The 547,339-nt window shown below is 43.3% G+C and overlaps 23 protein-coding genes and 1 long non-coding RNA gene across 35 annotated transcripts; 8 read left to right on the top strand and 16 right to left on the bottom strand.

The window, feature by feature from the left end:
- Window positions 1-43,308: 43,308 nt before the first annotated feature.
- org (oogenesis-related gene) lies at window positions 43,309-45,589 on the bottom strand. The gene is made up of 7 exons (XM_079221329.1): window positions 45,456-45,589; window positions 45,279-45,356; window positions 44,968-45,187; window positions 44,260-44,423; window positions 43,887-43,961; window positions 43,541-43,687; window positions 43,309-43,446 (listed from the first exon to the last, which is right to left on the bottom strand). The coding sequence occupies exons 1-7, from the start codon at window positions 45,510-45,512 to the stop codon at window positions 43,429-43,431; spliced, it is 759 nt and encodes a 252-aa protein (XP_079077455.1). The 5' UTR covers window positions 45,513-45,589; the 3' UTR covers window positions 43,309-43,428.
- A 5,139-nt stretch (window positions 45,590-50,728) lies between these two features.
- Window positions 50,729-53,455, top strand: LOC306738889 (inactive tyrosine-protein kinase PEAK1; the record flags this gene model as incomplete). The annotated part of the gene is made up of 4 exons (XM_079220817.1): window positions 50,729-50,793; window positions 51,036-51,169; window positions 51,492-52,042; window positions 52,406-53,455. 4 exons carry the CDS (start codon window positions 50,729-50,731, stop codon window positions 53,453-53,455), a joined length of 1,800 nt encoding a protein of 599 aa, XP_079076943.1.
- Window positions 53,456-54,266: 811 nt separating this feature from the next.
- oaz1a (ornithine decarboxylase antizyme 1a) lies at window positions 54,267-59,907 on the bottom strand. Its single transcript, XM_079220467.1, is given in 6 exon segments — window positions 54,267-54,912; window positions 55,735-55,820; window positions 56,168-56,343; window positions 56,838-56,924; window positions 56,926-56,992; window positions 59,751-59,907. Coding segments are annotated over 6 exon segments (666 nt in total). The 5' UTR covers window positions 59,870-59,907; the 3' UTR covers window positions 54,267-54,781.
- An 878-nt stretch (window positions 59,908-60,785) lies between these two features.
- Window positions 60,786-63,329, top strand: LOC306739157. The gene is made up of 5 exons (XR_013771028.1): window positions 60,786-60,912; window positions 61,139-61,222; window positions 61,295-61,429; window positions 61,617-61,687; window positions 62,706-63,329. It is a non-coding gene; the product is annotated as an uncharacterized lncRNA (long non-coding RNA).
- A 242-nt stretch (window positions 63,330-63,571) lies between these two features.
- amh (anti-Mullerian hormone) lies at window positions 63,572-66,326 on the bottom strand (the record flags this gene model as incomplete). Its single annotated transcript, XM_079220816.1, has 7 exons — window positions 63,572-63,978; window positions 64,603-65,012; window positions 65,113-65,215; window positions 65,284-65,395; window positions 65,490-65,659; window positions 65,741-65,983; window positions 66,206-66,326. The coding sequence occupies 7 exons, from the start codon at window positions 66,324-66,326 to the stop codon at window positions 63,572-63,574; spliced, it is 1,566 nt and encodes a 521-aa protein (XP_079076942.1).
- Window positions 66,327-72,937: 6,611 nt separating this feature from the next.
- Window positions 72,938-91,105, bottom strand: dot1l (DOT1-like histone H3K79 methyltransferase; the record flags this gene model as incomplete). Its single annotated transcript, XM_079220702.1, has 28 exons — window positions 72,938-73,584; window positions 74,850-75,566; window positions 75,651-75,724; window positions 76,031-76,236; window positions 76,368-76,993; window positions 77,137-77,179; window positions 77,841-77,990; window positions 78,111-78,201; window positions 78,340-78,779; window positions 79,064-79,189; window positions 79,396-79,533; window positions 80,102-80,203; window positions 80,368-80,459; window positions 80,737-80,850; window positions 80,958-81,180; window positions 81,768-81,863; window positions 81,946-81,987; window positions 82,956-83,062; window positions 83,152-83,220; window positions 83,704-83,783; window positions 84,126-84,181; window positions 84,278-84,340; window positions 84,479-84,573; window positions 85,610-85,838; window positions 86,213-86,276; window positions 86,519-86,593; window positions 86,687-86,730; window positions 91,025-91,105. The coding sequence occupies 28 exons, from the start codon at window positions 91,103-91,105 to the stop codon at window positions 72,938-72,940; spliced, it is 4,890 nt and encodes a 1,629-aa protein (XP_079076828.1).
- Window positions 91,106-97,675: 6,570 nt separating this feature from the next.
- Window positions 97,676-129,162, bottom strand: ell (elongation factor RNA polymerase II). Its single transcript, XM_079220708.1, has 12 exons — window positions 129,019-129,162; window positions 117,267-117,311; window positions 109,479-109,600; window positions 108,089-108,252; window positions 106,488-106,738; window positions 106,231-106,355; window positions 103,349-103,430; window positions 100,322-100,925; window positions 99,928-99,994; window positions 99,239-99,410; window positions 99,080-99,124; window positions 97,676-98,989 (listed from the first exon to the last, which is right to left on the bottom strand). The coding sequence occupies exons 1-12, from the start codon at window positions 129,151-129,153 to the stop codon at window positions 98,885-98,887; spliced, it is 1,917 nt and encodes a 638-aa protein (XP_079076834.1). The 5' UTR covers window positions 129,154-129,162; the 3' UTR covers window positions 97,676-98,884.
- A 796-nt stretch (window positions 129,163-129,958) lies between these two features.
- On the bottom strand, window positions 129,959-136,399 carry fkbp8 (FKBP prolyl isomerase 8; the record flags this gene model as incomplete). The annotated part of the gene is made up of 8 exons (XM_079220721.1): window positions 129,959-131,554; window positions 131,828-131,977; window positions 134,389-134,466; window positions 134,546-134,718; window positions 135,043-135,263; window positions 135,525-135,613; window positions 135,774-135,943; window positions 136,141-136,399. 8 exons carry the CDS (start codon window positions 136,397-136,399, stop codon window positions 131,468-131,470), a joined length of 1,227 nt encoding a protein of 408 aa, XP_079076847.1. The 3' UTR covers window positions 129,959-131,467.
- A 2,195-nt stretch (window positions 136,400-138,594) lies between these two features.
- ssbp4 (single stranded DNA binding protein 4) lies at window positions 138,595-226,344 on the bottom strand (the record flags this gene model as incomplete). 11 transcript variants are annotated; one of them, XM_079220624.1, is made up of 18 exons in its annotated part: window positions 226,216-226,344; window positions 216,220-216,292; window positions 212,018-212,079; window positions 204,333-204,417; window positions 163,627-163,716; window positions 151,491-151,574; window positions 148,805-148,931; window positions 148,586-148,653; window positions 147,349-147,413; window positions 146,565-146,610; window positions 146,427-146,462; window positions 146,235-146,289; window positions 144,756-144,826; window positions 143,575-143,653; window positions 143,113-143,141; window positions 142,899-143,000; window positions 141,463-141,484; window positions 138,595-141,266 (listed from the first exon to the last, which is right to left on the bottom strand). In XM_079220624.1, the coding sequence occupies exons 1-18, from the start codon at window positions 226,269-226,271 to the stop codon at window positions 141,205-141,207; spliced, it is 1,212 nt and encodes a 403-aa protein (XP_079076750.1). In that variant the 5' UTR covers window positions 226,272-226,344. The 11 variants fall into 11 exon arrangements, with proteins under 11 accessions (XP_079076750.1, XP_079076747.1, XP_079076751.1 ...); XM_079220621.1 differs by lacking the exon at window positions 141,463-141,484; XM_079220625.1 differs by lacking the exons at window positions 138,595-141,266; window positions 151,491-151,574 and having other exon boundaries at window positions 141,455-141,484.
- A 49,682-nt stretch (window positions 226,345-276,026) lies between these two features.
- tmem59l (transmembrane protein 59-like) lies at window positions 276,027-286,347 on the bottom strand (the record flags this gene model as incomplete). The annotated part of the gene is made up of 8 exons (XM_079221235.1): window positions 276,027-276,185; window positions 276,803-276,920; window positions 277,610-277,721; window positions 277,849-277,954; window positions 283,516-283,668; window positions 283,825-283,919; window positions 284,840-284,945; window positions 286,183-286,347. 8 exons carry the CDS (start codon window positions 286,345-286,347, stop codon window positions 276,027-276,029), a joined length of 1,014 nt encoding a protein of 337 aa, XP_079077361.1.
- Window positions 286,348-287,881: 1,534 nt separating this feature from the next.
- crlf1b (cytokine receptor-like factor 1b) lies at window positions 287,882-298,379 on the top strand (the record flags this gene model as incomplete). Its single annotated transcript, XM_079220815.1, has 8 exons — window positions 287,882-287,939; window positions 290,388-290,666; window positions 291,279-291,408; window positions 291,629-291,801; window positions 295,524-295,681; window positions 296,257-296,425; window positions 297,905-298,090; window positions 298,327-298,379. The coding sequence occupies 8 exons, from the start codon at window positions 287,882-287,884 to the stop codon at window positions 298,377-298,379; spliced, it is 1,206 nt and encodes a 401-aa protein (XP_079076941.1).
- Window positions 298,380-300,470: 2,091 nt separating this feature from the next.
- On the bottom strand, window positions 300,471-304,200 carry rex1bd (required for excision 1-B domain containing). Its single transcript, XM_079221238.1, has 5 exons — window positions 304,069-304,200; window positions 303,102-303,184; window positions 302,729-302,933; window positions 301,087-301,175; window positions 300,471-300,876 (listed from the first exon to the last, which is right to left on the bottom strand). Exons 1-5 carry the CDS (start codon window positions 304,069-304,071, stop codon window positions 300,804-300,806), a joined length of 453 nt encoding a protein of 150 aa, XP_079077364.1. The 5' UTR covers window positions 304,072-304,200; the 3' UTR covers window positions 300,471-300,803.
- A 2,474-nt stretch (window positions 304,201-306,674) lies between these two features.
- fam78bb (family with sequence similarity 78 member Bb) lies at window positions 306,675-309,405 on the top strand (the record flags this gene model as incomplete). The annotated part of the gene is made up of 2 exons (XM_079221236.1): window positions 306,675-307,051; window positions 308,883-309,405. 2 exons carry the CDS (start codon window positions 306,675-306,677, stop codon window positions 309,403-309,405), a joined length of 900 nt encoding a protein of 299 aa, XP_079077362.1.
- Window positions 309,406-314,291: 4,886 nt separating this feature from the next.
- slc35a3a (solute carrier family 35 member A3a) lies at window positions 314,292-320,415 on the bottom strand (the record flags this gene model as incomplete). Its single annotated transcript, XM_079221233.1, has 7 exons — window positions 314,292-314,382; window positions 314,484-314,617; window positions 315,042-315,160; window positions 316,439-316,613; window positions 318,953-319,075; window positions 319,226-319,380; window positions 320,226-320,415. 7 exons carry the CDS (start codon window positions 320,413-320,415, stop codon window positions 314,292-314,294), a joined length of 987 nt encoding a protein of 328 aa, XP_079077359.1.
- Window positions 320,416-322,037: 1,622 nt separating this feature from the next.
- On the bottom strand, window positions 322,038-366,674 carry notch2 (notch receptor 2; the record flags this gene model as incomplete). Its single annotated transcript, XM_079221228.1, has 35 exons — window positions 322,038-325,638; window positions 325,867-325,964; window positions 326,372-326,519; window positions 326,680-327,002; window positions 327,093-327,246; window positions 327,387-327,474; window positions 327,853-328,060; window positions 328,167-328,309; window positions 328,418-328,753; window positions 328,858-329,387; window positions 330,451-330,563; window positions 330,733-330,984; window positions 331,110-331,242; window positions 331,321-331,505; window positions 331,656-331,809; window positions 332,443-332,644; window positions 332,857-333,085; window positions 333,401-333,553; window positions 333,701-333,817; window positions 333,934-334,047; window positions 334,166-334,311; window positions 334,473-334,665; window positions 334,850-334,960; window positions 336,054-336,287; window positions 336,468-336,581; window positions 336,712-336,825; window positions 337,342-337,527; window positions 337,619-337,774; window positions 338,616-338,849; window positions 339,521-339,643; window positions 340,105-340,238; window positions 340,332-340,539; window positions 340,779-341,053; window positions 354,116-354,197; window positions 366,602-366,674. The coding sequence occupies 35 exons, from the start codon at window positions 366,672-366,674 to the stop codon at window positions 324,169-324,171; spliced, it is 7,533 nt and encodes a 2,510-aa protein (XP_079077354.1). The 3' UTR covers window positions 322,038-324,168.
- Window positions 366,675-379,714: 13,040 nt separating this feature from the next.
- Window positions 379,715-384,513, bottom strand: sec22bb (SEC22 homolog B, vesicle trafficking protein b). Its single transcript, XM_079221237.1, has 5 exons — window positions 384,389-384,513; window positions 382,724-382,833; window positions 382,424-382,584; window positions 381,725-381,871; window positions 379,715-381,564 (listed from the first exon to the last, which is right to left on the bottom strand). Exons 1-5 carry the CDS (start codon window positions 384,461-384,463, stop codon window positions 381,410-381,412), a joined length of 648 nt encoding a protein of 215 aa, XP_079077363.1. The 5' UTR covers window positions 384,464-384,513; the 3' UTR covers window positions 379,715-381,409.
- A 2,981-nt stretch (window positions 384,514-387,494) lies between these two features.
- npl (N-acetylneuraminate pyruvate lyase (dihydrodipicolinate synthase)) lies at window positions 387,495-392,562 on the bottom strand. The gene is made up of 12 exons (XM_079221234.1): window positions 392,470-392,562; window positions 392,050-392,135; window positions 391,771-391,844; window positions 390,677-390,764; window positions 390,510-390,567; window positions 389,743-389,818; window positions 389,451-389,543; window positions 389,154-389,299; window positions 389,015-389,061; window positions 388,843-388,927; window positions 388,701-388,740; window positions 387,495-388,581 (listed from the first exon to the last, which is right to left on the bottom strand). Exons 2-12 carry the CDS (start codon window positions 392,118-392,120, stop codon window positions 388,436-388,438), a joined length of 924 nt encoding a protein of 307 aa, XP_079077360.1. The 5' UTR covers window positions 392,121-392,135; window positions 392,470-392,562; the 3' UTR covers window positions 387,495-388,435.
- Window positions 392,563-394,572: 2,010 nt separating this feature from the next.
- edem3 (ER degradation enhancer, mannosidase alpha-like 3) lies at window positions 394,573-405,229 on the top strand. The gene is made up of 21 exons (XM_079221229.1): window positions 394,573-394,677; window positions 394,779-394,824; window positions 395,045-395,145; window positions 395,365-395,404; window positions 395,947-396,059; window positions 396,282-396,435; window positions 397,092-397,226; window positions 398,053-398,158; window positions 398,398-398,495; window positions 398,741-398,866; window positions 398,959-399,042; window positions 399,298-399,381; window positions 399,662-399,786; window positions 400,252-400,423; window positions 400,510-400,652; window positions 400,756-400,900; window positions 401,332-401,523; window positions 401,771-401,936; window positions 402,293-402,478; window positions 402,894-402,941; window positions 403,879-405,229. The coding sequence occupies exons 1-21, from the start codon at window positions 394,589-394,591 to the stop codon at window positions 404,283-404,285; spliced, it is 2,760 nt and encodes a 919-aa protein (XP_079077355.1). The 5' UTR covers window positions 394,573-394,588; the 3' UTR covers window positions 404,286-405,229.
- A 980-nt stretch (window positions 405,230-406,209) lies between these two features.
- On the top strand, window positions 406,210-432,439 carry LOC306739264 (uncharacterized protein C1orf21 homolog). Its single transcript, XM_079221239.1, has 6 exons — window positions 406,210-406,251; window positions 418,408-418,538; window positions 425,900-425,985; window positions 428,502-428,569; window positions 429,335-429,395; window positions 430,898-432,439. The coding sequence occupies exons 2-6, from the start codon at window positions 418,448-418,450 to the stop codon at window positions 430,943-430,945; spliced, it is 354 nt and encodes a 117-aa protein (XP_079077365.1). The 5' UTR covers window positions 406,210-406,251; window positions 418,408-418,447; the 3' UTR covers window positions 430,946-432,439.
- Window positions 432,440-439,919: 7,480 nt separating this feature from the next.
- On the top strand, window positions 439,920-462,788 carry colgalt2b (collagen beta(1-O)galactosyltransferase 2b; the record flags this gene model as incomplete). Its single annotated transcript, XM_079221232.1, has 12 exons — window positions 439,920-440,017; window positions 452,697-452,807; window positions 452,931-453,048; window positions 453,857-453,991; window positions 454,093-454,297; window positions 455,485-455,604; window positions 455,929-456,002; window positions 456,288-456,394; window positions 456,779-456,911; window positions 457,129-457,256; window positions 458,055-458,261; window positions 461,519-462,788. The coding sequence occupies 12 exons, from the start codon at window positions 439,920-439,922 to the stop codon at window positions 461,790-461,792; spliced, it is 1,710 nt and encodes a 569-aa protein (XP_079077358.1). The 3' UTR covers window positions 461,793-462,788.
- A 7,631-nt stretch (window positions 462,789-470,419) lies between these two features.
- Window positions 470,420-491,883, top strand: rgl1 (ral guanine nucleotide dissociation stimulator-like 1). The gene is made up of 18 exons (XM_079221231.1): window positions 470,420-470,593; window positions 482,503-482,613; window positions 484,348-484,556; window positions 484,673-484,741; window positions 484,877-485,067; window positions 485,155-485,279; window positions 485,379-485,594; window positions 485,678-485,781; window positions 485,905-485,989; window positions 486,577-486,666; window positions 486,933-487,019; window positions 487,271-487,303; window positions 487,410-487,531; window positions 487,894-487,983; window positions 488,108-488,291; window positions 489,043-489,294; window positions 489,388-489,502; window positions 489,904-491,883. The coding sequence occupies exons 1-18, from the start codon at window positions 470,435-470,437 to the stop codon at window positions 490,089-490,091; spliced, it is 2,430 nt and encodes an 809-aa protein (XP_079077357.1). The 5' UTR covers window positions 470,420-470,434; the 3' UTR covers window positions 490,092-491,883.
- Window positions 491,884-497,423: 5,540 nt separating this feature from the next.
- On the bottom strand, window positions 497,424-503,965 carry abhd17ab (abhydrolase domain containing 17A, depalmitoylase b; the record flags this gene model as incomplete). Of its 2 annotated transcripts, XM_079220586.1 has the most annotated exons (5): window positions 497,424-497,649; window positions 500,883-501,062; window positions 501,843-502,037; window positions 503,550-503,692; window positions 503,834-503,965. In XM_079220586.1, the coding sequence occupies 5 exons, from the start codon at window positions 503,963-503,965 to the stop codon at window positions 497,424-497,426; spliced, it is 876 nt and encodes a 291-aa protein (XP_079076712.1). The 2 variants fall into 2 exon arrangements, with proteins under 2 accessions (XP_079076712.1, XP_079076711.1); XM_079220585.1 differs by having other exon boundaries at window positions 503,550-503,965.
- A 4,561-nt stretch (window positions 503,966-508,526) lies between these two features.
- LOC306738991 (AN1-type zinc finger protein 5) lies at window positions 508,527-515,339 on the bottom strand. The gene is made up of 6 exons (XM_079220928.1): window positions 515,240-515,339; window positions 513,815-514,014; window positions 513,341-513,452; window positions 511,610-511,737; window positions 510,717-510,824; window positions 508,527-510,023 (listed from the first exon to the last, which is right to left on the bottom strand). The coding sequence occupies exons 2-6, from the start codon at window positions 513,972-513,974 to the stop codon at window positions 509,875-509,877; spliced, it is 657 nt and encodes a 218-aa protein (XP_079077054.1). The 5' UTR covers window positions 513,975-514,014; window positions 515,240-515,339; the 3' UTR covers window positions 508,527-509,874.
- Window positions 515,340-515,464: 125 nt separating this feature from the next.
- On the bottom strand, window positions 515,465-523,471 carry plin3 (perilipin 3). Its single transcript, XM_079221419.1, has 8 exons — window positions 523,360-523,471; window positions 521,040-521,129; window positions 520,634-520,829; window positions 520,206-520,288; window positions 519,404-519,635; window positions 517,191-517,534; window positions 516,553-516,771; window positions 515,465-516,147 (listed from the first exon to the last, which is right to left on the bottom strand). Exons 2-8 carry the CDS (start codon window positions 521,106-521,108, stop codon window positions 516,013-516,015), a joined length of 1,278 nt encoding a protein of 425 aa, XP_079077545.1. The 5' UTR covers window positions 521,109-521,129; window positions 523,360-523,471; the 3' UTR covers window positions 515,465-516,012.
- Window positions 523,472-547,339: the final 23,868 nt, after the last annotated feature.

The following is a 547,339-nucleotide window of genomic DNA, read 5'->3' as shown; positions in this document are numbered from 1 at the left end:
TGGCAGTAACTGATAAATTCAGGGGCCATTTGACGATGAGATTTGTGTCCTTGAAGGCACGGTCATCAAATGCTGAATGTAATGACTCGGAAATTACAGCTATTACTTTGTGACTCCCCTAACTTTAGAGTAAATGGCTGTTTGTCAACTCCCCTGCCTTGACTGCTACAGTACGCATGGCATCTGTTCAACCTATTACTGTATATGCTGTTGTTTCCATTATGCTGCCTGGTGAAACAAAGAAGCAATTTCACACAGAAGAATAATGTTGTTTTCCCCTCCTTCCCAATTAGTTCAGACACAGACCCAAATAATGACAATTCATCGTCTGGCATCAATATTTATGGCAAAATAAACTGCGTACTTGCAGCACAGTTATCCCATATAAAAAGCAAGTCAGAAGGAATAAATCATGAAGCAATTTTCAGTCTGAAACCAAATTAAAGTGTGTGTGTGAGTGATTTTCCATCCAAGCGTGTCAAAGGTTAATAAGAGTCATTTTCTGAAGGTTAAATGACCAGCTACGGCTTTAGCAGCCAACTTTAAGTCCTATTAAAAAAAAAAAACAGAGTCCTGAATGACCTCATTTGTCTTGTAAATGCACAACTACAGCTGTTTATCGGTATCACAGGGGCACTTTGCAGTCTTCACTTAGATGTATGGGCACCAAGAGGTGGAGGTGAGTGTGATCAGTATCTCTGCTGGCATCCATTTCCTGCCTGCCTGGCCAGTCTGCTGTGTCACCAGCCATCACTTCAGCCCAGGCCTCTTTCTCTGCCAACTGGCTCGACTCCCCGTCACTCTCGCACCCCCTGCCACATCCAGGGAGGCAGAGACTGGACATATTCGGCCTGAATCACACATCGCACGCTTTTATTCCTTCACGCGTCGCTCCGACACACACTTGCAGATTTCACGTGTTCCAATTTACACATGACAACGGATGAATGCACAGAGATACAGAAACAGACAGACAGGCATGCAAATTCAAATAAACAAACACTGTGTGTGTTTAGACACACACACACACACACACACACACACACACACACACACACACACACACACACACACACACATTGTCCTCAATCTGCAGAGGAATGTGTGTGAGTTGAAAAATGAAAGGTTAGTGTCTTGGGGACATTGACCTTTCAAAAAAAAAAATCCTTTTGTTGACTATCATCTCTGGATGGAGAGCAGCTAACGATCCAGGTATACCAGAGGGGGAGATAAGAGTATTGCACATCACGTACACTGTAAAAGATGTAAACTCACATTTTATATTTTGACTCCAAACTCTTTCCTTGTCCCTTTTCAGCCCCTCAAGGTTGAGAGACTTGTGGCAGCATCATAAGCCTAAATCTGCTGGAGCCTGCTCTAATCCTTCTTGAAGCCCCAGGCTCTCTGTGTCCTTCTCATTGGCTTCATTAAAAAGATCCCCGTCTGCTACCCTTTCACTGCCTGCTGCCTGCGCCTCGACCAGGCCAATTACAACCCGGTTATCTGGAGTCAACGAGTATCTGAGAGGGGGGCACACATGCACTGCTCCTTTCCTCTTCCTTCCAGAGTGGAAGTGAGAAATGTTATCCACGCACAGGAGGAGTCAAACGCAGGGGCAGCAACCGGAGCGCTCTTTGTGTAACTATATACAGCGCATTGAGCATCCATAGAGATTCATTTCTCAAACTTTTTACGTGACTGGCGGGGTTAGAGTTTCAGGCGGCAATCTAATACTGCCCTTGAGGTCCCTTGAGAAAGAAGTTTGACGAGCGCGGCGAGCCGGCGAGGCAGCAGGGGCAGCGGTGTGCAAATTGAAAGTAATCCTTAGGCCTGGCCGGTGGTGCTGCTGCTGGATTCGCATCTATTCATAATTCATCACTCGACAGCAGTGAGGTGGGCAAAGTTCTGTCCGTGTAATAAACCAAGAAGAGATGTCTTTGAAAGGCACTGATAGAATGAGGCAGATCAGCCTCTGCTGGAGGTCCCAGGTGAGAACAGCACTTGTTAAAAGCAGCGAGACAGAGAGCGGATAGCTGGAGGTCTGCGTATTTCACATCATATTAGATTCTACAGCTGTCCATCCACACGGTTCAAGAGATTAGCTGACTGAGCTACTGTCAGTCCAACAGGAACTGTCAAAATCATAATGAGACAACGTCCAGGCCTGGCTAGCCAAGACTTTTTAGAACTGAGTTTCCACATTTCCTCCAGTTGGAGGCATTTAAGCTTTTACCCGTATGGCCACAAAGGATTTAAAATACTCAGTCCTCGAAGCGAGTGCATTCACCAAACCACGTGGTAGAAACTGGGACAACTACTGAAGCTTGAACCTGAAAAATACATTTCTGGGCCATTTAAGAGAAATAAAAATACAGTCGTGTATACAACACTGACATATCATCACCATTGAAGTTAATACAGCAAACTTATTAGCAGCCAGTTGCCCATTTAGACATCCAGCAGACACCAAGCAACATTATCGTTCATTTGGAGTTGAATTTATTTCCACTTGACGAAAGTAAGGCCAATATTCACTCTCATTTTAGCTCTCCACCAATTCCTGAGGAAAGTATTTGCCACTGCAAATGTTAAGCTATGTTCACCAGCTGGTCTCTGATGATGTCCGAAGAAAGAGATTGTATTTCTATATGAATTAACGAAAAGGTAGGTTCAAGTGGATGAAAGAAAATCTTAATGTGTGTAATACAAACTAGCGCCTCCTGTGTCATTTACATTAATTTACATTTACAACTGTTGTTTGGCTTTGAGTAAATAGCATTATTAGCCTACAGTGTGTTTTTAGGGTGTTTAGATACAATGGTGTGAAGGTTAACCTAAACAGTAAGTTGTAGGCCAGAAAAACAAAAATCAATGAGCTAAAAGAAGCTAAAATGCTCCATCAAGCTCAGAGTCGGGCATGTTCAAAATTCAAAGAATCAAACCAATTCACTCATCGTATTTCAAGGCACATCTGAAGTCAGAGCATAACGCGCTCACATGAAGTCCTTCCAGATCTATACTGACAGTTTTGGAGGACAGCTACAGACTTCTGAGACGACTTGTGTCGGCAGACCAGATGACGGATCACACTCACTCAGCTCGACTGCAACAGACAACGTTATGAAAGTTAAAACAACTTAATGAAAGATGGTAAAACTTCACACACAAAGGAAAAGTGCGTGAAAAGCCTCTGCAGACTCTTTTCACCTTCAGCGCACATGTTCGCGAGCAGCCGTCCCAAGTTCACTGAAATGCTGAAACACGCACAGCTTGTCTAGTGACAACACATCCTGTCCACCGTGGAGGTGCCTTTCTTTGTCCAGGGATGTTGGCCATAGTTATGACATCAGAGTGACTTGAAGGTGACCGGGAAACAGTGGAGGTGAAGAAGATTTAAAAGGAATATTTTGTCAAGGGCTGGTAGATTCAAAGTATGGAACCAAATGCCAGCGAACGGTGAAAGTCATTTATTTTTCAAACAAAAAGGAGATCCTGAAGAACGACGCTTCCATAAAATACGGGATCAAACACAGAGATGTACACAGACGAACGGACACTTGGGCAGGAGACAAACAGGGTTTAAATACACTGGGAAGGTGCAGGTGATTAGACACAGGAGGAAACAATCAGGGACAAGGCAGACAATCACAGGGACAGGAAGTGACGGGAACAGAGGACACAAGAGACTAAGAACTTCAAAATAAAGCAAGAAACCAGATACAAAAACCCAACACCGTGACATATTTTGATTTTTTTGGAAATACACTAACTTGCTTTGTTGCTTGGCTGAGAAGATTGAGACCACTCTTATGTCTGTGCAAATAAGACGTTTCATTCAGCAGCCTTTAGCAGGTTAGCTTCGCTCAAAGACTACTAACAATTAGGTTAGGTCTGTCTGAAAAAGATAACTTTAAAGCTTCCTAATTAACATGGTAGATCTTGTTTGTTTAATGCATTAGAAAATGAAGATACAAAATTACACATTGTGTTTTTTAAGTAAATGTATGTGCTGGGCTATTTCTTGGCTGGGACCAGTAACTTCCTGGACTTATTACTCAAAATGTTTAATTATTCTATCTATATTTAAGAACCGAGATAGTGAGAAACACTGTCTTTCAGGGCAGTCTTAAAACAAGTGCAGGAATATGATAGAAAAGAGTCGGTTGAGGGCGTGAGCGGATGGCCGTGGTCAGAGTCGGGCCGGCAGACATGTTACCTCATGTGAAACAAAGCATCAAAGCCCATCAGGAGCAGAAATGTAAAGCCGTCTTTTTCTGTGCCTTTCCCACTGTAACATGATGCTAGCCGGCATTCCTGACCTCTCCTTCGCCCCTCTCGTTTTCATCAGTCCTCACTGACTCTGAGCAGCACGGGCTCATCATATTCACTGAAAAGCAAGGAACCGTAATGCCAGTGTGTGTCTTGTCACCTCGTGTAGTTCGTCTCATTAAATCCCCTCTGCATCTGAAAAGGAGATGAGTCTCTCCTGTCTGTTCTCCATTTCTATAATGAACACAAACTAAAGAAATTAAAGTTATGTAAAATAAATACAGACGTCAAACTGCTTTTACAACAACAGGAAGATTACATTGTATTTATTGTTCGTAATGTCTAGATTCCAGTCTTAACTCGGTGTTTCCTAAAATATCGTCAAACATTGAAATTGGATTCTTAATTTTTCATCAAAAAGCATCTATGATCAACATCTTGTGAGTCTGCATCAAGGTGAAAAAAGCAATATGTTCCCGGCCGATAACTATCCATGTCTGACACACAGCCAGGGGATTACAGCCTAATGACATGCTGATGAAATGTGCTGGGCCATCCAGCTCCGTCTATGTCAGATTCTGTTGTCCATATTTCAGCTCAGCCTGCTTGTATGGCCTACTTCACTGTCCCACCCTCTAATCCGGTTGCCGTTGGGAACTGCCAAACTGCCCGGTCCGCTAACCGTCTCTCCTCCACTCTGCTTTAATCTCGCCGCAGCCGAGGCCTTGGACGGCTGACTGAAAGTTACAAATCTGACCACGTGTGAGAAAAAAAAGAGGAAAAACTGAAGTGATATCTCTTTCTTTTATAATAATAAGCAAATAATCAAATCTTGCAATACATACTCGTGTGTATGGTCATGTTTTTCCGTCTGATAATGGGAGAACAGCGATACCGGGGGATTCTGGCGTAATTATCCAAGAGTATTAATTATGGAAAGAATTCTGAAGCAATTACAGGATCTCAAGCAACAACGCGGGCACTGCATCTGCTCTCACGGCACAGGCAGAGAACACAGAAAGAGTCTCGTGGCGCATCACAGCAGCTAATTGTTGATTCATCTTCAAACATCAATATCACATTCAGCGCTCTTCACAGGAATGGCTGCTCTAAATCTGCGGGGATAATCATTAATTTGTTAAATGACAAATGTATCCGCTAGTCCCCATTTTCCTTTTTTTTGTGGCGGGGGATATCTGCTTATAGCTATGAGCTGAAGTAGAAGACGTAGTCCTGTATCTGTGCCACGTCTTCTGAGAGATTAGCTCATACAACAACAAGCTTGTTGTCAAAGAGTCTGAAGAGAGGAAGAGGTGGCAGAGAGGAAGAGGAAGAGGTGGCAGAGAAGAGCCCGCATGAAGGTGCTGACCATAAAAAAGAAACGAGACCAAAGAGAAGTCGGACGCCTTCAAACATTTCTTAGACACAAGAAAGCAGGCGGATATGCAGAATGAAATTGAAAATGGGAGCGAAGGAAGAACAGAGAGATTCTTTTTAACAGCGTGACAGATGAAAACAGAGAAAGATGTGAGATGATTTAGGGAAGGTGAAGAGGGATTATACATCCTGACAGAGCCATGGAAGGAGGAGAACCTTAGAAATGGATTTGTCAAAAGTGAGGCACTTCAGAGGAACATAGACTGTAACCGTCTGTGTGTGTGTGTGTGTGTGTGTGTGTGTGTGTGTGTGTGTGTGTGTTGTCAGATGGGTGGTTGACAGCCGCACTCTCTTATCTCTCTGGAGTAAACCTCAACTCACAAGAGATTTCATCAACGAGTGAGCTGCTGCTGCTGCTGCTGTCCGTGCTACGACTCTGACTAATAGGAGCGCCTAAAAAGGGGACAGGAAAGAAAATCACGAATATGCACTCATAAATGCTGCTAAATGCTAAATTTGACATTACAGCTGAGGCTCAGCAGAGTTAAAAGTGAACCTTGGCAAATGATGCAGGGTGTCGACTTCTTTGATGAAGGCTTCGTGAGAGAAAACAGAAGGAAGGTGGCGGAAGGAGGTGCAAGAGCAGATTGAGGATCAAGAGAGGGAGGAGAGAGTGAGTCAGCTGCTCTCCCTAAAGGACTCCAGGGGAAAGCGAGGGATGAAGAGGCACCAAAGAGGAGGGGTGTTGATGCTGCCTCTGCTCTTCACACAGAACCTCAAATTCTCTGAAATAAAAAGAGAAACCACGACCTTAAATAACTCTTCAGGGGGAAATTTACGCCCAAAGCAAACTGCAAATGTCCACGAAACCAGAGTAAGGGATGAGCAATCTGTGTCCTTAGAGGGGGGACCGCTGTACCACGCCATCTCACCAAGTCTGAGGCAGATTACGACATCGTGGCTATCTGGCATGCGAAGGGGCCTCTTTAACGTCTCTAGGTACAGCTATGGGCACCGAGTAATTGGGCCCAGCCTGCACATTAAACATAGATCTGTTCTGACACCACACAGGCACTCGGCATTGGATGTACTGGGATGAAACAGCATGCTGGATGGAGTCAGAAACACACACTGCACCGCACCGAAAAAGGAAAAAAGAGAAAGGCCTCGTGCATCCAAACAGACACAACCGCAGCTATATCCTGACATACAAATTATTCACAGCCTCTTTTGGAACTGTTTACTCTGATGCGCAACGCAGCCTTCCAGACAGTGGAGAGATCCATTGACAGTGGTTCTGATGAGAAGTTTCAGTGGAGACAAAAGGGAGAGGCAGTGGGAGGGCACAAAGAGAATTCTTTGAAAGAAAGCTATGGGTGCACACTGCGGGACGGAGGGAAAGGAGAGCAGGCAGAGTTGTCTTTGGCAGAGACGAGGTAGGTTCTGACGGCGCACTGCAGGCCCACTGTCATGCAGGCAGGATGATGATCAATGTTTTTCCTCCGAAAAAATAAAAACGATTAATAATTCATCCCTAACCAATGACGATAGGCATGTTAGCCCCATGCAACACCATCCCACTGCGTCGCTACTGGCTCCCATGAGACATTCCTAACCCTGATGTCCGGGAGAAGCTTGTTTTCTTCACATCCGAGAGATCGGAAAGTAGACCAGTCAAACTGAGGGAATGTGACAGGAGAGCATTGAAAAGACACGGACGAATTTATGCACGTGAAGAAAAAAGAAGAGGTATTCATAGACACATACTGAAGATCCGCAGATGGTGATCTATGCAGACAAGGATAACCCTATACATGTCGGAAACAGTATGCAGCCCGCCTCCACAAAAAAAAAAATGGGCCAAGCACGCAGAGTGTGCACACAGTTATTTCACGAGCAGAGCGTATAGCCTCTATAATGCCCCGAACAACAGAATAAAACCTGGCCACAGCTGGGAGTCAGTTCAAAGAAAAGATCCTCAGCAGAGCAGACTAATCTGACGAAACACCTCCGACAGGCAAACCAAATCCATATGTTTCTGCGGAGAGAGAGAGAGAGAGAGAGGAAGAGTGCGAGGGAGGAAGAGGTCGGTTAACCACAATCTCATCACACCCATCTGTCACAGTTGTTCATGGACACGCATACAGCTGCAGACTTATTAGTTCAAATGATGGAGAAACAAAGCAAGGGAGAGATTTTCTTCCAGGCTTTGACATCCTTTTCAAAAGAGAAGCTGGAACAAGGCGTTTGTCTTCAAATATGTTTCCTGTCTCTAGGCTTGCAGGAAGAGACTGACTCACTTCTCACTTGGCGCATGACAGAGATGTGCTCACAAGTCTTTTTTTTGCAAGTCCAAGACAAGTCTCATGTCTCTTACAGTTGGGATGAGTGTTCTATTATCTGCTGCAGCATAGCTGCATTCAAGGAATTCAAAGCATGTGCTGTAGCTATGACCATACAGTATCAGCATTGATTAGATGTTTGGTATACTGTCACTTTAAAGAGGCTATTGAGATGCAATATGAAAAACCAACACAATAAAAACTGGGATTTGCCCTTAAAATGTATATAATATGGAAACAAGAAAATATTGCCAACAGTATTCGGCATGCAATTATAACAACCGTAATCTATTTTTCAATACTATTTAAGAGAACAACCGTATTGTATACCTATACTGGGTCTCCAACTAATGACAGCTCAAAAATACACTGTAATTTAACAAATCCCTTGAACCTTTTAAACCCACTCTCAAACTCTGGTGCATGAACAATAAAATGCATCATGATTTTAGTCCTGCAATATCAAACCAAGCATATGCCATCTGCTTTCCTTCATTAGTTTGTCATCTTATCATCCGAATGCTCTTTTCAAAGGGGACTGGTATTGATGAGGCACGCTCTCTAATTGAAATCATTACAGGCATCACCTTTCATTTTAATCAGTATCCACAACCGCCATGTTCAACATTTGCACAAAATATCCAGAGTGAAAACACTTTTGTTTCTCGTCAAACTAAAAGGTCACTTGAGAAGAGCAACGTCGCTCAAATTAACATCCCAATAATGAGCTAACGTGTCACACCTTCCGTCAGCCGGCAGATGGTCTGAACGCCTTCGAGCTACAAGCTCTGAGGCGCTAATGAACACAGGAAGTACAACAGTACATTTCTAACCTCAGCGGGACCTCTAACGTCATTAAAATGTATATTAAGGGGGAATCAAATGTAACCCCTAAACATTTTAAATTATGATGCAAATTATCTCTTGCATGCAGTTAGCGAGTAGCCGTTAGCTCGCAGTAGTTAGTAAGCTACATGTCAGCTGGTGTTGCATGTGTGACTAATACAAGAAATAGTGCAGAACATAACCCGTGAAACAGCAACATTTCTTTCTCACACTTTGTTTCTTTGCAAGTCTTGAACAAACAGGATACAATGTGTTTATTTGTGCACCGTAGAGGTGCTGGTGGGCGGATTGTCTTACTTTTGGACAGAGCCAGGCAATCTGTTTTCCCATTTCCAGTCTTTGTGCTAAGCTAAGCTAACCAGCTGCTAGCTGTAGCCACATATTTACCATATGATGTGGTGTTGAGCTTCTCATCCAACTCTCCTCCAGATCACAAATCATCGTATTTCACAAAGTGGTGAACTACTCACAGATTGTGGATAGGTCATTGACTTCGACCGACATGTGGAGAGGTTTACATCGGAGCTCTTAACTCTCCAGTTCCATGCCTCCAAGTGAACAAACACCCATGCAAGCTTGCAAAGGAACAAAGAACCAAAGAGCAGCACATCAAGCTACAAACAGAGGGAGCAGATCAAGGGAAGTCAAACGGAAAGAGCCGTCTGACTGAGCAGTTCCTCAGTCATCCCTCAGTTCTACGAGTCTCCACTTCAGGAAAATGACTTGATCAACTGATTATCTGATTTAAGTTCAGCGGCTAAAAAGAAGATAAAAGTCGGCTCTAGTTCTGGCGGTGTGATCCAACGAGCAGAGAGATAGAGGAGCATTGGGGGCTATGGGCTGATATGAAGATGCAAAGAGGCATGGCTCTTTAATCTTCATTCATACCAACGGCTCACTGGCATATTCAAAACAGGTTGACTGGGTTTAAAGACCAATTTCTTGATGAAGAAGCGAGAGGGAAGGAGACAATACTTGAGAGAGATCCATAAGTAACAAACATAAAGGTTATTTTTGCACAAGCAATCACACTCATCTTGATTTAAATGCTGCATCATCATCATCATCATCATTATCCCCACAAACGTCCGACTGAATGCTGACTAACACAATGCTAGCTGTTGAGGACGACAGGACACATTAGAGGAATGATTAATTAATCATGTGCTTAATACCCTTGCACAGTGTGAAGTGCATCTGACCACAACACGCAAAGTTCACATTTAAGTCAGAGTCATTAGGAGGTTTCGGGACAGAGGAGACTTTCTGAAAAAAGAAAATGATACTTTTGATCAACCAAGCAAAGCAAATTTAAATTGGGATAGGCGTGTCAATATGTGTGTGTGTGTGTGTGTGTGTGTGTGTGTGTGTGTGTGTGTGTGTGTGTGTGTGTGTGTGAGAGAGAGAGTGTGCAGCTGCAGGCATCCGGATTTAAATCATATTTCCAATCACAAGATGTTTTTTTTTTGTCCAAATGAGACATTTCATGATTGAGGAAAAAAAGAAAAATGAACCACGGTGAACGTGTGTGTGCCGTAGCTCAGACATTACCACAAAACAAAATTAATCCAATCTTGTAATTACATAATTGAAGAGAGCTGATTAAAGAGCCACCTCGTTTGCGGGGTCCATGGAGAGATGGAATGAAAGATGTGTGTAACCTCAAAGAGCCATGTCTGCTGCAAATGTGGTTAATAGAAGCTGGAAGGAAGCAAAGAGAGTATAAAATCTCTGGAATCCGTCACTTGGTTTATATTAAGTAGAACATTCTTTTAGTGATTGAAAGTTCTTCTAAATTGACGCTTTCATCCACAAGTGATATTCTTTTTGAAATTATGGACTATATTTTTGACAAATTCCAAATTTAGTTAATGGTGCGAGAGTTACGGGTGAAATAAATGTTTTTAAAGAAACATCTTAATAAGCTCAGCCGCTGTCGCAATCTGGGCAGCTGTTCATTTGAAGCAGCGAAACATTTTTCAGACTTGTCTGGAGAAGGAGACAAACAGCTCGAAGGATTTAGTTTAGATAAAAACAACCTTTCAATGTGTATTTTGAAGCGAGGTAAGGTTATATCTAATTGCATCATACTATATTGATTCAATGATGCAGCTGCAATGCTTTCGACTGAGGACAACTTCGTTAAGGCTCAAGTGTTGTTGTGGTAAAGGTTAGTGAAGATAATGATGGCCGCTGCAGGGGACGCATAAGCTAATGGGGCTGCATGTAAAAAATAAATACAAATATATATACACTGCAGTACGAACGCCCTTTCCTCTGGTTATCTGCCTCCTCTAGCTTGCAGAGAAAGGTTAGTGTTGGGGATCGTTGTGACAAGGCAGGAACTCTCCCTGTAGGTTTACAGAGTCTGTTGAGTCATGAACATCTTTTTTATGAACTGAATTTTAATGTTATTTTTGAGGACCGTTTCTACATTAGAGAAGGCATATGCTGTGAAACAATTATTTTTTATTCATTTAAAATTGCTCTTTAAATTAGCACTTTAATGATAGTCACATAATATGTATTTGGAACGATGAATCCGTCTAGCATAAAGTATTAATACAAATAAAAACAAATATTTTAAATCTCAGTATTCTTTAACTGTCACCTTGGCCTATTTATATAATGTGTACATATTTCATATTAGGTGTAGTTCATCTTACTCATTTATGTTGTGTGTTTTAAATATATAATTCACATTGTAAAATATGGAGCGTGAAGAATTAAATCATAAGTTCCTTTCCAGCACTTTAAGTATTATCGTTATTTAAGTGAAACATTGAAGAAACTTCATGTCCCCGGTCTCGGTTATTTAGTTCCAACCTTCTGTTTTATTGGGGACAGTTATGAGTGTAACAATAACCAAGGTGCTCTTCCCATTTCTCAGTTTGTGAATCCTTGATTCCTTTCCTCGTCTTCTCTCTCCTTCTCAGTCCCTCCCACCTAAGATGTGAAAGGAACAGACAAGGAAGAGATACAGGGAGAGAGGAGTCCAAGACAACAGACATTAAACAAGATGAGACAGCCGAGCCTCAGAGCAGTCATTTTAAAGCAACGTCAATTAAATATGGCACAGCTGCAGCATCTCTTCACTGTCACACCTCTTTTAGATGTCACCGGCCTCCTCTCCGGGAGATGCATTTTAGGAATTGAGTCACCCTGAGATCAATTTCCTGGTCACAGGAAAGGCAGGAGGCAGGAGAGAGGAGACGAGGAGGCGCAAAACAGAGAAATGAAACGAGCCGATGTGCAACAGTAGAGTCGTCGTGGGTGTTGATTGAAGGAGATTATTCATGAGAAACAGCAACACACTTCAGTCAATCGACTTTGATGTGTCGGCGCTAACAAAGCGACGCAGTGTGTAATCGCTGGACTGGAAAGAACGGTACCTTCCTGAAGAGGGCACCGGCCAGAGCCTTGAACTCCATTGTCTCCAGCTCTCAGTCTAGATAGTGGATCCATACTGGAGAATATTGTTTTACGGATGGACGGTGGCAGCTCTTCACGCTGCCAGTCGCAATAGAAACACATAAAATGAAATGAGCCAAAGAGAGCGACAAGTATATATAAACTGCCCAAATACCCACTTCATCCCATAGCTCAGTGTTGAAGATGCTCTGCGTTACATGACTTAAAATATCCGCTCACTCACACCAAAGCCTGTAATTAGGGATCTTTCAGCCGGCTTAAGTGTGAATGAATATAACAAGGATTTTCTCTGTTGCTTCACATTGTTAAGAAAATCCTGAGGAGTCCTGAGGAGTATTGTGCAAACAAAATGACTCAATGTAGGAAGCAAAAGATGTAGCGTAGTAACCACTGCCTACCTACACTCATGGGACTCCTTGGCTTCCCTTTTAGTACTTATGTAACGCCACGGTCATCCCATCACACATCCTTTCATCCAGAGATCTTCAGAAAACATCAAATATGCAGCATCCAAGGATCAAAAACTCCTGTTTCTCACCCCTCTGCTTCCTCTCTGTATCGCGGCTGCAGTCCTCCTGAGCCGGTCCAGTAAAGTCACACGGGACCCATCATCGGCTTAAATGAACCAATTTAGTTTAGATAAGACTTCTATGAAACGTCGTGGAAGAGTGAACTGAGGAAGAAGCGTTCAGAGGAAGAGCTCGGATGAGTGCTTGTGCTGGATGATACTGTCGCACTATTGCGGCGCGTGTAATCTGCCATACAATCTATAAATAGGTTCTGCAACCAGAAATGTATGTCAAATTGAATATTTTTGAATTATCGACATGCATTTTCTGAGGGGGCACTGGCATGAATTGCATTATCTTCAAAAACACATTAAGAGGAAGACAAACGACCTCCTCAACACTCGAGTGCTTGTATTAGTCTGCTGCATTGTACCGGGTTGACGTATTGCTTTGGCTTTGATCCTGTTGGTTTAAAAAAAACAATAAAGCTCTGTCGTTACTCGAGGCTCCGTTAGTGTCATTTGAATAAATGACACTAATGGAGCCTACATCCCTCACATGTCGAGAGCGTGATTGTGAATACATTCTTACATTAGGCCCTGCTTAAAATGTTGCTGACAGTGATTCTAATTCAGCGAATTTCTCATGAGCGTCACCCACAGCCGTGGTTCTGGAGATGGGGAAACAAACAAATCCACACTATTTTAGCCAATCAGCAACAGTTCATGCTCGTGCAAAAATAAAAAATTAAATCTAAATTATTTTCCAGAATTGCTGACTGGAAAAACCTACTTCAATCGAATTTCACTAAGTAATCCTAAACAGCTGATTGTAATGTCACGCTGCTAATCGTTCTCTGAGGCAGTGACTGCCAATGAGGGATTCTTATACCACAGAGTTTCCTTCTCCATTTGCCAAGGGTTACGTGGCGGGAGTGGAGAGTAGGTCAACTAATTTGATTTCATAGAAACGATGATGGGATTTAAAAAGCATACATCCATATTTTGAGTCAGCTATAAACATCTGGACACCACATGCGGCAGTTCAGAGTACGAGAAAGTACAAGTTAGCAAGCGAGCAGAGAAACGGTGAGCTGAAAGTAATGGATAAATGGTTGAAATAGCTAAAAGTACGGTATAAAAGTGGTCGTAATACAAGCTTTAATTAACGCAAACATTTACAGTTTCATTTGATAAAAAATATATTGTAACATCGCCTTCATACTTCAATACAATCTCCCTCCATGAACACATTTCTCACATAACGTGTCGGTACAAGAGGCTTTTCTGACAACAACAAAAAAGGTTGAACGTCCACTGCTCAGGTCAGCCCGCCTCCATCGTCACAAAATGCCAAAAGAAGCAATCATGTTTGGAAATAAAATACTTGTAAGGCCCAAATATTCACTAAGCTCTGCATTGAGGTTACAGCCTCATCTGAACGTTCATAATGGCATTACTGCCGTCCGTGGGTGGGAGGACGGCCGGCGTACGCATCCATGATCGCTCCAGCTGGACGTCCCAACCAGGACAGCTGACATGCTAGCGTGCCCGCAGACTCTCGCTCCTCTCCCTCCATCCTCTTCCTCCATCCTGTCCTCCCTCGGTGCGCCGCTCCGCCCTTTCCATAAGAGCATCAATGCCCTTGTACTGCTGACAGCGGCTGCATCTCCGCTTTACTGCCCTCATAAACACTCAGAGAGTTGAAAACAAGAAGGCTCGGCATTGGCAGTGTTGAGCTGAGGTAATGTCACTATTGAGCACGGCTGACAGCTTTATGTGCAGCAGAAAGCATCGAAATGAGAAGGTAAGTGTAGAAGTAGTAATGGACACGACTAACACGCCTGATTGAACAACGCACTCCGAGGGCCACACAGACCCATCAGCAGGCATTTCATTACTGACACATAAAGTGGCATCTCGGGAGCCATTAAGTGCTCTTGTACAATTGCGTTGACTTCAATGCTGGTTTTCTCTTGTTAATTGTTGGACGGAAGCAGCTACTGTGGCTCTCGACGAGCAGCTGGGAATCCATGAGACGACCACGACACAAGCTCAAGCTTAATCAAAATCTCACGAGGCACAAATGAAAAATGAACTTCATTCATCTATTATTTCATACAACATACATGGAGAGGCAAGTGACACGAGTAAAATCTCTGAGAGGGCTGCACGATTAATCAAATATTAAACGCGAACACTGTTTTGGTTTCCCACAGTTAAATGAACATGGTAAACTGCAATATTGATTTTTAAAATGTGCGCTCAGCTCATAGAAAACTCTGCTGCATCAAGAGCCACCATGGGGCGATCGAGATGTTTCGGCTGCCTAGGAAACACTTTGCAGCTGCAGTCCAGCGTAACAGAGAAATACAAACTGTGTATGCAATGTTTGTTTTATTTAAACGTCAACGTGCAATACAAACATTTTGTCCCTAAAATAAATGAATAATCATGATAAAAAAATTATCTGGATTTTCATTTTGGCAATAATCATGCCATGCCCCATGTAGTGATACAAACTGAAAGTACTGCCTGCACCTCATGACATGAAAATCAGGGTAAAAACACCCATTAAATGGTAAATGGACCCGTACTTGTATAGCGCTTTTCTAGTCTTCCGACCACTCAAAGCTCTCTAACACTACATGACATCATTCACCCATTCACCCACTGATCAGAGGAGCTACCACGCAAGGTGCCACATCAGATTATCAACCATTCATACACCGTAGGCGCAGCTACGGGAGCAATTTTAGGGTTAGGTGTCTTGCTCAAGGACACATCGACATGGGCTAGCGGAGCCGGGGATCGAACCGCCGATCCTCTGATTGAAGGACGACCCTGCTCAACACTGAGCCACAGTCGCCCCCCCCCCCATTAAAGGGTTCCCTGGTAGTTGAAGGGTTTAAGTTGTTGACCAAGAATTGTGATGACCCCCGGGGTCAAATCCTGCCAGGGACCTTTGTTGCATGTCGCTCCTCGTTAATCTCTCCTCTAATCTCCTGTCACTTCCCTCCTGTCAACTTTATCACACTGCACCCAAAAGCAATGAAATGTGGCCGTCATAAAATGCAAAGCAATTGGATTTCTATTTTTGAATTGTTTTGAAAACAGAAAGACAGTTACGCAATCTCAATTATAATTTACACATACATGTTTTTGTAATGTATGTCGGCTAATGTGTGCAAGAATTGTGCCGGGACAGCGTTGAACCGTAGTGCTCGACAAACAAGGAACGAGATTAAAGCAAAAGCTTATTCAGACAGTCCTCATAAAAACACAGAGAACTGAACAGAGCCACGACAGAGACGGAGCGCGCTGAGCAAACACAGGCAGAGAGGCTTAGATGTGTCAGGACGACGACGGGCACAGAGCCTCTCACACGGAGATGACTGCAGGGATCGATCAAAAGCTGCCTCCCCCGTTTCTGCCCCGCGTTCAGATCATTATAACCTAATTTGGAGCTGGGAACCAAAAGCACGCGCACAGGGTGGCTGTGCCTGCACGGACGCAAAACATCTCTAGGATGACAATAGAAAAGCACGGGGCGGCGTGAGGTAATGAGAACTGATGTCCATTCGAGTTAGAGAGCAAATTGATCAGGCGGGACTGCACCATGACAGTGTGAGAAGAGTCTGAAGGGAAGGGGGGGGGCAGTGGCAGGACGAGAGAGGACCACAACAAATGAACCCCATGTTCATGATCTCTTTACGCTCAGATCTCTTGGGCTGTGTCAAAGTGTCTGACGGCACATCAAGTGGACCACCAGATGATTGTGTGTGTGTGTGTGTGTGTGTGAAGTTTGCTCACCCAGGACTAGAACTTGCACCGCACTCCTTCCACATCTGCCAGCCTGGAGGTGCTCTGATCACTGCTGGCCGTCTGCTCTGACTGGGTCTATGCTGGATAATGTTTCTCCTCCAGGCACTGTGCTTCCTCCTCTTCCTCCTCCTCCTCCTCCTCCTCCTCCTCCTCTTCCAGCAACAGCAGTTGCAGCTACAGCAGCTGGACTGGACTGCATTCACTCACCTTCCCTCCTCTCGGCACTGCTGCTGAATTATCTACCGCCTCCCAAATGAAGTCTCTGGCTCCCCTCTTCTTTTGTGCTAGAAAGAAGCTCCTCTCACAGCGGGATCCCAGCGTTGTGTCTCGGAGAAGCGTTGAAGGCTGCCACCGGCAGCGGCAGGCAGCTCGGACTGACGGTGCTCTCGTTATTGGATTGCATGTGTATGAGTGTCCTGGCATTTGTGTGTGTGGGATGTGGAGCGCAGTGTGTGTCAGTGTGTGTGTGTGTGTTTGAAAGAGGACCCGACTGCTGTGCTGTTCATAGGGGCTCATCTGCGCTGTTGCTCTCTCTCTCTCTCTCTCTCTCTCTTTCTCTCTCTCTCTCTCTCTCGTACTCGGGCTGTTTTGTGCTGCATTCAAATCCTGTCGGGGGAAAACGGAAGATGAGTTTCCTACTTAAAAATTCAGCTCACTTAAGCTTTCAGGTGGCGGGTATACAATACTCTACAGAGGCTGTATGGGAGTGGGACAAAATGGATTTCATGAGATATTATAAAATAAATATATAGAAATGTATAATGTGGTAAAAGTGCAATTTTATTTATACAGAATTATTATCATTAAACATTATTTTTCTGTTTCTAATGTATTTGTATTTTTTTACATTTTGATTTATTTTGCTCACTTTTAATTTAGTGACATTAATTCTCGCCTCCTCACTCTCAACTGATCAGATAACAACGTTTTGGAAATGGATAACAGGAACTGAAAAAGTGGTTTATCAAGTTCACTTTTACCTGATTACTGATTAATTCTCATTTGACCATCATAGTGTTACACTGGCAAATAAAGATGAAGGCACAAAGATCTATAAAACGTTAACCCAAAGAGCAAAGATTAACGATTCTGTCCGATCACGCTGTGATTTTACTTGACTCACTCTCACACACAACTCAACTCTCAACGGTGTATTTAAAGCTGTAGTCATTGATTTTCACCACCTGTGAGCAGCAAAACAAGTCATTAACACAAAGACATGTTAACATCTCATAAAGTTGATGTGGTGAATGTTTGCAAACTGTTGCATTATATAACAGACACAGAGATACCATTAGTTGTGTTTCAGGGGAATCCGTTTGGTCTCGATATTCCTGAGGGAAATATCTGGCTATTTAACTGCTAAAGGCCCCATTGTTTTCCCCCCGCCAGCTAGTCACTAACAATGTCTGTCAAGTAACTAACAGTTGGTTTCTAGATTTGTTTCCCACTGAAGACAGTTGCCTGCAGTGGTGAGAGAGAACCAAAATAGTAAAGGTGTGGGCCCGTAAAAGCAAAAACAATGAGCAGAGCTGAAGGATATGTTGAACCAACTTTCTCCTCAACCTGCCTGGTCCACTTTAGTTTCTTATACTCCCCAAAATGTCTTTACGCAACAATCAGATAGAGATGTCTCGACATAGGGACTTGATGATGTATCATTCATTTAGGAGAGGTTTTTTAATCTACCTATGCGCATGGGGAGCAATTCAAACCACCAACTCTCCAGCAAACCACCGACACACTACCAGCTGAGCAGCAGCTGCTCTTGTACAGTGAAACTGGAGAGAGGCTGGTGGGGAGCTGAGCCAGCTGGTTGAAACCGTTATAGGCCACTGACGGGGATTGTATTTCATTTCATGGCGAGTGTATAGGAAGAAGCTTTCCCTGTATGTTACTGAAGCCAAAACTATTTGTAACGCCATTAAACATCCACTTTTATATCCAAAACAAATCATATTTCAATACAACCTCCTCCCATGAACGCATTTCTCACATAACGAGTGGTATCAGTACAAGAGGCTTGAAAACCAACCGCTCCAGGGTAACCAGGTCAGCCAGCTTCTATCGACACAAAATGTCAAAGGAAGCAATCATGTTTGGAAATAAAATACTTGTAAGGCCAAATATTCACTAAGCTCTGCATTGAGGTTACAGCCTCATCTGAACATTCATAATGGCATTACTGCCGTCCGTGGGTCCATGATCGCTCCAGCTGGACGTCCCAACCAGGACAGATGACATGCTAGCGTGCCTGCAGGTATTTGACAGCCAGGGGCTCTCGCTCCTCTCACTAAGCTTTCATAGGCAAAGAAGAAAAAAACTATATTGATGTGTTTTATCGAGCACATTAAATACACCACAGTCAATATGATCACATTACTATATCAAGCAGGTATGAAATAAACAAGGTGTAGAGAAATGTACAGTTTTCCCCACATCCTTCTTAACTTAAGTGATAGGAATCCCTTCAATAGAAAGGCTCTTTAGTGGACTCAGATGGTGACAAGGATGGGGAGTCTCACACTTCCTTCAGGCACCCTCACACATCTTTTACATTCCACTGCTGCTTTTTTAAGAGAGCATAAATCGGAGCCCGAGGCAGTGCAGGAGTGTCATATCCAGGTGAAAATGGAGGCTGTGCCATGTTTCATCCTATCTGCAGTCTGCGTTGCTGTGCTCAAAAGACACAATGGAGCATATGTGGTCTCTGAACGCTACAGTGGCACTCACCAAGTGAAAAAGAAAAGAAAAAATGGAGAAAATACACGTTAGAGTACAGGATCTGAATGTCGCTATTGCATTTCTACGTGCAAACTGCTGTGCTGCAATAGCTCGTTGTACAACAACCTTCATGAATGTCACACACACACACACCCCTCTCCCTGAACCATTTCCAGGTTACGGCTTTGCTGGGAGGTGGAGGATACTCTGTTGCTTTGCTGAGAAGCTCTGTAGCAGCTTTACAATAATACCACAGCACAGTAATCATCACAGCCTCCCTCCATGCTTCATACTGGAGGGAAGTAGTGAAACCAAGTCCACTCTGGGTTCCAGGGGCTCCTCTGGCTTCATATTTTTCAAGGATGTCTGCAGAAGTATTGAGGGCATGGGTTTTGATAAATACGTTATACATAAAACATAAAGGCAACGCACCTGCCTAGTGTGCAGGTTGAAAAGGCTGTACATCAACTCGAGGGCTCCATAGTCATTTGTCAAATGGAAAGTACTGCTTACCCCTGCGTTCTCTGTGTGGGTGTGAGGGGCCGAGTTAACACACACAAAAACGTCATCATCAGTCATAGTCCTGCGATTCAACTACTGTGGTGCTCAGGCAGTGACCAAAGTGCATGCAAGTAGGCTTACGTAAGCACTGTCAGTGAGTACAGTTGTGTAGTAACGCCATGTACTTTGTGAGATTTACTATGTTTAGTTCACAGCATTTCAGAGGGAAAAATTGGGAAGGACCCCAAATAAAATAATCTGCACACTGTTGTATCTTTTGTATTAATTTGATCAATAATGTTTAAATTATCATTTGGTAAAATGTGTATAGTCAAATCTACTTGGTCAGGTATATTCATATATCAATATATTACTATATTTTAGATTTTGCTGGATCTTCTTATTTGGTGCTGAAGTCTGCTGTGTGTGAAGACAAGACAAATGAAAGGATGGGAATATGAAATGTCAGCTTGGCAGAAATACTGTGTCAATAAAATGGATATTTCTGGATCCACGGCAGTTTGTAGTGTTTGAAAAATATCTTCCCTGAACATTCATCTTGCAGTGTTTTCAACTGGTGCAGCAGCAGCGACGACAGTAAATCACAATTACAAAAGGCATCAACGAAAGTGAGTCATTAAGTTGAATACTAATCAGCAGTGTGTGTGTGTGTGTGTGTGTCAGCAGACATTTAACATCACAAATGTACAACAACACTTTAACACTATCCACATAATCTAAATAGAAAAGAAAAAAAATTATGAGCTCCACAAAACAGTTATTTACTAAAACATTACTACTCTAAACTTAAGACATCTAACCACAGCACTTTGAGCAAAGGCCATTAGCAAAGATTTACCAAACCTCTGCATGTTTTATATCTCGCCCACTCATACAGACAAAACAACAAGCTAATGGCTTTGGGCAAATTAAAGCAGTTTTGACCATTAACGCACACCCGTTCACTCAAAACAAAAACACAAAACACGGAGGTAGAGGCGCAGATTTGAGTGAATGGATGACAAAGAGATGCACTGCAGTGGGATGTGGTACACGCCTACTTTACATTTCCTCAAAAGTAAGTCTGACAGAAAAGAGTGAGTGGGTGAGTGTGGGAGAGTTTGAGAGTATTTGGCTGAGGAACAGCAGCATATTAATAAATGAAACGCCACACTCTCTTGTAAAGTAATTGTGATCCTATGGATTTTTGGCTTAATTTGTAAATCGTAGAAAACATCAAGATATGCGAGTGTTTAGTCTTTTTGGCTTGTCACATTTTAAAGTAAAGTCATATCTGCTCACAACCAACTGTGACAGGTTTCATATACTTATGAGGTGCAAGCAGTTCAAGCAAAGAATCCTGTTCGCTTCTCAAATTGTTTCATTTGAGCAGCTTTTACAAGTCTGAAGATTTCTTGTTTATTTCACAACAAACAAAGCCAAGACGACCCCGTAAGGTTGTACAATGACAACACAAACATGCACATCTTCATTAGGGATGCAACAATCCAACTCCCTAATACCTGGGTACTGATCCGATACCAGTGTTTAATTAATAATGAATTTGGAAATATTTGGTGTTCTTTTTTAATATTTTTTTTGCAATGCATCCGACAAAGTTTAATCGCCCGTCTTTTTGATCGCTTCATCATTGTGCATCATGCAACCGATGTGCGATGATTCTGGAGGAGCTTGATTAAGTTGGTTGTGTTGTGTGTGTCTACTACAAGAGTCTCACCCTCCAGTCATATCCAATTTATGCATTTCCAAGACCGTTTAGGGACCCCAGAATGCAAAAATATTCAAATACACCATTTAAGAAGAGGCAAATATAACACATTAATATTGCATGCAAAAAACTTCTTTCTTTTTTTACCCCAACTGCATTGTATTATCATAAAGTGGGCATGTTTGTAAAGTGGAGACTTGTGGGTGCTCATAAAAACTCATTTTCATTCAGATAAAGTATATTGAGGTGAGAGGTCACGGTAAACCTCCAAAAATCGGCATGCCAATTTTCCCTGTGCAAAATCACTCAGGTTTCAGGAGTCATGTTCTCACTAACAACGCACAACATACATTACAAAATACATTGGATATCATGGATAGTAGTTGGGCTGCAGCACATTGCAATAAATCAACAATAATGTTTATCTTACACTTGTCAAGGTGCTAGAACACAACAAACTAGAAAAAATACAGATACAGGAACCCATCTCTATTATAATACATAAGATGGTAAATGTGTGTGCCTGAGGCATCTCATTGTTGAGCATCCATGTGTGTCATACCTGCTTTGCATGCTCACCAATGTGTGTTCAGAAGTGTGTCCTGCAGCCTTACACTGGGTGCCGTGCTGGGCCCCATCTGGCCTTTAGCTGCTGCTGGACTGGCCAGACCTCTGCAGCGGTGAACCACTGAGGAGAAGCGCAATCACACAATTTTCAGAAGCATGTGTGTGTGTGTGTGTGTGTGTGTGTGTGTGTGTGTGTGTGTGTGTGTGTGTGTGTGTGTGTGTGTGAAAGAGAGAGAGTGAGAGTAGGCATGCAAGCACAGTGTTAAATCTTCACTGCAGCCGTGAAAAAGGCTGCGTGAGTAATCATCGCTGCTCAGCTCGTTTCCCTGCTTCGGCCTCCCTGCGGCTGAGGCGAGCTCAGAGGTGGCGTATGGACTTCACTAGTGGTGCAGACAGATTTAGGCAGCAAGGTGCATTCATCCCACCACGAGCCTGAACATGAACTGTTGGACGCAAACACACGCAGAAAGCAGGCACAGAAAGGTGGTGTGGTGAGCTGCGGATTTCTCCTCTGTGCTGTCTGCGGTGGGATTAGGAGGACATGCGTCGTGAGGACAGATATTAAGAGACAATGCATTACACAGGATTCATCTGGATACCAAAACCGAAGCCAAAACCAAAACCAAATGAGACATGAAGGACATTTTACATACAAGCTAGAAACATGAGGCAATCAAGTATGGTGGCGACAAACAAATGTTTCATTAAGGTCTCTGCTAAATGTCATTTTTATGTCATGTAGTTCCAGACAGTGACTCAATGTCCTGATCATCGCAATTTCTCCCTAAATAAATGTCTCTCTTTGTAGGATATGTGTGTGAAGAGGTTTGTCTTTTTTTTTCCTTTGACCTTTCTTCTTCATATGATGTGTTGATTTGAAGCAAGGATGTTCATGCCGTAGCCAGGCAGAGGCAGGATGAGTAATATGCCGGTGTTCCAGTGTTTGCGTGACATATTATTGTGTGTGTGTGTGTGTGTGTGTGTGTGTGTGTGTGTGTGTGTGTGTGTGTGTGTGTGTGTGTGTGTGTGTGTGTGTGTGTGTGTGTGTGTGTGTGTGTGTGTGTGTGTGTGTGTGTGTGTGTGTGTGTGTGTAGGCTGGACGGTCCCACACCCGCCGGCTCGGACAAAGGTTGGTGAGTCACCAGAGCTCCGCCGAAGCAGGAAGAAAAACAAAGTGATATAGAGAAGAAGGCAAGGGACTGGATTAGTGGTGACTTACAGGAGAGGAGAGGAAAGGATGGAGGGATGGAGGTCTACAGGAAGCCCAAAGGGAGAGGAGAAATGTGTGAGCAGGGAGTTGGAGAAGGAAAGACGGGACGTCTGCTTGCCGCCTGAGGACTAGACTGTGGGGAGTGAAGGAAGGATGATGTGAATAAAGAGAGGAAGAGAGCAAAAGGGGAGGCTGGCGGCACCCACTGGGACTCTGAGGAAAGCAGCAAGGAGGAAGAGAGGAGACAGCTCGTAGGAACTCTGGAGACTAAAGACACACACAATGTATTTGGGATGTGGGCAGGAGAACATATTTGCTAGAGTAAATACAGAGACCGTGTGTGTGTGCGGACAATTACACACTTTCTTTTCTTACAACAGTGTTTACATAAACAGGAACCAAAGACTGCAGTGGGCCTTGAGCAGCTTCTGACCTCTTCCATTATGTCAGGCTGCTTTGCAAATCAGCACAGCCAGAACTAGAAAGGTACGCCGCTTAACTGTTCCCACTGGGAATAAGCATGATGCTGATTAAACGGACTCCTTACTTTCTGGAACATCCTCCTAAAGGCACCCTGTGGCGTTTAGACTTTACATGAAAAGTAGTAAATAAACAGTCGGTGGTTGTAATTTACACGGACGTGAAGGAAGATCGGAGGTCAAGGTAAAAAATCTAAACACACAAAAACAGGTTTTGCAAATGTTTCATTCAGTAGTAAAACATGGTGTAAACACTTGTGTTGGATAGCGTGTTTGGCTAATAGCTAACAGGACTACCATTACACACACTGCTGTACGTTGCTGCCACGAAGCCGCCGCTCAGCTGTATAAAGTGTGATATACGACAAATTGGACTCCATTGCTTTTCTAATGTTACATACTGGATAGTTTGAGTTTGAATGAATACAACCTGTGCTGTAAAGCGGATTCAAACTGACTTCATTCAGGCACACAACACAGCTGTGGTCGGTGGCGGTGCAGACACAGCTGGCGGAGAACTGCTTTCTAGTGAGTGCACCTTTCTAGCCGGTCGCTGAAATCATTCTTCATGCCCACAGCGGCCCTGAAGCGATACTTCCTGGTAGTCGCATGATGGTGTAAAGGACAAAACACTGGCAAATGTGAGCCTGCTGAAGCCTCATATTAGCTTCAGCTGAAGTTTAAGGAATTTAAATTTTTTTATTCGACTTTCAAATGTATTTACATTGGTTAGAATAACTGCTACAGTCAAGTCTGCAGGATAGAAACATTAAAATGTTCAATTCCTCAAGAATTAAATCTGAACTGCCCACACTTTCTTTCTTTTTTTTTTTTAACACACACACACACACACACACACACACACACACACACAAACCAAGCTGCATGTTTCTGGGTCAATATCCGTCGTGTTACAGTGAGAGGTTGGCGCTGCACTTGAGACGGCCCCTAGCCTTTAGTGTTGAGGGTCAATGCCTCCCAAAAGGGATGTGGAATATCTCTCCAGCTCTGCACACATCACTGCGTCACATGAATAACCCCAGCAGCTTCCTGCCACTGTCGGGGACACACACACACGGGGCATTCAAACACCCACAGCAACAACCGGGCGAGGAACCAAGAGCGACACGAGGACATATATGTGACAGACCTCTGATTACACACAGACGTACAAATGGTAGTTCATTTTTTCCCGCATAGGTGCATAAGTCTGTGCAGCTGACGGTGGCGGAGCTCGACAGATCCAGAGCCATGCAGGGAGCCTCAATGAAATGTTAAATAATTGATTGTTGCCTGGCAATGAGAAAGTAGCAGGTGTGAATGCTGTTCGTAGTATATGACTGGCTCACGCAGCGTAGATTAATTCATTATTCAAGTCAAGGCTTCGGGACTTAACCAAACCCTGAAGATGAGAGTAAATTCCCCTGCTCGGTTAGCTAATTAAATCCTAGCAATTATTTATAACACAGATGTAGTTAAGTTAAATACATATTTAATTTTAAACCAAGTGTATAGTGATGGGTATATATATGCAATATATGGCAAGGGAAAGCTATACTGGGGAGTGTTAGAGAAAAGAGGAGCTGAAAATGTGTCATCACACTGAGGAAAGACCAAAAACATAAAAGGGACACAAAACATGGCCGCAACCCAAGAATAATACACAACAGCTGAGATTATCGGTCGGATAAAGCTTTTAGCCCCTAACGAGCTGAGGCAGCGAGCGAAGGCGCAGGTTAGAAATCAGTCACGGATTTGTGCCTCGATGAAGCTGAGGCTGGCAGAAAGGAAGTGAGCGGAGGGAGGAGGAAGAGGAGGAAGCAACATATAGTAAGCTGCAGGAAAGTGAAGATGACGGAAGCAACAGAACAAACAGCCCGAGTAAAGAGCAAAGCAATTTATATTTAATTACACAATGTCACGTCAAAAACTATTCATCCAGTGCTCTGACTGGCAGCTCCAGGTCATCATCATCCTTGTCTCTCTCCTTCTCTCTCGCACACAAAAAACAAGTCTGAGCAGACTGCTGCAGCATTTACGAGTTTTAAAAATGGCTCAGCTATGAAAGATCTTCCATCTGCAGAGGAATCTGTATTGCACTGACTTCATACACACCCTACCGACAATGCACAGCTGGATGTTTATTTCCACACTACATGACATCGTGGAACACGTCAAATCAAAAAGGCGCATTATTTTTTTGGGGAGCTTTTGGAGCCGTAAAGCTCGTTTGTATGGAGAGAAGATGCCATGTTGTTTATTCGCAGGGGAAAAGACAACAAAATGCATATTAGGTCACGGTGGAGTTGCCTTTAATTGTTCCTTTCTATATTTGACGTGCACGTTTGCATTGCCAGGATGACACAATGGTTATTTTGCCCGCGGCAACGCAGGCCTGTGTCATTATCAAAGCAACAAGCTTGACATTCTGCTTCATGGGACTGCAGTTTGTGTTTCTCGCTGCCGACAGGGATTGAATTATAACATTTTGTTGGCAAAAGAAAAAAAACGTTAACATTAATGGAAAAATCACGTGTTAGTTACTTTTTTTAAATAACGTGAAATTGAAATGCTTGGCCTCTGCCAACACATTCATCACAGCACTATTGGCCCCATCTGCTCTCACTGATACGCATGACGTACAGACCTTCCACTGAGATTTACAGTTAAATACAAACTATTCCCACTGGACAAACACACCAACACACACTAAAATCTGGCTTTGGTCTTTAGTGAGAAAGGTTACAAATGGCATTCATTTTGGAAACAAATTGGTATCCGTCACAGGTATTTATTGGCTCCAGCTCAACAAGGATTTGGGCCGTTTTTTTTATTTTTCAGTTTTTATTACACTGAACAAAATCCACAGAAGAACATCCTGGATGACAGAAATAGAAACAATTCAAGAAATAAAACAGCTAGAAATAGAATGTGTGTGTGTGTGTGTGTGTGTGTGTGTGTGTGTGTGTGTGTGTGTGTGTGTGTGTGTGTGTGTGTGTGTGTGTGTGTGTGTGTTTTACAATCTTTGATCCTAACTTTTCAGACCTGCTGAGAACACAAACCATCTCTTTACTTGTCAGCAGTCGACTTTCCCTGGTGTAGTTCACGGTTCCCTGCTTTAGTCCGGAGATAAAGAGTCACTTTTTCCACTGAGTCTGAGTGCCACTGGCCTGGTAATGGAGGGTCACATATCAACCAGCTCCTTGAGATTCCAACTGAATTCCCTCCATCCTTTAGAGCTGGTGGACGTGTGTTGTGCTCTACACATGGAAAGCCAATCGCTCTTCTACAGTTCAATGTTCAATTTCACACGTATTGAATTTCTTTCGTTTTGTTTCTGTAAACTTCTGTACAGTTTGGAAACGATCTATGAAAGTGTTTGCATGCACCTGTCAAGCAAGTACAGATCCCCAGTTTCAACATTTTTTTTAAAGATTTTCCCTCTAGGAGTGTACATAGCTATTAATCCTTTTTCTCTCCACTTCATAAATGTATCATCTATCTCTCCAGGTCTAAACCTGGGAGATTGGGAAGGCCAAATCAGAAGTTTACTATCTCCTTCAAATTTTTATTTCTTGACCATTTCAATCCATATTTTCAGTGATTCTTCTCAAATGGAATTTCCCTCTTTTTGGTCTGTACACTTTACCGCCCAGCCTGGCGTGAGGTTGACCCAGATTTAGCTCAATGCGTTTCCATCCAGCAGCGTGATACTGCAGGGACTCACCATAAGACAATGTAGCTCATTTGGGCAGCAAATTGTATTCTCTGAGATCTGGCCGTGCTCGGCTCCCATTCTTTGTCAATTAGGAGTCTTAAATCCCACCCCGGGCCTCGCTACCGCCCAGATAAACCGGGATATCCGTTTATCTGTAGACGGAGCCTCTGGGTTTCTAACCGGTAGTGATAAGAGGTATAGCAACCGTGGCAGTATATTAATTTTCAATAATCCGATTCTTGAACTAAAGTCCAATACTATTGTTGATCATTTTGTATGTCTTTCTGTAACCTATTGTTTATTATATTGCAGCTTGTTCCATATATTTTGTTCAATTCCTGAGTAGCACACCCAAGTATTTTATTGATTTTGCTTCCCACACCTTCCTTGTATGTAGTTCAGGGGTACCTGTGTTTTTGAGATGTTCAATTTATAACCCGACATCAGACCGAAGTCATCCATAATCGTTCATGTTTTGGAAGTGTTGAGTTTGGATTTTGGAGATAGATACTAATCTCCGTCCTCCCGGAGCTTATTGCCACGAGGTGGGCTCTGAATTTTGGAGATTTTTGTCTATGTCGTCATTCAAGATGTTCTCCATTTGTTTTTTTTAAGTTATTTCATCCGGTTTGTCAAGCCTTTGTCCTCATCTTTCGGTTGTTGTTTCTCTAGTTCTCTCAATGTTTTCTCAAATTCATCATAATTTGCCCTTTTTATCAAGTAGGCCGTTCTTTTAGATTAGTCTCCCTCTCACTATTGTTTTGCAGTGTCCCATACGATTGTTGGGTCGACTTCTGTTATTTTGTATATATTCTCAATTTCTTTCTGAATCTCCTTTACAACAGTCTCATCGTTTGAAATACTGACATTTAGTCTCCATAAAGTACTCTTTGGTCTAGAAGTATATAGTTAAATAAAATGCATTGTGGTCTGATACATCTTCTGTTCCTATGGGGCGCTCCTTCGCCCTGTGTCAGTCTATAGTGTTCATTAGGAAATAGGTGGAGTGCACCTGAGGAGTAGCTGTAAAGTATTTTTCTAGTGTTTGGCATTTCCCCCAAAGATCGTACATACCCAACTCTTTAACAAATTGAGGTCTTTTGACCTATGGGAAAATATTTTTCTCATAATGCAGAAGGCGCTGGTTAAAGGAGAAATGTGTGTCAAAATACATACACATATATTTAACGTTCTATTTGTGTTCTATTCTCAATTGTAATAATCATAATAATAATGAGCAATAACTACATGCAAGCACACGCATACAGACGGGGAGTCCGGCAGTCCATTTAGGAACATCCCATGTTCCCCTTTGTTGGCCGGCCTGTGTGGCACTGGGGCAGCTAATGAGCAATGTGAAGTCCAGCCAAGCGCTCGGTCTGCTGCCCACAACATCGTGGCAGAGCAAGTCTGGGCTCAGAGCCAACACTCAAAGTGCCTGGCTGTCACGGCCACGCTGTGTGTAGACACGTGTGACATTTGTGTGTAAGTTTAAGCTTGGATGTGTGTGTTTAAGCTGGAGTGGAGTGGAAGAGGGAGGGAGATATCGATTACTTTTCAGCTCCTTTCGGGATTTAGATGTTGGTGCCCTTTAAGGTGTGTGTGTGTGTGTGTGTGTGTGTGTGTGTGTGTGTGTGTGTGTGTGTGTGTGTGTGCATGTGTGTGTTCAGACAGAGCCATCTGTTCCAGTCTATATATTTAATGTATTATCCACTCTTACTGTCAGCACTGGAGTCTACTAGTTGAATTATGTGTAATTGTGCCAGAAGAACTAAATGAATTACATTTGAAAGTGGTTGAACTGAGAGAGTAAATGTGCAGATTTTAGCCAACTCTTTTTCAAGGACTCTTGAAAATCTGTATGCGCCTCTTCCTGCAGGCCGTTCTCTGATTAATTTACATCGCTGAAGTACAAACAAGAAGACAGAGGGTTCAGACAAACTAGATTTACTCGCCAGGCAGGAGCCTTTGCTCCCATTTTATCAGACGGTAATGACAGAACTGTCTGCAGCTGTCACCCAGAGAAACACACTCGCCTTGATTAATCCACCTCTTCTTCTTCTTCTCCCAATCTGTCTTTTTTTTTCTTCAGTTTTAACAAATAGACTGTCCAATAGAGAGAGAGAGAGAGAGGGGGAGAGAGGCTGGAGGACTCACAGAAAAAGAAAGAAAACAATGTCAGGGTCAGCTATTGATGAATCCCTGAAGGAAACACGCTAGCCTGGACTGCAGCGAGATGGGGAGGAAAAGAGATATCAGGAGGGAGAGACAGGGAGAGAAACAAGAAAGGGGGAGGGCTCACTTCCCCGTGTAAGGCTGGTCGACTCTAAATGTGAGCGTGGCCGAGGAACAGTGTGGAAAATGTGATCACAGTTTCAATTTGAAGCTGTCAGGAGTAAATAAAGAGTGTGTGGCTGGAAGGCGCAGAGGGCAGGATTACAGAGCCGCGCTCGGCTGCAACTCATTTCAACCTTTACTACAAAAACACCCAAAGAGTGAGAGACTTTACATTGCTTAATGCCAGCAGGAGGAAGGATAAGCCAACACAAATATATGGATCCGTTGTATAGAATTCTTAATGCATCATGGTGAAAACTCACAAGCTAAATGTGGATTATCACGCGTCCTTTCACTGCTTGTGAATCTGTGTTTCCTCTTTTAGAGAATCAGCTGCAGATGTGATGTCACTCTCTGCAACCTCTTAGCCAAGACAAAAATAACTTCAACTCGGATGTAAAATATGCAGCCTGTGGAACGTGTCAGAGGGGATTATGGGAGCTTGGTTGTAGTAATATTGAGCAGTAAGTTAGAGTTCATCAGAGTGCTTAGTGAGAGAGAAAAAAAAGGGAAAGTTGGAGAGAAAAGCTGAATTTTTGTCATAACTTTAGTCTTTCCTCTCAGCATTTTTGTGGCTCACACGCAAATCAGTGAGGTTAAGCGTGATATATAAATGCACATACAAAAGCAGACATGAACACACGCCGCTGGAGGCAACAATTGCTCATAAAGACTCCCCTGAGCTTTCTATCCCATCTATTTAAGCTTATTGAGAACAGGAAGTTGCATCAAAATAAAAGCTAGCAGAAATGTTGTCCCCAAATCATATTGCAGTACACCAACATCCACAGAGCATACTATCTTCAGCCTCTGGCCTTATTTGCTCCACATGTGCAACAACTTTTTATTTGCTGTTGGTTTGGAAACATTTAACTGAGATCTATACCCAGAGAACAATGAACTGCAGGCTGTAAAAACATCATAGGCTGTGCAAAAACATGCATTACAGCAGAAATATCTCCCTGCTCCACTTCATCTGGGGCCTTGATTGCACTTCTGGTACCTTTATTAAATGATAAGTGGTTTACATGTTTGAGGTTTGAGGTCTGTGTGTGTGTGTGTGTTTGTGTGTGTGTGTGCGGTGCCCATATTTAATGTGGCATCAGATCAGTGAGTTCACACAATAGCCTCCCACACCGTATGCAGATCGAGGCAGAGCAGGGGATAGTGGGTGGATTAGAAAGCTCTGGGGTTATGTTTCTCTTTGCTGTGGTTTCCAGCCGGTTTTAAAACAGCTCAGACAAGAAGAATCCAAATCACGGCACGTGATACAAGCGAATGAACCATGGAGAATACAATAAAAACCAATTAGATGAACTCAAAAGAAGATATTTTCCATGCTCTGGCTTTGCCGAAGTGAATTAAAAATGTTATCAGCAAGTGTACATTTCAGAAATTGGATTTCTTAAATTACTTTAAGAGAGCGGAGAGATCATGTTCTCCCTTTGGCCTCTGATGTTCTGCTCATAACTTACACAAAGTGCCGTTGCGGCGGATTTTGTTATATATGCGCAGCATGTCTTCTGCAATAGGAAAAGTATCCATAAACACACAATGGGCATTTCTCATTTGCACAACACACACACACACGTTACAGCAACTGCAGGGTGAAAATATCTGTGACGGGTGGATTTTTCTTGCTGACCACTGCTCTGTTTTGCTTTAGGCTTGTTAGCGCTCAGGCCAGGAGAGCAGATTAGGATGGGTGGCCGGTAGAGTTAAGCCGAGCACTGCAATGCTCACGCACACATTGCTACGAATGTCAGGAAGCGAGGGGGAGTGTACAGAGATTACAGGGTGGAAAAAGATGCAAAGTCCACCCCTGTGAATCAAAAGTTATGCAATCACTGAAGGTGTAATAGACGGCATCACAGCAGGGTGCTGCGATAAATTAAACATGGCTTGATGAGTCAATTGCAGAATATTTCCAGCTACTATCAAATCCACACAAAAGGCTACTCTTGGCCCCTGAGTACACATCACAGAGATAAGAAAAAAGACAAAAGACCACAAAAAAGGTGTTCCGATTGTACTCCCACTATCTCTGCCACCACTCTGTTCTCATCTCCTGCTTATTTTTAGACCTGTCAAGTGGCCTCTGCTTTGGTGCCTCCAGGTATCAGGAGTGCTCCGTGCCCGGCAGTTCATCAGTACTGCTCACATGCCCCTGGCTATACTCTCCTGTTTTTTATGTTACGTAAGTGGACTGGAGCCAAGTAGCAAATCTAGTTGCCAGGTTCTGTTCCTGCTACTAATGGTACAAAGCTACTCCGACACCACTCTCCATCACTGCATCTCTCTCTCTAAGAGCCAGATTTTCAAAGCGCAGTCAAAGCCTTGACAAGTCTCTGCTCACTCTGGATGCTTTCGTCTTTTTGTGTGTCGTGCCTCACTTCAAATTCAAACGCTGAGACGCTCTCCTAAAGCTCCATCAGTGTGGGTGCACAGGCAATGAAGAGGCCAAACAGGCTGTGGCCCTCCATGGCCTTTCACAGTCAAATCATTCACACAGCTGAAAAACCTTTTGAAGGATCGGAGGTAGAAACTCACCCTCGCCAATAACCAGCAGGCAAACAGCCAAGGTGAGGAGAGCTGAAAGTCTATTAAACGATGGGGTCTCCAGACGGTATAGTTTCCAAAGAAATATGTCACACACAAAAAAGTCATTGATGTGGAAATGTTATTTTCCGAGGCCGACGGCCCTTTGAGATGCCTCAACCTTGAAGTACTGTTGAGTCTATGAGGTGTCCATGGTTTAATTTCCTGTTGGCTCCAAAACCACCGATATCATCAACACGCACACGAGCCTGAGGAGGTCTGAGGGACACATTAATATACCTCTTAAATCGATAACTCACAGGTGCACACACCGGTACCTTTATGTCTCATTCACAATCCATTAGACTCAAAAACCAAGGTGCTCTTTTTTTTGTCCTGATCCCTGATACAAATTTTCAATATTATTTCAAGAAAATCTGCATAAGAAAGCTTCTTTCCATCCAATATCTGTATGCGAATATTAGGAATTGATTTATCGAGATAAGCAGTAGGTGGCGCCAACTCCAGTCTGAAAACATGATACAATTGCAGAAGAGGACGCAACAAGATGACGTAATTAAACAGGCTTCAATCCAACCTCAAACAGTAAAAAAAGTAAGCTGCATATACTACTTCTTCCTCATAACATCGCACCTTGAACTTTGACCTTCTTACTTGTATATCTGTTGCACACAAGCATTGTGGGTCATAATAACCAGAAAAGCATGCTAGCTTGCATCCTGCAAAACGCAACAGGATGTAGTAGACTAGAGCATCCCTGGTGTTCCTGCATTTGACATACTTCATCTTTTTCTGGCATACTATATATGATGTTAGTATTAGAACACACAGACAATGAAGAAATCTTGCTGGAAAAATATGACATTCCTGTTTGTTTCATGTACTGATGTGAGGCAGGTTACATCAGATCAGTTTGAAGCGATGCAGAGACGGTTTGAATCTCATTTTTCTTCATCGGAGCACAAGCTTGAGTAGACGTGGAAAACATGCACTTCATGTACATCATTATTTATTCGCGAAATCTGTTTCTACTGCACTGTCTTGCATTTTGCTTACTTATCCGTCCTCAAACTTTTCAACCTCCGCCAAGTGTTAAAAAACTTGAAAATGAAAACAGGCAGATGGGCTATTGTTTGCTCTGCAGCCACGAGGGAAATTCATAATCGAAATGAGCTGAATCACTGATAGGAAGTCTTCAAACAAGTTATCAGCACTGCTGCAGCCAGAGAGCAAACCTTTTCCTTCAGTGTGTGTGTGTGTGTGTGTGTGTGTGTGTGTGTGTGTGTGTGTGTGTGTGTGTGTGCGTGTGTGCGTGTGTGCATGCATGGGTGTATGCGTTTGTGCATGCGTGCATGGGTGTGTGTGTTCGTGCATGTGGGGATACATGCAGACACTGAACAAGGACTGCAGTTATTCTGTCAGAAAAGATGACACATCCCATTAGTGCCAGTGGGCGCATCAAAGATGCAGGTTTAGGATTTGACTTCCTTGCTGTGTGCGTGTGCGCGTGTGCGTGTGTATATGCATGTGCGTGCGTGTATGTGTGCGTGCATGTGTGTGCGTGTCTCCCTGTGACTAAGGGGAAGCTTAACATTCTCTGCATGTTATCACTACTGTCACTCAGCTGTGCTTGGCACACTCTCAAAAACATAATGGCAAACAAAATGACAGCAGACAGTGAACCACAGAGAACAACATACCGAAACCCCGGTGTCTGGGAGATGCAGAGCTACGAAAAATGTGTAATTTCTGCAAGATACATCATGTTATCTAACCGCAAAATAAATACTGTTTTCATAAGCCAGAAAATCCGTAGCTCCAGTAAAATCCTCTGCAGTGCCCCCCCCCCCTTAACCCCCCCAACTCCCACAGCAGTCTTCACCATCACAGCCCTCCATCCTTTTATTCATCTGTCCCAGATTTTGTAAGAGAAATGTTGCACAAGAAACAACAAAAAGAGATGGGTTAATTGGACAGCTGGTAATTGGAGCGCTTTAGTCTCTTTGCTGCCACAAACATTCATCAGTGGGAACAGGCAAGTGGGGGATTGAGGAGAATCTCAATGGCTTAAAAGCACTGGTCTGATGTAAAATCAGTAAAGAAGTGTGGGCTTTAAAAATTAAAAAAAAAAAAAAAATCAAAGAACCAACTGGACTTTTCAGCGCCAAACAAAGTATGTTATTCCACTGTTGTCTCAGGATCCCGTAATGTATGTTGATTAAGTAAATATATTTACAAGCTTCAAAAAAGCTATTTCTTTTTTGTTCCCCAATATAATATTTAATTATTCTTTTGATTAAAGCTGCTTAGCAGTCAATCACTGCATGCTTTTGTGTGTTTGGCTTTCCCAACAGTATGCAGGATTTGCTTTCTCCAATGCTGGGCAGTAACTCGGTATTTACTCGGTAAGTACTGTGCAGAGCTAAACCCGTGTAGCCGGTTGAGTTGGACCTCAATTTTAACTATTTTATATTATATTTAAAAAACTACAAAATCCAAAAGATTACATTTTGTTGACATATTAGAGTCAAAGGTTTTTACAGATGACATTTTAGATATGTTTTCATCATTCCAGAGAGACTGTCAACAACCATAAAATAACATTCCGGCCATGTTTTTAGAACGTTATACAAATCAGAATATGAATTATATATGAACAAACCTCTCTGTAATCACCTTCAGAATATAGATAGAAATTAAACTGGAATGTTTTGTGTATTTAAGTGCTACTGGAGATTTGTCGCTCAGAGTATGAGAAACAACTCATTTTGACAAAAAGATTTTGATAAGATATTAAAAAGCCTTAATTTTTTTTAAGAGACTACAGGTAAATATGGTAATACATTTTAACTAATAGATGTCCCTATAAAACTTCCCCAGTTGATTAACATTATAATAAAATTTAATTGAATTTAGGAGAAATCTAAAGACACTAATAGACAAAATGTATGAAAATAAACACCAAGATATGTATTTTGGATGTTGTGTTCTGGAAGCAAAATAGCCAAAAATATCTAAATTGGCCATAGCATGAAGAGACAGACCATAGTTATAGACGACAGTATTTTAATAACAGTCCGCTGACACTTTGGTTCCTGTAGTTACTGACCATATTACCATTAGCAGCTATCTTAATGTTAGCTTCATGTTCGGGGTTCACGCTCTCATAACTCTGAACAAAATCAGCGGATACCTGAATACAGGATCACTAGTGCCAGCTAAAGTACACACAATAAAATAAATTAACCAACATAGGACTTAGCTTACGTACCTGTAGTCGCCTTTGTCCTCTTTTAGTAGTGACTAACCGCCGTGCGCTAAGCTAACCCTCTCACATCGACCTCACTCCCGTTTAATCAATGGAAAAGGACGACGGTGTGTTTACTGCAAACTGTTACTCATAACACTACTTGTCACTGTATAAATAATTACCCCCAAACACTGATAATTAGTGGTTAGCTGCTTCACAAATCAAGGCCCTGCACAGGTGCGTTCAATTAATTTGACTGATGAGTCGGCTGTAAATTGGGTGGAGCTACGTCACCAAACTTTGTACTGATTAGAAAAATGATAAAAGGTTTCTCCCCCCAAAAAGGAAATAAACAGACGCATACGGGAGAAGCACGCGCTGTCCTGAGGAAAGGCTTCATTAGGCGACACAAGTGGAAACACCTGTGTGGATGGACACTGGATGTGCAGGAATGGTAAATTAACCTGTGCTTGTCATACACTGATGGGAGGAGCCAAATGCCCATCAGGACTAACTAACATTCACTCACATTAACGCAATGTTGTGGTTAAGTGTCTTGCCCAAGGACACATCGGCTAGCAAAAGTGGGGGTCGAACCGCCGATCCTTTGATTGAAGGCCGACCCTGCACACCACTGAGCCACAGTCGCCCAGGACTTACATGCAAAATAAACTTTATAGAATATGATGTATTTATCTCCACAAGCTGCAACATTACAATGCTATTTTAATGGTGGATGTTGTATTTTTACACTTACTACATTATTATCATTATTAATATAATATCTGTATTGTACAGATTTTTCATAATTTAAAAATTTAACTCAAGGTGTACTGAGTCACCTGTTGCTATTACTTCAAGGCTTTCCATTCCCAGTTCACATCACAACATAATCTGCCGTGCTAGTAAATAATAATAAAAAAAGGTATTTTAGTTTCCTGCATTTGTACATCTTTTTCTGAAAAGCAGTACATTTTAATGGCCGCACGTCACAGATCTTTATTTTACGTTGGTGATCAGCCTCATAAATGTAACGAAAAAAGCGACAGTTCTGTGGACCCCGTGCGTGAACAGGTGCCCTGTTGGTCGGGTCAGAGGGAGCAGCTGCCTCTCCAGGGTCACTTGAGGAATATAAAGCCGCCAATGTGGTTGACCGAGAGGGATCCCAGTCGCACTGCAGACACCGTGTAGCCTGGAGCCATTACACATGTGGGCCTGAGAGCGTCACCTCGATGCACTGACCCCAAAACAACTGGGAAAGCATTGCAAGTTACTTTGCGAAACGAGTTGGTGAAGTGATTGTTTGGGATGAAAAGCCTGCGGCGGGTTCGACATTTAGAGGCGATGAAGCACGTACGCAGGCACGACCTCCGTTGCAGTCGAAGACAACACGAGGTGGAAAGTGTCAAAGTGTCTTTACTCAAGAGCTGCAGACTGTCAGCACAGTTCTGAGGGGCTGACAGGTTGTTTTTTTCCAGATTGAAAGATTTTTATACTTTTCGAGCTTTGACTTTGAGACTGTCACTTTTACTTGTGACATGTTCTGCATTCTTATACTTTTAGGTGCTTCATGGTACAGTTTAAGGCATATTTAGAGTAATTATATTATATATATATATATATATATATATATATATATAAAAATATATATATATAAAAAGAAACACTTCATAACAAAAGAAAGCAATTTCTATCGAGAAAGATGGTAATAACGTAACGTCATGAAACAAAGCTCTGCCATCTGAAATTGTTCAATAGAAATATTAAGTATTTCACTTTACATTTGCGGGATGTGGCAGACGGTCTCACCCAAAGCAGCTTATGCTGCTCAGTATTCATGATTAAGACAGCAACAGATCAAATGAACAGGAGTCATTTTTCTCGTTTGATTTCAGTGAAAGCTTCTTCAGAAGTTTAACGTGTGTGCTGGACTAATAAGCTTCAAGTCATGCTCTCGTGAAAATTGCCATTTCAATTTCTTCAAAGTAAAATCTGGTACCAAAAATGTTTAATATCCGTCCATTATAGAAGAACAATTCTCCACTCTGCTAATAAGAAGTATTGATCATGTTGTCGCTCCTGTCCGATATAGTCTGTTTAAACCTGAACTCACAGCATGTCTGCATTTGAAAACATTCAAATCTAAACGCCCAGAAGAATGAACCTGATAATCAGATTTAACATCAACTGGTGCAATATAATTTTTTTTAAATAAAATGCTTTATTCTGTCTGTGTGTGTGTGTATATATATATATATATATATATATATATATATATATATATATATATATATATATATATATATATATATATATATATAACTGCTATTGTAGATTCTTTACTGTTTTCTTACTGTTTATTGATATTGCTTGTTTTTTATTTACCGGTACTATGTGTCACTTGCTGCTGTAATCCTTCAATTTCCCCACTGTCAGACTAATAAAGGATTATCTTATTTTATGTTAGTTCCAGTGGAGGAGGAACAATGAGTATGCAGATGCTTTATGTAAATATAAATACTAATACTCTAATATGAAAATACCTAATTACGTTGAAAAGTCCCGCATTGGAAATGTTACTGTGAAATTATATAAGAGTAATCAGGAAAATGCACTTAAAAATGATTAAAAGTATTCAATGCCCCCTGCAACTGTTATACTATTACATATTATAAATTAGGTTGTAATGAATCGTTTCCGAATGAGTAAGAAGTTCTCATAACTCAAGTGACACCTTTACAGTGCTTGTTTTGAACAAACCTCAACATGATTAAAGATAAGTTACAATTATTAAAATAATAGCAAATCCTCCCATTGGTTTAGCTGGAACCATGAAATGTCATGAAAAATCATTAAATGATTTACAAAATAGTTACAAATAAATGTTGTATCAATCGGCTATCAAGTTATTGTTTCAGCTGCACTGTTGGGAATTTGAATTTCTAACAAAACACAATTTATTTTAAGCTCTTTGTATGTTTTTGATGCAAAAGAAATGTCAAATTTAAATGTAAACAGTAAAATATACAACATGTTGTGTCGTAGAAGTATGAAGTCGCGTGAAAAGAAAACTCCAATTTGCACTGCGAACAGTACTCAGTTATAATCCAATCAATCTTCCTTACCACCACCAGAGGGCAGCAATGTGCCAGAATGTTTAATAAGGCCATGAAAGGGTTCAGGCTATAGGATATGAAAACAATGCAATCAGAACACACCAAAAGAAGGAACTTTAACGTGTACGACCTTGTGTTGAGACCGACATGCTTGACATTTGACCCCTCCAACCACTCATTTCTCTATTTTGTGCCTCCTGCTCTCCTCCTGCCTGTGACCCAGAAATCACCCTCATGAAGGGCGTCTCAATTCCTAAAATGCGTCTCGAGGAGCGAGGAGTCTTGCCAGCGGAGCTGTGAGGGAGGATGCACAGGTGTGTCCTTTGCGGAAGTCTTTCCGGCCCCCACAATGTCGAAAAGAGGCGGGACACATTACATGGAGTGAATTGAATTCAAAGTAACTGAATATACGTTGTCATGAACACTTTCATGGTCTGATGACAGAGATTATAAAATAATGCTGGGCAGATGATGCAGCAGTCATATTTAATTGGCTTTGCTTTAAAACAGCGGCTCCAAAGGCACAAAGGTCTCATTTTGTTAAATGCCCGTTGCCTCGACGCCTCGACGCCTCGACGCCTCGATTCCTCTCTCCTCGAGTCGCTTCCTCGCCATCCTCCGCTTGCATAGGCCAGGAGAGGAGACGAGAAAAGGAATCGAGGAGGACGCACAAACTGAGAAAAGAGAAAAGCGCCACGTCTGCCACATTCAGAGCGGCTCGTTGCGAACACACAGTGTCAGAATTCCTCCAGCTGGTGTGAACAAATTGAAGAGACAGAAAAAAAAAAGAAGAAAAAAAGGTTCATAGAAATCAGAAGCGCTGCGGCTCCTGATTGTGAATAAAGATTTACCAGCGACGCCGCAGAATATCCGCGTCTCAGAATCAGCATCATAAATGTGTGAATGGATTTGCTCCCCGGCATCAGCGGGAGCTGACTTTCTCACACTCACACACACACACACACCGAGAGCGCTGCACAGTCTTCTGTGAGTCGCCGACCTTCGCACAGACAAGGACAAACACAACCGCAGATAGCAGCAAAGCCTTTAAATCCGACTGGATTGATCAAGCAGCGCGGTGAGACGTAAAATACACTCATCCAGATGAGAAGCTGAGGTGATGATGCCGGGTAGCTCAGAGGGGACTTTGGGGATAAGCCGCCCTGTGATAGTTCAGGGCATCAGATTATCATATGGAACTATTTAAAGGGCTAAAACAAACAATAAGGAAACAAAGAGAAGAAGAAAAAAAAAATCACTGCCGTGTCGCAATATCTCTAAATCAAATTTACTCGATTCTGTCTCGTTCTGAATACCCGCCGTGCTTTTTGAGAGACAGCGCCCCGAGGTAGCAGTCGCTCATTCGCCAACATCGATTACACAAGATCTGACTTCCACGCCCGCTTCCTTTACTCTTTTACTTTTTTTTCGACAGGCCTCACTGTCCTCTGCATCAAAGTGTGTGACTAACTGAGGGCTCCCATCTGTCCGCTTCACTTTTCACGCCTCTTTTCCTGCTCTATACCTCTCTGAAGATGATGGATGCTCTTGAAATCTACGGGGACAGCTGGTCGTTATGCTGGAGGTAAAGCGAAACGCGCTGCGTGACTGTCGAGAGGGGCGCAGAGGGGAATAAAATGTGAGGCGGGGAGGGGGCTTTTTTTGTTGGCTGACGATTACAGAGGAGCATTGAAATGCAGCAGATAATAGCCTGCGGGTCAGACTGGTGGCCTGGGGAGCAGCCAACACCTGCTGCCATTCATTCAAGGTGACAATAAGCCGATGTCAAGTCCGACTTGTGGTTCTGCAGCGTGTCCAGTCTCTGTGTGCGTGCCTCAGAGTGGTTTTATAACCAGCTGTGCTGCATAGAGTTGCTTACATGGATCAGGTAAAATGTAATTTACAACAACAACAAAAAAAGGCGGTGACATAACATGAAAGCACCTGCTGCCTGCAGCATAACCCACCCAGCATCTGAACTGATCACCTCAACAAATCACTCTGCATGCAGCCAACCTCCACCACCATTCACCGCGCGAGGCAGGCGGCGGCCTTTGCTCTGCAGCACACTTGGGACCGTGCATGGAATTTACCGGCACTTTCCCAGACACCTTGCGTGTTGGAAAAGGCAAAGACGCAGCCTTTCTGGGTTTAAAAGCGGTCTCCAGCTGGCAACAAACACCAGAGATGGAGGTCGATGCTCTCCATCGCTGCCTCCGCTGAGCAGCCTACCCTTCAAACGCTCAGACAGCCATGAGAGCCCCCCAGAGACCGTCAGTTCCTGTTCTGTATCCAGCTCTCACAGCTGCCCTTCCCACGAACACACACACACACACACATTTAATTCATACCAAAGGGCGCTCTGCTGCTTCAGTAAGGTGGCGGCTGCCTTTGCACAGGGCGTCAGGAGGTGAAAAACATCTGAGGGTGGGGAAAGAAAAAAGGAAAGACTCAAAGTTCACTGTCAAAACAACTTCCAAGAGTTTTCAGGAATTAATTGAACGGAAAGGCCGCTGGGTCTCGGCGTCAACAACTGAATCACTTCCCCGGATCTGCTCTTTTGAGCAACACGCCGTCCAGAGCGGCGCAGTTTGATGAAGCTCATGATGTCGAATGTGTGTTGATACTCAGAGGTGTTGACTTTCCCGTTATTGGTAAATGTTACCATCATTTTTGACACTTTTCCCTTTGTAGCTTGCTTAGCTGTGGTTGTAACACACATCTCTCAAGCTCAAACTAAACTATTAAATATGCACATGAGGCATTATCTATTGCTCACATTTGGTGAACTTACACAACTGACACAAAATAGACAAAGTATTAGTCTGAAAGAACACACATTATGGAAGCAAATTTTCCCAATATCTCAAAATTGATCAACACATTAGATTTTGCCTATGGTGTCAGCTGATACTTTTGTCTATTGTATGTGTCCTAGAAACAGGTTTTCATATTGCACTGCTCATACTGTGGGTGGTATTTTACATGCCGATCATTTTCAAACTACTGAAAAGATAATGGTCAAAATTAGAGGAAAAAAATATATATATTCCCTTATTGCCCAATATGGGTCTGAATCCTTCATTCTTTCCTCAATCTTTTTCCCGTCTCCAAACTAAGAGAACCCCTGGGGATGTCATCGGGGTTATCAGAGTGAAGCACTTTTTAGTACTTACATATTTATGAAATCAGTGATGTTTAACTTCCTTGATGACAGTAACAGCTCAGTGTGATGCTTCATCCTCAAGTGTACGATTTGCATCCAAACGGAGGAACAGATTGAACCAAGAGACCAACATTGGCTCATCTCTAACCACAATCTGTTCTGCTCCATCCACCGTGTGGCAGAGCGGGAGCTGATTGCTGGACGAGGACAAGTGTGCTCAAGAGGTTCACGGGGCTCTTCACAGTAATCAGCCACCCACTCCCGTAAACACAGATCAGAGACACTGTGTGTGCCAGGTGGACAGACGAGATGAGACTGGGCAGCATAAAATGACTCCACATCCTCTGATGCCAGTCAGGAGAACCACATGGCGGCTCAGCCCTCACCTGCAGCAGAGCCAGTGGGAGGGCGAGCGCGATGATTACACTCATTTCCTGCTTGGATGAACTCTGATCAAACAACTGGAAGTCAAAAATAGCCCAGGTGCGTCTAATGTGGGTTAATGTAGAAACGTCTCTTTCCACAATCACTCCTAAAAGATATCTACAGTCAGGAATGAAATGCAAGAGAGTGGTCTTCAAACCGCAACATACACAGATTTAATGCAATGTTGCCCTCTGGGGCCATAGTACACACAATTGCAGTAAATCACGGCATGCTGAGGTTTTGTTGGGACGTCAAACTAAGAACTGTTACTGTAATGAGATCAGTCTTTGAGGTTTTAAGGATTTGTGTACATTAAAAGCATTTCTCTTCAGATGAGTTAACACTAAAGTCTGTGACACTTTTAATGTACACTGTTCTTGTAAACATTGGTTTCACCGCCCACATGCAGGCTTAGTCAAGTATCAAAGTTTCAGAAACACTTGTAATCTTTAGCTTTCTGTAGATTACGTGCACCAATAATGTCAGCCATTTGTGTTCTTTAGTCAAATATACAGGGGTGGAATTTAAGTCTGCAGCTTACCAAAAACCTGAGATTTGAGGGTTACATTTAGTTTGAGGCAATGTGCACTACATGAGCCATGTTTAGGGTCATTTTTAGATACTTTGGCAGTTATCACCAGCACAGTTGCAATCTGCCTTACAAAGGAAGCATATTGGACACCAAACAAAGGCAACAAATCACATGAGAGCATTTGTCAATGTACCATATACTTTTAATCACAGGTTGGTTTCAAACTGCAAAACACATTTTAGAGCACCTTAAAGCCAGGCATCAAGAAAAGCAATTTCCAAAATGAACACAGGTTTTAAAATTGTGACGAGCTTCTATAGCACCAGCTGCATTTCAACAAACTTTACAAAATACTGATTATATTAACATTTATTCTTCACTCGTCTGCTTAGTTGTGGAATAGAAAAATAGTTACTGCCATCTAGTGGGCGGTTACAGCAAAGGACACATTTTATTGAACATATAAACATACAAACACATTGTTCAATGACACATTAAACCGCAGGGCAAGATAATTAAGACACCTCAATACCCTAGAAAACAAAAAAACCAAGTCAGTCACCACATCAATCATCGTCATTATTTAAACAGAAGTGCTCTTTTAAACCATGTGCCTCTGGATCTTACCGCGTTCACGTCTTCAATGACGATGCTTTTCCCCTCGATGTCCATGTTGCTGTCGGTAGGGTTGAGCAAGGCGCAATCCTCACAGTGGCCTCCCACGTCACACTGCCCTACCGCCTCAGTCTCAGTCTCCGTCTCCGTCGTACTGGACTGAGAGATGGTCAGCATTAGGAGCGAGACGGCGTCATTTATAAGGTTTCATGCAAAGGCTTTTGGATTAAAGTAGTATATTGCGAGTCAGTATTTTAAGTGTACATATGCAATAGAAACTGCAAGTTAGTCAATCACAATCCTCTCCATTATTCAAACAGGGGTTATCTTTAAAACCATGGGCCTCTGTGGAGCTTACCGTGTTCACCTCCAACTCGCTGTCGGTGTTGTTTTGCGAGCAGTACTCTTCACTCTCGGTCTCGACGGTAGTGGGCTGAGAGATGGTCAGCATTAGGAGAACGACGATGTGCGTTATAAGGTTTTATTCAAAGGCTTTTGGATTACAGTAGTATATTGCAAGTGGTCAGTATTTTTAAGTGTGTACGTATTAACTAGATACTGAACACGTGGGTATGTATGGAAGAGAAACCCAGATGTGCCACTCATTTCCCCTTTAGATTAGAGATGCGGGGAAAAAAAATAAATAAAAGAGCGTCCTTGTACATTTAAAAAGAAAGTTATTTTTAGCGTGAGAGCGGCGCAAACAAATACGGCTCAACCCGAGCACTTACCTCGAAGTCGGGATCTTCCTCAGAGCCTTCGTCAGCAAGCTCCTGATTGAGGAATGCCTCCACCCAGGTCTGAGTCTCCTCTTCGTCATCCTCCTCCTCATCCAACTCATCCTGCTTTCTCTTGCTGCCCTTTCCACAAGGTTTAGTAGGAGAGACTCTGATTTCTGTTGGGGAAACAAACCCATTTTTTTGAAAAACATTACAATCATGCTTTTGTACAAAAATATTGCTATGGTCCATACTTATGAAAAGGTCAAGTAGTAATTCATACCTTTCCTGAAGAAGAAAAGTTATGCAGTTTTTTTAAAATACATTTTAGTGTTCAAGTTGGCAAACTTACAAGTTGTTTTTTGGCCCTGATTGATAGGAGTGACCTACATTTTATTCCATGGAAGAAATAAAGTTTTGTTTGCTGCACTTCAGAATACACAGATCTTTTTTTGTAGTATGCAGAGCCTAAATGTTTTTAGTACTAGATATAAATTGTGGATGAGCACCCCTTGGCGTAGGTATTGAGCCAAAGTTCAACTTTCCCTTCACCTGAAAACATAGATCATCCTCACCTAGACTGGTCTAAGGAGATCTTCAGGTATGCATAGTAAACATCGATGGTCCTTCTTAGATTTTAGACTCATTTAAAAAAGTAGCCACTGATTATTTCCAAAATTCTGAAAAGTGTTACCAAGACAAAATCCTAGAGGGCCATACCTGGTGAGACAGAGCACCCGATGCTGCTGGACACCGGGTAGCCCAGGGAGCTCTGCACCCAGCGGGGCAGCACGGACAGCAGGATGCGGGTGGCCCGGTGCAGGCGCTTGCGGCCGGAGAGGTTCTGGCGCGCGGGGCTGCAGACCGCCGGGCTGACGAGGACCCGCTGCTGAGGCTGCCGGAAGCCCAGCACCCACCAAAACCCGCGGAATGTGCGCATCTGTGAGTGAGAGACACGTCAGGCTGGATGTAAAGCAAACAGGTTATATGCAAAATAAAAACTAAAACATTAAGCTAGCTGCTGCTCGTACCACGAGGCCGAAGGGCCAGAAGAGGCCGCGCAGCATGACACGAAACACACCGTCTCTCTTCACAACGACGGCGGCGTCCTGCAGAGGAGGAGACGACGCAGGTGAAGACTACCAGAACCACCGTTAACCGTTTACGTTACGTGCCTTTGTGTTGCTGCAGAAAACCATCGGTCTTACCTCGGTATTTTCTGGCTGCTCCAGCTCCACGATGTCTTGACGGATTTCAGAAGTCATCCTGCTGCGGGTCAAAGCCTCGTGAACCGGCCGGCCTGGGGTGAGGAAGGTGGGGTGAGGAAGGTGAGGCGAGGGACTACAACAGTGCGCGCGCGTGTGTGTGTGTGTGTGCGGGTTTTGGAGGGTGATATGTACCCTGACGTCGCTACGGTTTAGCCAACCAGGAGGGACAGACGCACCTGGTGCAATCAGAGCGGACCAATTAACAAATCCCGCCAATTAACCTGCTGAAGCCCGCGAGATGGTGGTCACGTGACCCGTTTTTGACGCCAGAAGGTCAAATACAATCATATCAGAAACTTTTTAAGTGCAAACCACTGCTGATGCTGTGAGGCTACAGATCTCCCACCTTAGCAATACATGCACACTGCAGTTCAACTGCTTTAAAATCAATCAAGGCGTTGCAACATTACTGACCAGTAACGTTTAACAGGCCACAGTAAACACTGTTCAACTTAAATATGTCTTGAGGATTTGAGAGCTGAATCTTTGAAACCTCAAAATGAACATGTATGTGTGAAAACAAAAAGTGCAACTTGATGGAACATTTCAATATATATATATATATATATATATATATATATATATATATATATATATATATATATATATATATATATATATATATATATATATAAAGATGCTAAATTGAATATGAAATGATCTAGTGGTTTACATATTTGACAGGTTGGTGAGCAGAAAACAATACATATTTGGTATAGCCTAAAAAGCAATTGGTTGCAGACTATATATTTATTGCAGATTTATACACAGTGATGAGTGTCCTGCTGCACATCTTTTTTTGTTTTATGGTAAAATAATAATCTACTATTAAATACTATATTGGATATCTTCGGACTGTTAGTCAGACAAAACAAAAGACGATTGTGTGATTGGCTTTTTTCACAGTTATCTGACATTTTTTAGACCACACAATTCAAAGACTTAAAATAATCAGCAGCTTCATCACTAATGAAAATATACTTAGCAACATCCCTGGCGTTCTGAGAGGCCGGGAGACGCTGCGCCTCTGTCTGTCTGCTCCTTAGCATATGAAGAGGTTTAAGAGCAGCCCATCATTATGCTTCCATACTTGACAAGCTCCCTAATTGGTAACCATTTCCGGCTCTGGCTTTCGTCACATTTACGCATTTGTTGATGCATTTGCACCAAAATGCGCGGAGTGGAGCTGTATAAAAACAGCCTGTCGTCCGTCCTCTTGCTAGTCTACAACCCAGCCTGTGTGCCACAGACAGTGAAGGACATTCAGTGATGGCCAAGGACGCAGTCACACGGACGTTCAGCATTGGATCTATTTGCAGTGGAGCCGAAGCCTCTGATGATCTCTCCACAGCAAGGAGACACAGCAGCGCAGGAGTCCGTGCCCTCCTGTGGGCGACCAGCAGCGCGAGGTCCTTCGGGTGCTCTCTAGGATCGGACTTCCAGACGAGCCGGGAGAGCCTTTATCCAAATATCCTGACACCTGAAAGCATCCCACAGTTCACTATACCAACTCTGTCTGTGCAGAGCAGCTCAAGATCATTGGACAAGGAGACAGAAGAGGATGCAGATTCAGAAGCAGGCTTAGGGAGTTCTGGGACTGAGCCGGAGTCGTCTCTATCTCCTTCCTCCACCTCATCCTCAGGCTTCAGTGTGGTTGCGTCAGACCGCAGGGCCGAGCGGAGCGTCTCAGACCCCTTCACCCGGAGGAGAGCTCCTCTTCAGAGGGAGGTGTCCTATCCCTGCTCCTACGCCGAGGCCCAGCACTGCCTGGACCCTGCCAGCAAAGCCGCCCTCTCCCTGCCACACCTGGCCAAAGTCACGACCCCGTACGGCTTCATCACCTTGAGCCAGAGCCCGCAGATGGCGAGCGAGGGGGCACTCCTCTACCAAGCCGGGCTGCGGCGCTTAAACAAGGACGAGGACACCGCATGCTGTCTGAAAGACAAGAGGAGGGTGCCTCAAGACTTCACGGACTCACAGAATAAAGAAACATCAGTAAAGGGAGAGGTGAAAGCTTCTCCTACCTCCTGCATCAGCGCTACAGTTTCATCACCTCCTCCCATGCCCAAAAAACCAGATGGCAAGCACAAACATCGCTTCTACCAGGTCATAAGGAAACACTTCACCTCCCGCCATTAGGATCGAAATCTGCTTTAATACAACTTAAATTGTGCATTTATTAATGTAAAACATGCAAATTGCCATCAATGTCCTTTTGTCTTGTCAGTAGACAGAAATGTCAGATCAAGCAATGAAAAAAGTTTAAAAAAATAAAATAAACCAACATAAACAGGCCGCTGCAATATTGTGTTTATTATCTTTGAGTTTTTCTCGGTCCCATTTTAATTCAAAGTTCCCGTTTCGTGACAAGCTGTTCATTTTTTGGCAAAGAAGTCAAACTGCTGAGGAGCATGGAAGGTTACCTTTACAATAACGGCCAGAAAGTGAATATTTATAGTGGTTATTAAGGTTAATTAATTCCCCCAACGCTTTCAGGATCTTAAATGTCACTCACTTTCAAGCTGTCTGTATTTAGCCCCCGGTTGAAAACGTCTGTACGGCTTCCACTGTTTGCCAGAAGGGCAGACTCGCATGAATGTGAGTCCAATTTGTCCCCGAGGCTGAGAAACCAAGGCGTTCTTACTCCTTAGCATATGAAGAGCTTCGGTGGAGAGGCACTTAATGACGGTGGACTAATGCATCCTCGCAGCCCGCGTCTTCAACACTCCCACACACTGCAATGTAGTGGGTAAATATCATTGTGATGCAGAGTGCTTCTGCTCAAAGTGGATGAAAATACAACAACGAGTCCCTGAACACAAGAATAGATGGTCTCAGTTGATCTGCAATTATAATCACTCGCCGTGTTGTTTGTTTATGTGTGTGTAGGTCATTTTACATGAATGCTTCAAGCCAAATAAGGGTTTCCGCTTTCTTTTTATTCGCTGACACAGTGGTTCCCAACCTTTTTCTTTAAGGGACCACTTTTCTCTCATTGAGTAAACTGACATATTTTATGGATATTTCATGTTATATTCAATGCATAACAATAACGGTGCAGAACAACTGATAAATTGTCCAATTACAGTAACAGTGTGTATATGATTTATGGGGTTTTATTAGCAGAAATGTATTTTTCTGAGCGTATAAAAGCCTGAAACTGAGAATCGTTGTGTTTTTGTTAATGAGCCATTCATATCTACATAAGGAGCTCGTCCTCTTCACAGAGTCCACTGTGAAAGGGAAGGATGAGCTGCGGGGTTTTTAGTGTAGTGCAATCTGCAACTTCACCACCAGATGCCGCCAAGTCCTCCACATTGCTCCTTTAACTCAAATAGTCAACACAAGACGTTTGTGCAAAACGAAAGATTTAGTGTGAATATTGCATCAAGGATGAGTTCTCCTGTTATTTTTGGGGAACTTTTAACAAAAGTATCCCACCCCCGCAGCCTGAAACTGGGGATTGCTGAACTAACAGCTCAGACTCTTAAAAGCATTCTTTAAAAAGAGATACAGATGATGTTAAAAAAAATGATGTTTGTAATTTTGGAACACACAGCAACATGCAGTGTCAGTTTAAATCCTTAAAAAAAATCCTAAAGCAAGTAGCTTCTCTCTCACGCACCATACTTAATTTCACTGCTTCTCAGTGTTATTCTACTGCAGTGACTCTTAGCCAAAGGTATAAATGGGCTGAAGAAATTACAAATGACTGAAAATCATAACTTTCACAATGGTAGGATTTATGACAACAAATATATGTATGATGACTAATTGATGCACTGCATATAGATAATAACCTTGTATGGCACCTTTTAGGCTTCTTCATATTGTGAATGCAGTTTGTATGTTCTCCTGTAAAATAGATATACAATGAGCCTCTGATTCATAACCACTCGCAGATGTTTTTTATTTTTATTTTTTTTGCCTTATTAGGCTGTTTTAGATTTGGTAGTGCACTTGGGTTCTCTTCACAACACAACAACACTTTACAAAGAGACGGTGAGTCATAGGATGGGAGTACTTCAGCAGCTTCCAGTCCTTCAGCAGCTTCCCCTCAAGAGTAGACTCCGGGTAGCACAACAGCACAAATAAGGACTGAAATAAGGAATATCATAATATTATGTTACACGCGTTTGTTGGAGTTTTCTTTGTATCACTGACTTTGCAGCCTATCCAAAATGGGTCACTTATCTTCCGTTGTGGTCTCATGTGTCGCTGTCACGCTATGAGACTTGATTTCTTTGATGATTATGAATTCAAGATGCTTCATAGGCTGTATTTACACATATATGATATTTGTGTTGTTTATTTCTAATTGCCGTGCTGCAAAATTAAAGATCATAATGTTGATGATAATCTCTTCTAAATTGCAGTTGGAGTCTAATCATTCAATTACTTAGATGGGTATCAATCACCCAAGTCATTGATTATTCAAACTTTTTGGCATCAAAACAATTCTCATCAGCAATACTGACCTCTGACCTCTCTGCAAAAGAGCTATATGGGCAGAGATCGATGAAGCGTTTGTCATGATTGCAAAGCAAGTTATTATGTATTTGTCCACAATCCCCTCCAGTTGCGCAAGATCTAGACACGTTAAATCGTCTCGGTCGTTATCTGCTGGAATATTTAACCTTTCTTTTCAAGTCGGTGAAAGCAAACACTCATGCGAGCCCCGAGGAAAGGCCATTGCATGTGTGAAGACTCAAACTGCATCATCCAAAAGAGAGAAGTTCATGCTGAGGCTACACGTGGCGAATGTAGATCAACTGAGAAAAGAAGGAAACCAGAGTGCAAATTGAAGGGGCTTCGCTGTGTAACTGCTCTTCCCCGTTCTGTCAAGTTGAGGTTAGCTCAGAGAGCAGCTCGTGCCCTCAGAACAGACACCGCTTTTCCGGTACCAACCTCAAAGCTCAGACTGAAAGCAATTGGCGCAAAACATAACGAGGGCAGAAAAAAGCCACCTTGAAACTACACACACACACACACACACACAAGAGAGAGAGAGACGCAGAGAGAAAAAGCGGCTGAGGGAGTAACTGAGACAAAAAGGAAGTCTTTTGGAGAGGCACTGCGGTAGCCACCTGTGAGCTCCAGACACACACACACACACATGCACACACACACACACACACTGCGTTCAGTGACAGCAGTTAGCTGTGAGAGAGGTGGAGGATACAGGTTAGGTGTTGAATCTTTGTCGATTCCTGATGGCGTCCGGTCCTGGCAGCAGAGGGGAGGAACGGCCGCCGGCGCTGCCCGTCAAACAGCACAGGTAAGACCACCGAACTGTCACCTAGAGATCTGATGGAAAGTTTAAGATTATTCTGCAATTTCTCTGATTGGAATATTAATCCATCATCACATAAAACTGTATACAAATTTACAAAAATCCTACATAATTGGAATAAAAGTAGATTTAATGTGAATATAATCTATTGTTTAATGTCAAGAATCCTGCAGTGCATGCACTTTGATGTTTTTTTTGTTATTTTGAGCGTCTTTCCTGTCCTCCAGACTCTCCAGTGTGGAGTTGGACTGTGTGATGCTCAGCCCTGCCGGACTCCAGCATGAAAACTACACGTGCGACGACGTCTTCCCTGAACCCACAGACTGCCATGCAGACCAGTGCCCCATCCACCAGCGCTACGGTGGGCTCACAGGGGGACACGGAGAGGTTATGTAAAGGGGAACAGTCAAATGTCATGTCACCTCACGGTATCGTTTACTGTTGCCCGATTCTGGAACCACGAGTGCCGTATGCAGCTCGGTGGGAGCGGTTTCTTACTGTAATGTGTGATTCAGCCTTCTCAGTTCGTCTTTCTCTTGAGAACTGAAAGAGAGGAAGTGACCATCTGAAACGCTTACTTTCAGAAACACGCATGTTGTGGATTGCAGAATCCCCAAAACTGTTGCACGCTCTTTCCTTATTCCTTGAATCTGACCTAAATCTCTCCCCCTGTGTTTGCTCAGATCCCTCCCGACACCAGGTGAGATTTTTCTCCGACGGCACCCCGCCGCCCGTTCCAAAGAAGAGGTTAGCTCGCGCCCTCTCCCTCCCCGGCAGCAAAGCGCCTCAACCCTCCCCCCTGTCTCCAGTGCAAAGACACCTTCTAAACTTTGACAACCCCCTGTACATGCTGGCACCCATACCCGACACCTATTTCCACGAGGAGCCAGAAGAGTTCCAACCAGTCAGTGGGAGCCCTGTCCCCTCACTGCCCTTCTCCCAGCTGTCCTTTGACACCCCGGACGAACACCTGTCCTACCTCTTCGGCGGATTTGACGAGCAGAGAGTTGTTTCTCAGGCGATCCAGCATCGACATCTTCTCTTTCTGAGAAGCACGGCACAGAGCGTGGAGGCTGCGATCCTGCTGCAGGGAAAGGCCACGGAGAGGGACGCCGCCTCATACCAGCCTCAGGATTTCCTGCTGTGCGAGGACAGCGAGCCAAAGCAGATCGGAGACAGGGTTTACTACAACCTGCACAGCCCCAAGCTCCCAGGGAGGACGCTTGGCTTAAGGGTAACGCAGAAGCTCCTTTAATCCCTCCACCTGGTATACAGTGTGTTCTGCGTGATAATGCATGAGGTTAACATGTGCTGCTGTGGGGCGCTAGTCACTTGCAGCCCCTTGCAGGCAACACAAAGTGGTCTGTGCACATTGCACACAATGCAAACTTGATCTTTATCCAGATTGGCAACCGTCATACTGACTTGCGGTACCAGAAACACTTCCTCTAAACTGTCATCAGGTGTCACAACTGCAACAGGAAGGCCCAAATAGTAATCTTGTTTTTTCACATTTACCATTAAACACTGTTGCAAGGCAAGTGTCTTAATTAAGACTTTAATTGTGTACTTTACTTTTTTCTGCCTTTCTGTGCAGGTACACAAACAGCCTGATGGAGCTTCCTCAGCTCACACCAAACGCCAGCCTCCGCATGTCAATGTGCAAGAAGTTATGGCTCATTTCCAGGGAAGCAGCACCCTGAGGAGTGACTCCAGCATTTTGCAAACTCAAGATCCCTCTCGCCGCTTTAAGTCAGACAGCACCGCTGCTAAACCACACGGTGGAGGTCATGTGAGCATTAATCTGACCTCGGTTCAGTCCTTCCTCCAGAAGGGGCTCTCTGTGAGCGTCGAGAGAGACCTGCCCCGCGCCACTCTGGAGGACTTCGTCCAGGACAGCGATCGAGATTGTCTGGATTACGACAGACGGGTGTGTGCTCTGTTGCTGCAGATATTAACGGGCTCGCAACATCTGTACGACGTCGGCGCCACTGCAGCTGAGCTCAGACCTCGGGGGATCTTTTTAGTGTGGCCCGAAGAGGGAGAAAACCAGCTCTTTGAATATGAAGCGAAGAGAGGGCACAAGACCGGCAGACGGAGAGAGGAAGTGGAGTGGGGAAAGAAAAAAGGAAAGATCCAGACGTCATGGAGGACGCACGGTTCCCCCCGCGTGGTGTTAACCCCGCTATCGTCTGTACCTCACCCCCTCACCTACATCAAATCCCAGGTAGGAGCCTTGATTCAATACTGCCTCCGCTCACAAGAGACCCCGACATCTCTGGACTCGGGGCCAAACCTGTCCTCGCACCGAACGGGGCTTCTTTATCTAGCCTCTCGGCTGCAGAGCGAGAGCGGCGGCCCCCAGATGGCCGACATGGTGGCAACGCTTCAGGTGCTCCTCTGGGGGCCACGGGTCCCGCTCTTCAATCACAGCGGCTCTGCGGCCACCGCCGTACACAACTGGCTGACGGTGAAGCGAGCCCTGCTGGTGATGAGGTTGGCAGAGAGAGGGCTGATCCAGGATCAGTCTGCTCTGGATTGGGAGGACTGCACGTGCCTGCAGTACCTGTCGTTCATGGACCCGGAGGCAGTCGTGAGCACGACCAGTCAGCTGTGGCTCACTCTGAATATGGACAGTACATGTTGAAATTAAAAGTTGCAGTCCCAACACAGGAAGTTGTAAACTATCTCCGTCATATGTAGAAATATACACGAAGAATGTGAATTTGATTTATTTCCATTCTTCCTTTCTTTTCTATAAATAGGGCATCATACTGCTCCTCAATGAAAAATGTATCCAACAATTTTCTCAGCTTTTTACGTTAAGTGATGGAATTGTACATGAACAAACCATTATTGTATTTGGTTTTTCTCTACTATTTATATAATTTTGCAAAAGTTTTCTGCATTGTATAATTTTCCTGAATAAATCATGAAGATGAATACAGTATGTAAAAAAGGAAGTCAGTTTGGTTATACGCTTAAAAAAAATGCATGTCATTACAATTTCCCTCACTAGGAGGCACTATTGTACAAGGAAAGGACCCAGCTCACAACAGGACCCTATGAATTCTCCCAAGGTCATTACTCACCTCGTTTGCTTCATCTGCATCTACCAATTAAAACTCATACACATCTCTTTGTCATGGAGGATGCATCATAATCACTGAGGCCAAGGCGTGAACTCTTTTTATATAACCGGCTTTTCGGTGCCCAGTTTCACAAGCTAAACATTGTGAATGTATCAGACGGCCTGGTTATTTTTACCCTCTGGTATTCACAGGGAAACGACCACTTCCCTGTACAGACGTGTAAACACCATGAAGGCAGCCTGCTGTGCGACAGCAGGCGACTTCCCGTGTGGCCCTTTGAACAAGGTGTGGACTCCTTTAGGCACGATCAGATAACACATCGGCCCAGTTTAATGTCTGGATGATTACACAACACCACAGACACCATTCACTTAGGTGCACTTTTATTTAGTAGTTACTACATGCAGATTTCTATCAAGTGAATCATAGCAACAAATGAAAGTCATGCACACATTTAAAAGAAAAAAAAAACAGGAGGATCAACTGATACTATGAAAACATATCGACTTACAAGAGTAAGACGAATTCAAATTTATCATAAATATTACAGCGTGGAAATGATCGTCGTGGTGTTTCATGGGAGGGAGAATAGGAGGTCAGCACTACACATCATGAAGAGTAATACAGTGGCGAGGACACAATGCCTGATATTAAGTGGGCGCTTGCTCTATATTCCTGGTAGATTAACATCTTACCCTAGTGCAAATATCATTGAAACACAGCACATGTAGCTAAAGGTAGAACCAACAAAAGGGGGAGACCTCAACCATACGGCACTTGGATAATATATTCATTTCTCAAAACAAAAACAAAAAAAATCATAAAGCTTTGCGCGGGTATGGATTGAAAGGAGAGCCACTTTTGTCACTGCTCAGCGTCATTTAATCGTCATCGGAGGAGTCTCGCTCGATGCTGTAAGCCATGAAGAAAGCGTCGGGGCGGGAGGGGACGAGGGGATGACCCGGTCTCACAATCTCAAAGCCCAGGAAACTGAATGTACGCAGCAGGGATGCTGAGGGGAGACAAGATGAGGACCTGTGTCAATCTTTATTAAATACGCCTTTATTTTTGTATTCCCCGTGGCACTCCTGTCCAAGCAAAGCCCCTTCCTGAACATTAAACAGTAGTAGTGAGAGAGAGAGAAACTGTTCATGTAGTAGAGCATTAAAAGTGTTATGGTCAGTGATTAAATGCTACAACTCCTCCAGAACCAAGTCGTCTAGCTCTCCACTTGCTGCTCCTCCAAAAGGTTTCTCTTTATTATTTATGAAAGGAACAGATTTTTTTAAATTTAAATGCATGAAAAAGCTCAGTAATAAAATTGTCAAATGCCGTTTTGGTGTTTTTTTGTGTGTGTTGATTTACTCAGAAAACGTTTATTTCCCATTATATAAATACAAATAAATTCATGAAAACAGAAATGAGAAAAATAAAGGGAAATAACAATCTATATCTAAAATCTTAGATTAGATTCTAGCTGGTTGCCATTTTCTAACTCTGGTTTCTTGTGTTCCCAATGTTACATCATATAGTCGTCCTTCCTCAGTTCATGCCAGCACGTTGGTGCCCATTTTATCTGCCCCACACTAGTTGCCACTTTATGTTCATGCTCAGGTTTAGCTCCTGAAATAGCCCAAATGAAGCAGAACAAGGACAGCGAGTCCCAAGAAACTATTTCCTAAACCTGTGTTAGAAAACTGGTGACAAACTAAAATAGCACGAGCCAGTTTTTTTAATACCCGTAAATGGTTCAATTTTAAAATTGCCGGTGCTATAACAGAGTTTGTATATTAACGGTGGAACAGTTCAAGAAAGCAGGCCCAAAAAGTCTCACCTCTATCGTCACGGCTCTTGTGAAAACAGATGAACACGTGACCGACCTGCAGCTGCTCTTCTGCAAACTCCAGCAGAAGGGCAAAACTGGGGAGAAACACAGCAAACAAAACATGTTAATGATTTATAGGAGGCTTTGTTACTGAATGTCAGAGGAAAATAATTATTCATGATATATATAAACACTGGTTATATGGTCAATCAGGGTCACACACTTCCATGTAAACAAATATTAGGGATTTCACATTTACATAAAGGTTTTATTTTCTACCACACAAATCTAGAAAACACAAAAGGCGGTTCTTTCTTTGGCAATTTGACAAAATCTTTGAATTAATTTGTTTGAGGAACTAAATATTTACCGTTTGCTGCGTTTCAATGATTAAAAAAAGATGAATCAAACTTTAACTGTTTGACCGTTTCTGCCTACTGACCTGTCTTTGCTGCCCTCGGGCAAAGATCCAGGAGGGATTTCGACGTAAAGGTTCCCTCCTTTCAGCGCCGCCCTCCAGACGCAGTGCTTGCCGTCAGAGCGCCGGGGCTCAAAGAGCAAGAAGCGCACTCTGCCGTTGGCGGGCGGCGGCTCCTCAAGAACCAGCAGATGAGTATCCTGGAGGACAGAGTGGACAAGTGGGACAAGGGACACTCATTCATTTCAGAAGTCATCTTGAATAATCTTCTAGTGGCAGCAAAGACTAAACGAAAATCGGTTATAACCGACGGCTGTAAAATTAGACTTTGTGTACCCAGTAGCATTTTGGCTGGGACATCCTGCTCCTTATCGAACAAGTTTTTAATCAGCAGTATTGTTGCGTATGACTAGTAGAATGTGCCAATTTGTCACACTGGCCATTAGGATGGAAATTAGACATCTACCCTCAGAGTCACAATCAGATATTACAAATAGACGGCTTGCAATTCTCTGCAGACTTACTACATAAAAATGTATCAGTAGTTTTACTGAGGTCCAAGAGTGATAAAAGAGCAGTATTGCAAACAACGTTCTTTGTGTTTCACTCTCCCAGTCGATAAACCTGTCGTTTCTCCCACTCAGAGAAAAGGACACACTGCTGTAAAAACCCGTAAAAAGGTGGTTCTACTTACAGAATAGAATAGCTTAGCTGAAAGATTGCGATCCCGCTGGTCATTCCCTCGCCCACCTGGGATCTTCAGGGGTGGGTGAGGGGCATCAGGAGCACCACAGAGGCCCCGGACACGGGTTACTGCAACAGGGAGAACACCTCCTGGGACTGGAGATACTAGAGTAGGAAACGAACACACACACAGAAGGAGCCATTATGAGACGAGTGTCCACGGGAGGTTCTGCTGCCAAACACAAACCTAGCCCCAGATATAAATGGAGAGCTCAGCACATGCTACACTATTGAGTGACTCATCTCTGAAATTATAGTAAAACAGTTGCTAACAATGTGTGAGTCTTGAGAAACAAAAGTACGAGGCCGGTGGGAATAGATTAATCAATAACTGTCCTCATTTTAGGCGCAGAGTCGTGATGAAAATTAACTTATTTTGTCCACCTGCCACTGGCTCACACATTTCTATGAGGTATTGACTTGTGGACATTAAATTAACAAGACGGGAAGCAGGAGCGGTTTAGGTCACAAGTGATCGATGATGTCCCATTAAAATGTTACGACGTCAACGTACAAATATTCACTACAACCCCAGTAATGTTTTCATCTCACAAAGTCCCGATCCCGCCGCTGTACCCCGGTGGAGACATGTCACTGTTCACCTAAGAACAGTGACGCTGAACTCCCTAAAAACAGATTGGAGTGCCTTGCTGTTTCTGTGAGGTAACTTTAAGCTTGTCACATGACTCTCAGAGGAAGGCTGCCAGAGGATCAGCTTCTGTTTGTCTAACTATTAGCCTGCTTCAGGGTACCGCTGCACTAACCGCGTCCCAATATCAGGAACACAACCCCTTGAAAGCATCGCAAACGCCCTCAGACACTCACAGATGCCCTCTTACGCAAATGCCACCGCTGCTCTACATGTGGAGCAGATGTGTGAAAAAACAAACAGGAACCATTGTCCCTCCCATAACTCTGGCTAACCAGGTCAATGTGCAAGGCCCCAACCTATCGCAAGGCATAGCACACAAACTCTCCCTAAATCCCCATTATCGGATTATGTAAAACCGCCAATTATCATCTTTACATAACACCGGCAATGCCCCCTTTTTCCTCCTGCATCAAAAAACAGACACGCAGCACAAAGCTCTAGATCAACGTCTCCCTTCAGCGAACTGCCGTCTCTGAGGATCCCCGCGCTTCCATTAGAAAGCGCCACACAGTCACGTCCCCGGTTATCTTGGCAAAGACGGACGCTCTGGTAACATGAGCAGCGAGTCTCGCAAGCTGCTTGCACAAGAGCACCTTTGTCATGCGTGAATATCATGTAAAAGACCACTCATTTCAGGGGGGGTATCATTACATTATGCAAATGTATGGTTTGCGTCAGACAGAATGCTGTTTTATCACCCTCATCTGGAAGAAGACAAACCGGATCAGTAGCTGTGAGTGACAGTTAAAAATGTAATCTGTAATCTATGCCTTAAAAAGAGAGAAAACTATTTAATTATCATGACATTTTACAACATATCACGATCATCATCGGGGTGTAAGAAACACCATCTATGCCGTTGTTGCCGTAAATGCTCGGTCTGAAGATAAGTATATCTATTGAATAAGAAGGCGCTTCTGTGTACAATATGTCATCACTTGACTCAAAATTACCCCCCACCCCTCCCCTCCTGCTTTGCAGTGCAGTGGAAATTTCCTATGAGTCCTTCACGACGCTATAGAGCTTCAAAAACAACCTCGACAAGAATCTGATTAGGACCAGAATGAGGGGGGAAAACACCCCTCACAAGTAGTTTAAAATCCTGACATTTATCCCAGGCGTCAAACCCCAACGGTGTTTTTACAGGTTTTAATTTCCAGTCCAATCACTCACGTTACATTTAAGCACCCGGAATCCACCCACCGGTTATTTATACAATAATACATAGGTTTGAGAACACGATGGTTATTTGAAAATATGTATTTATTTTAACCATTTCGACTGTGAACCCAATTAGTTCATCGAGCGTAAAACATTTTTCGTCGAATCATATCGATAAACGCGAGTGTCACGGTCAGGCGAAATTGAAAAAAAACAAGCCATGAAGCCTCAAATGATCAGCTAACAGTTACGTCGGTTAGCAACAAGCTAACGTTACATAACCTTAAATCAACACGTCCAATGTACTGTGAAGTATGAACAGACCAGCGTCAGATACATGATGCAATACGATCACAATATCCGTGTTGTTATTGTCATCGGTTGTTTTCACTGCAACGCCAAAAACATGAAAACACACGTGATGATATAACGCTAGTTAGACGTGAGCTAACGCAGCTAGCGACTCGCCGATACATCATATTAAAGTTAAGCTAACGCGCTCATGATCACCCAAAAATAATATATATTTGAATGTATTATTATCTATACATACAGTTATTATACCACTTAACGTAAGGTATGTTTAAATATAAGAGAGGCTGGACAAAATACCAACGTCCGAGTCTAATCTAATGTTAGCTAGCTAGCGTTTAACGTTAGCTAGCTGTTAGCTCATTTTTGATGCGTTTCACAGTGTTAGCTTAGCTTAGCTTATCTTAGCCGTCAACAGCTCTGCCGATTATTATTTTGCCTCTTTGCTGAATACCAACGGTAAGAAACGTTAAACGTTAAATGCTCACCGGGGAACAGTTTTTGTAATTTAGGGGGAATTTTGTCATGACGTTAAATTAAAGAGGCGTCAAAATCCCCAAAACGCGATTGACGGCGTATTTTGAAGCCTGTCGCCTGGAACCTATCGAGATGTGATGTAAACAAGAAACACGGAGCTGCTCCTGGAAGTATACACACGTCTCCCAGCTAGGCCGCGGGTTTTTAAATGCAGCTTAGCTCGTGAGCTAGTTTAGCTTATAACTGTCCACAGCAACATACCTTTCACGTTCGGGTTTATTACTGGATTGCTCAATAACAGGCATCTCGGATAAATTTCTCTCTTTTTCTCTAACAAAACAATGACTATTCAAAATCGTCTGTAGGTTAGATTTAACCATCCGGCCAGCGTCAACACCAGCGACTCGCTCTGTCCTCTCCCCTCGTCTTATGCCGGAGTCAGAGAGCTGGCAGGCTGCAGTATTTCAGGGGGGCGTGTCCTGACCGCAATGACGTAGCACTGTGAAACTGTGACGCGCTGAGACATGTTATTAACTATCTGTCTCTAAATATTTAATTGAATGGTGAGAATGGACTACTTTAGATCACTGTAGGACGAGATAACAATGTAAAAAAATACATTCTTAAATAAACTATTCAAAGTAGCTAACATAAAAGTGCCAAATGGCAAATGTTTTTTTAATTACTCCTTATTATGACTGAAGCATTACTCGTCATTCTAACGACATACACTGTTTTTATTGTCATGCACTAATCCCCATGCCGAAATCCTTGTAATGACAATAAATCGTTTTGGATTCTGATATTGAGCCCTAGGTGTAAAATACTAAAAGAAACAACCACCTTATGCAATACATGAAGATGGGGAATGATGGCATAAAGCACCTAAGCTCGGACTAAAAGGGTATCTCTGGGGTCAGCAGGGACCTCAGCTTGGTAGAATATCTACGGCCTCCAAATCTCTCTCAACATGGCGACAACTGAGCCAGCGGCTCGCAGCTAACAGTGCAAACAACCGCAACAGTGCCAACGGAGCTAACAGTGTTTTAACAGGGCAACATTTATAATAAAAAAATATATATATATATATTTTATTATTTTTTTATAATTCTTTATTAATCCCAACCTATTTCATCACATCAGGCATACTTCTTGTTTTGTTATCAAGGGAATACAGGCTATATAGCTGGTTGTACTTGCAACCTACAGCCTCACTGCTGGTCAGGATCAACAGTCTCAGTCCACACCCTGAGTGTCATTTTCCTTTTTTTTTCTCCACCTACTCTCATCTGTGCCTGTCAATCAAGGAGCAAAGGAGCATGGTTCAGGGTGCTGGGTGTGGAAGACACCGTCTCTGGTGAAATCACCATCAAAACAATCACATTTACTTCAATGGTGAGACAGGACAGAAGATTCAAATTAGGTAAGTGTCATTTTTTTCACATGTTCATTTCAAACTAAACTCTTGTATACATATTTATCCTTTGCAACGAGCTGCAGGTGACTATTTTAAGCCGCCCTATGTTTGACTATGAGGACCGTCTGAAAGACCGTGCACATAGCAACACGGGCACAAACATTGTAAAGACATAGACTTTCAGTTGTTTTTGTACTTGACTTTAAACTTAATTTCTCATCTTAACTCACAGCCTAATTACGGATCCAGCTTTGGATTTAAACCTCCACCTACAGAACTTCCGGAGCGACAGTTGGAACATCTGAACCCATCACAAGTAAGCATTATGTCAGCAAACCGACTCAATTCTATGGCAACTAGCATCTGACTCGTTGGTGTCTGTCCACAGTGTCGTACGAGCGCATTCTGTCCATCGAAAGTCTGAGTGATGTTCCAAATCCATGGAAAGGATTCTCCATGAACCGCTGCTTAGTGCTGGCACTGGTCGTCATTATTGTGACCTCAGGGGTCAGCGAAGTGCATGGTGAGTACCTCAATCATGTCACGCAAAGTTTTATTCAGTTTGTACAACACGTATGTAGATACTGTACTGCTGCTGCTTTGGTGTATTATTATATTCTTCTTCTTATTATTATTATATATGTCAACACGACATCAGATTCTGTGTCATCCGAAACTCCTTCTCCTCTTTTGTTTTCTTTGTTTTCTAGATGCAATGGACTCTTTTGTTGAGGACACAGGGTCTTTCTTTGGAAGTCTGCAGGATGGTTCGATGTTTCAGGTATTGTCTATCTCTGTAACACAGATCAAGGGTTAATTGAATTTGTTTATGTTTTTGTGGCATTCTGCGGTTTAATTTCCGTGGTACAGATCAGCGGAGGCCTTTGTTTACGTTGAGTTTGAAGGTACTTTACACTGAATGGTGAGATTATTAGATTTTAATCACAGCAAGTGAACAGAATCAGTCGTCGCTAACATCTAACAGCTAATATATTGTGTTGCAAATCCATTTTCTCATTCTAAGGTCATAGGGGGTTTGGAGATTTTTTTTTTTTTTTATATATATATGGAAATAAAGACACCCTTAGGCATCCATTTGTTAGGCTGAGAGTTTAGTGCAGTGACATGCGTTCCACTTTCCTTTATTTGTTATTTTACTTCTTTTTTTTAATTACCTTCTGTGCCTTCAAATAATAGCATTCTGGGTTATGCAAGATTAACGCTCGGCTAATTAGTTAAATACATTAACAATGCACGCACCAACATGTGTGCAGAGCTGGTACTTGATCCTCTATGGACTAAATCTGGATGATCAACAGGGACCAGTCACTAGACAGGTGCGCTGAAAGATGACAGGTGTTACAGATGTTTTTTGTCTCAGAGGAAGCTGTTTTCAAAAGGCACCGAGTCTCTATAGCGCCTTTGATTACAGATATTTAAAAAAACAACCACAATGCTTTGCAAGTATGATTTAATTTCATTGCATCATTTTACAAGCTCACAACTGATTATGATAATGCAACTTCTTTCTGACAGTGAAGTAACTCCAGAATCCATCTCTCTGCTGTTTGGTTGATTGTTAGACTTGAACTAATTCAAGAATTAGAAACAGAACTATACAATTATATAGAATAATCACTATATTTAAGGGTAGATTACCCTTTAAATACAACAGAATACTGGCAGACGTCAATCTTATCCATGAAGTGACTGTTTAGTAAAATATATTTAAATCTTTTCTGTTTTCATGTCGTTGTATAATATGAGTGTTTGAACTGTTTCCTGCTGTCCGTCTCCAGATTTCCATATGGGATAATTTCATGTGGTGGTGGGGATCCGAAGAAGTCGGAGTGATAAGAAGAAGAAAAAAGCCGATTGGCAGCAGAGCAATCCTGAAGCCCAAACCTAAAGTATGATTTGTACTTACATGTCATCAACTGTCACATAACAACAGGTTACTGAATAAAGAGCACAAACAGTCTTTTATGTACTTTCCATTTAATAATATAAAAATACAGAATGTTACATTTATTAATCCATATTTGTTTGTTTTGTAGAGAATGACATTTAATGTGTCAGGCAGGGCGTTATTTAGAAATGTTTATCACATTAAATACATATCTTGAATCATTTAATCAAATCTACCTTTTAGTATCACTTATTCCGAAATGTCACTTACCGCCACATTGTATCACAATCTTATATTTTCATCAGATGTCACAAAGTTCTTAAAAATATTTGAACAATAATGATATAATGTAATCTTAATCAAAGCACAAAAAGTGCTTTTTATTGCTTTTTATTTAAAAAAATATGACAGAGATTGGTGATAATACTCATATTTGAATAAACTTGAGCTTTTGTGTGAGAATACTGCAAATAATACATAGTATACACACACACACACACACACACACACACATATATATTATATATATATATATATATATATATATATATATATATATATATATATATATATATATATATATATATATATATATATATATGTATGTATTTGGCCTAAAGAGACCTCTGTGAATTAACAGGTGTACCAGTGTATTAATACTGTGGGAATAAATATATGCCAGTAACAATTGCATGACACAAGATTCAGTGTTATATGTCAAACATCACTTGATTCCACTCCCAGTAGTACAGCGTTTTAGCGGCATCCACACTCCCTGGCCACCACATCTGGTTTGATGGAGAGGAAGGTCCCGTGTTCGTTCAAGTCCACCACCTCCAGGGCCTCGTAGGCCACGGGCACGCAGCACGGCGCCCGCTCGTCCACGTTCTCGCCCTCGATGTGGAAGTTGAGCAGGACGGCGTGGTTGTTGCCGTTGCTCATGGGGAAAGCACAAGAGCCGTGGCAGTTGTTGATGTTGACCGTGTTTGGGAGGCCGAGGCGCTTTTCAAGGGACACGGTGAGGCTCTTCAGCCCGCATATGTTGGCCCTCACTGGGTTTTTGGGACCCGCTCTGGTGGCCCGCAGTCCTCTCTGCACCTCGTAGGCTCGAGCAACCGTCTGCAGGGCCTTCAGCAGAATAAATGCACGGTACTGGCTCTCTCCTGTTCTAGAGGTAACAGAAGCAGCAGTTAAAAAAAGGAATGCAGGAGCTTGATATATATAGTTTTTTTTATGTCAGATGGGCTAATTTATAATAATAATTTATAAACGTGATTATACTGTGATTCCCGAGCAGAGGCCTCTTCTGCAGGGTGTGTGTGTGTGTGTGTGTGTGTGTGTGTGTGTGTGTGTGTGTGTGTGTGTGTGTGTGTGTGTGTGTGTGTGGAGTAGCTTAATTTATCTTGATATTGAAAATGTGACTTTTTTACAGAAAATGAACAAAATAAGTTGTAGTTTGTGTTTTATCTGATACTTTACATACGTTTAATCTGAAGTGTTATCAGTTATTGTGTCCATCCTCAATTACTGAAAACCCCACAGTTCAGCTATTGTCATAATCGTCATGGAGCCCTCAAAAATCAAACCAGCAAGTCACTGGTTGCTTGTTCATCCAAATCTTGGCTTTCTAGACCTTTTTGCAAACTTAAACCGATCTAAACAAACCAATTGCATGATAAAATATATATCCACTTATATAAATCATTAACGGTTTAATAAAATCTACTTTAAAGCAGTTCAAGGTAACACACACACTTTAGGAGACTGTTTTCTTTTGGACACATCACCTGCTGCCGGTTTCTTCAACGGAAGCGCACTGAGGTCCTTGAGCCTCCCCAGCCTCTCCGTGACCCTCTGGCCCACTTGCTCCTCTCGTATGACCGTCGTAATCTTCCCCACGGTCTCCTCCAACCTCTGCTTGAGCTCCTCCAGCAGCGCAGGAGGAAAGGCCAATTCTCCGCGGTGCACCTGAAACACGGAGCTCCAGCTTCTGAAGGAGAAGACGGTGATGGAGGAGGAGTTGATCAGTCCCGCCAGCAGGGCGTCGCTGGAGGATAAGTCCAGCGTCAGGGGAGGCAGAGACTGCAAGGAATCCAGCAGGAGCGGAGAGAACCCGCGGTGGTCCTGAGGCAGGACGTCACCCAGGAACCGCTTCAGCTCACAGAGGAAGGAGGTCTGTGAAGAGGCCAGGGATGAACTATGATGATAGAGGAGGAGAATATTAAAAAAAAGAGTTGCTGAGCACCGCTCTGACAGGAGTCTGGTAACATTGCAATAGGGAACATAAAAGCCATAACAACCTTGTATCAGTTCCTCTCTCCCCAGAGAAAAGCAGAAGCGGAACCATGCTGATGGTAGTTCCTGATTTTCCACCAATAAGGACGTCTTTGAGGCTTTGGCCTGCAAAGGGAGGAAAATGTGAGGAGGTTGCTCATGAAACCAGAAATCATACCGTTCTCGTATCTTACTCATATCGGGGGATTTCGTCTCAACAGAAATCCTCCATTTCTGGTGAACGTTGCCCTCTGTTGCTTTCCCCGTCAGCAGTATGTACCGCGTTTCTCCCGAGACGCACACAGTCTAGAAAAGAGACGAAAAACAATATCTGTGACCAAATCATATGCAACAGATTCAGGAACTTCAGGACAGATTTCCCTTCATGCATCATCTTTACCTGTGCGTGAGGATGCAGTGACTGACTGGTGAAAGTGATGTCCAGGAGTCCTCCAGCGGGGGGGCTTTCAAACACCAGGAGCAGCGCAGGGCTCCGCTTGAGCAAAGGAGACGGCGGGAGGTCAAAGGTCAACATGAGCGTTCCTCTCTGGTCTTCCTCTGCCAAGAGCACTGATGGAGAAAACAATACATCACTTTTTTTTATAAAAGCATCCAAACGAGATATTTACTGCGATCAGAGAGCGCTCATACCTCCAGTTGGGTGCATCGCCTCCAATCCGTCTCTCTGGTTTCTGCTCGCTTCCTTCGCGAGCTCTAACAAGACTGAGCCCGACGAGCTGTCGGACGCAGTGCAGATCCCAAACTGAGGCAAACCGCCGTTTGTGAGTTCGCCGTCGCTCCCGACAGCGTCACGCAACACCGCGAAAATGTCATCCACAAAGCACGCAGCATTTTGAGGGCCATGGTGAGAGACTGTGGAGGCTGATGAGGTATCTGTTGATGAGAAGGTGTGCTATGCATTAAAAAAAACAAGGAAAAAAAAAAAATTGCAGTATGCATTGAAAAACAGATTAAAGCTAGAAGCAGGAACCACACGCAAACAATCCAAAACACACAAAGAATAAACAAACAGCACCAACACCTAAAATGAAGGCATGGCACAGATTCGCATGAATATTAATGCACAAACTTTCAGAGGTTTTAATGTTGTCTGACCTGTCACTGTGGGGTCGTGGGCCGGGATCAGACGCTGTCCATGTGAGGCCAGCAGGGCCCCACAGAGCCTGGTGCAGCAGAGCATCAACGCTCCACAGCAGAAGAAATCCAAACACAACATCCTTCACGGTCTGCGCGTGTGCCTGTGTGGTCAGACCTTTCTCAGTCGCTTGTTTTGAATGGGTCAAGCTCATGAGGAAGGGAGTTATATCCTCCCACCTTCCCTTCTCCCTAACTGGGGGAACACGCCGCCAGAGTAGGAATATCAGGTGTCCTTGATGAAACTGGAAGCTATTTGAGTTGTTTGCTGCACAGAAATGTGCTTTTTTTTCACCTCAAGATTACAGGTTTAAGTCAGATAACGCAATAATAATAACGAGAATGAAAGGCAAATAAAACCTCCCTGTCTGTGGGCTAAGACTAATGGAGGTGATGAGGACACATATTGAGGGAGGATAGAGTAAACTTCTTGTAACTTTCTCATGAACAGCTCACTGTCGAAAGCAAAAGAGATAAGGTGTTTTTAATCGTTCATGGTTGCATGTAGAAAGGACGCGGATGAGCTACAATGCTATCGTTCAAAAAGAACAACTGAGCTTCTGAATGAAAAAATAACAGACTGTATAGAAGAATAAAAAACTAAATATGATATATTGTCTTTGCACTAAAATTAAAACACACATTAAGTGCATAATTAAAACTATACAAGAGTGTATTACAGAAAACATAGTTTAATTAAGGTCTGCTTTGTTGCAAGTTATGAGAAGATTAGGAAGTACTTTATTTGACAGTTAGCTTAGCTTAGCACTGGAAACGGCAGATGGCCGACCGACAACACAGGGAGAAGAAACAAACAGCAAAACACACATGACATATTGCTATTGTCAAAAATAATTTTCTGTCTTCTATTTTACATAATTATTATGGTAATGCATGCAGCTTTCTCTTAATAATCTTTTGCAAACTTAAACCACTTTCTACGGTGTGATGGCGCGTAGAGGTTTCTGAAATTGTCTTGTTGTCACTGTGAGGACTTTAGAAAGTAACTGTGCCCTGCCAAGAAATAGTGCGGCTCATGGTCAACTCGGCGTTGAACCACAACATATTCAAACATTTTTATTTTTTGTTTAAATAAATAAGAAATAACATTGTAATTAGTGAGCTTTAGAGGTACTGGCAGGCTGATTGTGTTACGTTTGGCCTGAGCCAAGCTAGCTGTTTCTAAGGTTAGCAACCTCTTAGCTAAGCTAACAGGTTGCTAACTCTAGCTTGATTTATAACAGTCATAAGAAAGCAAATATGCACATTTCTCCAAAAATATGGAACTACGAAGTGATGCAGGAGTGATTCCTAAAATTCTGAAATGATAGCATTTTTGCACTTCCTGTTCCCTTGTCTTGAAGTCAACGGGTTTTAAAACAGTTCAGCTCAATGCCTAAAGTAAATTCTGTAGTTTAATGCACGCTTAAGAAATCATAATATTTAATTATATGATATAAAATACGTCAGTAAACACCACTCATGTAATTTTAAGTGTTTGTGTCTCTAAAAAACAAGAAGCAACATGAGAAAGTCACCACAAAGTTTATTTTTCTGGAATAATCCAAAATTCAATGGAAAGGTCCCGTTGGCTTTTCGACTAAGCACAAAGGTTGCGACGCCAACTTCCGGCCTACAAAAAAACATCACCAACATTCCTGCAGTTTTCTATTCTCTTATCCTCCCTGCGGTGAGCCGTGCAGCATTTGTGAATGCGACGAAAGGAGCTGAATGAAACGACATCTCTCGGCACAGGTCATCCTAATGAATGTGTATAATGTATTTGCTCTCAGGGGAGGACCAGAGAACAAAGTCCGGCTCCCAGAGAGGAACGTAGACATGAGATCTGCTTCCCTTCAAAGAGCCGTCACTCCCATCGCCGCTCTCGCAGCTGCGCGCTTGTTTTGCAGACGGTCAAGGTCTGTGCCGTTTAGTAGCAGCGTATCCCGTTATCTATGAAGTACTTGTGGAACATTTCTTGGCAGGTATCACTTCCTCCTTGGGACAATGTGAGGTTAGAAGTCTGTACTGTGGGAATCAGAGCTCGCACTGAAAAGCAGTTTAATAAAAATGTAGGAAAGAACTTTGGAGGTTTCATCCGACATACTGTCGGGCCACAAATGCAGCAGTACTTACATTCAAAATAAAAAATAACTGTGTGGCAGATATAACATATCTATATGGTGGGAATATATTAAAACTCATTATGATGTTCATAATGAGAGATGCTGTATTCTCACTTCCTCTGCATTGCAGATATTCAATTATACATTGTTTGTGTGTGTGTGTGTGTGTGTGTGTGTGTAAAAGCAATCTGGTAAAAAAAAGAAAGAAAGAAATGGATCAGACAAATACCACTACACACAAGAAAGTTAATTCAAATATTATATGAAACATTTTTTATTAATAATCATAAAATACAGGAAAAACAAAAACAAAACAGGAATTCCATTTGTTTCATTTTAACATCTTAGGATAAAAGCACCAACACCGAACAGTAACAAGTCATGAAAAACCCCAGGGCTTTTTGGAAAGTACGTTTGCCATTATTGCACCTCAAACCTGCCCTGGCTTCACCGATCAGAGATCCCTGTACTCACACTGTAGGTCACGTGTGTCCTGTGTGTTTAAACCCCCCACGGCCCCCGAATAAAGGGGAGAATCCCAACAAAAGCACCTTCTCGGAGACACAAATCTAGACAGAGGCATTTGTGAGATGAGGAAGATGCTGAAAGTCGTAGCCATTTCACAGCTTCCGGAGGTCAGACAGACTCGTAAAGCTTCATAAAGCTGGATTTCACTGGAGACGCTGGATGTATGTGACAGTTGAGAATGAATCTGTGGAGACCTGACTTTTGAATTTCACCTCGAAATACACTTACTGAGGGGTTGTCCTAGGTCCTGAGTTGGGTTAGAAAGGGACTTAATCTCGCGCCACAAGATGGTGAATAAGTCTGTGTGACGAGCAGTAGTTTTTAAGAAAATTGTTTACATAATTTCAAGCCATCTGGGAAGTTCCTGAGTGAAGACCTTTGGCAGGATTCAGAGTAAACTACCTCGACTGCAACGCTCTCGCAGATAATCAATAATATACCAGGAAGGAGAACTGCATAGAAGCTTGCATTCAAATCATGCTCTTATACCAAAGGGCTTGAATAACAGCACCTCATCCCTTTGACTGATTATGTATATATAAGTAGCTATAAAACTGGTTTAAAATCTGTAATGCTGACAATTTTGTCCATTCCCAATGATTATTCTCACTTGCACATACACCACGCCGCCCCTCCAGACAAGACAAATTTCCGTAGGTTAAACCAGACCGTCAAAAAGCCGCCGGGCAAGCTCGCGTTGCAGATTATCAAACCATAAAACCACGCAGCACCACAGGAGAAGAGTAGTATTTATCAATAGCTGCAATTTCCTTGTTTTAAGTGAAGGAGAGCACCATGCTGTCTGTCTGACTAGTAGTATTAAAAACGGACAGGAATCTGAAGACACCATTAAAAGCATAACATGTAACTGCAATTGTATCAAACACCAAGAATAAGAAAATCAAAACAGCATCAACAATAATTACAAAAGACCTCTCAGTGCTGGTAACAAACGGACTACGGTCTCTAATTGTGTTCTAAAATGACTTTCTGGTGAGAAACACATGTGTGAGTGCACAGGACAGGAGTTTACAATAAAGCTTTGATTATTAGTCTAATCTTCCCTTAGATATGCACCGGCAAGTGAAAAAAACTAAACAAATTAAAAAAAAAAAAGCACTGGCACGCACAAACGGAGCTGAAGTGTTTTCCCACTATCAGAGAAAAAAACAAACAAAAAAAAGGAAGCTTGGCGGCTCTCACTCCCAACAAAGTGATGCACACAAAACACCTTCAACACGAGTTTCACATCAGTTTGTCTCTGCAATGACACAGTGTGCTCACATTACAAGGTAGGGCCTTGTCAGCAAGACGTCTGAAGACAGTGTGTGTGTTTTTATGCACCAGTATAGATTTTGTTTGTAAGAAATGACTTTCCATTGTTTGGAAAAAAAGAAGCACCATTTTTTTTTTCCTGCAGAATCTTTTTTGACAAGAGAGAAAAGAAAGAAAGATGTGGAAGTGTCAGATGAAAGAGAGTCTGGTTGTGTTCGAGCCACAGCACCGTTGTTTTGTATGTTAAGAGTCACGTGTTGTTCGGCGCCATCTGTTAAGGTCCTGTGTCGGCATTGCTTCGCTCTCCTTGGCTTCAAGCCTCCTGTTTAACAGGCGGAGAGCAAGATCACAAGGCCAGCGCCAAAACACCTCCATTCTTTTATATATATTTATATACTTATATATAGACTGTGTATATATATATATACTTATTTATATACCTTTCTGTTTATGGTGGAGAGACATACAAGGAAAAACAAAAACGTATGTACAAAAACAGTGTGTGTTGTTCACTAAAAGATAAGCAGCTGGCTTCTGAGATCAAAGCTGATGACGGCGGCGTGAGGAACATGAACAGAGCTCCTCATACCTGTGACCTCAGACCGAGCAGACTTATGGAAAGGTGGCGTCTACAGTTGTATACTCAGCATTTAAAAGAACCAGGTAATAGCATATTAAATATGAGAAAAGGAAACGCCAACGAGATGGCGTTACAATTGTCCCTGTGTACAGCACCATGTATTGGATTTGATGTTTTCACCATAGAATAAATAAGATCAGGTAAAGTCCTAATTTAGCACCATTGTTTTCAGACTGAGTGACGTGCACCCACTATTGCGTCCTACAATGTCCACACATTTCAGGATAAGAAAAAAAAAAGAAAAAAAAGGCAAATGAAGAGACAGACAGCATAAATATAATAATCTAAATTATACACAACTATACAGTCGGAGAATGAATCACATTCACAGTACAAACATTGTTTACAAAATAAAAATGACAATCAAAAAAATAAAAAAGCAAACAAATAGGTGTGAAGAGAGTCCAGTAGTTTGTTGTGGTTTGTTGTTTTCTCAGTGTGAGGATTTGCATTTGTGTCTACGTTTTATGTCCTTAACGTTTGATAGCAGAGATAAATACGAATAGGTTTAGCTTAAGAAGTTAAAAATTCCTGCTTATGCTTAAGTTCCTGCTTAAGTATTTTGGCTACGTTCCCTCATTTGCCAAATTGACTGAAGGAAATGGAAATAAAGAAAGTGACTGATAATGTCTAAATAGCACCATCTCATTTAATTCATTTTATCTTTGTTTGTTTTCAAATGAAAATGTACTCGGCATCGTCGGCACATGTTGAAATGTTGCTAATTCATCACAACGGCTGACATCAAAACGCTATTGTGTTCAGCCTACAAACGTACACGGACTTACATATCAAGTTCATTTAGAGAATTGAAATTTGATTACCGTCAGAAAAATACAAAAAAATATCCTTTTAGAAGTAAACTAAGAAACCTTCACTGATATGTTCAATATTTCCATGTGAACGTCGTTAGTTTTGCTCAAGTTAGGAGCAAAGAAAGGAAATATGAGTTTTGTGTGCCGAAAGGGCATTTTTAAGATTATTTTTTTACCACTTTGATTTAAAGGAAAGAGCCTTACAATTAAGTAACCCACATTTGTGATTTTGTTAAAGATGAAAATATTGTAAATCACCAACATAAGCAGAGCTTAACGTGTGTCAACAAACCAGCCTGGCACATCTGCTGCTACACGAGTAACTGTATCTGACTATCCAGTGTGACGTTAGACCAAAAGTTCCTCATCTTGTTTCACACTCTTATGTCGCAACAAATATTGAATTTCACCGAAGAAAGAAAACAGAGACACGAGAGCTTTGCTGGCCGAAAGGCCAAACTGCATGACATCTGAGCAAAGTTCAATGAACTGATCCGAGTGTGCAAAGACATGCACGCATAATATCAAGTGAAACTTTGGAGGGAACGTGATGGGATTCATATCACAAAGGCGGACTATGTGCTTCAATCTGTTCTTAAATGTTACATTAAATCATTCAAACAGATTGTTTCGATAGCGACGAGGACAAAAAAAAAGACATTATCTTACTATTGAGCACCTTTAATTTAAAGCAGACATCAGTTCATTCAGTGCTGAGCAGCAGCAAGTACTGATTTCCTTATTGTAAAAATGTTTTAACACCCGACACATAAACGTGACCAGTACCTATGAATTCTGCTCAAGGCGACTATAGTGGTCGTTAGTGTGTGTGTGTGTGTGTGTTGTATCTCAGAGATCCCAGTACAGAAGCCGGTCTTGGAGGCGGTTGGGTAGTGCAGACGTTTTGAAGCACCAGTGAGTGAGGAGAGTGCCTTAGTCCACACCTGGACATTTGCATAGTTTATTTCATTTTTGAGGTAGTTTTCAACAATTACCTGAAACGTCAAAGAAGAAGAAAAAACAGATGTTGATGAGAGTCTCTCTTGTGTTTCTATGGATTCTATACGGCAACAAACAAAAACAGTAACAAGTTCTGTCCCTTTGATAATTATTACCCAGCTTTTTAATACTTTAGATCTAAAAACCCAGGAATTGACTTACCTTGTTCAATCAGAACAACAGCCCATTTGGAGCACAGGAAATACAGGTATCCTGTCTCTCTCACTCCCTACTAGTCTCTCCCTCTTTCCACCTTCTGATTGCCCTTCGCCCTTCCCCTCTCCATCCTCCCCTCCCCTTCCCCCAAACCCTATCTAGGTCTGGAGCCAGGGAACTGGGAGGTCGTGTAGGTGCCATGCGTGCCCTGAGTCCTCCACATGCTCCCACCACCACCTGAGCTGCTGGCATGTGGTGGCGGGGGCAGCCGAGGGGAGTAGTGCCCTGCGTATGGACAGGACGGGGAGGAGGTTGACAGAGGGGAAGAGGAGGAGAGGGAAGCGGTAGCGGCGGCAGCAGCAGAGACAGAAGCAGAGGAGACAGAGGTGGAGGAGGCGATGGAGAGCGAGAGGGATGACTGAGCTCTCTGGTGGTGGAGAGAGGAGTGGGACAGACGGGACGAATGGAGGGAGTCTGATCGAGAGGACGGCTGGGCGTCAGAGTGCGTGGGTGCTGAGGAGGAGCTGCTGTGCAGTGGGGGAGGGGGCGGCAGGGTGAGCGTGGGTGGAGAGGGGCTGTGCAGGACTGACTGGGTGCGGCTGTGCTGGGACAGGGAGACGGGGAGAGGCGAGGACGTGGAGGCCAGGCGCGTGGAAGTTGGCTGGGGGGTGCTGTGCTGCTGGGTTTGGGAGGAGGTAGAGGAGGAGGAGAGACCGAGCAGAGAGCTGAGGCCTCCAGAGGTGGGCAGTGCCACCCCAAACTGATGGGAGGGCACGGTGGGAACCACGTGGTGAAATATACCTGCAAATCATATAGCAGAAATGGAGGGAGGAGGGTGGGGGAGAGAGTGGAGACAGAGGAGGGGGAAGCAGATAAAAGTGCCAAAGAGAGTGAGAAGGAGGGGGGACAAAGAGAGAAGCGAGGACTGAGCCAGGTTGTGCATAGCGCCAAGCGAGTCTGAGACAAGCACACAGAAAGCAAACAGAGTCAGTCCACTGTGACTGGAACTAAAACAAACGAGTCGGCCAATTTAGGATTGCATTATTATTATATATATTTTTTTGCTTACAAGTGAAATGACTCTGACATACGACTCCGACAGATACACCCACAGAAAATGACAATATAGTAACGTAATAGTTATGTGAAACATTTCAGTAATTCATGGTCAATCAGTTCCCATTGGTTCAGATTTTTCAATTTCTTTTGAAACATTTTTGTTAAGCATTCATTGTTAAAAACATTTTCCAAGGGTGTTTCCAACTGCAGCACTCAAACAGCCCATCCACGTCAAAGCGAGGCAGCAGTCAGTCAGTCGGGCTGCACAATTACTCAAATATTAGTCGCCATCACAATGTTGGCATCTCACAATTAAATGAACATGATCGACTGTGATATTGAGGTTTTATAACGCACGCTCCGCTTCAGAAGTTGAGCGCTTGCTCGACCAACGGACAGCCACCAGGGGGTGATCGAGGAGTTTTGGCTTCCTTTTGAGCGGCAGCCTCAGAAAAACTAAATGTTGCAGCTTCAGTTCAGAGTAGAAGACAAATACTTTATAATTTACTCCGTCTGCTGTCTGTTGCATTAAAAAAATAAAAGCACTGAATTCATGTGAAGAAAACCCTTATTTTAAGTCTTATTAAGATTCTTTAATTAGCAGAAATGTTGCCTTGCACAACATGAAAGTAAAATCAGTGCTCTTCTAATCGAATTATGGGTAAAAATATTTGGTAGAATTTAATTTAAAGTGAAAGCATTGCGCCATTTATTTAAATCTGAACGTGCAATCAAATATTTTTGTCAATTCATAATTGTGATAAATAATCGTGATCTATTTTGGCCATAATTGTGCAGCTCCATCAGTCAGTCAGTCAAACTGTCAGTGAGGCAGACGTAGCAGCGTTGGACCTCCACTCACCTGGCTCTATTAGCAGGCCCACTCCCTTGGACTCATTCTATTCTTCATCACGATGACTCCAGACTAAGACTATGACCTCAAAATTGACTGCTCAGCGATCCCAAGGAAAAGCTTTACACGATCAGTTTGTCGCTACGATGCTCACCTCCAGCCGCTCCCCCGGTCAGCCCAGCACTGGAGAAGCTTCCCAGGGCTGAGTGTCCGTTGACGAGCCTCGGGGTCCCACTCACCGTGGATCCGCCCGTCTGGGCCCCGAACAAGGACTGTAAGACCGAGGCCCCTCCGAGTGGGAACTGCGACCCCAGGTACTGCCCCACGGAGGATCCTGTGGTGGAGGAAACTGCTACAGGACCGCCCCCCACTTTCCCACTCAGAATGCCGCCACCACTGCTGGCAGCAGCAGATATAAAGAGGTTCTGACTGGCCATGCCGCTGCTCGTCTTCATCTCCCAGTCGCGAGGGGCCTTCTGTTTCTGGAGGGCCTGGCGCTGGTCTGAGCCACTGCCTCCCTGGGCGCCGCCGCAACCACCACCACCACTGCACCCAGCACCGCCGCTGCACCCAACCCGAGGCCCTGCATCCTGACTGAGGAAGGGGTTGGGGTTCGTGTAGCTGGATGACTCTCCGTCACTTCCTTTCCTCCCCTGCTGATGCTGCTGTTTGTGGTCAGAATCTGAGTCAGTTCCCCGGCAGGACCCCCCCATGCCAAAGGGGGAGCCGCCCTGTCTCAGGTCAGAGTTGGGTTGCTTGGGGTCGGAAATGGGTGAAAAGGTGGATTTCCACTTGCAGTTAGAGGACAAGGAGGACGAAGAGGAGGTCTCACTGCCTGTGCTGTTTCCACTACTGCTACCAGACTTCCTGACTAGTGGAAGAGAGAAGACAGACGGCTTGGCATCAAGTCGCAGAAGTACAAGTTTTTATTAAAAGTGACATTTTCTTTTCTTACCTCTCTCACCATCCCCATGTCTACCAGGTCCATCTCTGCTCTCCAAGGATATAGTGGCAATTTTTCTTTCAATTCTAAAACAAATAACAAAACAGTCACAAAATGAGATAGAGCCCCTTTACCATCTGCAACAGAGCTGATCAAAAGGCATGAGGTCATATTTGTATCACTGGCTTCAGATTAAAAGTAGAAAGGGAGGAAAACATTGGCAATGGTCAACTGGTTACTAAGCAACAACCTCAAAGACTTCATAAAAATGGAAAACACAGCCTGCAGCGGGAGTGGAGACGAATACAGTAATCTTGCAAGAACAGGCAGTTCAGCACGTACATTGTTGTTATTCTCATCTTCTAGTAATAATATTATAATGACTATATTACCGTGAACTGGAGCTGTCGGCAGGGTATCCCGAGTCCTCGTCGTCAGAGCTCGGGGCGGAGGAGTAACGACCCGTGCCGTTGAGCTCCAGGGGACGCTCTCTCTTCAAGATGGGAGGCTGGTCCAGGTCGGGCCCAATGGGGCTTCGGCTTGATTGTTCTGGGGAGGAGATGGCAGAGATCTCCAGAGGCTGGTTGATGTTGCTCACCTGTTGACGGGCAAATGACAACTAATATTGGCAAATATAAAAACAGGTCTTGAATTCATTGCCTTCATCCTCAGAGAAATCATTGTGGACAGACTAAAGACCGGCAGGACTTCATTAACACATGTTCTCACCATGGAGCTAATGTTGAGTGGCGACCCTGAGGAGGGGTTGTTGGAGACCAGCCCGGGGAACGACCTCCTCTTTGGGGATCCGCTGGCTCCGACGGCCGCGGTGGAGCTGCGTTTCCTTCTCCCCCGCTTGCGGCCCTCCTGAGAGCCGAGGCCGTGAGAGGAGTGCGATGACGACGTGTGTGTGGGTGTGTGAGTGTGCTGCGTGTGCTGCGTGCCGGGGGACTGATGGTGGTGGTTTCCATGGCTACTGTGGTATCCCTGCTTGTTGCCAGTGTGATGGTGGAGGCGCGCTCCTCCGGCCATGCTGCCTCCGCTGCCTGACGAAGAGGAAGACGAGGAGGACGAGGAGGAGGAAGAGAAGAAGATTCTCCTCCGCAGTTCATTGTCCTGGGGCTCCGTGTCGGACTCTCCTCCTTGGCGATCCTGTCCGTCTTCTGGAAGAATCCTAGGGGGCCCATCTGCATACTGAAGCACCCCACCAGTGCCGGGAGGAGGGCTCTGGATGGGACCTCCTCTGCCCATCGGTCCGGTCAAAGTGTTGGGGTGCGGTGGAGGTGATGAAGAAGCACCATTGTGGTCCTCAGGATGGGGACCTCCATTCATCATCCCTGAGCTGGATGAATATCCTAAACAGAGGGAGTTAAGCAGCACAGGAAGAGTATAAAAACACAAAATATAGAATGCACTTTATTAGCAATAAATAAGCAACTGATCACATTTGGTTTTATAATAACAGTGAGAATAATGTGTGACCAAAGATAATTCTTACCATTGGTCTGACCTGACTGAGATACAGGACTCGGAGTACTTCTCTGAAATTATGAATGCAGACCAGGGTTATTGTTATTATTAGCAATGAACAATTTGTCATAAACTGAGACCAAATATAATTATAGTGTGGTTCAAAACTATTACAAATAAAATAAGAATGAACTTAAATATATTTCAGTTATATTTTTTGAGCTATGATACATCAAACCCAATGAAGGAAACAGCATGAATTTCCTTCAACTCTCGGGGCATTGAACCACAGAAATAGAAAGCATCGTCATTCCAGGAGACGGTACAATGCTGCAATAGTTTCATATTATGGTCATTACTATGCAGTTCCCCTACGTCCAACCCCCTCCTAAAAATAACTAAAACTACGGTAAAAAAAAAATAGAAAAACAGCTAAAACTAAATTAGAATGCATTAAAACTAATTGAAAATGCCATAATAATATAATATTGACGCAGACAGTATATCAAAATGTGAAATCCAAAGAAACAATATAAAAAAATCTCAAATTTGATCAATTTAAACCTGCGGTTAACCAGGTGAAACGACTTGACCCAACATATTTGTAACCTGTTTATCTTACTGCCAACACGTCATCAATAGAATTCGTCACAAGTTAACTCTTCATTTATTACATCGGCACTAATGTACAAGTACTTCCTGACGATGCCTACGTCACAGCGCTGTACTCACCAGTCTCTCAGCGCGGCTGGGCAGCACCACGCTCGCCAGAGGGATGCTGACTGGTAGTTTACTTGGATGGACTGTGCTCAGGGGGATACTTATTGGAAGGCTTGTAATGCTGTTGTCACCCTGAATAGATGGGCTCCTCTCCTTACCAGCCTATATGTTAGAGCAAAGTGAACACTATTGTTAACAGTGAGACAGCTGCAAGGAAGGTAGAAAACATGCACACATATCATTAGTGCAAGTGCACAGACGGCGAAGAATGACAACATTTACCCTCTCGAAACCTTTATTCTGGACATCAGATGGATGAGGAGAGGGGCAGTTCAGTTTGGCTCCAAGCGGGGAGTTAACAAATACAAATTCCCTAAAAGAAACAAAAACAGAAAATGGCAAATGTAGCTTCAACTAGTTTGCTGTCCATTGCCTTGGGAAGAAACTTGGGAGGCCGTGATAATAAAAAGGATCACCATGAAAAAAGTGTGCGCTTTTAGTATCAACCGACCTGTGTGTGGTCATCCCCGGACCTCTCAAGTGACCAGAGGCATTTGGGTCCTGGTTCAGGTGCCTCCGCAAGGCGATCTTAGCGGGGGAGAAACGTGTGTAATCCGGAAGAGCGTAGGAGGAGATTTGCTGCCTCTGCCGTGCGTCGGGGATGGCGGGTACGATCTCATGGTCTGGAGAGATGGGTAGGTAGCGAGAAAGGAGCTCCCCCTTGGCGTTGGCCCGGTCGAAACAGTGTGAGCTCGTGCCATTGATGGACAGCTCCTGGCTGACACCGTTGAAGGCTGGGGCCAAGGACAGGCCGAGCTTAGAGGGGTCCATGTCGGTGGAAGCGCGCGACTCCAGGCTCTTTCTGTACGGGGAGCCGTCACAGGGGCTGTAGGATTTGAGCTGAAGCAGCTCCTGCTGCCTTTGACTTTTCTCCAGCTCCACAATACTGATCTACAAACACACACCAGGGGGAGCCATTACACTAGAAAACAGACCTACGACAACTTGGACATGTTTAGGAAAATGTTTGTGACAGGGATTCAGCAACTCTTTCTGAAAGCTACATTTTTATTCAGTTTACGGGGCTAATTCTTTTGACAGTCTCTCGAAGGAATGAAAGAAGGGGCCAGACAACACACAGCAAGTAAGGAGTAAACAAGAGGTGGAGAGAGAGAGAGAGATAGATACAAGCATTTGGTATTGAATCCCAAAAATTGAGGAGGTGGACTGTGTACCTGCAGCTCCAAACAGTGTCTCTGCTTCTCAGAGATTTGTCTGCGCAGCGCCTGCTTCTCCTTCAACAAACTCTCCAGACACAAAGAGCCCCAATCCAGCTTCAGCTCCTCGCATCGAGACTTGAGCTGGAAAACAACAAACAAGCACACCTGCCGTTATTCACTCAATAGGAGAATGCTCAAGCGACAGTGAAATATCAATTTATATTGTCTTGACTACAGCTGAACTGGGACTTCAACAAACATTCCACAAATGCATAGCAGCAGGAATGGTGACTCGCTGGGGATGATGCCGTAGTAACAGGTTACAACAACAAGCCCTGAGGTCTCACCAGTAGCAGGCTGTGGTCTCTCAGCAAGGCCATGTCTCTCTCCAGCTGCTTGGTCTGCTCTTTCAGCTGACGATTGTGGGCAGATATCTCCTTCTGGGCTTGCAGCAGGTCTTCCACAGTCAAGGCCTTCACTCCCAGCTGATCCACACAGACACACAGCGCTTTACATCAGCTACGAATACATAATGCCTAAACAAGAATTTAACATAAATGAAAAACCTCTCTTCGCTATTCTCCAATGGTCGAAGTTCTCACCCAGTTACAGTGATGTACATTAGTAGGTTTTAGCATGTATTCTTCCCAAACGGTCTCAGTATGTCAGGAATATTGTCTTTTTCGGTAAATGCAATATTTTGCAACAGACTTGAAGTTTCAACCAGAGCAGCTTTGGGTTAAGAAACTAAAACCCTGAAAGAAAACTCCATCTTTCACATTCCAGTTGTGTTTCTCTGACTGTTTGAATCATGCTAATCTGGAAATGGGATATACATGGACAAGGGATTTAATCATCCATCAAATATCCGTATTTAAGCACCAATATTAAAACACATGCTGTGCTTTGGATTTATGTTTAACCTTATTAATTATTTTAAAATAACTTCATAAGGACGGATGAGAGTCCAGAAGCAACGATGGAAAACAATATAACAATGTTCTTGTGTCCGTACAGCTGTGTAATGGAGAGAAATTAAGAATCCGTTCTTACCTCATCTAGTTTGGTCTGAAAGAGACCTTTGATCTTGTCCTTGTGGATCTGACAAACAGAGTGGAGCTGCTCCGCCTGTCCTGACAGGTCACTGTGTTTTTGCTAGAGACAGAAAGCAAATATTACAGGTAAGGATTTGGGCAAAATTGCAAAAACATTAAGAGTTTTTTGGGGGGTTGTTTTAGGTAGAGGCCACTGAATGTGTAGTAGCAGGGAAATGGCCACCATAGCAAATCAATAATGTCTGCAATGGCATTACTCATTACCTTCTCCTGTTCTAAAAGCTGCTGCAGGTTGGATCGGTACTGAGGAGTCTTCATGTGGGTCATGAACTGGAGGTATTGAACTTTGATGTTATCTGTATAAGAGGGTTAGGGACACAGAGGGAACAAGAGAGCAAAAACACAGGATATACTTTTATTAGTTAGGTTGTCTCAGACACCAAACCCATTCACATGCAGGCTAATATTACATCTGAACAGGCTTCAAGTCTCTCCTTCTGACCTCTCATTTGTAAATTCTGCTCCCCTCACTGTTGCATTAACTTTTCATAGGGATCAAAATGTCTGGTGTAATACGAAAGACTACTTTAAACAAGACAGATAAAACATGTGTCCGGGTCTTCATCGGCTCACCCAGCAGTTGTTGCAGACCAGGAGGAGTCGGGCTCAGAAGCAGTTGACTTGAGGGATAGTGCTGGACCTTGGGAGGTAGCTGGTAGAAGGGGCTCTGAGGCGGTCGGTATGCATCTGGACACACAAGAAGTATATTCACGTAAGCCATACAGTGTAGCTGTAAAGAGGGCGTTTAGTCATTTCTGTAATATGAGGCGTCATCTGTGTGTACGCTCTCTGACCCTGAGGGGGCGCCGCAGAAAGGGTCTTGGCATGCAGCAGATCCAACGCGCTCTGATTCTTCTTGTTTTTCTTCTCAGCAGCCGGGGGGGCGGCTTTCTTGGGACGACCACGTTTCTTGTTCAACTTGCGAGCTTTGGGCAGGAGTCGGGCTCGTCGAGGTTTAGCAGAGGCCTTGACCACCGCCACCAAGCTAGGACGCTCGTCCTCACCGCAGGAGTCCTGCTGTAATACACATGGACATATTCATACAAAGAGCACGGAGAGCTACAGCTGCACGTTGATAGATGTGTATATAAACCAAGAAAAAAACATTTCAGGGTCAAAATGGCAAACAATATAGAAAAAGGTCATGCACTTCAGGGGTCGAAAAACCACATGGATGCAATTCTGAGCTTTAAAGTCACCGGTTCATGTAACTGTACAGAAAACATGTGTGGGGCTGCCAACTCTCACTCATTAACAATGAAACGCAATCGATACTATACACACACACTCTTGCACCACACTTCCATTTTCTCGCATTGAAAAACGTTGAAAGGACACTGATGTGCTGTGGTAAGCACGTCGTTTCAGGTCGGTCAATATCATCTCTTTCAGGATGACTAGAAGATATTTTTCTGTACAGTTCGAGAAAATCTAAAGGGAAGGTCAGCTGAAATTACGTGACGACATTTTCTTCGGCCACAGTGCACAAAAAGTTTAAAAATGGTGCAATAAAAATAAAAATGGAGTTGTGCATTCAAGTTCATTCATATTTAACACCCATCTAACTGGTTATATAACATAACGTAAATCTGTTCATGTCTTACCTTGTTTTGTTCTTTCGGTTTGGTTGGCGTGGTGCTATTGCTTTTGCTATCCTTCGTATCCTTCTGCTGACGTCGCCGAGCGACCTCTTGCTCCTCCTGATAGAAGATGGACACATTTAATTGTTTGATACAGAAAATGACTCTAGTCAATACACCGAGGAAGAAGAACATCACTTACCCTGAGTTTAGGATTTTTGAGACTAGCAAAATAGTTTTCAAGCTGAAAAACAAGACAAGAAAAATGTAATAATTAGATCATTGTTTTTTATAAGTGCTAACATTCTGTCTGTTTGTTGTTTACATGAACATTGGCTGTAAAACCTATTCAGAAATATCGTTGTGAAGATGTTTTCTAAATCCCTGTACAGTCTGGACTGCGTACATAAAATGTGGTATGTGCGTCATTAAAGGTTATGTCTCTCGTTACATCTAAACATATACTTGTTACTCTTTTAAAGCAAACAAATAAATATATATATTTTTTTTTTTGAGTTGTAGACATGCTCATTTTTATTCCTTTTCTACCAAGTTTTGGGATTATTGAAATAATAACACAGGCTACTGACAAGTCAATTGCTGCAGACACAAAACCTCCATGCACGAGGTCCGCTGGCTGTTGGTCGCAGCGCTTGCAGTTTGTGTAACTTTCAACAGAAGCTTTCGACCAGTCGCCCTTTGACATCGGCAGTTCTTTGAGGTTGATTTGCCTTTACTTAACCATAAAAACCAATCCTCCAAATTAATGGGAGAAAAACGACAAAAACAAATCCATATTGGGACATTTATGCTATGAACAGCCACACTTTCATCAAGTGGCAACACAGATCAAGATCGTCACTTGCACTTTCTCGGCAGTCTGCCGTCTCCCACTGGGACTCCCGCTGATAACAAGGGTTTGCGTTAACTAGTTGCCAGATTGACACACACATCAGTGTTATCTCATGCCCCTGATGTACCCTCTGTGTTCTGTCCTCACTCAGACGGCTTACTTCTGGGACTTACTACTCATTCAGACAATACCAGCTGTTGTTATGACAGTCCTTCTCTGGAGTTTAGTTTCCTCTTTGTCTCTCATGTATAATGTGTTTGTGCTGCTTCAGGAGTCATGTAGTGTTGTATTGGTTTGTCAAGGTCTCCTCTAATAAACAATATAAACTCTGCCCTCCTCAAAACATCTTCAGTACTTACTATAGTGCGGTCTATGGTATGCAGGTAGTAGGAAACTGGCTTTCCAGTCCAGGACACGGAGCCCCTCAGTGGAGAAAGCTCCACCACGCGCATTATTGTGCCAATATCTGAAGAAGTCACGGCACTGCATGTCAGATACACGTCAAAGGAAGCATGAGATGTTGAAATTTGCTTTTCCACTAATTGTGGTACTTACCACTTAAGTTTCGACTGTTTATTCTAAAATTTAATGGCGCAAAAGGTTTGGAAGATACAATTTTTCCACCTGTGGAAATAGAAAACAAAACCAAGTCAATAAATACATTTTCTTCAGATTAACTATAGTGGACACAGTAGCTCCTATGACAAGCAACATAAAGCAAACCTATGATGAAAAACACTTCCAAATCACTTCCCCCAATTAGAGCCAGTAATGCATAGAAACATTCAGCATACCTTCAGCCAGTTATTTAAATCACCAATAAATACATTCCCATTGAAAAAGTTGTGAGAAAATAGACCACTAGCATCTGGTATTAAAAGCCTTATTTGTCAACTTCTGATCAGATTGCTCCTGAGGCCCATTAAACATATCAATTTGTTGTGGCTCATCAACCATCTGCTCTGCCATACAACTCATTTAGTGACATTTAAAAAGATAAATGAACACAGAGCGCACTGTGGAGGTTAAATCACTCCTGGAATGAGAATCCCATATTTCTATCTCATTGTCACGAAACAATTTCGAGGTTCGCCGAAGAATACTAACCTTCCTTCATGTTAGCAAAGCGCTCCTTCAGCTGGTGATCTACCTCTGGACCAAAGGCAAAGTTATTCACAAAAATAATACTGCAAGACAGATGGAGAAAGAACATTTTTAGATCTACAGTTGGAAGTAAATACAAGATATATATTTTTGGCAAAGTTCCGCAGACACAATTATTGAAGAATTGCTCGCTATCCTCTAAACCTTTTTTTAAATATAGGAGCTCTGCTTAGGATTCAATATTTGGATACCTAGTCATCTGTAAATATGTTTCATAATGGTAGCTTTTATTACAGGACTGAACCTTTCTATTACAATGGCTTCTATTTTGCCTTTTGCCTATAAATTCAGCATATAAGTGGTCTCGTTGGAAAATGGAAATCGCTTCTCTCAGACAGTCACGGTGACCCGGCTTGGTATAACACCTTGTGTTAGCGATCCTTTCCTTCCATTCTTCAGACAAAAAGTCACCTCTCTCTAGCTGAAAGAAACAAAGCATGCCGGGTTAAAAACTCTGAATAACCGCAGAACAATATTTAAAAGTTCTTTAAAGGATGTATTATGATAGTCAACTTACTGTGTACTCCCCATGTTTCTTCCCATACCATTTCATCCACTTTTTAAACTCATTATCCATGCTCTGAGAGAGAGAGAGAGAGAGAGAGAGAGAATGTGAATATTAACATCCAAACCAAAATGCTGCTGTGGTGTGTTGCTACAGGGTAATGATAAGATGAAATGTGAAATATCCCTCTGGTCCTGCGATTTATGTAGTTACCTCTGCATAGGTAGCTGGAATGTCAGCTTTCTCTACACCGTAGTAGTGTTTACAGGTGGTTGCTGCTGCAACCTGCAGCACTACCTGCCCCACTCCTGCAAAGAAGAAGACAATGGGTTGAATCTTGCACCAAACAGACAAAGACACCCGGGCTGGCCAAGAGCCACCTGGTTTATAGCTTCAACGGTTACTTGGGTGTTTTTCAACCTGGACCCTATTTTGTGACCAAGTGACAAAGTATTGAGCGAGAACGCTGCTGCCACTAAACGCTGCAGCCATGTAATCACATTGCGCAATTCCTCACAGTCAAACCAGGTGCACCTAAAAGTGCTCTTTTTGGCTACTGACCGGTTCAGATTGGTATTATAAGTGTCTGACAACATCATGGAAAGGACCCTACAGAGAAATACAACATTTTGTCACCTTTTGTTTGATTCGGTCTGTTTTTTTATGTCTCTTGATTTAAAATCTTCATAATCTTAATAATATTTAGCCATGACATTGAAAATCCTTTTGCCAACACGAAGCTAAGCTTCCTGTACTCCAACATATCTGACAACACTGGCAATCCCCTTTCCAACTCTCACTCACTTTTCCGCCACTGTCTTCCGGCAACAACTCCCATGACACAACAGATAGACCGGATCAAAAACTAGTTATTTCTCTTTAGAGTCCTTAACTTAACTTTTGCCACAACATTATCATGACAGTCTGAGCCTGTCAGTGGCAAAACCAAGGACTTTTAGTGGAGGTTGTTTGGCATTTGGCAGCAAGGAGTTTTCCCAAGAGATTACATTGCCGCCCGTTCATTGTCAGCCGCCTGCAGCTTTCTCGTTAAACACTCGACCAATTTCAAAAACGTAGACACGAAAACACCGGAAAGCAGGGTTCAGGTTCAAAAACAAAACAAAACTCTTGAATTGATGATAACCATTTGTTCTTTCACCGCACTGGCATCCTGATTTACTCCTACAACTTCATTGTACTTTATGTTTTTTCATTGTAAAATAAAGAAGATTATTTGTTGTTGTATCAAAAAACGTTCCCACGACATAAGAAAACTGTCAATCTATGAATAACATATTTAATCTGGGGATACACTACTACGTCCCAAAATAGCAGCACACTAACCACTGCCAAGGTCAACGAAAGTGTCATCTTCCATCATTTCCATCTCGCCGATGATCTGAGCAACAAGGTCGAAAGAGGTCTCCCCGTACACCTCGGGGGAGAAGGGCTCATAGTTGTTCAGCTTCTCCGGGTCGGTAACTGAGTGGTTGTACACCTGCTGTAGGATGTGTCTCAGCAGCCCGTTGGAAGGACGCTTGTTCAGCTTCATGGGCTGGGTCGTCCCTTTCCACTATAGGGCGGGGATTATATTTTTATTCACACAAAAACTCTCAAAGTACAGCATAGAGGCTTTCCCCACATCAGTGTGCAGATATTATCCAGCGGTGCTTGCCTTTCAAAGAAAAGGACAAAACAACACAATAATTATGTTGTTGTATAATGTGTTTCTGGAAAACTAAATTATAATTTCTGAAGGAAATATATGAATAATTATAATAATTTTGGGTCATGCGTGGCATTGATGGCGTAACACGATGATAGACTCACAGAACACTGATACAGTGTTGCTCACTTTTAGTGATTAATGATTCCGCATTCACTTCACCGACAGAGCACTAAAAACCCTCCACACACACACACACAGACACACACACACAGACTCACCAGCTGGTGGATGCTGTCGATGGCCCTGTTGTACTTATCACAAAGTCTCTGCATACTCTCGAAGCTAAGAGTAACAAGACACAAAATGAAAACAATCATTTAGTACAAGATGAAAGATAACACCCTTTTTTTTATTACTATTTTACTGTTGACTATTTTCAACATTGCATACATTTTCATCTTAATGTAACTGAGTAACTGTGTCTATTGTGACATAGATATTTACTGTGACTGACCCACCTCAAACAAATTAGAAAACAAAGACTTGTTAAATACAAACGGATTTTGACGTGACACTCAGCTCACCTCTTGGTGTCGTAGTCAATGAGTACGTAGTTTTCCATTGCCAGTTTGAGGTCTGGGATCTCTTCACACACCCACCTAGAGAAAGCGCACACATAACGTCACTAGATCATACACCCGACACAGGCGCTTACAGTCATTTGTGAGAGTTGAGGAGTAAATGCCACTTACCGAATGGTCTCGATGATTTCATGAGCAGCGTCATGGTGTTTATCCTGAAAACAGAAAGAAGTAACAAAATATAAATAGCTCTCAATGTGATGCAATAAATTCAACAGCACCAGAAACTATAGCTTCCAAAATGACCATAAAGTTTAATCATCACCTCTTAAAAACACTATAGCCTTCGTGACTGTCGGGTTTATTGCAGGACTGTTTTATTACACTGCATCGGGTTAAGCTCGGTGCACCCAATTAAACTGGCAACTGAGTTTCAAAAGCCCCAAACAGTCTTATAAATATAGAAAACGTCATAAACCAGGCAACACAATAATGAGTGGATAAAAAGTATACATTCATCAAAAACGCAGACACTCACTGAAATAACTCAATTCCAGCTTCATGTTAACATGTTGCAATGAACGCTAGAAATGTAATGTCCGATTCATCCTCTCAGGGCAGAAACATCTCACAGACACAACAGCCAAAGATACAACAGTGAGCACACGTCACTGAATGCTGTTTAGACTACTCAGGAACTCAATGTTTACAACACATACACTCTGTAATTTAGGTGCGATAATGTCATTCCTCCTAGTAGCCATTTCACTGCAGCGAGAACAGTTTTTGAAAGTTGACTTTACTGTATAAAATGACTTGTTTTGACCTCTAGGATAATCACAGCCTCATGAAACCACAAACTAAAGACCTTGGACATCAAGAGGATGCATGGCTTTCCCATGTATCGGTTGGTGAGGAATTTTCAGAACGGGATGTGCTCAACATCCAGTCGTAGAAAAATGCAATTCTTGCAGAAACCTGCAGATGCCAAAAGGTTTTGTTACAAAATCACAGCATGGATTTATCCATATCGTCTTAATGTGGTATTTGGAGAACCAAATCTGTGTAGCAAATGGTATCAACTAAACAATGCTGCAACAACTGATTACATAATCGAGCACGGGAAGCATAACGTTCTTCGCCCTTTTACACTTTCAACATCCGAGTAGGTGTCTACCATAACACAATGTGTATTACACATTTAGAACGAGAAAAACAGTGCCGAGCTAAACTAATAAATAACTAACTTAAATATCCCCTCCCCCTTGAGTCTAGAACAAAGCTTCATACAAATAAGATAAGATTGTAATGATATTGATCACATGCAGGGAGTCTATAGTTAGGGAGTGTGCTCAGCAGCTCTGTGGGAGTAATAGGACTCGAGTTACACCCAGAGCGCAGCCAGCCTGAGCCTGTTGCCTGAGCTGACCCACTGACCCACTTTCAGTCTCCGGCTCCAGCGCACTGCCAAGAAGAGCCTCTGGTGGGGGGAAAGAAAAGAGGGGAACGTGAGAGCGGAGGAGGAGAAATCAGAGGGTAAAAGGAAAGAAAGTGAAAGTGAGAAGAGCTAGAAAGTGGGGAAAGTGAGAAGGGGGGGGGGGCCGAGAGAGGTGGAAAAGCCCGGTATTTGTCAGCTGTTTGGAGGCCTGGCACAGCGACCACAGCGAACAGCCCACAGCTGGGAGCGCCTGGCTTCCCGCTCAATACTGCCCGCCATTACTACACAAACTTCCGCCAAAGCTCAAACATGCATGGCAACGCAGGAAATCCACTGCTATTTCTGCGGCTACGTCTATACGACCAAGCTAGCCGCCAGCTGTGCTGCTAATAAGCAGCATGGCCTACAAATCTTCTTCAGCAGATTCAACACTCTGTGTTCCACTAAATATAGAAGGTGTAAAAGTTGTGAGAGTATATGAAAGAGACTCTGTGAGTGAGCGACTGAGATGCTGAAGGGGGGAGGTCACCTGCTCACACAAAGACGGCACACAGCAACACCAGCAAAGGGCTGCTGCTAAAAATAAACACCGCCTGAAAGCTCGAGTCAGACAAAAAAAGAACAGGAGACCTCTCTCTCTCTCTCTGCTGTGGTTATACTGACGCATGCACGACTCCTCCTTTCCTCACCACCCCTTCAGTCAATCTCTCCTTACATCTGTGTGACCCATGGTGGGTGTAGGGGTTTTACGCTACGCGCCGCTCCACTACATGTACGTCAGCATCTTACGAGAACAAATGACACCCGCTTACACCCTTGTACAACTCTTACTCACCACGGAATACTAATTCTCTCAAACAAACACTGCATCAGCATTTAAAACAAGATACCTGTACAAGCTTTCCGTCTAATGATTCAGAGAGGATTTGTGAAAAACATGTGTACACTGGCGGATGACTACAAGCATACTGCTAATCAAGAGAAGCTGTCTCGACAAGAAATTGAAGCTTTGTAAATAATAGGTGAAGTTCACAGGTGAGAACCAAACAAAAGACGTTCAGCAGTATTTGAGCAGCAGCATGTCTTTTAAACGCTTTGTAGACCCGGTTAGTGCCAGATGGACAGAAGTGCTGTTCATATGGAAGCATTTACAGATGCACAGATGTGGGGATTTAGTGAGAGATGGGGAGACAGACAGGGAGAAACACAGAACGAATGAAAGTATTTTCATGCGCTTCATTCGGGTGGCTGGATTGGAGTAAAAGCATGCATTATATTGCAACGGCATTTACAACAGACACGTTGTGTGTATCACAACACACACAGCACTGTCTTCATGCTCTGTGGGTGAGATCAGCGATCTCAATGCGCTGGGGGAGTGGAGAATGAATCTTGATGGAGGGGGCTCTGTTGTTAACAGGAAGCAGTTTAAACGTGACTGGGGAAGAAGAGAAAGAAAAAAAACACACACTGGCATGTGTTTTTGTATTTTATTAATATAGCATTGCTGAAGAGAAGCAGTCTCTGCTTCCTCCCTCCCTGTAGTGTTGACCATATGGACATGAGAGGATGGGAGAAGAGAGAGGAAGTCTTTCCCCTTTGAAAACAGGAGTGCACCGCCACATGAATAGGCTCCATATTGCAGAACTCCACATGCCGGACTATCAGCTGTTTCTAATTCAATGGAGGACAGCTAGCCCCCCATATAAATAGATATTGTGCTGATCGAACACTTTATTCTACATTGCTAACATGCCTGCTCTTGTATTGAGGCAGCAAATTCAGCAGGGTGGAACGGTTAGTGTCATCAGATTGTGGCCTGGTGTAAAAGGGAGCGTCAACTGTCAGCCAAAGTAGAGAGGAGTGGCTGATAACATCAGCAAGTACCTCTGGCTCAGTGACTTGTCACCCATTCAGTACACAACTCAATGAACAACAAACCAACAAAGAGCTGGAACTGAAACAACCAGACTGCCGTGCTAAGTACAGCGTGGGTGGAGATGAGAAACACCGAAAGACCCCACTCAGACATTCTGAGAAATGCAGCTTTTTTTCCCTCACCCTTTTTCTGTCAGCACTGACTGTCTCGCCGCAATTACTATAAAGGAGAAACACAACTTAAAGTGAACTACACGTCACTTAAAAGATCATAGAACTTTCAAATAGCTTCCTTTTCCGTTTGTCTTCAATGAGTCAACGACAACCAGCCACTGATGTGCAGACAGCAGTGTATGTGGAAATACAGTATGTAAGAGAGAAGTAGTCTCGGGCTGGTACTGACTGAGCAGGAACTAAATGAATGTGAAGAACTCAAACAACCAAACACAACCATCTGGTCTCAACCACAGAAATGCCATTAGATTAAACAATAATAAACACACACACACACACACACACACACACACACACACACACACACACACACACACACACTAAAGGAATGCCATACGACACATTTCACATGCCTGCAGCATCGAGAAACACAGACTTCAGAGAGTTCACACAAACATCTTGTAGATAATCTAGATTATTTACGTTATACGTCCTTTATAATTGTTTGTTTGCAAAAAATGGCAACATTAGTTGCAGAGCAGAGAAAAAACGTGTATGACATACGAACGCTTTGCATGTGTCACAGTAAGAAGCGAGACTCTTTGGACAAATACAAACTAAGTTAGTGTGTTACTGACATCAGTTTAAGTCGCTCCAATTTCAAAACATCTTGTTACTGGCTGTCAACGTGCGTCCTGGTTGTACTTGTCGCTACTTGTAACGTTAACCTTTTTAATCCGCTCACGTGAACCGTAGTCTGCATGTTTATATTTTCTGGGTAAATCACTTTTGGTGGTTGCTGAAGTCGGGAAAAACAATCTAAAATGTCACCCGCAGTTTGCGGACACGCACGCGAGGTCTGTCACCCTCCCCGACCAGTACGACCTGATCCCCCGGACGAGCCATGGCTCCTTCAGCTAGCCCGTGTTAGCAACGAGCTAACGTTAGCTAACAAAGACACACAGCAAACAGACACAATATGTACATGTAGCCGGTGGATTTTGAGGTTTAACACTCACGTATACTGGTAACGGCCACGGGTAGCCAGCAGGTTCTGCTCCAACCGGCGATTTGAGCTTCAGCTCCAGCTTTTCTCCCATCCTACACTTCGCGGCGGCTCGGCTGAGGCGGCTCGCTAGTGACTGCTCTCTGTTAGCCAGCTGGTCGGTTAGCGGGCGAGCTACAACGTGAACATTTTTGTATGAAAACAAATACGTGGAAACGCGCGAAATAAAAAAGACGTCGACTCTCGCGCGGTAAACACCCACACGACGCGGTCGCGTGTGTAAATGTGTCCGTCTGGGTTTTGTGTTTAGAAGAAAAAAAGCCTGGTTATGTCCACTGGCAATAACACATCGTCTGTAACGCCGCCATCTTGCCCGGCATGAATAAATATGGCAGGGGGCCACTGGGAGCAGAGGGGACACAGACGTCACCGAGGGACCGCGATCCAGCGCGTGGGCCAACGACACGCAAGCACGAGCGAGCACCCGTCCCCGCGGCGCGTGACAGCATAGTTCACGTCACGACTTATTCCAGCTCACTCAATACAGAAGTAATTATGGAGATGTGGACAATAATACATATATTATAATTATATCTGATTTAAGCCATGATGAAATGGCTTAGCGTATTTTTTATATTCAAAGCAATTACTTAGACTAACCTGCCTGAAGTAAATATTAGATTTCAATGGACCCGCATTAACTTTTTATAACTAATTCAGGGATATTAATTAAGATTGTACATCATGAGACAAGCTACACCTACTGTTGACTTCCACTTTAATATAGCCACGTTTTCAATGACATGATCAGGGAACTGCAGACACATTTTTAGATAATTTAATTGTCATTTAATTAATAAATACATTATGTTATTGTTCTAAAAAATACAATATTAATTGTCAGAATCAACCTCCCTCTCTCTCTACCTCTACACCTGGGTCCTAGAACTAGGTCTTTATGAAATGCACATGGTTATTGATATTAATTACACTTATATGTGATGATTAAGAATGTCAGCTGTGAGAAAGGTAGATGAGCTGCAGTGTGGCCCACAGCTCCCTCCGTTAGCTTTACTCCCACTGCTCCGGTTTCAGATATTAATTAGGACTTCTTTAAATATAACAAAAAAAAGTTCTAAATACTGAACTCAGTTAGAAGCGCTTCTTCTTAAACTAGAAAATGCATTTGGTTTTAGAAAAAGTGTATGAAGGCTGGCAGCTGAAATAAATTGCAAAGCTGTGTTGAAAAAACTGGAGGCTGAAATGTAAAAGTGGAAGAGCTGGAAGTGGAACTGCATAAAGAAGCTCAGAGCCGAGATGCAGAAAAGCTGGAAGGTATAGTGAAATAATGCCAAAGCTGGAAGTTCAAACTGATTGCCATAGAATGCTGAAAGAATAATTATTGCTATTATCAGACATGAACTACATTACCATAAAATGCATTGCCCTGAAGAGCTGAGAGCTGGGATAGTATTGCATGAAAAGAAAGAGGCGGAACAGAATAGATCAATAATGAGCATATTCATATTTACATGAAATGATTATGAAAGGAAACAAAGAAAAAAACTTATATGTCAAAAGTTGTAAATTATTTGAATAAAGTCTGACAATGTATAAGTAGTCAATCAAAGTTAACAATAGTGAGAGTGCTGCTGAATCCACTTTCAGAAACACATTAACCTGTGTATCAGAGACAGGAGCTGACCTTTGATATCGACAAATAACACACACACACACACACACACACACACACACACACACACACACACACACACACACACACACACACACACACACACACACACACACAGAGAGAGAGATAACGAGTAGCGTGATGCTGGACCTGAATCTGGATCAAAGGACCTGGTGATCAAAGTCCTAAATGAGGACAACTCTCTCACTAGAGTTAAAAATAAAAACATTGCTGTTCAAAAGTCAATTTTAACAGAGTTTAAAAAGGCAAAAGTCTTCACATGAAATCAAAAATGATAAATGTTCCACATGGGCTGTGGAACACATGTTAAAACTAGTAAAGTAGTTTGTTAAGAGACAGGTTTATGCATCATAAAACATGTGTTGGTTGTTTGTTAGCCCGACTGAACTGATGGAAAAAACCAAATAGACAAAATTAAATAAACCAAAATCAAATTCTCACACAAGAAGTGAGTGCAGCTCTTTGGCTGTCAATCAGCAGACCTGGTTCTGTGTTCAAGTCCCTGCACCACGAGCACAGAACTCAAACTCAGAATGTTACAGACGGCAGAGTCACAAAATAAATGGGGAGTCCTGCTGTTGCATATAACACAAGTACTTTCTATTATACTGCATCAGCAGTGGGGGAAGAAGTACTCAGACCGTTTACTTAAGTTAATGTACAAATACATAATTCAATTCATTACACGTAGATGTCCTGCATTTAAAATCCAACTTGATTACATGTGCTATCAGCTTCATTTAAGTATCAGCAGTATAAGTACATCAATATCATTAGCTTCCTGGTAAAGTATCAGCAGTAAAAGTACTAAAGTATTACCAGTATCATGAAGTAAAGTATCAGCACTATAAGTACATCAATATTAGCTTTATGGTAAAGTATACGCAGTAAAAGTAATAAAGTATTATCAGAATCATGAAGTAAAGTATCAGCAGCAAAAGTACATAAGATACAAAATCAATGGTGAGTCCTGCTGTTGCACTGTCCACACATATAACACAAGTATCAGCAGTGGTGGAAGAAGTCCGACTCTTTACTTAAGTTCATATACAAATACATCATTTATTACAAGTGAAGGTCCTGCATTCAAAACCCTATTGATCACATGTGCTTATCAGCTTCATGTAGTTTAAGTATCAGCAGTAAAAGTATTATTAGCTTCATGCAGTTAAAGTATGAGCAGTAAAAGGTATTATCAGCTATATGCAGTTAAAGCATCAGCAGTAAAAGTACATACTTATTATCAGCTTCATGTAGTAGCAGTACATGTTGTGCAGTAAAAGGTGCGACTGAGATCTGATTATGCGACATGTTTCTTAATAATACATCAACGTTAGAGCAGCATGTTACTGTTGTAGCTGCTGGAGGTGGGACCAGTTTTAAATACTTTATATAGAGTTAGCTATACTTTAGGCAAGTGGTTCCCAAAATAGGGGTCGGGACCCCTCCAACGGGTCACCAGATAAATCTGAGGGGTCATGAGATGGTTAATGTGAGAGGAAAGAAGAAGAAACCAGGTACTGATACACACATTTGTTTTCAGTTTCCAGACTATTCTATCATGATTGTTTTTGTGCGTTTTTTTAAAAGTGATAAATAGTTTTCCTCCTTTGGAAATGATGAGAATTTTACAGGAGAAACGTCTCCTGTAAACTGAAACGTGACGAGGCAACCAGACCCATGCTTTCAAAGTGCCATAAAATAGACACTAAAGCCCTCAAATGTCTTCTATACTTGAGTAAATGAGCTCCGTTACTCTCCACCTTTGTGCGCTAGTTATCACTTTTAATATATTTTACATGTTGGAGAAATCACACCCCCACTCTATTTGCTCTTTGAACTGATCGTGTTTGTTTTTCATAGTGACCATAAATAACTAACCTTTAGTTTGGTCTCACATGTGCTCCATACAGGTTGCCAAGCTGCCCACAGATCAGATGCCAGGAGTCAGCAATGCTTTTCTCTCAGCACTTCAACCTACATGTATGATGCAAGTATTAGCTTATTTTTCTTTCCTTCTCATCTTTGGAAGCAGAGATGTGCCGGTCACAGAGAGAAATTAACCATTTTGCTTGAATCAATTAGGAAATGCTCTCACATCTGATACACATGCCAATTACCTCGCATAATTGACTGACCTTTATTTCAACCGTGGCCTACATTTCCCCCATTGAGGCCTGAACCCGCTCAGATTCTAAAACAGACCTAGACCCCTCTCTGCATTTCGGTGCAGGCGAATGGAGGGTGGCTCTAGGTCTCTCCATGCTGTGCGTATATGTACATGTATATGCTGCTGTATGTTAAGGAGCGATGGCAGCATGCCACAGTGAACTCTCTGACCTCCTCCACCCCCCACTAGCAGCTCCCTGCACAGCGCCGCTGAGGCCCACCTCGGGATGGGAGCCAGTAGCAGCAAAGCTCAGCTCAGACACAGCTCAGCTCGGCCAAGTGGAACACTGTCGCTGTGTAGATTTCTGGGATCTTTCACGGCGTGTCAGATTACAACGAGCCCCGTCCTCCCTGTTGCATTGCTGGAGCATCTTCTCTTGCCAATGCGAGGGCCTTTTAATTTGATTTTATTTTTAAATCCACATTTCAGTGCAAGGCACAGACTTGGCTGTAAATAACAGTCATGGGTTATAATAAGAGGATGACGATTAGACACACAGGCCCAAACACCCTGAATACTGACGTTGTGGTTGAACTAACCTTTTCCCCATCATCCCCTTTGCCGTCACACTGATTCCTGAGGGTGTCCCTGACCGTGTGCAGCACTTTAGCGCTCAGCAGAAACAATGCTAACTGGGGAGAACAGAGGGATCCAAATGTCTCTATTGAATTTGTTGCTTTTGTTGAACAAAAACAAGGCGTGCCAGCAGCGTGCGGCGGCTTTGGGAACAAACCGTGTGAAAGTGCTGCCATCTGCAGGACAACCTCTTCACCACAGGACTCAGGAGTTGGAGACGAATGTTAGTCCTATAAACATTTCAAAGAAGTACACGCCATCACATCAGTTTCTCATCTAGAATAGCTTAATGGAATATGCAGACTCCATTAATGTCTCAGTGATATATGCATGCTCTATGGGCTTTCCTAAATATTTTTTCTTTTGACTTGCCAGACTGTCAAGATGCAATCCTATAAAAATGGTTAAACACAAATCAAACTTCAACTGTATGTCACATTCATGGCATCACTCTCTATCTTCCATAATAATGTAAGTAGGGGCTTTCCAAATATCATGATGTCACTACACAGTTATTGAGGTCAAGAATCTTTAAAAGGATAAACTTTTGTTTTGGCAAATTATTACTTAAAATACGACGGGAGGTTGTGATTTAAGAGGTGCTAGATTATTTAAACAATATAATTTGTATTAACAATACCCAATCACCACCCCAAAAGTACTAATAAACACAAATCTGATAGTGTTCACCAACTAATATTCTAAAATCCAACTTCATTACAAAATCGGACGGCAACAACTGGCTCAGAATTTCCACAAATAAGGATTTCAAAGAATTTTATTGAAACAAAGATAAATTTCAGTCCCAGTCCCTCATGGTTTTCAAAAAGCGTGCTTTGGGTTTTAGCGCCAACATTTCATGACTCTTCTCCAAAGCCCTCTTTGCTTATACAGCAGCATGTATACTCAAGAGAAAAAAAGAAAAGAAAAACCTATACAACAGGTCATTTTGGCACAATCAACTCATACAACGGTAGTCCTGTGCTGGCATATCGTTTACTTTCAAACAGTTTGCTCTCCGTCGGAGCAAAGCGCGTTTGCTGATGAGCACATTCACAATGGATATTTGACCGCAATAGAAGTGTTATACAAGAATTATGTCAGAATGTTTCCAGAAAACAAGATACAGTGAGTGGAAAAAGGTTGCAGTACTGGGCGATGCCGATCCTGGTAACAAGAGGTTCACCTTCACAAACGTCGCGTCCCTCCAGACCTCAGCCTAGACCCAGCGAGTCCCGGATGCATTGGCCTCAATGTAGTGTTTGCATTAGGAGAGTTACATAGTCTGAAATCTGGCATTACGTTGACGACACTTGAGCCCAGTCATGCAAATCCCATCTGGAGCAAAAGGCGCCTCCTTCGGACGTCTCACAAGAAAACACTGGGAAAGATTCCACTGGGGGTGATAAATTATGACGAATGAAATGATAACAGGAAGAAGAGAATACTGTGACATGTTCCTTTGTCATTTGGTAGAGCGATTTTGTTTCATCCCACTCGGTAAGCACTTTGGTATACATGCTGGTCAGAGCCACGTCGAATTGATTACATACTAAATTCAGTTGGACTAGGCCTTTGCTTGGCTTTCGATATCCTTGGGCAGTTTTTTTTCTTCCTTTTCTTCAAGTAAAGGGTACAAAGACTGTTCATTGTAACACATTCATAAAGCATGCACTCTGATGGACAAAGAGAAAAGTGTCATTTGGACAAACCCCCCCCCCCCCCCCAGGTAACAGCAAGATCAGGAGAAAAAGTGCTGATTTTTCATATTCACATAAAAAGATCGTTATTAAGAAATGCGGTCGCTGACTAAACTCGCTCGTCCGTCAGGTTAAGTCACGACACAGCAGTTCCAATTAGTCTTCGGACACGCCAAGCGGATCGGTCTCGAAGCCAATCAAGGAAATGGATTCCAGGTCAACCTCGGTGAATATCTGACATCACATTTGAAAAAGGCAAAAACTGGTCGCGGGTGAGCGCCTTCCTCCTCCGAGAGGCCTCCGCCCCGGAAAGATGCTCAGGGATGGCTTCATCTTAACAGTCGTCTCGATGGACTACCACGCGGCTCGATGAGCAGACGAAACTCAAAAGTTGATCTCTTTTTTTCCTTTCTCTTTCTTTAAGGACGCTGCAAACACTATTTTAACTTAACTCGAAAATGGTGCCAATGATGGTAAATTAGGAGATCTGTGGAAGAAAACTAGTTGTTTTTTTTATTACTTTTTTTTTTTTTTTTTTTTTAAAGGATGAAAAGAAAAAGACAGATCCGCATCCCCCGTCTGCATCATCGTACAATTAGAGGATTTTCTGAAGCATGAAGAAGAGTAGCGCTGGCATTTTACTCTTCTGATAACTTTGAATTATTCGATTGCTACAAAAGCCATCAGGACCTAAAACTGGAAAGACAGCCAATTAAGAGCTAAATGTAGTTCTTCATTAAAACATTATGATGAACATTAGGACCAACTGCTGTAACGGCTCGTCACGACCGAGCGAGGAGGACCGTGCTTCAAGAAAAAAAATCTGACTGGAGACTTTCGCACATGTCCCCCTCTGTTAAGACATCTGCACAGGTTAGTTTTTGTTGTTTTCGGAAAAGAAAAGCTAAGCACACAAACCTGCATCTGACTGTGTGCATTTAGATGCATTGTCTTGATTTAATCAATACTAAATATCTGCATCTCTTTAAAAGAGAGACAGAATTAATGCCAACAGATTGACAATTAGATGGGAAAGGCAGCTTCTGAATAAAATACTGGCTGACATTCAAGATGTGAGGACAGAAAAGAAGAGAGACAGCTTTTAAGTACTGATATTGAGGAGTGTAAAACAGACTCATACCCCAGAATTAAGTGTCAAAAATAAATAAAATGAAAATAAAAACGTAGAAATAACTTCCAACGTCATAACCATTCGTTTCAGTATATGGGGGAAACTGATCATTATAAATTAGTTGCATTTGGCGTACAATCTGCAGTTTACATCTCCGTCTCAAACATCTAGTTTCAAAAGCAGGAAAGATTTTTTTGGATTATTTCCTAAGAAAGTGGGAAAGTTTCCATGTTTGACTCTTTTAGACTTCTGTGCACTACATAGCAGGGTGGACTGTTGAGAAAAATAAAGCCACGCAGAAGCTCTTTTCCTGGATGCATTGTTACTACACAGACGGCCCTGGCCCCTCTAGGCACAACCCCATCTTCCAAAAAGAAACGAAAAAAAGAAAGAAAAAGGAAAGAGAAAAATATTGTGTGTCCTGCTTAAGTCTTCATTAGAGCCTTTGGCCCCAATGAGGGGGAATACTCCTTTCATGGCATCTTTCATGTGAACATTATTTAGCACAGGCGGAATCCAGAGTTTTCCTTTATCTGCTTGGTTTCCAGAGACAACAGGGAAACAATGTCTAATAACTACTTTTAAAGTTGCTGTTGATCGTACTCGGCAATAAGTCTCTTTATATATGCCAGTTTGTTGTGTAGATATTCACAGCGGTTCTTCTCTTGGCTATAGTTTGGATTAGTCTGCAAGGGATATGAAAAACAGTCAGGAATCCGGTAATGTACTTTAATGCATACTTTAAGCCATCAATGTGTATAATAGATTAAACTTACCTTTTTTATTTTATGATACTCTTGAAGTATCTGATTGTGGATTGTCTATGTAGAGAAGGACACAGATAAAAAGATGATAAGGGATATGAACATAACTGATTGGGCATCTTTTCAGTGAGTCAAAATGTTTTTGGACAATTTGTGCTTTGAGGAATGTACCTTGTACTTGTCTGTGCCTTGAGGGAGCTGCTTGAGCTCATTGTCAAGCACGGTGAACTGCCGGGTGATGCCGTCTATCCGAGCATGGAGACCCCGGTACTCACTGTACTCGGCGTTGAAATCGTTTTTATACCTCTGACGCTGCTCCGGAGCGACGATCACCGTGTACTTCCTGCGAGGACAATGAGAGCAAATGTTATTAAAAATAAAAAAAATCGCAAAGAATACAGGAAAGTCACATCAGGCATCTTAAGTGAGAGGAACAATGCTATTAGGGGGAGACTTTATGAGGAAATACCGACACAAAATGATGAAATTAACCAATCCCAGGCGAAGGTCTGCCACGATATATTGTCCAAGAAATAATCGCAATCAACAATATTATTCTAATTTTAAGACCTTTTATGCCACTGATATGTTAATAAAATAGCATAATAATACAAGTACAAACCTCTAAAGAGCAATTCACGTTACATTTTTAAAGAATATTCAGATATTGGAATGTGAAATTACTTTTAAAATCCTAAATAAATAAAACCAATAAAAACCACACAACCGAAGCAATAAATGCCATATTCATATAACGTACGATAAGTCGCGGAGGTCATTATCCTCACAGCTCCACCCAGAGGTTTTAAAGTCTAAAACTGTGCCCCGTCTCAGTCTGGACATCTCCATCAAATACTCACAATAAATAGTCTGCCACCTCAGGTGACGACGTAGGAATACTGGTACTGTTGCACATCCCATTCAGATCTAAAACAAAGTCACACAGGGAGAGAAGGGCAGTTGGATTAATACACATGTGTGTATTTGAAGTTATTGAAGGCATAAACACTGAACAGCAGGAGTCTTCGTTTATTCACTGAGTCACATCACTCTGCCACAGTGATGACTCACTGGTGTCCCTCCACATGTAGAGAACTACTTTTATTCACAAATATCTCCCATCTGATGCAAGAGCTGTGAAACTGACTTTAGTAAAGAGGACATTTTTGTGCAGAAGAAAAGAGGTGCTGTGTGTGTGTGTGTGTGTGTGTGTGTGTGTGTGTGTGTGTGTGTGTGTGTGTGTGTGTCTCTCACCTGTGCTTTTGTGTGGAATACTGTTGCTTTTGAGGTTTCCTGGGCTCAGCTCACAGACTTGGTTCGGCTCAGGCACACGTTCCCCACGACTCTTCCTCTCCTTCTCTTGAGCCTTTTCCCTCACCCTCTCCTTGTCTTTGCTCTTATCCTTGTCTTTATGCTTTTTGGACTTCTTCCTGGACTTGTTGTTTAAAGACGGAGGACTCTTGTCCCGAGGAACGACCGGGCCCGTGTGTGCAGGAGACGATGTGCCGATGCTGGGCGCTGGGCCCGAGAACAGCGAGGGCTGTTGGCTGAGCCTCTCGGACGCGGCGGTTTCCTGAGAGTCGCAATCCCTCCCGTTGTGGCTGGAGTCGTTGCTGACATCCGACAGTGCTTCGAAAGGACGGGGGATGTCGAGCAGAGGAAGCTGCTGGGAGCTGGACGTCATGCCGCCGTCCGACATCGAAACCGCCACTCCTGCCTGAGCGCCACCTGCCTCCCCTCTCCCATTGGAGGAGCTGAGCTTGCCATTAACTGGGGCTGTTGCAGCCTTGCTGGCGAGATGTGATATCCTGGGCTTTTTGTTGGCGAGAGGGTCGATGAAGTCAGCAGCAGGTCGTTTCTGCAGGAAAAGAAAATTGCCGTTTTAGTAGCAGAACTCAAAATAGGATTCAATATGAATTAAAATAATCTCAGAGTGAGCGAGAGGGACAGTCCAGGTCAGGTCAGGGCAAACAAAAATGATCTGAGCCGTATGGGACAAGGGAATGTTCAGAAGACAGGATCTAGTACAAGCAGATGGATGGAGGAAGCAACACAGAAGAGTAGAAAAGAAAGAGCAGTAGAGAGATGTATTCTCAGGCGCACTAAGAATAGGATTTGACTGTGCAGTCTTTTCACAATACCAGGGATTAAATTACAGACCCAGCCCACACTTATGTCGTTGGGAGTGGCTGACCCAATCGCTGAGTGTTGGCTGTGCAAACAGGACTACTTTTAGATTCTGGAACAACAACGAAAACCAGTGAGGAGCTCCTTTCGGGCCTGCAAAGCTTTTCAGACAACTTCCACACTGTCGGTGCGTTTCTTACCCCCAAAAACTAAATGTGAAATTGCAGAAAAAAAAAAACTACACTGTAATGTTGTAGTGTAGACACTAAGGCTTTTACTAATACTCATGTATGTTTGCTTAGATGTTATGCCAAGTATCAGTATTTTCAGGAGGCCACATTTATGTGATCATTGAGAGCACGAGGAGCCGGAACAAAGTGGGACTGAGATCCATCGTCCCACTTCAGATAATGGCTGTAATTAAGGCCGGGACATATATTGTTACTATATCGATATTGTGATACGAGACAAGATATCGTCCTACATTTTGGATATCTAAATATTGTAATATTGCATACGTATTGTCTTTTCCTGGTTTTAAAAGGCTGCATTGCAGTGATGCAATTCACTGAACTTACCAGACTGTTATAGCTGATCTATTTCTTGCCATTATCCACTTAGTGTAGTCATTATATCTACATTACTGGGGATTATTTATCAACAATGTCATTGCTTACTTTGTGGAAGCACCAATAGTGGTTCCCATGATACTGTTGCTATATTGAGAGGGGCATTTATCTGAAATATTGTAAATATAGGGGCGGAAGAATATTACTCAATGCATTTTTTTTTTCTCCATCCAACGAAAAAGTGAAGACTGAGAGATTTAACTTTTGTTTCTATAAACCAGTGCGAATGGAAAACCTCTAAAGAAATGCCAGCCGGGATGGAAGTTATTTTTGCATTTATCCGTCGCTGTGTGGACATGGTCCCGCCCCGTCTGCCCTGCAGCACTCCCCGATTTATTCCTCACCCGTCTGAGGTTTACACACAGCTTTACCTGCTGGCCTGCTCTGTTTGTACACCAGTGAATCTAAAAAAGGAGAGCCTGGGGAACATTTGCTTGTGTGTTTGTGTACTGTGTTTACTGAGGGAGGGAGCGGACAGGAAGAGCCATACAGTAGGTGTCCGAGGTGAGAAGAACCTGAGAGGACGGAGCTATTAATATAAACGGAGCAGCTCCTCCTCCGTCTACCTAGTGGAAGTGTAAACAATGGTTAGACTCAGGAGTCTGGACTGACCTAAAATATTTGTAAAAAAAAAATAGGAGGACAAGAAATATGAAAAAGGTAATCATGCAACGAGGAGGGAGAAAAAGAGTTTTGATGAACTAAATGTACCATAGGGGCCATTTAGTTTAATAACAAGGCTAAGCAAACAATGTATATTTATCAAAAGCTTCATGGAAAACTCACAACAACCATTCGTCAGTAATACTGATCAACTGTAAAAAGTTTAGAAAAAAAATTACTGCAAAAGGGAATTCACTGAAAAGGCAGTGAGAGGAAACATAATTCAGTTTAGAGAAAGCCAGAGGATTTAGAAAAACCCTTTCTGGGAAATACCAGAAACCTCGAGACAGCAGGGACAACCCAGTTACACGGCTGTGGGTAAACTAGTGGAAGGGTAGAAGAAGTAAAAATACACATCTTTGTCCCCAATTCCCCCCCCCTTAACCATTTCTACTGGATCAGCAAAAAACTGAATCCGAACAAGCTCTGGTTAAAGATTAGCTACGCAGAGCAAACTTTCTAACTCCTTGATGTTACGTCAGTAGTGAGAGTCCAAACAATAACAATGTAGAAAGTAGTCAAACGAAGAAATACAGGCACCTTTAAAATCCCAATTATTTTTTTACTTTTCTGAAAACGTTGCACGCCGTCACGTGTATCTTTAACATTTTGCCTTCAAAAATAATAATAAAAAATTATATATATATATATATATATATATATATATATATATATATATATATATATATATATATATATATATATATATATATATATATATATATATATATATATATATATATATATAATCCAGCACTCCATAATACTGGGGAAGTCAGTGTACAAATGTGCGTTTGAGAGCTGAGTGGCAGCTTAGCGATAAGGAAGCGCGTGGGAAAGGTAGCAGGAACAGGAAGCTCACCTGAGATGGCGAGCTGCTGGCCGGCTCTTTGGGCGGGCTTTCCAGCGGAGGGGCAGAGCTGTTCTGGGCCTGGTTCTGTTTTCTAGGGGAGAGAGAGAGAGAGAACACATGCAAATGAGAACACAGAGGAGAAAAAAAAAGAAGAGAAGTTTCAAATCATTTCTACAGAATCTCTATTGTAATCTGCGTGCAAGCGCCACAGGAACACCACTTCATTTGTTCAACCGCCTGTTGAGGTGACACAGTAGGTCCATCTGCTGTAATGCAGCGATGTCAGAGGCTTCAACTAGATCGCATTGTTCTTCAAGCGCAAGTGATGCTTTCTGGTCCATCAAAAGGTTAAAGCCATCATGGATGCGTGTGCCCTGAAGAGCTTGAAAAGAGTCTAAACTACGTAGCTGTCATTTCTCCAAGTATAAGGGTATTAAAAAACAAGTTGCAAAAGTTGCCTTGTGTGGACGAGTGTGTAGCTATGACAACAGAGCAAATGAGGGCCTACTTGACAAAGCAGCACTTTACCATAACCACACACACCCCTCATGTCGAAAATCGGACAGGGTATAACATCAATTATTATAAAAGTCTGTTCACAAGTTTTATACCAGGTGCAATAATCCAATTGTGCCGTCTCCTCTCTTCTACTGAAGAATGTGTGTGAGCTCACTGCATGCTTATTTGATGCTTGAACAATTTTGGCAGCACGTTCAAGGCGAGTGAGAAAGTGACACGGCACTCTTCACTGACAGAAAGCGAGAGAGACAGAATATGGTACTGCAGCTCACTTTGTGTATGGCTGCTGTTGTTGGCCTATCAGACCATCTGCACACTAAAAAGTTGAGGTCACACTGCAGTACATCCCTGATCCTATGGATTGACGACTTTTTTCCCCCCACCTGCAACTCAATCCCTGACCTCTTCCACATGAGGCTCGAGTAACTCCGCACTGTTCACGCCTGCATTCAGAGCCAAGAATCATTTTAGGGCCAGGTGTGAAAAGACTGAACTCTAGATTAATCCATCACACAGCAAGTGACAAAACAAAACAGCTGTGCCAAAAAACAGCTCCCCCGCCATGATAAACAGTGTTGAACCAACTGATCCAGCCTTGTATTAAAACATAACACACAGTTAAGAATGAATTATTAAAACATGAAGTTCAGTACGCAGCACGTTTACCACTGCTACAAACATGACGATGTAATCTGCAATGCTAAAGAGCGAGTTGTGCATTTGGAGATGCTGCCGTCACAGCTGACGACAACAGAAGGGGGCAGTTGGGTACACAGAGTTTTGGCAATGCCCGGTCCTAGTTCAATCAGGGTGTGGGTGTGTGTGTGTGTGTTTGTGTGTGACGGGGACAGTCAGAGAGACCAGCAGGAGCTACGAGCGGGAGAGCAGGACAACCGATATGGCTGAACCTTGGACGGGTGCCACCTCACACACACACAGATCAGCATGTGCTGGAACACTGTTGCATCATGTGCGATCCAATCGGGTTGCTGGGCTTCTCCTGCGTGACTTACAGCATTAGCTCAAAACTCCGGAGGAGCCGCGGAAGGAAGGGAGGTATTAGGTGGGAGGCTATGGTTGTTAGTCAGCTGATAAAATAGAAGTGCAGCTAAAAGAGACACACACACAAATAAGGTGCACGTATGTGTGGATATGCATGCCGTTACATACAAAATACAACTGTGCACACAAAGATTACACCAATTGGCCAGAACATGTGTATTCCAAGTACAATATAATGCAATAAAACAATACTGTAAAGAGTACTTTGTGAATGTTTTTTTCACTTTTAATGGCACTGTGCCAGACATGTTGTAGTTTGTGTTGATATACTAATGTATTGTGAGGCTTTTTAGTTCCCTATATTTAAATGAGAATAAAAACACCAAAAGCACAATACAACACAAAACACAGCATACAGACATGTCAGCAGTCTTAACAAAAGCTGGACATGAATAGTCTTCTGGTGAAATAGTTATTGCATTGCACTAAAGTGTCGAGCTGCCTTTAGAGTTGTACCCCAGGTAAAACTAAGCTAATCAGGGAGACTAGGAGCTATTCTTGAGTCCATTACATAAACACAAATTGAGTACCGGAGCATTGCTTCCTGTCTATTTATAGCTAGCTGGGAGCTTGCTTTTCCTTAGTGTCCCAGATCCCGAGAAAACAAGTTTTTCCACAGGGAAGAAGGCCAGCAGCTCATGCCGTCAACAAAGACGGAAAGCACACAGAAAACTTCCTGGGGACACACACATCTGCCATTCCAACAAATATAAAGAGGTGTGTTTTACACAACCAGACTTTATGCATCACATAATTAATTGCAAATGCTCAGAATTAAATCCATGACAGCTTTAGGGAACGAGTTTGTACGCATACTTGACATTCCTCAATAGAAGGACGTTCCTCTACAAAGCTGGGCAGCGCTACAATCCTTAAATACCAGAGTCACCACCCTGTGGCTTCCTCCTCGTCACAGAGTCAACACAAACAAAACAAAACAAAACCTGCAGTCCACAACACCCAGGAATGTTACCTGAGAATCGTCTCGCCGGTTTCAGCAAAGGCAATGAAAGTATGTTGGATTTAGCAAAATTACACACACACACACACACAAGAAAAATATATTTTTTTTACTATAGAATAGCGTTTCAACAGTATCAGCTATTGCTGCTCATAAGATAAGGGATCTCTGGCCGCCGGTATGATTTTGCTGACGTGTCATCATTAGTAGTGAGCAAAAACAAAACAACTGGCCATTCAGAGGAGAGTAGACAGATACAAGCCAGAGTGATTTTTGGCTGCTGAGAATCATCGTCAGAATAGAGAGACATGTGGGTTTAAAGTGAGAGTGATCCACATAACTGACATACTTAAACAGGATTCTCTTGAGAAGCTGCTGGTCTCCTTCTGTGTAGCCTGGCCAGTCCTTCTGAATCTCCTTATACAAAATGTCCTTCAATGTGAAGGTGTTGTCTTTCCCATTCAGGTTCGCCACCTAGGGGATGAGAAAGAAGCATGGGTGAGTCTCCTTGCCTCTGCAGCTGCTGAGAGGCAACAAAGCAATATATGTGTGTGTGTGTGTGTGTGTGTGTGTGAGTGAGTGTGAGTGTGAGTGTGTGAGTGAGACCTGTTGCAGGTAGCTATCCAGGGAGTCCTTGTCTAATGGCAAGAGGCCATCTTTCTGCAACCTCAGGATCAGCTCAGGCTTCTTGTAAGGCTTGAGGGCCAGCAGGTGTGTGAGGCGCTCTCGGAGCGGCCTGTGCTGAGGCGTGCACTTCTTTATCGTACTGCTAGAGATGATGACGGGTCGAGACGTCCTCCGTAACGGGGCGACGTCGGAGAGGCCAGGTGCCGGTTTCCGGATCTGGACCTTCTTACCTGAGGTGGTTACAGAAGTGGAGAAAGAGTTAGAAAAGTCGGAGAAGGATTCGTCAAGTTGTGAACGATTATGTTTGCATGCACACTAAAATTCTGAAAAGAGACAATACTCCAAATTGTATATGGCTCATGTAAAGTGAAGAATTTTCTGATTAAAAACATGTAGGAATATTTGGTGCATGTAAACCTTGTCAGTGTCATCGCGTTACGACACAGAAACTTCCCATTTTGATAAAACAAAAATTCCATTTATCTTTCCAACTAGTTTTAAGGATCGTCATTCTAAAGAAAAAAGTAGTTTGTACATTTTACCACTGCTGAGAAGTTAAATCTCAGGAGGAATTAAATACTGAAATCCAGCACTAAAACAGTAAATGCTGATAGAATAGGGACAAATAAGAGCTTTTGGCTGGCAGCCAACGCTTGCTTGTTTTCTTAACAACAGAAAATAACTATTATCTCAGCAAGATATATATTTATTTCTGTCGACAGCTTCCATCTCAGTGACTGATAATGGCTGAGGGAACCTGCAGATGACTCATAAAAGATGTATCATGCACTCATCTTTAGCACCGTCACGTCCACCAGAACTCACCTTGCATTACAAACATCAGCCATCGTCACCTGCTCCCACTGAGACCTCTTTCAGGGGATTCAGACTCAATTTTGTGTTGCCTCCTACTGAGAACAAAACACTGTTTGGCTCCACAGCAGACATGGACTAGACATTCTTTGACTCACTGCTCAACAGTGAATAGGCTTACACTGGATTGCTTTCTTTGCAGGCAATGAAGCTGCACTACTGGGGTTTTCTACAGTAGCTGGAGCACAACGGAGAAGGTCAGAGACCAAAACAAGAAGTCAGAAAGTTAATGTATTCTGCCTGGGGAGGTTTTTTGCCTCCGTGTGTTTGAATTACATTCACGGAGTTAGCGAGAAAGAAGATCAGTGTGCATGTGGCACATTAGCCGTGTGGCCATTGAGGAAGCAACCACCATCAAATTCAATAAAGTCCTAGTTACAGATGAGGCATGCTGGCAGTGTGCTGGCCCTTTGCCATTCAGCCCCAGACCCAAACAACCTGTCTGGTGCAATGTGAACCCATTCACCAGCAGAGAAAGCACACAGGCCATTTTTCTGTTTGCAAGGCAGAGAAATTCTTCCCGTCACTTCATGCCCATTAACTCCCAACAACTTTATGGTGTTTTAATGGAAATTCCTCTTTTTCCAGCCGCCAAAAGCAGAGTTATCAAATATTGGTCTTGTGCAGAGTCCGTGACTGAGAAAATGTCTCGCTGACCGGAGCACGTTTGGTGGTCTGCATGTGTCCGTGCCATCATGTCTCCTCACCTACGTATCTCCCCCCAGGCTTGATGACGATGGCACTCCGACTGCGAGAGTCCTCCTCGACCTGAGCCATGTTTTCTCTGGCCTTCTGGTAGGAGTCGTCTGTGGCACACACTGTAATCTTGTCCTGGATCCCACCCAAACAATCCAGCTGAATGCTCCCGTCACTGCCAAAACAAAGAGGAGATGGTGAGAGAGGAAGAGTGAGATTGAACGTCCAGAAGCTTCAATGGAAAGAGAATGGAAAAGATGAGGGGAATCGCTACTTATTTAAAAAAAAAAAAAAGGTGCTCCGTGATTATTTGTACAGTTATTTGAGAGCGACATGAAATAAACCAGTGTCAAGTAATATTTTAGGGCATGCTACTTTAAAACACATATCTACCACTACAAGTTGATTCTCAATATTTGCAATAACCCTAATCCCTTCACTGTGCATTCCTGCCTCGGTGAGATCCCTGAAACACCTCGAGGGCACAACTATTATTTTTTCAATTTCCAGCCAACTGTGGGATCCCACAGTATACGACTCACTGCCGCATCAAATCCCATTCTTTCCCGACTTTCCGGCTCTCTTTGATTCCCCTCCACTTTGATGAGGATTTGGCAGAAAATGAGACGGTGCTGGCGCAGTCAGTGGAAGCTGAGCTCTGTCATTTGGGCTTTAGATTGGAACTCAAGGTTGATTAGGATCCAGTCAGAGATGTGGATGACCTCCACCTAACCCACTTGTTCAAAAATATTTTTGGAATAATGGGGTCAGAAACTTGGACAGTCAGAGAGGCAGAGGCTTCTTGTTGTTCCCTATTCTGTTTTTTTACTTCCTTCCTCTTCAACGCAGACATCTGGTCCTATTTGCTTGATTCAGGCAGCACATTTCGCTGCTGACGTTCGGCCAGAGAAAGTCAGCAGAACAAGTTTAATGGTTAGAAGGGGATGGGCAGGTTTTGTGTCATTGCATCTGCTATGACACAAAGAGACCGCACTAGTCTACAAATAAAAGAACACTCTAATTTACACTGGAAATAAATATAATTAAAAAAATTAAAATGCATGTTCTTTTTCTATTTTGAACAAACTTTTTATTTTGCAACTGTGCAGAAAGCGTGTTCAACAAAGGCGCCTTGTTAAGGATCACTGAGGAGCTTGGCGAGTCACCTCAGGTCAACTACGTTAAACAAAAAATGTGGACCTGGAAACACTCATTTCGCAACTCCAAAGACTGTTGATTATTTACACAAGAGCCCAAAGAAAATATTCAAATCAACCGCCACAATGTATAAATGTTGACATTACAGACATGGAATCTGTGTCTGTGCAAAAGAAGAATCAGTTGCACATTTGATGAAAGCGAGACGAGTGAAAGGGAGTGAGATTCAGTGTTTGCTTTCACCTGGTGATGTACTGCTGGATGCAGTCGAAGCTGCCCTGGGGGTTATCTCTGCCCACATTCGACAGGTAGAAAGTAAACGATTGCAGTTCACTGGAATTTTCTGGCCGTGGTATTGAAATTTTCTGTTGAAGACAAAAGATGAAAAAAAACATGATTATGAAATCCATCTTAACTACCTAGGGTCAGAGCAACACTTCAAATTTCCAACCTACTCTAAATTAAATACATTTTTTGAAAGAAACTCATTTTCCAGGACAACCCTTTAGTTCAAGAATAGTTACATTATTGCCGTACATGTTTCTCCAATCTTTTTTGGAGCTGTATATTATTAACATCAGTAAGACAAGCACCAAGAGAGGATGACTAACTGCACTCCACACCCTATTTGCAGACTTAAACTCATTTCTCTTTTTGATGTATTCAGTACTATAAACAAATGCCAGCTCTATTGCTTGAAAACCTGGCTCTGACTCGGCAAAGCTCTGAGTAAGCCTCAGGCATTTTCTTGCTGGCTTCAAAAAGACACTGAAAACCTCACGAAATGCAGCTGAAATCTGCTGCCTTATATTCCTCCAGCTTATTTCTGCTAGCAGAGTCTGTGCACTGCAGAGTGTTCCCAATTATGTTCCCAACGTGTGATCGGAGGAACCGCAGGTAAATTACAGTAACAGAGGAACTGCGATAGCTTTTTCCTGTAGCCTCTGGCCTTCACTACAGTTATGCACACCTTATTCTACCCCTAGTTCCTCCCACACTACAGGTGTTGCATTTAGCAGACTACAGAAGAAGTGGAGTTAGCCACAACCAAGTAACCTCCATAAACCTCTAATCAGACAGCTGCTGGGATGCGGATGCTGGCTTTTTGCCATGAGGCATCTTGGACGCTGAATACGGTTAACAGTGTAATGCAGTGAACAGAGGCATGTCAGCAATCCTCTGAGAGAGTAATGTAGAAGAGAGAACAGCGGGCGAGTCTACGCGATTTAAACCTCAAAATAGTTTGAACACCGATCATTAGCATTTGTATTCACAAGAGGATTAATTTGACAAGTCCTGAAGAGAAGCACGCCGGTTAAAAAGGTAGTTTAAGACCAACAGCACGGCCAGCAGAGGGTTGATTTTCTAAAAGAGGGCTCGCAGGTTGAATCCCTGCTCAGCTCCGTTTTCAGGAGGATGAATTAAAGCGGGTGTCACAGCCGAGGACGGCGCATCACACTGAGCCACGGTACCAAAAGACAGCCAAATTAGACGGTTTTAGATCCCCGGTACTGGTCCTCTGAAGCAACTCATAGCCACTGACCTAACCTAGATCACAGACTCGGCCGGTGACTCACTGGCTTCTTCTTCCGTGCAGCTGGGACTGACATGCGCTCAGACTGCAGGCAGCACAGCTCTGTTTACCATAGGTCCCAACACGTGTAAGGCTGCAGGTGACCTACTATAAATACATACAATGTCCTTTATTTGCCCTGCTGGAAAACCTGTGCTCTCAGTTGTCCATAATGCTTCACTCCAGTATAACATGACACATAAGAGCCTCTGCTGCAGTTTACCTCATGCAGATGAATTCATAAGAGATCAAATTTGAAAATACAACCGTTATAGTATTAGTTTGACTTTTCATTCTCATTATGACAATAAACACAGGATAGAGACGACACTTCACCATAAGGTTGTTGACTGGATGCTACAGAATGCTGGTCAGTACACATTGTCCACGGCAGAAGATGGATGAACTATTTTGGCAGAAGTAGAATAACGGCCTTGGGTGTCTGCTTCTGGCAACTATTCACATTGCAGTCGTCTGTCCAAAATGTCACCACTTCTTCATTTTGTCCTATTAGATATTTGTGTGACATTGAAGTCCCAGTGACCTTTGACCACCAAAATTGAATCAGTTCACCCTGAAGTGGATGTTTGGGCCAAATTTGAAGAAGTCCCTCAGGGCATTCCTCAGATATCACACAAACCTGAAAACATTGTGCCTCCAGTCATGGCCGTTATCAGAGCAGAGGGGTAAAAAAAAAAAAAACAAGAACGAAAAAGAAAAAATTAAATCCCTTCGCAAAGGATGGTCACACATGCCGACAGCTAGTGAGGAACTTCCGATTATATTACAAGAACAGGTTATCCAAATTTGTTTTTAAAAACATTTGAGGCAAAAACGAAACAAACTCATTTGGTGAATCGATTTAGATTAATTGTATATATTGACAACGGTTAGCTTAAAATAGTCACCATTCACAATAGTCTATTTAAAGTCTTTTTCTCCATTTTTCCCCATTTGTATTTTTCTCCGACACATCTCGTAGGCGATTGGCTTGGTTGTATGCTAAAAACCTTTTATCTAAAAAAGGACTTTCTAATATTTCAATGGAGTGAATGGAAAAAATTATCTGTTCAAAAAGTGTGCGCTACAGTGCCTGTTGTATGGGGGTGTGAGCAGCTACTGTATGCACGGTTTTAAATCGTGAAAAAAACACGTTGCAGGAAATCATGATGCGGCATACATATATTGTAATATGCCGTCGTGTTGAAAAACACCTACATTCACAGCGGACACTCGTGTTCTTCTAGAAACACAGAGGAGATGGGTTGAGTGTGTGAATCCAGAGATGATTAAGAGGGAGAGGAACTGACAGGAAGGCAAAGTACAGAGGAGTGACTCAGCTGACTCATATTGTAGAGGATGAAAGAGTGAGAATAGGATCCTCCACACCAAATGGCTCAGGTTCCGATTCAACAAACGGTTGAGTGTTAAAACCACGACGTGCATACGTGACAAAGTACAGCTTCTAAGGAAAACAGGTCATCAGGGGAAAGCTGACACTCCCTGGTTTATATTAAGTGAGGCGCTTTTCTCTCGTGCGTCTTTATTGTGCATCTATACTACACAACGGCCTCGCCGTGCACTTTGAGACCAAGCGATTTAAATGCAAGCCATGTGTGTCTATATATATATAAAAAAAAAAGGTATGTTCTTATGTCATGCACGCATACAAACCCTACTAACATGCTTTCATGAACCTAGCTACTTTCTCCTAAAAAAAAACAAAAACCTACATTAGAATCGGTTTAACTAAATTAAAAAGAGCCTCAAAAGCTTTAGCCTGCTGTTGCCACAAGACCTAGACAAAACAGAGCAACGGTAAACAAAGCAGCAGAGCACACTTTAAAGAGCACAGAGAGATTATTTCCAACAGTGGATGAACGGCAGGGACTGACACCCAAACACGCCATCTCTACAAGTAATAATCCCCTTTATGTAGCTTTTCTAAATGGTGGAAGTGGGTTTTAAACAGGTGTTCCAACCACCCCCTCCTTGTTCAGCCTGCAGCTAGCCTCATTTTCTCTTTCTGTATGGCATCTAGCAAACAAAGCCTCTTTTACGGTTGTGGGGGGGTAGATGAGAGGGCTGACCCCCCCCACGCACTTCGCCTCATCCAAGAGCAGAGAAGAGAGAGAAGGAGCAAAGAGACGGGGGGGGGAAAAAACTAATCAGACAGAGATAGAGGCCTGACACACAAAGACGACGTCAAAGATGATGACAAAGGCTGACTGTTCGAGTGCTTTGCACTTGGCGTCACCTCACGTCGCCCATTTTTTCTCTCTCCCTTCTGTTAAAAGCAGAACACACTGTAAGGACTGCAACGGCCAGCTGACTCTTGACACGCATGTGTGATCTGCGTCTGAAGGGCCAAACAGTTGGTCAGTTGGAGAGAAAACCTAACGAGCCTTCTATTTTTACACCACTGGAAAGCTGTTTACACAATATCATCGTATGTTCAGAAGAGGGCTGCAGCTCACAATCATTTTAGTAAGTGAGTATTTTAACAATTAGTCCAATAGTTGATTCATTGAGTAATCTTAATATCTGATTACTCAACGAATCAACTATTGGAATAATAGCAAAGTACTTGTGATTCTTTAAGGAGCAAAAGTAAAACGTACAAAAGAGAAAACAAGATTGATTGAAATACTAACTGCTTGTCCCCCCCCACCCCAGAAAAATCCCCACATTAATTGCTTAAATTGCATACAATAATATTAGTGCACAAATGAAACCCAGTTAGTGCACATCATGATAATGATATAAATGGACTTTGCTCAATACTCATTTAGCTCAATACTCATTTTACTCAATACTCATTTTACTCAATACTCATTTTACTCAATACTCAGTCCCTTCAGGCTGAGCCAAGAATATTAACTAATTAAGTAATTAGTCTGTGGTCTTTGGCTTGTGAAGGCGAAAAGATGAAGAAAAGTGAGATGAAAACCAAACTAAATGGGCAACACTAAACTGCTGGAGTGAAAAGCCGTTCAGAGAGCTCCCTCTCCCTCCGACGGACAATTAAACATGCTAAATAGTCAAACGGTGGTGGATAAGGGTCGACGAGAGTTAACGGTGCCGAATACGTCGCAGCCTATGATGCATATTTTAGCCACATTTATTCAACAATGGCAGGCACTCTGATTCTTGTTGTGGTTACGTGCGGTTTGTGCTTTTCTAACGTTCAGGAGAAAACACCAACAAAGCGAATCAAGGCTTCACCGACCATGTTGAGGCTTTTCTGTATCGCCACACCTGTTTTATGCAGCGCACGTATACGTTTCTTTGGCCACTTAAAATCTGAACCCAAGCCCGTCCTCTGTCAAACACCTTGCGTCTGTTTTTAGTCTTTAAATTCATTCTCTCTTTTTCTTTCTCTCAAGGATGAAAGAAACTTGTTATGTGTGAGGACACGTTGTCAAAGCTCAGAGAGAGCTGCACCAGATGAATGAATATGAGTGAATGAATATAGGAGTGCATCGTGACAGCCAGGCCATCTGCTCTGTAATTTAGCCATTTTCACACTTCTGACTGTATTCTGATCTCAACAGTAACAGATTCTCCTCCACAGTGAACCTGCTGCATTGGTAAAATATGCGCCTTACTTTACTTCTTCAGCCTAAAAGCCTCAGATAACACACATTGAGTCTAGCATCTGATTCTTGCAATTAACAAACATTACTTCACACGACGCATATGCTGCCTGTATTGCATGTTTACACATTTCAATGCCTGCTACAAGAGACGGAGACTGAAAATTTGATGCTTGGAAAAAATTATAATAAATATAATGGAAAGAGTCTGTCTCTGTGCAGGATTGCAGTGTTCTGCACTGATCGTTCCCAATTTTACACAAAATATTGACGGCAGGACCAACTGTATCACGACTCCTAAAGGATGCTTAAATATTGACTTTCTATTGTAAATGTATAACGCAGCTACAACAACGATATAATAGCGGACAGAGATTATTCAAGAAAACAATATGCAAACAAAACAATGAAAGTTGAACACATTTGCTGTTGCCTGAGGTCCATCTATGAGAGTTTGGAAAGCATTAGTGGATTCCCCCAAAGTAACACAACCAGCTTTAAAAATCAATGTTAACAACAAGCGTGTGTGTGTGGCACTGCAGCATTAACAGAATGAGGTGTTGGCAGATGTTGTGCTATAATGTGACTGCAGCTGTCTGAGCAGTTTTTGCTTGGTTGGGCTTTTGACATGAGTGTCAACTTTGAGAGTAAATTGCTGATGTACCTGTAGGTCACAATGCAAACAAGCCACTGTTCTAGTTAGCGTCTCCTGCATTTCCAACTGTATTCAATGTTGAATAAGGGAGAGCCAATATTATGGGCCCTGCTCCATGTTCTTGCTGCATCATTATTTAAAAAAAACAACGATATTTCATTAATGTTCAGCCAGTCTTACAAGAAGACTTGTTTTTGTACAACTTTTTTCTTTTCACAGTTTTGGCCATCATGTTTTTTTTTGAGTGATAACATTTTCCCAATGTCACTGAGATATGGAGGATGTGGCAACTCTAGCTTCACACGGAAGCACTTTGGGGGTAAACAACACACTGATCCGCCTCAGCAAATGGATAAATTTGCAGAAGTTTAGATGCTGACTGCCGTAGAAGGCAGCGGCTGGTTAATAATTAATCACACGTCTACCACAAGGACACACATTCAACCTGCTTTTGTCAATATGGTGCCAACCATTTCATATCACATCTGATGACCTACGCAAAGCGCAGAGTAGGCAGTGGGGATGAAAGTGAACCCGTAGGAAGGGAGGATTGAGAGAGATATTGAGACATTTAATAAAGACAGAGATGCCAGACATCCTATTAGAGGCATTGTGAGCATGTTGACAGTTATATCCAAAGCAGGCCCATTAGGATGTTTTGGACACATCTGGATAGCCGATTAAGTCTTTGGACACACAGCAAGTCACTAAGCCAAATGAACCTCCCCTTTAGATGTCAAACTGAACTGAACTTTTCAGCACAGAACTGCTCACAGACTGTCTCTGCATGTCGGATAAGGCAGGCTCACACATGCAAACGCTGCCTTTAGCTCATGCAGGAAGCAATCACTTGTGCTGAGAATGCTCACGAGCGTGAGGTTGTTGATTGTCTTCATGTGGAGGGTTATTTGCGCATATAGAGAGGTACTGGCACCTCAATGTGAGCTTTGTCATCATCATAAACATCCAGGTACCAGTTGCAGTAAGGAGGCACAGTTCCTTGCATTCTAGGACATAAAAACAATGTTTCATTGCTACTTGTTCTGTTCCCTCACTTAGCCTACTTTATGGGCTTACTGATTTGCCCCTATAGCAGCAAAGAGGCAAGGCAGGGAGCGACAACTTTAGCTTTGCGGTACACCAGCAACAACAACGTATAAGCAACAGACGGCAGCCTTTGATCACAACAAATAATCAAGAGATGATTTGAAAAGCATCAGCAGGAGTCTTCTGCTGTGTTTTTAGTCTGATATGGTTAAAAGTTTGTTTCTATCTGCAAATTGCTTTGCAAATACAGTCTGATCAAACAACCGCTGCATTTCCATTATGCCCCGTTAATTCCTATGGGAAGAGTCCACCTTGAATTTTCCCCAGAATTCTGCAACTCTACTCTACAGAGGTTTCAGAGAAACTAACAACTGAAGGTCAAGTTTCATAGTCTGTCAAAGACCCTACTACGGACAGAAATGTGAGTCTACTGACAACAAAAGGATTCTACAAAGGACACAAACAAACATGATCCTTCCTTCCTCTTTCAATACTACATCTGAGGCCAACACCACATATGAAGAAATACTGACAGAACAAGTGAGAAGTCATGAAGAACAAGGCAGTGAACGTGACATTTTAAGAGGTTTAGGAGTACTTTTCCTGCCATGCAAGAGATGTTAAGGGGCCCAGTTGGCAAGTGGCACTTAGGAGCCAAAGTAAAATAAACCAAATCTTGTGCTCAGTCACAAGGAGGCTGGGGAGCATTTGCCTGATCAGGTCTCAGTGTATTAAGGCCAAGCCATGTTGCACATGCCAAAAAGTACATCATTAAATTTCAGCACAGCTTTGCCAGCATCTTTCTTGCTAGTCTCCAAGGCCGACACAACAATACATAGCACGGAAGTGTCATGTTTTGGGGGGTGGACTTGCAGCTGACAGTGTTGGTTCTATCACATGACTTGTTTTTGGAAAGCGTGTGTCAGTTGGTGTTTGAGCCACAAAATGCTCTGTTGAATTTCTGTTAGGTCATGATGATTGTAAATTCATGTCTGGCTCTGGACACCTGGATTTTGAAATATTTGTTAGAAACCCACTCTGTTGATTCATCTGTCCAACTGTAATAAAACCCTAAGAAAAATATAACTTTGTATTATCTTTATTAACAAATTAAATTGTATGAATTGTATTGAAATAGACAGGGAGATAAATGTTCTTACCCCTTGGTTTCCATTAAATCTGATCAATGGTCGCGATGACAGGACCTATAAAAGACAAATAACAGCATTGTTAAATAAATGTCACAGAAAAGAAATCGTCATTTAAATGAAGCAAATTCCAGAAAAACATTTGAGGTTCCCATAATTAACTGCTAACAAAATGCGTTTCAGTATGAAAATGCAATAAGACATAAAAAAACAGAACTATAAATAATTGCTGGAAGCATTACAATAAGCATGCACCAAATGCTGCAACGTCAATCCATAATAGGTTATGAACTAACGATATGCGACATAAAACCAGTTTTAACACGAGTTGACTGGAAAAGAGATGTTAGCCACAAAGAAACCTTAATTTGAATAGCGTTCTCTATTCAAAGCTTTGATATTACAAATCGCAAGTTTATACGAGTTCAATTCACATCATGTAGTACGCGTGTACCACCAAGAACAATGCTAATATTTATCAAATCAAAAAAGGCACGCTCTGGTCCAGTACTTACCATCTATCCAAAGCTATGTTACTTATAACAGATACACATTATTACTGCGAGTATTTGGTAAGGTTTACCTTACCAAATAAGTAAGGTTACTACAGTACATTTTGAATATGACGACAGCTCTACCCACTAAATAGACCATTTCAATGTAGAAAAAAAAAAAAAAAAAGGCTTTGAGTTTGACTGAAAGCTGTAAAACAAAGAAAACATGAACTCCTTTTTATAATCTGGATAGGGACTTTGCACGATAAGACAGCATGCTCAATATAATAAATTACAATTGGCAGATTAATGACCTCCTGCAAGTTATGCCAGATGCAGGGAAAGAGGAAGGCCTGAGCAGGGTTTCCAGACACTGCTTTCAGTTGTATTCAGCGGTTTCAGTATCAGATCCACTGTCCCTAGGGGGGTTCCCTCTGCTGCCGGTTTATCATTTGATTTCTTTTAACTCCACATTTTAAGTTTCTAAGTAAATCAAAGACAGAATCTCCTTCATTCCTCTAAGATAGATCCTACAGATAGACGAGAAATACAGCAGAATACTTTTTATTTTTCAAAACCTGAAATGAAAATTGTTGCCACACTAATGTGCTGATGCTACCGAGACAAAGCAGCGACAGTGAGTGCCGAGTGCCAAGCGTACACACGCACACGCACACACACACACTCTCTCTTTGCAAAGTCAACCTAACCTGTATATTCAAGTGTTTGTGATGTCAAAAGCTATTTTTAGGGATGTCAAAGTAAATATCATTCATTTTCAGAAACAGTTCATGAAATGCTACAACAAAAGAGATAACTTGTTAAGTATGAGAGGACTGTGGAAAGTAATCATGATCAAAAAGAGGACGTTACTTTAATACATTCTATCAAATAAGCGCATTTAAAAAAGACTGACATTTTACAAAAGGGGATAAAATAGAGAAAAAATATTTTATAACACATCATAGAAAAATATTTAAAAACACATCATAGACGTAGACAATTCAGCAGTAATGACAGACGCATACAATTGTTAGACATTAAAAACAAACTTAAAAAAAAGGGGTATTTTAAGTGCTTTTTAAGTTAAGCAAGGGAGTGACTTTGACTTTTCTTCCTTGGTGCCGCTTTAGTCGGAACAAATGTGATCAAGTGAGCGAATTAAAAGTAAGAGCTAAAAGTTCAAGGGAGGTCACGCCTGTTAAGACATAACGTGCTTTGCATTTCCGCATGATCCTGACCCAGATATATGGATCACGCATGCCGAGCTTCCGTCCTCTGTGCTCCTCCACTTACAGCGAAACTTCTAAAATCAGTGCTTGGTGTCATTTACACTCAACTAACAGAAGCCCATGTGGTCAACATTAAAGTATGAGCTGTGTATACTCTTTAATGCCTGAAGTATTGCCACCTCTTTCCAGTATCGCCGTTTGTCGACAACCACATTTGAGCAAATTAACCGGTTTGTGTCAAGAGATGTGGAGAGGCTATGCAAACCATCACTAAGGCTGTTGCAAGATTAATAACATTTATGGCCTTACAGTTTAGCTGGAAATGCTGGATTCTGAGTAATGATTAAGCCAATCCAAAGTTGTATCATTTTTAATACCTTTAGAGACACACACATGAAAAGTTTCAATTTGTATTTTACGGCTATTACAACACTGTTCCGGCAGAAATCATTGAACTATGAGATGCCCCTTGCTATGGCATTTTACACAGAAATTCATGGTCCCCTGAGGATGACCCCCCCATCCCCGGCCTTTTCTCTAGCGCCACCACGAGGTTACCAACTATTGGATGGATTGCCATGACATTTGGTACGGAGAGTCTTGTTCCCCTCGGAATGAAGTGTAATCACTTTGGTGCTCCTTTACGTCACCTTGTGTACCAATTCATGACTAACGGCATTCCATCAGCCTCAGCTGTGCTTTGTGTTCAGTGCCAATTACTGTGGTAAATGTTAGCATGCCAACACTCCAAACTAAGGTGAACATGGTACAATTTATACCAGCTTGTTAGCATACTAATGGCAGCATGTAGCTAAAAACACTACAAGCTGCTTGGGTGGTTATAGCCTGTTACTCTGGTTATACAAAGACATTACTGACTAGCGTGATAATGGTTGACACCACAGTGTACTCTAAAATACAAATTAAACTCCCATAACCGTTCTTGGTCCAAACAAATATAATTAGACCCAGACAAAAGAAAAATAAAGCCACCATCTATTTATCTTACCAACATTATACTATAGTTTCACTGTTTCCTGAGCGCTGAACACTGAGCCTATCCAGGAACACCAGACCTTTCATGGAGCCACACTCTCTGTTCTACCCCTGCAATGTTTAGCACGGCACCAGTTTTAGCACTCCCACTCGCTGCCCTCCTCCGTCCCCCCTCCCCCGTCCCAGCACTGCTAACGTAGTGCTACCCTCAGCCTGTTCATTTGAATGGGCTGCTGACATGTCACTATTCTCTGGGACCTGAGCCCAGAATGTTCCACAGAGCTAACCTTAGGGACGGAGCACTGGCCCTGACCATGCATCGATGACAAGGCTGTGGTTGTTCCCACACGCTGCCAAGCAGCAGAACGGGGGATCAGCTGGACATGGCGTGGACTTGCAGCTAAGCAGCCTGTGATAAAACAGAACCGATGACAATGTTGCTCAAGTCTGTTTCCTACTCCATTTCCTTGCAGTATTAACACGGAAAATTACAGCAACATGGACCTCAACGTAACCTTTGTCTGCCTGGCTTTCACATTTCAGCTGCTGTAATCTACAACTTCTTCGTAGTCACAATTTCACATGAAAGGCACCTTTGTACACTTCATGGCCCAACATCAGCCACCAAAAATAATATTTACCATTACATCAATAACGCAGTCAAGGTCTGAGACTCGACATTTTCTTTATTTAGAAAAATTCACTGTTGACCTTGAAAACAAGAGTTGTTAACTTCCTCACATTTCTTCATCAGATGAAGTTGAATCTATTGAATTCACGCACTTTCCTCAGATTATTTTGCCATAAGTGTTAAAAATAAATTGTTAAAACAGTTGAGTAAGCAAGTAAAGACTGCATTGAGCTAGTCAACCTCCTTGGCCAACAGATGCAAGCATTTTACTATCAAAACTGGCTTATGTTAAGCAAGTGTATCAAGTTTTATGGGGTATAAGATTTGCCAGCTATGCTATAATCTCCCTGAAACCCTACAGAAACCAAGTCTGAGGCTCTCAACTGGCCTATTAACAATAAATTACAAGGCCACAAGGGTATTTGTACTAGCATGTTATGAATTCACTTCTTAAAAAGCAAAATATACAAGCTAGGAGTTTGTTTATTACAAGAACCAGGGTGTAATTCAGGCAAAATGACCAGCCTCTTATTAGAGACTTACATAGACCAAACTAACACTAATATTATCCCTCTCCCTCACACACAAAGTGTACTCTGTCTCTCAGGTTGCACTCCCAAAGGATTTCTTTGTTTTGTAGTAGATGCACACAGGAATAGCCATGTCTAAATCCCTGTGGGTATGGCTGTGGCACCCAAATTGTCAGGTGTTAAATTGCAACACTGTCACACTGATGAGACGCTCCACCTGTCTAGGATTTCAGATGTGAAAAGAGCACTTTGTGCCACGCACCCTGTGTGGCTGAAATGGTACTAGGTGTCCCTACTCTAAATACGCAGTGTTTATGTCCTGTGTGTAACTTCCTGTTTGTACAAACGTTACAAAAGTTCATAGTCTACTACAGCGGTCCCCAGCCACAGCCCGAGTTACCCTAAAAATGAAACTTAAAAATACGTTTCTACTCTGCCGGTGATCTGGATTGAAATCAAGTCAGAATATCCTGAGATCGCCAAAAAGCTTTGAAAACCTGCTTCCATTTCCAACATCCTCTCTTTGTGAAGCAGGTTTAAATCACGGAGTAGACAGGACGTTTAGGTTTGAGTTATAGACTAGACTGGACATTTTATTACGTCATATTTATCGCCTACACCGTGAAGGCCGGTCTGTGACAATATTGTCTTACATGAAACCGGTCCGTGGTGCAAAAAAGGTTGGGGACCGCTGGTCTACTCCATCAAAAAAAAAAAACACAACAACAACTGTTGAAGCTTTTAGTGTTCAGACTCCATCTCATCAATGCTGAGCTACCTTTGATCTGGTGCTCGATATACGAGCGCAGATTTCTTATGGCGTGCACCGTTTCTTTGTTGCAGGGATATGATCAGTACATGTAGAGTCTGACAAACTCACTATACACATACAGTGAACTATCTAAACTTTACATTTTGAAATTACATTTTTTATAAGCAAATAATTCAGTTCGGTTAAATTTACATTTATTTACATTACAGTTCGGTTACATTTGTGCTACACAACACCTGAGCATGCCTTTTACAGCATGCGTCATTGTTTCGTCCAAACTGCAACATGAGATCCATTATTTTCAGATTGATCCACCCCGGAGAGCTCAACGTAGAGTGAATATAGCATTATATTTTCACTTGGATGCATCACTGCTGAACTTCTCTTCTACCACGCGCTTCAACCCAGGGGGAAAAAAAAAAGAAAAAAGTTGGGTGTTGGGTACTGCGTCATTTAGCAGAAAGCTTAAGTGAGCATCACTTCCCCCGAACTTAAACAAAAAAAGAAGCTCCTTTCAGATCTTACTAGAAATTCTTTGAAAAGCTGACTTCTTCAAATAATTTGGGGCCTAACACAATTTAGGTGAAAGTGATGACTTGGCAGACATTCAAAGCAGACTTGAAAGGAGAGAAATCACAAAGCCAAGAGCAAGGGGAGTGGGGGGGGGGCAGCAATTTCACTAATCTTAAAATTATTATAATCTTGCACATGACTTAAACTCACTAGTGTATTATAGCCGATCAATGCAACCTTATGGGGCTCAAGTTTATACAAATTGATATACATTTATATCCAACTATCTAGATGACGGTGTCCGACATTAAGATAGATAGGCATCCAACACCAGTGAAGAGACACTTAACAGAATTACTGAGAAGGCAAGCGTTGCTGTTCTGATAAAAAAAAAAAAAAACGACAGACAAAAAAATTGCCTCTTGTCACCACCTGGAACCTGGATTATAGATTGTGGTGCAGGCTTGTTGTTAACTTGATGCTATGCTCCTCTGTTTCAACAATGCTGGGCTGAAAACGAAACATACAAGCAGACTGAAAGTCAACCATGGTGTTGTTTGGTCAAGAGATGCAGTGACTTGGAGTAGAAGAGCTGAGTAAGGAAAACATCCACTAGCCACTGGGCTAATTCATGCAGTGTTAAATGCAATGGGTATTCAGGAAGTGCCCCGTCTTAAATTACAGACCTGGGATGCACCGGCACCACTTTTAGCAGACCAAGTAGAAGTACTTGGATTTGAGAATCATAAATCATGTATTATTTTTAATCAGATGTTTTTAAAGCACTAATATATATATATATATATATATACACATACACATACATATATATATATACATACATACATACAGGACCAAGATAAATATAACAAAAAGCAGCCAATAACATGACTGAAGTTTTGATGGAATATGTTGTGTTAACAAAAAGGTACCATTTTACGTTTTCTGCGCCTCTCCCAGTGACCACAAGAAATAAATGTTCATAAATCAATGAAGTTGTTCGTTACAAATGATGATTACATCAAAAGGCCTGCTTCACATTTTAATGGACGCAAGTCTCCACGTCCATTAAATTGGAGTCTCATTTGTTGTTGTAAAATGAAAATCATAATTTAAAAAAATGCCTTGCTTATATAAAAATTGCTTCAAGTACATTGATTGTTATGGCAAAGAGCTGCATAAAAGCCAAGCACATTTGGACCATTTCATTACTGATGTTAGCACTGGCTTCAGGTGAAGACGGGCAATTAGGCTCCCCCAGTGAGTCAATGGTATCTCTGGCTCATTACCCGAGTACTGCTACCTGAATATTTTAGTGCTGCGGGACTTTGACTTCTTTGCAGCTTGCCTTGCTTCTATCAAATGTTCCTACTAAATTATGCAACTCCAGATGGTTATATACTGTATATCTGTTATTTATAGGCACAGGTTATGATGTCTCGTCTAGTCTTGACGTAACACATTTAGTTAGTGGAAGTGTCTGACAACACTAGCAAAAATAAACACTTGTACTCAGAGAGAGGCACGCAAAGAGATATTGCATTTTGAGGAGAGAAAGAGGAATCTCCTTACATAATTTTACAAATACAGAAGAGCCTGCATTGACTTCGCAGAGATTCCTTCAAGGTCTGGCCTAATTCAAATTTTCTGAATTGACGCAGCAACCACTCAAACATTAAGTCTGGGCATTTGCATGTTTTAGTTACTCCCTTACCGAGTGATAAAACCTCCTTAATAGGGATGAAGGCTATCTGCATAAACTTGTTATTCTAGTTTCAGTCAAAATGTTACACCAGTTTTCATAGTGCACCAACACTGCTCAAAAACCACAGGCACAGATGCATGTTTGTGAACCAAAGACCAAACACAGCACTGAATGATCTATTGGAAAAAAACACAGCAGGTCAGGGAGTCTGTTGTGAGCTCAGGTTGACATGGTCCCTTGTTTCAACCGTGCCACGGGACATACGAACACCATGACATTTAGAGTCATATTTGGCCTTCGTGGCAATGGTCATCTCTTGCAGTGTCCCGTGATTTGCTGAAACCGGGGAGTCAGCATTCCTTAAATAACCATAGCACTGGCACAAGCTGATCAGCGTCAGGCAACAAAATCCCCTCCCAGTCTCCATTACTTCCCATACCGTTCCCATAGGGGTCGAGGCAGGAGGCAGATTGCAGCCAAGCGCAAGAACAAAACTGACTTGGTGTAAACGGACCTCCATAGTGAAGCATATAGCCTGTCAACACAAGTACTTCACTGAGAATTGATTTTCCTCTGAACATTAAAAGTCTTGCATCTGACTTAAAAAAACAAAAACACAACAAACTTTCACAATACTGAGGATGTCCTCCATGTAAAGACTCAAACGACATGTTTCACATCACATAGACATGAAAACAAATTAGATTCCAGAGATAAATTGTCCATTGCATGGAATGTTAATTGTTACCTGTTCTACAACAGGTATCTATTGTCTGTCACCAGGCCATCAGGTTGTATTTAAAAAAAAAAAAAAAAAGATCGTCATTATTTTAATTGCAGTTCTTAAAATAAAAATCCAACAACAATTACATTAGCAATTGCCAACCACAAGATGGGTGGCACAATTGTGATGCATGTCCTGAAGAATGTAAAGTTTATGGTCGCTGATCCAACACCACAACACTTAACATGTTGTTTGCCAAAGTCACATCTTTAACCATTCACACGAGACTACTCATCTCTCATTAGTGTAATACTGCAGTGGCAACAAACAAGATTTATTGCCACTTTCTTGGACTGCCCATGAATGTTCATTTTAGATATGAATATTTTAGTTCAATGCTGAGGACTTTTAATTCTGTGGGATTCTAGTCAGAGAATTTATAAATACACAATAAAAGGTTATAAATATAAATAAAATTCGGAGTACTACTTAATCAAACCGTTTAAACACAGTCCTCCAATAAGAGAGTTCTCTGTAACAGCAGTCACACAGAGCCATAATTATAAATGTTTATCTCCAACATTCAGCTTGATGACGTTCAAGTAGCTTTACTCATTTCCTTGCTGACGTCACAGCCAGTAAAAAAATGAGTCTCAGGGCTGCCAGTCCCACAGCGGGAGCTCCAGTTCACTCCGTCCTCAGACAAACCAACAGAGGAACCAGCTGACTGTCACGTTTCATGCAGGAAGCCGTCAATACACTGAACTATTGCTTCTTCGTGACTGCTGTTGCACAACCTACCAACAGAAATACAATAAGAAATACTCACAGAATTTTGTAAGATTCTTAGTGGCATAACATTGACTACTGGTCAGTTTAACTGAATTAGCTGAGCCAGCATTTAGTATTTGCTAAGCTTAGCATTATGTTCTACTATGTAGAAGAATTTAGTGACTTTACAATGACACTGTTAAGAGTCTAACTGTTCCAGCTGTATATGCACTTGTTGCTAGCTAGGGTTTACGATTTATCAAAGTGATTTTGACGTATACAGGCCTGGATTTGAGCTCTCTTGTAAAGCAGAGTTGACACATTTTCCAGTAAAACGGCAACAAAATTGGGGTCATAAACATGACCAGCTTTGTCCAATTACATCATTGACTACATCACAACTTTTACATTGAAAGGTGTGCCATTATATCGCTCTCTTCCTCTTCCTTTATAGAGTTCCTAGCGCACCGCTGTTGGGTGCCAGAAGCCGGAGGCTCTCAGCTCCTCTAAAACATGCCCCGGACACACAGAGCGCAATATAAGCTCAAGTTTGGAGTGGTTAATATAAGAGCAACAAGCTAACTAAACTCTCCAAAGCACAGGAGTTACTCATCTAAGTTGGTCTGAACTCAGAAGGTAACAGAACATTGCATAAAGCTTGAATTTCTCCCATAGTCTATTTGTTTCTTTTTATTTGGCTGCGAGACACATTAACACAAGCAAATAAGAGGCCCAGAGCTTGTATTGATGTTAATCTGTCACGTCACAAACCTAATAGACATCTAGCCACATTTTTTCTGTGCAAATGCAAGACGATATCTTTTCACAATCTGAGTTTGTGCACATGTGGTCTGCGTTAGCTGAGCGGCTCAATATATTTGCATCGTAATGTTATTAATTGTTATCTTTGAATGTCAAAACGCTACTTTTAAATATGCGGCGCTCTGAACAGTCAGTGTGGCGGACTGAGGAGACTCTTGTTTGTATTGTAACAAGATGTAACACACATGCGGCACACCTGCGCATGAATGCCATGCGTCAGATGGATGGTTTGATTTATGCGCGTCATCTGCGATCTTGTGAAGATACTGTGACTGGGCTGCAACAAAAGCTGTCAACAGTCACACCAACAGCACTTATGTGCCTGTGTGGTCCTCTGTGTCTGATAAAAAAGAAAGTTTTTTTTCCTATATAACTGTCCGTTCCAAAGCATACAGCGACCTAAAATAGAACCTGTCCAAAGCGCCAGATTTGAGATCCCATCTCCCAAGAATACTGCTTTGAACCTTCGCCACAAACTAAGAGTCCACAGCAAAACACAAACATTGAATTACTCAATGGCCTAGGTTTGGACAAACTGCGAGTAAGGGTTTTAGCTGGTGATTAATACAGTGAGAAATAGTGAGTTGCAAGTCTGCAAGTCCATACAAGAGGCAATCGTCAATAAAGGTGCATCTAAACTGTGAAACATGATTCCAACTTGCCTCTTTCATCGTCCATGTATTAAACCAACTGCACCAATAAAAAAATAAAAACCTGGCAGACAGAATTAAATTCTCATAACTTGCATTACTAACATATTTTGAATAGATAATTGCAAGAGAATGTTCATTTAACATGCCTTTGTGGATGTGGAACAATAGTGCTACAAATCAGGGCAGCATTCTACTTCTCAAGGAATGCCCTGCCAATATCAACTCCATAGAGCCCACGATGCTTGAGACAATCACACATGTAGCGTCATGGCTCCTCATGGAAAATAGCAACTTATTCTGAATCACAAGCACTACGAATGAGAGGCGGGTGGTACACATTCACCTGACAGACCTTAAAGCGGATAGATAGTTTAACTGCTTTGCATAAGAAATATCCAGTTTGTGCAAAGATACTTTAAATCAGTGAAGAGGCCATCCTGAATAATCGGCAACCCAAGTTGGATGCAGCAGCACAAATATCCCTAGTAGGATGCTTCAGGTGTCAGACAAAAACAAACACAGTATTTTAGCTGATATTTCAAAAGCACAAAACAAATGGTTTTACTGCCAAAAAACAAACAAATCTACAATAACATGCAATCACCCAAATGTGAGAACGGACTACATCCCAAAAAGAACAAAAGCACCTTAAAATGTTACAGATTTAAAGTATTTTGCCTACTGTAGCTACATCTACAATATCTTAAGGAGTTGGGGGATCACCTGAATATCTTCTGTGTGTCACACATTAATCAACAACTAGTAGTCCCTCGATTACCTGTCACAAGTGTATTGTTCAGACTTAAAAAAAAAAGGATTCAGCTGCAGTCCTGCTGAGTACAGCCCCTGAGGCTGGAGATAAGGGCCCTATCCTCTTGGCCTGCTAGGTTTTCCCTGTCAAATATTTATAGAAGCTGAAACGTTAGATGGCCAACATCAGACGTATACCTCTCTACTCAAGAAGCCAAGCAAGCAGGCAGCAGCATAGCCATTTAAATATCACCAAACCTTGAAGTCAACCACTCATTTTTATTTAGTTTCTCAAACTACTATTGTCAAGAAAATGTGTCGAATCCACCGTTCAGTAACTTTGACGCACTTCTAAAAGCTGTCAAGTGAACGTGAGCCTTTAATGGCAGTGAGGGGGCCGGGGGAAGGAGATGGCCATTTTTCGCGTGAATACTGGGTACTTTTCCAAATTACTCACCATTTTGTCATTAGATACTCAACCGAGGCAACGCTAACTTTGAGTTAACAACCGGATAAAAAGAAACTCATTGAAAAACACACGGCATGTATTTAAATACATATAATATATATCCAGCGGTAACGTTAGCTGTTAACAGTATGTGTGGCCAGCTGCTAGGTTAGTTTAGCTAGCAAGCTTTGCCAGATTTTTTTTTTGACAGCTTAACAAACTTTCTGGAAACATCTGTTCACGCCGCAGAAGTGCTCGGTGTTTCCAGTCGAATTTCTTGTTGACATTCCGGTGAGGCAAGTTTTACAACGACACCCAGTTAAAGAAAATTAAAAAAAAATACAGAAAAAAAAAAAAATGTCACAATTACAACAATACAATGAAACAACAAACTGGGGGCTGAGGCTCAGGGTTGTACCGAGCAGCGAGCTTCAGAAATGACCGAGAAACGTTTCGGTGTTCAACAGTCGGTTCTCGGGTGTTAACTGTTCGGCTACTTTAACATCCAGCACCAGTCCGGGGGATTTTAAGAGCTAACCAGACACTTAAAGAGGCAAACTAGCCAGCCACGACCAGCCTGCCGAGGCTGTGTATCGCAGCATGAAGACAGCAGCAGCAGCAGACAGAGTGAGGAGGACTGACCTCACTCGGTCTGTCACACAGCCGCCCGGACAGACTTCAAACGTAAACCCAAATGTCACGGTATCGAAAACGGCCGTTTACCTTGCCGCTTTGGTAGCCCTCAAACGCTCGCAGTGCGCTGTCAGTGAGTTTGACGTGAAAGACGGAGACATTGCTGCCGTTGCTCACTCTTCCACAGGACAGTCCGTAGCACTGCTCCTCCTTCAGCGCCGCCATCTTGCTACCGTTCCCACCACGCGCACGGACGCACTCTGTCGTAAACCGAGAACTCCCGTTGCTTTTCAATGAATATTCAATGACCGGTCACAGATGATGAAGTCACTGAGCAGTAACGAGGCCCTATATAGTCACATGTGTAATATAACTAAACTACATTTATCTACATAGATATTATAATGCAATATTATAGACAACTACTGTTGTGTATTATTCTACTAATAATCGTCGACTTTTACTTCTAAATCGGATATAATAAAAACATGTGTTCATTGTGCTATTGTATTTTGTAATTATATGTTGTAGTTATTAGTGGGTGACAAAAAGATGCAACTTTTCATAGCATTTAAGATTGGGCATTGGCATCAGTTACGCGTAGGAAGTGGGAAACGATAGGTCATCCGATTGCGTCAGAGAAACGTCAGTGTCTTAAAAAAAAAACAACAGCTTTGGGAATATCCAGATTATTTAGGAATGTCCAGCTGTAAACACATATAATAGGTTGAAATGCAAAGACTGAATATTTGCTATATTGTCAAAAGGATTGTTTAATTTCTGTACAAATAGGACTGTGTTCATTTTTACTGGAAGCTGTATCTGTCTGGTACAGCCATTACATATATATCTGCAATTATAGTTCTCAATCCTCCAAAGGCATACATGCCACAGATCACACTGGAACCCAGAACTGGAAATCTCCATCTTTTTTTTCCCTTTCTTTAAAAATCACTGGATACCTTGTCACTAATACTACTCACCCTAAAAAACAAAAAGGATCAACAGAAACTGTGGCTTGATGACAGACACATTTTATTATGATAAATATAAAATTAACAAATACAGGGAATGCCGGGAACCTTCTCGACCACTTAATTTGCCACCAACTTCTTGCAATTTTTGGCTCTGTAGGACGATCTACTCTGAAGAGGCCACATATTCATTAAGTAGGTAAGACAACAATGACAGAACAGTGGAATAAACACAAAGAAAGCAACGTCATTTCTGGAAATACTTCACAGGCGAAACATGTAGGGGACCAACAAAAAAAAAAAAATCTAACCCATATACACACACACACACACACACACACACACACACACATTGTACTTGAAGTGTCAGCCTTCAACATTTGGTCTTAATCATCAAAAATTGAGGTATAATTGACTGGAATTGAATAATAAATATAAACTCTCCTCCATCGCCACAATATCTGAGAAACTACGTACCATTCTCTGTTCTCGTTTCAAATGTAATAAGTGCACCTCTTTTAACAATTTTTAATTTAACACATGTTGAAATGAAAGAACAGCCACTTCAGCTGCTGCTTAAATATATGTATACATAGTGACCAAGAATATATAAACCCCCAGCATTGATGTTGATTCATGTTATTATTTCTGCTTGTTGCTGTTGACAGTGTCAGATGGGGGCAAGGCAACAGTTTGTTGTATTTTAGTTAACTGCATTATTTTGTGAGGTGTTCATTATACGTTTGCTCCTCTACAAACATATACAACAATTAGGTGGTTACAATTTTAGGAAAACCTTTCAGAATAAAATATCACAACAAACTCCAGCCTCACTACGCACCATTGAACTGACTCCGCACACAATCGACTTCCACAACACAAGATTGGCATTACTGTGCAGGTGTCTGTATCCTTCTGTTCCTTTAGTGTACGAGTAGTCTTTAGAAAGAGTGTGAGCGCGAGCACACAAGCCAGATACTTTGCCAACCTGTGGACCTCAAATAATAGAGCATCTGCATTACACCAGTCAACATATATGAAACATCGTATCGTAATTATAACAAAGTGAAATCACATTCTCTTAGATATGAATGATTAATTAAGCTGCCCAATCTGACGCTTTAAAACTATCGCATAACAAAAAGGACCATATCACAAAAGCTTTTCTTAATAGGAAAATATACGTAAATAGCTCTTATCTGAATCTATTGTAAATTATTTTACATTTCGATGCTCAACTAAATTTCAGCTTTAACTCCCAGAGACGTATACAATGGCAGCAAAAAGGAAAACAGTGTCTGGCAACATGACGGATATGCATAAACCTACAACCAACCTATTTATAATGTTGGAGATACAGTGCCCATATGGAAATATTTATGTTAAAATATTTGTCAAATATAGTTCTCAAACATAGCAGAGAAAGGTGAGTGACAGTGACGAGGCAACAGACCGACCAATCCCCCTCCCCCCCCCTTCACCAAAAGTCAGAAGGCATTGTCAGATGTGCTTCTGTGTTGAGGCTCACATTACAGGGGTTTGGTCAAGCTCATCACAGGCGTGGTTCAATTTCTAGCAGCTATGACAACGGATAATGCTACACCTCCAATGGCTACCGCAGTGGCACCGAACAGCCATTTCCAGCTGAGGGCCTAGGGAAATAAAAGAAAAAAGGAGGCGTAGAGAAGAAGTGTTAGGTAGGTTGCAAAATATCACGACGCACATCTTAAAATATTGATTTATACCTGATACTCCTTGTTCATTATCACACAAAGGCTCCCTTGATGAATACATACATATATACATACATATATATATATATATATCACTTAAAATAAAAAAACTAATGTAAGTGCATGAGCATCATGTGATGATAAACAGAAATATTCAAACCCAAAACGGTTTTCTCAGGGAGTGACTCTCACCCATGTCGACTTGGCCCGGGGCTGCTTCTGAGAACCACCGCCGCCACTACTACTGCCGGGGTTACCCAGCATCTTCTTGTACATGGCCTGCTCGGCTCCTCTCTGCTCCGAGTTCTTCTTCACCAGCTTGGAGAGTTCTGCATGGATAGTCTATACAGAAGAGATAAGGCAAATTGGTGTTGAAGGCTCCAGTTTAAAAACACCCCCCCCCCTACACACACACACACACAAACACACACACACACACACACACAGACATGGCCTGTCGTTTATTCCACGTGTACACACAATTCCAGGATATGGGTTTAATTATTGTTCCAACATTGTTTCAGAACTGAGTCACTTCACTGCTGGTGAGTGACTCAGAAAATCAATGCAATCAGAAACAACTAAAATGTTTATGTTTTGTAAATGCGTTTCAGAGAAACTGATGGAACACAATTACAGTTTATAGCAAAGTTCACTTAAAAGGAATATTTGAGGAAAGTCTTCCCACAGTAGCTTTTAAAAGGCTAATTTAAAAAAGGGAGTCCGGTGCAGGGCTCACAGAAAGAGCTACATTGCATCGTGTGTAGCAACTCCACTTCACAGAGAACAATGAGAGCAAAAAACATTAAACACATACACACCCAACATTGTACTTCAAGTGCCATCCTTCAACATTTGGTCTTAATGATCAAGAAGTATGGTATCATTGACCGAATCATACAATGAACTCTCAGCATTATTCATAGCCTGCTTTAAACTATATTTCGATATGTCTGTCCTTGTTTTAAAAAGGTTGAAATTCAACAAATGTTGGTAAAGAAAGTACATCTACTTTAGCTGCTGCTTTAATGCATGCATTCACAAATGCCCCCCCCCCCCCCCCCCCCCATTATTGTGTTAGGCATTGATTCAATGATATGGTACTTTGTAAAGCTGCAGTTTGTTGTATCTTATTTAACTGTATTACTTTCTGGAGGTGTCTGCCTCAGTGCTCACTCCAAATTAAAACGCAGCAGGGCTGCATAACATCACTTGAAGCAAACTTCATGGAAAACCAGCGTCACCAATGTGTTCGTCAGCCCTAGGCTTGTCTTTCACTACCTGGCCTGTTTAAAAAACCGGATCAGAGGATATTAATGACAATCTGTCCTGACAATGTTTGTTCCTATAGAAGAGTAAGCAGATACATTTACAGCACATTGTTTGAGCAGTTGGCACCACTATTGTGCAAGCATCTACCCACTAAAATTACTAAAATGACACCGACTTGTCCCCAGGGCAAGGATTAAACAGGCTAAACAAACATGTAACATCCTGTCCCAACAGCATCCGAGGCCGTCTAAACTGGAACTGCCAAGCCTGTTTGTCGTGTCAAAAAGTAAATAAACCGCTGACAAATAAATCTCTTCACATCAATTTGACTGAGGGCGTGAACAGCAGAAAGCAGTGTAAAAAAATGCAGCCAACATGCCGGTCAAAGCTTGAAGAAGAGAGAGAGAAAGAGCGTCATCCTCTCACTCTATGAGGCCTGCTTCTGTTTAAGACCGCCTCATTGATTATAATGGGAGCGTTCTGGTATTGTCACTGAAGCACACCCACTGTTCTTGCTTTTAGAACATGAGGACATGAGGTTATTTAGGGAGTCTTTTCATTATTAAAGCACTAAGAGGGAAGTCAACGTTAACATTTAAACAGCTAATCTCTCTCCAGTGTAAAATTGTGCATTGACAGAGACATCATTGCAAACATACCCTAAGTTAACAGCTACAGTATGTATTGACACATAGGCAGCAAGGCCTGAAAGTGCATACAATTTACAGCATGCATGGTATTTATTTCAGATATAAAAAGATTCCTTTCTGCACAAAGGACGACCATTAAAACAGTGATTCATACTATATGTATGTACTATAGCAAAACGCTATAGTACATTATATTTAAACGTGCCGGAGGAAAAGCTCAAGCGGGGGCCAGGCCATGTGCTGTTTGACAGATTGGTGTAGGACTCAAGTGGGGGATTCTGGGCACAACTATCATGCTGCTGCAACTCACAGCGAATCCAAGAAGCCCACGCACTGAGCAGAGTTCTGTCAAATGGGGGCGACTGTGGCTCAGTGGTTAGCATGCCCGTCTTTCAATCAGAGGATCGGTGGTTCGAGCCCCGGCTCCGCTAGTCCATGTCCTTCTGTCCTCGAGCAAGACACTTAACCCCTAATTGCTCCCCGTTGTTGTGTCTACGGTGTAAAGAGCAAACATGTAAATCGCTTTGGATAAAAGTGTCAGCTAAATGAAATCTAAAAATGGCCTTGTGTAGCCAAGGAACCACATATACCCGACTGTACAAGTAGAAGAACAGTGGCTAGGTATTAGATATGGCTTGGGTGCAGGGCAATCCTATTTACAGCATCAACATGAAAACAGATCCTCTGAAATGATGAATCAGCAGTCCACCTGACCTTGCACTACAAATTAAGTGATTTTATAAATTACACAATGATGCCATCTACTGGTCATAAGAACAAACTGCAATTTATTCTTAAAAAAAAAAATGATGTGAAGAAACCAAAAAGTACCTTGTTGCTTGGTTCCAACTTCAGCGCTTTCCTCAAAGTTTGAATGGCGTCTGTATATTCACCTTGCAAGGCTAGTACCTTGAGTGAAAACACATATATGTTTAAGAAAACAATCCACCACAGACAAACAGAGAAAATCAAGAAAAAGAGTGTGTACCTTGCCCATGCGGAAAAGTGCTTTTATGTTGTCTGGCTGGTGTTCCAGTGCTGAGACACAAGATTTGAGTGCGGCGTCATAGTGGTCCAGTTTCAGCTGAGAAGCAGCCATGTTGTTTAAGCACTTCACTCTGACATCCATCAGATCTTTTTCCTCCTCAGTACTAATGTCAACTGCAAAAAAAAGAAACCAGAACATAAACAAAGACTTAAAACATAGTGAAGAGTATCATGTCCATCAGTGAATCATTAAAATGACTGAACATTATCCGAATGCATTCCCTGCCAATTATCCTCTAATTATTTCCGCATTCTTTTTTTACACATGTTGAGGAAAAGCCCCATCTTACTTTCGGGATAATCTAAAGACTCCCAAGGCTGCAAGATTCCTGAAAGGCAGTTTGTACCATCGTTAGTGCCTTCTTAATTTCCCTTTACCCTCTAAGCACAAAGCTGAGGGACAGAACCTCCCCCGACTCACAGGCTTCTGCACCTCACCTTTAGAACTAGACTCCGTTATTTGCAGAGCAATGCTGTACGAATTCACTGCAAAAGCGTAGTCCGCACGCTGATAATGAACATTGCCTCTCTCTCTCTTATGGCTGGCTAAGCAGATCTTTTCTGGAGGGGGCAGCAGCTCCAGGTCTGGAGCGTCAGTAGCTTTCAGCAGTTCCACTTCTAGAGATAGCTCAGAGTTGGGGGGAACCTCTGGCTCAAGACTGGAATTATGAAGAAACAGTCAAGTTCAGGAAGGAAATAAGAGATGAATCACTAGAGTGCACAAGTCCCAAAGAAAGAGTGAGTCACAGAAGGGTTCAGAACATCTAAGAACAGAGCTTGTAGAACAAGTAAGGTTATGCCGTTTCGTTCAAATTAAACAAAAAAGGAATTTACTTCAGCTTTAGTATGATTGTATTTTTGTTGACATAAAAACTGCAGTTTATAAAGCATTTCGCAGGTAGATTCAAGCGCGTCTCTACCTCCCCCGGACACCATATGAATATTTTGCATCGGCCTGGACCAGGGCCTTCTCTCCCATATCCATGAGTTGCACTGTTAGATCCAGAGCCTGAAAGGAAAAACAAAATCTCATGCAGTCAGATATGATATATACAAGCCAACACTAACTGCCGTCAACAGGATGAAGCAAATTATACGTAACCTGTTGCGATAATACAAAATCACTCTATTTTTCCTTCCGAAAAGTATGTCAAATTGTCAATCATTACCTGGATGACATCTCCGTCTCCGAGAGTGAAAGAGAGGTCAGACTGCTCCTCCACAAGTGTCCCGTCCTTCAGGTATGTTTTAAGATTAATCTGTACATTCTGTCCTTTCTGTGGCCGACTGTCCCTCCCTTCCCCGGCCTCCAGGACTTTTTTCTTCAGCTGGTCATTACCTGGAGACAAACAGTCACGTCAGATCCGGTCAGCTACAGTATTGATCACTGTCACTGTGGCGCAACCGCAGGTCAGAGGGAAACCACAACACCTTGGGCTCCGGCCATCAATATGAGCTCATGACGTACTAATACACCTTCTACGGAGATATATATTCTGCTACAATCTGACCGTGGAGCTTTTGTGTGTGACATACCTAATACATCCAGCCATTCCTCCACCGGCCCTGGAGGGTTTGAATCCGAGTCTTCATTTTTATTTTCAGACTCATCGGTGGTTCTCCCTTTCCCACCCCCGGCATCTTCCAGAGGAGGAGGGTCGTCGTCAATGTCTTCTTCATCTAAAACCTCAAAGTCCTCTCCGCTGTCCAGCAACGACGTCCGTCCACTCTTCTTCACTGACGGCGCACTGACATGGCCATCAGAGGAGTCCATGGTCTCTTCTTTATCAGTCATTCGTGGAATACTACGAGGAAGGAGGTTAACAATTAAAAAAAACTGGAGTACCAACAGAAATTCAATGTGAAAAGATTCAACCGCTGCTATATTTACATCAAGGAGCCAAGCTTGAAACTATTGTTTAACGCTAGCTAACGCTTACAATAAAACGAGTCCAACTGACATCCGAAATCACCCAGTAATGAGTCGCTCACTATTAAATCAACTCATATCCAACAAGGACACAGTTAAAAACCCACCCATTTACTGTTTCTCCACATTAATTATGCATTTTGATGGGCAGAAGACAAGCTAGCCACGCGTTTCCAGAAGTTTTTAACAACTTAGCCGAGGAAGTTGACGACAGCTAACGCTAACTGCCAGTTAGCTGTAATCTCGCTAGCTAGGTAGCATAGCTAGCTGATGCTGGTGGACATTAAGTGACTGCTTTTTTTATCTCGTCTTGCAACGAACCACTGCTCACGTCGACTTAAGTGAGAGCGTCATATGTGATAAACCCTTTTATCACAATAAACGACACCTTACCTTCGCGCGCTGTCTCTGCAGAGCCTTGTTTTGGTCCTGGGCAATCTCTCCGATACTTAACAACGATGAAGTCAGTTCGCTGCTGGGTGACGCGAGTACCGTGGGACCCGTATGTGCGGCTGAATACAACATGAAACTGACTTCGGTACAGTTCATCCCAACCAACTACTTCCTGTTAACCTTGAGCTCTTGTACTTCTATTGGAGCTTTTCATGCATATTAATGTTTAACCTCAAAGGCAAACCGAGGACTGCAGTTATAGTTTTTAATAACAAAAAATGTGTACTAATCTTATATCTAAAGCACATCATTCAAAATGTAGTGTGACTACATCTGCTGCAGATTCATGAGTGCTATTTATAATTCAGAAATAGTACAAACATATAGTTACTATTTTACAAGGTTATTTCTGATAAACCTATGTAAGTACAGGGGTGTCAAACATACGGCCCGCGGGCCGGATCCGGCCAGTCAGGGGGTCCAGTCCGGGCCTGGGATAATTGTTAAAATTGCAGAAAGAAAAAAAAGAAGAAAAAAAAGGGACTGCCATTATTAAAGATATTGCCCAACTGCGAGGGAATCTGCAGAGGAGAGCCAAGGCAGGTGGGCTGATGTCAGAATTGTTGGTCTTTATGTTTCTAGTTTATTGAAGAAATACCTTAACATAGGGTTTATCATCCAAAAACCTTCACCATAATTTAAACATAGAGACATATTTTCATTATGTATGCGTTATTATGCTATGATTTTACTGGTCCGGCCCACTTGAGATCAAAATGGGCAGCATGTGGCCCCTTAACTAAAATGAGTTTGACACCCCTGTATTAAGCCAAAGGATTTTAAGAAGCATTTCATTGCTATTATCCCATAATATCATTATTGTAGCTTCTGGAGTACTTCACAGTAGGCCTTAATAATTCTCTTGTTTCTTATTTAATTGTAGCCGTGATAAGCTGTGTGCAAATTCAAAACCATCAATCTTTTTGAGATGTGTGTGCACAGGTTAAAGTAAAAAAGGTGCATAGAGCAGTTCAAAGTTAAACCATGGGGAACCGTGATAACCACTAAGGTGCAGGAAGTCCTTTTAAGATATTATAAGTCATGTTTATTTAATGACTTTGATTTGAAAAGTAATTTGATTTCATCCTAGCTAATACAAATAAAATCTACCAAGATATTTACCTTTCCAAACTTTGACAAGGGTGTTTTCTTTAAATGATCAAAAATGTAAAAACAAATGTTTGTGATCTTTTCCTACACTAAATACAACTTCTCTTTTGTTGTATTGAATAACAGTTACAAACTAAATGAGAGCTCAGAGGAAGAGATTCAAACAGCAAGGAAAAATCAAATGACATTTATTATTGATGCATTGTTTCTTTTTTGATAAGCAAATTATCTGTTTTTCTTTCAGTCTAAAGAAACTTTACAATATAAAGAAACATACAAAGAACATCTTTATTACCTACACAAGACACCTAAGTCCCTAAGACAAGATTCTGAACTATCCTACCATGAAAATACAAAGCAAACCCAAGAGACAGACTGCTTCATATTGAATACTGCCGTGTCATCAGAAAGGACCATGAATGGTACAGGAGAATCATTTATATCCCCTTCCCTTGAACCCCCACCCCTCCCCGAGTCAACATAACCACCCCGCCCAACCAGAAACTCTTCCTAATGGTACAGTATTATACATCACAATAGAAGTACAGAGATGGCCAACGATCGATATACACAGAGGACTGAGAGAGGATCAGTGAGAGAGCTTCGATCTATACAACGCTATAACAGGAGCGAATAGCAAAGGACACAGTTACTTTTTGATCTAGTCTTAATTTAAAATGAGGTTCTCTTAAGTATTTTTACCTTTTTAAAAGTTTTCTTAAATTGATAAAAATCCTTCATATTAAAAACTGCAATAAGAGGTCACATGTTTTTTTTGTGTGAGAAGATGCCCTTTGGAAAAATGATTCAGATGATTATTCAAAGCCAATAGTAACATTTAACAGAAACATAAGGAGACGAGGGCAGAGTGAGGACGCCACAGCTTGTCTGCTTCTCTCTGTCCGGTCCTCTCTCTGTCCTATCCTCCCCACCATACAAGTCTTTAGCATACAGTCTGCATTTATTGTGTTACTGTATTCTATACATTTTTATGGAAATTTAGCCACATGAGCCAAATAGTCAGCGCATCCTTTCTCTATGAAAAAAACATGGACAGTTTTATTTATAATTTACTTTCAGCTGTATTCATTGGTAGTGACTGACATATCAAAACATGTCAATGATATCAAAATGCATTATACAGTATTTACAAAAAAGGAAATGAAAGAGAAGGGAGGGGGGACGTTTTGAGGGGTTAGGGGTGGGATGGGAGGAAAGAAGGGAGGTGTGTGTCACTACACATAGAGAGTGTTTCCCAGGCCGCCCATAGCCAAATCCTGGAGCGTTCCCCTGTTCTCTGGGTACAATCTGTTCACATTGATATCAGAAAATTGATGAGTACGTCACCATCACCCATAGAGGCTACAATGGTTGTTTAGTTATTGTCGGTTTGAACACAGCCATGACCTAAGTGCTGCAGTGTGATGCCGCGAGAGATAATGTATCCCTTTGAAAACCGTGACAGAGAGTTGATCAGGCCAAGAGCACAGAACATACAGAAAAAGAACAAAAAAATTAAATAGCGTAATATGTAACTATGCTTTTCTTTGTGTGCAGATTCTACGGGCTTCCATTTTCTCAGTTGAATACATTTCAAATAAAAAATAATCTGCTGAAAACAATCCACAAATAATGGAAATAACTCCATGACAAAAGTGTCCCATGATTGTTCCTCGTCTCTAGACCGATGTGGCTGCATGGTCGGTTAACCCCAGGGTGCATCACTCTGCTCCCACCGTCAGCGCTGCTACATCCTCCCAACACTCCGGATCCATTATCCTGCACGCATTGGGGCTCGCTGAGGGAACTGGTCGACTGGGAGCCAGTTATTTAGCCCGTCTTTGTCTGGGTTAAGAAGGTGGATCGTACATGATCTGTATGTTCACCCCAAACTCCAAGCAAGTGTGTCATAAGTGTCTCTGAGGTCCCACAATATCTCCCATTCCAAAAGAAAGGAGACATTGGCGAGAGACCAGAATGGACCCTGGGAGGAAAACAGTGCCACTTGGAGTCCACAGTGAGGTTATAAATCAAAACAAGGTGATGGAAGGGAAGACACCACAGACAACTTGTAAATAACAAATAATAAAACAACCACAATACAAGCTAAATATGTTGTATTTACAGACAAGACCAAATCCATAGAAGAGATGCTCTCTTGCTCTGCCTTTTACTGAATGAAAACTGGCACCTCAGAGCCATTGCCATGCAGCAGAACATAGTGAGAAGGGGTGCTGATTAAGACAAGATAGCTAGACATTGGATCATCGAGGTGCATCAGCAGACACTTTGTACCAGAAAAGGGCAGAGTTATGAAAATGCTGTGTGGATAGTTTTAGCCGAGATAGTAAACTATTAGATGAGACAGCCAATTACCCCGATCACTGATGCTTTGAACATTTATACGAACAGGGCTATAAACATAAAGATGGCAAAGACTCGAGCTACGAGCCCGGAAGAAGTTTTGAGGAGAGGTATGTGAAGTGAGAAAGACTGTGACAAAGAGAAAAAACAAGACAGACAAATAACCTAAAATCATGTAAACAGAAAATCATTGTGCATTTTTTCTTTTTTTTTTTGAGTGTGTGCTTATTCTGTCATTGTTGTTGCTGCTGCTGAGATAAAATGTGCCCTTTACAGGAAATCATAACTACATTAGTAGAATAATATCAATTATGAAAATTATAACAATAATATTACCATCAACAACATAAAAATACAAACATTTAATTCTTGCCCTAGAATAACATTATCAGTTCTTTTTTTAATTACTTTTTTGTACTTTTTTTTTGAATTTTTTTTTAAATCATTCCTGACACAGGAGTTTTTGAATGAGGGTATTCGGCCCCTGTCAGTCAACAACTGCGTGCCCTCATAAGTTATGATCAGTGTGATATGATGGAGTGGTGGTAGATGCAGCGCGGGCATCTTGTTTGGGCTTGAATGCCACCCACGAGGGCGGGGTTTTGGGTTTGGGAGAGACAGGCTTGGAGCAGTTTCGGGCTCTTACTGTCCGAGGGCCCGTGTCGAGGCCCGGCAGGCGGAGAAGAATCTGCGCAGAGACCCTTCCTGTTGCTTGGAGGCCTTTTCATGTTCTTAAACCCATTTTACAGGCGTTGGGATGAGGGCCCTTGAGGGGAGTCCTGCTTTCCAGGTGCATCCCCAGAGGCTGTGTGGCACAGCACACCGTCCACGAGGAGGAGGAAGAGGAGGAGGAAGGAAGGAAGGAGGAGAGGAGGGTAATGCAAGACGCACCGGGGTGGATGGGAGAGGGAGATTGGGATAAGGGGAGATGAAAAAGAAATAAAATAAAAGATAAAATAAAATAAAAAAAAAATAAAATAAAAAAAAAAAAAATCACACACTCATCGTCATGTTGGGTGAATACTGTAAAGAGAGAAAAAAAGAGAGGGAGGGGAGAAAAGATAAGCCAAATCTATATTAAACTTAATATGCTACCCAGTTCAAGATGAAAGCAATACAACTAACTAAACTAAATGCCATGTCCAGTTCCCCAGCCTCTTGCAGCGTTGCACATAACCATAAACCCTCTCTAGGTCAGTAAACCAGCAGCAAGCAAAGCAGAGTCCAGCCCAAGGAGAAGATGTTAGGGAATTTCAGAACACAGTGAAGATACCGGAGCAAAATGTCAGTCTCATTATCACGATATGACAATCTCTCCATGCAGCAGAGAAAGCATATGATGTGGTTCTTTCCCATGCTGGTGTTTGTGCATGCTGCGTTTGTGCGTGTGTGTGTGTGTGTGTGTGTGTGTGTGTGTGTGTGTGTGTGTGTGTGTGTATGTGTGTGTGTGTTGAGTAAAGCTGGGGAAATTGAGCACAACATAAAATAACCGATTCTCGGCTCCAGTTCACCACGAGGACTGGTTTGGAGGTCAAATTAGACCCAGGGGCCGGTTTCACAGCGATGTTTTAGACCGGACTGGAGTGTTAGGGAAGTCTTCATTTATTTTCTTTTCGATTAGTCTAATGCAAGTTTTGTTTGACAGTATCACCAACTGACCTACCCGGAGGCTAACTCAGAAATAAGACTCATGTCTCCATGGTAACAATTCCTGAGGTCTGATGTGCTGGTGAAGCATGGATGGAGCTCTGATACATGTCTGCACCGTGTTGGATAATTTCAGGATGAAGAACCATGAATTTAGAATAGAATATTAGGCATAAGGTAACAAAATTATATTTTTTTTAAGTAGAAATGTCAAGAATACAATTAAACTGTCAGTATATGCACTCTGGTAGTTTATTTAGTAGATTTATTCTCGTAAGTTTGACATTTATCCTCAACATTTCACCTTTCTCAAAATGCAACAGTTCGGCTTGAAATGCAAAATAAAAAAAATCCTCTAATATTTAATGCACGGCCCTAATAATAATTAGACAGCTTGTTGCATCAGCTGCATTTAGATGCCTCTCTGAAGTGTGACTGTTAGGTTGATCTAATCACATTTTTTTTGTGTCTATTTTTGTGAAACCAGCCCCAGGTCACCTTGGACAATTAAGCACACAGCATTTACATATCACAACCCTCGATTGAGTCTCAGGCCAGATGGAGCAATCACAATTGTATCAAATATATTCAGTTATGGCGACTGTCCCAATCAAAATGTGATCCTGCTGTTTGATCAGGTCACCGGTGGAGATTTGTGCAGGTATGACTGTAATCTATAACAAGTGATTTAAATATGCGATTCAATGACTTACTAAAAGTGAATAGGATTATATGAAGTCTTGCAATTTCTTCCCAGCTTAAGAGGTATGTTGTCTCCGCTTGTACTCACACTTTCACTTTGGAATGGGTTTAAAAAGTTGCCTGCCATCTCGCCGTCGTCGCGCGGAGTGCCGGGAGGATTGTTCATGCCTGCCATGTTGTTGGGAGAATTCTGCAACACAGAGGAACAGAAACAGGAAGAACACAGCACGCTTATAGACAGACAGAAAGCATGCTAATATACAGACAGATAGATAGATATACAGAGAGTCAGTCAGTCTTACCTTTGGCAACCCATCCATGTCACCAGAGCCTGTGATCAGAAATGGAAAAAGGAGAAAAGCGGAATCATGATGAGGTAACTGTCGAGTGACCCTCAGCGCTCCTGCTGCTAATTCAACACAAGTTCAGGATATCCATTGCAAGTAGAAACAACCTGCCCTCTCACAGGGAAGGGCCTTTAATTAAGCTATTTGTTTCAGACACAGATGAGCACCAACTCACTGGCTTCACTGATCACGTCTCATCCGTCTTCAGGATCAATTGGCCTTCTCACTGCCCCGCTAATCTGTTTTAGCTGAGATCAATACCAGGGGGAGGGGAGACACTTCCTCTACCAGCCACAAGAGGGCAGACTCTCACTTCTGAAGGCCTTTGTCCACAGAGAGTAACAGGTTTCACTGGATAGACTCAGGAGCTTACTTGTGCAAGCTGCATGCACTGAGCCTTGTGTTTGTTCTACTCACCTAGTGATCCGTTCATATGATGCTGCTCCATAGCACCCATCCCACCCATGGGCCCGTCAGGACCCGGTCCCATTGGGAACTAAAGAAACAAATGTACAAATGTCAGTTATCTTGCTCTTTCCCTGCTTAGGGAGCATGGCGGTGGAGTAGATTAGACAAATACATCTTGGGTGAAATTTATTAAAAGGGCCAGAAAGTAGCAATTACGGGGATCTATCGAGCTCAAAAGTGAATGCCCACTTCTTCAACAAGCGCTGGTTCCTGAAGTGAAATCCCCATTCATTTACTCCATTGACATTTCAGAAATGTCTTTTATTAAAAGTTTTAAGCATGGAACTATCCAACCAACTAGGAGATGAATCGTGACCCTGAAACATTTGATTCGCAGCGAAAAATAAAAAATGTAAAATTGAAAAGCAAAGGTACAAATGTTCATGATTACTTTAGGAGTAAAGGAACTACTCATCCTATGAACTATTACGTATCCTAAATGTTTTCCATGTAAAACAAGGAGAGATTCAGTAACCGGTTGGCTCATGTCTCGCCTCAAATGTTGTCGGAAACACACTTCAGTGAACTGTTTGTGAAATCTAAGAGAAAGTTTCCAAAGGAGCCGCCATGCTGGCCCGGTTTGAAGCCCGGGAGCCGGCCGTATGGGCAGCCTGTACGAGCACGGACCCTCACCAGCCGCCCGCGGGTGCTGTAAGTATTTCCATGGTAACAGCGAGCTCCACCAATCAGGGACATTGCTGTTACACTTTAGGATTGTGGGTAGTGTAGTTCATCTCCATGACGTTGCGAATAAAACATTGTTTTCTTCAAAGAAGGTTGATATCATACTATATATACTATACTATATATATATATATATATATATATATATATATAAATATATATTCTGCAGGAGAATGTACAGTCATTTCACAACATCATGGCTCAAGCTAAGTCTAACATGGAGGGTTACGCCATTATGTATAATTATTATGAAGGGGGTTTCACTTCCGAAACCTCACTGTTGAGCTCTATGAGCAGAAATGGAATGTAATATTCATAACTATGTTTTCATTAGTAAAGAATCACCTGAAATGAAGAATTGTTGTGTTTTTTCGCAATCTGCCACCACATCCTACACACTGTACTTTTAATCGTAGTTCAAAATCGATCAAGATGACAATACTTACATTGGGTCTATTTCCACCGGGGCCGATAGGGTTCATCATCGTGTAGATGTTTTCACTTGAGTTTGTCGAATCTATGAATAATAATAATGATACTTCAAATCAGGATACTGTAAAGCAGTTTCTTCCCCCAGAGAATCACAGACAAGTTATCGCCGTCGGTTCTTATATCCAAGAATTCCCCAAATAAGGTGGGTTTGGGGTACGGAATGGGGTAATAAATGGAAAATAATGAGCTCAGCGGCACAGAAACGGCTGGAGTGACACTGTCTTCCACTGCATTCGACAATGTTTCACTTTAATTCAGCCATTTGTACAATTCAGTCAGCTGGAGCCCAGACATGTTCTTATTCCTGCTGTACAGGACGAGGCCCACCAGTATGTTACTTCAAGTGCCAGTACATGATGTCAGTGAATCTGTCTGTCAATCAATCGACACACAAGAAACCCATTCCCTCGTATTCCTACATGCAGGAGATTAGAAGTCCTCATATATGAACACGTGGCATCAAGCGATACATGTTGTGTCGCTCCTGTGTGTCCTGAAAAGATTCAGGAGGATGAGGTGACCTTGATCTGACATTGCAGGCTGAAAGTTGTGAGTGGAAGGCTGAGGGAAAGCAGGGGGAAATAAATAAGAATATCAGGTTGAAAGACAGGGGAGGAGATGGATGTAGTGTGTGTGTGCAAAGTGGTGGAGAGATCTTGCCTGAATCTAGCTTGTGCTGTCGTGACTGGAGGAGGGGGGGGCACTGCTGAGTGGGAGGTGTGCATTTTTCGTGGGAGGTTTGTGCGTGCGCGCGCGTGTGTGTGTGTGTGTGCACGTACAGTCTTGGCGACTGCAGTGGAAATATGTTTCCCCTCCCGGTGTACGTGTGAGCAGGAGCATTTTGTGCAAAAAGGTTGCCCCGGCAACGTATCACAATAGAGGTACGTATATAAATAATAAATAGTGGACACAAAAAGAAGCTCTCCGCAGGCCAGCAGAAACAGGACATCCACGGGATATCAGCCCGCAGTGTTTTGTTCTCCGCTAACCCTCCACAGAGACGCGAGATTGATGGGTCAGAGCGGAGACGGATCGCTCGTTTGATTGCCGGCTGACACGCCGCTGCTGCCCTTTTGCACAGCTGTCTCCACAATGACGGAAAACATCTAACAACACGGGAATATTTCCCAGAATGCTCCTGAACTAGAAAGCACAGATGACAAGCGCGGTACCACACCACATCTTTTATCACGCATTGCATCATCACATATGTCAGTGGCATATTTGACCACTTTAACAATATTTTACACTGATAAAAATCCTTACTTAAAAAGACTCAAGTCTTTAAAGAGTGCTGTCACGGACTGTCTCTCCCAGAGAGAGATGTGAATCTCACAGAGAAAGGGTTTGATGTTTCTTCGACAGAGGCCGTGTGTTCAGTGAACGCCGGATGAAAGTAGAAACCAGAAGCGAAAGTGAAGTGTATAACTCACCTCCGGGGCTTGGCATGATGGGAGTTCCTGGTGGGCCGCCTCCCCCTGGAGGGCCCTGAGGGGCGAAGAAGAGCGAGCAAAAGAGAAATGAGTGCCGACTGAGTCTAGATGGCAGCATGCCTGCTAGATATCACGGCATGACAGGTAATTTATGGCCCGTGGTCGAACACGAGTCCGTGACGGGACACTTACCACATAGTTGCCTGGAGATGAAGATGAATAAGCTATCTGTGGAGAGAATAGACCCGAGGTGAAACAAAACACGAGACACAGTTATTGTAAACACACTCTGCGATGGAGGAGACGAAGATGTAAGAGAGCGTGACTCACTGAGTTGGAGTTGGGGTTCGGCCACGGCCCTCTTCCACCAGGACCCCTGGAGACGCAGACAGACAGACACATATTTAATAGATGATTTCTGGCTCGCAGCAAAGTTGCATGCATCATGCTATGTGGGATGGTTTTGTAGGTGCATCAATACAGCACATATTCCATAGTATGGTACAAAGCTCTGTAAGGCTAGGTTGCACCGACAAGGATTAAGTTCATCTCAGATTGGTCTCATCATAGTTTAGCAAAACTTGGTTTACGATCAGTAAATTCAGATTTTTAATTAACCCTCGTGTTGTCTTGGGGTCAAAATGACCCATCAACACACATACATATACACTCGTACACGGGTCATTTTGACCCCAAGACAACACAAGGGTTAAGCAGAGTTTCATTTCACAATAAAAAAATGAATCTCAGTTTTGTAAATCCAGGTTCCACAACATGTTGGTGATAGTAATTATCTTTTCTCACTTATATTATGATGAGATCCAGGAACAAATTAGTCAAAAATAGCAGAAACAAGAGTGAACGCCAAATGCTGCAGCAAGTTCTAGTTTGTCTTACCACACTCACTGGAATTGTACGTACACAATCTTTTCAAATTATATACATATTTTTTATTTTATATATATATTTTGCCACGTCCCCACATCCCCCACAGCAATTGACGTGGCGAAAAAACTGCTTGCAACAACGGTTAAAACTAAAACTAAAACTAAACCGTAATTTGGAGGCAGAATTCATTCAAACATTTACAAAACTTCTTTTCCAATCTACTAACATGTTCATGCCCGGCATCCCTGGCCCCATGGAGTTTGGAGGAGGCCTCATTCCTCCGCCGTAGTTCTGCACAAAGAAGAGCACACAGTCAGCGCGGCGTCTCACACCTGCTCCGTCTGAAGGTTTGAATCCTAATGAAGGTCAGCGACCATCGTGTCTCCCTCTAACTAGTCTTTAATTATGTGATGTGCGAAAGAGGACAGCTGTGCGTGAGGGTGTTTGTGTACGTCTGTACGTTGTGCGTCTCCTCCCCTCCCTGTGTGTTTGCGTGTATGTTTTCATGGCTGCCCAGCAGGCGAGTTTGGCTCGTACTACACGCGTCTAATTGTGTGTGTGTGCGTGTGCGTGTGTGTGAATGAGACATAGAGAGAGAGAGAAAGAGGACTAGATAGAGAGTGAGTAAGGGGGAAGGCCAGAGAGCAGCTCCACTCAGAGGAAGAGTTTTGTTCAGCAGACGATTACACTTGTCGAGCAGATGCCACACCAGCTGCTGGTGCGTTCACTGCCAAAGTCACCGAGCCAGGGTGGCACAGAGAGGGGCCGAGGGGCACGGGGAGAGAGGGAGAGAGAGAGAGAGAGAGAGAGAGAGAGTGTGTGTGTGTCTTTGTGTGAGGTGATGTTGGACCGGGAGGTGGCTGGGTTGCAGAATGAAGCAGCTGTTTGGTGACGGTAATTCAGAAGGACACTGTTGTTTAAGCATCTTCTGTTTTACACAGAATTACATTGGAAATTAAAGTGATGAAAGGTAAACCAAAGTTGGCGCCATTGTTGTTGTTTTTTGGTCAAAATGTGTCGGGGGGCTGCTCGCTCAGGGCAGTCTCCCTACGTGGGAGTGGGCAAGCAGGATTGAACACGTCGGACTGGCGTTGGCAGCGGGTGAGCTCTGGTTAGGGCCAAGCTAATCATCTGAGCGCTTTTGACATTTAAAACCGCAAAGTTACGAGGCTGGCAGAACTAAAGCATCTCTTCAGCAAAGAAGAATGGATTATCTGCATGCCGTTTATAGGCTGCTGGCTTGACATTATGGCCGTTTTTATGGTCGCCTTTTAATGAAGGGCAACCAAACATTGGGTTTGTTCAAAAAGCGACCAAATGTGTGTGCGTGGCAGCTGCAGAGTGGGTGTGCAGTGGGCTGCTGGTGGCGGTGAAGGACACCACCCACTGTCATGACTTTATTCACGCCATCCTTTGTGTTCTATTCTGCACGGTTGATGGAGTGATGTCTCTGGGAAAGCTACCTGTGGGCCCATGCCGCCCATGCCTCGCGGGGGATTCATCCTCATTGGGCCGCCCATGTTTGGATGTCCTGTGGGGAAACACAGAGTGCAGCTTGTTAGAACGGCAGCGCTGTTTGGATCAATAACAATTCCATAAATGAGGTTCTCATTCAGAAGCCAATATGAGATTACTCTGCAGAGCGCAGCCGCTCTGAAATAGCACCACGCGTTGGTCAATACCTTGAGGTCTGGTGGGGTCCAGGCTGTTTTGTAGGAGAGGCTGTGACCCGGGGATGCTCCCAGGAGGCTGATTTGGCATACGGAGGGCGGGCCTTGGGCCTCCTGGGTACCGTGGAGACATGAAGGGCTGCAGGAAGGACGCGAGAAGGACATTACAATTACTTTGTTTCAGGATGATCAGGAGAGGAATGCTTGTTAGAATTCTTGATAGACAGGCTTTGGAATATCACGGATAAGTTTGTCCGCGACCTTGTTTTACTCGAGTGCGATTCCAAGTGGAACAGCGCCATTTCATTGATTAGCAGGAAATCTAGCGTCTAATTTACAAAGACAGCAGCGAAAATCAATCGATTCAAGAACAGAAACAGTAATGTTCGGTTCATCGTGGAGAATTAATCAAGGTGCTGCTTTCCACAACCTCCAACAAGATCAAATGAATGCAGCCAAAGCAATTAAACAGACTTCTAACAACGTTGATGCAGATGAAACAATGCATGAATTACAAAATACACAAAACGCCACAGTGCACATGCCTCAGCGGGCCGTTGTCATTATCCGCTCAGCGAACGTCAAATTCAACTTTAAATTCAAGCTTAACAACGGCACATCCATAAATCTTGGTCTACGGGTCGTTTGGTTTTAAAGATGCCGTTAATTATTTTGTGTGTGTCTGTTTATCGTGCTGCTTTGAGATATTTTTTAAACTCAGGCTATATGACTCATCACTGCACACATGTGCATGATGGAGCATTGATATATCTTATTGCCATTATAGGCAGTTTACCTATAAACACAAGGTGATACATTTGTACTTCTACGAAATATTACCCTGATCTCGCTATAGCCAGTTTTAAACTAAAGTTATTAGAAGTGTAAACCACAAACAAACTGTGTCCGTATGTATTGTACTTTATCTGGGTCTATTTCACCTCTTTTGTGGTTTTATTAAAGGTATGAAATGACGTGGACTCAAGGTTGAACTTTGCCTTCTTGGCCGGATTTCCATCCCTAAAGAGGTTTTTATCTCAATAGATTTGATCAAGTTAAATAAGAGGTCAAGTTTAAGTAAGTTTTTAAGTGCAGATCTCGACAGACTACTAAAACCCCCAATATTACGATAACAATACATTTACAATCAGCCTTTATTAAACACAAACTCTCTGCGTATATCTGGGCAAATCTGTTCTTTCTCCATAAAGTGAGTTCCAAAGTTAACCTCCGATGACAGACAAACCTAAATAACACTCACACTCGTAGGCAGTGAAACGACGCACAAAAGACCCAGCGAACCTGAACATCTTGGAGGTGTTGCCTTTACATGTCAGCAGGGGGAGCTATTGTGTTGAAGAATAATGCTCTGGAGCAGCTGTGTGACATCCGCCAAGGAAGAGGGGCGTGTCATTAAGTTTTGGAAAGTAAGACCTCAGGTGGTAAAATCCATTAGGATAAAGGCAAAGCAGGACAGATAAGAGCGAGGGAGACAACGCGTGGGTCGGAAACCTGGACCGGAGGAACAGCGTAGGGCGAGGAGGAGGTGGAGCAGAAAAGAACATGACATAGTTGGTGGGGAGGATGAAGTCGTACGAGCAGAGGTGGAGGTGTTCTACATCCAAATGGTTTGTCTGTTTTGTGCAGCTGCACTTGTGCAGGACATTTTTCTCACCGTGTCCGTATCACCAAACACCAGAGCTGCAATAACGCGGCCGGGATTGTGTGATTCATAACAGAAAGTGAATCCACCATTCCACATAGATGCCTCAGCAGAGAGGGGACAAGAGCAGGCTGGCCGAGACACACACACACACACACACGCACGCACACACGCACACACACACAGCGCACAACTAGTGAATAATGTAACGCACCCCAGACAGATGGTTTTCAGAATTACCTATGAGAGGACGCTGCTGCAACTACAAATACCCACATCCAGTGAGCCATATGTCAGCGTCAGATGAGAAGAATTAATCCAACTATTTTGGTATCGAGGGGGAACACGCTGATTCGAATGCCGATTGGGTGAGAGTTGTGTGTTTTGGTCACGGAGCATGAGCAGAATAATGTTCATATTATCGTTTTCACACAGAGATAAGCACAGACAACACAGATACAACAGGAGACCGGCTCCCACTGGTAATTATGTGCCGCGTGTCTTGTGTGCCGTTGCATGTGCATGTGCATGCGTGTTCGGGGGCGAGCAGAGGACGAATTACATAAGCCCACTTAGCCCTTGAGGCGAGGACTGGCTTACTACTGTTTTCTTTTTAACCCTCTTCCCTCCTTCCTCCTCCTTCCCTTCCCGTCTACCTTTCCCCTCCTCTCCGCTCCGCCTTCGACCATGTTGTGGTGGGCGCTTGTGCACGAAGAGCTGCGCCGCGTCAGGCTGTTGCTGCAATATTAATGGTCTATTGATGGACTATGGGGTGGTGAGCGCCGGGGTGAGGGAGAGAGAAGGCCCTCCAGATGCACCTCCGCTCCTTACAGCGGGGCCAACACAGCTAAATTATTCATCCAACCCACCACCGTGGATGCTGCCTGTCCTGTCTGCCAGCACAACAAGCGACCCGTGTGCCGGTCTTTATGCCGATGTTGTTGTGTGAACGAGTGAGCGTGAGAGTGTGGGCTTCGACAACACGACACTACAACGCGGAGGATGAAGAGAAGAGGGTTAACGTTCACGCCTTACCTGTCCGTGAGGTCCCATCATGGGATTACTGGGGTTGTGTGGGGGGGGCTGCGAGTGAGGGGAGGGCTGAGACCCTGGAGGACCCTGGGGAAGAAAAGAATTCAACAAGACGTCAATAAATGGAAATGTCTTTGGTGATATTCAAACCTGCTTGGGACAAAAAAGATTATTTTGGAACAACCTTGCCCCGAGTCCCTCTTCGGGGCGAGCGCTGGAGTTATTCACTGAAAGGATAACGTGGTATAACGTTTAAAGGGTCGGTTCACACAAATTCCAAATGGACATATTTTCTAACTTTCCTCCAGTTTCACTTCGCCATGCAGATGAATATCTCAAAATCTCCGATTGGAAGTTATGAAATGCTCACGGCATCAAAACAAGACAAGACATACGCTCACTAAGTCAATAGCAATTTTCCCTTCACCAGTTTTCATAGCGAATATTTCTTCTGTAAAAAGTAGTCGAAGTAATTGGGGTGAATCGACCATCTGAAAAAAAAGTTAAAATTCATATAATTTCCCCACAGCTGATTATGTTATGCACAAGCATACAAAAAAGAACATACATTAATTATGATCTCCGTTCTCATGTGTTCAACATTTGAAACCTGCATTTAGAAATGTATGATTGAATCAAATGAAATTGAATGTGAAGGATTGGTTGTTGTTGTTGTTATGGGTGAAAATAGTGCTGCAAATCCCACTGAGAGTCAACGATGAACTGCTTTTTTCCGGTTTGGTTTTCTGATCTGTGCGATTGAATTCAGACTTCATCAAGCCAAACATATGAAACTATGAAACACAATACAAGCACTTTCATTAAGAAAAGATAGTGTCAGGCATGCCATGGTGGAGACACATACAGTACGTGTAGATACTTTCTCATGAATTGTTGAATCAAACTACGGCTAAAAGGCCAGTAAATATTTAACTTAAATTCATCAAATAACTAGAGACCCAACTCCAGTGGGACAATAATGCTGCTCAATACCACTAAACAAAACATACAGTACAATGGGAAAACGTGTTTCTGTTTGTCTCTGCCCCCTAGTGGTCAATATCACCCAGTGCAGCTTTAATTAAGTAATTAAAGTGGTGACAGTATGTCCAATTTAAGTATGTATAATAACACAACAACTATTATATCTGCTCTGCCACATCGACAAGGAATCACTGACATTTGGAGAGGATTGATTTTCATGGACAGGAATTGCTAGTTGCCAGGATGAGGTCAGATCAAACCCAGAGGTGGACTTTAGTCACAAAGGATAATTCTTGGTATTTTCCAAAAATGTCTTATTTTTGTATAATTTTTGCCATTATGATGCTGGATAGGCCGGTACGGTCCACTCCTCTGTACCATTATTCACAATTCAGTGCCGGTAAACACATAATGATTCACTTTAATTGGGAGATGGGAGATGAGATGAGAGGGCGTTTGTGCTGCACTCATGTGTCGGAATAATCTAAAAAAATAATTCTCAATTTGGAAAAATTCATGTAAATGAACCACTCAATCGTGTGGTTTAAGAAATACAATAACGCGTTTGTGTTGTTTCCGCATTAGCACCTAAAGCTCATGAACACATGGAGCGCATCTTCCCAACTAGGGAGATGTGACGATCCGAGGAGCACCTGAATGGTCCGCTCTCTCTGATTTTTCCTTCCGATTTTAGTTTTCTCACAAATTGCTTCTAATGATTCCAGTGCCAGTGTGCTTGTGGCCAGCACGGACCTGCAGGTTTCTAAACTGTGCAGTTAGCCGCCTGCTGGCAAACGGCAACGTCTGCTGCAGATGACTGTCTGATATCGAGCACTGTGGGGTTTTTGGCAGGCGGTCGTTTCTTGCAGAAATCTGTAAACAGTTATTATTTTCTTCTAATAAAAAAAAAGTTTGATCAACGTTCACAAATTACTCTGTGGCGCTTACGCCAATTCTTTTAAAATAGATTATTGGCTCTGATGTCAAGTGTTTCTCATTTCTTTCCACACCGTACGGGCGTTCAAAGGGATGCATGAAGGAGAACTATACGAAGCAATGAAGGCCGGGGTCTCTGCTTTCACCCCCGGCTTCATCCAGTTTGACAGCGGCGGTGCTGACCGACACGCAGTCAAGGGCCAAAGCGAGCTGGATTTTGGTGCACGCTTTCACTCAGCGGAGACGTGCCAAATATTTGAACCCAATCAAACAACATTATGGAAAATGTGTCCCAGGTTGAACATACTAATTCTCTCTCTTTGACTCTCTGGTATGTGAACGAACAGCAGTTTCAGTTTGCATTTTGAGAGTGAATGAACCGTTTCTCGTGTTAATCTACATCAACAACAACAACAAACACTGAGTTAAGTACATTCAAGTGAGTACAGTATCAGAGGTCTGAGTGACCTTGTTGCCTCTTCCTACAGTATCCTCATCTGACTCCAGCAGCAGCTGCTCCAACAGAGAACTGTTTCTACCTGAACATCAATACGGAGAAAGAGGACCACCCACCGCCAGACCAGGCTTATCTCCTAGTCTGCCAGAGCCTCCGTCAAGCACTCTGCTATCAGGTAACATTACAGGTAGGTGTGTGTGTGTGTGTGTGTGTGTGTGTGTGTGTGTGTGTGTGTGTGAGGGGTGCAACTGAGTGGTGATGAGTGCGAATATGAGATCTCGCCCCTTTTTTTTTTCCACAGGTGAAAGTAGAATCTCCTTCTTTCAGGTGCTGAGTGTGTGTTGGCTTGAATATGTGTGTGCATGTACAGTATATGTAGTGAGAGGCTGCTGAGGGCTGCTACTTCAACAGGTGTGTGTCAAACATCACAGTGAAAAGCTAAAGGATTAGGGGATTACCCATGTGCAATATAACCTGAGACACACACACACACACACACACACACACACACACATGCATGCACACACACGCACACAAACACACTCTCTGGTAGACATGTTTACATAATTTGGGTTTCATTTTTTTGAGCAAATATGCAGAAATAGTTGCATGTACACACAATAAGGCATCCTTTATTGATTTAACATTTCCGCTTTATGAATAAATATACTAGACTTGATTAATCCAGTAATTATTCTCTAAGTAATTGGTCACTTATAAAATGTCTACCAAAAAAATCCCGTACATATTTACACAGCATTGAAATCGCTCATTTTGCCTCAATGAAATTAAATTAAATAGTACATTTACAATGATATGAACGAAAAATAAAAGATAAAATACCTCATATTTGAGAGGCTGCAGCTAGAAAATGGTTGCTTTTATTCTGTTTTATTTATTACTTAAAGCCACTACCTGTACATTTTTAGCCATTTTTGGCCATAAAATCTTTTAAATTGCTGAAAAAAAGAGAGAAATTCTAGTCTTGAACAGTTAGTCATTTTTCACAATTACTGTCAATAATTTGTCGGCGGGATTTTCTGTTGACCAGCTTTGATTAATGCCCCACACGTAACTGTCTAGACTTGAGCCCCTTTTCGCCTGTTTGCAGCCTTTCCTAACGGATGCAGCTGCACAGATACCTACATCTCACCAGCCTCACACAAACACTTGCACACATACACACACACACACACACTCCCTTCAAGTCTCTCCTCCCCCACCTCACCCCCTCCCTTCTGTCGCTCCCTCGCTTTCCCACCCTGCCCACTGCGCCGCCCTCCCTGTGCGAGTGCACTGTTGGCATGGCTGGCATGGTGGAGTGCCGACAGAGCCGAGCACCAGGAACCTGTGGGAGCTGCTACAGTGGGAAAATAAACATGCCTGACTGACAGCTTGAAACAAGTGCGTTCCCACAGGCACATATACAATGCCGCGGCGCTGCCAGGCTCACCGTATAAGAGCTCCGGTTTTGGCAGGAGGGATGAGCTTGTACATACACGTGGAAAACAACACTGCTGATAAGCAGAAGCACTTATTCGTGGACTCACAACCCTTTCTAACGAGGCACAAGTGTTGAGCTCGGCGGCAGCAGGGCTCTCAGCACTCGTGTTGTCACAATACCAACATTGTGACTCCGATACCGTACCTTGCATAAATACCTCGGTACCGATACTGAAACGACGGCAAAAAACTAAAAATGCCAACAAATTTGCAGTATTCTGATGGCACCTGTACCTGAGGTAATGCGATTTATTTGATAGTTTACGTGATATTTGCAACCAGATATCACTTATTAAAGGTCCTCAATAAGTGGACGGGAGAGGCTTTGAAAACGGTATTTTCTTTGGGAATTTCTGTCAGAAGTAGATGAGGGAAAACCTGCAAAAATCAGGAAGACACCACAGAAGCTGTCGAAAGCGCTGTGTAGTGTTCGCGTTTTTTTGGGGGGTCGAGCGGTTTATGGCCTACTTTAATCGTCTTTTCAACTTCATTGGTTGACTCCATTCCTCTGGTTAGCGCTTGCTAAATCTGCAGTTCATTCTTTTGACTGCTGCAAAGTTAAAAACGTCCGCTCCCGGCGGATCCCGCTCCCAATGCGATCCTACTCACAGGAAATAGCCTGCAGCTCTTATTAAAAAAACTGTCATTCTTAAAGTAGCGGCACTGATAAAATTGGGTAACGTACCGTTTTTAACGGCGAGGTATCGTGATGCCTTTCTCGTGTACCATGGTAAACCATGTGACGCCACTCAAGACAGGTGCTTCCTATTATTTTGAGACGTGGCAGTTTACTTTTCTTCGCTGCATTGATTCAATTCATCTCGTTGTCGTGAGAACGGCTCATCTGAGGAGCGGTCACGTCTTCAATGGAGCCTCTTATTAACCGGCTACACAACAAGTAGCCGGTCAATAATCTATTCAACAATCTGGAAATGTTGATTTAGTTGTACATACAGTGTACTCTGGATGTGTTGGCACAGCCCTGACGTTTGTACCGGTGCCACTGTGGTTGTTCTGCCACTCCGTGTGTGTATGTTTTGGGTGGTTAACACCAGCTGTACTGGCTCGCTCTGTCTCTCAGCAGGTTCACACTGGGGCTAATGCAGCGCTAGCTCTGTCTGACCTCAGAGGTTATTGTTGTTGATGTGCCAGTCTGTGTGTGTGTGTGTGTGAAAGAGAGTGTGTGTATGTCTAACAAGACACCCCTGCGGGGTCTGGCTGCACTGATCCAGCTACAGCAGTCTGCTTCTCCTCCACACACACACACACACACACACACAACCTCGTTTTAGTCATTTAGGGGGACACTGGATTAACTTACATTCATTTTCCGGAGCCTTACCCCAACCGTAACCATTGGCACTACATGCCTAACCCCAACCTTTAGTGCAACCATAACCCAATCCTTTAACTACTTTAATCAAAAATCAAGTCTCAACCTTAAAATGCAATAGTTCATCTTGTGGGGAACAGCTTTTTGTCTTGAGTCCCCACAATGTGGCTGTGTGAACACATTCCCTGCTCTGTAGGTAATACACAATCTCTTCACGCACACACGCGCGCACGAACACACACACAAACACACACACACACACACACACACACACACACACACACACACACACAGCGATCCTCTTGTTCCTCTCTATAATGTGCCATAATGGAGCATAGCTCCTCTGGCTGGGCCTCCCTGGGCCTTCCTGCTATTACATCTGAATGGGCCAGCATATGGCCTTTATGGCCGTACTGTTCTCTCTACAGGTCCCCGCAGAGAGAGAGGGGGGAGAGCGAGGGAGAGAGAGAGAGAGAGAGAGAGAGAGAGAGAGAGAGAGAGAGAGAGAGAGTGCATTTCAACTGTCACAGAGGTGTACGCAGGGCGAGTTTGAAAAGTAGCTCGGCTGGCGTGTGTGCGCAGCGCGTGTGTGTGTGTGTGTGTGTTTGCATGGTGTTGTTTGTGTATACGTGTAAGAGAGGGGAAGAAGGAGGGGGACATGGGGAGCGTTAAATGAAGCAATTAATAAAATCATTTTCTACCCGGCTAAGGAGATAACAGCTTGGCACAGTACCACAAACCCATCAACACAACCCCCTCGCCTCCCCACCACTCATTTCAGCTTAAGGAAGACCCACACTGCTGCCCCTGATGGACCACTAACACACAGAGAGAGGGAGGGAGAGAGAGAAAGGCATGGAGGAGCAGCAGTCGCCTGAGTTTGCTTCTCTTGTTTACAACTGCCAACACTAGAGGGCAGTGTGTAACTTCCGTCAAACTACTGGACACACACACACACACACACACACACACACACACAAACACACACAAACAGGGAGCGAGAACACAAAGCAGCCTGCATCACTGAACACAACAAACAAAGCCGGGAGGAACAGCACCACACACACACACACACACACACGCACACACACATGCATGCACGCACGCACACACACGCTGAGTGCACACTCATTGTCATTCCTTGCTAACATTCCTGAGAGCGCGGCAGTGGCAGCAGTAGGTCTTCTGCTGGCTCCTCTATGGCGACACGTCAGCTCAGAGATGGGAACACGCCATCAGGGGTGTTTTCTCCCAGAGGACGGCCGTTTAAACATGTTAGGATGGCACCAAATGATTTATACACATCTGTGATACCCCTCTCCCTGGCCTGAGAGCAACCTTCTCGCACAGCCAAAGTTTCACCCAACACTCGTGGTTGCGTGTGCGTGAGGCATCGGCAACGTGCTGCCGATGGGGATGGAGCACGCACAGCAGGAGACAAAGGCTACATTGAAACCACTGTTTAACCGCAGTGACTGTTATCAAGCCGGTCTATAGCGGTCGCTACAGGCAGGCAGAGAGGAGCAATGCTGAGGATCGCCTCTCAATTTTTTAAGTGTGTTGTCATTCAAGGAGAATTGTCAGGTATCATTGTTGCCGCGGCGCTCTCAAGGATAAGCAGAGGCACTGTGAGGCAAAGATGGTTCCTCTCCTTTAGTTCAGGTTGAAGGGAAAAGTTTTGCCTGCGTGTTCTCGTCTCTTTCTGGATCGTCTATCCACAACGCCATTTGAGGCATGGCAGGAAAAATATATATATATATATATATATTTTTTTTACAAACAATCTGATGGCGTCATTTGTCCAGTGGTCAAAAGAAGTCAAACGCTTAAATTAGATTTTCATTTTGGGCAATATGTGCATTTTCAATAAAGACAACCTAATAACCTTCCTTTTTAATTTACCTGGAGCTCAATCGCCCAGGATCTACACCAACAGTCTACATTATCCACGGAAGTACAAAAAAAGACTCTGAACAAACACCGATATTTAAGATTTGACCCGTACAGATAATAAATACCACCTCGAACAACCATTCATTCATCAGCAATGGTTTTCATTCTCCCTTTCATATTTAAAAAAAATGACTTTTTCTTATTTGTATGCATTTTAGTCATACAAGTGTCCAGGATGAACCCTGAGATCAATCTTACCTTTGATAAATAAATGACTGAGAGCAGATGTCTCCCTAATTCGCCCTGTGCCTGCCATGTCTAAGCTTTGAACAGGTTCTCAGATTTGTCTTTGATAGCCGGGTTGCTTGTTGTTTAACGTGTAATCAAACCTAATCCTCTTGTTGTGCTTTTTGGTGTTCTCCCTGAAGTGCCACAATTACCTGCAGTAAAACACACTGCCCTTGACTTTGGATCTCTTTATTTTTTTTTGTTGGCAAGAGGAGCCTTCCCAGTTTAGTAGCAAGCGGCTGCCCCACCCTAACTGGTTTACAGACTTAATGGAGCGCATTAAGTTTCCGAGTACTTGACGTACGTCGCGTGGATCAGAGAATAAAAGCCAAAAAAAGAGGATTTTCTTGGCGCATTATTTGACAGGTGGACTACATCAATGTCTAAAAGAGCATTTTATCTAATTTAAATTTCCTTGGATGGAAGACTAACTCTTATTTATGCAGCTTTCTCCCAGATTTTGTCTCCTTATTATTTTATAATAAAATATCCATATGTATATATTTGTGCCTGTACAGTAAAACCTTTTCCTGATACGTTCTGTTTCTATCTACGAAGCAGCAGATGGGAGATGAATCCATCAACTGTCCACTATTGTCGTCAGCTGTCATTTCTGTGCTCACACATCTCTGAAGGCCAATAAAAAAGCATTTTTGAAAGACTTTCCTGACGTCTCAGTGTCCTCTCTTATTCTCCACTCTATTTCTCCTCCTCTCTGTCATTAACTCTGTCTCTCCTTGCAGCCCCCTCCCTCTATCTCCCCCTTTGCTTGTCCTCCCCAGAGGGCCATGATGCAGCAGCGATGGACTTTGGCTGAGAGGAGAGGAGGATTATACACCGAATGTATAGAGATGCTCACACCAAACACAGCATTTCTCTCCCGTTTCTCCTCCGTCCTTGGTCTTTCTACCTAAAGTATGTCTCTCTTCTTCTACCTTTTCTTTGTGTCTGCAGGACTCGATGCCCGGCTCGTCCTGTGAGCGACAGATTAGGGGAGCACACCCTCCTCCTGCACCCTCTGCCTCCATTTTCCTCCACTGTCCCTCCTTTGCCCCTCATCCCTCTCTCCCAGGACTGTGTTGGGGTCACCCATGTTAATTACAGAGCTAGTGCAACTGGGAAAAATGTAAGGCAACACAGAAACACACACACACACACACACACACACACACACACACACACACACACACACACACACACACACAGAGAGTGCATGTGAACAGTTCACACAGAACGGAGTTGGTGAGTAAGCATGTGTCACCGAAGCAGTGTGTGTGTGTGTGTGTGTGTGTGTGTGTTTGTGTGTGTGTGTGTGAGAGAGAGAGAGAGAATAATAGTTTCAAAGACAAGGGAAATGGAGAGAGTGAGGAAATGTCATGGAGAAGGATGCCAGGCGTACGAAGGAGAGAGGAGAGGGAGAAGGTGGCGGGAGGTAGCAGACCCGGAGATGAGAAATGACTAAAGCACGGAGAAAATTCAGCTTTAGCAGATACAATCCATTCACAAGCCCACATCAAAAACATAATAACCATTGTTGAGTCTTTTACAAAGGTGGAAAATCCCCACTGTCAAATGACTGACCTTACCTCCAGTGTAACTGAGAGCAGTGAGATGTGAGTAAAATCTCAACAATACGTGGGAGCGAACGATAAAAAAAAAGAGAGAATCTGCTTCCCCTTCATCTGAATGAATAAATGAACTGCAGAAAACTCAGTAGCCTGCATTTTCAGCGGAGACCGCAACCATTAGTTCACCAGGGAGTGAATGTCAGCTACCTAAGCAGTGTGTGTGGTGTTAGCTCTCGCTGAAGTTGAAAGGTACCATATGAACACGCTACAACGCATTGAAATATGCTGCAGTTCTGGCAACACCGTCTGCTTGATTTAGGGAAGTCGGATGTGAAGTTTGGGGATGTGCAGAAACCCTTTTGTCGATGGTTTAGTGTGTGTGCGTTATGCAGGTTTTTGTTTTCTTTACATTTGCCTGCTTTGCTGCTCAGATTAGCTGAGCTAAGCAAAGGGAAGAGAAGAGAGGAGAGTGAATCTTGCGGCGTTGGGAAGAAACCATCAACCGCCGTTCTTCTCCCTGTCTTCCCTCTGACTATCCTGTCTGTCTGTCTGTCTTTCCGTCTTTCTGTCTGTCCGCCATGCACACAGGGTCTATTTATGGAAAGCAATGTCACTCATGCAACACCATCGGATAGCTTTCTCCCTGGCCTGCTCGCTGCTCATACATCATTAACATTCTCTACGACCCCTGCAAACTCACACTCACACACACACACACACACACACACGCCTACACACTCACACACACAGGCTGCACAGCACACAACATGCTGCCAATCAACCAGCACCAGAAAGCGCAGGCATATGGCTAGTCCCACAGTGTATGTATTTACACATCAGGCGTACTAAACGTCCAATAGGAGCACATTTGTAAAACATGCTTAATCAGTAATAACATGAAAAGCATTATGGCATCCTGCACATGTTGTTGTCCCGACCCGAGCATGTTGACGTGCTTTATTGTTCAAAACACACATACTTTCTCATACTGTCGGTCTGAGTATACCTGTTTTCACCATCTCTCTTAAACGCTACATTTGAGCTGCTGTCTTTTTAAGACCCCCCACCCCCCAAAAAAAGCCCAGTCTGCTCTGAATGGTCATTGTTTTCCGGTCTTCCACATCTGAGTTGTCGCCATCTTCACAGCGTTATTGCTGCTGGGGACTCTGTGTCTGTCAACTACACAGCGTTTAGCAGCACTTATACCGGGGACTGTGTGTACAGTATCACAATCATATTCTTGTTCAAGATTAGGGGCGTAAATACAGACAGTGCCGGCAGTGCAGTAGCATTGGGGCCCATGGGGTTGAGGGGCCCGTAGACAGAGAGGGCCCTACGACATTGTGATGGGCAGAACATTGACCCTTTGGAGTGGGTCAGAATGCCACCATTAATGTGTGTGTTATTAAGAACTTAAATGGTGCCATTTGCTATATATCAATTTGAAAAGGCAAACGCATCTCAGTCATGGTTTTATTGTATTATTTCTAAATCATAGTGAGTAGCAATCTATAACAACATGATATGCTTAAACTATGAAAATCAGAAACACACTATAAAAATGGTTGTTTTTATGGTCATATATATGTATGCATTGAGGATTACTGGGTACTATGTGTTGATGTTGTCCAATATCAAGTCTTTATTTGATCATGTAGAGAAGTTGCGATATAGCCAGCAGGAAGTACTCAGGCCACAGCCGTGGTTTGAGCTTTTTGATGCTTTCACATTATTTATATAGCCTGCAGCGATTATTTATAATAATAATTAAAAAGAATTTGCTAATTGGGAAGGTGAAAAAGAATTTTCACCTTCGCCAATTCGGTTAATATCATTGTGGGTGCAGATATTTTAGATTTTGAAAGTGTAACTAGCTTAATGTGTTTTAAATAAGGCTTGCGTGTGTGCATGTTCGTGTGTGAGAGAGTAAGGAGAGAGTGATGGAACCAGAGAGAGAGAGAGAGAAACAGAGAGAGAAAACCAGAGAGACAGACAGACAGAGAGAGAAACAGAGACGGAGAGAGAGAAACAGAGGCAGAGAGAAACATATATATATATATATATATATATATATATATATATATATATATATATATATATACGTATATATATATATATAAAGAGAGAGAGAACGAGAGATAGAGAGAAACAGAGGGAGAGAGAAACATATGTATATATATATATACGTATATATATACATATATAAAGAGAGAGAGAAACAGAGCGAGAGAGAGAGAAATATATATATATAGAGAGAGAAACAGAGTGAGAGAGAGAGATACACATACATATATATACATATATAGAGAGAGAGAGAAAGAGAGAGAAACAGAGAGAGAGAGAGAAACACAGTGAGAGAGAGAGATGGAGAGAGAGAAACAGAGAGAGAGAGAGAAACAGAGAGAGAGAGAGATACATATACATATATATATATATATATATATATATATAGAGAGAGAGAGAGAGAGAGAGAGAAAGAGAGAGAAACACAGAGAGAGAGAGAAACAGAGAGATAGAGAGAGCGAAACAGAGTGAGAGAGAGATGGAGAGAGAGAAACAGAGCGAGAGAGAGATAGAAAGAGGGAAACAGAGCGAGATAGAGAGATGGAGAGAGAGAAACAGAGCGAGAGAGAGATAGAAAGAGGGAAACAGAGCGAGAGAGAGAGAGATGGAGAGAGAGAAACAGAGCGAGAGAGAGATAGCAAGAGAGAGAGATAGAGAGTGAGAAACAGAGAGAGAGTGACCTCGTCAGCCTCAGATAAAGCCTTCAGAGAACAGTGGTGACACAAGGAATTAGTGACACAAGTAGCACAAACCACAGATAATAGCCTCCTCTGCTCAACCCCCCAAAAAAAAAAATAAAGCATCTACTAGCACCAACACTTCATATTTGGGCAGATACAGCGAGCTCTTTGGGAGTCAGCTCCAGACAGAGCACCAGGAGTTAACAACCCGAGCATGGACATATGGGACGGAGGCAGAGAGACAGAGAAGGGAACACATCTGGACAGGGATTAAGACAGCTAAAGAGGCTAAAAAAGAAGGAGGAGACAGAAGGATTGGCTTAGCGGTGGCTACGGGAGGGGCGGCAGGGGGCTGTGGTGTGATGTTGTTGTGTGACGGGTGAAGGCGGGGGTGGGTGAGGGATGAAGTCAGTCAGAAAGTTCTTCTCCTTACTTGAAAGAAGCCCGGGGGCATGGGTCCTCCTGGCATGCCATCATTTGGTGGCATGTTGCCCATCACTGGACTGGGAGCGGCAGCCGCACTCTGAAAGACAAAATAAAAGAGACCACAGTTTACTCCCATGTGTTCATGTGTGACGGAGCAGTAAACAGCAATCAGGTGTTCAAATAAAACCACGTTCACCGAAAAATAACAGGAAGAGAGACACGCCGTGCAGAAATGATCTCTCCAGCCTGGATTACACTCCAATGTCTTGGACACAAATACTGATTAACTGATGGAGATATGATTATTTAGTCACAGTGATAAATTAAACTATATCTAGTCGAGATGCAGATGGTTTTAGGGGGAACATTAAGGCTTCAGAGGGCTTCCAGTGGAGTCACGCGCATCACGACTGCAACAGACAGCCAGACCAACAGATCCATTTCAAAGACCTGGGAGCGGTGTTAAGACTTATGTTTGTTTCTTTGTCCAACACAAAGCTGGTTTCAGGTTTGCTCCTATTTGCTATATTTCTTTTTTCTCCACTAGTCAATGTTCCACAATCCACATGGATCTGTTGGGCAACAGAAATTTGGAATTTATTTTGCAAATTGTACTCAAACTCTGAACAATAAAACTCCTGAATGTCACATTTTTACTACTTCAAAATAAAAGCCTCCCAGTCGGCATCTCCATATAGGACAGGAGCTCAAATGCTTCAATACAAGTAAGTCCCTGAGTAATTTGAGAAAGAAAGAAAGATGTGTTTTACTACACAACTCTTTTTGATAAAAAAAAAATGGGCCAAACATTGTTTCTTCATATATCTTTAGTTCAGGAAGTATCTGATTAAAGAATAAGTTACAAGAATAAAACTGACAAAACGTGTCAGAATTATTAGTGTTACAGGCACATTTGATTGGGTACAAAGTATTGAGGGTCATCACTCAGCCCACTCCCGTACTTTGTTAAATCCCTGTCAGTGTTTTGGTCCCACTTCATATTGATGAATAACTTGATGAAAAAAAATGTAAATCAGAACCATAATCTTGATTTACACAGAGCAGCCTTTCTTCCTGCACGCAACCCCAATTTATAATATGGCCTCCAAATACATTTCTGGCAATATTTCCTTCATTTTTTTTCCTTTCAATTATAATGATTTTCAACATCGGGGAGAAGACAGATGTGACGCTCGCTGCTCTGCTTTCCTTCTGAGGCAGCGAGGCAGCGAGGCTGACAGGCGGTGTTTGGTCATGACTGCTTTGTCAGAGCTCGACATTCACACATGGCCGGCGCGATGTGAGGAGGAAACGAAGGAGAAAAAAAAGTAACCCAAAGAATACATATTCAATCAGAATGTGGAGCCAATGCGCGTGTTACAGGAGGATCCAACACTGTGGAGGAATGTTAAGCTACAAACAGCCCTTCTTCCAACTGACACACAAAGGAAATACAACAGTATGTTCAAACATTTAACATTCCTCAAATTTACATTTCCCCTGAGTGTCTTATAGTAGGAATAAAGATGTAGCAGTAGCTTGACGATGTTGCACTCCTCAAAAAGGTCAAAACGCTAGACTTTGACACACCGGACTGCGGTTTTGATCTTGCCTCTTTCAACAGTCAGAACCACGACCACAGTCTTTCCAAACCTTATCCAAGTAGTGTTAGTTACCTAAACGTAACCATATGTTAACCATGGAGGGAGGTGGCAGATCAGAAAAACTCTTAAGACTCCTACGTCCAGATGGAGGACTTTGTACAGTCGCTAAGGAACCACAGAGGCCTTTAGAGTAATATCGCTTTTGGAAATTTTCATAAAATCTGTTAGCTACTGAACAATCATAGACTCTCCACAAAATGTACAAACACACACACACACACACACACACACACACACACACACACACACACACACACACTGCTCTCCTTCTGCCCCTCCCCCCACTGTAACGAGAGCTTCACTCACATCCAGAGCAAACAATCCCTCCATCCCTCGGCTGACCTGCACGGCCCAGACACTAACTAACAGGCCCCGGGCCATGAAGCCGGACACACACACACACACACACACACACACACACACACACACACACACACACACACACTGGTAAGAGGGTGTGGATCTGTGGGATTCAAACAAATCATAAGAGACTTCCAGAGTGTGGACCTGGACATATCCAAAGGAGTCAGATACCAGCAGAAAGACACAGAGAGAGACATTTGAACAGAAAGATCAGGCAAACAATAGAGAGAGAGAGAGAGAGAGAGAGAGAGAGAGAGAGAGAGAGAGAGAGAGAGAGAGAGAGAGAGAGAGAGAGAGAGAGATCTCAAAGGGTGATGAGAGGTCGGACAGTGAAGAACAGTCTGCTAAAGATGCTTCTATCGTCCTCTGAGGTCTCTCTGTGTGTGTGTGTGTGTGTGTGTGTGTGTGTGTGTGTGTGTGTGTGTGTGTGTGTGTGTGTGTGTGTGTGTGTGTGTGTGTGTGAACTGTACGAATTCCTCCCAGCCTCAGCAGTAGACACGCATGCAAGTCAAGAGTCTATCTATCTACAAAACCGGGAAAGCAAAGGAGCGTCCGGCTATCGAGCTAGCAATGCCCCCAGCAACACAAAGTTATTTACGATAATTCAACATTTCAGATGTAAAGTTCTCACACCCAACTAAAATACCGGCGCTTGGTCAGTGCCTCTTGGTGCATGAGAGGAACCAGGCTTAATACTAACTCCAATGTAAACCCATTAGATGGTCAGAGCCACTGACGTAGTACAAAGAGCGAGAGGTGAGATGGATCAAAAAACACAGGACTTTCACAAAGGAGAACGCTGTTCATGTCCCGTGGGAAAGACAATCAACGTTGAGGTTTTTTACCTTAGTTTCCGTACTTAACTACGTACTTATCTTACGTGATTGTAACCCATGATCTTTTCCTTAACCAAACCAAATTGTAAGAGAACCAAAAAACTAAGTAAACCTACGTTGGACATATATTTGAAAAGGGACTGTATGCGTGTAACGAGCGGAAGCTGTACATTTCCTGTGAACACGGAAGTTTATTTTGAAAAGAGACAATGCATGAAACAAGCGGGAACTGAAAGTGTCGCTAGAGGGACACGTAAAGCGGCATAGTTTGAAGCGTAGGACCACTGACTGGTATTAAACGTTTGGGAGTGAGTCAACCAGCTAGTAAAAAGAACAATTGAGTTGAGTTAACCTGAATCCAACCCAACTGACGTGGTGAATGCATCTTTTCCTCAAATTATATCTATCCAATTAGGGCAAAAGTGCAACAATAAATATCTTCGAAAGACTCTTCCAAGAAGACATTTTGACACTTTGTTCCTGCTGACTGAGACCCAACCCAGGACCAGAGTCGGGCTTCTACCAAATTATATTCCGTCTATTGGGGTCAGACCCCGTTGTATTGTTGCCATGTGGATCTGATCAAACCCATTATCAGTTATGATCACAATTATAATCACTGCAAAACACAAATGTGTTTTTTTTTGGTGTCAGGAAGAACAGCGTGAGCAATGAGCTGCAGGAGGAATAATTAAATGTATTGGTCTCCTTCTATAATGACCGCTGATTGGAAAGGTGGTGTCCTGGTTTTATTTGGGTCTTTTGGGTTGAGCGAGTTTTGGATCAAGACTAATTATCCTGCCGTGTCTTTGGACGGGGTCCGACTGTCTCTGGGTCCCTCTCGGCTAGATAATGTCCCAATATTTGTCCGAAAACCTCCGCGGCAGACGAAACAAATAATATGTGGCCTAAAACACTTCGGACCTCAAATGGGCCCTTTAAAGAGCGTAATTGTGAGCAGTTGCCGAACAATGGGACAGCAAAAGCAATAGGCTAAATGCTGTATATTACACACATGCAAACACACACACAGTTTAGCCAGGTGCGGCATATTGGAGAGCATTATCTGCTCAGGGATCAGCAGAGAAAGAGAAAAGAAAGATGCAAAAGCGAAAAGGAAGAGAGAAGGCCAGAGATGGCTGGATGAACAGCACAGCATCTCAGGGAGGAGAAAGAGTGAATGGAAGTGTTGCTCTGGTGTGTAGGTTTGTGTGTGGCGAGTGTGTGCGTGTGCGTGTGTGTGTGTGTGTGTGTGTGTGTGTGTGTGTGTGTGTGTGTGTGTGTGTGGCTGCCTCAACCAGCCAGCGAGGCTCCACAGTACTCAGGTGAAACGGCAGCAAAAGGCCCCCTTCTCCTAGTTGCCATGACAACCCCGACCTCAGCTCCTGCTCTCCAGTGCCCATTAAAACCCTCAGGCCGTCAATCATCAGCATGGCCAGGGAGCAGAGGGAGAGAGAGAGAGAGAGAGAGAGAGAGAGAGAGAGAGAGAGAGAGAGAGAGAGAGAGAGAGAGAGAAAGAGAGAGAAAAAGAAACAGAGATGGAGTTTAAAGCAGCCTGTGGCTTTTGATAGCAACCCTGTATCTCCCTCTTCTTCCTCTCTCTCTCTCTCTCTCTCTCTCTTACTCTCTCTCTCTCTCTTTGCACACAAACCAACCTGATACACAATATACCTGCACAGCGTTAACTCCTCACACATTCACACTCCTCTCTCTCTCTCTCCCCCCCTCTCCCTCTCTTACCTCCATAAAAACCATCTACTAAAATCCGAGCTGCCTTTTCAAGACATTATCTTCATTCATTTCAAAGAAATTTTCATACAAGCTTCATTCAGCGTCCCATTTTAACTAATGATCCTTCCTTGTTCGCCATGTAACGTCTTCAGTCTTGAAGATGTTACCCCCATACCCCCATACGCCCTCCTTCATATTGGAAAAAGAGTTTCGGGACCAATGTTTTCCAAATCTAAAGCTCTCTGTCCATTTTCTTCCAGGGTGTTCTCTGTTGTGAGGCTCGGATTCTACAACAGATTACTAATAGTTCCCTTCTTGATTGTTTAACACAATGGGTCGGACAGTTGCATGTGTTTGTGTATGCTAACTTAGCGGTGACGACAACTGTGCGTAGGAGGAGAGCTAGTTAGCTGTTAGCCGCCAGTGGGAGTCCTACGGCGTGTTTGGCTAACAGCTAATGGAACTAAACACACAGCGGGAATCTCAGTTAAACTGTTCAGAGGGAGCAGAAAAACAGTCGACATTAATTGTTACACAGGGAACTGCGATGCAGCTGCGAGGAGCCGGTGCAGACGGCTGCATCGACATGCAGAACGCGAAGATCATTTATAATCAAGGTCATCATCAGCCACACCTACGATTAGGACAAAGAATAGTTTACTACGTGACACGCACATTCATTTAAGGCCATGTTGGCTGATAAACAGCTGGTTTAAGGCTCTCAACATTGTGCTTTTTCATGTAATAAATAAAAAAAATGAAATAACAAGGGCCGCTTTTGACTGTTGAAAGTCTTGTGTATCTAGCTTACACTGTTGCATGTTGAATATGAGCTGAAAGCCTTGACTGCTCGCTCTGCAGATGTGATCTTGGCACATTTTGCATCCTAAACTGCCACCGAACATCGTAACATCTCATCAAATGACCAACATACATATTACCCAACAATCATCAGTGCAGACCTCAGGGCTCTCAAGTTTTTAAGACAGGTAAGAGTGACATATCCTCCTCCTCCTCCTCCTCCTCCTCCTCCTCCTCTTCCCCCGGCCGCGCCTCCGCCCATGCCGTATGCCCACAGACCAGCCCCCCTTCCCCCCCATATTATTATTAGCTTTATTTTCATTGGTTGCTGGATTACATTTCATCCAGATACAACAGATACGTTTTTCTGATTGGCTATTCGTGTAGCCCATTTCTTTTTTTTGATTGGCTGATGAGTGGCACCTCGCAGCAGAGCTCCAGGGGATTCGGGGGAGACGTGCTTGATTCCTCCATGGTGAGGGCAGCGCGACCAGGTCATGTTTGTGCGCTGCGGCACATTAAATAGCCTAGAGTTTTTTTTTCAGCGTGAGAAATACGATGTGTGGCGGGAGGGCGTGACTTAAGACCGAAATGTGTGATAGTCACGCTCAATGCGTGACACTTGAGAGCCCTGAGACCTGTATACGACAAAAACTAATTAGTCCTTTCATTGAATAGTTTTCAATAATTAATTTAGGTTTTTTATAATGTTTGGTCTTTCTGACTAAATTAAAACCAGGACATAGACATAGACTTTGCCTCGAGGCCGCCCCACGGGCCCTGCATTGCTTTGTCTGTATTTACATCCCTGAACTGTTGGTGGAGACATTTGAAAAGCATCTATGACTTTTTTTTCCTTCTGAGTGAATGACAAAATCAAAAAAAAAATCCTTCTGTAGTTATCATACGGCATGTATTTGATCATTTCCTCTTCACAGAAGGGGTCTGCTCTCCTTTCGCTCCTGGTTGTGATCCTCTCTAGCGCCCTGGCGGAGGCTAGCTTGGCTAGCTGGCTAGCTGGCTGGCTGCACGGCCCACAGACAGTGAGTGAGCGGCTCTATCTGTCCGGTGATCAGACCTCGGTTTCCAGGGGGTAATGGATCTGCTGTTATCTGGGTCCAGACAAGCAGGCCAACACACTGCTACCTGCTGGCCACAACAACACTGATACCGACCTGTTAGTGCGTGCGAGTGTGTGTGTGTGTGTCGGTGAAAATGTGTGTGCGCACAAGCCCGTGCTGCTTTCAGAAGTGTGTCAGTCTGACCTTCCTGGACTGCGACCCCCACACACACTCTATATATCTCAAACACATGGAGAAACATATAAAAATGCGCATACTGCCACCCTAAGACACACACATACACACACGCACACACACACACACACTTTGACCAGTTTACATTATTCACACAAGGGCTCTCTGTGTCTCTCTCATTTCTTCTGTTTATACCTGCTGCATTCTCTCTTTTTCACTCAGATTTTCTCTGTCTGCTCCTCAGCTCCACAAAAAAAAGTGAATGCAACTGAAAAAAAACCGGGTTCAAGCTGTTCACGTAATGGAGAAAGGGGCCGCATTTAAAACTGCCGCCTGTGCAGGCATAGACAGGGGTGTGCACGTTGGGATGCGCTCACGCATGAATGCACACTCCATTGTGTGTCCACACATGTATTTTATGTGACTTGCAGACTGATTTGCAGACAAACGGCTGGTTTCATCCGGAGCATCTCCTCCACCAAACCAGGACCTCCCTCTCCACACCGCTCCCAACTGTCATCGCCGTCACCCCCATTCGTCATTTGTCCTTCTGTCACAGCCCGCCTTCTCCTTTTCTACCCTCAGCATCAAGAGCTCCAATAACTCTGTCACTGAAGTCAACTCCATAAAGATTAGCGAAGAGGCAGGAGTGTGTAAGCAGGGCTGCCGGCCGACAGACGGGTCTAATCGATGGAAGATGGAGAGCTGCTGGGCTGCTATGCCAGGAATCCGACTCCTAACTCTGCCACCTGGAAATGCCGTCCACGGCAGGAGCCGTGCACACACACACACACACACACACACACACACACACACACACACACACACGCACACACAACAGGTATGCAGCTGAATGTGCTCACACACACAGCAACTATGCATGGGAGCATACTGGATATATTACACACACATACACACACACACACACACATTATGCCATCGCCTTCCCATAGCTGCGGCAGCTGTTATGTCAATCAGGTGAATTAATTACCGGTAAACAAATCTGCTTGGGATCCCCCAACAGAACACACACAAACATAAACAAACATACCCACACACACACACACACACACACACACACACACACACACACACACACACACACACACACACACACACACACACACACACACACATAACCCTCCTCCCAGCATTAGGGCCCCGGGAGCCTGGAGCTGCCTCCCAGCTACCCAGGCAGCGCTCGGAGCTGGAGGCCCAGAGGGAAGGCGCCGTGGCTGGGGGACGTCGCCTGGCTCTCCCTTCCGCTGCCCTGGAGCACCTGCCTTAACTCCCGCTGCTGCCTCTCAGGCTAACCAATCAACCTATGGCAATTCACACACACTATACCTGACAGGAAAGGCAACACACACGCTGGTGTGCAGCTGGCATAAACACACACGTTTGTGCACACAGACACCTGAAGAAAGAAAAAAAGGATCTGAGATGAAAAAGCTCCAGAATGTAGACACGCAGACAATTCTGCCTCCTGTAAACATGATATTGATGTGGTGACTCTCTGTGGGCTGGATGGCAGCTGACAGAATGAAGGGAGGGATCCATTCCACATGACAGACAAAACAACCCGAAATAAATAAATAAAACAATGAGAAAAAGAGGATTTTAAATAGAATAAAAAAAATGTTTCATAACGATTGAACATATTAGTTTTGGTCATCATTTCTATGACATTTTCGCGAACAGAGTTCATTGCTGAGATCTGTGAATATGATGGAGCAAGAAACAAGCAGACACACCGGATTTTAACAAACCTCCCGACAAACCAAACGTATTTTCAATACTGTGTTTTACAAACATCCATGACTGTTTTCAGACCAACTTTCACATGATCAGAGACAACCTCTCTGATCATGTGACCAATTATTTCAGCCTCGCTGGTCTTTGTGGCAACACAGCCTCCATGTTCCCAGAGCCCACTGGTGAGGCTGACCAAATACCTTAATATTGATATTGCAACACTGACCATAAGTGCTCTCACAAGATTTTGACACAATGATAATTTCATATGAATAATCGTCAGTTTGATGACTAAGTAGTTAAAGGGAAATAATAGAACAGCTAGAACAGCCTGGTAAGTTAAGAAAATTACACTTTACTGTAATGCAGCCTTTAAAACAAGGAGAAGACAACAATTATGCCATATTACGCTATCCATAAAAGATGGTATCTAGTCTCATATCAAGATATAATATTGATATTTTTCCTAACTCTACTGACTGACAACAACTATCATCATCATAATCAATATAAATGATGGATATAACTTCCAAAATAAGATTGCAAGTTGTCATAAACCTAAATTCTACTTAACTTATCTTGTACGTTTTCACAAAGTTATTCATATGCTTCTTTGATATATCATAGTGTTAAGCGCCAAGTAGCGCTGAAACAAGTAGTCTGCAACTTTATTGATAATAAATAAACCTTTTAAGACTTCTTTTTTTATATCTGAGTACGAAACAAGCAATTTTAAGACGTTGCTTTGGCATATTATTCACCATTTCCTGAAAGTTTACAGACTAAAAGCGTAATTAGAAATAATCAAAATATGAATCGATCATAAAAAATAATGGTCAATTGCAGCGCTGGCTCAACAACAGGGCTGTTAAAACTGAGAGGCATTGGCACGAAGGGTTTAACTCACTTGGAGCTAAAGTATAAGCTAAACGAAAGTGACGCAAACTGAAGTGAAACACTTATTGATGTAAAGTAATTTAGTAGCTGGCGTCCTGACACACACACACACACACACACACACACGAGCGCGCGCACACACCTCGAGGCCTTTATTGGCGGTGTCGGTAGTTAATGACCAAAGGTTGGCGATGGCCTGCTGCTCGCTCTGGTGACCCTTTCTAACACAGGTCCCCCCTGCTGGCACTGCTCTTTAATTACACACACACACACACACACACACACACACACACACACACACACACACACACAAAAGTGCACGTATACACACTGATGTGCAGCCCCCGCCTCCTCTGCCCATGGCCTTTCACTCCCTCATTAGGCAGTTGGTGTTGGGTGGAAAGCCACCAGAGAACCAGAGGACAGGGTGTCACAATGACGCTCGTCCACACAAACACACACACACACACACACACACACACACACACACACACACACACACACACACACTTTGAATGAAAGAGGCTTCCACATGCACTCAAAGCTATATGCCTAATTGAAGATTATTAATGCTGCTAATTAGGGAATAATAGAATGCTTGGAGACAAAACATAATGCGAACACTGGCAGAAGAATGAAAGGTGTTTAAGCATTTGTAAGAGACCGGCGAGAGGGAGTTAGGTAAAAGGATTTTATCAGGCTCTATATCACTCCTGTCCTTTTGAAATAACTGGCTGGTGTCACGCTGCCACAACTCTTATTCACAAGGGAGTGTGCATCCAGCGGGGCCGCCAGTCACCGCTCAGCTGTGCAGGTCACGGAGGGCTGCGGATCAGGTAGATCATCCCCTGAAAGGCCACTTGACAGGTGACGGCGGGCAACGCTTCAACACTTCAGACGCCGCGACAAAGCTGGTCAGCGTGGGGCGCGTTGCAATTTCTGGGTCTATTTCATTGTTTCTTCTTCTGGGACAAATGTCAATAAATATTCCCCGGTGTAAAACATCTGGTAGGGTCCTTGTGTCAGTACCGCAGAATCAAAGAAGCGACGTCTAACAATCACTCTGAGAGAAATCCATTTTAAAAGAGGAACAGATAAACATCTGATGAGCCTCCGTAGACCAGAATGCAAGCAAGCAAAAGACACATCGCATGTTGCCAACCAGCCGAGATGCTCACTATTCTCAGCTACAAAACCTCAACCTCCCTCAGCGCTTTCATTGTCACTTTTGTGCTCTTTCCACCTACATGTGGAGAAGAAAAAAGAAAGAAAACCACAACAGGTTCACAGCTGAGCTTCATAGAATAGAATTCTAGGAAAAAACTAAAAGGTATGTAAATGCTAAAGATAAAGACTCCAGGAATATAGTGAAGATCTCAGAGTGATGATAAAGAACAGCATTCGAGGATCCTTCAACACGTACTGTAAATGAGCACACACACACAAACAAACACACACACACACACAGACAGGCACATGTAGGTGTGTATATACTGTATATGTGCTGCACTACACACAATGACATTTGGCGAGCAATACCAAGAGGCATTTACATATCCGCAAATATTTATTTGCTGGAGGTTCGGATGTCTATGTTCACGTTCCTACATCCTGCAAACCGTTTTCACCAGACTGCAAAGACCACGGATGAGTTTCGGATGTTATTACTTGTTACATTCTGCACGGTCACATAGTATTTGCTCGATTCCCGTCTCGACAACTTTACATATGAACGAATATTCCTTGAAAGCGTGTGTGTCTGCTGAGTCGTAATGCATGCAAGGAAGAAAGGACCCCTCACTCATCATTGCTTATTAAGTGGTTGAATACCCACTATGGTATCCTGTCCATTCATTTTTGCTGCAGCTTATCTAACCTACAGAATCGCTTTCACACTTGCTGCTGTTGGAATCAGTTGCAGCTCAAACTTTGCCAAGATTTAATAATATAATATAACACTTTATCAGCCAGACCTCCTACGGGACTATTAAAAATGAAAAGAGTCTCTGGCAACCTTGTTAGCAATATCTACCTCCTCCTTATTCTTTGGCATTCTTTCATATTCTCCTGCTCACTCCTTTTTTTTTCCGCTCTCCTTTTTTTTTTTTCTCATGTTGTGCTCACACAACTGGATTTTATTTCCGCAGAGCCGAGAAGGTGCGAGATGAAAAGGAGAGGGAAGTGGAGGCACCGTATACTGTGCGCAGCCAGCCGGGTAGTTACAGTCGGGCTGCACACATTCCATAGTGCCTGAAGCAACATGGTGGACCTCAAAGCGGACGCCAGACGTCTTTAGAAACATTTAAACAATTACCATATATTACCCTGAATAATGTTGTAACGGCAAAAATTAGCTCAGTAAACACTGTGTGCACTTAATAAGAGAAATATCGAGGCAAAAAATAATATCTGGTTGCAGCCTCACTTTATTCTGCTCTGCTATAACAATACATGCACATTTGACATTCAAGCCAAATCCTATAACCCGTGTGTCCGACACTTATGTTTAGCAACCAACAGAAACAGACCAGACATTTAAAACCATCTCATGCCAGTCTGATCCACTCACCCCATTTCTATTTTAGAGTATACGTCTGTCTGTGTGTGTGTCTGTGTGTGTGTGTGTGTGTCTGTGTGTGTCTGTGTGTGTGTCGGACCAGGCAGGAAGAGGCATTCCCATAGGAGCAGTCCTCCTGAGCGCCAGACATTGGGGGGTTGGGTGCAAGACACACACACACACACACACACACACACACACACACACATGCACACACACACACACACACATACACACGGACACGCTACAAATTTCCATTTTTTATCCCAGAGGCACCGCTGTGAGGACCACCTCCACCTCACAACCGACGCCATCAGATTAAAATGTTGTGACGAATATAGAAATCCACGTGAAGCTTTTCCACTCGCAGTTATTGGGATTCTTACGTGTCTCATTGTGCGTCATCTACGCCGTCATACTGATGCGAACATTGTGTTAATTACTCACACATAAAGCCCAGACAAGCAGTCAGCTAACCCGACGACCTTTAGTACGAGAAACGTGCAGACTTGTATTTCGCTCATATACACCTTTTTTTTCAATTTATTTTTGATGTCTCAACATCTTTATATTCTTTTCTCAGGGGACTTTGTACCAAAATAATCACTTTACACCAAACATTTCTATTCGCTTAGGGATAAATCCATCGGGGGCGAGCATCACCAGACTTACAGGCTTGTAACAACAGACAAATGGACATGTTGAATATCGTCTGTCTGCCCAACAGGAATAAAGCCAAATTTGTTCGTAGTCTGATGGTCTGTCCTGGACCAGGTCCTGGGATCAGTCAGGTTCGTGACTCTAAACCCAGTGGCCTTGAGGACCCAGGAGCCAAACACTACCTTAGCCTGTCTCGTGCCAGACATGGAGGAGGAGGAGAGCGAGGAGGAGGTGAGGGGAGACAGCAAACCGCATTCCCAAGACAATGGACGGTCTGTGGGACTTGCCGAAACTCTGAGGGCCCTGGGGCACGTCGAGGAAAGGGGGAAAAATTGCGGGTGAAAGGCGGAAAGAAAAGAGAGAAAGATGTTGAGTAAGGGAAGAAAAGTGAAAAGCGAAAAGAGAGAGTGGCCAAATAAGGAGGAGGTGTAAGAGAAAGGGAGCGCTGGCACTGTTGTGGGGAACTGATAAGGAGAAAATGGGATGAGGGGGATTTGGGGGGGAGTAAGAAGAAAGAGTTCACCTGTAAGCACTTTCTGTTCAGTCAGTACTCGTGTTTCAAGTGTGAGCTTATGAGTCGCGTCATACAAACCATAAATACGAGCAGCCGTGTGGGAAAACATTTACGTCAGCCTTCTAGTCCAGGGTTCCCCCCAGGAAATAGTTTAAGAGAGGTGGTAAACCACCCTGGTCCTGGCTCTAACCTGGTCCTCGTCTCTGAATCTCATTTCTAAGCAACGATTTGCAGTTTGAAATTGTTCTTTATTTTTACCTGAAGGTTCATGTTTTGTTTCATAAAAGTGTATTAATCTGATATCCTCACATACAGTAGGTTGTCTCTTTCCTGTGCGTTCTCAGGTGAGGTGGCCTGCCTCCAATGCAAACCCCTGTGGGAAACCCTGTTAAATTAGGAGATATAACTAGGCGAAACAAAAGCCCAAAACACCAAACCAATCCAGAGGTAAGTTAATTGGAAATGATATCCAATGTCCCCTCACTAATTTAGCTGAGTTAACTTGTACATGAACTGTAAGTACTGTTAGTAATGTGTACAAAATAGCTCATTACGGCTACTTTCCCTTTCATCCGGTGTGATTATGGTGCTAGAAAATGGCTGACTGCCTCGGAATAATGTCTACGTTGAGACGAAATCTGTTCCTACATCAACTTGGGTTTCTCATTCAGCCGGATTTGTAATTGTGTCTTGAATAAATTAAAGAAATGTTCATATGAAAATGTATTTTTGGTTCAGAAACGTTTCACCGTAATCGTGGTTTGCAGAAATGTTAAATGCCAAAATGTTATTCTGCTGAATAGTTGAAACATGCACCACGGAAGTCTACTATTTAGTAAGCCGGTGCAAAATGACATTATATGTTGAAGTGAAATGTCAACGCACTGTGAGAAATATTATCAACGTATAATAAGGCCTAATTATGTACAATATTATGCGTCTAATGAGGGGGAAAAGCTCAATTATATAACAAAACCAACACCGCGGGTATCTTTAAATGGACTCCCGTTAAAAGGGCCCCCCTGTGTAGCATTTCAGGGAATCTATTAGCAGAAATATATATAATATTCATAACTATGTTTGCATTCGTAAATAATCACCTGAAACCCAGAATTGTTTAGTCTTGTTAGCTGAGAATAATCCTTCTTATCATGTATTATGGAAAACACTATTTGTAGTAGACTTTGACATTTAGAAGTTGAAAGAAAAGAGACTTTTCTATTCTACTCAATTTGCTGACATTGCCCGATTTCAGCATTTGGGTAGTAGATGATACCACCAATGACGGATGGTAGAACAGGAGGGTGACAGATGGAGGGTGAGCCATTCACGAGACGGCAACCTTACGGCCATACCTGCCATCCCACCTCCACTAGTTCTGCGCCATGTCCGTTCCTGGAAGACACACTGGGAGATAAATGGCCTTGGAGGGACCTGCTGACCTGTGGACCACCAGTCGACAGGCTCCCAGAGTTCAGCAGGGCCCCGACTTACAATGAGATCGGACACTAATCTGCTCTATTTGCATTCTTCCTTCCAGGAACCATTTTGGTTGCCAGGCAGCGCGGCTCACAGCTTGCCGTAGCTTGTTGCCGGAGACGGCGGCGTCGGGGAGGTGTTCTTTCAGGGATGATTTAGACTTCCATTTCAGTGACACCCGCCTTTCATCCTCCGCAGAGAGCGCGGAGCAGAGCTCCTTCCCGTTCAGCTATTTCAGAGGTCAAAGAGCCAACACTTCCTGGGTCGGCTGTCATTAGGACGGAGGTTGACACATATTTGTTTTTGAGGAGTCAAGAGGAAGAGGAGAAGAGGAGGCAAAGATTCTCTGAACAGAAGCAGGCATGTAGGCAGGCGAACTCTCACCAGCATCGCCATCAATAAATAAATAGAGGCTGACAGAAATATCCCCAGCATAGCACAGCACTGGCACGCACAGAGAGAGACCCAGAGAGGGGAGGACACACACATGCACACACACACACACACACACACTTAGACATGATGATAAAGGCTGGGGGAGATAGCAACAGAGAGAAGCGAACAAGAACGAGGTAAACAGAGCACATAAAAGAAAAGCACAGAGAAACCCGGAGAAGAAGAAGACAAAGAAAACGGAGAGATTGAAAGAAAGAGGATAGAGATGCCTCCGTTCTTTTTTGTTTGGTCCGGGTCTCCATTCAGGAGAAAGGATTGATAGCCGAGGTAAAACATGTTTACTGTTCACTCCTGTGTGCAGGAAGAGGAGGGGGTTATTTTCTCTCCCACACTGAACGCCACACATCCCTCTTAGCCCCCGCCCCTCCCAAGTCAGACTCCCTCCTTTTCCCACCTCTTCACCTCCGCACCCCCAACAGACAGACAGACCAGACCGCGCTTTGCAGCGCTGCAACACACACACATACTCACACACACACACACACACACACTCCGGAAGCACACGCTCACACGCAACCCCCCCTACCCCCCCTACCCCTCCTATCTGAGCCTCTGCTCCGTCACTCCGTCTCAACTTCTGGTTCTGATTTAGGAACAACCTCCTCTCGTTCACCGCTCTCCCCTTCTTCTCTTCAATTCATCTCTGTCTCAGCATGTGTGTGTGTATGTGTGTGTGTGTGTGTGTGTGTGTGTGTGAGAGTAAAACTCCTGCAAATGGATACACCAACACGTGTGCAAGCACAGCCTGAGACGTTTATGCCCCCTGTGTGAGTTGTGGCTACACACACACACACACGCACACACACACACACACACACACACACACACACACACACACACACACACACACACACACGAACAGCAGGCATCATGCAAGATCATATTCATGAAAACACATGCTCCCCCTCTTCAATGATTAGTCTAAATATGCCAGTGATCACAGAACTGCAGGAAGACCCAGTACACATGGACACACACACACACACACACACACACAGACACACACAAACTTTTCATTCGCCGTTTCCCCTCTGAGCAGTGCCGGCAGGCTGCCAAGCTACACATAACCATAGTGCATTGCACTTCACAGCCTTTCTGCAGGTACAGTAATGCAAACACTGGAAAATATTTAAGCCACATCAGCGGCCCGTTCGCTCTCAGCCGGAACCGAGTGAAACTCTGATGTTTTCACCATCAAATTGCGAGGAATAAAAAAAAAAGCTCCAGCTAGAGCACAGAAGCAGATTTCACTTCAATATGAATAAGTACTAATGGTTTTTAAATACCAGTTAGCTTGTTGCCCCGAGGCCTTCATCTACACCGACATAATGTCACTCAAAGAGACTTCGTACCAACCAGGAGGAGACTTAAAATGACCACAAAGAAACATAAAATGACTAAAACAAGACAAAGAAAGTCTACAAAGAGACACAACACCACAACAACAAGAAGCTGAACTATGCCTTGCCACTATAGGAGAGGTGGAGGGTCCATCTGCCTATGCCAATGCCAATGTAGTAGTTATTAATAGATTCCGTCTTCCTCTCCTATCTGTAAGTCTGTCTTATATAAAACTTTGTTCTTCCTCTCACTTCTCTGACTGAGCAAACTAGCGAGCTCCAAAGAAGACCGTCTGAAATGAAGCATTTCACTCAACCAGCAACTCATTTGTCAAGAACATGTCTATCAGGAAGTCCATTCGGGGGCAGAGAGGGTTCAAGCACACGCCAGGTGATTTCCCTGATTAACACGACTTCAATCGGAAAGGCACGCCGTGACGTCAGTGCACATCTGCACACACTCAGGCCGCCGTGCTTTTAAGAGATGTGGGTAGAAGCAGTGACATTACTCCAAATATGTTCCATCGTCTTCATCATTTGCTCCCGTGATCCACAAAAAGGAACGCTAAGTACATAAATGAACAATGTGTAATTCTACCAACACATAATTAACAAGTTTTCAACTTGATTTTTCTCCTACTGTGTGCATCTCTGCTACAGCAGATGTGAATGTCAAATTAGAGCCAGTTCCCTTTTGCAAAAACTCCAAAAACTCCTTATATTTTTATGAATATATATATATGGCAGCTAAAACTATGTGTGTCTAGCAGCACAGCTCGAGTGATGGCAATGTCCGCCGCTCTCTTGTCCAAACTGTAAAGAAAAGTATCTCAACTATTGGATGGTTTGCCATAAAATTTGATACAGACTTTCATATTCCCTGGAGGATGAATTTCAATCACGTTGGTGATTCTTTGACGTTTCCTCTATCGCTCTCATCAGGTCAAAATCTAGTGGAATTCCAATGAGCCTCAGTGTGTGTTCAGTGCTAATGAGCAAATGTAGCATGCTAACACAGGAAACTAAGATGCTACCTGGTTCACATTATACCTGCTAACCGGTTGTTGACATGGTCATGGTGAGCATGTCGGCATGCTGAATTTAGCATTAAGCTACGAGTAAGAGCCGCTAGTGGCTGTAACTCTGGTTTCGACACGCTTTTATACCTAACAGTAAAACTAGAGACAAAAAAACTTCCCCTACTGTTCCCTATCCATATGATAAAAGGAACCAATCAACAATATCTGCACTTATGTCATGCAACAGAAGCTCTTATGAAACAGAAGCTGCAAAACCCGAATTTCTACTCGAGCGCAACGTGCCCTAAAAGGAAGGAGTTTAGTGTGTGACGGTCTCCAGTTACAGGCCATTTTAATGTGATATGAGCTCGGTCTTAAGAAAACTCTCTTACGAACTGTGAGGTAGGACAGTGAGTTAACAAGCACACAGTAACACACACACACACACACACACACACACACACACACACACACACCATGAGTGCACACATGTACACACAAACCTGGACTGATTATACGACCCTGAGAAGATCATTTACACACAAGCTTTCACTCCCTTTAACACACACACTGGCCTCCTGCTCCTCCCCACCTATTTCTCCCCCCTTTCCTCAGCTTTCTCCCCCCTTATGTTAAACCTGCACATGAACAGCCCCATGAGGAGAAATGGGGTCGTTTGCCTCCGTTATCTCCTTTTCTCTACATGCCCCCCACCCCTACACTCCCCTTTCTCTTCCTACCCCTTGCTTAACTTACTCCCGCTTCTCTCTCTCTCACTCTTCTCTCTCTCTCTCTCTCTTCCCCCTCCCCCAACAGCCCTCAGCCAATGGCATCTGGGTGTCAGGCAGCTCAGAGAAGCTGTTGTCATGGTGACGGGGCTCCTGTCTGTGCTCTGTCCCTCAGGCATCCCAGATCCAGAAAGCAGCATCGTGTTTACGTGAGAGAGGAGGAGAGGAGAGGAGCGGAGGAAAAAACATGAGGAAGAGGATGAGGAGGAGGAAGAGGAGGAGGAGGAGGATGAGGAGGGAGGAGGAAAACAGTGCTGGGGATAGACGTGAGGGACAGAGAGGAGGTGGAGGGAAAGAAAAACTGCCCCACTTTGACCAGCTTTTGTTCTGCTGTGTCTTCAGCTTTGAAGGCCTTGCATGCGTGTGTGTGTGTGTGTGTGTGTGTCTCACATGGCCTTGTAGACACCCAGGCATCTCACACGCCTATTCCTGGCACCTCCACCCAATTTCTGACCTTTCGTGGACTCCAGCACGCAGACACACACGGGCCTGACCCAGCACACAATCACAGCTCTTTATATACCTCTGCACACACACACACACACACACACACACACACACACACACACACACACACACACACACACACACACACACACACACACACACACACACACACACACACAAATACACACATTCATCCAAGATCATATAACCAACCCAAAACACTTGCACCTGGTGCGGCCTAAAATTAGGGTCCCCAGGCAGCCATGCTGCAGGGTGGTGCGACGATGACAGTGGCTCGGGGGGGGGGGGCATGTGTTAACCACTGTGCCACAGCACACACACACGCGCACACACACACACACACAGTCCAGATAATTTATCTCCAGGGGGCATGTGCTGCTGATTGGTCGATGCCATCGTCTGTGCCCTGACCACGTCACCCGCAGTATGGGGGTTTGCCTTTATACATGTAAATGCTGCACAGTGTGTGTGCGTGGAAACAGAACTCTTGCAGCAGAGCAGGTGTCGGGCAGCCCCCCCCCCCCCCCCCCCCCCCCCCCTCCCGTACTGTATAATGAACCCCGTCAGCTCCTGCATCCGTATCAGTGGTGGCCTATTGCTCTGCAGTCTACACACTTGACTTCTCCTTCCTTTTCACAGGACAATCCAGCACGTTAATTGCAAGGTAAACAAGTGAAGAGGAGCGTCAACCCCTCAGGAGCTCTTTTCCTCTCCTCCCTCCCTCCTGTTTCTTCCTCTCGTCTTTTTCCGAGGCGAGGTTGGTTAAGCCCCCCCTTCAGAGTTAGGATCTGGGCAAGCACCAGTTGGAAGCTAATCCGACTCGCCGACCGGACCCCTCCTTCGAAGCGGCGCAGCGGGGGTGTACTGATGAAAGGAAGGCTGATATGAGGCAAACAGAGCCGCAGACACAGCCTGCCTCAGACCCCCGCGCCGCATTCAGCACTGTACAACAAGGCAACACAGCACAGCCTCGTCGCTGCTTCAAGCTCAAGGCTGGCATCCAACTTCCTTTTGAGGTGGACGGTTCTGCCCTGCTGCCACTTGATGCACAGGTTAAAGTACGATGTGTCTGAGCTGCGTTCACAATGCGTTCTAACAACCATTAACTTCCTGTCTGATCAAGGCCGAAACTCTCGACTGGAACGTTACATTTTCCTCACAGTCAATAAAACCAAATTAGATTCTTTTGGAGTAAAGAGCCTACATGTAATTATTTCCCTTCGCGCAACAATAATGAAATGGTGAAAGTGCTTAGTTTTGTGTTTGAAAAGGTGGCTGCAAAAATGGACCCAACAGGTTTGTGCACAGGACCGACTCGAACGTTTGAAACAGGTGGGATTCAAGAGCATCTTATGTATTTGTATAAATGTTCTATATCCACGTAAAAAAAAAAAAATCCAGTTTTGTCTCCCCACTCAGTTTCAGTTTGGTTCACCCAGTCAAACGTCTCTCAACAATATTTTCTTACTGCCTCGCTGCCACAATCGAGTTGAGAGATGAGCTGATCACCTTTAATTATTATTCCCATATGCTCACATTAATTAGGCTTCATGAACAGCAGCTCGTGATCTGCGTACTTTCTTTGCCTCACATTTTACCTATAGAGGATGCACCTGCAGCTTGAAATGTGTACTGCAGACATAACTCTGAGCTGGAAAACCTAAATTGAAATTTGTTCAGGGAAAATGAACAAATAGAACCATTTCATCTTATTTATATATACATTAATAGCAGGAGTAAAGCTTGTATTGACCATTAATCTAAAGGCTCTATCAAAAACTAAATGTGTTTAACACTAAAAGAAGGCGATAATTTCTGTTTCTTCTACCTGACTATATATTTACGTAGTTATAGTGTCGTAAATTGGTTATCGGGCTTTCTAAATGAATGGTAAACAGGAAACGACATTTAGATATTTTTAGTTTTTTAAGTAGACTGAAACCCAACCAAAGCCCTTGTGTGCACCCCTACTGTTAATCGCCACATTATCCTCGCTCTTCATGTTCACATTTCAAGAGATTAAAAATAGCAATAAAAACACAAATGACCTGCAGCCAACAAAGAAAGATCCTGTGCGGTGCTCGTTGAACTGATACATTTGGCGAGGCCTCAGTCTGGGCGTTAACTGTGGATGAAAGCCGCGTGAGTTTGAATGACTTTGACAAGACGGAGTAAAATGAGATTTTGATGTTTTCAGAATAAAGAGAAAAAAAAGGAAAATCAAACCAAGGACATTTTTTGTATTTTGTCTTTGAAACCCAGAACAGACTAATTGTCTGTTAATATCAGAAGAGTATCTATTCATAGACTTAGACAGGCACACACACAGAGGACAACTTGATGACAGATGGAAAGAAATTAGAGGCAAAGTAGCATTAATATTCCATCTCTTTATAACAACCACGGCCCTTCCCCCACCTCCGGCACCACACGGTCACACACACCCCCCCCCCAACACACACACACACACACCCACATCCACACACACACATGTTCCAGTGTATGTGGCTACAAACAGTCCTGGAGAGCCTTTCTGCTCAGCCTGAGAATTCTCCAAATTCAACTGCTCCCATCCTCCTCCCTATCCCTCCTCCTCACCTTCCCTTACCCCCCTTTTCTGCTCCCACCTTTTCTGCAGTCTCCTTCCCTTTCCTCTCTCCTCCCTGCATCCACCCACCCAGTCCCGCTGCCCTCCAACCCTGCAGCCTCAGAGCAAAGTAGAGAGCAATCCCTTGGTGGGTCAGCCAGATTAAACTGCCACTGTAATCCGCTTGGCTTTCACCTCCTTGTCCTCAGCCGAAGAGAGAGAGAGAGAGCGAGAGCGAGAGAGAGAGAGAGATGGAGGGATGGCGAGGAAGAGAAGTTAGGTGGGTGGAGGAGCAAAAGGGCAGAAGGATGGAGAGATGGAGAGATGGGGAGAGAAAATGTAAGATATGAAAAGGGAGAGAGACAGAGGGAAGGGGGGGAGAAAAGAGAGGAGGGGGAGGGGGAGGGCAGAGCTGGGGGAAGTAGCTAAATGACAACAAGGGCATGGAGAGAGAAAAACAAGGAGTACAAAAAAAAGGAGAGAAAGCCGGAGAAAGAGAGAAAAGCAGAGAGAGAGGGAGAGGCAGCGCAGGGCGGAATTAAAGGAGGAAGTGAATAATGAATCGCATAAAGGAAAGATATTAAGGACGAATAAGAGTCAAATAAACTGTGCGACGAGAGGGAGCGATGAAGGACAGCGGGGTAATCCTGATGGCAAATAAAAGGAACCAAACAGGACTAATGTAGAAGTACGCCCTCATATTCATGTAATGATGAAATTAGTTTTGTATGAAATTCGTAGGAAATTACCCCCCCCCCCCCCCCCCCCCAGCCCCCGCCCCCGCCCCCAACCCCCTCAAGGCCAATCGGCACCGGATCTTTCCCGGTCTGACCTGGAATCGTTGCTCCCCCTCCCAAACATGAGTGAATGAATGAGTAATGCTGCTGCGGCTCCTAAAGCGAGCATGCATGCAGGATCCGTGCTAGCATGGCCAATTCATGCATAAATATGACGGTAAATGGGCTGTACACTCAAAGCGCTTCAACACTCATCATTCACCCATTCACACCCATTTATTGATGGCAGGACTATTAACATTAACTATTAACATTATCACAAAACGACCTATTTCCAACTAGCTTGATCTTTGACGCCGCGCTGGTGTCGTAATGTGCCGTCTGTACGTGTCGATACCAAAAGAAACCTGAAATAACTGATTTTATTTGGCGACTTTGGAGCAGCAGAAAAAAGTTATCATACAACATCATCACCTACTGCGTTGAGATGCCGAACTTTTGTGCAAATAGTTCTCCACCAACTCCTGAGGGAAATATCTGACTCTGTAGCTGCTTTAAGTTCTAGTTTGATTTGACTGTTTACATGATTAACAGTAAAAAAAACAATGATCAGCAAGGTACAATTAATGTAGCTTTAAGGAGTGCATCTAACAGCTGTTCATTTTCACTTTCACTTCCTTGGTTTGTTTTGGCTAAACTGGTGATTGTTGGAACAATTAAAAGAGTGTTACGATGACCTGTGGGGTAAAATGACTGTAGTCTGACTGGAGTTTGGTCGCTTTGAGGAGAGCATAACAATTGTATATAATTGTAATTGTTTTAATATATTCACTTCAACACACATCACATCGCATAAGAAAAGGGACAAACATGTGAGTATTCAGCCTGGTGTCATGTTTCTATCACTGCCGATCGATGAAGCTGATAAATACCTGTGACCGAGTCATTTGTCCCCAGAATGAAAGCCGATCGTAAACCTTCTCACTAAAGACAAAAGCCAGATGTTAGCAGATGTTAATGTTTTTTTTGTTTGTCCAGTGGGAAAGAGGCTTTTGTGTCCCCAACAACTGACCTCCTACTTCTGTGGTTTTATGTCTACTTCCACCTTGAAAGATAACAATCCTGATTTTAATGACCACACGAGGTGGTGTGTCTTGGAAACGTAAACTTCAGTTGCGTAAGGAATTTGAACAATTTATGGATACTTTTTATACAAAGAACATTGTCTCCAGTGATTCCTCTGTTTGATAGTCTAGTTAGTGTCTGCAACAAAGTGTTGAAGGGACTCTATCGGTTTTAATTCTTTTTTTGCACCATTGAATTAATGGCGCAGCATCATGAAAATCCTATTATTTGAGATGTTAATTCACATAAAAAACAAATCACTGTCGCTGGTGTGTGTGCAGAATCAAAGCCAGAAGAGAAAGCAGACGATGCTGTACACATGCCACGCGTAATTTGAAACACTGATGAGCATCTCAGCCCTGTTAATCAAGTTATACTGCAATCATGACCACCATAATGCAAATAAGATAAACAAGACAATTTGTGCACATGACAGCTTCAATAATCAGAGCGTTGCCACCCTCCGGTTACAGTCAGACTGCATGTTCTTAAGTCCTCACACACTTGTCTTTAGTTATGTATAAATGCAAAATCCCACATCAAGTTCAGTAGAAACTACGCCAAAAGTATGACAACAAATCAAAACGGTTCTAATCCAGAAATCAAAACCAAATGAAATAAAAATCAGTCCCTCTAGGAGCGCCCTTTAGGACACATGTGAAAATTACATTGACATGGTATTTTTGCAAATGAACTCATGTGAAGCTGAGCTCCTCTGTGCAGACATCCAACATCATCATCCGTGTGTGTGTGGGAGCATGTCCGCTGGGTATATGGGAAGAGTGTTAAATTGAGGAAAAGAAATAGAGTTAACAGGTATTCCCCTCCTCCACCTCCCCCAGCTGACAGAAAGGGGGGTAAAGAGAGACGGAGGGAGAAAGAGAGAAAGAGAGAGAGGCAGGAAGAGGGAGGATATCCTGCGAGGAAAAGCTGTGATATATGAGCAGGCCACTTCAAACAAGCAGGGGGAGGGGAACACTCCTTCTCCAATAAAACCAGGGGAGGTAGAAGGAGAAGAAGAAAAAAGTCAGAGAGATTTAAGGAGGGAGTTACAGTAGAAAAGAGTAAAGTTGGTGCCTGATGAGCCAAAAAAAGTTGAAAAGGCTGAGCAGGCCCTGCCTGTAATATAACAACCAATAGACACAAATCTGCAGGGGGTCATCTTTAATGTTGAAATGAGGCCGGATCAAGTGAATGAGGACGAGAAAAGAGTTTAAAACTAGCGCTGCAACTATGATTTTACAAATAATTAATAGAATAGACCTGTTGTTGCGTGTATTTAAATGAGGTAACATGCATAGATTTGGTGCAGACTTTCAATACAAATGAGCCTCATTGCAAAAACAGTCCAATTCACAAACTAACAGCCACACGCAGCTACAGTGAAACTATGAGTGTCTTCAGAGAGATGGTTCTAACTGTAGAGCATTTACTGACAGTGAAATGTTGAATCCCAAACACGGTTCCTCTCACTCAAGGTTAAATTCTTGCCTCAAGTTTGGAGGAATGTCTCTGCACCTCATTGCTTAGTACCTGAAATCTCTGCCATGATTCTACCTTCTGTGATCTTGGTTCAAAGGCAACATTTATACTTTGATAACACCACGTAGATGATAGAAATCAGATGAGAACAAGTACAATTTCCCTCAGCTGCAAAACTTGATGGCCGTGTTTGTGCTGGGATATCATTAGAGTCATTGAGACAGGGTAGATAACGGAAGCAAGTATTATTATTTTTACCCCACAATATCCAGATTTTGGATAAGTGTTATTGGTCCCTTTGTCAAAAGGATGCTGACCGTTGCACTTTAATGTGGTCTTTTTGCAACATCACAGCTCAGAAAATGTTTCTAAAGATAGAAAGGTAATAGAAATATTTGGGGAATTTGCAAATATCCTACTTCAAAATGATAAAAGAAAGCACCAAATGGTTAAAATACAAAGTGTATGACCAACAAATGGTATTTTCAAAATCAGAAGTTTTTTGATACACTGATACACATTAATTCAGCAAAGAAGTCTTGTTCATCAACACATTTAAGAGATTTTACAATCTTAAAACTTGGAACTCAAAGCTAAAAGAAAACAACAAAAACACACACACACACGTGGACACATACAGCCGTACCCGTGTCCCACAAGACGTGATTGATGATTTCAGGAAGGGGCTCTTGGGCAGAGGAAGTCCAGTCTGGGTCAGACTTCATCCACACATCCAGGCATAAGTACCATCTGCATGCACTCACAAATCACACACACTCAAAAGTAGCCCCCCCACCCCATTACCCCCTACACACACACACACACACACACACGCACGCACACACAGGAACTCATTCCTATACCTCTTTTGACATGTGATACTGCTCCTCTCATGCTGTTTACTATATAACGTCTTTCCTCTGCCGTTAGACAGCAGTATGAGAGAGAGCAGGTGAGAGTGGGTGAGGTTGGGTGGGGTGGTGGGGTTTCGGGGGGTCCTGAATCAAGGTGTGCAGAGCGAATCAAGCTCCCCCGGCACAGTGTGCACACAGTTTTTAGGGCTTTGTGAGGCATTGTGGGCCAGCATGGGGGTGTTTTTGACAGCAGCCATTACAACAAATAATTGAACAGCAAATGAAAACAAATGATATGATTGCAGTGCGAATCCCAGCAGTCAATCCGCTATCTAGGTGGTTCCCATTTAAAGCCATTGATCAGCTTTACAACCTAAGTAGCTGGCCAGGAAACTAAATGGTGGCGATCAATGCTGTTTAACAGATTATTGACTGCTGACTGGTTGCCTGAGATCAAAATAGAGACAGAGGGATGAAGAAATAAGCAAATAGAGGAGTGGAATGAAAACACATGAAATTGGAATCGGTTCCTTTGCTTCAGTGATGATAAATGGGGAAAGAAAAACACTGAGACAGCAGAGAGCGGGGAGAAGGAGAGAGGTTGCATTTTTCGTGCGCGCGGCTGAATGTGCATGATCATGTGCATTTAATCAAGAAAGCAAGCGAGAAAGACTGGGGAAAAAAAGAAGAAGGAAGCCGGATAAGAGAGAAAGAAAGCTCCAGTTTGCATCCAGTCAGTGTTTTCTGAAGACGCTCTCGCTCGTCTCAAGCTTCACATGTGGCCAGATGTGGTCTGTCTGTGTGCTTCTCACACTCCCCGTGAAGCCTGCACACCTGAAAACTCCGCACATTAGTCAAGCTTTTTTGAAGAAGAAGAAAAACAAAACGGCTCAACAAGGAAGAACATCAGCAGAATCAGCCGGTACTTTTGTCCGTCGGTACTTCTGCGTTTCTTTGTTCAGCCGATCCTTGATGGAGCTTTTCAAGTGGCACGCAAGCTGGCACATCACAACAGACGCTCGCTCCGCAATTACATCCTTTTGACACTCTTTCGCGCGTGTTTCTACTGTTTGAACCAGACTTGGGCCACCCGTGGGCTCGTCGGGCCTTTTGGTCGTGGGGGAAGAGGGCTCGGGCTCCTGATTGGCTGATCACCTGACTTTTGTGATCATTAGATAATGAAAATGAGCATCAAGAGCAAAGTGGAGGCTGATTCTTCGTAAGATTGAGTTCAGTCCGAGCAGAGACAGTGACTAATGTGGAGTGACAGGGGGGAAACTTGCACTGACATCTATGTGTGTGTGTGTGTGTGTGTGTGTGTGTGTAAATAAATACTCAGAGTAGTGTGTTTCCATGGTGACTGGGACCCGATCATGGACTATATCGATGGACGACGCGTCCCCTCTTCCTCCCAATGTCCAAAAGTGAACTCAAGAAATCCCAGATACGGAAACTGCCATCTTAAGATCTTGACATTATTATCAAAATCCCGCCTTCACACCCGCCCAAGCCAATCACGTGCCGAGCTCGACCCACGGCTTGTTAGCGTGAGCGACATGGCTGATACGCTAGCACCACATTGGCGGTGACACCACAACTAAACAGAATATCTCTATGAATATGTTTGATACACGTTCTATTACACCGACTAGTGACGGTTATAGAAAGCTAAAGTTACTTCTCCTCTCTCGAACAATTCCTGAGCCTCCGGCTCCACAATTTTTTTGTTTGGCCCCTGTCCAATGTGCTAACATGGAGGGGGCGGGGTTTATAACCCATTCTGCAGCTAGCCGCCAGGAGCCAATGAAGACGTTTTGGCTTCTGTAATGTTGTCGATGTTTATTAAATATGTCACGTTCATGTGCGTTTGTACCAGTTGCATGTAGATTGTTGTTGGGCCTTAGATTTGGCTTCATTTGTGATCGTTGTCTAGCTCTATTTCCGTCTACATTTCCTCAATTTTAGTTTAAAACAATATACCGTTTGTGCTTTGAAACAGCAAGAAGTGGCCACGCTTCAGTGAATCCCTGTGTGCATGTGTGAGTGTGAATACAGACGTAAATATGGCCGTAGTAGATGTGTGCCTTTGAGAATGTGTGTGCGTGCGACTGTGTTTGTGTGTCTCCCTGCCTGCATCTCTGTGTGCGTGTGTGTGTGTGTGTGTGTGTGTGTGTGTGTGTGTGTGTGTGTGTGTGTGTGTGTGTACACTCCCCTTGCCTTTTCTCAGTTCAGCAGAACCTCATTAATTCAGCAGGAATGGAAATCATTTCTGCACAGGAGACAGAAAGAGATGGAGAGGAAGACACGTAGAAGGGTGGGGGTGGTGGTGCTGTGTGTGTGTGTGTATGTGGTGTGTGTTATTGAATACTAAAATGTCTTCATCTTTTTATACTAAAAGTAATTCTATTAAAAAATAACATTTCTGGGGTAAATAGCGCAATGAATTAATCTATTAATCTCATAGGGAATTCATCACATATTTGAATGTAATCTAATCATAATTGTGTTACGTTGCAATTTAGTCATTTGGTTGACACATGTGTCCATTAATCTCAGCCTTGATTTATCTAGATGGAAATCCCATAAGGTTTATACAGTATGTTCTTAAACACAAACAAATAGACCGGACAAACAACCAAATATAGCAAACGTCCAGATGGATACATTAATAAAAAGGTAATCTTCCTTATGTAGCGGCAGATCAGAACAGAGCCTCCTCCATCCCTCCCTCACTCCCCTCCTTCTGCCATCCCACCATCCTGCAGCCCGCCACTAGACAATATGGAGCAGACAGTAATCTGGCCATGCACTGAAGAGATTACAGCATCCAGCAGAACAGTACAGCACAGAAGAGAGCAGCTCAGTTCAGAACAGCATGGCTTTCCTCGCACAGAGCAAGAAACTCGAGCCGACACAAAGCAGGAATCTATCGTCCGTCCAACCAGACTGAGCTGCTCTGACTGTTCCCAGAAAATCTCTCTCTGGTCGCCCTCACACTTGCAGAGCGTTGGCTGCTTTGCGCACCCTTCTTCAGTGAAAGCTGACCTTTTCAGAGTGCAGTGCAGTGCAGTGGATCTCTCCATTCCAAATGTCACTTTTTACAGAAAAGAAGTGATGGGAAAATAAGAGATCAGATGGCACAGGCAGGACACGTAAAAGGAATAACAGATGTACAGGATGTGAGCATGTTTGAGAACTTTTGGCCGTTGGATTTTCCATTTTCAATGGATGCAAACATACATATGTGAACGCACGCCGAAGCTTAAACAAGCACAAACATTCAGTCAATAACGAGACAGATGTGCTGCCCTATTTATCCGCTGAACTTAATCATGAGAGATATAAATAACTGATCTTAAGGCTTACATGCAGACAGCAGGTTGGAAGTTCACACGTTGCAGTTGTTACTAAGTACATGATGTGGATTTGGGGATTTTCTGGCCTTCTCAGAAGAATTAACCCCTAATGGCAGCCTTTGACGCCACGCTGACCTTAAGGCGGGCTAATAGCTCACTCTGGAGGAAACTTACGTCACAAACGAACATGCACACACATTAATATATAACACATGTATATATATTTTAATATCTTTCCTGTGCAAAAGATGAAATCCAAGGAGAAGCATGAGTACGGAGAGGGAAGATCTTCACAGTGATACTTTTTCATTTAAAAAAACTGCTTTAATAATAAACTTGAAGTGATGGTTTGGATGTTTAGTTCGGGGTGAATGAGCAACTTATCCACAGTCAGTATATCGCCTAAAGTACTGAAACATGTACTGCTGTAGAAGGGGGCATGGGGAGAACATATTTTAGCTATCTAAAAGAAAGACCTAGAAAAATCAATATCAGTTCAAGAATAAGCTATACTTAGTATTTTCATCGGTTTGCCTTGCTGTGGGACCAATATAGTCTACGTTTCCAACGAGGATCTGTATCCGTTAGCTATGCTCTCATCAAAGCCACAAGACTCCACTGAAAACAGTAATTTAACCTTCCAGAAAACGGTCTAGTTGCTGGTCTACATCTGCCTTGACTGTGCCATCGTGTGACTTATGTTCCTTCGGATTTAACAAACAAACTGATCGAGGCAGCGGGAGACCAGCAACCCCACTGTGTGCCGCTGAGTAAAAAGTACTGTTTTCTTTCAACGGAGTCTGGTGGCTTTGGCCGGAGCATTGATGGATACAACGGCTTCAGTTCCTTGTCAGAAATGTCAAGGTAAAATGGTGAATTGCTTTGTTCACCCTGAACCGGGGGTGCCAACCGTCACCTACTGGTGATGATTATCACTGTGGATAAGTGACTCAAAAGCCCCCAATTTCAAAACAGCCAAACTATCCCATTAATTTAACAATATCTCTTATAGAGTTCAGAGAGCACTATCTCATTACTCCTTCCAAATAATTTCGAGGTTGCAAATGGTTGTCACAAGGTTACTGCAATAACTGACAGGCGCCCTCGTCCTAATTGAGTCTAAACATGTACCTTTCATCTTGTACTCAATGCAGGGAGTACAAACTCAAATCTAGTGACAGTTTAAATTTCTTTTTAGAGTGAGCTGCTGTCCTCTTGAGTGAAAAAGGGGAAATTGTGAAGGTGGAACCAAGGGAGCGAGGTGGAGAACAGTGGGGTGCTCGCGGCTCAGGGTGAGAGCCTTGAGAAGGATTCTGTCCAATGGAAAGCAGGAGAGAAAGACACTCGGCTGGAAGATTAGAAAACAAACACGATGTTGAATTCAAACATTCAAATGAAAGAAAGCAATGAACTTGGCCAGTTTATCTTCCCTTTAAGATCTTCCCTCTTCAGTTTCAACCAAGAAGACAAAAGCCTAATGATGGACCGATATAGAGGGTGGGAACACAAGAGGGAAGCCTGAAACCTACATTTAAACAAACCCGCAGCTGATTTGAATGATTCTCTATATTTGTCTGTTTGCATTTCATGTGCATTTTGGTTTCCGATACACGTAGAAAGGAAACTCTGTAGTGCACAGAAGTGAACTGGCCAGCAGCTACACACACACCTCTGCAGTGTTAGAGAGCAAAAGAGGAGCCACAAAGGTGCAGAGTTAGACAGTTGAGGTGCAACGATCGAGGGAAGGAAGAGAGATGTGGATACGATCAAAGCGTAGTAGCAGAGGAAGAGACCAAAGAAAATGACGACGGTTAAAGGTGCACTGAGAGTGGGATGAACAGATGACGGTGTAGTAATAAAGGGGGGGGGGGGGGGGGGTTCTGAGGGTGCGACAGAAGAGAGAGAGAGGAGCTGGAGGAGCCAGGTGTGGCAGCAGCCACAGAGGTAATCAGTGGGCCAATGGGGAGTCATTCCACTCAGAGTGAACGGGCTGCCCAAGTACCTGGAATAAAAATAATCATTACACTGCATTAAAGTCACTGTCTGTAAATATACCCTGGGCAGCAGTAAAGCACGCTCACTGTGGCCCCCGCCATCAGGACAGTTGCACACCTTAACGCACATGCATGAGCATATGTAAAAAAAAAAACACGCGCGCATGCAGAGAAAGCTCAAATGCAAATATTTGTGAGGATGTGCAGCGCGACTCGGGTGAGAAACTCCGCGGCTCCCCTGCTGATTCTGTGCATTTATCCCGTCATTACAAAGACAAGCTTTTCACAGAAACAAACTGTTCTCCAAATATAACTCGACCAGCTCAAAGCACATTCATTATCCCCCATATAACTTATAAGTGTTATTTTAGAAACTGTAAAAACCTTGACAGAGGCTTGAACTGGATCTCCCTCACACATTTATTCTGCTTCTCGGTTATTACTGCCTTTGGAAAGAAAAAGAAAAAAGGGGATTAAGTCTGCATTTAGGTGAATTTGAATTGCAAATAAGGCTTTGTAATTGTTTTAGTCTTAAATCCTAGCAGGGAGGGCCTCAGTGTGCCGCAAAGTTGAGACTGGCGAGCATCTCCGGCATTCATCTGAGGAAGGACTGTGTTTGTTTCACCACTCGGTTCAATGAGACTTAATAAGCAGGGTGTCCGATCAGCACCACACACACACACACACAAACACACACGCGCAAACACACTTCTGCACACACGCTTTAACTCATGGGCTCATTGATAGAGCGGCCAGTTTATTTTGGTTGGGAGTTTGGGTGCCCAGCTGGTACTTGAGACTGGTTAGACTGGCAGAGCTGAGCAACAGACAGCAGACACACACACACACACAAACACACACACGTTCACACACATTCATGCACACGCTGTGCCAGGGACACACTGTGCCAGGCTGCGACGTTTGCCAGCTACAAGTCTGCCCACTGCCACAAAGACGGGCAGCGGCAAAGGAGAAAGGGCAGTACAAAGTGTGTGCATGAGTGTGTGTGTGTGTGTGCGACGAGAAGGATTGTGAGAGTGGACAAAGACGTGAGGAAGAAAAGAACAAGGAGTGCCACAGACTTCTAGAGAATAGGGTTGTTGTCGTGTTTAAAAGGATGGAACTCAAACTCAAGTGTCCAGCAGAGGAGCAGCCCTGACTTGAGGGACGAAGGGAAGCGGAAGTTACTTTTTTTTTTGGGCAATTACTCAAAGCAATCTAAATCTCCTGCATTTGCATTTTAAGTTGTTCGAAACCCCCAAGTGAGAGTACTGCAACATGTAAATATAAGCACGCAACAGGTAGAATAATCAAGCAAACTAGCGAGAGGGGGAGTAAAAGCTGCAATGTTTGCTCGCCGAGAAACAAGTCATCAAGCGCCCGCTAGTGATGTCGTGCGGCCATTTTTGGTTGACCACAACAGTCAAAAGCACCAACTACACAATCAGTGTTGTGTGTCGGCGGCGGCGGTGCAGGGTAACACCTTGAATTGAAACAAGCACGGGGAGGTTTCACCACAAGAGTGAGAAAGGTGGTGAGAGAGGAAGCTCTGCTATCTACAAAGACTCACACAAAACGCCCGGCCCGCTCAGTTTTTACACATTCTGGTGGCTTTTCTCACCGAAGCGTCTCTGAGCATCGTGACCCGACTGTCCTGCAACCAGTAAAGTCGTCCCAGGAAACAGCGCCGAATTACAACTTCCGGGTCCCTCACATGATGCAAGTAGGCTCAAAAATACTTTTCCAGTATATTTATTCTGTGAAAGAGACATCTGTAAATCCAATATATTTTTTGGAGGTAAAAAAAAATTTTGTACAGCCGGCCACTTAAAGCCCTTTAATAGGTTCAGACAACTTTCCTTTCTGCAGCACGTATATGATTTCAATATTTGTATTTTACTCATTATTATTCAGTGGGTTATATTTTCCATCTTGTGTTTTGCATTCTAGGTATTATACAATATTAATTTTAAACTACGACCTTCAATCCCTGTTTTTATGTTCAACCTGTGTCTATTTTCCTTTCTTGTAAAGCACTATGTGTTGCATCTCTTGTATGAAAGGTGCTACACAAATTAAGTTTATTATCATAAGAAATATTATAATAATTGTTATTAATAAAAATAGGATATATATATTTTACTATTATAATACGTCCCATGTTATATCTCATATGTGTGGATTGCTGAACACACACACATACACATAATATATAAAAAGTACTGCATACATGTGTACATTAGTTTTTTCTCTCTCTTGTGAGTGAAAATCTTGATCTCAGACGTCGTGACTCCCGTTTTAATCCATAATCTTGCAGCTTTAAAAGTGTCCTCAGACACTTTCACAGAACGTCCCACTTCTTTATTTCCTCCACTTGCACATTTTGCCAAACACTAAATTCCTTGGCGGTCAGTTAACGCGCGCTGCTGGACCTGTACAACGGCAAGCAATCAAGCTCGACTTTAAAAAAAAATCAAACTTGTCTCATATTATGTTCAGCACAGCAGCAGATTTAATTTAAGGACTGGGCGGTAAAAAGAATGAAATGGCTTCACAACTCCCAGAGTGAACCAACAGGAGTGTGTGTTTAACAGATAGGTTTCGCTCCCTGGGACCTGCCTGACAATCCTCGTAACCATCGTCAGTGTTTTAGACCTAATGAGGAACGGCAGTAATGGAGTGCTGCTCCAAGCTCTGGAAGGAGAGAACAGGGAGCTTCTCAGCAAGTTGAAACAGTCAAACGCTCACAAAAGTGACCTTGCATTGCTGGACCACTATACCAGGTCGGTCGGCACCTCTCCCCACAGAGTCAGGACACAAAGTTATAAAAACACAAAGTCAGCAAGTTGCCAATATAAGCAGAAGCAAAACACAGCAGAAGCGTCGTAATTGCAGTAATTTATGCCGTTTTGCTCAAGACTGAATCTCTTTACACAATGGATAAATGGATACTGTAAGTGGATGTGGTTTGGGAGTCACCAGTGTCGGTGAACTTCAAAGACGGGGAGAGAGAGAGAGAGAGAGAGAGAGAGAGAGAGAGCATTTTTATGTAGATGTGTGAGCACAGCCAGGAGAAAACCCCACAGACGAGACGCCACAGACAAGAAACACCTCTGGCATGGAAGGTCGCCCTTGAACTTCCAACCCCCTTACAAATTGCTCACTTCAATTCTCCACAGTAAACCGCTTTACTGTCGAGGCGAACAAGTGATGAATGTTGTTGTTCTTTTTAAATTATTGAACCATAATCTATTTCCTGGAAAAGGACTAAACTGAAACAGAATTGGCAGCGTTCACCTCCTAGTTTCTCCGGGACAGAGATAAACAAATGCCCCCGAGGAGTTCCCACTATTTCCCAGAATGTAGTATTCGTTTAAAGCGTGCGTTTAAATTTTATGGATGATGATGTTGCAACTAAGAGGGCATTCATGGGTAACTGGGTTAGGGAAATTAAATGGGACTGAGGGTTGGAAATCTGCATGCAAGGAGGGAAAGTGAACGCTGCAGGGTTTTTTTGGCTTCTGCAATAACTTTGCTCAGGCGGCTTTCGTGGCGTTTACGCTGCTCCGGCTAGCGACATGCACGGCGTCGCTAGTACCAAAAGTCAGATGAACTATGAAAAAGGCTTAAAAGAAAAGTCCCCGGCGTCACCTCTTTCTTCCTGCACGGCGATGCACCCCGCCCCTCTTCTCCAACTCCCTCCTGCTTCCTGCCTCATGTGTCCTCCTCCTCGTCCCTCCCGCCGCTCCTCTTTCTGTCCCTGATTTGTTGTCTCCATCTGTCCGTCTTCATGTCCGTCTCTGTCAAACACAGATCCAGGAGCTCGCGCTCGCGGGAGCCGAGATCAAATGCTAAACCGCGGCACATTTTAAGCTCGCCCAGAATGAACCTGTGAGGGAGGGAATCATAAACAATATTTGATCTTCCGCTTCTGTCACTTCCAGACCTCCAGCCGAACACACACACACACACACACACACACACACACACACACACACACACACACACACACACACACACACACACACACACACACACACACAGCTTGAGGGTAGCACTTTCAGGCTTTGTTGCTTCCCTCAGATAGGAGAAAGGTATACACACGGACCGAGGAGCCAACTGGCCTTTTTTCATTTAGACGGCAGCGACGGTAAACAACGGAACACAAAGACAGCGTCATCGCGCTCAACGCCCGTCTGCCTGCAGCCTGCACCCCACGCGCCGTTTGATATAAAAAGACGACACAGACGCAAACGGAGGAGGTGAGGAAGGTGGGAGGGAGAGATGGAAAGACAGAGAGAGAGACGGACAGAAAAATGGAGACACAACGTTGTGGCATGCCTTTCGTGTGTGTGGGCTATATTTAAACGGAGAAACGGCCAGGAGAATAAAAGAGGACATCGCCGTGCCAACGCTGACTCCATTCCTCTGCTGCCTCTTTTCTCTCCATCCCTCCGTCCGTACCTACTCTGCCTGTATTATGGGTGTTATTATTATTCCTGCATGTCGTCATGTCGCCCCCGCTTCTCTCCTTCCCCCGAGCAAGAAAGCGGGCACTGCTGGCACCTAGCCAGATTACCCAATCAATCTCCTCTGAGAGAGGGGGAGGGATGCGAGAGGAGAGGTGGAGGGAGGGAGGGAGGGGAAAGGAGAGAGGGGGAGGATCAGAAAGAGAGCATGGAACAGAGAGGAAAGGAAAGAAAGAGCGACGGGGGGGGGGGGGGGGGGGGGGGGAGCAGGGAAAACAGTGCAGGATGAGTAAATTCTGTCTTTCGAAAAAAAAAGAAGGACAGAGACAAAGACAGCTATGAAAGGAAAGGAAGGGCTTCAGCAGACGTGTGGCGGTGAAAGTAAGGCGAGTGAGCACCTGGTGCGGCAACACAGGGAGTTGTGGGGATGGAAAACACACACCAAATCACACACAAAGCCCAGACAAAGGCTCGGCCATCAGCGGTTGTTTACAGAGCGCAGCTCCTCCCCTCGTGCCACCTGTTACTGTGGTCCAGCCGAACAAATGTTTAACCCTCTCAAAGAATCCCCGGGCAACAGCCAACAGAGCACCTCCGTCCACCTCTCTGTCGGCACACTGCATGCTGGGAACAGAGCGCATTAAGAGGCTGCAACTTCTTTCCATTGTTTTTCTCCCTTTACATTCATTTATTCCGAACTGAAACGATTAGTCGATTCTTCAATTGGTCGATGGACAGAAAATTCATCAGCAACAATTTCGATTTATTTAACTGATTCAGTCGTTTTTCAGGCAAAGCAGCTTGTGACAGCATATCAAATGTGGATATTTACTCCTTTTGTTGTTTTTAATGAAAGAAAACGTCAAATCTTTTGGGTTTTGTTCTGACAAAACAAGACATTTGTTGACGTCATCACCGTCTGGGAAATTGTGATGGGCATGTTTCACTACTTTCTGACATTGTGTGGACAAAGTGATTATTAATGATGAATGTAATAATAATAGTTGCAGCGCTAAATTCATTTAAACATCTTTTAGTCTACAAATATCCGCACCCAACCCATTTTTGCAGAGCCCAATATGACGTATTCAATGAGGGCGATGTGTTAATTCATATCTCGAAAACGATATATAGCCCCATATAGAATTTTTTCTGGTTATTCCAAAAGTAAAAAGTCTATGAATTAACCACATGGTAAAGCCTATTTTTGTATTTTCTAATTTAATTAAGAACTTGAGTGCAAAGTGAACACTTTTAAGTGAAATGATAGAGAATTATTAAAAATATATTTCAAATCTGGATAATTTTTTACATGCAAACACAGATACAGAGTTATCCAATTAAGGCAATTGGGTGATTCATCTGAGTTTGATTTCCTGAGTGAAAGATGATAAGTTATCATATTGAATTACCACCCAGACTTAGTTACAATTGCTCATTTTATCTAGAATGATACAATTTACAATGACAAGACAAACTCATTAGGCTCTCATTTGGGAAGCTGAAATGAACATTTGGCCTTTTTGCCTGACTTAAACAATGGAATAATTATAATTTCATCACCATTTTCAGATCAAATTCACCAATGGATTCACACGAAAGTTTCTCCAACCGCAATCTCTTCTTGAAGCTTCACAGAAGACGTCTCCATGCCCTTATTCGACTCTTCCATCTCAACCGTCACGACAGTTCTCGTCAGCCAGCGGAGAGGCGAGTGCCGTCCGTGAAGCGCTGCGCCGGGAATGACGCACTTGTGGCACTAAATCTGTGGCACTCCGCAGGCGGTGAACCTGGATTGTCACGAATCGCAGATGTTTAGGGTTGCAACCTCTGGCTGGGGCAAAGCGAAATGTCTGCAACAACAAGGCCGAGTGTATCCATTCCTGAAAGACTGTTTGTCTGTGATTGCGAGTGCGTGCGTCCATGAGTGTGTGTGTGTGCAGCGAAAACAGAGACTCATTCTTCTGCCTGCTTTAATGTGAGCAAGAGTGTCTGTGTGTGTGTGTGTGTGTGTGAACAAGCGTGCCTCCTCGCTCGTCAATATGTATGCTTTCTTCATCACAAAAGCTCTCGTCCTTTAATCATTAATATTGAGTTACTAAAGACGTGCCATGTTCTGATAATCAAACACGTCTCCTCAACAAAGTGTTCTTTTGAGGAACATCCAAATTCGAGCAGAAAAGAAGGCCGCAAGACGCCCCGGATCTCTTTTAGGAAATAAACATGATGAAACGGCGACGTGAAGAGGAAGGACAGAAACACAACTCTGACAATTAAGACGACAAGAGAGACCACTTAAATTACTTTACAGGGGTACAAGAGTGTTCCCGCTCTTTATGATACCGCATCATCTCGCTTATTTTTTTTGTCTTGCATGCAAAGTGTGGGTCTGTGATATGCACACAAGCGTGCCTGCATGTGTGAGTGTTTACGCGCGGGTTTCGAGTGGCTATGATAGCAGAATCGCCATCCAGGGGTGAAGCCGAGCAGCGATCCAGCCAGTCGGAGGCCTCCAGTTCTGGGAGCGTGGCCAGGGCTCCAATCCCACCACATTCCCCTGGATTAGCTGTCAACCAGTCCCCCAGATCTGAGGATTAGCACATTATATACCATTATCTTTCCCAAACTGGAGAGTCCACAAAGTCGACATCATCGCTCACGATGGAGGCCAGTAGGACAGGGCTGAGTAAGAGGTGCCTTCAAACCGGGCCAAATGGAGCCAAACTGAGCCGAGCCAAACCAAATCTGTAACTAACACTGTGCGCGGGGGCTCAATGTTGCCTAGCAACCACATCGGTTCCAGGAAACAAATAAGCGAACTGCGTTTTCTAAATAGCAGTTTTATAGCACAGCAGCGCTGAGATTTTCGTTCCCCCCCACCCCACCTCATTTCAATCCACAACAAACTGCCGTTGCTAGCATGAGACCACAAATTATAAAGAAAATAAAACATTAATAAAATCAAAACCAATCTCGATTTTATCTCGCAACGCATTCCTCGTTCCCTGCAACGACACACACATAGAGACGGGCGGGTGCGACTCCTGGGAGCCGTGTTGTTTTTCACTCTGTGATCCGGGGGGAACCGGCGGGAATGAGGGAGTCGTTATCAGCAAGGGGCCGCGATAGAGACTTGATCGGGCCGCTGGTCTGCGGGGACCGAGGAGCCAGAGTTAATCAGAGAGAGACAGACCCTTCATCACCCCGGGGATTCACACGCCTCGACCCTGACACTCTCTTTCCTTCTCTCTGTCACACAAACACACACATACACACACTCTCTCTCTCTCGTAACAGTCACAAAAGCCCGCGTGCTCACACACACACACTTTCTCTCTTCGTGCTCACACACACACAAACGCGGCCTTTTACTGTTACCTCTGCCACACCCTCTGAGCATGAACACACACTTAATGGTTGAATCTTAAAAAGTTCCAGCATTTACATACAGTCAAAAAGGAGGAACAAGTGCAATATTCCTTTATTATATTTAAATAGCATCACTAAATAGCAGCGGACCCTCACTCACACTATGCAGCCAAACAGTGCTTAGAGAGGCATCACTTTATATTAACAGAGCAAACACATGAATCAGGATTAAAGTGTATAAACAAGATCTGGAACATTTTATAGAATATAGAATATTATAACTGGATCCCAACTAATTATTTAATGAATCATCTTAGTGTCAGCAACAGACAGGCAGACACCTCACACACTCCAACTTCCTGAACTTGAGCCGGGTCGAAGGTCAAACAACACTGTCTGATTCCTTCAACTACAACACACTAACGTTGTTTGTCTGTTAAAGACGAGCTCACCTCGCCTCATGACGTCCTCGTTTACTCCAATATATCACCTCCAACGCCAAGTCTTTGTTTCGTTCCGTCGTCGAATATACAGCAGCATTAGCGACCCTGACTGATTTACGCCGCCGGAGACTGAAGCACTTTTTGAAATGTGTCTTTTTTACGGCGGCAGAATTTGAAGCTTGATGTTCAGCCATATATTGACCAGGCCTGTCAAACCGGAGCCGTTAAAGAGCTGACACGCAGGTATCCAGCTGGCCTACCTCTGGAGAAAGGTGTAGGAAATTATATTGCATTTAGATTAATTAGACACAGTTGTCAGATTTAATTAACAACTAGGTTTAATTAACCATGTAATTAATCTTATGGCGGTCCGACACATGCACACACACACACACAGGGGTGGAGTAGACTCGTGGCCCACACACACATGCGTAGTACATGCACAACAAATGTAATCTGTTCAGCTGACAAGTGCTCACACTTTTGCTGTCAAACCTCATAAGAGAGTTCAACTGAATGGGTGAATGGCTGTGGGCTGAAACAGCCAGATTGAAATGGTGAGAATAGCACCTCTAATCCATTTCGGGTTCCTCTGCTGCCCAGGTGGAACGATTATCTAGTGGTCGAAGCCGTCTGTCCAGTCGACACCCTGACCGCCTGTGTAATCCTTATTCAAATACGTCCCGGGCAACACGTCGTGCGGACCGGCCAAGGAGGAGGACGTTCACGCTGAAGTGTAGAAATCTATTTAAAACCCAAACTGTCAGGGCCACAATCACACCAAAACGGTCATTTGCAATAATACGAGCAGAACTTTCAATTGTAGTGGATCCACTCACACCCAGCTTGTGTGTGTGTGTGTGTGTGTGCGTATGCGTGTGTTCAATAGGTTACTGATCAACTGCACGAGCTCTTCAGAAGATGAGAGGGTCAAGAGGGCCGCAGACCCTGACCTTTCATCGCCCGTCCAGCCCCCCTGCAACTGGAGTTGCTTGTCCAGCTCTAAATGTGTCCTCTGTGTACATGTATTGTTTGTGAATGTGTGTGTGTGTGTGTGTGTGTGTGTGTGTGTGTGTGTGTGTGTGTGTGTGTTAATGTGCTTGTGTGATCAGCCAGCTGCTTTATGTGCCGTGACCTTTGCTGAAGCCTTGAGTGGACCAATAAATAGCCAGGCAGCGCTGTGACCCTTCACCTCAGGCCGACAGTTTGGCTGAGACCTGAAGGGTCAGGGGTCGGCGTTTGAGGAAGTGCCGCCAGCAGCTGAGCTACAGGGTAGTGGGTACAGGGTGAAATGTGGCAGAAATGGCATGAAAATTCCAAGACGGACGTCTAAGGGCTTTCCCATAAAATATAGAAGCGGTGTTCATAGGTGTTGCATTTTTTAAAAGCACGCTACGTCAGACGTCTGGCTCACAGGCTGTCCCATGCAGAACGCAGGGCTGCAGCGGGCCAACCAGACATGTCAAAACAAGAAGCAGCAGCATTATCACAGGCGGAGCAGTCCCATCTCTCTGATGCACACCCTGTGTGTGCTCGTAGGTGCCCACACAAGCACGTGGGTCCATGTGGTGGGTGTGTGCAGGCTGCATTTGTGTGTGCAGGCTGCATTTGTGTGTGCAGGCTGCATTTGTGTGTGCAGGCTGCATTTGTGTGTGCAGGCTGCATTTGTGCCCCTGCTCGTACACAACTGGAGGGTTGGTTAAGTTCACTCACATAGTCATGGAAAGCCTTGGCCTCGCTGGAATGTTCACATGTCTCCCTCCGGTCCGGGGCAGCGCAGTACAGATCCCAGAATACACTGTGCACACAGGACAAGAGAGCGGGTTAGACACGGTGGATCCAGAGACATGTTATGTACCCGGTATGTGTGTTTCTGATGTGGAGATGGTTGAAATGAAGACAAGTTAGTGTGGTGAGGAAAAGTGGTTCAAGTGCATGATGGAGGTACAACATATAAAGCATGGCATGAAAAGGACACAAGTATAATACTAAAATTCCACCTTTTATACCCTTTTCTCTAAGTAATACAAACACATTTTTCAGTTTCTTTTACAAAGCAAGAGAATCATCTCTGAAACGGCATTCACAAGAGGGCCTTTTTGGGAGCTGACGAAGGTAAAATGACTCACTGGGAAACTCGTGCCAGTATCATTTGTACGTTTTTTTTATTAAAGCACAAGTCCAACTGTTACAGCAGCGTTAAATACTACCTCGTCATTAGCAGACAAACAAGAACTTTTCAGAAATAAAATAGATAGGAAGACGGTCTGAGCACAAGTTGGATTTACTGATTCAAAAAATGCCTTAAAAAGTAAGAGTGTGTGTCTGGGAAAGTAAAATCCAATTCAATTGGCAAAGTCATGATAGAATTCAGGAAACATCTGATTAAAGAGCATGTAAACAGGTACTGTAAGTAATTGATTTTAACTGTCAATGCCTGTCACAATAATAACTTTTGTTTGATAATATATTGTCCCAGAAATAATAACAAGAAACAATATATTTGTCCTTTTAAGATCATAAAAAGACACCAATATAATGATAATATACTAGCATAATAATGCAAGAACGCCCTTAATTAACCTTTCATTCTTACGAAAATTTAGAAAGTGGAGTAATGAAAAAAATAAAAATATCCTAGATAAATAAAACACAATCAAAAGAATAAATAAAATGGACTCTTGTGTTCTGTTAACAAAAATGTGAATCGGCTCGAAATTTCGAGCTCAGCAAAAGTGATCAAAGAGGTCGTGTCCATACAGTATATTGGACAATAAGTCAATCACAAAAATGATCAAGGTCATGTGCATACATCGTACAAAGGTCACACAGGTACAACTAACAATCAGTCATTATTGATGAACCTTATTTTTTTGTTTAATTGTTGGGTGAAAGTTCACATATTTATATTGCTTGCTTTGTCGAAGACCCAACGATATTTAGTTTACTATCATAGTGAATAGTGAAAACCAGTATACATTCACTTATGCCACTACAACAACTTCCTTTTTCTTTTCTTTTTTAAGATTATTCAAATAAATTGCTCTCAATTGCCTTTTCAATAATAGCCAAGGCATTTCAGCTCTACTTTACAGTTTTCGAATCAGAAAGCTATAGACCCAGTATTGGATACCAAGCCCTATTAAAAAGCCCTTTAAAAACAGGAACCCTGTACAGTCAGATTCCCGCTGGCCTCCAGTCCTCCAGAGAGCTTTTATCCCGGAAGGACGGGTCACCAAATGTTCCTCTCAATCTGCCCTGGCGACCTGCAAGTTATTGACCAATGAGCTGTGATTATGTTACTTACTGCCCAATCAGCCGTTCTCATATTAGTTAATTAGACCAATCGCGCTCCTTCAGGGCAGCAGGGGCCACCAGGTCCCACTCCAAATGGGCCCTTAATTACTGCACTGAAATGAAGTACCTGCTAAGCCGGTCCACAGTAAGGACTTCTACTTCTTCAAGATATTGATTTCATGGACAGCGTAGACATATCAAAAACAAAAAGAACTGCTGAACTCATTCTCGCTGTCATTTAAAAGGTGCAAATAAACTGTGACATGCGTTCTTTGTGCCGATGTCGGGGACAGCCGTGACACTTGATTTGACGGACTGAGAAATGGAGCAGAAAATATGAGCTGATTGCCCGTAAGTGTCTGAGAATCGCTCACTAGTATCCTGTCACATATCGGTCATTTTTCACTGAACAAGTAGTTTGATTATCATGGCTCAGTGCTATCATCTCCTAATTATGGTTTTTATAAAACATCCCTGATCACTGATCTGCACTCTCACTCGCGTTCTTTGGAGTTATTTGAGTGAGTTTGAGTCATTTATGTCATTTGAAGACACCGAGAAAAAACAAGAGTGAAACAATAGGTGTCCTGAAAAATCAAAAAAAGATATTTCAACCCGTCGGCACACGATACCAACCTCTCAAAGCATGTGAGCTACAATAGAAATGTGTTGGTAAAGTATTTCAAGATTAAAAGACAGAGTCGGTGCCCCGAGGCGTTCAGTGAACGCTGAGGTCCCCTCTAGACAAGGAGGGCGCTGAAGGAACAGAGAGGGACTGTTAAAAAAAAACGGCGGTGAACACATATGGCGCGCGTGTCGCGCTGCCCTTCTGTCCCTTGACAATAAAGCCAGCGTACATTATCATATCTATCGGTTGGTGTTAAAGAGATTGCTGCTCCGTCAGCAGCAGGGGCCGCGGGGGAAAAGGCTCGGCCATCGCAAATCCAATCAGCTCTCAGGGAAATGAAACGGAACGCAGGTTACAGTTTGTTGCCCGAAAAGACACAACCAGGTACAGGTGCGGAGGTGCAAAGGTGATCCAACATCTCACGGCCTGTGAAGTCTGAGATATATTGCGGTTTGAGCAGCTGACCCGCTTCTGTCTGAGCCACGCAGGGAAATCTCATTCTCTCGGCTGCGCTGCATAATCGGAAACAGGATCGCTGGCGGACCAGACTAAACGCAGAAAGCGAGACTTCCATTATTCTCGATCACTTTAGGTGCTTGACGCGGGACTCGTTCCTCTGTGGAGTTACAACCGAGCCGTTAGTTGTGAAAAGGTGTTGGATTAGCAGGCAGAATTACTCTAATGTTGTACTAATCAGGGGGGGGGGAAGAAAATCCATTTCATCTATGGCACCATCTAATGTATCACTGGGACTGAATCCAGGGGAAGGCTAGCTCTGATTTGACAATCCCACCCACATTTCCAGGAAAAAAGCTTTTGTCATAGTTGTTGTCTCTTTCTTTTCGGAGACACTAATCTTTAGAAATGATCTGGGAAGTCAAAATTTGCAGTTAATTAGCAACAGCAATCTGAGAGAAATCTTGTACTCTGCACACCCTTGTAATAGTAAATGTTCTATCCAATTATTTAATCATTTCAATCTAATCATCTCATCACGGGGAGCTCTTTATGGTGTTATGGGTAGCAACCCATGGTATTTGAGACACACAACTCTATATAGGAGAAAAGTTAAACCACACCTACTTTGAAGTCACGGGAGGAGATTTAAATTGCAGCTTGGGGTCATGCAAACTCTTCTTTTCATTCATTCAAATGAGAAACAAGGCTAAAAAAAGACATAGGAGCTGGCACTGTCAGCACACACACACCCACACACACCCACACACACACACTTTGTATCCAGAACAGAGGAGGAAGGGATTAGCGACCAGCCGTCCAGAAGAAGACAATTACTAAAATGAAATGCCATCATGATAATTGTTTGCAATTAACTGTGGCCTGACAAAGCCAGTGGTTACAATGTGCTTTCCCATTATAATAAGGAGTGTAAACAAAGACGCATAGAGACACACGGGCTGCTGGTTGCAGGTTTACATAAATCCTGCGCGCATCTTCAACCGGTGTGTAAGGAGAGACGGAAATATACATCAAGACCGAGATGGAGACAGCTGGAGATAAGGAGTCCGAAGAAAAGTTTCCGAGAGTCGGCCATGCTGCTTCTTATCAGAACAGGCTCCTCTTTAATGGGGTAAAATGCGGCAATCAAAGAGCGGAGGCGGGGAGACGCAACCCCTCCAGTTGTCTTTATTACCTTGACATCAGCCATCGTCCTGGTAGCAGCAATGCATCCAGCGAACGGGAGAAAAACAACAACACCACTGTGCCATGTAAATCAGGGACGCTCCCTTTGGGCTAATAAATAGAAACAGAGTGACGGCTTAAGAGGAGCCAACAATAAAATGAAGTTGTGCGTGTGTTGTTAAGATGTTCGCACATGCAGGTGGAGGAAATTCCTGCATTGAGGTGCACGGCGGAGACTTGAGAGACCTTCTGGCTCAGCCAAAGACTAAGTGCCCGTTCACAGGGTGAAGTGGCATTGCAAAATTAATCTACACACCATCGCAAAATAATAGGTGTTGCTGGAAGCTCGGTGATGTCGCGAATACTAACGCTCTTTGTCTGTAACCGGTGATCCTGTTACATCTACACATGTCTCCATGGCTGCGTCTCTTTTTGTGGAGCAGAGGTCATCTAAAATGACATGAGACAGTGTGATAGCTTCTTCCGTTCTGGACTTCAAGCTCTGCACGGGTTTACTTTGTGAAAGCGAATGCACTGATTTCAACAGCTGCGTCAAAATGAATTGATTTGGTCTTAAATTCTGTTTTTTACTCGACCTTAAGTCTTCTCAAGTGAACCTTTTCAAGGAGTTTTCCAACCGCGGAAAGAGTTACGATTCTTTTCCCCCGGATATCCAAAGGACACAAAGGTCAGATTTTCCCTTCCACTAGAAATGGATTTGAATATTCTACAATGTCGGAGGAATGGGAGGAACAGGGAAACCTCCCTTTACTCCGACTTAACACTGTCGCTGCATTAATCCAAGAAGATTACTACCATTGGTGGCCTTGGAGGCACACCTCCTTTAATTAGTCTTTTGTTTTGTTGCATTATCATAGCAGTTTGTTAACAAGTGAAAGCAGATACAGTGAACACAGTGCACTGCTCCTTTTGAATTAGCTGAATTGACTGTATTAGCGTTCCTATTGGATTTGATTTAGATGTAACAGCTATGCGATGGCCGGTCTCCTATACGTCGAACTCGACTAGGAGGCTGGCTTTGCGAGCGGTATTTTCTAACAGCTGCTCCGATTTACGATCTGAAAGACGGATGAATTAAGCAAAGGAGAGGGTAGTGGAGGTGAAAGAGATGGAGAAGGCTCTCTGAAACCCGTGTATATGAAGAGCCGTCTAGACATTTAGGGGCAGAGGACGGCTGCACTCGCACTGTTTTCTCTGCCCCTCACAAACGAAAAAGAATTTCAGCTAGAGGCAATCACACAGAGGATCCCTCGACATACTGTTGTTGTGCTGAGGTTTTTATGTGTGTGTGTATGTTTTGTGTGTTGGGGTGAGGGGTGTGTGTGCTTGTATGTGTGTGTGTGGGGGGGGGGAGGAGGATTCAGTGGCCATCCAGTGAAAACTGGTTAAAGCAATCGATTTGGGGATAAGGAGGAGACAACTAGCAGCAGCCAATAGAGAGGGAGCTAATGACACAATCAACACCTGCAGCCCTCGCTGAGCCTTTTCTTTATCCTTCCACCCATAACAACAGATGTGGATGAGTGACCCCCACCGCCAGGCTCTCTCTTCCTCCCCCCCCTTATAGCTCCGGTCTCACTCCGAAGCCCCCCGCCAACGCCATCCTACAGGAAACAGCCACAGAAGCAGGGACAGGAGGGAAGAAAACCCCAGTGAGTTGCTGAGGAAGGGACGAAGGGGGCGGGGCTAGGGGTGGCGGCGGGGTCGGGGTCTTAGATTTGGCTGTTTAACACAAAAGAGGCTGGAATGCAAAGAGTTAATCCGTTCGGGGGTCTCTCTTCCGCAAACAAAGGGACAGGCCTCCAGACAAAGGTTGAGGGAGGGGGAGCGAAGGGTGAGGGATGAGGGAGGTTGGTGGCTTTCCTACCATCTGGAGCTTTTGTTTTTGGGGGGAGGCTGGAGGTTGGATGGGGGGGGGTGGTTTTCAGGGTGAACAGGGGACTCCGCCCCCCAACCGGCAGCCGCCCCCCGGACCCCACCCCCAGTGAGTCTCCACGTCCACGTGCTGTGTGGCCCAGACAGACGCCCCTCAGCGAGGTCATACTACACCGGAGTCCTGCCCCGCTCAGCCTGGCTAATCATCAGCCTCCACTCCAACTGCTCAACGCACACACGAGGTCATCTCCCACACTCTGCTGAAATATTTCAATGCAGTCAGAACACACACTTACGAGCACTCGGCTTCCCTCTCTCCGTTTCCTACTCTCCCTCTCTCTCTCTCTCTCTCTCTCTCTCTCGCTCACACACACTGGGCCAGTCTCCCTGAGCCCTCTTATTGGTTCAGGCAGAGGCGAGAGCAAACCTACGGTGCGCTGTATGTTTGTGTATGTCATTCTGTCAGCATTACTGGTAGCTGTCCAATCCAGAGCTGTCAGGTTGAGAGAAGCCAGGCTCTTTAAGGACCATTATGAACCGTGTCAACAGGCTGCACAATTACAACACACACTGGGGCCAGAGAGGATGAATGAATGAAGCCGCATGTCCGGGTTTATTACACAGGGCCGACCGGGGGGCTTTGGGGATGAGCAGGATAGCATGAATGACAAACAAAGCGGGCCCTGTCAAACCTCTTATCCTGGCTCTCTTTGCCTCTTGTGCTGCCTTGCTTAGGATTCAGCCTCTCAACCTCAATGCCTGTTTGCCTGCTTGATTCTTTGTCCGCATCCTTTTCCTTCCTCGTCACTGCCTGTCCGCTCGCCTCTTTGCCTTTAAATTGGGGGTTTTCTCGCTCTTGGCCTGACAACTGGAAAGAAGGGAATCCTACATTTGGGTGTTCCCATTCCTTCTAATTCAGACATGCACGGTGTACGTGTCAGGCCGTAAGCCCACTGACCCTGTTCTTCCAGCATGAGAGGAAACACTGTCCTCTTTTCATCCGGCATCAACAGATCTGACAGATTTGTTTAAAGATATAGAAAGAAAAAGTGGAACATCCCACGTCAGAGCCTTGTTCTGTTAAATGGAGCATAAGATTCAAAAGTCTCAGAAACTTGACGATGGAGTAGAGGTGTTCACACTCAGAGGAGGCGTGGCAGGACAGACTTGAAGCAAAGATACTACGTGAGGGGAAAGAGAGAGGTGCTGTTCTAAAAACAACAGGAAGTTATATACGTCAAAGATGGCGCTCCCATCTCGAGGAAATCAGACCACACAGACATGTTGCATATATTTGTTGATTCAGTGCGACTTGTGCTTTCTGAGGATGTCATTACCGCTGATGGCCAGAGCAAACAAACGGACACTTAGAAATCGCAGAAGAAGAAAAAAACTTGCCTGGGAATAATCCTGTTTTTAAGTTCTCTATATCAGAAGTGATCCAGTAATTTGGAAGTAATACAGTGATAGTACATTGAAAAACAAACTGTATTATTAGCTAATTTGCCATGGTGCTAAGTATAGGCTTATGGGGGGCCTGCAATTGAAACCATATCAACATAATACGATATGTAGCCTTGATTTTGTCGGAGGGTCCCCAGTATCAGAACTACTGTGACAGAGGATCTGTCTCTGATTCTCACTTTGATTGGACAGTGTACACTTTATATGGGAGGTTTAAAAACTAAACAAAAAAACCTGTTCTGCTTAACAAAGCAAGGCAAATTACCTCACTTGTCAATCAGAGGGACGGCAGAATAACAGCACTTGAACATGTGTGAGATAATATACTTAGCATTCCCTGCAATTACTGTCCCTCTTCACCCCTGCACGTTCTTTTAGACCATCAAGTATAAGCGTAAGCTGTTAAAACAACGTGTGTGTGTGTGTGTGTGGTCAAGAGAGAGAAAGAGCAAGAGGATCAACATGTACATACCACCACCATGAGTGTAAAAATCCTGGAGGTTCCCCGAGTGTGATGTTCTTCTCCCATCGGATCTGAGAGGAAGAGAGAAGTGGAACAGAGGATGGAGGGGAGAAGACAGAGGAGAGAAATTAGATATTTGACATCCCAGCATGTTTTATGCATATCGAAATCATTTTGCTCAACTGTCCTCCCAACTTTAGACTGACAGGGCGATAGTCGGACAGAAAAAGAGGCCGACGGGCAGCGAAGTGCAGTGCAGCGCTGAGTTTGCGGATAAGGAACTGGGACTGTTTTGAAGCAGCGGCCCTCTCCACTGCCCTCACAAACCAGCAGAGCTCCTGCCTGTATCTGGACACCGAGATAAGATCCATAGAGAGATAGCAGGCCCTGCTGCCTGCTTCACACACACAGTCCTGCTGACCTGACTCCACACACACACACACTCACATAGTCATACATACATGATTCACCCGAGTCTGTGAGGGCAGCGTGACAGCAGCAAGATTTGTCTTTGTTTTCTGTACATTAGATCCGAGCTTCAGATTTCTATTAAAGTGTCTATTCAATAGATTTCCCCAGTGCAGTTTATAGTGATGTGATGTGCCGTAGGTGGGTTGGGCTTGTTGATTTAATGCTGCTAAAGAGCTGAGTGCTGCACTGTGCGGGAGAGCATAGAGTGGCAAAGTCCTCTCGGGGACAGGAGTATATTGTTTGTATACTATAAATATGAGTGTGAGTGTGTGTGTGTGTGTGTGTGTGTGTGTGCTCCTCACTGAAGAGGAACAGAGGCTAATTGAGGTATGGGAGTCCAGGTGATAGCGCTCTCATTAGATGAGCAGGTGTGTGTGTGTGGGCCTTCAGTTTACCTGTGAGGATAGAAGTCCCTTATCTATTGAAACATTTCTGTGTTTTTCTTTGTGTGTGTGTGTGTGTGTGTGTGAAAGAGACTGGGAGATACATAGGTGCTGAGGTTGAGAGATCTCTATGCATTGCAAAGAAAACATCATTACGCCTTAAACAACACATACACTGGATTAAGCAGAAAAGAAAGAAAGAAAGGCAAACAAATGGAGAAACACATTCCTCAATTTGTTGACACATATGCAGCATAAAGAAACACTGGAAATACAGAAGGGCAACAGAGACACGCTGCAAATCGTACAGAAAGATGCTGAGTGTGACATCCTGAACTGTTTAATATGACAAATAGATTAGACTAATCTATTAGTCTATCAACACACTATTATTTTGATAGTTGATTTGTCATTTTTAGTCATTTTTCAAGTAAGAATTCTAAAAAAAATTGTTTCTGCTTCTAAAATGTAAGGATTTGATGCTTTTCTTCGTCATTTATTTTAGTAAACAGCATCTCTTTGTACTTCAGACTAATACAAAAGAAATAAAACAAATTATATTTGAATGCATCGCCTTGGGGTTATGGGAGATAATGTATATTTTTACTATCTTGTGGTATTTTATCGATTCATCAAGATTAAACGGCAGATAATCAGAAAGCAATAGTCCTCTTACTTGCTTTTTCCAGACCAAAGTCGAGAATTTGCTTTCACACTTTTCCATTGTGTTGTGTTTGATTTGCAGCGTGTCGATATTCACGGTTCATTTATGCTCCTTATGCATGTGTGTCTCTCTAAATTTGCTGTGTTGTATTTATTTGCAGCAATTTATTTTATGTGTTGTCAAGAAAGTGAAGATTTTTATTCCATCTTCATGTGCTTTCTTTAGTTGCAGTGCATTGAGCGCTCTCAGCCACTGTAGCGTGGAGAAACAAGCAGGAGAATAAACAGTGAGGAGATTTAACAGGAAGTTAATAGAGAGGAACAGAAGAAAAATAAAAAAAGGCAGATGATCAACAAAAAGAAAGGATTACAGGAAAAAATCTAAATCAAAGCCAGAAGTGGGTGATCAGGTTTTGTGTGTTTTAAGAAAGCTCTGGAGAACATTGACTGAGCGCTAACATGGTAACCGAACATGCAGACGAGTACAACAAATCATGCCAGGTTGCAACCTTTCTTCGTATACTCGTAAAAGGACATTTTACTGCTGCATGAAGGGGAAAAGGTGAAAGGTCAAGCTGCTGTGTTTGTTTGGATATCTACCCATGAGTGTGCGTCTAATCCAAATACACTGACTCTGACCATATAAGACAGCAAGACACAAACGATGCTGTGGTTGAAATAAACAAAATCATTAAGCAATATACGGTTCCAGGCGCAACATTTGGAGACAACTGGCGTCAAATTGACTTAGCAGTCTTTGCATGCATGCCTCGTGGACACGGATTGTTTGTGTGCATTTGCGTGGATGTTGTTCTAATCCCCGTCTGTGTAGATGTTGCTTAAATTCTTGTTTGAGGGCGTTTAAATGTGTGTTTGGGTCTGTGTGTGTGTGTGTGTGTGTGTGTGCTTCTGGTTGCCTGCCACCCAGAACTTCACCCCTTTCCAGCAGCTTACCAATAACACTCAATCTCCAGGAGAGAAGATTCACCCACAAGGGCTCTGAAATGAGCGAGGCTCTCTGCAGACCCGCCACTTGATCTCCCTGTGCTGCCTTTCCCCCATCGTTGCTTCATATTTTAGACGTCCGCCCGTGGTTGTTGGCAGCTGGGATGGCCTCTGGCAGCCCTGCCCCGCCCTGCCGCCAGCCTGCCTCCCCACCATAAGCTAAGGCAACCAATTTATTGTCTGATTGATACATCCACGTTCCCTGCAAGAGTGATTTGGGGATCTGGTCTGTTCAACTCAACTGGAAGAGATGTGACTTTTTTTTTTTAAGAGTAAAAATGATCATATTGATAGTGACAGTTCTTTTACAGCTTGTTGTGTTGTCCAGGCCAAGTAAGACATAACATAAATGGTTGTGGTTGAAAGCAGTCATAAGCAAACCTAACTGAATAAATAGTTTGACACTTTTATTCACTTTCTTGCTGAGAGACAGATGTAGAACAAGTATACCACTCTCATGTCTGCACTGTAAATATGAAGCTACAGCCAGTAGCTGCTTAGCTTAGCTTAGCGTAGCATAGGACTGGAAAAAGGTTCAGCACTGGTTCCCGGCTACTTCACGGTGAAGACAAAACTCCAGGAAGTAACTGTGCTCGACTAAGATGAAGTCTGGGACAATCACCTGAATAAAACCACAACTTCTTGTTTTTATACTTCAGTATTAGTGCGAATGAAAAAAACAAAATATATTGTGCTAACTGTCTTTATGCTAAGCTACGCTGAAGTCGGCTAGCTATAGCTTCATCATTAAGACATAAGAGTGGTATAGATCTTCTGATCAAACCCTATCACATTTCCTAAAATGTTGAGCTATTCGTTTCATTTTCGATATAGCGTTGACTTTAACAAGAAACCGGGAGAACTAATTTAAACTATAAAATCAGCATGTTGCTCGCACTCTTCCAGATGATCAGTGTTTATGCAGATGCATCAGTATCTCTATGTGACTCTACAGTGAGCTCACCTGATGAAACAGCAGATAAACACTGTCAGTATTCAAGTTGAATGATATGGACCTGCCTTTGTTTGCCATTAAAAGCCCTCTCAGTGTTGGGGAGTGTATTAAGTGGAGCTGAATAAAGCCAGTGGGGCAGGAGAGGTGTAGTACAGGAGATGGCCTGGACACGGGACCATTAGCAGGAAGGATGTCCATTAAGGAAGAGGATGCAACACATTAGAGGCATTACCTCGTCGACAGTTCAGGGGCCTAAAATGAGACTAATCGGTACAGCAGACCTGGGAAACGTGATCATGTTTGGTTCAAATATTAAAAGGTAAACTTGATTTAACTTAGCAGCAACACATTCTCACAATATGTCAAAATGCTCTAATTAACAATGTTTATGATTACAAATTGGAGCTATTAATGAAGGGTGGGTAATCATACTTAGTAGCCCAACTGATGTCATGTTTACATTCTCCAAAATGAATAAACACTCGAAAGAACATTGCTGTTGCTCAGCAGCTGTAAATAAAAGAAATAAAAATGTGTTGCCAAGACTTGGCTCATGATGTATTCATATTGTCTAAGTTGTTCAGTGTCCAGAGACCGGCTTTTAGTAAGATTGCTCAACAGCTGCTTGAACCCCAGAGCAACTTATAATGTGAATTCCATTCCTGGTCATACAATAGAAGGGGAACCACAGTCACGCTTTAGAAACAGGAAGTCAAACTGAAAGAAGGTCTTACCTCTGACAGGAAGGTCTGTGCTGATTTCTGTGCGCCGACATGAAGCAAATACTCGTACACATATAAAGCTAACCTGGAAAACAGAGAAAGAGAGAGAGAGAAAGGTGTCAGTGTCGAGGTATCACATCTTTTACACTCCTCAGACCTCCTCAGTACACTCTAAAAAAAAAACATTTGCAAGATTGTTTCAAAGTGAATAAAAGCAAAACAAGGTCATGCTCTTTCTTCATCCTTAAAATGTGCCACACTTGTTTCGTTCCAAGTAGCCCGTGAATGTGAGTCCAACACATGTGCACAACTGGCAGGAAATCATCCCTGTGTCATTTTAGATGGCGCTTGGATAAACAAGATTTCACAGTATGCGGATCTTATACACTGTGGAGGGGTTGTAAATGTGTGATGTAAAGCTCTGCAGCTCTGGGTTAAAGAGCCTCGGTGGCACTCGCCCATATCCCTGGGGTTTTAAGAACTCTGCTGTTGAGGCACAGAGGCTGAAAACAAGACAGTGTAGACACCGAGGGAAACACGGACAGAGGAGACGAAAAATATCCTCAGACGTGGCTGAAGTCAGATTCTCCGATGTCACCCGGCTGCTTGTTGGATTCCTGTTATTTTTAGATGTCACACATATGTTGATGCCTATTAATGCATCATGTATATATATATATATATATATATATATATATATATATATATATACATATATATATATATATATATATATATATATATATATATATATATATATATATATATATATATATATATATATATATATATATATAACAATAATGACTTAAACTCACAGGAACATAGTCATTAAAATATTATTGGCTTGTCAAGTTATAACCGGCAGATAAACAGTAGAGCGATATGAGCATTTAATTAAGAGTTCAATCTCACATACCGACAAGAGGTAAGTCAAAATCTCCATCTCAATTTGCGATATTCCGTACTTACACTTGCCAATCTGAGTGCATAAGTATACGTATGGCAAAATGCAGTGCACTTCACTACGAGTGCGGTCAAAACGTTGAGTGTGGGACGCGGGACACTTTTCACCCTCAATCCTTCGCTTTTGGCTCCGTAGAGGAACAGGGGCGGAACACCAAACTGGTGAAAATGGTCGAGATGGCAGCGTATTGTCCACATAGTGTACTACATGGAAGAGCAACAGAAGTATCTGGATTTAACTGGCTTGGTCCAACACTGTTACAGGTAGCAAAGGGCTGAAGAGCTTGAGGTTGACTCTCAGCCTTTGATATACTGTTAACAACAACAAAAAATCTTTATCAAGCTGTAGCCCTTTAAGCCCTAACCCCTAAACCTATTTATTGTTTGAGTTGTGTTTAAAGGTTGTACATCGGGATTATATATTATTGTAGCCCTGATTTTTATGTTTAATTTGATACCTAACATGTTTTTTTTTGGGAGGGGGAGGGATTTATACCATGATTTTTTCTTGATTTTCCTGATATAAAAGGGTCCCCCGATTGGGTTTAAGAGGGTAAAAATGGTGTGCTTTCTGCTTGAAATGGCAAAGCACAGCCTCTATCAATGGTGGAAAATGTCAACTGTACTCTGTTGGCCACTTAAACACACAGAATGTATTTATAACCAATAATACTAATAATGTATTTTCAATTGACTATTATATGATAAGTTGTGCCAGTTTTGACATGCTCTGTGTGATTTGTTGATCCAAAGGAGACATAAATGTAATGTTTTCATATAGCAAGTAAAAGTCTGGTTGCCTGGCAACAAGATGAGCAGACTCCATGAAGTCACTGCTCCCGGCTAAGGAATGGTCCAACACATAACCACTTGTAAAAGCACAATGAGTCTGTTTTTAAAATGACTTAAACACACGTTCTAATTAGCGAGCTTCAGACGTGCTGGTAGGTGCATTTTGTTAGAGCCAGGGAAGCCGTTTGGAAACTTTATGCTAAGCTAAGCTAACGGCGTCCTATAGCTGAATATGTTACACACAGACATCAGAGTGGTATCAATCTTCTCATCTAACACTCAGCAAGGGAGCAAATAAGTGTGTTTCCCAAATATTGATCAAAGGCATGTTTTAAGTGAAGAAGCAAAAAGGGCAGAACGTTGCTGTGAATCTGATTCACTAAAATGTAACCAGCTACATTTCACAGCGTGTGATTTTTTTGGGGGGGCGGGTACCAGATCATGGCGTTCTCTTTTTCTCAACAGCTGACTCGTCCTTGTTACTTGTCTCTGTCTTTGCCTTGTTAACTCTCATCCCAGTGAGACACGGAGGGATCAAGACTACAGCAGCCGGGTCCGACTCAAGACTCAACCCAAGAACAACTTAATAATGACAATGTCGTCCTCATGGACCTCTCACTCTGACCACATCCAGTCCAAAAAGCCTGGAGAGACATCCCAGCCTGCAATCTGTTTTAAGTGTGTGAGTGACTGTTTTAATTCTGATCACATGCATCAAGGCCAGAGACACAGAGGTATGACGTTTGAGTGGATCAACCTGATTCATTATCTCCTCAAAGTTAATTTCCCACCAATGTCCCGACAACCCTGTGCTAAAAGAAAATATTCTGCTCCAACTGGTCTAAACCAGTTCCAACTAGATGCTATCACCGCTTCCATTTCTCCCTCTTACATCAGATACAACTGTATCAACACCCATTTCAGATACGTAGTGTAAACACACTGCACAAAAAAAAAAAGAGGATTCAGTGTTTCTTTAAACACTACTACTACTGAAAGGTCCGGTGTGCAGAAACGGGGACAGTGAGAAGTCACAAGAAGGAGCAAACTGCTTGTTGTAAATGTTTAATATTGATCTCAAATGGAGTGACTCTCCTGGTATCGTTAAGTGAAACTGATCAGTGTTGTGTTGAGGAACAAGCCGGTCGCGCTTAATTACGTGTTGCCTGAAAAAGAACATTTTCTGTCTGGAAAAGTGAATGCGATGTGCTGCCTTTATATACATTTACATCCATGGAATACATTTCATATGGTGAAAAAGTTTATCAAGCTTTTCACGATGAATGCTGTATAAAGAAATGTGATAGTATAAAAAGAAAGTACAAATGTTAAATTAAAAAAGCACTATCTATTTCTGCTATATCTTTGATTGATGTTACATTTGTGTGTGTTTTAGGGAGAATATGAACTGTAAATCAAAGATATAAAAAGAAATACTTTTGCCTCCCAGGGATGGGCTGGTCTGTAAATCCATTTTGTTCTAGTGGCCACATGAAGTATTGCAACTTGGAATGTACGCGTAAAACATTTTTGGAAAAGTAGCGGCTATTAATTAGTCATTTAACTTACTTTTTTTTAGCATCACAACCCCCAAAACAGAATTGTATCCATTTGATCCAATAACATTTAGAAAGTCTGGAAGAGACATATGATTAAGTTATGTTATGTTGTCGCATTAACATTTTAGCCAAAAGGAAGTCATTCGGCTCGGCCAGCGGGAGTCATGGACTCCCATGATCTCGACTGGCTCGCTCTATGGGCCCAAACACGCAGATCTGCGAGGAAACCCGCTGGAGGCTTTTTTGGGAGTATACGCCCAGAGAGCAACTTTTAAAGGAATGAAGAGGGCGCCATCCTTGAACACGAAGACACAGTTTGGATGTGTTTTAGTGAGTAAAACAAACTCAAACTGTAAAGGTGTGTGTGTGGATAGTACCGAAACTTCTCCAGTCAAACAATACTTGCATTTTATCCTTTTAGTGTCCGGATCTAGAAGAAGAAAAAACATTTGTATGGTTTGTTCGCAGCCAATGAGAGGGCCAAAATAGGATTTAGAATGATCAGCTTTGTGTTTTTTGGTCATCCACTCACTGAAGTAACCGTGAGCCAGTTCAGGGGGTGTGTGCGTTTCCCATGCAGGTACTGGGAAAAGTGAGAAATCGGTTGGAGTAAAATATAAAAACGAGGTCCTCTTTGTAGTGTGAAATACCCAGCGGCAGGCATCAGCTCCTATATACCCCAACCGCACTGTGCAGGATTCGAACAGACATTCCCATAAGCATTGACCCTGGTGTGATCTCAGGGGCTCTATATGCCCCACTGATGGGCACCTGCCCCGGCTGCAATGCATTATTTAAAAACACTCATTCAAACCAGGCTGCAGGGGACACCTTTTGTTACTCTGTCAGAAGCAGTAAGTGCAACTCGCTGAAGGAGGAGACTTTTTTTTGCGAGCTGATGGAGCAAAGCCAGAGGAAGGCCAGGTAGATAAAGGAGTCATGTGGGGGGGGGTTGTACTGTACAGGAGAGCTGTGTCAGAGGGAAGCTGAAGGTCACGGCCTCATCTCTCTCCTCACGTGGATACTGTAAACCTGAATTCCTTCCCTGTGAATTCTGCACTAGTTACACATGTCACTCAGGAATAAGAGATGAGATGCTTACAAGACAGCCCACTCCACAGCTCACGTTTCCTCTGCAACACATTTCACTCCCCTCCTTCCTCGGCCGAAGTCGTCCGCGGATGAAATTTACCGATAACGTACGTTGATTCAAGTTACATGACGAGAAGAAGATCTGTCTGAGTGGGAGGATGAATATTTAAGCTGCACTTTGACTGCTGACTAAATGTCAGAGCTCAAGATGTAAAGCGGCTGAGTGACTTTACGTTAAAAGGAAGAAATAAACCGCCAACCGCTGTTCCACCATATGGCATCTTGGTGGGAATCCAATGCACCATTTGCAATCTTCTTTTCCTTCCTGGCTCTAACCTTGTGCGGCCTAACTAGTGCTTTGCTCAATGTCCACACATCAAGGAGATCTCTCCCACTGCCTTGTCCCCAGGAAACACACCTGACATTTAGCCCCAGGCTGCCCCGTCCAGCCCTCCCTTCCCTTCGCTCGCCTCCAGAGACAAGGGCATCTCGGCTTAGTTTAGCCAGCTAAAGCACAGACAGTTAGCAAATTAACTTTCATGTCGTTGCTTCAATAATTCAGCAGCGAGGGCAGGGTGAGGTAAGGTATGAACAGAGGAAGTGATGGAGGAGGGTTCAGCAGGGCTCGTTACGGCACATACTTTCATATACGATCTTTAACAAAAGAATAAACATGGGTAGCATGCATTATTTATGTCTTCAGAGGGGCATTGAATGTAGCACAAAGCACAAAATATTATTTCCTAAATATTAAATATTTATAAACATCGTATGAAAGCAGTACAGATCTGACTCTGTGGTGGTGAACGGGTGTGGTGGCGGCGATGTATCACTCGGATGCCGGTTTGAGACACCTGTAATGCTGTGAAGCGGCTTCACTAAAGCTTATTCCCACTGCACACACAGTTTATATTTGCTTGGCTTTGTTATGGCAGTTCCTTTGTCAAAACAAATCAGTGTCAGCACGCGTGTAAACACGCCTGGCTTTAGCCACGGGTTAATCCACACTGACACACACAAACATTTAGTCCTCTCACTTTCTACCGCTCCGTGACGGTTACCCATCGACACGCTCACCTGTAAGTGTCCCCTCACCTCAGAGGCTAACTGACTGATAACTTGCTCATTTTCACTTTTCAATGAAAGAGGCAGAGGAGATGCATCGGTAATGACTCGGGATGAGAGATTATATTGACATAGCTGACATCGTTTTGTTATCGCCTCCTCCCACAGCAGTTAATGAGCACAGTAATATGATGGAACTTTACCCTCAATAATCCGATTAAATCATTTGTTTTCTATGTTCATCCTCAGGAACACATGAAGTCTTTCTTAAGTACCTGTTGTCTATTGAGACAGCAGCTTTTCCCTAATAAAAGAGAGAGAGAGAGAGACACACACACACACACACACACTTATCTTCTATGTCGCTAAACTGATTAACAACTTCAGGCACGTAGCCTCAATATTTATACTGTCTCCTTTATTTCAAGTGAGAAAACTAACAAATTTGTGCGGATGAACCCAAAGCAGCTGACGAAAGGCAGCATTAATTGACTGTTGACACGTCTGAATGAAAGCAGTCAGCCAAAGGGTGCCGAGGGTAAATCAAGGGTTTCTTTACTTTTGGTGCAATGTTTCTGCCTATGTTAGCGCGCAGCTCTTTATGCTTTTCTCAAAAGGGTAAAATGCAGATGGCAGAGCCATCTGTGTAGAATCAAAACCATGCATTCAGACCTGAAGATGCCCATTAAACTGCACGTAAATACGTGGGAGGAGCCAGAGGAGGAGCGGAGGATGTAAAGAACCCCGCGTTCAAAACAAACTGATTAACTTCAAGTTCTTGAAGTTCCTTTCCCAAACAAATCCATCAACACTTGAAATCGCACAAAACTGTCTGTAAACAAACACGGAAGATTCAAAAACAAACGCAGGGAACGGAGTTCTTTTGGAAAATTAAGTGCTTATAAAAAAACGTTTGATCCAGCTATTCCATATTTTTGTGAATGGCACCTTTAATTAGGAAGCTGGATTCACTAGTGCATGTTTCAAAGAGAATCCAGTTACTAAATAATAAGGTGACATCAATAGTGAAGCTGCTGTACCCCTGTTCAAAATAAATTAAATAAAACGCTAGGGAAAATAAAGTGTAGAGAGTAATTAATTTCTTCGGTCGCAAGGGCACCAGGTCTTCCTCTGCTTTTATTAATAATATCATTATTATTATCAATGTTTTCTTCTCACAAAATGTCCGATCACAATAAAGTGTCTCAAGGATGTGGACAAAAAACACTTCAGTCCCCACTCGGGAACTCAAGACAGTGAAACCAGGCAGTGATTCTATGGCGAGGCCTTGGCTTGGGGAAGGAATCCACATTCATTGTGAAATGTACATGTGAGCGTTTTATGTTGCATTTCTCAACAGGTTGGATTCGAGACTTGGTTTCATTGAAAAGAAACAAAAAACACACATTACTGCGCTTGTGTATTGGAACATTTTCTTTAAAACGACTGTAACCTCTTCAGGTGGCTGATAGCTGATGTTTAAGTATAAACACAGAGGTACTTGCTGAGCTTACTTTTAGTGTTTTTAGGTTTCAGACTGCACATCTGGACCAAATCTGATCCACAAATCATCATTACAGGACGACCGTGAGACCGAGAGCTGATCAAAACACACAGAGACGACATCGCAGGCCTTCATCGCTGCTGCTCTAACTTTTGTTTAAGTTCCACTCTTTTCTTAGGGTTGAAAGTGGAGAAAAAATGATTATGAAGAACATATTTCGTTTGGCTGTTTGTAAACTCTCAGGTTAATCCACGATTTCCCTGAAAAGCTTCGGCAGCTGGCCGTCACTCCTAACGACACCAGGTTGCAAACTAAAACCAAATGATGCAATAAAGTCTTTTTTGAAATGTGTATGACAGATTTGAGAATAACGGCATTGCAGGAAATACACAGCAGCACACCTCCCCTCATGCAACTTCTTCCTTGTAGCAACTCACATGTCCTGCACACACCTTTGTGTTGTCACACTGCTCTGGACACATTACATTTCTCTCCAGTCTCTACTAAGGAGAATAATGATCTAAAACCAGCACACATTCATACATTACTGGGTCAAAAACATCCTGTGGAACATAAGGAAAACTATTTTCTCTCTTGTATTTCGAACATACAAGCTGACCAAAACTTATTCCACCGCACTTTATGAAGCCAACGTGGATCATTTATTATTAATGCGTAGTATATTTAGTGTAGTGTATGACTTGATAATCAATCCTCTTAGCAAGAGCTGCGGCTGTGATACTTGTGTCCTCCCTTATGAGTGAGTCCAGCCGGGGCGCCCTCTTTTTAGTATCTGAATATGTAAAGGTCCATATGAATATGTAAATGTGAATATGAGCTAATTCAGTGATGCATTGAGGCAGCTGTTGTGAGCTCCACATTTACAAGGAAACATGTGTTGGCCCTGCGGGGCAGGTTAGGGTGACAAGACAGGTGAGGGGAGAGGGCAAGCGTCATCCATTATGTGTGGACAATACCTATAGGCCTGTGACGTGCGGCGGCAAACCCACACGCTTAAATACGAGATATACTGTGGAGTTTCTGATGTATGAACTACATGCAAACACACAACAAGAGTTGTGTTATTCACATGCAGCCTCAAAAACAGACGCATTCATCATTTCCAGCACCCAACAGACGATTTCTTATAGGTTAAATTATTAATCCTCCTCCTACACTTTCATTTGAAATACATGCTGCCTCTGCACTGATTTCTCTCCCAATAACACATGGAACATAATACACACTCCCTGAACAAGCAACTAGAAGCTGTCTATATTTAACAAAAACACACAGCATTTAAATGATCCACTGCTTTCAATGAGTTGTAAAAAAAAAAAAAAAAAAAAAAAGTAAGGAAGGAAGGAGGCAACACCACACAAACAGGTGTAGAAGCAGGCCAGCGTCTGCTGATGGTTCATATGCAATATTAAAGCATCATATCAGTTCAAAGGTCACTCTGCCTGCTGTTCATCAAACCACATGGGACTGTTTTCATTTAGGATCCACTCCGCACAGACACAAACACACATGGAGCTGCTCAATTTTCCAATAATCGGATGTGAATTCAGAGTGAAATTAAACGCTGGTGGCACCAGAAGTGTGCAAAGTCGTATTCGAGGAAGCTTACACTAAGCACACTAGCGAGGCCACATCTCTAGGAAGCTTAATCAATTGAATGTGACACAGCAATGCATCAAAAAATACAAGAGAGTCTCTAAAGAAATTTTGTTTCTATTACAGATGGATGAGGTGCTTGTGGATCTGCACAGCCTCTCAGGACCTGACTGTGTTTTTGGATTACAATTGCATCTCAGCAGGGATGCCTGCTCACTCCTCTAACCCCAGACTGTTGAGTGCTTAAAAATAGCAAACGGTGATAGAGGGCTACACCGGTCTAAAGCGCGGGGATGCAAAGAAGGTCCAAATCTGTGAATGGCCCCATGCAGGAATATAGGGAGGCATGCGTCGAAATAAAGAGCAGAGCAGCTTCAGCCAAGGGACAGTGACAGTTAAAAAGTTACATTGGCTTTTACATCTTTTAACCAGTAGTCCGTGCACTAGTAAATGTCTTTTTTTTTGTGAGGGGGGAAAAAAATGAATATTTAACACAAAATCTAACAAAAAGCATGATGGAGTTTCACCACATAGATTTATTCAATTTTTTTTTTACAATATTTCCACATACATGAATAATAACGTGCGGTACTACAACCACCGACTTGTGATAGAAGTCTGTAACGTTAACAGCTCGGTGCTCGTGGCAGCATGTCTCTTTCCCCTTCGCGTGAGCAGCCGATGCTTTAAAAAAAAAAAAAGAAAGAAAAAAAAAAGTTTAGCACCGCTGTCTGGCTGCTGAACGGGACCAAACTTTTCCCTTCATCGCCAGGTTTGATTGCGCCCCGGCGGCGTCACGCCTGGAGGCACACGGCAAACAGCCCGAGCGAGCTGCCCGTTTCTATTTCTAAAACACCAAATAATGCAACCGCCCGGCAGCTTCATACCTCTGAAAGTTTACGAGAGGACGAGCGAGCGCAGGGACCAGCACATCCAGCCCGACAGACACATGTTTTACAATGAAATAAAACACACAGACACAGAAAGAAAGACAGAAAAACAGAAAGACAGAAAGAAAGAAAAACGCGCTTCATCTTCTTCCTTCCAATGCTGCATAAGCTCTTTTGTATCGCAACATTAAATAACATTGTTGCTGCCCCGAAATATGTTACACCACGTTGACGCACGGACGCACAAATATTAGTAAATATCCCGTGCATACAAAAAACCAACAACAACAAGAAAAACGCGAAAGTGCAAACAAGAGGTAAAAACGAAGGACCAGTAAAGTTTAAGAGATGCCGCTCTGAGGTGGTCGCAGGAGGATAACCCCGCGCGCAGGAGCGCACTTTGGTACCGTACGCTGCTTTTAAATTACACTACCTAGTTTAGAAAGTTGGTCTCCTCTCCAATGCCCCCCTCGCCCGCCGATAAGCAGGTAAAGTCCTCACGTATAGCGCGTAATTCACTTACTTTTCTCTCGCTTGGCTATCGGAAGGGACGACAGCTCCTTTACCTTTGGCGTACATGCTGGATTCTGTTTTAAGACTTTTGCCCCACTCAACACCTGTCAAAGAAAGCAGCCAGGAAAACGCTCCATCTCCATAGCTACCCCTTTAGTGTTTTTCCTCCCCCCCCCCCCCCCCTTTCTCCCTCCCCCCAACTTCTCCTCCTCCTCCCCCTCCTCCTCCTCCTCCCTCCTCCTTCTCTCTCCTCTCCCTCCCTCCCTCCCTCTCTTTCTTTTTTTTTTTTTTTTTTACATCTCCAACATTGGCCACAAATCAGGCACAGTTTCTATTGGGGGGACTTGAAACCGTCCTGGTGGATTTTTTTTCCCCTCCTCAGCCGCTGTTCCGCAGACCTGCTGCTCCTCCCTCCGTTGTGCACGCGGTGGGGGCTCCTTAAAGGGAAACACACACTTTTTGTTTACTGACCTCAGAAACATGAGGAGAGAAGGGGGGAAGATGGGGAAAGGCATGCCGGGTACAGGTCTCTGCTCTAAACGGCTACAGCCAGCTCTTTTTGGGAGGCTGGCAACAGTCCTAATGTTTTCCCCCCTAAAAAGACATTCCAGGACTCCAGCTCCAATTTGTTTTTTGACTTTGACCCACACCAATGAGGACACTACTGTCATTTTTTAACATGTTTGAACACACGCTTTTTGGAAAGAATTATTTCCCATTTTGTGATTGTTGTCATGACCCCGAACAAAGTGCTATTTTTTAGTTGTTAGGGCTGTACCGATAGTCATTCATGACATTGACATTCAAGGTTCAAGGTTTTTATTTTGCCATTTGTGCCTAGATCAACAGTCCAGATCTTTTGTGCAGGGCTCTCTGGGTCAACAGTTTTGGAAATAAAAACACACTATAATAAGAAAGAGAAAAAATATAAAATACGAAAACACTATACACACGGTAGTAAATGTACAAAAGGTGGTCGTATGTACAAGAAAGGTATTAGATACAGTTTACTTTTTTTTTTTTTTATTACAGTAATAAATAGGCTAGTCCTGAGTGCAGTTTGGATTGTGAAAAGAAGGGGAAAAAATCTGAATCCTCACGCGAATGCTGCGCTACGGTTTAAACTGTATTTCTGCACAGTTGCAGATAAGATAAAGATTAGGCTACACTAATGTTATTGGGATTATACTATTTATCGAATTATATTCCAGTGGTGGCAGCATAGGATCGTTGAATTGTTGTTGATTGAACATAATATTCTGTTTCAAACCATATTTGTTGACATTCACCGTTTTAAAAACTGCATTTCCACTGCTTTCGCGCAATGATAAGTTACATTTATTAAAAGAGGTTGATTTAAATTGAGGTAGGCAGACATTCAAATCTTAATTTGAAATCTGGTAAGAAGGGTTAGGGACATTCGGTACAACCGTATACCAAAAAACCCACCAGAGCAGTGGCGAAGTGCGGCCTGTAGCGAGGTGCTACGCAAACAAACGGCGGCCGCTCTGAGCTCAGAAAAGCTGCGGACGAAAAGAATCTGCGGCGAATCGCGGCCCGAGAGTATCTGCAGCCAATCAGAGAACTGCGACCCGTGTGACAGGTTGACCTGTGCTACAAAGAATGTCTTCCTGCCTGAAATGCATGCGCATGCCTCCTGGCCGTAGCAAAATGTAATAAGCGCGGCGCAGCGGCACTTTGACGCTGCCTGCTATGTTTTCGGCATTAGAGTCGCCTTTGGCCCCGAGAAATCCTCAGCTGGTGTCTGAAGAATATTTAGTTTGAAGGAATAATGAGTTCTCCTTAGGATAGTGTGGTTCAAGGATTATTACCAACTCAAGTGCTTGTCTGGAAAGACAGATAAACAAAGGCAGCAGTTCCAATCCAATCTTTTAATATTGCATAGTTCAACTGGTTTACCTGACAATTTAAGAAAAAGGAAAAGATGTTAATCCAGGGATTGTAATTCCCAATTTTAATGACTAATAATCCAACAAAGGCAATTCAACCTGAATGAAGATTGGCATTAATCTGGGGTTTTGCAGAATTGTCAAATATCAATGTTGTTGAGCAATACATTTATATTTGCTGTTGAACAGATGCTATAAACCTCCGACCGTGTGCAGAGGGTTCATGAGTTTGACTGACAGCTCATCCTGAGACCTTTAAAACTGACCGGGAACTCCAGTTCTTTTGTCTCCTTTTTGTGTCGTCTCTTCAGGAATCGTAGAGACAAAGCAATTAAGCGGCGCTGCCCAGTAAAATATACATCTATTTGTGTGCACTCACGCTTTTGAAGTAACTTTTAAATCCAGTCACGGCACCATTAAAACCAGTGGCGTGCAGTCTGAACGCACCTTTCTGATCCGTTGAACCACTGTTCTAAATTAGCATGCATTGAACAGTAGCCTTTCCTATACCACTGGATTCAGTGTGGTATTGTCTGATGGGGACACATTTCCCAACACAGGGACGATCAGTTTGGGACCCGTTTACCACAAACCCGGTGAACCAAGACGTCCCTTTCACAGGACATGTGGGGCGGTGAGTCGTGTAGTTTTCGACTCACGGGTCCCTTCATCAAGCTACCCATTGTACACACTTGACTCAGACCCTGATCTTGATGTGGGTCATCAATACAGGTCATCAGGCACAGGCACACAAAAAACAAAGTTCACCAACTCTTGACACATGCTTAAAGTAAAAGGAGCAAGGCACTTGAAATAGCTCAAGAACTGTTTACAGTCTGCATCACTGGTGTGAGTGCTGTCAAAAATGGTATGAGGAATGTGCCTCTGAAACCCTTATTGATTTTTGTTTATATCAGTGGGTGTTTGCCTGATGATAATCACTGACTGATGTCAAAGATTATGCACCTTTTCTTTCCACAATTATTTGACTCAAACTGAGAGATAATCTTGATATTAGTCCGGTCAGAGTACAACCAACCACACAAACAGCTCTGAGGTTTACTTCACTCACTCTGCTTTCTGAGCAGCAAAGTACGTGATCTTTTGTTATTCACATTATTAAAATCTTTTTTTTTTCTAAAAGAACAGTTTTGATGTGGATCCAGAGGCGATGAGTTAACCAAGGGCGTTCTTGGTTAACAAGAGGGAGGCTTAAGCAGCAGTCTCCAGTGCCAAGTCATATACTCACAGTTCTGCAAAGAGAGTCAGAGCACAGCTTCTACTGTACATCTCACGTCTCACACAGGGCCCCATCCTGATGAGATCTTTAGCTGATTGTTAGCTAAAAGGGGATTGGTTATTATTATTCATTCCAACTCTGACACCCCGATGACCCGAGGGCAACCCACTTTCCCTGGCACTCTTACACCTCCGACTCCAATTACAAAGCAGCTGTAGAAAGGTGGCACCCTGGTTGTTTCATATCACCCAATGTGCTGTATAATAGCGTCTATGATTAGCTACGAGATCCTTAAAGTGAGACAAGTTTATGGTGTTTGTCAACCCGGCCTAAAGGCAGGACGTGCTTGTGATCTTTAACTTTTAATATCCTATAGCATGCTCCCTTATCAGGCCAGTTTACTGCTCACAGAGATCAGTGTTTGATACAGAGCTGGCTACAGGAAGCAGATCTGAAGAACACAAGTGTTGAGGTGGTTAATAGCTACACAATGAATTATTTTGTGTTTTATATTTGTAATTTAAGGGGTTCTCCAAATTTTTCATAAAGTTGGGGATCTCACAAGAGAAAAAAGATGAACATCTAAACAGCAGGGATATTTTAAATTGACTCCAGAGCATTGGGCAAGCTACAATAACCTACATCCTACATTTCCCATAATGTAAAGCATATTTCATTACAATCCATACAGTTCCAGTTTGAAATCTAGGCTCTCTGTTAAAAGACATTTAGCCTCAACGCCAAGCCGAGACAATCAAAGAAGACATTTATTAAACCAAAGAAGACATTTTAACCAAAAAGTACTTCAACTTCTTGTGATTTGTTCTAAAGTTGAATTTGTATTGATAAGTATATATAAACAACTTGATTAATTTAATGTAAAAAACATTGTAAAAGTAAAATTTACAACCAAAAGATGTTTTATGTATATAATGCATTTTTTTTCTTCAATTTTTTTGACAGTTTGTAATTAGATAATAGTCGCTAATGCTCCTTCTGGTTGCAATTTGTAATTAAAAAGGTGAAGAAGCGTTAAAATCTGCATATCCGGTGGGTGATAACAGCCATGCTTGATGTGAGACAACTCGGTCCTGTTGACATTCTTGCACTAAGCAAGTAAGTACATAAAGTGTACACAGTGTACGACATGGAAGTGGAAACGGAAGTATCCAGATCAAGAAAAAGCAGTGTGCTTAAATAAAAGAGTTAGACAACATCGCAGCAGCAAAGATAAGTTGTCATGACTTGTCACAATGACCAATAAAGATACTTCAAATTATACCTTTCAGACTGGCTTAATGACACATGGCTTTGGTGAAAAATAAAAACTGCTAATTCATAATACATGTTTGACGTCAAAAGCTTCGGGTAATAATAGTGCTGATTTGTAATAACTGCAATTTCAAGTAATAGAGACCACGCCTTGCAGCAGTATATTTTTTTACTGATATCACTTAGGATAACAAAGGAATTAATGTGAGATATATAAAAGAAAACCATGATTACATATCCTTTCTTTGGCAACCCATAACTATTTGGGGAGGAACCCAGAGGTAAGCGAGTGCTGTTTTTTTCCTGCTTCTCTCTCTGTCATTTTCTCTTTTGGGTGGCCTTTCTTTCACTCAGGCAAGCAATGTAGTTGTTGCAAAGCCGGGAACCACTAAGCCATCTCTGGCCACATTTCTTTACACTGAATTGTGCGTTAAACTCTTGTTGCCCTGTTGCCGTCTGAAGAGTGCAGTCCTTCCCCATTAAAGACTGCCATGTTATGCAATAGCTCCAGCAGTGAGGGTCCGCGTTGGGCGTGCAGGCATCCAGTACCCCTGCTAGTCTCTGCTCCGCTCCGCCCCGACGGCGGGCCTGCATGGGAAGGAAAAACACAATAAGTTGCAGACCAGACCAACAGAGGAATTCCCTCAGCCCCTGCCTTTGTGGGGCCAAATTGTAATTAATCACAGGTTGAATAATTCAGCGCCGAGCGAATGGATGCCTTTCTCAGCCCATTTCTCGGCACCTGCCTCAGGAGGCGTCCCAAGAGCCTGCATGTGTGTGTGTCGGTTATGTTTGTGTGTGTGTGTGTGTGTGTGTGTGTGTGTGTGTGTGTGTGTGTGTGTGTGCATGTGTGTATGTATATGTAGGAGCTCTTCCAGGGCCAGTAAAAAGAGAATCACACAAGCCAGAAACAACCAAACACAAGACAGCAACGAAACCTCCGCCCTACAATCCCTATGACTCAGCCTTGACTCGCTGTGGCCCCTTGATCCGCCTCTTTTCTTCTTCTTCTTCACTCGCAGTCCATCTCTCCTCCTCCTCTTCCTCCTCCTCCTCCTCCTTGACATCTTGACTTAGAAAGGATAAATGGCACTTTAAAATGCATTATGGAGAATTCTTGAATCTCTCTTTATGTCAGTGATTGGGTCAACAGGTTGGAGGAAGCTTATCTGTTTGCTTGGAACAGAGAGTGGGAGACAGTCGGGGATAATGCTCATGTGGCAAAATCATTCATGCTAATCCTGTGAATTTCACACAGGAAACTGCAACAGGACGTCGCTCTATAGTTCCATCAGCCGGCATTAACGTGAAACGTACATCCTTGGCTGCCTTTCGGTCACTTAATTGAAATCATGCTTCCACAAACACACAGGTCTTGTTTTGTTGCTTGGTTTGAATAATGCTCAGCTTAAGGTGTTTACTTTGTCATTGCAAAAAAGTACACATCTCAGCAAAGACCAAATATAACACTAAGCATGTAGGAAATTGTATACAGCAGTAAATAAAATGTGAAAAAATCCATCTGCACAACACAGCCTTGATAAACATCTAATGCTGCTGAAACATTTTTGAGGCTCTAAGCCCCCTGCTTACATAACTTCAAGCACTCTGTTATCCCAAAAATGAGCCTGTCTGTCTTCTATTGTGTCTGTCTGCGTGCCTACCTACCAGCTGTTATGTTTGTCCGCCTGCCTTCCTGTCTGTTTGTCTGTTTTGATTTACGTCATTCCACTTGGTCACCAAGTATGTCTGTGCCAACCCCTCGCTTTCCTTCATCCATCTGACACCCAGCGGCTCCTGCGGGCCTCTGCTGCGATGAAGAAAGGCCGTGCTCTTCAGCGCTGCCATAATTAGAGACAAAGAAAGAAAGAAAGCTTTGGCACTCGTTGCTTTTGAGCGCCTCCTCTGCAGATACAGGTTGCAGCCACACATGAAAGCAACAATAAAAAAATAAAAAATCTCCTATATCTTTCTTTCCGCGTCGCCTCGTAAAAATGTTCAAAGTCATTGCAAACTTTAAAAACACTGTTCCACATATTGCAGTTGACAACACAAACACCTTAATGGGTAAAAGAGATCTGTGTTACATTTTCTCCTTTTTCTTTTCAACTTGTTTGTGCAGTTACTTCAGATTTAGCAGCTGATGAAGCCACTTTACCATCAATCCAACCCCTTGAACCCAAGAGCGATGAGGTCTTAATAAGCAGGCGTTCACATTGAAAACACCACTGCATAAAAAAGACTCAAACATGCAAGGTGCTGGTTGGGTAATGTTGTTTCCAACCTTAGCTCCCACAAATATATGTGGCCATACAACTAAACTGCATTATCAATCATGTTTCGAGGAAAACGTGTTTTTCTCCTGGATTACGATCGCAGTTTTGAACGCGTGGTCAACGTCAACGTGACTAAATTTATTAAAATATCATGGATTAACTTGAATAAATACATTTGTCTCGTATCTTCAATTGCGAAAGTGACATTAAACGTTCAACATAGCGTTAATATACTGTAAGTCATCGTTGACTTTTCATTTCACAGTGGACACAGACAGACGTCTCCTGAGTGTTTGATTCGAAAAAACTATTTGTGACACGTCAAAAGCAAACGTAATGAGTACAAAGTCTTTTAAAAGTGCAGCCGCTTCAAAAACACCTTGACAAAAAACGCGCATGTGTGATTGGCCCCTTAAGGCTCGTCATCCATCGTGCAAGTTTGGTCCGTCGCAGACAAAAATTTACGTCGGAGAGAAACAAATCTTTGGTCGTAGCAGCCAGATTGAGCTGCGAGAAACGGTGAGAGAGATCTCTCCCAATATGACAACTTTTACAATACACTTCTGCCAACAAATAATGAGACAAAATGTTGCAGAGTACACGGGCCAACGTGTTAGCGTAAGCGCCATTCTTGAATTGAAGTAAAAAACAAAACATGAGGGATCACACGACGAGTCCATGACGTGTCTCTGCTTGCAAAATCTGACACGCCTCAAAATCGAATGGTTCAACACAGATTTCCACAAGCGGTTGATTTGACCCGTCTTCAGAGTGTCACATGCAATGCACCTTTAAGATCGCCGTTATCGCACAGTGTGTGCAGGCCGTGACGCACGTTACATAAAGACGTTACATAAAGACATACTGAAGACTGAATTGTGGTGGTGCAGATTGAAATGTGAAAAAAATAAATAAAAATTGGTCCGATGAGGTGCGGTCAGAGAGAGCAGCATGTGTCTTCTTCCTTCACATGTATTCTCTACACCACGATTAATTTGTCCCTGCACCTTTAAGAACGAGTAGAAGAGAGGGAAAGGGGGTGAGAGAGAATGGAGAGTGCAGTGGCAGAGAAAGAGAGAGAGGGAAGGAGAGAAAGAGAGAGGGAGGCGGTGGTGATGTTCTCATGTGTTTTCTTTCTGTGGGAAGTGGCACAGCCCCACCGCAGCATAAACACACACATGCATGAACACACGCCTGCCTCCCTGCCCACACACACACACACACACACACACACACACACACACACACACACACACACACACACACACGCATGCACGCACGCACGCACACAGGAAGGCAACACATTTTTCTACGTGTGAGTGAGGGTCCCTATCCTCACACAGTCGGGGAAGAGAGAGCCATGTTGACGACCATATTCCACAGCTGTGATCCCATCGTACTCTGCAGACATGGAAGAGGGAGGAAGGGACGGCGTAGAGAGGAAGGAGGAGGGGTTACTCGCGGTTACTTGCGTGGTGGAGAGGGGGAAAGAACAAGAGGATTTTCTGAGTAAAAGTTTTGTATTTTAGAGAGAGAAAGACCCCAGATGAGCCACTGCAGTGAGAAAGTATTGGTATTGGTATCACCAGAGGAATTTCCTTTGTGACTTCACATCACAGATAGAACACAGACACAAACATGGCTGTAATGTCTCCACCAGTAGATCCCCTTTATTTCTGGGTGATAACTGTGAGGAGGAATTGCTCTGTGTTTTTCCAATGCGGCTTCCTGCTTAGATGGGAACCACAAACAGCTCGGCCCAACCCCGACAGAGCCGCTCTGAAACATGTGGTCACATCCTATGCATGCTCACTCTCTGCTTCCGTTATCCATTACCCACCATGCTCCACTCCGCCATCCCTCTATTTCCCCACCACCACAATATATTGGCTTTGCCTTCCTCCGACATAGAATCAAATTACCATGGCGGCGCTGAGGAAGACGACGTGCTACACTCAGCCCCGGAGTGAATGAGAAGTGAGAGTGGCAGCTAGCTGTTTTCTGTAACAGGCTTTGTGGTACTCCGATCCCCTAAGCTGGACCCGAAAGAGCCATGGCGAACCGCAAGACACAGTCAGATAAGGGCCGAGCCGGCGGTTCGCAGAGGAACACGTGCCGCCTGCGACTGGCAGGCAGGCGGTGAAATTGCATCATCAGCGTGAAGGCAGCCACCACGCCAAAAACACGCCTCGGCGGAAACCGCGAAAAACATGACGTGCCAATCATTCCTCCTCCTCCTCTTCTACCATCCCCACTCTCCGTTTAGCAACCTCTTTCTATCTAATGCCACCCCTCATCCTCCCCCCTTGTCACCCCACCCCGAGCCCTGTCACATTTTTTTATTCTCCGTACCAAAACATGCACATGGGCACGCTTGCCAGCATGCGTGCCCACTCTAGCACGTGCACACATTCTGCATCACAGTTTGTCTCTGCTGCATGTCTCCCACGCGTCCTCGTACACCACTGCCAGGCGGCATGGAGCACTGTGACCTCCCACTGCCCCGAGGGCCTCTGTGTATGCATGAAAGTGTGTGTGTGTGTGTGTTGCAAGGGGGGGTTTTAGGCAGACGGGTAATGGGGGTTGTCACACCAGGGAGTCAGGGAGAGGCGGTTGTCTGCTCCTCTGCACCCTACAAGAGAGAACTGGTGCCATTGTGAACATCATTCACTCCCCGAGCTTCACAACAGAAGCCTTGAGTGATGAAACTACCAATCACACGGGGAAGAAAACCAAACCTGCAACTTTTACAGCCATTAAGTATTTCCCTTTCATCACTATGAGTCAACGCATACACTTGAAAATAAAACATTACAAATCAATTTCGGCAAGTACCAAGTTGTACGATTGGTATTTATATATATATATATATTTAAAAAGAAATCAGTGACGGGTTGATGGAGACAATGGAGTGAGACTAATGTGTTGTCAGCCGCGTTTTGTTCCAGCGGACTTGTCAGCTGCTTGTACATTTGACTAAGTTGGCTAAATTGCGTGTGATGCAAAGACGAGGTCACCGAGGGGACAGTCGCTGACACGATAGCTGAAGGGGTGTGTCAGGCGGGGTGGGATGCGCGTAACGGTGGGCAGGGCAGACTGGATTGTGATCAGTGTATGGAGGAGGGTGGGTCGGGGGGCTCAATAATATGAGTAATGCCACACAGAAAGTAAACAGCCATTCTGCACGTTCCTAACACCTACAGCAGCTGACTGGCAGACAGAGATGGTGGCAGGGAGGGAGGGGGAGAGACAGAAACAAACACAGAGAGGAAAATCAGGAGACACTTCTGTATGAAGTTTGCTTAATTTTTTAAGCTCCCAAAATAGCCACAGTGGGATGATGAATTTAGAGCTGCTTGTGTTGTCAGGAGAGAGTAGGATGCAGGTATTGTTTGGTTGTCTTCTCCTCCCTCCTCCCCCTTCTCCTTGCACTTACACATCTCGATAGATAGACCCACGGGAGCTCGTCTCCTGCATGAACCCTGCTCTTGCTTTAAATTGCACTGTAGAAAAATGTGTATCTTGAAGTCCATAAGCAGGCAGCGGGGACGGCACGCTGAAGCTTTTGTCTCAGTGTGTGCCACTGTGAAAAGTAAAATCAAAACCGAGCCAACGCCATGGGATGCCTGGGGAATGCCACCGCAGGCTTCACACCGAGGTGGAGGCTCGGCAAGATGCTCGCCGGGGCTCTTTGGCTTGTATGAGAAAAGTCTCCGGGTAGGTGTGTGCATGTTTGTGTGTGTGTGTGTGTGTTGTGGTATATTGGATCGAGTGTGTGTGTGTGTGTGTGTGTGTGTGTGTGTGTGTGTGTGTGTGTGTGTGTGTGTGTGTGTGTGTGTGTGTGTGTGTGTCAGGAATGTAGCATTGCTCCCTCTCCCTCTTTCCCCCCCCCCCCTCTACCTCAGCTCCACTCAAAGTGGCTCAAACTAAAAACGGGTGTTTTAAGAAGTAAGGAGGGATTTTGAGTTTTGCTGTGACTGTATTTCTGTGTGCGTGTGCGTGTTCTGCACGTGTGTTTGCGTGCTTTCGTACATGTGCTTATGTTACATGGAAAGGGGGTGTCAGCCTTGCCGAAAATGGGTTGACGTGACCTACATATCCATGTGGCTTCTTATTAGCATACACCCATATTTCATATAGACACACTTGTACACGGGCACACGTGCACACACACACAAACAGACACAGACACACACGCACACACACACTAAGCAGATAACGGAGACCTGTGTCATAAAAACAGCCAAGAAGAAGGCTATTTACATTATTTGCATAGTGTCCTTTGTTTGCCTTTAACCGTCTCAACACCAGAGCAGATGGCACTCTGACACACACACACACACACACACACACACACACACACACACACACACACACACACATAGACAAGTGTGAGGTAGTAGGGCATCATGAATGTGCGTGCAACCCTGTGGCCAACCATGTCTATCTTTAGGATTGCATGACAAACAATTTACAATATGAAGCTCACACTCCGGTGCACATGATCATACATGACTGACACATCAAAACTGATAAACACATGACACCACAGAGGGCAGAAGGTACATTTGAGGTTAAACAAATTGTATTTGTGATGTAAAAAGAAGAATTGAGGGGAGAAAACAAGAATGATTAGTCATTTGGTTAATGTTCTAAATTGATACTTGTCTGATCTACTTCTCTTCTAGCAACCTCGTCTCATGTAAATTAGGTTTATGTGCAACCGGAAATGTTTTCAAGGAAAAATAGTGACTGCCATCTTGACTTTGTTCACTCACATGCATTTTTTCTATTCTAGAAAGTGCAACAAATGAGGTTTAGGCTACAGATACACATGTGTTGGGATTTGGGTAAAATATTGACAAAGTCAGCGTTGATTCAACGCAGTAACCAGAATAAAATGTTGGCATTGTACTTTTCTGCAAAACACAGATACATTGAATCACAACATTTCTGGACCAAAACTACATTTCATATCAATATTTCCAGATTCTGGAAAATAAGTAGACATGTTTAGTCATTTTTGGCTGTCTCAGAACTGCATTATTTAATATGTTGCAGTTTAAGTAACAAAACTACTTGATTAGGTTTAGTTTGGGTTTATAATGGACGGTAATGACAAACTATTTGTGCTTTTTAGTTTGCAAAACGTGTTGATAATTGTGTGGGGAAACCCTGTGGCCAACAATTTTGACTTTCAGGGTTGCGAGTGCGACTGCAGTGAACACGACCACCATCACATATAGTAACTATTGTAACAGATTAAGATGGGATGTATGATATCATTAAGGCTATAGTCTAAGAGAAAGAAAAGGGAATTGAAAAAAAAAGAGAAAACCTCCAAACAACATTATTCACTATGGTTTGTGATTCACCAATGACAGCATCCTCTTGATAGGCTTTATTCATAAACCCTTTTTAACACACAATTGCAACACAACAGGAGACATTCAGAAATCTCTGAGCTCAGTTTTCCGTTTAACTGTTTCAGACCCCCGATCAGGAAGAGTCTCTCTCTCCCTCTTCTCTCATTCTTTCTCCACTGCTGTTTTCTGCTTTTCTCTCTCTCTTTTCCCTCTCTCTCTTCCTTCACCCTCTCATCCCACACTTCATCTCTTCATCTCTTCCTCTCTCCTATCTCTCTCTCTCTCTTTGCAGAGCAGCCATCCCGAGGACAACTATTAATCAGAGGCAGAAATGATAGATGTTTTGCTCACCAGCAATGCCATCTATTTTGCCTAAGTACAAACAGTGGATGTGCTGTGCATATTTATTTCAGGAAAAAAAAATGCGTGGCTCAAAAGAACACACATATTTGCACATTTACAAATGCATATACACACACACACACACACACACACACACACACACACACACACACACACACACACACACACACACACACACACACATCCTCTGTAAACAGCCCCCGCCACCGTGACGCAGAATCCAGACTTAAATATAACAGATTCAGCTCTCTGCATTTTTTGCTCCTCTGCTTGTGTTTAAGTGTCTGGATATTACCGTGTGTCAGGGCACCTTGCAGCTCCTCCAGCGCACTGATGATTAAGCAGCACAATGAACGCTGTGGTCATTGTTGGCAGAGGATCTCTTAAAAAGACTTTAACTAGAGGCACTTGTGAGTCAGAGGACTGTAACACTTGCGTATAAATAGTGCGCTCCAAAAGGGTTGAACCTATCGATATGAATCATTCACTGTCGGGAGCATCATGCAAATAAGCTGGTTTTTACTCGACATCCATCAGACACCCAAAAAAAGATGTGACCTACCAGAAATGTAGGACCAGTTATTGCTTTGCTCCACTCACTTGAGCTATTCTTATCTGTTTCCAACATCAATCAGACATGTCTTTAGCTCATCAAAAAAAGACGCAGTAAAAATAGTAGATTTTACATGAACTTGTGAAGTTGAGGATCCGAGCTACATCGCAGACCTCCCCCCATGCTATGAGCCTGTGCACAGCCTCAGATCACCAGGCAGGGCCCCCAGAAAGTGCAAGGTCACCACTTCTTTTTTTTTTTTTTTTTAAGTACCCCCAGACTTTGGTGTGACCTGCCAGAAGAACTTGCTGGCACAAGCAGTCTCACCTTTTAAATCACCTCTTAAAACCTATTTTTATAGACTTGTCACATAAAGACAGCTTATTATGCCACCACGGCAGGAGGCATGTACACATAGCCCCATTGCTTATAAAGAACCGGTTCATACAACATGTCACTCAACCCCCGTCAGAAGGGCGAAGTGTTTCTGAACAGCCACACTGGAAGGTGGGGTGAAAAGCCGGCCGTCATAGAGCGGGGGAGGACACGCTAAATACGGAGATGCTGGACCGTCTGACGTGCCGTTCTGCTGAAGCACACTGACCCCTTTAACGTGAGATTGGGATGTTGTTATAGCAGAGCCAAAAAACCTGTTCAGGAGGTGGTCGGAGCGGTTGGATGGGTCAACAAAGCGTGTGATTTCAACACTGGAGACGTTTGTTTGGATCCTGTTTCCAATCCAGTCGCCTGAATAAAATGTTTCATATCAAGATTTTCTAGATATGTGTGTTATAACCGCTCTTGGTTCTTTTGCCGTTTCCAAATTGTATTCTCAATGATGTTTAAGTATCGGCAACAAAACTACTTGGTTGGGTTTTGTAAAAGATCATTGTTTGGGTTCAAATAAGTACGTAACTTTTGGTTTCACACGGCACAAACGTACGCAGACTTTGATTAAATGGAGCTATGAGCTATGAACTCGTGGGGCACGCTCACATGCACAGACATGCACTAAAAGACTGCGTAAGTCGCTGCATGGCTGAGGGTGATGGTGACGGTGGCTTGGTGGATGGACGGGTCAAACATGTGACTATCACAAGGAGACCAGTGATGGAGTCCCATGTGTAATCAATAGCGACATACTTAGTTTAACCCAAACCATGATCTTTTCCAGAACCTAACCAAGTAGTTTTGTTGCCTAAACCTAAATGTAAATCATAATTCAGATTCAAAACATCAAAAGGGCCACGAACAGTTAAAACACTCGAACAGCGGTTCAGAAAATGTGTGGTTTGCACAATGTCAACGTTTCTTTCTGGAGAGTGGGTTTGGATCAGTGTTTGTGTGTGTCAGTTTGGCATGACAAATGAGGATTTAGTTGGAACAAAGAGGCGTATCCGAGCCACAGTGCTGGCGATGAGGGAGGCGCAGTCGTAGCTACAAGATACGCACGCCAGCGATTGGTCGAGACAACATGGCCCACTCCTGAAGAATGCTTCCTCCCTGGCTTCTTGCCAAACTGGCTGGCTGGATGACTAGCTGCCCGCCTGGGAATTAATTGAAGGGGCCTCTCCATGTGCAAGAATATGACACATGCTCTCTGTGTTGAGCAGTGTCAATTTACTGTTGGGGTGGGGGGATGGGCGGGGCGGGGGAGAAGCGTGATGGAGGGAAGAGGAAGATGATGGTTCATAATAGACTGAAAGTGAAGCACGGGGATTTGTTTATGGTGAGTCTATGGTTTTTTTTAAGGTTATGGTCCCACATGCATAATGTCAAGGTTCTTTTATTTAGTGTACCTGTAAACAAATAATTGGTGCATTATATCGGATTTTGACATGATGCCTTAAAATCCTCAGTTTGAACTCACACTAGTATTTGTGCAATTTGTTTTATTTTCATGTTAATACAGCATGTATCAAGTTCAAACCATAGACTGTATATAAAAAGTGGGCATAGCCCACTGTGTTTGGTATTTGGCCGCCGCCATCTTGTTTTTATTGCAACCAGAGGGGGGAGTTAAGTATTACCAAATGCTGAATAAGATGTTTCTACTACCTCATTCATGCACTGAAAACACACTGTGCAAGGATTAAAGTTGTAAGATGAAAACATGGCCAACACCATGCAAGCAACCTGTCAATCAAAAAGTATCCTATTTTACTATAAATGGGGCCATAATTTGCAATATGAACATCATGCTGAAACTATCAAAAGAGACCATAAACAATGTCTACTGAGGTAATAAACACTGAGGTAAACACCGACCTGTCAACCACAAGGTAGCCACGCCCTAAAACACTCTCTGCTTTATCGTCTATTTGAATCTAAATGGGACCATCATTTACGAAATAAACATCAAGCTGTATTGAAGAAGACTTTATCCAGCAATTGAGACCATAAACTTGTGTTTACAATGTTTACTGAGGTAACAAATCAAGTGAGAAGTAGGGTCCCTTTCTCTTCTATACAAGCTTATTTTTGCAACCAGAGGAGTTGCTCCATGCTGGCTATCACAAATAATGCAAGTTTAAGGCACTTCCACATTGTCTTCACTTTTTAAGAACACATGTTGTTGCCTGACTCTTACCCTAATTTAAGTATAAAGTATATAAAAACCCTAGAAAATAACCAAATAAAGTACACATAAAAATGCCAGTATGCGTATATACAACATTGTGTTTGAAGCTCCAGTTGTTTACACTTACACAACAGTTACTAAAGAGCTACATAGGGCAATAAATATCCAGCTGTGTACAGTAGTGCCCCAGCTATGGTAGCAGCTCACAACATAAAAGAAATAAGCCCTTGGAAGAGCAGTTTGTCTGCTCTTGTAAAGTCTCTTGTAAACTGTCTGTAGTCTGACAGAGTGTTTGATTGATGTTTACCGTTGCACAACGCAAATCATCTTCTGTATAATAACTGCCAAATTTTTGCTCTCACGCCATTGTTACATATTATTTCATAGCATTAGCAGTTGTATTATTCTGTACATGAAAATACAGTAGGTTTATTACATGCAACAGTACTAAAGCTTTGGTAAAAAAGGAGCCTGAAGGCACACCAACGGCCACAGCTGCCACAGTTTCAGAGCGCAGTAAAAGAAACAAGGAGGATGCAGCACAAGAAACTGGATTTCTGTGTGATGTCTTCATATTTAAACTGGCAGTCAAGCGTTGTGTCATATGGCAACGGAGCAAGTTTTGCAACCGTACAAATTTGATAAAGCATCAATTTTAACAAGTACACAACAACAGCATCTTCAGTTTGTGAAGCTAAATGAGCTCTCCTGCTGCGGCCCTGTGGTAAACAGGCACCTGTGCTCCAAAGTGGCTCATATTGGAGGAAGTAGGTCATATAATAATTGTGTTTTTGTTTGTTTTTATGATCATATGCATGGATGTATGTATGTATATCTATGTAAAGTTAGTTTCAAACAGTAGCTGTTAGTATTCAAGCAGCCAGCTAAAAACATGAACTTTTTTTGACTCTGTTTCCTACATCACCAGATAGTTAAACACCTAGTATAGTGAATCCTTGTCTCCGAAAAATAACGTTCATGCAACATAACTGCATTGTGAAAGTATTTTGTCAGATTTAATTTGTTTTCGACGAATCACAAAAGGTTTTAAATGAGGACATGGAAATCCACATAGGAAGAAAGATGGATTGGTTAAAAAATCACAGGCTTTCTCCCATTGGTGTCCCATTTCAATCAAGCACTTTTGTTATGTTTGTGTTTTGTTTCATTATAATTTCGTAGTAATTTTAAGCCAAATCATGTTGCTGTTTTCAACTACACCTAACAAAATTGTGTTGTTACCTGTGCCTAATTCAGTAGTAGCATTTTTTGATTTGATTGTAGGAGACGGTGTTTACAGTGATATCAACTTTGCCCTCCTACCATTTACTAATAATTAGTTAGTTAATATGAAAACACACACATGTCAAAGTTCTTGCCACCACAAAGATGGTTCTCTTTTATTGGAAGAACCAGAGGAAACCAGGTCATCGCCTCTTTTGAAACACTAATCACCGTGATTAATAATTGCCAAGGACATTTGATGAAGTCTGGTCAACGTTTCCAATGTATATACAAGAAGGAACCTAACAGGAAGTAAGTATTCCTATTACTTATTTATTTTTAAGGAAAATACACTTTCCACATATTGAAGCATGGAGGCCCCTTATATGTTTATTTATTTTTTTCTTTTATTTTTCATCTGTCTCCACAACTAATTTGAGTACTAATTCTGTGTGCCCACATCTATTTATTTAATTTTTTTACATCTTTTTTTTATTGATCTAGTATCGCAGCCATGTGCCATTGTGTTTGTGTTTAATGAGAAAGTTAATAAAACGCTTTAATAAAAAATTTAAAAGTGCCCCCCAAGGCAGAACCAGTTAAGAGGCCCATCCCAGACCTGTTATCCTCCCCCAAATGTTTGTCAATTCAGACTAAATCATAGATCAGTTTTTCCATATATTTAAAGGGCTTCTGACTAAACGGAGGCTTATTGCCTCCCTCCGTCATCCTGTACACCAACAAATACAAAGACTGATTTCGTCATCATATTCGATTTCGTCAATGGAATATGATGTGTAATTCTGAGACTAAATCAGGCCTGCTTTCTTTCTTTAATGACTTACTCACCCGTGAACTCATTTACATGACTGAAACGGCGTGCGTCTTAAAATCAGTCATGCACCAAGGACCCCAAGAACAAACTGGCCATCTTGGCAGAGCTTGAAGTAATCCAACAGTATGGAGTGTATCGATAATGAGGACACAAACCTCAACTAGACTCCGGAGCCCTGCTCAATTATATGCCACGATTTGTCCAAGTAGATAAATCAGAAATAATTGCCCAGTTCCCCTACATTTCCTGGCCACACCGAATGGAGATGAGGGGCCACAACACAATACAATCAGACATCAGTCACTTCTCAGCCTTCACGGGTGAGTGGCTGAAACAATAGGGAACATAGGGTAATTGTTTACTATATTGTTTTGGACGAAGAGAGTGTTTCTCAATTATTTTTTTGTCCAAATCAAGATCTCAACCTGGTCAACTGAGAGAAAATATGGAGCTCTTCATCTCACTTATCAGGGTTTCTCTGTCGCTCACCTATGACATGTGGCTGTCAAACTCTTCATGCGTTTTAACGACATCTACAAAAGTTTGGAAACGGCTGGGATCTGGGTCTGCATCCGCAACCAATGCCAGTCATTGGTTGCAAACAAGACACTGGCAGCAGACACAGTACGCCTGTTAGCACTCTGCAGCTTTTCAAACTGTCAAAAAATTAAAAATGTCACAAAAGTTACAGAAAAGTCTCTCGCAAACCAAACCAGAATAAACTATTTGAAGCAGCAGTTGCATAAAAGATGTGTTTACTTTCGAGAGTAAACATTGGAGTGTCAATGCATGCTTTTCTTTCTCAAGTTACAGAAAGATAAAGAATATAAACGACACCATTCATGCAGAATAGAAAAACAGTTTTCAAGGTCTTTCTTTTTAATGTAACTCGGCAGAGAGAGGTCAACAATGGCCGACAGAGGGGAACTATAAACAGAGAGGAGACGGGTTGAGAGGAGCAGGACAAATGGTGGATAGAGGGTTGAAATGGAGTGAATCACCTCTTACGGGGTCCTGCCTCGCGCTCCTGGGTGATTGAACAGATCAGTTGGGTTCAGCCTGATGGAGGGAAAGAGACAGGAAGAGAGAGGGAGACAGGAAGAGAAAGATTTATCAGTATGTAGCGGTGTGATCCTTCTACCGTATGTTCCCAAAGTAGTAAATCATAGCGTGAACACCTGCAGGGTAAAAAGGTTGGGTTTATCCACACTGTCAAGGTGACCGTTAAACCGTTAGAGGTTAATTTGCATTCAGTGCGCTAGACAAAAACTGCAAAATTCTGAAAATTAAAGGAAAACGTGAAGTCATTTGTAAATTTGTTACCTTGGCTTTCCTCAGTAAAACACCTTGATATGTCTATGACAAATAGAAAGCTAAAATCACTGATCAAAAGGTAATCTAACACTTTACACACAACCTTCCTGCTTTCTCCACTCAACAAGTCCTGCTTTTGTGGTATTGTCGAGCTGAAGGTATTTCATAGCTGTCGTACATTTTCTAAATGGACCAAATTTAAAGAAAGGTTTGTTAACACATTTGAACATTTTGAAAAATTGCTGTCAAATGGACTTTAAATGTACTTAAAAATTAAGAAAATACAACTTCTTTTTTTTAACAAAAATATGCAATATCTCGTCTTTTCATACTACACTCAAGAAAAGATCCTTTATTTAGATTATTTTAGAGAAGGCAATTTAAAAGGTTATTTGAAATGTTTAAGGTGCAACTTGCTAGAAATGAACTTACATTATCAACAGACTGTAAAGAGGTTACAGTGTTGACGTTCTGTCAAAGACATCATGATATCGTGTTGCAGATATATTTATGAACTGAGCCTGATAACCAGCTAGTCCCGGCCCGGCATGTGAGACCACGTGTTCCTCGAGAGGCGATAGTGAGTCACTAACAGTGTTTCCATTCACATATTTTATGCACATTTTTCAAAATTGACAAAATCTGGGTCATGGCAAAATTCGATAAAATTATCTAATTTGCTGAACTAAATGGGATAAAGAAACACGGAGGGACGAAACAACAATGCGAGCAATTTTATTGTTTCAGCCACTTTAGATTTAATCGAATAAACAAACTCAAAACATACAGACTAGCGATCATTCAGCCCCCAGTGGCACAGAATACAAAGACCACCACTAAAACTATAAGATAGCAGTGTTTGTTAGAATTTTTTCTTTCTTATTCTTTTTCAAAGTGTGTTTTGTACATTCCTCCAGTAGTTGATGTGACACAGTAGCCAGGTCATGGAGGCTTTTAATAAGTCCTCTCCTCGGGTAGAATCTGGAGAAAAGTAGGGAAAAGTGGCAAACAGAAGTTGTGTTTGTTTCTGGCAACAACAACAGAAGAATGGTGTATTTAACATTAACAGTAATAACCACCATGACTGAACAAAGGCCCAGTTCAGAGCTAATAGCTTGTATCCAGATGTATCCAGATGTATCCAGATCCATTTCAGATGCCCTGCAGAGTGCATCTCAAATGTGACTTGATTTAAGGAGATTTTGCTTCTCTGCTCATATATGCTTATATCTGTGGAACCACTGAAGGCTGCAAAACAAAAACAAAATCATCAGACTGCAGTGGCTATTTGGTATTACTAAAATGTCTGAATGATGCAGTACTTCAAAGCTGAATATGTAGTTCATCACTACAGCTGTGGATGCATTCACACTAAAATAACTAGAGTTGAAGTAGTTTTTGTAATACAAGTTTTCTGAAATGGTGTGTAAATATGCAAATGAGGCATTGTATTACACGTTAATTTACATACAAATTATTAGTTCAGAAAGTTGAACATTAGATGAAGTCAGCTTGACAATTCTTGTTTAGTTTTGTTAACATATTAGAGTTTAAAGTTCAGGTTTTTAAAGAGGGAGGGGCTCTCTTTATCACTGAATAAATCAGAACATACTGTCAAAGAAATCCTTTTTCGCCATGTTTTTTGGAATACATTTACATTGCAAATAGTGGTTTGCTGCTGTATCAATGTTCTGAATGTTAAAATGAGTTCCATTTAACTAATAGCAGATATCACCACGATACTGAAACACGGTTTGAATATGCAAATGAGGCAGTATCTAATGCTTTTGGAGACTCAAATAGAGGTAGTAAAATAAATGCACTAATATTTTTTGATGTTTTCTTTGTTAATACGGAAGCAAAATAGCCCAAACTCTCAAAATGGTGTCTCGCCTTGGAATTGAGTTTTGGTGATGAGCAGGTCAAAAGAGAAACATTTTAATCATAATTGTGTCTACACCTTAATTTTTGTGTTTCTTTTGGATGCAAGACACTTATTTTGTTATTTTCACTAGTAATCAGTTAACCAGTAAGTTAAGCATGTTTCAGACTCTCAAACTTCAATAAGAAAAAGAAAAAAAGGAATCAGACATCAAAGCAGGCAAACATCGATGAAAAGTTCAAAACCACCGCAAATACCACAGATAATATTTCAATAATATTGCATTAGATAAAACAATACATGCAAAAGTTGCCCCCTAAAATATGTATTTAGTACATAATACAGACCTTTGCTCTTGATGCATTGAAGGGGTTTTACCCATTAATACAAATGTACACACACCCCTCACACAGTCTGTTTTTAAGCTTTAAAAGGACATTTTATTTGCTAAATTATTTTTATCATCAGATTTTATAAAAATATGAAAGCTAGTTATCAATCAAGAGGATATTTTAGCTCATCTACTTTTTTGATCAAATGGAATAATGCAATAAATATAATATTGGAATATTTTGGAGGATTTGCACATCCTAAAAAATCTGTTATGTTTTTCAATGAGATTACCCAGGAATATTGTAGTAAGGTATTATAATCGCTTTGTGTCATGAAGCTCCATGCTATTGCGCATCATTAAAATGGGAGACTCCACCACTGTTTTCCCCTTTACTTGAACTAATTGTTTGACAAGTTGCATGACTGCTTAAAGATTCTGACGGTTACTCAACCTGCCCTGCTCCTATTCATGCTGCTCATGGCTCAGTGTATGTTGACACACACTTAAACACAGACTTTGTGACGAATACTTAAATGTAGGCCTGTCAGTATATCACTTAGTTCATTCTAATCAGACGTGCACTTAAGGTTAACACACAGTTCTACAAGACCAACCTGTTCGTCATGGCACCATGAACTGTCTGTGCTTTGTATGTTGTATGTGTGTAAAGAAGACCGTTTGGACAGTATGTACTCATAGTGTGTGTGTGTGTGTGTGTGTGTGTGTGTGTGTGTGTGTGTGTGTGTGTGTGTGTGTGTTACACAGGTGTGCTACAGGTGTGTTATTGAGCTAAAAATGAATGCTGAGTACGAGGATGGGTGTGGTTAAAGCAGTGGTTCTCAAACTTTTTCGGTACCTTGTTGTGGCTGCAATTACCTGTTTTGCGCTGAATATGTTTTCAAGATAAAAACAATAACGAGCAACCTGTAAAAAAACTCAAAATTTGTGCAGATATATGGGAGCCACAGTGGTGGGCCATCAAGGCCTGCTAAGCCTTCACTGCTGGCAGAATCACAAAGTTATAGCTATTTTATAATTTAATTGTTTTTCACAAATATACTACATGTATTATAATTATTTTCCCCTATCAGCTTATTTTCTCATTGCACAGCTCCTGTCTTCCTCTGTTGCTCTGCCTTCTGCCTTCAGCCTTCAGCGCAAAAACGGTTGCAGGCTTGTTATTGCCGCTCTCAATTCATGCTCAATGTTGATCTTAGATCCGTATTTTGTTTTGAGAGACTCAACAGCAGAAAAGCGGCAAGACGCCAAAAATCGGCGAGTCGCGCGAGTGTAACCTGTTAACAGCGTAACGTAAACATTTGCACGAAAGTACAGGCATTTCGCCATGTATTTATTAATGACTTAGGTTTATGTCCGTGTACTTTGTACTTTTGTAATATGTGAAGTTCTCAATAAAGTTCTTGAAATAAAAAATTCTGCATTTCTTCTTGCGCCCCACCTGTAATAGCCCTGTACTTTCTAGTTCTCAATTAAAATACAGTGAATAGAGCAATGTATTCATTTAAATAACTAGAGAGGCCAATCCCTCCGCCCTCCTTCCTCCACCCTTGCTAGGACCACACCCATCTGTCCTCGTTTTGATCTCCACTACACATCTATAAAGTTTCATGACAGCATCTGGCACGCTATCGCAGTGAGAAATGTGTCCCACAAACAGACATATTTAAACACATGATACCCAGATATCAATATGGGGCTTTCTATTCAAACAAGACTCGAGACTCTAATTCTCAGATCTGGGAGGCTGAACCATAGACTGTAAATAAGAAGCGGACGTGGTCTACGGCCGTGTCTAGATGATAACCCACAAGTTACATAACTTTCACGAGATGGTTGAGGTTATAGGCCTTGACCTTGTATAGTTATGGCTAGGATTGGTGGTTGGGCAGTGAGTCTCGTGGGGTACCTTCTAGACACGAGAGGGTGGAGCTAATTTTTAGGCGACCAAAATGTACCCAATTAGGTAGCACTTTATAATAACTACACACTATTTAGCATTAGTAAAGCATGAATAAACACTTAATTCATCCTTTATGAAGCATTGCTCCAACGTGAATACTCATTAGTAACTCATTAGTATGCAATTCATAAACATAGTTATAAATGTTTCATTCTTGATTAATAAATCATTATGAGTTTCATGATTGAGTTTTCATACTTTATAAATGATGGATTCCCCATTTGTAAATGAAGTATTAAGGACTTATAGATGATTAATAAGATCATTTATAAAGTGTTATCATTTACTAACACTTTATACATGATCTCATGAATCATTTGTTTGTTCATTTACTAATGCTAAATATTGTGTAGTTATTAAAAAGTGTACCAACAATTAACTTCCATAAACTGAAAAACACATTGTGAAATGGTTCAAATTCAGAGAAGAAAACACAAACAACTCAATCCCAAGGCAGCCACACCCAGAAGCATACTTTTCTTTATCATCAATTTTACTCTAAATGGGAGCATCATTTACTAAATGAACATAATGCTGAATTGAAGAAGACTTGAAACTAGCAACTGAGACCATAAACTCATGTTTACTGAGGAAATAAATCGAGTGAGAAGTCAATTCCTCATAGACTTCCATAAAATCTTGACTTTTTATATAATTGACAGAAAGTATTAAAAAAAATACAAGTTTAAGGCATTTCCACATTTGCTTCACTTTACAGAACTGGAGGTCGTTGCCTGGTTCTCTGAGCTTAAACATCAACATGTTAGCCAGCATGCTGACATGTTGATGCTGAGCAGGTATCATGTTTACCCTGTTCAGCAGAGGCTGATGGGTATTTTGTCATAAACCACAGTATTAGATAAATATAGATTTTGGCCTGAGGACGGCATTAGAGGAAAAGATTCATCCTCCGGTCACCATGAATGTCTGTTCCCAATTCAATTCTGTACAGCAATCCATATTTAAAGCCGTAACCGTACGATGGATTCATAACAGAAAAGATTCATTTTTGATTGCTTAAATGATTTCTGAAATTGAAATGGTTATCTGTCCCAGTTGTCATTATTGGGAATGGTTGGGGAGTATTTGATACCGAGTAAAAGACATTGATGTTTGCCATTGTTCCAGCAGCGTTTTTTAACTTTAACATGAGTTGTCGCAGATGAACTATTGCTACCTCTGGCGACTCGTTAGTGCTAAGCTAATTACTGGTGTTTGGTGGAGAAGGGGGGGTTTAGGATGTGAGGGGAGGAGCTAGGCTAATGAGGGATTAGACAGACGTTGTTACCCTGTTTCCTTTTGATGGGATTACTGCGCTGTGGGCTATATGCTGGTTGGCTTTTAATGATGGTCGTTCTGGTGTCATTGGAAACAACATCAACTATAAAAGTGGCCCTGGGCAGGAGAGGAGAGGAGAGAAAGGGAAATAAGAGGAGAGGAGTGCAGTGACACTGTGAGGTTTAGTTAATTAACCCCTCTTCTGCACCGTGCCTGCTCTCTGCTATCACCTCGCTGTGGGAGACGCAGAGTGCATTAAAGGGTAGTTTCACAGAAAATACTGCTGCAAGAATACTAACATTTCACACTGCAACATATCCGTAGCTTGTGTAAAATTCTGATGCGAGTCGGCGTCCATAAAGTGGGAAAGCTGAATGAGCTAAAAGGTATACATGTTGGGAGAGACACTCAGATCATTGGGAGTTGTCATGGTAGCTCAGTTCTCATTGATATGCATACCAGCTTATAATTTCAGCTCTGGTGATTCTCAGAACAGGATGAGTCACACCTACCCAACTTCACCCTCCATTACTCCTCGTTCTCAGAGCCGGATTGTGAGAACCTGAGACTGAATTTATCTACATTTGGAAGACAGAATGTTTACATTGTGTATTGTTTGTACCGCTAACTCAGATTTGACCGTGTTTCCCTGTCTTCAATGACAAATACTTGAACAGATTAATATATTGAATCTATTTGACACAGCGGAACAAAATGGTCGCAGTTTTAAACACGTTGGGAATGGGAACTGCTTTGCGATGTTTTGGCAACCAGACGACTTGGTTAGGTTTAGGAAGCGATTATAGTTACGGTTCAAATAAAGGCAGGCTGTTCTTATCCAGCAGTCATAGCTATATCTGGGAAAGAATTATGTGCTGAAATTTGTCGATATCCCGCAAAATCAGTTCGTATGTAATCCACGAAGATTTTAGAGAAGGAAAAAAAAACAATCTGGCTAGTATATACACCACCACAGCATACAGTTTATAAATATATTCTCCCCTTACAAGCTGAATACACACTGTATGTTTAACCTGAATATGCACAACATACAACCAAATGTGATGCCATAGCAACCAAGTAAGACTCCTCCTGATTGGGGCCCAAAAGAAAAAGGGGTGAGTAAACTTCCCGAGTCCCCGTGTGAACCCAACTGACTCAACAAATGACAAACGTCACTTGTCAATATTTGTATTGTAGATGCTGCCTAAAGCTTTGCATGTACAACGGTCACCCCTCTCTCTCTCTCTCTCTCTCTCTCTCTCTCTCTCTCTCTCTCTCTTTCTCTGTCTGTCTGTCGCTCTCTGTCTGTTGTGTGTATCAGTGACAGACTCGTCCAGGGAGTAAATTTGCCCTCTTTGTTTTGTTTTGGGGGGCTTTAATTTAGCTGCTGTTGGAAAATTACCCATAATTGCAGCCTGCAAATGCTTATCCCTCTCTTTTTCCTCTCGAGCTACTCCCCAGTGTACACTAACTGCACACGTCAACACACACACACACACACACAGATACCCTCAGTAGATAAAATGGTTGCTGCTAAAGGACAGACAGACCCACATGTTCTCGCTGCCACAATTGGACGCGTTGCCACATCGAGACATGCACACGCGTTTGCACGAACACACGGACACACTCTTTCACGCGTCCACCCCGAGGTTGGTAATGATACTGGGGAAACATGATTTATGTTTCATAGTGCAATCTAATTGATTTGATTAATCACATTCTTTCTTGACTAATTAAATTACCACAACAGATTACAGAATATTTGGCCACAAACGTGCCCGGCAGCCATGCTGTTAGTGTTCAACACTGAGTTACATCACGCGTTTCTGAAAAGCTGTGATCAATGAATGTTATGGCCAATAAATCACTCAAGATCCATTCCTAAAGCAGAATTTGTGCTTGACAAAATATACATCTGAGGAACCCCGCATTTGTTTCACTATAAACTATATGCCAGCTAGTCAATATGTATGATGCAATATGTTTTAGTGCAGATGGTTTAGATCAGGATACTCCACATATGCTCATGATTTTGTATAATAAATACACTTAATAATGCATACATTCCTCTCTATATTTCTCATCTTAAATCTAGTGCTGTAGAGATACAAAGTTTCAATGTTGTGATCAAATAAAGACATCAAAAATGCTCTTTAAAGAGTGTTGTCCTTTGGCCCAGATAGAGATTAGCTGACCAGTCTTATCCAAGCTTAGACTGCGCTGTATGGTTTTATTCCTGTGGTTTCGTCTCTCATTCCCTCACAGTGAAACTCAGCGGGAATAAGAGTTGGTCTGGTTCATTCTAAACAACATGTGAGCCTGGAATTACACATGTATTTTGAGTAGTTTTTGGTATTAGTTTGGAGTATTTACGTTATGTTGGCCAGTCTTATTAATTTCTGTTAGATTGCTCAGTGATGGATTGGTGAAATGTCCCTATTGTAGATTGGATTCGGTTGGATCCAGGCGTTCACAATATTGAATAGGTTTAAGTCTGTAAAGAAATGAATGATAAGGAAATAAATACGTTCTACTGATTTAAAGCTGCATTATCTTTAAAGTAAATGTCATATCCTAATTTTAGAACTTTGTTTTTCCAGAACGGATATAAGGGAATACAAAGTGAAGGAATGAATAGGGGGGCTCCCTTAAAAGACTATTTCAGTATTAATGTATTGACATAAAGTTGAGGGACTGCAGAGGCTGAGGGCAAAACTGTCAGTAAACTCAGTCAACACTAACATATCCTGACTTTTAGTCATCAGTATGAATCAAGCTCTAAAAACACTGGATTCTATTTCCTACAATGCAACTTGAATGTGTCTCTCGTTAGACCCTCCCTGCCTTTTACAAATGGAGACCCACAGTTTAAAACCTAAGCCTGCCGTAAAGAAGTTTTAGTCCCTGAAAGCCACATTGAGAAAACTCTGATAAAATCACGATGACATCATCAGGGTTATTTTCTCAGACTCCCTCCAGAGCCACAGAAAACATTATACGACTGGAATTGGTGGAGCGCCCCTTTAAACTTTATTAGCAAATGTTGTGGCTGATGGAAGCAGCACAGGCAGGAATGACCTAAATACAGACTAAAAGGCGGTTGATACAATGAAGATATTTTTAATGACTCAAAACAGTCTCATCCCGTGTGACCACAAGCGTATATGAGACACAATCTACTCTAAATTACTCTACTTCTTACTTGAATTATTACCTCAGTAAACATTGTAAACATGAGTTTATGGTCTCAATCTCTAGCTTCAAGTCTCCTTCAATACAGCATGATGTTCATTTAGTAAGTCATAGTCCATTTAGAGTCAAATTGACCATAAAGCAACAATATGCACATAAACGTAAGGGTTGATGCCCAATAAAACACTACTACTTAACTAATTAATACTACAATTTACTAAATATTTATATAGGTTCAGCTAGATATAAATAGGTTCAGCTAGATGAAGACAGGCAAACCAAAACTCCATGCAGCCACAAAACGGCGAGGGCGAACTAAAAAATAAATAAAAAGATGGGCTGGTATAACTGTATGTATGTGGTATACGATTGGGGAAAGGAAAGCAGGTGTACTCCACATGTACTATAATTATTTTTTTACATAGCACCTCAATGCTATTTCCATCAATCTCTGCCTCTTTTTTTTTTGCCGGAAATCCTCTTGACTATAAATGCTGTTATGGTCCGGCTGCCGTGTTGAGACACCAGGCTGCTGAGAGTTGGTGACTAAGATGTCCGTAGCACAGAAAATGGAAAATGAATTCTGTGCAAGTGTGGTGAGGAAAAAAGAAAAAGAAGAGACAGAAAAGGTAAAACGGAACGGGGAATACAAGGAGCGCGGGACTTGTGAAGTTTAGAGGTACAGCGGGACCTTATAAAGTGGGTGAAAGAGTGTGAAGATAGAGCACATAAAAAGGGAGCGGCGGATAAGGAAGATTGGAAAAGAGACTGAAGCCAAATAGAGGACAGATTGGTCTGCAGAAAGTGGAGAGCAGAGAGATGAGAAGGAGAAGGAAGGAAAAGAGAAGAGAAAAGGAGCGAGAGACAGAAAGGGAAAGAGAAAGAAAAGGAAAAAGAGGGGGGGGGAGTAAAGAGGTCATGGAGTGGTTATGAAACCAACTCTGACCTAATCTGGTGTGTTTATGACTCTGTGTTTTCCTTTTTTTCCAGGCACTGAGATGCAGGCTGGAATTAGACTGGGCGGTGGCTTAGGATGAGCTCAAAGAGAGAAGAGACGCAGAGACGTGGGAGCATATTGTACTGTCCCCTTTATAAGACACAGCTCCAGACTGTGTGAGTGTAGGGTAGCGGGTGGAGGTCAGAGGTCAGGGTTGGTCTCCAACAGCTTCATGCAGATGCACCCAGCAGCACCTAAAGTCCTGTAATCATTAACCAGTGATTGCAGTACAAACAATAGAAAGGTGTATCCAGATGGGAAAAGATGGTAAATGATATGTTCATTCTGTAAATGATGGTCTCATATAGAGTAAAATGATAAGTCGGGTATGCTTCAGGGCGTGGCTACCGTGTGATTGAAAGGTCGCTGCCACGGCGTTGTCAGGTTTGAGTGTTGTCCGTGTTTTCTTCTTACAACTCAAAGAGATAGCGACGGCCAAAAAGCCTAAACTGCCGTGTTCAGCATTCGGTTGTAATGAGCTCTACCCTCTCGGGTCACTCTGGTTGCAAAAAGCCAAGATGGCGACAACCACAAACCAAAATGGCGATGGTCAAAAAGTCAAACTCAAGGTTTTAAAAGCTGTCCACAGATCGGGTAGTTCAACCTAACAGAAGGGTGTCTGCAGCCCGGTTTAATTAAAGCTGAGTCTACTGAATAAAAACTATTCCGGCAAAAAAGTCCAACCCGGCTCTACTTTTCTCACAATGCATCATCACCCGGCAAGGCGTGGCCAATCAAATATGTGCAAGTGCACACTCCTGGTAGATTACTTTTCACACCATATTTCTTTCCACAGTTGTAAAATTGTGTGTCATAGCATTATAAACTTGCATTGTATCCAACAAGATTACGTTACATGTGTATGTGTAAATTTACATTTTAAACAGCAGTCATTTACGTTTAAATGGGAAAAAATACCAAAATAATCTTGGGTTTTAGTCTTAAAAGATTTGAAATTTGGATGTGAATGTTGAATTGAATCAAAATGCTCGGGCAGGTTTACTACTATGATTTGTCTTTAAATTACTTTGAAATTGAAACTAATTTTAAAAAAACGCAATGAGAATACTTGCTTTGTTTTAGGGCAACAACATTACTTTGTTCACGTGGGACACAAACGGAAGTCTTCTGGGTAAAAGCTCTGTTTGTTCTGACTCATCCACATGTGTGATCCTACAAGAGTAAATATAATCTACGACAATTCACAATGCAGTTTCGTTGTATAGGAACATCATTTTTAGGCTACAGGGCTTGTTCAACGGCTGACAGGCTTCTAATTATAGAGGGTGTCATTTGAGCAGGAAAACATGTGATTTGTGATTTTGGGCTATATAAATAAACTTGACTTAATTCTAAATGATTTGAATGATTTCATTCTCCTGTCGTTGCGCTCGCCTTCTTCCTGTGTCTTGCTTTGTCTTTTCTTTGTTTGCTCTTGTTTAATACTGCAGCCGTGCTTCACACTGAATTATAGATTCCCGTTGACCTGCTGCCGCCCCACTCGGATGGTGAGAAGCTTTTCTGCTGCAGCGTCGTTGCATATGGATTGTTCAAGAGAGTCAGTGATCTTCTCATCCTAACTAAACCACAGACAATGTGACACTAATGCTCATTCAATATGCTAATCTTTGAATCCAACCTAAACACCAGTGACTATGAACAACTCTTTCTCAAAGCTACAAGAATGTGACGGAAAAATATGCAAACCTGTGATGTTATCAAGATCCCAGGAGTTTGTCCACTGACAATTTAATAACAGCCTGTGAAATCTACTGCGTATTTATCCCATTGCAGAGACAGCGTGCAGACTTGTTGGTAATTATAGGGTGCACTAATTAGGTATGTTGGTTGCATGTGCTTGGTATGCATGAATGTACACGAGGAACCGACTCAAGAGAGATCCACAGAAGGCTGAAGAGATCCGTAGAAGAGAAGCAACAACCAAATAACCTCTTATGAATCAACTTTGGTACAACAGAACTATCCACAACCAATGGCCGCATACAGGAAGTCAATACATCACCTACGACTGGATATTAGGGTTATTGTAGGTAAAACAAATATATATAATTACTGAGCCGGAGGAAGGAAGAAAAAACTCTTGGATGTTCTCTGAGAATAAGTTGTAAATTAATAGGAAAAACACAAATTTAATATAGAAAAAAATTTAATATTTTCTGAGATTTTAAAGCAAGGAATTTGCCAGAAAAAAAAAGGACTTGATCAGCAGTCAGATCACGGTTGCTGGTGTGCCAGCAAAACAAGGAGCAGAAATCGATGATTACAAGAAAATAAAATACAAATTCTGTGTGAAGTTACAATTAGGCGTGAAGTCTCCTCAAGGTTTAATCTTGGGATGAGTAAAAAAAAACTGCTTTTTATTTGGTTGTTGAATAGTTGTAGGGGTTGTATTTCCTTTGCCCTGTTTGGCACCATTGCAAAAGGGGTTATCACTTTGATAGATAGATCTCTTCATAGCTGTTCAACATTCCTTGATAATCCCACTGACAAATCGCACGGCGTCCAGAATCCGACCAGTCTGCAGAAAAAATACTGGCATTGTACGTTCCTGCAAACCACGTATACGATTCACATCAACCTTGCAGAAACATACAATGCCACGTGGTTAATGATATGAAACAAGGGATTAGGTTTAGGCAACAAAACTACTGCTAGAAAAAAGATCATGGTCTGTGTTCAACTAATAATGTAACAACGAAAATGTTAACAATGCAACTAGTGCAACATTATGTTTCTAATAACTAAAACCTTTTACTTTTCTTTGGTTTAATTTCACATGGGACACGAACAGTGGTCTTCTTTGACCCATCCATCCTCCCTCAATGGACTTTCTTGGTTCTTATACATAACTTTTGATAACGTCCACTCAATTAAACTAATTAACTTGCACTCTGACCGAATGCAAAAACATTGAGATTCTACATATATGGTTTGGAAATTAACAATGCCGATCTTTTTTCAGAGTCACCGGTGATGAACCAGCTCCAGGACGTTTTTCATAGCATCACACACTGCAGCTCACACACTCTTGTTTTTAGTCCTCAGGACTTGATTTACAACGAAGTAGAATAATCATTAACCCTTGAAGTCACAAGATGAGCCAAATATAGAATAGACGCTACTCAAACATAGGACAACATTTCTGCCTCGTCTGCAAAGTCATCATACCACTGTGGTAAGTGGGTTATCGTAACAGTGACATATTTTGGAGAGGCACCAAATGTTCCCTGTTCCATGTGTCATCACAACCTCTCATCACATCGTGATTATATCAGCTAAGGGATCATGCCAAGCCGGTGTAATATGAGCCCGCCGTTGTGCCTTGTTCGGGAGCCGCATTAATTCATTAATGAACTTGATAGAGGGAGAGTATGTGAGAGAGTGTGTGTGTGTGTGTGTGATAGAACGAGTGAGAGAGAGAGCGACAGTTTCATGTCTGCGTGTTTCCAGCGTGTGCGTGTTGCAGTTTCTGGGAACCAGCGGAGAGGCTTACCAAGTTCGCAGACTGTCTGGGAAAAAAGCATAAACAGTGGTGCTTCAATGCTTTCCTCTGTCCCCTTCAGCCCACATCTGACTGCAAAACAGCTCTGCTCGCGGGCTTGTGGGTCTGCTTCACTTTCTAGTGAACAAAGCCAAAACGGACAACACCTCTCCAGCTGCATTTGTTCTAATACAACAGACCAACATATTGCACAGGAAGCCTCCACCCTGATGGAACATTCTGATGTGTAATTCCTTTCATTTATTCCCCCAATTATAATATTAACCTTCCCTGGGCTGACATTCAGCCAGCTACCTTCAGTACAGCTTGATTAAATGTTTATCATTTACATATGACGTGCATACACTTCACAACAGGCTGGTTTGAATTCATGTGTCTCATGTGCCGTTTCCTGCAGGGAAAAGGCCAACTAACTACCTTCAGGTTTTTCTGTCTGCTCCCTCACAGGGCCTCTTCAACCCCCACCCTCTATTCTTACACACAAACGCACTAAATCTCTCTCTCACACACACACACACAGACATGCGGATGTGCACACACACAAAGATGCACGCATTACTGTGCACACAATCGGTATGACACATGAGAACGCGTAGAAACGCTCACGCACGCACACACACAAGCGCACACACACAAGCGCACACACACACACACACACACACACGACATGCACACATTCCAACCCGCTCGGCTGGGACGGTATGTGAACAAACCACAGGCAGGGAGAGGTAGAGAAGGCCAGGCCTCCACTCTTACTGATTACTGCAGGAGAGGAGAGGAGAGGAGAGGAGAGGAAAGGAGAGGAGAAGAGAGGAGAGGAGAGAGAGGAGGCTGCTACTCCTCACACAATGTCCTGCACACACACACACACACACACATATATATGTACGAAGAGAAACAATACATCTCTCTGCTGGCTGCAACAAAAACAGACAACAGTGCATGCACGTTATCACACATTAAAAAAATACAATACAATCAGTAGAATATCCTTACAGGACACGCACACACACACACACACACTCCCACACACACACACACATGTCTTTCGGCCTTAAAACGCACAGTGCGACATACATTGATGCTTTTACAGCCCCCACTCTCGGACAAACATTTACAGAGGCTCCCCTTCCTCCACACCTCTCCACCCTCTTAAACTCCTGTTCTGACACCCCTGTGTTTATGGAGCCACGCTCACACACTCCCATGTGTAACACTCAGACCTTCCGAAAACTGTACAAGCTCTGTCGCACACCGTCACACCACAGTGTACAGCCTCACACTGTACACCCTGACAGTGTACACCCTGAGAGCGTACAGCCTCACAGTGTACACCCTCACAGTCCAGGTTGGGCAGTATGTTACCATGCCAACTAAATGCTGCTATTTCACAATCTATAATTATTTGTGTATGTGTGTGATGCTAAAATAAAATATGATTACATTATGTTTGAGATAGAAAATGTTTTCCTCAGTGTGGTGTAGAATAAAAATGGCACTTCAAAATGTAGAATGGCAGCAGTTTGAGGTCAGAAATCTAAAATGTGGACATGTACAGTACACTCATTTATTTAGCCTTTTAACATATGTAATAAATGAAAATATTGAAAGTAATAAAAGCAGCTCACTTCAACATTCCAGTCAAAACATTTAGATTGTCTCAGAAATAAAACATTCTTTCGCTATATTTCTTCTCATTAGAATCTTCCGCACAGAAAACCAAAAAACAACACTTTCTGCATGTTACAGGCTTGTAAAGGTTTTTGATTTGAGAGCAAAGGCTTTTTAATTGTAGCCAGAAATTCTAGTTACAAACAAGAAATTTGCTCTCAAAACATATTTTTTTGTTTTGCGTAATAAAGACACAAATCTACCTTCATTAAACTACTCCCATAGCTGGCATTTGATAGGGTAGAGTGGAGCTTCTTGCGATATACCCTTAAACGGTTTGGGGAAACATTTGTTCAATGGGTGAACGTAATTTACTCAAACCCACAAGGAGCAGTGATAACAAATGGAATGATATCACTCTTTTTCAATCTAATGAGAGGTACCAAACAGGGAGACCCTCTTAGCCCCCGACTCTTTACACTATTCTTGGAACCTTTGGCTATCGCAATAAGGACAGAGGAAGGTATTAAGGGGGTCGTACAAGGGGAAGAGGAACACAAAATGTGTATGTATGCAGATGATGTTTTACTACTGACCAAGGATCCTTTGGTGTCAATTCCTAATGTTCTATCTACAATTTAATCCTTTTCAAAAATATCAGGTTTCGGAATAAATTGTTAAAAGTCTGAATGCATGCCGATATCAAGAGGATGCATTCTATCAATGGTTGATTAATTCCAGTTTAAATGGATCCCAAGGGGACTGCAATATGTGGGTATTAGGCTGTGCTCAGATATAGAAAATATAATCTCTAATAATATGCTCCCATTAATAAAAAAAATGAAGGCAAACTTTGACAAATGGAAAGTGTTAAATCTTACCTTATGGGAAAACATTTATATCATTAAGATGGTGGTGGCTCCACAATTTAATTACATCTCTATGATGATACCAGTAACCATTTCCGAAGGAATCTTTAAACAATATAACCATTTAATTAAGGTTTTTTTATGGAATGGCAAAAAGCCTAGAATCAGAATGAAAAAGCTCTTTGCCTCAAGGAATAGTGGGGGATTGGCTCTTCCAAATATGGAATTATAGCATAGCATTCTAAATAAATAAGCTAGCACGGCACTGGGGAAATTATGAATCCAACCCTCCACTCCAGGTTATGGACTCATTATCACAAAAACACACAACAAAGATATCTAATTTTACAGCACTCTAAGTGGGCATGGGTAAGGGCACATACGATTTTAGGGATCTCTCAATACAAACAAAGCTGCTCCTCCACTTGGAATAACCCTCTCATCTGTTTAGGGGGGAAAGTATTTCTATGGGATACATGGCTGACAAAAGGAATACATCTTATCAAAGATCTCTACAGAGACGGCTCATTTAAATCATTTGTCAACCTTAAAGAAACATTTAATCTAGATGAGAAGGGGTATTTCTGGAAGTATTTACAGTTGAGGAGTAGCATGGGGTCTGGGTTTGGACTGAAAAGAGAAGAGAAAGAAGAGAACAAGATTCAGTGCTTCCTGTACCCTACACTCTGCCTCAATATTCTATCGAAAAATGTCAAATATTAGAGCTGGAATGTGTGAAGGCCTGAGACTAGTATGGCAAAAAGATCTCGACACTGAGGTTAGAGAAGATGTGTGGTGAGAAATAAAATAAAATGTTGGCTGGGCTACAATGGATGCAAGAAGCAAGTTTAGTCACTACAAAATTGTACAAAGATATTATTTTACACCTCTGAAACTGTATATAATGGGCTTAATGCAGGATAATAAATGCTGGAAATGTAACAAAGAAATGGGCACTTTTAAACACGCTCTGTGGGAGTTCTCCAATGTGTTGCCTTTTTGGAAGATAGTACTGAAAGCCTAGAAGTGCGGCTCAAACAGCCTTTACCAGAATCACCACAATTGTGTTTATTAGGGGACACATCGTTAGTGCCAGCAGGCCTTACCAAAGCAGAGATTAGACTGTCATTAGAGAAAGTCTATATACGCCCACACTCACAGACTGGCTCAAACTCATGACAGAGACGGCTGCATTTGAAAATATGATTGCCAGGGTAGAGAACAGTTCAAGCCAAACTGACCAAGCATGGAAAAATCGAATGACTTTTATAAAAAAAATTGAGGAGTGATCAAGTACTTGTGGGCAGTTTTTGTGTGTTCAGGAAAATGCAGATAAAATGCAGGGCTGTGTACGCAAATGTACATGTAAAAGATAATTAAAGGGGTGTCAGAGTGATTGTATTTTTTGTTTTGTTTTTCTGCTGTTTTTTTTTTTACTTTATTATTATGATAACCCTCATTTTTGTATTTATGTTTAATGTTAATATATCTAAATGAATGCAAATGTAAGTGACATAAAAATAAGACAGTGCCATGCATTACTTCCGGTTTAATGATGGGACTTCCGGTTTAATCATTTCCTGTTCCGATACTTCCTGTGAAATAATGTCCAGTTCCAGTGCTTCCAATTCAGTAACATTTGTCATTGGTAGGAAAGCAACAGAGCCGGCCGCATGCTTCAGAAAGCAATCCACTCACATCCACTAGTAAGCATCTTAGAGGCAATGCCGTGAGTTCATGTACAAATATGCGATGCATATTTATATTTAACACTGTAAAATGCAATGTTTAAGAACGTAGACTGAATGTTTGTATTGTCTTTGTTTTTAGTTTTCACCACAGCATGATTGAAGGGAAAAGAGTGACGGCTCTGTCTTCATTGACAGCAGTTTAACTCTGAGTTTAATCAGAGTTTCTGCATGAGAGCACTACACTCACAAAGGCAATGCCAACATGCTGATGTTTAGCCCATAACGTTGACCATGTTCTCTAGCTTAGTTTGTCATGTTGTTGGTTAGTTATTACAATATACATGAGCTGAGACTGATTGGAATGTCATGAATCTGCAAGTAATTGTCATAAACTAAGGTATTGCCAAATTATAATGTTTGACCTGATGATAAGTAGATCAAAAGTGAGGGGATCGCCAAACTCTTTGTCGATTGTATCAGATGTCTCACCATGCTACGACAGACAAAATTGGGAGATGGCTAACGTCAGAGGGGATTCATCTTCTGGGGGCCAAAATGTTAAGGCCATCCATCCAATAAGTGTTGAGATATTTCCTTCTGGACCAAAGTGGTAGTCTGACTGGCCCCACATTGCCTTAACTAGAGCCAAATGTAGCTGTAGCTAAATATCCCGAGTACTTTAGCAGACAACCACACATAGACCCACTCCACATGTAATACATTGTGTGGGAAGATTAATGTGTTCCATATATCAGGTTGTGTCAAAACATTGGCTCAGTGATCACCGAATGGTTTCTGTCCACTACTGGCAAAACAACAGGTGCTCAAGTGCACACATGCACACGTTTGTACAACCTTAACCTTAACCCTAACCCTAACATAGTTCTAGTTGTTTCCTAAAACCTGCACAAAGCCCTTTGGAGAAGTCTAGAGCGGACAAACATATCCTCACTTTCAGTATGAAATTCAAATTGGTCCCCATAGAGACACACATACACATTGAGACATATTCTATTTGTCCTGTTGCTGGCTACGTTTTTTGATGTAAACTGGACAGTAAAATGTCCTCTCAAGCATTCATAAAACCTCTCCTCCAGACAGGTTCTCCCTTCATCCAGCGGCCTGATCCTCTCCCGAAGCACAGAGCTCCTTCTTTGGCGGCTTTACGTCTCCCTGGGTTCTCCATGTCTCTGTCGGAGCCGCTTTGTAGCTGTGCAAGCTCCAAAATCAAAGCCAGGTCCCCCTTCCTACAGGCACTATTGATATGTCTTTTTGTCTCTTTGTTTTACTGTCCTTCCCCGGCTCTAAATCATCTTTTATTTCTCTTCTTTTCCCATTCTGTGAGTTGCAAAAAAAAAAATCTAATTGTCTGAAAGAATAACTCTTTGAACACAAGAGGTGACTTCACCTGCAGTCATGAATACAGATTGAGATTTGCAGAGATGAAAAATGCTAAATTAAAGAGTTAAATGTCCAGTGTTGTCTGCAGCTCTGTGTGTTTTGTGTTGATGGGTGGAGGTGGGCTGGAGCTTGGCATCGTTCAGGGTAATGTGGCTCTGAATGAAAAAGAAGAAAAAAAATAGATCTCTGCTCCTTGCTTTCCTATCGCTCATGCATGCCGCCATTTGCATGTATATTGCAGACGTAGAAATGCATATGGTTGAGAGGTTTCTAAACTCCCAAAGCATCTCTCGTCTTTTCTTTCTCTTTCTCTCTCTTTCACTCTGCTCCACATCACCTCATCCCAACCGTCTCCAAATCTTTGCAAAATCTCTCCTCCGCCATTTTGTCTGATATCGTTGTTTCCCCTTTTGTCTGAATAATATTAACTAACACACTCCTCTTTTCCTCCTCATCTTTCTTCCTCTCTTAATTTCTCTTTCTTTTGCAGATTTTATTGTGAGACTTGTTCTTTTTTTCATTAGCAGTCGAGAAAGCGTGACATTTATGTGAACTGCTCTTGGAGTTTCTCTTCCCCATTGTCTCACTGGAGGCTGCAGACCCCAGCAGCGCCACGGCTCCACACAGGGTCAGCTCTTGCCCTCTGTCGCCATTCATAATTCTCATATAAGCCAGCAATGAAACTTCTTATCTTCATATCAACGATCCCTGCCTTTTAATAACACGGGAAATTGCTGGTCTAGGTAGCTGCTCGCAATGAATATTCTGGATCTACATCAGCTGCTGGATTCATTAAATAATAAGAAATACATGAGTGGAAAATAGCTCGTTAACTGTTGTTTTATGGAAATATTAAATCACTCGTTTACAAGTGACAGCGATGTTCATTTCTCCTGGTATGTTTTGTCTACAGCAACAAACAAAAAAAGCCTTCATCTGATTTCTCACTTTACACACACAAACACACACACACTCTCACATGTGCAGCACAGTGATGATGAGTGTGCTGAAGCCTCTAATGACCGCCGAATATTTCCCCTCCCTCTGCTAAGTCTTCTCATGAGAGAAACCTGGAAACTGAACCTGTGTGTGTGTGCGTGTGTGTGTGTGCGTGTGTGTGTGCAAATGTGTGTGCGCAAATGCTCGCATTAGCAGGCGCAGCTCCTGACTGATCTGTTTAAAGACACACCAGCCACTCTGATTACCGTCTCCATAGCCAGCCATAAATAATGAGATTTAGCTCAATTAGGATCCTCTCGAGGTGTAAAACAAGTGGATCGGCTACAGTTAGCCTCCAGTAATCCACACAGCTCCTGCTCGGCCCGCTAGTGGATTACAACCCCCGGGTCACTGTTTATCCTTTACGTAAACTAACTGCTGTGTGCAGTGCTCGGGCTGTGGAGCGGAGCGGAGCAGAGCAGACACCTCCTGGCCCGATAGCATCTGATCTCTCAGCTACTTGACGAACAACAGGACACTCAGGCTATCCACCCCCTCCTCACCCCCTCCTCCCCTCCCGGCAGCAGTACCATCACCGCCGATGCTCCATCCATCTTCCAGCTCTTACTCTGGATCTCTATCTGCACTGCTCAGACATGGGGACTGGAAGGGCAATTCAATCTCAGTCGTATCTGCTGAAAAATGGTGATGCTGGCCTGCCGCCTTATACGGTGGGTGGTGGGCCACAGGCTACATGTGTGGAACACCACACAGGAAGCCACTGATACAGATAACAATCATATAAATGTACACTGGTTTAGATTTATGGTGATCTGACATTCACCAGTTCAGCATCAGCACCCCTTTTTGGGAACAAGCATGAAAATGACACTCTATTCTTGAACCCTTTGGATCCTGGTCTCATCTGAAAACTATTTTTAGATTTATTTTATCAGGCTGTGTACTTCCAAAACATGTATATAGTTTGTCAAAGGGCTGCATGGATTCACATGGATGCCTTCCCAAATATGGCAACAAACTGAGCGGCTGCTTGTTACGGGGTTTTAGTGTACATTTTCCAGCTATTATATCAAATATCTTTTATATAATCGTGACCGTGATGGTTCTGAGGCTCAGTTGAGATACTTGATGGGAACCGTCCAGGGCGACCTGCCCTATTTTCTGCAGATCATTGCAGATTCTCCATGAAGTTGAAAATCGTTCACGACGGCCAAATCAAAGTCATAATCAGCCTCAAAATGTTTCACAGTGATAGCCCAGCAATGATCCAAGTTTGAGGCATCCATGTTTGGCTCCTACTATAAAATCTACACTGTTTTATTCATTGGCAGAAGACGAGCACATTTCACAAGACAACTTAGCGCACATAATTGTCAACATTACTCTGTGCGGGGAACAGAAGAGCCATGTATTCAGGCAAGGTAATGCAATAAACAAGAGCATCCGATGACGCTGAGAGCATGCCACAGTGATGACGGAACTGCAAAAACGGTGTTAACATTTTTAAGATGACACATGTTGAATCTTCATGCGGTTTTACAAACCGCTTGCCAATCAAATCTTTTCCGAATGATTGGCAGCTGCAAGTCTTTGCAGGAAGAAGAAAAAAAAAGTCTGCAGACTTTCACCTCAGGAGGTTTACGCACACCTCCACACAAAAAAAACTGTAGTTCTGCAGAGGGAGAATGGAATGTCTCCCAGAGAGGTGTGGTCTGTCTGTCTGTTGGTCTTTTGGGCTTCCATTTTACGGCGTGTTGGTGAGGCCGACTCAGATACGGTTTCACTCCCCTTGGCAGAGCCCGGCCCCGCTGCTGACAGCAGGTTTTATTTGATGTGGACGTCCCGTGTTGGGTTTCAGAGCTGGCTTCAACATATGATCTCCATTATGACCAGAGGAGGAACGCATGCTGGCGGATGACTGGTGACTCTGGGCAGACAAGGAGGGGATGGGGGGAGGTGGTGGTGGTGGAGGAGGAGGAGATGGAGGTGGGCCAACAGATGGAGAATGGCGTAGAGGGAGGGAGAAACGTAGAGGTAGAGAGACAAATGGATCAGGTGGACGAGACAAGAAGAGATGATGAAATGGATTAAATTAAAAACAGACAGATGTGAAGGAATAAGTGAGAAAAGTAAATGAGGGTTTGGTGTGAATTCAATCCAGGCTCTGGCTCCTTCATACTTAGCTGCGTAGAGGCAAGCGTCCCTCCCCTTCTGGTGTCCCAAATGGGACCTTATTTCGTGAAAAAATATGTACGCTAGACAACTGCGAGACTGTTGGTTGATTAAAAACATAATACTGCAAGTCAAGAAAAGTTGCAGTTGGTTAAAGGTTCCTCGTAGTATTATTATGTTTTGTGTGAAACCGCTCAGTGAACTACATCACTCTTCTTGCACAATAGACGTCATCAACACTAGCTAGCGAGGTACCTTCGCTTTGTTTGGCGTATGAATGGCACAACAATTTGTAAGTAATTTAGCATTTAATAACGCCAATCTTGCCTTTTTGCATGCCACTTTACGCCGTGTAGCCTGTACTGAGTGCAATGGAAACGCATCGGTGTGAATATGCTACGCTCAGTGAAAAGGACGTCTGAACAAATTGAGAGAGTACTTCCAGGCGGTGGGAGAAGACTTTCAACCAGGTGATCCAGTGTTGAGATATATTGAAGCGAAGTTAGCGACGCGTTTTCAGTACTTTGCCTATCTTTTCCTTAGTTTTTTTTCTCTCCTTATTTTAAAGCTTAACCATGATGTTTTTTCCTAAACCTAACTGAGTGGTTTTGTTGCCTAAACCCAACTGCAGCCGTTGAACTGTAACAACGTGGCGTAAAAATGAAAAGCCTAAAATGCGTTATCATGACACGCATAATGTCCTTAAAATGCCATGCTGTTGAGATGCCATCCCCTGAGATCAGGTTGGTTTTATCCAATGACTGCTCGTCTTTTTTATCAGCCGGGAAGCAAAAGAGCGAGCCATACCTGTGTTGCTCGTTTGATTACATCCCGCTACCAAACACAAAGGCGTCGCAGCTTCAAAGAGAGAGAAAGTTGTTCCGCCACTTACGTTACTTGAGCAGTTTTAATTGGCAAACGTGTAATTCATAGCGCAACCTTAACCAGGATTTAAAAAATGGTTCATCGTAGACAATCGTACGTATTCTTTCCAAAATAAAGTCTGATGGTTTAATTTGATTTCTAAATTTTACAACACACAAAGGTTTCTTTGTATAAATGTATACTTTGTTTTAGAAATGCAGATTACAAGTTTTCCCACATGGACACTTATGACATCAATGTCATGGCTTTTAATGGCGTTGGTGTTAATTGGACTTCATTTTGAGCATGTCTTTAAAGAATGTAGGTGTATGCAAGTTCAGTCTCCTCCGACTTAATTGATTTTTTTCCTATTTAATAAAGTAATTTATCCCATAAACAAGATGTAAACATGAGTTACATATGAGAGCAGTTTAGTTTAATGAGAACAAATTTGTGTTTTCAGTCAAGAGATTAAGAATGACTCATCTTTTCATTATCAATACTCCACCACACAGTTCCTTAAGAAGCACAGTCAGTCTTTACCGACTTCACATTTGATCATTTGATAAATGTTATCAATGTCATAGATTCAGTTATACTTAATGATATCACATGTCTCACAGTCAACTTTATGAACCACTTTCAGCATTAGTTCCACTGCACTGAAAATACGGAGGATGTATTACATTACATTTCATACAGAAAGGAAATGAAAACCAGCTCAGGACCATTTGTTAATCTACACAGCATTATGCTTCATGAAACATAATTATATGTTGGCACAATACCTGATTGTTACTTAACTAATGGCCCACTAAACTAATGCATCCCTTTACAATCTGGAATATGTTCTAGCTAATACATGAAAGGTGTTTAATGGCATTTGTTTAAAGCCAGAATAATTAATTACACAGAAAGTCTTACATAGCACCTGCTGTGAAAGGTCAAAAAGATAAGTTACTTAACTATGGCAAACAGGTTTTTTGCTCAACAAATTTATGGAAGAAGTCTAATCGAGTCGGAGCACAGAAAAAAAAGACTTAAGGAAAACACAAAAGATCGCTGTGATTCACTCTCTCCATACATCAAATGTATGTCAAACTCCAACTAAGTGGAGTGATAACTGACACAAATGACGTCTGTGGTGGCAGTAATATGATTGAATGAATATATACTTTATTAATCCCCAAGGGGAAATTTGGTAAGCAACGCAGCATCATCAGCAGCAACACTAGCAATCAGTTTAAACAATTAGGAATCAAACCTCACACAGTCGATGTTCTGCATGACCTTCAAGGGCCTAAAATTTCACTCAAGCACCACAAATTAATTCCCCATCATTATTTGTGCATTTGCAGGCTGTTTGCCACCACATTGGACAGCCATGCAAATGTAAGTCTTCAATAATGGGTGTAAGTTGCTTACGATATATAGACTACCATCTTCCGTTGTGTTGATAATAACTTGGCCTAACTCTAGCACCAATGTGTTTGATAATTTGATGGAGGAGGAGGGGGGGCAATCATATTTAGTGGCTTTAACTGTTTTTGGGTCTCTCTCTCTGTCAAATTGAGCCTGCACACCATTCTATAATTCCTTCTTATCGGCCAGAGGCTTTAGTTATTTACTTTAAAATGGACTAATTTCTTATTCCAGCGGAGGGGGGATCGGCCGCTGACTTGAACAGCTGCTTCATGACCCAAAAAACTGTCAGTCTTTCCCTGGAATAAATTGTGGAATGTTCCATTCGGCGGCGCAGGGGTGACGGAACCTGGGAGATACCACAAATACGTCGCAAAACGAGCCGTCTTTCCGTTGCAGCGAAACAAACACAATAACAGTGATCGCGGTAAGCTACTTAATTCTACTTGTGTGACATTTGGTGAGGTTTTGAGCCATATTTGGCAAACTGTTTCGTGTCCCTCACCCCCGCCTCTGCGAGCGCAGTTTCGTGTAGGCTCATAGTAGAATCAATTCACAGAGAGGGCAGCTTGAAACCGGCCGCTCATGCCTGTGCGCCTAGTTTGGAGAGAGTGGCGTGTCGGGCAGCTTGGAGTTTAATAGTCCGGGTAGCATCCGTGCTGTATGTACATGTCTGTCTCCCTATGTGTACGTGCATGGCTGTTACGGCTGTAAAAATAATAATAATTAAAAAAAAGACAGAGAAGAAAAATAAATGTGCTCGGAATTTTGATTTGACGTGTTGTTAAAGATCTGACTGAATCTTTGTTTTAGGCGCAGCGGAGGTTTATGTCGTGGTGAAATAAAGTTAGTGCCAACCAAGTCCGCTCTGGTGGATGTGTGTCCCCACTTTCTCTCTCTCTCTCTCTCTCTGAGTGTGTGTGTGAATCAAAGCGACTGGCACACACACACACCTACACATTGGTGTGTTTGTGTGTGCATTTTTACCTCCCACCCCCCAAAAAACACACCAAACTTTTCACCGTGGCAAAGCAGATCTGACACAGAAGCGCATTCATTTTGACACTTGTCACACACAGTTGGCATGACTCAGATGGCTGCAAAGTTGACAGGTTTCATGCACAGCTACCTCTGTTATGTGTTCATGCTCACAAAGAAACATGAGTGCAGGAGAAGGTGTACCAGCAATTCCAGCATTCCAGATTCCAATTGCACGATTTGCCAAATTAGGGAATTAGTTAACAACCCGTAACACCAAAATATAAATTTCAGTGTTGAATCTATTTTAACTGTGGCATCTTTAATATTAATAGGTTGAAATGCCTCTTTACACAATCCCATTACTCTCATCTCCGGGTCACTTTCTTGCAAAGGATACACAGAGCAAGATTACACGTTCATGGTTCTCTCTCTGAGTGTAATCTCTGAGATGAATTATTCACAAATATACACTACAATAGACTTCCCAATCAATCCCCCTGATGAACTCTCCTTCTTTTCCCTTTAACCGTCTCTGACTGTCGCTCCTCTGTCATTACTCTGTTCATTTCCACAGCCAGTAACACACACACACACACACACACACACACACACACACACACACACATCCATGCATGCTGCTCCTGTGTGCATGAGCCTGTTTATATATGTATAAATATATGTGTGTGTGTGTGTGTGTGTGTGTGTGTGTGTGTGTGTGTGTGTGTGTGTGTGTGTGTGTCAGTGGTGGTGGCTTGTTTAATGCACTGCAGGTTGGCTCCTGCAGCAGGTCTGGCCAGATAAGAGCAGCACACAGTTTTCTACTGGGAGAGAGAGAGAGAGAGAGAGAGAGAGAGAGAGAGAGAGAGAGAGAGAGAGGAACATTGCCTCTTCACTCACATAAACCATTAAATTGTAATAATGGGGCCACCAGCATTCAAACCTGGATCCATAGCGCCCCCTGTGGGTGATTAGTGGAGCAACACCCCAAGTGACAGGGGTCCTTGTTGCTGGATGAGCTCCTGTGTTTGTGCGTCCCGCTGCTGCACACTGCACTCACAACGCTATACAACTATTTTCCTTTGTGAAGATGAAGATGAGTGAGGAGAAATGAGAGATAATAAGGAAAGATAGGGAAAAAAGAGGTGTAGTCAAATAGAAATAGCCATCTTGCAATGGGATCACACCAGCAGCGATGCCAAGGGTCCCCTCCCTGCACCCCTAGTTCCGACGCCCTCGCTCAGACCACACTCTGCCTTCATTTGGATCCCAACTACACACCTGTAAAGTGTCATGACTGCATCTTGGGCAGTTGTGACGCTATCGGAGTGACAAAATTCATCCACAGACATATAAACACCCGGCAAAGTACTCGCACCTCTGTGGTAGTTCCTGCTCTGGTCGTTGTTTTCAGGACCACATGAGAATGTGATGACTCATTCACAAACTCACAAGGTGGAAACTATACCAGCATCGCTGTCACGGCTGGTGATGACTTCATGGAGCCGGGGTCTATAGCTTCACCACTGCTGACATGTCCTCAGTGTCGTTTTCTTGCCAGAATTGTATTCCTGAAAGTGTTGAAACAGTAAAATGTATGTATTTAATATTCTAAGTGGGAGTGGGGTTGTGCCATTATAGTATTTGGACTCATGACTTCAGTATTGATAAATACAATTAGGGGTAAACCTTGTTTGTCACTACCACTGCTGCAAGGAGAACGTCAGGATTCCTTCCAGCCAGTGACATTAATTAAACCCAGATTTGCTTGTTGGTGGTCCACACACTGTGATTAAAGTGCAAGTGATGTATGCGTTGTCCCAAGCTTGAGGCTGCAGGGACCATAAAATCTCAGTTCCCTTCCCTTCGTCAACAGAGAAATACTGACAGAGAAAGTGCGACAACGTGGGCCCTATTTGCAATGAGTCAACATGTCAGTGTGAAAAGGTACAATCCATTCCTAATCGTTTTTGGTTTTTTTCCTCCTCTGCCACGTCCACACACTAATATGGGATCTATTTTTAGCCAGATCGGTTACACACACGCACGCACGCAAACACACACACACACATGCACGAGACCCCCCTACCCCACCTTTCTCTCTCGTTCTCTCTCCAGTTCATCGTCAATGGGAGCCCAGCTGCTGCCAAACTCATTCACTGAACACAGAGCGAAGGCCGGGCTCGGTCAAGTTACTGGAGTGGCACTACAGCAGTCAATTTTTTTCTCTTTACCTAAAGTGTCTGAATGTATGGCAGACAAATCTGAGCTCTGATCCAGCCTGCACTTTCTGTGTGGTGGCTGAAAAGGAAGTCGAAAAACATCAATTCTGCACCCTCTGCCCCAAACAACAGCCGGAGGAATTGACCTGATGAGAGAAAGTAGCAAAAAGTCAGCGGCTGTTCTTGCTCTAAAAAGTAACATTAGCTCAGTCGTTCTCCATCTTGGTTATCCGGGGATCACAAACCCTGTGATTCTTTTCACTTTCATCAAAGGCTTGCACTGATTGTCATCACCTGTAGACACACTCCAGTGTGAATGGGGAGTGTCGGTGCTGCCTTCACAGACCTACGGTACGTTTGGTGACCAGCAACACCACGCTTTCCACACAGGCACTTTTCTTCCCTGGCAAAACATCAGAGGGCAATGTAATGTAACACCCTCTTGTAGAGAAGCTTCTTCCCTTTGATTATGTGTCACAGCTGACAACGAGGAGGCATCTTTTGATATTTCCTTCTGTCTGTCTGTCTTTCACACAGCCAGCCAGCATGGTATGCTAATTGGACACATGCACTGGAAGCTCTGTTGTGTTGCCCCTGGTTTGTGTTTGATTATGTATTCACTGTATCTGGTCTGTTATTGACGCGATGACAGAGAAGCCAAAGAAGATTTCTGTTTTTTTTGTTGAGTGAATCTTGTTTTAGAAGAAGCTTATCCAAATTAATCTGAATAGCTTAATTATATCTGTTACAGGTGAGTGCAGAGAGAACAATATGTGGTGTAGCAGATTAATTCAGACTGGTTTCTGCATAGCATCAGGTTGTAATGCAGAGGAAGAGACTCAGCCTCAGTACCAGTTGAAGACTGTTCATCCCTGCAAACAAATGTGAGCAACTTTTTGCATTCAGGATCATTTGTAAATAAAGTATATCGTTGATCAAATGTCGACACTTTTGGTGTCGAGATTCTGAACGACAAACTTAGTGCCAACTTTCAGATTTCTCTCAGTTTAAGAACTTCATCAGATGTTTTTGTCTCCTGCAGTTAGAGGTTGGCAGGTGCTTCGTTTATTCTCTCAGCAGTTGTTCCAGCTGCAAAGATTGCCTTCACTTGTCTCTCATCTGTTATGTTCTCTGTGAGCATTGTTCATCCATTCAGACACAAACTAAAGTAAATGTCACTCATTATTTGTCTTGACTATTATGCCAACCTCAGCGTATTGTGTAAGTAGCCCTGTAGTGAGGAGATGTCACATCACGACAACATGAACGGGGAAACATCTGGCATCTGTCCATAGAAAGAACTTCTCTCTCTGACGTTCAACTAATTCAACCATGTAATAAAAACATTTTATCTGATGTAAAACTATTAAATGTATCAGGAGGTAGTTTAAGAAAAACTGAAGCTATGCTGCCACCTCGTGGACAGCAGCGCTTATTACATATCTAGGATTTAATCGTCAGAGAGAGGTGGAGAAAGACTTGAAGAGAGAAAAATAATTGGTTGGTGGGAACATATTTAAAATAAAACATTTAAAAAAATCACCAGTGCTAAAAGGAATAATATGTTGTTTTTTTGCAAAGATCTGAACCCCAATAATCAATCACCTTCTGAGATGACTGAGAGCCTGAGGCCTTATCAGCAAACATCAGGGGCCGATGCCACTAACATCTGCTGCCAGCATGCAAAAAAGCCTCTGACTCTGATGAGCCAACGGTGTTCAACAACCACACAAATGTGTAATGTTCTGGTGTCCACACACTTTTGGAAATATGAATTTAGCTTTCCGTCAAGCTGTTATGTTATGTAACTCTTTTTTTCCCCTTCGTCTTTATTTATCTGTTTCATTTTTATTCCCCAGCGCAGACACAAATACACCCTTTTTTTTATTTATCCTTCTTTTTTAATGTACAAGAAAGAAAAAGACACACTTAACTCTCATTTATTTTCAATGAAAACACTTTATTTCATCATGTTGTAAGTATCGTTTGATTGAAAATAAACAGACCAGTATAAAGGAAACAATACAGTTTGAAATTCATATCCTACTCCTTGTGATATACCAGCGCAGATATCTATTGAATGGCTTTTTAATCAAGAGTCCTTCCCGTAAATCACGAGGTAATTGTCATCCGTTATCACACGTTCTATTCAATGTTTACAGTAAATAGTAACACAAAAAAAACACAAGTCTACAGTAGAGTCTTGCCATACTGGCGTGGCGGGCGTTAAAGCTAAACTATCGAAGCGTCACTTGCATGCACGGTTTATTGTCTACATAGCCTGGAGGAAAAAGAGCGCGTTACAGGACATCAAAAGCACTGAGAGGAAAACAGAAAATCTTCTCTAGAACTGTGCAACTCTGTTCAATAACAACGGTCTATGTTAAAAGCTTTGCATTACACATTGTTACAGAGGTCATCCTTCCGTGTGTGCTCCTAGGACATACAAAATAGGCAGCTATTAGAAAGCACGTGGCACATATAACAGCTAAGAACTCTTGAAGTGATATAAGAGCAGTAATATGATAATAATAATAATAATAATTATATTAATAATACAGTAATAGGTGCAATCGCCCCTCGACGTGTCTCTTTCCAATCTGTATTAGAGCGTATTTAACATACAGATCAATTACATTTGTATGATGAATTAACTGTACATGGCATTTCAATAAAACTATTTAACAGATAATGTTGATGACTCTGAATAAATAGAGTACAAAATAAGGTCATTGTTTATTTTGCTCATTCTCAGAGAGAGCTTCCAGTTTTCAATCTACCAGCTTTAAGGGTGTGTGTGCTGTTGTAGATGTTCACACACATATACACACACACACACACACACCTACCCAGACCTATCCAAACATACACTCACAGACAGAGGAATACGTTGACAAAAGACGCCGTTTTAGTTTTTAGAGTGAGTAGGCCTTTGTTTCTCTGAACTTGGTGAGAATGTGTAGCTCACCTGAGATTTCATGTTACGTTGTGAGGGGGAAAAACATGGTTTTCAATTTTGAATAATTCACTCTCAGCAACCCATCAGTTAATCCAAACTCTCTGTGAGAACGAGGTAAAATTAAATCTAGAATGATTCTCAGCGTTTGTCTTCCCTCGTCCATGCTAGACATGAAAAATGATACGAAAGCTCTCAGCTGTAATCCATCCCCTCTGCTTGTCTCCAGCGTGAGACCAGAGCACTGATTTATCAATAAGCAACGAGCAGGTTTATCATTACGGATAATCTGAGGATGGACTTGAAGAAATCTGGACTGTACAAGGAAATGAAATGCCAGCAGACCAACAAGACCAAGCTCGATGTTTCAGTATAATAATTTGAAAGGACAGGAGGTGTGCCATGCTCTTAAAAATATGTTTAAAAAAATTCTGGTGACTGGTTTGAGTCCAGTAATGTGTTTGTTTTACCCCTTGCGCCGACGGGCCGCTGATTTCAGACATGGTTATCCTGGGAAACGAGACAGCAGCTCTCCTACTGGTCCTTTTCTAAACACAGGTTTTGTTGAGGTCAACTTTCACCGGCAGAGGCCCCGCCTCCTGGCTCTCCTCCGATTGTTTCATGGACACAGCGATCGCGGGACTCAGGTGGTACGGGTTGACTTTGTGGGCATCATCCAGAAACTCTTTATCCCCGTTGATACTCAGCTGAAAAGACACAAAAGGTGAGCACGTCCACCTACAGCACTTCGCCAACCATCTTTCGCACTTAGAGTGCTGAAGAATGCAAAGTATGCAAACCACTACAGACAGAGAACCCAGAGTGGAACTTAAAGGGGGCATGTGCTTATTTTCAGGTTCATAGTTGTACTTGTAGTTTTCTTACGAGAACATGTTTACATGCTTCAATGTTGAAAAACACGTTATTTTTCTTATACTGTCTGATGGAATATATCTGTATTCACCCTCTGTCAGAAACGCTGCATTTTAGCGTCTGTCTCTTTAAGGCCAGCTCTCAAAAAAGCCCAGAGTGCTCTCATCGGATTGTGAGAAAAATATGGTGCACATTTGCAAAAGTAGCTCTCAATACCTGGGTGAAAGTGCTCAGATGGAGGGCGGTATATTCTAATGAGCCTGCAGTGACACAGGAAGGGGAGTAAGATCTGAATGGCTTGTTCATCACATGTTTTCTAATCCTGGCAGCCCACAAAACAATGGACTGGGTGGTTAATTCACAGTTTGTGGGTTGGTAAACACTCAAATTGTTGCTTCCCTCACACGTGCATGTGTATACATCGGTTGTGGATGCTTTTCTGTGTGTGTACCTGCGTCTTGATGTGCTGCTCTGGTGCAGTGACGAGGCTGGCACAGCTGAGCCACAACATGACCATGATGGACAGGAAGAGACACGCCGCTAAAATCCACCGTGGAAGGCCCGAACGTCTGTAGAACGAGAGTTATGGGATGAAACTAAAGATGGCTAGAAATACTGAGAAACTTAACATTAAGGCACCAACAAAAATGTAAAAAATGTACACTTTTGAGCTCGTTGCATGTTGTAAATGTTGCATTTCATAACTACTTTAAATCCCTTGTCCAAGCATTTGTATATGTGTGTGTGTGTGTGTGTGTGTGTGTGTGTGTGTGTGTGTGTGTGTGTGTGTGTGTGTGTGTGTGTGTGTGTGTGTGTGTGTGTGTGTGTGTCCAGATTTTTGGATTGGGTTTTTCCTACCAGACATGCAGCTGTTAGTTTCCTTAATGTTAGTGTGGGAAACATTAAATTAGATTATCCATCTCAGTGGCTCCATCTCAATCCATCTTGTCAACCTTAAAGTTAGTTAGATCATCGCAAGGTAATGCATTATAATGTGTGGCTTGATTTGTAAAGCATGCATTGTACAGTTAAAGTGTGGGAATAATGCAATCAGATATGTGTGATGGAATAGCTAAATGTAAGTCTCTGCAAGTTGATTGCCTGGAAACCAGACGGAGAAACCAGACAAAGAAACCCGTGATTTGCTTTAGAAATGATTGTCAGTGATATAAATGATATTTTATGGGGAGGAAAAAAACATTATTTCTCTCATTTTAAGCCTTCAATTCTCAGCAGGGCAACTCAAGCTCCAGCTCACCTTGACATGCAGCCGAGGAAGTCGTGCTCAGCTGTGGGGTCGTCTATGTGCTGGACAGGGTGTTTCCCTTTGCCTGCCGCTTTGGATGCTCCCCTCTCGCCATGTCCCCTCACTCCTTAAAAAAAGGATTTCAGTTGGACGCTGATGAGTGAATATTGTAGTATGTAACAGTATATGCATGTGCTGCTATACATGGATGCATGTGTGTGTGTGTGTATGCGTTGTGCATGTGTTCTCACCGTGGGGTCTCTGGGTGTGAGAGTGGACCTGAGGCCAGGGTTTGTCCGCCACGTTGGATCGAGGAGCCTGCAGCTCGGGCAGAGAGTACTCCATCTCTGGTTGGCTCTGAGGAGAAAGAAGAAACACCATAAGCACCCTTTGGATCCAGCCAGGCTAGCTGTTTCTCCTTGTTTCGGACATTTATGCTAAGCTAGGCTAACATTTAGCCTTCAGACATAGATGGGGTCAAACCTTAATTCTCAAAAAGTCAAACTATTCCTTTTACATCATGTGTTGTTTAAAAAACAACACATTTTATTGATTAAGAAATTGATTCATATGAAGTATTTAAATGTAACACCCAGTTAATAGTGATCTCATGGTACATGAAAAACAATATTAAACCAGGACAAGTTGACTTCATGTGAAGCAATACTTGATAAGTAGTTGAATGTTAAACGTGGACACGTGAAACCCAAAATGTTTTAGTTTGCTCTGCTCCACAGAAAGGTCAGAGGTCAGGATTGGCCAAACGTCTCCAGCCCTGGAGCTGGAAAAGTGTTCGACTTCTTCTCAGCCTGAAGCGTCATAGATCATGGTGAGGTGGCCAAGTCATAATAAAAAATGAAGAAAATAATATATGATGATAGCTATAAATGTCAGCTGAAAAGATTTCTTGGCACTTCTTGTTTCCCAACCAAAGCAAGATGATTAATACTGCTATGAGCATTCAGTGTGTTGCGTAACCTAACTAACATCCTTTGTATCTGTTGGAGTATCTCTCACAGTTTCTTTCTCACCCATCCAAACCAGTTAAGTAAAACCCCTTGAGCTGGGACGGCACCTCTGAAAGAATCTGCTTTTAAAAGAACTGCTACACACAGCCTGCTGTCAGCGAATGCGCTGTTGTGGCTTTCATTATGTGCAGTGTTTCTGGTTCCCCCTGGAGAACTCATTAAAAGAGGATTTTGGATCCCCACTGTTGACCCTCCCTCCGCTCGTAACAACACTATTGCTGGCCTCAGCAACAGCACACAAACACACACACACACACACACACACACACACACACACACACACACACACACACACACACACACACACATTTAAAGGAGTACAGTATCTCCCACTGCAGTAGCGTCAACCTCCCAATGTTCATCGATTCTGACACTAAGTGGATCAATGAACTTTGAAACTTCTTGCTGTGTCATGCAATGCAATGTGAAACCAGCTAAAATCATTCAGTGTCATTCCTTCTGATTACATTAAATGATTGATCTGCTTTCTACTGAATGATTTCAATCACTCGTCCAGACCAACAAAGCAACATCCTGCAGGCGTGGAGACGAGGCTGTTAGCTCGCTTCCCAAGACACAAACAATCCTTCAAACCTCTTGTGATGAAAAAGTTATTTCACAAGCGGGTTTATTACCCCTAGCGAGCAATGCTTTCTGACAGGGTGCATTGAAACCAGATGCAGCGGCAGTGTGAAGGTTTGGGGAGACTTGGGAGGGCTGATTCTCATTGGCTGCAGACTGAAGAGCTCTAACCATCAGAATGAGCGGAGCCTGATCTGCATCTGTCATGAATTATGAGAGAGGGAATGCAGAAAGGTGCTCGGGCTTTTCAGAAAGAGTCGAGAAAGACAAAGAGAGAAAAAGAAAGGAAGAGGGGATTGAGAGTTCAGAGGTTTCAGGCAGATGCAATCAGACTAAATCTCACTTCTCTTACGTTGTTGAATTTGGGATTGGATACAATCTGTTTTTGAGCTTCCACAAATAAATTGAAACGTATATTAAAAAATAACTTTGACTCTTATTAAGGGGGGGAAATGGTTACAAAAGGTATCTGAGGGTGTATGGCTGAGCATCAAGCAAGTGCAATAATCATCAGACACCTTGGGGAAATATTTAGAGTAAATTTAACTTTAAATTGGACTACTGGTGTCAAAATGATGGCTTTTAAAGGGGACATGTCACACACGTTTTCTGGTTGTGTTTCGGTTTTCTTTGAGAACATGTTTACATGCTTTAATGTAAAAAAATAAACATTATTTTTCTCATACTGTCGTTCTGAATATGCATGTATTCGCCCTCTGTCTGAAACACTCTGTTTTAGCGCCTGTCTCTTTAAGACACCCTTCCCAAAAAAAGCTGATCGGATTGTTGAATCAAAAGTTTTCTGATCGGCAGCCCACAAAACAACTGACTGGGTGGTCTTGATTCACAGTTTGTGGGTTTGTAGGCACTCCAGATTTTTCATGATGTGTCCCCTTTAAAGGCTTTAAATCTAAATGTTTTATTACAGCACCCCCATGTGGTCAATTAAGACCACTTTCCATTTCCATTTGGTGTGTTATATCATAGTAAACAAAAACAACAACACATGTTAAAGGGCTTTGCACCTCAGCATGAAAGACAAGTACTTCAGGATTAAAAGTTTTGTGATATTCTGTGTTTCCCTTTTTGTCAAAACATCTCATGAAAATACCAAAACTCACAATAAATGTATTCTAGTACCGATAATAAGTATCAAAATCCTGATATAGCTTCTTCCTACATTGTTGTCCAGACCAAAATACATCTTCCTTTACTAAGATGAACATGGGCTCTGCAATAAATGCTGACTAATGTTCCAAATGTGTATTTATCTGCTTCTGAAAAGTCTCCCAAAAAATGTTACTTACTCCCGTATAACTGGCATTAATTAAAAACTACAATGCCAAGTGGTATGAGGAAATGAGCATTTGTGTAAAAATGTAAAAAGAACATTAGTGTGACACACATTTTTGAAGTTTGTCTCCAGTAAGAACTCATTTGGGCTGAGGGCAACAGACACAAAACAAACATAGACCATAATAAAATGACCATAATACCATAAATCACACACTCTTTGTAATGTTCATGCTTAAGTCACATCAGGTCTCTCGTGCCTGGATGATTAAGCGTAGATGAGAAAGAACACTGACTTCCTTTTCAATGTAACATCATAAGTCAAAGTCACGCTTCCTTCAAACACTGTTATTTCCCTGGATCTCTCCATCCTGTTCAGGTTTTTTTGTGTTTTTGTTTAATTAATTCGGGCAGAATGACTAATGCAATTTCCAAGAAGAAATGCAGTAGGGACTTCTCTCTTTGTATTCAGCCTTACGCCGAGTTCAATTTGTCCGGCAGGCTGCAGCTCGCTAGCAGAACCGCAGCTCAGTTAGAGGAAGTCTTTAATCGACTCAACCGCTCTCGCTCTGTCGACCTATCATGGGCTGATTTGTCAAAATAACAAGAGGGTGGTGAGAAGGAAATTACTGAAGTAAAGGGCTGTGTTTTACCAATATTTCCTCAAAATTACAAGTTTTCTTTATTTCTTTTTCTTCCTCGGGGGACAAACCCTAGTTGTGACCTAAACGTGACTTGCTCCACCCATATACTGCCGCTAATGTTTATTTATGATGCACGCAAGTAGTTATTCTCACATCTTGAGGTCACACAGTTGAATGTATAAAGACAGTCAGCTCCTTTGTGGACGTTCTCATAATGTTGGCTTGCCCCCCCCCCCCCCCCCCCAACCCGCTGCTGTCTCTCCATTTAGCTGGACTTTTTTCTGTTGTTTAAACGCTCGGAAAGTCAATCTGTCAACTGGGTGGCGGTTTGCCAGCCGCCCACTAAACACAGGCCTGGTAGTCTTCTCACAACCCCGTGGAGCCTGGCTTTCCCTCGCCGCTTCAGCCTGCATGTCACTTCCATAAAGAGCAAACATCCATCACCACGTCCGAAGGAAATGCTGGTGATTTCATGTCCTGTGGCTGCTGCATGTCTATATGAGGTCAGAGAGCCCAGTGTGCACACATTATACCTAATAGTGGAGTTTTCAGCATATAAAGGACTCATCTGTGATGGTTACGGTGCATAAATACTGTCATTTTACCATTGAGCCCTTTAATTATGTAGCTAAAAATGCCATCACAGTCACAACTGGGAAAACCCCGGAAACAGATGGAGGACATGGTTGGATAGTCTGGTAGTTAGACTGAATAACTCTTATTTTAGCTTCAATGTATAGGTGGTTCACTTTAGCAATATGTTCAAGTTCAACAAGAAAGCGTATTTTTGCCATGGCTGCAAAAAAACTCAAAATTTCAATAATAGAAAATGTAAAGAAATGTTTGATCGGCATCTGGATCAAGATCCGCATGAAAGAAAACATGAAATTACTCAAATAATTAGTTTATCAGAGTGAACATGTTCAAAAAAGCTCTGCAGCTCAAATCCTTTCAAAAAAATCTTTGATTCAGACCAAAATAAATATTACTTTCAACCTAAAGTATAACCTCCTTGGTGGGGCTGCTGGTGAACAGTGGGTCTGTCAGCTCAAGTCACCTCATCTTTTTCAAATTTCAAAAACTACGTCTGAAATATTTATCTAGCACAACCAGAACTTAACTCTTTAGTGCAGTCCACTCTCTTCTAAATCTAGCGGTGAGTTTCTGTCCTGAGGCGAGCTCGGCACAGCTGGCCCTGCCGGTTATCAAATATGCATGGTGCTGAGGGAAGTGACATAATATGAAAGGACATTTATAAACAATTAACGCGCTGAATGTTTGTTTTTTTGCAGCTTTCTGGATTCAGCACCTTGTCCCCACCCCGCTGTGTGCCCTTGCTCACTCAACCTTCACAGATGCACCGATTCCAAAATGGGCAGTGAGTAGTTTTGGCAGTGACCCAAGCTCCACTGCAACGCATATACCTCACAGGATATATTTCACTATCTTAACAGGAAGCAGAGGGTAGCTCAACTCATAATATATAAAGGTCTACTGGCTTGCTTTTAACCTCCAGTTCAAATCATACCACATGAAAAAGCTTTGGAGATATTAATCTTATAATTTCCCACCATCTTGACTCAGTGAGCCATAATATTGTGTCGGAGGATATTTGATTTATGGAGATTTTAGAATTAATTTGTCTCTGTCTTTTGCAGCAAAGCACTTAAAGGTCCAACTCTGTTAAAAGTGCAGATATTCAGAATGATGAGGGGAAATGTTGCTGTTCTGCAGCTTCATTTAAAAAAGTGTTGAATAGTTGCTACAACATATGACTCTTAATTTAATTCTGATTCGTTCCGCATAGACAAAGACTATTAAAACACACACATATTCCCGCATTCAGAGTGTAAACTGGTGTATTGTGTTTCTCTTTGCATTTCTTCACTGACGATGTGTTGGATGGAACAAAACAGGCTCACTTTTAAAAGTTGACTTTGCTGCAAGTGCAGAAATCATAAGTCAGCCTATTTTCTGAGAATGAAGATTAGATCAGTGTAGGTGGAGGTTTTTTACTTCTTTTTTTTTTGTTAAACCACAGGAAGCATTGCTGCTCACCGCAAACACATCGTTTTTGATCTACCGGTAATCATTATCAGCAAACTGTTGCTGCCAGAAACACAAAAACAGGTCTAGCACATGTGTACACTCTTAGGATCTGGTTTTAGGTTAAAACACCATCACATTATATAAAATGTCATAGAGTGCAGAACATGTGCGTTTCCATAAATCATTACCCCCATTTAGCGAAACATAACTTTAACCATTTATCTATAAACCTAGCATGCACAAGATTTATGCTTTTTGTGACACAAAAGATTGCTCACTGCTCGAGCTGCCGGTCCTGGACAAACACTTGGCTGGGTCTTACCTGAAAAACCACAACCTTGCCATCATCAGCCTGCAGGTAGAAGGTCCAGGTGGAGGAGATGAAGCTCTGGGCAGAGCTGACGATGTCGTTGCACCAACCGGAAACGGCCTCCATCACAGAGGGCGGCTTGGGGCGGAGAGTCATGGCCCTGAGCTGCGGAAGAGAGAGAGAGCGAGATACTTGAGTACGAGGAGATTTATTTGTGTGTGTGTTGCAGTATACTGTGTGTGCACACTTAGTATTGATTTGAACATTCAGACATCCAAAGACACTTTGGCTCTTATAGCCGCATTAGCATTTTTTCCTCACCTTCCTCCTCTTGAGCTCAGGTTCAGAGGGCTGGCTGGCACAGCCGGTGCAGCAGGCCTCCTGCTCCAGCAGCTTAATATATGCCTCCTGGCAGGCTGAAAGAGAGACAGAGAGAGAGAGAGAGAGAGAGAGAGAGAGAGAGAGAGAGAGAGAGAGAGAGAGAGAGAGAGAGAGAGGGGTAGTTGTGATGCATGAAAGAAGAAGTATGATGAAGAGGGGGTTGAGAGAGCAAAAAGAGAAAGAAAGAAGCTCAAAAGCGAGTGGGCACATGGAGCACTGCAGTCAGCTGGGTGGAAGATGAGAGGAAATAAAACAGGCACAAGCTGTTTATGTGGGAAGAAAGATAAAGATGCGAGGGAGATGTATCTGTTGGCGCCCGCGGGCCGATTCCCTCCACGTCGCCGTGATTAAAACGGGGAGGTGGGGGGCAACGGGGCGTCTGCTGTCTGGACGGCAAATCACATCATTGATTTCCATTACAGCAGTTCAAACAGGGCGAATAGCCTTAAACAGACAGAAAGTGGCCATCGAGTCTGCCAGCTTTTAGGAAACGGAGAAATATTGAGCGGAGCTGCTGCGTTGGTAAAAAAGAGTCCAGTCTTATCAAAAGGACCAAAAGCACTCACTCCTTCCAGGGTTTGATCGGCTCCATTGTATAGGTGGCAATGGAGCCGATCAATTCAATTCAATTCAATACTATATACATTACATACGTTTTTTAATGAATGTTGCTGCATTAAAACAGTTTACACTTTAACCCGAATGCCTGTTAATTTGTTTCTGGTGTACCTTTTATTATTTTTATAATAAACAACAATTTATATCCACGTATTTATTCGTTTCATTTAGTTTTCAGAAGTTAGGTAAGAATGTTTAAGTCAAGCCTGATGTTGCCTCATAAAAGAATGATCCCAGTCACTTCCACACTGTGAGGCATTGACACAGAATATTAGGGGTCGAGGCCTCGGCCTGCTGAGTAAAGGTGTAAGAGCAGCGGAGTGACACACTGACTCACCTCCCTGACACTCCTCCCTGCTGGTATTGAAGCCGGCGTTGCCATTGACGAACTGGCAGATGGAGTAGAGGCGACAGCCGCGGTAGCAGGCGTTCATTATGGAGTCCTACCAGCCAGACAGGGAGAAGAGAGGGAGAGACGCAAAATTAGAAATGTCTCCTGCACTCTTGGATAAACTCAGGATGCGCTTGTGAGAAAATATGATGTGTTATGGCATCTCCACAAGCTGTGACATTACAGCCTGTCATAAACAGTTGACAAGAGGGAACGGTAGCGAGAGAGGAAGATGCACATTACTGTACTTGTCATAATGCATTAATTATCGGGTTGAGACAAGGAAACAGCGCCCTCTGGTGACCTCTCTGGGAACAAAGAGATTCCCTGACCGAGGACCATGAACGTTTTTTTTTTTTTTTTTTTTTTTACAGCCTTAAGCTTGCCATCATCACTGCGTGTCCCTGTTTATTCTCAGAGGGGTGTTTATCTCAAACCATGAAACGTTGCCTCGCAGTTTGGAGGCGACAGCGTATTTCACTTGTCTGTATAGTTACTGCCCGGGTCTGTTGACACCTTCAACTCGACACACTGCTATGTGCATGCCCAAGTGGCTCGTTTTCAATCACAACCTTCAAAGCAGAGGACTGTGGGCCGCTTTGCAGCTATGCTGCTGCTGCCCTGCAGGATGCCCGAACCACACCTGAAGGCAGCAGAGGAGGAGGAGGAAGAGGAGGAGGAGGAGGAGGAGGGAGGAGGAAAAACATCCGACACAAAATCTAAAAGCTCTAAACCACAGAAACTCCTGGGGAGATGCACAGCCCTGCGAGGGTCCAGTGTGGCCTCGTCTCAGCAGAAAGATGCTGTGGTATCCGCCAATAAAGGGTCATTCTTTCATGCTTCACAATAAGCTCGCTGATCCTCCACAGCCCGCGCTATACGCCTTCCCCGCATGGCCCCTCTTAATTAGGGATGTAGGAACGATCAATTATCGTCGCGATCTGATGCAAGAGCATCTCGAGAGGAGCTGCATGGATGCGGCTCACTTCTTGGACGAGTCTGGAAGGTGCAGAAGAAAATGAGCTGCATCCATCTTTCGGCCTAATTGTGCGCCGTATAGCATCGGAGAGGATGCAGCGGAAAAATCGGAGCGAGCATGATCATTACGCACGGACATAAACACATTTCCTTTAAATATTTCATATGAATACAGTTGTTTTTTTCTCCCGATGCCGAACATAATTGCCTGTATGTCGGTGCACATGCGATGAAATGTCGGACAGCGGGATGCTGACAATGCGCTTTCTGCAGAGGCAGCCGACGCTACACGGCACACAGGAATAACTTACTTTAGCGGGGCTTTTGTTTTTGATGGTGAGCTGGCATTGCCTTTTGCAGTAATTGATGTCGCCCAGTTGGTTGTCGAACAGATCCGAGGACGCCGCCGCGAGTCCGGCGAGAAGCACCGAGATCAGGGCCGAGAAGCCGCACATCCTGCCGCCGAGCCGGAGCATCTCAAACCTGGAGAGGAGGAGCGGAGAGTCGAGCTTCTTCCAGCACTGAGCTCCCTTTGTGGCTGCTGGTGATGCTGCTGCTGCCTCAGCCCAGGTCCTGTCTGCTGCTCCGCTGATCCGCTCCTGCTCGTGGCGTCACGCGCATCATCATCATCATCATCATCATCATCATCATCACCACGCACAAGATGCCCCCCCAAACACACACACACACAACCTGCAAAGCTGCCTTCACTGCAGTGCACAATGTGGCAGGGTTGACATTCATACAAAATGTGTCAGTTAAAAAGGACCACGATGCGGGAGGCAGATGTCCTGCAGAGCAGACAGATGGGCCGTTTGTTGGAGTATTGACAGTTCATACATAATCAATGTCACAATTATCGGTTGGATGCAAAGATCCTGCTGGAAAACAGGAGGGATGCCACTCATATCAGCTGAGGAGTGACTGGGAAATCAACAACTGATTAAACTTGTTTTGTCATCGTTTCATTGTCTGGTGGTTGTTTTGTGATGAACTCCGTAACTTTGCTTGTATATAATGTGATTGACTATTAATACAAATGTAACGCGATGATTATTGTGAACATTGCTTAAATATTAGACAACGTTCACCTTCAAATAGTTATCAGATATTAAAGAAAAGCAGGCGACAACAGTAACAGTATACTCACAATTTAAATTCAGTAAAAGTACAAAAGGTGGTGGAAAAATGCTGTTAAAAGTTGAAGTATTCATTATGTAAAATTGTCCCGAGAGTTATTATTATTTATAATGTGAATAGGGAAGAGAACATTGTCCTTTGATTCTGTTGGACAGTCACACTTGTTGTGTTTAATCGATGTAGCATCATGTATTTGTTTGTAACATGTAATGTGGGGTAATGTACAAGTATAAAATACTCAAGTAAAGTGCAAGTAAATTGCTCTCTTCATCACTTTATTTCTAGAAATGGGTGTTTTTTTTTACGTGGCTATTAGTTGTATAATATATATATATAAAAATAAATAAATAAAAAGATAGATTTGAAACTGGGAACACACATATAGTTGTAATAATTAGTCTACACACGTATACCTGCAGGTTTTATTTTAGTCGTCACAACCTCAACTGCAGCTTATACATTCTAACATAATGAGGAATACATACATTGTGTAATGCTGCATTTAAAGTTGCTCTACATTTCTGTGTGTGTGTGTGTGTGTGTGTGTGTGTGTGTGTGTGTGTGTGTGTGTGTGTGTGTGTGTGTGTGTGTGCGTGTGTCAGGGAGGGGACACACTGAGCAGCACTAATGACTTGTAACTTAGGAAACAAGGGAGGAGGAGCAAACAGAGTTTGAGCAGCGAGTCATCGCGGAGCTAAAAGGACCGAAGCTCGGCTTCCTCCAGCAGCCAGCTCGGTGCTCGGGCTCCAGACTTCCACTGAAGAGCCAACGTGTGGCCTGAGTAGAGCCGCTGGAGAGTGAGGCTGCTCGGTCACCTCCTCCAGCTTCGCCTCCCGTCTGCCCTCCGCGTCCCGGAAACTCGGAAGAACCATGTTCTCCTTCACGGTTCTCCTCCTCCTGGTTCCACGTGCGCTGTTGTCCTCCATACGTGAGTACCACACCGACACGACCCACTGGACGCTACCGCGTTTCTGTCGCTGCACACCGGATGTGTGTGTGTGTGTGTGTGTGTGCGTGCGGGTGCGTGTGCGCGCGCGTGTGTGCGCGTGTGTCAACTTAAAGACGGAGTTCCTCGTAGTGAGTCGCTGTATAGAGGCTTCAAACCAATGACACCAGTCAAAATCAGTATGAAGGAGGACTTTTTTTTTTTACAAGTTTCACCTGCCCAGGTGCTATAATCACCGCACATATAATAATAATAATAATAATAATAATAATAATAATAATAATAATAATAATAATAATGATAATAGATAACCAGAGAGCGTGGCTTTTCTAGAAAGTCAGATGCTTATTATTAGGGGGCAACATTGATAAAAACCCTTTATCACAGTATATGCATACATTGCAATATTCATATAGTGCATTTTGAATATGACTTTGAGACGATGTTTATGGTTAAAATAACCAAACAACAATATCAGCTTTTGATCAAATTATTGTCCACATTATTGTAAAAATTGTATGAAAATTACAGTCTGACTGTGTATGTTTGAACCAATTTCACTATTGATTTAAGACCGTTTAAAAAAAAAAAAACTATGTCAGCCAATATCCCTATTTAACATCAACATTTCTGATAAGGGTTTCTTAGTTCTGATGTTTTGTGACCAGTAGTACTGAGCGGGGCATTTTATAGTTAAAAATAAACGCGTCTGTGCTTTCTGGTGGACGAATTATAGGACAAATATAGCCTAATCGTATCGTTATCCACTAAAATGAATCCAGATGCAGTGCCCCTCGTGAGAGTAATGATTAGATGTGATTGTATGTGGCGGTTTAGACAGAGCAAGACCTATTAATGGACATGCATAGTGCTTTTCAAGCCTTCCGACCACTCGATGCGCCTAAACACTACATGTCATCATTCCCACCTTCCCACCAGGACTCTAACTATAACAATCACACACATGCACACATGTTGGGGTCAAGTGTGTCGCCCAAGGACACATCAACACATCGACATGCTCCTCTGAATGTCCTCTGATTGAAGGTCGACCCTGCTCTCCCATAAAGTAGACATGGTGGTGATGTATCTGATGAGACATATATTTAAATAAACGGTGTTCAACAGCGCTGTTGCATGGAGCAAATGCAGGAGAGATAATAATATTGCAAGTTATTTACATGCGTATTTATAATCATAAGACTGAGAAAATGATCTGCAAGTAGCGCTTTTATGAAGAAAACAAACAAACATGTAAAACACGTGCACATTTGTAATCTTTCTCATTTAGATTTCACACCTGTTTTATATTGAATACCACGGGAGGCCCGAAGGTCAATCCCTCGCTCGTCCTGCACGTCGACGCAGTTCTCATCGTTTCACATTCGATGCTGGAATCAGCGAGGTGGCACATATGTTGGAAAGCTTGTCCACCGCCCACCTGGAGCCGGGTTAATAAAACTCTGCCCTCACCGCCCTGAGAAGAAGGAGCCCAGTGGTAACGTTTCTCATGGGCATCAATCATAAAGGAAAACTTTAAGTGTAAGAGGGGTCGCGGTATGGAAAAGCGTTCAAGGATTTTACCGACACAACCAGGGTGACCTTTCCGACAGATGAGGCTCCATAAATCGTCTTCATTACCGGGTCATAAATATGTGCTGAGCTGCTGCTCTGTTGTGGTGCAGTGCTGCCGCACTCCTCACACAAACACAAAGTTGTGCTTAGGGCCGGAGAGAGATCTGGACAGACCGAGTGTTCAACACAGAAAACAAATGGAGCTGCGCGGGGCCTAATGCATCTCATTAAGGAGTGGATCTATGAAAATGAAAGGTCGAGACGGGGCTAGAAAAGCAACAGAAGCAAGTTTACTGCATCTCGAGGCTTTGGTGACCTTTGCATTTATTTGTTTTGCTTCAAAAAAGATATACATGAATTTACATCTGTTGCATGTTAAGTAGGTACATAGCAGAATTAAATCATGGAGGAAAAAAAGAGAGAAAGAAGTGGACTTCTGCACACTGTCGGCTTCGAAAACCACCCAAGAAGGAAACAAAGGCAATAAAACAATATTTAAAATCAATAAAATAATGAGTTAAGTTAGCTATAATCTAATGAGTTGATTAAATATCTAGTCTATTGAAAGATAATTAAATTAAAAACAATATATAATGGATTAATCATTTGCCACCCATCAAGAATGGGGTATTTTCAGCGTTTTTTATTTTTGTAAAATTAATATCTTTTGATTTTAGACATATTTGATCAGGTAAAACAAACAATTTGAAGTCATAACCTTCAGCTTTGGTAACATATGCTGGACATGTTGCACTAATATAATTCAATGAAAGCATGAAGAAAAGTAAAGGTGCATTAAAAGAGAGAGAGAGGCTGATATAAGATACTATATTCATGCTCGTTTCCTCCGCCCAGATGTGGCAGTCATCTCCCCTCAGGATCCCGTCCTGCGCATCGGCTCCAGCCTGACCGCCACGTGCACGCTGAGCCCCGAGCTGGGCCTCCACGCCCGCACCCTGTACTGGACCCTGAACGGGGTGAGCCTGTCCAGCAGCACCTACAGCGTGGAGAGCCCCGACACCCTGAGCGTCACGCTCCACAAGCTCAACGGCTCCCAGCAGCAGTCTGGAGACAACCTGGTGTGTCACGGGGCGGACGGACGCATCCTGGCTGGTTCCTGTCTCTACGTGGGCAGTAAGTGGTGTGTGTGTGTGTGTGTGTGTGTGTGTGTGTGTGTGTGTGTGTGTGTGTGTGTGTGTGTGTGTGTGTAATTTAATGAAAAAGAAAGACAAATTCGTGAGCTCAGTCTAATAAAGTCATAGTTTGTTAAACAATCTAAAGTATGCTGGATTTCATAGTTGTCCTATTTGAGCACAACCACAGTTATTAAATAGTTATTATACACGGACACGCAAACCCTGTGAAATAATATGTTGTTACGCACTTTGGATAAACAACAAATGTTCCTGAGTTAGAAAATCTTTAAAAAACAGGAATCTAAAAAGATCGTTTCGCTCTCAACTGGTGTCACACAACCTTAAAATAACACATTTGTTGATCTGTTTATCTATTTGGGGAACCTTGATATAAAAACGTTTTGATGTGAACCGTTTCTATTTTTAGTTGTACAGAAACACATATTTGATTATAATTTGATTGTAGTTTAAAGTCTGTTGCTTTAGCTTTCTGCTTCACATGAATGGATAAATCAGCCATATGTTGTTTTCTTGTGAATTTCAGAATAACATTTTTTTATTATTAACTTTGTGACTATGTTTGTCAATTGTTATTCCCCCTCTTCTCCAGGGCCTCCAGAAAAGCCTGTCAATGTAACATGTTTGTCCCACAACACAAAGGACTTGAGCTGCAAGTGGAGCCCGGGGGGTCGGGGCGAGACCCACGTCCGAACCAAATACACCCTCAAGTACAAATTGAGGTGAGCGTCCCAGACCAGCTGCAGCTCACAGGTGCTCACCTCGTCCGACGCCATTCAGGTGGACTAGCAATAAGTGCATGAGTGCAGCGTATAGTCCTCCATCTGCAAACAGGCACACTACGGTCAGAGCGTTACTGTTTCACTCGTGTACTTATAGTGTCTGCCTCTTCGGAAACAAGCGTCAGAGTTTATTTCGATCCTTGTGTTTGCTTCTGTCCAGGTGGTATGGGCGAGAGAAGGAGTGTGAAATTTACAGCACAGGGAAGCAGCGTTACTCCTGCTACATCCCCCGCAACCTCGCCCTCTTCACCCCGTATGAGATCTGGGTGGAGGCAGCCAATCAGCTGGGCTCCGCCACCTCCGACACCATCACCCTGGACATCCTCGATGTAGGTAGGTGGGCAAAGGTTTTTAAAGGAGGTTTCCTTTCCCGGTCCTTTCCTCCCTTTTTTCTTTCTCGTCCTTTCTTCTGTTCCATTTGTTTGTCTGCAGCTCTCTCCTGCATATGGCTAACACACTTCGTTAGGGGAGAGGAGGGATTTATTTTTATGGTCCGCTCTCTGTAACAGCGTTATGGGTTCAGGCTGCTTCTCTCTCTAAAGGAACTCTAGTGTTGTAAAAGTTAACCGCACATCCGATGCCTCTCTGGGAAAGGCTTCACAGGTTTCGTTGCGAGAAATTTAGGTCATGTACAATTTCTCCAGTGCCGTGTTGAGGCCTCCAGCGAGCCGAGGGCCACGTTCTGAAAGCAGTGTTTATTGTCCGTGGCTGGGCATCCTCTGACCATTCATCCTCTCTGCACACTGAGGAACGGTCGGAGCTGTGAGTGCGCTGGAGGAGGAGGAGAAGGAGGAGCCTTGCCATATGGATGATGCATTGCACTTTCACAATAACAGAAACAATAAGCTGGGAGTATATTTGTTCTGGCTTGGTGTCCCTCTCTCCCTTGAGCTGAATGCTGAAGAACAAATAAAGCTGAAAAAGCAGCGTCACGTACCAGCAGTGAAAAATATCTGAGGCAGGAGGTCACAAGCGGGAAACACTTTTACAAGTTCTTTAATAAGTTCCTCCCTTTATCTCTCCATCCACTGCATCGTTGCCTCCGTGTTTCTCTCCTTCAAAGCCCTTGATTTGTTTGCAACCTTTTATTGCTTTGTCTGATGGAACAACACACTCTCCTCTTTATTCCGTTGCCTTCCAATGTGGAACCTTTTGTTTATCATGCATTCTCTCGTGGACATAATTGTTAACAGATTCATTAATTGATTGTATTTATTTTGCTCACAGCTGGCACGTATTCAGCCGATGCGTTTATGTTTGCATTTATTGTTACAAGACGTTTCAATTTGTCCCGGATTCTGGTTTGCGAGCACGTCATTGCAGTTGCACTCCTTTTACAACATTGGTACATTTTTCTGTATAAAAGGCAATTTTACAAAAACTTCTTTCTTATCTACATTCTCTACTGACGTAGCTACAACCTGAGATCATGTGGACAAATTAGCTACGAGGGTAAAAGGCTCACCACTGTTCCACGGCCAGGAGGAATCCACATCGCTCATCCTGGTTGAATGAAACAAACAGCGGGATACCACGATCACTGGAGCACACTCTCCGGTCCGCCTTTCTATAATGGGAACCACCACTTTGATCTGCCACTCCACAGGCCCTGTCCCCGACCTCCACGTGACACTGAAGAGCTGCGTCAGCCAAGACAGCCGAACAATGTCCAGAGCCTTCAACATCTCAGGACGCATGTCATCCTAGCCTTGGCGCCAAGGTGCATTTTGACTACCTCAGGGATAGGAATGGGTCTTTCCCCAAGTCTTCCATCTCTTCCTCCATGTTGGTCGGGTTCGAAATGAGCTGACCACAACTTCTAGCAGACGCTTCCACAATGGAGGCTTTGAACACGGCCCACTCTGATTCCATGTCCCAGCATCCTCTGGGAAGCAGCGCTCTAAGCTCAACCTCACTACACATTGGGATTACGAGGTCTGTTCGCCAACCTACCCCCCCGCCATCCGACCCAACTCACCGCCAGGTGGTGATCAGTTGCTGAAGTTGCTGTTTGGTGCACAAGCCAAGCTCAGCTGGGAGCTCGTGATAATCCCCACATCCGCCTGGCACCTCTCAGCCTGGGCAACTCTGAAGTCCAGCTCCTCTCCAGGAGTTTGGTTCCAGAACCAAAGTGCTGTGCGTGGATGTATTTAGTTGGTACCGCTTCATCTCCCACACCAGCTCCAGGTCCCTCTCCGCCATAGAGGTGACATTCCACGAACATAGAGCCAGTCTGACATGCCAGGGGTCAGTAGGTCCATGCGCCTACCGGTGAGCTCCCATCCCAGGTCTGGCTCCAGAAAGGGACCCTGGTTTGAACATGGTGCCAGTCTGAGTAGAGTTTAAAACAATAAACAATTGATGACAACACATTTTTTTGTTATTGTTGTATAAGACAGTGTTTTTCAACCTTTTTTGAGCCGCGGCACATTTTCTACTATAAAAAAATCCCGCAGCACACCAACAGCCAAAAAAGTTGCAAAATGTCACATTGTAGCATAATACAGCAAATATGGGAGGTAATTATTGCGCTAGCTACTGGCATGCAAGAGTGTTTAATTACTAGGCCAGCCACTATATTGCAGACTCAGACGCTCAACAATGGAAAATTATTTGCGGCAACTTGCGGCAACTTGCAACTTGCGGCAATTATTTGCGGCAACTTGCGGCAACTTGCGGCAATTGCGGCAATTTGCGGCAACTAAATAACCGCCTCCACGCCCAGCAGTGGTGAGTCCATTGCAGAGAATGTTTTTATTTTTTTGGACCGATTAAGTGAAATTGGACATTTTCCCACGGCACACCTGACGATCTCTCACGGCACACTGGTTGACAATCACTGATATAAGAGAATGACAGTTTACCTCTTTATTTGTACAAAGTACCTGTTTGACCTACATTACATTGTTTTTTGATAACGGTTAAAAAAAAGGTTTGTCATTATTTTCATGATAGATTTACTAATTTACCTTATTTGTTTTCAGAGAAGAGGAGTCAGTTAGAGAGAATAATTAAAGAATATAACATTAAGACAAAACAATCAAGACGAGGAATATAATTTCAGGAAATGTGGTAAAAAAAAACTTTGGATTTGTCAGTAAATAAGTTGATTAAACTTGTATTTGAGACAGATGGCAGTTTGCTGGCTCAGCACTGATAATCATAAAGAAGGATGAGGTATGATTAGGGATGGGTATCGTTTGGGTTTTTTTCGATGCTAAACCGATACTTTTAAAACAATACCGGTGCCTGAACCGATACTTTTTTATTGCCAAGGCAATTTTTTTTCTTCAAATTGAACAATATTATTAACTGTTTAAAGTATACTATAGATATAAATAAGTACATACAAAACACGCTTCAAACTACAGCTTCAAACCTTTTAACTTCAAAATATAAAAATATATATTTAAAAAAAGAACAGACACAAGCATCAGGTGGCCTGATGGGACCGTGTGCAACAGAACTCAGACTCTGTTGGATCCTAAAACTGCTGCTTTACTGGACTACACGTCATCATTAATATCAACTGGAGAGATTTGTTCCATCAAGCCGAGGACGGACGTTCAAAAGCTCGTGCTCGTGTCTCCAGCGATCTCTGTGTGCGCGCACTGTGTGTGTGTGTGAGCGCGTGAAGCCCCGCCCCCTCGAGCCCCGCTCTGCATGCAGGCAGACAGAGAGCAGAGCAGCGAGTGCGCTCTGATCCAAGCTATTTTAATAATCGTTTTTAGCGTGCGGGCACCGCGCTACCTTTTTAGTATCTATATACCGTGCAACTTTACAGAGTAGTGTAAAAAAAAGTATTTAAATCGGCTCAGGCACCGGACGGAAGCACCGAAATCTGCGTTGCTTTTCGGTCCGGTAGGTACCGGACGTGTTGGAACCGTTCTCGGTACCCAACCCTAGGTGTGACTTGTGTCTGCCCTCAGTGTTGTAGTACAATATCCACTGCGGGTTTCATCTCTCTTAAGGTCATTCAAACCTCTTGTATCTTGGCCCTGATTACTGTACATCTGCTGTCTACAAACGTTTTACACTTATCCTCATCCGCGCAGTGACCACTGACCCTCCTGCCAACGTGCAGGTGAGTCGTGTCGGCGACCTTGAGGACCAGCTGACGGTCCGCTGGGCCAGCCCCCCCGAGCTCAAGGACATCCTGTTTCAGGCCAAATACCAAATACGCTACCGACTGGAGGACAGCACTGAATGGAAGGTGGTCCACACACACAAACCTGCAGCCTACGCACACTTAGTCTATCGCTATGACACCTCTGAGGCAGCTGTGGAAATATTTGAAGGCGCAGCATCAACTGATCCATTAAAACGATGAGCATAAAAGTTCCTCCTGCTGCATCCCTAGGCTCCTGCATGTGGCTTTCATTACAAAGCAAATAACACTTCTGTGAAAAACCTTGACTGCTGCTTGATTCTCTGCTAGTACATTTTGAACACTGGCTTCCATCCAGATGTGCAGTAGTGGCGCTTTAAAATTGAGTCTTTTGATATTTTCTGTCCCCAGCTCCTTCTATATTTTGTCTCTGCTGCGTAGGTACTTGCTGTGTTCTTTGAGTTATGGATTCAGTATTGAATGACAAGGTCAAGCTAAAAATATTTAAATATCTAGACTACAAAATATCCTTTTCAACTGTGATATAGGCAGATGAAAAAACAATTAAAACACTGAGAAAAGATAAAGAAAATGTCTTTGTAATTGTAATTAAGAAGGATGTCTACTCTTCTACTCGTGTTTTTATCACATCCTCTCTTTCGTGTTGTTCCCTCTCACAGGTGGTGGATGATGTTGGTAACCAGACATCGTGTCGGCTCGCAGGCCTCCGGCCCGGTACCGTCTATTTTGTCCAGGTGAGGTGCAATCCAGTGGGCATCTACGGCTCCAGGAAGCCCGGCATCTGGAGTGACTGGAGCCACCCGGCTGCCGCCTCCACGCCCAGCAGTGGTGAGTCCATTGCAGAGAATGTTTTTTTTTTTACACAAGATTGAATGAACAAAAGAGATCTCTGTGTTCTCGAGACACTCAAAACAAAAATCCACCAAAAGTGAAGTCTTTCCTTTCAAAGTCCATCTCATGTCTTTAAATGGCTTTTAAATGCTTCCCAAACGTCTGTGACGCTCATAAATCTTGACCATTCGTTCTTTTCTAATAATTAACCTTTCATTGTCAATTAAAGCCAGAAAAAACAATGTCCTTATCCCCGTTTCAACATCCTGAATACGCAGATCCGAACCGCATGTGACTCAGGAGAAAGCAAACATCAATAGGCGAGATACCGTGATAGAAATCTCCCAGCAGAGGATTAGAGGGAACTGCAAGAGCCACAGGGACATTCTGATAGATTTTTGTCGTCTGCTTGAAAGATTGATCAAGTTAAAAAGCTGGTTGTCAGTCCGCGGCACACACAGGGCCTATAAAGCTTGAGTGGAAGCAGGTTTGGGGGGCAGGAGGAGCAGATAATGAGTTACATAGGTCGTGCGGTATTTACTCCCAAAAGGGAGGAAGTCGTTATCGGGCTCTGCTGTTTGCCACAAAGAATTGATTGTAGCAGACCTACGACTTTCAGTAGACGTTCCTCCCCAGAAACAGAAGTATGGTAGATCACCTCCACGGTTTAGATGTTACACGGAGAAACTATTGTCGTTATATGAAATTAAGCAACATGAATCATCATAAATGTTCACTGCATAACTGTTTTTGAAACAGCTTCTGTCAATGTTCCTTTTATTAGATATATTTTTGATACTATGGCAGGGTTTGAGACGGATATTAGAAAAGTGTCATTTCTATCCTACTAAATAACTTTTCAATTAGTTATTATCTTTTCTTCCCCCATATACGCCATATTCTCACTGTACTCTTGTCACATAAGCCATAAGCCTTCTCCAAGCCCACAAAACACATGTAGACTGGATGGGCAAGCTCCCGTGACCGCTCCAACATCCCTGTGAGGATAAAGAGCTGGTCCGCTGTTCCAAGGCCGGGACGGAAACCGGTGGTCAGAAACCAAATCGGACAAATGGAAATTTGGCGCGAGATGAGAAGCTCGCCAAAGCTATCTTTACTCGTCCTGTGGGGGACGTGAATGTGTCTGCAGAATATCACGGCGATCCAGCCTGTGGTTGTCAACATGTTTCAGTCCGGACCAAAGTGGCGGAGTTGACGTTGCGATCAGGTTCATCTACTCAACATCAGAACTGTTTTCCAGAGAGTTTTATAGTACTTTTGGTGTTTACGCCTCGAAAAAGTGCCAAAAAAGGAAGAAGCATGTACGTCACATTCATGCTGACACATTAAGCAGCTGCTGCATAATCTATACACCACCTTGCACCTCCGTCCTCACGATAACCTTGATGCTGCTCTCCCATCTTCCCTCCTCACTACCTCTTCCTCTCTTCTCCCTCCTCCTCTTCCTCCTCCCAGAGAGGCAGCAGAGCGGCTCCTGCGACCCTAAGCCCGGTGGGCAGAACTCCACCCTGCGACGGGAACTCAAGCAGTTCTTCGGCTGGGTCCGCAAGCACGCGTCCGGCTGCAGCGGCATGTCAATCAAGCTGTACGACCAGTGGAGGGTGTGGCTGCAGAAATCGCACAGAACGCGCAACCAGGTAGGTAAGCAGAATCTCTCCCTCTCTTTTCTTTTCATTATCTCTGCTGAGCACACACACACACACACACACACACACACACACACACACACACACACACACTAACAGCCACTGCTGCATTGAAGTACTGAACTGAATTTCTGACCCTGCCTTTGTTTTGCCATGTGGTCAGCATTTTTGACAGATTCCTCTTGAACTGGCTGGCTCTGGGAAGTTTCAGCCCGTATCCTTTATGATCAGGTGAAATGTGCGGTTTTGACTTCACTGGCCCAGCAGTGGGAGCACCAAAGTAGACGCACTCTTGATTTTTATGACATATTTTAACGACGCAGGCTTGATCTTAAGCGGAGGACCACAACAAAGAGAAAGGAGCACGTACATGCAATTAACGTCCCACTGCAATGTGTTCCCTTTGTTTCGTTTTGGCGAGAGGAGGCTCTTTCACAAGAATAACTCGGGCCAAATGGCACGCATGAGCCTCGGCATCTTCTCTGCATTTATGTGACTTTGCGAGGAGTTCAGACGCTTCAGCCACATCCTCCGCCGCGCGGTCCTTGAACTCACAGAAACCCCTCGCTCTACCTGACTCAATTAGCTCAGTGGTCTCGAGCGTTTCTGTGCTTTTACGGAGCACACACACACCCCGTCTCCTGAATAATGTCTCTCTTCACGCACCGTGACAGGTTCCCATTGATTACCTCGAGAGAAAGGTAGCGGGGGGCTGGGAGCGATATGCGGAGAATAAGAAAGAGATGATGCAAAGAAAGAGGGGACGAGAGAGAAGTGGCAGCCAGACGGAGCGATTATCGTGACGATTGTAAATGACTTGCTTTATTCTCAGTAGGATCCATCTGCTTTTTCTGTCTTTTCAGATTCTACAAGACGATAATTTATAGCAGCGCCGCTCGGCACCACCACGGTGTTTAATTCAAGCCCAGCATCAAGAAACACTGACGGATAACGGGCCCCGAGGGTCCCAGCTGTGTGAGAGGTCCAACGCCCCGCCTGAGGGATACTGCAGTGTGTGGTCATACAGCCTTAACTTGAGTTTAAAGGGCCCGAGTGGAAGATAAGTGAAGAGAGACAATGGAGCCCTTTTTCTGCCTTTTCCGGTGGCCAAATCTGTCCATTAGACCTGCGTTTATGAACAAAGGTTAAGGCCCTCAGTAACTGCACTTTTATTGTGGAAAAAAAAAAGTTAGCGTCACAGTTTAGACCGCTAATTTTATGTAAGACAATCGGCTCATGTATGATACTTATATGTCAAGAGATACTAAAGCATTGCTGTCGTAAATACAGCAAAAAATGGGGGAACTGGGAACGAAATGTTCAACGACTAACTAACTAACCTAACTCTACTTTTATTATTGGGAATAGTATTTTTGTAAAGATGTGGTTTTCTCCAGGCAGATCTGAATCTGTGAGGTTTACTCTTATTATTGGCGTGGCCTTTAGGATAGTTTGTCTCTCCAACTTTTACTGTTGGAACTATTACTTCAGGAGTAAATCATTTGCTGATGAATCTTAAATAGTTTCTTTTCTTTCTCTTTTTATAATTAAACAATACCAGTCAGTTTCTAAAGGCCAATCTTTAAATACATTGTCCGACAAACGGCCCAAAGTACAAAGCAATTACATTTTTATATTTGCCATTTTGCGCCTAATTACTTTAATAGTTGGCAATTCACTTTATGTAGATCAATTCAGATGAAGGTCAGTGGAAAATATCTTTGTGAAATCACTAAAGAGCTGTTTGACCACTTCCATGATATATATCAAAATATATCAATATATATATATATATATATATATCACTTCATTGTAGGTCTAGGTTTTGGTTGCAGCAGGCGAATGAGGGAATTAATGAGCAGAGTGAATGTGAATTTGTTTTACAAAATAAATAAACAAGTATTCAAAGACAATTTCGGCCTTAGTCGAAGACGAAAAAATAAACAAAATAAACGTAATCCTTTCGTAAGTTTAACCTCGCATGCAAGCGGTAAAGAAAGAAAAAAAAACCTTGGCGTCCTCATGTCACACACCTGTGTGTTTCTTATGACAGACGCGCGGTGATTGCATCATTTTATACATAAACTGCTACGCCTCGTAGTTCTTTGATAAAACAAACGAAAATGGTGAGGCATCTAAAAGGTTGCGTGTTCACCCCATTTATATAGTTAAATTGATATATTATATACTGTCGCAAGTGTTTGTTCAATCTGTAAAATGCAGACGCTGGCCCGTGTCTTACTAAAACTTTTTTAAAACATTTTTATACTGTTTATATTTTCACAACTGCATATTGTAATGTTATAGTTATATTCTTTTACTTCACCAAAAGTACCTCTGTGAAATACTCTGTAATGTATAAAATAAGTAAAAAGTCAAACTTCTCTTTTTTATTTAAAAAAAATAATAATACAAATCATCATGTAAACAAAGATAGTGGGTTTAAACCACCAGGGATTATTGAACCTCTAGAATATTTATATAAAATTTCTTTCTTCTCCTTTTTTTTTTTTGCTGAGGTATGCATTAACAAAAATACGTAACTGCAAATAGAAACACACACAGAGCCAGAATGTGAAAAGTCCCCTGGTGGAGCAAGACTGCTGCAGCGAGGAGGGCGGAGCCAGAGGATCGATAAGCGCAGCTAAGGAGTCAAAGATGGAAGTTGCAGCAGAGCCGATCTGTCTCCGCCTCCTGGGAGCCACCTGTCAATCAAACTCCTCAGCGTCATAATTAAAGTCCTCCATGATTTCACTCAGGGCCTCTTTGTTCTTGATGATTCTGGAAGAAAAAAAACAACCACATCAGTTACGTTACAAACATTTGCGAGCATCTTTTGACAGTTTCTTTTACAACCAAAAGATAGTCCGATAAAAGTATACGAGGAAATAGGAAGTCCTCCAGAGCCGACAGCAGTTTGATGGTGAGTGAGTGGCTGGGTCAGGAGGGAGCGAAGGCAGTAAACGGAAGGTTGGTAATAGCTGCTCTTACTCGTGCTTGATCTCCTGAATCTGTTCTTGACAGCCCTCGTCCTCCGGGTGATCCTGGGCCCGCTGCCTGGCCAGCTGCAGCTTGGCTGTCTGTTGAGAAGGCACATCAGATACGATTCATGCAAACCATTCATCAGCGGAGGACGGAGGGGAGACAAGAGAATGAACTCTGGGATAATAGGAGCTTTATGACATTGCTGGCAGAAAGGCAGTTGAGTAGATATTATGGAAAGGAGTGTAAACCTTCACACAACCTCTGAAAACCAGATGTACGAGATGTGGACTGTTCGAGAATGTGGGAAGCGCCGAGGCGTACTATTTTAACACCGATCTCAAACTGTCAGTCCAATCACGATGAGCGTCACAGACAGACTCTCATGTCACTGACTTGAAACCGAATCCCAAAAATCAGAAGTCTCATGAATTATTCCTCCATGTACTGTAGACATTTTATGACTTGAGCTGCCAGTGTGATGAGAATCTCTGAATCCTTAACATGACAGTGGAGAAAGCAGCACTTGAAGCAAGAGAAATGTTTTGCATAAGAAGTCTGCCTCCTTGTGGTGAGACAGAGGGATTGCATCACAGATTAAACAAGTGTGAATTTGTCATAGAATACTTACACTATGTGATAATTATTTATTTTAAAATAGTATTGGGTGGAATATGGTGTAAAAAAAAAAGTAAGTAAAAATAAATTTAAAAAAAGATAATTGTCAACAGCTGCTGGCAATGACCCTTATGACCCTTCAGTCACAATGAGTGGGTCATTATAAATGCATATAGCCATGTACAAAACATAATCAAAAACACCTAAGTGTCACAAGATGGAATAATCACAGTACACCTGAAGGATCCAAAGAGAACCTGTATGTGTTCATCAAAAAGACCCATTGACTTCAATTATTTATTAAAGTTTGAGACATAATTCGTTCTGGCAGGTAAGTGGATGTTTGAAACAAAAATATATGTCCAGTTATACAACCATACTGAAATGTAATAACACAGTCAAATAATACAAATAATTAACATATAACTAAATAAACCAAAATGCAAATTGAAAAAAATATTCTTGTTTATGAACCCTCTTTAATAATGTTGTCTCTTAATTATAGATACGTTTAAATATAAATCTGTTAATTGCCTCACAACTATTTCCATGTCTCTTAAGTTTATTGGTACAAAAGATGTGTGTGTGTATTTTTCATTAGTCTGTATATAGATTATGTATATAGACACTTACTACCATTTACTCTAAATCAGTGGTTCTCAACCTTTTTTCAGTGATGTACCACCTGTGAAATATTTTTTCCAGCCATGTTTTTTTTTTTTTTCAGCCAAAGCATTTTTGGATAAAAAAAAAGAAAGTAATATACAGCGCTGTGCCATCAGTGTCTGATTTAATATAGAACATATAAAATTATGTTTCTGAAATTACACTTATATTTTATTGAATATGTATTAAATTTAAAAAAAATTATGGATGCTAATTTTAAATATATTAAAAAAACCTGTCTGGAGTGCCTTCACGTAACCCCAGGGGTACACGTACACGGACCCCCATTTGAGAACCACTGCTCTACATTATCATTGTCCTGTCCAATGGTGTTTTCTGGATTCAACATAATTGTTTTTTTACATACCAGTTCTAGTTTCTGCTTCTCTTTGCTCTGCAGCTTGTCAATGTGCTCACCGAGGGCCGGCCTGTCAAAGTCGTGGTGCAGCTTCCCTTTGATCTCCAGCATTTCCGTGGAGATGCCGCAGAAGGCCTGCGTTATCTCATGGACCAGCTGCCTGTAGTGGTCGAAGTCATAATGGGGCCCTGTCCTCAAGTAGGCCTCGTGTCCTCTGGAAGGCAGTAAACAACACCCATAAAAAACACAAGCAGAGATGAATGAGGCGCACAATTTAGATTTATATGTTTACGTGCCCGAAATCAAGAGCCGAGATCCCTGGAGACTTATGCAGAGACATAACAATAGTCAGAGTGGTGGGTCATACGAGATACAAACTTACTCTTCAAAGAGCTGATACGTCTCCACACGCTCAGACTGAAGGTGATAAAACCTCTGGATCAGAGCCTTAAAGTCTGTGGGGATCTACAGGGATGGAGAAAAGTAAAGTTAACACATAGCATGCAGGGAGAACTAACAGCAGAGGAGTTTAGTCACATGACTTGGTCTCAGACGGACTTGAGTCACAATTGATGACTTGACGAAATCATTGGAGACTTGTAACTCAACTTGGAGGTTAACACCAATGACATGTAACTTCATGTCTCCTTGAGCCCTTTGAAATAAAAACTCTAAAAAGTATGTCATTTAAAAAGTGTGTCACAAATCAATTTAATTCCTAAAGCAACTAACGTTAACAGTATTAATTTCCAGCAAGTCGACACTCAATTCCCCACATCCATTAAGTTTTAACTAGTCCGATAGTATACAATATTATGTCATATAGTATTACTCTGTTGTTAAATAGGCATTACCTTCAGTGAAGAAAGTGTGGGACTTGGGACTTGAGTGCAAAGATTTAGCCTAATTTTGACTTGCAAAACAATGAACTGATTAACAGAATATTAATCCATCAAAGCTATTATTATTATTATTATTATTATTACTGTCGTCCTCACTTAAATCAAACTGAAACAAGTATGACGAATATAGTTAAACTATATACCACTTAGTTATATATCTGTTTAAAAACAATGTCAACATTATTATGAACTAGCACTTTTTTCCCGTTAGAGCTCTCATCTAGATGTTATTCTAAATTATTATGATTATCTATATAACTTTGAATAATGTAAAGATACTAGATTTGATGAAAATGAAGGCTCGTCACAAGTGGCTCATCAGCTTAGCTTCAATAAAGTTAAAAGTGCGCTAGCCTCCACTTAGCTTAGATTAGCTTAGCACATGTGGAAGTCTTAGTTTCGAGTCTCTCAGACATTTAACAGAAGTATAAAATGGCGGATACTCACCATCGTAACCTGCCGGGAAATACTGTCGCTAAGTGTCCACGGTTTATCACAGTGACATGTTTATATTTCATAAATACGGAACGTTGTTTCACTTCTATGAGTGAATCAGCACCCTGTCTGTCCTACCCCCCGGAAATGACGACAATGCGTAGCGTAGATCGTTGGTTTTCAAAATAAAAGTTCTTGAACGACAACAGACTTGCACAGTTCTTTATGTATCCCCCATCGACAAGATATAAACTCTCTTGTTTAAAAAACATATATAGTTTTAATATAAATATTTGAATATATATAATTTTCAAATGAGATTTTACACTCTATATACTTTGCATTTTCTTTATTATTTCTTTATTATTTATTATTTCTTAAGTGTAATATATGTTCTGCTCTGCTATTTTTATGTTCTGCTCTTGTATAATATTATTACTATATAATATTATATAATTATAAGGAGGAGGTACAGGTCGAAACAAGTTAGTATATTTCTTCCATGAAGTCATATAGCAGCGAATATATTGTATGTTTAAAAGTAATGACATATCAGGTAGGACTACTTCAATAAATATATGCATATGGAAGTTAATAAGCTACAGATGATGTATTTATCACAACAAAGTTGAAATTACAACTTGTTTCTTTAGGACCAGGATATAAAAAAATGACAAAATGGCTGACAAAATATAAAAGCATCAAGAAAAAAACATTAACTAATTAAATTCTGTTAATCCTGCATCAAAAACCTTTATCCAATAAAATAAAATATCTGAGTGTCTTCATTACAATGCACATATCAGAATAAAAACAAAGGATAAACACATGCATTAACCATTTAAGCCCTAACCCTAACCTTAATATAAGATTACTTATACACATATGTGCAAAGCAATAACAAAGATGTGAGGTTTATATATGTCTTAGGTGATGGTTGGTTGTAGTGTTCAGCAACCTGTTGTTTATTCAATCTGCCAATAAAAGACAGTAAACATGTAGCACTTCATTTATTTTCCTAACTCATGTCAGTGAGGGAAAGATAGGAGCTGTAATTAGGCCTGTTTCGGACATAAGTGTAACTGTCGCCTATAAACAAGGATCTCACCACAAGATAACTATTTCTGGAGCTTTCTTTTTTCAATCTCAATTATTTTATTTTTTGTTGCCAACATGGAGGAGAAGTCCTTTCAATTACCCACATTTTGTTTTTAGTACAACTCCCATGACAATGCATTCACTGGGACAGCTACTAATACATTTTTTGAGACTTTGATTCAGCAAGACTGAAGGTTTTATTTTGAAAGGACTTAAGCGGACTGACTGCCACTAACCAATCACATGTTTCTCTAGTCTACACAATGGGAGACAGCGTATGCTTTTATATTTAATTACAGAGCCTGCGTTGTAAAAAAAAAAAAAAAAAAAATAAGGCATGGAGTGGTGTTTTATAAGCATAACATTTGGGCAAAAATAATCACAAAAATCTTTCCGCCATGTAGCAAAGACTATACCTGTTGCTTCTTTTTTTTTTTTATATATCATCTTGCAGCCCCACCACGCATAATTACAGACCATCCATCCTTTTCAATCGATTAGCACACGTTATTCCAGTTTAGAGGAAAGAGGTCGCGAGGGTTCTCCTGTGCAGACGCGGGCACTCCTACGCCTTCAGCCTCCCTCTGCCGCTCATTGGTCCATTCAGCATCTTCAGCACCACGCAGGCTGAACAGCGACACACAGCCGTGCAGCTTTCATCAAATGAGGATGGCGCGCGGCGGATACGCTGCCCTGCACGGTCACTATGGCACTGTTTTTCTAACATTATTTAGCCCCAATGCCATTGTTTCGTCATTCCACAACATGTGTTGACAGTCGGCTTATTTGTAGCTCGTTTCCTCCTTCGTTTTGATCGGGAGCGACCCGCCTCTGTCGTCTCACTCCGCCAGAGGAAGCTGCTATTCCCCGTCACAGATGCTCGGACTCGCATGTTTTGCTCGTTTCACCGGGTTCCCCTCCCGTCGAGTCGACAGGCATGACGGACGGTAACGCCGCCGCACAGGTTACAGGCAGCAGCAGCAGCAGCGTCTCATGCACAGTGCCGCATCAACAAGCCTCGCCGCCCGACCACCGGGTCCCTCTGCCGGCGCCCCGGTGTCCGCCGGTCCCCCGACGCCTGTTGTGACATGACAGCTCGGGGAAGGAAGAAGAGGATCAAAGGTTACGGACAGGGGTTCAAGCAGGAGCACAGACGGGTTGAATCCGTGAGGAGAGGGCCCACGGAGACGCACGGTGTGCACTGTTTGAGTGGAGAGGATACAACAATTCCCGTGTCAAAGATCCATGTGACGCGTTATTAATCCCCGCAGGGTGTTTCTCTTGGGGCTTGCAGCCTCCAGAGGAGGTCGGAGCGCGGGGTTAGCACACGGAGCAGCGCCCCTGGAGCCGGTTGACGTGCCCATACATCAGCAAGTCGGGTCCAGGGGGGTTGAACCTATCTTGGTCTCACTGGACCCAGTTGCCCCTCCATCTCGTGTGAGCTCACTGAAGCCTTATTGTGATTCTGATCTGGGCCTACAAGCGTGGAAGCACCCACCTTTGCCTTACAGTTCCATCTGATGCACGGCCTCATAGTTGTGATACTGGTCGAGTCCCAGTCAGCAGTGCGGTTCCCCAGGCCTGGCAGGCTCACTTGGCTGCTCCTGACCGTCACCTTCACCTGCACAGCCATGGGCTGCATCCAGAGCATCGCCTGTAACAAGTCGCGCATCAAACGGGAGAACATCGTGGTGTACGACCTGTCCGCCACCATCGACCACTGCCCGACTGTCATCGAGGAGAACTCGCCCATAGTGCTTCGATACAAGACGCCCTACTTCAAAGCCTCGGCGCGGATTGTGATGCCCCCGCTTCCTCGCAACGAGACATGGGTGGTGGGCTGGATCCAGGCGTGCACCCAGATGGAGTTTTACAACACCTACGGAGACGTCGGCATGTGAGTTCACGCCTCTGTCACCTCTGTCCCCATTACGCACCCGTGACGTGTTTTTGCGGGATATATCAAATACAGAGAGAGTGTGCCGCGCGCGCTCCGTGTTCGTGCATCACACTGAGTTGCATATAGAGGAGCATTTGTGCACGCAGCAGGTTAACTGTGCTTGTCAGCCTCCTTCATTCAAACGCCCACCGACAGACTCTGTTCCTGTGACTCTGGCACCCAAATAGAAAAGCTGCTATTAGAGGAGCTCAACAACAGTTGATGCTCTCACATTCAAATTGTGCCCACGGAGACATGTCTCCACACACACACACACACACACACACACACACACACACACACACACACACACACACACACACACACACACACACACACACACACACACACACACACACACACACACACGTTATCTGGAGGGCATATGTGAGGGGGTGTTTAATCCTGCTGGGTTTAGGGAGTGGGTGTGTTTCGGGGTGAGAGATTGGGCTTTAGGGGGGTTTTAGGATTGGACATGAAAGCACAACACATAGATGGTAGGGGGACACCAGATGACAAAAAGTGTTTGGCACAACAAAGAGATGACGATAATCCACTGACATACTGAACCAGTAGATATCGTTTACAGGCGGCTGTTGTAGTCTCGTTGCCAGCTGGTGTCTGGATAAGAATCTTAAAGCCTTTCTGGAATTATCTTGTTAGTTCTGTTCTTTTCCTTGTAAGCAAAACAAAGCATCACAGCTTTTCACACCTCAGACACAAGAGTGTGTGCCAGCAATCCCTTCTCCACATGTGACTTAAAGAGTGACCTCACCACCAAAATTGTAAAAAGTGGGTTAAAATGAACTGGCAGCTCATTTATTATGGTTTCTTGCTGTGAAAGGAAGGCTGACACGCAAATTATGGTCTTTTAGGCAAAATTATATATATACATATATATGTATATGTATATATATACATATATATAAAATAACATTTTCAATTCCCCTTGCTTGATTTGGCAAAAGAGTCTCAAAAAATACAAATTGACAGTGAGAGTCACAGAGAAACGCAAGATAAATAATAAAATAGTTGTCATATTTTCTTTTGATTGAGTAATCAACCGTTTCAGCACTTTATGAAAGGGATTTTCTTTGATGTCAGGATGAATTATTTTCAATTATCAGATGAGAAACTCACAAAATGTCTATTATAATGTCTGTAGGTCCAACCATATGAGAATGGACCTGCAGCTTAAATGGGAAAAGAAACTCAAGAGCAGTTAAATATCTTGTTTCTGCTGACCTCCAGTAGTTTAAATACTCACCTTGCTGCAGGGCTGTGATAATTGTTAGTAGGATCAATACATTTTTTTGTTCATGGGATTTGTTAATGTTAATGAAAATATAGAATATCACCAGATCCTTTAAATGAATGGCACAAAGTTAGACGACGCAAAAATGTCTTTGTTTCCAGTCTCACTTTTTGCCTTCCAATACCCACACTACCATACTATCTAGCATGCCAGAGAACGATTTGAAAGGTCCCAATACATAGTATATGTCAAATGCAGTATGCCAAAAAAATAGCAGGATGTCCTACTGCATCTGGTCAGATTTTACAGTGTTCAAGCCAGATTGCTTGTCTCGCTATTCTGACCCCCAATCCTCTACACAGCAGATATATGAGCTTCAATATATGGGTTCAAGGTGCAATGTTATGATGCAGTAGTATGTCCTAATTCAATGCATACTGCATGCAACAGTACTTTGTGAGGGCAGCTGCTGTACGCACTAAGAAGAAAAAGTATGCAATCAGGAACTCAGTGATGGTGTCTGTCTCCTTTCAGGTCAAGTTGGGAGCTGCCTCAGCTCCGAGAAGGCCTGGTGAGGGCCATCAGCGACTCAGACGGCGTGAGCTACCCCTGGTACGGAAACACGACCGAGACCGTCACCATAGTCGGCCCCACCTCCAAGCCATCGCGCTTCGTCGTTAGCATGAATGACAATTTCTACCCCAGCGTCACCTGGGCTGTGCCGGTCAGCGAATCCAACACGCCCTTACTGACTAACATCAAAAGAGATCAGAGCTTCACCACCTGGCTGGTGGCGCTCAACACCACGTCCAGGGAAAAGATCCTGCTGCATACCATCAAGTGGAGGATGAGGGTCGACGTCGCGGTGGATCCGTCCCTGCCTCTGGGCTCCAGGGCCCGACTGGTGGGCCGGGCGCACCAGGACCAGCCGCGGGTGCTGAGCCGCATGGAGCCCATCCCTCTTAACGCCATGGGGAGGCCCAACGCCAACGACGCCCAGGTTCTGATGTGGAGGCCGAGGAGAGGGCCTCCGCTGGTTGTCATTCCATCCAAGTAGAGCGCCGATGAGCATCTGATTGGTTTGTTGTATCTCATCATAGCGGGCCATTAAGCAGTGAAACGGCTCAAAGCATAATCAGATGCGAAAAACAAAAAAAAACAGACAAAATTAAGCTCTATAAGCAGGCGGAGACTTGTGACAATGGCACGAATCAGAGGTGCCGTCTTTTAGCGTGTAAACTCTCGAGGGGACAACTGCCTTAATTGCCCACCGCTGCCTTTGACGATCCAGAAAGTGTGTTGGTGTGTTGGGTTTCCGGGCCTTCACTCCAGCCCAACACGACTGAGCAAAGCGTGTTTTGGAAAAAAATACGCCAGTAATGCTGGAATGTAACGCAAACCTGTACCGTAGCTACTCAGGCCCAGAACGCAAACATCAAGCCCAAACACAGACCCTTCTTTAAAAAGGTTTTTCAGCCTTAATGATAACATACTACTGACCTGCTTTGTGCTGTGTAAGAATGTAACCATGGAAAGGCGATTGTGTTTATGTGTCATACAACACTGCTGCGGGGTGTATTCATTACGGACGAAGAGAAGTATATTATCAACTGAAGTGTTACTGGATGATGTGCTTTTAGAGATGACGCGAGTGTGGTTGTGTGTTTTCTACAATGGAGACCCAGGGTTGGGTCCAGGCTTGCTGCTTTGTCACACCAGACTGCCTCACACACACACACACACACACACACACACACACACACACACACACACACACACACACACACACTATGGGGCCTCATTTGTGATTATGTTACAAGGCGGGGTATTTTTCACGATGATTTAAAAACAGAGAGCTCGCCAGCATACAGGCATCCTCAGAGCTACTTTGCTTTTTAAATATCACCGAAAAATGTACAAATCACAGCTTTTTCGGATTTCATGATGTGCGCACGATTTGTGCATTGAGAAGAATCTTGAATGAAGCCCTGCAGCGGGATTTTGTTGTTGTTTTTCAAATCACGAATGGCCAGTTCATCCAAGTGTGTCTCCCTCCCTGCCTTTTGAGAGCCAGTGATGCCTGTGTTGGTGAAAGCCTTCCACAGTAAAAACACAATGTAGTTTTTCTCATGTCCCATCGAATCAGAGTTATGAGAGGGAGAAGCAAGGTTACTTTGTTTTACAAGAAATAAAGTGAGTCTGCCTTCAGTGGCTGCAAGCGGAGCTATAATGCGTCCTGATCCAGTCAGTATTTGCCTTTAAAGAGCAACGATTGTGGTGAAGGACAACTGATTTGACACAAGGAGACTTAAAGAATAGGTTACAAAGAAAAGTATCTAGCCATGTGGATTTGGGGGGATTTTATTTGTCCAAGTTTGAAAATATTGGTCAGTGAAATGTGTGCCTTTCAACCAATACAATGGAGGTGAATGGATTTTCTCTGGTGATCACAGAGTTCAATAAACTGCAACAAGACAAAGGTCTACAGCCACGGCAGCAGCTCTGTGATGCTCATAACGACAACGCTTACATGCTGACGTTTAGCAGGTGTTCATCATCTTAGTTTAGCGTGTTAGCGATAGTAGAAATTACTTGTTAGCACGCAGCCGAGGATGATGGGAATCTCTTGCTTTTTTTTTGTTGCAGTTATTTGATCATAAAAGAAAGTGATGGACAAATACAAATTTGGAAGAGGATGCCAGTAGAAAAGTATTTTATTCCTCTGGGCTTCATGAATATCTCGCCACCATTATAGTGGTCACAAAAATTGTTTATTAAAAACCAAATACGTCGATGTATGGTGGAGCTGTAGGAACCGTTATTAAGCAATCAGGACATAGCGTCTTGGAACCATGGATTTTGCTGCTGATCCATCAGTAGTTGTTTATATCATAGCATCATATCATATATCATTATATCATAGTGGTGGACCGATTGCCACTTCCCTAAAGTCATGGCTCAGGATTATTCAGCAATTTGTTTCCACAAAAACAGCTTCTCCGTTACTCTGGGTAATCCACAGACTTTGTTATCAACAGTCCTTATAGGAACAGTTTGAAGTAGAAAGTATTTACCCTAAAGGCTGGTTCTGGAGAGATGTGTTGTATAGATTTTTAAAATAAATTGGTCAAAGCATTCACCTCCATTGTGTTGTGTGGGAGGCGGATACCTCAGTGCTTTCTACACGGCTAGATACCGAGAGAAAAAGAAAGTGGGCTTTTTGTCGTTTGCGTGGAGTACAGTATTTGGTTTACACAGTGCCATTCTGATTTCTTTTTTTATAAAATGTGTTTTTATGAAGACTCATCACGACTATGGAATATTGTGCTGACTCTGAAAATGTTGCGTATTGTTTCCCAGACAGGTCTATACGTTGTATTTCTGTTCATACACACTCAGCACTCGACGGGCCAGAGAAACAGGTCACGCTGAAGTGCTGAGCTGGTTCCAGATGAGACGGAGATGAAGAGAGACGGAGGCTGAAACCACGTTATCTTACCCATGCTGCTGCTCATTACTCCTGGTGCAAACCGAACGAGCCTTCACACACACACACAACCCCACACACACCTCATCTGGAACGACCCTCGGTGTGTCACACGCCCTGATACACACCTCCACCACAGAGGCACGGACACTGGATATCTTAACAGCTATTGTAGCCGCGACTGCAGCCGCTTGTGAGGCATCGGAGAGCCGACGATGACAATCAAGGGAAACATCTAGAGCAGCACTTTTAACCGGAGGATCAAAGTAGGGGATCTTTACTGGGATTATCAGAGGATTGAGGCGTTTACAGGGGGAAGGAAAGCGGAAACTTTTTTTCACACGTTGCCCCAATTACAATTAAAATGTTGGCGAAAACACGTTTATACTTGACCATGAGGTCAAGGGCCTCAAGTGTCTTTTACAGTAACAGATGTGCCTGAGGTCTGGAGGGAGAGCGGTACACGCCCCTCACGAGGAGCTCGACTCATCAGTTGGAACTTGTTCGGCTGGAGTCTAATGCCGTTATTGGTTTTAAATGGCTGGGTAGTCGTGTTTTACAGTGTTATGATGTGAAGGACATGAAACTGTTACGGTCCGTTCTCTCAGACTGTCTGGCTTTTGCATGCAGTGTTTTTAAACTCATTAAAACAAATGCCAAAAATATGATTCAGTGTGAATTTATTTGTCATGTAGTTTAGCCGTTCAAAGGCAACGTGCCAAGTAATAAATTACACAAGGTAGACTTGATATTGTGCAAAAGCTGTATCTAGAAACAGACAATGTCGTTGAGACAATTGTGATTGAATGACTGCGAAGATGGTTAAATGATATACATATATAAATAATATTTCTTACTGCAGTGCACAATCTAAAGATGAATCCAGATGACTTTTGATTTAGCGTTTCAAGATATAACTGTGCATGTTTTAGTGTAGAGGTGTGTGGGGAATAGAGAGTGAAATCAACGCAATAACACATTCAGAAACGTTCTAGGAAACATTTTTTCTTTTATAAAAGATTCACATATTGGTAATCATAATAATAAAGTTATTAATTATACCCGCTTTACCCCAAGAAAATAAAAAAAATCATCTTAGAAGAAAAAAAAAAACAGTCAAAATGTACACTGCAAGATGTAAATAATGATGTAATCAGTTCACTTTTGATTGACTTTGCCACAATAGCAACAGCGTATATTATTCCACGAGCACAGGACATAAAGAGCTGGATGTTTATGATCAAAGGCTTTGAAATGTGAAACCAATGTGAAAAACATTGAGCTCCACCAGACACAGACAGACCAGTCACACCAGTCTGTCACTGCATTGAACCAAAGACGTCCCAGTGACTATATGTTGCCTGGCAACAAAAGCCGTTTCCAAAAATAGCTGAATAAAATGTAACATGGGAGCTGTTATTAAGGAAACAATACTAGTCATGGTGAATGGGACGCCCGTGGTGTAAAAGTGAGTTATGCCTCTGAGGCATCCTAAACCATTTGGCTGTTAGAGCCACAGTTGTACACGGAGAACTGATTCAGCGTTGGAGGCGGGGCCTAATTACTATGGAATTTGCTCTGTGGTGCGTTTAGCAAAACAAAGTTTGAATTACTCCGATCCTGAGGAGATCTGCTGGATCCATATGGCCCATTGAGCAAGCGCTCTAGTGTTTACGTTAGCCCCGCCTTCCAGCCTCATTCACATGAACAGAGGAAGGAAAACAACTCTGGATTCATCTATTAGTGAATTGTAGGACCTAATGATTAAAACAAAAGCTCTTTAAGTGTTTGTACTAGGAATTTAGATCAAAATGCTTTTACAGACATCACTTTTCCAATGCAAGTCTATGGGAAAAGGTGCAAATTTGTGCGCATGTGTGACCATGCCCTGAGAGCAAACAACGGCTGGGAAAGCTTATTTTAGGGGGAAATGGCCTAAAACGTGCTCCGAGAGCTCAAAGTGAAAAAAAAAAAGACTGTCAAGACTCTTAAACACTGCACCTTTGAGGTGGACTAGCCAACAATGTTGGTTAAAAAGCACACTACATTTTAAAGGAACTGCTCCTTTAATCCTTCATCGTTGTGTAGGTGTGACTGATGCGGCAGTAACAGTGAATGGCAGTCAAACAGGTTCCATCGAACACAATCAGTCGGTCCTGCTCTCCAGATGTAAATATAGGAACCAAAAAAATAAAAAACATACAATCCGGTACCCTTCTCAGCTGAGGCACTTTTGGTGTGAGAGACCCAGCACAGCATTGCGCTTGCTTTTTTCTTTATTACCGTCTTTCCCCATTCTTCCTTTCCTCCGTTCCCAACCTGCTTACCTCCTCTTATATATGATAAAGACCTTTCCCCTTCTTTTTCTCCAGCTCTCTGTCCTCCTTTCAACTCCACGTCTTGTCGCTTCAACAGGACCTCCTGCTGCTGCTGCAGCAGCGTCAGCCCCGAGTGTCCTACGCCCTGCTGGGGTTGGGGGATGACCTGCCTTCGTAGCCGTAGAGGAAAGTGGCTGCGATGACCAAAACGGCCCCCATGAAGAACACGCTGTGGACGACAGCAGACAACACCGTCAGCGCGAAGAAATTGTGATTATGAGAAAGGAAGGAGACAGACAGAGACAGAGAGATAGTGACTGTTTCCTGTACCCAGTGGGGTCGAAGTCCTGCAGCCAGAAGTACGATATGAGAGTCGACAGGATGATGGAGAGCGATGTAGCAAAGCCCTTGAGGATGTTGTCTGCATACTTGATGACCGCGGCTATGACCAGACCACCCAGCGCCTGGAGAAACAACAAACACACAGACACAGATGGACAAAGGCATGACCTGAGCGGGCCGAGAGGGAGTCTGATTCATGAAATAAAAGAGTCTGCCAGAGGCTTGATAATATATTTGACAGTTAGGTGGGGAAACATATTAAACTAGAGGCCTTCTTATCATGCCAAATCAGGCCACGGGCGAAAAGTGGCCCCTTCCTCATTTCCTACCTCCTTGCGGAGACCCCACTCATCTTCTAACTCGACCAGCTTTGTGACTGTGTCTTGCATCGTTTCAAAGCTATTGAGTTGATTAAATCTCTCCAGTCAGACAGATATATACACACAGGACTCAAAACTGCAGGCCCACATTGATACACACACACACACACACACACACACACACACACACACACACACACACACACAAACAAACACACACACACACCTGCAGCGCTACAACAGACCAGGTGACCGTGTTGTATCCCTGGAACATTCCCGATTCCTTGACCCTCTCTCCATCGTAGGCCAGCATCCCAAAGAGGCCAAACACCAGGCCGAACAGCCCTGGAAACACAACACACACACATCGTCAAAATAAAACTAAACTTCAGTTTAAGAAAGAAATACTCCCAAGAGTGCCGTGTGTTAAGACAGAACTTTAGATGAAAACCATATCAGAAAACATCACAGTATTACATCATCTTTTTGTTGAAATATTATTAAGAGTAGTTACAATGATCCCTATTGAGAACATCATTGACATGTCAGCAGCACTATTGTGTGCCAACTACTAAATACAAAATATCATTAGCCGTGAGCTGTTAAAATAATTTCCTATTATTATGTATAATTATCATAAACTGTAGGTGTGCAGCCAGACTGTTTCCTGTCTGTGCCTTTTAACTCGCACACACTCTCACTCACTTATGTCAGTTCTTTTCGTGGATAAGCAAATGTACAGGGTGTCATACGGGTCCATTTTAATGCCGCCGTATACCATGATACCGTACACAGTTACAAGCCGAGCTCGCCGTCAGACTTTACAGTTTAGAACTGCACTCTGAAATTGCTTTTGTTAGACTAAATGGGAAATTAATTGAATTGAATCCTAGGTCACAGCGAGCCTTGCCGATTCCACGTTTCCAGTCTGAACGCTGGAGTGAACAAAGCTAGCGTTAACCCTCTCCTCGCTCCAGCTTCACATTCAGTGGGAGTGAGATATTAATCTATGTCTCGGCAAGATCGCAAAATAAGCATTTTCTGAAAATATCAAACCAATCCGCAGCATTTACTATGTGGCTTTTCCCTGTACTTTCCAAATAAAGCTGCAACAACACTGAATGTGTTATCCTCCTTGTATCACTTATACAACAACAACAAAAACACACACAGCATTCATCTTCGCTACCCTCGTTGCAGATCTAGGCTCCAACACTTAATGCAGGTGAAAAAGCTCTAAGCTCACGCCAGGAATCGCAGGAGACTTAACACACGCCTCACGCGCTCCAGGGTAAAAATAAACTAGACAGGAACATTCATCTTAGCAGAAACCCATCGGAGGTAAAAAGCCCAGCTGGCTCTCTGTGAAGGAAAGAAAGGAAACTGTGCACGCACACGCACGCACGCACGCACACGCACACACACACACACACACACACACACACACACACACACACACACACACACTTCAGAACATGGACGGAGTGCCCTTTTCAATTGGTTTTCAATGTCTCACAACATTGTTCTTCCGTTGATGGTCATTCAATGATTAAATGTCATGAACTTTGGTTTCATATAGAGGATAGCTGGCGTACTGTTCAAGACTGATAGATGAACACCGACCTAGCTGAATGTTGCGGACCCAGACGCTCTGTTTGCTCTCCTTTAGGATCTTCTCAAAGTAGACACCAGCGAACCCACTGGAGCAGCACGCCACCAGCACCGCCGCCACGCCGACAAACTGGGAGCCTGTAGAGGGGGCATCCTTCTCTGGGGCCGCTGTAGATTCAGAGGGCCACTGCGAACACAAGAGGAACACTTGGATTGTAATAAACCTTGAGCTGGAAAGTTCATTCTTGACCTTAGGAACAGTAGTTTGGCTGAAAAAAATAAATAAATAAAAATTATATATATATATATATATATATATATATATATATATATATATATATATATATATATATATATATATATATATATATATAAAAAAACGGTTAATTTAAAAGCTTTTTCCAGATCATCTGCATCCGGCGGTTTTCTCCAGCAGATGAAGATAGCGCAGATGTCATCACATACTTAAAACGAGAAGGAAACAGCACTTTGTACACCCAGTTTTTTAATAGGAGATGATGCAAAACAGATAGGCACTAACTGTCCAAATGTCTGTGTATCATCCTATGATTAAATATGCCAATGAAACTACAAGTATGTATTTAGTACAGCCTGATCTCTCTGTAATGGTTGACAAGCACACTCTCTGAAGTCAGGATGCTGGGTACCTGGAAATCATACAAAAGGCTTCTTCACAGCTTTGCCGAGTTGTAAAAATGCTGCAGACTGTGAGTTCCTGCGTTATGTGCGGCAGTAAGCAAGAAAAAGCGGTGTACATGCAAAAAAATTTAAAAAAAGGTGAGGATCTCTGGTCGGGCAAAGTCAGAAAAGTATTGTAGCCACTGCACTTTCTTTCTTTGGATAAACCAACAAAAGATAATTATTTTGGAACAAGATGCTGTTTGCCTGCCACATCTATACTTACTCTAGTCGCCAAAACAAACCCCGCCGAGTGGGAACGAACAGCGTAAACCTTGAGAATTAAAAGTTGTATCAATTCAAAAAGGGGCAATTATTTCTTAGCAGTTGTCTTTTTTGCCTGTTTGCAAACAGGCTCCATGTTTATATCATATGTGATGCGATGATCTGTTATTCAAGCCTCCGGGAGGCATTGTGGATGAACCACTGTTACATCCCCACACAGTTAAGGAGTAAATGTTTCCACCTGACTGGGCCTGTGGATTTATGAAGGTGTGTATTATTTCCTCCTCCTCCTCCTCCTCCTCCTCCTCCTCCTCCTCCTCCTCCTCCTCCTCCTCCTCCTCCTCCTCCTCCTCCTCGCTTCTGTCTGAGTGCTCAGCCAGGACTAAGATCACATCCGGCATGATATCAACTGACTGGCATTTTCTTTGTTTATCTAAGGAGGAGAAGGTGATACCACAGCAGTCTTTCCTTTTTTTATGACACTTCTTCATTCATCAGCACTTCCCTCGTAACCACTGGTGGCCAATATTTTTTCAATGTTCCAGTTGAGGCGTCATGATTTTTGTTTTATTTATCTAACATTTCTATAACCACATAACTCCCACTGAGATGATTTTCTTTATCTGGCCACGAGAAGAAATTAGAGCTCACACAGTTGATTAAAACAAACAGTAGGCACACGTCCAACACACAGCAGAGTAAATGCTTAATTAGACAAAGTGACACATTTTATTGCTTTTTAGATTTAAAAAAGGCACTAATGAGATGGATTTTTCAGTATGTACAAGCATAAAAAACAAAGCTACTTTGAGCCCAAAGTAGTGGAAGAATAATACTGAGAACTCTCCACGTGTTCAGCTCTGCTTGGGTCAACTTGACTCAATCAGATCACAAATCAGCTTTAAATGCAGTGTTTAATAAAGTGTGCAGTTATTTTGTCTGATTCTTGCTTTGTTCCACCAACAGTGAAAAACACAAAAATCTCCAGTTAACACTGATATGAGAAAACAGCATTCCCCACGTGCGAGAGGCAGGAACAAGAGAAGGTTTACCAAATTTGGACGTGACTGAAAAAGGAAGACACACATTGAATGTGTAGCTGCAGCTTTTTTTTTTTTTTTTTAAAGATACATAGATTACCAGATATAATTTTGATGTTTTCCCCTTGGGAAGCCGTATTATAGACTTGTTTATCCTTAAATACAAAGTAGCAAGCTACCTAACGTTAGCAGACTGTTTTTTTTTTACGAAACTATCGATTGTGATTAAACAGTTTAGTGCAGAAAACACAAAGTTCAGGTCAAAAGGACGATGCAGAGATTGCCATCATCTCATACGGTCTCCTCTCAGCAATAAAGATCACTATCTATCCCCAGGCTTAATCATTACTCTGAACAAGGCCCTCTTCATACCAAAATGTTTAACCCGATTATTAGTGGAATAAAAGGCTCCAATTAAATAGCTCATGAGTCTCCATGTGCTTCCAATTATTTGTCTATCAAGAGGAGCCACAGAGAGGATGTTATGCAGCCTATTTCTAGATGATGGATAAATTAATGTGATTTCCATTCAGCAGTAAGCAGACAAGAAGCTGTACTGGACCTGCACGAGAGCCACTCCGCCCATAAGAATCAGCAGCGAGAGCCACTGGTAGACGCCCAGCCGGCGGCCCAGCATGGACACCGAGAACAGAGCCGTGGTCAAGATCTTCAGCTGGTACGTCACCTGATGGAGACAAAGTGAGACGAACCTTAAATATTGCATGAACGAGGACTGGGTTGCTGAAAGGCTCACGAAGACACATTCGGTCCTGTGCGTGTTGCAGGCCGTGAGTGGTTCTAACTCACTTCAAACCCAACCTGCCCTCGGCCGTACCTGGTAGGTGGCTGCGTCCAGGTTGGACAAGGCGACGTACAGCAGGTTGTTCTGCAGCGTGTAGATGCCGGAGGGAATCGCCAGCTTCAGCGTCTCGATGGGTTTGTGGATGATTTCCTGACGCAGAACGCTGTTCAGAGCTCGCATGCTGTAACCTGAAGAATGACGACAGTTAGTGAGTTAGACCGTGAGATAAATATAAATCCAGTCGGCTGTGACAGGATGCAAAGAATCTAAAAGTTGCTGTTAAGATTGGTACATGACTGCATGTTCATACTGAAGCAAAGACATTGAGGAGTGCAGTGTTTTCACTTTGTTGTTTGTAAGTAGTTTTCCAGGTCTGGCCTTGTTTCAAGGGGAAAGTCTACCTGATTATATCCAATTCCTTTGTTGAATACAACCTGAAACTGCTCGTTACATCGTCCAGGTGTTACAGATAATCCAGTCTGCGTCAGGAAGTAGGACAGGTGTAATTCAAAGAAATCTCTGCGGTTCAGTGCCTTTTTGGTACTATATTCTTTGATCAGACCAATTTGGATTTAGCTGCGGTTTCTGTTCCTACTACATTTAACACGCGACTGCTTCGGATTATTTGTTCCAAAGTTTTGTAAACCATGTTTGTGTTTCTAAAAGACAAGTATCACAAAATCTAAATTTGGCTATCAACATTATAATAAAAAAATCAAATGATATCAAGATGTAGTTTGTGTTTCAGCCCCTTCAAGTTTTTTTTATTATATTATTAACTTTGTTCTTAATGTAATATTGGTGTGGCAGTTTTCATGCTTTTATGAATATTATCTCATGTCATAGTTTGGGCGAGATTGCTAAAATGACTGAATGACATAATCAAACACAATTTAGATATTTGAATGATGACTTCCATCATTAATTGAGCAAAAATGACAAACATAAGCTGGTTTTCAGCCCCTAAAAAAAAGAAGAGGAAGTGGTGGTGATTAAGGTGATATGCATGATCAATGTGTTCAGGTGCACTCACTGTGCTCCTTGAAGACGAGCAGCACACAGGTGAGGATCTTTATCAACTCGGCCACCACCACCGCCGAGGAGGCCAAATACCGCGGGCCCTCGGCCTGCAGGGTGCGGGAGTACCGCATGGTGAGCACCAGGGAGGTGGTCTGGAACACCAGCACGCCCAGAGAGAGGTACTTCAGCCGGGAAGAGGCCATGACCCCTGGTCGGTGTGAGGCTGGACACAGAGACGGTACAAACAAAAAAGAAATACAAAAGAAAGGTTAGGTTAGAAATGTAAATAATGTAGGTAGTTAAATACAGAACCATAGTGAGAAGTGGAGGGCAAAAAAATACTTTTTAAAGACAGAAAGAGGTTTTTACTCACAGATTAATAAACCGTTGAGAAGAGAAGTGTCTCTCACCTTTCTGCTTTCCCGTCAATGGCGCTTTAGAAGCTACTTCACGGACGTGGAGATGTGTTTCTGTATAAAAAATAACAACCACTTTAGGGTTTAAACTTCGGCTCGTGTCTGGTCTCAGCAGCTCTCTCTGTCGGGCGGACGGACCAGGTACTGGAGGCTCAACCCCAGCTGTCAAAACAGCAGCTCTTCACGTCCTGGTCTGGAGTCCATTGACCCGAACTGGATATCCACCGTCTGCCGTTCACGCCACGTTCAATGGCGTCTCAACGGGGTTTCCATGACGACTGCCCCATCGTTTAGTGCACTTAAGGCCGACCTAACGGTCGAAGGAATGCGTTATTTACACCAAGAAAGTCTCCAGAAAGAAAGCAAATCTTAAGCATATAAAATCCAGAATGACTTCCGTGTACAGGTTTCTTCCTCGTCTTTTTTGGCAACGCGACACAGCGCCTCCTGCTGGACTGGCAACAGACCAGCAGTACTTCTATTTCTCTGAAGCTGAAGAATGAAGATAAGATAAAATAAGATAATAATCCTGTATTAGTCCCGCAGTGGGGCAATTGCAGGATCACAGCAGCAAGAGACTCATAGTCAAATGAAATAAAAAACAAATAATATAAATAAACAGTACAGAATCTACAATAGCAGTATTATAACTAACTGTGGAATAACAAAGCAGCGTGAATGATTACTAAATATTTATGAGTAAAGTCACACCACATTATTATATTTGAATGTAAACGGTTAATTTACCACCCAGTAGCAATTAGTGAAACACTAATAGTAGTAATTTAATGATGCTGACATATTTACATATGTTTAATGGTGTATAAAGCTAAGCGATGCGTTTCTGTCTGCTATATTGTTTTGTAATGTATTTTTAAAGTTATCAATATCTTACCGTACTGTAAAGCACTGTCCATGATATTAGCTATAATATATAGATATAATTCATGGCTGAACCACTGGCTCAAACACATTGGAAATAAAATGTTGTACCCTGAGGAAGTGCAGTAAAAATGCATTGATAATAATAATAATAATAATAATAATGTGTTATTTGTATAGTGCTTTAAAAGGTACTCAAGGCACTTTACATGGTAAAGACAGGCAATAGAAGCAACAACAATATAAACAAGAGACGTGACAATAGTGAGAAACAAAATGAAATCATAATGAACTAGCAGCACAGGTTAAAAGCAGATTTAAATAAATTAGTTTTAAGTGCTGGAGTGATGGAGAATGTCTGAGGTGCTGGAGGAGAGTTCTAGAGGGAGGGGCCAGCAATGGAGAATTATGTGTCATATTCATATGTGAAATCATGAAAAACACTATTAAACACCAGTTCTAGGTGTCTGAACCTTTGTAAAAAAAAATAGACAGTACACTTAAAAAAAAAGACAAAAGCAAAAGTCTACGAAGATCTGGGCTTTATTTTAGGAAGCACATTTGGTTGATCATTTGGTTTTTTTGACAACATATTTTTTCATCAGTTTTAGTTCATCTACCTTTTACAAACATGGTGACAACTACTTCATATAGCATGTTTATTATAGGCTATTTGGTTAACAGAGGAAAGTACAATACAAAAACACATTTTATATACAGAAAATAGACACATAGCCTTGCATATGAATGGGAACTGACATGCTCAATTCTAAATAAGAAGGGCTGACTGACACACCAACAGTACACATGTTTTGGTAAACTACAAGGACATCATGAGGGAAAGAGAAAAAAACGCCCCAGTGAATCCTTTGGTTTGTTCAGAGACAGTTGCAGTAGTAAATCAAACTGAAACATTTATTGGTATCGGATGTGTGTCACGTGTCCATCTTTAGGACACAACAAGGGCAACAACTGATACATTTGGACATGATGTACATTTTTGGCCGAAAAAAAAGAAAGAAAATTTGGTCTAATGAGACACTGATGTTCTTCAAAGTTTAAAAAATAAAACCGTGAATGATTGTCTGTGTTTACAGAGCAGTCACACAAAGCTATGATCAACATCAACTTTAAGAAGGAAGACGAAGAAAAAAAAAATACTTTATCAAACCGTACTCACCTCCAGACTTGGTTTATGAATCAAATGAATTAAAAAGGTGCAGAGATACACTGATTGTAGTTAAGCAAAAAGGCAAAACTGGTTAAATGATTTTGGAAGAGAAAACATTTCGCAAGGAGGCAGTTTAAAAGTAAGAAAACATGCACCTCTGTAACATTCAGAATCAAGTGCGAACAGAAGTCATATAAAAAAAACAGAAACAGACGTTTTAAAGTCGACATGTCTTTGCCAAATCGAGCTCAGTATTAACAAGCAGAATGTGCTTGAGTCTATGTACATTTGTTATCCTACAACATACTAAAACTAATGTATGTTTTTGCATAAAGTCTGTCAAGCTTAATTAATCCCTCGACAACACATGAAATATAGTGGTACCGACATGGTGTAACTGCATCCACAGTAACTTTCTTTTGTTTTTCTGTAACCGTAACTGTCTTCAACACACACACACACACACACACACACAGTTCTCACTGCTCCTCCAGCATGCGAGTCCACACTGCATCCATTGAACCGTCTGTCTGTTTTGATGGGAAACACTAATATGTAGCAACTGTAGTCAATGCAGTAAATACATTTAAGTTGCTAGCACAAGTGTAGAGCCATTTAGTAACAACATGCATGCATGCGTGTGTGTGTGTGTGTGTGTGTGTGTGTGTGTGTGTGTGTGTGTGTGTGTGTGTGCGCATTTCTATATAAGCTGTCATTTACTTGATGTTTGTCTTTCTAGTCATGCAACAGCATTTACAAAATTCCCCCTTTAGCACATTCAAAAACAATGCATGAATACAAATAAACAATAAGGCAACAACAAGGTAGTTTTGATGAATTAAAGAATCAATTGAATGTGACCCATCGTATTAAAAAAAAGTAAACGGTTGTGAACGGTTGTGAACGGTTGCGACGACGAGTTAGTAATCACATTGAACTACACATACGGCTAGCAACTAGCAGAGAGAAAGTGACACTGTCCTCCAAAACCGGCAATATCAGTGCAGAGCGTCCTCTGCCTCGTCTCAGTGTCGTCTGAACAGTCTGTTTTTCTGATGCAACACCAGCCGGTCGCCATCTGCTCGGCACTTCCTCGTTGATCCCTCGATAAAACAGTTTGTGTTTGGGTGCCAAAAGGCCGAAAAAGAAAAGTCTCGACTTCGGCAACCGAGAGCAGAGGATGCTCGGTTCTGGCGTCACGGGGATCGACATGGAAACGGATTTTTCGCTCGTGATGGGCAGCTAACTGCATTCTTTTTGGATACTTTTGATATCACTGATAATACTCAATGACGTTTTAGAAACTACGCAGACCGTTTTCGTAAGTGCAAAGAGGAGATGAAACATGAAAGGGGAAGTGACCGATTACTATAATGGAGAACCGAAAGAGAATAAACGAGACATGAGAAAAAGCATTGTATGAGTTCACGTGTCCTGACCGACACAGATCCCCAAAGTCAGTCTGTTTATGCTTCCCTCTGGCCGGCCTACGCAAACACCTGCATGTTACCGAGCTGAGGCTGTTGAGAGGCCTGCTGCATCTGCTGCGACTGCGGCTGCAGCTGCACCTGCTCTGGAATGTGTGTGTGGTGTGAAGACGGCAGTGCGTGGTGGGGGTTCCCCAGAGGGGTGGGGCTGGTGGTGACGTCAGACCAGTCCGAGTTGGAGTGCGGCGAAGAGGACGACCAAGGGTCCGGGGACTCTGGCGAGGGGGTGAGATATGGGTGCTCGCTGGGTGGGTGGGCAGAGTGGCCTGGGGTGGTTCCCTCTGAGCCAGTGGTGGTGTAACTGTGCTGGGAGGGCGGGGTGGGGTACTTATCCACAGGGCTCTGCATGGGTGGATAGGAGGGCAGCGGCCGAGACTGGCTCTCAATCCCCCCGTGGCCCCCGTGGCTGACGGTGTGGGGGTGCTGCAGGGTGTGGGAGAGCCCGTGCGCCATGCTCATCTGCTCAGGCATCTGGTACATCATACCCTGGGAGCACCGGAGGCGGCCTGGCCCCTGCTGGGAGTGACCCTGATTCTGGCTCTGCCCCTGGGACTGGGTGACCTGTACCTGCCCCGGCTGAGGCTGCTTCAGCATGGCCTGGCTTCCTCTCGGGGCCATCATCTGGAACGTGACGATGGGCGGCAGCTGCTCTCGGCTCATGGTGACGTTCATGGGAGTCAGCATCGGGCCCTGGCCGTGGTGTTGGCCCATGCCTGGGTGAGATCCCCCCATCTGGTGCGACACGAGGCCGAACATGTGGCCGCCGTAGCCGTGCTTGGTCATGCCCACCCAGCCCTGCTGCTGCCCCAGCATGTGGCTGACGGGCGGCAGCATCGGTCGGGAGGTCGTGCTGCTCAGGAGGGGAGGGGAGTTTGCTGTGGAGGAGACGGCGCCGGACACGTCGCCTGTGTACGAGTGCGGTGATTCCAGGGAGTCAACAGGTGACATGGTGACAGAGCTCTCTGGAAGTCCTGCTGCTGCCTTGACGCCATTTGCGTTCCCTCCTGCTGTACCTCCTCCTCCACTTCCTCCACCTCCTCCTCCTCCTCCCACTCCAGCAACCACACCCGGCCCCTCTCCTCCAGCGGGCTTCTTTCTTCTCTTTGCCTTCATGTCTTTTAGCTCCTTAGCTCCGCCTCCAACGCCTCCCACCTTCGCTCCACCTCCACCCCTCCTGCTCTTCTTCCCCTGCGGCCCGGGGCGCATGCCGATGAAGCCCACTCCGTTGGCCCCGCACATGACGGAGGAGTTTCCTCCTCCACCCATGTGGTTCGGGCCATTGTGTGGACTGTGAACCAAATTGTACTGGTCCAGCAGGCGCACTATGTCGTGATGCATGCGTTCTTGAGCAGTATCGCGGGGCAGCCGATCCAGGTGATCGGTGATGTCGCGGTTGGAGTAGTGGTCAAGGAGAACCTGAGCCGCCTCAAAGCTGCCTTCTCTGGCTGCCAGAAACAGAGGAGTCTCCTCCTGAAGGAAACACAGCAAGCAGCGGGTTTTAACACACAAGAGTCTGAATTTAAAATATATCTCTGAAAAAAAGTTTGATGGGAACATATCATACAGATTCATTATATTTTTTTTCAGTCGACTTGATACTTTATGACTTGCACTTAAGTAGTTTTATAAAGAGTGCATTTAACTTTTACTTGAGTCATATTCATCAGCACACAAACTAAATGAAAACAAAGAACCAACCTTATTGTCTTGCATGTCACGGTTGGCTCCGTTCTTCAAAAGCACGAGTGTTGCCTCCACATTATTAATTGCAGACGCCCAGTGAAGAGCAGATTTGCCTAAAATGTCGGGACGGTGAGAAAAGACAAAGGAGCACATCCGTGTTAAACAGAATGATATAACTACGAGCTGTTTTTTTCTGTTGCATTCTTTTCAACAATCTTTCTGTGATTAGTCCGAGCTCTTCAAGTCATCAATGTTACTATCCAAGCAGATTTTAAAGCACCGAAGCAAGCATAGCAGTATCTTAAAGGTTTACTACCATGAACACGTGCAATTTGTATGGACGGGTCTAATGAGCTTGTCCTGCTTAACTACGAGCATAATTCCTCATACTAATACTGCAGTGTCAATACCTAATCTAAATAAGCCATCTGAGCATGATGTGCTGTGATTCATACACCAGACTACAGTACAAAAATAAGACATTCCCCAGGAGGAGTAAATATATGAAAGGTTTGCACACCGTGGTCGTCTACAGCATTGATGTCAGCATGGCAGTGGATCAGCTCTTCCACCATGCCCTCCACAGCCAGCCGGGCGGCCAGGACCAGTGGGGTAGTGCCGTCATTCATCCGGGCATCCAGTTCTGTTGCACGATTACGGATCAGTATCTGAGAAGACAAAGACACAGGCACATGAGATGTGATGAAAAAGTACATGAAAGAAGGTAGAAGGGATGCAGATGTCATATGTAATGATCTGTTCATAGGAATTACCTTTGCCTTTGTTTATGATTGCAGTTACTAAGTGTCCAATGACGTTTTTTCTCACCTGGAAGACTCCCTGGGCATCAGCCGCCACGGCAGCATGCAGAGGAGTTCTGCCCATGTTGTCATGGGCGTTGGGATCAGCTCCAGCATCCAGCAGTCTCTTAGCGGCATCAGCCCTGGCGTAGCGGGCAGCCAGGTGGAGCGCCGTTTCTCCCGTACGGTCGGTCTGAGCCATCAAAGAAGCACCCTGAGCGATCAGGTCTGAAATGACACTCGGCCCCGGTTCATCTCCCCCGCTCTCCTCCTCTTCCTCTCCTCCATGCAGGCTGCAGTCCGGGCCTCCACCATTACGCAGCGATGCCAACATAAGTGGGGTGAAGCCATCTGAGGAAAAAAAAGAAAACTGTTATATAAGGAAGCTCTAGAGGTTGATCAGATTTAGAAGTTTAGTCTTTTTTTCTTCTTTTTCCTCACCAGGTCCCTTGACGTTAACATCCAGGCAGTCAGCATCCAGGTCGGCCTGTGGGGGAGTGAGCGAGATGTCAGCAGCCTTGCGATGCTGCAGGGTCCACTCCCTCCGGTCAACACCTCCATCCATAGCGATGGGCAGCAAAGGTTTGTCTTCAGTCTATAAAAAGCAACAAAAACTGAAAAAACACTCACAAAAAAAAAACTTTCCTCATGGCCCTTACGCAATGTAATTTAAACTACTCCAATCCATCAGCTTTCTTTTTTGAACCATTGTTTTTTCTCTCTCAATTCACTTACTCTTGGTTTCTTGGGTGGGACCTCGTCTTCCAGCCACCTCTGACTCTGAACTCCATCAATCATGGCTCCATCCTGGGTCTTGAAATTCCTGAAATGAAAAAATGAAGTTCAAGCGATAGTAACATTCCCATTTCATTCTGCTTATATTTATTCCAGGCCACAGCATGCATGCTATGTTCCAGCTACACTCTGTTTAACACTCAATCAAACAGCAGTATTGATCACTGGGAGCTGGACTGTACAACCAGTCTTCTACTGATGCATTAAAGCTCTTTCAGCTATTTAACATAGAGTATCGTACACAAACGTTTCTTAACAGTAGCAGAAATACTTGTTCACTTTGCATGCCTGCATCTCCCAAATATCTACATTTCACTCTGGTATGAATTCCCACACAGTAGCCATTATCATATATCTTGTTTTAAATACTCTCTAACACAAACTTTTGATCTGTATATCCACTCACTTCATGTCAAAGTCATCCTGTCCGACAGGCTCTCTCCTTTTGTCATTCTTATTGGCCAAGAAGCCATCAGGCAGCCACAGGGCGCCATGTTTGTGCTTCCTCTTGGCTGCTAGCATCCCCAGCACAAGGATCAGGAGAATAATAACCACTGCCACTCCAACCAGGTACATCAGAGGCGTTGGAACTAGTGGGTTATTTGTCGGTTCACCTGGAGGATAGAAAAAGAAGTCCATTAACGGTTGTTTTGTCTTCATTCAATTTAGGTTTTTAACTTGAAAACAAAGCATTAACTGTTGAATGACAGGCCTACGTACTGTGAACAGACACCAGAGGGTAAGGCAGTTCAGCCTTGATGTGTGCTGCTGCAAGGAATGACGCAGCCTCATTAGTGTTGGAGAAACAGTCGACCGAGCTCTGGGAACATTCACGGTTATCGAGTTCCATGTACACCTCAGATCTGCGCAGATGTGAAAATTGCAAAGACTGTAAATGACAGCTCCTGAGTATTATAAGAGAGCTTAAGGAAGAGAACTTATGTGAGAATCCCATCATTAACTATTCTTACCCAATAACCTCCTTCTCCAGCTCCCGCCTGCTTCTGCTCCTCAGTATATTTCGTCCATGCTCCTCCCCATAGTACGGGTAAACCATTGGCTTCTTATTTTTATCGAGCTTCACTTGCAGGTTGGTGTGCAGCAGGGCTCCCAGGGAGCGCAAGAAACCCTTCAGATCTCCAAGCAGCTCTTTCGGCTGCAGCCGGACCACGATGACCAGCGTGCCATCTATCACTTTTGCTGGAGTGTCAGTAGAGCAGTCCAGGCCGTCCCAGCCACAAGCCTCCGTGTGGCAGCTCTGGTCACAGATGCCGTTCCCAAAGTGGTCTGCGCAGTACCTGTCATACCTGAAAATACACAGTACAAGGAGGGTGGCTGTTTAGTGATTTGGCTTCAACGTGGATCTTTTAACTGCAATAGCAATGACCGAATAAAGAGAGGGGTCACATACTTGCAGGATGCGGGGATCTCCTGGCACTCAAAGCTGTCAAAGAGGCACCCAGGGTTGTCACACTCCTTATCACAACGCCCATTCTTAAAGAGATCCCAGCAGGGAACACTGGCGGTGCAGTTAACCCAGGGCTTCTGCCAGTTGAGCGAGCAGTCGCCTCCATCCCACTGACAGTCATGGTTGTTACACTGCTCGTCACACACTTTATCCCCCGAATTCTGCTCACACTGCAGGTGGCGGCACGCTGGAGTGCGCGATATGGGTAGTTTGTTGTCGCAGTACGGTCCCGAGAAAGTAATGGGACAGCGGCAGCTGTACTGGTACGGGTTGGATGGGTCTTTGATGCAGGTTCCTCCATTCTGGCAGTTCCATGGACATCTCTGTTCATTCTCACAGTGTGGTCCGCTGAAATCCGACTGGCATTGGCAGTACAGGTGGCCAGGTGACTCGACACAGCGACCACCATTCTGGCAACGTAGCTTTGCACAACTGTAGCCCTCTATTTCGCCACAGTTGAACCCAGTGAAGCCCTGTAAGACATAGCACCTTGTTTAAGCGTGATAGAAATACAGTCAATTTAAAAGTTAGGCATGGCTACACGTTTGTAATGGGCCAATAAAACGTTGCAGCTGATGTTTAAAGAAAAAAACTACTGGAACTCATTTACATCTAGGTTTTACTGCAAATCTGCTGCGTGTCTACTATACCTGAGCCATGGTGTGGCCCTCTGAAGCAAGCATGAGAAAAAGAGAGGGAGCAAGAAGTTAATGGAGAGAAAAACAAGAATTTAGTGTGAAGAGATGGATGCTCTAGTAAGAGAGAAAAATAAAACACAAAGGCAGTAATGCTAGCCACCTGTCCACTTTTATAATCTTCTCAGTATGTGTATATATATATATAAACTATTCATCTTTACTACAAATAGACAGATTAATGCAATCCAATACCATCAGAGACTTAAGTGAAGATTAAGCATCAAAAACACACTACAGATGTTGTGTTCTGTTGAAGACTTCATGGAATTTGGGGGATTGTTTAACTACTTTGTAGAAAGAAATCATAATGATGTATTTAACATAGTTCACAGTAAACTGTGTTACTTAATAAATTCAAACTGACATTCACTGTTTGATATTCAAGTCTGGAGGGATGTGCGGTTGCCAAAAGATGAATGAGAATATATCAAGAAAATGGAGGAACCGGTATTGATTGATTGGGTTTTTTTGTGCTGAGATATTGTAACACAATCTCTGATAGTCCTGCAACCTAAGTGTATTTGTTCCTGCATCACTGCTAGCTATGGTGCTTATTCTTCTCAGACGCACTACCTCGCATCCGGTTCACATTGTGAAGTTTGTGGCATATGCGCCAAAATCCAAACACGGAACAAAAGGCAAAATGATGCAGATATTATTGTCTCTTTCAATAGTTATTTGAAAGATTCACAAGCACAGCACTGCTAATCGAGACCCTTAATTTAAAAACAGAAAAAGAGAAAAGGTGTTATTCAGAAAGCAAGCACAAAAGAAGGAAATCAATTGAAACCACTGTATCTTCTGCCAGCAGAAAAAGAGTGGCATTGAAGAAACTTACAGCAACACAGGAGCAGGTGTAGCCATGTACTGAGCTCATGTTCATGGAGCAGATGCCCCCTTTGTGGCAGGGCTTAGACAGACACAGATCCACCATGGACTCACAGTGACGACCTGGGAAAGAAATAACGATTAACAACTGAAATACTATGCAGGGTTAGCAAAATTATTGAAATTATTGGAACAATTAACACAAACGCACTGATGCCGTGCCATTTTTCTAGCATACAAAACGACTCAATATGGTGTTGTTATGTCCCCAGGAGTGCTGGTACGATCATACCTGTGTATCCAAGGCGACAGCGGCACTGGTAGTCGTTAACCAGCTGCACACAGTCGAGGCTGCCGGGGGCGTGGCAGGGCCCAGACAGGCATTCATTGAGATCCCCCTCACAGTGTTCCCCAACGAATCCTGGAGGGCAGGAGCATGTGTAACGGCCCACGCCGTCCACACACTGTCCTCCATTCAGACAGCGAGGTTCAAAGGAGCCGGGCTTGGGGGCGCAGTCGTCCTCGTTCAATTCACACTGGAGCCCTACACAGCAGCAAGCAGACGAATATCACTCACGGTATCAAATAAAGCACATGATCTGCTCCATGAGTATCAACCTGTGTGTGTGTGTGTGTGTGTGTGTGTACATATATGATATGCAGACTTACCATGTGCTCCAGGTCGGCAGACGCACGTGAAGAGGTTGATGAGGTTGATACAGGTTCCACCATGGAGGCAGGGCCTAGAGTGGCATTCGTCAACATCATACTCACAGTTCACCCCCTGGTAGCCTGGTTTACACTGCAACAAGAGACAGAGGTTAGCTCATTGTGTGCTTTAGTAACACATGGATGCACAAACAGCCGAGAATGTACTTACTATGCACTCGTATGTGCCCTGATAGTCCTTGCATGTAGCTCCGTTGCGACAAGGGTTTGACTGGCACTCATCCACCATCTCTTTACAGTAGCTGCCCGTGTATCCTGGCTGGCACTGACACCGGTGGGATTTGCCCACATTCATGCACCGCCCGGCGTTCTTGCACACATTTTCAACCTCCAGACCTACAGAAATTTGGTAAAAGAGGAATATGAAGATGCATAGGATAAGACTTTGTCTGATAAAACTCAAGGAAGGAAAGTTAGTTTTGCTACAATGCAACATTTCTCTTGTGATGACTCTTCAATACTAAATATTGTGTTGTCGGGCCTCACCCTTCCTGGCGGCAAAGTCCTGACATGACATGTTCGGGACGTCACAGTAAAGTCCCGTCCATCCCATTTGACAGTGGCAGGTCCAGGAGGTTGACGACTGAGAGCAGGAGCCGCCGTTGTGACAGCGCACCTGGCTGCAGAGGTTCACAAAGTTCTGCAGAGAACAAAAGGAGAGTGAGTTGCAGTTGGCTGTAAATGTTACACAGACAGAAGGAACTACACCACATCCAGCCACCTTCTTAAGTTAAAGACTTTCAGTTTGGTGCATCTAACCTAAGGAACTTTCTCATCCGATATTCCGAATCATAGCAACCAGGCGCAAACAAAGCTTCTCAAGCGTTCCAAGCTAGGTTTTGTCGGAGTGCCTTTTTCAGCTGCGAAAAATGCTGTGGTGGGCAAACATATTTGTGCAAAAATGTGACAGATGTGCTATTGTTTGAATTTAAAATGTTGAAACGGATTAATTGTCGAGAAATCATAAACTTTTATGAACCGTTATATGTAAGTTTAAGGATTTCTCGGTTTTCCTGTGATCACTTGGGAAAACATTAATAATGATTATGAGTAATCATTAAAAGTAATCAGTGAACATTGACAGACAAAATATGTAGCCTAAAGGTAAACTGAGCAAATTCATTATGTTCTATCCTTCAAATAGCTTTCAGTCTCAAATAGGTTGGTATAAATGTTAATTATAAAATTGTATTAGATAATATATAAAAATAAATAACTGTAAATAAATAACTAAATTCCTTTTAGGCCCAATAATGGCAGACCCACACTGTACCTGGCAGTTCTGTCCATTGTAACCCACAGGGCAGGTGCAGCGGTAGGCGCCCAGGCCATCGGTGCAGGTGCCTCCATTCTTACAGGGCTGAGAGTCGCACTCATTCTGCTCGGACTCGCAGAACGTCCCGTAAAAACCAGGACGGCAACGGCAAGAGAAGGAGCCGATGTCGTCAATGCAAGTCCCATTATTCAGACAGGAGCTGGAAGGGAGGAGGAGAACTAAGTGGTGACTACCGACTCTCCAGGGTGCTGAATGAAAAAAATACACATGAGATACACAATCTGCAATTGTAACCCTCATATCAGGCCGTCAGATAATTGCAGTAGGCATCAGGAGGCATTCATTGCAGAACAAACAGAACAATTATAGCTTTTACGGTTGTATGGATCTTGCTTTGAACGAACGACTCACCTCTCGGTACATTCAAGGATGTTGCGTTCACACAAGATTCCATCGAAGCCTGGTTGGCACTCGCACACAAAGCTGTTGACGTAGTCCCGGCAGATGGCACTGTTCCTACAGGGCTGGCTGGCGCACTCGTCTACCTCAGTCTCACAGCGCTCCCCTTCAAAACCCGGACGGCAGTCACAGGAGAAGCTCCCGACATCGTCCACACAAGAACCTCCATTCAGACATGGGTCTACGGAGGGGGGAAGAGAGAGGGGAAAGAGGCTTTTTAATGAACAAAAACTCAATTTACTGAATGAACAAAGTTATCAACAAACAATCCACCAGCAGTCTGGCTGAAAAGTCGGTTTTACACCTTTGTATAACTCTATTATCTCAGGACACTTTCTATGCTTCTTTCCACAAGGGCTTGGGATATCTCCAGGTTCCAATGATACGTCAAAGACTATTTCAAAGTCGCCATAGTCCATAAATGCAGAGGTGAGGCTCCCACTGTGTGCATAGAGGCACTAATGAGGTGACTGAATTAGTTGAAAGTGAAACTCACTTGGTGAGCAGTCGTCAATGTCTGTCTGACAGTTGTGTCCGCTGTATCCGGGTTGACATTTACATGTGTAGCTGCCCGGGCTGTTCATGCAACGACCGTTGTTTTTGCAAGGGTTCTTTCTGCATTCATCAACATCCTCACTGCAGCGGGTACCTACACAATTGTGAACAAGCAACAATATATTAGCACAGCATCAATCTAGCAGTATTACCTAATATTCTATAGGACTTTGATCTCAGGCACACGGTCTCATAGTTTCCCTCTTTCTCGACTCAAATCCGCACAAACCCACTATCGTACCTTGCCAACCAGCAGGACATCGACAGGTGTATGAGGTGTAGTCCGCAGACGGGCGACACACTCCCCTCTCACACGGATGAGAGGCACAGGGAACCTGTTCCACCTCGCAGTGTTTACCTAATTTGACATAGCACACATTTTAATAATGATAAAACAGGCTGAAAAGACACTCAGACATGCTGTCGCATGCTAATACGTGGATGTATATAAGGTGGAAGTGTGGTATCACTAACCTGTGAATGGCGGACTACATTGGCAGGAATAACTGTTGACGCCATCTATACAAATGCCTTGGTTCAGGCAGGGCCCGGATGCACATTCATCTATGTTCTTCTCACAGTTCACACCTAATGCGAGAGGAGGGGTGATTCGAATTGTTTAGTTTTTGATTCAGCGCCATTTACTTTATTGATTGCCGGGTCTTAAAAAAATGCAGTGCTAAAATATAATAATATGCATCATTACCTCTGAATCCAGGTTGACACTGACATGTGTAGCCATTATGTCGGTCCACACAGGAGCCCCCATTTTGGCACGGACTGGGCTGGCACTCATCCTTTTCCTGCTCACAGTGGTGTCCCACCCAGCCAGCTTCACACTCACAACGATACCTTGACACAGAAGAAAGGCCAGCAGGAGTTTAAAATTAGCCACACAGTAATAATAACAGCAGCTGGTTTTGGGGCCGAAGCTATTGCTGTGTCAGCGCGCCCTGTCCTGTGCGTGTGTGTGTGTGTGTGTGTGTCCTAGTAGCAGTATCAGGTGGACGTACCCGTGTTGCTGTTCAATACATTCTCCGTGCACACAAGGCTGAAGAGCACAGTGGTCGGTCCCAGAGAGGCACAGGGGGCTGTGGGTGCTAGGCGGGCACAAGCAGAGGAACCCGTTGACCTTGTCCTCGCAGGTTCCCCCACTCATACATGGGTTTGAGTTACACTCATTGATCTCCACATCACATTTGAGTCCTATTAAAGAGCAATTTAGAGGGAATTCATTCTTGATTATCCTGTTGATTTCAGTAACAGCAAACAAATATCAGCTTGCAGTGCGACAAGTATATGTTTTTTTTTTATTTTATCGCGCCTCAATGCTGAAACATTTTCTACTGTTATCATATTGACTTTACTGGGATACGTGAGCAAAACATACCTGTATATCCTGGGGTGCACGCACATTTGTACTCGTTAATGCCATCGTGGCACTTTCCGTACTCACAGGGGCTGCTCGCACAGTCATCTTCATTGATCTCACAGTTCACCCCTGAGTAGAAAAATATATAAATGAATTAAGGTCAACAACAGCCAGGTTATGTTTTCTCAGCTTTAAACGTAGCACACCAAAAAAACATGAGGGAAGAGTTGCATAAGAGGAGAAGCAGATGAAGTGGCTGTTACGAAACGTGACAGTTAACTTATTTACCACCAGGGGGAGTAAGAGTCCATAAAAAACGTAGTTCCGCAAGAAGTGAGAAATGTTAAAGAAAAAGCCTAAATACAGCGGAGGCCCACTCCAACTCGAGTATGACATAGTTATGAATCTATCACGGATAACATGAGAGGAAAGTGAGAGCGAACAAGAGAGAGGAAAAGGATGAGTAACAGAAAAATGAAAGTGACAAAGAGAAAACTAGACAGAGGGAGGAAAAAAAGGCACGTTCAAAGAAGGGAAATGAGGGCATGAAACCAGAAAACGAAACCTGACAGGGTGACCTGTGAACTTTTGGTTAAGTGAGGACAGTGCAGACTTCAGTACCAGGTCTCAGGGTGGTACAACTTACTGAACTGAGCCTATTTAATCCACAGAGCAACGTGGGTAGCGCAGCTCGGCCCGGACCTGTGACCGCTATACACACAAGTGCTCTGCAGTTTATACATCGAAAGTTACACAGGAAGCTCCAGACGTGGGGGATGGGGGTCTTTACATTCAATTCAAGCTCACAGGAGCCCATTAATGTGATGTGGCTCAGACTCTTTAAAATAAGATTCTGAGTTCATTGATCCTTCAATCTTAAGTGCCGGAGGATCGAGAACTCATACAATGTTTTGTGTTTACGGTTTAGTCTGTATGGTTACTACAGCAACCAGATGTCACAAAGAGCTGTATTTAAAACCCAGTGGCAGTATGTTTGAGGAGAAAGTGTCTGAAAGTCCTCTCGCACTAGTTAGTGCCATGGAAGATACAAAGAGGCTACCGGCTTGTCAGGTGAGAGACAGATGAGACACACAAACATCTAATCACAGTTCTACAACTGCATCAAACATGTCAAATGACCCTTTTTCTTTAAAGAATACATTAGAATGAACTTGTCCCACTATAGAGGCAATGATTTCTGTAGCTAACACCAAGTAGCTACCTGTGGTTCCTGGTGGGCAGTTACACTGGTAGGCATTGACCCGGTCAATGCAGCGTCCTCTGTTCTGACATGGGTTGCTGTGGCACTCCTGGACCTGGATATTGCAGATGGAGCCCGTGTATCCCGGCTGGCACTCACAGGAGAAGGTGGCGATGCCGTCTTTACACACACCGTGGTGACAAGGCTCTGGGACGCAGTCGTTGATGTTGTCCTCACAAAGTAGACCGTTGAAGCCTGTGGAAGGACATTTTCTCTTAGGAACATGACAAAAACTATTGCGTCATGGATCAAGTGACTTATTTTCTGGGTTAGAAAGGATATAGTGTTTAAAGTGATGCAGTCTACCAGTGCCTATTTTAGAGCACAGTAGCAGAGCAATATAATTAGGTTTAAACATGGGCTTATTCCCTTTACCTTCAGCACATTCACAATCATATCCGTTGGGTCGGTCGATACACTTGGCCCCATTTAAACAGGGTGTGCTGGAACACTCATCTATGTCTATCTGGCACATTTCTCCACTGAAGCCTGAAAACAGAACAACGTGATGAATATAATAACAAGCGCACATGTTAAAAGACTTCATAAGCCAATTCATTATCACTCTGATTGGGTGGAAATCTGACAAAGACATGAACATAACGTCATGAGCACCAACCTGTTGGGCATTCGCAGATGAAGCGGCTGACCTGGTCCAGACATTTACCCTGGTTCAGACAGGGCGAGCTGGTGCACTCGTTTATCTCGATCTCACAATGAGTCCCCTCAAATCCTGCATGCAAGACGAGAATCAAGTTTGTTATGATTTCGCAATGGATTTCTTGTTTTTAATCCCATTCCTTTGTGGTTTAATTTTAACCTTGGGGTGTCAGCCGCCTCAGCAGACTGCAACGCCACCAAAGAAGTTGTGTTTTTGCTCAATACTGTCTATGTTAGCAGGCTATCCTGAATAAATGGTAACAGATCTGAATGAGATTAATAAAGGAAAGCCATGGGCCCAGGATTAAAAGACAATTTTATTAGATCCGAATACAGGAAATAAATAATTGCATATTCTTCAACATTTTATAATTATTTTCTCATGAATTCCGTGCATTTGTTTATACATTGTGGCACATGTATCATGAAAGTGTTCATCACTTTCTCGCTATAAATAACAAACTGTAATCCAGAATATGGCTGCCCTTTCCTTTCAAATTGCTGCAATTCTTCAAAGATTATTTAGAATAGAAAGTCTGACAAAACTGGTTAAAATGTAAGATAATATATAATTTCTCAAGAAATGTACCAGGCATGCAGATGCAGGTGTAGTCCCCGATGCGATCCAGACACGTGCCATCGTTCTGGCAGGGGTTGGAAGCACACTCGTTGACATCTTGTTCACAGCGCGGCCCGGCATAACCCCTGACACAGTTACATGTGAAAGAGCCATCGGTGTTCACACACTGACCCCCGTGCTCACAAGGATTGGTGCCTGACGATGAAGAGGACATAGGCGCGCTTAAAAGCCAAACAGACGGGCAGGGATACATGTAATGTGTGGTTAGAACGTTTCTCTTTCTTACCAATGCTGCATTCGTCCCTGTCGATGTTGCAGGTGCTGCCCATATATCCAGGTGCACAGTTACAGTTAAACATGCCATTGATGGGGTTGGTGTCACACTGAGAACCCTCCCTGCAGGGGTTACTGATACAGGCGTCATCTCTGTGGCAGAGCAAGCCTGAGAAGAACATTGTGTTGACAAGGAATGAGAAAAACTAGACATGGTCGTGAGTTCCAGAGTTAATCCCCAACCTGTCAACTAATGCCGTCTCGCTGAAATCAGTTCTGAAATTTCTGGGAACAAAATGCAGCCATGTGGTTCACACAAGCTAAAGCACGGTTTGTGTTGCAGGAATTCACCAACGTCTTATTCCCTACTTTCGCCACATAACGTTTCTTGGCATCTACTAGCAATTTTAAAACTATTTATTTTTGAAAGACCAGACAGACAATTCGAAAAGTCCAACACTGAAGCGACCAATGGTGGAACTTCATCAATCGCTCAGTCGGGGATAACTGATCCAAATGCAAAACAATATTGTCCCCAGAGAATTTACAATATGCAGTCGTAGTTTGGAGTAAAGCACGCTCAATGCAAATGTGCTACTTGGAGAGGTATATTTTTAAGGCAAGGCTTAGTCCACATCTAAGAGCATGTGACTAACCAGCAGGCTCGAGATTAAAATCTATTATGTGATATCATTTATGTATTTGACTGTTTTAAATGGATCACATTAAGTGCAAAGAAAGCTTTGATTAATATAATGAAATGATCTGCCGAGGAAAACATCCATTCTGGTTGGACTTGTTCCACAGAAGTTGGTCCACTGCAATGCAATACTCTTTTAACAGTAAATAGTGTACAAAGGCATAAAAAGGTACAAAATATACAGTTTCAGTGTAAAGACCAAAACTCATTTTTTCAGTTGTAAACAATACCTAAAGGGAAGTTAGGAACTATGACAGAGAGTCACAGCAGTTTTGCAAAACAAAATAATGAAACACATGTTCTGGCCTACCTGTCTTTCCGTAGGGGCAGAGACAGACGAAAGACGCGACACGATCGATGCACGTGGAGCCCGCGGTGCACGCCGCTGTAGCGCAGTCGTCAATGTTTTCAGAGCAGTCGGGTCCACTCCAGCCATTAACGCACACGCAGACATAGCTGCCAAACAGGTTGCTGCAGGTACCTCCATTCTGGCAAGTGTTTGGCTGCAGACGACACTCGTCCACATCTTCAGTACAGTGCTGACCTGTGGAGAGGCAGGGAGGGAGGACAAGAAGAGGAGGAAATGTAAACATATTCAGTTAAATCAATAAGTCAATACTCCATGTTATACTCCAACATAACTCAAGGTGTGACCTCGTGGTTTTTCCTGTGGAGAAAACTAAATATTGACCCATTTTTTTAAAGATATTTTAGATGCTTCCCGTCTTATTTAGAAAGCGTCACTTTTTGCCGAAAGATATACAGTATGAGAATACTACTTATCTACAGTGGCCATTTTTAAATACCCTGCTCACATTGGCTTTGCTTTGTCTGGTTGGATTAGTGCTATGTAAACTCAGATAGGCCCAAGGAAGCTGATGTATGCGTGTTTGCTTTGTAAACGGAAAGCTTGCGTATGCTACACAACCTGTGTGAGCACAGACACGCCTTGTGTGAAGTACGCGGCTCCGGAGCATGAAGAAAAAGTGCAGGAGACTGGTAGGAAATATGATATCAAAACATGAAAAACATGAAAGGATCCAATCTATTAGAACCCACACTCATTCCACCTCACTGCTCAACCGACACAGAAAATGTTTTACCTAAAAGTAGAAAAGATATTTCAAAATTAAGGAGGTAAGGCTTACATGACATCACCGCAAGCAGCTGTCGCAAGAACATGCAAACAAACAATCGAACACACAAATCCCTTACCAGTCCACTCAGGAGGGCACTGGCAGTTGTAGGTGTTGACTCCGTCCATGCAGGTTCCTCCATTGGCACACTGATGACCGGGGCAGTCATCAATGTTGTGCTCACAGTTAGTCCCGTTGAAACCTGGCACAAATAATTGGGGAAGACATGCAGTCAAACACCCACATTGTAGTATGATATGCTCGAGTGTACATTAGTCTTATGACGTGTATACGCATCAGTTGTACGAGTGTTTGTTGTGTCTACTTGCTAACTGTTGCAGACTGACGGTACTGGGTGTCTAAACACAACACAAAAAACAGGATCAGACTGTTTGCACCTCAAACAACATAATGCAACAATACAGAAACACAAAGTTACATTCATGGGGGAAATAAATACCAGTAACAGTGTCACTTTTTTTCTCTTCCTTAATTCAATTGTGTTCTCTTAAACTCCCTCTCTCTCACCAGGCAACACAATTGTCTTATATCTCTATTAGTGTTGTTGGTGGTTTAACTTTTCAAACGTGCTATTTGTTTAGTTTTTTTTCTCGTTCACAAAAGGAGTAACAAACTGGTATTTCAGAATCTGAATCCCCATACCTGGAAGGCAGTGGCAAGAGTAGCTGGTTTCAGTGTTCTGGTGGCAGGTGCCTCCATTCAGGCATGGCGAGGGTGAGCAAGGGATGTATGAGCTTTCACAGTTTCTGCCCGTAAACCCTGGGTCACAGATACACCTGGAGCAACGACAGAGTACATTTCCTTCAGTCTTATTCATTGTCCAGATAGTGGCATATTTCACATTTGGTTATTATAAACTAGATCCTCACTTGTAGGAGCCAGGGGTGTTGACGCAATAGCCTTCATTCTGGCATATAGCGGGTGTGGCAGCGCATTCATTGGTGTCATTAAGGCAGCGAGGACCCGCGTAGCCGGGAGGACAGGAGCATGTGTAGCTGCCAGCAGACGGAGAGCTGCAGATTCCATCATTGGCACAAGGGCTAGAAAGACAGCTGTCCTCGTGCTCACACTGCAGTCCTGGGAATGAAGAGGAAGGAGAAGAGCAGAGCATTAGCGCTTTAGCTATCCCATGTGACATTCATCAATGTGACCGGACAGATATATGCAATGGTGGATATATTGTTGAGGTTATCTAAAAGCACTTGATATCACATGTTGTGTTTTATCCAATGGTACTTGCAGCACAAGTAAAATTCCTTTTTAATCACCTTCTGGATCCATTTATACTAAATTGGTTGCAAGAAACAATATCTCACCTGTCCATCCTCTGGCACACTCGCACTTGTATTTGTCGAGGGACAGCAGGGTGCAGACACCCTTGTTGACACAGGGGTTGTTGGGGTAACACGTGGAGTTCTGGGGAGTTTGGCAGTGTGGTCCGGTGTAGCCAAGAGGGCAGGTGCAGGCGGCGCTGCCAGGCACAGGTACGCCGGCTAACATGGACACAGAGCAGTTCCCGCCGTTCAGGCAGAAGCCAGGGTGACACGGGTCCTTGTGGTGGCAGTACTCTCCCAGAAAGCCCGGTGCACACCTATACACACACACACACAAACGCAGAGAAATCAATGATGGAGCACGCAAAGCCACACACAAGGATATAAACCTAATCACCCCTCAATACAGACAATACATAGTGATAGATGAATTAAACAAAAACGTTCGACAGAGAGGTAAACAAACAAAACAAAAGAGTGAGTTTCAGTCAGATGCACACACTGCACCACATCTGACAGCAGCATTGAGTAGCATCTCTACTAGGGTCCTGCAGCCCCAGATCAAAGGAACAAATGAGCCAGCACAGGTAAACACTAGTGTCTAATGCACAGGCTTGCCACTGATGTAATGTGATCTAAACAACAGTATGTCAGGACCTAAGTAGGAGTATAAGCAAAATGTGTGGTTGTGCATTGTTCCATTACTATTAAATGGTTAAAAGACTGCATTTATGTTGCGCTTTTAAAAGAGATATATGAAGGCACGCACGCACACACACGCACACACACACACACACAAGCCCCTCTGGGCTCACACACATGCGCACATTCATGTGGCCTTGAGCTGCTCGACAGAAGAAGTCGGAGCATTGTGTCTTGCTGAAGGACATTCTGACATGCTGCTAAGATGTGAACCACAAACCCTCTGGTTACTGATATGAGATACTCTGAACCCCGAGCCGTTGCCCCATAAACCCTGTCACATAAAAGGGGGAAGCTGAGCTTGGTGAAAGGGTTAAACTGAGTTCAGTGACGGAAAAGAAGAAGTCCAAAAGTAGAAGGATGTGAGGTGGAGTCATATGGAAGTTGTTGACAGCAAACTAAACACAATTAGTGGAAAACACCAGCCATTCTTTGGGCAATGTAGAAAATGAACAATATTCATGGCAACAGATAAGTAATGTCATTAAGTCTACACAACTGTGTCCATAGTAAAGGTAAAGAACTTTTCTTGACATTTAATTTTCACAACCAGCTGTATAGTGTATGACTAAAAGAAAAGCAACACTCCATTGAGTTATGACCACATTTGGTCTGCAAATGGTGTCTGTTTTCTTCCTCTGCCTATTCATCACCCCTTTCTTTCCATTTCTCTTTTTTTTCTTCATAGTGGTTCAGCTACATGTCGAGCAGTAACAATATTACACAACGTCCACTAGAATATATCTCATCAAGAACAGAGATCCATTCCTCACTTTCTATTCCTCTTCCAGTTTTCCCCTGTGTGTGTGACACTATTTGGTCAGGGGTGTGCCACTGAGCAAAAATGCTTTTAGTCAGGTAATTTCCTGTGTTTGCTATTTTGATCAGCCGTCCTTTGCATTGTGTGGCACATGCCTGACACACCGTCGAGGGACTGTGGGCGAAGGAGCGACCTGCTGCCTTTTACAGAGGCCTCTAAACCCGCCTCCCCAGAGGGGCTCGGGTAACAGAATAGTAGAGATACACCCAGAGTAACGAACACACACATACACAGGCACAGAGAAATGAATACTATCTTTCATAACTACTTCAAATGGATATGTATGATTTTTCTTCCCCACAAAAAAATACCTGCACCTCTCGAATGTATCCATAGAGGGAAGTTTCAGAGATTGATATTATGAGTCATATAAAACAGAGACAAAACATTGGAGGTGGGAATTATTTCAAATCCAGTTTCACGCTTCATTTTTATGTATTATTTATACCCCAAAAGCAGCTTGAAGATATTCGGTGATGAGCGCGTGGGAAAGTCATGAATCATGCAAGGCAGAAAGTCTCAACGATCAATCGCGTCCGTGAGGCTTCTGCTCCGTATGTGAGTCACCCAATTTCTCCTCAAATACGACAAACAACTTCTGACACCCAATTCCCGCACTAACACACGTCAGGCTCCAGTATATCAGATGCATTGGCGTCTTGTACACAAACCAAAATGGAATCAACCCCATAATATTAAGCAATATGTTCATGGTGTTTATAGTTTTCTATTTGTTTAAACTAGATATGACAGAAAAAAACTATACAATTTTCAAGTTTAAGTTTAGGTCTGGCAATATAAAAAAAAAATTGTATTGTGAACAATTGAAAATTGTGGCTTAAAAAAAATCAGTGTCTTAAAATTCTCTAAAAATTAATGAATAAAACAAAGAAGAATTGAGTGACACGTCTCTTGACACGTTGTCGTCTTCCGTCTGACAAGGTCTTAACACTTAATTGTTTTTTTTGTCCGTTTCCATAAACAAAACGCAGATTATTGGCAGATTACTGACGTAGGATCTTCAAAGAAAAGACGGACTTCATGCCTCTTCACTTCAGCTCTGTCAGATTAGACATGGCCACCCTCCCTCTTTCCCGTCTCCGTCGCTGTATCAGCATGTCTGCAGTGCAACCCCCTACACACATGCCTATACACACACACATACACACACGCGCGCACATAAATACACAAACACAAAGACGTCCCTCCCCACTCCGAACACAAACACAGCTTGGTCATGATATCACAACAAGACGGCCGTCGTGGGAATTAGGACTGCTTTCTTCTCCGGGACAAGCTCTCCGCCCCTCAAGGAGGAACGACATGGCCTTCTGCCCCGAGTCATACATCACATTAGCAGGCCGTCACGCGGAGAACGCCGTGTCCAGGTTAATACAGGGTTTACGTTTCACTGGGAACATTTTCCACATTTTCACAGTTTAAAAAAAAAAAGGGGAATATGAAAGGTATTTTCAAAGTCAAGTATATCCACTTCAAGGAACGAGAGAGAGAGAGAGAGAGAGAGAGAGAGAGAGAGAGAGAGAGAGAGAGAGAGAGTGTTAAAATAGTGTCGCTATTCCTATAGCGTGGTCTTGCAACTCTACACCACCCGACAAGAATTACTTGCAGCTTTGAGATTTTTGAGAAAATTCCAGAGTGCTGACAGGAAAGATGCACAGTAATCTCTATTAAATTCAATCGCCGCTATCCAACCAGTGTTGACAGAACCAAATGCCATGGCGTCAGGAAATGATACCACCCTGTCCTTCAGGTTTCACTCCCATAGAGAGTTCATTATTTCGCCTCCGGCTGCCCCGCTGGAGCCTGAGGCCAACAGACAAGGCCGTGCATGATTCACATTATTGCCGGGGAGTGGTGTCTCACTGCGGAAGAGATAACCCGACACACTGACACACTCGTGTCACTGAATGCAACGCGGGCTTGAAGTGGCATTCTTCAGACATGTTTTCATACACTCAAGTATTTGCACACGGACAAACGCCCCGCTCTACTTTTCATGAAAATGTGAGCAGAGAGGGTTGCTCTGTGGACAAAGTCATCTATGGGATTCTTTGTTTTGCTCCATGAGGACTTTTTTTCCTCCTCTTTCCCCCCATCCTTCTCTTACTCTGTGCAATTTCCTGCAGCCCTCCTTTCCCTCCCTTTCTCACTCCTCCACCTCTCATTTCTAACCCACTCTGGAGGTGTCAGGTTTCTACAGCTGGTTCACATTAGCGCCCCCATCTCACGCACACCCCTCCCTTTCTCTCTCTCTCTCTCTCTCTCTTTCTCTCTCTCTCTCTCTCTCTCTCTCTGCACCCCTTCTCGCCTTCGTCCTCTCTACCGCCGCCTCCTCCTCCGCCTCCTCCTCCTCCTCCTCCTCCTCATGCTGACCTCTGCCTGTCCTGGCTGGCCGGCCGTGGGGGTTTCAATGAGCAGAAAGGGGGCGGGTTCAATCTCACTCACTCATGTAATGTCTCCCACGTCTTTTTTAGACTTTATAATTCCTATGTCTCAAGCTCCACGCGCTCTCATTCTCCTCTCATCTCCAATCTCTAATTCCCCTTTTTTGTTGTGCTAAGTCTCTCTGCCTTCCTCTCTACCTTCCTCTACTACAACCCCACCACTACCTCCTCCTCCTCCTCCTCCTCCTCCTCCTCCAGCTACCATTCTAGTCTCAGCAACGCTTAATAACTTCATCATGCTCTCCCCCTGCGGCCATCACAGAGAAACAGTGTGAGAGCATAAACCAGCTCACATTTCAATCCCCGGATCATTCCCCGGCTTGGCGAGAGCATAGGTGGTCTATTCACTGTACTGTCGTCCTGTGTGTGCGTGAACGAACATCACAAGTCAAGTGCAGAACACGTTACTGTTGGCTTTGCTGTTGCTTCAATCCATGGCTATGTTGATAATAGTATAGCTCTAAGATGCCTGGTAGATTATCTTAAGAAAAGAAAATAAGCTCATGAGTAGTTCATTTATAAAGATCTGTCGCCATTCAGACGATGCCACCCTGTCAGACCCAGGAGTTAAGTTTTAAAACTGCAGTCTAGAGCTGGGTGATATGGTGGAAATCACTATAATTATCTCAAGATATTGATATAAACAGTCAAACAGATGTTCAACGCAATTAACTGTGCTAGTCATTACACAAGAGCAACCTCCTCATATGCGTAAATCATCTGGATGATTGAGATGAACGTTCACAGTCATATCAGACCAAGAAGTGACACAAACACCGAAGTACTTTCTTGACCTTAAAGGTGAACGGGGGAGCCTGATCTGGGAGCTCCCAAGACGGGTTTGCGTGTGGTGGAATATACAGTATCTCAAAAGGGGAGGTGCACCAGCATGTTACCTTATCTGTTCTACCTCAACGAAGAACGCTTTGACACCATTTCTTGCAGGCATTCCGGTGAATTGCTGCCACTGTTACTACTGTACACTAGAAAGACGGGAGCCTCAGTGGACTTACAGAAGCACCGGTGCTATTGAAATTACAAGAATTGCTAAAAAAAAAAGGAAGAGCGAGAATAAAGAGATCAATAGCTACTTTCCAATCTCACTTGCGGTCTACTTTTTCTGAAAATATATGTGGCCAATCTAAAGGAGGATGCTAAATACGGACAGAAATGCGAAACGGTTTCTCATAAACACCACCGCCTAAACCCCAGCACCAGGTTCAGACTATTATTTGTTCCATTACAGATCTGTCTCTAGTACTCGATAGGTCTGGAATGGGGCCAGTGTGACATTTAGGCTCATAGCTCAGCCAGCGCCACAGAGGAGAAGAGGCCTGTTCTACATTGGGTAAAGAAAGAAAGAAAACCACTTAAATGTAGTTGTAAAGGTTAAATTATGGGTTATTTTTCAGGGGGATGGAAACTATGAATCTACTACTTCAGAAGTCATTAGTAGCAATGTCGTTTTAGTGGTTTGTGTTTTTGGCACGCTCCACAACATTCTCATACAGGAGAGTATAACATCGGAGGCAGGCAGTGGTGGTCTGAGAGTGATGTCAAAGATGTGGAGGAAGAAAGACACGAGAGAGAGAGAAAAAGAGGAAGGTGGGTTAAGTGAAGAGGTGCAAGTAAAAGCCAGAAAAGTAACGAGAGAGCGAGACATGCAGCGAGAAAAGGAAACCAGGCAGTCAGTGTGTAGACAGAATAAAGGAGTGCAGAGCAGGGTGGAGTCCAAATGAGAGACATGTGGTAAAATCTCAGACTGTGATCAAAAAGACTCATCTGAGTGGCTGTGGTGCACAGCACAGGAACCATTTTCTCTCTCCGCCTGCCTCTTTGCGTCGTTCTATCATTATCCCGTTTCTGCGGTTGCTTAATGCGGAATCTCCAATAATAGGTCTGTCGGCCTATAACATATTTTTCCCCCTTTTTAAAATGTACGGCAAAGTGTCCACTCTCTACTTTAGCTCACTCTTATTAACTGAATGGCGAGTGTTCACTGTTTGTATTGCTGCGGTCCACACAAGAGATTCTGCTTGAAACGTCCCACTGCCACATGATCATTTGGAAATTAAGGATTTTTTTCACTTTCTCTTCCATGCTTTTCATTGATGTTTTTCTGCTGATAATTGAATGATTAAAAGTTCAAATTGCTTCACATGACTGGCTATTTTTGTGTGATGATGCACTAAAACGCACACCGGTAAGCCACTATCCCCAAAATGGTTACTAGTGTGTATGGACCTGCTAGTTGTGAATTCACAAAACAGAACTTATGCCATTTATAATGAATGTAGACAGCAACTGTACTTTTCATAACTAGCATACGTTATCCAGATACTGGTCTTTTGACATGTACATCCATGTAGGTTATCAGTGAAGTTACGTTTGCTAGTAATAGCCTACGTAGCAAATTAGCAAAGTAACAGTTGCTAGCTAGCTATAGCTAGCCTAAGTGACAGCAATGAAATGTCCAATATTAGGTGATGCACAATAATAAATGTATTTCGTTTGACACTTTGATGGCTGAGATCAGAAGACTTACCTCTATATCTATTTCTTTTCCTCTTCTTCCTTTTTTCGTCCCTGTTCTCCAGATGGTTTAAACCGCTTCATTTTTGCAAATGTCACGGGCCAGTCAAAGTGGCCGCGCAATAGATTTATTTTTCAGATCGCGCAAACTTTTTTGGAGTGAGCCATCTTTGCAATAGAAGATCTTTGATGTGACGTGTTGAGTCTTGGCCAATCAGCGTCCCGATTTCTCGACAAAAAAAATCTGATTTTTGGCCGAGTTGTTGTCATCTCCGTAATAGAACATCTTACATGTGACGTGTCTTGGCCAATGAGCGTTAAGATGTTTACATCGCCCGTTTCTCAATATGCTTGTCTCTCGGTACTTGATGAGAAAACTCACAGCTGAATCGTCCCTGCTCGCGGGAGCCAGCCCCCCCCCGGTCGCGTAGTGAGGGCGCTCCCAACCCATTTGTCGCCCTAGGCAGTCGCCTAGTTCGCCTATAGCAATCGGCGGCCCTGCCGGTAAGAGCCTTTACACCGCGGTGCATGGATAGAGAATGAGTGGCCTTGTGACAAAACCGAGGCACTTTTGACCCCACAGTGTCATCGTCAATGTATGACAGAGAGCCACTTGTCACCTCACTGCATGTGGGTTTGTAGTCTAGTTGCTACATTCCCCACTGGCTCGTAAGGCATCCTCTTTCTGAGAGCAGTGACTCGTCGAGAAGCTGACAAACTATGATCATTATGGGTTTTAAATTAAAACCCATAATGATCATAGTTCGGGGTCAGGGGGGCATGCTCCCCCGTAAGAAAAATGTAAATATTCCATATTTTAAAGCAGCAATCTGATGCATTTTGAGATGCTTTGTTTGCCAACCTGGGGAGAGCTGGAGAAACTTAACTTCAGGCATGAGTCAAAAATTATTATGGCCTCCTTACTAAGTATTATGCAAGCCATTTCATGCCAGCCTGTCACTGGGTCTAACATGTACAGTATATGAGGCGCAATATGATAAGGGCACCACAAATGGCTTAATGCATAACCCCCACAAGAGATGGTGGACATGCTGTAACTTAACTTGTCTACTCTTCCATCATGATTGACAGCCAATACAATGTAATTCAGATTGTAATACATTTTATTGGCAAAGATAACAATTTACAGTTCGTAATACTCTCAGAACCAGATTATTTTTTCTTCTTTGCCTGAACCACCAGTGTCTCCATCGCCCGCTTTCGCTGTTTTGCCACATGTCTCAGCCTTGCCCTTTTCTCTTCTTCAGCAGTCTGTTTCTTGGCCTGCTGAGCACTGCCAGATGCTTCTGATGGTGGTCTGCACTGGTGATGCAAGGTCCTTCGCGTTAATATTTCCATGCACTCGCGCTCCCTTCTGGCACACGCACCTGTTCGCAGTTCACTGAATATAAATACCCCCCGACAAAAAAAATTTCATCGAATCTACACGATTCACGTAGGTCACCTATTTTGGTTTCAAAACGGCGAATTTCATGCACACCTCTTTCTGTGTGACAGTGATTATAAGCGCATAACTCTATAGATTATAATTAACTAGAGGATACACTTTTTCCTACACGTAGATCTTAGACCCTTAAATATAAACAGTAGCCCGGCCACCCTACGGAGGAATCTCATTTCGTTTTTTTTTATTAAAATAAAAGTTGGATAAAATCTCCATTGTCCTCTCCTTATATGTAGTGAGGTGTCGGTAGGTAGAACTGAGCCGCCGCTGAGTCGCCGCTCTCCTGTCTGACGCCACACGCTGCCACGGATTCTCCGCTGCCAGTAATCTCACTCGCTGTCTCTCCAACAACGTTAGCTAGCTGACTAGCTTGCCATTAAAAAACTGGTGGGAGGGGAATGAAGCCGCTGTAGACATCTCAACGCTGATTGGCCAAGACTCGACAGTCAAAGATCTTCTATTGCGAAGATGATCACGACCTCAGTTTTTTTTCCGTGTCCCACTCCAATCTCAGAAACGGCGGACAGTTGACCCCCCCCCCCCCCCCCCCCACCCACCCCACCCACCCCTCCCAAAAACAAAAACTCTTCGGATCTACACGATCCACGTAGGTCACCTATTTTGGTTTCAAAACGGCGAATTTCGCCGAAAGGTAAGGGATTTTCATGCCTGTTGGATGTTTTACGGTACCCTGTGTTCGTTTTGGTGATAATAAATAACAAAAATAGCTACAGTCGTCCTAGATGAACAGCCCATTTGTCTCCTCAACAAGTCCCGCAAACATACACTCAAGAGAGCTACTACATTCAAATACTGAACCTGGTGTGAGTCAAGGGATAGTTGGTTAAATAAGGTTTACTGCAGTACATTGCTCCAGTACCAGTACTCCTGTACTGTTTTTTCAGACTGTAGTTAATACATCAACTATGGATGAGTACCCAACCTTTAACTGAACTTCAGATCTCTCTGTGCCATCATGTGAACTTGCCCTGGGCTCAAGGTGCCCCAAGACACAAAGACACACAGACACACACAGACACGGCACATACACAAAGAAACTCTTATCATTGTGGTGCCAGCCTAAACCAAATCTACAGCGCTGTGAGTAGGACTGTGGGAAGGAGATAAGTCTTTAGCGAGTAAGAGTGGGAAATCACTGCTGTGGGTTCCAGTCTGCTACTCTAGCTTTTGTTGACTTTAGTTCGGATCATATGCCTTACCCACTTAAAATCTGAGTGTGTGGGTGTGAGTGTGGGTGTGTGTGTGTGTGTGTGCCTGGGAGAGTGAGTGCTGTGTCTGCTGTGGAGGTGTGGAGCAGAGAGGAGTGACTGGTCTAAACCATTTTCTGCCAACTATCTCCTTTCTCTGTATTGTTCTCCCGCTCTACTTTGGCAACTCATTTTTGACCGAAACGCATGAGACTGATCACACTGAAGCTTTCTGTGAGGTATTGGGTTGACCTCACTCATAAAGCAGCTATGGCTATAATAAAGGCAAGAGGGTGAAGATCTAAACAATAATGGAGGATTTGGGAGAAGGATTAAGAAGCCTGGTGAGTTGTGTCCAGAGGGTAAATCCCTGAAGCAAAGGGAGGGACAGAAGCATGGATGGATGAGTGACAGTTTGATGAAGGAGGCGAAGCAAGAGGGAAATTACACTCCTCTCTCGTCTCCCTTCCCCCTCCCCTCCTCTCTCATCATTAGTAAGTAGTTGTGCTCCGAGGTATTCCTCCTCAAATTACCTGAAAAAAGACATCCTCTTTTCTTTTGGCCCTTTCTCTTCCTCTGTCTGCCCCGCAGGTAAATTCTACCTGTCAGATCAAACAGGCAGCAGGTCTACACAACACAGTCACTCTCAAGCCTCACTCTTAACAAAAACTCACTCACACACTTTTTTTTTTATATATATAAACATAAAGGGCATGACAGTGACTGCAAGAGAGAAAGAGAGTGAGGGGGCCTTGAGAGGGAGGGAGAGTTAATCAGTTTGCACCATGGCCCAACAGCAGACAAAGAGATCTTGTTCTGGAGGGAAATAGGGTTTCGACAACGTAACGCGTGTAGCCTCACTCTGACTTGGACTGCTCAGGTATTAGGTCAGTGAGTCAGACTCCATGTTGTGCTGCATTCACAATAAATCAGGCAGATGGGCAAATAAGCGCTCCGACACAATGGCAGGATGATCAAACGAAGCGAAGGTGATGGAATAAAATATGTTGAATCAGATTATTTTCTGTCTACTTTGCTTTGTGCTTATTCATAATACATGTTGCTATGAAATGCATCGTCCTCTTAATGTTCTATTGCAAAATGTAACAACTTTCTCTGGTGTGAGGGAGCTATTGAACATCCGTTTGGAAATTCCGTTGTGGAGGACGACAAAAAATTAAATAACCTTAACTTTGGACGTCAAAGCCATCTACCGTTACCGGTGTTCCCTGTCGGCCTCACCCAATTCTTTTGTTATTTTCCCGCTCTCGTCCACCAGCAATATGATTTTGTGTAAATGCAGCATTAGTGTGAGGAATCCTTAGCCAACAAATAAGACCACTGTTTCTGTGCACTTTGTCAATACCTCATCAGAAAAGAGTTGTGCACCCCTTCAGCAATGAAACAAGTTGCTTACAAATGCTTAGCAATCAAACTTGTGACGTAAATCTACACAGAGACACACTCATGACACACACCTTCTTCTCACACCCAAGGCCGATGGCTTGCAGTGCCACCGGTTAGACGGCTTCTCTGCACCCTGCTCTGCTCGTCAGCTCGTCGACCTCTCCCATGCACTGTTACTCTCTCACAACAGTCTTCATGTCCAAAATGAGACACCTGGGCTTCGTTACATACGATTTCCGGACGTCAATGTCGTTATGTCGTTGTCTTGAGGAGGAGGAACTTCGCTATAGTCTCCTTTCCATTCTTTGTCTTAAATGAAACAAGTATCAAAACTTAAATTTCAAAAGGTTTCTAAAAGAGGAAATAGGAGACGTAAAACAGACTCATACACACGACGAGAGTAGTTCTATGTTTTCCAGAGTTTCCAGAATGTATGGGAACTCTGCAGAGGCACAGAAGCTCATTCTGATGCCAATCAAAACAAGGGGCCCCTCTTTTCCACTGTGCCATGCTTTCATTGCGTATATTAAACAACTACAACTGTAATAATGAAGGAACATGATTTTCCTGTTGCCACATAAACTGAGAAAAGTTGATGGCATGATGACGCTCCTTCTTCCCGCGTTAAAAAACAGGCTGGTTAATTGAATGCCATGAAAAACTAATTTAACTGGCCATCAGTATTCCACAGTGGAAACTCAGCAACTGTTTAATCATACAGTTACTCCCAGTGTGACCCCAGGTGTGACCTATGTGACATAATTAGGCTGGACCGAGCCAAAGGGCCAAAGTAACTGTTGACTTACAACCGGCTGCCTTTAATACACTGAGGAAACTAATGAACACATAATTTGATTTTTTTACACAATGAGTCTTTTCATCAGCAGCTCGGTGCAGACAGGGCCAGACAGGCATGTGTGTGTGTGTGTGTGTGTGTGTGTGTGTGTGTGTGTGTGTGTGTGTGTGTGTGTGTGTGTGTGTGTGTGTGTGTGTGTGTGTGGTTCATGTTTACTTGAGAACAAAAAAGAAATGGACTGATAGTTAATCGGTCTAACAGTAGGCCTGCGCTCTGTCAGCTGACTGAAACTGAGAGACTCCTCTCTGTGTGTCTTCAGGACAAAAAGATCCCTCTGCAGTTTTTATCATCAATATCATCGTTTAATTCATAATTATGGAGACAGCTACACTGAGCAAAGAGCGCGAGTAAATACCGCAGATATCCGACGCAGATAACCGAAAAATGACTAGTTCCCTAGGACAAAAAATAAACAGAAAAATATAAAATGTCCTATTAATGTTTACTACTGGAATTACATATTAGCAACAGTAATAGAAACGACTTAAAAAAATTAAAGAGGATGCAGTCAAACCGTTGTTTCATAGGAAGCATTGGCATAAAGCCGTGTTCCACTGGTACTGCATGCCTCCCGTCGCCACGTATTGAAAGAAGCAATATACATTCAGGGCATTGATATTTAGTTATTTTCTATGTAAAGAAATAGTGGAGTAAGTCTACCTGAGCAGAGAGTGAAGTTACTCTTCCACTGACTGTGTTGAAATAGGAGCTGCTCCATATTTTTTGTTGCCACAGCCGGGCCGGCCGGGCGTGCTTTCAGTGCACGTGTGTGCATGTGAGCGCGCTCCACTGGGTAGATCACGGACACCGCTCTGCACCGCTCTTATACGGCGGTTACAACTGATTTAAATACGTTTTTCAATGAAAATGAGAAGGATAACGTGCAAGCGAACATCAGTGAAAAAAATTGCAATTAGGCAGAGATATTTCTTTCTAAATCGCTCAGCCCGACACACACACACACACACACGCTACACGAAGACAATGAGCCAGTTGGCACCTGCAGCACAACGCCTATCTGACCTTCAATTAGACCGGGAATGTCAAACACTGATTAAGGAATGTTGCTTTTCTGCTTTCCTTTTTACAGAAGTAGCAGTGTTGAAATTCCAAAAGCGCTGGGAACAGACACACAGTGCGATTCACAGCGCATTCAATGAAATATGAGCAGGTTCATGAACCAGCGTTGGTGTGTTTTCGTTGGGAATTTGGCTCGGTAGTGGCAATGCAATTATAAAGATAGCAGAGTCTTAATTACAAACGAGGCTGAGCTGTCAGAAAGAGGAAGGCATAGATCAAACAGGCCACTGCTCTCCTTTACACTACAGCACTTTTCCCTTAATGATCTGATTGCACCCCCGGTAGCAGAAGAGACTTACTTGCAGGTTATTTCAAGTTTCCACAACAACACTAACATGTGTGGTACCAACATTAACTGATCAAGTTTCAGATGATTATTTTTTTCTCTCATCTATTGGACTGAATAGGCTACTTTCTCACCAAGAGAAATGTCTCGTCATCGTCTCGGCATCCCCCAGGAAAGACAAATCAGTAGGCAGTAAAATGTGTTGGCAACAGCTTGCGCTATCAATTCTAAAGCAACAGGAGAGTAAGTAACAAAACCCTCAGAAATGTCCTAAATAACATCTTGGAGGTGGAAATGTGTGTATTGGTATTGTTCCCAGTACTGGTGTACTTTGTCAGACAGAGCAGTCTTTTATTCCTGCTTCCGTGCCTGAGAGAAACCGTGTGGTCCTGTGGTTGATCTAAAAAAAATCCCTATTTCTGTACTGGCTTTCACATCCAATCCCCTCAAGAGACGTTTCTATCGCTGTCTTCACATTATTGTTATAGTGTTGATGACAGCACGAGTTGAACTGAAAAGCCTGCGTGTTCAGGCACGGACCCGGCTTGTCGATCTTACCTGCAGTACTCGGTGCCATTGCTGTAGGTCAGACATGTAGCATTGTTCACACAAGGCGCCTTATCGTCCATACATTGCAGAGCTGCAAGAGACAAGAGGAGAGAGTTAGAGAGTGGACAATCAGAGGGGCACTTCATCTGCTAAACACAAATAAAATAGAGGCGATATTTTAAGCGTGACAAATTAATAAATACATACATTAACACAAGTTTGTGTTGTTATTTCAAGGTATTGAAATGGTGTACCACATGGGGTTGTGTCCTCTTTCCCCTCATTCTGACGGAGAAAAACCAGCCTGAAATCAGCCTGTGGTCACAGGGCGGCCAGAAGGGCAGGCAGACCGAGATTTCCCTCAATGACGACTACAAAGCCGGACTATCTCCTCGCCTGTGGAACACTTATGGCCAGACACATCAGCTATTGTGTGGCCCACCAGAAACACATGGCTCAGTAGTCTTCGGGCACACCATGCCGGCCCAACATGAAGTGTAATGTTCTCAGTCCAAAATAAAAGGAGCCACTGTTTGTTAAGTGTGTGTGTGTTTGTGTGTCTTTGTCGGATTAATTAAACCCACTATAAATCTTTAGCACGGACTGCAATAATGTTGCTATATTAAAATGCTTGGTTCATTCACAGGCTCACATGTCGATGCATCCCCACTCTGCTGAGGGCAGGTCAGCTGATTTCAAAGAAATGGCAACAATGTTCACAAAACAGTCATTGCATTACAGGAAGTGCACTGAACGATGGTGTTACTTCCTGCGCCTAGATTAATAACAGTGTCATTCAAGCTGAGGAGCCTTTGTGAAGACACTAGCTATTATTAACCCGACTTGATAAGATTTTGTGGTGTTTTCAGTGACACGGTTTGTTTTCAAGTGCTGATCTTTCATGGAACGGTCTCCGGGCTGGTTCAGTAAGAGAGTGAGGGCAGGATATTGCCTTGGAGTCAGGCTGACAGACATAGTCCATTAGACACGGGGATACCGAACATAAACCACTGTGAAATTCATAATTCCAACAAGCACGCACACAGGCTCGTGCCTCTATGTGCACAACTGCAGAGTCACCCACTGTAATAAAGTATGAGTTGATATCAGGCTCTTGCTGCAGTACAAGATACCACAGAAAACCCCGGGCTATTTCGGGGCTATTTCTGGACTGAGCACACTTGCTACGAGTCAACACACAAAAATCATGCACACATAATATCCAAACGTAGACAGCAGAAAATCCGATGTGTGGTTAGACTTGTGACACAGTGGAACTTTCACTTTTGATTTTGATCACGTTTTAAGTCAAAATCATATTAAAATTCATGTTAACTCTGCTTTTGAATAAATCACACAAAAAAGGATCCTAAAATATGATTGCAGTAAATCTGGGTAAAACACACCATCGGGTATGATATCGGGGACGAACAGACAATGACAAAGAATCAGCCCAAAAAATAAGTAGGAGTGACGCTGAGGGGGAGGATGGGGATGTGCTGAGAAGGCCGATGCATCAGGCATGAGGGAGAGAAATAATAGAAGCAAGACAGCAAAGACAGCAAAAAAGATACTCTCTTCCCCCGACTGGTTTGACGAGCTTCACATGCACGCTGTCGTCATGCCAGACACAATGATCTTTCCAGATTTCAGACAGCCTGCCATTGCGCAATTTTACACACACAGGCACACAGACACACACACAGGTTAAAAATTCTTCGACTGAAACTTTGGAAAAAGGTTTTAAGCAATCCGTCTCCCTCTCCAAAGTAAAACAAGCAAAACGATTCCCACACATTCCCATTCACTGACCAGCGTGCAGTGATCCAGACTCATATCAACAGCATTGTATCCTCTCTACCTGGCTGTTCTCACACTTCACTATCAACAAACCATGGACAAGAAAATTTCCCAGGAATGAGAGCCTTGATAAGGCCCAATCGACAAAGTCAACAGTGAAACTACAGGCAGATGGTGTGAGCTGAGAAAAAGCACATGGATGCATGACCCAATGATAACTGTTATTTGGACCAGTCCTGAACAAATGTCACTTTGCTTTTCTCACTCACCACCATCACATCTTCCTGCTGGTTGTGTTTGTTTATGTGTGTGTCAAGGTGATGAGGGGGGGGGGGGGGTTTAAGTGGGGAACAAAAGCAGAACAAAAGCAAGAGATTTACGATGTCTGCAGTCTGGGGGGACTGGGAGGAGAGCTGTGTGTGTTTCCTGCTGATGGGAGCTGTTTCTGTAAAGATGCCATTGTGCACGGTGTGAGAGATGAGAATCAGATGTCAAAGTGCTTTTCTCAAACTTTAAATTTACATTATTTGTGTCGCTCTTTTTGCAACGGAGCTACAAAGCCATTCTGAGGCAAGGAACAAAAGAAACGTTTAAAAATGTAAACATTGTTGACAATGAAGGCTAAAACGTTGAACGTTGAAAATGAGAACCTCTGCTGCGGGTTTCATGATGTAGATGTGGCAATGGAAAATTATTAAATGTGGGGCTGCATGGAAAATCAGAGAAGTCATCCAAGTCGTAGCAGATCCAGATTCATTTAGTATCGTCCTCTATAGAGGAAATGTTCTTTTACACAGTCAAACACTCAAAAACAGGGTAGAAAACCGACAAGACCATCACCCAAAACACAGGTCTGTTACAGGAGATAAAACTCCTCCCAAAGTGTTACTTTTCTTAAGTAGTAAAGTAGTTTTCTTTATCTGTGGCGAGATAGAGGGGATCAGGGTGAAACCTGATTAGAGGGGATGCCAGGGGTCGTGTGTAATATGCAATACGTATGTTTCCACTCACCTGTTTTTATGAAATGTCTTCAAAAGCTTAACAAAAGCCCCAAAGCATAAAATAGCAGAAGGTGTCTAATCACATAGGGGGGGCTCGTTGTATGTCAGCCCATCCCTTCCATCACACGGCAGACAATAGCCCCGTCGGCTGCACGAGGATCAGAGGAGATTTCTTCAAAAAGGAAAGATGCCAGCGTTTGCCTATATCACGTTACACACAACGTTACTGTATGTGTTGCAGCTAGTGGATCGTTATCGCCGATATCGGCATTTATGCTTTTCTAGTCGTCGATCTCTGATGATGTTACATTGTGAACAACCAACCCGGAGTTTAAATTGACACGAGGAGAACGAAGGTTCTGTTTGGTTACATTATGATGCGTTCGGGCTCTGTTCAGTGAAAATGAGTATTGGGCAAAAGTCATTTACAACGATATCATGATGTACATTTAATCCTGTGTTGGAGAGAAACTTGAATAAATCCAGTTGTTTGAAGGAGATGTTTTCACAACAATATAAATAGACACTAGAGATGACCCGTTTAAAATACTAGCAGCTTATACACATCATTAAAACGAATTATCATGACATGATTTGTTTTAATCCATAAAAATACAATAATTTATCTCCTTATCATTTGAATTGTGTGTTTTTATGAGGAAAATAAACTATAGGTGACTACAAAATAAAAATGTCCGGAGTCAAAATCTCTCCCTTTTTTCATTTGTGCTGATCCATAATAGGATCCGAACCGTGAGTTTTATGATCCGTTGCACCACTAGTTGCAGTTGCAACATGGCCCAAAGTTGTAACACAGTAGGGCTGCAACTCACGATTATTTTAATAATCGATTAATCGGTTGATTATTTTTTCCGATTAATCGATGAATCGGATAAAAAAATGTTTTTTATCAAAAAAGCGTTCATTTCCAACCCTTTATTCAAAAACAGAAGTGACAGTGCAAAACATCTTCAGAAAGTGCACAAACAGGTTGCTCCTTGAACATCCCTGAGCTGTTAATTAAAACAACAAAAGGGACTAACACTAAAAACATACACATGTATGCTTTACATCTGCCAAATGTGAGCCCTTTTTACTGTAATTGATCCCTCCAGAGGCTGCATTTACATACCCTGCTTTATCAATATGTATGAAATACTGGGACAGAGGGAAGCTGTACTGCTCCATATAGAGCGTCCTCTTCCTTAAACTCTTTCATTCTGGGTCTCTTATGACCACGACGTCACGTTGTTGGCTAAGCCCAAGTACGTGATTTGCTTCATTCTACTTTGAGTAAAAAAAAATAAAAAACCTGCAGCCAGATCCTCCGGTGTGCCGGTTTAACGTTAACGAGTGACAGCGTGAACTGAACCAGACCGGGGGGTGACGGCATGTTTCATCACGTTACGTTTTTTTACAAGCAAGACTGAACTGTAACGGAACATAACGTAACTTTAACGACAATACACAACCAAACACGCTAGCTAACGTGATAGCAAGCTGACTAGCTTCCATTAAAAACAAGTTTGAGGAACATGAAGACGCGGAATGGCCAAGACTCGACTTGTCAAAGATCTTCTATTTTTGAGAACATCACAACCTCAGCTTTTCTCGCGTCTCACTCCAATCTCAGAAACGCTGGCCGGCCAGTTGCTCTGCTCCGCTCTTTTTTTTCTTCTCCGCGACTTATTGCCCGGCGTAATAATCGCGCGACACAACGAATCGATAATGAAATTCGTTGCCAACACCTTTGATAATCCATTTTTATCGATTTTATCGATTCGTTGTTGCAGCCCTATAACACAGTAAACAATCTACATTATCATCTTCAACAAGCATGACAACACCTGTGTCACTTCTGGCATGTCTCCGTAACAAAACGTAGTTTGGGGACCTCATCGTGGACTCGTGACAGGGAAAGATCTTCTAGTGTGCGACCCCCTGGTGATCTTCTAGTGTTGCGACCCCCTGGTGATCTTCTAGTGTGCGACCCCCTAGTGATCTTTTAGTGTTGCGACCCCCGGTGCGATCGGTGAGTCATGCAGTGAGAAAAACGAAAGGACTCCCAATTAGAAGACACCACGTTGTGCAGCGATCTGCCGACTTTGAAAGTCGTGGATTGTAAACGTGGCTTTAGGTGGAAAGCAGGAATGCCACGATAAGCCTTGTAACAAACCAAATGATAATGTGACAACAAACAGTGGCTTGCTTGTCTTTGCACTCTTGATTAATACATTTACGAGTTATAGAAGTTAGCACAGGTTTTGGACAATGTGAAACTTGGGTCTTGTAAAGCAATCAACCAACGTTTACCTGACATAACCTAATCCAGCCGCAGGGTTTAACATTACAATTAACACTTTCTGGTTTTACAGAGTTTATCGAATATGAAGAAAAGGCGGCGCGTCATTGTTGGCATCGCTGCTGGCTTGCATCAACATCAACACAGTTCAAAAGGAGACTGCCTCATCTAAATGTCCCGAGGCAACTCAGACAACGTTTCCTATGGAATTTGGTGTTACCCTGTCACTTCCTCTGGCGCCACACACAGGTTGACATTTCGGGTTTCTATTTAAACATCTTGTCAGCTGTGAAACAGACATTTGGGGTCGATGACAAAATGTGGATCCATCAACTATAACTATTATGAGTCCAGCCTCACAGAGCCGTTTAGCAAGGCTGTAAACTCTTTTGTCTTGGTTTATAATTATTTAATCATTGTTTTCCTCTTTATTTAGCTTTTTTGACTTTATAGTACCAGAAGCATTTATTGAGCTGTCCCCATTGCAAAAGGTCTGCGGTTGTTATAAACTGCAGTGAACGGCAGCAACCACAACTACTTTTGGATACATGGGGACATGAATTCTAAGTAAAAATGTGCGTAAACCGTTCTCCTCTTTTTTTAACTCAGTATTTTTCTGTGAGAATCTTTTAAAACTGAAAATGCCAAGCTGTTAGTGTGAATAAAGTAAAAAAAACAAAAAAAAGAGAGAAAGCAGAAATATCAGCCCTTAAAGGCTGAGATTTCTGTAGAAATCTCAGCCTTTAAGGGTAGAAAAAATGGGAGCAAGAGAGAGTCGGGTTGTTGTGTTCAGCTGGCACTGCGATGGTTCCTCCCTCAGCACTCGCCGCTGCTTTGTCACAGACACCACAGCGAGTCCCTAGAGGGGTCAAGCCGTGTCATGAGAAGAAAAAAAGACTGTGGTGGATAGAGGAGGGGAGAGGGGAGGAGAGGAATAGATGGGCTTTAGAGCTAATAGCTGAGGATTGAGATGGGGAAGTAATTACGAACCTACAGACAAAGACTACACACGAATGGGTGTTCCTGAGCCCTGGCACACATCCACGCAGCGGAGGGCAGGAAGTTGTTCGCGCTGAGTGAGGAAGTAACCCCATTTCCTGGAATTGCTGTACAAGCCTCTATATCCAGCAGGCCAAGCAGTCGTCGTGGCAACTCGCAATAAAATACCCGTAGCTCAGCATGAAAGGAGGGAGATGATGCTCAAACTAAACACTATTACCCCGAGGGTGAGCTTTACTGGCCCACACAAACAGCAGACGAACCAAACAGTTTTTTTTTTCAAGGCTTTAGTCTCCCGGGTCAGCTTCAGTTTAGAAGAAGCAGATAGAATACTGTCAGAAACAGTTCGGTGCAAACAGACACAACAACGGTGTGTGATTACAAAGACGGGCTCAAGTTAATCTCCTGGATCTTTATCAGGACAAATCAAGACATTTTTAAATGCAATAGTATCTGCATTAACCCGGATCCATTTCCGATCCTTTGTTCAATGCAACCCACTGCAATCTGGGTAAACCAGCTGTCAAAAGCAGGGTAATGAATCACTCGCCGGCGGGCCGAGGCATAGGATGTTTTTCATACTTTAAATCGCTTTCAAGTAGCAAACTCCCTTGAGGAATAACTCAGTGTGTAGATTGGGAGAAAGTTGACTTCAGGGCTTTCTGCCAGAAATCTACTGAGGTTTAGGCAACAAAACTGCTCAGTTATGTTTAGAAAAATATCATGATTTGGGTTCAAATGAACCCTTTCTGGCAGAAAGCCCTGACGCGTAACGTTAGCTAGTGTGCGGTCGAGAGAGAGAGAGAGAGAGAGAGAGAGAGAGAGAGAGAGAGAGAGAGAGAGAGAGAGAGAGAGAGCGCAAACGTGTGTGACAGTGATTATGAAGTTAGGGTTAACTGGGTTTGCCGGGTTTGCCGGGTGTGTGTGTGTGTGTGTGTGTGTGTGTGTGTGTGTGTGTGTGTGTGTGTGTGTGTGAGTGTGAGTGAGAGACAGACAGACAGAAACAGGGAGAGCAGACCAGACAAGGCCAATGTAGGGACTTTCCCTTGCTCAGTCAAAAAAAAAAAAATATATATATATATATATATATAAAATGAAAAAAGTCAAGACTACTGTGCAGACATGTTCAGTTACATCACATTGTTGAGACATAATAAAAGTCTTTTAATGTCTTTTTTATATTTATCTTGTTTATTGTATATTGTGTATGTATATAAGTACGAAGAGCTACGTGAAACCGAAGTCAAATTCCATGTATGTGTAAACACACATGGCCAATAAAGCTGATTCTGATGATGAAAAACTATATCTCGATATGATAATTATTTTCTCATTTTGAGACAGATGGTTGGTTAGCCAATGGTTTACCAGACATGAAGTCTTCTCTCTTTTCTTGTGTTTCTTTCATCTGACTATTGAGCAAAATGTACAACCTTTCCATAGTTAATCAGAGTAGAGATATAAAGAAAACAGGTTTGCCAGTGGTTTCCTGGGCAGAGCCAATGTTTGTTTCTTGAAAATCTTTACTGTCAAACTCACTGCCAAACTTTAATTCATGAAAATATAATGTTCAAAACAGTCTGGATAATTCACATCCGAGAACTGAAATGAGACTTATTATATGCCACGGATAACATAGGACTGAACTAATACTGCGACCCATTACAAAGTATTTCCATCTCCTACCTGATGGCCCTGCTTCATTACTCCATGCGCCCTGCCCGCCTGTCTCCAGGATTACGGGGCTGTGTTGGCCAAGGAATGCAGGCCTCAGTAATTCCCTGTTAATTTGCTAACCTGTTCAACAGTGCAGACACAACGCTCTGTAATCCCCTCGACCTTCACAGTCACAAACACCACCTCCGCTAGTAACAGTGCTGGCGGTTCATGCACCGAACTCCATTCACATTTTGACTGGTATTTATTTAATTTGGGAGGATCAAAGTCACCACGAGCAAACTGGTCAAGCAGGCCGTGCTGCCGCAAACCAAAATGGTAACACAGGCCATTGACTGTGACTTCCACCTTGTCTGTTATGCATTTCAACTTCAAGACCTTAATCCCAGTAGGTCTTTAAGTTTAAGTTTATTCTATGCCATCTTTGCTGCATAGAATTGCAGACACCCGTGCATGTGGAGCGCGGTACTACAGGCGTTCCTCCACTGACTCATTCAGTTCGACTCATTATTTACTACTTACTCCCACTACGACAAACAAGTAAGGGACCGAAACACATGTGGAGGCCTGGCTCTTTCACTTCACTACCAATAGAAAGGGTGGAGTGGACTGAATTGACTATAAGCTAGAGCAGAACTATCGTACTGAGACTACAGGGAGCTGATGTGAGAGCGATGAGAGAGACGCCAATGGGAAAGCTCAGAGGGTGTCACAGGGAAGACGTCTTAAGTCACATTGATAAAACAGCCACAAGGCAGTGGGCAGAGCTGGTGGTCAGTAAATAATGCAGTAGTGTGGGCGACTCAATACATATCTTTGTATTCATAGCACACGGCGCAACACAGGGCGAAGCATGGCGCAGATAAATCACATTTCACACCAGGCTCCAGCTCGGGTCAGATGCAAGTAAACCATGGGCGGCACAATTGCTGGCCTTTGTAAGTTCAAGTCTACAACGCAGCACTTACACACACACGCAAATAGATACACACACTCATGTCAGCTGTTTGCTGTTTGCACTTGGCAAATATATGCAACGATGCGCATGCCCACGCCATAAGGGCAGCGCAATGTCGTGTGCCACAAAGATGGCACCTACGCTTCCTCCAGATCAGATATATAATCTGTAACAACACGGTGTAGCACAGTATTATTAACCGTTATCTTGCAGCACCGCAGAGGGGCTTTGTTGGCCTTTATAGGCCTCAAATGATGATTGAACAGCAAATACGCATTCATTATTTTTGAGGAGGAAGACTTTAGCAATGTGTTCAGCTTGATTAGCAAAGCCGACCACTGGAACTTAATGGCAAATGCCAATGCACCCTCTGGTATGCTGCGACTGGTAGTTTAAGAATGTGTCACAAATCACCTTTTCCAGTCAGAGCTTAGCAACACTGAGTAAAAAGAAAATACAGACACTTTCATCTGCTTCGGACAATAAATGCCCGACGTCTACTGACACAGGAACAACGTGCTTTAGCGGCTGCTGAGCAGCAGGGGGTCATTGTACTCCGCAATATTGTGGCCCTGCTAAAACTTAGTTTATACTTGTCGTAGCGAAGCCTCCTCGGCATTGTGGAGGTTGATTTATGGCTTTTTGCAGGTTACACCGGGTTACATTTATTGTCTTTTTGATTCTTCACAGTCCATTTTGTTTGTACGCCCTCTGGCGTTTTGGAGAATAATGCAACAAACCATCTGTGCGAGTACAAACAAAGCCTTGGGAGTAAGTTCTAAAACCGTTTCTTCTCAACTCTGCTGTGATGCACTAAATGGATTGGCTTGAGGTGTGGCAGGCGAGATATAGAGAGATATATATATATATATATATATATATATATATATATATATATATATATATATATATATATATATATATATATATATATATATATATATATATATATATATATATATTCAGCGGTTTGCAGCTCTCTTAAGATCCAGTTGTATGTGCCATATTTGAGCTGTGATTGGCAGGTTAAGATAATGCCAAACCACTGCTTCACATTCAAATATTTAATTCGGTAAACAATTGGCTGGCTTTTATTGTGAAAAAACTAAAGGAAGTGCAGCTGTATTTGTCACAGTGGTTAGTAACAGACTGCCAACTCATGACATAATTGTATTAATATTGACACAGATGCATTTTTACATGTTTTTTAGCGAATCATTTTCAATATTGAAAACAATAAATGGTCAAACAAAAAAACAGTAAACGGGTCAAATAAAAAGCTGCAGACTGCAGGCGCTTATGGCAGTATCGGTAAACCTCAAACCACCCTCATGTCATTAAGGTAAACACCTTATTCCATGCCATCCTGTCATAATAAACCACTTGCTGTGATCACAGTTGCTCTTACGGCGCAATGTTCCAACTATTTGGATGTTCAGCTTTAAGTTTTGTTTATAGTCACGCGAGGCACCGTGGCGCGGGCCTCCACAGATGGCGCGGTGCTTGTCAGATGCCATGCAGGCTACGAGCAAGCAAAAAGGCGTTCATGCTCATGCGCTGTTGGTTGTAGTATTCTACAAGATGCCAGAGGCTGTGCAAACAAAATATACTGTGAGGAAGCAAGGAGTCAATGAATATCACTGGCAAAGTGCCAGAAACTAAACAAGGAGGAATTGTAAATAACTATTAACTCATATCTCATATTCAAAGACATGCTTTATCACCTTGATATAATCCCTGTATAGAAAGAAGTCAATAATTAAATATATTATAATGAAACAAAGGTTGAAAGTTTGAATGTCCTTTAATTTGGCTGATAAAAACTTCCTGTTCCTAAAGCATTTAAAAACGAATTAGCCGACGTGTTAGCAATGTTTTTATCAGTAAACTATTTGTCTGAAAAGTCAAAGGAACACAGCAGCTCAGTTAACCTTCGCGCTCAACGTGAAAGCCGCGATGACGTCGTTTTCTGGAGCAGGCACCTTGCATAAACCAAGTGGCACAAAGGATAAATGAAGATGGAGAGGAAAAGAAAATCATGGTGCTCAAAGTGTGTGTGTGTGTGTGTGTGTGTGTGTGTGTGTGTGTGTGTGTGTGTGTGTGTGTGAGAGAGAGCGAGAGAGAGACTGAACAGAAAGGGAGGGAGGAATGTCAAACACCAACAACATTCCACTGACTCTCCTTGCACTGCCTGCAGCCCTTTCACATTGTCTTTTCTTCTTTTGTTTAACTTCTCTAGTCACCTATAGTCCATGAAAAAAAGAATAGCAAGGCTGCATCAACTCTGAGCCAAAAGGCAAAAAAATAAGAAAACAACATGGGCGAGGAAGTCAGTTTTACTGCCTTGGCACCCTTACTTAAAGGCTTAAAGGCCTATAGGCTAAGTCTTATTGCACATTTCTCAGAGCGAACACAGAAATGCACATTGGGAGAAAAAAAAGCCTGCCTGTATATTATTGGGAATGATGAGAGACATAGTCGTGAAAAAGACCAAATTCAATTTCATTTACATAAGTACTAATCCAGGAATCCAGGAAAAGTAAGTATATTTTATCTAATCTTAATCAGGAACATCGTACAATGTTTATGTATTAGAAGCACAGCTTTACAATAATATCAAGCTAAAATGCATTATGAGTAATGGAGAAACAAACATCCACACAGTGTTGCTTTGCTATATTTTACAATATTTGTTTTTTTGCAACGTCAATGCAAAAGAACCTTTCATTCATGGAGTCATTCCTCATCCACAGTGAACTGAGTACTTTAGGATTAGGCTATTGGCCTCCTACCAATCGAAACGAATTAGTGCTTAATTAAAGAGTAGTAGAAACCCATTAACCCCATATGACCCATGTTAAATACATACAGACATTGCTGGTGATTTCATGAAAAATGAACACCTGATTTGAGTGATTAATATAGTTTCCAATTGCATCTAGTTAGTTTTTTTTATACATCACAATTGTTTCCCAATTTCCAGACACGTCCTCGCCTCGTGACTGAACCAGACTGACTCACACATGATGCTAACAGTAGATATGTCGCGTCCTCTCCTTCATCCCTGGCTCTTAATTCAGCGGGGCAGTCTAAACACAGTTAAGTGTCCATTTTGAATTATTTCTCTCGCTCTCGCTGCTCAACATCTGGGCAGCGGTGCGACTCGGCTCAGACTGAGCACTCAGTAGTAGTGAGTCACAGCATCACCCAGACCTCAACCCGTTTGAGTGTGACACAGGGCGGCGGGTGGAGATGTGCCATCAATTACACCCTCATAAACTATGTGAAATTGTAATAATGTAATAGTAATTACAATAGAAAAGTACTGGGGAACAACGTTACTAAATGTGAGTTTTACACACGCTCAACGTGTGTAGAAGGACGTAACGCCATAGCGTTAGTAACGTCAAAGTAACGTCAAAGTAACGTCAAGGTAACGTCATGTTAGCTGGCGTATGTTTTTAGGACGTAAAGTCAACGTAAAGTTCGCTAACGTAGCTCTCCTCAAGCAGCACAAGCGACACACTCGCAACCAAAAATATCATCCATTGAATTTGTAGATACCAGCCTGCATGGTTTTGCTTTTCCCAAAAGTCACTTTTTTTCTTCTTCTGAGACATAAAGTGTGGAAAGCAGTGTGTGTGTGTGTGTGTGTGTGAAGAGATGCAACAATAACGTGATCATGACAAGTTATGAATTATGAGAAACAAGAACAACGCAGCCTTTTCTTTTTCTTTTTTAAATAATCAACAACTTACCCAAAGAGAGGCGAATGAAGCAGAAGACGAAGACTAGTGATTTTCCCGAGGAGAAACCGGGGATCTGCTCCATATTTTCTGTAAAATCCACATAAGGTCGCCAGCCCAAAGTTGAGCCGTCTCCCGGGACGGTTAGTTCGAAAGAAGTCTCGTTGGAAACGGCGCTCGCGCAATTAAAATGAGAAGAAACAAAACTTCTTGCAGCGCCGAAAATTACAACATTACAAGATTGGTTTTAAAACATGTATTTTGCTACGAGCCGTTACGTAAAAAAAACGTTAAAAAATACACAATTTAACTTGTAGTAGTCACACACGGTACCAAAAAAAACAGTCTTCCACCTCTCTGCGCTCACCAGTCACTGAAGTCACTGAGAGTGAAGAATCCAAAACACATATCCTTCCGCTGAAGTCAGAAGGGGATCTATCGACGGGTTTTAAAGGTTGTGAAAACGTACACGCTTGTATCTAAATAAGAGTGTTTTTCACCGCTGTAGCAAATTCGTCTTTACTCAATATAATCCTTCATGTTATCACGGACACAACATAAAAACACAACAGAAGTTGAAGTATGCTTTCTCCGTGTCGCCGCGCGGCGGAGGAATTTTTTTTCTTCTCATTTTTCTACTTCTCGGAGCCTGGTATGACTCAAAATTTAACCCGTTCAAAGTTGTTGTTTTTTTCTTCTTCTTTTCTCCTTCTATGAACTGCACGTTTTTCCCCCGATTTTTCTTTGGACGCCCACTCTTCACTTACGTTTTTCGTTGTTATCATAACTGTTAATGTCAGTCTGTGTGCCGGGGTTCATTTTCTGCAGCGTTTTCACTTAAAACTGGTTATGAGAATCGTGACTGTGACATACTTTGTGAAAGTAGACACAAAAAGGTGGGTAAACAATGTCTTCCAGTCATCTTCAATTCATTCCATTTGATGTGGTTGAGGATGTACCTAACGTGATTTTGGTCAACCATGACATCAGAGGAAGGATCTTGCCTTGCTCAGGTGTTGAGCAGGTTGCAGGTTAGTCACCACGGCCCCAGGTTCAGATATAGTTCAAGTTCTGCAGTAGTTAGGTGGCCAGTTAAATGTCTATTTTGTTGGGGCTTTAATAAATTCGAATAAAATAAATAAAACATATATATATATATATATATATATATATAAGGAAGTGTAAGAAGAATGCAAGTTTCATCAAATACAAATAGGCAATATAAGAATAATCTATATAGATAAATTGGTCCCAAAATAGAAACATTACCATAACTCTAGGTTTGAATGCTTTTTTAATCATTTTGTAATTTTTAAGAGCTGGGCTGATTTGTAAATTCATTGATTAGTCAATCTAAGGGAAATTGCAATTTTTTTTATAATGGAATAATAATTTAAAACACCCCAAAAAAAAGACAACATTCCTCGGTTCCAGCATCTTAAATATGAAAATGGGCTGTTTAAAAAAAATACATTTATCACTGTTAATTGATTTAATGATGTTATGTTGCACTCTGGGAAATTATGACAGGCATCCCCGTGTCAATTGTTTGATATGTTCTTGATTAGCAGGCAGAATAATCATCTGAATAATCAATACAGTTGCATCCCCATTTGCCAATAAGGTTCGGTGTTAATGCCGAGCTCGTCCGTAGCCTGCATAATGAAACATTGTCCTTGCTGCTCACCAGAAGCAACTTTTTTTAAATCACATCATTGTCTTATTTTCTGGAGAGCAAGGTCGACTTTCATGCTAAAATCTAAAAACTCGAGAGAAACCCAACACATGCCCTTTCAACTCCCTCACTCGTGCACAGACATACGCTCACACTGGCTTTCTAAACTGTTAGTGACCACAGTAATCCCGAACTAATTATCCCTTATCAGCCTGAATGATCCAGGTGTAAATCACTGGCTCATCACAACAACAAGGCCACGTCTCATCCCAGTGATTTGTTTGTCTTTACACCCCGTTAGAGAAACATTGCAGAGCCTCCTGCTGCTGCGACCGGCCCTCTGTCCCCTATTCAACCCTGCTGAAAGGCCTGGAACCGGAGGGGAGCAAATTGATCTCCTCAGGGGTCCGGACTGACAATGCTTTTGTTGCTGTGGCCAATGTCAAGCTCTTGCTCTCCATGCGTGGTTGGGTGTCAGGTGCTGGCACCACAACAAACGTTGTTCAGGCATTTGGTCAGATGCTGTTTTTTCTGTTGATGAACCACGTCTTGTGTTTGCTTATTCTTATCTTTCACTCAAACATTCAAATCTGCCACAAAAGCGTCGCCTTTCTGAGTTGTGTTTTACATTCAATTCTGAATAATACACTTTGATACTTCACGGTAACGCTGTTGGTCATTTGAGCCCTCTGATGATGTTGTATAAATCACATCAGAGGACGACTTTTTGTCTGCAGCACTGTTTTCCCAGTGATGTCACTCCAGATGTGGGCCTGGGGTGAGGAAGGGTGTGGATCAGCCTCGTGAGCAGAAAACGCTGATTAGTTCCTTCTTGCCATTGCGCTGATGAAAGGCGTCTACCACCGAGGCCTGACACAGTTTCAAAGAGGGAAAATAAACAAAGTGTTGGGAAGGCTCAGTCTCACTGATGCTTTAAACCCCTTTGAACCAGCTTTGTAATAAATACATTAACACATTCAATCTCTTGTTTGAGTTTTTTTTTTTTTAAACCTCAAGTTTATCAGGAAATACAATCAGAAAACAAAACTACACTTTTGTTTGTCCTGAAAACATTTACAAACCAAAAAAAATTGTGTTTGCAGTAAACACTATCCGGAACTAAAGGGAATCAATGGGTGTGTTATCAGAACATCAGCTTTTAATACAACACATTTTTCCTCCGCTTCATGAGCATGAGCTGTTTTTCTGCTTGTTGATATTTTAGGTTTCGAATCTGAGCCGTCAGGCTTCTGACACGCTGGTTCGAGAGCTGCTTTCATCAACGTTGGAGCTCTTCACACTGATTCGGAGCTCATCCGTCAGGGTGAGTCCAGCTGTCTGCCTGTAGATTTATAGTGCAGAACATAGCGTTCACAGCATGGATGTAAAGGGCAGATATAATGACTGATTACACTAGGGAGGGCGTGAGTGAGTGTGTGTGCTTGTGCACTCTCCTTAACCATAAACACGCCATCTTCCCCCAACTTGATAGCCATGGGAAACCAAATCAGGGCCTGTAATTCAAGGAGAAGTGACCCGGCCTTTACGTTCTGAGCTGGCAGGCAGGAGAGGCCGTATGAAGTGTATATATGAGGCCTTTCTATAATTAGTAGTGGCAGGGACCGATTCACTTTTCCCAGCTGCGACAACTAATTTGCCAGCACAAACAGTCGCACGTAACCGAGGCAGGTCTTGGTGTTGGTTCTGGATGCTTATATATGCGCTTCAGAGACACTATATACTTAATATCAAGCTTTTCGCACCATAGCATTTTGAAAACCTTTAAGGCAGTTATGTATGCGACACTGAGATCAGGTTTACAGGGTGGTCACACGTGTTGACCAGCAGGCATTTCTGTCGCTGGCTTTGCTGAGATGAGCATTCATGAACGCCGAGCATTGGGTGTGAAGTTTTTATTTCCCCTTGTGTCCTCTCCAGACGGAAGCATCGGCTGTCTAATGTCGTCTTTACTGGTAAGCAGATCTGGGGGACAGGAAGCTAAAAGGGGGTATATTTAGGGTTGATTATCACCTCTTTTCTCACTGTGCTGTCAAAAACAAAAAAGCAACGCATAAGACAGCTTTTACATTTGTTTGACATGTGCAATAGGCGAAAAGGTTTGGACTAAGTCAGCTGGGGCAGAAGGCGGTGTTCTGCTCTGCGGCCCTGACCGTGATAGCAAGTAGTACTTAAGAGCATATCGCTTCAGCTGAGTTTCAGATCTCCTTGACACAGGCATCAACAGCGAAGGGTTCGGCCACTGGAGCCGCGCAATCAAGATGAGAAGCCACATGGTGTGTAATTTATAGAGATGCAGAGCTGATTTAAGGGTTGCCAAATATTTAATCACAGTCAATCTTTTTTCTTGTGTGAACTTGAGGTTATATGAGTCGAATGTCAACATCAGGGTCGACGATGTGCACACTTTATAAAAGCACACAGATCGGCACTAAATCAATGTAATCATTTACTTGGTGGGAAGCAAACATATCTGTGCAAGTTTTTTTTTTCTCACTGGTCTGAGTTTTCATCATTTTCTGCAGAATAGCCATGCGTAGAACATTTCATAGCGTAATCACTGCGTGTAATCGTTCACCATACAGGCCATTAGCATTCGGGGGAGGCTGAGTAATCATTTGATTCCTTATCGAGGTGATTAATCACGTTGTAAACCCCCCATGGCTGAGCCAACAGTGGCCCGTTGCAGAAGAGATTATTAGTTGTTAACGTGCTGTAGGTTTTTGGACATTTTTTGCGTATGTTACACTATAAAGTAGCGTTTTGTAGACGTCAACTTCTTTAAGGAAAGCAGGGGTTTTATGAGTATGTTCGTGTGAGAAACCAAGATGGTGTGTGTGTGTATGGTGTGTGTGTGTGTGTGTGTGTGTGTGTGTGCGTGTGTGTGTGTGTGCGTGTGTGTGAGAATCATGCGTTCCATCGTGGTCAAAGGTGGAGAGTCAGTGAGCGCAAGGGCCCGATGTCACCAAGACCTCCAACCAAGGGGTCCCCCATGAGGAGAAAAGGGAAGGAGGAGGAGGAGGAGGATGATGAGGGGTGTGTGTGTGTGTGTGTGTGTGTGTGTGTGTGTGTGAACACATCCTGTAAGTGACCTATAGGCCGGGCCAGGTGGAACGGGAATGTGTGGTTGTGTGTGGATGGGATCCTCCCTCCAGCGCCCCTGCCTGCCCACCGTCACCCCACACTAGCAGGCTATTTATATTGCACTGTGGGAAAATAACGGCCCCCCGGCAGTGTCATCTGGACTCTGCAAGGTTTATACTGTACACCCACACACATACACTGCCACGCTTCCCAACTCCCTCAGTCACAAACAACATCAGGATCAAAAGCACGTTCCTTGCACACTGCTGGTGCGCTCTGTCATCCTTGAGCCGTAAAACAGCTTAAAACCGGATTCAGATGTTTTAAGACACGTTAGATTTGACTCAAGGCAACATTATGGTTTGTAATGCCTTTCAGGGAACACTGATGCAATGATTAGAAAACTGATTTTGAGTACACAAAAACAGACGTGCACACACACGATGCACTCATGCATGCAAGACTCTCATTTGAAGAGAGCAAACATTGCTCAGTGATCTAGAACTGTGCTTCAGGAATGAATCTAGTTCCACCGTCTGCCGCAGGGAGCAAATCAGAATGCAAAAATGAAGACAAAGGTGTACATTTTGTGAATAATATAAGCATGCAAACAAGCAGCAACTGAAAGGATCGATAACACTTCTCTTGACTTACAAAACATTTTCCACAAAAGGCCGATATGGAAGCACATTTTGAGTGATCTCTTCAGTGTGGAGCCTCCTGGAGCCCAATTCAGCGAGAAAGTAACTCATAATTAGCATGATGAATTTTGTTTTTTATTTTTTAAATGACCTTTTGGGAAAATAACAGCAATCTCAGTGAACGTTGTTTTAGTGGAGCACCTGACCTCTGCATGTAATCAACTACGGGTGATATTTGGTTTAGAGAAAGGTCTCAGTGGGGGCAAATTCAGTCCTGCCAACTCCCACCCAAGGTCTCAACATAAATACATTAGGAGACGCACATTTAAGCACAGATGTATATGCACACTTGTGCATGCGTCAAAACATAAACACAGAAAAATACTGACACCCGCTCCCCGAGGCCTAAGGGGGGCAGGAGGTCAAACTAATCTGCCACAGCCCATAATGTTCACCACGCCGACGGGATGAGAACAGCCGGGACAGGGTAGAGAGTCAGACTCTGGTTTGGTGTCATTCTGCCATAAAAGAACAGATATATAACATGCTTGCCCAAATATATTAAAAAAAACAGATGACCTTGCAAAAAAATTAAAAATATTCAGATTAAAATCATATGAAACATAGACAATCTGAGGCGTGACACATCTTTACATGGTTGAGCCTTTTCCAGCCTATATGTCCACGCTCAATTCATCACATCTCTGCACGTTTTGTGTGTTTAACTCACACGCTGAAAGTTATAGAGAGTGTAAAGTGAGTGTGCTCGGCATATCTTCCAGGGTTAATTGCATCATAAATTCACAAGCTGCTAAAAGACAGGCATGGCTGGAATTCACACTCGAGCCCCTCACTTTCTCACAGGCGCAGCTCCGCATTGTGTGTGTGTGTGTGTGTGTGTGTGTGCGCTTGCGTGTCAGACATGACACTATTAATAAACCAACGTTGTTATCTGTTTAGAGAAATTTGGGAGATAAATGGGAAACGCTGGGAAACGAGAGAAAGTTTGTAAAGAATGTCCCCCAGGCACCTTTGCATAACTTTAGTTCAATTCAACATTGCAGAGGTGTGTTTTGGACCAGGTGGTAAGTCTGTGCAAAGCATCTCTCCCGGTGTGACATACATTCACGTATATGAATGTCTTTTGTTCCTCCTCTTTCTCACTTTCACTCAAATTTCTTTCTTCCCACTCTTTATCCTGTTTTTGTTCCAGGCATATTTTTATAATGCTGGAGGTCACGGTCCGAGGAGGCAAACAGGACCACATCATCCGCGAACAGCAGAGAGGCGATCCCGAGACTCCCGAACCGGATCCTCTCCGCCCCCTGGCTGCGCCTAGATATCCTGTCCATGAAGGTCACGAACAGGACCGGTGATAAAGGGCAGCCCTGGCGGAGGCCAACACCCACCGGGAACGTGTCTGACTTATTACCGAGGATACGAACACAGCTCCTACTGCAGGCGTACAAAGACCGGATGGCCCGTGCCAACGGGTCCGGCACCCCATACTCCCGCAGCACCCCCCACAAAAACCCCCGAGGGACCCGGTCGAAAGCCTTCTCCAAGTCTACAAAGCACATGTAGACTGGTTGGGCAAACTCCCAGGACCCCTCCAGTAGTCCTGCAAGGGTAAAGAGCTGGTCCACTGTTCCACGACCGGGACGGAATCCGCACTGCTCGTCTTGAATCTGAGGTTCAACAAGCGGTCGGAGCCTCCTTTCCAGCACCCTGGCATGAGCTTTTCCCGGGAGGCTGAGCAGTGTGATGCCACGACAGTTTGAGCACACTCTCCGGTCCCCCTTCTTGAAGATGGGAACCACCACCCCGGTCTGCCAGTCCATGGGCACTGTTCCCGACCCCCATGCGACACTGAAAAGGCGTGTCAACCAAGACAGCCCAACAATGTCCAGCGCTTTCAGCATCTCAGGGCGGATCTCATCCACCCCTGGCGCCTTGCCACCAAGGAGCTTTTTGACTACCTTAGCGACCTCTGCCAGGGATATGGGTGAAACCACCCCAAAGTCTTCCGGCGCTGCCCCCTCTCCGGGGGACATGTTGGCCGGGTTTAGGAGTTCCTCAAAGTGCTCTTTCCACCGCCCGACGATGTCCCCAGTCCGGGTCAGCAGTTCCTCCCCCCCTGCTGAGAACAGCCTGGAGTAGCCTCTGCTTTCCCTTCCTGAGCCGTCGGATGGTTTGCCAGAACTTCCTTGAGGCCAACCGAAAGTCCTTCTCCATGGCCTCCCCGAACTCCTCCCATGCCCGAGTTTTAGCATCCGCGACCATCGCAGCTGCAGCCCTTCTAGCCCTTCTGGCAGCCCTTCTGTACCCGTCAGCTGCTTCAGGAGACCCCTGGGCCAGCCAGGCCCGAAAGGCCTCCTTCTTCAGTTTGACGGCTTCCCTCACCCCCGGTGTCCACCACCGGGTTCTCGGGTTGCCGCCACGACAGGCACCGATGACCTTCCGGCCACAGCTCCGAGCAGCCGCGTCCACAATAGAGGCTTTGAACATGGTCCACTCGGGTTCCATGTCCCCAGCCTCCCTCGGGATTTGTGAGAAGTTCTTCCGGAGGTCTGGAGGCAAAACGCCTCCAGCATTCACTGGGGCGTTTTGCAGCCGAGTGTGAAGTGGCAGGGATGAGAGTTAGCGCCTCCAAATCTGAGGCCATGGTGCTCTGCCGGAAACCGGTGGATTGCTCCCTCCAGGTGGGGACAAACTGCCTACCCCAAGCGAAGGAGTTCAAGTATCTCGGGGTCTTGTTCACGAGTGAGGGTAAGGTGGAGCGGGATATCGACAGGCGGATCGGTGCGGCTGCAGCTGTAAAACAGGCGCTGTACCGGCCCGTCTTGGTGAAGAGGGAGCTGAGCCTGAAGGCAAAGCTCTCCATTTACTGGTCGGTCTACGTTCCAACCCTCACCTATGGTCACGAACACTGGGTCGTGACCAAAAGAACGAGGTCTCGCATACAAGCGGCCGAAATGAGCTTCCTCCGCAGGGTGGCCGGGCTCACCCTTAGAGATAGGGTAAGGAGCTCGGACATCAGGAGGGAGCTTGGAGTCGAGTCGCTGCTCCTTCATGTCGAAAGGAGTCAGCTGAGGTGGTTCGGGCATCTAGTCAGGATGCCTCCTGCACGCCTCCCATTAGAGGTTTTCCAGGCACGTCCAACTGGTAGGAGACCCCGGGGAAGACCGAGGACACGCTGGAGGGATTATATCTCCCGGCTGGCCTTGGAACGCCTCGAGATCCCCCAGAATGAGCTGGAAAGTGTTGCGGGTGAGAGGGAAGCCTGGGTCGGCCTGCTGAACCTGCTGCCACCGCGACCCGACCCCGGATAAGCGGCTGATAATGGATAATAATGGCATATTCTTATACACTTAAAGGGCAATCACTCAATATGAGGTGAGGGTATCTGTGTAGTGGTGGGAAAAAAAGGGTCGTTTATTACATCCGTTTTTATTACAGAGTTAAAAGTCTGCTCTTTTTTTAGATAGACTCATGCAGTATTATGACGGTAAGGTGTGTGTGTGTGTGTGTGTGTGTGTGTGTGTGTGTGTGTGTGTGTGTGAGGGAGGGGTGGAAGGGCGGGGGGTCATCACTGGTCTGTGATGAGGTGATAAAGAACACACAGAGTGCAGAGCCGGTCCAGGCCTGTGGAAAACAATCCACACTGACCCCCCCTGTGAGAAGTTCCCGGTTCCCAGGACCCAGTGTGTGCGTTTGGGGGGCAATAACTCACCAGGTCCCTTGACTTCCTCTTTCGGCCTTCTGCGTTTTATGACCCTCTCCTCTGCCATACAGCTGCCGTCTCCGCAGCTTCCCTGTGCTCTGATTGGACTAGACGGGAGTTTGAGGGAAGAGGATGAAAGGGAAGAGACGGGGAAGCAGCTGGGATGAGGTGGGAAGCAGGTTTGATATCATAGCCATTACAGATGACTAGATGGACACAACTTCCTTGATGTGGTCCACATGAACCTTTCCACCACTACAATGTACCGAGGGAAACTACCAGCCAGATATTCATACCGAATTCACATTGTCTTCCCCCATTATACATAATTTATATTTGAATGTCTGAACAAAAGTTTGATGTTTGATGTTTTTTTCTCAGATCTGCAGGGAGAGAAAGAGTTTCGATTGTGTTTTGTTTGATCTGTCCATGGTGAATTTATTTAAAGCTTCTTTAATAAAATCATTATAGGATGAAAGTTACACAATTTGAGTCAATATGGCAACTACCGATGGGTAGAAAACCACCCAAGACAGTTGTTTTTGGGAAAAGCAATGTTGCCAATTTGATCCAGGCTAAAATATTTAATTATGTCATTATGTATTGCTGTGCACGTTTGTAATGACATTCACGATGCCCAGAGGATTCATCATAATGACTCTGGTGATCCTGTGACTTTTTCCATGAGCGGGACATTTGCGATTTACAGTGAAATATCTCAACAACTATTGGAAGGATTGCAATGAAATTTGCAATATATATTGAAGGTCCCAAGAAGAGGAATTCTAATGACCTTGAAGACATCTAGATGGATTATTACCGCGTGTTGTACATATGTTTTTGGTGTATAGATCAAGTATCTCGGTGAAACCCTGACTTTTCTTAAATAATTGTGTTTTTCATTTAAATAGCTTGACAACCTTGTAACACAGACATCCATGGTCCTCTGAGGTTGAATTGTGAAAACTCTGATCGCCTTACCTTTCACCTGGGGCCATTATCAGGTCAACATCTCTGTTTGCCCAATACTTAAGTGTATGACCAAATACCCGTAAAACTAAGGACATTCCCATTTGCCTCAGCTTGGTGTTTGGAGCTTATTAGCAGATGTTAGCATGCTAACACGTAAACATTGTACCCCTGCATGTCAGCATTGTCATTGTGACCCTGTTGCCATGCTAACGTTGGCATTTAGCTAAAAGCACCGCTGCACCTAAGCACAGTAAACTGTAGGCTAAACTCTTAGTTTATTCAACTAAACTAAGGTTGTGAGCTGTTAGAATCCACTGTGGCTCTTTTTAGACTTATATACAGTATGTTCCTATTTGTTGCAGATTATTAATATGTGTATTATTTACAGTTTTGTGCTGACAATTAATTTGCTCGTTGTGTTGCATATGTACGTAGAGTCTGTTTATAGATTCAAAACTAGCTCAAGCTAACCCGGTATTGTGTCCGTGCTTTACTGATCAAGTCCTGTTTTTAACCCAGTGATTTACCATGCTAATTAAATTGTGTGAGGGTGTCTTTTTTTTCTTTTTTGTGCCACATCCTGTCAGAGATCAAGCCCTAGTCAGTCTCGGGGGAGTAGATGAAGATGTCACAGTGGGACAGACCCCTTACAAATATGTCTCTGGTGTGGCCTCGTTCGGTGGATAAGGGCAACCCTCAGGAACAAAAGAAACACGCTGTGCTGCCTGAGGCAGAAAAAGTTAAAAGCTCACGTGAAGTTGAGGGAAACACGACTGAAACTGTCTGAATTTGCATGCTTGACTTTTCCGGTGACGCGGAGGAGAAGTAGCTGAAGGTCACGGTCAAGGTCACATTGTTCTTACGCCCTGTTTCTTTAAGGTTGCACAAGACTCCGGAGAAGTCGAATGTAGGTGGATGGTCTTGTGGTTGTGTCTGCGCTTTTGACAGGAAATCTAATCAAGACGGGGTAATAAGCGTTCGCATCGGTATGAACTCCACGGCACGCCACATGTTTCTTAAAACGCATAAATGTTAGGAAGGCACTGCAACCTTTTTAAAAGTCTTGGTTTGTGACTTAGTGTGTGTGCGTGTGTTTAAATCAGGCTGTGTGTGTTTAGTACATGCGCCGTATTCCTGACCCTTGATCACACAAAGTATTTTAATCCAATCAGCTTCGTTTTCACATGACTGTCACACACTCGCTGCTGCTATGGTAACCTGCAGAGGAAGGGGAGAAAGTGCTGGAGTGAGAGAAAGGTATGTTGTCCTCTCTTTAATCACTGTGACATTTACACACACACACACACACACACACACACACACACACACACACACGCGCGCGCACACACACACACACATAGATTTTACTCTGTTGCTCAAGTTTATTATTACTTCCTTGTTTTTGGCGTGACAAAAATTAAAATCTTGCTATTTGAAGAAACTAGAAAATTAGTGAGGAAGAAACACTTATCAAGTTCAACCATGTAGGACATTGCCGATAACAAGAAATCCATCCTTTGTTTTCCTCTTTTTCTTATTTTTGTCATGAGTTGTTGTTGATTTCAAATGCGTATCTTGAAAATCTATTACAAAAATTAGCTTTTGACTGATATACTGAAATATAATGAATGAAATAGAAGTGTCTGGAAAGTCCGGCTTAAAGGCGAACAGGTTTAAACGTGGAGAGAATGGCTGGGCAAGTGGTGACAAATACATGTGAGCACGGTGTAGTATTCAGAGACACAATCACACATAAGTAGTCATCTCCGACAGAGGCAGTCAATCAAAAGTACGGTTTGCAAAAAAGATGTTTTCCTGGAACAAGATCACAAAGAAAGACAGTGATCGCAACTGAGGCCAAACTCACAAATACTTACTTCCCTTGAGAGGTGAAAAGGTTAGCCTGTGCCCTGTGGTGTGTTTTTGGCACGCTACCCGCTGCCGCTTCTCATTTCTCCTCTGAAGCTTCCTGTTCTACCTCAGGTTGAAGAGTCAGCCGGCTGCTCTGTCAGCTCACAATAGTATTTGTTTCATCGACTGTTATGCGCTACAAAACCTGCATCTGCTACAGTTTTTTTTCTTTCTTTTCTTCCATCCCAGAAGCTGCAGCCTATATTTTTCCGTCCTTTTAAAACCTATGATTTGGAGCTCGGCTATAGCAGAAGGCCACTGTCAGCAGCAGAAGTTGCAAGTCAAGGAGATTTTTAACCTCTTTTTTTTTTCAACTGCATCCGTGCAACAGTGGGGAAAGGACTCTTCCTGCTGGTCAAGAGAGGTATCATCAGATTGTGTTTCTGCTGGCAAACACCATGAAATAGCATGAGGGTGAAGTGAAAATATTTTCGGAAAATACCTGGAGGAGCCCTCTGAGTCACTGAGAATCCTTCTCAGAAGACGTGGTTGACCACGCATTTTTTTGTTGATGTTTTATATAAAAAGAGTTGTTTTACTGGAAGTGTTTTGCATACTGTATATCAGTGGTTCTCAACCTTTTTTCAGTGATGTACCCCCTGCGAAATGTGTTCTCAGCCGAGTACCTCCTAAACATCAAAAATATGTAATACACAGCACTGTGCCATCAGGGTCTGATTTAATATAGAATATATACAATTCAGTTTATGAACTTACTTATATTTTATTGAATATTTATTAAATTACTATTTTTAAAAGGTTTTTGACAATTTTAAATACTTTTTTAATTTTTTTTATCTTGCGTACCCTCATTTGAGAACCACTGCTGTAGATTATTCAGCCGGTCATAGGAAAACCTCTCAAAGGTTAAATGACAAAGTATGTCAAATTGTAACTGCTGTTGTGAGTTCCTGTCTTAGAAAACATTTGCATTTATAGCCTCAGATAATAATTTAAACAGGTGGCAATTTGCCGTCTTGTGTGTGTATTGTGCATACATAGATGACTTAATCAACAGTGAGAATCTCCTCATAACTTTATAACCCAAACATTTACATTCCCAGATAAAGAACATCTGAGAGTAAGCATGTTTTGTGCAAATGATTTTATTCATAGATAGCAGACAGAACAGAAAAGGAGGTGTCCTTTCCTGAATTCACTTTTAAATCGAGTCTACACGTGGACGCTTTGTACAAAATGAAAAAAAGGACCCAACCAGACATCTTATGTTGGTATGCCTGCTTACAGAAAGGTGCTGGTCCACACAGTCACGGTACGGTGCAAGAGAGGGCAAAAGGAGTCGGGATACACTCTGCTGAGGTCGGGTTAGGGACTGTATGAAGCTTATTGAAGGAGAGGGGGGCTTCCTCCATCATCATTAATATTTTCTCTGGGCCCTCCCCTATGAATTTTCCAGCCACCCTCTATTTTAGAATAAAGACATACTAACTAGTAGGCTAAACTTATATAATAATAATAATATTGGCCAACTTGATATGGCACAATACGCTTTGTTGTGATGAAGGCGAAAGTGAAGGAGGTAACAAGATAATTTAATCAGCATTAATTGTGTACACACACACACACACACACATATCCATATTCTGATTCTCATAATGTATCCTATTAGTGTGATGGGAAAAATATAAAATACAATTGACAGGATAGGCATTTATCATTTGTCATAGCAGGGTAAACACAAGGGTAATTAATAACATTAATTATGGCCCTGTTATTGATTCATTCAGTCAAGTATTTTCATGTCAAAATGGCTGCTGTAAGAAAGGGCCTATTGTTGTGTTGTTGTTGATAAAGGGCACCTTTATAGCCGACAACCATGTGTGTTACTTTTTGATTTGAGAGCTGGAATCTAAAATTAAAAAAGGTGCTCAATTAAAAACGCACAGGGACTCACATGCACTAACATGCACGTGGGGCCAGACTGGCTACGTAAACAAAGCACAGAGAAGCTGGCATTACAACAAAGAGGGAGCGCGACTTCATTCTCTGCTCTGGACGCCATTACGTCATTGTGCAACATTAATGCTCTGAATTTAGCACCTTCAAATGACCCTCTCCTGCCCCACCGAAAAAAGTCAGACAACTTCTTTCGGCAATAAGAAGAAAAAACATATACATCATCCGCCCCCTTTTCTGACCCCCCTCATAGTTTTTGTACAGTCCCTTAAAAAGGTGGAAGAAATCTACTAAATTTGAGAGAGGTGTATAAGCATTTTGCAAGGCTTTCATACAATATATTTAAAAAAAAGAATCTCAGGATACCACCAAGCCATCACTACTGTGTTTATAATATGAATGAATGCAGACACCCATATGATGTGCTCAGGATAAATAGTTATGTTTTTGATTTTGCTTTTCTGTATTATTAGAGAGTATGCAAGATGAAATCAGTCCCGTGACAGTACAGCTTTGGAAACCAGCAAAAACAGAAAACTTGTTTTTCTCTTCATTTTCTTTCCACACTTCAAAACCAAATCACCTAAAAAAAAAATTTAAAAAAAAACAGAGCAATCAGCCCACACAGACACATCCACTCATTTCCACTTATGTCCAGGGAAACTACTAGTGCACTGCGGAATAGTTGTTAATAATATTATGTAATCATTTATATTCAGATCACACATCCATGGGACAGGTGAGAACAAAATGGGCGGTGGTATGTCTGCGAAGTCTTAAGAGCAGGCATCCTGTTTTGTTTACTGTCTGCAGACTCTGTGCAGCTCATTTTCCACTTCAATACCTCTCTCTCTCTCTCTCTCTTTTCTCTCTTCCTCTCAGAGCCACCAGAAGCGTACATAGACAATGAGCATGATGAAAAACACCCCGCCGGCTGCCAGCTTGGCATAGGTGGAGCGGGTGTTCAGATACTTGGCGTCGCTCCTGTACTTCTTCGACAGGCTGGACAAGTTGCTGGCCTTGGAGTCCAGCGCTGCAGAGACGGGAGGAGGGGAGGTGGGGGGGGAGATCCAAACAAACAAGGAGAGGGGATAAAAAGGAGGCGAGAGAGACACAGATGAGGATCACAGCGTGAATATGAGGAGCGTTACTCCTCAGGTTTATCATTCTAGTGGGAGGAGGACACGACTTACCAGAGAGAGCCTCTCCTCTCTGCAGCACCTCCTCTATGTTCGCCACCATGATCCTCTGGACGTCCTGGAGCTCTGTGTTGATGCTGCCCAGATTCCTTCTCGCTCGGCTGTCAATGTACGACTTCTTGGTTTTTTGGATGTAGGTGTCTGAGGAGGGACAAAATGATAATAAGATGTTAATGGGACAGCTGTGGGGGATGATCTTCTCTTTGCATCCCCCCTCTCAGTGCAATAATAAACTAGAGGAGCGGCATTTGAGTTCGCTCCAATTGATTGTTTTTCACAGCAGGTGATGCAGAACTGAGTCAGTAAAAAGTTATAAAATGCAAAATGTGCGCGATCGAGAGCGAATAAATAAATACTAAGAGGAAGTGATGCAGTGGCCGGAAAGTGAGTTGTTGGCCACAGCAAAAAACAATATAAACCAATAAAATGGTTTCTTCTTTTTTTCTTTTTCCTGTGATGCCCCGATCTACCACATCGATACAGACCTCACTAAGAATTTGGAGTAGGCCAGACACAGATTTTAAATCTGAGGTTGGAGCATTGAAGTGAAGAGAGAAGGGCATCTGGAGAGATTTGTGTATTCCCCTCCATCATGTAATGAGTCATCGCAACTACACATATCATGCAACATAAGCGTTTGAACTTTTCGGCCCCAGAGAAGCAGCACATCAGTTGCTCCTGGTTCTCTCTTACCAAACTCAATGAAGGAGTAGGGCCGGGAAACAGTGGGGACCTTCTTTCCGTGCTGCTCATGAAACTCTGCCTGCAGGTCTTCGAGGTAAGCGAAGGCCAGCTTCTTAGCAAAACTGGCTTCACACAGCACAAGGTAGCACACTCCCTTCTCTATGAAATAGCTGCAAGGAGAAAATAAAAATGTGGAAGAGATTACATAAATACATCTAAGCATGCTATATGTATTTGTGTTCTATGCTACTATCTTATGTTAGAAAATAATGTTTTTTTCACTGTATTCATGTTCTTCTTCATACTCACTGAAATGACATGGAGCCAGCCTCTAAAGTGCAGCGTGTGGGACTCTGATCATTAAGTTTCCTGAAGAGCTGCTTAGCTTGACTCTGATACTGCTGGAGGTCCCGACCCAACTGAACAGACGGGTGAAAAAAGCAGATCAGTAACAAACCGACTCACTCACAACTCATAACAAAAAAATATGGTGTTTACTCGGGGCAAGAAATATACTTTTGTATGCTATGTTTGCAGGTGGCGCTCACAAGCAAATGTCACTATTGTAGCACCAGAAAAGACAATAATATGAGTGTGATTTCTTATTTTGCTTAAAGTGCTTAACAAGACAGACAAAAATAGAAACCGCCCCACAGTCCAGATTTCACACTATTTCCCTCCAGTGCATTTCTTGCCCTGTAAAGTGCGCTTGAAATGAATAGTGGGCACAAAGCACTACAGACAGGCTCAGCAGAGTGATGCTTCAACTGAGACTGGTGAGGCAATGTTTGGTGTGTTTTTTAAGAACAAAAAGCCACCCCAGCTGTTTGTGGTAAAGTATGACCAGCATTTGAATGGTGGATGAAATTCATTTCCTGACTGTGGTTGACTCTAGCAAATGACAGATTATTTACAACAACACTGTAGCGTCAGATATACACGTATGATGTTGAAGCACAGAGCAGAGACACAACAAACCTTTTCACTTCCCTTTATGAGAGCAAACAAGAGAGTGGAAGGGAAAGATGTTAGACTCCTGGTAGGTCATGCTCAAACATAATGCAACAACTTAACATGTCACAATGCCGTCCATTTTTTTTTTTTTTTTACATTTCTCATATGTTAAGTTTATGTTTGTGTCTTTTTGGAGTTTTGAGGCGGAATTATTTTTTGGTTGGTTCATGACTTGATGCAATAGAACAAGGGACGTTGCATCTGAACCACTTGGTCACAAAGACATTCTAACATTCAAAAGCGCTTCAGCCGGTATTCTTTAAAAAAAAACAAAAAAAAACACTTCTGATAAGAATTTCCTTAAAATTGGTGTTTCAAAATGGCAAACAAGACATCTCCTACAGTTTAAAAAAACACAATAACGCCCTCTGGTGGACATATCTTGTAATGGCAACACTGTTTTTACTGTATGTCAAACACAATCATTTGAACCGTTTCTGGTTTCTTATGGGTGCAACATACATAAATGCAAATATGTATGATCAGCTAAAATTTTAAATATGTATTCAATTGGCCTGCAATCTGAAACATTCTACTAGAAAAGATGCTCAACTGTGCCTTTAACCAGGTGTTACAACTTCATTATTCAATCAAAACTGATTAAAAAGCATGTTTTGGCAAACCCTCTTTGCTTTTGGTACAACATATATATGTGTATGACTGTAGAAAGCAGATTTTGAAGACCTGAACTGGACAATTTAAAGCCTCACGAAACTTACAGGTGAAGTTATGCAACGTAATGACTATAAAAAGCTGCTGAATAAAAGGCCCGGGTTCAAACACGGAGAGTCAGCTGCCCTACGTAAATAAAAAGGCTGTGTACGTGTAGACGGGCCTCCAGCAGCTACGTTAGCTAACGTGTCAGTGTAGCATTTGATCAGTTTAAGAGGCGTTCACAGGCTGCACCGACAACAGCAAACAGACAGCTCGCAACACAGGAAAAAAAGCTGATATTTTAACCTGCTCGTCCTCCTGCATTGAGGCGGCTAACGGCAGACCGTCAGCCAGCCGAGCGATCATCGTCAGCAGCACCATCTCTCTCCGCGACGTGTTTCTCCGCGGCCCAGTTGAACGTTACAGGTAACTGGAACCAGTGTCTGACGGGCTGTAAACTGACAACACCGCAGGGCTGACGCGCTGAGCTGGCCGGAAACGCAAGAGCTTTGTGTGTCACTGCTAAATGCTTCCGTAGTCTCGTAATGCGGAGCCAAATGTCAGCAGAATGTTCGTTCCGTCTCACGTTTACTTAAACGGTTCTCCTCGGCGATTGGACGTCTGTTTGTGTTTATAGTGGCTATTCGTACTTTATTTAATTTATTTAATGTCCTACTGTATTTATATTATCGTCATATTGTGTACAATGCAATTGTCATTAAATAAATACGTAGCTCTTGTCCACGCACTACACTTTTCAGTAGTAGACACGTGACCACATCTTCGCTCATATGTCCATCCTCTGAGGAAGACCAAGAGGTGCGACTGAAAGCACCAGGGAAAAATATATTGAATGGACTGAGATTATTTTTCATGGTCAATAATTAATTTTCACGGTTAAATCAGCATTATTAATTTGTAATAATTATCAATAATTCGGCTTTTATGAGTTTAAGAAATACACATATTCTATATGTCTCATATGTTAAGATTTAAAAAATAACTATTTACTATTGTATTATTTTAAGAAAAAAATGAACATATTGATTGACCAATTTGTTACTCTACTAATGATTTATGTGTTTAAATGCAGTGCTGTTTGCAGATTATTTTTGGGTTCATTATGTCTGCTGATATGTAAATATTTGTATGTGAATATTTTACAGAAATTGTGCCCTTTCAGTTTTTTTTTTAGATTAGATTAGATTCATCTATTTGTCATAGTACATACTTTTACATACATACATGAAATGTATTCTCTGCATTTGACCCATCCAGCATTAAGGAGCAGTGGGCTGCCCTGAGAGGCATCCCGGGGGAAAGAAAGTATGAAAAGGACAAGATTAAAGCCAATTATTTCTCCCCTTTTTCTTTCTTTTCAAGAAGGCCACAGTCAGGCTGAGATGATGACGTAATCAGCTATTGAATGCGGTCTGGCTAGTAAATGATGCCATCTCCACAAAACAGGACACACTGCTTGACTTGAATCATTACATAAGTCACCTTTCCATTTCCCGTCTGCTTATTTCACAGAATGATATAACTCTTACTCATCGGATCCTTTACGCAATGGAGGAGCCAAAGCTCAGACTGAGCCCATTTATCTAGCAGTTGTATATACAGCTGAGGGCAGCATTGGTCACTTTTGAGACAAGCCTTCACTACAACACGAAGAAAGTAACGTTTTCCCCCCTTTTATGGTATTGAACCTATTTCATTCAAATGCCTGCATTATGTCGTCTCTTAAAAAGGCAAGTTCAAGGCATTGCTCAGGATTGACTTTTCCCATAATACCCTGACAAAACTATGTGAAAACAGCTGATTTGGACAAGTCAGATGGAGCAAGCAGCTCCACACAGAAGATGTGCAGCAAATCATTTGAACTCTTGGTACAACGGCCAGCAGGATCACAAATCTGATACGGAGACTGCACTCACAACCAAGCTGTGAGACACTTTGTAATGGTAGGGAGAGTCTCCTCCAAGCTATGGGCAGACTGGTGTGAGATAACGAGAGAGAGAAAGACTTCTCCAGACCTTCCACAACCTCTCAGTCTTTTCCATTGTGGGGGAGTCAGGTGGCGGGTCCACAGGGAGTCGCTGGGACAGACTCCAGCCCTGACACTCCAGCCCCCAACCAAGGGTCCCACCGGCATCTGCCACACAGCATCTCTGCTGCCTGTCTGACGGTTCATGGAGGCGAGACATGGCACGAGCTGAGAGGAACAAGATGGAAGTTTCAGAAGTGTGGATCCTGTGTGGATATATTTAATAGAAAACCCAGCCTTTCTTGTTTGTAAATCTTTAAAAAAATGATACTTCTGTGATTTGATCCTTCTTCTAAGGGAAGAAGTGGACTTTCAGGATATGAGACATGTAGGAAGTGTGTTTAAAGGGAGCTGAGGAGGGGAGCAGAATATTCAAGGACAACAGAATGATGTGAAACCGAGGCATCGAGTGAAACAAGAAGGATCCATGGCGAACAAGTATATATTGAAAAAGCTTTATGACAAGTTCGACGGGGGAAGCCCCATCTCACTACTTTACCCTCTGGTTCAACAACACTGTTGTAAGGCGCCCACTCTTGGTTGGGCACCTTACAGTAAGACACTCAATGGTGGGATGATGCTTCACCTGTTGCTGCTCATAAACATGCCCTTAACACTGTCATCCAGTTTAAAGTTTCAGTGTTTTGGCTCTGCATTTCTTTCTCAGCAACACAAGAGTTATCAGTTGCATATCAGATGATTATTTTGTCTGCTCCAACAGCCCAGTGTCCTCATGGGGATCATCAAAGTGGCATCCTGTATCATGTCGGAACGCTTTACAATCTGTACACATAAGACATCCCTGTCCCGGGACCTCACATCGGATCAGGAAAAACTCCCCCAAATAAAGATAGTAAAATACCCTTCATTTTGGAGGCGAGACAGTTCCACACAGCTGCAGGTGATGTAAGTGCTGCTTCTGTCTGTCTCAGTGGGTGGCACAGCTTCTCACTGAGGCCATGTGTGGGGCTTTTCTTTCTCACATCAGTTTACACACCGTTTCTGTAAACTCACTGCCTTTTTGTGGGGAGTAGAGAAGCAGATGCATTTAATGCAACCACATGGATTAAAACAGCCAAGCCGTGTAATTACAGGTTCATTTGAAACAAGCGCAGTGATATTCAGGTATGGAGAGGACTTATCTAGAATGAATGGTTTTTCAAACCACAGTTGTATCCAGGTTTAAAGTTAACTACTGGTGCGGGGGAATCCTTCCACTGAGGAGGTTTGTCGACAATAGGCAGAATTTGATGGCAATCTGTAAAGTCATGTCGTCTGAGAAGTGCAAACAGGATATTACTATTCCCCAGAGGTTTCTTGAAAACTCCTAAGCAACCAAATGCAGGTAGCAAAAACAACTCCACAACAGATTTACAATTTAATTTTCAGCCGATATAAAAAAACTACAGGCAATTGCAGCAATTTCAGGACCAACAGAGTTTCAAACTATTAGGTATTTCAAATAAATGTTAGTGAATACAGAGCTAGAGGAGCAGGATAAACATGTTTAAAAAAGTCAGAGACAGTGTAGAATTTCCAGCTGATTCGACACCACGACCACGAGACGCTCTCTGGCACCTCGCAGACACAAAGCAGCGCTTGTTCGTGCTCGCCTCAGAGATAATCTGGCCTGTGACATTTAATTTATCGGGAAGAAAAGACAGACATGAATACATCTAGCATAACGCATTCATTAGTGATACATTGTTACATTACAAAGCAAGGATAAATCATTAAACAGTATATTTCCCTTTAATACGTCATTTAAAAAGTATGTATTTCATGACAACAGTATGAATTCTAACTCAAAACAGAGGCTGACTGTGTTTTATGCTTCCTTCTAATAACAGAGATGTTCATTTCAACACTCCTTTTTCTGTTATCGTGCCTCTGACGGAGACAACTTAATGTCGCTGTTTTTCCATAACTGTGCTTTTTCAAAGTAGAAAAATAATACCCTTAATTTCACTGGTGGGAAAACATTCTACGAACCCGAAACACAAAAACAATGAAAGTAAAGTGGTGACATTTTTCGAGGTGGTTCACTGTGTTCATTTTGAAATGACATGAAACTTCCCATTTTGTAGCAAAAACAAAAGTGCCACATTTCCCTGGGTTTGTTCATTTTTACATTCAAGAAATCATAGAAACACTGAGATTAAAATACATATTTGATTTTTTTTTTCCCCTCAAGGGGAAGGACTAACTGGTGGAAAAACATCTCACGTAACAGTCAGGTTTGATTCAAGGCGTAAATGTGCTGTGCTAAATCAATGAGGGATTCTAACAACCCAGTTAGAAACACATCAGCAGTCAGTAAAAACGTGGTAATATTTCTTCACGATGAGCAGCGCGTGAGATAAAGGACACGGCATCACAGGGAGTCGAGGGGGCCCGAGGCTCAGGCCGGACAACTCGTTCATCAGCTGCTTGTTCACGCCCACGTCGAAGCCTGCAAGGACAATACGGACGTCTCAAAAAAGGTGGAGAAAGACTTCTATAGCACGAGCGTTCAATAATCTAATAATATGATATATATATAAAAAACATCATGGCACAAGTGTCGCTCACCAAGTTTCATGGCGTAACTGAGGAGCTCTTGCATCTTGAACTGCACATGGAAATTAGACAAAGATGTCAGCAAACTAAATGAATGTAAGAAACAAATATCAGAGTGAAGTTGGGAGGAGCAACCACAGCGAGATGGACGTACCTGTATCTTCCTGGCTTGGACGACATGGCCCTCCTTAAATGCTGATATGAGCTTGTTGAAATGACATCCTGCATAGTTATAAGTGCTGCAGGCAGATAAAAGAAATGCATGTAAAAAACTGAAGCAGAGAGTACGAGAGGAGATGACGCTCTGTGCAGGAACACATACGGACCTCCCAACTGCTCCATCGGCCCCCATAGCCAGAGCTGCAAGCAGTTGCTGTGAAAAGAAAGAAAGTGGAGGTCAGAGCCGGAAAACATCTGGCAAGATAAGCAGCTGCAGATGAGAGGAAAGATGGAGGAAGAGCCGACCTCGTCCATGCCGTAGAGGAAGGACCAGTGAGGCGGACTGTCGCTGACGCACTGGCCGAAGTCCATCAGGTCACTCCCACTGAACTTCACACCTCTGAAGGAGGGAATGAGCTCTTCAATGCCCTCCAACACATCTCTCACTGGCACTGAGGAGAAGGAAAGAAGAAACATCCTCTCACATTCAGCACAGCATCAGTTATAGACATGTCAGACATGCATCATGTTGGGGACGCAGAGTCTCTCCATTTCTAGATGCAACTGCAAAAAAAAAAAAATCAAATCACCATTAGCACGTACCATTAACACCGGTGACAGCTGGAATATGATAGTAATAGAAAGGCAGAGTTGGGGCAGCCGAAGCCACTTCCTGGAGGAACGACCTCAACGCGTCTGAAGCGGAACGACAGGGACAGAAATGTGGACAGAGTGTGAACGCGTGCAACAAGAGCAGTATTGACATGTAAATGAAACGTGGGTGTGTGTGTGTGTGTGTGTGTGTGTGTGTGTGTGTGTGTGTGTGTGTGTGTGTGTAAACTTGCATTTGAAAATTGTGGAAATACATCTTTTACTCATCAAGACCAGCACATACCTGCAGTTCTAGGCTTGAAGAAGAACGGGGCCATGACTGCAATCGCATCTGCCCCGATCTGAGCTGCATGTCCCGCCTGGAGGGGACGTGAACGGTGTGAGGACGAGCAACAACTACTAAGGCCATAACTAGCTCCTGCTATGGTTTGTATTACATTTGTAGTTTGTTTATAGCACTCTAGTGTTTTGATCTGTGGTTTAGTTTCCAACCCAAAAAAATATTTAAAGCAGCTCGGGTCATGTACCCAAAGAATTCGGAATTCTGCAACTGGTTTAAAAAGGAATGGATCACTTTCTGGCAGACGAGAAGATTGATACCTCTCTCATACCTGCGTATTAAATATCAATCTTCAGCTCACAGTCTGTTTGCTTAGCAGAAAAAACTGAAAATGTTAAAAACGGCTGGGTTTTTTTATGCAAAAAAAGTGTAAAGCCGATGGACTATCACTACAAATGGACTAAAAATGCGGGACATTGCCGACCTAACTGAGCAGACGAGGCCGGCTGAGTGGAATTGCATCCACCATAAAAATATATTAAAACACTTCATCATGGAAACCCCCAGGACTGAACAATACCTCTGAAAAAAAAGAGATAATTTAGGACTCATTTAAAACTTTTCCCTAAAATAAGCCAGATTCAGTGCAGTCAGTTTGGTCAATGACGGGTAATCTTTCTTTATGAAACACATCATCTGGTCCCTTTGTGTGCCATGCGTTTTATTTAATGTTCACGTCACTAAAAGGAGACAAGAAGGAAGAGGCTCACCAGTTCTTTGGCGTCTTTAAGGCTCAGGCAGCCGACATGCACAATGACCTGATCTAGCCTGTCGAGACAAGCGCATACAAGAAACTTCACAAGGTGTTGATTTCATGTTGCATTAGACTGAGCAAACGGGCAACTCTCCAGATAGAAGTCCTGATTGGAGCACTTACTTGCCCTTGGCTTTCTGACACCAGTCCTCAGCCAGAATCTTCCTCTCCGCAACAGTGAGAGACATACTCTCTCCGGTGGTCCCATTCACTGAAAGAAAGTGTAGTCTTTGATCAAAGCAGAGCGAAGGGCAGATTTGATATAGTCACCTTCACCTAACTTCTCTCTGCGTTTCTGTTCCAGGGACAGCGGTTATGATGGAACAGATGGCGCGCAACAAAAGTATATTTTTTCTGTTTTGTTGGGTGAACTGGAGGGCAACACATTGACTAAATCAAAAGTGTAAATGTCAAGGTCTCATGCCAGTTTTGTCCTTTCTCCTCAACTTTTTTTGTTTTGAATAGGCTTTGCAAATACTTTAAAAGAAAGATTATTCATCCGACTTGTTTGTTCGGGCATTGAGGATACACCGAGTTCTTTTGTGAGTAACATCTAAACACAACTCCACGAGGCCCCTTTAATTCAGATTGTGCTGTGATGTAATTAGGATCATTGCTTTTAAAATGATATAATTCTAATAAAATATTAGGCAGTTGAATTAATGTAAGAACAATTGCACAACACAAGGGGGATGCTCTTTTAAGGAAAGGAGATGGAAGCTGATGATGAAATAGTTTTCATAAATCACAGCCTATGAAGCAATACGTTGTCTGGTATTTAACACGTCATATTAAAAAGGAAATGAGAATTATTGTTGAAATAACGACTGTTCTACTATACATAGTTACAGGTGATAGAATTGCCTTTTAACGTCACACAGTAAAGAAACTAAAGCCTTCAGCCTGCAGAAGAGTTATTTTATTAGTTTTTGAAAGATTTGTGAAATGACTTAACAGATCATTTCAGTTTAATATAGAGTTGCTGTCAGAGTATACACAACACCAAACTAATCACTAACGGACTAATGTTTGGTTTTCCAGAGCACTACCTGACAACATTCCAACGCAGCTCCTTTTGGACCAGAACTGAGGGTTAACTGAGGACAAACAGATTGGCATATCTACAAAGCAACAAGACATGCAATGTTGGGGTTGATTCATATTGGAAAACGGAAAATGACAAATATCAAAAAGGAAGAATCCACCTTTAAACTTACCAAATATGCTTTTAACGCCTTGCCTCTCTGTCAAGTAGTCAACATAAGGTCCAATCTCTGCAAGGTTGACTTCACTGTTTTGGGAAAATGTGGAAAATGTCAGCGTCCACATTTTGCAGAAGAACACCAAACATGCAACATTGCAGCAGATCTACAGGAGATTCAAATACATCCACACATTCATCCCTCAATTTTAACTTCCAAAACTTTCTCACCAACAGCACACGTCACTCAGTGCTGGACTGGAAAAACAATAAGTGGTTCCTGAAGGCTACTTACCCTTGTGGGGTGAATGGAGTAAATGTGGCTGCAACTAGGCCTGTCAGCTTTTTTTCAGTAGAAGGACCCATGACTGATTTTGCTCCCTGACAATGCAGTAAACAAACAGACATGTCAATAGGTGGGAAGAAAGAAACAAAGACAGAATTTGGTATAATAATGAGGCACAAGAGGAAATGGATGAGCTGCCGTTACTTCAACGTTACAAAAAACAAGAAAGCTGTTCGCCCAGTGTTAACGTTTGACGTCACATCTTGTTATGAAACGTCAGATTTACAGAAATACAGCAACATGCAACCAAAGGACACACGGTGTGTAAGTGATTAAGACATACTGTATATTAAGCGTACATGAATCTATTCATGAAGAGGCATTTAAATATGTGTAAAACTGATTAACCTCAAATGTCAGGCTACTCACCTGTAACGTTGTGTGTTTTCCTTCTGCGCGTCAAGGACATCAATTTTAGTTTTGAGGGAAGAGGAGCGATCTACTGTTGATGCCCTCTTAAATACAGTCTTAGGTTACTTGTCACATGAAGCTATCACGTGACGCCGCAAAGCTTGATGGGAAATGTAGTTAATGAGTGAAAAACACGAAAATACTGCGAGATAGACATGGACTTTTTTCCGTTTGGATTCATACACGCACCCTAAACAGCTGACCTTTAAACGCAGACACTTGTGTTGTCAGTCGTTTTGAAACGTTGTTTTGAGGTGTGCATGTAGTTGTTCCTTCATTTACAAAACATTAGCGCTGCCTTTAACTGCTGTTCGGATATCCTAAAATTGTTTCCCGTAACACTACATAACACATCCAGGGTGATACCCAAACAGCTGATGATTGCATAGTTGTGTGCAGAGGGCGTGTGCGCGTTGTCAAACCAGTTACTAATGGTAAATGCCTTGCATTAAATAAGTGTGTGAATTTACGTAAATAATTACCATGACTAGAACCAATTATACACTAAGCGGTATTTTGATTCAATAATTAATTTCACTATCACAGGCCTTCAACTGTAAGCATTTGAGTGTGCGAGATCGGAGCTGAAGTTCATTTTTTCAGAGCTTTCATCAGCTCTGAAAGGCAACACACATAAGTACAGTCTGCGCGGTTGAACCAGACGTTTTTATTTCCCCAGTCTAGACTTTCAGGTAACTATAACTACTTGTTTAACCAATTCAAACGCTATTAAACTGCTAGCTAACCTTAGCATAAGGTAATATACACGTAATTATTGGGTTATGCACATGTCTAGAGGTATATATGTATATCACAGCAAAAGAGAGGCGCCTTGCCTCTTTTGGCCTTCGAGAAAATACTGCCTGGCAAGCTGAACTCAGGGCTCAAAAGCTTCATATACCAGGAAGCGGATGTTGTTGACGTTCTCATTGCAACGACATCCGTTTTTTTTTTAAGGCAGGCTAGCTTGGCGAAACAGCCGTTTACTACCAAATTGTCCACTTTATATCCCGAAGGACGGAGAAGATCTCTCGGTCAGGTCTGCTGCTCAACAATGGACGCGGGTTTTTGTCGATTTTTTTTGTACTATTGATCCGTCCGTTTGGTGTCTCCTGCTCGGCTAGTTAGCCCAGCTGGCTCACCGGTTAAATAAACCCTGATAAGTGGTCGGCAGCTCGTCTTGAGTGGCTGACGAGAGAAATGTCAAAAGGAGAACATAATTAACTCCTATACTACTCCTAGGTCTACAGTTGGCTCGCCAGAGGTATAACGGACCGTGGTGTTAACAGGAGTTTCCCCAGAGCTGTTGGTTTGACTTGCGGTTTATTTGGCTGCACGTTGTTTGGAGTAAGGGGCCGATTTGTGGAGTTTAACATAAGACTCGGATTGTTCATTCTACGTGTCTTGCTTCGGTTTACAGTGAGTCTTAACTATCATAATGTGTCGTGATTGAACTAAAAAAGACGTTTCTTGGATCGCTGTTGCGTGAAGACCACAGCTAGAAACATCCGTTTTATTGTGATTTGCATCATTAACCGCTAGCTCGCAGGATATAACGTTATCGTGTTTGCATGTCAACGTGTCACACCTGCGGTACAGTGTGTCCGGGTCACCGTTTAGGCAAATACACAGGTGTGACTAACCAACTGCGCACTATAACCAATATATCTATAAGTTCCACGTCGATTTCTCTTTACTTGAAACAACAACATTCCTGGGAACTACTTGATTGCAGTGTTGCGTCTTGGGTGCACACATGAAGGCGCACATTGCACACAGTCGGTTGTGTAGTCTTGTAGTCTTGTTTTTGGTGTTAGCTGAGAAACAGATGGCGTGTAAGTGGCAACAAACGAGTATGATTACATGATGATTAAAAGTGCTTTAACATGATCTCAGAGGTATAACATTAATGGGGTGGTGTAGGTTTGTGTATGTTGGGTGTTGTTGTTAGTTTGAGCTATTTGGTTAGGGCTAGGCGTTGGTAATGACTAGGTATTTGCTCTGGGACTGACCAAGAGGCGAGCCAAACTGTACTTTTAGGTATATTGCTGCAATCTTGACCACCACCACCACCACAATGCCGGCTGCACTGTTCTTACTGATGCTGCTCGGGGCACTATGCAGCCTAGGACAGGCCATGTCACGGGAGGAGAGACACAGATTGAGGTGAGTTGGCAAAAACACACAGCTTCCTCGGAGTGAGAATCCCCCAAAAACCTGTTCCACATGCTGACTTTTGTCTGTTTTTTTTCCCTCCCTCAACAAAGGAACCAAGTGGTGGAGATGTTTGACCATGCATATCAGAATTATATGGTAAGTTATCTATTGGAACTGGATCCCTTCCTAAAAATAAGAATTTTGAGTGTTTGTCTTTTTGCTGCATCTTTGCAGCAACTGGTTTTATTGCAACTTGTTTAATGTTGTATATAAGTGCATTTTAAGATGACCGAGGTCTAATCAGACTGAGCTGGCCCCCTAAGGGAAATAAAAGAAGGCCCATGTATGGTGTTTAAACTGTGTGTGTGTTTCCCAGGACCATGCATACCCAGCAGATGAGCTGATGCCACTAACATGCAGAGGAAGAGTTCGCGGGCTTGAACCCAGCCGAGGCGACGTAGACGACGCGCTGGGAAAGTGAGTAACACACTGACTTTTGTCCCTTGGAGCTATGATGACGTTGATCCTCTCCACACACACACATATTACCACACCTGGTTAAACACTTGCTAGAGGTGGAATGGTGGAGACAAGTTGTACACATTGCTGAATAACCATTATGTTGAATAATGTTTCCATGAAATAAATCAGTAATTATTATTGCTTAAAAAAGGTTTCTCTCTCTCTCTCTGTTAGGTTCTCTTTGACACTGATAGACACACTGGATACTCTGGTGGTAGGTATTGGTTTGGTTGTTATTGTGAGGCTGTATTTAGTATTATTATTATTATTATTATTATTATTCTATTATATCTGCAGCTGCTGTTATTATCAGTGGTCATACTTGTTCCATTATTATTTTGCTATTATTGGTGCTGTGTTGTAATTATATTATGTTGTTAATTCTGTAAACATGACATCTATTGCACTTCTATTGCTTTCCCGGAGGTTTTTCGCTGCTATACAGTTTTTATCTGGTATACAGATTGTAAAGCCCTCTGAGGCCAATTTGTATTTTGGGCTATACAAATAGATTGAATTTAGTTAAATAGAAATGAATAGGACAGCACAATGTAGAGGTTTTGATGACATTGTATTTTATTTTCTGTACTGCTTGAAAGAATATATAGTGAAATGCCAATTTTTCTAAATCTAAAGTCTTTTATTTAATATTTCTGAGGTCAGTCGTCCTGAGTCTATCAGTCCACCTTTATGATACAAAATGACCCATAATTAAGCGAGATTTATTAATAGTCATGTATTATTTCTCATTGGCAGCTTTTAAACAAGACGACGGAGTTTGAGGCTGCAGTGAGAAGAGTGCTGTCAGATGTGAGGCTGGACAACGACATTGTGGTATCGGTCTTCGAAACCAACATACGAGTCCTTGGGTGAGATCAGATTAGACAATCAACACATATTAATGGTTAATACATTAAGTGGTTAATATTAAGTGCACCCTCTGACTGGCAGCAAATGGAACAGCTGTCAAAAAACACACTAGTGATCAGAAATCACTGGATGCTGCCGTGCTTAATTCTAAACGTGTGTGTGTGTGTGTGTGTGTGTGTGTGTGTGTGTGTGTGTGTGTGTGTGTGTGTGTGTGTGTGTAGAGGTCTGTTGGGAGGGCACTCCATGGCTGTGATGCTGAAGGATGGAGGTCAACACATGCAGTGGTACCAGGATGAGCTCCTGCATATGGCCAAAGAACTGGGCTTCCGACTGCTGCCAGCCTTCAACACCAGTAGTGGCCTTCCTTATCCCAGGGTGAGACAACGGCACACACATTCTGCTCCTTACCACCAGACACTAACCTCCATACACTGCAGTCTTTGCAAGGTGGGGATGTTCAACAAAAACATCTAACACACCTGTTTTGTCATCGGCACAGAAGTCCCATATTATCCAATTTTCAAGATTTATTTTTTGAATATGTGATGAAAAAAATAAAAAGCTCTTCATGTTGAACTGCAAAGAAATTACGTTTCGCTGAGTATTTTTTCATGAAGACTATCTGGACCGGGATTGGAAAAGAATATCAACTCCTCGAGCTGAGAGGAATTAGTGATGCATCTATTTAATTCGATCGAAATCTGTACTGTACGTAGGGGAGGAATGTAAAAACCTTCCTTTTAAATAACATCATGTTTAAAAAAAATCTATGTCAAACCTATTTGATCATGCACTACAAAAAATGAATATGTTTGAACTCATTCGCACACGTCAAGGGTTGCAGTATGTCACATTGACACTTGTAAGCTCTACATATTTCCATTTTCCGCTTGGCTGCTCTGCTCGCAGCTGTCGCAGCTTTTGAAAGCACATATTTCCGTGTCTGACTAGTTTTCTCTTTCAAAAATAACTGTGACTAACAGATTGTGTGTAATGTTTTTTTTCTCTTCCTATTCTTTTGTACTTGACAGGTGAACCTGAAGTTTGGCGTCAGGGGTCCTGAGTCGAGAACAGGCACAGAAACAGACACCTGCACTGCGTGTGCGGGAACCATGATCCTGGAGTTTGCTGCCTTAAGTCGCTTCACTGGAGATCCGGTGTTTGAGGTATCCGATGATAAGATCCTCCTTTGTCTACATTAATATGTTTGTGATTTATGATTTAGTGGAACCTTTTTTTTTTTTTAGGCAGATGAGAAAAAAATTATCATTAAAAAAAAAAAAAAGATTCTAACTGGAGGAAACATTGTAAAAATCTACAGTCATGGAGTTATAAGTCAACAGTGTAAACAGATTGACGCTGTTGTCCCATAAAGTATTATAAACGGTGAAGCAATATATATTTTATCCATCCAACAACAACAAAATGTTTTTGAGGAATAATTCCTCTTTTGACTTAAAGTTTACAACCACCATTAATTATTTATCAGCAAAACTGTTTTCATAAACAAAACTTCCGGGTCTCACCTGTTAAATAGTAAGAAAGCCATCGGCTATTTCCACAGATAAGCGTCAGCGCTGAACAGCCACACCTCACGAGTAGCTCGCATTCCTTCTGTTTATGCAGGTTTTCTCTCTCTGTCATGTCTTCAGTGAGATCTCCTTCTCTCTTGATGCCCGTAGATCAATGTGCATCTCTCGAAAATAGATGAATCTGAATGTTGTCTATGATATGAAGTGTATACAAACAAATGAGGGTAGGGACCCTGTAGCTGCAGTGGTACAATTAAATATTTCAGAGTTTGATATTTTGCCCTGTGCGACGATATTAGAGCCTTTCTTTGCACTGGTTCACGTCCTGGCAGCAGTAAACTGCTGATCAAGCACACCGTCTATCACTGTAATCTCTCACAGTTGACAGCTTCTGCAGATTGATTTGTCAACATTTAAATTTTTATATTTTTTCAAATCAATAATGCACCTTTCTTCACAGATCCACGCCCGGAGAGCTCTGGACTTTCTGTGGGAGAAGAGACAGAGAAACAGCAATCTGGTGGGAACCACCATCAACATCCACTCTGGAGAGTGGGTCCGCAGGGGTGAGAGACGGGGGAGGGGCACAGAGAGGGGTTATGACCTGACGGAGGGTGGATGGAAGTGTTGAGAAGTGGAAGTGGAGGAGGGGGAAGGAGACTGAAGTGAATATGAAGTATACGGGTCTGTCTGGCCGAGAGAGGATTTGCTGTCCCAGAGGGTTGATGGGTAAACATGGGACATCATCTGATTTTTTTTTTTTTTGTTGTCTTATAAAAGTGTGTTGTTGATTGTGTCACCCCAGACAGCGGAGTAGGAGCGGGAATTGACTCGTACTATGAATACCTGCTAAAGGCTTACATCCTCTTGGGAGATGACCTGTTTTTGGAGCGGTTCAATATTGTGAGTAGACACACAGAGCAATGTGATGCCTCTCTGTCTGCATAATAGTGTTTTCTCACTGTGGTGTCTTTAACCAAGCACCATTATATTTTTATGGTTGTGCACTTCAGGATTCTGTTTAGTTCTCCAGCACACAAATCCTGTTTTCAGTCCTCCGGCTCCCATCTGTCTAGTTGTGTATACATCACCGAGCACCACACGACTGTTAATATTATCCTCCTTCCCCTTTTGCATGTCCCATTTAGCACTATGCATCTATAATGAAGTACATAAGCCAGCCTCCACTGCTGCTGGACGTCCACATCCACAAACCTCTGCTTCCCGCTCGCACCTGGATGGACTCCCTGCTGGCCTTCTTCCCCGGACTGCAGGTCAGATTAGATCGCGTGAATTAAAGGTTTTACTCCTCCCATAATGCCTCGTGCTTGTTACAGTAACGCCGTCCATACTGTGCGTGTCTTAGGTGTTGAAGGGAGATATCCGGCCTGCCATCGAGACTCACGAGATGTTGTATCAAGTTACAAAGAAACACAACTTCCTCCCAGAGGTAATCTGTCTCTCTGTGTATCCAACTTTAAATACCCTCTTAGGATTTAACTGCCTCACAATGAAGGGATTCGTGGTCTTTTACAATGGAGTCCGGTAACCCCATATGACTCGTGTTGCCAACCGTAACTGTTTGAAAGTGAACGAGCTCTCGTTTCACACGACACGGCCGCAGTTTGGCTCCGTCTCTCTGTTCTAATTACAAAGCGCTGGATGTGTACGCTGACCCCCTTCGTCCTTCTCCGTCTCTCCCCAGGCCTTTACGACTGATTTCAGGGTACACTGGGCCCAACACCCCCTGAGGCCTGAGTTTGCAGAGAGCACCTATTTCCTTTACAAGGTAATTTATCAAGGGCGCTTGACATAATGCAGACGTTCCCTTTCCGCCGCCACAGGACAGAGGTGAATGCTAATTTCCACGCAGCAGATTTTGTTGTTAAATTAAAAAAAAATTGTTAGGTACTCTGCCTTTTGGCATTCTGGTGTCCTGTAGAAAATGTATAAAGGAAAACAATACGATAAACGACATCTTTGTCTCGTTTGATGCCACTGGAGTCGTCCTCCCGGGTCCATGTCCTGTCCTCTGTTACGATCACGCTCCGGTCCTCTTGTCCTCCCAGGCCACAGGGGACCCGTACTACCTGGAGGCCGGTCGCACCATCCTGGACAACCTCAACCGCTTTGCTCGTGTTCCCTGCGGCTTCGCTGCCATGAAGGACGTACGCACCGGGAGCCACGAGGACAGGTAAGGATATAAATGAAGATTATAAGCATTATTATTTAATTACGCGCTTGAGATAAAGAAAGTCTTTGCAAGGATCACTCATTGAGTTGTGAAAAAGCTGTGTACTAAAAAAGCAGGACGGGTTCAACTAATTTAGGATCAAGAATATAAAAAAAAAGATATTTCTGACTTTGGTGGTGAAAAAAATGCGTTTTTAAAAAAAAAAACGTCATCAGAATACATTAAGTGATGCCATAATCACAATAAAATGAATGGCTTGATACATCGATTAAGAAAAGTCAAATACACATCGCAATGTAGACTGTATAATATGAATGTACCACATATCCGGTGTACACATATACAGTGTCCACAATAAGCTGATAACCCTGGCTCTGCTTTGCAATGCCCTTCATGATTATCTGATAAATAAAGCAGCAGCGTAAGCCCCGTGTCCCATAATCTTCCACCTGTCTCTCCTGCCAGAATGGACTCGTTCTTCCTTGCCGAGATGTTCAAATACCTCTTCCTGCTGTTCGCTGACGCCGTGGACTTACCGTTTGACGTGGAGGACTACGTCTTCACAACCGAGGCCCACCTGCTGCCCCTGTCCCTCTCCATGACCCCTCACGCGTCATCCGTCCGCTCAAACAGAACGGTAATCGACACCGTTGTGATAAACATCTGACACGAAAGCGTGTAAACATTCCAGTTCCTAACAGTGACATGCTCCTGATAATTCAGTCCGAGGAGCTGGACGACTCAAACTTCGATTGGACCTGCCCTAACACCCGCCTCCTGTTTCCTGACCCCGCCTTCCCCCGTAACCTGAGAGATCCGATCCGGAGCGCCGTGGACAAGAGCTGCCCCCGCCCCCCTCCTTTCCGGTATGTGTACATACAGGTGTGACCACGGCATGTGCCTGCACATATCTGTTTCTCCGAACTGCTTTGAATGTTCCCTGTTTTGAACCTCTTCCTCTCCGCCCAGGGAGCCCGGGATGGGTCGTCCTCCACTGAGGGCGCAGGACTTCATGGCAAACAACCCCGAACATCTGGAGCTGCTGAGGAGAATGGGAGTCAGTCTCATCCACCTGAAGGATGGCAGAGTGCAGCTGGTCCAGCACGCCACACAGGTGAACTGTTTAACAACAAGGGTTAACATCTGCATGTTTTCTGTTAGCGGCTGAGTTAAAAGAAACACAGAATCCAGAGCTGGAATAATGAAGTTTGTTTGTCGAATAAGACTCCTTAGCTGTTCTATTTACTTGTAGATGGGAAGTTCAGCACAGAAAATATTGTGAAAGATCGCCTGAAAAACCTACAGAAATAACTTTAGAGCTGATGGGGAAAAGTTACCTTTTTTAAATGAGACGTAAAGATCCAGTTCATGATGTTTTTTAACACATGCTTGTGCATTTGTACTATTATTTAAATGCAGAACAGAAAGAGAACATGCTCTGCAACTGGTGCCATTATCTAATGGAGGACATAGTATTTGTCCAGAAATCTACAAATCATCCTGACTTTTTTTAAACCCCTCTCGCTCTCCTCCTCTCCCACCCAGGCGGTGAGCGCGATAGCGGCAGAGGACGGCGTGCGTTTCATGCAGGAGATGATGGAGCTGTCCAGCCAGCAGCAGAAAGAGCAGCTGCCTCCCAGAGCCATTCAGATCGTCTCACATCCGTTCTTTGGCAGGGTTGTGCTGACCGCCGGCCCAGGACAGTTTGGCATAGACCTATCCAAAAGTTCCACAGGGGTGAGTGGGTTTTGTAGCTTTCAAACGGGCACTTAACTCTCCTGTTTTTTTTGTTTTGTTTTTTCTAAGAGAGCCTCTCACTTTTCCCTGTTTTTTTTTTTTTTTTTAAGAGGGCACAGAATATTTTCCTATTTCAAACCGAAGAAAAGATGAGTGTGTGGTTTTTAGCGGCAGACGAGAACACGTCCACACCTGCAGGCCACTGTGCATCCCATAATATAATTTTTTTTTTTGCGCCTGTGTGCAGGTACGCGGCTTCGTGACTGTGGCTGAACCCTACAGCGGCTGCACTGAGATCACCAATGCCGAGTACATCCGGGGCCACATCGCGCTGCTTCAGAGGGGCCAGTGCATGTTTGCAGAGAAGGCCCGACACATCCAGAAGGCTGGCGCCATCGGAGGCATCGTCATCGGTGAGTGCGAGCAGCTAACGACACGAGACGGAAGAGGACTGCTCGGTGACTGGATTAGGGCGCTATAAATTGATTACCTTGGAGACAGATGGTGAAATAGGGTCCTGCACATTACATGATAATAATAACTTAAAAACACAGAAGAACTCAAGTAAGCTTAATAACAGTGAGCCACATCTGATATTGGACCTTTCTAGACAATTGTGAATTTCCTGTGCAACCCTTAAAAGGTTCATTACAACCTCATATCATTTTTTTTTTTTTTTAAACTAATAATTTAAATTTGGTTGGTAAATCTTAAAAATGTCAAACGTTTTCCTCGTTAAAGGACTTAAATGACTAATTTCTCCTTCCAGACGACAACGAGGGCAGCAGCAGCGACACGGCTCCCCTGTTCCAGATGGCGGGCGACGGCCGCAGCACGGATGACATCACCATGCCGCTCCTCTTCCTCTTCCACAAGGAGGGCAACATCCTGCTGGAGGCGCTGAAGGAGTACAGGGAGGTGGAGGTGCTGCTGAGCGACAAAGCCAGGGACCGAGGTGCGACATTGCTTCCTCACACGCCTCCTTAAATGTTAGAACCCGTCTCTTTTGTTCCACGCACCGCTCTCCATGAGATTGATCACATCAATGCGCTTATCGCTCTCCACTGACTGAGCCTCATTATGTGTCTGGCTTCATGAAATAAAGATGAGGATGTAGGGATTGGGGCTTTATTTGAAGTCTCTGAGATCGTGACTCATTCCCGAGCCACCCACCAGCTCTGGTTATAACGATGGATGGTGGAGTTTTTTGTTTTTTTTACACACTTATCAATATTGCATCCTCATTCTTTTCCTCTTTTTCCTCATTTGCCAAATCCCTCTGTTCCCTGTGGTGAACTGTAACAGTGCCTCTCCTCTCTTTCTTGGTTTCTCTTTCTCTTTTCACAACCCTCTCCTCTCTGGATGAGCAGCCACCATATTCAAAGGTAAACCTCTTCCTGGCAGCCTGACTGGGGGCAGTAAGTATTCTTTCCCTTCTTTCCTCATCTGGTATCCTCATTCTGCATCCTTCCTTCTCCCCCTTTTCTCTGTTCTCCCTCCTTTTTGTGGTCGTATGTTCATCTCTCCATCCCTTCCTCTCACTCTGCCCTCCAACCACAGGATTCTGTTTGTGTTTGATAGGAAAGCTCAGTGCAGTCACAGGCTTGTCATTTCTGATTTTCCCCATTCAGAGCCGAGGACACGGCAGCTCTTTATGTCCGTTTCCTCACTGGAGCAAACCAACAGTTACACATGAGAAGGCTAGACAGCGCGGCGGGGTATAACCCAGACCCAGCCATGGGGTTTTTACATGGAATCTGGAAAAAGTTGTCACAATTTGTGTTTGGTCAGCGTTTTTTTTTTTTTATAGTGACACTTTCCTACAAATCCTAGTATTTATGGCAAGTCTTTGTAACCACAAAGCCACCGGGACACAATAATGACCAGATGCCTTGTGCCTACCTGCACTAATTCTAAAGCCTTGAAGTCATTACCTGTGATCCTTGCAGTATTCCCACGCCTGTATAATAAAAAGCACAGACTCGCTCCTTATCACATGCACAATCTGCACTCAAAAGAAGCGGCTCCATTTTTAGAAACGGATACGCTCCGAACCAGATCTTTCCAAAAGTCACAGTTTAACTTGTTGCCAGATTTCTTTTCACAGTCGACTCTCAGTTTGGTAGTGCAGCGATGCGAGAAAGGCTTTGTCCTGTGGGAAACATGACTCACCATCAGCATCATGCTGTTATAGATGACAGCCTCACAATGAAAACGGTTCTATTTTTGACTGAGAATGGCTACCAGGGGGCATGTTGTATAGATTACCGACTGAGGAGGAGGACAAGAGGTTTGTGTGCGTGTGTGTGTGTGTGTGTGTGTGTGTGTGTGTCACGCTCCTCTTTTCTTTTTCAGGTGCGGATGTGCAAGAAGCAGAGACAGCCTGCTTAACTGAGGCAACAACTCCCACCTCATTTGAGCCGATTGGCCAATCGCAAATGAGCACGTTGGAGCTAGACGAACTGGCTCCTGAGCAGGTTACTCCATCACAGGAGGAAGTCAGTCCTGTTGAGGAAGACACAAGTCCTGCAGAGGAAGTCAGATCACCGGAAGAGGAAGCTAGTCCCGCAGAGGACGCTAGACCACCAGAAGAGGAAGCCACCGGGGCCGATTTGGCTCGGCCCGAAGAGGAGAGAGACTCTGAGGACAGAGAGGAGCCTGAGGGCGACACAGACTCGAGCAGCCAGTCGGTGGACGAACTGCTGGCTGATTGGCGGGAAGACTTGGAGGCGTTCCAGCAGATGGAGAAGGATGAGCTCTGACAGTAGTCGGGGCGCGTCGAGCCGCGTGACTACGGTTTGATCCCACTGTGGGGAGAAAACCTGGAGGGGACGCATCTTCACAAGTCAACCCAGTGTCAATCTGGCGAGCTCAAAGGGAGCCGAGGAAGATGTCTCGCATGACTGTCGGTTCTCATGCTCTCTGTTGATGGTTTCACGTGCCAAGGCAGCCCACGTCCTGCATCTCTGGGCCACTGGGGAGTCCTTTTTGGGCTCGCTAGTTTAGGGATGAGAGACACCAGGATTCATACCTCACTTTCTCATGCAGTTTCTGTTTCATAACACACCTTTCATGAATGACACGGACCATGCAGACGGAGGTCCATGTCATGCATTAAGTGCGGCGCTGTGTGTAACGGCGTCTCGCTTTCCACTCCAGATTACTTCTCACACTGGTGCCCCCTCTATGCGTCTCTGACTCAAATAAACGCCGGTCCAACAACTAATAATTAACCCATCGACCAATTTAATTTAATTTTCAAATGTGATGATTGTGTGTGCGTGTGTGTGATGATGCATTTACTATCTTCGTGGTCTTGGGCCTTTATCGTACGTACACATTGATGTGAGTTCAAGACGCGGGGGGGGGGGGATCGGTGACATTGAATAAGCTGCAGGATGTTTTTATGGCTTGATGGAAGACGGACTCGACACCATACTTGATATCTCTCTCTCTCTCTCTCTCATATATATGAAGTCATCTGTCAATGTAAATATGTATTTGTGGAGATATAGTGACTGAAACGATATAGCGCTGCTTCGCTCAGGTTCTGGTTCACCCCACAGACGACCACCTCTGGACCACAGCAGACACACCCTCAGCTGCGTGGTGGGACAAGTTGCACACCTGTAAGGCGCCACAGGGGGGCGCTATGAGATCTGTCTGATTTGGAAGGAGCCAAAATAAGCCAATAAATTAACATGATGAAATGAAATAAAAATGAAGAGGGAAATTGGGAAGACTGCCTTGATTATTTGAGTTCATGCTGTTTTAACAGAGTCCTGATTTTAGGAGGATTTGCCTATTTTACTTCACAATAATGTAAACATATTTTGAAATGACACAACTTTGAAATGATGTAAACGCTGCCCTAATATGATATTTAGCACTGTAGATTTCCAGAGGGAACGGAAAACATGTACGTTTTTCATAAGCGGAATAGTGGAACGAAATCAGTTATTTCCAAGAGACCTGTTTCTACAGGACTCCCACATAAAATCTTTTGAGTCAACATTAATTATAATTGGAAAATATTCAGTATGCACCCAGGCGTTACTGACTCAGTGATTACAGCAGTGGTGGAAGAAGTGCTCATATCTTTTTAATAAGGTAAAACAAAAAAGAGTGCAATACTTTCCTGCATTCAGATTCTACAGAATTAAAAAGGTGCAAAAGTTGCACCTGCAAAATGCACTTTTAATGACACTTAAGAGGATATTAGTGGATTACTTTTTTCACAAACATGCAATCTACATTTGAAAGTCACAGCTGGTCGAGGTGGAGCTACTTTCCACTGAATTAAAGTAACGCACAAATACCTCAAAGTGTTGTACTTGAGTAAATGCATTTCACACCAACTAGAATAAAGTAAGTATATTCATGAAGAAGAAAAAAAAACCTAACATTTCTGTAAATGTGTGTCCTCTCGATCTCCCACCGCATTGTGTCCTACAAGGTAAACACACGTCGCTCTCCTGCCGGGGACCAGAAGCAGACAGCAGCTCGGGTCCGGCAGTGATTGGTGAGTTGGTGGGGCACTCCTCGGCAAGATGGCTGCATTGCTGCGCGCAATAGTGGCATCCTGGTGAAATGACGCAAGCCACAGTTTACGTTCAGTCCTCGAGGCTCTGAGCTCTCCGCTCTCCACAGCGCAGATCTCGCCCGACTCGCAGCCGGAAGACGGACCCGGCTACCCTCCAGTGGACCGAGAGGAACCGGTTCATCTGAGTAAGTACTCCCGCGAAATGACTTGTTAGTGGTCTCTCCCCCCCTACGGAGGTGTCACCGTACCCTGCCGTGAAAACCCCCCCACGCGCCCGCTCGGGGCTCCTTTTTCTCCCTTTTTTTTTTACTCCTCTCTTTTGTTGTTGTTTCCTGAGTGCACCGTGATTCCCCCGGCGCTTTCCTTCCTCCTGCACACGGGGCTTCGCGTCTGTCGAGGTTTTGTTGCTGGCGGGGCTCGTCTGCAAACGCGACTGCAGCTTTTATATATATCATCATTTCACGGGCGATTAAAAAGCAACAAGGGAGGCATTCAAGGGAGGTGTGTGTGTACGTTTCTTCGGGTGGTTTGTGTGTGTGTGTGAGTGTGTGTGTGTGTGTGAAGGCGCTCGGACAGCGTTGGCTCGGGCGCATTTGAAATTTTCCACACATCCTGGTCCGCTGTCCCCCGCTGCTCCCTCCTCGCTGCCGCCGCTGTAAGGCCGAGGGGGGGCCGGGGTGCTCGGGGACCTGGGCTGACCGAGGCTACAGGCCGGTAACCTTTTTTTTTTCTTCTTCTTCGTCTTCTTTTTTTTTGTGGAAATGAAACTGTATGTGTCCACACACGGGAGACCGTTTGCCACACCGCTCTGCCTCCCCGTGTGGGGAACAAAGCGCCCAGTGTCTCGGTGCAGCGCAGCTGGACACAGCTGTTGAGCCGGGTTTGCAGCTCACAGCCCCGGGGACAGAGCTCCGTGGCCGGGCCGGGGGGCTGCTGCTGCTGCCCGGCCAGCCTGCCCCACAGCTCCCATTGCATGGTAGCACAATCCCATTGCCTCCTGCTAACCACCACACATGACCAGTAGGGTTTCTGAAAGTACTAAAGGTTGTTGCTCACGTGTCTGCCTCAGAGGGAAGACACAGGAGCTGCTGGATAATAACAATAATAACATGAAAGTCACAGCAGCCAGAATTAGACTGGATATGCATGCAGACTCATTTGCAGCTCATTAACTAAAACTCAGCCCGAGTCGGCTTCAAATGTATCCCCATGCAGCTCCCCGCTTCCTCAGACACCCTCATACACACTGCATCACCATAACCGCTGTGTTTAAATGTGCCATATGGCCATTAGCTACTGTAGATTACCCCTGTGTGATCAACACCAGACCTGTGTGCAGCACCCTGGTGTGAAAGTAGGTTGGTGTGGCCAGCGGCACAGAGCGTAGCATCCCGTCACCAGAGGCTTACATCAGGGTTATATGGGTTACAATCACGTACCGGCAATCCTGTGAGTGGATGTTGCAACCCCCTCCTCCTCCTGACTACTTGATTTATCTCTCTGTCTTCATCCATCTGCCCCCCTCACTTGCTCATCACAGAGTGTGTGTGTGTGTGCTCATGAGCCGTTGCTCACATATGGCTTATGGTTTCCGGTGGCTAGCCAAAGAGACTGAAACGCACTCCTCTTCACTCCTCTCCCTTCCTCTCTGTCTCTTTCTCCGAGGCACAAGGATCTATTCTTAGTCGTCCCCCTCTTCCTCGTCCACTCAATCATCCTCACCATCATCTGCCCTGTCCTGCCTGTCCACCTGTGGCCTCCTCACCTTGAGCTGATTAACAGCAGGTCAGGTGATTGCTTTGGCCCCTTTATGGGTCATGATTCAACACCCGCGATGTCACCACCGTGGGAGGAGGTGGAGGGTTTCCATGGTTACCAGGATGTCTTCTCTGAGTGTCGTGTGTCTGTGTGTGTGTGTTCAAGGCCGTGGGAGGGAGTTCCCATGACCGTCTCTTCCATCCAGTCTGTGTTTGCTTTCGTCGTGCACCTCGCTCTCCGACCGGCGGCCCGTCAGGTGTGATGAGCTCGTCTATATTGCAGAGCAGAAAGCACAAGGCCAGCACAACACGATCCCTCCGGCTTCTGTGCGTCTGCCAGTTTGACTGAGCGGCCCCGCTGGTCGATCCGGTCGCCTGTAATCAATGCTCAAGCAGCGAAATGTTGCTGTGTGAAAACCCTAAAAAAAAAAAATTCATGTGCTTGGTTATTTCTGGTCCGAGCGGTTGTCTGCGGGTCTGCATTGCAGTCGACGTGCAGATCGGTGGATGTGGGCTATTTCTGCCAATGGGCTGCTTTCCGATTGCTCGCCTTGTTTGAATCTGCAGGGTTTGGCTGTGCAGCTTCGCATGCGTCCCATGATGCAGCAGCAATCACAGTCGGTGTCCCCCGACTGTGTTTACAGTGCAGTTTGTGCTCAGAGTCCAGTTGGGGTGAGACGTAGAGACAGTAGTGACTTTATCTTTGTAGTTGTTCTTCTTTCTTTCGTTTCTTATCTCTTATTCTCACTCTGATGCTCACGCTGAAGTGCTGTGTGAATCCCTGCACTGTTTTCCCATCAGACAGAATGCATCTGTTTCCCATCTCCTCCGGAGATAAAATGGTTTCTGATGGCATCTCTGCAGGCCTCCTCCTTGTTAATGACAACTCCACTGTTGGTCTGAAATGGAGCGTTCAGCCGTCAGTAAAAGCCCAAACATTTGCTATAAAGACGAGCGATAGGGGAAACTAAAATGACAACACATAACCTGCCGTCTTGGGTTTTAATATTGAGTACAGGTGGGTGTACCGTTCAAATCATTCCTGCTTCGCATATATTTTTATTCTTCCGATTTGTGCACAAACATTACTTTGTGACATTTAATGTGCAACATTTGTTCGTTCCAGTTGCTTTTCTATGTGGGATCAGTCTTTTACTTTAGTAGAAAACACAACATGCCACTGCAGGAGCTAAATATGTAGAGTTTTGATTTTGCTTGACGCCTTAATATTGGTGTGACAGCTTTCTTTTTTTTTTGTATCAAACTGCAGAAAATGGTGAAAAGGGCCCAAACCTAAAGTTGACACAAGAAATATCTTGCTTTGTCCGACCTAAACCGTCATAAAAATATATTCAGTTTCCAGTGATATAAAGAGTAACCCCACATTTGAGCAGCTGGAAAAAGTGAACGTTTGGCATCTTTGCGTGAAAAAATATCATAAACAATTAACAAAACATTTGCAGAATAGTTTTTGCTCATTAATCAATTAATCTGCAAATTTCCTCAATTTACTATTTAAAAAAAACACATTTGAGTGGGGACCTAGCCAATGTTTGATGTTTATCGCTTAAAAAATTACTGCGTGACTTGATGAACCGTTATAAAAATAAGTCCTGATTTGATAGTTGCTGATTAATTGTCTGTCTGCCGACTAATTGAGACATTTTGGGCGTGCTGGAACTACAAACCAGCAGAGTTTGTTCGGTCTCATTTAATGCATAACCGTTGTGTGCTACCTCACCTCAACCCTGTTTTGTGATCATTATTTCGTTTGCATAGGAGATGCATATCAATATTCTGGTAATGACTTCGCTCCCATCACCCGGTACAGCTGCTGTCAGCAGGTTGTGAATCACAACAACCTCATGTCCGGTGCCATTGCTCTCTGTTGAATAGTCCTTTTTTTTTTTTTTTTTTAATAAAAGGTTTCCGGCACTGTGTGCATGTGTCACAGCGCCGGCTGACGGACGAGGAGAATCCCTGGTTTGCACGTGAAAAGAACAGCGTTGCCGCGGTGCCACGCCGGCCTCGTCTGCCTGGTGGAGGAAACGTCTCAATGCCTTCCATTCGCACACAGACTGACATCCGAGAAGTATCCCGCAGCACGCTCGCCAATTACATTAGATTGATATTTATTTTCCCTCGGCTGTGATTTCTAATTAATATTAATGGTATTCTTTTTTTTTGTTGTTTTGCCGGCGGTGGGTTGGGTTGTTAGCCATTCAGATGGCTTTGGATGAGAACATAAGCATGTTTGACCTTGTGGAGGCCTCGGCTCTATCAGCCGTGTGCAGCAAGCGGTCTGTTGGTAAATGTGATGAACGAGCACTTACTCATGCTCAACTTGCATCAGAATAAAAAAAAACCCAGCAATGATGGTTTAAAAAAAAAAAAAGAAAGAAAAGAAACACAAAACCTTTTTATAGGTTCTGTGTTATAATGGTGAGAAGCAGTTCTTTTTATTTTGGGGGAACTGCAGCCAGGCCAGAAATATATGCTTTCTTACAGAACAGACTAACTGTGAAGTCCTAAAATACACCTGTTTTATAGATCTTAAAAATAGAACGAGATCTCAAATCAAAGGTTAGGCCAAAAACTTTGCTAAGTGCACGTTCGAAAAGCCAAACGTGGACCCTGAAAGCGGCTTTAATGACCCACCTGATGCTCCGGCTTTCTTCTCTTTCTGACTTTGTTGTGTTTCGCGGCGACGCAGCGGGAAGCCACAATCTCGCTAAAGCATTTCGTCAGTTGCATTCTCCACCCCTTTTGATGCTGCTCTTCACCCACCAGCCACCTCAGGCCCTGACCTGCTTTTACCTCCGTCCCAAACTGGGTGCAGCAGAACGGAGTCGCGTCGGGAGGGAATACAAAAGGCGCGACTACTTGATTTCTGCTCTTTCTGGGGAATCCGTCTCGCTCTTGCGAAGCAAGAATAGCACAAGCGCCAGCCCAGCAAACGGGCCTCGGGGGAGACATTCTATCCTGGAGCCTGGCCTTGTACGAGGTGAAACAATCGGTTTGGTTCTACCTGGACCACCTTTCTGCTTTCCCTCCCCTTTGTTTGGTCTCTCGCTCTGCCTCTCCGTCTCCCTCTCCATAAGCTCAAAGAAATAGTAAGAGCCATGCAGACTTCTCGATTTCAGCTCAACTGGTTTTTATGGGCCTGGAGTAAAAACATAGGCCTCTTGCCAATGTGAATGTATGTAACAACTCGTCTTAAACCTGCTCTTATTTCTCTACCAGCACATGCCTGAGCTATGCGCAACGTGCCTCTCATTGTCAGTCACGCGGCCCGGCTACAGTTTCACCCAACAGAACAGAGGAGCTCCTGTATCTACCTTCTTCTCCCCCCACCCCTCCCCAATCTGTGTCTACGCCCAACCCTCCCTCTTTGACCACTTATCACGCTCATTACAACAGTAAGGAAGAGGAAAGAAACGCTGCTTGTTGCTGCACAACAACAACAACAACAGCAGACAGACACAGAGAGAGAGATGTACACTTAAAGCAGCAGCACACCACTCAGGAGAAGCCTTTACTGTCCACCAGCCAGTGTGTGTGTCTGTGTGTGTGTGTTGGCATGGCTTCCCAGGCTTGTCAGACTGATGGAGTGCTTAAACTAGGACAAGAGGAGAGGTGCAGCATTTGCTGCCTGGCTTGAGTAAATATTATGGCGCGTTGGCCCAGGAGTTGTACTGAGACTCTGCTCTGTCACAGAGAGGTAAAGACTCACTCGACACACTGCAGCACACGGATGCTCGTCATGCACGTCATGTAGTTTTTTTTTTTTTTTTTTTCTTTTTCGTTTGGAGCAAACTTTGTAGGTTATTCCTTCGGGGGAAGTGTCTCAGGCTGGGCGACATGCACATTGAGGTGATCTACAATTATCAGTGGTCGTATATATTCGGCTACTGACATCTAGACATGGCGCAGGAGGGGAAAGTACAAGTGTAAACAATAAAATTAATAATGGCTGGATTCCATTTGGCTGCTTCAGTTTCAGGGTCCTGGTCCGTCGGTCCTCGTTGGCTCCCTTCACTGTCGTGGCTTACTGGGATGGAACAGAGCCATCGCTAATGTTACACAAAGTAACGTTCTTTTCCTACAGAGTCAAGCCAAAAAAATCGAAGTTTCAGATTTTAATTTGCCGTCATTCCCGTCTGGTTATTTTATTCATAGTTTTTCTTTAAAGCTACTACAAAGAACTTTCATTTCGAGTTGATTTCGGCAGTCCTTGTGGACAAAAGCGGTAGTGTTTCCGAGCACCAGTGGCTCATTTGACTAGAGCAGGATCTGACGGTCTGCTACCTGCAGTCTTGGTTCAGGTTCTCCCGTGCCTCCCTTCCCTCCAGCGGGCCACAGCAGCTGGGTCTGGTCGCTGGAGTCTGAGCTGAAGGAGTTTCTGGTAAACCTGCATGTCGTAAATGATTTTGTCTGATTTCTCCAGGAATCTGACCCGATGACCGGCATTAATGGCCAATATTCCCACTGATGGTCTTGTTTGTTTCTATAAGTCACGTTGAGGCATCAGTATTTAAATGAGACCGGTTTAAAGTTACTTGTAGTTACTAGTTAAAACAAGTAATATATCATGATATATATTGATATCATGACATAAAATAACAGACTGTAATAGAGGTTTCTATCTATATTATTCATCCTATGTTGCCGTCATTCCAAACCACGAAATTGAGATAATAAGCAGAAGCAACACAAACATTTTTTTATCATCCAGACAGTAACTTTATATGGCAATATTGATTTATTAAAGTGATATGAAACGTAAAGTGGTATCTACCTCTGTATTATCGACTTGGCGGTTTATGTTTCATCGTATTTCTTCAGCGGCCTTTTCAAGCGGCGAGTCACCGCTCGACTCACGCCCACGAGCATCATAAAAGCATTAGACATTTTTTTTACGAGATGAAACATTAAACTCAAAGGGAGGAGGACGAGCGGCGTCAAGATGTGTGTGTGTGTGGCTTGCTTTCCGACATTTCGGCTGGAGGAAACGCCGCTCCACGACCAGAACATCGCAACGCTCGGACCGGCGAGCACGGAGCCGACGAAGCGGAGCGCCAGTCCCATGCCCGGCTACAGGTGGGACGCTCGCCCTGTGGCTTTGACCCCCCCCCCCCGCCCCATGCTTTCAAATCTCCTCGCCTTACCAGGAAGTTGAATCACAGCCAGCCACTCCTGTTTACAGTAGACATGTGGGAACTGATAAAGCCACAAGGCAATCAGATCCATTAATAATGATAACCTGTTACGTTTGAGTTCTTTCTCTTTTGCTTTCGCCCAGCCAGTTTTTCAGGCTCTGTGGCGGCGGCGCTCTCCGCTCCGCCTCTGGCACAACCCTGTGTTTGAGAAACTGCACACTGCTCAGCCTGTGTGCACGGCTTGTGTTTATGCAAGCGTGTGCACGGTCGCTCTTCCCCCAACAGTCCTTTTTGAGTTCCCCCTTTGACAAACTGACTTGTAGAGAAGGCCCATTCACACGGCTGGGAATAGGTCAACGCCCACCTCGACGGTATGCAGGCATGGGCAAGCCTGTGTGTTTGCCAAATCATACTCATTTTAAGGACTTGGTCACTTGCCACGTGCTATCCCTTTTTGGCCTTCTCTTGCGTTTCACAGTAGTAGGAGCCCTTTTTGCGTTGGCCGAGACTTAACGTTATCGTTGAGGCGCTTTTTAGGATCGCTTACCGGGCGAATACGCTCGGGCCAAATCTGTAAGTTTAGCTCTGAATGCCGCCTGCAAGCGGACATCGTGGCATTATTTCTATCTCTAAATTAGGCTACTGCGTTGCTTTGGCGAGCTGCGAGTTGCGTGGATCCTGAGGTGGTTGTGTGCCAGTTGGTATTAAGCACTCTTATCCCCTTCAGACGATGTGATGTTTATCAGATCATGTTGGCTCAGCTTGTGTGTGTGTGAGAGAGGCAGCAGGAGCGAGCGATAGTTGGTTGGTGTGAGGGTCTTAGCTGACTCACCAGACTAAGCCTGTCCCATTGACACACTTCAGCGTCTGCAGGAGTAGGCGAGCCTGAGAGCAGCTCAGCCGTCCTGTGGGTTAAATCAACACTGTGCAACGCCCCGCTTGTGGTCTCGCATGTGGCAGCGAGCGGCTCCTCGGGGAGAGCTCGGGGCGGACTGAAAGTGTATGCATTTATGTCATTGTAAGAGATGCAAAAGAGTCTCGTATGCCTCGACCTCGATAGTTTTCCTTTTTATTGCAGTTGTTTCCCGGCCCCTTTTTTTTTTGCATGCGTGCGATCGCTTGATACAAAGTGTCTATTTGGAGCATATTGTGTGGAGAGTTCAATCAAAAAGTAATTTTCCTCTCTCTGGCTGTTCTCATTTGAAGAATTTTCAGAGGATTGATGAAGCAGACTCTATTTGATAATACAACAAGCCAAATCCGGCAAAAGTCTGAAAAGTAAACACAAGTTTGTGGAGCGAAAGATACTTTTTTAAATTTTATTCCTACCCTGGTAATCACTGTGTCACCCTCGAGGATGGGGAATAATTGCTTTCGGGCTGCTTTAGGACAATAAATGTGCTTTTGACACAACAAAATCAGAACAAAATCATTCAAAAAAGTTTCTTTTAATGATTGGATGGTATTGAAAGTGCTTTATTTTGAAATGTACAGCGTCTTTCATCAAGCCAAGCGCCCTATAAAAATCCTCCAAGGACAGTTGAGGATAATATTGTACAAAGACCATCAGTAATAAAAGAAGTTGTTCCTGAGTGTCTCCCTTGAATTTGAACACATGAGTGATTTGCGTGTCGCTGAGTCAGCCCTCCATCATCGGCCTTATTACAGGCCACCGTTATTTATTTCTAGCTGTATTTGGCTTTGTAATAGTCGCCCTACTAGCTTGTAGCTTATGCGTATAACCCAAGTAATAGCAGCTTGGCTTCCAGATTCCCGCAGCCTAGCATTATCCCTGCACACAACAATGGCTCCGGGACTGCTGGGTCTATTTTTAGCCTGCTCCTACTCGCAATTTGATGTTTCAATACACACAAATCAAAGCCCTTCAAACAGATGCTGCCCACTCACTTGAGACCCTTTTGAAAGTAAAAAAAAAAATCTATCAAGGCTGCTCAAATGTCTCAGTGCACTTCCTTCAGTGGTTTCAGAAGGGAGTCTCTGTGCTTTGCTAATCACTAATACACTAATAGAACCAATCCCGCGGCAGAGTTTCCGGGTATACACCTCGTCCTCCTCCGTGCAGAATCCTCATCAGGAGACCGATTACAACGGATAAGATTATTATTGAAACTTTTGTCGCCAGTGTCTCTGTCTCTTTGTCTCTCTGTGTGTGTGAGCCATAGTTGAGTTGTGCCGTAGTCGTAGTAAGAGGTTTCCCAGGCTGCCCTGAACAGCCTGATAAGCTGCTCTCTAGACCGGGACGCACAGGCCTCAGGTGACAGCACACACAACCAGAGCGTACGTATGTGTGTGTGTGAGAGAGACAGAGAGAGAGAGACAGAGAGAGAGACAGAGTCTTGATTCGCTCTCCCACGGTAAAGCCTCCTCTCACCCACGGGCCCTTTTGAGAAATGCATGTGTAAGCTCTGCTCGAGCTCCAGAGATGAATGTCATTTTACCTGGAGAGTTGAGAAAGAGATTCACATACAAATTCCCTCATCCTCTACTGAACACACACACACACACACACACACACACACGGATGGTTTATTTACACAGGAGACTTGTATTTATAGTTTTGATTATGACATTGTACTCCATAGCGCTGCCACTTTTAAAATGAAAATCCAATTTGAACAAATTCAAATTTAACGCAGCCCACATCACTGAATCCTAAACTATACGCTTTGATGTGGTGTCGGTTTCTTCCCATCTGTGATAAACATGAGAACGCCATTGCCTAGTTTACTGAAATAGCTGGAGCTAGTAATAAGTAATAAGAGCTTGCTTTGCTGAAATGTCAAATATATATAAGGCATTGTCTCAATTATAGTTTCTCTCCCAGAAATCAAGGACAAATAAATGTTTCTTATAAAATGTCATGCTCAGTATTGAGTTCATGGTAACAATTCTTTCAGAAAATCTATTTAAGGAATATATATAATAAATGTGCTGTGATATATCGGGTATCAGACTTTTAATGATTCCAAGTATTATCAGCCGTATCGGCCTCAAAACGTTTTGTTTGTTTTATTTATAAGCCAGCAGAGCATGAAATACATCATGAGTATGAGTCAGCGTCTGCTTCACTCTCACACTGGGGATTTTAGTTTTGGACAGATCATCACAGATTGAATATTTAATTATTTTCACACGTTGAAATAGTAGTTTTGAGTTTCCTATAAAAAAAAAAGTGACTCATCTGGGAACGTAGTGAAAGAGAAAGCCGGCCATGTTTTGCTGAACTGGAATGATCCTGTAACACACCTGTGTGTCGTGTCCAGAGGGATGGAGGCCGGAGGAAACACCGGCGGCCTCCTGTCGACTTCAAACGCTCTGAGGATCGCTGAAGGAGGGAGGCGGTGCAGGCGGCGCTCTTTTGAAGCTCTGTGCCCGTCTTTCTCTCCGGGCGGCCTCTTTCTATCCCGCCTGTTTTTTTTCTCCATCTTTTCCGTCACCCCTGTGCCCCTTCATCTCAACCCTCCTCCCTCTCACTTTGTCTTTTCTGCCGCTCCAAAAGAAAAAAGCCTCTTCAGCCCCCTCAGCTCTCCTCCTCTTCCTCCTCTCACTAATGTACCGAAGCTGCAGATTTCGTTTTAGTGATGGGTAATCATTGGCTTGTGTGTGTGTGTGTGTGTGTGTGTGTGTGTGTGTGTGTGTGGCAGCCGTCAGACGGGCTCTGTCAATGACAGCATATGGTGTGTGTGTGTGTGTGAGTGGCACGGAGACGCTCTGTAACGTAATGTGTGTGTGATTGACTGACCGTGACGTGTCGGCGGTCTTCTCTTTCCTCTTTTATTTTTGGGTAAAAATGATGAGTCACGTTTTTTTTTTCCCTCCAGTTGAATCAATTTGCACATTTGTTTGTGATGTTGATGGTTTAGTCGACCTTTTGCACCTCAAGGTCAATCTATTTAATTTGCTTCGCCATCGTCTCGAAAAGAGAATCCTTTAACGGCAATATTTAAATATCACCAATAATTAATTGATTTATTTTGGGGTGCACGTTTTGGTTGACCAACTGCTCAAAATGGTTTACGGCAACCCGACAACTGCCGAGCCCGAGTTGAGTTGATTTTATTCTCACCCTCGAGACGATAACAGGGAGCTGTTTGGTTGACGGACACTTCAATAATGTTGAGATTATTAGTTGACTGACAGACAACAGTTTCATTTTACTTGTTGTGTGAAAGCTGCAGTGATAAAATGACTACTTGTAATATGAAAGGATAAAAGGTGTTGCTTGCGGTGCTGCAATTGCCTCTCAGCTATGGAGCAGTTTGGCATCTTTTAGCTCATTGTTTTAGTTTTTCTGGCATGCACCACTTTTTTTTTTTTTTTGCTTCATTCTTAACTCGTCTCTAGCCAAAGCAGGCAGCTATTTTAAGTCGAGCAAGCTGCTATAAACCCACTGTACACTGCCTTCCCGGCACCACACAGCAGACAGACAGAGTTAGAGACTAGCTGGTGAATATAATGAAGCATTTAGCAGCTAATGAGTCAGATATTTCCCTGAGGAGTTGATGGAGATCAAAACAGAGCTGTGAGGAGAGTGAATATTGCTCCGTGTCTGCCGGATGTCTAAATAGTCGACTGCTTGCCTCCACATTCGCCATTATTATTGATTACCTAATATGAAGTATTTCCTCACGTAAAAAAAATACGAAATCATTTCAGGGTTTTGTTTCTATTATATTGAACAGTTGAATCCCTCTTCCCTTTTCAGGAGTAGTGAAACAGTTCTGCTTGTTTTTTTTGTTTTTGTTTTCTTGTGATGGGAATGATTCCTTATGATTTAGAAATCCAACAGCAATCCATTTATTAATCCAAAAAGAATCATCAATGGCGTTATATAATGCAATATCTTAATCTAATATGAATATAATCAAAATGTTAATTCATTTGCAGCTTCAAACCAGATTGTCTTGTTGATTCACCCGCTCCACATGTAACGGCTGTGGCTATGTTTAGCCCGACCAGAAATAATCTGCATCCCTCTCGTGTAAATGCTCAATTCACTCTTCTCCAGATTTAATATTATAACTCAACCCACATTTGTGCCTCTGAACACCAGGTGTGAAATAAACACTTCTGTGAAGCGGAAGGGAAAAACGTGTTTCCTGACTCGACGTCTCCGGGAACCTTTTTTTTTTTCTAAATAAATAAGTGTGCCGTTTTATAGCACCCTGCTCCAAGGTGTCCTCTTTTTGAAGGGGGACGCAAATCCAAAAAAAAGCTGGAAGAAAAACACCGCATGAAGTGTTCCACAGTGGCTGGCGCTGGTTGTTTTTTGAAATAAAGAAGAAGAGGCGAGTTGAGTGACAGCCGCTGTCGCTGAACAAACAGCTTTTTGATGTCTGTGAAAGAACGTTGTGAAAAGAAAGCAGCAGCTCATCTCATGATGTTTGTCTCCGTCCTTGTCCAGGTGAGAGTGAGATGAGGAGAGGCTTCAGAGTGTGAAGGCCATGGGCTGCACCTCGGCCAAGCAGGTGTCGGCCGTGCCCAACGATGAGGAGGGACGCGGCAAGGCCTACAGCAACGGAGACCTCTTCACTGGTTAGTACACACACACACACTAACACACACACACAGGGAGAGGGAGTTGTCAATAAAAGCTTCACCATTTCACTCCAGTTAATTACTCAACGTGGCCCCGTTTGCCCTCACAATATATTATCTTTTGTTATAGAGCGTTGAGTTCTCCATTTCAGACAATAACTGTCAACGTGGCGGTTTTATTGGCGCTATCCATGTTGACCGTTCACGTCAGGGAGGGGAAGTTGGTGGGCGGCGTTAGCCGTGTGCTCGCGCTGCAGTTTTCTGGACAATCTTAATCTTTTAGTCTTTGGAGAGGAATGGAAAGTGAGAGTGGAGTAACCACTGAGCTTCCATTAAGGATGAAGCCATGAATCGATGAGTCCAGTGGTTTCCAACTAAGAGGGGTCAAAGGAACGCCAGATGAGCGCGAGCATGGCTGCCCTTCATGTTTATCTGAAAGGCCAGGGTTGGTCATCTTCTTCTAAAAGACACTTTGTTTCGTTTGTTGGAATTAATTTGTACATCCCGAGAGCAATCAATAAAACAAATGCACTGACAATAAAACTAAAATTGGAGAAAAAAAATCCGCTATCTGTGGTTGTCGCAGGACTGTAATAAAACCGTCCAATCATTTCAGGGTTAGGTGACCTCTGACAAGGAATCCCAATCAGGCACTGCTTCAAAAACAGGTGGGGAACCTCAGGGTTATTCAATGGACTTTATAGACTTGATTAATGAGAAAAAAAATCAACGGATTAATCTGTAACGAATATGATTGTCAGGGGCCGCTCTAATAATAGCTCGCAGGCTGTTGTGCAACGAGGGACAGAAATGAAAGTGAAGGCCAGAGACGGAGAGAGATGATGGGTTGGTGAGGGGGGATTAACAGCGATTAAGAATTAGGAGCAACACTCTGGTATGGATGCACGCGGGCGGATGGACGTGGCAGATGACGATCCGCAGGAGGTGCCCTCTCTCCGTCATCCCTCCCTCCCTCTGACCCTTCTCTCTCTCACCCTCTCCCGGCGACCTCTCTTTGACTCTCTCTCTCTCTCCTCGGCACGTTCCCCTCGTCCGCCTTCCCCCTCCTGTGATCTCTCTCCGCTCTCGAGTCTTGTTTCCCTCCTCGTCTTTTAAGGAGCAACAGAACGAGGCGGGAGATGGGAGGGAGAGATGGAAGGAGTGGAGGGCTTTTTTTTTTTTTTTTTTTCCTTGAGAGAGGAAGGGAGAATGACGTGTGTTGACGCCGCTGCTCTTCTCTTTTTTCGTTCTCTGAAACCTTCTCCGTCTCGGTCAGATCGCCTCTTCCCTTCCATGCTCAAGGCCTCGTTCTTCCCTTCCTCTTTCTCTCTGTCTCTCTCTATTTTTGGGTCTCTGCACAGCCTCTTCCTCCTCCCTCTCTTCCTGCCTTCATCCCCCGGTGCTTCTTCTCTCCCCGGCTCTTTTCCTCTCTTCCTCTGGCACAACATTGGGTCAGAGCCTTTTGTCCTTTCACCTCTCCTCCTCTTTCCTCCCATCCTATCCCCCAGTGTCACTGTCACTTGGTTAAAGGGGACTCCAGCGTGTCAGTGGCTGGGCCAGACTACTGTTTGAGCGTGTGTGTGTGTGTGTGTGTGTGTGTGTGTGTGTGTGTGTGTGGAGGTGGAAAACAGAAGTGACCTGGATAGTGTGGATTATCCCAGCCCCAATAACACCCTTTCTTCACGCCCCCTTTTTTCTTCATCTCATCTTCATCCAGTCTTATCTCTGATTCTTCTTCACTTCTAAATTTGACCTCCTCTTCCTCTGCAGTATTTCAGTCATCGTCACGAACTGTGTAGTCACTCTTTCCTACTAAACTCGCTGCCCTCTCCAACCCCGGCAGAGCTGCTTCGCTGCGTCCGGTGTACTTCTCATGATCGAGGCAGAAAAGATTGGTTGGTTTTGGTCAGTCAGTTGCCGCCTATATACACACACACACACACACACACACACACATAAATCCACCCCCTGTAGGCCGCGTGTCAGCAGGTGTCCATCTGTTTGTGTTCATGTATGTTTTTGTGTTGCATATCGGCGTATTAAGTGAGACGGTGAGCCCTCATCTTACTCGCACTGATCCGCCTCCAACAGATTGTCTGCCAGTCAGTCTGTCCGTGTGTGTGTGTGTGTGTGTGTGTCCCAGATATTCTGACTGCCAGTCTGTCAGGCTCCAGCCACTAGCCCCCCCCCTCCAATAACGCCCCCCCTCCCCATCTCTCGCACAATAACCGGAAAAGGCTGAGCTCCATTACACAAACACTGGAGGACGCCGAGGGAAAACAGCAACACCCTTCACAACATCGTGCTATTGATGTCTGCGATAATCACAGTCGAGGAGGCGAGATTAGAGTGGAGATTGCGCATGTGGGACTGCATGTGTGTGTGTGTGTGATTGCGAAAGTGGCACCCTGGCCTGTATACGCGGCGTGGTGGCGTGCAGATTGCCCCGCTTCCTTTTTTAAAGGGCTTGTGTTGTTTTGAGGCGGTGGAGCAGCTGAGCGGCTCGAGGCTCCGTCCTCCCGATGCTGCCGTCCCTCTGAAACGCTAACGTCTGACTGAGTCCAAAACAGCTGCGAAAAGAACCAATGCTGTGTGTGTGTTTTTGTTTTTTTTTAAACTCCCAGGGGAATAAAACGGGATGTCTCTGATTTTTGTTTTATTAGTGCATCAAAGAAATGCTGTCACTTCAATCACACTGAGCTTTCTTCATCAAACCGCTAAGTGATATCCCCACATAGCGCCGTCAAGGAGAGCAGCTACATCCTTGAATGTTTTGTTGTTGTGTCGAACACATTTCAGAGAATTCCCTCCTCTTGCTCAGCACAAAACCCAGTTCCTATGTGCAGAAACATTTCCTCTTTACGGCAGTACTCCGAAAGCACTGCTTGGCTCTCCCAGTGGAGCTGCTTAGTGGTTTTGCTGTGGTCGCATTGGGAAACTTCCAGGTGTGATTGTGAAGCAGGGCGGTCCTGGAAAAGAACATCCATGCTCGGTGAATTAACTCCTGTTGTGGAATAAAGGTCAGATGTATGCACCAGATACTGGAAGTGGGATTGAGAACAAACATGCACCCGTTTTTAGTCAAAGGAGAGGACTGGAAGTATTTCTAGATATTACAGTTTGTACCACCACATACACACATGTACACACAGCTACTGTCCAGTACATTACACATGCAGTCTTAATATAAATGTGAGTCAACACATCTATAATTTGCAGTGCATATACACGTGTGTGTGTGTGTATATTTTTAATTCATTCACTTTGACTGGAGCTGGTACAAGTTGTGGTGAACCTGGAATATGAAGTAGATCTACTTCTGTGTACTGGCCTTATTCACATAATCTGATCCTTTTGCAGTGTATTTGTTTTAATTTGTGATCTGGTCTGTGGCTTGTTAAGGTTCACCCATGCAATCAGAATATCTACATGATGGGTCTTGATCTGTTTTTATGACATTTTAGCAATCCCCAAATGTTTGCACAATCCCAGTCTTTCTTCTGGCATTAGATTTGACTGATTCCCCTTATTGCAATTATTTTCGGATCCCTCAAATTGCTTTCAGCATTTTAGAGCATCACCATGTGACAATATCCGCCTGATGCAATCAGTAAAACCAATCCATCTCACCATAGTCTACTACCGAATCCAGCAGCTCACTGATTTCAGCAGCATTAGGCTAATGAGAAAGAGATGTTGCTTGTTCGTGGAGCTGTTTGTTCATACAGGAAACATAATAATCTTTTATATTATGGGGCTGAGGAAAAGGAATCTGCTGGTGAAAGATGTGTAAATATTGTGACAGATGGAACCAGAATGTATAATCTGATTATTTATTTAATTGTGTAGCAAATTCAATTTCGGTGTTTTCCTATTTGTTTACAAATCAGAACAGACTTCTGGAAATATTCTGCATGTGCTTTTTATTCCCGCCAGCAAAAGCTGTGGCATTAATATCTCCTCGAGAACATAATGCACAGTATTTTCATATTTCTTTCTAAATTGATTCCCCCATTGTATGGTGTGTGTGTGTGTGTGTGTGTGTGTGTGTGTGTGTGTGTGTGTGTGTGTGTGTGTGTGTGTGTGTGTGTGTGTGTGTGTGTGTGTGTGTGTGTGTGTGTGTGTGTGTGTGTGTGTGTGTGTGTGTTCGAGACGAGACTTTGTGTTCAGGTGTAAATGTCATGGCCTGGAGCCAGAGTGGCGAAGAGGGAGGATGCACAGCGGGAAGGACAGAGTGACATCGCCACAGGGACACACACACACACACACACACACACACTCCAACAAGACTATTTAAATGAGTCACACCCATGCAAAACGCAGCACTTGCACGAAAATGACAAACGTGCTGATTCAAAGACACAGCCCCCGTCTGAAATAGAAACACCCGTGTGCACGTGCACGCTCCCCCGTGCACACGCAAAGTGAGTGTTTGTACCTTAAGGTCAGCGCAGAGCGCCCGGTCTCTAATCAGAGATGAGAAAGATGTCCACATCACAAAATCACGGCCTCTGAAAATAGTTCTTGCCTTTCATCTTCCCCACTCCGACGGTCCCCCCCCCATCCCCCCCCTTTCCCCATCCCCCCCCCTTTCCCCTTCCCCCTCTGTCCCAAAGCGAGCCCGGCCGGCATCGGCGTGACGAAACACCCTTGTCGTTTCTTGTGACGATGACTGCCGCACACACACACACACACACACACACACACACACACACACACTCTATACTCACACAGCATGACCAGTTTTTGCTCTTATCTGAACGGAAGCACAGTCTGTGATGTGATGAGTCTTGATTGGCGTAAGCTGGGTCACTTTGATCTGTGTATACCCGTCACATTAAGCTCAGTGACTCTCCAGTAACAGGCTGCAGCTCACCCAAATTATAAAATCACATTTTCTCTCAATTCGCTGCTCGAAAACGTCCATTTAGATTTATTTGCGTGGCCCCGGAGCGGAAGCTAATTTTACCCCTTCATCTGTATTCACCTTAAGGTGCAGATTATATAGTTTGAAATGCATGTGGCTCGCTCCTGTAATGTGCACGAGAGCAGAGGAAATGGCCCTTAATTTTGTTTCCTTCTGCAGCGCCGTATGTGCTGCATGTTTACAGAGCAGATCTTAGTTGGGTGATCCTGTGTAGTGTTATAAAACCGTTTTGTGCGTGTGTGTGTCAGCATGTTCAGACAGGAGCCGACATGTTTACATTCCTGTTGCAAACAGAACAGCAGAAGAGTAGTCGCCGTTTGTCCCTCCACCCCCCTTCATCCCTCCTTCTCTTTCTCTCCAATCTGCCAGCTTCCCTCCTTCTTTCTCTTTCGCTTCCTTCGAAAATTATTTCTCGTCAGCAGCGTTTATCTGACGAGCGCAGGACGCGTTTGGCTCCACGGTGACGCACGTGTCTGATGTAGGAACGCAGGTGATTGTGCACACGGGTGATCCAGGTGCTGTGGTGGGCGGCTGTGAGCGGGTTGGACCCCTCAGCCGGGTACAAAGTGGCACAGACACGCGGATCAACAGAAAGATAGGCGAGGGAGGGCAAAAATACAAACTGTGCAACTGATAAGGGCGATGGGTGGGAGTGTTGTGTGTGTGTGTGTGTATATATGTGTGTGTGTGTGTGTGTGTCAGACTCTCGGCTGCTTTATCAGTCCAACAAGCAGTAGTCAGCAGAAATGTGTGCTTCAGTGGCTCTGCTCAAGGTCAGGTGGGCTCTGGTCTTCAGTAAAGTGCTGTATGTCGAGTTTTTAATGTCATATCGTGTTACATCACTGTCAAATCTATTGTCAGGCCGGGCACAAATATTACTATGATATCGATATCAATATCGTGATATGAGACTAGATGTCATCTTAGATTTTGAATGTTTTAATATGGCTTAAGTGTTGTCTTCTCTTATGGGAGTCGTAAAAGTCCCATAACAGCGAAGTGTTAGTGATGAAATCCACATTACTGATGATTATTTATACAAACCCTCATTGTGTAAATATTTTCAAACAAAAAGGCCTTTGTCCCTATTTAGTATAGTATGCATTATATTTAGTATCGTATGCATTATATTAACTGATGAGGATATTCATACAATTATTAATTCTAATTGAGTCAACTAAAGAATGTCAATTATAATATATACTAAGCAATAGTGAATGAGGCTGTGATATTGAAAACGGTTTTAGTTGATATTGGTAAATAATGTTCTCCTTATTTATATAGTCTATTTATGGTAAATTGTGGAATTTGCTCGACTTCTATGACCAACAGTTCAAAACGTATTCAGTTTACAAATGCAAAAATCAAAGAGAAGCAGCAAATGATCCCGACTGAAAAGCTGGAACAAGGGAACGTTTTGTATGTTTTGCTTTGGGGCGATTAATTGATTATCCATATTGAAATGGTTAGAAGCAAACTGGTGGTTCACTGCTGTTGAGTTCAGCAGGCGCTCCAAATAAAACTGGGAATGTGGTAATAATGAATGTACAAATACTTCTATACACATGTATTTCAACATATGCTTTTTAAATCTCATAATCATTTTTAGAAATGTCAATGTATAAATGTTCTATAATGTTGGCTTGCTCATATGTTTGTCCTGATTTAGTGCCGTATAACTAGAGGTTCTGGACTCCTGGGGAGATTGATTTGATGAACGTGTGGTTGTTGATTCTGTGGGATTCAAACAGAGTATTGAACCCTCAGTAAGGTGATTCAGCACATGCAGGTGTATTGCCCTGATTTCTACCTCCTGTGTGTTTTTTTTTTTTTTTTTTGGCTGCGTATTGCCGGTCGTGTGTAGTTTTGAGGAAGCGCTAGCGTTGTCGCCAGGGAGCTTGTCTTAACTGTCTAAGCTGTCCATGTAGCCTAGAAGCTGTCTGACTGATCTTTAATCCCCTCCAGCTCTCTCCTCCTTATCTGTTTTGTCCTCCGTCCCCTCTCTTACTTCACATGGACGTGTATTCCCTCTCGCTCTATTCTTTTTTCCGCTTCCCTCAGAGGAGATGCTGCAGCTTAAATGGAAAAGAGATGACTAGTTTCCTCCTACTTGAACCTCCGCTGTCATGTCCACTTTTGCAAACACTGTATCAGATTGCATTTATCAGATTACCATGAACAAATTACAACTAAAATCAATGGTGTAGTCGTCGGTAATGTTGAAATAATGCGGTGAGGCCGATATGGCACGGTTCAATCATTTTAGCCTTTCAAATCGTATCCACCAGGATGAATGAGCCAAACCTGGTCAGTGTTTCTTCTCTGGAAGATGTCCTATAAATACATGTTGTTTGTTTCCCTCCTCCCTCTCTCTCTTTCCCTCCTCTAATCATGCCCCCCCCTCTCTCTTTCCAAACCACCTTCTCCTCAGATGAATACAAGATGAAGGGAGTGGAGGAGGTGAAGTACATGAGAGGGGAGGAAAACCGTGTGAACGCACGCAACCAGGAGAACCTGGTGAGACAGACACACACACACACACACACACACACACACTGACAGCCCGTCATCCTCACACAGACCTTTACCTGACAGTTTATCAACTCGGGCGAACAGGCTGGTGTTTGTGTCCGAAGGCAGCTCCCATCGGCCTGCACATACACACATATTGTCTCTTGCACAGAGAGAAAAATACACAGAGAGGTGCCTCTCACGCAGGTAGAGACAACATGCTGGCATGTGTGGAATGCAGGGGCTGATCGCTTGGTTGGTTTGACTCCTTTTCCTGCAAAACCGGCGGTCTTAAACGGTGGAAAGAAACGTACAATCTTCAGTGAACAAGTCTGTTTTTTATGGGTGGTACTTATAACTTGCTAAATCCGACTATCTGATCCCCAATGCACATTTAACCTCCAATTTGTAAAGCGTGCACATGTTTACACCCTCATCAACACACTAAAGGATTTGTATAGTGTGAGATCCTGTTTGCTCCTTCAGTAAATCAGGTCTTTCTTTGCACATGGAAAGCTTTTTGTTTCTCAAGACAATCCATCCACCTGACATGAGGCTGCTGATTTAAACAGCATCAATAATACACAGGTGTGTCTCAAGCCGATCACAAAAAAAGATAACTCTAAAAGCTGCAGTTTTATCTTGGAATAAACAAACTCAACAGATTGAACTCGGATGATGGTTGGTCAACTCTCATGCGCGTGTGAATTCCTTACCCTCCAGTAATGACAAGTGGTAGAAAACACGTACTGGTCTAACCACATGTTGTGGCTTCACTGGAGGTTACCTGGCTGTGTGAAAATGGGGTTTAGGTCTCCCATAACTCAACTAAACAACATCCCATACCTCCCAGTTTGAAACGAGCCATTTAAAACAATGCATGCAGTTCATAAAATGTGCTTCCTTCACAGTAGAGTGTGTTGTATCACGAGATGCAAGAGAAACACACCTCACGTCTTGTGTGTTTTTTTTTTTTTTATACAAAAAATGGGCTTACAACTGCAGTTATATGTAAAAAGATAATAATAATATTATAAAAATATAAAAGCATCACTTTGGTTTTTGCTCCTATCCTTCATGAGTTGAAATCAAAGATCTACACACAAAAGGCTTATTTCTCAAGTTTCTTGCACTAATTTGTTAAAATCCATGTCAGTGAACACTTCACCTGACAGGTGTGACTTATCGAGATGATTATTACACAGGTGTGCCTGGGGCCGCTCACAACAAAAGGCCACAGCTGTTGTCCGTGAATTGAATGTTCATTTCCCTACCAGAAGCCGTCTCCAATGTCGTTTCTGAGAATTTGGCGGTGCGTCCAAACCGCCCTAGCGACCGCGGGCCGTCACGTCAGCCGAGGTCCTCCGCACCTGCGAGATGGCCCGAGACCCGCCACAAGGACATCTGTGGCAGGCAAGCGTGTATGGCGTTGCTAAATATCAATGCCGTGACGAGATAGCGAGGCCTTCACTGTAGTGCCATTCATCCGCAGCCATCACCCCGTGTTGCAGCATCACAGTGCATCACCCCATGTTGCAAGGATCTGTGCACACGTTCTGGAAGCTGGCGTTCTCATGACTCGTCACCCAAATCGGCGTTCCTTGTTCACATCCAGCAACATCAGCCGTTGAAAGCCACAATTAAAAGAGATGTGACGCACTGTATGAAGCTAATGGTGGTCATGCCAGATAATGACTAATTCTTCGGATTGTGTGCCAGGAATATGTTTTTCTGTAGCCCATGTATGTAAAAAAAATATATAATTCAAGTAGTACACAGTGTAATAATCATGCTGTTTAATCCGCTTCTTTATACGCCACACTGTCAGGTGGATGGATTCTCTTATTAAAGGTGAAGTGTTCTCTAACGGGGGTTTTAAGTGAAATTAGCCTTTTCTGTGCATAGAAAAGGTCTCTGGTCAATTTGTATAAAATGGGAGCAAAAAACAAAAAGTTGCATTTATATTTCTGTTCACTGTATAAATGCAAAAAACAAAAGCAGTGTCACACTGCCGCTAGTTTATATTACGGTAGCTCAGAAAGCGTCCTTTTCTCTGTAACGGGCTGCAACCGCAAGGAGAAGCACCTCTCCGCCTCTGAAGGTTGAAAGTTGTCAGGGTAACCTCCAGCACGGCCACAGCGTGTGGTTCCACCAGTATTTGTTTTCTACCACAAGAAGCAGGTCACAGTGCGTTTATGTGGTTGATGACAGGAGCAGAAAAACTGTCCACAAAGCTAAGAAGGACATGGGAGGTGACCGACCTTCATCGGTTTTATTACACCTACATGCATTATATCTGTGCCTGATGGCCTGTGGCTGCCAGCTGGGTGTGGACATAATTTAATAATGCAGGTCTGATTTGATGCATGGTGTGGCTGTTTGATCTGAACTGTTTGTTTTTTGCCTGTTTTGTCAGCTGATAATGAAAACTAATGGGGTGTGCGTGTGTGTGCATGTGTGTGTGCGTGTGTGTGTGTGTTTGTGTGTGTGTGTGTGTTTGTGTGTGTGTGTTTGCCTTTCAGGAGAAGAGTAATGTGCAGTACAGGGGCAAACAGCAGAAAGAGGTCTCTTCAGCAAACATCAAGTCAAAGTAAGTGGCCAGTAGCAGTCTGTTTGCTGAAATAAATGGCTGGTAAAAAATATGGCTCTTGACCACCAGCATTTTTTAAAGGGTCAGTTCACCCAAATAATAAAACCAACTCATATTTTCTCTTTTACCTCTCGCGGCAGCCATACCCAGCAACATTCTTTTCTTGTCACACTTCGAGGAAGATCATGCACTATGATGGAAAGCACCAGAACAGCTACAGTACTAATAGATGTTGCCATGAGATTGCTTTGCCAGCTCACTGTGAACAGCTTTCAAAAGGAGTTTAGTTCCAATGAAAACTGATACATGTGTTGTAATCCTAGTGTGTTGTAATTTGGCTGAACTGACCCTTTAATAAACTGTTATGACCCACGTCCATTAAGATACAACTTAGAATCCGTATGTGTATATTATTATGTGCAGTAAGTGATATTCGGTGTCTGGTTTTTATAACACTGCCTCTCAGACAACCTCAGACTGTTTGTATATGTAAACATATTAGTTGTTGGTGGCTGCACAGTATTTTGCCTTTGGATTAGCGACTGGGTTAATACTTTATAAAATAATTATTTAAATTCCTCCACAGCCTTTCTCACACTGCTGTGTGTGTGCTGTGTGGGGGGTGTAATGGAAAATTCTCATGATGTATTTGTTGCCTCCCGTCTCCAACTTCCTCTCCCCCCTCCTTCTCGCCTTTCCATTTTTCTTCTCTCTCTCTCTCTCTCTCTCTCTCTCTCTCTCTCTCTGTCTCTCTCTCTCTCTCAGCATTCACACGTCAGAGAGCCAGCAGGAATTTTTCAGGTTGCTGGATGAGAAGATTGAGAAGGTGAGAGTGTGTGTGCATGTGTGTGTGCATGTGCGTTTGGGTTGGTGTAGTAGGGAGCGGTGCACAGACTGGGTCTCTGAGCATTTAAAGAAGCAGCTGGGTCTTACCATTAAAAGAGACAGGCTGTACTACAACAACATCCATTATTCCCTATTGTCGCTCTGCTTACGAGCTCAGCACTCTGCCCCGCTTGTGTGAGGGGGAGGATGGTGATGAGCTCTTACTACTCTTCGTCTGCCACTTCATCTCACCGGTCGTTTCTGACTGAAAATGAGATTATAGTGAAGCTGGATTCAGCTTTGGTGTGATGCATCCCAATGTAGAAACACTCAAAGTACTGTATTTAAAATGTTTCTTATCTAGTTATTATCAGGAATACATATACTAAAAGCTGCTCTATTCCATGTTTTAGTTTTAACTGTGGATTAAATGATTGTATAATGTGAAGGAGGTTTCCCATATTAATGAACACTCCAATAATTATTGCTCGACAAGCGTTTTAGAATCTTTCAGCTAATTGTTTTGGTTTTCTGGCACGCAACTTTTCTGTTCACTTCAGCAAAAAAAGCTGTGATTAACCAACAGTGCACTATCTGCTCAGCACCAAAATGCAGACAGTCAAAGTTAGCGACTAGCTGGGGAACATTGTGGAGCATTTAGCAGCTAAAGAGTCTTTATTTTTCAAGCGTTGGAGGAGACCAAAAACGGAAACAAAATGGCAAGGGAATATTGGACTTCCCAAAATATTGTCCAGAAATGATAATGTTACACTTCACTTGATGTGTGCTGCTACTAGCGATTTATTTTAATCATCAATCATCAATTTCTACGAAATATAAGAAAATAGTGTAAAAAAAAAAAAAGCCCAAGATGACGTTTATATATGAAATAGTTTATTTTGGCCAACAAAAAGATATTCAACTCCTTGCAAGTGAGTTGCAGTTGTTTGGTATTTTTCGAGCATCAAATGAATCATCCAAACAGTTGCAGATTATTTGACGAATTAAATAACTATACCCGTCAGATAAATGTATTGAAGCATTGAAATTTAAAATAATAAATTTGGGGAAAAGTAGAACTTGGGCCACTGTACTTTTTAAATTGCACGTTGTTTCTCTCCACTGGTGATTTGCAGGGTACTGCGGCTGCCTGTGATATAAAGCCTAATTTAAATCGAGACAGCAAGCGCAGTTACTGTATACGAGCTGTCAGGCCGCTCTGGAGAGGAAAGGAAGGAAGTTGAGTTAGCTCTTCGTTATGATGGAAGAAACAAAGCAGCATAACTGCCCACCTGTCAGCACTTAACCACCTCATCCAGCATTTTCTACACCTGCACCTGCAACAAGACTAAATAAATGTGTTAAATGTGACTGGAGTAGCAGGTGTGTCAGGGTGTGAGGACGCAGACAGTTCAGAAAGGAGTCATTTAAAAGGAGGTTATTACGAAGCATAGTTAATCAGAGCAAATTACTTAATTTTCTCTCCAATCTCTTTCTTTGCAGGGACAAGACTACTGTTCGGAGGCGGAGGAAGAGGAAGATGGGACATAGCACAGAGGCCCCCGAGATTCACCCTCACAGAGAGCCTCACAACGCGTGTGTGTGTGTGTGTGTGTGTGTGTGTGTGTGTGTGTGTGTGTGTGTGTGTGTGTGTGTGTGTGTAAATGTGGAAGTGTGTGCCTGAGAGAGTTGAATCAGTGTTTTACCAGTGACGGGACACTGTATGTGTTGGTATGAGCGTGTGTGTGTTTCTGCACGTATGGCAAAGTTAGTATTTTAATCGAAAGAGTGGTGGATCCATGTGAGAGAGAGGAGAGAGAAAGAGAGAGAAAATGGGATGAAGAGCACTTTCTTCAGAGACTACAGCCTTCCTCACCCCTTCAGGCGCCTGAGTGGACAGATGGAGGTGGCGGAGCGATGAAGGGACAGACAGATGAAAGGAGGGAGAGGCGGTGGAGGACGTGACGAGCAGGAGACGGTCGGCTCCAACTGAGTAATTTCATCAAGCAGGATAACAGCGGCTCCTCATCCCTCCATCTGTCCCTCCATATCTATCCGGCTGTACCTCCGTGGTTCGATTCTGAATATTTAACCCATGCATTTGGACAAGGGAACTCCCAAATATGGAGCTCCCAGTACGGACCCATGTCCCTGGTGGGTGTGTGGGGGACTGAGACACAAGAGTAAAGAAGAAAGGAGGCCCCCGGGAAGAAAAGGTGGTGAAGGCAGAGGAGTTGCGTAACACCACCAGGATCCACACAGAACTTTTTGGCCTGCCTACCTACAGCCGGGCCAACTGGGCCAACTGGGCCATGAGGGACTGGGAGAATGGGTGAGGGCGGGTGAGGAAAGAGAATGAAAAATGTGTGATATTTTAATAAGAGAGAGTAAGGGAGCGAGCCGGTGATTTAGAAACTCTAAACTCCTCCTGCCTTCTGAAGTCAAGGACCTTTATTTTTTTTTAAATTGTGTTTCGCAGCTACATGTTCAGTTATTTCCCCCCCTTTTCTGATGTTATTTTCTTCCGTTTGTTTTACTCTTGGCTTCCTTTGTAGTGCATCATCATCATCACCAATTCCGTTATCATCCTCCTCACTACAGCAGGCAGACTGAAGCTGTGTTCATTCAGATCATCTGTGTCTCAACCCAATCCATCCTCCTTCAAATACCATTATACTGCAGATCCACACACACGCATACATGGAGTCTTTTATTGTACATATCGTAGCACACTCTCATTCCAACACACCTCAGCATGTACATATAAACCATACAAACAAACAAACACACATTGTATCCCTTTTCATTGCACCAGCAGACTGTCGTGTGCATCATAAAGCTCTGTTTCCGCTTTGATTCAGTGTTCTCTCACACACACACACACACACACACACACACAGAAAATGGGGCTGAACTCGAGGGAAGGATGCGTCGTTGCCCTGTAGACACAGATCACTTTTTTTTTTTTTTTGGTCATCTTTACCGGACACTTCCTGTTCTATTATTTTTGAATACCTTTTTTTTTTTTTTCTATTAAAAATAAAAACGAAGAAGCTCTTATATTGTGTGGCATCTTACGTGTGTGCGTTACGTGCGAACTTGTGTGTCGCCAGAAAGCTGAGTAATGGAGCACCGTCATGCTGGCAGTGCACTGAGGGGTGTGAAGTCAGTCTATTTTCCTGTGGTCATGCTGCCCAGAGCCATGCAGTCAGGGCACAAGACTGGGTAATGCCGCCTGTTGGCACAATGTCAGTACTGCAGTCTGGGAGGTAATGTGTTTTTGAAAGCAAAGTGGCATTTCACGGAATATAAAATGTAACATTACATGTGTGCCAGGGGCATTTTAGTATTTATTAGATTTTTCTTCCTACTAGGAAACATAAAATTATTCACCATCGAAAATGTCTAACTTAATAAACATAGCATATGATAGATTCAGTTCAGGATGAAAGTAAACATATTTAAGTATATTTAGTTTTTTTTATATCTATATTAGATCAAACAATATCTGGGAGATAAATGTCTTTGAGATGACATGACTCGAACAAATTCAAACTCAGCCTCATAGCTGTTGAGGCAAAGCCAGTTAAACATCTTTCAAATGCAGGCAATCCAAAGATTAGACGACAAGTTAAATTCATGAGAATTAAAACACGCCCTTGTACAGATCCATACAACCAGCTGCAACATCCTTACTTGGTCTAGTAAGTTAAAGGTGGCTCATTTTTAGCTCATGTTAGCAACTAAGTGTTACTGTGTAACTGTCATTGCTGATTCAGTTTGACTTGATGTGTATTTTTAATGATTTTATGTAACTTCTCTCCTTGGCTACTTTTATACTATGTTTTAATATTTAACATTATCCCACAGTTGTCACTTTTGTTTACATAGGCCCACTTCAAACTACAATAATTCTGAAAATAAAACCAATTAAAGCTAAATGGATCAAATTACTAATTGTAATGTGAAACGGAAGAATTATCACCAGAATGTGGAGGTCCCTTCAGCTCTACAGACATTTACAGCATGTTTCCGTTCATTCTATTGTTTTTCTGGCCTGCAAATGTACTGTTTGGGTTCACTCTCACAGCTCTCATCAGCATAGTTTCTGTCTGCTTCATTAAAAGAGCTCTGATTAACCATGTGGTGCTAGGCTAGCACCACATGGCATACAGAAGTTATTGAAACGTAGTGGAGCATTTAGCATCTTGCTCCGTATCTCCCTCTGGAGTCGGTGGAGACCAAAACGGAGCTAAAATGGAGGAAATGCTACACAAATATTTGTCAGGTGGACACAACCCCGTCTTCAAATTAGTAATAATGTTTCTCTGTATCTGTTGGTTGTATACATAGGAGAGTGTTTGCTTACATATTTTCCATATTTTTAATGTCACTTTCTTTTTTTGCTGTCTACCATTGGCAGGTTAAAATAGTCAAACACAACAAAACATGAGGCACATAAATCGTGTTGATTATGTTTTGTTACAATTTATTATTTTATGGCACTGTTATGGGAGTGTACGTGCAGGGAAGTCAATGATAAGCGCCCATAAAACAGCTTCCTCAATGAGTTTGTCACTAGTTAACATTCCATCAAACATGGAAGCACAGCTTGTTCTAGTACAATAAATAGTAGTAATCCATCAGTATAGATTAGGACACTGAGCAGCTGTCCTTCCAATGGCTAACTGAGTGATAATACTAGTGATTAACAAGCAACTTTTCTTCACAAATGACTGCATGATGCATGTGTAGTATCTGAAACCCAACCGTGCTGAATCAATATCTGCTCCGAGAATTGGCCTATTGTGCACCCTGTGGGACTGGATTATATAACGCTTTGAGCGAGTGTCAGTGGTTAAGTTGATTGCCACATCATGAAAGTAGTCAGTAGTCTGTGGCCTTTTCCCAACTGTCTCTCACAGATACTCCCCCTTTTTTTTTTTACCTCGCATGACTCACTAGCAGGGGCACATGAGGTTACAATCAGCAGCCACTGTGCACATCAGCAATGTGAAAGGGTCCCTGTGGGCCAGCGCTCGCAGCAGAGAAATAAATGTATGTTGGAAGCAGACAGAAAGAGAGGGGGAGAGCAAGGTGGGCGAGGTGAGAGCGAGAAATTAAGAGGAGGGCGTTGGGGAAAGAGAGATTGTGGGAGTGAGAGAGCGAGGAAGAGACGGATGTTGCATGTTAACCTCAGACAGGAATATAGGCAAGAAATTGTTCTTTCCACCCTGACGTAAGTACCAATAAAGAGCCCACACCTCCTTTGTGTGTGTGTGAGAGAGAAATAGAGTCCAACATGTGAGAGACCTAATTAGGGTACAACGTGTTCTTGGCTGTGATTGTGATTTAAGGTCCAACTCCTTGAATTAGTCTGAGCCAAATTCACAGTCATAACTGAAAATGTGTCTTAATGATGAAGACAACATGTTTCTTGTCAACTCAGATATTGCTTTGCCGTTTGCAGCTTCTGAAACATTTACAACTTGGCTTTCGTTGATGCCTCAAATTAATCCATTTATTGAAAGACCTGCCAATCAATCTGGGAGTGATAGCAGGTTCCTGTGTTTTTGAATGTTCCTGCTGGGATGGCCCTCTTGTTTATATCTGAATCACAGATTGGGCCTTTCAGCATATGCAGCTTGCATATGAGATCCAGTTCCAACCCTCAAAACCTCCTAGTGAAGATGAGAGAAAAGGCCTTCGACGGTTGAAGCCAAACTGAGTGCGAGCTATACAAGTTGTAAAACATGCATTTAATCCCTTTTTTTAGGATGACTATTTGCCATCTTTTTATGAATTTATTTAGATACTGTCTCTTATTGTGTAGCGTAACAAACTCAATTACTGAGATGCAGGAACATTAAAATAGATTTTTCAGTGACAGAAAATAGGTCAGAAAACAATCTGTAGTCCAACTAGTCTTAACTAGCCAACGCATATCGCTGTGGTTTTACTGTACTTTTTGTCATTCCTACAAATTTACACATTTCTGTAGCATAATAAGTTTTAAGGCGTGACGAATGCTGCCCTTCCCTGTGTTTTCCAGATACCTGGTGGCAGGGGCTCGTTAGGGCCAACGAGGAACACCTGGTGCTGCTAATGGTCTGTCTGCTGCAGGTCTCTGCTTCTCGGTTTGTTTATGTTGCCTTAGTCTAACTTTATGTTTTGTCTCGCATCGTTACAACACACATAACTTCCATTTATGCACCACACACATACAACTGACACCCATGATTCCCACATTACAAGCTCAAGCTAAAAGGTTCCTATGGTGTGTCTCCCTTTTTTGTTATGGTCATAACAAAGCAAAAACAGAGAAGTAAGTCAGAGGAAAAGCAGATTAGAGACAACAACACACATGCACATTTTGTGCAAACATTTGTAAAAAGTGTGCGGAAAAAAAAACTGCACAAATGTGGGAGCATCAAAATGTTACCAGCTTGTTGGTGCAAAAGCTGAATGGACAAAATATTGGTAATCTAATGTTTAGTGTTACTTCTGGGCAGGTTTACATAATGACCGGAAAGAATCGGTCTCTTTCACATCCCTATTGAATTTCCTGTGTGTGTGTGTGTGTGTGTGTGTGTGTGTGTGTGTGTGTGTGTGTGTGTGTGTGTGTGTGTGTGTGTGTGTGTGTGTGAGAGAGAGAGTGTGTGTGAGAGAGATTGTGTGCGTTTACATGCAAACATTGCCCACGTCGAGAGCATGAGTCAACTGAGAGGCAACGGGATGGCTGGATGGATCCCTGCCTGCATGCCCAGCAGGCCTTTGCTCGGTGTCTTAACTCTCTCCAGCAGGTCCTCGCTGCCCACGACCACTTTGGAGCAATCTTCCTCTTTTACCTCCAAACTCATTCATTTAGAGATGTGTCAGTGCCAGCGTTGTAACAATTTAGCTCTGTCAGTGTGGAAAAGTATGCATTTCCCATCCATCTCCTGCACACAAACCATATTCCTGTGACTGAGCCAGCCCAGCGGCTTCTCTTTCGGCTCCCCATCCATTTGTATGTAAAGCCTCTCCATGCAGATCCATACTCTGGATTACCTTGGCAAAGAAGCAAGTCACAAGAGGGGGAGGCCAAGGCTTTTGGAAGGTAGAATTTGGGTGCATTTGCATTCATGCCACACATCCACAAGAAGTGACCTACTTAAATCCCAGGAAGCTAATTGTTTAGCGTAAACACCATATTTTATCGGTGAACAATTATGCAACCGTCTGAAAGCACAATTTTGACAACATTGGAAATTGTTTGTGAATACCCTGCATTGCTGGAGTGACCAGCAGACTACTTAAATGGATCGCCACAGAGCCAGAATGCTTTGTGCTTCTCCACTGGTATTGTATTTTACTGCAATCTGCCAAATTCAAATAATCTGGGCAAGCAGTCAGCGCCTGGTGACTGGAGCGCACCGAGGAGGCTGTGGCTGTGCAGCAGATAGTGACTTTCAAACATCTGACCGGGAGGAGTGTTTTTCTCTCACACCGTCTGGACCCAAGTTACCATAAGACATGTGTGTAAGAGAGATAGAGAGAAAGCTCTTCAAGGATAAAACAAGAGCACCATCTGCTGGTTCGTTCTTTTCCGTGACGCTGACACACATGCGCATACACAGGGGCTCCCTTGGAGAGCGCTCTGCATGATCAAGCACTATATTAGAGCTGTGCATCACACTGACAGCCCCGAAGAAGGCACAAAGTCCTAAACCACCCACTCAAGACAGACACACACATAAATCAGCTCAATGCATTTTCAATGAGAGTGGAGGCCTTTCCCTCTACTGAAATCACTCGGTTCCACTGAGCCTCACCAGACTGTAAACTACAATGTAATGTGCTGCACTGATAATATCTCATGTTTGAGGCTCAAGGCAGTTTGTTTTGGTTCAAGACCCAATTATATATTGTACGGAGGACGAGGGAAATGGTGGCAACACAGCAATCAAACAGAGTTGGGTTATCTCTCCGAACTTGAAGTCAAACAAAATAGGAAATCTAGCTCTCCTTCAGGAGACCTATTGCAAAACTCGAAAATAATAAACACCCCAGCCGGGATGATACCCAACTAACCGGTTTAAAATATAATCCTGGAGCTGTTGGGGGGTGGGAGGGAGACTGACAGCTCCTCTCTCAGCATGTGACAATCTTCTCTGATTGTCTTTTATTTCCCCTGATGAGGAGATCAGCCCCAGGTGTGAGGCTACCCACACCTGTTCACAATGCTGTCATATGGGAGTGGGTGGATCCCTAGTAGAAATGCAGAGGCCTTCAGTCACGCTTCCCCTCAGGCCCTTACAGTAGAAAACTGTGAATCAGTATGTTTCTTTCAAACTAACCTTGTGAGGAGGTGCCACAATCCTTTAGCCTTCTACATTTTTCTGTGCCTACTTTTACAAAGAATAAAAGAAAATACAACGTGTGGTACATATTTTCCTGCAGTTTTCTGAATGACATAGCTTTCTATTTATTGAAACTACTTATGAAGGATTTACCCTGCTATTTTAAAGCTACGCTTTCCCTGCAGCCATGAGTTTAACAAACCAAAAGCTTGGCCGTCTTTAAAACATACATTTATCTCAAACATAACTATACAAAAATGATACAGTTCGGGTCTGTCTGTCATCCGTAGTTCGGCTGCAGAGACACAAATGGCTGCATGTCAAGTACGCAACCAAAATTACAAAGCAGACGTTTTGCTGTGAGAGAGGGAGTGCACGAGCCATTTGAAGAATGAAAATGTAGCATGGACAGCCCCAGTGTTGAAGCCTGACACTGGGCCAACAGGGTGAGGTTGTTTTTTCAAAACGGAGTAGAAAGGGCAGAGAGATGAAATGAATTTTTTGTTTTTTGTCCTTTAGTTATATGCATTTTCCCTTCATTTCAGTTTGGAAGTTAAACATACAAAGTCAAGTTTGATGATCCTGATCTCTGCCCTTTGTTTTAAACAGCTTTGTGCAGGAATGGAAGCTAGAATGTGGGCTTAAAAGGTCAGCAAACCTTCCCCGAGCGAAGAGTTTTTGTGAATTTTCAGTGTTGTCTGGGCAAGTTTGTATATATGTGTGTGTGTGTGTGTGTGTGTGTGTGGGGGGGGGGGGGGGGGGTTATGACTTTGTAGTGGACCCCCTTTTGCTACAGTTCTTAACTGTCTTTAGGAAAGCACTAGAGGGAGCTAATGGATTACCCCGACAGATTTAAATCATTGCTCTCTCTGTCTGTCTGTCTGTCTCTCTGTCTCATCCGCAGTGACTAAGAGCATCCAACAACAGGGGACATGGCAGAGTACTCTCCTTACCTCAACCAGGAGGGAAAACATTAGCAAGTGGCAGAGATCCTGGCTTAAATAAACAGAGCAGAGTCGAGACGGGGACAGAGGTAAGCTGTCTGTCTGTGCTGCGACTGCACTGCAATTAAAACAGGTTACTAGAGGATTACTGTAATCATAAGAGAACACGCGGTATAATATTATGATAGCATTGGGAGCATGGATGCCAACTTTTGTAGCTGGAGGTATATATTTGTGGATATCGGTTTTACGTAGCTGCACAACATATTTACAGCAAACTTCTGATTTTCTGTGGAAAGTTTGGGAAGTTGGAAAGTGTCATGGTGTCATATTGGTTTTGACACAGTTTCTTCCCTTATGCACTCATTGAATGTTTTGTTTTGGTGCTGTGATTGTTCAATGTTTATTGGATGCTTTTCTTTTCTTTTTTTGCTGTAAATAAACTTTTTTCATAGATACTGTTGATGTTATTATCAGTAAGTTCATGCCACTTTTAGTCCTGCAATTAAAACCCCTCGATGCAATACAAATATATACTTTTGCTGCTGTAACTTACATAAACTTCTCTTCATTAAAAAGACGTAAGAAAAGTGTGGCAGGCAGACAGAAGGTTGATGTCAGAGCTCTGCAGCATCCAATGTGCTGTCAATGGTCGACAGCATATGGAAAAGAACAGACACATGCAGGAAGAAGAATTAATGAGGAGAGACAAAAACTTCCAGGCTGCAACCAGCAGGCATCATGGGTAATGATGTGTTTAGAACACGGTGTCCTCCACATTTTGTTGACAAATATTGAATGAAAGCACTGATGGAAAGCTCCGTTCAAACTGAATAATTAGTGGTTTGTGTGTTCATGAGACATTTTGTTTTTTATTATCTTTGCACTCTTTTTCATTAAAAGGGGGAAGAGTTTTCAGAGCCGCAGCAGCAGCCATACGGGTGTAGGAGGGGTAACAGCATATCCCCCTCCCTTACCCCTCTCCCCCCCTCCCTGACTCCCTCGCTCCCTCCCCGCCTCGCTCACTCTCTCCACTCTCTCGCTCAGCCTCAGGACTCCAGGTCCAGGTCTAGGTCTAGTCCAGGTCTAGTGGAAGCGAAGATGCGGGCGGTCGGGGCCGTGGGAGTCGGTGTGCTGTGGGCGCTGCTGGCCGCGGTGGTGCCCGGCGGCGTGTCGGAGCTGGCGACGCTGGTGGAGGAGCAGTTCAAGCCCGAGTCCTCCCTGCTGAAGCCAAAGGTTATGATCGCCATTGTGGCTCGCAACGCCGCGCACAGCCTGCCACATTACCTGGGCTGCATCGAGAGGCTGGAGTACCCGAAGGAGCGCATAGCGATCTGGTGAGAGGCGCAAACCGGGATGGAGAGAACTGTCTTGTGTGTTTTTTATTTATTGAACTAAAGTTGTGCAAAGTGTTCTGCAACAGTTCTTTAAGAGTTACACACATCATGTTCACGTAGTTTAATTAAAGTGTGCATTTCCTGGAGGGCATATTCTCCAGTGGAGCGCGCTTAATGGGGACGCAGCGTGTGTCCGAGTTAATTATAACAACAACTCGTCGGTATCGGTTCGCAGACCTGTTGCTGCGTTTTACGATGCACTTACCTCGCGTGTCTGCCAGCATCCAAATTGCACACTGTGGGAGAAGATGAAAGGGCTGCTGTGCATGTTGGGTTAGGCTTAACCCTTAATCACGCCCCCGTCTGATTCAGCACAAACCTGCGGAAACGGGGCTTAAAACAGCAGGGCCGCCAGGTAGGAACTTAGGGGGCCCCTCACTCCAGGTAGGGCCCTGTGGCCCCTCACTCCAGGTAGGGCCTTGTGGTCTGAGACTGAGATACTGTAACGTTATCAAAGAGGGACCCTGCAGGTGAGGGGATGAAAGGAGACTGTGTGTGTGTGTGTGTGTGTGTGTGTGTGTGCGCCTTTTTGTATGGTCTGGAGGAGGGCTATGCAGGCTGATCTAATAGAAAACCAAACATAATCTGAGAGATTTAGAATGGAGGCAGGTTCATCATCAAAGTGCAGATACAGTATGAAGAATGTGAAGTTGAGGACATCAGTCAGCTCTGGTGGTGGATGTTTGCAATGCCCCCCCCCCCCCCCTCCATTAATGACCCTGTTGCACTCCTGCTGGCATTCTTGTGCTTCGTTTTCCACCCTTCCTTTGCTGAATGCCTCGCTTTTGTTTTCAGAGCGACTGTCTGTTCCTAATTCAGAGAGACCCTCACCAAAACACACACATAATTGCGCGCTGCAGAAACTCAATACATTGAGAGAGGAAGGGGCCCTTTCTGACTGAGCCAACATGGCTTTGTGAGTGGGTAAACTCACAGAGGAAGGGCCCCCCCCATCAGTTATGAGTGGCATCTCTCTGCCCTGTAGTCAGTTAAAAGAAGAAGAAAAAAATCACTGTGTATATTTGAAGCAGAAACACAAAGTATGTTTGTTATAACAGCAAAGTGTCAAAGAGAGAATAAGGACACGTAATCACACACGTAAGTTATTATTTCAGGCAATTCATTTAAATTCAACATGCCTCAGCAGAGCCTCATCTTTCTGCTACTGTGGCCCGACTGCCGTAAAGTATTCTGATGTTTGCATGAGGTTCATAATGCACTGTGCTTTAAATCCACTAAGATTATTACTGAACACACATAAACTTCTTCAGCACGCTGAGAAAACTGTGTTTGCAGCAGTTTGAGGGTCGTCCAGGAAGACATTAAATGATTAAATGAAAATAAAAACCACTGAATAATGTCGCTGTAGTATGTGGTGCTGATTTGTTTCCGTGGGAGTGAAGCATTTGAAAAAAAAAGTTATAGTTGTGTTAGAGTGAGGCCTTTTCTCAGTATGACAAACTTAATTGGCTTTTTGTGGCTAAGTTGGTTCAGAAACGTTCTCCACGCAGCTCTGCGCCTCTTTGTTTCTCTTAGTCGTCATCATTGCTGCCCGACATGTAAGCCAAACCACCCAATAAACTTCCAAATTGTAATTCAACTCTCCCTAAAACCTTAAATCCACATTATAGTGTGTTAGAGAGCAATAAGTGAGTGCAATATGACACCAGGACAACTACCGTTTAGAAGAGAGTAAAGGACGGAAGCAAATCCAGTAACATTTTACTTCAAGATGATTTAACACTCCTACTATTGAAAATCTGTCTTATGACATGTTCTTTTGTCTTTACTTGATGCTTCAGTAACTCTGGGAAAGTAGAGCGAGGGGGGCGATGTGAGACGAGGGTCTCCAGCTGGACTGGAGCCAAGAGCTTTGCAGTTTGCACACGGCACACCATCGTTCCCCGTAGAGCAGCCAGGTATCTCCACTTCACCGCCATCAACAGCTCGTCCTGATAGATGGTGGACAGATTGACGTAGAGTCTCGGGGAAACTACAGTGGGAGGCTGTGAAGCCCAAGTTTTTTTTTGTGCGAGGACACAATGTTCCTCCCTCTTGTTCCCCTCTGGAGCTTCAGGCCTGAGCAGCAAAGAGGATTGTTATTCCTCCCCACTACTCATTTTAAACGTGCAATCCAAGGGAGACAGCAAGGTGGAGTAGAGAAGAAGGATGTAGATGATTAAACATAATAATCAGGATGGTGAAAAAAGAGAAGAGACATAATAGAGTAGGAGCAGCGGGACCCCAGCTCCCTCTTTAACCACGAGATTTCGCTCCAATGGGAGGAAATGTAGTCCTTTGTTTGTGCTGCGTCTGTGTTTATGTGCATGCATTAAAGTTTAAGAAAGTGTATGGAGATGAGCAGTTGCAGAACATTCTGCAGTTAGAAAAGTTAACTATAAGTTCCATTTCTGGTCTTGAGAAAATGCAGTTTACACGCCTGATTAAAAACAACTTACTCTACAGTTCTATTGTTTCTTGCTTCTTGGTAGAAACCCTTGTTTTTGCATTGCATTACTACAATAACACAACGTTGTGTAGACTTGTTTAACTTAATTTGTAGTTGCACAGCCGTCTGAAATGATTTGGACAGTCTGGTATTACCATTCTCAGACGAGATTCCACCCCGCCCGAAGAAAAACAACTAATCAGAGTCTTTTGGTGCAGCTGATTTCATCATTTTCAGTTTGAAAGAGTCTTAAACATCTTAACAACATGGTTAGATGACACACTCCTGCATGTTTCCAAATATCTAGACAGGCTTTAGCCGGTCCGAGGCTGCTCGGAGGACCAAATCTTCCAGTTTGGGCCTGTTCACATGATAATCTGCACCAATCACCCAGGTCAGGTCTCCTCCGCCCTGTTGCTTCAGCTCCTGACTCAAGCTGACAGTTGTTTGGTCAGTAAAATTTCCCTTTACAAGTCTTCCCTCTGCAAGTAGTTGCAGGTCTGCCAGAGAGGTGGCAGAGCGGCGAGAAAGACTCACACTCTGCTGTTAAAAAATGAAAGAATGCAGGGCATTAGAGAAAGAGGGGGACGGGCGGAGAGAAGGTGGTCAACAATGTTGGGAAATTACCCACAGGGCATTTAGCAGGTTGGTTAATCCACATTCCCACACTAGCTTGACCACAAATGTTCTCAAGAGAAAGCTGAAGAAACTCTCACTCGGTAAAAAATAGTAGTGATAATGAGTCTGGGGGATTTTAATGTCATTGGGGGCGACTGTGCCTGAGGGGTTAGAGCTGGCCGTCCCATCATCACGAGGTGGGAGGTTCACTGTCCACACGTGGGAGTAACCTTGAGCCAGACTCTGAACCCTAAATTGATCCCCGAGACATTTACAACAGCCCTCTGCTCCTAAACTCTTGAATGTAAGTGACGGTTAAAACAAAGGTTACGTTTAAGTTGTCCAGGGTGAAAGAAGCTAAAGCCAGCGGCAGGTTAGCTTAGCTTAGCTTAGCATACATACTGGAAACAGTCTGCTGTCCTGGCTAGCAATCTACCTCCTAGCACTAAAGTTCACTAATTATTAGCTTGTTTGTTATATCTTGTCCAAAAAAACTAAGTGTAAAGTAAGTCTGGCATCTTGACAACAAGTGGAGACTCAAGTGCGTGTGCTAAGCTAAGCTAACCAAATGCCTTAGATGCATAACAGTAGAGAGTGACATGAACGTCCCACAGCTGACTGGGCTCCCAATGAGTGAGAGGTTGAGTTCAGAATTTTAGCTTTGATCTTTTGCCAGCTAACCGTTGAGTTTTGTTCCCGGAGCTACTATTTTTAGTAAGCAGCCTCAAAGGAAATCATAGAGGACTTCATAAGCTGTGAACTTTGTGTTTGTCTTCAGGTTTTTAGGGCACAATGCAGACAATTCTCTCTGCAAGTTAGACCCGGCCTATTATAATTGTTTTGCTCCTCTCTGCTTGCTGCCTGCTGCCTGCCGGCTGAGCTCATTGTGGGGAAGCGCTTTCCCAGGTGCTGCTCTGGGTGTAGAGAAGATGATTTGTGGACTGATCCATAAAGAAAATGTCGGAGCGCTGACATCATCGGCCTTCCCCGCACCACTGGCTTTCACAATGCCATGTTGTTTATTTACTCATTCATCATACGACCACTTATTTCATATTTATGACTATCATTGTACTTTATAATGATAGACAATGCAGGGATGGGGATTTGTGGTATGGATTTTTGCCTTGTTAACGTTTAACAACCAACTGTATATATCATTATACAACCGCATGGTGCAACCACTATAAATCCTGATGCACCCAAAGGTACAATGTGACGCCATAAGTAAAGAATTTTCCACTGTTGCCCAAATTCATACATGCTGAAAGCCTAACTGACAGATGTGCGCTGAATACTGTGTGTACTGCAGCTCCTGTCAGACACTGAGAGGAGTTTTATATAATTGGAACCGGTAGCTACTCTATGTCACGAGGAGATTGATGTGAGATTGTTGGATGCTCTCTACCATCCAGCTTCACATGTTTTGCCACCATGTGATTAGCATGAACAATATTCATGTTATCTTGACGAGTTTCAGTAATAAATGGATCATGAAACATTGGACTTAAATGCTGAGTAAAGCTCTTTATGACTGAACAATTTCTTCTTTCGTCTCAAATTTGACTTTTTAAGATCCCTTTTGAGCCAGGACATGTCTGTACTTAATGGGACACTTCTTTTTTACCTGTAAATAATCTCATAATTTAACAATTTCTGTTCAATATGCATCATTAGGTTGCGGGTCAAGAATGACAAATTTGCTACATTTGAAGGATAAACACGTGTGTAAAGTAAAATAAAACATGCTAAACATAACCAGCAAAAGCAAATTTAATAGGTAAGTAATGGCATGAACTGAAAATGTTACTTTATGGAGAAAAAGGACACAGCATCCAGTATATGTTGAGGTTGCATGTTATCTTGACTTCCCAACAATTATGCAGAATATGTTGTTTTTTTTACAACACTGCCTTGTGTCGAACCGCTATTGACTTGTGGAAATTTTTCCTTTTCAGTTTTGCTGTTTTGAGTGAGTTTAGATGTCCTCAATCATATGGATCACAAACCATAAAAGAGAAAAGTTTGACAAAAATGAAAAAGTCTTTCATAGATGGCCTTAGCAAACACACTTTTCAACTCAGTCTTCTATAAACGACGTTCAGCTGTAATCAGGGTGACGCCGGACAACTGACACATTAGGAAGATCAATTCTAAGTCATCAACATCTAATGTTAGAAATTTCAATGTAATTAATCAATAACATCAGATATTCACAATCATATGGATCATGTTGTCTGTAATATTATTTCCACACACATGTAACTATAGAAAATACACATCGGTCTGTCATTTGTCTATTAAAAACATAAAGATGTACGGCAAGCTTGAGCATATAAGTGTGTTTGGCTTTGTGTTATTTAGCCGTTCTTTACTGAGCAAATATATTGCTGCTTATTTTCACTCCCTCTGACGAACATACTGTATATAAGAACTGGAGAAAAAAAAAAGAGGAAAGATTCCAACACGCTTAAAACGTATTAGTGTTGCGGTGTTGGATCATTTTCCCCGCGCCAGGTGCGTCACCTCAGGCTCCATTCCTCTGGGAACGCAGAGGAGCACAGATTGTGCCTGGTTACGTCACGCAGGGAGTTGGCCATTTTAGGATCGCAGTTTATCCAAGCGTATGGAATAAATGATCAAAAATAGGAGGGGCTATCCTGTATTAATATGGGCATTTGTGAATGATTAGCAGCATCTGCTTTTTCTGTGTGTCAATACGGATTAGATCACAACACTGGCAATGAGTGGGTTTGCTCATCTTTATTGTTCTGGTGCAAGCATGTATGTGTCTTTTCACATATGGCTTTGTGTGCGTTTAACTGCTATAACACACATGATGGGTTCGTATCCTGCTTTGCTTCTCTGGCTCAGCCCCAGTTTTCCATTCACTTCTCCAGTTACCTCACAAGGCCCTCAGTGAGCCAGAGCCTCCATATGTGGCGTAACAGGCCACAATCATCTCTGAACTCCCAATCAGTATCACCTGAGGAGTCATAACCTGGAGCCACTACCAATCCGTGGGAAACTGGAAAGGTCTTTTAACATCTGCTAAGGTATTTGACACAATGTCCATAACGCAGGGTGATGTTTCCCGATTAGCAGCTGGTAAAGACACACACTCTCTGGAGCAGAGGGAGGTGCTGGTGTCTTCTTTCTGGACTGGAGCACAGTTTGCTTGAAAGTACTGACGTTGTAAACACTATATATAAACGTATGAAGCCATTTTACACAACATATTAAATCAAAGCCAACCGCTCATTTACAGACACGACTAGTTTGAGTCTCGGATGTAGTCGCCACATCTGGCAGCGGCTCCCTGCTGTCAGAAAGTCAGCTGTCACTTTTCTCAGGTTGTGCAACTACATCTGGAGTATGTTCCATCCATACCAAACATGGTTGTGTTGCTTTGGACAGTGAAAATGTATCACTGAAAACATTTTTATTTTGTTTTTTAATGAATTAAATGAATGCAATGAAATAAGAACCTAATAAAGTAAAAATTCTTGTCAACAAATTCAATGAAAAATACTTTACTATATTACTTAGGGCTGCACCCTCGTAGTGGATTGGTCAACTAATTGGTCATTTGGTCTTTGTCGACATTTTTTTTAATGCATTTTCATGCTGAATGACTTATTTTCAAGAACATTATGAGCACACCTCTGGTAAACACAGGATTCAAAGCTGTGCTTTTGTGTGATTCTTTGCGGAGAAACTCAGTTTTACAAATCCGTCGATTAAATCATCCAATAGATTAGTCGACTGAGAATTTCCTTTACAACTCTGACAAAGTAAATCTTTAGAAACGCTCAACAATATGTAGTTTTACTTTTTTTTCGAAAGGCTGAATGATTTTTCTAAAACAGCTGGGTACTGTAGCTTTCAGCAAATGTTACTCAGACAGGAGTAAACAGGGCATCTGTCGGGGACTTTTTTCAGCAGTGGGTTAATACATATTTGGTGGTCTGCTGAGTGTGAATAATGAATGTTTGACTGACTCTCACATACTGTTCTGGTGTGAAAAAGACCAAAAGCGCATAATGCGGTTGGTGAAATGGGTGTTCATTCTAACGCAAGATGTATTGAGTCATTTTTTTTAGCTGCAGGGTATCAGTGGAAATAAATAAATTTCACACATAATGATGGTGGTAATAGTAGTAATTACAAAGTGGCTCAATGTCCACTTTCCAAACACAGTGACTTCAGAGCCTAATCTTTGCCAGCCTTTCACTGAGCCTCAATCAACAAACTCTGGAGAGCTGAGGAGGTGCAGCTGACGCTGTTGTACCTGCTAACCGTGCAGCCCAACACTGGAGAAGGTATTCATGGGAAAGTTTTCTCTGTCGACCCGACATATCTGTTCAATCGAGTTTGAGAAAACAAAGAGAATGGACTTTCTAATCCCTGAGCCTTTTTTATTTAGGTCTCTCTGTCTCTCTCTCTCTCTCTCTCCTGGAGTGAAAATATCTGTTCCTGGCGAGAGACTGTGAATTCTTGCTCAGATGCCCCATGTGCACGAGCTCACTTCCAGCAGTATTGTCAGAGCTTGGCAGCACAGCTATAATAGAATTGGCAAACACTGAAACACAATGGCATCTTGGTATGAGCGCTCTCATCTGGAGGAGAGGCCTGGATGTGGAACAAGATAGTGGAGGAGTAAAGAGAACGAGTGAGAGGATGAAACGGTTCACTGTTCATCAGTGAGGGAACGTCTTTAGAGCAATGTATTCAAGAGAAAGACCGGTGCCCATGTTTTCATAGAGGAAATATAATTTTTGCTCCATCCATCTGTCTGTGTGTGTGTGTGTGTGTGTGTGTGTCATCAATTTCACTGCTTAACCACTGTGCTCACCCCTCCTCTTATTTCCTCCCTCAACAATTTTCTGTTCCTCCATCACTTCGTCCATCTGTTTTTTTTTTGAGTCTTCTCTTTTTTTTCCTTTTTCACAACCAGAGTGTGTTTAAAATTAATGAGTTCATTTGACTGCATGACTGCATTTTGTTTTGTGTGTCGAGAGTGTAAATAGTTAGCTTGTGTCCATTTGTTTCATTAAAATAGTTTAATAGCCATTATTGGCACGAAGAGAGCAGTGGGCTCAACGTGTTGTAGAACCAATAATTACAAGTTTGGTTCAAAATATGTCATGGCAGCCAGCTAATATTACAGAGTGAATGGGAATTCACTGGGAGAGACTTGCTCTTATAACTGAACTTCTATCCAGAAAACAGCAGGGGAAGAAGGTATAAACAATGATGCCATCCCAGCAGATCACATTGCATCAGTGTATAGTAACAGACCTTGAGACACCTGTTTTCTCCCGGAGACCAACATAGTGCTGAGGCTATAGAGCATAGGGCACCAGTAAGCCTTTCCTGGTGCCCTATGCTCGGGACAGAAGGCATGCATTTGTCATGGTGGACATCTGCAGTACTGCAAGGTTCTCCTACCACCTAAAACAATATTTTAAAAGATAATTGTAGAGAACTGTTAACTGGGGCATGGGACTGCACACCAGGTCCATATATGTTTGTACTATATTTTTTTAAACAATGATAATGTAATAGTTGAACACTTTTAAGTGTGTGATTGCAATGTAAAGTTTATGGGAAGGCAAAAGCAAACCAGAAAGACGGAACACTTTTTTGGTCTACGTGCTGACTGAAAAGCTTTTGTTTTGTAATTAATGACTCCCATCTGTTTTCCATATACTACACCTTATGGGAGACTGTGCCGCTGGTCTTTGCAGATACAATTAAAGAATCTCTTGTTTCAAACCCAGGCTTCAATGACCTCAGCAAAAATAATGCCAAGGTCAGGGTGGTGAGTTGCAATGCAGCGCAGGCGGCTCCTCTCATCCTGTCTCCCACCAACAGTGAACACTGGCTTCCCTTGATATCTAACCATGATGAATATATTTTCCCAGTCTTGAATATGAATACTGAATATTACACTTCAGTGCAAGCCCATCGGTCCTGTCTACTTTTGTTGACCCTGAGAGTCATGAGGAATTTCCCTTTCACCTCCATCTCTCTCTACCCGTCCAACTAACCCCTCCTTTTTTTTTCAATGCCCTGCTAGGTCATCAAGAGGCCTGCAGCCACGTCAGCCAGACTATACTGCAAAGTCAACACACACACACACTTACACACACTCTGGCATAGTCATTATGTTTTAAAGGCATCTACGCTCTGGCATTCTTGCTTCTTAATTACACGCAGCACCCGCTCATTATTGGCAGCGATATTAGATTGTTTATTTAATCAACAGAGCTGACACTGGCCTCCAGGATCAGTTCAGACCTGTGTTTACCTGAAAGGGCCAGTCTCTGAGACAAGCCTCTGTGTTTAAGGCCAGATGTCGGGCCCTCTCGCCCGCGACACCCTCCCTGTTATCTGACACACTCCTGCAGTGGTTATTTAACCCGAAAAGAAAAAGTGGGCGGGAGAGAGAGAGCGCCAGAGAGACTTGTCGGTGGTGGAGATGAAGATGTGACCAACGCGTCGGTACGTTTAACTGCAGGATTGCTGCAGTGGCACCAAATGGATTTAGTATCCGAATCAGACTAATAAGGGATCATTTGGGATTTAGTCATCCACACAGATATGATTTGTCTGCTGCGGCACTGATTGAGGACAGGTGTCATATGTGGGGGCCTTTGAGAGGTAGGACAGATGGTCGGGTGCACTGAGATTCGCTAACGAGGGAAGAGTAAACGGATGTGGATGAAGCGATAGGGAGCGAGGGAGTGGCGGGGCGTAGAGGTGAGCTCTGGGGAAACATGTGGTGTCCAGATGCTGATCATAAAGACCCAAAAGGGGAGAGGACGCCCAACCTTTAAAGCTGCAGGCAGCGGCTTAATGAGGCTACACTCTACTGTGAACTTCAAAACAGGCATGAAGAGGACACAGCAGGAGACGAGAGACAGAGGTATGGAGGGCGAGGAGGAGGCCCATGAGATAAGCCTTAAATCTCCATTTTAATATTGCCACTCACAGAAATCCAGGATATGTTGCTAGATGAGTTAGATAAAACATTCATGATCCTGCCGCTTCACACAGCTCAAGTATTTGGCAGGAAGTGCGAAGCCTCTTTGGCGCCGAGGTCACAGCACAGTACAATTCATCTGAGGTGGGTTATCTTGCCTGAAGGAAGAAGGACAAGCGTGTCTAAAATGAAAGGAAATTGAGGAGAGGATGACTCCATAGAAATCGTGGGAAGCACAAAATGAGGCACATCTTAAGGCAAAGATTAATTTGCTCGATGCTGTTTTCTGTGCCTGATCAAACAACAAAAGCCTTTCTTTGTTTCACTCTCTTTGCTTCGCATGTGTGTGTGCAGAGGGAGTGTTGCAGTGGGAGGAACCAGAACATGAAAGACATTTCATATCATCCTCAATAGACAGATTTATCTATTTACATTTGAGCCAGAGAATCTCCAGAACACAATTGAGATAATGCTTCCCTTTTATTGGCCAAATCTTTTTTTATTGACGTAATTGTTCAATTGAGACATTTACTATTCTTTTGCAGACCTTCAACCTTCACCAGGATTGCCAGGACACAGGAAACATATGTCCTGCCCGGAAGAGCTAATGAAAGTACAGAAATGACTCGTCTGAGATTTTTATATTCTTTCCGATTTTAGAAAGCCAACGAAAAAGCATCGTTAGCATTTTAATGTTATATTTGCAACTCTAAGTTGGTCTGATCATTCATTTTAGAAGGGTTTTAATGAGCTCTTTGAGTAATTCTCCAAAAGGAAAACAGCTTTATGGGTGATAACATTTTAGTTTTAGCAGTAAAATAAAGGGATTCAAACACACACTCTTTTTCACCCCTTCCTCTTCCTCTATCGCATAATCCTCCTCGTTGTTGTATACATATATACTGTCCGTATTGTTCTTAACTTTAACTTCCCAGAAGTTCCCTCCTGTTAAATCTCTGCCTGGAGCGGACTCTGTCATTGGACGATGGCGTGTAGGAACACATTTATTCCCCCCCGGCGATGTGCAGTTTAGCGGTTGAAAAAACATGTTTAATGTGCGTGCACATGTACTCATTACCCACGAGTCAGGTGTGTCAGTGTGTTTCTAGTCCACGCTAAGAAAAAAAACAAAAGCCAACCATCAAGCGGCAGCTTCCTCCGTTATTACTCTGGTGGGCTTTTACACACACTCAAACAGGTACATTTAAAATGGTTAACTACCACTTGTGCAGCAGATAAATCACCATCCACACTGCTGTAAAAACAACATTCCCAGGACAGAAAAATGAACATCCTTATGTTTTGTCACACATCTGCAAGTGTAGACACGTACACACACACACACACACACACGTATGGTATTAAAATTATTAACCGCTGTGTCTCCTTCACGCTCAACGCCTCTCTACAGCTGCTGGTTATGTGTGATGATATTTATCTGTCTGACTGCAGATTATTGAAATTCCAAACCTGAGAGGGCTCTGCCTCTTCTCTGACTCATCCATGTGTGCAATGCAAGACTGTGCATGTTTAAGTGTGATTTTCTTTTCTTCCATGTATGTTTTTATAGCGATATAAGCATCTGTGTGCATTTCTGTGTGAAAACAGGTGTTTCTGAATTGCAATTTGTGGGTAAATGTCGAGTGTGAACACTGTTATCATACTTCAAGCACGAGTCAACGGCGCACAAGTGTGTGTGTGTGCGTTTCTATCTCTGTCCAGCCAGGCTAAAATTGGGTGTGATTTTGGATGGATGACAGCAAGGAATATTACAGCAAGCAGTGGAAAACTCCATCTCACCAAGTGTGTGTTTGTGTGTTTGTATGCACACATTCAAGTGCAAGCGTCCGCCGTTCCTTTTTTAAAGGGCAATTTAAATGCAAAGACAGCCGATATTTATTTTTCTGAAACCCATATAGAAGTGATAGGAAACTGCACAGTGACACAGTTAGGTTTAATTTCTTTTGCACAGATTTTATATAGACAAACTCACACGTACAGTAGCTGCAGTGTCTTCTGTGAGTGAGCTGGAGTGGAAATCTCTCGGTTACGAAACGGCTACGTAGAGCGCAAACCACACGGGCAGCAGCAGCTTCTACAATGACATCATGCGCTTACACACTGCTGTTGTGTCCATCCGTCGGTCCAATACTTCTGTGTCGACTTATTGACACAATATTCAGATTAAGTCAAATATAAACTTCAGGGCGAGTTAATGAGATAAACGTCCTGGTGGCAGCCCGTTTTGACGTGCTTGGTATACCTGCATTTTTGTTTTGTTTTGTTACCTCAGAGCAACATCTGTCGGCACTGTGGCTCCTCATTAGGCAGTGAGGAAGCGCTGCAACACTAAGGCTGCCTGTCATGACATCAGAGAGTAATTGGATAAATGTGGAAGCCTGAACGTCTCCGTCCATAACACACCGTCTGAATGTCATGACTCCAGTTTTTTTTCCCCAGGTTTTCCAGAAGTTATTTACATCTCAAGTGTTTCGCCGATGCTCCAGTTTCCAGAGTGTGCTTCCTTTGCGTAACGTCTTGTGTCGTCTTCGTTGGTGTTTCAGGGCGGCGACAGACCATAATGTGGACAACACTACTGCTATGCTGAGAGTATGGCTGAAGAGAGCCCAGAGCATCTACCACTACGTGGAGTGGAGACCAATGGATGAGCCCAAGTGAGTCCTGTTTTCTATAGGAATCATTTATTCACATCATTGTCTTCTATCAGTAATTTGTTCTGGTTTTCTCACATTATTAATAGGCCATGATCAATTACCTACCTCGTATCTTTGTATCAGGTCATACACAGATGAGTGGGGGCCGAAGCACTGGCCTCCGTCGAGGTTCAACCATGTGATGAAGCTGAGACAGGCGGCACTGAAGGCGGCCAGGGAACGATGGGCCGACTACATACTAGTAAGACTTTGATACTATTTTGATTAATATGTAAAAATTCAGTCAGTCACGTTTTATAGCAAAAAGCTTACACAGTTTAATTTTGTTATTTAAAAAAAATCTTCAGGAGCTCTTGAAGAATTTAAGCAGCCACACATATTCTGCCTGGAGAGTTAATTTGTAATAAACACGAACAATACAATTTAGTTTGAGTTCAAACACCAAAAGTGGAGCACAGGAGGAGGTTGGTGTGGTAGCGCTGAGTCGGCAAACAGCACTGGTGAAGTCATAGTGGCAATCAAACCTTATTTGTATAACACCTTTCATACAGGTTGGTGCAAAGTACTTCAGATGACTGACGAGACGGAAAAACAAGTATGGACAGTAAGAGCTAAAAACACGAAAGCAATTTAGCAACTTAACAATTCAAGCGATTGAGACAAATGCACACTAGACAATAAAATGAGTGTAATGAAATAGAATTTAAAGCTATAATGACAGTAATAGCAGTAAACAGTGTAAAATAAAAACTAGAATAACATAACATTATACAACCTAAATGCAATGAAATAAGCAATAATCAAAAATAGAATAAAAAAGCAACTTAAATATAAGAAATGAATGAAATAAAGTAGCAAATGAACCATGGCCATCCTGCATCGGTATGATTGGATGTTACTGGTGAAGGATGAGTCTGTCATTGTGAATCATGACTGCCCATTTCATTTAATTACCATTCGTTAAAGATAAACCAACGCTCTACAATTTAGCTCCAGCTTGTAAGCGACATGACGAGTGACCTGTCCACTCAGACGCTCTCCCCCTGTAGTTTGTGGACAGTGACAACCTGCTGACCAACCCCCGCGTGCTGAACCTGCTGATGGCTGAAAACCTGACTCTGGCCGCTCCCATGTTAGAGTCCCGCTCGCTCTACTCCAACTTCTGGTGTGGCATCACCCCGCAGGTACACTTTAGACTTTGAACTCGTACGCCCATCCGTCCGTCCGCTCAGCTAGATTTACCATCTGAACCCCCGGTGCTCTTCATCTCCCTCCTCTCCGTCAGGGTTACTACAAGCGAACCCCAGACTACCAGCCCATACGGGAGTGGAAGCGGCTGGGCTGTTACGCCGTTCCCATGGTGCACAGCACCTTCTTAATAGACCTGCGTCGTGAATCCAGCAGGGACCTGGCCTTCTACCCCCCTCACCCGGACTACAGCTGGGCCTTTGATGACATCATGGTGTTTGCCTTCTCGGCTCGTCAAGCAGGTCTGTAACGAAAACTCAACTCGCGACAAACTACCACATTTGAAGCAGGGCTGCGACATGGCAGCTTCTCTTTAAGAACCGTCTGTGACTTCACTAGTTCATCAGTAGTCTGTTGCAAACTGGTTTTTCATCCTGCATGTGTGCACTGCTGAGGGCTTTTCTTTACTGCTTTTCAAGCAGACGAGTGAATGCAGCGAAAAACGGATCCATGTGTTTGTCTCGACCGTGCAACAATGCCAGTGTTTGTAGATTTGTGTGTTTGTCGTGAGTAATCATCCATAGGGAGCAAACGGAGCCATTGAGCTTTCCATTACATATGTAAGAGTATGTGTGGCATTCTCCTGCAAACTGAAAGGCAAACATATTAAAAGCATTCACATAAACAGATATGCAAACACAAAGAGCCGACTTACAACTATGCACAATAGTGCATGTAAATATACAGCATTCTAAATGTAAATATTTCCCTTTTGAACGCATTTTTCAGATTTATGAGCAATAAAACACAGAATTGCGCAATTCTTCAGCCATGAGTGGCCTGGTTTGACCGATAGCTCATGGTGGCTAATGTCATTACTCTACCTTTGTTACTGTTGCACTACACTTTATGTCACTTGTATATCATTTTACTTTTCAGACAAACTAAATTAAATGTAAAAAGTAGGAATATTTGCTCAATTGCAATAAATGCAATTTTTCATCAATTGAAATACAATCAAATTAGATAATTAAGGAATGAAGCAATACATATTTTACACAATGATGGATGTTTCTTACAATTTAATAAATGCAATACACTCAAATGAAACATCTTACTGCAACACGTGCTTTAAAAGAAGGGACAGTGTTGATGGACAGACGATGTAGTTCATCTCTAGATGTGTGTAGTAGTGTTCTTCCTGGTGTCTACAAAGGGCAACAAAGGCTAGTTTCCCACTGTGTATAACACTGTCCATATGTGTAACCATAATCCTCTTTCATTTACTGGATGAGCTTTATGCTTTAACAACAACACTTGAAAGGAGCACCAGGCGGTTTACTTTCACTGTGGGAGTATTTATTTGCTTTTGTGTAGCGTGTAGACGAGGACCTGAGAACGTCTAATTTGCATGTTTGTTTGAAATATTTGGGTCAAAAAGGTTTCCTTTACAGAACCGTGTGTGTGTGTGTGTGTGTGTGTGTTCCAGGTGTGCCGATGTACGTGTGCAACAGAGAACATTACGGCCTCCTGCCCGTCCCTCTCAAAGCGCAGCAGAGTGTGGAAGAAGAAAGCGAGAGTTTCATCCACACCATCACAGAGGCTTTAAGTGAGTTCACAAACAGAAACACACTCTTTACTATCCATCACGCTTTGATTACTTCACCTCTCAGGTTTGTTTCTTCTCCTTCTTGACCTCTGAGAGCCGCTGTGGTTACATCCTGTCAACCCTCTTTGCTCTAAACCGTCTCTGTCTCCTCCTCCTCTCTCTCTCTGTTTATTCTACCCCCACCTCCCTCTCACTTTTGGCCTCACTCACTGCTCAGATTTTAAATAAAGCAAATTAAATAAACCGCCTGAATCCAGAGGAAGCTTGGCTTTTTTTCGAATCCTGTTTTTGCTGCCTTAACCTTTTTCCTCCCTCTGTCAACAGTTGACCACGACATGGAGCCGTCTGAGCACCTGTACTCTCCTCCCTCCCCGCAGGGCACCATGGGCTTCGATAAGGTGAGTTATGAGCGCTGCCTGGAGGAACGTGGGCTCTTCAACTTCTGTCTCTCTGTATATTTACAGCAACTCCCACTTCCTGTTTTTGTAGCCTTTCCTTGAGTCTCCACGTGCTTCTTCTCCCTTCTTTGCCTTTTGACCCCTAGCTTATGTTGCATTTTGCTTCTACTTTTCCACAAAGAGAAAACGTGACAAATTGCCATTAGGAATATACTTACAGAGCGAATTAAAATGTTTTATCTTCAACAACTACATCTCCTTTTTGCTTCTTGTTCAAATGTCTAGGTTTACCTGATCAACCTGAAGCGTCGGCTGGACAGAAGAACCAGGATGTTGAAAACGATGTCTTCGCTGGGTATACACACCACGCTGATGGACGCAGTGGACGGAAAGTAGGTCACAGAGCCCTGCATGCCCACGATGAGCTGACCTGAAAACATGCGACCTCCTGTAACTGTGCTCCTTGAATATCAGCCAAGATAATGCCCAGTCTCCCGTCTGTCGCTGCCTCTTTCTGACGTCTACATCCAGACATCCTGTCTAAACAAGAGCTTTGGTGTCTGTAGCAAAAGCCTCAACTTACTTTCCCTGCTCGGCGCTTACTTTAATCCACAGTTGAGAATGTCTTAATCCTCCTTCCAGCCGTTGTTTGTCTAACAACATGTATTACTTGTTGCAACTTGTCGAGTTTGACTTTGTGTTTTTCAGTGAAGCCGTTTTCACTGATGATACCTCTCTTTTCCCACTACTACATTCCCCTTCTCCATCTCTCTCAGGGCTCTCAATACGTCCCAGCTACAGGCTCTAGGAATAGAGATGATGCCGGGCTACAAGGACCCGTACTCGGGCCGAGTTCTGACCAGAGGGGAGATCGGTTGCTTCCTCAGCCATCACTCCGTATGGAAACAGGTGAGAGCAACTCAATAAGGGTTGTGTAGTTCAGGAAAGAGTCTCCCCACTTCTAGTTTGTATTCCTTGATATAATCTTGCATATTCTAGATAAGATAAATAACAGCACAATCATCACCAGGAATAATCATTTAAAAAAAAGGGACAATCTGGACAAAACCTCAGCTGTTATTCTTTCATTTTTAAGGGAGTGCGTTTTTGTTTTTTTCCTCTTCAGGTGTTGGAGCTCGGCCTCCAGAGGGTTCTTCTTTTAGAGGACGACGTGCGGTTTGAACCCAGGTTTAAACGACGGATCCAGTCCATAGTAGATGACATAGACAAAACCCAGCTGGACTGGGACCTCATGTAAGAACACACACTCAGTTTTTATGCCTCCACGGTGGTGACAACTGTGGCCGCAGGCATTGTGTTTTTGGGTTATATATATCTCAGGAACGCCTGGAGGGAATTTCATTGTATACAACACAAGCATCCACTTGGGCTCAAGGTTGAAAATACTAGAATTTGCTGGTCACCTGTGACCTCACAAATCTCCTTTTTTTTGGCCATAACTCAAGAATTTCTGTGCTAATTATTGCTAAGAACAGGAGTGGGACGCAAGCGCAGGAGACTGACAGTGATGAAGCTGGCGTGGGCAGATAAGGACGAAAGCAGGGGAAGGCGACGTAGTTTTTTTGAGTCACAGGGAGAGAAAAAACAGTTCAGGGATCGAGGGAAAAAAACAAGGAAGCAAACGCTAGGAATCAACGATATGACGTTTGGCCTGGCTTACACACAACACAATCTGACGACGAGTGGTTGAAAAGCGGGAGTAGATATACAGCATATGTGAACTGGGGAGAAGCAGGTGCGCTTGATTAGCTGATTGCAAACAGGTGAATGTGATGAGCAGAGCCGGGGGAAATTAGCAAAGGGAAGCCACGCCCACGCCAGCACACAGCAGAGAACACACAAGTTATAGATAAGGATACAATTATGAAGGGATGTTTTTTTTTAACATATATGGATATGATTCACAAAGTTGACTGGTGTATAACCATGAGGTGGTAACACACTTTTTTTTCTTCTTAATTAATGTTTTATAACTAAAGGTTTGCATCCATTTGTGTGATCATCAGCACACCCTTTCTGTCTCCGCTCCAGCTACGTGGGGCGTAAGCGCATGCAGGTGCAGAAGCCGGAGCAGTCCGTGGACGGCGTGAACAACCTGGTCAAGGCCGACTACTCCTACTGGACGCTCGGCTACGCGCTGTCACAGCAGGGAGCCAGGAAGCTGCTGGCTGCTGACCCCTTCACGAGGATGCTGCCCGTCGACGAGTTCCTGCCCGTCATGTTTGACAAACACCCAAAGTCAGTTTTTACTTCGTATTTCCTTGTGACAGGAATAATGTGCGATACAAAGGCTTGGAGTTGTATTTGAGACATGTACCGTAAAAGTCGGGTTACAAGCCGCTCCTACCTCCGGTCAGTGTCCCGCTGTAGCAAGTTAGGAGCAGCGCTAGCTAGCTCTCCGCTCCTGCTGCTAGCTCCCCGCTGCTGCTGCTACTGCCCGCGTCCCCTCTGCCCAAGTCGGGTGTCAAGCCGGGGCTGGTCCCGCTACCTTCGATGGTTGTCGGGGAGCTAGCGGAGAGTTAGTGGAAGTTAGCGGGGAACTAGCATGAGCGCCAGCTAGCTACAACGCGGAGCCAAATGGGACACTGACCGAAGGTAGTAGCGGCGTGTAACCCGACTTTTACGGTAATGCAGAAAATGGCAAAGCTCAAAATAAACAAAACTCACAAATACACGCAGATTACCTTTTTAGCATCCTGGTTTATGGAGAGACAGATATTTACTGAGGACCACAAATAGATGATCGCAGGTGCATTCTATATCAGGTAATCCACATTCAGAATAAACAGTATAAGCTTTATTTGTAGAACAGTGAGGCATGCAGGATCCAGTGCACATAAACGGACTCGAGGGCAATAAAGCTGCACAGTACTGTACAGTAATTATCTATACATAGACACAAACATGCATGCTCGCTGTCGACTTTTTAGACCGTGGTGTATGTAGTTTTCTAGTTTGTTCTCGTGTGGTAGACCACAGCCTTCATCCAGTTCAACTCCACGTTGTGTTCCCTAGCTATACGTCTTGACTTCTATGTCCTTTTTCTGTCCCTCCTTGCCCGATTATGTCCCTTTTTTCTTTTCAGCACCACCCCCACTTCTTCTTCTTCTGGCCTGCTCCCTCACACACAGGGCATGGATTGTTCCTGGGGCTTTACACACACAATGCCTGCTTTTCTCTTTCTTTGCTGCTTGGCGATTGCTGCTGAGCACCACTGCACCTCCGCCTCATCTCCTTCACATTTACTTTATCTTCTCATCCTTCAAATCAGCCCTCTGTCTTTCCAAGCTCTCATCTCGTTCTTCACTTCTGTTTTCTATTTTTTTTTTACATTTGATTTCTTTTAACATTCCTTCACTCCCCTCAACAGACCTTTACTTTCTCTGCACACCTTCTCCCTCCCTGTGTCACCCACCTCTCCTCCCCCTTCCCTCTCTCTCTCTTTGAGGAATGTGGGCCAGCACGGCTCTTCCTGCTGGTTGGAGAAGGGGACAGGATTCCCATTGATAGAGGCCTGAGCGTGGGGGTAGGGTAGAGATGGACACCATGTGTGTGTGTCTGTGTGTGCGTTACTATATAAATACATGGAGATGTGTGTCCAGTGTGCAGTGTATAGATTACTAAGTAAACAGTGAGAGAAGGTGAGTTTGTTTAAAAAAAAAAGTGAAAGAAATGGGAAATATGGACAAAAATGTCAGAAGGTGGCTTGAAAATTATGTAAAATGTGTTTTTTTGGTACATAAATGAACAGCAGGGGATTATGTGCTCTGTTTAAATTGTGGAGATTATGCCACACGTTGTTTTTAGAGGGAGGAAGGCTGTATGCCGAGACAATTTGTGCTCTAAAGGGCAGAGAAATATAAGACAGTAAACCCAGTGAAGAAGGCCTCATTGCAGGAAAAGTGTGTGTGTAGGTGTGTGTGTGTGTGTGTGTGTGTGTGTGTGTGTTTGTTTGTAGTGTAATGAAGGTATTGGGTTTCCCCGTCCTCATGAGGCGCAGACAGGTTTCAAACAGGCAATTGGACGGCAGGGAGTTGACCTCTGCGATGACCTCTGTCTGCACGAGCCGCCAGGGCGACGTGTCACAGACAAACATCCCTCATTCCTCCTGCTGGGCTGCAGGCGCATGACGGGCTGATAGTAGCTTTGGGTTGTTTTTAGTTTGACACAATATGATTACGTGAAGAGGATTTTATTATTTGATTTATCATGGACAGTGTTGCAGTGTACTGTGATGTAAAGTAGCTGGTGCTTGTACTTTACTTGAATACTTGTGTTTTTTTTGGTCCATAATACTTTTATTCTATTTAGGGCTGCAACTATTGTTTTCATTTGTAATCTGCCAATGATTCTCTCGCTTGGTCTCTAAAACATCAGAAAAGTTTAATTTCCAGAACATCTACAAATGCGTCTGACCAACAGTCAAAAACCCAAAGATCTCCAGTTAAATATCACAATATGAAAAGCATCAGATCCTATTTGAGCTGAATATCAGCTGAATAATACGCTCCATTGCTTTTCATTCTCCCACATTTATCTGACAGCAATAGACCATAGTTACCTTTCAACATACAAAATATGAAGCATTGTTGTAAGTTCAACTTTACTTGGGTGGCTCTAAAGCCTGAATCCTTCCACTACTGTTAATATAAAGCATATGATTGTGTACCGAGGAATAAAAACATTCGTGTCATGACTACATTGCGCTGCAGTAGAGAGGAGCATCCTGTTCCTTTATGTGATATCCTGTAGATCTGCTGTCTGTGGCGCAATTTTAAATCCGGTACATTGAGTATGGACAGCAGCACTTCCAGTTAAAAAGATATGAGTCAGTGTAGCAAAATGCAAAATAATCATAAAAGTCCTTCCTTTCTCTTCACTCTGGTACAAAGCCGTCAGAGACATAACCATCAGTGGCAGAGTACTGACATCACATTTCTAGATGTCAACATGTTTTTATTGCACAAGCAATTTCTTCTTCTTACTAGTTCGGTCAATCTTTGACCGAGGTGTCACCGGTCATTCACATTTCATAGCAGAGAACTGAAGCTGCACTTTCATGAGCTCACTGACGCTGAAATCAATTACTGTGGCTTCAGCAGACTAGTAACATGCAGTCACATTCATGCAGGTGTACAGTACCATCAGAACCTGTCACCTCCAGAACCTTCTCCCTATGTGCTATGTTTTTGGTTATTGTTGATTTAACCTCTTAAAAAAAAAACTTGCTGCAACCTAATTCCTGGTGTCATTTATCAAGTGTCATTGATCAAGCAAAAATTCCTTACATTCACTATTTCAAGTTTCTCAGATGTGAGGTTTTTCTCTGTTTTCTATTATTGTAGACTCAATACTTTTAGGTTTTGTGCCATTTTTGGACAGCACAAGACATCACCTTGGGCTCTAGGGAATTCTTCTAGCCATTTTTCTCCAACACTAATACCTTCTTCGTCCCTCTTTCCCGTCTCCCGCCCTCTGTCCCTCATCCTCCTCAGCACTCAGTTCAAGTCTCACTTCGAGCCGCGGGACCTGAAGGCCTTCTCCGTGGAGCCGCTGCTCATCTATCCCACCCACTACACCGGAGAGCCGGGCTACATCAGCGACACGGAGACCTCCACCATCTGGGACGACGAAGCCGTGGCCACAGACTGGGACCGGCAGCACGCCCGCAAGATGGAACAGCAGGGCAGCATCCGCCCCGTGGCACAGAACAGCGTCTCTGGAGAGTCGCCGCCCCCTGCAGCTCGAGCCTCGCGGGACGAACTCTGATGAGCTGACGCTCAGAGAGAAAGACTTGCGTGTACACACACACACTTGGAAAAAGACACTTGAACTACAAGCTGACATACTGTACATTAATTCACACATATATATACTGTATATATATATATATATATACACACACACTGATGTCCAAGTGGATAAAAGCAGAGTGAAGATGTCAATCTACTCTGCTGCCTGATGAAGGGACACTGAGGAGAGGAAGAAGAGAAACCGGGACGAGGGCCAGCAGGCCTTTGAGAAAAGCTTTATTTATTCCTCATGTGCCTCCTCTGGGCACGTGGAGACAGTTACAGCCCGTGAAAAAAACCTCAGCAACACGTGGAAGACGGCTAATATAATTTAAAAAAAACTTGAAAGAAAAATAAAATAATTCCCACGAATCAATTTTTTTTGTTTAGGAAGATTATTGTTATTTTAAAAAGATCAGATTTGATAATTTTTTATGGACAGCAAAAGAATAAAGGAAGCTGTCTGAAAACAGTGTGTGTGTGTGTGTGTGTGTGTGTGTGTGTGTGTGTGTGTGTGTGTGTGTGTGTGTGTGTGTGTGCGCGTTGACAGATGCATGTGTTGACAGAACATGTGGGAGGAGGGAGGCTGACATACTGTACCCAAGAGTGCCTCAGATGATGATGACACACACACACACACACACACACACACACACACACACACACCAAGAGGGAGTGCGGCCCTTCTTTACAAGCAGCAGGACAATAATGGATGTTATTAGGCTCCGTGTTTCTGTCATTGCAGATATCTCACGTGCACAGCGGGCTGGTCCTGCTAGTTGGCTTTCAGAGCCTCAGCAGTACGTTCCACGTAGCCTGCAGGATGTATGATATATGCACTTGTGTCCACTTCAGACCCCTGCTTTCAGAATTTCCGCGTGTTGAATTTCTTTGGATAAACTGAATTATTCATGTCCTCAACACGAGCTGTTCTTCGTTCAGTTGTGGTGCCGGGCTGAACCAATAAAACGACATCCCCCGTTTGTGTGTTTTCACTCACTGATTACAGCATTAACTGACACAGATGTCACCTTATCTTCCTACAGAAGTTTGGTTTATTATTAGATTAGTGGCACTGCAGAGAGTTTGAATTGAAGTGAGATTCAAACCCGTGACGACTAAACAAAAACACACTGCTCTCTTTATCCCTGTGGGACTGGAATATTGCATATTATTGTTTCATCAAGTGTGACCTTGCTGCAACTGTTCCCACAGCTTCCTGATTTCTCCTGGAATGGAAGACTTTTCCTCGCTTAAACCTTTCTGAAAATTAGCCTTATGGCATTTCATGAAATGGTAGTAAAACATGAAAAGAGCTACAAGCTCCCCAATAAATTCAAGGTTTGAACGGTGAGCACACTCAGTGGGTGTGTTGGCTCCTACTGTTCACAGGCAGAGTGAAGTTCTGCTCGCTGTTTTATAGTTCCTGTCTGATGTGGGATCTGACAGAGGGAGATGGGGAGCTGGGGTACAGGTGGTGGTGGTTATATATGGAGAACGAGAGCAATGGAGGAAGGCTGAAGAGGATTATTAGGCACAAAGGAGATCTTTTCAAAAATGAATATCCTGCAGTTGGGTTGCAGTGTGAGACAAAACCTGTTTAATCAGATCAAAAACATAGCGCTACTGCTAAACTCGCTTCATGCAACACTGACCAAACCTTACCCAATATTACTGCCATGCCAAGACCTTAGTTCCTTTATAGGATTCCTCATTTTTTTATTAGATTAGATTAGATTCAACTTTATTGTCATTACACATGTACAAGTACAGAGCAACGAAATGCAGTTTAGCATCCAACCAGAAGTGCAACAGTAGTAAGTACCAATATACAGATAATAAGTAAGTATTTTATAGATAATAAGTTAACGCTCCAAGTGGAACTGTAGTATATAAATATGGAATATACAGATTGATTGATTGAGGTAATATGAACATATTATACAGGTTGATTGTGCATTAAATGTAGGTTGACTATTTACAGGTTTGATTTCTCTTATAGATGCTGCAAAGCCAAAAGAGAGGGAGGATGCTGCTATCTGCTGGTCATGAGTGGAATGACAACCAGATTGTTCAGTTTTTGTTTTTTTAAGACCTGTCAAGTAATCCACATATGAAACATTTGTTCAGGAGCAAGCCAGTGCACTTAAACTACAAAAAACTGGATTTTATATATGCACATGCAGACTTATACAACTCTTTCACCGCTCATATATTGTTCATACTTACCATAGAAATACATCATTTCAGACCAGAGGAACATTGGTTGTTGTTATGAAACCCATCACACTGCATTCATTATGTCAAGTCATGTTATTGCAGTGCAAATTTCAAAGTGTATTATCGAGGAAAAATAACTTGGATAAAAACTTTATAAATCTTTCATATTGATATAACATGGCTGAGGATGTTCATGGAACATATTTGTAACAACTACTGCATCCACCAGACTAAAAGGCCTCATCACATTCAAAGGTTTTACTGTAAAAAGAGGGGAAGCCGTCAGTGTTATGACTCGCTGGAAGGGAAAAACAGACCACAGGCTCACGGTCACGCCACTTCTCCAAGGACGAAGGTCCCACTGTGTCACAGGTGGCTCGCTTCCTCACAGTGCGTTGACAACTTTACACGACACCAGATGGCAATTTTGTCTGAACCAAGACTATGAACCGGGCTGGCGACACAACTTCAGCCTTGAGGAAGGCCACCTCTGCCTTTTAGAGCCCAGCATCCGGCGCAGACCCAGCATGCAATGCAGAGAACTCGAGACGAGTGATTGTGGCACATCCAGACTCACCTGCTGTCAATCAAACCCCTGAACCACAAGCATTGGCTCGCAGCCAAACACAACCAACCGCAATCAGTGTTCAGGTTGATACAGGTCTACCTCTGCACAGATTGAGCATCTGTTACCCTTTCAATTTATTTGACACGAAAGGGACATCTATGGAAAAAAGGTTTACCAAAAATTAGGAGCACTATCAACTATGTGTGACGCTGCCAAAATGATATGGGGTCAAGTTTTGCTTGATGATGAAAGGTCCAAGGCACTCTTCTAGCAAAAGGTTAAAAAGCCTTAAGTCATATGGCTATTTCATAACTTCTAAAAACATAGACAACGCTGGTGCATGTTTAGATACAGCTGTCTTACAACCCATCCATAGTGACAAAAATAGCCTTCTTCAGGGTTTAACCGTAAGTGTAAAGTTGACCCTTTAGTATCTACAAGATCATTGCAAACACCGGAGGAGAATGACTAATGCAACATGTAACCACCAGGTGGCTCTACAGGATGTCTGAAAGTAGAAAAACATTATGAAAACAAAACAAGAAAACATACATTTACAGACAAAGCAATATACAAGAAAAGAAAACATTATTATTATTATAAGAAAACATTATAACAATATATATAATCATTTACAGCAACAGCACCGGACCACACGCCTCAGAGAGACTACAAATAAGTAATGAAATCAATGTTTTCATTTTAGTAAGCTGTGGCCTGCAGTTGGAGTATATCAAAAGTTTCTCTCTGCAATAATAATTTCAGTAGATCGCAACCTCATATGTTCTTTATCATGGCGTCTTGGCCTTCAACCGTTAAGCTTTCTGGATTGCTGTTACAAATGCTTTGCCGTAGGGTTCACTTTATGCTCCGAGATAATCTTTCATTGTGTCTTCGTCCAGATTGCAGTATGTAAAAGCAACCACAGGTGCAAGATAAATGGGACACAACCAACGTAGTAGTGTTACAGTTCATGCATGTTTTTATGTCACACACTTCTATCTGAATACAACAATCACCTTGACGAATCCTGTGACGGATCACAGGATTCAGTGTAAAACCAGACAGCAGCGCCGTTGGATTCACAGCTTGGTCGCTCCGCAGCAGAGCCCTGAGCCAGACGGAGCCAGACGGACACAGGCTTGATGATGAAGCAGCGTCTACTCGTCATCCCTGGTTGCATATGGCTGTGGTGTCGTGCCCTCCACCTGTGCATGGCCTACAGTGTCTCTCTCTCTGTGTCTGTGATTGCCAGAGCGGAGCCTCACCAGCTGCATCCCATCCGGCAATGAATCATATGAGTTATGACCAACTAAAAAGTGATATTTCTCCTGTTTTATTGGAGTATCTTTAAGTCAAAGAAACCCCAAAAAGACAGAGAAACGTTTATAGGATGAAATCTGTTTCTGCTTGTTTACTCTAGCCACCAGTTGGGGGGTCCCAACTCCCAGTTTGTTAGTCATATAGAGCGAGCCAATTTAGACTGTGTTTAGAATTGGGATTTCTTTATCTGTTCAATTTGCATATCTTAACTGATGATCCTATTAGTGTGGTATGCAGAGATAACAATGTAATTGCTGAACTCTTAGTCATCGAAGGGAACAGCCAGTGATTGGTTTGTGTTACTAGAGAGGATGATTCTTTCTGCAACAAGGAGATATCGTTTCGTAAATGGGTGACGAGGGATGAGTCAGGGAAGCTGAGGCCGGTGACTAATAGTGCTGCTGTGAGGCCGTGTCCTTTTTGACGGAGAGGGGTCTCACGCACATTCACCCACGTACACGATCCCCACATCCCGCACACGTGGGCATGTGTTTGAAAAGACAGAGGAACCAAAAAAGAAGAAGGAAATGGAAAAAAGAAAACATTGTTCTTGACACATTCATGCCTCCTCCTTCTGCCCTTTTTCTTTTTTTTCTTTTTCACTCAATCAGAGATCCAGAAACAATCTGTCTGTTCTCTTCCTCACACTGATAATGAGTAACTGCTCAGTGTCAACAAGAGCTCCTCAGACCTCTGCTCACTGAGTGTGTGTGTGTGTGTGTGTGTGTGTGTGTGTGTGTGTGTGTGTGTGTGTGTGTGTGTGTGTGTGTGTGTGTGTGTGTGTGTGTGTTTGTTGTACTGTCGGTGCAGAAAAGGCCCTGGCCAATGGAAAGACGGCAGAATAATCTTAAACAAATAATCTGATGTGATTTGTGTTCACTTCATGCTAATCCTCTAAAATAATCTGTGTCAAGGATTAAGCAAGAAAAACAACAACCAAGAAATTAATTTCTGGGTTCATTGTATGTGTGTTTGTGTTCCTATGGTAACCAGCAGAGGGCAGTGTGGAGTTGTGAAAACTGACATGAGAAGCTGAAGCTTTTGTGGTGTTTTTTTCATCTAATAAAAGAAACGTCTCAATTTATGAGAAATGTTATTTGTATAATCTGGAACATTGTGCCATCATTTATCATCTGTTATAGTCGAGCTGTTGGGATGTGTTTTCAGCAGTGGAAATATAATATAAAGTACATTTAGTCTGGTACTATTACTAGTATTTCCATGTTATACTACTGTATGTACCATATACTTATACTTATACCATATTTCAGAGGCAGATATTGTACCTGTTACTTGACTACATGTATCTGACTGCTATGGTAGCTTTTTTTTTAGATTAAGACTTACATGTGACTGAAAATATGATGCATTTCTTTAAGTAAATGAGCCGTCAGCATATGAAGTATTAGCTACGTTTGTTCTTTTACTTTTAATTTAGAATTGCTTTTACTTTGAAAGGATCTGGATACTTCTTTACTGTGCTTTTTTAAATCTCATGTACCAGCATGTGATCCTACTTAGTTATGCAGTGTTTCCTATTGTGTCGATAGAGATGTTTTTAGAGGTTTTGTTTGCATTGACCCAGACTGAGGGGATCGTGTGTGCGTGTGTGTGTGTGTGTGTGTGTGTGTGTGTGTGTGTGTGTGTGTGTGTGTGTTATCAGAGTTTAGACAGCTTTGGCTTCCCAGCTGTGTAAACTGGTACCGCTCACTGCGACTGTGTCAGCACACTGAGACAGAGCCAGAGAAGAAAAGCAAGACAAGGGTTTTCCTTGAACTTTAATTTGACTGAACAATGAAAACAAGTATAGAGGTGCAGTTAATATAAAATAATGGATTAATACTCTGCTGTTTCTGTGTCCAATCCCTCATATCTGCTGTTAAAACTGCTTTGGCAACATGTCCGCCATCAGTCCGGCGGAGACCACTATACTGGGGTAAAGTGCAGTGACATGAAGTGACCCCGGCGCTTTGAGAAAAGGAGCTTTCAACAACAGAGAGGGGAAATGGAGGAAGGAGGGGGAGAGGAAGGCAGAGAACGGAGGCCGGTTCACTGGAAGTCCATCTCGACAGCAGAAAGACAAGGAAGGCTGTTTACTCACTCGTCCTGCATTTCATGCTCCATTCACTCCCAGCAGTCAGCCGGGCACACAGTCCCTGAGAGTCAGAGTCAAATGACCTCTTCACTCACTTCAGCTCCGCTTGATTCGTCTGGTCTGATTACAGAGGCATTTTAATTGTTTGATGTTTTTTTTATCCACGGCATCCAACTATGAGTCAGTGCTAAATATAAACATACTTTAGGTGGAGTCTCGTTGCATTCTCGTGTGGTCAAGGCTCCAAAGGAATTTTGTCACGTTGAGTCAGTGTGAAGGCCGTGAATCAACCTCATAGATCAGGTCTCAGGAGAGGCTGCTTGATTCCACAGCTGTGTTCTGTCGTTGGCTCTGAGGTGGCGGGATTGAAAGAGGACTCCTCTGGTGTGTTTGCCAGTGGTGGAAGATGTGTTGGTGTCCTGGGGACAGATGCTTTACCCAGAGAGCCGATCACACAGTTTGATAATACTACATTGCAATTAAAAGTCTTGCATTTAAAATCCTTGATCATAAGTAAAGAGGTATATATATTAAAAAAAAAGTGTGCAGGAAGTGGACCCTGTGGCTCATCAGATTCCTCACACTGATGCAACAGTGTGTAAGCAGACTTCTACGTTTGAAGCTGGTCGAGATGGAGTTTGTTTTCAATGAATCAGAAGATTATTAGTTGATTAGGAAAAGAAAAAAAAAATCAAAGTCCCACAAAATTAGTATTCATTTCCCTAATCTTTTAATATTTCGTGAAATGTTGTATTTGATCTATTTAGGCCTGGATTAGTTGTTCAAATAAAACCATCTGAAGAGTTTAGAGGGGAAGTGTCTCTAACGGCCTAACAGACGTGTAAACATCATAAGAGGCCCGAGCGAGACACTGAAGTTTTTGTGAGGGGCCACTTGCCAACACGGTTGAGAATGATTGAACAGTTTGTACAGTTTGTTGTATTTCAAAACCTAATTTTTTGTGTAAAATCTTAATCTGTAAAGTGTGGTATACGACTATATAGTTGCAAAAATGGAAAATACTCACATAAAGTACAATACATACAAATTGTACTTAAGTGCATTACTGTGTGTGTGTGTGTGTGTGTGTGTGTGTGTGTGTGTGTGTGTGTGTGTGTGTGTGTGTGTGTGTGTGTGTGTGTGTGTGTGTGTGTAATCCATGGCCCCTCTGCTATGGAGCAACTTCTCCGGATGTTTCTCTGACACTGTTTTTCCAATGGCTGTTTATTTACCTGAGAAAACAGGATGCAACGCCTGACTGTAAGAAGCAACTTTCTTCACACTTTGTTCAATATTAACTGGTAAATCTACATATAGTGTGTGTGTGTGTGTGTGTGTGTGTGTGTGTGTGTGTGTGTGTGTGTGTGTGTGTGTGTGTGTCGGAGCACTGCTTGGTCTGAGATAATCCTTTTCCTCAGCAACTGTAGCGTTTTACACATGGCTGGCTCTTATTCCTCGATCTCACACACACACACACACGTGTGCTCTCCATAATTGTTACACATTTATTATGGTTTGCCCTTTGCTCTGCTGCCGTCACAGATGTCACCGAGCTGAGAGCTGAATCAGTAACTGTATAAAGCCATCCACACATTTAAACACTTCGATTTTGTTTAATGCAAAAAAAAAGAGAAGAAAATCACGTTTTCCTAACACGGGACTACTTAGAGACTTTTTTTTTTTTAAAGGAAGTGATTCAAAAAGGCTTTAGAGAGAAAATGCAACAACTCCAGCAAAATGAAAGTCTCAAAAGCAACAAGAATAAGAGTTCAAATGTGTTTGAAGATTTATTGAAGGCAGTTTGAGACATAAATGAGGCCCAAAGGCCATCCATCATGGAATATTTCTGCTATTGTTAGTCATTCTTAGAACCTCTTCCATAACATCCTCCTTTCTATCGCAGCTTTCCTGTCTTTCTTTCCTTTTCTTCACATTCTTCCACAGTCAAACTCTCTTTAGTCAGTGGGTAGTTTTTTAAGGGGGGGGGCTGGACCACGGAGTTATAGCTCCTCCCCTTCTGGCAGGGATGAATGTAGGGGGTGAGAGAAGGAGGGAGAAGGAGAAAGAGAGAGAGAGAGAAACAATAGACTTTAATCGCTCATGTGGTTGAGAGCTGTTGGCAAGCCGAGTTCCATGTGGTGGGGGAGAAACAGGAAGGGGGAAGACTGAGGTGGAGGACTTGAGAGGAGAGTTATCATTAGTGACATCTCTGAGCTGAAGACAAGTCTACAAACCAGACTGAGAGGAGAGGACGTGATCAACAACCCTAACAACCTAAAGGAGCCCAGGTTATCCTAAATCCAGCCCCAGATTTCTCCTGATTCTACTGAAGAAGTCTCCATCCACGCTGCCGTCCAGACAGGAGTATGTCCTGCCATCCCTGCCACCCCTGCCGCTGATCCAGGCGGTCAGCATGATCTCCCACTGCCCTCTGTCCACGCTGCTGCCCTGGCCCGCGGGTCCCAACCACCAGTACGCAGACCTGGACTGCAGCTTACTGCTGGAGGGGGAGGGAGGTGTCGCCCTGCAGAGGTACCAGCCTCGCTCCCCGGAGAGCAGCCCCCGCCACTGGGTGAGTCCATGGCAGAATAATTGTGTCTGTCTTTTGTTGTTGTATATATCTGGGAAGTGTTAGCAGAATATAACAATTTATATTATCAGAAGCACAGGTACTTCCAGTCTTGTCTAAAACAGTCTGGCAGATGTTGGCCTCGGCTTGCATGACCTTCCTGCGCCTGCTGTTGTTTGGAGCGCGGGGTGTGTTGTTTGGTGTCAGAGGTTCGGTCAATTTCAAGGATGGGAACGTGAAGTGCAAAGAGTAAACAATTCACTGTGAAATAAAGCTTTGGAATTAATAACAGATAAAGATGTGCGGCGAGGAGAAGAGACTCCTCCAAGGTCTGTTTGTTGGCTGTCTGTGGTGATTGTGAGAAACAAGGGAGAGTGATAGGAAAGGAATACTGAGAGAGAACATGGGGCTGTTCTGGTGGTCACATGGAGAGCTAACTGGTAGTGGCCCATCCTGCAACCAGTGGTCCACACGGCCAACATAAAACACCAGTGTAAAGTACAGTAAGTGAGGGTCAAATGGAAACCAAATCAAAAACATGCACAACTTATTGCTCAACTCAAAGATCAATCAGCGATTTCTCAATTTCTTTTCTTTTCAGTTCCTCTGTTTGACCTTGACTCACTGAAATTTTCCGCAATAAGTCGAAAAACTTGTCGTGCAATAACGCCGACTAGACGGTAACCTTTGATGGCACAGACAGGAGGACAGCTGACCTCTTGTGCAAAGCAGTAATTCGCTGTATAACCACCGCTTACAGGACACACACTTTTGCTGAATAAACACAAAGTTCACAGAAGAAGCATTACTCACTTTACTGCAGAACCCAAACCCCTTAATGTCTTTAATATGTGTCAGCCAACCGCCGGGAAAAAGACGGAACCGTGGCTCACATTACACTTCGTGTTTATTTACCTCTTTTAAGTTTGTCCGTGAGGCCGCAGATTCCTCACAACGGCGTGATTACCAGTAAATGACCTGCAGCGACAGCTTATTCCAGCTTAGCTGTGGCTAACTGTTTGCATGTGCGCACGTGTGGTATTGAGGATAAAAGTGAAAATGGGTTCGTTGTTTACATCTGGCATGTTGAGATTTAGTGAGTCGGGAGGATGAGGTCAGAAAACCAGACTGCTGAAGCGTCCTTGAGCAAGACACTGAACCCCACCTGCTCACGGGTGGAATAATCAATGGGCCCCTGGATACCCAAATAGGAGCAATAGCATAGTTGTGTAGCACCTTTTTTCTTCTTGTGATAATTGTGGTCTCCTTTGTATCTCTCTGTAGTTTTTTGTGTAACTTTGTAATTATTTTGGTCTTTTTGTAGCTTTTATTGTCTGTGACTGTTTCGCCCTTTTTAGTAGTCGTGTTGGCCCTTGGTCTCTTTGTAGTTATTCTGTGTCTTTTTGTAGTTTTTCTATATCACCTTTGTAGTTATTCTGTGTCTTTTTGTAGTTATTCTGTGTCTCTTTGTAGTTATTTGTGTTTCTTCATGGTAGATTTGCCCCTTCTCATGGTTGTTGCAAGTCTCTTTGTGGACTCCATCCACCCTGTCGTCCAAATCTTTGTCTCTTTGCAGTTGGTGTCTCTTTTGTCTCTTTGTGGTTGTTTTATGTTTCTTTGTGGTCATGTTGGCTCCTGGTCGATATATGTCTCTTTGAGTGACACTTTATAGATGAAGGTCAGTGGCGCTGACGCTTTGGGCCCCTGGGCCTGTGGCCTGGAGGCCCGTTCAGTAATCCATCCATGCACCTGCTGCACCACTGATATTCTGTGACAGCAAAAAGAAAACCATGTACCCCCATAACCCCGTTTTCATTACTATGAAAATAACAAAATGTCTCTCATGTGTCCCACTGTGCTGCACGTATGTATGTTTTGAACTTCAGCGTTAAGAGATCCTCCCCCTCGCTGCCTATCTGACATCCTGGTTGACGTGTCCTCCCGCCTCACAGCACCGTTTCCTCCGATTGTTTCTCGAGGGGTAAGGAGACTGGAGGTTAGCTTTCATACGCCGGCACTCACTTTGGATGCTGCAGCCAAAGTGAGGCTCAGCTTACATTCAAGCTCTACGTGTCAGAAACTCACCCGTGTGACTGTTTTTGCAGTCTTCAGTTGTGTTTGCCCTCACATCTTTGCCAAGAAGGTAGAAAGGCAATATGAGTGGTTATATAGAGGGGTAAATATCTCCAATAAAGTTAGAATAAACAAAACCACCAGTGGGTAATAATAGAACTTCTTGTGATAAAAAAGCAATAATTGCACGCCCTCGCCTCGTGTCATTATGTCACGCCAACAGCTGGCTCCCGTTGACTTGGAGGAGACTTTGCCTTTTCTGCTGTCAGGTGTCTCTTTCTCTCCTGTCAGTGAGCATGTTACGGGAGGTTATGAAACCATGCCGGTCATAAAGGGAGCAAGTGGACTGATGACCTCCCTGTAATCACCCTGCGGTGCGTTTAAAGGCTGTCAGGTCCACAGTTCAGGTCAGAGACGAGGGAGCAGTGCTGAGGTGTCGGCCCCTGACAGCAGTCCACTGAGGACGAGGAGACTCCCACTTGAACACACACACATTGTTCACACGAGCAGGGGGAATTTTCGGGAAGATGGAGCAACTGAAATTATTGATCGTAAATCACAAAGAATAAACAACGCATTTTACTCGGATGCTGCAAGCTGGTGTCACAAGTGGGAACAACAAAGGACTTGACTGAGTTTGACCCCGGTTATACAGAAGTCAGAGTGATGATGATTGGGTTATCATAGTGCATTTTACTGCTCAAACCACATTTTAGAAGTCTGCTGTGTTCTTTTATACTCTTCTCTCTCTGTCAGTGATAAGGCAATGTAATTAAGCCTGCAGGCTGATCAATCACAACTGCAGTAGAGGGAATATTAGCCGCCACCTCACACCCGTTTGGCTTATAATAACCAGCAGGGTAGTTCAATAACCTCAGTGATGGAAAAGCAGAAGTGATTTTATAAAGGATAAACAGGGACAAAGGAAGGGGGGGCGGACAGGACAGAGAATTTCGATGATGCCGTGTTTTCCATTGAAAAAAGTGAGAAAGCTGAGTTAACACTCCTCCTTCCTCTTTCTTGTCTTTTTGAACAGAGAAGTGCACGTTCCATGCTGATGCTCAGTGACGTCTCAGTGTTCCCTGAAGTTCTGATCCTTGCTTGTCATGTGCTTTGACGATTGCTCAGTGATTCACTCATCCGGCTAAGACTAGTTCTGCTTCGTTGGCCTTTGAATCAATACAAAGCTGTGTAGGTTTCATTTCTTAAATGTTTATGAAGTATAAGTGTATATGGGGCATCAGGGAGAACGCCATTCAGGGGACAAGGAGAAGACTGGGTTTATTGATTAACCCATTAAGCAATACAATACACAAGTGGAGTGGACAATAAAGCATCGGTCCTTTCTTTTTTTCTCCAAAATCCAGGTTTATTCACTCCACCACCTAAACAGTGTGTTCACACACACGGGCGACCCTCAGTGTGTCAAGTTGTCTCGTGGCCTGCAGCTCTCGTGAGGGTCATATTGTGATCTTGGGCCTAATTAGGTCACATAATAGCACTGGTGTGAAAAGTCAATACTGCGGGCATTGTCCCTGTCACCCGAGCGTCCATCTCAGTGACAACACCACAGGAGCAGCTCGCTCAACTGGGGCAGAAACTCATCGCGCCATATGGAGAATGTGTTTTGTGGCGATGTGTGTGTGTGTGTGTGTGTTTAGGGGTGGGTTGATAGGAGGCAGAGGGCACCGTGTGCACCGGCACCGTCTTTGCTTGGGTTTGTTTTCATTTTTTTCAGCTCTGTGACTCCTTTTCCCGCTCAGGCAGGGCTTTCAGTATTAGCCAGGACGCATGACTGGGATCAAGCTGGCATTGTGATGTGTCCATTAGTGTGTGTGTGTGTGTTTGTCCGTGTGTGTGTGTGTGTGTGTGTGTCGCTGGTGCCCGGACGACAGTTATTGATAAGAACACTCACACATTCTGTATGTCAGCAGTTTTACTAACTATAACAACTGCTGATGTCAAACATTGAGACAAACAAAGCAATGGCCGCCTCTAACTTTAGAACAGGAAACACATCCTGTATTTGTTTAAGTGAAACAGACGGGTATATTTTTAGGTAGACCAAAACTTTACACAAATTTGATGTGTCCATATTGTTTTGGCAGAGTAAACATTTTACATTTTGGTCGATGTTATATCACCAGCGATGCTCGTCGATGCTTGTTATTGCGCTACTGCCTCTTTTTGTGTGTTGTTGTGTTAATCACTTTCTCACTTTCATTTCCTCTAATGCACATGCTTCATATTTTGATTCCACACTAACAGTACTGCAAACCGCAGCGTAAAATCCCTTGGAATCCCTTGGTCCACTCTGATTGATTTACAGTCGTCTGCGTAGCTTTTCTGCTGTGATTTTGGGGGTTTTTGGCGAGGCAGCAGTTGCCACCAGTGTGCGACGGGCTTCATTGGTGCTGTTTTTGTTGACCGTGTGACAACTTTAGGCGAGCATGTATCTGCTGGGCAACAGATGGTCCATCTCTCATTAGCAGGGAGGGGTCAGACAGACAACCGAGCCAGTCCAGACCGATTCATTCGAGGCTTAGCAGGGCTTAGATCTAGAGGGGGGTTGGTCGGGTTTGGGGCCCCATGAAGGGGGGGGTTGTGTGTGTGTGTGTGTGTGTGTGTGTGTGTGTGTGTGTGTGTGTGTGTGTGTGTTGGGAATTCATCGCAACTCTTCTCAATGCAGAGACACCTGAAAGTACCTTAACCACCAGCATGCCATCTGAGTCATCATAGCCCCAGAGAGGATTATCCTTGCTTTAGTTTAGTGCAACGGTCCAACTGAACCCATATGGAGGCTGCTGTAAATCTGTTTCACAATTTCTAATTGCATAAACATCTCTGTGCATTAATAGGATTCAGTAGGTTTTGGTATTACTGAAACTGAGTAACTTTTCCTTGAAGTATGTCTTAGCTTGCAGGGTCAGCTGTGTTTAATGTGGAGTGCGGAGGAGGAGGAGGAGGAGGAGGAGGAGGAGGAGGAGGAGGGGTCTCGCTCTGAAGCTCTGGACATTACTGGAAAATAATGATGTCACCCATCCAGAGGGAGAGAGGGAGAGAGAGGGAGAGAGAGAGGGAGCGAGAGAGAGAGAGAGAGAGGAGCTGAACAACAGCCAGGACAATAGATCTGAGGGGAGTAGAGGCATGACATAAGAGAAAAGAGAGAGAAAAGGAGCGCGGCAGACAGAGCTTTAATGTGGCCGTTTGAACAAAGGGTTCGGTTGACCGAAGACGAGGCAGAGCAAAAGAGAAATGCAGCTGTGTGGGGTATGAGAGAAGACCTGGCATGTCCTTATCCAACTGTGTTTTCATGGTTGCTCTTATGGATCCACAGACACTCGTCTGCTGATCCCTTGCCTCATTAAATAACTATCAAATAACCCTGTGCACTTACTGAGCGCCCTCTTGCCCCCTGCTTCACTGCTATCAAATGACCAATTTAAGCTACTCTGATTGTCTCGTTCCAAAGTTTTATTGAGTTACAGCAGATCTCCCGCGCCATAAATCCAACCTCTTGGGTTTTGTTGCTCTGGCCTGGTTTGGCTCAAACCTCTGCTGACTCTGGATAAATACAGCGGTTTATGAACTCTGCCCTCTACTGGGCAGTATGCTTTGGAAACACAAACCCAGCAACCCCACAGCAGCATACAGTCAAACGGACTGTGTGTGCATACCCGTGCATCGCCCGAGAAGAACGTACAGACAACTATGAAACACAAATGTACTAACACATTTGGTCTAGATATGGTGGCAGGAAAGATTCTCTCCTCTTTTTTTTTTTACATTTCTACACAATGACATTCCACAGGAGAGTCTGGCTGATACTCCTCTCACTGGATGAAACCGATGAGCCTCCTGTTTACTTAGAAAGGAAAGCAGGGCGTCTCTTTCCGGTCTGAAATATGAAATCACTCTTTCTCTGGAAGCCAGTGCTCGATGGTCCTGTTACCTCACGCTTGTCTCTCAGCCAGTTTGGATCTTCTCAGTTTCTGGCTGTACTGTGAACTCTCCACCCTCCCATCTGTCTCTGTCTCTCCCTCTCACACTCACAGTGGAGATAATGTCCTTTCAAGTTAATCTCAACAGTGTCCTACATTTTCTTCGATACACGGCCTTTCTTATCTTGGGTGTAAACACACATGCTGCCCAAGACCGCCAACCTCATTATTCTCCCCTTGTGTGTTTGGTTCTTCTTCTTTTTTCCCAGCATTGTGATTCCTTGTCTGTCTCTCCTGCTCAATCAACTTGCTTCAAGGAATCCCCTTTTCCTCCTGTCGTCTCCAGGCCTGAGAAGCCCCCTCAGCCAGTCAGGTATGAGGACAGCCGGCTCGCTGGAGTCAGGAGGCAGGAAGTGGGAGATTTCCTGGAATGTGCGTTTTTTCCCCACAGTGGTGCAATAACAGTGCGAGCGGCGCTCCTCCTGTTTTCGTCCCCTTTCTGTCTGTACTGTAGCTCCCTTTGTGGCACAGGGGGGAAGAGCTCAATAATAGCAGGAACCCATTAGGAAAAACTGCTCTGCCCTCGTCAAGGGCTTTCCTAAGTGTAATTACGTCATTAGTCTTCTTCGAGAAAGCAAAACTTATGAGGATTCGCCGGTATTACGGTGCAAGAAGACCTTATGCAATATTTTATAGCCTTTCGAATATTGCTACATGAAGATGCCTTTCACATCCATCACATTATCTCGCAACCGGAAAGCTGATAGTTGTATGTTGAGATTCTTGTACTTAACTTGAGGATTTCCATTTAATATGACTTTATACTTCTACTCCACATTTTAGAGGGACGTTTTAATACATTTACATTTCAGACAGTTGCTCTACTATAGTTGGTAGTTACTTCAGAGAAAGTAATTAAATAATTTACATTGGAGGAACCCTTTGTCTCCCTTTGTGTTTTTCGGTAATGTTCAGCATTTATAGACTTGATGAAACAAGCAGCTTGATTTAACAGTGATGATTAGAAGTCACTGCCTCTGGTCAAGAAACAGTCCTCACATTAACTGTTAAAAACACAACTTGTCATCTTTACACTTTGGTTTTCATACTGAATATGCAAATTAGAGATGATGTGTAAATGATTTTTTCACATGAGAGCAGAAGGCATCCTTCTCATCTCACTATTGCCATAAAAAGCAAATCAGTGTTGGTCCTAACTTGTCAAACTCTTTCTTTAACTTGCCATAAAGGATCAAAATACCTCAAAACAGCTCTGTTGTTAAGAGTCTCTCCTGATGCATCCTATCAGAATAATTATACTACAGAAGTCTACATTCATGAATCTTTTCTCAAGAGAAGACATTTTCACATTTTGTTGAAAACCGCACGTACCGATCTGCTGCATCCATCAGACGTAGGAGCAGCTGTCACGTTTTGTCAAATGTGTTGTTTGCGTTCAGATGTGACATCATTCCCACTGTGAGACCGACAGAGAAATCCCCCCGGGGCTGAGTCGGGGGTCGCGTGGGGGCGCAACCTTCCCACTGCCCCTCTGGGCTTCCCAGAGCCCCAGAGACCCAAGTGGATACTGGGGCAGCTCGGCCTGGGAACTGGAGCCCGGCCAGATATGCAGCCTGATGAACAGTCAGCACCAAGGAAACCTGATAAAAACATATGATTAACACACACGGAGGAGGAACACTGACGGAGTGTAGTGCCCTCCTCCGTGTGTGCATCTGTGTGTGTGTGCACCCTGCTCAACAGCCAGTGACGCTGAGTGTGACGTTGGGGTTACGTGTCATGGGTGTTATGGGAGCCAGAGGAGTGGGTAGACCTATCTCACACACACACACACACACACACACACACATGATACTAAAGTTGGGGCCACGGCAGGTCTTGCCGTTTCACCCACGGACCCAGATGACAACGAGCATCACAACCTTCCCACTGTCTCCTGACTCTGGATCAGGAGTTTAGTTGTTTCATCGGCCGAGGAAATGCACCACCCACCGCTTGCTCACGTTTTATATATGTTTACGATACAACTTTGTACAAAAAGACCCCTCACAAAGTCGCCGCTTGATTCATATCTTCCCGTTTATTCACACGCGTGGGCTGTTTGAGTACGTGTGCAGGCCCATTCACAGTGGAGCAGTGTGGCCGTTCTCACACTCGGCCCATTCTCCTCTCCTGTCACTGACAATGCACAGTGCCGGTGCCGGCATCCACGGCCTTCCTTGCATTGTCCCACGCAAGGAGCCGTGAGGCAGCAGCTGCTTCACACCCATGACAGCGTCGCACTTCATCCACTCGAGATCTGTAGGTGAACAGTGCAGCGATCTACATTTTAATCACAAGTGATGTTTATGGGTAAAGAAACAAGTCAAAAGAAGCCTCTGATTTGTTAAGAGGGAGTCCAACAGTTGTACGCATCAAAGTCAGTTTACAGGATTTGGGGATATAAGGCCTACAGATGGTGATGACAGATGTTGAGAATATTGTTGGAAAGAACATAAACCGGAGGAGGCATCCTGATTAGATGCCCGATGTGTAGTTATACAAAACAGACTACATTATCAGAGCACTTAACATCTCGGTTTGGGGCCACAATAGCTGCTCCTAGCATCAGACACCGAAATCTTTGATCAATTGCTGCGGTTGAATTGCATTGTGGGTAACAATGTGTGGAATAAAAAATATTATATCAGTGTAGATGTTGAATCCACTGAGTAGACTAGGTCCACTGGTCATGCACACAGTCCTTCTTAGGTAAAGTGACTCCAGGTGATGAGGGGCAAAAAGTCATATAAAGTAGGTGTCTCCCAGAGTTATGGTCTTTTTTATAGTGATATTCCCTGTGTTAATGGCTACCATACCTCCACTTAAGAAAACACTGTCTGGGTGAAACGAAAGAGGGAATATTGCACTAAAAACACAGACTTTACAGTGACACGGGCCAACCGACTTCACTGCCAAATAGTTGCCTCAGTCACAGTGCAATTAGACACACAGTACAGAAAACAACACCCAATATTGACATCTATTTCTTACATCATGTTTTCTTATTCATAAGCTAAGCCAATAAACAACAAAAAGAAGAACACCAATAAAAAAGCTGTACTGTTTAGCCTGGACATAAGGATTTGGGGTTTATAAACTAATATAAACACATTCTAAAATATTTTACGAGTGTTGAGAAATTCTCTTGAAAGAGATTTATTGTAGTAGGGCATTCATTGCGCAAACGGAAATCACAACTGTGCGTCTGAGCGCGCGCGCTGTACTCAGAATGATGGACGTCAGGACAGAAAGGAAGGAGGAGGAGTTTAAACGGGACTGTTGTGAGTGCGAGGAGGCGGAGTTCGGTCATTCAGTAGAAGAAGAGGGGAAAGCCTGCTGACAGACAGAGGAGGACGATCTGGAGTTTGGAGTTGAGCGGAAGAAAGTGTGCGCGTTGAAGGAGAAGATCTTTGTTCCAGCGTGGATCTGGGATTTGATTTAAAAATATAGGAACGCCTCTTCTTCTTCTTCTTCATCTTCATCTTCTTCTTTCCTTGGCGGATTATACCCGAGCTCTGATGCTGTCCCCGGATCATGAAAGAAACGCTCACCATGAAATTCGCCTGGAAAAGTAAAATGGTAACAACCAAAACAACAACAAAAAAAGAGCTTCTCGTGCTTTCCCATCCTGCGCTCTGTTTGTGTGTGTTTTTTGAAGAGAGGGGGAGAGGGAGAGGGAAAGGGAAAGGGGGGAGAAAAAGGAGGGGGTGTTTGTAGGCTTGGGAAAGTAGTGGATAAAGGGGAGAAGAGGAGGGGAACAGCGGGGGAACAGTTGGACATTGAGTTTTAATTGTGTTTGCCAGGCTTTAAATCCAGTGTAACCTACATTGTCGGTGCGTAAAGATGTCGCGCAAAGTTTGAATGCGGCTGAGATAATGTAAAAAAAACAACAACAACCATGCCGACTCCGCCAGAATATGAACTCGATCCGTTAGCTCTCCCCTCCCTGATGGTGGATATGAAAACTTTTGTCGGGGGGCCCGCAGCGAAACAGAGAGGGAACAATTGGCGAGGCCCCGGGGCCATCGCGGTCTCTCCACGGGCCCCAGCTGCGTCCAGGCGAGGAAAGCACAAAAGCCCACAGATCAGCCCCAAACATTGAACTGTTGTTGTTGTTGTTATCTTGGGAGTATTGTTTCACACACAGCTGATGTGCAGATTAGCTCTATTCAAGCAGAGATTGGTTTCTATTTGCTCATCTTGGTAACCTCACTGTGCACTTTGTGAGCATCTTCTTGGTGAAGGGACCCAAGTTAGTGCAGTGAGTAAACAACCCATCTCCTGTTTACACCTTCCTGGGGCCCTGTGATGTACTGTGCTCTCTGTGAGCGCGTCCTTATCTGCTGTGTAATGTTTCTGGCCTGTATTCTCCGGTGAATAGAAATATCAGTGACAGGCTGTTTTGGTTCCCATGCAAGCTGGTGGAACTTTGTCTCTCAATAAGCCCCAAACTTGGTGCACAAAGCGAGCAGAGCCGTTTTTTTGTTTAAAGCCCTGCTCTCAAAAACATCTCCAGCTCTGTGGCTGACAAAAAGCAGGCTGTGTGTGTGTGTGTGTGCAGACTGTGAACTCAGCATCCCGGGCTGGGCTAGCGCAGAGAGCTCTCGCTATTGTTTTGGGAGTTGTGTGGACTGCATGACTCATGCACTGATGTATTTATCTGTCTCTGCGCCAGCAGCAGCCGAACAGAGAGCGAGAGAGATGTGCACGGACTAGGCCTCTGACCCTTAAGACGAGATGCTGAACAGGGTCGGGCATGTCGACGTGTTTCAGACCAGTGCAGCAACACAGACATGCTTACTGGTTTCATCTGCCAGAGCCAGTTAAGATCCCTGTTCCCTTTCTCTCTTTGTGTTTTTTGCTTTTGGTTTGGACATCACATGTTTCTGTTCAAACCCAAACACAGTCGTGGCCGAGTGCCATGACCGGCCTCCTGGACCGTCCCATTGAGCCTGCTTACGGCGACTTTGACCTTTTTGACCTCTTTTCTGGCAGCCTCTGTGTTTGGGGAATAGTGTGGACTTTGTCATTGAGCGGTGTGAATGAAAGTGGGGACAAGTTAGAGTGATCTTGGCGGCCGCGACCTGTGTGTGTGTGTGTGTGTGTGTGCTGAGGCCTTGGTCATAATACTGCGTGCGTGGTGTTTATATTTGGCCCGTCCTTCTCCTTTGCCGTTTCTGTTTTTGTCTCCTTAATATGTTGATGTCTCAGCGTATATCTCGGGTTCTTTCTGAGCAGAAGTTTTGTATTTTGATTTCACTCTGCTCTCTCTGTTTGTTCATGCCGTCTGCAGACAAAGTGCATTCGGAGCGAGATTAGCGCCAATGTACGTGTGGTTGTGCTCTCACTTGTAATCAAGCTCTCTTGTATAATTACAAACAGACCGAGACATATCAACATGTCTTGTTTTATTACGTAGGGGTTTTGTTTGCAAGACTCTGTCCATTCTGGCTCTTATCTCCAGCTTTCTGAGCCCCAGTAAAGCTGTCCAGCTCTGACTTCACCTCAGAGAGAAGGGGACACGGTGAAAGAGATGGATGGGGAATAAAAGAGGGAGTAAAAGAGGAGGAGGGAGGCCTGGCAGGCTGCAGCTGTGGGGGTTGGGGACTTGGTCATTCTTGATATTTTACGGCACGTTAGTCCTTCTTTTCCTAAATTGTTTGAGTACGTTGCTTGTGTTTCTTTTGTTTTGTTTTTTCTGATGCGTCCTTCTGCTTTTCTCAGATCGTCAGTTCCCATTTTGTTCAACTATTGCAATGCCACTGAGTGAGTTAGTATCCTTATCTTTCTCCTGGAGGCTTCTAACATTTCCCCCTCTTTACTCTCTCCCTGCAGAGCTCAGTGCAGGACTGGGGGGAGGAAGTCGAGGAAGGAGCCATCTACAATGTGACCCTGAAGAGGGTTCAGATTCAGCAGGCGGCCAACAAGGGGGCGAGATGGCTCGGGGTGAGTAGAGGCCCGTCTCGCGTCTCGCTGTGTGACAGAATCACAGCTGACGAAGCTTTTTCAAAGAAGAGACCGAAACGGAGCACATAAATGAAAACCCGATGCTTCTTTTTTTTGTTTTCCACTCTCTTAACCTGTTGCTCTGCAAAATGTGAACTCCTGATTTATACCCAAAGTGGAATAGTCTCTGCCTTTTTGGGATTTTATCATGAGTGGATTGGGTTGTAAAAGCAATCTTGTGTGCAGGCCGCTCATCATAAAAACAGAACCTAATCTCTTTTGTTTAAAGCCGACCGTGTCTTTTCAATAGCGGGGCGTCTCTCAGCTTTCTGCTCTGTTGCTTTAACATTTGAGCTATAAATCTCCCCGTTTAGACGACACCTTTTAGCTGCCTGCTGGAAATCAACAGTTTCCCCAGACCTGGACTGTTTAGCCAAAGCATGTGATTTCCTGACTTTACTGACTGCCAACAAAACGGCTCGCTCCCCTGTACAACAATGTTTTTATAAACGCTGGTATGACCCCCCCGCCCCCCCAAAAAAGGTGGGGGTATTAAAGGCTTTTCCTTCAGTTGTGCATTTTTCCAGTGCATGTGAAGCATTGCTGTTCCCTCCACTGTGCTGTTTATATGAGCATAATAAGATGTTGTACAGTATGTCATTATACTACACAGAAGGGCCAATTAGGTCTCTTGTGTGTTGCCTATTGAAGGAATGCATAAATCCAGCACAATAGAAATTACAGATGCCTTTTTGTTTGCAAGAAAAAAGAAAATCACGATCTTGTTGCTAGCTTGTTTGTACCATTGTTGTCTCTTTGTGCTGACATGGGAGGGATGGAGGTTGGCACATGAAGAAATGGATAACAGCTCTGAGGCTTTAAGACCGTATTGATGTATTGACGGCGTGAGCTGCCAACTGTATTTCTCGAGCTAATTAAAACAACATGGGTGCTTTTACACAGTGCTGTCTATTGAGTGGAGTAGAATGGAGACCGGTCCCTATTGAGGCCTTATTATTTACTATAAACAGCCAATTGTCAGTGAATAACAGCAATTACTGTTCATCGGTGGGATTGCGCGCGGATGTGTCTTTACACCCTGTGAGGCAGAATTGTTGGCAACTTCAGTCCCACTTGATTGTGAGTTGTAAAAGTTCAGCCCATATGTGTGTGTGGCTGCACAGTGGGTCACATCGCAGAGATAAGTAATGGCGTTTTTTTTGTCATTAAATGGAAGTGGTGGGAGAACTTGGCTGGTGCTGTCCTCCTCTCAGTCTGGAGGGCCCGTGGAGGAGGGGCCTGTTGTGATTAAAAGCAGATTGGAGCGTTTCCTGTTGTAGCGTGCTAACTTCACCATGGTCTCTTTCTCTCCCCGTCTGTGTCGCCTCCTCCTCTACTCTCTCCCTGCCGGGTTTGTAACCCCTCTGTCTGTTTCCCCCGCAGACACAATAGTCGGACACATCTGGAGATATCAGAATTAAATATAGGGTTATGATTGCCCCCCCCCTGTTTCCTCCCCTCCAGCTTTGTCTTCTGGTGAATTGTTCCACTCCTCTAATTTCAAAGCTTAACGGAATAAAATGATGTTATGATGACGACCAGATTCAAGTATTAATCTGCGACGCATTCAAAGCCAGACAAAGCAAAGAAAAGCTTTGGTAGCACCAGCCAAAGTCGCCACACTCCTCCGTTCGGCTCACACTGGTTTAACGGTGTGAAAATATGTGTGTTCAGGCGGAGGGGGATCGCCTGCCTCCCGGCCACACGGTGAGCCAGCTGGAGACCTGCAAAATCCGAAGTATCCGCGCCGGAACGCTGGAGCGTCTGGTGGAGACGTTGCTGACGGCGATCGGAGACAACGACCTCACCTACACCTCCATCTTCCTGTCCACCTACAGAGCCTTCGCCAGCACGAAGACTGTTCTGCAGCTGCTGCTAGACAGGTGGGGCTTGAGTGAAGACTTGCATGCGGCCACGTCATATATCATATATCATATAAATGCATCGACGATACCTTTTCGAGGTTATGAACAGGCCCTCTGCTTATTTTCTGCTGCAGGTATGGAAGCGGGGAGGAAAATGAGCAAGACGCTGGCAAAGGCTCTGAAACCAGCGTAGCCATCAGAAGGTGAGTTACATTTGTCTGTGCTCATCATCAGCTTTCAATAGATAACATTTGTGGTAACAGCATAGCTGATTTATCACACCTGTCCTTCTGTCCGTGCCAGCTCTCCTAACAAATCGTTGCCTGCTGTCTCCACAGGGCCTTGGCCTCCATCCTGCGCGCCTGGTTGGACCAGTGTCCTGAAGACTTCCAGGAGCCGCCTGAATACCCGTGTCTCCACAGGCTGATGGACTACCTGCGCATGGCCCTGCCAGGCTCCGAGGCTCTTAGACGGGCACAGGGTCTGCTGGAGCAGCTGCAGAGCCAGGCCAGCATGGACGACTCTGACGGTAACTAACAAAAGCGTCTGGTTTTAACTCGCTTTATCACACATTTTCCGACAGTCAAATCACCTGTATTTTTTTGCCTGCTTTCAGTTGGCTTCCACGGAAACAGTTCTTTCTGCCTCGGGGAAGAGGAGGAAGTGGAGATCGAGCTCCAGGAGGACTTCATGTCGTTTGAGTCCGACCTGGTGGCTGAGCAGCTGACCTACATGGATGCGGTAAGTGGGAGGGAGTTGGTCAGGGCGGCCCCCGTTGCTGCGGCTACGAGGTTTCTTCCGTGTCGTCGTACTAACGTCAGCCTTGTCCTTCCGCTCTAGCTGCTGTTTAAAAAGGTCGTGCCCCACCACTGCCTGGGCTCCGTTTGGTCTCAGAGGGACAAGAAGCACAACAAGCACAGCGCCCCCACCGTGCGTGCCACGATCACGCAGTTTAACGCTGTGGCGGCCTGCGTGGTCAGCACAGTGCTGAAACACCGGCAGATCAGACCGCATGTCAGAGCGCGCGTCATCCAGCGCTGGATAGACATCGCTCAGGTTGGCAAACACACACACACAAATTCATCTATGAACTCAGTACAGAAATGGGCCACGTCGTGACTGTCCTTGTCTTCTAACAGGAGTGTCGAATACGCAAAAACTTCTCGTCTCTGCGAGCCATTGTGTCTGCGCTGCAGTCCAACCCTCTGTACAGGCTGAAGAGGGCGTGGGCCTGTGTGCACAAGTAAGTCTTGGTGGAAGAATCAGCATTTTGGCAGGATTCAGCAGCATTTCTGAGATGTTGAAGACTGTGTTTTACCTGATATGTCCGGTACCCTGATCTAACGTGAATCCATGCTTCACACAGAGACAGTATGCAGACATTTGAGGAACTGTCGGACATTTTCTCCGATCACAACAACTACCTGACCAGCAGAGAGCTCCTGATGAGGGTGAGTTCACTTCAACACTTATTTAACGGTCCCATATTGTAGAAAGTATGATTTTCATGTATTTTTTTTTATAATGAAGCAGCTGGGGACTATATAAACACTGTGAAAGTGCCAAAGCATTCAATCCATGGAGAAATGCACACAGGCCTTATTCAGAAAGTGTGCCTTTTATAACAAGCTTTAACGGGCTTATAACAGGCTTTTTTGGAATGGGGACTTAAAGAGAATGACGCTAAAACGGAGCTTTTCAGAGAAAGGGTGAATACGAGTATATTACGGGAGAAAAATGGGAAAAATATGTTTTGTTGTTGTTGTTTTTCACATTAAAGCATGGAAACGTGTTCGATTAGAAACACAAAATACAAGTATGAACCTGAAAATGAGCACGATAATATCTGAGGGACCAGTGAAATTGTGAAGTAATACATTTAGTACCCTTTGTGGAATAAACTCCTAGTTTAAAAGTGGGTAGATGTAGGTAGATGTAAGACTTCTTCTTCTTCTTCTGATCTGAAAATCCTCAAAGCATTCCTTCATTCACTGGAGAGAACCTGGAAGACTAAAGCTGCATTTTGCTTTGTTTACAGGAAGGCACTTCAAAGTTTGCCAGTCTGGAGAGTTGTGCCAAGGAGCACCAGAAACGCACCCACAAGAGACTACAGTTGCAGAAGGAAATGGTGAGACAAAGACCATCTGATCACGAGCTTCTGTGACAAATGCCGGCCGAATGGAGAGCTACAACCATTCATAATTTAAAGCAACACATTCCTCTAAAATAATGTGCCGTAAAGAGAGTTCTAGCCTCTCTAGTGGGATGAGGTCACGATGCGTTTACAACCCCCCCCCCTGGCATCTGTAAATCACAAGTGTAAATTAGTCTCCGGCTTTATTGTGGTGTCCTTTTTTAAAGTATTTATTTAAACATGTGTGTCTTTCTCCACAGGGAGCCATGCAAGGAACAATACCATACTTGGGGACCTTTCTCACTGACCTGACCATGCTGGATACAGCCCTGCCCGACCTAGTAGAGGTAAGAAGAAGAACAAATCTGTGTGTGTGGATATTTGAGAGCATGTGTCTGCGAGTGTGCACAGCTCTGCTGATCTGAGAGTCTATCTGTGTAACCGCTGTCAGAAACCGGGTCCGTAAGTTTCCATGAGCGCGTGAGGAATTTTCCCGCCGGGCCCTCTGTTGGAGCGGTCCACCTAATGCTGTTTGCCTAAGCAGCCGTTGGTATGCGACGTCCAGGCTCTGACAGCGTGCTCTTTGTGTCCTCCGCAGGGTGGCCTGTACAACTTCGAGAAGAGACGCAGGGTGAGTGTAGCCGCGAGCGTCCGACTCGTGACGCCATTGCAGTAGTGGCACGATGCGCTCGGGGTGACGTCGCGCCACGTGTCTGACTGTCTCTCTGTCTCCGCAGGAGTTTGAGGTGATCGCTCAGATCAAGCTGCTCCAGTCGGCCTGCAACAGCTACTGTCTGGCTCCAGAGGCGGCCTTCCTCCGCTGGTTTAAGAGCCAGGTTCAGTTCAGTGAGGAGGAAAGGTACGGCCGCTTTACTCTGAAGACCTTCTTCCTCGATCGCGCCGTCATCCGTTCAGTAACCAGCACATTATTGCTTGAGGTCAAGGTCTGCTGGACCTATTGTTCACAAACAGACAATAGAAGCTTCTTTGTGTGCTTTCTCCTCGCCTCTCTCTGCGATTCCCTCCCTTACTGATCTATTGTACTTATTGCTTTTGCTCTGTGAACTCTCTTTTCTCCCTCCGTCTCTTTTCCTCTCTTTCACGTTCCCTCTCTCTCACTCAGGAATTCATTGGTTCTCCAAAAAAAAAAAAAAAAAGAACACCAGGCACATGATTTGTTTTATGATGTCTAAGTTTTATTATCAATGTTCCCTCATGCAGCTACGCCTTGTCCTGCGAGATTGAAAGTCTCGGTGACAGCAGCCCAACCTTACCCAAACCTCGAAAAAGCATGGTGAAGAGACTCAGCCTGTGAGTGCATTGGCAAAAACAAAAATCATGGAAATTAAGTATTGTCAAACTGTCATATTTAAGCACTGGGTTGCTGTGACCCATTTGTTTTATTACCCAATAACCAACTTCCGCTGCTCTGCAGGATGTTTCTTGGGCCAGACAGCAGCGCAGCCAGTTCTCCAGTCAGAGAGACGCCACGCTCGCCCCCTACTGGCAGCTCAGGGGAGAGCATGGACTCCGTCAGCGTGTCCTCCAGCGACTCCAGCAGCCCGTCAGACGGCGAGGGCCTCGCCCCCACGCACGCCTCCGACTCCCAGCAGAACAAGGTGGGCTGCAGCGCCACAGAGAATGGGCTCGGTTTGGTCATACTTGGGAACTGTGTGAAAATCATTGGTTTGGGGAATTATTGTCACTAATTTATTCTTTGGGCCCTGCCCTTGACACCTTCCCCCAAATATATGTATTTTTTAATTACACTTTTAAAGTGGTACATTTCACTTTGCTGTGAATAACAAAAATTGCATGAGATAAGGTGCAGTTGTTGTACAGTTCAAACCTCATATGCTAATGGTTGCAGCCACTTGTATAATTTCCAAAATTATGGAAAACATAACAAAATGATTTGTCCTGTTCATTGAACCATTTTCCTATATATGTCCATCATGTTAGGAAATCGTTGATGTTGGAAAAAGAGCCCGAATGTGTCCCAAAACGCACATTCATTACCCAAGTTGCACACAAAAGCCATAATTCCTTTTTAAAATGTTTATTTATTTTTTAACAAGTTGAATTGGGGAAAAATACAATCTAACTCTGGGATGAGACAGAAGGCTCTCCGTTATTATTCCCTAATTCCTTACAACCTTCTACACCCCCCTCTATTCATTTTCATACAGTCCCTAAGACAAAGTTGTTAGGCAAAGGTTTATCAGAAAAACTATTTTGGCATGTGTCCCTTTGTTCCAGTCCGGTTTCCCCTGACCTCAAATAGCTGCAAATGAATGATCTCCGATAAGGGTCCAGTGCATTTGTGAAGGAAAAAATCTGTAAATAACTTCTGCTTCCATGTTTCCCCAGCTATCAGAATCCTCCTCTTGTAATTCACTCCACTCCATGGACACCAGCTCGTCGACGGCCAGCGTCTCCATGACTCCAGCATCTCCCCCACTCCCCGGGCCCCCCTGCACCCACAGACGCTCCCACTCTCTCACACCCATGCCCCCCAGCACCCCGAGTCAAACCCCAACCTATAACACCCAGGCCCAAGACGCATGCATCATAAGAGTGAGTCTGGAGCAGGGCAACGGGAATCTCTACAAGAGCATCCTGGTAAACATTGTTCTTGTTCCAGTTTCAGTGAGATGCTCTCGGTTTACATGTTTACATGATATATGAGCAATTTCTTGTCAATTTCCTGAATAGTTGACCAATCAAGACAAGACCCCGGCTGTAATTTCTAGAGCCATGGCGAAGCACAACCTGGAGGTGGAGCCAGAGGAGGGATACGAGCTGGTACAAGTCATCTCTGAGGAGAGAGGTACAAACAATTAGATTGAGCCTTATTTATCTTTCTGGATGGGTTTCAGGCGATTTGTTTTCCATGTTTGTATATATACCTTTCTCATTATTCAGACCTACACTCGTAATTAGAGGTTGCTACATGTTGGGCTTTCCAAAAACGGCACCACTGTAAAATTCCAAGGCATACAGTCAGACATTTACAATGAAAACAGGAAGCAGAAGCTGTTGTGGTAGAAAAACTACCCTCAGTATTTGCAATTCAGCGTTTCAATTACTGTAATCTTATCCACCGATCAGCTGTTTTTCAAACCACAATGGCCAATGTATTGCAATCTAAAAATATAGTAGGAGCGCCACCAGTAAGAGCTGAAACCAAAACTCATAGTGTCTGCTTCCTCTCCGCTCTCCTTTTATCAGAACTGGTGATCCCAGACAACGCCAACGTCTTTTACGCCATGAACACCTCCGCCAACTATGACTTCCTGCTGCGGGTGCGAGGCTCGGCGAGTCGGCCGGTCCAGCTGCGGAGCCGCTGTAGCTCCACGCTGCCCCGTGCCCAGCACCGCTCCAGCCTGTCGCTGAGACTCAGCAAGGTCACGCTGTGACCCCCGGAGACTGCGGGGACCCAGCGGTTTGCCCTTAAGACCACTAATCCAGGGTCACACGGGGCACAGACTGGATGGGACCTGTTGGATTTTAGATGAAGACGCTGGAGGGACGAATGGACGAGGAGCTCCGGAGGAACCAAGAAGGAACACAAGGAGTCTTCAGACTCTCTAAGAGCTCCGCTTTGACTCTTATCTTGCCGGTTGAGTCTCACTCTGAACTGTGCCATCCCTCCTTGTCGTCTTCCCAGCCTTATTATGGAGCGTGGATGTGTAGCGTGACTGACTGCTGTGCCAGTGGGACTTGACTTTTTGACGAGTGATGCCTGTGACCGAGTGAAACGGCGACCCCTAGTGGCCGTCGCTCTTTACAACAGCAGGTTTTTGCACATGTTATGGGAGCAGCCAAACTCCTGACCTCCAACAGTATTCTGAAAGCGAATGAACTTCTGTTTGTCTCGTGAAAGTCTGTGCCGCGGAATATTCACTTTACTGGTAGTAGAAGTGTGATGAATGCAGAAAGAGAAGAGGGACGGTGGAATAGAAGGAGAAGTGGACCGAGTGTCCGGTCCTGCTGCCTTTACCGATGAATGAATGAATGAACGGATCTCTGATGGTATTTCTGAATGATATTAATTGATTAATTGATTGACAGGAGCTGTGATGTCATTATTTTCATTAGTCGGGCATGTTTACCTGCCGTGTCCGGCTCGTGCACAGTGTGCACTGTGTTTGTGTGTATTCTGCCCCTCCTCTCATGTTGTGAGCTGTGTGACGAATGTTCCGTGCATTCTGATTGGTTCCCTTACTTGGTTTTAACAAGTCCACGGCAACTATTGTAACAGCCTTACCTGCCCTTTCTTCAGGGTTTAGAGATGAAATATGTGCTTCTTTCTGATCCAGAAAGATGGTCCCTCGCCTCCTCGCATTTTCCGACTTGTTTTTAAATAAATAAATAAACTAATAAATAAAAAATAAATTGATGTGCAAGAACAGGGAGGAGGAGGAGACTGTCTTCCTGGAGTGGAAAATGCCACGCAAAGTGTATCAAACTGATTTATCCTTGTACCTCTTTGCCCTTCATTATATGAACTATAGAGCTGCACTTGTCAGTTGGTAGGAGATGCCAATGTGATGTGAATATAGAAGAGTGAACCAGCCGCTCTGTAAGTGGTTCCCCCCCCCTCTTCGCTATTTTTGTTTGTAATTGTTGCATTTTTATATGTTTTCGTAACTCAATTCAAACCAGACACTTATGCCAGATTGGAGAGCGATGAAGTAAATGTTAACGAATTCACAGGGTCATTAAAAAAAGACGGCGGTACCAGATTTTTTACTGTGATCGGCGAGGAAATCTTTTACCGAGGGACACGTCACTTCATTGCACCGAAGCCAAACACCTCCTCGCACAGTAAACACCCATCTGTCTGCGACGCCGTCGTAGTTTCACAGCGGCACGTCTCACCTGTCGCATCACAGCGGCCAATTTCTGCCCATAAACACTCCTTTGAGCCTCTTTTTTTATTCTGTCTCTTTTAGTTATTATCCACTCCTGCAGATCTCACACGCCATCGTGCCAATTTGTCCAACCGGTTAATGTTCCTTGGTCAACGTTACGTTCCCACTGGGTGAACTGGTTCCCGGTTGGATTTGTGTTAATGGTCCAGTTGGGCCAATCATTTGTCTCCATGCAGCACTTCACTCTAAAATGTTGTCATTAAATCACCCTCAGTTCCTGTGTTCTTCACTGCCAAAGACTTTTACTCTACCTGAATAAATAAATTATTATCATTGTTAAGGCCTGTTGTCCTGTGAATTCCTAATGAGTAACTTTATAATTATTAGAGTTTTGTTTGAACTCTGTTCATTGTCTTACTCCCCTCCCTCCCTTATTTCAAAGCACATCGATGTGACGACACGAACACCTGTCCACAATCGATCCATCATGCATCTGTCTTTTTGCCCTTGTGCTGTGATGGACGACACGCTCATTCCTCTCAGGATTGACACGATCAAGAGAAAGGACCCCGGGCGGCTCTGGACAGAGCCCAAGTTATTTTGCTGAGTGGAAGACATTTCTGCTGAGTTGAAATGCAGCACGACCTTCCTTCCCTGAAGCGCCGGTCAGACACTTTTCCAGGAATTCAAAGACAAACGTGCATTTTTTTTTTTTTTTTTACATTCACATGAATTTATTGAAAAAAAGATAAAACGGATGTAACTTTAGGGAAAATACCTTTATTTTACAGGCCTCTGAAAGAAAAGCAAGTGCATTTTTGAGGTGGGTTATGTGGTGTTAAAATGTGTATTTTATCTACTTCATGAAAATGGTTCCTACTTGTGGATCAAAACCAGCCAATAGTTTCCAGGATAAATCAGAGGGTGAATCACAAGATGCTTTTTCTCAAATGTTTGAAAGTTTGACCTCGAGGCCTCTTTAAATCCTTAAAATTAAACATTTTGAGAAACAAAAACCCACTGAGGTCCACATGAAGACCATGTGGAATGTGATTTAAAACTCTTTACCTGACCTGTCCTTCACCTTTCTACTTAGTTCTTTCTACAACATAAGTCCTTCTCTGTGTAAAATTACTGTTTTAATCTGTGCAAGGCCTCCAGTATGCTGACCAGTATCGTGCTCTGTATTCTGAGTTCATGCTGCTGCCCTCGGGCTGGAGGCTTAACAAAGCTCCTTAATGCCACAAGCTATGAACACTCCCTTGTGACTCCCTTTTTCTTGCAATTTCCAAAATTAAAAAACGTTTTTTTTGTATTGGTTTAATTTGACAGAAAAAGCTTTAAAACCTGCCACAGACTACAAAGAACAGATACACATCAGGGAGATATACATAATGCAAGATGCTCTGCAGGAATGGTAATGAGCAAACCGAAGCCAGACATGAACTCAGCAGGCATGCTGGCTAGCCACAAATTAAAATGCAGCAAAATATCGAAGAAGCAAATATTCTCCACCACTTAATGTGGAAACCTTCGTGAAGAAGCCTGCATGTTCCCTTTGAATGCTGGAGAGGCCGTTTCATGAGAGGGCAGAGATCATCCCTCATGCTGGCAGCTTCTTGACTGATTATGCAGCAAGATATCAAAGTATATGTTTGTGCAATATAGTCACACACACACACACACACAGGATGTTTTATTGTTTATTTATAATACTTGTTTTTAATTTACTGTTTCGTGTGCACTTTCATACATTTGTGTATTATTTCAGCATTGTTTTAATGTAATATATCCTCATCTGTGTACGCTAGAGAGGATAATTACATATTAAAGGGTCAAATTTGTTCACATAATACAACATTTTTAATGACCTGAAGCTGACAGTCGAACTACGATCTGCTATAATGGATTGTTCAGGGCTCCCAAAAGATTCATCAAAATGTATTACTTAAATTATTCAGTTGTTAAATATTGAAACTTCAATACCACTGGTTTAGAGCGAAACTTTTTCAAAAGGAAAAACTTTAAATGATTTTATTTTTACCCAGAAACCTAAGTTTGAGTTACTTTGTGTCCTTACTTGCACTATTTTATTTTTTCTCAGCAGGCATCACAGTCTTTACGGGTCATCTGCAGCCTCGCTTCACAGTGAGGTCATCGGGTCACGGAAACCTGTGAGATTCATGCGTCCAGCTAATGCAAATCCTGGTGTTTCCTTTCCTCATGCAGGCCCTCTAGTCTACACTCTATGGTTTCTACGCCTCTCAAAATGATACAGTCTAAATGCTCACCACAACATAATCCTCCAGTTGAGAACATTAAAAGGCTTCAAAAGCTCCCTGATTCACACGTCTCGTTTCAAGTCTCCCGTTGTCGAGAACCAGCACGTCCACAATCCTTTGATACGCGTCGACATGAAAGGCTCTCTGTGTGAAAGACTGAGTGCGGATGAGTGCTGCTGGTGCTCCATGCAGTAGATCGGGGGGGGGGATGCGGACTGCAGCTGCTTTTAATCCGTAAGGGCATTTGAGTGGGACACCAGATTGTTTATGTAGTCCATTGAAAGCGAGCTGGCACACGCGTGTGTGTGTGTGCGCGTGTGTGTGTTTTCAGAAGTGAGGAGGGTGATCTCAGCTTAAGATCCTCTGTCCCCATTTTCCCATAACGCAACACGGTGGCAGACAGTGAGGGGAGGCTGGGACAGACCTGAGTCCTATGGTATTGGTTTAATTAAAACATCATTTGAGCCTCTTTTTTTTTTTGGCGCAGATGATAACAAGCCCATCCCAAAACACGACAACTCTACAGAGGAGGGGGCACGCGCACACACACGGCAATTAAAGGACTCATTTACTCATAAGCCAATTATTCTCCTCTCTCTCTCCTCTCTCCTCTCTCTCCTCTCTCTCTCTCTCTCCCTCTCTCTCTCTCTCTCTCTCTCTCTCTCTCTCTCTCTCTCTCTCTCTCTCTCCTCTCTCCTCTCTCTCTCTCTCTCTCTCCTCTCTCTCTCTCTCTCTCTCTCTCTCTCTCTCTCTCTCTCTCTCTCTCTCTCTCTCTCTCTCTCTCTCGCAGCATAGAGCTCATCATCAAATTATACCTTTTTTGTTTTAAAGAGCAAAAGAGTCATTGTAATTATCAATTCATGATTATGTTTTATTAACTTCTTCTTAATTATCGCAAAAAAACGACAATCTTCAAAAGCTAAAAATGAGTCAGTAAAAGAAACAATGGCTAACATTGGAATAAAAGACAGTTTTCTTTTCAAACAAAAAGCTTTTCATTTGTCAGCTTGAAGTTCCCCTTTAATTGTTCTTAAATCATTCCACACTCTCATTTTTTCCATAAACGTGTCCAAACTCACAGCTTTGTTGTAAAAGTTGTTCTCCTTCACAAATGATAAATTATTAAAACACCTTGAAGAAAAAAAACAAACCCACAAATTATGCTGCTCAAACTCAGTTGATGGTAAAACATATTTAGCGATATGACAAATGGTCACATGAATTTATCGAAATATATTGTGTAGTGGAAAAAGACATGGATGAATACACTTTTTGATAAAAGAACTTAAATTTCAACATGTAAGCCTTTGGTTACGAAGATACCAACATAAATCAGCAGGTACATTGGGTAAAGCCCTAAAAATAAAAAGAAGAAGCAAAACTTTGGTTCATATGTACACAAGAAACCCCCGAAAAGTCATCAACTCAGCGAAGAGGTTTAATAGGAGCAACACCCAGGTTCATGGAAATCAACTCAGAGGAAACACTTTGTTCCTTCCATTTTTTAAGCTATACATTTGAACTTTACTTAGATCCTAATTTCGGCTTCAAACTTTGGGAGTGTTGCAACTTTTAAGCTGGACGCTTCAGTCTGCACCTCATGGCTGCTTATAAAACAGACCATCAGTGAAACTAACAAACGGATTACGATTTATCTTACGAGTCATCTCAAAAATGAACATAAACAGGGCAGCTGGCGGATACAATTCCAAACCAGTTATTTTTGTATCCTGGTTATAAGCAAATAAAAATGGCCTTTGCAGTAAAAACGGGATAATTTCCTGTCTCCTAGTTAGTGATATCCCCCTAAATAATCAGCGCGAAAAGAACAAATCACAAAAGGGAACGCAACGTGCTCGAGACACTTTGCAATAGATACAAAAGTCACACCAGCAGCGAGAAACGATCGCCGACCACTCTTATAGTCAATGCTGTGTAAAAAAAACCCAATAGTGTTACAGAGAGCCGCGACATACAGGCGGATGTTATCGGCAGTTCATGTAAAGGCTGTAAACCAGAGAGCCCTTGAGGAATTTTCTTCACTTAAAAACACACTCTGCTTGCTCTCAATTTTTTATACCTGTGGCACAGGATAGCAGCGGAATAGCATTGTCGGAGTATGGATGTGCCGTAAGTCAGGAGCTTCTAACCGTGTGCTCTTTGAACCGCAGCACTGCATTGCTGCATCTGTTGCTGTGCTCATTAAGTGTATAAGACTGGGAAGTATGTGTATTCATCAGAATGTGAAGCTCAAGGTGGACTAAAAATAAGAAAAAGAAATCAAGATTGACAAAACTGCAGCGAGTAAAATGGCCGTCAGACAGCTTCAGAGATAAAAAACAAACTGTCTGGAGGTAGAACACAGAGGCCTGTTTCTTTTTAGTGTCGCTTCTCTGTTCCAGACACGGAGGGGAAACAGGAACTTCGCAGACGACTGTGACCTACTGGTGTGAGACATAAACAAACGGGATGAACAGACTCTCAAGACATTCCACTCGATGACGTAGCGTAAGGTATTTTCTTTTCTGGAGGCTCTTGGGCTTCTTTGCCGCAGTTCAATCCCACTCCGTTACCGGGAGACAGATGTGGCGCTGAGAAGACTAAAAGACATTACGGAGAAAGTTAGCGGTCTGTGCCTCAGTTTTGGGATCGTAGTTTGCTGGTAAAAACCAACCTCTCACACACACACACACACGCTTCCTTAGAAATCTTTTCTTAAAAAGGATCTAGAGGTGATTTCAGCCAACTGCATAAAAAAAACCCGACACAAACAGATGTGCAACACACTTAACCACATGTCTAAAAGAGGGGTACCTGAGCAAAAGAAAACTGAATTAAGCATGCATGCATCTAGTGCATACATGAGGTGATCAGATATTAGAACACCGGTCAATATAATGCAGTCCAGCGCCACACAACTAATAACTACAAAATGACAATATGGTTGAATCAACTCTTCTTTTTATCGTCAGGCTTTAAATTGGATTGCATTAGATTGTGCAGGAGTTACTAATAGAAACTGTAGAAAACTTAGTTACAAACCGGTTTGCAATTCAAACGGGTGTGAAGAAAACGACCACAAAAAAAGATGAAAAAATCCCAACCCGTCACAAGCATTTTTGAGGGCGTTCTTTAGTGTTTCTAACGCGTCACCATTATCCATTTAACTTAGGTTAACAGTAAAAATCACACAATAAACTCCGAGTAAGCTGGGAAAAAAAAAAAAAGATTTTCCATGTGGATCACAATGTCCACATGGAAAATGAATCAGTTTGTTGTTCTGGTAATTCTCCTTTGATAATTTAAAAAGGCTTTTTCTCTCTGTCCATATTATTGCACAGTATAGGAACAGATGTAGTATGAAAGTAACTGCTTAAAAAAAAAAAAGAAGCCAAAGTGCAGTTTGTGAAAAGGTCTTTTCACACTCACACACTTCTAATCCACGGCCCGTTAAAGTGCCCCGGAAACAAAGCACTACAGTACTCGGTAAGCTGAGGGACGGTTTAGATGACTCTCAAACAAATGGTAATGATGATGATGATGATGGTGATGATGGTGATGATGATGATGGTGATGGTCCGGGTGGGGACGGTCAGGCGTGCTGCACCGCCAGCTCCTGTCCTATGAAGCGGCGCAGGCGCTCCAGATACTGGCTGTACAGCTCAATGTCGTTGTGTCCCGCCCCCTCCACCCAGAGCGGCTCCACGGCTTTGGGGCAGCGCTCGAACAGAGCCAGGCCGTGGGAGAAGTCGATGACCTCGTCCTCTGTGCCGTGGATGATGAGCACCGGGGATGTGATTTTGGACACTTTCTCAATGCTAAAAAAGAGGAAGGAGGGGGGAGCGAGAAATGAAAAGAAATGAGATTATAAAGAAACTGATGATTTACGTACAGTATTAATTACCCGGCTTTATAAAAGAGCTCATCAATCAATGGCACTGTCGATCAGATCATAAAAAAAAGTGCCATTCTAGTGGGTCGGTGCGCTGGCTGTTATAGATTAAACAATAAAATCGTAATAGATCGGCGGAGCTTAATTTTTTTTGTCTGGACTGCTACAGTAAATTGTTATTGGCTATAAAACTTATTTATTAATTTGAAACCACCGTGATATCTTCGTGTTATTATTTCTGCTCATCAAAAACAGTTATCTTGTCTTATTGCCTGGGTGCCGATCATTTGCACAGTTTATCACTCGCTCACATCAGTGCAGAAGACAAACATAATGTCTTTAGGTTTATAGATTTAATCTGTAGAATGAACATATTTATTGCATAATGGAGGCGGAAACTAGAATTATCCGTGTGCCTCCACCAACCAGCCAAAATGCAGTTTAAATCCACGTCTGTCCAAAATGCCATCATTTTATCACATTAGACATTGGTGTGAAGTCATCATAATTAGCATATCAATTATTGCAAGGTCAGAGTGACCTTTGACCAACAAATTCGTTAAGATTTGTTCATCTTCGAGGCCAAGCGGACGTTTGCGCCCCGAACTCGAAGGAATTCCCTCCAGGCGCTCATGAGATATCGGGTTCAAAAGAAAAAAGGTACGGACAACCCCAAAAACAGGCAGAGGCATTAAAACATACGACTACTAGGGCTGTGCGGTATGGGCAAAAATTCATATCACGGTATTTTGTAAGATTCTGGTGGTTTCAGGTATATTTTTTTTTTAAACAAGTAAACACATTGATACCATTAACAGCACCAGTCAACTAGACAGCAATACTGTCAGCGAGCCATCCATAGCCACAACAACAGGTAGCAACATTGACTTTTTACAGTTTAATACTGGGAGCGCAGTGGAGCTACTTACCTGTCAGTGTTACTGGGCTCAGTCATGGTTCACACCTGTTATAAAATTACAGCGCCGAATTGCATGCTGGGTAGAGTTTGCGCACAAAAAAAACAACAGGAAGAGACAGACCAGAAGACACCACAAACAGCTGTTCGCCGCCCAACTTCCCAGCATTCAATTTGGCCGTGTAATTTTGAACCATAAGTGAACCAAGTTACCCTGACAGCTAAGTAGCTCCACTGCGCTCCCAGTATTAAACTGTAAAAAATAAATGTTGCCGCCTGCTGTTCTTGCGGATATGCACGGCTTGTTGACGGCGCTTGTCGCTGACAGCACGCAGCGCAACAACAGTTGGTACGTGTAATCACCGGTACATGAAAAATTCATACCGTATGGAAATCTGAAACCGGTATACGGTTTGAACCGGTATACCGCACAGCCCTAACGACTACTTCTGCAAAAATAATGGCTTCAGCAAAGCACACAATGGCCACATGAATAATTAAAATGATAATCAGGCCATCCTATGGAATATTTACAGAGTAAACTGCAGATAAAGATGCAGTCAGATACACTTTGAGGAAGGAGGGCTGCCAGCTGCCCACTCTGAATCAATCAATCACTCACTCACACGCACCAAGGCATCCCCTGGTTTCCTACCACCTCTGCTCCTCACCCACTTGTACCATCTGGAGCTAGTCTCTGCATTAAGGCCGCCGGTGGCCGGATACTGACCTTCGTCAGCCGCGGCCACTAAAACTAAACCGACAACGAGAACAGAAGGGATAGAGTCTCACTAATGATAGCATTACTCGCCGCCACTTCTGTCCCGCCAAGGGAGCTTGTTCAGTGGCCAAGATTTAAAAATAAAAACACAGTAAACACGTTACAGGGAACACCCACATTACAGTCGCACACAAATGTGGGACAATGAATCCCTTTAAAAAGGAAAAAAGGAGCCATCAAAAGTGCCAAAAAAGGACTGAATTTCACAACCACGTTGTTGGTGTTGAATAAAATCACTTTCATTTTGACTGCTTAGTAATACCAAATTGTTCCTCTTTTTAAAAAAAAGCATTGCATGGTGAAGCGCTTACATTCTAAAAGCTGCAGAGCTTATTCTTACAGTTTAAGACATTCAAAATGATTAGTAGACATGAACAACTCTCTCCCAAATCCCAAAACTAGCATGCTAAAGCACACATTTGTGATATAGACTAGTATAGAAATTAATTGGTAAAGATGTTATAGATGACACTGAGGGGGTTCGGAGTATAAAAGTACATTTTCTGTTTCACAACAGAGCACTACATTAGAATATAAAGCTCATTTGTGTGTAAAATAGAACAAAAAAACATCCTGCGGGTCCATAAAATCAGTCTCAGTCATGGTCTATGGAGCAGCTCCAGGCGTTATACATGATGTCATCACAAGTTTTTAGACTCGTTTCTGGCTTTGAGAGAGAGCCACTCGTGTTCACAAAGACAGATTGAACTTTCCGAAGCCGCAACCTATTTTAACTCTTAATTTAGGATGGTGTTTCTCTTTAACGGTTTCTTTAACTGCCATTCACTGTCAATTAGGTTGAAAAGATGTGGGACTTAGACTTTATTACCTGAACGTAATGGGCTGCAAGTCCCACACTCTTGTAAAAAGTTAAAGATAAACTACGATTGCACTCCTGGAAGGTCACTTTTAGACCAAAGTGAAAGAGATTTCGGTCGCTGTACAGTGAGATCCACTTCTGCATGATAACACAGTTCTTCTCTGAAATATTACAGTATTTGGACGGCCGACTCATCTACGAAAACAAAATAAAAAATGATGTCCACACACACACACAAACTAACCAAGAAAAGACATTAACACAGAAATTAAGGCCCCAGAGCTGCTCTTTCAGCGCAGATGTTTGTTTTAGATAAAAAACACTTTCAGTGCAAATAGCAATTACGCCTTTCTGCTGGCAGATCTGTAATTATGTGGAAATGCCAACTGGCAGCAAAATAGTCGCCGTAATCCATGTGTGTGTATGTTTAAAAGAACACCTTATTTCAGGATTTTATGGTGCAGAGAAAAGAGACAAAGGGGGAAATGAAAGGCTTTGTTGTTGTTGAAAGATTTCTTTGACAAAATGTTATCCTTACCGCAAGTTAATAATTTAATGCCATGTATTCACAGGCGCCAACTGAATTGCACCGCGCGCTGACAAACACAAATGCGATACGACCGTAACGGAGCGGCGACTTACTTGGGGAACGCGTCGAAGCAATAGGTCTTCTTCGTGTCGGGAAAGGCCACTCTCATGCCGGACGTCAGCGGGGAGTGAAGCACCACGGCAGCGCACTCGTACCGGGACGCCAGGTCCACGGTGGGGACCGTACCGATGCTCTGCCCGTACAGGATGATATTCTCCGGGCTGATGCCATACCTGGTCACGACCAAACATTCAAATACATAGTGCAAGTTCATGGAAGCTGTGCCTTGTTGAAAATGCAGCAGTGACGGATACAAAACAGTCATGTGTTGTTTTTCATTGACTTTCATCACAAAAAAAAGGTGACTACGATAAATATACAATGAAGAAAAACTATTTAATTGCAGGTAGAGTATTGGGGAAACTAAATAGTTTTTAATAAACAGACTGAAATGACATGATCAAGAGTGACAGCTACACCCAAATGTTAATTCACCTAAACTAGCCCTTTGTCAATGCGTCGTGGTGTCACGTCTTCCTAAGGCTACAGCCGCATTAAGGCAGCTCCGCTTTCTCTAATGAGACACTTTATCACATTGCAACGTCCTTGAGACACCACCCCCCCCCCCCCTCTCCCCCAGCCTTTCCTTCCTTCATCCGTCCAGCTCACTATTTCTTTCTTTTTTATTCCCACGACATTGACATTTATCCACTCTTCTCTTTTCCTCTCAGCGCTGTCCTGACCACAAACTCAGCCACCTTGATTCACCCCATCTCCATATCTTTATCTTTTAACCCTTCTCTGCCTATTTGTGTTTTTCCACACCCGCTTTTTTTAGAACATACAACAGTGGTTTCCCTAAGAATGCAGTGATATTTGAACTGATCCATACATGTAACATGGTTTGTTTTGCTCCTACTTTAAACTACACGCCCTGTCAGAACAGAGCAAGACGCCGTATAATAAGTCATCCCTTGGAAGGACGCGTACGGCTACATTATATCACAACCTACCGCGTGCGCAGGGCGTGCCAGGCCGCGTCGATGTCTGCGTAGAGGTTCTTCTCAGAGGGCTTGCCAGTGCTGGCACCGTAGCCGGAGTAGTCGTAGGAGAAGATGTTGCAGTTGATGCGAGTGCCGAGGCCGATGTAGAAACTGCTCATCTGGCCCAGGTCGACCGCGTTGCCGTGGGAGAAGAGCACTGTGAATCTGACAGGGCACGCGGGCAAAAGACAGGTTAGTAGATGGCGCCCATGATAATCCCTGACAAGTACTATATTTATATTCAAAAATATTAGCAGTCCATAGACGCTTAGCTGTCATTTTTACAGGACTAGAATCTTTAGTTGTGGCTTTGTTTGAGTGCATAAGCCAAACAGTATTGTATAAACACTGGAGATCCTACTGGACTTCACTTGACATGGAGGATTAACAAAAATGTTAGAAGAGACACAAACAAACTAAAACACAATCCAGTTTCTCACATTTCTAAAGCTGGTAACTGGACACCGAATCAAAGCATAAGCAGCATGTTGTTGCGAGGTGACTTGGGCTCTGTGCCAACGAGCCGCAGACTGGAGGATTGGTTTACTGCTCTTGACAAATGGCTAACTTCTAGACAGTTTGCACAACCTGAGAAGGAGTGTATCCACTATAAAAGCTGGCTATCTAGCCCTCGCCTTTTATTCATGAACGCATGTTGTGCTCTCTTGAGAAATCAGATACTTTTTCTCTACATCGATTGTTTTTTTTGGTAATCCTCTCCCTTTACTTTATGAACCCATACGGCCCGTGGCTTTGCCCGTGGTCTTTCCACTCGGAATGCGGCCTAACAATGACTCTGGCATATCAGGTCTAGTTTGGATTCATCCGTGTGTAATACAAGATAGACATTTATACAAGACACAGACTGTAACACAAGCCCGTCCATGTCTTTTTAATTGATTGAGTAAATTAATCAGCAGCAGCACACAGCGACAGGCAGGGAATAAAACTGAACTTTTACAGTACATCATAACATAAAACATCTGCTGCTAAATGATATGATCCCTTCTTGTAAAACAATCTACCAGTCACTGACAATAAATCCAACAGCACAAAACTAAAGGAAAGAAAGCCAGATTGCTGAAAATGTTTAGTCTCTGACTCCCTGAAAACTAATATTGTTACTGAGCGTGACACTTTTTTAATTTAATTTTAATTAGGATTATTATCATGAAGCAGAATTAGTGTTTATTTTCGGTCTCAGTGTATGAGCATGACATCAGCATGACAGGAAGTAAACATGGTCCCAAGCTGTGCAATCTCATTGAAAATGTGCGCTACAGACAGAGGGTGAATATATTCAGAATGACAGTATGATGAAAAATAGTGTTTTTTTAACATCAAGGCATGCAAACATGTTCTTGTAGAAATCTGAAATACTGGCATGAATCTGGATATGAGCAAAATATGTATACTTTCAAATAAATGGAAGATATCCATTGAAAAGCAGGAGCAGACAATCTTTCGTCAGCTGAGTCAACAGGGAGACAAAGGAAATAGACCTGGGTGTGAGTGAAAGACTGACGAGGAAGGAGGGTGTGGAAACACTTCTGAGGAAGTGTTTCCACACTGTCCAAAAGAACTAAGGGCAAGCAAGCAAGCTGTTGCCTATAACACAGAAACAATTACAGTTTCCACATGGACTCGCGAGAGAGGTAAACCATTCAAACGACCCACCTGGCGTTGGGAACACAGCGAATGTACATGCAGCCGACTCGGTTGCCTCGGCTGGATCGCGTGAGGAACACCTCCGTCGTGTCCAGCTCTCTCTGCGAGTACTGAAACTCTGCTCGCTCCGTCAGGTGGAGCTTCCATCTGCCCTCCACAGACGGGGCGGCCCCTCCGCTCCCAGAAACCGATGCGCCGCTCCGCGCCCGCAGGCTGGATGTCCCCGTTGCTCCTGCTGCTGCTCCTGCCGTCGGTGCTGTTGTAGTCGTCGCTGCTACTGCGTCTCCTGCCGGGCCAGCCTCTGGGTCTGGAAGGAAGGCGTACGTGGGCTCAGGGGGCAGGAAGGCGAGTTTGGCTGCGATGCGGCCGGGACATGGTGGGCAGCAGAAAAGGCAGCAGAGCTCGCTGAGAGAGAGGCCATTCATCCTTCACTGTGCAGGAGGAAGACAAGAGGATCACTGTGTTAATGAATCCACATCATCCCAGTGTTGACACAATGAGATACTTATTACAATGTCATCTATAAAGGGCATTCAGTCAAAGTGTGGCTCCAATGACTATGACGATGTTCTACGACAGCTAGTTTGTAACATGTTACGATTATAAGCAATTGGATACATAGCATGTCATAAATATTGCCTAAATATGGATTATCTATTCATCAATTTGATGATTTATCTTATTTATTTGGGAAAACTGTTTAAGACCCGAAAACATTTCGTTAACTGTCACATAATACAAAGAAACACAGCACATCCTCACAACTGAGAGGCTGGGACAGCTGAATTAAGAATATTTCCTTGAGAAATGACAAACAAGTATCAATTATCAAAGTGCTGATTATTTTTTAGCCAACTAACAATTGATACTTGTTTCAGCTCTGTCTTTTTTTGGATGTTGGGTAGTAAATAAGCAAGTGATCGCTCTCTGGTGAACCATATGATTACAACTCTTGAGCAAAAAGAGAAGACATTTATAAAAAGAATCCTTGAACGCACCACCATATGACATCACCACAAACACGCCACACATGCGGACAATGACAGCAGACCTACCTACTGAGCTGAGGAGCTTCGTCGAAGTTAAAGTAACAAAAGAAGTTGTGTTGAAACAAAAGTTAAAAAAAAACAAACACACACACAAAAAAACAAGACAGACTTCCTCCGCTTCAGTTAACTTCAAAACGCAGGATACTGCTTGTAAAGTGCCCAGTCAGCAGAAGGAGGAAAAAGTAGGTGAGCCGAACGGCTGCCAGGAAGTGTTATTTACAAAGTATCTGCTCTGCTGTCTGAGTGGCGACTGAAGTCCAGATCACATCCATTTTGTCCACTTGTTGAGACGGAACGTTCCGTTTCCCCAAACGTGCCCTGTGCGCTTCAAGAAAACGACACACTTTTGTACTTGTCTTTGACCAGCGTTCCCAATGTGAATGACAAAGCGGCGCAAACTAAATGCTGAGCGTTTCCGCCCCCACAATTACAACCCCTCCACACAAATTCCCTCACGTGCGAATAAGTGACGTATTGAGAGCAACGGCAGGTCAGTTATGACCGGAGAGAGGAGCAGTTTGTCTGCGCGCACCAGCTAACAGCTACGATGGCTTAAGCTAGCAAGAAGACATAAACACGGCTAATCAGTTAAAAACAAACGCGCGCTCGCGGACATCCGGAGTAAAACGGCGTCAATACACAGTTTCCGACGTGTTGCACGTTTCACCGGTAGATCCAGTCTGGACGCTGCTGGATTTATGGATGACGTCTTGTCATTTAAATTAATCCATGTAACCTACGTGCGGTGTTTTCCTTCTTCTCCGCCGTTTCACCGCATCCGGAAGCGACAGCTGACAGGATGTGACGTCAGGGGTCTCCGCTGGACAATTAAGGGAAACTCGTTATCAAGTGAGGATGACAATGCTGTAAGAAAGATGACATTTGAACTTAATTGTTCATTTGCACAATTGAAGAAAAATAAAAAACGGGTAAATAGCACCAGTGTCCATTGTTACTGAAGTGCTTATGAATCATCACAATAACTTAGTATTGGTCACGAAAATGATGGATTAAAGTTGGGACTTTATTACAATTAATGCATTTGTTTTTAACAAAGAACAAGCCGTGTCGTCATGTATCTTTGTGTAGGAAACCGTATAATAGCCCTCAAACAAGCCTTTGAAGAAGTGAGGACCGGTCAAATGTCCTCACTCCTGGGTCTAAAACTCAAAGTGGTCCTCATAAAGATAGATGTACACACACACACACACACACACACACACACACACACACACACACACACACACACACACACACACACACACACACACACACACCCTTTACTCTATTACAGAGAACTGCAAATGTCAGTTCTTCAAACTTTAATTTATGTAGCCCACCCGTGGTCATAAGAAATAGGCCACCTTGTTACAGACCTGCACAGTGTCCAACACAGGTGTTTTCTGTTATTCTGGCTGATTGGACTTTCAGGTTAATCATCATCAGTCTTTTGTTACACTGATAAGGCGAAGACATACTTTATCGATACATTAGTATTACTAGAACCGTATGTTCCAGCTCTCACATCTTGAAATATGTGTTGCTCAAACATTTAAAATGTAATTAAACTTATTTCAAGTTTGAATAAGTGTAAATTCAGTACAGTTAAATAACTTTGTGGCAACTCCTCTTGCAGCATGCATCAGCGCTGAACATTAGGTGCTATTGTACTATTTGTGACTATAGTTTTTGCTTTGTATTCGAAAACAATAATCAAGTACAATGCATTGGGGGCCACAGCCTGTGCACATACTGGAGCAGCAAAGAAGTCATGAAGGCTTTTAACTTTATACCACTCGATATATACATTTGTATATTTTCAAGAAAATTTGAACCGTAAAATAAATAAATACAAAAGACAAGTGTAATTTAAAATAAACTTTGTGAATTTATTGTTTTATACTTACTCTTACACATCATACAATCCTAAATCTTCAAAGAAAACAAAATAAAAAGATATCTGGTGGTGTTTCTGGGGGACTGGAGTGCCAAGGAACAAGAAGTACAGCTTTGTGAACATTGAAACATTGTTTCCTTTGATGTCCCTCAAGCTCTTCTTGAAAAGACAGATTGAGTCAAGTCACCGTCATTTGTCTTTTCTTCCGCAGTGAAACTGAATTTCAACTTGTCACAACTGACAGGTTTATCATTATTATCAATCAAAACCCTCGCACGATGAAGACACGGATTATGAAAGGTTGTGCTAAAGACAGGATTGAAGACATCAAAACTCTATCGAAGCAACAGAACAGAGGGAAGGGCAATGTATGCATGTCCGGATGATATCTTGGTTATTTAGGTATGGTTGCCCTGATTGCTGGTGCCAAGTCCGTCATCACAAATAGTCAGTGATCCAACAGTCTGAAATCACGTGTAAGAAAATTGGGCCTCCACCCAAAAACATAAGACAATGTCGGGGCCGAGTAGTTTGATGAATGACATTACAGCTGAATATGTGAATTATGGTGATTTACATTCAAACTGCCCACGTTTATTAAGAAAATAAAGGGGTGGGAGTTCGATATGAGCAGTCAATAGAAAACAAGTGTAAACCGTGAAATCCTCACAATTTCCACAGCTGAACAATCCTCCCAAAGCAAAGTACTTTTACTCTGAAATGACTTTCAATCTGTAAAGTAAAACTGAGTAATTTGAATATATATATAGCGATGCACCTCAGGGACCATCAAACTACAGAGTTTCAACCACAAGTCCCCGCCCGACTATGACAATATTTAAACTCCTTCTGAATTTCAAGTTTCCACCAGTGGTAATTAAATCCGTCAGGGGCTTTAGAATAGCAACTTATCCTGGGTAAGCAGTCTCAGTGTTGGCACGCCAAGTCACAAAGCCATTTATACGTCCATCACCCACACTAGGACTTATGGAACAGGAATTATGACCCAATAAAAAGGAGCCAGAACTAAACTCAACCAGGTCCAACATGATATTCTGTGCATACAAGGAGAAGAGTCATTCACATCCAATACATTCTGCATTGGCTTTTTTTTCTTCCTTTTAAAATACACACTCTGCAAATTCCTTGAAACTTTTCTACAGCTCTTTCATAAATACTTAATGATGAAGATCTCGCATCATTTGCAGAGAAAGCTTTTGATTATAAAAAGATGAAACTTCAAACGCCCCTCCGCATCTCACAAGGGGCCTTTTTAACTTATTATCGCTGCGCTATGAATAGACTTCAGTAAACAGGATAAAAGCATGTGCCGGGATGCTGTGTGATTCAGCGAGGTTAATAAAGTTTACGGGGCAGTTATTGTAGAATAGAAGCTACATGGGCCCCCTTGGGAGATACTCATGGAAGAGCCAGATACTGAATATACTTCGGACATTACACGGGCAGATGATGTGATTAATAACGTGGAAATAAAATGGGGGACATGATGTGGGGGAAAGATCAGTGCCATTTGTAGCACATTCTTATGTAGGGGGTTATGAAAAGCACTTTTATACACAGTACTATTCTTCACTTTAGTCCCCCACCTTTATTACCCGTCAAAAATCTACATTAAGATTATACTATATGAATAGGAGCCATATGGTATTTACATTTGGAGAAAAACTAAAAACAGTAGAGCCCTGTTAACTTGACCTCAAGGTTCCAGTCATGCATTGTGCTACTGCTTGCGTGGCTTTTTTAAATTTTTTTTGTACGCATTTTTAAACATTCCAGCTTCATTTCAAACTGTGCAGCCGGCTGGTTACAAAACAGCAACTCGTATGTCGGACTGCACACATGCAGGTGGGTTTGACCATCCTAGAAAGAAGCGGACGAGAGGCGGCCTCGTCGGAACCGGAGCACGTTGTAAAAAGCGCAGCACGCAACTCTGTAGCTGAGCAGAAGGTGTGTGTCAGTGTGAAGAGTCACCGCGACCCAGGTCAGTTTTCATTCAGCATGTGTCAGAGGTCTGCTGGTGGTCAGAGAAACAAAAAAGGAGCGGCACTCGTGGAACGGAAAAGGGAATTCGCGGAGAACACGCGAAAACGGAACGTCTCGTCGAACAGGAAAGTTCTTCGGCTGCACAGATCAAACATAAACGGCAAATGACCCGGATGCTGAACCAAACTGAGTAGGCGTGGCACACCGTGTTGTGCTCTGCAAGTTTGACACAATTTGTTGTGCTTTGTTTCCAAATCCAAAACGCTGGACATTTTACTGCACAATTGTGACTGTTAGCGGCTTAACTGGACTCTACGCCATCATGTCAAAGCTTGTGTATTTTTTTTATTCAATGGTTATATAATCAAGATGTAATTACTTAAATATAATTGAAAAGGTTAAGTGCAAATCTAAATGATTTGCTGACACATGCTGCCAATCCTCCAGCACAGACCAACCAAACGATAAAAAATAAATAGAATGCAATCACACAATTCAAGCTAACTACAATATATTAATATAGATCTTCTGAAGTCATACGCTCATTAAAACAGAAAAAAAGAAGAAAAAAGAAACAGAATTCAATCACTCAGTTAAGTCAAGGTTCTCAGTTTTCCCTATCCTTGCCCTCCCCCTCCAACAACTGTTCATGCACCCAATATCAGTATGATAAGTCAATATATCAAAGAGAAACGGTTCTGGAAAATGCTAAGACTTGGTTCAACGTATGGTGACCCATAGAGAAAACATAAGAGGATATGGAAGGGGGAAAAAGTATGCCAATTTGACAATAGTTGACATCATTTTTAGTCTGGGAAGGGCGGAGGGGAAGAGAAATATATGTATATAGATATATATATATATATTCCAAAGCCCTTAAAATGTCTTGCTGATAGATGAAATCTCCCATGTAGGTAATTTTTTTTTTGACCTGTGTCATTAGTCAGGCTGTGACACATTCCTCAGCTTACCCCCGTCTCATTTCAACTGCCTCAAAGGGATTGTATAAAAATAAAAGCACACGATCCCTCAAATTGAGAAACAAAAAGGGCTAAAAAAATCAAAAGCCTTCCCTCCCCACAGCAACACTAATGTCCACCAGGCCCCTACGGCGCTCTCCCTGACTCTCAAGTAAATGTGCACACACTGACTTTCATACAAAACACGCACACACAGACAGACGGACACGCTCAGGTTCAGCCAATAGTGGAGAGAGAGGGAGATGCTAGTAAGGGAAGCGTCTGGACAGTGGCTGCCACCGCACCACCCCGCCCGGCTTAGTCTACCATGAACAAATGAAGCCATGATATCAGGTGTTTTCATCCAAGTCGCCATTGTTCAAATTCACAAAGTCAGAGACTTTATGTTTGTTTGCACTCAGTCCTCATAACTTCTGAATCTTCTCCGCCACCACGATGGGGTTCTCCTTGCGTATGCGGGCAGCAGCTGCACTCCGGTAGTCGTAGGGACAGTCGTGTTTGTCGGAGTAACGGTGGATGGCACAGAACAGGTTCCCGCAGCGACAGTCAAAACCTTTAGCAGAGAGACACGAACGCGGTCAGTCAAGCATGTTACAGACATAATTACACATAGAAGGAAGTTAATATGCACACTGATGCTTGTATAGAGGACGAGTTTTGCTGCACTGACTATCTATGGGTTTTAAAGTGCATTGGCTCTCTTTAAAATATTGTATGAGCCTCTTCAACACGGATCAAAACAGGACATTCTAACCAAGTATTCGACCAGACCATGAGAGTTCATGCTAATATCAGGTTGCATTTTGCCCACTTTTTAAATCTTTTGGATGAGGGATTAGGCATAAATTTACAAATACTACTTATTCAACATTAAATAGGACTGGAGCCTCCTTTGAGGTAATCCAGTTTGACAATAAGGTGGAGGCCAGCAGTACACTGTGAAATGCACCACTGACCTGCAGTATGTTGCTCTCTGTGCAAAGTGTTTTGGTTGTGGAGAAGAAGACACACACTTTACACAAACCATGGACTGGGAGTTGGATGTTAGGGAGTTTAAGGCTTTTAGAGTCAATTTTAGAGATGCATTTTAGTTAGAAGACACATGAGTAAATAATAGGTTTAGGCTCAGATAAGACGTGACGAATATTCCCCAAACTCCCCAACTGTTATCTATTGCCAGACACTGAATGGCAGGAAGCCGTAATATCAGCGATAACAAGACTCTCAGTGAAAACCTCTTCCTTACCAGTAAGGCCCACTTTCTTCCGGCAAGAAAAGCAGCGGTTCTTTTTCTTGTTTTTATCTGGAGTTTGGTCATTATCAGACAAAGCCTGTGCTGCTTCCTCCACTGGTTCTGATGAAAAGAACACACACACACACACACACACACACACACACACACACACACACACACACACACACACACACACACACACACACACACACACACACACACACACACACACACACACACACACACACACACCAAAGAAACACACAATGGTGACTAAACAATCCGTGTATTGTTTGTTCACATATATGCATCCATGCGAGGATAACTACATGTTCAAATGAACTACTAAAACTAACACATTTTAGAAATCTAGTATGACAGACTGCATAAAATAGCTTTATATTCATTATTTGTTTCTCTTTCAGAGCCAATTACAGCCACTAAAGCATCGCCGCTTTCACTCTCTCCCTATTTACACATTTGGAGGATGGATTTGCGATACTAAGGGCCATCCCAAACCAGTCGGCGTGACAAAATAACACAGGTGCTGAATTTAAAACTCCCATTACCCCACAAACAACCATGCCGAAAATTGGAGAAATATCATACTTTGAAGTTTCATCTTCCATTCATCATATGGTATAGTTTTATGATTTAAAAAAAAAAAGCAACAACTATTTCAAGGTGAGATTAGAGTAAGAAGGAAAGTAAAAAAAACACCATCCTCAGAGTGTATGCTTCTATTGTTTTGGAGATCTTTATGGTAGAGGGCGGCCAGTGCATCCCACGTCTACATGTTTATTCCTACCGTTAATAAGTAGTGCCCTCCGCAGCTGCGAGTGTGACTCACTTCATGTGAATAGCGGGTAAGGCCTGATTTGCAAACCGATTCCTGTGATGTTTACCTGAGCTGTTGGAAGTACCCTCTTCCTCTCCCTCCTCAGCCTCCGCTCGATCAGAGTCTACGGCGACCGATTCCTGGGAGATGCTCATAGCGGTCATCTGTTGAGTTACTGGGCTGGGCGAGCTGGGACTGTAAATACATTTGAACCAGACAGGAATTATTTTCCAATTCATTTGTAGCAAATGTACGGCTGAAAGATTTGTGATTAGTGATAACGTCTTTACTTCACAGATAACCTTGATGCTCCTGTTGCCATCGTGAATGACTTACAAACCATCTATGTGAAAATGGAGTGAACACAATCCAAACAATTTAGTAGGTTTTTCCCCAACCACATAAACAATTTTGCCATTTTTTAAACCCCCCCGACCCCCATTTGTTTTATTTGGCTGCACACATTGTCCCATCATTTTGTTTGGTGATTGACTACAACCTACTTGGATCCGTTTCAGCACACTCCCTGTCAGCAACTTTGAGAAATGCCTTTTGAAGAGCTCTCTCTTTCTCACAATCAACTTGACAAGACACAAGCAGCTACAAACAGGCAGCGCAAGCAGAAACCGCTACAGTGAATATATATACACACACAGCACAATCCATAAGAATATTATGCAGACAGATCAGACGCAAATCCCTTCTTATAACTCCAAAAATGTCATCTCACTAGGAAGAAATGGCTGTTTGGACTTCTCTGTGAACAGTCTGGGAAGCATAAACATTATAAACTAAGTAATCTTAAGCTCTTTCTTTCAGTGTCAACTTTAAACAAGATATTGTTAACTATTAGGGGGGAAAAGGCACTTGTACTTAAAATTCCCAAATATATCACAAGACTTGGTGAAAATGGCAAAAACACCACAAAGACAGCAATGGTCAGTACTACCCAATGACTAGCCGTCCACTATGAATAAATAACCTTTTACGCAGGTACGGTGTAGCAAGACCTGCCAACAGACAACGATTATGTGTGTAATGTCACAGATAAAGAACTTGTAGTTTTGTTTAAAAAAAACAACTATGCCCATCTCACATAATCGCTATGGGTTTACAGTGTGGAGACTGAACCAAAATGCAAAGCAGAGATACTCAGTCACCAAGAAATAAAGACAAAATAAGTCCAGAGAAGCCACTGAGACAACGGACTCAATTAAAATGTTCAATTTATCACAAACATAAAATAAACAGTGCCATAGTCAGTTCTGACCTGGCATTAGAGAGCACAAATGTGTCAGATTTGGAGCACAATGTTGTGTATTAGATCTTAAAAGTGGCTGAAAATGTAGTATTAACGAGCAAAGAAAATATATATATATATGAATGGCCAGAGAAGATTGTATCTTGAACAGTAAGATGCGAATATAAATATAGCTTACCATCTCGGATTTCTGCAGTGGAAAACTGTTATGCTTGCACTAATTGAAGCTACTAATGAGAACCCATTAAAACACAGTGTGCTGGAGCTACTGATGCACTGATCTACTTGCCTATGTTGTCAATTAAACAGGCATTTTAACAATATAATTTAAAGTCCACTAGAATGACAAACACCATGTACAAGTTCCGAGACCAACGTTTCCCAATTATTTTCATATAATTACTCAATTTGTCCAATCTGCTTCTAAAAAACACCTCACAGTACGTTGTGTTCATAATTGTAATTGGTCATCAAATTAACACTAATTCCCAATGATTCGTTGTCTGAAGACTCCGTCCCACCCGTCCGTCAACATACCTGGCTGTTTGCTCCTCAGGTGGGGTTCCCGCCACCTCTGTGCTGGGCTCCGAGGTCGTACTCTCCACAGTCGCACCAGCCGACCCTGGCGAACCTGCTGGTGATGTAGCAGCTGTGTGGGGACAGAACAGTCTGATGGCACCAACAACCCAAAACCTGTTGCTTTAGCTCCGGGACATGAATGACTTTCTATTGGTTTCTAAGTATCCTAACATACACCCGTGTGTGTCTGCTAGGATCAGATGTGTTATGAGTTAATGTGAAGCAACAGATGGTGATGTCACACTCTTGCTTTCTGATGCCACAGTGTAGGCAGCTACTGCTACCTTTGTTCTCCAGCTCCTTTTAGCAAATTCAGCACCCCCACATGACTGTAGTTTTTGAGTGAAAGTGTCCCCAGTTCCTGTCTTTCCCACCTAAGAGACCCAATATCTTGCACCAGACTGGTTATACATGGCTCTCCCATCTACATACCTTTCTCTCCCGGGGGGCTGGATCGCCCCCCTCCTTGTTGTCTTTGCAGGTGTTCCTTGTAGCAAACCGAGCACATGCCGTTGGTTCGGGGGTTACCATAGAAACCGCATCCCATAGTGCAAAGCATTGGCACCTGTGTCTGATTGGTCTCCTGAGCCATGCTCCGACAGAGGGGGTAAGGGGGATGGGAGAGGATATTCCTGAAAATGGGGATGCAGAAGTTAGTCAAAATGATTAGATTTGGTTTATTTACATTCGTCTATTTGCTTACATGGTTATTCCACTTTTTATTATTTAGCTAAAATAGTTTGGAGACTGGCATTGGAGCATGAGAGTAAAGTTGGATACAATGCAAGTTACTTTGTGGGCTCAGGGGTGATGACCTACTAATAGTAGCTGTAATGAAGGTTTGCCAAACAGGGTCATTCATACCTTAAATCAACCAAAATGAGGTAAAACACCACCCACAGTGGGGGAAAAAGTAAGCATAACAGGACTTTATCACACTTAACTCACTGACTTTAGTATAAAGTCTGTGTGTGAATTAAAGACCAAATCAATCGCATACATAATAGGGGGAAATTAATACAAAACAGCAGGTAAATACAAAACACACTACACACCTAACGGTTAACGTAAAGCTGCTCCTGCAACAATAGGGCGACACAACCAGGAGTTTGGAAAGTGACACACTATGGAATTGTCACAAAAACTAGGTGTAGAGCCGAGCACATGAATGAAAACAAAGGGTACAAAGAGACGTGCTGAGTTTCAGTGTAAGAGGCAAGTTAAGGTCTGCGAGGACACGAGCAAGCTCAGCGAGTTTACGCTGCCTTCGGAAAGATGTTTTTGATCGCGACAAAGTTAACAAAAAAAGAAGAAGCAAAAAGCTAAAAAACAGACAGGTCTTCACGCAAAAAAATCAAAAAAACTTGAACGAAACCCCTCGGCATTAACCAATGACCTGGCAAACGTTGCTCCCAGTGAAGCCGAACAACTTCCAGCTGACTGTGTCCCCCAGTCTGAGTTTTGTCCGCAGCAGAAAACAATTGGCGTCCTGTGCTCGGAGCAAAACACTGAAACGTTAGCAAACAGCCTCGCCGGGGACGGGTTTGGTCTCGTCTGACTGGATAACGCCGCGAAGAGAAGGGCGAAACTCACTCGGTAGCCTCCGGTTGCGATGACGAGCAAGACGATGAAAAGAAGTACAGCGTCCTTGGCGACGGACTGTCAACAAATCTTGCGTTTTAAATCGAATAAACGCTCGCGTTAGCGGGCTAGCGTTAGCTGAACCGCTAGCATAAACCAGCCAGCCCCCCTCTAAAAGCAGTGCGCTTTCCCCACCGACAGCGTCCGAGCTGGTTTAGGGTTGGTTTCGGCACAGCGGGGGGGGTCTCCCGTTGCGGCCTGGAAGGACGACAGTACCTGAAATTCGAGGTGCCGGGGGCTGCCGACGACCTTGGGCTGCAGATTTGTACAAGTTGTGTCCCCAGCAGAGCGCGCGGCCTCTTACCCAGCGCTAGCTCCCGACATTCGAAACAACGACCATGACGTCATCCTCAGCATCGATTCAGCCTTCAGTCGGTTGGGCCAACATAGCAAAGTCCACCATCCCACCCCCCCAAAAAACAACAACAAAAGCACTTATGAATAACACTTTTAATGAATGCATTCAATACCAATACATCAATACTGTGTAGTGGCATGTCAAGCTCATCACAGTTCAGCAGCTGCTTCCAGAAACTCATCAAGGTGAAGGCACAGAATACTGAAATTAAAACTGCAAACCTAAAAACAGATGAATACACCGTTCCCTCTACATTGAATGCTTCTGGCTGTTTTATCCACACAAAATAACATTTCGAGCATTGGCTTAGTTCTAGGAATGCTTGGACTTCTTTTTAGGCACTAACGGAAGTCTTTGGCACATGCATATATTGATCTTCAACATATGTAAAACATACTTTTATCTTTTAGGATGTATAATAAAGTGAACAGATGTGCAAATTCTCTATGGCCACATCAGAGCTTTTTTTAACATCTACATTATAAATATAGTGTCATTAACTTGTGAAAAAAAAGTTAAGGCCTCTTTCATTAAAGCAAGCAGATATGTTTTGTTTTCTTAACGGGCAATCTACAGTACACACCAGTCTTCCATCACCCTCATGGAAAAAACACAACAAAGAATTGCAAGTCTAGTTGTGTGGTCCGCTCTGCTCCATCGCCCCATCGTCTTTCTCAATGATCTGAGGGGCGAAAGGTCCCACCAGCCAGTTGAGTGGCGTGTTGTGCAAGAGATACTCCATGACACCATCCAGAGATTGTCGAACCTGGGAACAAGCACATACTAGGATCACTTTCAACAAGATTAACTAACCTTAATCAAAGCAACGTTAACGTATAAATATGCTAAGCTTATTGTGGGTAGGATATACAGAGGTTATATGTGTGCATAACTAAATACAACATAAGCTTGACTGTCCTAGTTTCATAAATGCATATGAATGAGCAGACACCCCTGGTGGATGTTTGTTTTTGTGAAGTATGCCGGAGTTTCCTGTTTAATAAGACCATGTTTATTATTCAAGCAGCATTATAAAAGGTAATGGAAGGTAACTGTGTGAAGTGATTGCACTGAGAAAAAAAATTACACTTCACACACTACACTATATTTAGCTATGCTGATGCAGCAAAACAAAAACCCTGCGGTAAAGGCAACGCGATGCAATTATTACTTGGTTCAGATGGTGGCGGCTCTGCTCCAGAAGGAGGGGTGTGATGGTGCTGGTGGTCCCGAGAGAGGAGTGCAATTCTTCAGCTGATCGCCTTGCGCTGGTAAGCTGGTCCTGGACTGCACCTGGCAGACCCTGAGCACTTGACACCACATTGGAGCACGTGGATCTCAGCTGATCACTCAGACCGTGCACCATGGAGAGGACTCGCCATTCCAGCTGCTGTGAACAGGAGTGGTAATAAAAATAGAGATAAGTGATTTGCATATTAATTAATAAAGCTGTAACGTATCAATTCTTCCCAGTTTCTTTAGGCTGAGGTAATCCCATCCCCAATCCTGCTGAGGACAAAATGTAACATCACTGCTATCCCACATGAATCTGTGGAGGCATTACAACACATTGTCAGCCTCTAAAATACACTCACATTTATTGTTAACTTTATTGATTTGTTCTTATCACCGTCATGCTCTTAGATTTCTTTTATTTGTGGTATTATAAGTGGTATTCCAAGAGACTGTGGGTACTCCAAGAGACATGCTGCCTATGTACAGTAAAGTATACACTCTAAATGCTATCAAATGCAAACATAATCTGGTTAGAAACCATTAAGTCCATTCTCTAAATGCTTCAGCTCTGACCTCAGCCTCATCTTTGGTCACATCTGGTTCTGTCTGAGTCTGAGCGTCTTCAGCTACAGCCTGCTTCTGCTTCCACTCTGTCCAGCGCTGCAGCAGCTGCTCCGAGGCTCCTCCTATCTGGTTACTGGCGGTACCCAGGCCGGTGCGGGCCCTCTCCAGCAGGTCCAGAGTACTGGTAATCTGAGCCACTGTAGAGTAGGTGGCATCTCTGGCATGGCCAGCACGAACCAGGGAATGCTGTAGGGCTCGCTCCTGGACTTTGGCGGAGAGTTTCCCCAAGCGGACAAAGTAGCTGGGGCTCGATGGGACAACCACCTCACCGCTGGCAGGTTCAGCCACGGCAGCTGAGAGAGAATAGTATTAATCTCATATGTATTCAAAAGAGATGTTTTATGTATAGAAATGTAAAATGGCATACAATATTTAGTGAGCACAAGCACAAGGGTGTGATTATAGTAGGAAAATATCCAGTATTGCGATATCATGTTTTGTGATACTATATTGATTCTTAAAAAGTGGTGCTATGATGCTGGAAGTTACAGTGACTGTTATAAATGCAAATGAAGTTCCCACTGTTATGATAAAAAAAAAAAAAAAAAGTTTTTTTTTTTTTTTTAAACTCTGATTTTATACATATGGTCGTCGAGTACTTTATGCTGTGAAAGTTTCCCTAAAATTATATTTTAGAAAATCGCAATACATCACCTTGCTTACAGCAATATCGCTGACAGGCATGTTTTGAGTGATGGCTAAAAGCACAATGGGCTCCCTCCCACTGTGCTAACTGGTGCATATGTTCCAAGGTGGGCCACTCGACTCTGACCGGGTTAAAAGGGCATCTAGATGCTCAAGAGCGACCAAAAGACCCGTGAGACACCTAAAAAACCCAACCATCCGTCTGTGGAAGCTTAGATATTTGCAGAAAGACTCGGTCTCCCTGTGGCTCTGTTAAAAGCCACAGTAACCACTGAACAATTCCAAAATCCCCAGAGTACTGCCATTACGAGTACTTTTCTGCTGCCGCTCATAGCAGTTACACCTTTCTCATATCCATAATCAGAGAAGAGGATTGCCTCTTGAGTATTGCAGCTACCTACGTTGGAGAATTGCAGGTTGTCATGACATCACAGTAGCAGGTGTCAAAGCTGTGAGTGTTGGAAATTGTAGGGCCTTTATGGGCCAAGCAAACAGAGGGGAAGTTCACTGGAATGTCCTGCCTCCATCTCTATGAATAGCATCAACCATTCATGTGTGTCAGATCCAGTCACAGTGGGAGAATTTAACACTTTTGTCACGACCACCCCAACCTGCTTTATCACCTTGTCTTGGCTTTATAATGTTAATTATTTTGGACAGTCTCATCAAATTTGCCGTTTGATCAATAGATCAGTGAAGCAAGGACATAGTGTCAGGCTACTGACTCTCTTAGTAAATGGAAAGTATGGAAATATATGGAAATAGTGCAAATGCCATCATTCACGCATATTAATTATGGAATAAATTAAGTTTTAGTGAATGCCAGCTACAATATATAATGTATGAAATTAAACTTTGAGTCATGTAAGGGATGTAAAGGCTAATCGTTGAGCTTAAACTTTGAAATGTTCCACTTTAAAGCAAAACTGAAGCATTATTCATTCTTAACTGAAAGTAGATGTACTTTCTAGTACGCCAATGTGGAACACATTTATCAAATGTATCTTTTAGTTGCAAGTGCAAATGTAAAAAGAACAAAAAAGGGCCAAAAATCTAATAAATATGGTGTTTTAAGGAATGAAGAGAAAGTAATCGCTTTTTGTTTTTTAATGAAATACATTAAAAAGACATTCTGTGACCCAAATGTAAAAGAAAGCCCCATCACAAATATTCTACATTTAGGGTTGGAATCATTCCCACTGAGTGACAGACAGGCCACAAAATCAGATTTAAAAGTGCTTTGTTGCCATTGAAGTTTTGTTTCCATCGGCATGATTTATGAAAAATGGAAATCTTACTGACTGTGTGATTGAAGCCATACATTTGTTTGTTTATATTTAGGATCATCTGAGACAAAGTGTCCGCGTGTGGTCCCATAATTAAATAGTTTCAGCTGGAGCCTCATTTCTGCTTTATGTGATCTAACTGTCAAAACACACCGTCTGTACTTCAGCGTTGTTGTTTTTATTATTATAAATGGACCGATTATGCTTTCCACATTTCATATAACTACTGACCCAGCTCCTTCTCAGTGAGTGGCAGGTTCTGGTCAACCCAGTCCTCGGAGCGGCTCAGGGCCATGCCCATCCCACTGCTGACCATCTGGCCCATCCTGGTGCCCATGGCGGTGAGGATACCTCCGCTGACCGCTGCCCGGGTCATCTCCACTCCACCCATCACAGCCCCCATCACAGCATCTTTGGCCCCTGCCACCGACTGGTACATCATACCTACTGTGTCCGACACCACCTGAGGAAGAGAGAGACGATTATGAGTGGGGCTACGAGAGTAATTTATGCATTTTCTACATGGCTCTTAATTATATTATATTATATATAATATATTATATGGGCAGTCATTTAGTAAAATTACCTTGTGTGATTAAGGGTAAAATTTAGGGCTGCCAAATGAATCCATCCGTTTTGATTAACTTTTCATAGAAATAATAATGTAAAAGAACAACTCAAAATACACATATTATTCGGTGATTATGTCAATTAATTGATGTACCAATGTTACGATAAGTAGTATAACTATTTTTGCCACACTAAGACAGTCTGGGTTTCAAACACTCGGAGCCTCTGACAGCAGCGCTCTTCATTTATAAAAGACATTAGAGCACTCGGGAGCCACCGACACCATCGTAGTGAATTTATGAACGTTCTCCTCTGACACTGAACGCCGGATAATTCTAACCCATCAGTTGGGTAAATAGTATGTTAAATAGCTTTTAAATAGACAGCCATAGTAACATCATAATTAATAAATCCAAAATGCACAGTAAAAAGGTATTTCTTGACAGCATTCATTCGGTCTGACCTTGTCTGCTGGTTGGTGAAGAATAGGCAGCTTCTCTTCCATCTTATTCAGTCCTTTCAAGGCGTACTCATTCACTGTAGCAACTGAAACAAGTATGCAACAGAAATTCACTAATAATTTAGGAGGAAACTCAAACTCAAAAGAAACCTCTGCTACCTTGATCAGTGGGAGGTAATGCCAAGTACCACAAGTAGTAATGTGCGTTTCATATTGTACAGTAAGAATTGAAAGGCGTTTAAATATGACCATCTGGAAATTCTGTTCCAAGAAGAAGAATCCTATTTGTATTCCTGTTGTATTCTAGCCTAGAGGCAACAAGTGGACCTGACATCAGTTTCACAAGCGCAACAAGCTTGCAATATTCGTTTAATAGTATGCCGTCCTTGCAAATACATTACATCATGTTTTGCACAGAGAGGAGAACTCACGCTGTGGTTCTATAATGTCCAAAAGCGGCTTTGACCCCGTGGTTGCGACAGCTCCCAGGGTTCGGACTCCACTCTCCGCTACATCCATCACTCCCTTCAGCAAGGGCACACTGTCTTTGGTGCTACTGTAGGCGCTGGAAACCACCTCGCAAGCTGAACTGACCAGGGGCAGATGGCTCACTCGGGAAACAACATTCTAGGACAAAAAAACAACCATTACTATCATTGAAAAGACACTAAATAAATAAATAAGTGAAATGCAATGCAAGCCCTTTTGTGTAAAGAGTTTAAGTTTTCTGTTCAGGGTAATGATTGATTCCCTACAGCGGCTTATCGAGCATAAAATTAGTTCATGATATGCCTCGGTTTTGTAAAACATGTCATTCTGGGTCAAGGTGCTCCTCACCTGCTGGTCTCCATTAGCTGGTTCTGCTGCTGCAGCTGCAGTCTCATTAGTCTTCCCGCTGTCCGCCATTGTGACTGCTGGATTCAATCTCTGACATGGAATATAGAGTGTCAAAAAACAGCGATTGCTTGGTATGCTTGATGAAATACATCTTGGATATTCTTTGTTTAAGTGTCGATCTTTGAGAGAAGAAATGTCTTATCAATTTGGAAATCAAATTGCTGTTCTGTCAAGAGGGTTGAAGAATGTGGGCAGAAAGGCAACTCAACCATGTTAAATTCATTTGTCAACACTATGATGCAACGGGGATGAAACTGCACTTACAAAATAAAAAAATGGCGCAGCAATGCAGATAAGTCAGCAGTCCATGTCAAAGTTGAAAGTAACATAATGGATAATGATGCATTTTGGAGTTTTCTTCCCACGGCAATTAGTTTGCATTTGAAAAACAACATTACAGTCAGACAGAGGCTGAGGAAAATGTTGAATTTGCTCATGGAAAGAGGGATTAATGAGGCCAATGTAGATCAAGGTGAAGAATTACAATGTGTGAATTCTCAATTTAAAAACACAAACTATGCCAGCATCGGAGTCACAAGACATATTTTCCCTTCGATGTAGCTTAATATTTGACCTCTTAGTATGTGATGCCAGAAACAACACTGGTTTCTGGGGCTCCAGAAGTTAGTCTGATTTAAAACTATGGACTAGTAGAGTCAAGAAGAAAAAAATCCATATGAATAACGGCCAACTGTGAAACAGCAGGCCACTGACGCTGGAGATCGATCGCTCACATGAAGGCGTGTGGGAAAAATGGACCTCCATATCATTTACATCAAGTGAAAATTCCTAAGTGAAATATTGAGCAATACTGCAAGTCTACTATTGTAAAATATTGCTTCATGAAAACTAGGCCAAACGAATTACTCAAGTGAAATATTGCTACTATATTCCATTAATACTAAGTTAGAGTCATTGCCTTAAATAGAAACTAAATCCAACACTAAATTGGGTCAGAAAAGGGTCAAATAATGAACTTCACACAAAATGGGTGACATATGAGTGAAGGTCTCTTGTTAGAAGTGGGTGATATGTATAAACACCTCCATCATGGTATACTGTAATCTAAAACTGCAACTAAGAATGCTTTTGATTGATTAGTCTGCCGATTATTTTCTGGATTAATTAATTACATTAAAAAAATGTCCCAGTTTCCAAGAGGCCAAGGGAACTCTCCAATTGTTTAAATGTCTCAAGTAGAGCGGAAACAATTAAATCCTTAGTCAATTTAATAGACTTTTTTTTCTGATTTGCTGCTTTTCTTTGTCATGTGTGATAGCAAACTGAATATCTTTGAGTTTAAGATTGTTGGCAAAAAAAAAAAGCCACTTGAAGACATCGCTTCGGGAAATTGTGGCTTTTCTTTATTTTCTGACATGCCATTAATCAATCATCGAAAAACGTGATAGCTGGTGCTCCAAACATGTGGACGACATCTGTTTGTGTGCTACCAGATGCCACGGGGAGTCCATCTGTATTCACTGAAACGCTGGTTGTTAACCATCGTGGACCTGATGCATAGGGGCAGACGAATCAAAGAAAGACAAGGCCTGTGTGATCATATTGCTGGGGACCATGAAGCAGTAGCACGTGGAGTGCAGCCGCACAGATGTGACGCGTTGCCAACATAGATTAGGCTCCACACCACCTGACAGAAAGAACTGTTGACGGAGAGACGAGCCTCATATACAGAAATCTACATTGAAGACGAGCAGTTCCAATGATGGATGACCTTTTTTTTCTTTCAATAACAACAATAGAAGTTTTTTTTCTTCTGTCGAGCTACGATAGACAGATTCTTTTAGATGTCGGGGTGAATAAAACCTCTCTGATATTTTCATGACCTGTGGTGTTCCAGACTGTGTGATTGCAAATTGCATTTTGTTGCAACAGCTTGGTTGAGCAACATATTTTTCTTCGCTGGCTTTATTACAAAGCAAAGTCTGACACTATTCTCCCTGCTATCAAGTCAGAGATGAACCCAAGATAATTCTCAGCGACATTGTACATATGAGGAAGACTGTTGCAACACAAACTAAGCCGTTTAGACTTTCAGAAATAATCATCCCACTGACAAGTGACTCCAGAAAAGCACTTATTGCGTTATAAGCCGTTTGTCACATCTTCACAATGTTGAGAGGCATCATCCCCTTTCAGAGAAAAGAAAACTGTCATGCTCCCTTTGGAGCTGAAACATTATGTGACCTTTGATATTAATGGACAAAGTGGTATATCTCCAGGAAAATATTGAGACACTTACCACAGGCAACAGTATTGCAGCTGACACAAAAGAAAGATCACTTCTGGTCAGTTGGTCAAAGAAGTCTACAGTTGTTCTTGATCCAAGACACTATCACTGTCCCTGATCTGACAGATAGAGAATTTAGAAAGAAAGACATTTTCAATGTGGGCAAAAACAGTGGAGTGTATATTATTAAATAAAGACAGGAAGAGCTAGGTTCTTCAAAATTTGATTATACATTTGAACTATATCTAAAATAGTGTTGACCCAGATCAGTGACTTTAATTTGCATTGGCTGAAAAGCATTTAGTGAGAGCTGAACCTGGAGCTCAGGTCTCATGACACTTCAAGGGGCAATACAATTACTACAGAGATGAGCAAAAAAAGAGAAAAAAAAAAAATCAATTACACTATATTCTTGTGAATTTTTCCAGGCTTCTGAAATCCCTGAAATGAAACAACTTAAGAAAAAAGAAGAAGAAGAATGTCCCTTACAGCTCGGTCACAAATAGGCACTGCTTGATCATAAAGGGGTCACCGTGTAACACAATATTATATATAAAGCACAGGCACAGTAAACAATGAATTGGTATAATATCCAGTGTCTGAAGAGTCAGCTCATTGTGGAGGGGAAACAAAGGATTTAACCGCAGCATGTGTAAATTTGGCCGAGAGAATAATTTCCGACCCTTTGAGCTGCTTTTGAACACAACACCGTGTCATCGCAATAGTGCGCGCTCGCGCTGTGTGCAACGCAGTCATTTGTTTCAGTTAGTTTCTGATGAACTTTACCCCAGATGAGAAACTCTGACATGTTGTAAACGTTACTTCAGCAAACAACAACCCTCTCTTCATCGGTTCCTCCTTATTTATCATGACACTCCTCGACGTTAACGAGCAAAGTACGTATTTAGTAGTTGCTTCAGCCCCCAAAGGGAACGTTAATGTTAAGTTAACTAATTTAGCTATCATAGCTAACTAACTAAGTTAGCTTAGCAACACGTATTCTAGAAGATGAATTTAAAGACAAAACAGCTGTCAAATAAGCCACTGACCTCACTGGCAGTCTGCTGCTCCTCTGTCCTGGCGTGACCTGCAGTGTAATGTTGGTCAATGAACCGGACCAGCCCACAACAAGGCCCTCTTTCTCTCCGCCTGAGCCGCCGCACATAGCAACGTTACGGGCAGGAAGGCGGGGCTCTTGTCAACTTTGAACCAATTGAATCGCAGCACGGACGTCCCAGTCGCAGCTGTCACATTTTGGTGCAATCAAATCATAAAAATGCCAATTAATCGAAATGAATACACAATTGCGAACCCTGTTTATTTCGGTTTTATGTTTTTATTCCTGCACTCGCTCAGCTGAAGTTTGGACTTGCCTTGCTGATGTGTCCCTATTTATCCCCAAGATCATTTATATCATATGACTCATTCATAACTTTGTAAATTCATATATTGTATATTTGGATGGATTCATTTCATATGTGTTCTGGCAAGTATAGTGGAAACTAAGTAGGTCTAAATTAAAGTGTGTTTCTAAGTAACATTTTTAATCACTTAAATATATATCTAACATATTCTGCTTTATAAATCTAGACTATGATTTTACATACAAAACATGATCAGTTTATATGATAGCATGCATTTAGATTAAACTACCCAGCAGTATATAAAGCAGTTAAAATTAGCTCCATCTCAACCAATTTAAACACTCAATTATTGCTATCAAGTGTTATTATGTCAATCAATGATCCTTTTCTGCATTCTGCATAGTGAGTACTTTTACTTTTAACATTGAAAGTGCACTCTAAACTGTACTGTAGCCGTGTTACATGCAGCCATGTGAAGTAAGTTAGTATTTTTACTTTAATTAATTTATCACAAAATTATCTAAATATTTCCTCCACCAATGGAATTGGCCAAATTCATGAGGTAGCACATTCATATGGCCAAGGTATTTATGTCCACACCTGGTATTCAAAAATAAAGAAAGCTTCAAGAAAAACATTTTGACAAGGTCCTCATTGGACATTCTCCAGAGCTTTCAGCCACACATCATTGGTACCCTACCCAGCATCAGTGATATCGGTGAGAAGGGGAGCCTGCAAAGAGCAGGACATTGAAAGACAAAACCCACCCAGCCACAACCTGCTCACTCTGCGGCTGCCTGGAAAGAGAAACAGAAATCTGCTGCCGTAGAAACAGACCAGCTTCATTACTCTGGCTGTGAGACTCCACCATTGTATAGTTTTGTGTGTGTGTGATTTTGTGTTTTGTTGTGGAGCAAAATGAGACTGCAATCTGCATTCTGTTGACAATGGAATCACCTTGTAAATTGTAACCCTGTGACCTGAAAAAAAACAGGTGGTTGTATAATGGAGGATACCCTTGAAATTCCATTGCTGGAGATATTTTTTGCATCAAAATATTATTTCTAAGGACAGTAATGAATCTTCAAGCTTAGCTTTCCCATTGGTTTTGCAACATATGGGTAACGCTATAATTTTATTTTAGTGCTCTAAGACAGCTCCATAAGAAGTAAGTAAACCTTTTGCACAGTTTTTTTATTGTTATTATCATACTACGATATTTCCAATTACCATGAGGAATCTTCAAACGTAATTTTCCATTTTGTTTTGCCAAATATAGGTAATAGTTTCACATTACACTATTATATATAGTTGAAAGCAGATATAAAGACATTTTTATATGTTTGTACCTATATTATTTGCCAACAACTATAATTCCTCTGGTGAAGTATAATTAATTACAGTTAATATAGAATTGACAATAGAATAAGAAATATGTTTTTCATGTCAATATCAAACATGAAGTATATATTTATTATATTTATAAATCATGTGTATTATATATTCTACATTAATTAATTATGTTTAGAAATGTATTCATTCATACATTCTTCTTCACTCAGGTTATTGTGCAAATCCAATCTCCCGATGAAAGCCATGAGCTGCAACAAGATGCTGCAAGAAAAAAATTACTAGTGAATGTCAATGTGGGCCATTCTCCACCCTGCCTGTGTGTACAGCCAGACAGCTGATAGTCAGGCAACCACGTTAACTGCAATTGACATAGGAAACCCTGAGAGGGCAGTCTTTACCCATTAAGTCAACTTAACTTTTTTTTCTTCTGTAGCCTGAGTTAGGTTCATTCACATCTAAATCCTTTTGAATACTTTCCTGCTGCAGATGCATTACAACTCCAGAGTCTATTTTGTATTAATTATTAAAGAATTAAAGATTACAAAATGTCCTGGAAGAATGAGTCTTGGATGGTGAAGGAAGAGTAGTCAAATCAATAGCTGCATTCATTGATGTATGTATTGTCTGGGAGGCGAATCTCACAAAACCTTTCTTCTTCATGTGGCACTCACACATAATACTGCACTTTATCATTGTGAAGCCAGCACAGAGACTTCTTCTCCTGCTGGACGCTGTGTATCGTCACCACTAGAACTCTATTAACTCCCCCTCTTCATTTACAGAGGATTTTCATTATTCAGGCCATTATGTGCCCATTGGTACTTTCCCTGCACTGTGCTCCAGAGAAAGGAAATAGATTGCCTCTCATGTCGCTATCAGAAGTTCGTGGAATAGTACCTGTTGTAGCCTTATTTTGGCCGTGTTTAAAATCAAGGCTGCACCGGCAGCCGTTTATGATGCAACTGAGGCGATGAGAGTGAACAAGTCCGTGAGAGAAAATAGCATGATGTGGGAAACATGGGTGTGCTGTCTTGACCAGGGCTCCTTGGCTGCTTCCCCCTTGAATTGTTTGATACGTTTATGAACAACCAAGCAATTTCAACCTCTGCATTGTATTGCTTCAACTGAAACACACACACTCACACACACACACACACACACACACACACACACACACACACACACAAATCCGTGCACACTAGTGCCACCACGGTCTCCTGCAGAAGAGTTGGCAACATGTGCCCCGAAGGCCCTCATCTGTTCCCGCTTAACTCTTAACTCTGCTTCACTGGATCATTTGATTGAGGCCAAAATTGTTCTGGATATTGAGTAATTGAAGATTAGTAGATAACGGGAAATTCCCCCATCCCTCGGAGTAAATTGATCACTCCACTCTCCCCTCCTCTCTCTCTCTCTCCACTTCCCTGCCTGAAGACAGACCTTTCATGAAAACAGCAATAAATTGCCAATTTTACCAGATTTTCATGGATGTGAGAGCAGAACCCACCAATCTTATTTATATAGATTTATCTTTTAGATATTTTCCCACAGTAAATAGAAGTGCCTATTTTTCGATCTTTTGGTCATAATAGAAAAGAAAGACACAAACTGCCGTCCGTATACATAGCAACAAATAGTGCAACGTGGGTAAATTCAATACCCTATATTTAATAACATATGGAATGCAATGTAGCAGCACACAGATCTGTATATATTCATTACAGTAAAATTGTAAATATTTCCAAATTAAAGCCAACAAATGATAGAACCAAAAAAACAAACGTTAAAGGGATACCATAAAACACGTTGATGTTCAAATCCCAGGTGCACTTTGAGTCGTTTCGCTTGGAAGATGAATTGTTTCAATAAGATATCCATCATCATCAAAGCACACTTTAGAAAGGACGTGGTCTTTGCAAAGCAATGAAAGGAGCAGTACAATTACGCCATAATGAAATCCATTTGCTCTCTTTCATGTTTACTGTCAATCCACAAGTCTCAGGTGGGCTGCAATCACATCACAAGCTATTTTTTGGCTCAGCATTCGCTTTCTCTCTTGTTTCACCTCCTGCTCTTCATTATCAGCGGCCTCGAAACTGTAAGAAATTAGCTTCCATTAATAGCTGAGCAGATCTTCTTGGTTTCATCTGCACTAAACCGTTGATGGGAATCTTATTTCCAACATCCTGCAACAAATTTCCGGGGGCTTGCAACACGAGGTATCAGTAACATGCAACACAGCTACAAATCATCTGCAGGTTGAAACCTGAGATGGACCTTTGCCCTTACTATATTCTGGCCAATAACATATTAATAAGGCATAACCAAGGCACCGGTTGTTGATGATTCGTCCATCATGTTGAAATAATAACGATACAGGGGGTTGACCTTGAGTCACATGCTGGTAAGCACCGCATTCATTACAACAAATGTTTTCAAAGAGGATGCATTGATGAGAATATCATGATCTGAAGCTGCAATGAGGCGAGTTTAACGCAGCAGTTTTACATATTGGAAAATACTTTGCTTTCTTGCTGAGAGTTACATGAGAAGATTAACAGCTCCCTCGTGCGTGTGCGATCAATATGTAGCCGGAGCCAATCACTGTTAGCTAAGCTTAGCATTAAGAATTCGGTCACGAGGAAAGACCTAGCCTGGCTCTCTGTAACAAAATCCACCTTTCAGCGGCTCTAAAGCTCACGAAATAATACGTTATATCTTGTTCACAGTTTATTGCGAGCTTATGTGCCAGACTTTTTCTTGGCCTGAAGCAGTTGCCAGCCAACAAGCGGAGACTCCAGGAAGTTGCTTGTCCTGGCCAAGAAATAGTCTGGGTCATAATGCGGCAATCGTCTAATTGACTCTTTTTCACGTTTTGTGTGGGACTGACGTGTTAATTAGCGAGCTGTAAAGGTGCTGGTTTTGTTATCTTGTAAGCGGTTTCCAAATGTTGCTAAGCTAACCGGCTGTTGGCTCCAGCTAAATGAGAGTTCATTTCCCCACCTAGTCCCTATGCATACTATAGTTTTTTTTTCCAATTAATAAATTTCTGTTGATGTTCTGGACTTCGGTAATTTTAGACACAACCTTGAATTTGAGATCTTATCTGTCCATCCTCAAAAGCAAAATATACAATCTACACTAATTATGTGCATCGAAGTGTGTGAGAAATGAGCATTGGAAGATACTGCGTTAGTTTATGAAGTAGAATCCCAAACTGAAAGCTCATAAAAGTCATTAACTTTATGGGTTAAACTTTTTGTGAGAGTAACGGTCTTTAATCTTTTGAGTGGAATTGGCCTGCGAGGAAATCTTAACTGGCTACAGACGTTTTATGACTGTTTGCCTTTGGCTTAAAGGATATTGGAAAAGTGATTTGTGGGGAACCTCGAGCAGACTTTAAAAACACATGATCTACAAGATTTGTAGACACAGTCGGAGAACATGGGAAATGCCAGGTCACTGCATGCAACATACAAAATGAAAAGCAACAAATAACATAGCAGAGTGTCATGCCATGGCCAACAGGTAGTCTCAACTTTGCTGCCACAGAGAATGCACTTCCTCGCTCTGTGTTTTATGACTTCCCATAGATTTTTGAATACCAGTCGCAGCCATACTATTCCTCCGGGTCTCCCCTGTTTATTTTGGAGAGCTCATTCCACCCCAGAGCCCTGGCAGCGGGTCAGCTGTCACTGCGGAGGTGGAGAGGAAACATGGACAGAGCTGACTGGCCCTAAAATATTTATGCTTCTTTAGTGTTGTGATTGTATGAATTTTGACAGCCGTGGCACATTACTGTGACCCTTCCCCAAAAGGCCTGATGGGTTGCTATCTGTTGTGACTTGGAGGGGTCAGACAAAGTGCATGCTTTTTTTCGCCATACATCGTCTCCATGCTTTGCTCGTTTTGTATCGTCCTCTCTGTGAAAAGAGTTCTCTGAATGTTTGAGCGTTGATCCTCTTCTTGTGCTTCTTTAACCCGTTTCCACTATTTCCTCCACTGTTATTCTCTTCAAATCTCTTCATAGCAAAGTGTGCTTGCCTTCTCTCCCCCCGCTGCCTCCTCGACCCGCTCCACCTCATTTCCTCTCCCTTGTCATCTCTGCACCACATTCATAATGACAGATTGATGGCCGCCGCTGCAGTATCGCTCAGTAATAATAAAGTCGCCTAGATTGGTCACAACTAATTTACAGCACAGCCTGTTTATACACCGGCTGTAAATTATTTAGTATTGAGACTAAATATTGTAAGTAATCAGACCTTAAATTGACTTCAGACTATTAATTACAGTGTCATCTTTAGACTGAGTGCAGTACCACCAACTAACAAATAACAGACTTCATATAACAGTGAAAACCCTGAATAAGTTGGTTAAACATGAGTAACTATAAAATTGAGTTTGCTCATTCTATAAACAAACATCCATCCTTTATGACAGCAGACTTGTTGTCTCTCTCCTTCAAATCCAAACAAAGCATTGTTCTTCAAAACTTTTTGACTTTACTGTTTACATGTCACACTGAGAGGAGGAACAATCCAAAATTGAGCTCACTGCCTCCGTGTTTTGTATAAATACTGGAACAGAGTCCCACACCAGGGACTGTCACAATCAAGGTCATTTTCTCTAGTTTCATTTGATACGGATTCTCTCTGTAAACGCTGCGCTAGGCATTACCAGTGCAGATGGTATGTCTGATAACTTTATCACTAGCAGCTTGTTCTTAGTGTTACTTCAGTGTGCAACGTCATCAACATTTCAACATCAGATGGACTCACGGGGTGAGTTGACATCTATTTCTTCTGTCCATCCAGGGAGAGAGATCCTCCTCCGTTGCTCTCCTGAAGGTTTCTTCTTTTTTTTCCCCTGTGTTTTTTGGGTTAGTTTTTTTCTGATCTGATGTGAGGTCCTGTGACAGGTATGTTTTATGTGTACAGATTGTAAAACCCTCAGAGGCAAATTTGTAATTTGGGGCTATACAAAATAAACTGAATTGAATTGAATCAGGTTAAAGCAATCCAGTTGAGAGAAGAAAGAACACCGGTTAAGTCATTATATTAGTTCTAATGTTTCTTCTCCACCATCCTAATAAACTGTATGTAGTTTAGGATGTGTCAGATCAAACTTGCTTTTTAATGTCTGTCTTTGGTTACACTGCTTGGTGGAATGCAACTAAATACATTTACTCAAGTACTGAACTCAAGTACAATTTAAGGGTACTTTATATTTCAACTCTACTACATTTTGGAGCTAACTATTGTACCTTGTACACTACTTTTTATATTTAATTTAAACTTGAGTTACTAGTTACTTCACAGATTAAATTATTAATACAAAATATAAAATCAACATATACATTATGGTATATTATTATAGATTAAGCTACCCAGTAGTAAATAAAGTCATTTAAATTAGCTCGCCTTCACTAGCTGCAACATTATGTAACACATAATTGCATCTATAATTATAATATAGTAATATAATATAGGCCATTCAGTATAATGACTTTTACTTCAAGTATAGTTTGATTTTAATACTTGCGTTTTTAGGACTTTCACCTGTAACTGCGTATTTATACACTGTGGTATTACTACTTCCATCACTGGGTGATGGAGACCTACAGTATGTAGTGGCCTGTGATGATAATGTTGTTACTTGTATTACAAGTCATTTCAAATTGATTTGTTCTATGATTCAAATATGTCACATGTTTTATTAACATGGAAGAATTTGTCAGAGTCTTAGAGCCAGAGATTATGAAATGGCTGAGCTCCATTGGCTAAATTGAGTCGTCAGAGCGACTGCTGAGCTTGTGAAGTCACTGCGTCTGATCACATGGGCCCGGCATGCAGTCTGTGTGTCTTTGTTCGCAGCTTGGCGAACCATGTGATTACTTTGGTGGCATGGAAAATGGTCACACTGGAGACTGAGGCATCTTTATTTTGCAGTCATTTTTCTGCTGAATTGGAAGTTAGCAGACAAAAGCCCTTGCTGTGAAGAGTTCATCTAACTTTGGCATCAGCATATATCCCCTCCTAATGCTACTAACACACAGACACACGCGATTCTTCCCTCCTGCTGTGTTACTGTGCTGCAGCGGCTATGAACACTGTGCTGCCCCTCTTTCCTCATGAAAGATTAAAAAGTGCATTCCGCATCGAAGGTTGTCGGGGTTTTTTTTGCTCAGCTTTCTTGCTCTCTCGTGGCAGCTCTTCTCCTTCTTTTTTTTTATCTGGCTCAGGTCAACACAGCGAGTGGGATGAAAGGAAACGGATGAACAAAACAAATGTTTATTTATTGTCGGCACACACACTTTGACAGGAGATGGCATGGTTCAAGTTCTTTTGTTGAACATGGCTCGAAGTTCCTGTGTCCTGAATCATTTCTATGCAAATTAGCTGGAAACAGAATAATAAAACTAATCTGGGGATTAAAAAAATAAACTTTTATGGAGCTGTTGAATAGAGTGCTGTCAGCAGTAGTTTTAGTATGTGCACTGAGTCACTGTGGACATTTTCCCTCCCTCCCTTTATCTTCCTGTGACATTAAGGAAAGAATACTACCATGACACAATGTACCCATCAGGCAAAAAATGAACAAGATAGCATTCATTTGGAGCCACATGTCGAATATCAGACAAATGTATTTACTCTTTCCCTTTTAGCTCTGTTTTTGGCCTCCACCAACTTCTTAATGGAAATATGTAGCTGCTAAGCTAAATGCTAAACTATGATAACCAGCTAGTCGCCAACTGTGTCTGTGTAGTGTAGGCTACAGTGGGCTTAAACATGTTTGCATTGTTTTAATGATGGAGCAGGTTGAGGTTTTTAACATAAAAAACATTGCATTTTTTTGAGCTTACTATATATATATGAATCTGGGATGTATTGGCAGAAATGGAATATAATATTCATAACTTTTAATTTCTGTATATGCACCTGAAACTCCATAAATTGTTTTTATCAACTTAGCATCAGCCTATACATAGGAAGCGTGTCCGCCATGTTGCACCGCCATGTTTCTACAGTAGCCCAGAACATATACAAGCCAAACACTGGATCTAGAGAAGGACTATCACCTTGTTTGTTACCTGAAGGCCACCATAGTTCTCCGACACGCATGGAAAAAGGAGGGTTAAGCGGAGGGCTATTCAGTTAGTTGCAATCTGCAACATCACCACTAGATGCCACTACATCCCACACACTGCTCCTTTTAAGTGTACAGCAGTAGCGTAGAAGTATTGGTGACTCACTTTACTTTTATTGCATAACTCTCACTTGTTGCCAAAGTGGCTGCTTTTAGGGGGCGAAGTGGAAGTGCAGTGAAGCAGCAGGGACAAAGCAATAAAAAAGTGTCAGCTTTCTCTCTCTCTCTCTCTGACACACACACACACACACACACACACACACACACACACACACACACACACACACACACACGTGCGAATGAACTGAAATCAAGTGTTGTGGGACAACCCATCATTATTCCACTGTCTGTGAATACTTTCCTCTGCTGTAACCTGATTCAGCCTGTTCAAAGACTTTCAGCAGGTCTCCTCTGGACAAAAGAAACTTTATTTTTTAATTACCGATGCCGCAAAGTCACAGGCAGCCAGGGATGATTACGTTAGCAGGATGAAAACTGTTATTAAGTACTACAGTGCTGGTGCAGGCACATTTTGGCTGTGTAAATGAAGATAAGTCGAAAAACAAAACAGCAAATAACAAGCAAACCAAAACCTGCCCTACAATAATATCAATGTCAGAAAACAGTCGGCCATATCATAAGCTCCACAAAGGAACTTACAGTATGCCAAGAAAAAGCCTTTGATATATTTTTGCCATTTCTTTCTAAATAAACACCGAAAATGACATGAAAGAAAGTACTCGTTTTAAAACCTTTACTTATACAATGAACATAAAGTATCAAAATGTTATTCAATATAATGTTTTTGGATTCCAACTTGAATAAAATAACCTTTGGCTAAATTATACTCCATGATAGAAGGGGACTGTTTTGCACATTCCGCCCAAATCATAAATTGAGTCATCTGATTTGGCAAAACTGATTAGCAGATTGTATCAAAAAGGCTGTCAGATTGCCGCCAGTAGCTTTATTAAGATGGTAACGAGAATGAGCTGCAGACACGAGCCCCCAAACCTATTAGTCATTATTTCAGCAGATTAGTTATTCATAAATCAAAGCTTTAAAGTGTCTCTTGGTAATTGAATGGCAAAGTCCAGTAAGTCTAACTCCTTTTACACGGCACCGCGCTGTAAAGGTTTCTCAGCGTGGTCCTTTTGGCATCGAGTCCTCTGCAGGCCATTTAGATTCCTATTTGGGTTAAGTATGAGGACGTAGCGCTCAAACACTAACCCTAAAGTATGATAAAGCAACAATTACGTTTGTCTGGAGGCTTATTAAGATTTCATTTTAATGGGACTAAATTATTCCTCTGTTGTGTTAATTTCAGGCTCAATGAGAAGACACAGAAAAGATATTAAACTCAAGGATGGAGACTACTGGCGAAAAGCGTTTATTAAGTTCACTGAGTTAGAAATTGTAGTTAAAAGAAATTGTTCCTTAAGTGTGTGCCGTAGAATATAGGCCTATGTGCTGAATCAAAGGATGAACGTGATGAAAATGGACACATTTCTCAGAGTGATGTTTGAATTGTCCAATAGATATGATTGTCATTGCTGTTGATTGAGCATATGAATTAAAAGTAACACACATGAAGTCAACAACATGTTTTGAAGAAATGCAAAATATATTATCTCCTTGGTTATGGATCCACCTCCTGTCCATGTTGTCTCCTTGTGGTTTAACTTTCCCAGAACGTCTGCTGTTTGTTCTTTTGGGAGAAAGATTCCTTAGAATAAAGGTGTCTCCTATTTCAAGCCCCTGCGCGCCCAAGGTGAGTTTTTGACCTCGTGCCTGTGACGAATTTCACTTCTCAATTATTCATGCGACCATGAAACATGGTCGACCGACAACAGTGAAGTTTGTGCTGCAATAGACCGAATTTTTGACGGTATACGAAAAAAATTGCCCAATTAGCCACTAATCAATTCCATTCCAGTCGCTGCATAACTCTGCTTCAGGTTTTGGCTCAAACGGGCTCCAGGAGTCTCTTGTGGATGACAGCAGGGAGCAGCGCTGGAGATGCTGTAGCTCACACAGCCGCTAGAAGACGGAGCGCCGTGGTCCTCCCACCTTCTCACAGCTCCACAGTGCAGCCCGGAGACAGGAACAGCGACTCAATAAACCGATGAATGGGGACTTTGCCCTGCGCTGGATCCCGGAGCCTGGCTCCCTGCTGCGGAGGTGTGGGGCGCGTTTGCGGACAGAGAGGGGACACAGTATATCCTTTCAGTGAGAGACCCGAGGTGGAAAAAGACGCAGCAATGACAGAGCCGCAGTCGTGCGCAGCGGCGAGATAGACCAACTATTGTGGGGACGGGAGATCAGGAAACACAACTGTGGGCGAGCAACGCCAGCGGCAGATGTAATTTTCCAAACAGCTGGTTTTTGGTGCCCTGCTTTGGTGTGCTGGACGGGCTGTCCTCGCGGTCTCCTTTTTCATCATCCACTGCGTCTCCAGCGCTTCCACATTACTTCAGGGAGGGGGGTGGGGGGGGTGGGGGGGAGATCACGGGCGGCTGTCCGCGAGGGAGTATTGCTGCAGAGACTAACGGGGAATGCCATGTGTCTGCGCGCGACATAGAAGCTCTTTGTGGGCTGTTTTGCACCGGGGACAGGTGGTGCCGCGCGCGTGCGTGCCTGCCTGCGTGCGTGTGTTGGAACTAGCAGGAAGGGGGGCCCACGGACACACAACCCCTGAGACAGTTGTCCTGGGGATGTCAGGCCGGCGTACGGGATCAGTGTTTGCCAGAGACAGGTGCGACAGGGAGGAGTAGTTCACAGAGCCCGACTCTGGATCTGGGATCGCGCTAACGAGCCTCCTCCTCCTCTCCTCTGATCACTCTCGGATTTTGTTGTTGTTGTTGTTGGAGGGATCCAGCGGTACTCGCACCCGACTCGTATACTGCCGTTATCAGAGGTAAGTGACCCGAGCTGTCCGGTGTGGGGGTCTGAGGTGGGTGGGCTGGTGGTGGCGCGCGCTGGGGGCACTACGGGCTTCAAGCTCGGGATTCATTGTGTCGTCTCCGATGACATGAAGGATTGAAGTTGTGCGACCCGGTGAAGACGAACAAATACCGAGCTGATCTGTCATCCCTCGCATCTTGTCCTTTTACAGTAGGTTGCATTGTATAATTCTCAATTTCATACTGCGTAGCTCGCAGCCACGCACAAAAACAAGCAGCTCTCAGCTGTCCGGAGCAGGAGGCGCTTCACCATCCGTGTATTGATTGGGTATTGACACGGATCAGATCAGTGTGATTGGAAATGGCTGACAGTTTTATGGTTGTGTATTGGCCCAAGATCATTTGTTACTGTACATCCTGACAGCTGTAGTTCTGTCATCAGTGTCACTCATCCACTTTGAGCCACCTGGCTTTGCTCAGGGAGCGGTTTCATTTGAGAAATGTGGGACTTTCCTTGTTTTGTTGGGAGGAATTTTGCCTTTTTGACATTACAATTGTTTTTAAAGGGTAATTAGAAAACCTCATGTTCTAATCCAGTGAGTTGCAGAACCGTAGAAGCAGAGACTGCATTGTATACCTTCACTGTGGGTTTGGTATAAATATGCCCCTCTCTTTGTGTTTTTGTTGTTTGCATTGTGTGTTGTGTGATTGCTTGTTACCTGCTCACAGTTGTGTACGTTCTACAGTCCTGCCTGCTGGGCCCCTGGTGTCCAGGGCTCCATGCCTTCAAGCTCTCTCCCTCCCCTCTGCAGTAGCTGCTATCTTTACAGTTGGCTGGATAATGTCAGAATCACATTTTTGCCTTCGGTGCGCGGACTAACTCCTAATAGCTGGCTCCAAGTCTTCCAAAGTTTCTCCATTTTGGAGCTGCGTGTTTTTGTTGTGGCCCCCTGTTTCAAATTCAAATTTCCTTTCAGCTGCCTTTTGTCCATTGGCGAGTTTTGTTGGACTGGAAGGAGAGACAGAGAAGTAAGAGAAGTCCCCAAGGGTCAGAGCATTCCTATAATGAGCCCGTGTGTGTGTGTGTGTGTGTGTGTGTGTGTGTGTGTGTGTGTGTGTGTGTGTGTGTGAGAGAGAGAGGAGAGAAGAGCAGGGGGACAGTGAAAGACACATTTAAAGAAAGTGAGACACTGCTCCTTGTTCAGTGCAAAGGTAGAGACAGCCAAGGGAATACCGGCACCTCCACTAACCTTTCTGTCGCTCTGACTGTGTCAATCAGTCTTGGAGGACAAGAGCCTCTTTAATTCCCCATCCTCTGGGCTGTCACCCATCCTGACAGCCAGAGCTCAGGGGTGCTGCCACAGGTTACACATAGATCCTTCCTCCCTGCTGCTCAGATGCTACTCCAGTGGGTGATGTCCTTTTTTTTTCTTCTTCTTCTTCTTCTTCACGGAAACAACAGTGCATACGAGGGAGAGGAAGTAGGTGGTGGAGGTGAACAAGTTAAGATGAAACATGAAGGGAAAGATGATCATACACTAATCATCTGAGTGTTGCCGCTTCTTCGGCACGACGGAGGAACAGTGGCGCCCTCTTCTCTCATGTGCTGACACCCTCTTGTAGGCCCATCACGCCACCAGTAATTACTGGAGAAGTGCTATCAGAGGGAATTAATTAATAGACAACAGAGGAAATACCTGTCTGATAAGATCTCTGATCTTCTTATTGCACCGGATCTAGTTTCCATTTGTTCAGGGGCCAAACACTTTGTGTGGAGTTGAGAATAGAATAGTTTTGCTGGTTCTTCAAGTCATTTTGAGAATATTTTTGAAGGGAAAATCTACACAGAAATAAACCGCGAATGTATTCTTCTCATCGAGCGCGGCATAAGATTGTGAAGAAGATCCGGCGAGAAACGAACTGATCAAAAGGCAGACCTTGGAGCTGCTGCACTGTTAATTTGACCTGAAGTCACATTCTGTAACCGCCACAGAAATATTAGCACTTAGTCAAGATTAAACTCTCTAATAAGGTTTTAATAGCAAGCTTGCTCAAAAGAGTTGAATCTCTCCTTGCAGGCAGGGGAGAAGGGATACATGTTTTCTCAGTTATTATATAAATAACCAGACTGTAGGAAGTCTTGCTCCTGCCAAAAGAAATGACTCAGTGGGGGTGGGGTGGGGGGGGGGGGGGGGGGGGTGGGGGGGGGGGGGGGGGAGGCAAGATTGCACAGGCAAACATAAGGAAAGCAAACATAAGGAAAGCAATCAAAGGAACGCTTTACCTGATGTTAGAGCTGATGTCCTGAACACTAAATGTGATTAGTGGAGAAACCCCAACAGTGGGGGGAAAAAGCAATAGTTGCAAGTAAAAGCTTAATATAGGAGCTGGGTTTTGTGTCAGTGGAGAACTCAGATAACAAGGCTAAATGTGTGCCCAGGAAACCAGGCAGGGGGTTTGGACCGCTCCAAGGTCCCAGTGCTGATGTCAGTTTTTGGCGACGTTTTCCCCCGTCCCCAGTGCTTCTCCTCGCAGCTTAACAAACTGCTCACCGGAGCTTGGCTAATCCTTGGCTATAGCAGTGCCCAGTGATTTATCATAAAGTTGGTTAATTCGGGGAGATCTGCAACATCCCACTGTACACCCATGCCTCTGACAGATCCCTGCTGTCTTCACCGCAGAGTCTGAATCACCAATTAGTTTGAAGAATAGTTTGCGTGTGTGTGTGTGTTTAAGTGTGTGCGCAGGTCATTAAGAAACGAGGAGAGACAGAGCGAGAGTTTGTCTATCAGAAGGAAACATAGGCACACTGTTCATCACATTGTGTCTGTTTGCCATCCTGTCTCGTATGGACTTTGTGTGTGTGTGAGTCAGTCCGTCTGTCTGTGGCCCCATACAAGTGTGATTCAACACTGTCCAGCCTCGCTTGAATGGACGCCCTGTTTGAGCCCCGTTTCTGACGCCAGCAGCCGCTCTGCACCCGTTGCCTCGGCGCAAGTGTCGCGCCCTCTGTGCTGGAATAACAGGTGCCTTTTTACACAATGACTTAATCCTCTCTTTCCCACCTCCCCCGCTGCACCCTGCTGGGAGGCTGTTGCGTCACCTGTGGGCCCCGGGGCAGCTCCAGCGTGGAAATAAAAAAATCATACATTAGTCAGACACAGCTTGCTTTCCCAGAGAAGACCACACACACCTCGACAAATTGGGCTTTTGTTCTCAGAGCAGAACATTTGTAGAATCATGGATTCAACACTAAAGCCAAGAGGGAGAGGGGAAATGTCACAAGGGTTCTCTTATGAGAAAATAACTTCTTCAACACAGTTATGATCTAAAATTGTGACTCTTTTGCTATCTTGTATCTACAGGTAAAAGGGCACTCCATCAATTGTGCTCATATAATCCGTCCTGAGGAGTAATACTCTGACCTGAGCCTGTGAAAACAGTTGTATAACGTCTTTTGTGCCTCTGGAGGGAGCTGTCTAAAGTTTGAAAGATGTCATCTGCGTTATCTCTGATTTAACAGAAAGCCTGTGTTACAAACTGAAGGGCTGGAGTTCAAAAGAAGTATGCATTTAAGAGGACAGTGGGTGTTTTATGAAAGAGAGTTAACTTGAATTGCATAATGGAAAATGTTCAATCCAGTGTTTTTTTAGATTGACCCATACTGTTCTATGGACTAACAGTGAGGATAACTTGGCCTCTGCTGCGTATATTTTTATCATACTTATTCTGTCTCTCGAGTGGCTCAATATCTAACCGCACGGATAGTTTGGGTTTTAGAAATCTGGCCGTGTGATTTCTTCCTCCATCTGAATACAATGGAAATGAACGGAATTTCATTTGTAATACTCATAGAAGTAAAAATAACTATTTTATTGGTAGAAAGTGTTTCCAATGAAAACAGAGTATACCTCTAGAGCTAAGTGAGAAAGTATGATTTCTTGCAAATTTCGTGAACTTTAAAATCCTGTTGGCTGAAGTTTCTCTTCGGCAAAAATGAGTCATAAGGGTCAGCATTTGACTCTTAATTACATTTCAATATTGCACCAAATGCATGTGCACCTGTGTTGACTTAGAAGTGGTCTATGTGGGAGCAGAGCTGTCGCCATCTGCACCAGTCTAGTCTGAGACTGACAGACTGGTAGGAAATACTATTGAGCTGCAGAGTCTGGGTGTTAAACTTGGCGCCCCAGCCTCCTTTTCTTTTTCTCTGTCATTCTTTCTTCAGCCCCCCCCCTCCTCCCACTGCTAGTTTCCTTTGCACTTTCTGCCTCCGTTCTGCTCCCCTCATTACCTCTCTTCTCCTGTTCCCCCCCTCCCGTCTGTCCTTCGCTATCCTCTCCTTCGCTTTCTCCTCCCGCCACCCCCCGCCCCCTCCTCCCTCTCTCAATCTCCTCTGGACCTTGATGTCAAGGCCTCTCAGGCAGTGTGGTCTCTGTCTGCAGGCTGTCAGGGCAGGGACACTGCCCACTGGGACCCTGAATGGGACAAATTGACCGTAACAATGTTCCCACTTAGCATGTGGAGCTGGGAGAAAGAGAAGGTGAAAAGGAGGGCCTGATGATTGAGGGCCAGGCCAGCCACATTGGGGGAGATTGGTGGAGAGGAAGGGAGCAGGACAGCTCTTTGAAATGTATGAATTGAACACTTGCATTAAATCCCACACCTCGTTTTTTTTAAATCCTCTCCTCACACGTTCGCTCTGCACATATGGCTTTTATTGTTATTTGCCCAAGGCTAGTGCTGGGGTTGCCATAGCAGCAGGATAAACACGTTTGCCTGTGACCCTGCGAGCCCTTGCACACAAACACACAAACACACACACACACACACACACACACACACACACACACACACACACACACACACACACACACACACACACACACACACATAACACACCTCATTCTCAAGGCCCTTCAAGGGGGGTTTGTCAGGCCTGGTAGTTTGATCTGCACTAAGGTGCTAGAGCTGCCCCACAATGGGTCAAGGATCATCCGGCCCCCCATTACAATGTAATAAGGGCTATAGCCCAATGGGACCACCTCTGCCATTTAATGCTGCTCCCACATCATCTGGCTCTCTTGCTTTTATCTTTTAATCACTTGTTTTTCCAGTCCTGTCTTCCTTTCACTCTCATCTCTCCGCCTGCTTCATACATCCAGTGCAATGCCAAAGCAGCCAGAATAGATGAGAGAGTTCAAAGGAGGATGCCTGATATAGTCAATAATAAGCACATTTTCATTTTTCATTCTAAAATTCTCTTTCTCATGGTTGTGCTCATTGGCAGCCACAGGCGAGTCTCTCCTCTGAGTTTGTAAAGTCTATGATTTCAACATTTTCTTGTCTATGCCCTTTAACTGTGACAGAATGTCTTGGAAAAGTTGGAGGGATATCATGTTGTGTAAGCCTGAGGTGGCACAGTATGACAGGAACAAAGAATGCAGCTGCTATCACCAAAGGCCAAGTGGCTGTTGAATAAAGATGCTTTCCCGTTGGTAAAACTGGCATTCCATGTAGGCTTATTGTACCTCCACAGGGGGAGTGTGTTCTTGCGTGTGTGTCTCTCCTATGTCTGAATAAGGTAGACACCGGGGATTCTTCCTTTCTCTTCAGCAGTGAAAAAGAGACATTTCCATGAGTATAAAGTCAAACTGGCAGCGGACCATGAGCGATACTGTGGGAGACGGGGATGAAAAGACGGGCAGACATGACGGAGACGGACAACAACGTTTACTTCCTGTACACGGATAAACAGTGTGTGTGAACTGAATTTTTTTCACGGCCTGTTTGCTGCCCCCCCCCCACTGCTCTCTGTATCTCTTTCTTTCTCACACACACAAATACTCACACACACACACACACACACTCTGCCGCTCACACTCTTATGAGGTCTTGGTGTCAGTAGAGCCCCAGTCTGTTAACAAGAGAAGAGACTAATGAGGGGCCATGGTCAGGAAGGGAGTGGACAGGCCGGTCCCGTATACCACCCGGAATACATGAATACACACTGGCTCATTGAGGCACACACTTGCATATTCCCAGACAAATATACACACACATCTAAGTAACAAGCCACCACAAGCCCAAAGCCGTGAGTCGCATATTTAGCGCCAGCAGCCATACCGCAATTATATCATTTTTCTCCTCTAACATGATAAAAATAGCAACGCTTATTTCTATTATAGCATTCTCAGACACACTCTGCGCACCTCCACGGTTTTATTTCCCATGCCAGGTTGCTCCAATCGTTCAGCAGATAACTATGAAGACTCAGTTTAACTGCTCTATGGTGGGAGACATTGCGTCGAGGATGCTGGTCACACACATTTTGAATCATTTCCCGCATCAGCGCAGCGTGAATCTGTATAAAACCATGCCCTCTGGGCTAGCCGTGTATTATCCTGCTTCTGTTTTATAGCTGATTCATTTCTTAGGGGAACTTCCAGCCCAAATGGCTCCATCCTGTAGTTTTATGGCCGCAGAGAAGCTGCAAAGATAAAATGAGAATGTTCTCATTGGTTTTGTCAGTTGTTGACAGAATTGTTTACTACTTCAGCTGCAGCTTTTGCTATCGTTGCTGTGGTCTCTGCTTGTCTCATTGACGTTCTGTTTTAAGCTTGTGACTGTACGCTTGAAAAAAAAAAAAGAAGTGAATGTCTGCTCATTTTTCTGCCGAGCAACCACTTGTTTTGTGCTTCAAGGTAATTAACAGCTTAACATGTTCAGTGACCTGGGCGAGTCAGTCATGCTGAAAAAAACAAAAACAAAACTGTCTTGCTGGCACTGGTTGCGGGGCAGTTGGCGAAGTGGTGGGACGGAGCCGAGACTGTGACCCGCTGTCCCGCTTCACTCTGCGACGGCGAAGTGAAGGGAGAGCGGGGGAAGGGCTGCGGCGAGAAGGGGCTGCGACATGTTGACGGTTGATGGGTGGAGGCTGAACTGGAAGGTAATGGGGGGGAAGCAGAGAGAAGGATAGAAAGGTGGGAAATAGTAGCAGAGCCTAAAGGGGATGCTTGCTCAGCCTCTATTGCCGTTGGAAAGTGGGTCCTTGAACGTACTCGCCTAAATTAACAGCACAGAAGCACCAATTAATGTACAGCCTCGCTGTGGGTCTCTGCTGCGCTGAATCAAAGGGGTCTTGCTGTGCAGTGCGTCTGCTCATATCCTTAGCACCCCCCCCCCCCCACACACACACACACACACACACGCATGTACGCACACACACGAACGCACACGCACAGAGGGGGTTTTAGCCAAGGAACTCGAGCCAATGAGTGAGAGATGGGATGAAAGTGTTGCATGGAGCTTAAAGCTGAATGTCAAGGTTAAAGAACAAAAGGATGATGATTTTTGGGCTTTGTGTGAGTGTCGAGGGGATGAAGGGAAGGTGAAGTTTGATGCTGGGATGAGAAGAAGACGAGATGAAATAAGGAGAGGAGGAGGACAGAGTGTGCTCTCCGAGGGAGGGAATCACAGAGCCAGACCCGGGTCCCATCTGGAGGCAACAGGTCCGGTGACAGCAGGCTGGTTCACAGTCCAAGTATCCCAGCCGGGTGTGACAGCCAGGACCGGAGCCAGGGTCTCCCCTTGTCCAAGACCCCTAGTGCCCCAGCCAGTCCACCAGCAATCTGTACCGCGGTACTAACCACTTCAGTATGACAGATCGGCACGTTTGTTATGTTCAAATTGAAAGTGGATGGCTGATATTAGCGCCGCTATCAGAGACGAGTGGACTCCATGAGACAGTCTGAGGAAATGTGGAACTGATAGAGAGGATTTAAGCTCCTTCACAGCAAATCTGTTATTGCTGTACTACATTATGTCCCAGCCTGAATTCATTAACATTAATTTTCACTTGATACAAGGAGCGGTAACAATAGCAGTCACAAACCAATAAGCCACAAAAGCAAAAATAATTGATATCCTACACGCATAACAGCTACTTCTAAAGCCTGCGTGCTGTTACAATAGAGCTGTTGATTGGCAAGTCTTCTGTGCCGGGGTTTTTCTGTTGGTCGCTGTGCATTCAGAATCTCATAGCTAGCGTGCTCACAGTAGCTAGTGGGTCATTCGTATTTGCATGTAAATGTTTTTCACCCCTTGGCTTGACTGGTGGGGCAATCAGAATGGCTCTCTGTCTGCATCACTAAGAGGGAGGCTGCAATGACTGACTGTGACATTCAGAGCTCAGGCCAGGCTTCACCCTTTGCTTTCATTGGCTTGTTCGCTCACACGTTCGTTTCTGTGGGAAGGAGAAGGCAAAAGACAGGAAAGGGTGGTTTTTTTTGTTTGTTCTTGTCGATGTGATATCTCGTCAGTCGATCCTTTAGTGCGCATTCATGGGTCCATTCTCAACGGCTTGATTAGCTCTAAACAACACGAGAATCGTGTCATCCCACCTCCTCCTACCTCATCATCCAGCCCCGGAGCCTCAGCTTGGCCACCTCCAGCGTCCCATGGCGCCACCGACATGGACACTTTGCGGGGATTTTTCTTGCTCGGACCAGCGTGACACACACACACACACCTCCCACATGGCGATGATGGATACATGTGCAAACGCGTATCTGTACGACGGAGGAGTGTTTGTGCTTGACTCATGTAGCACATCCCATAGTTTGGCAGTCTGTCAGGCATTTATCAGCCTCTGCTATCAGATGAAACATGGTCCTTTTTGGTCTCTGAGCTTCACCAGCTGGGTTTCTCTGCTTGCTGAGCGAGGCGGGAAGAAGGGACATTAGGGGACAAGGACACTCAGGAGGGGTTGAATGTTTCGAGTGAATAAGTTCAGTGAGTGAATGAGGACATAATACATCTAAATACTCTGTTACTGTTGGAATATGTGTTTATTTTATGAATATATCCATCGAGCTGACATTATTTCAAACATGTCTGTTTCAGCAACCGCAATGCTCCAGTAATTCCAGTACAGCTCTGTTTGCTGCTCATACTTGCTGTGTTCTTCCCGACACTGATGTAGGTGTATCTTCCGTCTTTGTCTAAGCATGCGAGTACGTCTGTGCCAATGTAGGAAGTTGTGTGTGTACTCACAGTCTAAATAAACACAAAAACTATTTTTAAAAGTTTCCCCTTCCCAGTTTGTGCTTGTGTCTGTTTGATGTGACTGCACTTCAAACATTTCTCTAATCCTCCTCCTTGACATTTGAGCACTCAGTTCTTTCATCCCAATCATAGGATGTTACTGTACGGCTTGTCCGCTTGCTCAACGGAAACATTGGTTTGTTGCTGTCATTATGTGGTCTTTGCTGTATTGGCTGCTCTTGTAAATATTGTCTGAGAGGCTGAGGCACCTTATGGGTTTAAAATGCCAGCGCATTGGCCTTTTAATCATGCAAAAATGCTCAGGAGTTGGTTCTAGTTAGCTTGTCTCTGGGCTCACGGCGCACTGATTTTGACACCTCATCAGTTACATGTTTCTCAACGACGTGACTCTCGGGGCGGCTCCCTCTGACCCTGTCCTTACCTGGCGACGTCGCATGCTGCTTCAACACCCTGTTGTGCACATCGACGCGCGGCTCACTTGTTACCTGCTGTGGCTGCTTTAACCTTTTCAACAATTAGCCGCTCGCTCCTTATAAATAGCCTCGCTTGTTCTGTCTGTTTCATTTCAAAAGCAGCCACTCTCTCCCCTGGTTCTCTGCGACAGCAGCATGTACAGAGAAACTCGATCCCTGAGACTAAACTCAAGTAATAAACAAGACAGAAAATGCCTGAGAGCCGGCTCTGGCAGGCCTGAGATACGTCATGTACTATGAAGCTTTAAGGGTGCTGTTACAAAGGGAAAGCATTGACTGTTTTTTAAATGTGTTTATTCTTCTTAATTTCTTTTTTTACTTAAATGCATGTTGGAGACGAAAAGCACTAAAAGCCATCTTGTTGCTGCAGTATTAAGTAAACAGAGGCCCTGGCCAAAATAACCCAAATCATCACAGAAACATGCAGCCAATCAACACGCTTTCAGATTGGCCTCTTGCCTTCCCAGCATGCTGCTAACTCACGCTGGAGATTTATTTCTGCACATTTTTTTACTCTTGAGCGTGTTTTTAATTGTACAATCCTGAGAGGGCGAGCTGAGTGCTCATGTTAAAGACGGCGGTTATTCTTAAATTCCTTCTTTTCTTTTTTTGCCACTCCTTTTGTGGATTTATTTATTTTTTACTCTCTTTCGCTCAGTTTTTTTGGGCTCGGGCCGCTTCACCTGGCACAGAGAGCCTCTCTGCTGTCATCAGCGCCATTAACGGCCACAACAAAGTAGCTTTGAAGCTCTGCAGGGCTTAGGCCGTAATAGGAGGACAGCTCCAGGCTCACACTATAATGGAAGGGAAAGCTCACGGGCTCCACAGTTTGCTCCTTAGTTCAGATTTCTGCCCCTTTTCATAAGACACGGCTCCAAAGACATCTGGACCAATTACTCTGTCTTTGTGTTTGTCCACCTTTCTTACGGCCTCGCTTCTCGGTTTTTGACGAATCTGACATGGAATGGGAAGACGACAAATGGAGGGACACGAATCATAGCTGTACAGGAGAGACGACGGTAAAGCGGCGAATACGTGGCAGTAAAATCGTCGCTCTCCGAGAGCTATATTTTCAAGACAGAGGTAGCGACGGCTGAAAGCTCAGTGTTTACTGCTGTCTCTTCTCTTAATTGGATGCATTATGTTCATTTCCTTTGCCGCTTTTCAAATCTTAATCAGATGTTTAATTTGCAGTCTTGCAGGATTTTTACCAGCTGGCTCCAAAACATCTTCATCTCCATTTCTTCATCTGCTGTGTGTATGTGTGTGTGTGTGTGTGTGTGTGTGTGTGTGTGTGTGTGTGTGTGTGTGTGTGTGTGTGTGTGTGTGTGTGTGCGTGTGTGTGTGTGTGTCTCACAGTCAATTCCTTGTTTTCTTTAGTAGTCAAGCAGTGTGTGTGTGTGTGCCCCTGGCTGTGTGTGAAGGTAGGTGGGTTAACATAACAGACAGTGTCTTCTGCCTGGTCTGGCATTAATTCAATGAGGCCTGTGGAAATGTGACGGGGATTATTGTTCTGCTCGTCAGTCCACAGAAGAAAAGACTGAAGCCGCTGCGAGGAGCCTTCATTAATATAATAACAGTCCTCGGTTAGAACAGCTAGTATGCTCTCTATGTAAAACATCCACACACACAGAGACACCAAATGGCCGCCCCCCGCTAGACTCTTCGCATCCACCTCTCCTTC

Source organism: Taurulus bubalis (assembly GCF_910589615.1).
Source record: "Taurulus bubalis genome assembly, chromosome: 7".
NCBI lineage: Eukaryota > Metazoa > Chordata > Actinopteri > Perciformes > Cottidae > Taurulus > Taurulus bubalis.
This window is presented reverse-complemented; position numbering and strand designations above follow the sequence as displayed.

What these genes read in the sequence shown, in the direction of transcription:
- org (XM_079221329.1), bottom strand. Translation starts at nt 45,512, where the DNA reads ATGACTTCTGAAATCCGTCAAGACATCGTGGAGCTGGAGCAGCCAGAA. An exon ending in AGCAGCCAGAAAATACCGAG is followed by an intron (nt 45,357 to 45,455) that starts GTAAGACCGATG and finishes CCTCCTCTGCAG; the next exon opens with GACGCCGCCGTCGTTGTGAA. An exon ending in GCGAGTTGGAGGTGAACACG is followed by an intron (nt 43,688 to 43,886) that starts GTAAGCTCCACA and finishes ACCATCTCTCAG; the next exon opens with TCCAGTACGACGGAGACGGA.
- ell (XM_079220708.1), bottom strand. Translation starts at nt 129,153, where the DNA reads ATGGCGGCGCTGAAGGAGGAGCAGTGCTACGGACTGTCCTGTGGAAGA. An exon ending in GATTTAATGGAAACCAAGGG is followed by an intron (nt 109,601 to 117,266) that starts GTAAGAACATTT and finishes TGTCTTCAACAG; the next exon opens with AAAATTTCAATACCACGGCC. An exon ending in CCAGCAGCTCGCCATCTCAG is followed by an intron (nt 100,926 to 103,348) that starts GTGAGCTTCCTG and finishes CTTTTCCTGCAG; the next exon opens with AAACGACCTGCTGCTGACTT.
- rex1bd (XM_079221238.1), bottom strand. An exon ending in ACGTATCAGCTCTTTGAAGA is followed by an intron (nt 302,934 to 303,101) that starts GTAAGTTTGTAT and finishes ACTGCCTTCCAG; the next exon opens with AGGACACGAGGCCTACTTGA. An exon ending in AGAAGCAGAAACTAGAACTG is followed by an intron (nt 301,176 to 302,728) that starts GTATGTAAAAAA and finishes CCTTCTCAACAG; the next exon opens with ACAGCCAAGCTGCAGCTGGC.
- sec22bb (XM_079221237.1), bottom strand. Translation starts at nt 384,463, where the DNA reads ATGGTGCTGCTGACGATGATCGCTCGGCTGGCTGACGGTCTGCCGTTA. An exon ending in CAATGCAGGAGGACGAGCAG is followed by an intron (nt 382,834 to 384,388) that starts GTTAAAATATCA and finishes CCGTCTGTTCAG; the next exon opens with TTGGGTCGGGACCTCCAGCA. An exon ending in CTACTCCTTCATTGAGTTTG is followed by an intron (nt 381,872 to 382,423) that starts GTAAGAGAGAAC and finishes GTCCCTCCTCAG; the next exon opens with ACACCTACATCCAAAAAACC.
- npl (XM_079221234.1), bottom strand. Translation starts at nt 392,120, where the DNA reads ATGGGTCCTTCTACTGAAAAAAAGCTGACAGGCCTAGTTGCAGCCACA. An exon ending in TGTCAGAAAGCCAAGGGCAA is followed by an intron (nt 390,568 to 390,676) that starts GTAAGTGCTCCA and finishes TTGTCTCGACAG; the next exon opens with GCTAGATCAGGTCATTGTGC. An exon ending in TCCTCTACGGCATGGACGAG is followed by an intron (nt 389,062 to 389,153) that starts GTCGGCTCTTCC and finishes TTCTTTTCACAG; the next exon opens with CAACTGCTTGCAGCTCTGGC.
- edem3 (XM_079221229.1), top strand. Translation starts at nt 394,589, where the DNA reads ATGCCGGCTGCACTGTTCTTACTGATGCTGCTCGGGGCACTATGCAGC. An exon ending in ACACACTGGATACTCTGGTG is followed by an intron (nt 395,405 to 395,946) that starts GTAGGTATTGGT and finishes TCTCATTGGCAG; the next exon opens with CTTTTAAACAAGACGACGGA. An exon ending in ACCAACATACGAGTCCTTGG is followed by an intron (nt 396,060 to 396,281) that starts GTGAGATCAGAT and finishes GTGTGTGTGTAG; the next exon opens with AGGTCTGTTGGGAGGGCACT.
- LOC306739264 (XM_079221239.1), top strand. Translation starts at nt 418,448, where the DNA reads ATGGGCTGCACCTCGGCCAAGCAGGTGTCGGCCGTGCCCAACGATGAG. An exon ending in CAACGGAGACCTCTTCACTG is followed by an intron (nt 418,539 to 425,899) that starts GTTAGTACACAC and finishes CCTTCTCCTCAG; the next exon opens with ATGAATACAAGATGAAGGGA. An exon ending in CACGCAACCAGGAGAACCTG is followed by an intron (nt 425,986 to 428,501) that starts GTGAGACAGACA and finishes TTTGCCTTTCAG; the next exon opens with GAGAAGAGTAATGTGCAGTA.
- rgl1 (XM_079221231.1), top strand. Translation starts at nt 470,435, where the DNA reads ATGATCTCCCACTGCCCTCTGTCCACGCTGCTGCCCTGGCCCGCGGGT. An exon ending in CAGCATGGACGACTCTGACG is followed by an intron (nt 485,068 to 485,154) that starts GTAACTAACAAA and finishes GCCTGCTTTCAG; the next exon opens with TTGGCTTCCACGGAAACAGT. An exon ending in GCAGAGAGCTCCTGATGAGG is followed by an intron (nt 485,990 to 486,576) that starts GTGAGTTCACTT and finishes CTTTGTTTACAG; the next exon opens with GAAGGCACTTCAAAGTTTGC.
- LOC306738991 (XM_079220928.1), bottom strand. Translation starts at nt 513,974, where the DNA reads ATGGCTCAGGAGACCAATCAGACACAGGTGCCAATGCTTTGCACTATG. An exon ending in CAGCCCCCCGGGAGAGAAAG is followed by an intron (nt 513,453 to 513,814) that starts GTATGTAGATGG and finishes GTCCCCACACAG; the next exon opens with CTGCTACATCACCAGCAGGT. An exon ending in CCTGAGGAGCAAACAGCCAG is followed by an intron (nt 511,738 to 513,340) that starts GTATGTTGACGG and finishes ATGTATTTACAG; the next exon opens with TCCCAGCTCGCCCAGCCCAG.
- plin3 (XM_079221419.1), bottom strand. Translation starts at nt 521,108, where the DNA reads ATGGCGGACAGCGGGAAGACTAATGAGACTGCAGCTGCAGCAGCAGAA. An exon ending in TTCACCAACCAGCAGACAAG is followed by an intron (nt 519,636 to 520,205) that starts GTCAGACCGAAT and finishes TCTCTTCCTCAG; the next exon opens with GTGGTGTCGGACACAGTAGG. An exon ending in GCCGCCACCATCTGAACCAA is followed by an intron (nt 516,148 to 516,552) that starts GTAATAATTGCA and finishes GCTTGTTCCCAG; the next exon opens with GTTCGACAATCTCTGGATGG.